Source organism: Macaca nemestrina, chromosome X (genome assembly GCF_043159975.1).
Source record: "Macaca nemestrina isolate mMacNem1 chromosome X, mMacNem.hap1, whole genome shotgun sequence".
Lineage (NCBI taxonomy): Eukaryota > Metazoa > Chordata > Mammalia > Primates > Cercopithecidae > Macaca > Macaca nemestrina.
The window spans coordinates 56182712-56733663 of NC_092145.1; the positions used below are offsets into that span (position 1 = coordinate 56182712).

Consider the following 550952-nt stretch of genomic DNA (forward strand, 5'->3'; position numbering starts at 1 on the left):
GATCAAAAAATCCCAATTCTGGGCATTTATACAAAAGTATTGAAACAGGATCTTAAAGAAATATTTGCATTCCTGTGTTCATTACAGCATTATTCTCAATAGCCAAGAGGTAGAAATAACTGATGCGTTAATCTCTGGATGAATCTATAAAGAAAAATACAATGAAATATTACTCAGCCTTTAGAAAGAAGGAAAGTCTACCATATTCAGCAACATGGATGAACTTGGGAGACATCATGGAAAGTGAAATAAGCCAGTCACAGAAGGACAAACCCTGCATGATTCCACCAATATGAGGTATCTAATGTAGCCAGACTAATAGAAACAGAAAACAGAAAAGTGGTTGCCAGGGACTGGAAGGTGGGAGGGAATGTAGAAATGGTGAGTTTCTGTTCAATGGTATATGCAAGATAAAGAAGTTCTTGTCATGTGTTATACAACAATGCATATAGTTAACAATCCTGTATTGTACACTTAAAATTTGTTCAGAAGTAGATCTCATGTATTTTTACCACAGTAAAAAAATTACCAAGCAAAAGAATTCAAACACAAAGAAATTCATACTGTGTGATTCTTTTTATATGAAGGTCATGCACAGGGAGAACTATGGTGATAGAAATTAGAAAATAATTGCCTTCAGTACAGTTGGGGATAATGACTAGAAGGAGGCATGTGAGAACTTTTTGGGGGTAATCTTGTTCTGAGTAGTAGTTATATGGGTGTATAAAACTGTAACAATCAATTTAAATAAACACTTCCATTTTTATATGTATATAAATTATTCTTTAGAAGAAACAAAAAAATTTAATAACTTCTTTACAGAAGTTAAATAGATTATTTTTCCTCCATAGAAAAAAAAATAGAAGAACTAAAAGAAGAAAATGTTAGTCAAAGGGTACAAAGTTTCAGTTTTTCAAGATGAGTAAGTCCTGGAGATCTTATGTATTGCATGCTGTCTACATGTAACAATACTGCATTGTATACTTGAAATTTGCTAAAAGAATAAATCCTAAGTGTTCTCACCATGTCTGCGCATGTGTGCACATGCACACACACACACACACACATAAAGAATTATGTGAAGTGATGGATATGTTAATTAGCTTGACTGTGCTATTTCACAGTGTTAAAAAAAGAAATATACTGTGGTCAGTTGCAGAAAAATTGGGTGTTTAAGTTTAAAAAATTGTCTCATATTATACTAAGCACATAAATAGGAATCAATTGTAGAAGTGGGAAATGGGATTCTAATACGTTTGTTTATCTAAAAAGTTGATAGTAACGATTCATATAAATAATCAGTGTTATCCCGTGGCATATTTAGAAAATGTACATGAGAACAGAATGCATTTTCACCTAATATCAGTAGTTATATAGGCAGTAGGTCTTAAAAAAATGACAGAACCTGGGATAAAAACTGATAAGGTAGAGAACTGTGGCATAAGATACAAGAAAGACAGTCTACCATGCCCAAAAATCAGTCTAAGGTCAGAAAACCAGGAAACATAAGATTAGCAAAACCAATATCCAAATTCAGACTCAGATAGATGTTGAGGTTGAGGTTCAAAATTTTAAAAAGTTTAAAAAGTTAGAAGTTAAGACTTTCTTTTAAAAGGTAAACAAGAAATTATTTTCTTTCATAATACAGCTTTCATACTTGCAGCATTAGTTTCACTCGGGTATAAATAGAAGAGTGTTACAAAGATCCAGAAACCAGACACACACTCAACAACAGTGATTTTAAAAAAATCAAGTTTTGTTATTCAAAAAATCAGTCATTCTTTTAAACCTGAAACAGAAAAAAAAAAAACAATTAAAAATATGAATTAAATTCTACTTGGGAAAAAAAGAGAAATGTATTGATATTGGTTTTGATCCCTGGGGAAGACTTAACAAAGCAGAGCAACAAGAAAGTTATACTTTGGGGGGAACTATATTATTTTATTTTTATGGTTTAGACTATGTAACAACCATGTTAGAAGCTCTATGAGATATTTATGCCTATTTGTCTCCAAAGTGACCAAAGATGGGAACTAGATGCACAACTTGGTCACTGTTTCATTCTGCATTATATGTAATTATATGTAATCTGTCAGTATTTGACTTGTCAAAATGAACACAAATTATATAGCCCCACAGAGCTTGTCATAGATTAACTCCAACTTGGACCAACAGTCAGCACTTACAAAGGAGGTTTGAGAAGGAACAAACAAATTTTATGCATACACACACATACACACACACACACATACACACACTTATTTCCCCTTATGATACAGATTTCAAGCAGAGTAGCTTTGGTTTAAAGTCTCCCTCATTAATATGAGCCAAAGTAGAAGTCAATGATAAATACTTGTTTTACTTTCAGCATTGTAAGCACATCTTATAAATTTTCTCAAGAATTGTAAGGCTAGAAATACACTTTAATCAAAGTATAGCAATGTGTAAGTTTAAGTAGTCATAAAGAAAAATATAGTTTTGAATATAGTTACTAAAGAATTTTATGTTCTGCAACATGAAAAGTTGTTAGCATTTTACTTTTCCAATATATCATAATATTTTATGTATTATTAAGGTATATTTTTGATGTGCATTCTTTCTTTTATTTTTATGTGCTTTTTTCTCCCTAAATATTTACCCAGAGTAGTATAAAATATGATTATCTAGTCCCTCTACCATTTCCTGTAAATACAAATTCTTTTTAAAATGAAAAAATAAATATATTATCAAGTATCTACTTCTGCAGAGCCCAGCAGTTTTATTGAAAAGCAAATGTTCATTAGTATGCACTGATATGAAGACGAGCTTACTGACAATTCCCAGAGTGTTTCCTCTTTCATAAACAGATTGTTGATGGCTGATGCATAATCCATCTGAGCATTGCAATAAAAGAAAATATCACAAAATGTGCATAGGGCTTCATAGAAATAAGTGCCAAAAGTTTCAATCAATAGGAAGAGAATATTCGCACGTGCACACACACACAACTATATCCATTACTTAGATCTGACTGATGCAATTTGCAAAAAATTGACTTCGTTGTGTTTTTTATTGAATAGATGTGACTTAAAATAGGTTTTATTCAGTTTTCTTAATTGAAGCTCTTTATTCAATCAAAGAAAAAAAATACTATAACCTATACCAAAGAAATAGTATGGTTTTGAGGGAGCTGAGCTATTTTACCAATGCCAAAGCTTCCAGACGAATAGTAAGGAAATTCTGTTAATCATGCATATGTTTTACTATTGGATGCCAACCATACAGATGTTCTAAATATCTGGACGTTTTGGCATCACGTAAAATAAGTGAAAAGAACCCCTGATAATTTCTGGTAATTAATTCATTTATGTATTTATTCATGCTACAAATATTTATTTTGCACCTAATACATGCAATGTGCTATGTCAGGTGTTGTAAAGAAGGCATAGGTGTCCAAGGATCAGAATCTGTGTTCAAAAATTTAGAATTAGACAGAAGGGATAGAATGTGAACTCAAGATATAATGAGGTCTATGCTTTAAGAGACTGAAAATTGCCATAAGCGTGAATAAATGAAAGATAGTCTTCTTTAGATGATCAAGGTAATGTTTAATCTGAAATTTGAAAGAGGGGATAATAGTCTTACAATAAATGACTGGGAGTAAAGTAGGAAATACGTAAGCAAAGACATTTATGCCAGATAATTCCATGTGCACGCATAAATGGTTGTAATCCAGCGGAATATTGATAGGTAAAACTGGGAAAGTGGGTTTGACTTATATTACAAAGGGCTTTTAATATATAAGGATGAGTGTTTTGTATTTTATTTTTGAGTGGTGAGACACCATTAAATTCCATGTAATGCACTGAAAAAGTTTTTAAAAAATAAATTCCTCACATAAATAGTTTCCCCTCCCTCTTTCGTTTTTCTACCTGGCAAATCAGAGGAATGCATGATACCAACTCTAAGATCTCTTCAAGGTCATAAAACTATGAAAACAAGATTTCATTTGGTCAGCAAGAATTGTCCAGCCAAGGACTGTGAGCATGAGAAACACAATCATCACAACACTCTATGAAGTTTTATCTGTTATTGATGTGGAAGATTCATTGAATTTTGGAGAGACCAGTTAGAGGGCCTTTATGACTGTCTTTACAGAGCCCGGTCTGGGATAACAACATTGGAAGTGAAAAGGGATAGATGTGAAAGACCTTTCTTTGTTGTTTGGTCAGAAAACTGGGCATGAAATCAGTGAAATTTTAAACTTATTTCCAATCAGTCACAGCCAGACCACTTAAATTTTTTATAATAGAGTTTCTAAATAAGCAGAAAAAGATTCATAATTCCTGTATGCCATATGGGAATTTCTAGGGTGTCTTATTGCTCTCTCTGTGTGTGTGTGTGTGTGTGTGTGTGTGTGTATTTAGAAATGTTCTGATGAAAGATATTTTAAAAACCAAATACTATCCATTATCACGTTCCATATTTTCCTGTCATTCACATTCTCTAATGAGCATTTCCATAAAAACTATATTTATTTCCTTATTGTTATGTAAAATACATATTGAAACTGCCTTAGAATGCTGATTCTTCAATATTTATCTAAATGTATTTTTTAACAGAGATGAACGTAATACAGCCATAGTGGCTCAATGAATAAAGAGATATTGTGTTTATTTTCTATAAAGCTTTGTTTTATACACTTCCGTTTCCAGGGGGAGCCCTTTTTGATATTTCTGAAGCCAAATACCAAAAAAATTTAAAATGGCCCATATTAACTAGAAATAAACACGATACACTATTAAATTCTCTAATTTTGGAAACTGACACATTCAAGTTTGAAACTTAAAGCACTAAACCGCTCTGTGCTGAAATTTTTTTACTTGTCTATAAAAGTTAGAATAATGATATCTTAAAAATATACTGTGCATGTCAAATGGGACCATAAACGAAAGGTCTAGTTCAATGGTTGCCACATAGTGTATATAGTAATTATTTTTGAAATATTAATAAGTTAATTATAGCTTTCAGATGGTCTTTGCAGGTGTATATGAGTGGGATGAAAGTGAAGGCGTGGCAAAGAAGATATATAGGAGCAATGAAGAGACGAAGAACCATTTATCTTCTCAGTCATTTCCAGAAACTGGAAAAATATTTGCAAATAAGAGTCAAGACAACACCAGGAACTATTCTTAAAGACTAGTAATACACTTAATGGTTGATTTACTAATGCTTATACATTAATGTGCTTTAAATTAAAGTTTTGCTGACTACTCATAATCAGGTATTTCCTCCAGATTCTGGACACATTAAATATATATGGTCTTAACATTGTTGCTCATAATGAAAATTATTAAGAATATTATAGTGTAAATTAATGAACATGTTCTTCTTATACATATTTGTGTAAGCCAAATATGACAAAGGTGAACAACTGGAAAATATTACTTCTGGCATTGAATGAAGGGATCTGAAAGAGATAAAAAATAAAGCATGGAGAAAAACCAATTCTTTCTAATAGGATCCAATTACTAGTGTTTGTAGCGAGTACTTATTTGAGTCTTTGGCCATTTGAAGTTAAAGTCACCAAAGAACTGAACATGATAGGAGATACATATTAACAAATTAGGAATATACAGTTCCTTACCTTTAACTATGATAAATAAAAATTTATATTGTTTTCTCAGTATGAAGCTCATATTTGCCTTCACTTCCTTCTTGTGATAACTATAGTTTTTTTTTGTTTGTTTTGTTTTTTTTTTCTGGTTCTAGAAGATAGAACTCTGAATTTTTTTACCTTTGGGCTAAAAAAGTTTGAGTGCCTCTCCACTATCAGCAGACATAATGCCATGGAGGACTCTGATTGTGATTGTGATTAATAGTGTGTTACTCTGCAGACTGTCTCTGGAAATTTTATGATAAATTGCCGTTACAAATTTTCATTGCATTTTAATGGTTGATATACTGATTTTTATAAAACCAAAGGTCAATTCAATAGTTGAAAACAGTGGTAATAGTATTGATAGTAAATGAACACTTACTTGTAAAACAGGGAAAGGATAGAGAAAATCTGGCTGATAAGGTCACACAGTTGAACAGCTGAATATGTCTAGTTGGCCTATTTTCTTCCAAAGGCCATAAACTTTGCCACATTTTGTAAATGCCAGAGTTACAGTATCACATATAGAAATACTCCTAATATGCAATATCAAAGATAGGAGTTCAAAGGAGGATGGAAACAGAACGGGATGAATCCCCGAAAATTATTGCTGAAAAAGGTTTAAGGAAAGTGTGAAGTCAACATGGACAAAAATAAAAAGAAATGTTTTGAAAGAGAAAATATTTTAAAATTATTCAAGCATCTAGAGTGATCTGGTTTTAAATGTCTACATTTTGATAATATTCGCATTTCATTTTGTTCATGAGTCACGAAAGAGGAGAAGAAATTATTTGCAAGATATGTGAAAATCTGTTTGTGTTTAGCATTTATTTTTCTTTCAAGATGCAGTTTTGATGGTCATGTATTTTTGTTTTAGGGTAAGAAGGAGCAGAAACTACTTACAGTGCCAGTACATAGCTCTAGTATTTATTATTTAGGATGACGTACTTGGGTTTTACTTTGTAATTTAATACTTAATTAGAACCCAAACTATATGAAGTTACCTGTCCACTTACAAATTTCTGTCTGGTAGAAAAGATAATGACAAAGGTAGTGTTTTATTGCCCTGCAGACATTTACCTGTTTGGTTTCTAACTCAGTAAATATTTCAAATTCCTTTTTCTGGTGAATTATATAAACCCTGTTCTTCAATATGCTTATTGAACCTCCCTTATTATCTCAAAGGTTTCCACATTAACTAAATAAGTAATTAATATGTTCATTTTACGTTTTCATCAGAGTTTTTTTTATTTTCTGAGGATCATACTTCCATAGGCTGATGGAATTCTATGCAGTATGTAGAAAAGTATTAATGACCAATCAAATAAAAATAAAAACCCTAGATAGATATTTCTAAAAGAAGCATAGCTTATTTTTTGTAAATGAAGGTGTTAATTTAAGTTACATAATAGCTGATATATTTATTTCTGTGAAAATAAAACTTAATTATTCCATGTATGATATATATGTGTTTCTTTGCTTTTTGGAAATACCAACTTCTATTTTTTCAAATACAGTAGTTAAAATGATGAAATATTAAAACTGTAAGAGTACAAAATTATACCAAGTTTTCACCCTTCAAAATTTCTTTCTCATTTTAATTATCAATCCAAAGAAAAATCAAACTCTATTAATATGTCTTTTTAAAAGGCAACATTACATCAGAAAAATGATGCCTCCTCAAAAACCATTGCCCTCAATTATGTTAGAAGAAGAAAACATTGATTTAAATAAAAAAACTGTATGATTATCATCATTAAATTCCCACTATATCTTAAACTGAAGGATATTAACCAGAAAGCTGATAATATGCAATTAACAATTGTTGCACTGAGTTCAGATTTTTTGTGTGCATTAAAGTACCTAATTTTATACCAGATATACAGCCGGCCTTCACTAATAGGAGTTTCTTCCAGCCTTCCCCACCTCATTCTACTGTTCTTTTACATTTTAAGTTTTCATACAGTAAAGTTAAGTTTTTGTCTACCATTGTATGAATGTTAACACATGTATGGATTCATGCAACCACTATCATCATAATCAGCATAAAGAAAAGTTCCATCACCGTCCAAAATTTCCAGTTCTATCTCTATTATCATATTCTTCGCCCATCCCTAATTACTGATTTGTTTTCAATCATAGTAGTTTTGTGTTTTCATAGTCATATGAATAGAATCCTATGCTATACAACCTTTTGAAACTACCTTTTTCTCTCAGAATAATGACTTTGTATTCATTCAAGTTGCTGTGTGTATCACTAGTTTGTTCCTTCTTTTTGCTGTGACATATTCAAGATACAAGGGCAAAAGAACAGTTCTTAATGGAAATTAAGTGTTTAGTGCTATAAATTTATCTCTTAGCATTGCTTTAGCTGTCCCACAAATCTTGACATTCTGTGTTTTCATTTTCATTCAGTTTAAAATACTTTCTAATTACCCTAGAGCATTTCTTGCTAACAAATTGATTAATTAAAATATGCTGTTTAATTTTCACATATTTTGATTTTTTTTCAGTTATCTTTTAGTTATTAGTGTGATATTTAGTTCCATTTTTGTCAGAGGACATACTTCATATTACCTCAATTGTTCAAAATTATTAAGGTTTACTTTATGAACCAGAGTGTATTTCTTGGTTATTATTTCATGTGTACTTAAAAAGAATGTGTATTTGGCTCTTTTTGGGTAAGGGTCATCATACAGATCATTGAATCCATTGGTTGACCTTGTTATTTAGCTCTTCTATGTCTCTGCTAATTTTCTGTCTGTTGGTTTCATCATTGAAAGAGGAGTGTTGAAGTCACCAACGATAAATGTGGATGTCTCTCTTTCTCTTTCAAGTTCTGACATTTTTCTCCTTTATGTATTTTGAAGCTCTGTTGTTTGGTACAGACACATTTAAGATGTGTTTTCTTGATAGGCTAACGCTTTTTGTCAATATGTAATATCCCTCTTCACTTATGTTATTTTATTGTATTTGTTCTTAAGTTTAATTTATCTAATACTAATTTGGTCACCTTGGTTTGTCATGACTATGGTTTACATATCTTTTGCCATCCTTTTACTTTTAACCTACCTATATCATTATATTCAAAGTGAATTTCTAAGGTTTTCATTTGAATAGCAGTTTACCTATAAAGGCATACCTCAGAAATATTGTGGGTTGAGATTCAGACCACCATAATAAACCAAATATCACAATAGAGTCACACAAATATATTTTACCAAGCATATAAAGGTAATATTGAATCAATAGTTTAGTATATATGTGTGTAAGAGTATCATGCCTAAAAAGCAATATGCATGCTTTAATTAAAAATACTTTATTGCTAAACATGCTAATGATCATCTGAGCCTTCAGGAGGTAGTAATCTTGTTGCTGATGGAGGGCCTTGCCTCGATATTAAAGGCTACTGACTAATCAGGGTGGTGGTCGGTGAAGGCTGAGGTAGCTATGGCAATTTTTTAAAACAAGAAAACAATGACGTTCACTGCATTGATTGTGACTTCCTTTTTCTGTAGCATGCAGTGCTGTCTGCTAATGATTTACCCACAGTAGAACTTCTTTCAAAACTGGAGTAAATCCACTCAAATCTACTGCTGCTTTACCACTAAGTTTATTTCATATTCAAAATCCTTTGTTGTTGTGTTCACAGTATCTTCACCAGGAGTGGATTCCATCTCGAGAAATCACTTTCTTTGTTTATCTATAAGAAGCAATTCCTTACCCATTCAAGTTTTAGCTTAGTATTGTAGCAATTCAGTTATATTTGAAGGTTCTGCTTCTAATTCTAGTTTTCATGCTATTTGCATCACACCTCCACTGACTTTCTCCACAGAAATCTTGAACTTCTCAAAGTCATTCATGAGAGGAAGCAAGTTCTCCCAAACTCCTGTTACTGTTGATATTTTGACCTCCTCCTATAAATTACATTCTTTATTATATCTGGAGGGGTGAATCCTTTCCAGGAGGTTTTCAAAACACTTTGCACAGACCCATCAGGAGAATCACAATCTATGGCAGCTATAGTTTTACAAAATGTATTTCTTGACTTGAAAATCTAGAAGTTACACCTTGATCCATGGACTACAGAATAGGTGTGTTATCAAGCATGAAAATATCATTAATTTCCTTGTGCATCTCCATCAGAGACTTGAGTGACCAAGTGCATTGTCAGTAAGCAATAATATTATGAAATGAATCTATTTTTCTTAGCAGTAGGTCTCAACAGTAAGTTTATTCAGTAAACCATGCTATAAACAGGTGTACTATCATCCAGGCTTTATTATTCCATTTATAGGGTACAGGCAGAGTAAACTTAGCATAATTCTTAAGTGTCCTAGGATTTTCAGAATGGTCAATGAGCATTGGCTTTAACTTGAAGTCACCAGCTGAATTAGCCTCTAAGAAGAGAGTCAGCTTGTCCTTTGAAACCTTGAAGCTAGGCATCGACTGCTTTTCTCTAGCTATGAAAGTCCTAGATGGCATCTTCTTCCAACATAAGGTCGTATTGTCCACATTGAAAAATTGTTGTTTACTGCAGCCATCTTCATAATTTGTCTTAGACAGATTTTCTCGATAACTTGTTGCAGCTTCTACATCAGCACTTGTTTCTTCTTGTGCTTTTATATTATGGAGATGACTTCTTTCTGCTCTCTTCCAACTTTTCTTCTCCTCACCTTCTCAGCTTTCATAGAAATGAACAGAGTTAGAGCCTTGCTCTAGATTAGACTTTGGCTTAAAGGAATACTGTGACTGGTTTGATCCTCTATCTTGACCACTCAAACTTCCTCCATGTCAGTACTAAGGTTTTTTGTTGTTGTTGTTGTCTGTTTTCTTATCATTCCTGTGTTCCCTGGAGTAGCACTTTTAATCTCCTTCAAGAACTTTTTGTTTGCATTCCCAACTTGGCTTATGGTTTTGCTACAAGTGTAGACTTTTGACATGCCGTCCTCACTAAGTTTAATTATTCCCAGGTTTTGATTTAAATTGAGACATATACCACTTTTCTTTTCACTTAACACTTGGAAGCCATTGGATTGGTATTGATTGGCCTCATTTCAATATTTTTGTGTCTCAGGGAATAGGGAAGCCCAAGCATAGAAAGAAACACAGGGAAATGGCCAGTAAGTCTGTGGAACAGTCAGAACACACATAATATTTATCTAAGTATCTTGTGGCACTTCAAAACAATTACAATAGTAACATCAATGATCACTGATAACAGATCACCATAATAGATGTAATAATAATGACAAAGTTTGAAATGTTGTGAGAATTATCAAAATATGATACAGAGAAATGAAGTGAACAAGTGTCGTTGGAAACATTGGTGCTGATAGACTTGCTTGATGCAAGATTACCACAAACCATCAATTTGTATAAAACTCAATATATATGAAGATTGATAAAGTGAAGCACAATAAAACAAGGTATGCCTGATTAACAAAAGAAAGGACAAGAGGAAAAGCCAACACAGTGTTTCATGAATATGGAAGCAGCACAAAAACTACAAAAATTTTACCTTCAACAATTTCCACCTGCAAATAGCTAATTTTTCCTACAATTAGAACTTTTATCTTTAAAATTAGATTTAATTAATGAACCGTAGCTATAATTATTTTTACACATTATCTTTGCATCCTCAACTAACTCTGGGTACAGAAAAAAATTTCTCCATAAGTATGCAAGTATGATAAAGATTTTATCATTGAAGAGGATTCCTTGCTTGTTCTTATGGTATAAATGTATATTATACTTATAGTCTGATACTATAGGGATTAAAATGTAATAAAAGAGGGAATTTTTAATGTATTCTCCCCAGTTAAAAAATATAATGTTTAAAAAAGTAAATTGTTTTCTCTATGGAAAAGTGTTCATATCTACTTAATCTGTCTTCTTTCTTATTTTTGTTTTTTGTACAAATATTTACCTTCAAGTACACTTTTAAAATGTTTTATATTTAAATATTCTCAGCAGCTTAATGTTCAATAATGTGTGTATATATATACATGTATTCCTTTTTTTGTCTATCTAAAGTTAAGATATTATTGCTTTTTATAGATATTCCCATTTTCCTAGCAGACATATTTTTAAAAACCATCTGTGTATTGCTTATACAACTCTTTGAATTCCTCCTTAATCATATTGGCCTGTTCTGTCCTTCTCCATCTTTAGACTTAATTAAGCTGTGTTGCATTGAATTTTTTATGTTACTTAAATATTTCAAGTTTCTGTGCATAGCGTAACAAAAATCATTATGCAGTACATTCAAAAGTCCTATGGACAGCCCAGTATCTCCTCAAAGTCACCTTCTCTAAAGTCATAGGATGCTGCCCTTCTTCTTTTATGCTCATATATCTCTTCACATTAGGTGAAGAAAATTTCAACATTTTAAACACGACTGCTTCCTTCTCCCTCCAAAAATCTTGGAAGAGTTTCTATCTCACATAATTTAAGAGAGAAAGCCTCTGTTCAGTTTGTAAAATGTGCTTTTATATCAGTGATATCGCAGACAATATCTGAGTGATTAAAAATCTTTGAGATTTAACTTCTAACCTATTTCGAGTTTCTCTTATCAGTAAAAGTATTTTCTGATCTGTTTTCCCTCATTACCTTGTAGCTCTATGATAACCTGGATATTATTGCTATCACTATCTTCTGTGCTCTTACGTTTCAGCTAAAATATTTATATTTTTTTACTCTTTGTAGATTCAGTATTCTTTTTTCCACTTTCATTACCCTACTTTATCATTATTTCCCCATTTCTCTAGTTGATTTTTTTCTTGAGTTTTAAATTTTCTCATTTTTCTTATATTATTGAAAATTGGAAATATCTAGTGAAAATCATGCAATGTTGAGTTGGGGTGTTTATATATATAGCTTAGATTAGCTATCATTTTTCTTATTTACCATTTTAGTTTTGAACTTTGCTATATCTGCAGTGGAATGTTAAAGTTTTAGAGGGTAAGAACTGTGATTTTCTATGTAGAACATGAAATTAACTGTTTTATGCACCATGCATTTGCAAGACAATAAATGAAAATAAACATTGCTTAAGGTAACTGTTATTTGGATTTAAATAATTTTCTGAAATGTTATCAGTAATAATTATTATATTGTCCCTTTTCCAACAACTTAAGCTTTCTAATATGGGAATAACAAAACTATAACAGTGGCAAGTCTTAGAAACATCAGCCAAATATTGGTGGGGTGTTTGTTTAGCCAGATTAATATTTAGAATCACTTTCATGACTACTCTGTTATACTTCGAGAGTTTAACAAATATTACCACTTTGAAATTTTATATATTCTAACTTTAATATGAGTCTTGCCTACCAGGCAATTTTCCATAATGGTAAGAAATCTATCTGCCCACTTTCTGCCAAACACTCTAAAGTTTGCATATATTTTCTCTGAAATTATCCTATTTGCTTAAAAATTACCCAAAATATTCCACTTAAGGACTGCATAATCTCTGACTCATCCCTAAAATCTAACTTGTGCATGAATCATATCGCAACTGGTTTATTTTGAAAATAAATCAAAACTAAACAACAACATCAATACATCTTTTCCACATTTATAAACAATGTTTGAAATGCTAAATTTCCATCTCTCTATTCTAGCATTGACAATGCCAAGGCACATTTTCTGCCTAATAATGTAATTTTTTAAAACCTAAAAAAAATTCTGTCAGTTGTGTTTGCTAGGTTCTTGTAGAATCTTGGGAGGTGGAAGGAGCTCATGTGGGTGAGACATAGAAGAAGCTGGGCAACCCTACATCCCTGATTTATGTCTAGGTTGCTCCTCCTGCCTCTCCCAGTTGTTAAAAAGACAAGAGTACATGTATGTATACTGAGTAATAACAGAAAAGGGCAAAAGGAGATTGTTTTGCCGTGTGAAAAGTGGAGTGCTTTATGTGCTTTATTAGTGACCTTCCAGGCCTGAAGGAGTGAAAAAAGTCTACAATATGTTTTTGTTCTGAGATTCAATTTCCTTAATGGCTTTAAGTCTGGTTAACATCATGTTTTTCTGCTCACTAACTTATCTGTTTGCTTTTGGAAATAACTTGCATTTTTTGTCTATAATAAAATATATATAGTCACCAATCTTGAAATGATCATTTTTGACAAAGAAATTCACTGCAACTGGCCACCAACATTTTCGGGAGGTATTAAAAATTGTAAGCACAGAGGAAGAATGGAAGTTATTTGGGCTGATACAAACATGTGCTGTAGAAATAGAAATTGAAGGTTGCAATTGAACATGGGAAAAATTAGTTTGAATGTCAGGAAAAGTTGTCGTCTCAGAGATTTAATTAGGTAGTGAAATAGTTTCCCAGAAGAAATGGCAGAAATTTATTACTGAAGCTATTTAAAATTGGCCTGGACAAAGCACTAGGGAATATATAGAAGGGGGCAATCCTTCACAGATTCTCCAGGATTGATGTAGATAGCAATTGGTCTTTTGCATTTCTAATGTTCATGACCATTATTCTAGCATTTCACTTCATAATGCTAACTAAATGTGTTCTCCTCACCATTATAAACCTGAAAATCAGAATGTTACATGATACCCACAGGGATAGCCACAGTTACATTTTAAAAACAGTGATCCAAGCTGAATATTCCCATTTACTTTATTAGTCACACAGCTGTTTTCTTTATTTCTTCCTTCCTTTTATGATTGGGCAGAAAGAAAAAATCTTCCAAGAAGCTTCTGATGAGCATTTCATTTTTTCCCTCTCATCTCTATGTGAGGACCAGAATTTTTTCTTTTCTTTTCTTTTCTGTTTTCTTTCTTCTCTTCTCTTTCCTTCTTCCTTCCTTCTTTCTCCTTCCTTCCTTCCTTCCTTCCTTCCTTCCTTCCTTCCTTCCTTCCTTCCTTCCTTCCTTCCTTCCTTCCTTCCTTCCTTCCTTCCTTCCTCCCTTCCTTCCTTCCCTTCTCTCTTTCTCTCTTTCTCTCTTTCTTCTTTCTTTCTTTTTCTCTTTTCCCATTTTGACCCAATATTCAGTTCTTTCAATAGCTCATCTACGGTTCATTTTTCATCTGAATAAGGATCCAAAAAGCGGGTTTTTTTGTTTGTTTGTTTTTTGTTTGTTTTGTTTTTATCTTTGGCTCTCTCGCAAAGCCCTCCGGGTATGCTCAAAATCATTACATTTAGGATTCCGGTTTAGCAACTCTTTATTCTGTTCAATCTGTGAATAAGAGACGGAGGAAGTAGAATATGAAACTAGATTAAATACTACTGATAAATATTTCTTCAATAAGACTTTACAGTCAAATTGATAATTCTGGTTTGTGTGAAGTATGTGAGTATGTTTCTCTTGAGATAATCCGTATAAGTATTAGTCCACTTTCCTGCTGCTGATAAAGACATACCCAAGACTGGGAAGAAAAAGAGATTTAGTGGACTTACAGTTCTACATAGCTGGGGTGGCCTCACAATCATGGCAGAAGGCAAGGAAGAGCAAGTGACATCTTACATGGATGGTGCAAAGAGAGAGTTTGTGCAAGGAAACTCCCATTTTTAAAACCATCAGATCTTGTGAGATTCATTCCCTATCACAAGAATAGCACAGGAAAGACCCACACCCCACTCCCACTGGGTTTCTCCCATGACACGTGGGAATTGTGAGTGTTACAATTAAAGATGAGATTTGGGTGGGGACACAGCCAAACTATATACTTTATTGTGTGTATATATAGATATACACACACACTATATATATACACACACGCATATATGTATATAAGTGTATATATACATATATGCACATACACGTATATACACACATATATACATATATGTGTGTATGCATGTATGTATTGGCATACATATATACATGCATGTATGTATGTGTACATATACATATATACATGCATGGTACGTATATGTATATATGTATATATGTGTATATACATATACGTATATATGTGTGTGTATATATATATACACGTATATATGTGTGTGTGTATATATATACACAATATTTCCTGACTATACTTGGTTGACTTGGAATGTATTTTATTCAGCTACAAAATGTCTTTCCTTTTAGTAATGATGCTAGAAATACATCCTGCAGCTGAACTAGTATGCAACAAGGTAGGTCTTACAGGCATGCGATTTTCTAGTCAGTTTTTAGCTTCTCTCCATGGACATTTTTAGCCACTTTAAAATTCAGAGGAGTACCTCCATACCTGCCCCTTCATTGTCCTCCTAATAATAATAGATAACAAAGCAAAACAAAATTCAATCTCTGTCAGACAATGTGTTAGTTCCTTTTCATGGATGATTCGCACTGAATAATCAGAACTCTTGAGGTAAATATTTTTATTAACCTCATTTTCAGGGAAGTAACTTGGCCCAGGTCACACAGGTAGTAATGGGTAAAATTAAGCCTGGAATGCAGATAGTCTGACACCAATATACATACTCTTAAAACTGCAACACTGAAATGCTTATAGCCAGTGACTGAAATGCCTCTGAATGGGGAATAAGGATGCTTATACAATGCTCTGAAATCTGTGACTTTCAAGATCTTTAAGAATAAGTACCAATGAATTATCTTCAGCATGGTAATGTATGCCACAGTGATATGCACAGAGAATCAAAAAGCAAGACAAATTATTTGAATATTTGATATTCAAATTATGTAAGTCCATTTTTTCCCACAGATTTAGTTTCCAATGTCCACAAGAGATTCAAGTGAACTACAAGTTGGGAAGTTTGCATTAACCAGATGCTAGTAACCAAGGCTAATGATTTGAAGACATTTAAGACTCTCCTACCTCTGGAAAACTAACAAAGATAACTTCCTCTCTTACTCAAAACTTTCACATCCTTTCATAATTCTGCAAAATGTAATTAGGTCACCACCAAGACATTTTTTTTTCAAATTAGAATAATCTCAGTTCCCTTAAGCTATCATTATTATATATACTTTTGAACTATTTGAGGACAATAAATAGATACTAAGTTAAGCATAAGTGTCTTTCCTAAGGAATAGTGTAAGTAGAAATGAAAAGAGCTTGGCAGAGTCTAATGAGGACTTTATACAGAGAGAGAATCATCTTTGCTATTCTGCTCCTTATTTCCATTGTTTCAATTATTTATGATATTCTAATATATACAACTTTTTATTATTTCTAAGAATGCAGTCACATTGCTTAGATCATAATCAATTCCATAATTTAAATTTAAAATACTTGTTTTGTAATGTGTATTACTAATATATGAAGGTTACAGAATATCTAAACATGGGAAACCGGATATGCTTCATACTCAAATTTGATATTATTGTGCAGCAAATATTCTAACCTCTTTTTAATCAGCAGAAAGTGCTAGAAGTAATATCGGTCTAAGGGGAACAAACTAATTAGTAATAATGATAATGGCTGAGAGCATACCTTGAAGCTGTTATTTTTTTCTTCTGTCAATACCAAAGAAAACAATAATATCAAATGATAAAGGTAACTTTGAGGACTTGAACACATTTTCACCAGAAGCAAAGAAACATTACTAATTGGGTAGTTGGAGACAAGAAGTCAGTAAAGAAAACTCTTATAAGAAATTTATGTACATAAAATAATTTTCATATAAAAAGTAAAGAATCTGTGAATATTTATTTTCATTTGCTCTTGCTGGGAGAAGTTTCAAAACATCACCCTCCCAGAAAAGAATGGGTTAGATTTAGTGAAAGCTAAACACCTCATTCTAAACGTCATACAGACAGAAGCTGTAAGTAAAATTCTGTGAGCTAAATTGTTACTCTTTCTGTCACAAATGGGACTGAGAGTCCACTAGAATTGGAAATCCAGGTGGATCTACAGAGTTTAATATAATGCTGGGAACTGTAAAAATTAGGATATAGTCAGGAGTCTTTCTGAATTAGTGTACAGGACTAAAGTGGAAAAAGTAGAGTCATAGTGGAACTATCATTTGAAAGAAGTTAATAGAAGAAAGGTAGTAATAAAATATATTTATTCATGGTTCAAGCAGAGTTATAATGCAGACAGGCAAGGCAGGAAGTAGAAAGAAATGTCTGTGGATATAAGCAACCCAGCATGTTTGATATCAATGAAGTTGGAGAAATGATGTCGGAAAGAAATCTTCAACATTGTAGAATCTTGGGTCTGGGATTAATTTTGTTAGAAAGGGTAGGGAGTTTCCTTACAAAGATAAATTACAAGGCTCTTTATAAGCTTTCTGATAAGTCAGAGTATAAGGTTCAACTATGCTGGAGATCAGTTAACTGAACTACAAGGATTAGAAGAATGCTAAAGCTAGGAATTTTAGCAGGTCATTATAATTCCATCTGTACTTCTGGTACTATTTTCCCTGTATCTTGTCTTGGCTACATCAGTCAGCCTGGTACGTAACACTACTGCACATCCTAATAATCCTGCTTGTTCATCTTCTTCAGAGATTGGGCCACTAGGCCATACTTGATGACTCTTCTTAGAAGGGTTATTGTAGCAGCTTTGCTCTTACTTGATCTTCCAGTAGTGTAAAAAGCCCCATACTGATCTTAATTAATAAAATGTTAATCTTCTTCCAGAGTTGATACCTAAATCAACTAATTCCACTCTCTGAGTATACTACTTACCATCGCAGCATAATACTGGATGTGTCAGAAAGTCTCCGGGCTAGCAGAAAGGGTTTTAGCACACTGGCTTCACAACTATGCAGCACTTTTTCTATGGCTTCTATTATACCTAGAAAAGAAAACAAACCAATAAGTACTTTTATCTTTTGAGATGAAGCATGACATAATGAAAAAAATATATGAGTACTGGAATCAAACAGCCCTTGGGAAGGTTGCCTTAATGCTCTGGATTTCTGTTTCTTCATCTGTAAAAACGGGAATAAATATTGCCTACCACACATAGTGATTAAGATTAAATGAGACTAAAGAAGATTAAATGAGATAATGCTGACGTGATAATGTCTGAATCATAATTGGCTCTCAATAAGTGTTTGTTAAATTTAAGCTAAAGAGTTGTGTTTCAAACAAAAGCCAACTCTCTTCAAGTTAGGGTAATTCTTGTTTTCCACACACAACATCACTGCATTTAATAATGATTGGTGTACAAAGACTGTAAACATTCCCTTAAAAAGTTTACAGAAAATTCTAGCTACTAGTGATGCAATTTAAGCAGTAACCTGACAGAGGGGGAGGCATTAATTTCCACAAGTGTGCCTCATACTGAATGACCTGTACAAGTCTATAAGGAGAGCAAAGGATCAATAGCTGTTTTTTCGTGGAACTACATCAAGGACAAAAATATGCTAAGTTATTTAGCTAAATTGTGCCAAAATATAAATGTATAAGTTAACTTTTTCTGCCCAGTTTATAGGGGAAAGGAAATGACACAAACCCTTTTCACTTGTCAAACTGTACCCTGTTTTGGTGGTTTGTTGTTGTATAAATCCTTTTTGAGGGTATCATTGATAACATTCAAATGAGGCCAAACTAAGAGATTCCTCTCCACATGCACATGCAAACATAGGTGCTCCTTGACTCATTAGGAGGTTATGTCCTGATAAAGCAATAGTAAATTAAAAATATCTTAAGTCAAAAATTCTTTTAATACACCTAACATAGCGAACATCATACTTCAGCCTCACCTACCTTAAACATGTTCAGGAACACTTACATTAGTCTATAGTTGGGTGCAATCATCTAAAATAAAGCCTGTATTACAATAAAGTGTTGAATACCTCATGTAATTATTGAATACTGTACTGAGAAAAATAAAATGGCTGCATGACTATTCATACTGTGGTTTCTAGTAAATACATATCACTTTTGCACTATCATAAAATCGAAAAAATCATAAGTGGAAACATCGTAAGTCATAAGTTGGGGACCATCTGTACCCACTAACATGCTCTTAGAAACTTCTTAATATGAAACTATATACAAACTGTAGTTATACGTGTAAATGGGGAGGTCTACACATAATAGGTTAACTTTTTACAGTTTATGCCCCAAGAAAGGTTCAAGACTACTGACTTCACTGTTTACACTTCTCTTCCATCTTTTCTTATCCCGGATTTTTCTCAGTGAATGAAAGAATGAGGCACAATTAGAACTTTCTATGTATTGCTGTGATCACATGGTTCTTGTGTTAGGTGGGTCTGTTCTAACTATTGATTAAGGTGAGTTTGAAGAAAATTATTGTTTATTGTAATGAATTCAGTTTAACTGGTGATAAAAAATAATCTGCCTGAGTCTTCTGAAATTCCCAATAAACACAGTGATACGGTTTGGTTTTGTCCCTACCCAAATATCATCTTGAATTGTAGCTCCCATAATTTCTACATGTTGTGGGAGGGACCCAGAGGGAGATAATTGAATCATGGGGGCAGATCTTTCCCATGCCATTCTCATGATAGTGAATAAGTCTCATGAGATCTGATGGTTCTTTAAAGGGAAGTTTCCCCAAACAAGTTCTCTTCTCCTGTCTGCCGCCATGTGAGACGTGCCTATCACCTTTTACCATGATTGTGAGGCCTCCCATGCCAAGTGGAACTGTGAGTACTCCATTAAACCTCTTTCCTTTGTAAATTGCCCAGTCTTGGGTATGTCTTTATCCGCAGCATGAAAACAGACTAATACACTTCCATTGGTCTGGCAAAATGTTTTTCAAGAGAGCACTTTTTCCATAGTGTGTGCATTACAGAACATTTAGTGTTTGTGGTCCCAGGGCATTAAATGCCAATAGCATTTCTCATTGATTGTGGACAAATACCCCACATTTTTTCAAACACCCTGAAACTTAATAACTCTCTGGATTTAAGAACCACTGGTAACCTCCCTACATGTCAATAATAGATCTTGAGAGTCATTATGCCCTTAAAATAAAATTGAATTTGATGAATAAATATTTTCTCACTGTAAACTCTGATTCTCTATCCAACTCATTACTACTCCCCTGCTGGTAAGAAAACTTATTGTTATTATAATTGACTCTCATCACTTACTAGACAGAGAGTGGGTATTTCACAAATTATTTAATTAATGTACTGCATTATTGGATCAATGGTAGTTTACCTCTCATTTTTAAAAGAAATCAGGAGATTATTTGGATAAAGTTTATTGATTCTAGCTGTTATAAGTGAAAGACAAAGGTCAACCTTTATATCTTTTCTTTGGTTGTTCAAATACAATATGGAGGCTAACAACATTACTGTAATATATTATGAGATTATAATTGCATTCAAGACAGGAGGATATATATTTCTTATTAGCCATTTTCCATTGTTGCTGTTGATAACACAGACTTAAAATTGTTTCAGCACTCCTCAGGACCCTCTACTCTTTCATTCACTTCTTTAGACCTAGCAGGCCTGGCCTTTTACATGCCTAATTAGTTAAGTATTGGGTCACTTGTCTCTGCCTGCAAAATCATTACAAATATATAACCTCACAGGGAAATTTATTCTAACTCCAATTTTTCTAGTATCACACAGGGAGGACAATTTCTTCTTTTTTCAACTATACAGGTAAAAGTCCAGCTATTTTACTGCCAGGAAAAGACAGCAGCCTATGAGGCTGTTGCCCCTGAATGGAAGTACAACAAAAATTGATATATCAGTTCCTGATTAATCTTCATGATATTGGTACTACTGCTACTGATTGGGGCATAAGTATTTGTTAAATCATAAGGATTGATATGGTTAAATATTACCTTGTTAATTTTAATTCACTTCAAAATATGGGATTAAACAAACAAATGTTTGCCAAATCAGATGATGACTAAATAGGTGAAGAAGTGAAGACTATTTCCAAGTTTTTGGTAAATGCATCTATAAAAAAGGAAGAAGTTAATTTTAGTGGTGAAAACTCTGAACTATTGAATATAATATTGACCATTATTTTGAATTATTTTTAAAAAATAAAACTATAGATACATTAAGTAGGAGACATATAAAACAGGCTCTAAATTTAAGGTAAGGATGAAGACTACTTTTTAGGCACACTGAAAAAAAATACTTTATCATTGCATTCATTACATTAAAGACTGCTTAATTATTCCAGTTTTAGGAGTTATAACTGACAAAAGAGATACCATTAGGTTAGAAAAAGATTACAGAAGATGCATTAGTTTGCTATTGCTGCCATAACAAATCACCACAAATTTAGTGGCCTAAAACAACAAAAATTGTTATCTTATAGTTCTGTAGGTCAGCACTCCAACACAGGTCTCACTGGGCTAAAATAAAGGTGTTGGCTGCTTCCCTTTCTGGAGGCTCCAGAGTACTTTTTTTTTTTTTTTTTTTCCTTTTCTGGATTCCAGAGGTTATCCACACCCCTTGGCTCATGGACGCTATCCTCCATCTTCAAAGCCATCTCTCTATGCATTTCTTCCATAGTCACATCTTCCACTGATCTCACCTTCCAATTTTAGGACTCTTGTGATTACTTTGGACCCACTCAAATAATCCAGGCTAATCTCCCTATTCTAATGTCAACTGATTTTCAACCATGAATCTGTCTACAATGTTAATTCCCCTTTGCCGTGCAACCTAAAATATTCACATTTTCTGGGCTTTAGGATGGGAGCATTATTCTGCCTACCATATCAACTATATTAACTACACACTAAAATACTGAAAAAGACTACAGAAGGCTTTTTGGAGGATGTGAGCCTTAAATGGGTCTTTGAAAGGTGGTTGAAACATGGACAATATTTATTTTAGGATGCGAGTGAACACCAAATTGCAATTAATTCTGAGATGCTCTTTCCAAGCCAATAGTTTTAGTGTAGCAGAGAGTACCGGGTTTATACTGAGCTAAAATTGGGATGCCAATAGGACTCCAGGAATCTCTAGGAGAGAATCCTTTTCCTTGCCTTTTCCAGCTTTTAGAGACCATCGACATTCCTTGGCCCATGGCCCCTCCCTCCATTTTCAAAACCAGTAGTGTAGCATCTTCAAATCTCTATGTGACTCTGACCCTCCCATCTTCCTTTTTTACTTATAAGGATCTTGTGATTGTATATAGAGCCTATCCAGATAATCCAGGATCATCTCCTCATGTCAGAATTTGTTCTGTTTTCACTTTTTTTTTCTATAGACCATCCTCAAGCTCAGTGGTTCATTTCTAGGCCATTGTCAAGTCTACAGATAAGTCCATTGAAGACATTCCTCATTTCTGTAACAGTGTTTTTTTATTTCTAGCATTTTTCTTTTGATTCTTAGTTTCCATCTACTGCTGAAATGACCTATCTGGTCTTACTTGTTTTCCAAATTTTCTACCAGAGCTTTCAATACATCAATCATAGCTATTTTAAATTTTTTGTCAGTTACAATATGTGTGTCATGTCTATGTCTGGTTGTGATGCTTTCATGTCTCTTGGGAGTGTATTGCTTTTCTTGCCATTTCTTAAGCTTAGTATTTTTCTTTAAGCTGAACATCTTATAGAGGATGGTAGAAACTGAAGTAAGTAAGATTTATGCCAGGGAATGTGCATGCCTTTCATTTTGGTGGGCTTCTAATTCAGGGGTTCCAGTTAATCTAATTAGGTATTGGGCTGGGACTGAAGTTTGTTGTTGCTATGGTTACTCTCAGTATACCACAGGCTTTAAATGCATTTAGTGATACCTTGTGTTTAGGATGGGAGCTGATTTTTCAGAGGGATTTTATCAATATGCAGTGAGCCCTCTCTATCTACAGGTTCCACATCTGTGGATTCAATCAAGCACAGATAAAATATATTTTAAAAAACAACAAAAAGTAATATAAATTTGAAAAATATGGTAGAACAACTATTTACATATAATTTACATTGTATTAGGTATTATAAGAAATCTAGACATAATTTAAATTATATAGAAGGGTATGCTTAGGTTGTATGCAAATACTGGGCCATTTTATATAAGGGACTTGAGCATCTGAATTTTCATATCCATGGGGGGATCCTATAAGCAATCCCCTTAGAACCTTTGGTCTTTCCTTTATGCTGCCCCTCAGAAAGAATCTCTTTTGCAAATTACAAGTTACTCCACCCTTCTTAGCCTCACAGAGGGGGCTGGGAGATGTTCTCTGTTCTGATTAAACTTCAGTCTTGTGCTAGTAACCCTTTCCTAGATTTGAACAGTGTGGCTTTCTCCATGTTACTGCCTCTCATAAGACTATAATTCTAAATTCAGTATGCATTTTGCAACCCACCCTAGTGGTAGAAAGTTATTTTTTTCTTGTTTCATTCCTCTAGGTGCATTGAATTTTCACTACTGCCCTAAAGGTAACTGCATTTCTTGCCCTTCCCCACCCCTACTCCATGCAGATTAGGGCTTTTGTTCCTTAGGACTGATGGAGAGAAAAGTCCCCAGGAAGTTTTTTGCCTCTCCTTCAGTGGCTGTGGCCCTTCCTCATTTCTGGATGAGGAGGGAAACTTTCTCAGGACTCTCCTAATCTTTTCAGCAAATCTCCAGTGGAAAAGTGGAGAAGAAGCCTACAAGAAGGTATGCACTTCTAGTTTTGAGCCACCAGGGGTTTTCACTTGGGAAGTCTTCACCTATATTTTGCCAATCACCTTAGATGAACTCTTAGTGATTTGGGACTGCATCTTGCTCCAGGGAATCATTGCTCTGTCTGTCTCTGCAGTTCTCATCTCTATTTTGACTTCAAGTCAGTTTGTTACCCTGCAACTTTAGCACTTGATGGATTAAAGAAAAGTTGTGAACTTGCTATTTTTCGGGCATTGCTTTGTCATAAAATTAAGAGTGAAGCTCATTGGTAAATACAGTGTCTGATATATGGTAGGTACTCAATAAGTGACTATTGAAACAAAAGTGATTGAATACTTGATTAATTTGTTGTTAAGTCATATCCAGGATAGTGAAAACTTGAATATATTTCTTTTGTGTTGGCATATAATGAATGCTTTAGGGCTAGAGATAGAAATAGAGTTTTGTTCTCAAAAACTACTGTAAGGGCTAAGTGTACTGGAAATTTTAGTGGACACTAAGAAGTCACTCTGTCCTAGTTGAGGTTGGGGACTCAGGTAGATATTTTGCTATAACAGGAAAAGGAATTCCTCAAGGAAGTAAATTGCCAAACATAAACTAAGTAAACTGTGTGTATTAGTCTGTTCTCATGCTGCTGATAAAGACATACCTGAGACTGGGCGATATACAAAAGAAAGGGGTGCAATGGACTCACAGTAATGCATGGCTGGGGAGGCCTCACAATCATGGTGGTAGGTGAAAGGCACATTTCACATGGTGATAGACAAGAGAAGAGAACTTGTGCGGAAAAACTCATTTTTATAGAATCAACAGATCTCATGCTACAATTCAAGATGACATTTGGGTGGGGATACAGTTAAATCATATCATTTAGCCCCTGGACTCTTCCAAATCTCAGTGCTCACATTTCAAAACCAATCATGCCTTCCCAACAGTTCCCCAAAGTCTTAATTCATTTCAGCATTAACTCAAAAGTCCACAGTTCAGAGTCTCATATGAGACAAGAAAAGTCCCTTCTGCTTATGAGCCTGTAAAATCAAAAGCAAGTAAGTTAATTCCTAAATACAATGGGGGTACAAGTATTGGGTAAATACAGCCATTCCAAATGGGAGAAATTGGCCAAAATGAAGGGGCTAAAGGCCTCATGCAAGCCCAAAATCCAACGGGGCAGTCAAATCTTAAACACCCAAAATGATTTCCTTTAACTCCATGTCTCATATTCAGTTCATGCCGATGCAAGAGGTGGTTTCCCATGGTCTTGGGCAGCTCCATCCCTGTGGCTTTGCAGGTTATAGCCTCCGTCCTGGCTGCTTTCACAGACTGGTGTTAAGTGTCTGAGGTTTTTCCGAGTGCATGGTGCAGGCTATCGGTGGATCCACCACTCTGGGGTCTGGAGGTCGGCAGTCCTCTTCTCACAGCTCTACTAAGTGGTGCTCAAGTAGGGACTCTGTGTGGGGGCTCTGACCCAACATTTCCTTTGTGCACTGCCCTAGCAAAGGTTCTCCGTGAAGGCCCCACGCCTGCAGCAAACTCCTGCCTGAACATCCAGTCATTTCCATACATCCTCTGAAATCTAGGTGGAGGCTCCCAAACCTCAGTTCTTGACTTCTTCGCACCTGCAGGCTCAACACCACGTGGAAGTTGCTGAGACTTGGGGCTTGTACCCTCTGAAGCCACAGCCTGAGCTGTACATTGGTGCCTTTTAGCCATGGCTGGAGCACCTGGAACACAGGGCACCATTGTCTTGAGAATTAACATTTGGCTCCTCTTTATTTATGCAAATCTTTGCAGCATTTCTCCCAGAAAATGGGTTTTTCTTTTCTATCGCATTGCCAGGCTGCAAATTTTTTGAACTTTTATGCTCTTCTTCCTTTATAAAACTGGATGCTTTTAACATGCTAAAACATAACAAGAGTCATCTCCAGTTCCCAAGAAGTTCCTTATCTCCATCTAAGACCACTTCAGCCTGGATTTCATTGTCCGTATCATTATCAACATTTTGGTCAAAGCCATTCAACGAGTCTCTAGGGAGTTCCAAAGTTCCCCACATTTTCCTGCCTTCTTTTGAGCCCATCCAAACTGTTCCAACCCCTGCCTGTTACCCAGTACCAAAGTCACTTCCACATTTTCAGGTATCTACAGTAGTGATCAACTGTACTTTTACCAATTTACTGTATTAATCTGTTTTCATGCTGCTGATAAAGACATACCAAAGACTGGGCAATTTTCAAAGGAAAGAGGTTTAATGGAGAACTCACAGTTCCATGTGGCTTGGGAAGCCCCACAATCATGGCAGAAGGCAAGGAGGAGCAAGTCATATCTTACTTGGTTGGCGGCAGGCAAAAAGAGCTTGTGCAGAGAAACTCCCGTTTTTAAAACCATCAGATCTCGTGAGACTCATTCACTATAATGAGAACAGCGCAGGTAAAACCCACCCCCATAATTCAATCACCTCCTACCAGGTTCCTCCCATGACAAGTGGGGATTGCAGGAGTTACAATTCAAGATGAGATTTGGGTGGGGACACAGCCAAACCATATCAGAAAGCATCATCTCTTTATCCACCACTCAAAACCCTTACTCAGACACATTTCCAAATATAACAGAATTTATTGTGCAAAGTTATCTTCAAGTCTATGGGTGGAAGTGGGGAATAGAATAAAAGCACAACCAAGTTTAAAGACCTAATTGAAGAATCAAGAGACAAAGGATATCCTTAAGGAGTGACTGAGAAGAAAATCCAATGAAGAGAGGCTTCTTACATAAAAAAGAATAGGAGGAAAATCATGGATGGCTCCAAAACTCTTAAGATCTGTTATACTCCATGAGGCACAATGGGTTGACATAAGTAGACTAGGGATGCTGCTATTGTTTACCCATGCAAGCTGAGTGATGCTGAAGGAAAAATGTACTTGTATACTCCTCCATCTAGTCTCTAAGCCTCAAATGATTGTTTAGCTAATTATCAGACTTTTTCAATATTATACTGCATTATCTTTCTTTATATGTGTTAAAGTCTAATAAAAAGTTTATATTTAGATAATAGGCATTATGTGTGAATTTTCTCCAAATATTAGCAACTGCCTTAAAACTTTATAAAATGTAGAGTAAAAATAGCCTGGAAATAATGCATTTCAAATACTTTCCTAAATGGAAAACTACTCACAGAAGCAGCATCTTCATTTTTCAACTCTTAAGCCAAGGCAAAGAAATTCTCAGGACATAACCTGGTCTTTGTTTTTAAAGGTATTTATTAATCTTGGCTTTGGGCAATCCAGATTTTCCTTGTCTCTGATAGACTGTAACACACTGGAAATCAAGTTCACTAAAGCTGTTCTTTCAGTAATATTAGAATTTTCCTACCTCTACTCTACAATTTTACGTAGGTAAAAAAAATTATTTAAAAACTGACATTTGTGTAATGTAATTAAAGAATAAATTCTCTTTTGTTATTGCATTTGCTAGTAGAACAAAATTTGTTTTGGAAAATGCAAATTCTTGAATTATTGTTAACAAAGAGGGTTGAAGCTGGGAAGATAATAATTTCATTGGGTGAATTTCCCTTTATTTTACATCTTTTATGTGTGCTATATTTGGTGGCTAAAATTCAAATAAAAATGTCTTACTGGCTTGAAGAAATAGAATACAGAGTTTGAGATTAGCATGGCAAATGGAAAGTAAGAAGGTGGGTCTCATATAATGGAGAGCCAGAGGAAGATCCCCAAATTTTGTGTATGAAGATAAATAATAAAGACTGACACTGAGATTATCAATATGTTGCAATTATCACAGAAGAATTTTAAAGCAGCTATGATAAATATGCCTCAGGTCACAAAGTAAAATAGGCCTATAATAATTGGAAAGATAAAAGTGTCAGCAGAGAAATTTTTTAAAATAACCAAATAGAATAGAAATTCTAGAACTAAAATATCAAATATGGCAAATATTTAAAGTCACTGATGGACTCACAAACAGATGACTGAAGAAAAGGTTAGTGAATCTGAAGAGAAACAAATGAAAATTATTCAATACAAATAAAAGGGAAACAATTTTTAAAAATAATAAGGTCTTTGGGGAATATGGGACATTAGCAAATGATATGGGACATACATGCAATTGAGGACCTAGAGTGTGGAAAAAACAGAAATTTCAGCAGAAAAAGTATTTGAAAACACAAATTTTCCAAATGCAGTGAAAGACATAAATTTATAGATAAAAGAGTCTCAATGACCACCAAGCAGAAAATAAACTAATATAATCACATCTAGGCACATCATAGTCATAGTGGTAAAAATCAAAGATAAAGACCACACATTAAAACTCTAAAAAATGGCATATTGCATATTCATAAAACTTATTTAAATTATGATTGATCTATCATCAGAAACATCATCAGCAACAATAGAGCCGAAAGGCATTAGATCAACATCTTTGAAGAAATATCTAGCAGAAAAAAGTTCAATCCAGAATTTCATATAAAACAAAGATGTACTTCAAAAATTAAGGCAAACTAAAGATATACTCAGACAAGTGAATATAAAAATAATGTATTTTTATCAGACCTGTGTTACAGGAAATGCTAAAGAATTTTTTTTTATGGATGAAGGCTAATGGTACTAGTTGGAAATTCAGAATGTTAGGCAGAAGCGACAAGCACCAGAGATTGAAAGTATGTAGGTAAATGGGAAAAAATTATATTTTACTTTTAATTTTCTTAAAATATGTATGACTATTTAAAGCAAAGATTTTAAAGGACTGTATTGTGGGTTTTATAACTTATTTAGATGTAATGCGAAAGTAAGAATTGCCAAAATGTGGCCCATGTGCCAAATCCAGCCTGCCATCTATTTTTGTATAGCCCATGAGCTAAGAATGTTTTTTAATCTACATTTTTAATTGCTGAAAAAAGACAATATTTCATGATATGTGAAATTTGTATGAAATTCAAAGTTTAGTGATCATAAATAAAGTTTTATTGGATGTGAGCCATGTTCACTTCTTTATATATCGTCTATGGCTTTTTGGTTACTACCTGACATTATATGGGAACATTAACTCAAAATGGATCATGTAGCTAAACATAAAACCTGGGTGATGAAATAATCTGTACAACAAACCCTGATGACATGAGTTTACCTATATAACAAACTTACACATATACCACGGAACTTAAAGGAACAGTTCAAAAAAACCTGCACTTAAAAATATCTGGAAGAAAACATGGAATATCTTTATAACTTTGGGGTTGACAAAGATTGGTTAGACAAGGGAAAGAAGCAATAATCAAAAAAGAAAATGGGCTTTATCACAATTTTATAACTTTCATTCCTCAAAAAGTTATATGAAGAAAATAAAGAGGCAAGCCAGACACTAGCAAAAAGCAATTCACAGACTAGAAAATTTGCATTACATATATTCAACACAAGACTTGTGTCCACAATATATAAAGAGTTTTTACAACTCAAGAATAAGATGGATTTGCTTCTTATTGTTGTTGTAAAAAATCATCATAAACTGGCTGGGCGCAGTGGTTCATGCCTGTAATCCCAGCACTTTGGGAGGCCGAGGCAGGCAGATCACAAGATCGGGAGATTGAGACCATCCTGGCTAACACGGTGAAACCCTGTCTCTACTAAAAATACAAAATACTTAGCCAGGCATGGTGGTGGGTGCCTGTAGTCCCAGCTACTCGGGAGGCTGAGGCAGGAGAATGGCAGAATGGCATGAACCCAGGAGGCGGAGCTTGCAGTGAGCCAAGATCATGTCACTGTGCTTCAGCCTGGGCAACAGAGCAAGACTCTGTCTCAACAAACAAACAAAAAAAATTACCATAAACTTCGTGGCATAAAAACATAAATTCATTTATCTTAACATTCTGGAGATGATAAGTCCTAACGTCAAGGTGCCAGCAGGACTGCATTCCTGGAGGCTCTATCAGAGAATCTGATTTTTGCCTTCTTTCAGTTTTTGTAGAGGCCACCTAAATTTCTTATCATATGGCCACTTTCTGCACCATCAAGGCCAACAGCCAAGCATTTAAAATCTCTCTCTCTCTCTCTCTCTCTCTCTCTCTCTCTCTCTCTCCTTTGCTTCTGTGGTCAAACTTGTGATGAGATTGGGTCCTCCAGAATAGTCTATCCATCTGAAGATCTTTAACTTAATTACATCTGAAAAGCCCCTTTTTCTATGTAAGGTATATAAAGGCTTTGGGGATTAGGATGTAGACATCTTGTGGGGAACATTATTTTGCCTCCCACAGAGACAAACAGCCCGGTATTTTAAAAGGCAATGATTTGAACAGATACCTTACATATTAAAATGTGGTTATGAATGAGGAATAAGCACACAAAAATATGGTAAACAACTTTACTTGTTAGAAAATATTAAATCAAAGCCACAATGAGACACTATTACACACACACTAGAAAAAGTAAAGTTTAAAAATCTGATGAAACGATTTGTTGGTGAATATTTATAACAAATGAAAGCCTTATACATTGTTGGTGGGATGCAAAATGGTCCAGCCATTTTGGAAAATATTTTATAGATTCTTACTGTGTGATTCAACAAAGTTACTCTTACACACTTAAAGAAATGTAAACCTATGTCCAAAAAAGGCTTTTATATGAATGTTCATGGCAGCTTTCTTCATAATAGTTAAAAACTGGAAGCAGTCAATTGTGGTACATTTGTACAATATGATACTACTCAGCACTAAACCAACAAACCACTAATATCTTCAATAACATGAAAGTCTTAAAAAAACCTTAAACTGAACAAAGAAGTAAGAAACAAAAAAATACATACTACAAATGAAGTTCTAGAAGGAGCGAAAATAACCTATGGTAATGGAAATCTTATTAGTTGATGCCTATACGGAGGTGGGGACAATTGATTGCAAAGGGCTACGATAGGTTTGGTGTTTACACAAGTGTATACATTTGTCAAAGTACATTGAAATATATAATTAAACGGATGATTTATTTTGTATTCTAATTATATTGCAATGAAGTTGAAAATGTATTATGGTTTTTAAAAAGTATCAAAGGGTACAAGAAATAAATACAACTAAAGATAAATGACAAAGTATTAATATGGGTTTGCCTAGAATTTATTCAAAGTGAAATGCAATACTGAGCACTTCATATCTCATTGTAGTTACACTTCTTTAATTATTCATTTATTTATTTATTTTGAGATGGAGCCTCGCTCTGTTGCTGAGGCTGGAGTGCAGTGGTGCGATCTCGGCTCACTGCAAGCTCTGCCTCCCAGGTTCACGCCATTCTCCTGCCTCAGCCTCCCAAGTAGCTGGGACTAGAGGCGGCCACCACCACGCCTGGCCAATTTATTTTTTTTTTTTTTTTGTATTTTTAGTAGAGACAGGGTTTCACTGTGTTAATCAGGATGGTCTCGATCTCCTGACCTCGTGATCCACCCGCCTCGACCTCCCAAAGTGCTGGGATTACAGGCATGAACCACTGCACCAGGCTGTAATTATGCTTCTTGTTTTAAACACATATTGTATGTCAGACATGTTCCAGTGCTAGTTACTACATGTATATCTAGTTCTAGTTCTAGATATACATATATATCTAATATATATATATGTGTATATATATATATATATACTAGATACAGCACAGCCCTAATATTCTGGTGGGAACCAATAGATAATAAACACATTAATAAGGCAATTTCAGATAGTGATAAGCACAATGAAGAAAACAAAATAGGTAATAAAATAATGACTTATGGGCTCTTGACTACTTGACCTAGAATAATAATGGAGGCAGGCCTCTACAAAGAAATGACATTTTAACTGAGCTTTATGTCTTGAGAACTAGTTTGTCCAAGTCATAGTACAAGGCAGTATTCAATGACATGACTGCTACAGACAGTGTAAAAATCTAAGTAAAATATTTAGTAACAATTTAAAAAAAATGAAGAGATAAGTATATGATAAGGTAGGTTTGTTTGGAAGGTATAACTTTACATGGTCCTGAAACTTCACCAGGATCATTAGTGATATGGTTTGGTTGTGTCCCCACCCAAGTCTCATCTTGAATTGTAGCTCCCATAATTCCCACATATCATGGGAAGGACCTGGTGGGAGATAATTGAAGCATGGGGGCAGGTTTTTCCATGTTGTTGTCAAGATAATGAATAAGTTTCATGAGATCTGATGGTTTCATAAAGGGGAGTTCCCCTGCACACACACTCCCTTGCCTGCCTCCATGTAAGGTGTGTTTTGCTTCTCCTTCACCATCTGCCATGATTGTGAAGCTTCCTCAGCCATGTGGAACTGTGAGTGAATTAAATCTCTTTCCATTATAAATTACCCAGTCTTGGGTATGTCTTTATTAGCAGCATGAGAACAGATAATTACAGTAAATTGGTACTGGATAGTAGGGCACTGCTGTAAAGACACCCCAAAAAATGTGGAAGTGACTTTGGAACTGTTAACAGGTAGAGTTTGGAACAGTTTGGAGGGTTCAGAAGATAGAAAGATATGGGAAAGTTTGGAAATTCCTAGAGACTTGTTGAACGGCTTTGACCAAAATGCTAATAGTGATATAGACAATAAGGTGCAGGCTGAGGCAATCTCCAATGGAGATTACGATGTTGTCGGGAACTGGAGAAAAGGTCATTCTTGCTATGCAAAGAGACTAGCAGCATGTTGCCCCTACCCTAGAGATCTGTAGAACTCTGAACTTGAGAGAAATGATTTGGAGTATGTAGGGTAAGAAATTTCTAATTGACAAAGCATTCAAGAAGAAGCAGAGCATAAAAGTTTGGAAAATTTGCAGCCTCCTAATGATGCAACAGAAAAGAAAAACCCATTTTCTGTGGAGAAGTTCAAACTGACTGCAGAAATTTGCATAAGTAACAGGAAGCCAACCGTTAATTAAGTAGACAATAGGGAAAATATCTCCAGGACATGTCAGAGACCTTCATGGCAGCCACTCCCATCAATGGCCGAGAGATTGATGTTTCCTGGGCCAGACCCAGGGCCCCTCTGCTGTGTGCAGCCTAGGGACTACATGTCCTATGTCCAGATGCTTTAGCCATGGCTAAAAGGGGCCAAGGTACAGCTCAGGCTGTGGCTTCAGAGGGTGCAAGTCCCAAGCCTTGGTGGCTTACATGTGGTGTTGAGCCTGCAGGTGCACAGAAGTCAAGAATTGAGGTTTGGGAACTTCTGTTTAGATTTCAGAGGATGTGTGCAAATGCCTGGATGTCCAGGCAGAAGTCTGCTGCCAGGCAGAGCCCACATGGATAACCTCTACTAAGGAAATGCAGAGGGGAAATGTGTGGTAGAAGCCCCCATACAGAGTCCCCAATGGAGCTGTGAGAAGAGGGCCATTGTACTCCAGACCCCAGAATGGTAGATCCACTGACAGCTTGCACCATGCACCTGGAAAAGTGGCAGACACTCAACACCAGCCCATAAAAGTAGCTGAGATGGGGGCTGTGCCCTGCAAAGCCACAAGGATGGAACTGCCCAAGGCAGGGGGAGTCCATGTCTTCCATCAGCATGAGCTGGATGTGAGTCATGGAGTCAAAGGAGATCATTTTGGAATTTTAAGGTTGAATGACTGCCTTGTTGGACATCAGACTTCATGGGGCCTGTAGCCCCTTTGTTTTGGCCTATTTCTGCCATTTGAAATGGGTTTATATACCCAACGTCTGTACCCCTATTGTATCTAGGAAGTAACCAATTTGCTTTTGATTTCACAGGCTCAGAGGTGGAGGGGACTTGCCTTGTCTGAGATGAGACTTTGGACTGTGGACTTTTGAGTTAATGCTGAAATAAGTTAAGAATTTGGGGGACTGTTGGGGTGGCATGATTCAATTTGAAATGTAAGCACATGAAATTTTGGAGGGGTCAGGGGCAGAATAATATGGTTTGGCATTGTCCTCCCAAAATCTTATCTTGAATTTTAGCTCCCATATTCACATGTGTAGTGGGATGTACCTGGTGGGAGGTAATTGAATCATGGGGGAATGTTTTTCCTGTGCTTTTCTCATGATAGTGAATAAATCTCACAAGATCTGATGGTTTTATAAAGGGGAGTTCCCCTGCACATGCTATCTTGCCTGCCACCATGTAAAACATGTCTTGTTTCCCCTTTGCCTTGCACCATAATTGTGAGGTCTCCCCAGTCATGTGGAACAGTGAGTCAATTAAACCTCTTTCCTTTGTAAATTACCCAGTCTTGGGTATGTCTTTATTAGCAGCATCAAAACAGACTAATAAAATTCGAAAGGGACAAATATAGGAACCATTCCATAACATCTGCCTCAATTTTCCCTTTATCTTCCCTATTATACAATACTCTAATTCACTCCCTCCGTCTTTTGTTCTTATGATACCTTTTACACTTACAGTATTTATTACATGCCACAGCAATTATTCATTGGCATATATGAATCTCCCATTAGATTAATATCCTATTTCAAAATACAAGCTTGTATTAATTAGCACCTGGCATCACAAATACTCAAAAAGTCTCAAAAAAAAGTGTTTAAGTTAATGTCTACACCAATAACCATCAGACTGACTTTCTACCTCTATCTTTATTTCATCTACATCCTTTCCAAACACAGCAATTAAATGTTTTACAACAAAAAAGTCCAGAAATTTTCAGGGTGCATACTGCACACCACCTCCAAAATGTGAGCTCCTAGAAAACAACTATCTTTTCATATACTTATTCATTGCTTGATGTAGTCACCATAAAACAATGGACATGTGGACTAAAAATGCTTAAGAGGCACAATACTTAATGGTTAAGTCTATTGTCTCTGGAGTGATTCTGCCTATGTTCAAATTCTGACTTAGGTTCAAATCCCAACTCTGCCAGTTAGGCAGCAACTTAACCTTTCGATGTCTCAGTTTCTGTATCTGTAAAATTAGGACAACAGTGTCTGTCTAATAAGATTATTATAAAGATTAAATAAGTAAATACTTTAAAATGGTTACATTATTATCTAAAGTATAGTATGCACACATTTAAAAATAGCTATTATTATTATCATTACACTGTGATTATGGAGGTGAGATTTTGCAAAATGAAGCCATATAGGTCTGACATAAACAATCAGTGAAGAAAAGACATTACATTTTTGAAAAAGAGGACAGTGGGCTGCTTTATTTGGCTATACTCTTGTTGCTATTCATTCAATTGAATGACTTCTGTTTATGTTCATTGTTGAACTTTCCTTTTCAGCATTCCTTTTATTACTGAGTTGCACTCTGAATTTGATTTGTAATATGCTATTTTTGATAGTGCTAGTATAAAAATAAATTGAATTGTTTTGTTTTCCATTTAATTCTAAAGTTAGGTTAACAGTTTTTTCTTGGTGCTTCAAAGATTTGTCAAGCTTAATACTGCATTACTTCTACACTTATAATTGAAACTTTATTTTTAAAGTAAGTTTCACATTTTAAAATGTAATTATTTTATTTGAAATCTCTTTAAAAATTATTCCTAAATTACTGGTTTAAAAATTTGTTTACATTCAAATATAAGTAGGATACAGTTTTGGAGGAACAAAAGAGCATAACCCTTATGATAACCATTTGATTTTATAGTCTACTAACAGAAGTGTGTTTCAAACTAGTCTCTTGTGAATGTGTATAAACAAAATTTTATCTTTCAGTAGATGATTTTTCATTGATTTGCCTGAAGCAAAACTAAATGCTCAGCTAAAAAGATGATGGAAAAGTCATTTGAGCTGTAAAAACGTAACAAGTTTACATCAATTTAAAAGAATGACCTTAAGAAATTATTGAAATTGTTGAAAAGCTTGTGTTTTGTTTTATGATAATACGTTAAATGTAGTTTTTGTTACTCTACTCTTTTTAAAATGCGATAACAACAGAGAAGGAATTTGCAAAATTATTTTAATCAAAAGGTAGAATACATTTTAAAAATCATGTTCTATTTCTGTGCATTCTATGGGCTTTTATAGATTTTTCAAACAATCATATACTTTATTAGTGAATATAAAACAAGAGAGCTTCATTTTCAAACTCTTTAAATCAAGGTCTCGTTAAGCATATAGACTTTACATTGTTTTCTGCAGGAAAAGTAGCATGTCAACTCCTAGTCCAACTAACACTAACAACTTAAATATTAGCACTGCCTGAAGAAGCAACCCTTGATATATAGGAAAATGACAGTCCCTAAGATAACCAGCTTCTATAGCAAAAAAGAGCTTTGGAGGTTAAAATCAATACTTGGATTTCAGCCAAAAGCAGATAAGTAGTCGATGCCAAAAATTAAGAGCACAAGGAAGAACGCTCCATAGAGTTAATACCACAAAATACCTTTGTACCAACATTGGGTTTAGTCTTTAAATTTAGCCATATATAAAGCAAATTTACATTAACCAGTGCTGAATCATAATTTCAGGTTTTTAGTGTAAATGCTAAGTACCTTTCTTCTGATTATACTCTTTATATATCATGAGAGGTACAATTATTACTCACTGATTTTATCTCAGAGCTCAGGGCAGTTCTTTGCTAACAAAATTGGTACTTAATCAATCCTTGTTGATAATTTCTCCTTCAGTAAAATGTCATTTATTGGCCTCTTTTTTGGGTAAGACATGGGTCATTCTGCTATGTTACTTAGCCAGCAGTATGCAAAAGGACATTATATAAGCAACTACTAGAATCAGAAAAGTTAGTGCTTATTTCTGTGTTTACAGAGTATGATTTTATGTCCCAATCAATTTAATTTTATGAGTATGGTAAATTAGTCCCAAGTTTAACAGAGGCTATATTTGATAACTATCATGGACAGAGCAGAAAGCAGCATTGAAATCTGTTATATAAATGTCCATTTATGTAAAGAAACAGCTTAAAAAATGTTTACCATGGTTAATATGGGGGTGTGTGTGTGTGTGTGTATATACAATCTCAGAGTAAACAGAAGAGAGATCTATGATTCATACTAGTTTTTAAAAAAGCTTTCATTAAAAAAAAAGTCAGTGTTCTATTTCCTAGGTGAGCTGGTAATTTAAGCAATTTAAACACACTTTTCAAGTAGCATGTAATTGCCCCCCAAATGGTTAACCTGTTCAATAGCACTTCGTAATATTTTGCAACAATAAACTCTTACCCACGGCTGCATTCTCCTTTCTTGACATTATCTCTTAATTCTATTATTTGAACAACCAACACATAAAACCTGTTTCCTTATTTTACTTGTTCTAAATTAAATCAACATGAACGATACAGTAGCTCTTTTTTTTTTCAGGAAAAAAGAAAAATGCTTATGTGAAGTAATAAAATGTGTAACCCAGTGTTAAGTAATTAAAGGTACTGCTTATACTATTTTGACCAATCAGCTGTAATTAGATATGTTTGGTAGAAGTCAATTAGTACATTTTTGATAGACTAATCATTTTATATTTAATTATTATATCAATAACACCAACATACCCTCAAAGCTAAATTGATAGCTATTATACCAACTAATTAAAACCAAAGTTAAAGTGTTTCATGAGTGTTCCATTAATGAAATGTAATTTCAAGAGGAAAAAGTAGACAAAAGCAGGTCTTGCTAGTTTTTTTTTTTTTTAATAAAATTCTACTTTTTTATTAAACGAAACATGCCATGTGACTATGTTTGGAGGTGAATAATCCAGAAAAGGAAGCAAATTTCATTGAATTGTGTATATGTTGGCAATATGAAATAAAATACACATGGATGAGCATGTTATTAAGTATGAATAAAAGAGTAAGCATTATCCCTTGAGCTCTTGTATTTTAATTAAAATTTATTCATTTAATAAACATTTCTTTCTCTGCAACGCTGGAGAAACAAAGCTGAGTAAGGTCTCTGCCTCAGAAATGATATAATATTTTGGAAGAGACAACTACAATCAAACAGATGCAATGTGATAACCATTAAAAAGAGAGGCGTGGAGGAAATGTTGCAGCAAAACTAAAAAAAGGAGAAAATAACTGTAAAAAAGTCTGGGAAGGCTTTATAAAGGAGTTGATAATGAGCTGGGTCTTGAGGTAGATAGAAGTTTTCTAAGACAAGAAGGAAAAGAAAACATTCAATACAAGTGCAAAGACTTAAAGATGTAAAGGGAAATGACATACACAAAGAAGTCCAGTCAGCTTGAATTTAGTCTGCACAACTGAGGAAAAGGGAGAGGCTTTTGAGGTAGAAAACAGCACTATAGAGAGATTGACTGGGTTGAAATTGTGAAGGGCCATGTATGCCAAACTGAAGAGTTTGAAGAGTCAGTGCCATTGGAAATCATTAAGCAGAAGGATGATGAGATCATAATTGTTTTAGGAAGATAACTCTGTTGCCAGCATAAAGAATTGTCTTGGTAACATTATTGAGGAGATAGAATTCCAGGAATCCTTTATGAATTTTTTAATAGAACAAGTAAAATTATAGCAGATGAAACAAAACTGTGACAGTGGAAATGAAATAGAGGTTGAGAGACATGTCATCGATAGACTAGAAATGATTCTGAGATCAGCATGGATTGAAATGGGTGGCGGAGTAAAAGACTAAGCCCAAATTCCTAGTTAGGGCAACTACTAAGAAGGTTGTAAAATCAGTCATTTTAAAAGTTAAGGAAGTGATACGGGTTTGGCTCTGCGTTCCTACACAAATCTCATCTCAAATTATAATTCACAGGTGTTGGGGGAGTGGCCTGGTGGGAGGTGATTGAGTCGTGGGGGCAGGCACCCCCTTTGCTATTCTTGTGATAGAGCTCTCACGAGATCTGGTTGTTTTGAAAAGTGTGTGGTGCTTCCCTCCTTCTTTCTCTCTCTCTCTCTCTCTCATGCCACCATGTAAGATGTGCCTTGCTTCCCTTTTGCCTTCTGCCATGATTGTGAGTTTCCTGAGGCCTCCCAGCCATAAAGAACTGTGAGTCAATTAAATCTCTTTCCTTTATAAATTACCCAGTCTCAGCTAGTTCCTTATAGTAGTGTAAAAATAAACTAATATAGGATGATATGGAGGGAAAGTATAAGTGATGATACTTTGGTGACATGTTGATTGAAAGTACCTCAGAAATATCTAAAATAGAGAGTAAAGGCAGAAACTCAGGATGAAGTTGGGCTAGTGGTGTAGATTTTGGAGTCATCACCGTAAGGTTTTTTAAAAGGCATGAATGAAAATACTCAGGGAAAGAGCAGAGAATATGGCAGGAAACAGTGGACCCTGGAGAACAATGTAAGAGAATGCATAGAAGATAAAACAGTAAAAATATAAAATACAAAAAAATTAAGCAATGACAGCACCTTCGTTATATTCACATTTTAAATTGTCTAAAAAAGATCTTTTAATGAAATCCTTATTTTCTTTGTGAATTGTATTTTTTGCAAGTAACTGCGTTAAATGATTTGCCTAAAATTGGTAACTTTAACTTATAAAATGCAATTCTAGGGCATACAGTCACCCCTGAGTATCCATGAAAATCCATGGATGCTCAAGTCCCTTATATAAAGTGGCATAGTATTTGCATATAACCTATGCAAATCCTCCTGCTTTAAATCATCACTAGATTCCTTATAATACCTAAAACAATGTAAATGCTATGTGAACAGTTGTTACACTGTATTTTTATTTGTATTATTTTTTATCTGTATTATTTTTGCTGTGTCATTTTAAAAAATATTTTTGACCTGTGGTTGGTACATTTTGAGGATGCAGAACCCATGGATACTGAGGGCTGACTATACTCAATGACACATGTACCCATGTCAGTTTCCTGATTTTAATGTTATATAACTATTATATAAAATGTCACCATTTGAGGAAGCTTAGTGAAGGGTACACAGGACTCTACGTGCAATACGTGACTATTACTTAGTCACATAACTTTGTCCCCCATTCCAAAAAAAAAAAAAACTTGTTGTATAATATCTGTACATTTATATGGAGTACATGTGATATTTTGTTACATGCATAGAATGTGTAATAATCAAGTCAGGGTATTTAGGGTGTCCATCACTTCAAGTATTTATCATTTCTATGTGTTGGGAACATTTCAAATTCTCTTTTCCAGCTATTTTGAAATATACAATACATTGTGGTTAACTACAGTCACTCTACTGTCACTGAACATTGAAAGTTACTCCTTTGATCTAACTATATGTTTGTACCTATTAACCAATCTCCCTTCATCCCCTTCACCCACCCAAACACCCTTCTCAGCCTCTGGTAACTATAATTCTACTCTCTACCTCCATGAGATCACATTTTATAGCTCCCACATATGAGCGAGAACATGTGATACTTGTCTTTCTGTGACTGACTTATTTCATTGAACATAGTTACCTCCAGTTTCATACGTATTGCTGCAAAAGACAAGATTTCATTATTTTTATGGACAACTAGTATTCCATTGTGTATATACATCACATTTTCTTTATCCATTCATCCACTGATAAACACTTAAGTTGATTCCATGACTTTGTTTGTTGTGGACAGTGCTGCAACAAACATGGAGGTAGAGGTATCCCTTTCATATACTGATTTCCTTTCCTTTGAATAAATACCCAGTAGTGGGATTGGCTGGATCAAATGGCAGTTCAATTTTTAGTTTATTTAAAAACCTGTAATACTGTTTTTTATAATGGTTGTATCAATTTACATTTCCCCCCACATTGTATAAGAGTTCTCTTTTCTCCACATCCTTGCCAACATCTGTTATTTTCTTGTCTTTTTAATAATAACCATTCTATCTGGGGTTATCAGTTAGAATGGTTATTATTAATAATGCTATCTTATTGTGGTTTTGATGTACAATTCTTGATAATTAGGGATGTTGGGCATTTTATCATATACCTCTTGGCCATTTCCATGTCTTCTCTTGAGAAATGTCTATACATGTACTTTGCCCACTTTTTAATGGGATTATTCGTGTTTTTGCTGTTGAGTTGTTTGTGTTCCTTGTATATTGAGGATATCACCCTTGTTGGCTGAATAGTCTGCAAATATTTTCTCCCATTTAACAAATTTTCTCTTGTCTCTGTTGGTTGTTTCCTTTGTCCCCCAATTTTTTTACCCCTATTTCTAAAGTCGGTTTGAGTTGCTTTTGTATTACATGTAATTGAAGTAGAACTCATGGATACAATATGAAAAATATTAGTTTAATATTTTAATTTTTTTCATACTGCATAGATGACTTAGAGGTAAGGAAACAAAATTCTTTATAAGCTAGAAACAAAAAAGAGGTCACATTCTTTAAAATAAGAGAAAACTGAAATGAGTCTTTCCTTTCAGTATGTCTCATCCTTTGCAGCATAGAGCTTAGGATGTAACAAGTTACGTGAACAGAGAATAGGCCCCAAATCCCGGGACTAAAGCAGGAAACGAGGTCTGATTGAGATACCCCGATAAGCCTGAGGTCCCCAAAGGGCATTACTTTCAATGGCTATGTCCGTGTACTTTGTCAGATTTCCTAATTATGGGCTTGCTCGGACATGTCTTTGCAGATTGAATTCACACTATTTGTATAGCCTGAAAACTCTAAGCCAAAATTTCAGACTGAAAAAAATACAAGACCCCAGGAACATGATAAAAATAAGTACACACCCCTTCTGGAAGAACACATTTTAATAAAGGCCTCGATGAGTCCCCAGATCAAATTACAAGGAATATGAAATAACAATAAAAATAAATTACTAAGCACATGAGGAAATAAGTTACAATAAGTAAGAATCAGCAGAAACAAGAAACTAGAGAATTTATAATAATTACAGATACTGAATTCAGTTCACATTCCAAATATAAGTTTATATAAAGTACTTAAATAGGGGAGTAAATAGATAAGAAAAAAACAATATGAGAAAAAACTAAGTAGAACATGTAGAAATAAAAAATACATGATCACAGAAATTAAATGCTCAACAAATGGCATAATGATAAGATTTAACAACACTGCAGAAATTTTAAGTTAAGAAATAAAGCTAGAGAGATAATTCAGAATTTATTAAAGACATATTAAAACTTTAATGATCATGAAGATTAGTATGAGAAGATCCAATATCAATCTAATCAGATTATCTAAATGAAATAAAGCTTAGATTAACAGCTGATTTCTGAACATCAGCTACGAAGCCATATGCTTATAAAATGATGTACACAAAGTACTGAGAAAAATGATTGACAACCAATAATTTTATTCTCATTAAAATCAGCATTCAAAGACAAATAAATATCAACTGAATGAAACCAGGGAAAGCAGAAGAAAGAAAATGATAAGAAAAAAAACAAGGAAGAGAAATTGATGAAATAGAAAATAAAGTTCAGTAGTGAAAAATCAGTAAACACGAAAGTTGATTCTCTGAAAACACTAATGACATTAAACATGCTCTTTAAAGAAGAAAAATGAGGAGAAGATACATATAACCAACATTAGAAATAAAATAAAGACATAGCTAAATAAAAATATAAGACGATATTCTGAAGAAACTTTTGTTAATAAAATTGAAACTTAGGTAAAAGAGAAAATCCAAGAAAAAATAATAAATTACCAAAGTTAAATACATAAGAATTGCAAATACGAATGATCAAAAGTTGTTACAGACAAATTTTGACAAGCATTCAAAAAACATATTTAACAAAAAATTTTCATAAAAGAGAAAAAATGGCATACTTCCTAAAGCTCTTTATGAAAATTGCATAACCACGACACCAAAACCAGAAAAAGACAGTATAAGAAAGAAAATTTGCAGGTCAAACATAGAGAAATAACAATAAACATAGACATAGAGAAATATAGAGAGAATAAACATAGAGAAATAACATAAACATAGAGAAATAACAATCCTGAACAATATATTAGCAAATTAAATATAATAATGTATTAATAAATAAGTCATTTGTGAACAAATTAGGCTTTGTTCAGGAATGAAGAGGCATTTGTCCAGGAAAGAAAGGACAGTTCAACATCTATTAATGTAATTTTGCATATAAAGAGAGAGAAGTAAAAACTCATAATCATCTTCAAAAATTTTGGAAAGTTATTAAATAAAGTGAATAATCATTTGTGATAAAAGGAAAAATCTTAGCAGCTTATTGGTAGAAGGGGATTTTCTTAAACTGATAAAAGGTATCTTCCAAAAACTTAGAGCTAGCATGACAGTCATGAAATCTTAAAAACATTCTTCTTAAAATTAAGAACAAGACTCACCATATTTTTCAATATTGTTTCAGAGATTCTGGCCAGTTGGCTGAAAAATAAAAGGTAATAAAATATTTAGAAATAAATGAGAGCAAACAAAAGGCTAATGATGATATTGCCTACATGGAACCTCAAAAAATCCTCAAATTATTAGAGTTCATAAAAGAGTTTTGCAAAAGTTGCTAAGTATATAATCAATATACAAAAGTTTATTTACATACATGTTAACAAATATTTAGAAAATGTATTAATTCAACATAGAAATTTAGTATTTTGCTTCTTTGTAGCTCAATGCAACTTAAGATAGATCAGTTAGAGAAACTGGATAATATGCAAACTTATTTGGAGAACTGCTAAAACAATGAGGACAATAAAGGCTGAGACTGTGAAGAAGACAGGATCTTGGAAAGGTGAGCTGAATTCAGCTCCTTCTCCCCTGCCAATTCTGGGTGCAGGCAAAAGGCTGAAAATCTGGGCTTGTTCTGGGAAAAAGCCATTGTTGGAGGATTGAAAAACGTATCTACAATGTGATCCATCTATTCCACGTCTAGATAATTATTGCAGAGAAATGAAAATGTGTTTACACAAAACCAGTACATGAATGTTCATAGCAGCTTTATTTGCAATCACAGATTGGTGAAGAGCACAAATGTCCTTCAGTAGGTGAATAGTTAAATCAACTCTGGTGCCTCTATACTATGGAATATTACTAAGCCATGATTGATGCACAAAACAACTTGGATGGATTTCCAAGGCATTATGATGAATGAAAAAAGCCAGAAATGAAAGAGTACATTTTGCATACTTACATTTATATCAAAGATCTTAGGAAATGCAGACAAATCATTCCCAATAAAAAGTATATCAGTGGTTTTCTGAGGTAGGGAAGGGTAGGGCTACCAAAGGTCACATAAAAACTTTGGGAATGATGAATATGTTCATTGTCTTGATTTGGGTGTTAGTTTGATGGGAGTTTATACACGTGAAAACTTATCAAATTGCATGCTTTAAATATGTTCAGCTTATTGTATGTCAATTATACCTCAACAAGGCTGTTAATAAATTAAAAAAAAAATGCCAGTTGTACATATATGGTTTTTGAACATGTCTTTATGTCTGTTGTACCTCAACAAAAAATTTACTTTTAAAGTAAATTAGGGTAATCTTTTTAAAACCGAGCATATTTATATAATTTTAAAGCCAAATATGACCCAAATTTTAAATATGTATGAGAGATTATCTCAATAAATTTTAATACACTATAAAGTGGTGTATATTTACCAAGTTATTGCAATTGAATTACATTCTTGCTTTTATGCCATGATCTGGAATGCTATTTTATTTGAAATACAAAATAGTGAAACCAGAGAAATTCCCTTATCTCCCTCCCAGGGCGTGCAGCAGGGGTGTGGCTCGCTTCTTTGGTGCCCCGCTGCTCAGTCCACCAGGTTGTGGGGAGCATTTTTGTGCTCCAACCCCACGGAAGTATTTAGGGTTGAGTGTTTAGAGCTCCCGAAGCCCCACTGGGCATGTCACAGTGTGGTCTTTCAGTTTTGCCATCGGCAGGCGGCTGGTGTTAATCAGCTCAACCGGACCTCCTGCCTTATCACAAAGATAGAGGGCTTTCTGTATCCCAGGTTCTTGCCCTAGCGTACCAGAAAAATCAGATCACATGTGGGGTTGGAGGATGGGCGCAAGGTTTTATTGAGTGGTGGAAGTAGCTCTCAGTGAGACGGATGGGGAGGCCAGAAGGGGGATAGAGTGGGAAGGTGGTCTTCCCCTGAAGTCAGGCCACCCAGTGGCTGGACTCTCCTCTGACTGCCCGGACCGAATTCCACGTTGTCCTGCCATTTATGGCCTTCCAGCATCTGCTGGTGCCTGTCGGTGTGCTCTTCTGCTCCTCTGCTCCTCTCAATGTCCAGCCACTTGTGTCTCTTGGGTTTCCATGGGCACAGGATGAAGGGCATGGTGGGTCAAACAGGTCTTGGAAAAAATGCAACATTTGGATGCAAAAATAGGCCCAAGGGTAGAACCTTCACCAAGGACCTTGTCCTTTTCTACCCAGCACTTCCCTGCTCCCCTCTCTTATCAATAGTTAACGTTGAAAACTCACCAAATATCCCCATAAACCAGCATTCTGTGTAATGGCCATCCTTATAAGTCAGCATGTGGCTTTTCTTCCTCTTGCATAATGTTTGCCTGAACCACTCATAATATGTGTAGATTATTTGAAATTTACAGAGAATTGTGTCACATTTCCCTTTGGAAGTGAGCTTGCTTCTCTTTCTTATAAAATTTGGTGGAAAGTTATCTTTGGTTGAACCAAAGTTCAAAACTCTATAGTCTGGCCACTCCTTGGTCAAAATTCATTTACTCTGAATTTACCAGTTTAATCTTTATTGCATTTACTTAAAAAGTTTCTGATATTCATCCTAGGAAAAGTTAGAACTGCCTTTCTAATGCATTGATTTTCAACCCTCTCATCTACTACAAAGTATACTATGAGTGATGGTTACTTGAACTTGACATTACTACATGTTGAGACCTAGGTAACTAGTCTGACTCCTCCATTCAGGACAGCTCATCACTGTGCAAGTGAATGAAATTATTGCTTTTTATAAAGATAAGCTTCGATTCTCTCTACTATAACAAAATAGAAATTCACGCAAAAATTTTGTTACTTTATTAGTAGAACAAAATTACTTTTGAAAAACCTCACAACTTACGTACACCAACAGTTATTTGAGAAACTTGCTGTGTGCCATCATGAAGTTTGGGAAGACCTGTACTATGATAATCTTATTTTTAACCATATCTTGGTTTTGTAACAAGAAAAATTTACTTCTGAAGTGTCACTTTTAAATATATTGACTCTTTTCCTTTCTTCTTCATTTTTCTTTTTTTCTTTTCTTTTTTTTTCCTTTCCTTCCCTTTATTTTCCTTTTCCTTCTTTCCTTCAATTCCCTTTCTTCCCTTAGTAGTACAGCCCTGAAGACACTAGGTGGGGCAGTGTAAGGTAGCCATTCACACTAGTGAATTGAGGGGAAGCCACAGTGGCCATGATAAGGGTAAAAGAGCAGAACCTTGGTCAGAAGGGTGTCTGCACAGAAAGGCTGTCTGGCACAGGAAGCCCAAGCACAAGTTATTTTATATTTTAGTTATCTTTACTTTAAAAAAATATTTTATTTGGACATAATCACAGATGTACAGAAAGTTACAAAGAAAGGTACAGGAAGATCCCATGCATCCTTCACCTTGAAGGCCCCAAATTTGATACCTTGCGTAACTGTAGTACAATATTGAAACCAAATAAATGTCATTGGCACTGTCTACAAAGCTTATTCAGATTTCACAAATTATACATGCACTCGTGTGTAGGTGTGTGTGTGTGTGTATGTGATTCTATGAAATTCAATCACATGGTAGCTCTGCATAACTACCCCCCCACACAGTTAAGATACATGACTGTTCCATTACCACATAGTAATCTTGCTCTACTACCTTACTGCCACATACTTCCACACCTGTATCTCAATCCCAAATCCCTGGAAGCCACTATTGTTTTTCTTCTTCTCTATATTGTTTATTCAAGAACATTATAAAATAGAATCCATGAGGTTCATGTGAGTTGTGTCATGTAGCAATCATCTGTTTTTTCATATTGCTAGTTAGTAGCCCATGCATGATATGGTTGCACCAATGTTCATTTGATTATTCACCTGTTGTAGAAATTTTAGTTGTTTCTAATTTTTTGCTATTATGAATAAAACTGCTGTGAACATTCTTGAACAGGTTTTTGTGTAGACATAAGTTTCCATTCCTCTAAGGTAAATGCTCAGGATTGCAATTGTTAGCATGTGTGACAGTGGTATGTTTAGTGTTTTAAGAAACTGTCAAACTGTCAGAGTGGCAGTACCATTTTACATTTCCACCAGAAATGTATGACTCAACTTTTCTGCGTCCTCTCCAGCATTTGGTATTGTCACTAGTGTTTTATGTTAGTCATTCTGAGAGGTGCATAATGATCTCATTGTGGTTCTAATATTAATTTCCCTAATGCCTGATAGTGTTTAATATCCTTTCATGTATCTATTTGACACCTGTATATACTCTTCAGTAAAATATCTTCTCATGTATTTTGCCCATTTTCTTTTTTTTTTTGAGACGGAGTCTCGCTCTGTCACCCAGGCTGGAGTGCAGTGGTGCGATCTCCACTCACTGCAAGCTCCGCCTCCCGGGTTCACGCCATTCTCCTGCCTCAGCCTCCCGTGTAGCTGGGACTACAGGCGCCCGCCACCGCACCCAGCTAATTTTTGTATTTTTAGTAGAGACGGGGTTTCACCGTGTTAGCCAGGATGGTCTCGATCTCCTGACCTCGTGATCCGCCTGTCTCAAAGTGCTGGGATTACAGGCGTGAGCCACTGCACCCGGCCATATTTTGCCCATTTTCTAATTGAATTATTCGAATTTTTTGTTTTCACTATTGAATGTTGAAAGAGCTTTATGTACTCTGAATATTAGTAATTTGTCATTTGTCAGATATATGGTTTATACATATATTCTCTAAGTCTGTAACTTTTCATCTTACTACTAAGATCTTTCACAAAATGTTTAATTTACATGAAATTCAGTTTATCTAGGATCTCTTTGCCTAGTTCTAGATCCCAATGACTTTTTTCCTACACTTAGTTCCAAGAGTTTTATACTATACAAATTTACAGCAACATTCATGTTCTATTTCAAGTTAAATTTTCCATAATATGTGAGTCATAGGTCTAGGTTCATTTTTGTACCTGTGGCTGTCCCATTGCTTCAGCACAATTTGCTGAAAAAAACTTTCTCTCTCCACTGAAATGTTTTTCTACTTTTGTTAAAAAAAAAATAAAAATAAAACAAAACAAAAAAAACAACTGTGAATAGGGCATATCTGCATGGGTCTATCTCTGGGATCTCTATGTTGTTCCATTGATCTATGTGTCTATTCCTCCATCAATACTACACATAACCTGGATTATTACAGCTGTATAATGAGTCTTAAAATCACATAGACTAGACTGATTCTTCTCACTTTATTCTTCTTGTTCAAAATTGTGTTAGCTATTCTAGTTCCTTTGCTTTTCTATACATGTTTTAGAATAATCTTATCTATAACTGCAAAAACTTAACTAGGATATTCAGTGATATTATATATCAATTTGGGAAGAATTGACATCTTTACAATGTTGAGTCTTCCAATCAATGAACATGGTTTGTCTCTCCGTTTATAAAACTATTTGATTTTTTAAAATCAATGTTGTATAAATTTTAGCAAACAAATCCTGTAAATGTTTTATTAAAATAACACATAAGTATAAGTATTCCCCTTTTTGGTTTGAACAATTGAAAATAGTACTCTATTTTAAATTTTAATGTTTATGTGTTTACTAGTAGTATATAAATGTATACAATTTATTTTATTTAAAAAATTGTATAGAGTATTCTGAAACCTTGCTGAACTCACATATTAGTTTTAGAAGATAATTTTGTGGACTGCTTAGGATTTTTCTGTGTAGACCACTGTGTTATCTGTAAACAGAAACAGATCTATTTATTCTTTTCCAATCTGTATGCCTATTGTTTCCTTTTCATGCCTTATCATGGTTAGCTAGAACTTCCAGCACTGTGTTGAGTAAGAATTGCAAGAGTGCATACGATTCCCTCCATATGTTTCCAGTGTTAGGTGAATGATTTCAGTCTTTCACCATTAGATATAATGTTAGCTGTAACTTTTATTAGGTGCACTTTACCAAGTTGAGAATCTGCATTCCCAGATTGCTGAGAGTTTTTATAATGAATGGGCCTTGAATTCTGTTAAATGCGTTTTCTGTATCTTTTGATAGGATTATATGACTTTTCGTCTTCAACCTGTTGATATGGTGGATTTCACTGTTTGATTTTCAAATGATGAACCAATCTTGCATATTTTAAGTAACATTGCATATTATTTATTTATACTGTGCTTAAATTGACTGCCTAATATTTTATTGAGGATTTTTATATCAAACTTCATGAGAGATATGAATCTGTACTTTTCTTTATTCGTACTGTGTTTTTCTAGTGTTGATGTTGGGCTAACACTGACAATAAAATGCATTGGAAATTGTTCCCTCATTATTTACTTTTTAGAACAAATGTGTAAATTTCATTTGGTGTGTTTCTTCTTCAAATATTTGGTAATATTTCTCAGTAAATCCATCTGGGCCTAGAGGTTTCCTTTTGGAGTACTTTTAATTATAAATGTAATTTATTTAAAGGTTATAGAACTATTCATGTTTTCTATTTCATCTTAATTACATTTTGGTTGTTCGCGATTTTTTGTAAATGGTATATTTTTTTCTAAGTTTTCACATTTTTGTGTGTGGAGTCATTTGTAGTATTTCCTTAGAATTCTTTTAATGGCTTCAGGATATGTAGTGATACCCCATGTTCATTCTTGATATTGGTGATTTGCATCCTCCCTCTTTTTGTCTTTGTCAGTCTTGACAGAAATCTATTTTATTTTTGTTTGAAAACCCTTTGTAGTTAATAATTTCTTGTTTTCGGCTTTCAATTTTATTGATTTCTGCTCTTGTCTTTACTATTTCTTCCTTCTAGTTTCTTTGCATTTAATGTTCTCTTTTGTAAATTTCTCTAGGTAACAATTTAGATTATTAATTTGAGATGTTTTCTTTTTTTAATTCTCTTTCTTTTTTATATTTATTATTATTATTTTTTGAGACAAGGTTTTACTCTGTTGCCCAGGCTGGAGTGCAGTGGTGCTATCATGGCTCACTGCAGCCTCAGCCTCCCAGGCTCAGGTGATCCTCCCATCTCAGCCTTCCGAGTAGCTGGGTCTACAAGCACATGCCATGCCCAGCTAATTTTTAAAATATTTTTTGTAGAGACAGGGTTTTGCCATGTTGCCCAGGCTGGTCTTGAACTCCTGAGCACAGTTGATCCATCGGCCTTGGCCTCCCAAAGTGCTGAGGTGACAGGTGTGAGCCACTGTGCTAGGCACTTTTTTTTTCTAATGTAAAAATTAAATGCTATAAATATACCACTCAGAATTGCTTCAACTGTGTTCCAAACATTTTGATATGCTCTATTTTAATTTTTTTAGTTCAAAGTATTTTTTTAAATTTCCAACTTATTTTTGATCCATTAATTGTTCAGAAATGTGTTAATTTTCACTTGTTTCAAGATTTCCCTGTTGTCTTTCTGTTATTGATTTCTAGTTTGATTGTATTATGATCAGAGAACACACTCTGTGTAATTTTAATTATTTTAAATGTGTTGAGGCTTGTTTATGACTCAGGATATCGTATATCTCGGTGAAAAATCCCTGGACACTTGAAAATACTATGTATCTTGCTATTATTGGGTGGAGTATTCCATAAATATCAATAAGATCATGTTGAGTGATGGTCTTATTCAGTTCTTCTATGTCTTTCCTGACTATTTTGTCTAGTTGTTCTATCAAATGTTGCAAGTGTAATTTTGAAGTCACGAACCATAATTGTGAATTTGCTTATTTCTTCTTTCAGATCTCACAGTTTTGCTTCATGTATTTTGAAGCTGTGTTGTCTGGTGCAGTGATGTTTATAATCGCTCCATCTTTTGATGGATAGATTCTTTTAGCCCTTCAAACCCTTTCTTCTTGTTTTTTAGTCTCCTGCTTTGCCCAGTCCAATAAATTGTTAAATACTTAAAATAAAAGCTGGCAATGTGTCCAGCTCAGTTCAGAGAACCTCTCTTCTCACTGGGTTCATACTGGCCCTTCAAAGCAGTCTTGAACTCCTATTTTGGTCTGTCTTGACCCTAAGTTTGCCAAAAGTTCTACTTGTTTCTCTCTCTGGGCAGCAGCCTAGAGATTACTGCCAAAGCGGCAGACTAAAAGTAAGCAAATGCTATCGAATTCTTGTTCATTGCTCTGTGACTCCCTTTTCTATGTTATCCCTCAAATAATTTTTGCTGAGTAGATGTTTGATACTTTCACATATAGTTTTTAAAATTTTTATCCAGTTTTTCTCATTGTTGTGAGTGGCGGGACTGGTCTACCTCAAGCTCATAACTTGCGTAATGTTTATATAGTTTTAAAGAGGTCCTCTGCGATTGTCCTTTCCTGAAATGGTACCTCACTCTTTGTAACAAATTTTCACACCAATCAAACCATTTTTATGCATATATGACAATAACATTTATTAACCATGTATGTCAAGTATTTTGCAAGAACAAGAATTTTATATTTTGCTAGTTTTTTTTTCAACTTTTAACTGCTTTATGCATATCAAAAGAAAATTGTCCAAGTATAGCCTTTAGCTTTATGCATATCAAAAGAAAAGTTTTCCAAGTATAGCCTTTAGACAGTTTTCTCCATTTGTTTTTATGAGCTGTATATGTATATCAAGTGTAATATATGATGACTAGTTATAACTCAAGCTCTACTTACATATGGAAGATTAGTCACACCTTGCAATAATTAATCTAACTGCAGAATTATAAAGTGATGTAGATTTTATAGAACCTCACATATCATGGATTTATGTTTGGTGAGTATTCTGAAATGAAGATGTTCAATAAGAAGAGATTCTGGTGGCACCAGTTAATCTTCCCTACTATCCCCCATTATCTTTAATTATGATAAAAAATTAGAAAGTGGGAAGGCCAACATGAAATATTTTGCATTTGAGGAGCATCCTAGTGAATAGCCAAAAGGCAAACAGTTTTAAGATGACTTCAAATTAAGTAAAAATGCTGGTAGAAATGAGTGAATGAATGAATGTATGAATGAGTGACCAAGCTATAGAAATCAGGTAACAAACACTCATTCTCTAACTTTAGCATATTTACCATATTTACTCTTTTTAAGAGATTTAACCTTCTTAAGTGTCAGTTAAGTATAATATATGACCTTTTAGTTTAGTATGTCATTCTACCTCAATTTTAGAGAAGTAGATGGGGTTAAAGCTATTGGATAATCATCCTGAAAATAATGTAAATGCTTTCATTTACATTTTATCTCCTACATTTATCTTTTCCTAATAGAAGTCTAAAACTGTATGTTTTCAGCAAGAAATCCTGATCATATTATTAAAAGCTTAATTGATTAAGTCTGCCTTTCATTCATACATATGAGTATATGAGTCATTCATGTGTTGTATGCAAAATATATATTACACTTACTGTATAAATGTATGTCATTTTTCTATACATAGAATTACATATCCTATTTCTGTTAAAATACTTCAGAAAAATTAAACCAAATTGTCCTATAGTAGTTATGTTTTATGAAAGAAGTATTAAAGCAAAATAAACAATGTCATTGGTGAAAGGAATGTCAAGCTGCTTTTGAACTGACTAAATAGCAACTGATGTCCTCAAGGATTCTAGTGTATTATGACCCTGCCCTGCCAATCTGTTTAGCTACTGACGCTTCACCATATGGGGTCAGAGCGGTGATTTCTCACATAATGCCAAATGACCTAGAAAAGCCCATAGCATTTGCATTGTGAACACTTGCTAAAGAATTAGGCACAGATGGGGAGGTTTCACCTTATATGTTTGGATCTGCTGTCATTAAATTACTGAATATCGCTTCCATGTTTATTCTGTCCATCATGGGAAAATCTTTGATGCTGAGACTCTAACTTCTTTTGGGGTATTTCTCAATGTGAAATGCTCCACTTGGAATTGAAGTTGATACTTTATAGTGGTACACATGATTCTGTAAATCTTAAGAAAAAAAATCTTGAAATAATTTATTAGCCAAAGGTGTCCTAAGAGAAACTGTCTCCTAAAAGATAAAGAGACGTTGGATATAAATGTGATCATGGAAAAAGAGGTTAAAATTTTGATACATCTTAATCACTTTTCTATGAACTTGCTTATATAGAATGGTTATTTCACAATGCCATATGAAAAAGCATCTTAGATGAAAGCAAGTGGTACAGAAGATGCCAAGGGGCATGTGTGAGACATCAGGATAAAGCAATTTCAGAGTGTTTACAGGACCGTCAGTGAGAGCAAAGTCTATAGACACAGTGAATAATATTTGACTTTATAGACGATTAAGGGCAAATGTTGAGTGCAATGTACAGAAAACACCGATACCGAGTTTCAGTGAAGTGGAACAGAAGTCATTGCTCTACCTAATGCTACATATCATGCTGAAAATGAGCATATTAGAGCTAGGTAACAAAGAAGATTGCTGCTAACATTAATGAGGTTTTTCTTAGGGTCAGAAAAGCCAAGAAAATGTGAACTGCAATTAACAGACATGAGTTTTACTTTAGTTTAATTAAAATAAATGTTGGGGGAGAAATGAGTGCCTCTGAATCTCGGGTTGGCGGTGGTGGGGGAACTAATTGAGAAAATCATGGGGCATATTATCTGGCTTTGATTGAGAGGCCAAAGACATTTTTTCACCCTTTGCTCCATGTTCTTCCCTGTTATCTTTCTTTCATTTTTGTATTGGTTTGCTGATGAATGTATCTTATTCCTTCTTTCATCATCGGTGTCTTAATGATGCACAACTACCTGACCTTGGTCTCTCCTCATAAACAGATCACCATTGCAACAAATGTTCACAATGCAATTATTACCTTGAAATATACATCCTTCAGTGAAAAGTCACTTGTGTTCTCCATTTTCAATAATCCCTAAATATGTTCAGAATATGAGAGTCCAAAAAAGAGGAATCATCTTGAGTTATTTCACCCAGTTCAGAAACACTGTTAAATCCCCAGTGATGAGTAAACTACCATTTCATTTTCAAATAGCTTGGTGATGTCTTGTTCTACATGATTTTGTATCTAGTGAGCCTGCAAAATACATGCGTTCCAGTTAAATACACACTAAATCTTCTCATTCTGATGTCTGATGGGTGATTGGGTAATTAGTTTTTGGCCTTGGGTTAAGGTCTTACAGTCTTTTGCTGATGAGAATATTATCTGTTGAACTCTGATTATGCATTAAATTCCCTTAAAGTTTTCCAACCAAGATTATAGTCAATTTTTAATTTTAACATTTTAGCATAAACAAAATAATATTATCTTAAAACTATCTGTGGTAGCCATGATAAACGTAAACGCTGCAGAACCTAAAAAAAGCAGTGTTCACCTCATTTCTGAAATGAATTATATCATACGAGTATGTGCAACTTTCAATATCAGCAAACCCCAAAAATGATTGTATGTTGCCTTCTCTAGAGTAAAATAAATTAACAATTTTTCTAAGCTTGCCTGATAGTCATGCTTCTCTTAGAATGCTATCTTTCCTTTATGCTTTCTTGGGTGAAAGAAAGTACTTTGTGTGAGCACCTAAAACTTTTTTAAGCTTAAAGAATCTGCTTTAACGAGAAAACTGCCTGCTAGAAAAACTGCCTGGAAAATGAAATGTAGAAGGCATTATGAGGATGAGAAACCTGCACAAGTGGAGATGGTTACTTGGGGAATGAATGGTTTGCAGAAGCATAGGGCAGAAGAAAAAAGCTGAAGGAACCAGCTCCTCATCCACTTTTAAATTGAATAGTATCTCTAATAAAAGAAGGTTGATGAAGGTAAGAAAAAACCTGGAGACACCAGACTGTATTTGCATATATGTATGTGGTCTCGCATATTTTTTGTAATAGCTCACCAAGGGTAAAAGTAATGTTTCCAGGGCCTACTTTTATGTAAATATTTCAGCATGTGGTATGTGTTTAAAATTATAAATTTATGTGCTAGGAGGATAACCGTATGCCTGTTGGCATGCAAAAGTACAATTTGGGTATAGAACATAACATCTGTGTGAGAACCCTTTAACTCTGGACTTCACAGTACGGGATTTTAAGAAAATACGTTTCTCTAACCTATCAGCCAAGGTTATGTTCCCCAGTCCCCACTACTTATATTCGCACAAAGTGTTTTAGCTTTTTAACTCTGTAGATAGAGTAGGCACATTGCATTTGGGCAAATGACACAGAGGCATCCTAGTTGCAGTCTTCTGGTTGATTAGGCATCCCAAGTAAAATTTTAGAAAAATAAGTCTTCTACGGTATGCACATGAGGAAGATAGAGAGACTGTGAAAAATGAGCTATGACATACAACTTCTGGGTAAATATGGGTCAGTGGAGAAATCTTTGGCCAAGTGATCAGGTCAAAAATCCTGATATCCCTATGTATGTGCATTTGCAAATACATTCATTTATGTAACTGTAACGCCTCAGACTTATTTACAGAGCTTTTCTAGATCACTGTAGTTATGTGACTGACTCAAGAAAGCCCTGTTTGAGGTGCTAAGTACCTGATTTGAGTTTTAAAAACTGATTCATAGCTGGAGTGTTTTGGGCATGGTCCTCAATTATACAGTTTGTCAATCACATACAGAAATACATTAAGAGAAACATATACTTCTAAAATGATGGCTATATATATGCATGTTTAGAATAGATCATTCAACAAAAGAATTACTTTCATAACTGACTTTTCTACACTTTGCGACCTAAAGTAGATCATTTAATCATTTGGAGCGTATTTAAGTCATATACATGCATATACATCTTCCTGGTTGCAGTGCTAAGAGAATGTTTATAAAGCACACTGGAACTCTAAGATGAAAGGTTCTAAAGAAAGCAAATTATTGACCATCCCAATAAACATGCTAATCAAAAAAAGGTTTAAGACTAATGAGCAGCATGCATTTTATTTCTAGAGGTCTTTCTTAGCTTTAGTTATTATTATAAGGAGAAACAAGTATTATTGTCAGAGACAGGTACTTCAGAAGCCCAACTCACCCAGGTGAAATTGTAATTACATACACACACATATCTTAAGGCAGATAATTCACTTATTTTCATCAAGAAATAACAGTATGCCTCCAAGTCAGGCCCCTCATTCTGTCTAATACTATCTCTAACTCATGACTTGTTACACGTGTTGTTTTGATTTAATACTACTTAGCAAGATTTAATTTAAAATTCATGAGTTACAAAAACGGCACACTGTGAGTGGCATTTTGACGAATAGGTAACTGGCAAAATTTCCCTTGATCTTCTATGACTACCGAGGAATAGAAACAAAGTGACTAAAATGGAATTTGTACTCATTTTCATATCCATAGCTTTTAAATTCTGAATTCACTGGGGCAAATCCTAGGTCTGCTGCTTTGTAGCTGTGTGACCACAGACAAGCGTTTTTTTTGTTTTTTTTGTTTTTTTTTTTTTTTTAACTCATTTTCTCATCTTTAAAAGGGGATTAAAAATAACTACCTCTCAGAGTTATTGTGATGATGAAAAGAGACAATTTATTTTAAAAACCTACCATAGCTCTTGGCACACAGTAAGTAGCAAAATGTTAGGTGTTTCTGTTTGTTATTAACTGCATCACTCCTAATTCTACTGCTACTATTACTACTACTCCTGCTGCAGCCACTACTATTACTATTACATTACTATTGTTGCTGCTGCTGCTGCTTCTAATACTCCACTACTACTACTACTGCAAGATAATATCGCAATAACAGGTCATTTACAAATATTATAATTTGTCTTAATACAAGCAATTCATAGGTTTCAGGCACAGTTGCTTTCAAATTGTAATCTCTCTGTAGTAGATGCCAATCTGACTTTTTTTTTCTCTGCAGGAGTATGACTGTGCTCTTTCTTTCTCTGGAACAACTTGAGCTTTCTGCCTCTGCAATACTGTCAGCACAGACTGTATGATGACATGGTAGACAGGTAGCAAGTCAAGCAGGAATACGAAAGGGCACATAAGTTAACTACAACAACCACAACCACCACAAATATTCAAAAATGTCTGTCTTCTTTCCATGATATCAAAGCCACAACGAACATTGTGTTCAGCTTTGTGAGAAAGCCACATGTGTAACCATAAAATTCAAGCTGTTATCAGTCAAATAAACCTCTTTCATCAGCTTTCTGTGAAACACGTTGCAAACCTGAAGACACAATTTACTTCTGTGAAGTGAATGAATGTTTTATTCTCTCATTTTGACAATGACATAGGAATTTTCCAGGTGAACAAGCCCTCCTATTAAAACTTGCTGTCTTACCAGATGTATGCTTGAAGAAGGGAACAGTGCAAGCTTTTTGTCAGGGAAGAAATGTGAATAAACTTTGGCTTGGTTAGACCAGAAGGAAGGAAACATCGTGTTTATGCTCAATTCCTTTGCCATTTGCATTAATTGTTCCTTTAGATTTGCATATGAGCAGGCAGATGGAGAGTGGATTCTAGGGAACCATTTGTAAGGAATCCTAAACGGATAGCAGTTAATATTTAGAGAAGTCCAATTTCTGTGTCTTGATTTCTCAATTTCTAAAATGAGATTCTCATAACATTTAGTATCCATGGATAATAAGGCTGTTGGGATGATTAGGTTAATAATTTAATGGGCTTTGAGATCCTTGATTAAAAGTTAAGGAAAAGTAATGATTGCAATTACATTATCACAAAGGAAGAATCCCAGTTTTCTTCCATGCAATAAACCTACAATGTGGACCAGATTTTCAAAGGAAGGTGTAATGGGTATGCTTACCAAATTTCATGTACATGCGTAATACCCTCAGAAGCATATAATTGCGTATGCAAAATGGATAATTGCATACAAAATTGCCCATTTGTGTGTGCAATTACCCATTTTATGCACACAAATGCTTGTTTGAAAATCTTGCCCGAAAACTCTAGCTATAGAGAAAAATCAGCTTGCACACATGGTTTCTGAAACAGAAATTATGGCCTGCCTTTACTGTATAACTGCTGTCAAGTATTTAAGCTGTCTTCTTTTCAGAGTTGATTCAAAACGTATTTCCAGACTGTATTCGAAGGCAGGAGAATGAAAGATTTTTTAAAAGATAAACATAGAAACTTTTTATCCAGCTGCCTCAGAAGATGCTGATATAGCTTCTAACACTAGCAGCCAGTGATGAGGGCTGTGTAATCACTGCTGGGTATAAGAGGTTATTGTATGTAGAGGAAAAGGGAATTGTGTTTGATCAAAACTGTGAAGCATTACATTTTAAAGCTCTCCACTTTTCCATAGTATAGGATGACTGAAAAGAGCCAATTAAATATTGGCTTATTTAAAAGTAGACTGCTTGTTTTTTAATTATTACTAAGACCTGGCCTTTATACAACTTGAGGTTTCTTCATTAGCAAAGACCCATCTATGATCTCAGTAGCTTTTGGAGTATATAAGGGCCTATGAGAAGAAAATCAGAGTGCCTTACAAAATTAGCTTGTCAGCTTAGAATGTGGATTTAGCCCATTATTTAGTCTAGCTGTTTCTTTCAACAGAATAATCCATTGTTACAGAAGTGAATATTCAAAATTGCTATCCCAGGCTTGGTTATTTCTTGTCCAGAGTCTCTGATATAGTGCTGTCTTCCTAATGGCTAATTTACCCTCTCCTCCATTGTATAGTGACTTCTTGTTTTTTCCACTGAGACCACACTTTCTCTCTACTAAAATGTCTTTCATTAGGATATACAAAACTTCCCAAAGTGTTTCCTTTCATGGTTTCTTTTGCCTACTATCTGAGTTCAGTCCGTGTCAACCTCGCTGCTGCTTTCATCATTTTCTCACTTCTTACTTGACATGTTTTAGCAGAAAATCTCTGTCATCCCAAGCCTGGCAAATTGTCTTCTTCCTCCTTTTTAAAAACTACTACTATGTGACTAAACATCTCCAGATAGAAAAGAAGTGAAGTGACAACTACCCCACCCAACCTGTCTGTTTAATATTGTGGAGACAAATTTCCTCTTACTAAAATCGCAAACATCCAAAATAGTGTAGCCTGTATCATTGCAGATTCCTGCCACTAAATTATTTATCCCATTGTAAGTTGCATGTATAAATGGGTTCACTTTGCATTGTATTAATGCAAAGTCATGTGGAGGAAATGAGGTGACAAGATAGGTTGACTTAGCATCATTTATTGTGGAGGGTATATTACCTGCCTCAGGAAAATACTAGATTTTACTTCAAAATCCCTTTACCATTTATAATGAACTTCTAAACATATTATTCCATTCAGTCCTCTTAAGAATTCTAGCAGAAGGTAGATGAGGTAGTAATAGCATCATTTTTAGAGTTGGTAAACTGAACCTCAGCAAAATTCTTACTTGACTAAGAAGATACAGCTTGTTAGGGGTGGAGTTACGATTTTTCCAGATTTTATAACTGCAGGATCAGATTATTTCTCCTCCATAATGATGCCAACAATTAGATAATTGAGTGCACACAGAATGAATAATGGACACTGGCATATCCTTACCCTCTATCAGAATCACCACAAATACCTACAAATACAGTTATTAAATCTGTATTAACATCTTGAAATAAATTCAGTTCAGGCACAGTGGCTCTTGCCTGTAATCGTACCAGCACTTTGGTAGGCCAAGATGGGAAAACTGCTTGAGGCCGGGAGTTCAAAATCAGCCTTGTCAACATAGAGAGACTCCAAAATAAAAGTTGAACAATTAAAAAGAAAAGACAAATTTTTAAAATTACAAATACTTGTAAAAGAGAAAAATTAAAAGAAAAGAAAATTTTAAAAATTAGCTGGGCATGGTGGCACACTCGTGTAGTCCCAGCTACTAAGGAAGCTGAAACAGGAGGATCCCTTGAGCCCAGGAGTTTGAGGCTGCAGTGAGCCATGATTGTGCCAACGCACTCCAGTCTGGGTAACAAAGCAAGACCCTGCCACAAAAAAAAAAAAAAAAAAAAAAAAGGAAGGAAGGAAGGAAAGAAAGAAAGAAAGAAAGATTGATTCAGCCTTTAAAAGAAAAAAAAAATGTAAAAAATACAACTTGTTTTTACTTGCTAAAGACGTTCTTACAAGTATAGATCTGAACCTAATTTCTATAGGTGCTCTTACTCTCAGGTATATATTTTTTCCAAAGTCAGAGAGCAGATCTCCAACTACTTTATAAGCAACATTGTATGAAGCAAGACAACACATGCTCAGCAAATGCTTTACTATTTGTGGAGAGGGAGAAATTGTGCTTCTCTCCTGGTAATTTCAACTATAGTTGAAAACTTGCTGTCTTACCAGATGTATGTTTGAAGAAGGGAACAGTGCGAGCTTCTTGTCAACTATATTTCAACTATAGTTGAAATGGTTCCTAAATATATGATTTAAAAATTGTTATTGAGGAAACAGATCATCTAATATTCCACCCCTGTAATAGAAATCATCATTAGATATATGCACCATGATTTAGGAGCCATTTTCAAGTTCAAGACACAACTTGGAGCATAGACAAAACAAGTGTTTGCAAAATAGAGCACTTAAGAGCTTCAGAGTATCTTCCAGTTGTGTTTAAACCAAAAAGTTTTAACAATCACAACACATAAATGATAGTTTCCTGATTAAAAATGTAGAGGTAAACTGAGGCTGGAGCCGAACCGGGAACGAAGACACAAGGCAAATGGCAGTGAGAATAGCTTTTATTAGGGCTTGCGGGCGAGGTTCCTCAGTCCAAAGGTGTGGGCCGAGGAAGTCGCGCTGAGGGAGGAGGGTAGGGGCTTCTTATAGCCTGAGAGGTAGGGAAGCTGGTTGTGCAAACAGGGCCTAGGGGGTCTTGAAACTACTAGGACAGGAGTTGAGTAAGGGTCATGAGGAAGGGGTCTTTGGAAATTGTCAACTGAAACTGCTGTTTACGAACTTGTGGAATGCAGGTGAGCTGCAGGTCACGGGGGAGTGTGACTGCCCAGCTGGAACCTCTGATGTATGTAAGTCTGAGGATGTGTTCAAAGAGGGAGGGAAGTCTCGAAACAAAGGGCCTGCTTGAACAAAGGGCCTGCTACGCCGAGTGGCGCCGCCATGTCGGGTCCGGGTCCCTGCCTAACAAATAAATGTAATGTTTATTATAGAGCTGAATCATTTATATCTGGTAAATAAATACATTTATAGGAAATAAATATTTAGAAAACTAACAATTTTTTAGCATTCCAACTACAATTAAGAAGAGTAAATTAAGTATTTCTATTTATGATTTTAAATTGCCAACAGAAATACTTTTACAATTTTGCATAGAATTTTTTACAGATTCTTTATATCTACATTTGTGCATTTCCCAAAGGGTATGAGGATAATTTGTGACAACATGTAATATTTTCTTACTGTCACTTTTGAAAATTCTCAGTTATCAAGAGAATATGTTTTAATAGGAACATTCATGAAAGAATTATTTTTCAAATATTGTCATATTTATCTTTGAATTATCTGACTTTAAATTCTGTTTTTGGAATGAGGTACAAAGAAATACATTTAAACAGGGAGTAAAAAGTAAATATGAAAATTTTGTTAATCTGTGATTTGGTGAAAAACTATGTAAGACCAATGTTAAAGGCAAATTTGTAAACATAAGAAATATTAATTACATATAGTGTAACTGTGCCAGTTTGTAAAATATTATTTTTGAAATAATTACAGGCTAAGTTTATCTAGTTTATATAAGTATGCCTATTAAGCAAGAGAAAAGTAGCTGAAATTAATATGAAAAAAGGCTGAAGAAAGTAATCTATATGAGCTTGCTGAAACATCCTTTCAGTAATTTCTATTTAAGGAGAAGATAAATAATACATAAGAAGCCAAGTATATCAAAAATAAGTCAAAATATAATAACTGTTGAATAAAATTTGAAGTCATATCAAGTGGTTCTATTGTAATTAAAACTAGAACCTGCTTAACTTAATTGCTGAGGACACAATATTTATATGGCCAGGAGTCACTTTTGTTTCATTTCCATGACATTGCAAAGCAGTCCTCACACCAGCAAACTTGAATGCTGAGTGAAAGGAGGGAAGGGAGCACGATTAGTACATATCCATTCCTCTACCTGAAAAACCCAGCTCAAAGCAAATATCTTATCTATGCTTCACAAACATTTCTTTATCCACAAAGCTTCATTCTATTGCTTGAATAAACAGAGAGGAAGTCCTACAGAAAAACACATTACAAAATGAAAAACAGAAAGATTTTGTGAGCTTAAAAAACTGTTAAGTGTTTTTATAAAATACAATTGGAATTGTTTTGTAAAAGTGAGATTACAAAAGGCAGACAGAAGATTGATAGTGTGAAAGTAAAGGCTGTAATTTAGCTCTTGTCATCTTTCATATGTGTTTTGCATAGTGAGTGTGAGAGATTTGGTTTCTGGCAATGTTGTTTACAATGACAACATTTGGGGTTTTATCCAGATTGGGTGGGGACAGGGACACTATTATTAACAATGATGCAGCCTAAACAAAAGAACACAAGAGAGCCTCTGAGGCCCCTGTTGTCACATTCCATCAACTCATGGTTATGAAATTATGTATGTTGGTTTCACCACATTATCATATGTTCATATAAAATGAAAAGAAGTCTTTCAAGTTTGCATATTTGGTAAACAGTAAACTTGCTCTGACCCTCTCTCTCAGCATACATTCCCTTTTCACTCTCCCTTTCTGACCTGTCATCCCATCATCCCATGATGCACACACTTTGAACACACACACACACACACACACATCAAAATGGGGGATAGTATCCCAGGCTGAGTTGTACATATACATTTCAAATTTAAACAATCATGATCCCTTAACTCCTGAGAGCTATTATTAATTAGTTATTTCTCAAAAAGAGCATCAGCTCTCTGCTGCCAAGATAATGCTACATAGCAAACCATTACAAAACTCAATATTCTAAATTAATAGCCATGTACTGTTGCTCAGAGGTCAATTGTGTTGACTGGGAAGTTCTCATATTAGTTGAGCTTGACAGGGCTCACTCACAGATCTGCAGATCAGTGGATAATATGCCTGATATTGGTCTTCTCACATAACAGAGACTTCACCTGGGGCCACTGGGCTGAATAAGCTCTGTTCCACATGGTCTCGTGACCTCCAGCAGAACAGACTAGTTCTGCTCTTAGGAGAGAGGTAGGGATTCCCCCCAAAAAGTACAGGTGTGTTGGGTCTCTTGGGACCTAGACTTAGAACGGGACTATCATCTGCTACATTGTTTTGGCCAAATGAAGTCACACAGCTAGCACAGCTTTAAGAAGTGGGAAATCAGCAGCTTTTAGCTATTGATGGGAGGAGCTGTAAAGTCACATTGCTAAGGGCATAAATCCTAACAGTAGTAGAGATTTATGCCATTTTTACAATGAATCTACCACAAAAATAGTCTAATAGTCTAATAAAAGAGGATTCCAAAGATTCAAATGTCACCCAAAATTAGAATCCCCCGATTTGCACAACATGTGAGCATTTATGAAACAGGCTTTCAAATGGAGGACCAGGACGTATCTGCTCCCAGATATCTGCATGATTTTCTCTCTCAAATTATTTTCTTCCTGCTTAAACTTCACCTCTTCAGAGAGACCTTTACTAACCACCCTCCATTCTAATTAAAATTGTAGACCCACTTTACTCTCTATTCCTTTACTCTGCCTTATTTCCCTTTCTAGCACTTATCACCACATGATATACTATTTATCACTTATCCTGTCTGCCCCCACTACAATGTGAGTTCCTTGAGCCCAGGAACTTTGTCCATCTTGTTCACTGCTGCATCCCCAGCATCTACAAAAATGACAGAATCAATGTTCAATACATGTTTGCTGAATGAGTGTCTTAACAGATCAAGACTATTGAGATCCCAGGCCCTGCTCCAAGAGCTAGGCATAAAAAGGCACCAATATCAAAGACTATTGATAGTTATATGTAGGTCTGACTTATGCACAGGAATAGATCAAGCCACATCTCTGTTTCTGATTTCCTTTCATGTGTTCAAGAATCAACAAGTCTTCACCTTGTTGTGGTCATTTTTGAGGGAGAAGCCTCATATGTCATACTCATAAGTTCTATTTAGACCCCTATCCACAGTGAAAACACTGCCATAAGCCACTACAAATCTATTTGATTCTCAATCTGTGTAACATTGCTTCTTGCTTTAGAAAGAAGTTATAAAATGATGAAAAGTCTGACTGCATTGTGAGCACAGGACCTAGGTTCAAAGCTCATTTCTGCTTTGGCTGTGACTTTGGAGAATTTAATTCTCCTATTGAGACTCATTTTTCTCACACCTGTAAGATAAATGACAATACCTATTGTACCTAAGCTCATAGTTGTCAGTCTTCCTAACAGAAAACCTGGTCCAAGGAAGTGGACCACCAATAACCAAGCTTGTACTAGATGACCCATCCCCAGTCATATTTGACTGACCTGAATCTAACCCTGGTTGAATCCATCTCCCCATTCTACTTACCCTTGAAATTGGAAATGAACTTGGGGACTATGGACTGCCATCTTCTGCCATGGAGAATGAGCAACAAATAATTAGTCTGAAGAATGACAGAGATAAAGCAGACTCTCAGAAAAAAATGAGAGTCAAGAAATGAGGGGAAAGTGCTTCCTCACTTCCTGACAAATTTTAATTTTCTTAATCCAGTTCTTTTCTGAGGATTTTTCAATCACACCTTTGGATGTCATAAAACACTCTTGTGTCCTAACAAGGAATGTCCTTTTTCTTTGTTGATCTATTTCATGTTTCTTTCAGTTATTTGCAACCAAAATATCTAAATCAATCTACCTACTCTTGCTGTTGTTGCAAAAATTAAATGATAAGACCTTGAAAATGCCCAGCAAGTTGTACATTAATTATGATTTAACTCTATTGGAACTATGCCTGACCCTAACCCTAATCTGTGTATCATTTCTGTTTGTGTCCTCAATGACCCTGCTCCATGCTGACTTGCTGCAACCTGAGAAGGTTCTTGTACTAAACTCTATCCAAATCTATTCAATACATCTTGTTCCTTTTCTACTGACCCATGCACTTTTAAAGATGTCCTTACTTTTTTATCAAGCAGAGGTAGCACAGAGATATATCACATCTGCTCTCACCTCCCTAGAGACTTTGTTCTTACCTTCATAGTAGCCAAACTGGCTGGAATGCTAGGTCTGACATTTGCTAGCTGTGTAGACATGGGCAAAATACTTAATCCATCTTGTTTCTGTTTCTTCTGAAAAATGGCTTTCACAACAGTACGCACTAAATAAATTGTTGTGAAGGTCCAATGACTTACCGTGTAAAAAGCATTTTACTGCAGTTCCTTGAAATTGAACTAGTTTACTCCTAGAATACCTGGAGCCCATCTCAGTCAATAAATACCTATTAATCATCTTAACACACCCCCTTTCAAATACATATTATCATTTGCTGATAGTATTTACTGAAATGAACAGATGCTAACACAGTCATTCTGATTTTTCTTATTATTTATATTTTGTTAATACAGATGTATTCAATTATTTTGTACTTCCTGGTAAATTCAATTTACATTTAGAATTTTTTTTAATTTTTTAATTTTTAATTATTATAGGCACATAAGAGTTGTACATATTTATGGAGAGCATGTAATATTTTGATACAAGCATACAATGTGTAACGATCAAATTAGGGTAATTGGGGTACCTATCACCTTAATAATTAATCATTTCTTTGAGTTGGGAACATTCCAATCCCATTCTTTTAGTTATTTTGAAATATGCAAAAAATTATTTTTCAGTATAGTTACCCTATTGTGCTACTGAACACTAGTTCTCATTCCTTCTACTTAACTGTATTTTTATACCCATTAACCATTCCTTCTATATCCCTTGCTGCTCATTATCCTTCTTAGCCTCTGATAACCATCATTCTACTCTACATCTCTGTGAGTTCAATTATTTTAGATCCCACATATAAGTGAGAACATGAAATATTTGTCTTTCTGTGCATGGCTTATTTCACTTAACATAATGTTCTCCAGTTCCATCCATGTTATTGCAAATGATAGCATTTCATTCTTTTTTCCCCGTTGACTATAGTGTAAATTCCTTAAGGACAAGAGCTATATCAGAGTTATTTGCTTCCTCTCACAGCAGTTGTTAGCTATGTTCTATACTTGATGCACAAATGCTTTCCCAGTTTTCACTTATTTTAATTTAAAAAATTAATATTTAAGAATATGATATAATTTAGATTTATGTCACTGTGATGTCTTGAATCTGTATCACAAATGGAAGAATCAAGCTTGTAATATATTTATTTGTTTAGTTGATTTAAGTGGGCTTATATTTTGCAAATACTACCTAAGAGATTTTCTCCAGCTTTTTATCTTCATTGAGATATTCTTTTAACTGGAAATGATTTTCTTGTATGTAGTTAAAACTGTAGTGCTAGAGACAAAATTCCCTAGAGGTTAGATCAGAGTGACAAGGAAATGTACCCCATAGGGTTCCCATTGCTTTAAACACAGATTTTTCTAGAAAATATAATAAAACTACTCCAACTAAATATTTTATTTGAGAAACACAAAATTTTTTAAGCTAAAATCTGTTTGCCACTCTCAGTCCTCATGATAGTTTATAGCTTTTTGTTCTAAAGTGATTTATAGTGAATTTAGTTATCAGATCCCTACAGATGTGGCCTAATAATATGTTGATTAAGTGTTCCTGCTTGCATAAAAGTGGTTCGTACTTTAAAGACTATTTGCTCTGTTGAACTGTTTGGTAAATTCTTTAAGCAACAGAAAAGGCCTTCTTTTTCTATGTCTGCTCTCCTGCTGAAATCATAACATTGTTTCAAAGGATTTCTCCATGTGCTAACTAATGTAAACAAAATTATCCTTCTCATGTATTAGTTCCAAAATTGGGGATTTACATATAAATTCATTCAATTTGAAGTTGGTGTTTGCGTTATCTTAGGAGTAATAATTTACATTACTACATGCTATTCTTTGTCTCTTAATCATTATACACCTCACCAGAATTTTTGATAATTTTAAAGTAATGATTTTTTACATGACATGCACAGGCAATAACCTTAATTAGTGTTTAGTTTGAGTCCAAGCTATTCACCCAGAATTGTACTTACCTATTATTTCCAGATGTTCAGGGTTATATATTTTTAACCATCTGTCATTTAAACACTATAAATATACAATAATATTACCTGATATGTTATCTTAATTATCTCTGCAATAGTTTTCTAATACCTTCAAGACCTCTACTATCACTTACGTGTGCTTTTTCCATGCATTTCAATTTAATAATTTGATATATAAGCTTTAGGCACAACAAGAAAGTGATTCCAAAGAGCTTCTTGGTATAGAGAGTATTTGAATAATATGTACTATACGGTTTTCTGGAATGTTTATTTCCATCTTGTATGGTCATATTTCTAAAGGACCAGACATATCTTCTGCTGTAAAATGTTTCATATAATATCATGGAGAAGTAGAATCATTTAACAGTTGGGGGAAGTATGTAAATTGAGGCATTTGTAAGGACAATTTAGTCATATGTATCAGGACTCCTCACAAGTCATGGACGTGTTTGCTTCAATGAGCAACCACACAATTCATCTAAGAATTTATACTTAGGAAATAATCATGGATGTTTAGTAAACTTTATAGAAGGATGCCCACTGCAAAATTGCTTACAGAAATAAAAATTTGGGAGAGAAGGTGGAAAAAGATGGCAGAGTAGAACGCTCCACTGATTGTCCCCCAGCAAGGACGTCAAGTTAACAACTATCTACACAGAAGAAAACATATTCATAAGAACCAAAAATCAGGCGAGCATTCCTAGTACCTGGTTTTAACTTCATATCACTGAAAGAGGCACTGAAGAAATAAAAAAAAATCCTACTCGCTGATGCCACCCCTGGCAGCAGCAGTGGCACCGTGTGGAGAGCTTTTCTGGGCACTGGGGGAGGGAGAACACAGCAATTATGCAGCAGTGAACTTAGTGATGTCCTGTTAGAGTAAAAAGGAAAACCAGACAAAATTCAGCAGGCACCTGCCCATGTAGGGGGCATTTAGACCAGCCCTAGACAGAAAGGAATTGCTGATCCTAGTGGTCCAACTTACTTCTCACAACCCTCGCCATTAAGGGCTACAGCACTCCGTGTCTCCAAGTAAACTTGAAAGGCAATCTAGGCCATAAGGACTGCAACTCTTAGGTGAGACCTGGAGCTGAATTTGGCCCAGAGACAGTGGACTGTGGGGGCATGCGACATACTGAGATACCAGTTGGGGCAGCCAAGGGAGTTCTGGCATCACCCTTCCTCTAATGCCAGGCTGCACAGCTCACGTCTCCAAAAGAGAGCCCTTCCTTCTGCTTGAGGAGACAGAAGGGAAGAGTGGGGAGGACTATGTCTTGCATGTAGGATACCAGCTCAACCATGGCAGGATAGGGTACCACTCAGAGTCCTCAGGCCCCCATTCCAGGCTCTAGGTCCCAGACAACATTTCTAGGTGGACCCTAGACCAGAAGGGAACCCTCTGCCTTGGAGTAAAGGACCCAGTCCTGGCAGCATTCATCACCTACTAACTGAAGATTCCTTGGGATCTGAACCAGCAGCGATACCCAGATACTACATCGTGAGCACTGGGTGAACCTCAGAGACTTGCTAGCTCCAGATGAGACTCAGCATGTACCCAGCTGTGGTGGCTATGGGACAGAACTCCTGCTTGAGAAAAGCAGAGGGAAAAGTAAAGGACACTTTGTCTTGCAACTTAGTTACCAGCAGGGCCACAAGGAGATAGAGCACCAAGTGGGCTCTTGGGGTCCCTGATTCCAGGACTTGACTCTTGCATGGCATATCTGGACCTGCCCTGGGCCAAAGGGGAGCCCATTCCCTGAAGGGTGAGCAACAGGCCAGTCAGCATACACTACCAGCTGACTTAAGAGACCTTGGGCCTTAAGGGAACATTGGTGGTAGTCTGGCAGTACTCCTCATGGCCTGCGGTGACAGTGGCTACAGAGTGAGGCTTCTCTGCCTTTGGAAAGGGGAGGGAAGAGTGGAAAGCTCAGCTGCAATAAAACAGAAAACCAGGTGGATTTCTAAGGATTTTGACTCTAGTCCCTGACTCCTGGATGGCACTTCTGTACCCATCCGAGGCTTGAAAGAGCTTGCTTCCCTGAAGGGAAAGACAGAGGCCCAGCTGGCATTGCCACATGCTGATGGTAGAGCCCCAGGGCCTTGAGTGAATATAAGCCAAAGCGAGGGAGTGCTTACAAAGGCCTTGGGTGAGACCCAGTGCTGTGCTAGCTTCACGTCTAACCCAGTGTAGTCATAGTGTTGGTGTTCACGGGTGTGCTTGTGTCACTCCACCCCCAGCTTTAGGTGGCTCAGAACAGAGAGAGAGAGAGAGAGAGATTCTGTACATTTAAGAGAAAGAAAGGAAAAAGAATAAGAGTCTCTGCCTGGAAATCTAGAGAAGAATAGCAGAAGTCACTATGCTTATGTCAGATAAAATAGATTTCAAGACAAAAACTATAAGAGACCAAGAAGGTCACTATATAATGATAAAGAGGTCAATTTAGAAAGAAGATATCACAATTTTAAATATATATGCACCCAATCATGAAGCACTCAGTTATATAAAGGCAATATTATTAGAGCTAAAGGGAGAGATGGGCCACAATACAATAATAGTTTGAGATTTCAACAGCCCTCTTTCTGCACTGGACATATCTTCCAGACAGAAACTCAACAAAGAAACATTGGACTTAATGTGCACTATAGAGCAAATGCATCTAAAAGACATTTACAGAAAATTTTATCCAAGAGCTGCAGAATACACATTCTTTTCCTCAGTACATGGCTCCTTCTCAAGAAGAGACCGTATGTTAGATCAAAAAACTAGTATGAAAACATTCAAACCAATTAAAATAATATCAAGCATATTCTCTGATCACAATGGAATAAAACTAAAAATTAATAACAAGAGGAATTTTGGAAACTATACAAATACATATTAATTAAACAATATGTTCCTGAATGAGAGGGTCAATGAAGAAATTAAGAAGGAAATCAAAAATTTTCTTGAAACAAATGATAATGGAAACACAACCTACAAAACCTATGAGATACAGCAAAAGCAGTACTAACAGGGAAGTTTATAGCTGTAAGTGCCTACATCAAAAAAGAGGAAAAACATCAAATAAACAATCTAACTATGCATCTTATGGAACTACAGAAGCAAAATTAAATCAAAACCAAAATTAATTGAAGAAAAGAAATAATAAACATCAGAGGGGAAATAAATACAATGAAAAGGAAAAAAAAATACAGAAAATGAATGAACCAAAAATTTAGTTTTTTGAAAAGCTAAACAAAGTTGAAAAACCATTAGCCAAACTAACCATGAAAAAAAGAGAAATTATGCAAAGAAATAAAATTGGAAATGAAAAAGGAGACATTACAACTGATACTGCAGAAATTCAAAGTACTACTAGTGACTACTATGAGCAACTATGTGCCAATAAATTAGAAAATCTAGAAGAAATGAACAAATTTCTAGATAAATACAACCTATCAAGATTGAATAAAGAAGAAATCCAAAACCTGAACAGACCAATAATAAGTAACGAGATCAAAGCCATATTAAAAAAATCTTTCAGTAAAGAAAAACCTGGGACCCAATGGCTTCACTGCTGAATTCTACCAAACACTAAAAGAAGTACTAATACCAAACCTACCCCACTGATTTAAAAGAAATAAAGAAGGAGGCAGTACTTCCAAACTCATTCTTCGAGGCCATTATTTCCCTGATACCAAAACCAGACAAAGATACATCATAAAAAGAAAACTACAGGCCAATATTTCTGATGAGTACTGATGCAAAAATGCTTAACAAAATACAGCAAACAGAATTCAACAATACATTGGAAACATCAATCACCATGACCAAATGGAATTTATCCCTGAAATGCAAGGATGGTTCAATATACACAAATCAATCAACATGACACATCATACCAACAAAATGAAGGGTTAAAACCATATGATCATTTCAACTGATGCTGAAAACGTATTTGATAAAATTCAACACCTATTAATGATAAATACCCTCAAAACCTGGCAGTGGAAGGAAAATAAAAGCTATTATATGAGATACCCACAACTGGTTTCACAGTGAATAAGGAAAAGCTGAAAGTCTTTTCTTTACGATCTGGAACACTACAAGAATGCCCACTGTCACCACTGTTATTCACTATAGTACTAGAAGTCCTTGCTAGAGCAATCAGACACGAGGTCAAATGACTTTATATGAAAACGTCTAATAATCTAGTGAAAATATGGACAAAAGATTTGAATAGAGAAAGATCTAAAGGGTACCCAAGTTGGAAAGGAAGAAATCAAATTATCCTTGCAGACTGATGGTGTGATCTTATCTTTGGAAAACCCTAAAGACTCCACAAGAAAACTATTAAAACTGATAAACAAATTCAGTAATGTTTCAGGATACAAAATCAACAAACAAAAATCAATAGCATTTCTATTTGTCAACAGTGAACAACCTGAAAAAGAAATAAAAAGTAATCTCATTTATAATAACCACAAATAAAACTAAATACCTAGGAATTAACATAACCAAAAAAAGTTCTCTATAATGAAAACCATAAAACACTAATGGAAGAAATTGAAAAGAATACCAAAAATTGAATGATATTCCATGTTTATGGATTGGAAGAATGAATATAGTTAAAATGTCCATGTTACACAAAGCTATCTAGAGGTTCAATGCAATCCCTATCAAAATGTCAACGAAATTCTTATCAAAAATTGTAAAAGCAATGCTAAAATTTAAATGGAACCACAAAAGACCTAGAATAGCCAAAGCTATCTTAAGCAAAAAAGAACAAAACAGGAGGCATCACATTCCCTGATTTCATATACTACAGAGCTATAGTAGGAAAAACAGCATAATACTGACATAAAAACAGGCACATAGACCAATGGAACAGAATAGAGAACCCAGTAGCAAATCCACACACCTACAGTGAACTCATTTTTGATAAAAGTGCCAAGAAAATACAATGGGAAAAAACCAGTCTCTTCAATAAATGGTGCTGGGAAGACTGGATATCTATATGCAAAAGAACAAAACTAGACCCCTATCTTTCACCCTATACAAAAGTCAAATCAAAACGAATTAAAGACTTAACTCTAAGACCTCAAACTATGAATTTACTGTAAGAAAATATTGTGGAAAATCTCCAGGACATTGGTCTGGACAAAGACTTTTTGTGCAATACCCCACAAGCACAGGCAACCAAACCAAACATGGACAAGTGGTATCACATCAAGTTAAAAAGTGTCTGCACAACAAAGGAAACAACAAAGTGAAGAGGAAAATCCATAGAATGCCAGAAAATATTTGCAAACTACCCTTCTGACAAGGGATTAATAAGCAGTATATACAAGGAGGTCAAACAACTATATAGGAAAAAATCTATCCCAATAAAAATATAGGCAAAAGGTATGAATAGACATTTCTACAAAGAAGATATACAAATGTCAAACAGGTATATGAAAATGTGCTCAACATCACTGATCATCTGAGAAATGCAATTGAAATGGCTTACATAAAAAAGACTGGCAATAGCAAATGCTGGTCTGGATGTGGAGAAAAGGGAACTCTTGTACACTATTGATGGGGATGTAAATTACTACAACCAGTTTGGAGAACAGTTTGGAAGTTCCTCAAAAAACTAAAATTAGAGCTACCATATGATCCAGCAATCCTACTGCTGGGTATTTACCCCAAAGAAAGAAAATCACTATATCAAAGAGATACCTGCACTGCTACGTTTGTGGCAGCACTGTTTATAATAGCTAAGATTTGGAAGTGACCTAAGTGTTCATCAACAGGTGAATAGATTTAAAAATATAGTGTATATCCATGATGAAGTATATTCAGTCATGATAAAGAATGAGATTCAGTCATTTGCAGCAACATGGATGGAAATGAATATCATAATATTAAATGAAATAAGCCAGACACAGAACAACAACATCACATATTCTCACTTATTTTTGGGATCTAAATATCAAATCAATTGAACTCATGGACACAGAGTGGAAGGATGGTTACTAGAGGCTGGGAAGAGTAGTGGCAGTTGGGGAAGAAGTGGTGATGGTTAATGTGTACAAAAAATAGAATGAATAAGACCTACTATTTGATAGCACAAAAGGGAAACAATATTCAATAATAACTTAATTGTATATATTAAATTAACTTAAATAATGTGACTGGATTGTTTATAACTCAAAAGACAAATGCTGGAGGGAATGGATACCCTGATCTCTATCATGTGGTTATTTCACATTTCATGTCTGTGTTAAAACATGTCATGTACCCCATAAATATACACAACTAATATGTACCCACAAGAGTTAAACATTTTTAATTTAAAAAAAGAAACTAAAACTTGAAAATAACTCAAATATTTTGAGGCCATATAATAGCATGACAATAATGATTATCTCTGATAGCTGGGATATGGGGTCAATTTATTTATTATCATTTTGTAAACAGAAATAGAACTACTTATTCAGGTTTTTACTGTTGTAGCTTTTCTCCTCTTGATTCCTGATTAAAATAATCTTGGCACCTTGGCCTTCCCCAGATAAGACTATTTAACAGGTCTAAGTACTAATTTCTAAATCCTAATCACATTGAAGTGTGTGTGTGTGTGTGTGTGTGTGTGTGTGTGTGTTACCTTGAATAAGTCCTAGAGAATCCCTGAGTTAATCGCCTTGTCACTTAAATAGGCTTAATAATGATTTACATGACTATCTGTAAGCGCCTAAACCAGCTGATATCTTGAGGTTCCTTCTACTAAGATCTTAGATTATATGAAATTATGAAGAAAAATCACCATGCAAGGACTGTGAGGAAAACTTTATTAGCATTAATGTAAGACAACTGACAGCATGAAAATAAGCCACTATCAGCATTAAAAAAATTTTTTTTTGTCAAATCAGGCTGATTTACCACGAATCTAATTTATACTGTGATGGGCCCTACTAATGTGTTCACATGGTCATATGTATTCGCAAAATTGTAACATACAAGGTATTTTAACCACAATCTATTATGATCATTATCTTTAAAACTCCAATTTTCCTTTTCTCACATGTTATTTGGGGAATACAACTAAGGAGAAATTGAACTGGGGGTATGCCATTTTAACTACAATTTGCAAAAGCAATGCAAAATGTTTCAATTCAGCAAATGAGACATAATGAAGTCTTGATTTGGACATATATAACATGTATCTTTTATTACAATCTTAACATTTATTAAAGAAAATTCAAATAAAAATTAATAGATTATGAAAACAAAATAGAATGACATAATAGAAAGTATTCTGATATCATGAAGTGAATCATAAAAACAAATTCAGGCCAGGTGCTGTGGCTCACGCCTGTAATCCCAGCACTTTGGGAGGACGAGGCGGGTGGATCACCCGAGGTCAGGAGTTCGAGAACAGCCTGGCCAACAGGGTGAGACCCCATTTCTATTAAAAATACAAAAAATTAGCCAGGCATGGTGGCGTGCACCTGTAATCCCAGCTATTCGAGGGGCTAAGGCAGGAGAATTCCCTGAACCCAGGAGGCAGAGGTTGCAGTGAGCCTAGATCGTGCTACTGCACTCTAGCCTTGGTGACAGAGCGAGACTCTGTCTCAAAAAATAAAAAATAAAATTAAAATTGAAAAAAATAAATTCAGATCAGACCAAAGCAATAATTCGTTAAGAGGAAGGGATAAGTTTTGAAAAGAAATAATGAATAGGCTCTTGGATTTTTTGATGATTTAATTAATGAGGAATTAATCAAATGACCACACTGAAAAAATCTTTAATTTTTTTGCTGATTTGATGTGACTTACTGACATTGATAAAAGTAACATAAAACTCAAAATCTGTCAGTAAAACAAGGACATTGTTGGCGAACTGGATAATAAATGCTGTCAGTTCCAGGGTTACTTAGGCATCGTTACTGCACAGGAAAACTTGAAATGCCTTTGAAATCTTACATCTAACATATGAAAAATATATGACAGAGGTTTCCCAAGTCTGATAGCAATCCTAAAATTTAAATGACATTGACAATAATGAGTTGTAATATTGAAAGAAACCGTTCTAAACTATCAAAATTATAAAAACTGGAATTAATTATATTATTTTTTTCAAAACATAACTAATATATTAGATTCACATATGTGCACGAGAATCAGACAATATATCAACTCAAAGAGAGGACAGATGATTGAGAATTAAATGCTGTCTTCCTAGAGGAGAAGAAAATGGAGAAATGAAACAACCTGAGGCTATGAAAGTAATAGCAAGTCATTGCAACCTTGGGTGCTTTAGGAGCAAAGAAACAAATCCCCCACTCCCAAATAATAAAATACTATGTATCACAAAAAAAGAAACCAAACATATTTTATTTCCCTTGAGGGATAAACTTCTTTCTTAGTGATTTTTGTTTTTGTGAATTTATCTTAGAATGAAACAAAATGAAAGTTAAAAGCCTAATTCACCAGTGTTGAGCTGAAAAAGGGATACCCCAAAGACTGGCACTTTTACATGCTGAGAGGCCTTTCAGGTTGCCTCAGAATCAAGATCCCTTTAACCTTGTCTCATTGTCCACTGTTCCCCCAATTCCTGCCCCCACTATCCCCATTCTTCAGTAAGTGCAGAGAGAGACTCTCTGGAATTTCCTTATCTGAGTAAGAAAACTTCTTTTCAAAAGAAATGCAATTTTCTGAAGACCCCCTCCCAAGGAAACTCATCAAATAACCAGGAAAGATCAACCATCTAAGATTAATCATACTATAATAAAGACTTATTTTACCTTCTTATTCTCTCTATATAAACTATTACAAAATAATTTTTCATGTTTACAAGCAATTAGTGATCATACAGAGAAAAACATGCAGAAAAAATACAGAAGTATTGTGGACGATCACTTGAAACATTTTGCTTTCTTTTTCTCGATTATGGTTGTGATATTTGACAAGTTTTTTACTGTGTAATGTATTGCAAGTTATTTAGTCATTCTGAATATGTATTAACTTTTGTGCTTAATTTACATACTTAATTGTAATTGATAGATTTAAAAAAATAAAATCTCTAAAAGATTTTAAGCCTCAGGTCTCAGAAAACTTTGATCTACCCGTTATCATATCATTTTATTTTGTATTAGGGCTTTTGGTTGAAATAGAAAAATGTGGAAAATCTATGATCACATTATTGACCAGTCCAGAGTAAAAGAAAATACCAAAAAAAAAGGAGGAGGAGAAGAAGAACAGTCACCTACTGCATGACTGATTTCCTCATTCAGTTTTGGTAATATTTTAAAGAAAGAATAGTAAAGATAAATTATTATTGTTGGTGATGCATCTCAGTACCTGAAACAGCAGAAAAAAAGTAACAAAACAAGTCCTGCATCGTGGTTGTTTTTCACTTTAGAATGACCAAAACTACTTAGAATGTAAAGTTGTTTAAAATTGGGGATTTTATTTTGCAATAAATTGCCCATAAAAACAGAAGTGTGAATGCTGAGCAATGTCACCTAACTGAGGCATAGATTATGCTACATGTTAAATAAAAACACAGTTTCTGACTATTCATTAAATTTGCTTGAATATTGTAACATTGGAATATGCGCTGGGCTTTAGTTTCAGCAGTTTCAGTTTTTGTTACATACGATTTCCCTCATCAGTGGACTTCGGTTTCTTTTATATGTGTGATTCTCAACCTACTGCTTTCAATACTACACATTACATTTTTTCTAAAAGTAATTATTGCATCTTTAAAAAAAGAAAATTTATTCTTACATGTATTCCAACATGACTTTATAGAAGAGAAGCGTAAAGTTTGATAATTTTCAAGTCTTAGATTCTGTTGGACAAGAATACTACAGCAATATAAATATGAAGAAAAGGGGCTCAGAAAAATACTCTGCATTAGTATTTAGATTTTCTGTTAATTTATTTTATCGAGGTTTGAAATCTCTATGGTATTTTTGTGCAGACATCTTTTAGTTATTTGCCACAATAGAAAAGACCACGTTAATTGAGCGATGGCTTTTAAATAAATACTTGGAATTCAAGGAAGTGAACATTTTACTTCTGTAATAAGTACATGTCTTTACTTAAAATGTGATTGTTCAGTTGTATATTTAATAACTTCATTAAATAACTACTATGTGTTGACCTACCCCTAATATGTGTGGGGTCTGGAGCAAGAGTACAAATAAAAATCCACATACCACATTATAAATATTTACAATTTATAAACCAATATAACAAGCAAAGCATCATCACAGTGACAAAATTTTTAAATATGGGTAAAACTATCATTCTTATGTGATTGAAAGTCAGCAAAATATCAAAGCTGACATTATTATTATTCTGATGTTGTGTTAGCAATATTTGCATTAGTTATATATGTAATACAAAAATTGTACTTAATTCCATAAAATGCATTTTCTTTCTTTTATTTCAGTAAAATCACTCTGTCATAATTTTTTCACATGATTTGAAATTTGTAATTTAAAGAATTAAAAATAAAATGCTATTATATTCAAAGTACATTTGAGAATATTTTATCAAAATATAAAAAGTAAATGTAAAATTTTTTAAAACTAAATTTACTTTTTATGTATGGTTATAACAAATTATTTATCATCTAAAATATTCAAAACATTTGTTATATTAAATGGTAATACTATTTAAATTTAATGAATAGTAAAATTTTAAATCAAATGTAAACAAATAAAATTTTAATTTTATCACATTTTTATAAATATAAGTGTATTTTTTAACATATCTTTTTAAGGAAAACTATTAATAATTCTATTCTTAATGTAAATTAATATCACACTTCATATGTGTTATATCTATACTTCCATAATTGCAAATTTAAGGTTTATATGAATTATTTAATATTGCAAAATATTCCTAAGCTGCCATGTGGGAAAGTCATGCTAATACATGAATATTTTCAAAGCTATAAATTTGAACATGAATTGAAGCAATAAAATGGACAGTCAGAACTACTGAGAATTCATACTTCATTTTGCAAAAATCTATTATTTTATATCTGAGATGAAGGATTTTATTATCTACTTTTTATAAAGTTTATTCAGATAAGAACTACACCAAGACCCTAACAGATACACTGGATATAGGCAAAAGACATGAAAAGTCGTTTCATTCTAAAGGAGGTGTATAAGGCAAACCACCATGTGGAAACTTGTTCATCTGACTAACAATAAACGCAATAGTCACTACAATAAGAGCAAAGTATTCTTCTTCTATTAAATTAGAAATGTATTTTAAGTGTTTTTTAAGCTTCATAATAGGGGAGCAGAATAGAGAATCTGGCATAGTCATATCTTTCTCGTGGTGAGGGAAATTGGCACAATTATTCTGGATAGCTATTCAAAATTTCATTAATGTATCAAGAGACATAAAATTACTCATATCCTTTCTTTTAATAATCTTACTCAAGGAATTGCTTTAAGAAACCTATTCAAAAAAGAAGAAAATTTCCCTTATAGAAAAATGTATAGATCTTTGTATTAGAAAATTAGAGACATTAATGGCTTCACGTGGGAGAAAAACTAAGTAGGTTATGTTACATCACATGTGCAAAGCATCTATTAAAAATTATAAATAAAAACTCTAGCAAATGAAAAAACTGTTTTTTAAGTGAAGAAACAGCATAAAATTGAAGGCACAGTATGCTTAAATGATGCAAAATATTTGTACATATGGCTTCAGACTTGCCAGAGAACAGAAAATTAAAAATAGCTATAAGACTATGTGGATTTTTTTCTTTTCTAACTTTCTTGATATTACAAGTAATTTTATTTTAACTTACTTCTATACCCAGCGTACAGGTCACGGTCTATCATTTCCATATGCCTAGGGCCAACCCAGGAAACATCCTGACCCTCCATTGTCTCTTCATAATTTCTGGCAAAATTCCAACCCTGGATAAAACAATGTCTGCTATCTCTGTGCCTGCACACAGACAGTTGATTGCTGTCAGAGGAAATACTATCACCAGGATTTGGGTAGGATTCTAAATTCGTGGTCATGGACCTCAAATAAGTCCCCGGCTACTCTGGCCATTTTATCATGTGTAATTGTTTCTGTTTACCCTCCCATGTCTTACAGTGATTATTTTAAAATTAGCTCCATTAACTTCAAATATCTGACGTGTCCTCTTCACTCACTTTCAGCACATTACTTCATAGAGAAAATAGAAGCCATTGGATAGAAATACTCTTAACTTCCATATATCATACCTGAAAACCCATCTGAATCTAAGATATAGCATAGCATAATGGTTAAGAACATAAGCTCTAAGTCTAGATCTCCTGTGTCTGAAACCTAGCATTGTCATTTATTAGCTGTGTGATTTGAGGAAAGTAATTTAATCTCTCTTTAATTCTATCTTCTCATCAGTTAGATAGAGATAATTATAGCCCTACATAAAACTGTTAGAACAATAAAATAATTTAGCTTTGTAAATATATTAGGACAGTAGTCGGCCTATAAGGATTCAATAAATTTTAGCTATTATCTAAACTCATCCTTTTTACCTTTCATTTTTATTACAATTCATAAATAATCCTCTACTTTGAATTATGATTGAATTCCATCATCTCATGACTGCTCAAGAACATTATCCAGTGGAAATTAGTTTGTATTATATTTTCAACCACGTCTCTAGTATAGACTCTTTTTCAACAGTATTTAAATATGTATAGGTATCTTGCATTCACAGCTAAATTTCTCAAAATAACTGCCTCTACAAGTTATTCTCAAATTTGAGCATACATCAGAATCAACTGAAGACCTTGTTGAAACACAAATTTTGGGGCCTACCCACAGCATTTCTGAGTCAATAATTGTGATGTGGGGCCAGAGAATTTGCATATCTCAGGAGACCTCAGGTTGTGCATATTGTACTGGTCCAGAGACTACACTTTAAAAACTTCAGGTCTATAGAGTCACCACTCACATACCCTTACCTACCACAGATTTCATATCAGCACACCTTTACAAATGGTCTTTGTACGATCAACAGTGACTTCCAGGTTGCCTTTTGGGTACTTATTTTGTGGTAATCATCACTCCTTTCAATTTTTCTCCTAGAGAAAATCTACTGTGAATTTTCACCCTGAAGTTGGTTAGATATGATTGAAAACAAACAACCTTAACCCCAAATGATGATGACGCTAAAAACAAAAATAACAACAGCGTTCCAGGGCTCCAGAAGAAAAAACCCAATTAGAATGTATAATAATCACATGAAAGATGTCAAAAACTGTGGAGTGCCCAGTGATTTGGACACCATCCCCACAGAATGGTAAAAATAATTCTTCCTTTTTCACAAGTCTATCAGGTGATGTTGACGCATGTGGGCCTTGGACTACACTTTGAAAAATTGTGGCTACTGAGATAAAACCAAAGGTCTTAAGAGCCTATACAAGACCTACCTCCAGCAGATGGGTAATTTTGTGAAACATCTGTTCAAGGCTTTTGCCCATTTTTCTAGGGTTTGTCTTTTTTCTTGTTGAGTTATAACGTATTTTTCATATATTTTGGGTGAGTCCTTTGTTGGATGTGTATGTTATAAGTTTCACTTCCTATACTATAAATGGGTTACCTTTTTACATTTTTAATGGTTTCATTTGATGATGAGAATTTCCTAATTCTAATATAGTCCAATGTTCTATATTTTTCTTCTAAGGCTAGTACCTTTTTGTATGTTAAGAAATATTTGCTTCTTCCAATGTCATGAAAATGTTCCGTATTTCCTCCCAAACATTTTAATTTTTATCATTCAATATTATATATTAAGTCCATTGAAATGGTTTTGTTGTATGGCAGTGATTCTCTTATATTTCAGTCTCAATGATTATCTACAATCTTAAAAGCTAGTGAAGACTGCAAAGAGCTTTTGTTTATGTGGGTTATATCTATTGATAGTTACCATAATAGAACATAAAAAAGAAAATTTTAGAATATTTATTCTATTAAAATAATAATAAAATTACATGTTAATGCAGCATGTTTTGTGAAAAATAATTATATTTTATAAAACAAAAGGCCTATTTATTGAGGAGAGCAACATTATTTTTACATTTTTGAAAAACTCTTCAATATATGGCTTAATAGAAAATAGCTGTATTCTCAAGCCAGGCTCCATGGTGTGTGCCCATAGTACCAGCTACTCAGGAGGCTGGGGCAGGAAGATTGCTTGAGCCCAGGAATTCATGTCCATCATGGGCAACAAAGCATGACCCTGTCTCTGAAAAAAATAAATAAAAAAAGAAATAAATGATCTGAATTCTCATATCGGCTTTTCTAATCTGTTATGCTTTGTGGTTTGGATTGAAGTTTACTAAGAAAACAAAGTCACACAGATTTTAGTTGGAAAGGGGAGGAAGAAAAGTATTTTATTAATTTTCTGATATAATTGTGGATATTCTTTAATACTACACTTGACACATAGTAGTTTCTTAAAGATTAGTTAAAATATGGAATCTGAAGAACTAGCAATGAACTTTTTGTACTTCGTTACTTTAAAAGTAATTGATGTATGTTGTACATTGAGTGAATATTTTGTCCATGAGTGATTTTGTACCATCTTATACTGATAATTTTTAAAATATTTATTCATTGATTTATGCAGATCTTTCAAATGTTGACACATTTATTTATATAGTATCAAAAATCACATTAGTTAAGAACACCACAGATGTCATCACAAAAATGTTTAAGTAGTTGAAAGATGTCAGGTTAACAGTGGTAGATAAAAGTTTTTCAAAATTCCAAATTTCACTTGAAAGATCAAATTTTATTTTCAAGTGACAGGTTGACTTCATTCACTTTCAGCAATTTACTCACCCAATAGTAGTCTTAATAACCACAGTTTGACAATTATTCTTTAAGATAAATATGTTGTACCATGTAAAAGAATGGCTAGTTCAGCTGGCAGCTCAGTCACACATGTGTTTTTCTTTGAGACAACTATTAGGCTTTAGTACAGAGCAGAAGTCCTTTATATATATTTCCCATTTAGTCACACAAAATATTAAAAAATAGGTACTAAAAATTGATATTTAGTAAAAGTAGTAAGTTTTACTGCTTCATCAAAGCCATTCTTACATAAAACCATAAAACTGGCTATTTTTACTGTGAATACAGGGTGGTAAATAATACAATGAACACTGGTATAGTTTGCTGCCACTGACTTGACTGGTGTGAAAGTATAGCCAGTTTTACCTATCCTTTCTTTTTGCACCATCATTTTAAATGTCAACATGGTATAAAAGGTAAAGAGTGTGTTAATGTTGTTATGAAAATAGTTTTTACCTCTAGGATCTCCTCAAAGGATCTAAGGAACCCCAAAGGTTCCATGGATTACATTTTGATAATCACCAGTGTTGTCCCAAATAAATGCTTTCCATATGGATATCCAATTCACCAAGCACAATTTACTGAAAAGACCCTTCTTTCTCCATTTTATTACAGTATCACCTTTGTCAGTCAGGCGACTGTATATGTATGGGTCTGTTCCTTGTTTCTTTCATCTTATCCATTAGTTCATTTCTTCATGCTTGCGACAGTATCATACTGCCTCAGTCCCCATTGTTTTATAATATGTCTCAATAACTGGTAGTTTATGTCCTCAAGCTTTGTGTTCTTATTTAATATACCCTTGTCTGCTCTTGATCTTTTGCATTTTCATTTGAGTTTCATAATCAATTGAAAAATTACCTCAAAAACTCTGCTAATATTTTTATTGTAACGGCAGTAAATTTGTAGAATAATTTGGAAAAATTGACACATTTACAGTGTAGAATTTTCTAATCCATTATCACATATCCCTCTATTTCTAGTTTCTCTCAATTATATTATTTCATTTGTCAATATAGACGTCTTGCAAATCTTTCATTTGATATAGTTTTTAAGTACAATTTAGATTTTTTTAGATTTCTTCAATTTTAATTGTGAAAAAATATACTTAAAATAAAATATGCCATCTTAACCATTTTTAAAGGGTACAGTTCAGCAGTGTTAAGTATATTTACATTGTTGTGCAATTAATCTCCAGAACTCTTTCATCCTGAAAATCTATAACTCTGTACTCATTAAACAGTAACTCTCCTTGGGACTCTCTCTCCAGTCCCTGGTAGCCACCGTTCTACTTTCTTTCTCTATGACTTTTACCATTCTAGGTACTTCATATGACTAGATTCATACAACATTTGTCCTTTTGTGTCTGGCTTATTGTCCTTAGCATAATGTCTTCAAGGTTCATCTATGTCGTAGCCTGTATCAGAGTTTCCTTCCTCTTTATGGTTGAATAATATTGCATTATAATGTATAGTCCTCATTCTGCTTATCAGTTAATCTTTTGATGGGCATTTGGGTTGTTTCTACCTTTTAGTTATTGTGTTGCTATGAATAATGGTGTAAATGTATCTGTTTGAGTCCCTGTTTTCAATTATTTTGGGTGTATATGTGAGAGTGGAATTACTGGAAAATATGGCAATTCTACATTTAACTTTTTAAGAAACTGCCATAGTACTTTCCACAGTGGCTGGATCATTTTGTATTTCCACAAACAATGTTGGATGGTATAGTTTATGAAATATATTTTGACTTGCATGATGTTGCTACATAGACTCCTTTGGATTTTCTAGATACATAATCATGCCATCTACAGGTAATGAGAGTTTTATTATTTCCTTTCCAAACCTTATATGTTTTATTTATTTTCTTCTCTTCTTTGACAGACTGTCTTTGGCCATAAAGTTCCAAATAAAAGTGGTGATAGCAAGCTTCTTTATCACATTCCAGAGTTCAGTAAAAAAGTTTCCAAAATTTTCTGATTGAGTATATGTACTGTAGGGTTTTTGTAGATGGCCTACATCATATTTTTCTTCTAATTTGGTCTTGAGGCCTCTCTCTGAAGAGTGGGTGTAAATTCTAACCCTGTCTTGATGGATGTCCAAGAGATTTGTTCATGGATATTTACAGTGTGTCTTTCACAGCATTCTGGTGAATGGCGTAGTGTCTAAATGCCTGACCCATTGCCAGGTGCTCCTCTCACAGGAAACTTGTTTATACTTACAAATGATCTTGTGGCTCCTGTCTGATTTGTTTCTAGTTTATTCCTACCAAGAGAGATGGAAAACCCTGACCAAGAAAACGTTAAATTTGAGTGTGTCACTAAAATGAGAAACAGAGGAGACAACTCAACAAAATACATGAAATAACAAAAGCACTGTATTACTTACAGATCCCAGAGGGAAGAAGGCAGCACACCTCACAGGGCCAACAGGAAGGGAAGAGCCTTCTGGAACATGTATGCTCAGCCAGCAGGTGGGGTGCAAGACGGAGAGGGAGAGAAAGAGATGGACCTGTGGGTCAACATTTATTGGAATTCAGAGCATTACCCAAGTAGATTTTGTGCAGGGAGTTATAATTCGCAAGTTTAGAGCAAGCAGGCACAAGTTCCATGGATCCATGCTGTGACTAAGAGGTCACTGGGTGTATCTGTGTCGTCCTTTTGAGGCATGGGGGTCAGTGGGGCAAGTCAAGTAGGTTGTATCTTGCTGTCCCATAGAGAGGTGGTCACAAGGTGGTGGTTGTATAAGGTAAATATCTAGATATACCACATGGAGGAACAGAGCAGATAGAGAACTGGAAACTGTGTCAAGGGTGACTAAGCCCTCCTTCTGGTATGAGAAAGTCCAATTCATATTCAAAATGGATGTTGAAGCAACACAAAATTATGAGAATTCACTACACCCTGTGGTAGACAGAATTATATTTCAAGAAGATGCTTATGTCCTAATCTCTAGAACCCATTAATGTATTAGATTATATGGAAACAGGGACATTGCAGATGTAATTAAGACTACAGGTCTTAGAAAAGGGAGATTACTTAGATTATCTGGGTGGACCCATATGAACCCGTAGTAGCAAAGCACTTTCTCTGACTAAAGAGATGAAACATAAGAAGAGGTAGGGAAAAATGCAGAAGAAAAGAAACTCAGAGAGATTGCAAGAATGAGAAGGATTCAATGTACCACTGCACTGGGACCATTTATAAGAACTGGATAGCAGCCTCTAGAAGCTAAGGACACCCCCAGGTAAAAGCCAGCAAGGAAACAGGAATCTCAGTCTTACAATCACAACGAATTGTATTTTTCTAAAACCCTGAGTGAGCTTGGAAGCTGATCCTTTTCCAAGCTCCCAGTAAGGAGCGAGGCCTTGCCAATGCCTTAATTTAAGCCAAGTCCACCCAGACACCTGAACACAGAAACTGTGAAATAATTTGTGTTGTTTTAAACTGCTAAAATTGTGGACATTTTTATGGCAGCAGTAGACAACCAACACATGTCCTTAATCTGATTTTTAAAAATTCTTTCTTATCTTAATTTGCTAAGAGATTTATCATAAAGAGATGCTGACTTTTTCTTCAAGTGCTTTGTCTTCATCAAACAGAATGATTCTAAGAATTTCCAGAGGTCTCTTATTTTCTATTGGTGTAACTGATTTTCTAATACTAAGCCATTTTTGAATAACTAAAATAAACTTCAGTTGGATGTAATGTATTTTTCTTTTACCATATGAATTATTTCAATTTGCTAATGTTTTCCTACTTTCTGCAACTATGGAAATGAGAGACATGGATTACATTTACTTTTCTGTCATACTCAGATTATGCAATTGATGTTATGCTGTTCCTTAAAAATAAAGTGAGGAACTATTCTTCTATTTTCTAGAAGAGTTTGAAAAAAAATTGGTGCTATTTCTTCCCTAAATATTTGTAAGAATTTATTAATAAATTCATCTGAGCCTACAGGTGTGTGTGTGTGTGTGTGTGTGTGTGTGTGTGTGTGCATGTACATGCATATGTGTCTATAGGAAAAAGATTAACAGCAGATTCACTTCTTTCAAAAGGATTCAGTGTATAAGGATATTCAATATCCTCTGTCAGCTTTGATGGCTCATATTTTTTGAAAGATATTCTATTGCATGCAAATTGTTAAAGCCATCTGTATAAAGTCACTCTAATAATCTATCATAATCTTGAATGTCTACAGTATCTGTTATGATATCCCTTATTCTCCCTTTTATTTTTTTATCATTCTCTCTAGAGAGTTATTGTCTATACTAATGTTTTAAAGAACAAAACATGTTAATGGTGTTATCTATTTTATCATGTTTTCTAATTCACTGATTTCTGTTCTTATCTTTCTGAACTTTCAATTAGTATTCACATGGTATATAGATTTCATTTTCCTTTAAACTTTCTCTGTCATTAAATTTAAATTTTGCATTTTTTAAGTAACATACAATTGGGTCTTATCTTTTTATCAGTTCTTATAACTTAATATTCTACTTAGAGTATTTTGTCCTTTTTCATTTAATGTAACTTCTATATGTTTGGATTTATATTATTATCTAATTATTTGCTTTCTCCTTAGAAAAACTTGTTCTTGGTTTCTTCTTTTCACCTTCTTTTTTCCTCCTTTTTATAACTAATCGAGTATGTTTATTATTTTATTTTTCTTTGTGGAAACTTTACAGTCAATGTTGTTTTACTATTCTTCTAATAATTACCCTGAAGATCAAAACCCATAGCCATTAATCATCACAGTTTAATAATTTTAATATTTGTATCACTTCTATGATACTTATACAAACTTAGAATATTTAAATCAGCTTATGTCCATCCCCTCACTATACTATTTAAATATATATTTTAAGTTTCTTATAACATGTATTTATTGATGCAAGAATAAATATTTATTTATACTTATTCACATATTTACTTTTCTCAGTGTTATGCATTTCCTCCTGAATTTTCATTTTCTGTATGAGATCATTTTTATTCTACCAAAGGTGGAATTGCTGGTGAAAGTCTCTGTGGCTTTTTAAGAAATAACTTTATTTCAGCTGGATTTTTAAAATTTTAATATTTTAAAATTATTTTCTTTATTTTCATTTTCTTATTTAAAATAAAATAAAGAAAAACATATTAAACAAATGTATACTATAAAACAATCTTTGTTTTTACCACCAATGAGCTCCAGAAATAGAAGTTGTCCAATTACCCAAGATCTCCCTTTATGTGGCCCATTGTAATCACAGTTCCCACCCCATCTATAACTGACCACTACTCTGACTTTTATATAAATTATTTACTTGTTTTTCTTGATGGTTTTATCAATCAAGTGTGCATTACAGTTTAGTTTTGCCTATTTTTAAAATATGCAATGAATGATAAAATATAAGATATATTGCATCTGTCTTACAATTAATGTATTTCCTTATACTTCCCTTCCTCTCCTTATTATTTACTTGCTGAAGAACCCGAGCTATGAGAACTGTAGACTTTCCCACGGTCTAGATTTTGTTGGTTGCATTATTATGGTGTAGTTCAAAACATTCTTCGGTCCTCTATGCTTTCTGAAAATTGGTAGCTAGATCCAGAGTTTAATCAGCAGATTCAAACCCTTTAGTGAGAATAGAAGTGGTATTGTGTTTTTTCATCGGGAAAATGATAATGCCTGTATCTGTCTCTCTCCTTTTCTGTCTCTCTTCTTATGTTAGCAAGCATTGGTATTCAAAGTGTAGATCAATTAATTCATTACTAGGTTAAACAAATTGATATATTAATTCAATTATTTTCTGTTCATTTATTCACTGGAAGAATGTTCTAAGGAGACGCTTCCCTTAATCTACTTTTTGGTTATCAATTGGTAAGTTTATATAAGAAAAGCAATATGAATATATGATTTATTCTATTTAACTGCTTAATTTCAAAATATTGAATAATTTCTCTGTCATCCCCTCAGAAGATAATCAGTATTTTCCTGTTTAATACAAATTAGAAACACAATGGATTAAACACAATTGATGGTTTTTAATTTTTTTCAGTTTTCTAGCACAGTTTTACCACTTTACACTTCTACCAGCATGTATGAGTGTTCAAGTTGCTCCACCTTTTTGCCGACACATGGTATTTTTAGTCATTTGAATTTTACCTATTTGAATGCGTGTGAGATGTGTGTATATGCACATGTGTGCTATGTCATTGCATTTTAAATTGCATTTTACTAATGAGTAATAATATTGAGAATCTTTTCATATGTTTATTGGTGATCCGGATCCTGAATTATAATTGGTGACATTATCTGTAATTATTTTCTGCCCTATTATCTTTCACTCTTCACTCCTTCCATAGTTCACCTCATCCAGACCCATGGATTTATTACTGTATGTATATCAGTGACTTCCAAGTCCAAACTTGGGCCCTTAACCCTTGTATCTAAATGCCCACTCTACATTTTCTATCACCTATTCACTTTCTTCCTTTTGCCTCTTTGCTCTTCTCTCTTCTTGACTGAAATATTGATGTGAAACCTGGAGACACAATAGTTATCTTGTGACCAAAAATACAAGGGCAAAAGGCAACCCATTGAGAATGGCAGAAGATAAAAGTGGAAAAATGCTAGGTCACTGGCAGCATTGTGTGCATTATCATCCCTAACCTGCATAATACTGAACATTTTATTATATAACACAGATAAGGCACAGTTTTTTTTTAAGGCATTGTAATAAGATTTTCTTTTCAGTACAATGCACTGCTGGCACAAAGGGAGCTCAAGAAATACTACTTACTATTTGATTCTACTATGTTTAAAAAGAAAATTTGAATGATTTGCTCTATAGAATGAGATTTGTGTATAACCAAGTTAAAATATATAGATTTCAGAAATTTGACAGTTTTGTGATGTTTTTAACATTTATTATTTCTTAAAGTACATTTTTATTGATATGTACACAAAGATACATATATGTGATATTTTGCATATTTGTAGTTATAATGTACATACACACATATTAGTCAAAACTCAATTGCACATGAGAGAAAGCCAACTCAAGCTTCAGGAGAAAGGATATTTATGGATTTATATATATAGGAAAGTCAGGCTTAGATCTGGTCTCTGGAAGAACAATATTCAGGGTCTCAAACAATATTATTAATTTGCTCTCTGTTTATTTCCTCTTCCTTTTCCTTTCTCTTCACTTAGTGTCTACTTTTTCTGTGCATTGGACTCATTCTCTTTTACCATATGGAAGCTTTCTCTATGTAGATAGAGATATGCCAAAGGCAGCTTTAAGTTTATATCATATCATTTTATGGTTCATAGATGAAAGAAAACTCTCTCTCTCTCTCTCTCTCTCTCTCTCTCTCTCCCCCCCCCTCCCTCTCAGCTGTAGAAAAAAGGTTCAAGGACAAGGATCTATTTGACACAGCTTCAGTGACTAGCTCAACTTCTAGATTCCTTTAGCGATTGGGTCAAGTTATGTTTGGTAGGCCTGGTAAATATTATGTTTTTCAGAGTGCTGGAGAAACTACTCATCAAAGAAATACAATATATAATGTTTTCTCAAGCAGTGGAGAAAAGTTAAGCAAATAATCAATATTTGTTAAGTCCACTCTTCTGTGTAGATTTAAATATAGTTCGGTTCATGTCACCTTAAGAAGTATAACAATATCATAATATAAGAAATATAAATTCTAAAGGTAACATAACTGTAGACAAACCAAGATAAGTAATCATTGTCCCAATGAAGCAGGTAAACATTTCATACCAACAAACAAGGATTATCATTATAAAATTAATAAATTTCTGTTTTTTAAAAGAGAAAGAGGTTCCTCTTATGGAATGGCAGCATGAGGAGCTCCATGGCCCCAACCCCTGGTGAAACAATCATAACTGATAAAAATAATATGCATATAGGTATAGATATATTGATACAGATAGAGAGAGATTATATGTACATAAATAGATATGTCCATCTATATCTACCTATATCTATCCATATCTATATATGTTAAAGTATCTGTAAATTGACCTAAGGGCTTACAGCAAGCAAAGAAACATTTATTCAAGAAAATCTACTAAAACTTTATAAGAACAGCAAGAGCCTGTGACATTTGAACGATGAGTCACTCTGCCCTTCATCACTCCCACCTCAGCACAGTAGGAATAACTGCAAAGACCACTAACATTTCAAAGTACTTAAGTATAAAAGCTACAATTATAAAAGTCTTAGAAAAAGGCATACATGTAAATATTCATGATCTTGAAATAGGCAATGATTTCTTAGATATGGCATCTAAAGTACAAGCAACAACAACAACAAAAATAGATACATTGGACTTCATCAAAATTTAAAACTGTGCCTCAAAAAACAACAACAAGAAAGTAAAAAGATAGAAAGATAGTTCACATAATGGAGAAAATATTTGCAATCATTTTTGATAAAAGATTTAAATTCGGAATGTTCAAATGATTCTTATAAATCTACAATATAAAAACAAACAACCCAATTACAAAGTGGGCAAGAAATTTAAAAATGAAGTCTTTTATCCAGGGAATATATGAAAATGGCCAGTAAACACATAGCAAGATGCTGAACACCATGAATCAGTAGGGAAAAGCAAATCAAATACACAATGAGATACTAACATTATCCTCACTAGTATCTCTATAATTTAAAAAGAAATAAAACAGAAAATAAAAACTGCTGTATTAGGCTGTTCTTGCATTGCTATAAATGCCTGAGACTGAGTAATTTATAAAGAAAAGAGGTTTAATTGGCTTACAATTCTTTGGGTTTTACAGGAAGTATATTGATGACATCTGCTCAACTTCTGTTAAGAAGTTTGCAATCATGGTGGAAGGTGAAGGGGGAGCAGGCACGTTACTTGGTGAATGAAGGAGCAAGAGAGAGAGAGTTGAGGAAAGGTGCCACATATTTTTAAATGACCAGGTCTTGTGTGAACTCAGAGTGAGAACTCACTTATCACCAGGGAGGTGGCCCAAGTCATTCACGAAGGATCTGCTTCCATGATCAAAACACCTCCCACTAGGCCCTACCTCTACCACTGGGGATTACAATTCAACATGAGATTTGTGTGAGGGCAAATATCCAAAGTATGTCATGGCACCTCTGGCCTTCCCAAATCTCATGTTCTTTTCACATTGCAAAATACAATCAAACCCTCTCAAAAATCTCCCAAAGTCTTAATTCATTACCACATTAACTCAAAAGTACAAAGTACAAGGTCTTATCTGAGACAAGGCAAGTCCCTTCCACCTATAAGCCTGTAAAATCAAACAAGTTATTTACTTCCAAATACAATGGGAATACCAGCATTGGGTAAATATTTCCATTCCAAAGGGAGAAAATGCTGAAAAGAAAGGGACTACAGGCCCCACACATGTCTAACAGCCACCAGGGCAGTCATTACATGTTAAAGCTCCAAAATAATCTCCTTTGACACCATGTCTCACATCCAGGTCACACTGGTGCAAGGCCCAAGGCCTTGGGCAGCTTTGCTCCTGTAGCTTTGAAGAATACAGCCTTCATGCCTACTGTCACAGATTGTCAAGTGTCTACAGCATTGGCAGGTACAGGGTTCAAGCTGCCAGTGGATCTACCATTCTGTGGTCTGGAGGATTGTGACCCCCTTTTCACAGTTCTACTAAGCAGTGCCTCACTGGTGACTCTGTGTGGGAGTTCCAACTCCACATTTCCCCCTTGTCATTGCTCTAGTAGAGCTTCGGTTTGAGTTTTCTACCTCTGCATCTGGCTTCTGCCTGGATACCCAGGCATTTCCGTGCATTCTCTGAAATCTAGGCAAAGACTGCCAAGAATCCACCACACTTGCATTTGTGCACCTGTAGGCTTAATACCACATGGAAGCCACCAAAGCCTATGACTTGTACCCTCCAGAATGACACCCAAGCTGTACTTGTGTCCCTTTGAGCTGAGGCTGGTGCTGGAGTGGCCAGGATGTGGGGAGCATTGTCCTAAGGCTACACAGGGCAACAGAGCACAGGGTCTGGCCTACAAAACCATTTATGCTTCCTGGTTCTCTGGCCTGTAATGCTTCCATAAAGGGGCTGCCATAAAAGTCTCTAAACTTCCTTCAAGGCCTTTTCCCAATTTGTTTTGGATATTAACACTTGGCTCCTTTTTAGTTATGCAAATTCCTCTAGCAAGTGGTTGTTTCACAGCCTACTTGAATTTCTCTTCTGGAAAAATCTTTTTTTTCCTCTGCCACATGGCCAGATTGCAAATTTTCCAAACGTTTATGCTCTATTTCCTATTTAACTATGTATGCCTACTTTAAGTCATTTCTTTGCTACCACATCTGAGTGTAGAAACAAACAAGTCACATCTTGAATGCTTTGCTACTTAGAAATTTCTTCCACCAACTCAAACTTCCACAGATTCCTAGGAAATTCACAGAATGCAGTCAAGCTGTTTGTTAAGGCATAGGATGCATGACCTTTGCTCCAGTTTGCCCAAAATTCCTTGTTTTCATCTAAGACCTTGTCAGCCTGGGCTTCACTGTCCATTAGTGTCTAGCATTCTGGTCTTAACCATTTAACTACTCTCTAAGAAATTCCAAACTTTCCCTCATCTTCCTGTCTTCTTCTGAACCCTCCAAACTCTTCCAACCTCTGCCTGGTATCCAATTCCAAAGCTGCTTCCACATTTTCAAGTATCTTATAGCCATATCCCACTCCTGGTACTAATTTTCTGTATTAGGTCATTCTTGATTTGCTATAAAGGAATAACTGACACTGGGTAATTTAATAAAGAAAAGAGTTTTAATTGGCTCATAGTTCTGCAGGCTTTACTAGAAGCATAATGGCAACATTTGCTTGGCTTTTGGGGTAGCCGCAGGAAGCTTACAATCATAACAGCAGGCAAAGGGGTAGCAGGCATGTCACATGATGAAAGCAGAAGCAAAGAGTGTGAAAGAGTGTGACGGAGGTGCCACACAGTTTTAAAAGACCAGATATCATGTGAACTCAGAGCAAGAGCTCACTTATCATCACGTGAATGGCACAAGCCATTCATGAGGAATCCACCCCCATTATCCAGATACCTCACACAAGGCCACACCTCCAGCATTGGGGATTGCATTTCAACATGAGATTTGGGCAGGGACAAATATCCAAACTATATCAAGCGTTCACATGGAGGTAGCGAAATTGGAATAATCGTAAACTGCTGGTGGGAATATAAACTAGGGCAGCTGCTATGGAAACAGTCTGGTGGCTTCTCAGAAGTTAAACATACATTTTCCATGTGATTCATAAATTCCACTCTTAGGTACATAGCAAATAATTCTCCCATTGTAAGAATGTCCCACATTATCAACTCATCAGTTGATGGTAATTTGGGTTGTTTTCATCTTTTGACTATTATGAATAATGCTGTTATGAACATCCATGTACAAGTATTTGTGTGAACTTCTGATTTAGGTACCTGAAGGTTAATGGTGCGCACAAAGATTTTTAAGGGATTATGAAAATCTGTTATAACTAATGTAGTGGTGGTTGCAAAACTTAGAATATTCTAAAGAATTGAATTATACACTTTAAATGGGTGAACTGTATTGTATGTGAATGATATCTCAACAACGCTGTTAACAAAAAAGAGAAAGATAGAATGATAGAGTAAGTTTTTATTATAATAGTAATGTATGCTCTTCTGTTAGGTTGGCTTTTTAAAGGATTTTATAATAATATTTATAATAATCTGAATACTAGTTTGCTCTTTATATTCTAATGAAGAAAAGTATTTTATGTGTATATAGTATTTGTGTGATTTCCCCCACACTTGAAAAAAGAATCAAATCTATTTGTGTGAAAACTATTCTTGAGACAGGCTATAATGCAATAATTTAAATATATTAAGTGTGTCTGGGTATTCTGAACTGAATTCTAACTAGTATTCAGGAATACAATGGTATACAATTACCTCAGCCAGTAGAAACTTAATTATAAAGGCTATTTGGCTGCTTAAAAAATTCTAATCTGCATTGAAAAGTTTAATGTGTTCACATTCACCCTGGAACAAAGACATTTTGTCATGTTGAAATCACTATGAGGAAAAAATTCTAAATTTACTAATTCTTGTTGAGATCACTATGAGAAAATAATTATACATTTACTACTAATATGTTCAGTTAGTAGATCTAAAATATTTACTTTTAAGATATAGCTATTTAATTTTACAACCTTAATGTTTTCACATAAGAAGAAGCATGTTTAAAACCTCAACATGAAGGGATCTGATTGCCTGGATGAAAACAAAAACTTTGAAGTTAATAATCCTGTCAAATAATGGCATGTTTACTTAAAGAATTTGCAAACTTTCAGTTATGCCAAATTTGTTTTCCAAAGTCAGTCCAGTTACACTGGAGAGAGTTTCAAAGCTATTTGCTTGAAGTAATCAGCTTTTAATCAATGTTTCAGGTTAATCAATATTTTTGGCACTTTTCAAATAACAGGACACAACTTGTTTTGACACTGAATGGAAACTTACTTTTGACTACTCCCTTCCTTCAATTAATTACTTGTCACTAAATCTACCTTACAAAAAGTCACTAAATTATTTGTCACTAAATCTACCTTATAAAAGTCTCTCTGTTTATGTATCCTGTATGTGCCTAGCTTAGGTTGCTCAGGTTTTAATGTCTTTCTTTTCTATCCTTTTGTATATATTCCAAATAGTTACAAACCCTACAGAAGAGAAAGGGGTGATAGGAGTGGTGATACCTAGGTAGTTTTGTGTATGTGTGTGTGTGTTTGTGTGTGTGTGTTTCCTTACATTGTAGAGGATTTCAGATACTTAATCACCTACTTGAAAATATTTAATAAATTTATTCTAGTATTTGATGCAACATGTTATATGTAGTGCTTGTCAATAAGAAAGTAAAAGAGAGAGAAACTTTTGAAAATATTTACATCTTACTGGAAATTTAATACTTCGTTAGAGAAACCAGCACCCATTTTTTTTTTCCACCCAACACTCAGCTTGCTCAGAATCTTCTTGAGGCCATGATGCAATCAGATATGTAGCTAAAATGTTTTATTCTGTTCTAAATGGAAAAGTATCTACAAGCTGTCACAAATAAATTGCAGATGGGTAAATTGATTTGTTTAACAATGTATCAAAAGTTTCTATAACGGCTCTTTCTCTTCATTGAATCATCAAAATTAATTGTTTTGGCATTTTGTAAACTCAGGTATGTATTTATCTCCTATATATCTCATATATATAATCTAATTTACATATATATTTATATATGTTTATATGTATTCATGCATGTATATAAAAACATTTTGTAATGCAGGGTATTATTCTTGGATCTTTTGGTAGTTTAACAAGTGTACCATATCATCCTTAGTACACATCATATACTTGAATAGAATACTTTTTCAACTTAAGCACAATCTTATGTACACAGTCTTCTGTACAACATCACACAGTATAGGTTATGAATAGACTCTGAGAAAAATTACAAACTGAGGTTCAACAAGAAGGAAGCATGCATTTGCCAGTCGTTTCATTTTTTGGTAACTGTGCTTATTGTATCACTCATATTTTACAGATGGAGAAATGTGAGCTTCAGAATTGTTTAATTGACATAATAATTGTACATATTCATGGGGTACGTTGTTATGCTGCAAGACATATAATGTATACTGATCAGATCAAGGTAATTAACATATCCGTCATCTCATTTATCATTTTTTTGTGTTGGGAAAATTCAATATACTCCCTCTAGCTATTTGAAACGATATATTACTGTTAACTATAGTCATCCTACAGTACTATAGAACACTGGAAGTTTGTCCTCCTATCTAACTGTAATTTTGTATTCTTTAACAAATCTCTCCCTATCCTCCTCCCCACCCCTTCTCAGTCTCTACTATCCTGTTTTACATTTTACTTCTATGAGCTGATTAAGGCCAGATCAGCTAGTAAGTTAATGATGGACTCAAGTTTAGAATGAGTCTCCTGATTCCATATCAATGTTCACTTTCTAATCCAGTGTTTCTGAAAATGTGCCCTTTGCATTAGAACTATCCGTTTAGTTGCTTATAAAAACACAGATGACTGAGGCCCACTTCAGTTCTTTCTCTGTTTTTCTTTTTCTGTGTGTGTCTCCCATGTTTGAGCACATGAGTGCCATGAGCTCTTGAGTTTTACAGTCTCCTGGGGAGAAAAACTGGGGGAAAATTCTGACTGAACCAACTTAAGTCAGGTATCTATCCCTCTATCAATTAATAGCAGATAGAAAAACGATATTCTCACATATAAAGGTAAGCCTCTGCCAAGGCCTAGAGGTAGACAAGTGTGAAGCATTTGTGAGAAAGGAGTAGTTTTATGGGAAAAGAGTGAAAGACTCATGTGGCTAGAAAATAATGAAAAAGTAACTTGGAGTGTATTATAGTGGGCTTTGTATGCCAGACAGACTAGTTTGAACTTTATTCAGTAGATAAAAGGAAATCATTGAAGGTTTTTGAGCAGAAAGCAACATATCAGAGTTAAGATTAATCTTTCATCAGTACGTAAATTGAATTTGAGTGGAGGTGAACCAGACCAGCAGTTCCCAAACTTGTGCATACCTCAGAAATATTTAAGATGCTATTTTTTTATAAAAGTGTATTTCAGTTTCCCAGCCTCAGAGATTGTAGTTCTGGGGTACATTCCAGAAAATGATATTTATTATTAGCACCTCAAATGTTTCTTACTTACTCTAAGAACCTGACAGCTTCTGCTCTGGTTTGTCTTTACTCTGACCTTCTCAACCCATACATTAGTGACTCACTTGGAGTAGGGGGGACTATGGGACAGAAAGCCCAGACTGTCTCCAAAGCAGGCAGCTGTGACTCAAGTCAAGCCAGTTTTTGCCATGGGACAATGTAGGTCTAATTTTGTTTGATCATCTGATTTTTCAGGAGAAATCAGATAGCCCAGTTCTTATGGGACTCCCAATTTTCAAATGTTTAATGTGAATTGTGTGTGTTTACAAACCAAATTGAAGAGAATTCTTTAATTTTTAAAAAATTTTTCCTTTATTTCTTCTTAAAAAAAGTGAGATACATGTGCAGAACGGGCAAGTTTCTTACATAGGTATATGTGTGCCATGGTGGTCTGCTGCACCTATTAACCTGTCCTTTAAGTTCCCTCCTCTCACTCCCACCCCCCCAATAGGCCCTGGTGTATGTTGTTCCCCTCTCTGTGTCAATGTGTTCTCATTGTTCAACTCCCACTTATGAGTGAGAATATATGGTGTTTGTTTTCTGTTCCTGTGTTAGTATGCTGAGGATGATGACTTTCAGCTTTATCCATGGTCTCATTGCTTTTTATGGCTCCATAGTATTCCAAGGCATATATGCACCACATTTTCTTTATCCACTCTATCATTGATGGGCATTTGAGTTGGTTCCATGTCTTTGCTATTGTAAATAGTGCTGCAATAAACATACGTGTGCATGTGTCTTTATAGTGAAATGATTTATATTCCTTTCGGTATATACCCAGTAATAGGATTGCTGGGTCAAATGGTATTTCTGGGTCTAGATCCTTGAGGAATCGCCACACTGTCTTCCACAATGGTCAAACTAATTTACATTCCCACGAACAGTGTAAAAGTGTTCCTATTTCTGCACAGCCTCACCAGCATCTATTGTTTCCTGGCATTTTAATAATTGCCATTCTGATTGGCGTGAGATGGTATCTCATTGTGGTATTGATTTGCATTTCTCTAATGATCAGTGATGTTGAGCTTTCTTTTATATGTCTGTTGGCCACGTAAATGTCATCTTTTGAGAAGTGTCTGTTCATACCCTTTGCCCACTTTTTGATGGGGTTGTTGTTTTGTTTTTGTAAATCTGTTTAAGTTCCTTGTAAATTCTGGACATTAGACCTTTGTCAGATGGGTATATTGCAATAATTTTCTCCCATTCTGTAGGTTGCCTGTTCATGATGACTACGTACTGAGTGGTATTGCCTAGGTTTCCTTCTAGGGTTTTTATGGTTTGAGGTTTTACATTTAAGTCTTTAATCCATCTTGAGCTAATTTTTGTATAAGATGTAAGGAAGGGGTCCAGTTTCAGCTTTCTGCATATGACTAGCCAGTTTTCCCAGCACCATGTACTGAATAGGTGATCCTTTTTCCATTGCTTGTTTTTGTCTGGTTTATCAAACATCAGATGGTTGTAGATGTGTGGTGTTATTTCTGAGGTCTCTGTTCTGCTCCATTGCTCTATATGTCTGTTTTGGTACCAGTGCCATTCTGTTTTGGTTACTGTAGCCTTGTAATACAGTTTGAAGTCAGGTAGCGTGATGCCTCCAACTTTGTTCTTTTTGCTTAGGGTTTTCTTGGTTATATGGCATCTTCTTTGATTCCATATGAAATTTAAAATAGTTTTTTTCAAATTCTGTGAAGAATATCAATGGTAGTTTGATGGGAATATCACTGAATCTATAAATTACATTTTGCAGGACAGCCATTTTCATGATATTGATTCTTCCTATCCATGAGGATGGAATGTTTTCCCATTCATTTGTGTCCTCTCTTATTTCCTTGAGCAGTGGTTGGTAGTTCTCCTTGAAGAGGTCCTTCACATCCCTTGTAAGTTGGATTCCTAGGTATTTTATTCTCTTTGTAGCCATTGTGAATGGGAGTTCATTCGTGATTCGGCTCTCTGCTTGTCTATCGTTGGTGTAAAGGAAAGCTTGTGATTTTTGCACATTGATTTTGTATCCTGAGACTTTGCTGAAGTTGCTTATCAGTTTAAGGAGTTTGGGACTGAGATGATGAGCTTTTCTAAATATAAAATCATGTCATATGCAAACAGAGACAATTTGACTTCCTCTCTTTCTATTTGAATACCTTTTATTTTTTCTCTTGCCCAAACAGAACTCTTGATTGGATTTGGCTCAAGGGCAGCTAATGTGAGGCCACTGGCCTTTCTTTATATTCCCTTTTTTAAAAAAAGATTTTATTTACTGATATATAACAGATATACATATTTTTGGGAAGCATGCAATACTTTAATATATTCATATAATTTGTAAAAATCAAATTATTGTGATTGGGACATCCATCACTTTAAATATCTGTCTTCTTTTTTATGCCAAAAACATTTGAATTATTCTCTTTAGCTATTTTGAAATATATAATAGATTATTATAAACTATACTCATCTTACTGATCTACAGAACATTAGGTCTTATTTTTCTATCAAATTGTATATTTGTATCAACACTCAACCTATCTTCATTTCCCCCTTCCCCCACCCTTCCTTTGACCTTTCTTGACTAGCCTCACGCGGTCAAGGCTTTGCTTATTTTTGTACTTTTTAAATTATCTTTGTATGTGATCAGCCTCATATTTACATTTATTTCCATGGGGTTGTACATGTTACTATGGTTTTTATAGATATTGACGGTGTCTCTTTAAGTTTGCTAATAGTTCCTCCAAAGCAGAGATCATATTGTCTATTTTAATTCTGCTGTACTTGGAGTGAGCTCATTACAAGTGAGGTGGGAGGTTGACTTATGCTCCGGCAGCAGGTGCTCTTCGTGGTCACTGTGTTTTAGTGATGGTGATCCTTATAGCCTAGTATTAAAATATATTTAATAATTACCTATAAAAACCAATCATTCAATGCATTATATTTTATGTAAACTTCCCTCTTGCATACTTTTATGCATATAGATGTTTTCTGCATTACTCTGCCTTCTTTTCAGTAGCATGCTATCTGCTGTGTGTTGTGCAAATGTTTCCCTACATTTACTTTTCAAGTGGTTTCTCAGACCAGATGTTCCCCCAAGTGTACTTTTCTCCTCGTTTACTAGCGTTTTTTTTTTTTTTTTTTTTTGAAACAACAGATTGCTTTTTGGCTGTCTTTTAGGTTTAAGGAGAAAAAATTCACCACTACAGATGTTTGCTTCTCTTTCCCTGCTCCAAGATTCTTAGCAACGATTTAAAAAGGAAGATGTATCCTTCTTCCTCTCTTTCATCCTTACCTCCCTGATGTCATATTATAATGCTTGGCTTGCAAATATTTTCTATAGGGTTCTTGTTTATGGATTTTCCTAACAAAATTGCCTTCTTAGAGTATTATCGTTAGGTAAAAATGTAGTGTTCAGAGATTCATGAACAAAACTCACTTGTCAGTCAAATAAAATTTTAAAATTTGTATTATCTAAAGTTAATTGGAAATAATTAGGAGTGTTATTTATCTAAAGTTAACTTTTCTGATTGGTATCAAGGGGGTCTGTGAGACTAGGAATAAAAATAAGGGTGTCAAATACTGGAATTTACATACCTACTGTATATTATAATGATAATCACACATTTACAGTTACCTTACCGTATCTTACATTTGAATAGAATTTTGAAGCTTACAAAACATTTTTACCTACACTATCTCATTTAATCTTCCCATAAGCTAGTTGAGGTTTGATTATCTCTAGTTTTGCAGCTAAAGGCTGAGAAATCATTTACCCAAACTCAGGCAGCCACTAAACTGAGGTGCCAACATCCCAGCCCAAATTCAGTTATTTGTAGTGTACAAATTTCTCTTTCTGCCATTTGTATAATTACTTTCAAGTCATCCTCAACTGAATTTTTGCAGCTTTATTTAAATATAATTCAACTGCATACAATCACCCATATAAAGTGTACAATTTAATGTTCTTTAATACTCACAGATTGGTGCAGCCATCAATAAGAGCCAATTTAGAACATTTTCATTACCCTCAAAAGAATCATATCTATTAGCATTCACTCCTCACTCTCCCTTCCTCCATACCCGGCAATGGCTACTCTTCTTTCTATGTCTTTAGATGTACCCATTCAGGACATTTCATGGAAATGCAATAATACAATATGTGGCCTTTTGTGTCTGGCTTCTTTCACTCAGCATAATGTTATCAAGGTCCATCCGTGTTGTAGCATTTATTAGTACTGCATTCCTTTTTATGGGTAAATAATATTCTACTGTATGAACATATCACTTTTTGTTTATCTATTCATTCGTTGACAGATATTTGTGCTGTTCCCAATTTGGTTATTGTGAATAATGCTGCTATGGACACTCAATTGCTTTTTCACCTGTAATATATCTTCAGTTTTTTTACTTGGTGAATGATCACCTTCACCTGGAAAAAAGAGTGGTGTGTTCAAAGGCCAGCAGTTAAGTATACTTGTCACTCATTTGGGTGTCTAAAATAGTTGAGTACGGCTGGAAGCATAGAATAAAGATTTTCAATCAGGGAGGTGAAAGTTGAGGTTAGAACTTCAGGAGGGTGTCAGACCAGGGAGGCCTTAGAGATCACTTTAAAGGTTTGATCTTTTTCCAAATGCCACAGAAATGCCAAGAAGTGTTTTAATAAGGCTAGTCATTTATTTGGAACTGTAGAAAAACCACTTTGGTTACATTGTGAAGAAATGATTGGAGGGGAGACAAGAAGACTTATCAGGAGGCTATTTCAGCATTGCCTTTAAAAATCAAATCTATGCATTATCTTTACATCAAAATAAAACATCATTCGTATCTGTTACTGAGGCTTCTCTGAAGCTATGGCAGGTACAGTATCCTATGATGTAATAAGGCAAAATGCTCTGAAATATTTATCCAGCTTACTTTGATTGTGATAGGCAACATTTTGCTTTCCAAGCAACATTTCTTTGGACCTTTTGGTCTATATTAGTGTCAGAGCTAGAAGGAATGCCAGAGATCTTCTCATCTGTTCTTGTCATGTTATAGAAAAAAAAAATGAAACTTCAAGAGATTTTCTCAAGATCATACAGCTGTGTGACTTATGTCTCTTGATTTTGAGTAGAATATTTCTTTCACTACAACATGCTTATTTATCAGCTAAACATTCATCATTCAACAAGTATTTGTGGAACACCTGTTTGGGACCTAGAACAGTGCAAAATGCTGTGGAGATTGTTAAAAGTATGTAATTCTTTTTGCTTCTGAAAAACCCTTGAAGAGATTAAGCTTATTTGTCTTTTTCTAGACACTGATAATAGTACTTAGGATCCCTAGATAACTAACACAATGTAAAGTCCACGATGATTTAGATTTACATCTTAAGGCAAGGTATCTACTCAAATCCCTACCCCATAGCTTTCTGTGAATAATAAATAAGATAGTGTGTGTTTTACGTTTCGTGCAATGTCTGGCACATAGTAAGTACACAATAATGTAAGGAAATAACGTGCACTAAGGACAAGCTCAAAAGAGTATCAGAGAAGAGAGAGATGAATATAGGCTGGCATCATTGGAGAAGTATTCATGAAGGTAATGACACTTCAAATTGGGTGTTGACTGATGGAAAAACACTATTCCCCTTTCTAGGCCAGTCAGGTAGCATAAAGTTATGGATAGCAAAGGAGTCAAGGGTCACCTTCCAGTAGTTGCCTTCTTCCTTTAGCGAAAATCTGTGGTTGTTTGTATAATGAGTCATGAAGATTAGCAATGTGCTTATTGGTTACAAAAAATGATTTATGATGTGAAAGGTACAGGTGACTTTTAAGTAGACACTTTATGAATTTTGAATGCCTGGTTCAAATTTTCTCTTTCATGGACTTCTTAAAGATGTAGTTTCTTATGAAATTGAAATAGTAACTTAACACAACTTTCAAAGGTATTACTATGTCTTTTCTCTTTACTATGTAAAGTAGTGATATAAATTTGAACTCTTAGCCTAGCTTATTTTCTTTTAATGGAAAAGAGATTTGCTCACATAAAGCACATCAGTACAAGTATTATTGGCCTTACTATTTTGTGGTAGCTTTGATCTCGGGTCCAATTACCTGAAATATTACCTTTTATAGGCTTTGTTTACCAGGCGCTTTCATCCTAGTCAATGAAAATTCTGTACGTGTCTGGAATTTTCTATGCTCTTCATATATATTGCATAGAGATCTAAAAGCACAAGGTGATTCCAAGGTTACTTTATAGGTGGTTCAACCTCTTCAATCCCCAGGCAATCATTGATCTGTTTTCTGTCATCATGGGATTGATGGATATGATCTGTGGGTTTGTGTGGTAGTGGTGGGGGGTGGGTGGGGAGGGTTTAATGAATGTATTTATAAGTCAAAATTTATCAAATTCTTTATATCAATTATTCATCAATAAGCTGTTAAAATATATATTATATGGTTCAAGGGACATAGAAAAATTAAACATAGTAAAATGAAAACAAAAAACAAAACACCCAAAAATGTACATTATCCAACCCAATAATTTATCTTCTAAGACTCTATTTATTAAACCAATGACCTATGTATACAGAAATATATGAATAAAGATATGCATGGTAAAAAAAACAGTGCAGACAATCTCATTTAATTATCAGTTTTTGAGGTAGAATTTAAAGCAAGAACGTCGTGATACTTAAAAAACAGAATATTTTTAATCGAGTAAAAAAGAAATAAATGTCCATTGCTTTTTAATTGTGTGACCTGTGAAAAAATATTTAACCTCTTTCATTCTAAAACTACTTTTTAAAAAAACTGGAAATAAGCAACCTACATAACAGATAGTATAACCAATAAAGTAAAATAGTGTATGAGAAAGAAGCTTGCCACTAACAAATCACAATAATTTCCCTTTTATGAGTCCCTAGTTTGTAAAGTATTGTACTAGATATATGTATTCTTTTACTAGGGAGGCCAAAGTCTAAAACTGAAATGTTGTCAAAGTCATGGTCCCTTCAAATGCTCCAGGGAAGAATCTTTCATTGTCTCTTCCACCTTCTGATTGTTGCTGACAATCCTCGTTTCTTGGCTTCAAGATGCATCACTCCATCTCTGCATGTCTTGTATGGCCTGTGTGTCTTGGTATTTGTGGACATATTTCTATTTTTTTTATAAAGACATTAGTCATATTGAATTTAGGGCCCATCCTAATCCAGTATGACTTCATTTTAACTTTACCACATCTGCAAAAGCCCATTTTCTAATAAGGTCATATTCACAGGTTCTGGGTGGATATAAATTTTTAATTTGGAGGGGCCACTCTTCAATCCAGTATAGTGAGCTGTAGTCATTACCTAACTAAATTCTGTTTATCATGCAAGGTAGATCTTTATATTTTTTTGTCTCATAGCTAAAAAAATTAATCATCAGTGTAATTCGACAAGATCACTCAGCTCATAACTAGTAGAGCCAGTATTCTAGGATATACTTGACTGAATGCCACAGCCTTCTTTTCACTCTACAATGATGATGTCTCTCCAGCATTATATGAATATAAAAGATTTTTAAATCTCTAATATTCTTGAAATTGTGGTAGTGCTTATTTCTGTGAAAGACTCATATTACAAGATAGAATGATGATCTACTAGAATTACATATTTTTAACTGTTAATACATTTTGACAAACTGGTCTACAGAAAGGGTTACATCGATTTACATTTTGTGTAAAAATGTATTATTATAATTTATTCTATTTGTCTTTACCAAAATGATTGGTCAAAAATAATCTCATTTTTTTCATTATTGTATGTTTATTTGAGTATTGGTAAGGTTAAGTACTTTGAAAATAAGTTTGCTAAACATGTGTGTTTCTGGTTTTATGAATTGCCTGTGTATTAGTTTATTCCTGTATTGCTATAAAGAAATACTTGAGACTGGGTGGTTTAAAAAGAAAAAAGTTTAATTGGCTCATGGTTCCTGAAGCTGTGCAAGAAGCATGATTCTGGCATCTGCTCAGCTTCTAGAAAGGCCTCAGGAAATTTACAATCATGGCAGCAGGAGAAGGGGGAGCCAGCACTTCACATGGCCAGAGGATGAGGAAGAGAAAAAGGGCAGAGATGCTACATACATTTAAACAACAGATCTCATGAGAACTTCATCATGAGAACAGGACCAAAGGCGGGAAATCTGCCCCCATGATCCAGTCACCTCCCACCAGGCCCTTCTTCCAACACTGGGGATCACAATCATCATGAGATTTGGGTGGAGATACAGATTCAAACTATGTCATTTGGCCCCTGGGTCCTTCCAAATCTCATATCCCTCCCACATTACAAAATATAATCATGCCTTTCTGACAGTCTCCAAAAGTCTGAACTCAATCCAGCATTAATTCAAAAGTCCAACGTCCAAAGTCTCACCTGATACAAGGCAAGTCCCTTCCACTTATAAGCCTATAAAATCAAAAACAAATTAGTTACTCCCAAGATACAATAAAGGTACAGGCATTGGGTAAATATTCCTTTTCCAAAAGGGAGAAATTGGCCAAAAGGAAGGGGCTGCAGGTCCCATGAAAGCCCAAAACCCAGCAGGGCAACCATTAAATCTTAAAACTCCAAAAATAGTCTCTTTTGACTTCATGTCTCACATCCAGGGCACATTAATGCAATGGGTGGGCTTTCAAAGTCTTGGGTAACCCCTTCCCTGTGGCTTTGCAGGAGTCAGCCCCTGCAACTGCTCTCATGGGCTGGCATTTTCCAGGGACAGTGTGCAAGCTTCCAGTGGATATATCATTCTGGATGGTGGCCCTCTTCCTAAAACTTTGCTAGTTAGTGCCACAGTGGGGACTCTGTGTGAGGGCTTTAACCCCACATTTTTGCTCGGCATTTCCCTAGTAGAGGTTCTCCATGAGGGTTCTGCCCCTGTAGCAGGCTTCTGCCTGGACATTCATGCTTTTTTATACACCCTCTGAAATCTAGATGGAGGCTCCCAAGCCTCAGCTCTTTCACTCTGCACAATCACAGGCTTAATGCCATGTGGAAACCATTAAGGCTTATAGCTTGTACCCTCTGAAGCAGTGGCTCAAGCTGTACCTGGGCCCCTTTTATCTATGGCTGGAGCTGGATGTCTGGGATGCAGGGGCCAGTATCCCAAGGCTGTGTAGGATAACAGGCCCCTGAGTCTGGTTCACAAAACCATTCCTCTCTTCTAGGCCTCCAAGCCTGTGATGGAAGATGCAGCTGAAGAGATCCCTGAAATACCTTCAAGGCCTTTTTTTTCTATTGTTTTGGCTACTAGCATTGCCTTCCTTTTAGTTATGCATATTTCTGCAGCCTACTTGAATTCCTTCCCAGAAAATAAGATTTTCTTTTCTACCAAATGTCCAGGCTGTAAACGTTTCAAACTTTTACCCTCTGATTCTTTTTAAAATGTGTTTCAGTTTTAGGTCATTTATTTGCTTAAGCATATGGGCATAGGTTGTTAGAAGCAGCTAGGTGACATCTTGAACACTTTACTGCTTAGAAATTTTTTCCACCAGATACCCTAAATAATCACTCTCAAGTTCAAAGTTCCACAGATCCCTAGGGCAGGGGCCTCTAACCACTTTGATAACACATAACAAAAGTGACCTTTGCTCTAGCTCCCAGTAAGTTTCTCATTTCCATCTGAGACCCTTTCAGGCTGGACTTCATTGTCCATATCACTATCGACATTTCGTTCACAACAATTTAGCGAGTCTCTAGGAAGTTCCAAACTTTCCTTCAACTTACTGTCTTCTTCTGAGCCCTCTACTGTCTTCCAACCTCTGCCCATTACCTAGTTCCAAAGTTGCTTCCACATTTTCAGTTATTTTTATAGCAATGCCCCACTCCTTGGTACCAATTTTCTGTATTATTCCATTCTCACATTACTACAAAGAGATACTTGAGATTGGGTTTAATACTGACAGTATTAGACAGATAATTGAGGCAGAAGGTTAACAAAGATATTCAGAACCAAAATTCAACATTGGACCAAGTGGATCTGATAGACCTTTACAGAACTCTCTACACCCAAAAAACAGAATATACATTCTTCTCATCACTACATGGCACTTAGTCAAGAATTGATCATATAATTAAAAGTATAACACTCTTCAGCAAATGCAAAAGAACTGGAATAATAAAAAACACACTCTTGATCCACAGCACAATAAAAATAGAAGTCAAGACAAAGAAAATTGCTCAAAATCATGCAATTACATGGAAATTAAACAATATGCTCCTGAATGACTTTTGACTAAATAATAAAATGAAGGCAGAAATCAAGAAGTTCTTTGAAAATAATAAGAACAAAGATACAACATACCAGAATCTCTGGGACACAGCTAAGGCAGTGTTAAGAGGGAAATTCATAGCACTAAATGCCCACATCAAAAAGTTACAAAGATCTTAAATTAATAACCTAACTTCACAACTGAAAGAATCAGACAAACAAGAACAAATCAACACCAAACCCACCAGAAGATGAGAAAGCATAAAAAATAGAGCTGATATGAAGAAAGTCAAGACATGGAAAATCATTCAAATACACACATATAAAACTGAATCTAGAAGTTGATTTTTTGAAAACATTAATAAAATAGACAGGCTACTAGCTACACTAATAAAGAAGAAAAGAGAGAAAATTCAAATAAACAATATTAAAAATAATGAAGGGAATGCTATTACTGACTCCACAGGAAAAAAAAAAAAAAATCAGAAACTACTATGACTGCCCCTACACACACAAATTTGAAAGCCTAGAAAAGATGGATAAATTCCTGGACACATACATCCTCCCAAGACTGAGCCAGGAAGAAATTGTTCTCTGACCTGAAAAGACCAATAACAAGTTCTGAAATTGAGACAGTAATAAATAGCCTATCAACCAAAATAAAGCCCAGGAACAGAAAGATTCACAGATGTATTCTACCAGATGTACAAAGAAGAGCTGGTGCCATCCCTTCTGAAACTATTCCAAAATTTTAAGGAGAAGAGAATCCTCCCTAACTCATTTTATCAGGACAACATCATCCTGATACCAAACCCTGGCAGAGACACACACCTACAAAAGAAAACATTAGGCCAATATCCTTGATGAACATCAATGCAAAAATCATCAATAAAATACTGGAAAATCAAATCCAGCAACACATAAAAAGCAAATCCACCATGATCAAGTAGGCTTCATCCCAGGATGCAAGGCTGGTTCAGCATACACGAATCAGTAAATGCGATTCATCACATAAACAGAATTAAAGACAAAAACCACATGATTATCTCAATAGATGCAGAAAATGCTTTTAATAAAATTCAATACCTCTTCATGTTCAAAACTCTCAATAAACTAGGTATTGATGGAACATACCTCAAAATAACAAGAGCCATATATGGCAAACCCACAGCCAACATTATACTGAATATGCAAAAGCTGAAAGCATTCCCCTTGAAAACCAGTGCAAGACAGGGATGCCCTCTCTCACCACTTCTATTCAACATAGTACTGGAAGTTCTAGCAAGAACATTCAGGCAAGAGAAAGAAATAAATAGCATATAAGTAAGAAGAGTGGAAACCAAACTTTCTGTTTTAAAACAACATGATTTTATATCTAGAAAGCCCCATAATCTTGGCCCAAAATCTCATTCAGCTGATAAAACAACTTCAGCAAAGTCTCAGGATATAAATTCCATTTACAAAAATCACAAGCATTCCTAAACACCAGAAACAGCAAAGCTGAAAGCAAAATCAGAAAGGCAATTACATTCACAATTGCCATAAAAAGAATAAAATACCTAGGAACACAGCTAACCAGGGAGGTGAAAGATCTCTACAATCAGAATTACAAAACACTGCTCAAAGAAATCAGAGAAGACACAAATCAATGGAAAATACCCTACGGGTATGAAGAGTTAATAGTATTAATATGGCTATATTGCCCAACGCAAATTACAGATTCAATACTGTTCCTATCAAACTACCAAAAGCATTCTTCACAGAAATAGAAAAAAAAAAAACCATTTTAAAATTCATATGAAACCAAAAATGAACCCAAATAGCCAAGGCAATCCGAAGCAAAAAGAACAAGGCTGGAGGCATCATGATACTTGACTTTAAACTATACTACAAGGCTACAGTAACCAAAACGAATAACAGTGTGGTACTGGTACAAAAACAGGCAATAGACTAATGGAACAGAATAGAGAGCCCGGAAATAAGGCCACACATCTACAACCACCTGATCTTTGAGATAGCTGACAAAAACAAGCAATAAGAAAAAGACTCTCTATTCAATAAATGGTGCTGTGATAACTGACTAGCCATATACAGAAGATTGAAGCTGGACCCCTTCCTTACACCACATACAAAAAAACAACTCAAGATGGATTAAATACTTAAATGTAAAACCTGAAACTATAAAAACCAAAAGAGGAAACCCAGAAGATACAAAACAAAAAGATATGATAAACCATAGATGACCGAAAATATTTATATTAAAAATGAAGTCAATAAAGAAATATTAAATTTTAATAAAAAACTATGTTTGTAATACAACTGAAAAATACCTGTACTTCAAATACTGTGTAAATCGAGAAGAAAGAAAAAAAGAGAAAAATAGGCAAATTATATGAATAACCAATTGATAGAATATCAAATCCAAATGGTCAATAAATGTACAAAAATGTAGAAATACACTTGCAGTCAGGGAAATGCAAGTTTAAGTTTCAAAGAGATTGAATTTCCTCCCATCCAAAAGATAATAAAATAAAATGCAATAAAATGCTTATTATTAGTGTGGTTGTGGGCAAAATAATACTATCAAAGGTTGAAAGAAGAGATATTATTTGTTACAAATGTTTGGACAGGCAATCCGTTGGCATCTATTAATATTAATATGCAAATAAACTTAAAATAATCCCTTTCAGAGATTCTATTCCTTAGACATAAAAGGAACAATAAGTATATATGTTGCAGAACATTTATTAGAGTATTATCGGTAGTGCAATGAACCTGAAAACAAATTAAACACCTACCAGAAAGGGCATGTTTAAATACATTTATGGTCATTGAACACCGTGGAATCTTAGGAAACCATTAAAAAATAATAAATTGCAGATATATCTGTTTGCTTAAAGAGATACTTGTTTGCAGATATACCTGTTTGCTTTTATAACATACAGTTTAATGAAAAAGTAAAGATGCAGAAAATGCATATAGTAGAATATTTTTTGTAAAACAATATCCAAACCTTTCCATATGTGCTGTATTTGTATGTGATTATATGAGTATAAAAATATAGAATTATGCAAAGTATTAGGTATTTACCATGATTTATGGAGGATATAATTGAGGTAGACAGAGGCGAGTAGAGAACTTGAAGTGGTAAGCTAAAAGCCTCCAAAAGGAAGACTACTATTCTAAAGAAGCATAAATTTTATGTTATAATCCCATCTCATTAATATAAATTTATTTTTAGGATTCTTAAAAATCAATGCTTAAAAGGAATAACTTTGTTATTCTAAAAAGTCAGGTTAGATTTGACTAAGATTATTTTAAATATTAAAATCAACCTGGAGATAATTAACAATAGGGTATTGAGTCTTCTCATCCAAGAATAGTGTGTCTCTTCATATATTCTAGCATTCTATTAATGTTCCCCTAGGGAGACTTTTTCTTCCCTTCCTGTAGGTCCATTATATTTTTTGATGCAGCTTAGAAGTGTAAAGTTTTTATGTTTTCTTCTTTCAAAAGCTATATACTTACTTTTAAAATGGAAATTACAGTACAAAAAATCTTTCAGTGAAAACCAAATTGTATTATATATAGCCCCATTAACACTATTTGTAAAAAAACTTTAGGTAATCACTTAATGTTTATCATGCACGTCTCTGAAAATTCAAGAATAAAGCATCATAGGTACCATTGCTACTGAAAGTATTCCAAACAACTGAAATGGAGGGACTGCTCCCTAACTCATTTCATGAGTACAGCATCATCCTGATACCAAAGCCTGGCAGAGACACAACAGAAAAAGAAAACTTCAGGTCAATATCCCTGATGAATATGGATGCTAAATACTCAATAAAATACGGACAAACCAAATCCAGCAGCACATCAAAAAGCTTGTCTACCACAATCAAGTTGGCTTCATCCGCAGGATGCAAGGTTAGTTCAACATACACAAATCAGTAAATGCAATTAATCACATATATAGAACTAAAGACAAAAACCACATGCTTATCTCAGTAGATGCAGAAAAAGCATTAGATAAAATTCAACATCCCTTCCTGTTAAAAACTCTCAATAAACTAGGTTTTGAAGGAATATACCTCAAAATAATAAAAGCCATATAGGACATACTCACAGCCAATACCACACTAAATGGGCAAACGCCGGAAGCATTCCTCTGAAAAACAGGCAAAATACAAGGGTGCCCTCTCTACCACTCCTATTTAACATAGTATTGGAAGTTCTGGCCAGGGCGATCAGGCAAGAGAAAGAAATAAAGGATATTCAAATGGGAAGAGAGGAAGTCAAATTATTTTTGTTTGCAGATAACATGATCCTATATCTAAAAAACCCCATCACCTCATCTCAAAAGCTTCTTAAGCTGATAAACAACTTTGGTGATATAAAATCAATGTGCAAAAATCGCTAGCATTACTATACACCAAAAATTAGCAAGCAGAAAGCCAAATTTCACATGAACTCTCATTCACTATTGCTACAAAGAGAACAAAATACCTGGGAATACAGCTAACAAGGAAAGTGAATAACTTATTTAGAAGAGAACTATAAACCATTGCTGAAGGAATTCAAAAAGGAAACAAACAAATGGAAAAACATTCCATGCTCATAGATAGAAAGAATCAATATCATGAAAATGGCCATACTGCCAAAACTAATGTATAGATTCAATGCTATTCCCATTGAGCTACCATTTACATTCTTAACAGAATTAGAAGAAACTATTTTAAAATTCATATGGAACCAAAAGAAAGTCCAAATAGCCAAGATAATCCTAAGCAAAAAGAACAAAGCTGGAGGCATCATGCTACCTGACTTCAAATTATACCACAAGGCTACGGTAACCAAAACAACATGGTACTGGTACAAAAACGGACACATGGACAAATGGAACAGAAAAGAGAATTCAGAAATAAGAATGCACACCTACAACCATGTGATCTTTGACAAACCTGACAAAAAATAAGCAATGGCAAAAGGAGTCCCTATTTAATGAATGGGGTTGGGAGAACTGGCTAGCCATATGTAGAAAACTGAAACTGGACCCCTTCCTTACATCTTATACAAAAATTAACTCAAGATGGGTTAAAGACTTAAATGTAAAATCAAAACTATAAATACCCTAGAAGCAAACCTAGGCAATACCATTTAGGACGTAAGCGTGGGCAAAGATTTCATGATGAAAATGCCAAAAGCAATAGCAACAGAAGCAAAAATTGATTAGTGGGATCTTAAACTAAAGAGCTTCTGCACAGCGAAAGAAACTATTATCAAAGTGAACAGACAACCTAAAGAATGAGAGAAAATTTTTGCAATCTATCTGTCTGACAAAGGTCTAATATTCAGAGTTTACAAGGAACTTAAACAAATTTACAAGATAAAAAAGAACCCCATTAAAACGTGGGTAAAGGACATGAACAGACACTTCTCAAAAGAAGTCATTCACGTGGCCCAGAAACAAGAAAAAAAGCTCAACATCACTGATCATTACAGAAATGCAAATCAAAATCACAATGAGATACCATCTCACACCAGTCAGAATGGCAATTATTAAAAAGTCGAGAAACACAAATGCTGGCGAGGTTGTGGAGAACAAAGAACACTTTTACATTGTTGGTGGGAGTGTAAATGAGGCCTACCATTGTGAAAGACAGTATGGCAATTCCTCAAAGATCTAGAAGCAGACATATCATTTGACCCAGAAATCTCATTACTGGGTATATACCCAAAGGAATATAAATCATTCTGTTATAAAGATACAGGCATTTGTACATTCATTGCAGCATTATTCATAATAGCAAAGACCTGAAATCAACCCCAATATCCATCAGTGATAAACTGGATAAGGAAAACGTGGTACATATACACCATGGAATAATATGCAGCCATCCAAAGGAATGAGATAATGTCCTTTGCAGGGACATGGATGGTGCTAAAAGCCGTTATCCTTAGCAAACCAATGGAGGAACAAAAAACCAAACACTGCATGTTTTCCCTTGTAAGTGAGAGCTGAACAATGAGAATACCTGGACACATGGGGGAAAACAACACATACTGTGGCATGTTGGGGGCGGTGCGGGGAGGGAGAGCCTCAGGAAGTACAGCTAATTGATGCTGGGCTTAATACCTGGGTGACAGTTTGATCTGTGGAGCAAACTACCATGGCACACATTTACTTATGTAACAAATCTGCATATCCTGCACATGTACCCCAGAACTTAAAATAAAAGTTGAAGAAAACAAAGAAGTAAAAGAAAAAATTATTTTGAATAAAATTTTATTTAAAAAGATTAAAGCATCTTAGACAAACTTTAATATAATAAACAGAACTACTCTGTAAAGAAATATTCTGTAAATTAACTACCATAATGCAGTTTACCTTTATGTTATATTTTTGTCCTATAGTTCAATATAAACCAATATTCAGAATTAGGTAAGAATTTTAATATTAAAGTAAATGTAGTTTAAAATATATATGGCATATGGATTTTCTTCTTTATTATGTGATTAATCTTTGTGCTTCAGGTTTTTCGGACCCTTTTTTGTTCTTTTCTTTATCAAATGAAGAAGCGAAAGAATAAAATTTAACTTTTTTGTTTTTCTTCTTGCCCTGATATTTTTTGAGAATACTGTTAACTAACTGGAAATCTTCTTAATCGTTTTTTAATTGTCTTTCTATTAATCTGGAAAATGGGAAGACAATTGGTGGTTGACATGAGAAACCTTTTAAAAATTTTTACCAAAAAATATTGCTCCTCTATTATTTCCCCCCCACCTTTTTTTTCTGGCTCTGCTTTCTGCCCCTTTAATCATCACATTGAAAAGTTTGCAGAGGAACTTTAAAGTGATTGGAAAATAACCAGGCTCAGAGATGATAAAAATTTACTTAAAACCAAAACAGATGTGATACACATAAAAAATTTTTAATATTTCAATCATGGTGGCTTATGTGCCTCACTTTATAAAAACTATGCCTAAAAATATGAACTAATGAAACAGAAAAACTGAGAGTTAACTATTCACCTCTCAAAGTTTTATAAACCTTTATAAAATGAATCAACATAGATTTAATTTAAACACTCAAAATGTCTGGGTCATTTAAAATATAATACAATTTAGAAAAAGGAATAGTCTTATGCAAAATTTAAGGAATAATTTGTTGCTTGTAGAAAGGTTTACTTACCTCTTTGCAGGTGTCAAGATATGAGTAGGATATAGTCAACTAGTTAAATCCTTCCATTATAAACATGCTTTCTCGGTTATTGCCATTTCTTGTGACTTCTACTTCATTCACTTTTGGTATCCTTTAGAAATGTTGCTTTACTCAGAAAAATATTGATGATGAACACTTCCAGAGACACAACAAGTCTTTAGTTGTGAGCCTTAACCATGAGAAGCACTGAATTAGATCTTCTTGTAGTATTTTTCCTGGGTCTGTGGCAAAGTCTTAGAGAAGAAACCAAAAAATTGATATGTAGACACTTGATCTTTGAGATTATTCCTTCAAAAAGGGTGTCATCTTTTGCCAACTATATTGGCATTATCTACAAGATGGACTTTCAACCATCTGGGTTTGGAATAAGACTGCTAACTTATTGTTCATAGATCACAAAGCAGCTAACAGATGGTAATCGCCCTGAGTCACCATTCATTTTGGATACACTCAAGCTGGTAGCCTATGGACAAAAAAATAGCTTTTCTAATTCTTAATCCCTCAGTCCTTTACTTCACCCATAGACTTATTAATTTAAAATAAATTATCCAAATAAACCATTCTACTCACCTTCTACATCTCTCCCTAGCATGACATAAATATTTGTATGTATTAAGATGTTTTATCTGAATGATGGCTTCTAAAACAATATAGTGATTCCAATACAGATCATCTGTTTGCTGCTTTAAGTTTTAATGGATATGTGAAATTCATACACAGATCTTCAAGTCATAACTATTACTAGTCATGTTCTCCTTAAAAGAAATACACATGTGATATAGTTTGGATATATGTCCCTACCAAAATCTCATGTTGAATTTTAATTCCTAATGCTGGAGGTGGGGCCTGGTGGGAGGTATTTGGATTATGGGCATAGATACCACATGGCTTGGTGCAGTCATCATGATATTGAGTTCTTGTGAGATCTGGTCATTTAAAAGTGTATGGCAAGTACTCCCCACTCTCTCTCTCTCTCTCTCTCTTGCTCCTACTTTCACCATGTGAAGTACCTGCTCCCACTTTGCCTTCTGCCATGATTGTAAATTTCCTGAGGCTTCCCCAGCAGCTGATGCCAGAGCTATGCTTCCTGTACAGCCTGCAGAACTGTGAGCCAATTAAACCTCTTTTCTTTATAAATTACCTAGTCTCAGGTATTTCTTTGTAACAATACAAGAATGGATTAATACAACATGAGTTCACCAAAGAGACTATGTGCCAATTGGAGGCAATATTGTAACACTTTAAAATTAAAATTAAAATATTTGAGATTTTGGGTAACTCTGGGAGCGAGCATAATAGTCATCTAGAATGAGTCTTTCATTCAGAAGGTGAGTGAGTGCCCAAGGCCACAAAGCTTTCTGGTTGCAGAAGTAGACTCAAGATCCCAGAGAATTAAACTTAGTACCTCGTTATATGGAGTAGAATGCATGTTTCCTCCTCAGAAAGCACTGCAGTTATCTCTTTTAGTTCTACAGAATTTTTACAATGTAGTTCCGGATAGTCCCAGTCTCAGTCAGCCAAAATATTTATTTCAACAAATCTTAATAACATTAAATTTTAAAATAACTTTAAATATATCCAGCTATTTCTATGATTTCTAGTCCATTCCAGTCCAATCTGTGATTTCTTATATTGGAAACTCTAGGTCAACATAAAGGTTTTTGATACTATTGCTATTTTACTGATTAAGGAATGAAAGATTAGATAATTTTAGTGAGCTGTCTAAGACACCACAGCTAGTAAGAGTGGGAGCTGGGATAGAACTAATGTCTCCTGATATTCACCTGTGGGTCTTTACACTAAAATCTTTAGCCTGAAAAGGTTTTAGCATCCCACATTTCTCCTAACTTTAGCTTTCTGCCAGTCATTGTGTCAGGGAGTTATGAAATATCAGAATTTCCTTTTTATTATCAGACATTCTGTACGCATGGGATTTCAGTGACATTAGCTATAAGCTACGCTCATACTACAGAGAAAGACATGGCAAACGTCAGAAATAGATGAAGTGATATAATAAAAGCTGGTAAAGTGCTTTCATGGCAAAGGTTATGCAAGCATGAAGGAAGACTCTTCTCACACATTCCATCAATGGGAAAGAGAAGATTTTGAAGTGCAATTTAATGGGGAAACAGAAGTCAAAAGCCTACCAAAGACATCTGGATCTTAGTATACTTCAAATGGAATATAAATTGTTGGAGTAATGATGATCTACTTTTTACCCAATAAATGATGAACAATTCTGTCTACATTTACCTGAATTATGATTCACTGGTGTTCACATAAAAAATGTAATTCAATACATTTTTAGGATCCTCAGTCAAAACTTACGGTTGGTGAGTGAATGCTTTTAACTGAATCTACAGGAAATAAATATATTTATTAAATAAATAAATATCCATTGCCTTTGTGAAAGGAAAATAACTCCTAGGACCCCCAAATCACTAAGCTAAAGAGAAAAGTCAAGCTAGGAACCGCTTAGGGCAAACCCGCATCCCAGTCTATTCAAAGTCACCCCTGTGCTCACTGAGATGAATGCATATCTGATTGCCTCCCTTGGAGAGGCTAACCAGAAACTAAAGAATGCGAGCATTTGCCATTTATCTACGTATGACCTGGAAGCCCCCCTCTGCTTCCGGTTGTCCCACCTTTCCGGACCAAACCAATGTTCATCTTACATATGTTGATTGATTGATGTCTCATGTCTCCCTAAAATGTGTAAAACCAAACTGTGCTCTGACCACCTTAGGCGCATGTCATCAGGACCTCCTGAGACTGTGTAATGGGTGTGCATCCTCAACCTTGGCAAAATAAACTTTCTAAATTAACTGAGACCTGTCTCAGACATTTGGGGCTCACACCTTCATTTGAGGACAGCTGACTGACCTGCTCAATGCTCCCTCATACAGATAGGTATGAAATACCTAGGTTTGAAATATCCCAGATCATTGGTGTGCAATCATCAAATATGTAATGACTCACTGGGCCTACAGAGGAGCTGCATGCATCCCTAATTGTAAAGCACTAACACTTTACTTTCTAAAACACAACTTTGAAAGACAGTAACGCCTGTGCTTGCTAAAAAAGACTTTTAAAAAACAAAACAGAACTTTAGTCGTTGAGGTTCTCAATGTACTTATTGTGTTTTTAATCTTCATTACCACGAATATTTTAAAAAGCATTTTCATACATTTATTTGCCATTTGTGTTTTCTCTTTGTAAATTTTCATTTCAAATATTTTTCATTTCAAATATTTTGCTGATTTCCTATTTTTCTATCTCATTCCAACTGATTTTGAGTTATTCATCTTTTCTAGGTACTAGTCTGTCAGTTTTATGTATTGCAAATATCTTCGATCATTCTATGCTTTGCCATTTAAGTGTTTTGATGGTATCATTTGATCAACAGATGTCGTTAAATTTTTATCAACTATTTAAAGTCAACTATATTGAATACATTATGTTTAGTGACTATGATGTTTTGGTGCTTTATTATTTATTCATTATTTAAGTTTGTACAAGAAAAACTTGAAGAGCCTTCACAGCACTATGAGAGTGTATCGAATAAAAAATAATTGCCTCCTTTCAACATCACTCCACTGACCTCATAAAATTAAACACCAAACAGATATTTTTCTAGACATTTGTGTGTCTGTGTGTGCATATGCATGTGTGTGTGAGTGTGCATATAAAGAGAAACAATATGCAGTGGTGATTAGGAGCACAGCTATTGGAACCAGATACTTAGGTTCAAACACAATCTCCAAACTTTAGTGGCTAGGGGACTTTAGACAAGTTGGTTCACCTTTCTCTTTCAATGTCCTCCTCTTCAAAATGAGGATAATACTAATGTCTTCTTTATGGAGTAGCTATGAAGATAAAAGCATATAAGTCACTTAAAACAATGCCCTTCCCATTAAAAAAAAAAAAAAAAAAGCTAACATTTAGTCAGTCCTTACTATTTGCCAAGCAGTTTTTATGTGTTAATCTCCTTAACCATCCCAACAATTATATTCAGTTTTCAGATGAAGAAACTGAAGTCCAAAGGATTTAAGGGACTTGCCCAAGGTGGCACTTTTAGTAAAAGTCAGGATTGGCTTATGAAGCGCAGGTAGTCTGGCTTCAGAGTTTACACTCTTAAGCATTATGTTATGTGCTAATCTTCCCATCAAAAGTACTCAGTAGCTATTACCTGATATTACATACATATTCAAACATATGATTTAGTATGTTTTTATTATGTAAATGACACCATAATAAACATTTTACTGTCATTTGCTTTTATCATTATACAATATAATAGCAATTCTTCCTTCTTAGAACTTTATTTGTTTAAACAGCTGGATCTATACCATAGTGCAGTTGCCTATAATGTATTTAAACATTTCTTTGTTGATGAACATTAAAGTGGTTCCTATAGTTTTGCTACCGCAATGTAGCAGTGATCATCTTTATACATTCATCTTTTGTGTGTATGTGCAAATATTTCTGCAGAGTGAATACCTAGTAATGGGATTTCCAAGGCAAAGGGCTTGATGTTTGCTTAAGTACTTGCTCAGGCAGGGCATCCCTGAGTAAACACAGGTTTTTATATGTCACATATAGATTTTGATAAATTTTCTTTATAGCAACAGAATTTGTTGAATGTTCTTTGCTTGATTCATTCTGCCACTGTCCAAATGCCTAGCTTCGCAAATATCCTTTTATTTCTTTCACTTATATAAAAGGTACTTTTGTAATAAATCCCATCATATATTTAGATAAGAATTTTAAGGCCATCCAACTTCCATTCTCCCTTCTTGGAACTAACCTCAAAATGTCTATCAATTCTTTATTGGTAAATTGAATAATCTCAATTTTGTTTTCTTTCTACATCTACACAAACCATCTACAGCATCGGTGCAGTGCAGCCTCTGTGTCTGTTCACCCTCCCTTTACTCTGTAAGCAAGTTATCAATCATAGGAGCAGTCATAAGTAAGTAAAAATTACCTTGTTCAAGAAAAAGTTGATTATGGAACACTGTAAAGATCCCTGTGGATTGCATTCTGCCAGGGCTTCTCCTAGGAAGTAGAAACAAACACTATATGTAGTTTCAGGGCCCAGTCTCTTGATCCTGTCTGCTGGCCAACAAGGCAAGCTCTATTCTGATTTTATCCAACTAAAGTAACCTCCACTTTCTTACCTTTTTCTTTTCATTTTAATCAAGCTCTCTTAATTCCTCTTTATAGACTTGAGTTGAGCATTTTGAGAGGCATTTATCTGTGAGATAATTTACACATTTTCAGGAGAGCTAGAGGGAAGCTGTCATCCCTGAAAACACTTTGGCAATATGGGATTATCTTGACCTCATTTGTGGAGTGCATCTCTAGCCTGAATAGGTGTGTTGTTCCCTTTTAACAAAAGATATATTTTTAGTATTTGAGTCTTTTATACGTGCCTAATAGCAGAATGTTTTGCTTCCATTGTAATGCTGGTATACTTCAAGAACAGCAGCCAAACTCATTCATAGAAAGTGATAATGAGAATAACTTATTGTATAAAGTTGAGTATGTACAAATGTTGTAAGTTTTCTAAAGCTGCCCATTTTGTATTTAATCAGAAATTTTCTCGGTCAGCTGAGATACTCAGTGTAATTGATGACCAAGGCTAGAAGGTCCAAGTTGCTGATGAACACTTTGAGCTCTCAGTGCATTCTAGAATTTCTAATTTCTTTCCAAACCAGCATGAAGGCAATCAGATTAAGCACTCCTGACATGTTGGTTTTAGGGGGATGCAGATGTAAAAATAAGTGCATCCCCATTTTTATTCCTCACTCTTGTTCCTTCTGTCCCAACCTCCTTTGCCCAACATGGGTACCCAAGGGAAGAAGAGATGTATACAATACAGAATTATTTAACTACCCAGAATTCCCCATCTAATATCAGCTCCTTGTTTTTTCGGCAAGTACAGGAAAATGTGCAGTAGTTCTAACTGAAATTTAGATCTCAAATTCCTACATGATTGTCTATCCCGATAAATTGAACTAGATTATAGGTGAGTTTTTAAAAATCCATCATTGAAAGAAAGTATTTATTTTGGAATAATTTTAGATGTACAGGAAAGTTGTGAAGATAGTACAAAGAGTCCCATATATCCCACACTCAGTTTCTTCGATTGTTAGCACCTTATGTAATCGTGGTACATTCATTCAAACTACTGACATTGATACATCGTTATTAACTAAGCTAGAGGGTCCATTTTTTTTCCACTCCAACTTTAGTTTAAACAAGCAATAGAGCATAATCTTGGCATTCCTGGTGTTAGCATTCTAATGGCTGAAAATACTTTGGAAAAGTAGGTATAAAGAAAGAGTTTTAGTGAGAAAAGCTTCAAGTACAACAGGAATAAGCATCCCATTCCCTGTTTCTTTTCTATTATACATTATCCCTAGCCCTGTTAGGTTAAGACAAGGGGGCAGGTTGGGATTTCTAGGCAGAAGACAATCCTGGGCCTATCCTACTGCACCAAATGACATAGAATAAAGAAAAGAAAACTTGGAGGGAAAAATTAAGAATATATATAACAGAAAGAAATGAGTTGTCAACATTTACACTTTCCACTACAGGTAACATTCCTTACTGAATGTGTGTCTCTAATTCATACTGGAGTAATCATATAATGGTAGAAATTTGTGATTAGGGGAACTCTTAAAATACCTTCACAGGTTAGGGTATACCACAAACTGTACTCTGTATAAACTGTCATAAAATTATGGTACAAATTATTTTCCAAATTTCGGTGATCTTTTTAGGGATAGAAAGTGAGTATTTACTTAGAATGACAGGGAAGAATCACAACAAATGACACATTTTTTTTAAAGCTGACAATGCCATACCACCTGAACACGCCCAATCTCATCTGATCTGGTATTGTTATAGTAATTTGTTTTATTGGTAACTTTTTATCTAAGGAACTGATGACATAAAGTTCAGGATTCTGTAAATATAACAGGAGATCATAATTTCCAAAGGTTGGAGGGGCTTTTAGATATACCTTCAACTGGAAGAAAAGGTTGCCTAAATTAGCTATAACATCTCTAATACTGCCTTCCTGTCTCTCCTTGAACTTTGACATCTTTGGGCAGTTTTGATTTTTGGAAGATTTTGTTTTGTTTTGCTGTATTCAGCTAATATTTACCTTACTGGAACTGTAATCCTTTGATTATAGTAGGTCTGAAAGATCCTACTAAAGCAAATACCCAAAATAATTCTTTTTCTTTTTCACATCTAAACCTAGCTATTACCTCTTGCACACAAACCTTCTCTTTTCTGGGCTAAAATAATCCTGGTTTTCATCTACAAATCAGTCTTTGTAGGATTTTACTACTTTATCTTTGATTGCTCTTTGAGCAATCAATTTCAGCAAAATTACAACCTCATTTTTCTTACTAAATAAACACATTTTCTTTTTGTTGAGAGGCTGTCTCCATGGGATTTATGAGTATATGCTGTATATGGAGAGATCCTGGATTCAAATTCAGGTTTTACGACCATGTCAAATTGCATAGTCTCTGAGGCTCATTATTCACCTTTGTACAATGGGCCATGGTAATAGTGCTCATCTCAGCATGTTTGTATAACAATAAAAGAAGGTTATTCATATAAGAAATTAGCTAGCACTCAACTAGAATTCATCTATTATTATTCTGTTTTTAAGGCTGGCATTTCATTGAAACAATTTTGTCTTTAACAAATACATAATGTTACAACAAATAATTTATTTTTTAAGTGTACCATACTTAAACTAATTTTCTTTCTTTCCCGACCCTCATCCCAAAACATTAGAACCCAAGGAAGGACATTCTTTGCAGAAGGGTATAGGAAAAACAAAATTAAGAGAGAAGCAAACTAGTCTTTATTTCCTTTATTTGCATAAAAATGTTATTTCATTCAGCCTTCACATGATCCCTCTTAGTTACAGGTTATTGTGTCTTATTGTGTCAATGTTATTATTCTATTTTGCTTTAGTCATTCATAGTGCTGGTATTTAGTCAGTTTTTGCATTTCCTTTGAGTGACTTGTCCCAGGGCAGGTACTTTATTTCAAATATAAAAATTTAATTGAATTACCAGTCTTATCACGTAGACTCTGGTTTCCAGGACAACATTTTTCAGTCTGCTGCTATGATACTATCTTAGCATGGATATCTTGTAGCACTATTAATATTACAGTAGTAATGAAACAGTCTCAAAACATGCTACAAAATGGTCACAAGTTTTGAAAGAAAAGTTCAGCATAAACAAAGCTCAGCACTTAATTGCATAAATGGGTTGCAACAGAGTCTTAAACTTGATTGTGTTGAGTCATGAAACTCCACAAAATGTTAAAGATTCAAACATGTTTGGAATATTGGAAAATAATTTGTTGGTGATATTTTAAATTATGTCTAATAAAAATGGTCACAATTTTCTGACACCACGTAGGAAAGAAAGGAAACAGGTGTGCTTTCCAAGTGTCTAGACTGCATTAACTAAATATTTTATTTGATGGAATCGCAAGTAATTTCAAATTGTGTTTGCTTCAGTGCCTCACATGTCCATGTGAAGAGACCACCAAACAGGCTTTGTGTGAGCAACAGGGCTGTTTGTTTCACCTGGGTGCAGGCGGGCTGAGTCAGAAAAGAGAGTCAGCAAAGGGTGGTGGGATTATCATTTGTTCTTATAGGTTTTGGGATAGGTGTTGGAGTTAAGAGCAATGTTTTGGGGGCAGGGGGCGGATCTCACAAAGTACATTCTCAGGGTGGGGAGAATTACAAAGAACCTTCTTAAGGGTGGGGGAGATTATAAAGAACCTTCCTAAGGGTGGGGGAGATTACAAAGTACATTGATCAGTTAGGTTGGGGCAGAAATACATCACAATGGTGGAATGTCATTAGTTAAGGCTATTTTCACTTTTTTGGTGGATCTTCAGTTGCTTCAGGCCATCTGGATGTATACGTGCAGGTCTCTGGGGATATGATGGCTTAGCTTGGGCTCAGATTCCTCACATTCAGTAATAAAAGTGCCTCTCAGACTTATTTCTATCTTTACATGTGTCTTCTTTTGTAGGTACTGTGAAGAGGCTCAGAAACAAAGCAACTGATTTGCGACAAAGAACAACATTAAGATGGTTGAAGGTGAAAATTTCAAATAATGCAGTTGTGAAAATAAGAGAGAACCTCTAACAAACTTCAATTTTGAAATTCTTTTTCCTCTTTCGATTTTGGGTCTCATCAGTATTGTCAGAATGGTGGCTGTTCTATCAAAAAAGCAAGGCAGATAAATAGATCAATGGAAAACCAGTTGCACCACTAATCAATGTCATGAATGGCAACCTGTCCTGGGAAGTGATCAGACTGCTAAATATTCAAGGAAAGCCTGTGGAGAGATTACAATAAACAAATACTTGTAGTGTATAGTCTAGTGGTAGTAATCCCAGTGGCACTGCTCATCCTGAATCCCCAGGTTCTAGTGAGTGTCTGCTAAGTGTTTTGGACATGTGAATGCCATTGAGGTCCTAACTCTTGCTGTTTATCATCCTTGGCTATAGAACTATAAAATCTGAGGAACAGGCATTCACATGAATATTACCATTCATCCCATCAAAAGAAAAGTCCTGAAGCAATTTACCTATTTTTACTAAGCAGAGTTAGACGAGCAAGTTCTACCATGAATATATTGAAAGACTAATATCTTAGCAATGTTTCCTAATCATTGTGTCATGACAATTTGAGCCATTTTCAAAACACTCTGTATGTTGAAATATCCTGAGTTTCTTTACCCCAGGCAGTTCCTTTTTCTTTTTTTTTTCCCCAAAATCATTGTTTCTAAAGTCACTGCTTTTAGCTTCTGCCTGTATCTCAGAGATAAAAGCCAACTAGTTCCTTTGAGGAACATAAACAACTGAATAGGGCAATCAAGATTAAGAAAGAGACCTCCAGTACAAATGTAGTAGTAGTCCTGGACTGAATTCTAAAAGCATGAAGTTACAGACTGCACAGGAAATGCAAATTTTAAAACAAACTGAACACTTAAACTCTATGCTATGTATAGAAAAAGAACTCAAAATGTGAACTCATAGAATTGACCCAACCCATAGAAGTATTTGTCAAAATTTGGAAAGGTACTGATTAAACATTCAAATGTGACAGCATTAATCTTCAGATATCCAGAAAATAGAGATCCACATTGCCAGAAATTTTATGCATGTAAGTTATAGCGTTTTGGTCTCGATATAGTCATGGGAGAAAAATGAGTTGGGAAAATATTTACTGCAAGTATAATGAATTCATTAATTTTGGAACTGTGTTAAAATCTAGATACTCCTACAGTTCACGTCACCTGTGTGATCTGTTCCTTAACCTCGATTTTCTAGTTTTACTTATTTTCAAAAAAGAATGATTAAATCTTGCTTCAGTAATTCTTCACTACTAACTATATTTTACATTATTCAGTTGCCCAAGATATTTTCCTGAAATAACAGAACGTTTCCATTTTTGTACAATTCCTGATTATTGGAGACCAAGCACATGCTAAGAATGTTCTTGTGGACTTGAGGTCCCTCCAGAGTAACTGAAAATAGATGGTTTCTGTTGTCCAGGTCACTTTGCTAAGTAAATTTGGTTATCATAGAATACGAATTTTTTTCCAGCTTACTTATTCATTATGAACAGAAAATTATGCTGGAGAGTATTTTTCTTCTAGCTGTCTGACAACCTTAAGAATGATTTTCTAGATGCAATTTGAGGAAATAATTTATCTTACAACAATAAAGGTTCCTTCAGAAAAAAATGAAATGAAGAACTACATATGTATTAAATGAATTAGAGGCAACCAGTCCTAATTTGGATAGTTTAAGGTTCTCAAATTACCTGAATTATTCAAACTCTCTGTCTCTGCTACCAGTTAATTGCTTAATAGTTTTTTTTTCTTTTCTTTTCAGGTTGATAGACTAGGCTCTAAAATACCTTAAATCAATCTAGCATTGTTCAGTGGTAAAACAATAAAAAGCTGATATCTTCACTCTCTCATTCATTCATTCATACATACACTAAACACATATTTGACATCACTTTTCTTAAGTCATGTTAAACAATTTTCATCAGGGAATTTTAAACAAAAATAACGCATTTAAATATAATAAAGTTCTAAGTAATTGAGAAGGCTTCTTAAGATGAGCCATATTGTTTAAACACTTCACTCAATAAAACCATGTTCTATGACTAAGAAATGGATGCTATATTATTTGATAGCAACCTCCAGTGTGAACAGAAGTCTTAAGTCTTAGTATATTACTAATATGACATGGGTAATTCATGCAAATAATAATTATATTATAAATGGCTTTATATTTTCCAAAGAATGTTCACACTATTTATATCACTTGATCTACATACAAGCACTGGCAAGGAGATAGGGCAAACGGTATTTTTTTTCTATTTTACAGATAATGAACTCCAGCTCACAGAAAGGTAGTGGCTTTCCTGAGTATATATGGCAGAACTGAGACTAAACCTTTGTTGACAGACTTCAAATCCTTTTTCATTCAGTGCACACAATGTTTATTAACTGAAGGTCACACTTACTGAGAGAAGTGAGCCAGAGACTGCACTATCTTTATATGTATTAGCTCATCTGCAATTAATAAACAAGGAAATCAAGGCTTAGTGAAATAAAATAACTTTAATCAAGGTCATACAATTACTTAGCGGCAGGACCAAAAATTGCAGCATGGCCCTGTGATTCTAAGGCTCACCTTTTTAACCACTTCTTATTTTGTAATTTCCTCCATCATCACAGGAAGGATTTTAATTAGGTATAATTACATCCATTTCCTCTTTTCATCACATTAACTTAGAGAACAGACAGGCACCTATCTCTATCAAATATCATTTAATTTCTATTGTTGCTATTTTTCAGTTTTCTCTTCTAAATATTCACCTCTAACATTTTCTACTTTTTTGATCATTTTCAATGGGTTCAACTAAATTCTCTAGATTCTTCTCCTTTCTCCTTTTTTTTTAAATAGTAACTTCTTTTTTGTGTCTTACCTAATCACATAGCTATATATTCTTAATGAAGAAAACATAAAGCACAAAGGAAAGAACAAAAGTTATACCAAATACCACCAATGTAAGATAACAACGGTAATGGTTAAATTTTCTGAATATGTAGAAGTAAAAATAATGACTATGCTAGGTGCTTTCATATATTTAAGGATCATTAACAACCCTTGGAAGTAGGTACTATACTTACATCCACTTATAGTTAAGGAAAGTTAAGCTTATATAGATTGAATTATTTATTCACATTCATATAGTTAAGAGGCAACTCTATGATAGAAGTAGAACTGTCCACCTGCCTTCCCAAGTGTGTCTGGATTGATACTGTATCATATTGCTTCTCTCTCTATTTTTGGCCTTCAAGTATATCAGAAACATCTTCTGTATTCAGTAACCTTCAACATGATTTCTAATGGAAGGGTAGTATTGTACATTAACAATGTAATGTAACTTATTTGAAGAACTTCGCGGTGGCTCAAGCCTGTAATCCCAGCACTTTGGGAGGCCGAGATGGGCGGATCACGAGGTCAGGAGATCCAGACCATCCTGGCTAACACGGTGAAACCCCGTCTCTGCTAAAAAAAAAAAAAAAAAAAAAAAGCTACAAAAAAAAAAAACTAGCCGGGCGAGGTGGTGGGCACCTGTAGTCCCAGCTACTTGGGAGGCTGAGGCAGGAGAATGGCGTAAACCTGGGAGGCGGAGCTTGCAGTGAGCTGAGATCCAGCCACTGCACTCCAGCCCGGGCGACAGAGCAAGACTCCGTCTCAAAAAAATAAATAAATAAAATAAAATAAAATAAAAATAAAAATAAAAAATAAAAAAAGAATAAAGAACTTCCATATTTAGCGGTATTGTGACTGCTTTTTCTTCTGCCATAAAACTGCAACGAAACATCTTTGTGCTGTTGCACCAAAAGCCAGCATTTTATATCTGGTTTTCTCTGTAACATGGGGTCTGTGTTTTGTCTGTTTTGTGTTGCTATAAAGGGATACCCTAGAGTGGGTAATTTATAAATAAGAGAGGTTTATTTGGCTTATGGTTCTAGAGTCTGAGCAAGCATGGCACCAACATCTGCTCAGCTTCTGATGAGGCCTCAGTAAGTTTTTACTCTTGGTGGAAAATGAAGTGGAAGCATACATGTGACACGGTGAGAGAGGGAGCAAGAGAGAAGGGAGGACATGTCACACTCTTTTAAACAAGCTCTCTTGTAGACTCATTACCATGGGGAGGGCCACAAGCCATTCATGAGGGATTCACCCCCATGACCCAAACACTTCCCACTAGGCCCCACCTGTAACGTTGGGGATCACATTTCAACATGAGATTTGGAGGGAACAAGCATCCAAAATATATCAGCGTCTACATTTGGTACCTTTTCTGCTCTTTGCCTGAGGAGCCCTGCCATCTCCAGCCTTTGTTTATTTGATTATCTTTACCCTTAGGATTCTTAGTGTAGCTGATTTCAAGTGCTGACTTTCAGTGATATTGATCCACAGCAGAGCAGCACCCAGTCTCTCTTGATCTTCATGTTTGCCTCACTTTCACTGTTAAAAATTTCTTTGTTCAGCTGGGCGTGGGGGCTCACCCCTGTAATCCCAGCACTTTGGGAGGCCGAGGTGGGCGGATCATAAGGTCAAGAGATAGAGACCATCCAGGCTAACACGGTGAAACCCTGTCTCTACTAAAAGTACAAAAAATTCGCTGGGAGTGGTGGCACGTGCCTGTAGTCCAAGCTACTCGGGAGGCTGAGGCAGGAGAATTGCTTGAACCTGGGAGGCGGAGGTTGCAGTGAGCCGAGATTGTGTCACTGCACTCCAGCCTGGGCGACAGAGAGAGACTGCCTCAAAAAAATTAAAAATTATTTGTTCAGTCGGTTCAGGTTCTTACAGTTGTATTAACAGGAACAAAGACTAGCTAACTTGAAAAAAAGAGATGTATTTAAAGGGTTTCAAGCAGCTTGCAGAATGGATGGGAAGACGGAAGAAGGAAGTTCAGGAAATAAATAGGAACCAAGGGAAGTTAAGCAGCCAAAATAATGCAGGAAGAATAGTCTAGCTAGGTCCCTATACCAACATCGCTGCCACCACCAAAAACACTGCTTTTGAAAACCTTGATGCCAGCACTTCTTGTTTAATGGTTTCCAAACTCTCTTTACTTCTTTGGAAAACTCCCTCAATCTTCAGTCTTGGGTGACTACATCTAAATGAGCCTAGCTCATGTCCCTAGATGCTGCTTGGCTGCCAGGGACTAAAGAAAGGAAGAAGCTCCCTGCTTTAGCTTCTATAGCAGGAGGCAATTACCCAACCAACAGAACACATAATGAGGAATTTCTCCAATGTAGGTAGAGGATTTGAATGCTAGGAAGCTATGGAAATAACAAATATCCCCTACAGTTTTGCTTAAGAGATTTTGCTATCTCAGGTAGGCCAGTTATGAAATGGTTGCTCAATGTCTTTGATTTAGTCTTGTTTTCATAGTTCTACACTTAGCAAAAATCTTCCAAGTTTGTGGCACAGGGATGGCACTCTTCTCTAAGTACTTGACTTGATATAGAGTTCCCTCCAACTTTCATGTTATTTTGCAAGTCATCACAGGCATGACAGTGCTTCAAATGTGTACATTAAACCAATTAATGCATTTAAAATACAATGACTATATATACAAAAATATTTGGAGACAATATAAAAAGTCTACATTTGGGGAGGCCTTTTGTCAATATGCCGCCTTGGCCAGAATGATGCTTCTATATAATTCTCTGTTACACCCCCGCTTCCTGCACTGATTCCCACAAATAGGTTCTTTTCCTTTGATTATTTAAGTCTGTTGAGCAGGAGAAGCATTTGAGAAAGAAGGATTGGATGCATTTACTCAAGTTACCTTCTTTCACAAAATCTCCTGTGCATATATTATTAATGGGATCTTAAAATGTCTGTAATAGTGGAGCAAAGTCAGGGCAATGTTATGTATGATGTAAACCAAACTCTAGATTTCCTTATAATAAGCTCTTTTCTTTTTTTCTTTCTTTCTTTCTTTCTTTTTTTTTTTTTTTTTTTTTTTGAGATGGAGTCTTACTCTGTTGGCGGGGCTGGAGTGCAGTCACGTGGTCTCGGCTCACGGCAATCTCCACCTCCCTGGTTCAAGCAGTACCCTTGCCTCAGCCTCCCCAGTAGCTGGGATTACAGGCACATGCCACCATGCCTGGCTAATTTTTTTGTATTTCTAGTAGAGATGGGGTTTCACCATGTTGGCCAGACTGGTCTTGAACTCCAGACCTCAATACATCCGTGCCCTTCGGCCTCCCAAAGTGCTGGGATCACAGGTGTGAGCCACCGCACCCAACCAATAAGCTCTTTTCTATTTGCCCCTGTATCACACTAATCCTTTTAAAAATGTGTAGTATTTCTCATTATTACTTTAACATAAGTTAAACTTTAAGTGTATCAATTAAACATTTTTGCAGCTGTTAATGGCTTGAAGAACTGATAAAGCTTTATTTCTGAGCCTTGGCATTGCTGAATAACATGGTTTCATTTTATATTAGTAATAAATTGGCAAAAATATTGGTTAATTAACATTGGTTAATTGAATCATTATGGAAACAAACACTCGTATGCCCCTCAAGAATTAAATGAGAAAACTAGTCTGGGGTGTGCATTGTAAATTCTTCCTAATAATGAGTGATAGGTACAATAATGCTCTCTCCCTGTCCACCTGATTAATTATGACGCTTTCAAATCAAGATTGATTTTTTTTCTAACATTGTCACATTAACACTAAATTTTCTATTAACACAACACAATAATTGTAGACAAGATTAAGTACATTTTCACATGGTGAGTTCCTTTTTGAAACCATCTTTCATTATCATGAAAATGTAGACACCTGGCCCCAGGCGGGCATATGTTTTTGTCAATATGCTATAGCACTTTAATTTGGTCATAAAAATAAAAAGTAATGAGCTTTTAGTGGTTTGATCACTTTAATTCTTTGGATATATTTTATATGATATAGGTCATTGAAAATGCAAAAGTAAGGCAGCATATTTATTTACTGAAATCATTGGAGAATACTGGTTCCACCACTAAATATATTACCTTATTTATATGAACTTGTCACCTGGTAAAGATATAAAAACAGAATAGAGGATATCCTACTGGTATTTGATCATCACAGACTATCGGTGAATTTTCGCTCCCTTTAACCAATGCTACACCTGTCTTCCACAACCAACCAAGTGTTTTTAGTTTACTATTTGGACTCTTTCTTCCTTGCCACTTGATATTGTTCTCATATTGGATCAAAGCTTTACCTTGTTTTGTTAGAGAAGACAATATCCTGACCACACATATAAAATATTCATATCCATTTCCACACATCAAAGCATACACATCCACATTATTTTCACCTACTGTTTACTAGTATATTTACCTACTGGCAGATATATTATTTGAAGGCAGAAATCCAGAAAGAAAATGAACACTTTTCTGAGATTTATAGAAAGTTCAAATCTCATGCAATTCATAACTTATAGAAAGGAATGGATGTGGAATATGTTTGGTAGAAGAGGCAAACCGCCTAGTGTCCAGTGCCTGAAAACTGGGAACATTTTATATATGACTTCAGGAAGGAAGATTCCATGTTAACAAAATGCCTAACAAAGTTTAAGAGTGGGACACAGGAAGGAGTAGAACTGATAATACTTCACCACATGTGTGGAATGAAGACGGAAATGGGACTAGAATTTCAGAGTATCCACAACAAGAAGGAGTAATGATGAGAGTTCTGCAGCTATGTTTCTGGGATCATTGGTGAGAATGAATTCAGTACTGTGATTTGTGGTGGGTAGATAGTCAACAATGAAATGGACTGAGCCAAACCTGAATATGAAGAAAATACAGATTGATCAGTAAGTTCATTTCACCTCAATCATTTTCCCTGCAGACTGTGTTATGCTCACCTGTTCATTGGATCTTGATATATTTTCTGCTACTTCATTATTTTCAGCACCTCTATTGTGTTTCTTTTCACTAGACACAATTGCTGGTTCTCACCTGAATATAACACTGGTCTTCGTGAGTAATCACCAACTCTTTTATGCTTGTAGGGTAAAAACTGCAGCAGTATAATATCCTGGAAGTACTTCTCCATCTTGTATAATATACAATTTTCATGTGCTGAGTATCTCAGACAATCTTAAAAGTTGAATAAGTCCACTTTTAGAAATTTAGTCATTCATACTTATTCATTGTATTATTCATTGTACTATTCAGTCACATATTTTATTTTCTTTAGAAATTCTGTTTGTTTGATCTGGACACGTAGTGACACTTTGTGTCAATTATGCTGGATACTGGTAATATATTTTTTTCTGCCAATTTCAAAATCAGTATATTCAAAGCCAAATATTTTGTATTTCTCCAAATCTACTTCTTGTTTTCCCTTACCACCATGATCTTAGATCATCCAATCTGTCTTAGACTCTCTTATCCCAGTACTCACACTCACCCAAACACATCACACTTCTGATTGTATTCAGTACATGCAACCCCAAAATATAGCACCTGACACTTGAAAACACAGCAGAACTGGTGATGTCACTTTGTCCTTCACTTTGCCCTTCTCTCCTGAAGCAAGTCATAAAATCCACATTCAAGAGGTGTCCTGTCTATTCTCAGAGGAGAAGAGCCAATGACACAGAGATGCCAAGAATAATCTCAAACAAAAGGCCTTGCTAAATTACAACCCCAGTTTGTTATCATTAGATCATCCCCCTTTGTCTTCCAGTTATATTTCATCACAACTTCTTTACCCTTACTCTTTCAAGCTTTGTTGATTCTACTGCTGAAATCACATTCACACATATATCCCACTCCCATCTGCTTGAGTTCAAGTTCTGTTATCTCCTGCCCTACTTCAAGTTCTCATTATCCTCTACTTGGATTGGTTCTTGTTTCCAATTCATTGTCTCACAGAACTGTCAGAGAGATTTTCACAGTGACCTGACCAAGAAACCCCTGCATTTAAAAGCCATCTGGTTTACTCATATTTTTTAGAGCTTCTTAACCTGTGTGTATGAGGTCCTTCATATCTTTGGTTCCGGTCTATCAAAACCACCCCAATGTATTTCACTAATCCATTTCACTAGGCCACATTCTCTTCTAACCACCAAGAAACATTTCCAGAGTCTGAAACAGGTTGACTTCTCTCGTGTTTGTAAGTTTCCTGAGGCCTCCCAAGACGTGCAAAACCGTGAGGTAATTAAACCTCTTTTCTTTTTTTAAATTTTACTTTAAGTTCTGGGAAACATGTGCAGAACATTCAGGTTGGTCACATAGGTATATGTGTGCCATGGTGGTTTGCTGTACGTATTTACTAGTCCTCTAGGTTCCCTCCCCTCACCCCCCACCCCCTGACAGGCCCTGGTATGTGATGTTCCCCTCCAGGTGTCCATGTGTTCTCATTGTTCAACTCTCCCTTGTAAGAACATGTGGTGTTCGGTTTTCTGTCCCTGTGTTAGTTTACTGAGGATGATGGCTTTCAGCTTCATCCATGTCCCTGCAAAGGACATGATCTCATTCGTTTTCATGGCTGCATAGTATTTCATGGTGTATACATACCACATTTTCTTTATCCAGTGTATCATTGATGGGCATTTGGGTAGGTTCCGTGTCTTTGCTGTTGTAATAGTGCTGCAATAAACATACGTGTGCATGTGTCTTTATGGTAGAATGACTTATATTCCTTTGGGTATATATCCAGTCATGGGATGGTTGGATTAAATGATATTTCTGGGTCTAGATCCTTGAGGAACTGCCACACTGTCTTCCACAATGGTTGAACTAATTTACATTCCCGCCAACAGTGTGAAAGCGTTCTTATTTCTCCACAGCCTCGACAGCATCTATTGTTTCTTGGCTTTTCGATAATTGCCATTCTGACTGGCATGAGGTGGTATCTCATTGTGGTTTTGATTTGCATTTCTCTAATCAGTTTTGTTGAGTTTTTTAAAAAATGTTTGTTGGCGGCATAAATGTCTTCTTTTGAGAAATGTTTGTTCATATCCTTCATCCACTTTTTGATGGGGTTGTTTGTTTTTCTTGTAAATTTGTTTAAGTTCCTTGTAAATTCTGGATGTTAGACCTTTGTCAGATGGATAGACTGCAAACATTTTCTCCCATTCTGTAGGTTGCCGATTCACTGTGATGATAGTTTCTTTTGCTGTGCAGAAACTCTTTAGTTTACTTAGATCCCATTTGTCAATTTTGGCTTTTGTTGCTATTGCTTGTGGTGTTTTTGTCATGAAGACTTTGCCCATGCCTTTGTTCTGAATGGTATTGCCTAGGTTTTCTTCTAGAGTTTTTATGGTTTGGGATTTTACATTTAAGTCTTTAATCCATCTTGTGTTAATCTTTGTATAAAGTGTAAGGAAAGGGTCCGGTTTCAGTTTTCTGCCTATGGTTAGCCAGTTTTTCCAGCACCATTTATTGAATAGGAAATTATTTCCCCATTGCTTGTTCTTGTCAGATTGTCAAAAATCAGATGGTTGCAGATGTGTGATGTTATTTCTGAGGTCTCTGTTTTGTTCCATTGGTCTGTATGTCTGTTTTTGTAGGGGTATCATGCAGTTTTGGTTACTGTAGCCTTGTAGTTTAGTTTGAAGTCAGGTAGCATGATACCTCCAGCTTTGTTCTTTTTGCTTAGGATTGTGTTGGCTATATGGGCTCTTTTTTGGTTCCATATGAAATTAAAAGTAGTTTTCTTTTTCTAATTCTGTGAAGAACCTCAATGATGGTTTGATGGGAATAGCATTGAATCTATAAATTACTTTGGGCATTATGGTCATTTTCTCAATATTGATTCTTCCTATCCATGAAAATGGAATATTTTTTCCATTTGTTGGTGTTTTCTCTTATTTCCTTGAACAGTGGTTTGTAGTTCTTCTAGAAGAGGTCCTTCACATCCCTTTCTACCTGCATTCCTAGGTATTTTATTCTCTTTGTAGCAATTGTGAATGGGAGTTCATTCATGATTTGGCTCTCTACTTGTCTATTGTTGGTGTATAGGAATGCTTGTGATTTTTAATATGTTGACTTTGTATCCTGAGACTTCGCTGAAGTTGCTTATCAGCATAAGGAGTTTTTGGGCTGAGACAATGGGGTTTTATAAATATAGAATCTTGTCACATGCAAACAGAGACAATTTGACTTCCTCTCTTCCTATTTGAATACCCTTTATTTCATTCTCTTGCCTGATTGCCCTGACCAGAACTTCCAATACTGTGTTGAATAGGAGTGGTGAGAGAGGGCATCCTTGTATTGTACCTCTTTTCAAAGGGAATGCTTTTCCAAATTCAATATGTTATTGGCTGTGGGTTTGTTATAAATAGCTCTTATTATTTTGAGATATGTTCTATCAGTACCTACTTTATTGAGAGTTTTTAACATGAAAGGATATTGAATTTTATCAAAGGACTTTTCTGAATCTATTGAGATAATCACGTGGTTTTTTTGTCATTGGTTCTGTTTATGTGATGGATGACGTTTATTGATTTGCATATGTTGAACCAGCCTTGCATCCTAGATATGAAGCCGACTTGATAATGTTTGATAAGATTTTTGGTATACTGCTGGATTCAGTTTGCCAGTATTTTATTGAGGAATTTAGCATTTATGTTTATAAGGGATATTGGCCTGAAGTTTTCTTTGTTTGTTGTGTCTCTGCCAGGTTTTGGCTTCAGGATGATGCTGGCTTCATAAAATAAGTTAGGGGGGAGTCCCTCCTTTCAATTGTTTGAAATAGTTTCAGCAGGAATGGTACTAACTCCCCTTTGTACCTCGATAGGATTTGGCTGTGAATCAGTCTGGTCCTGAGCTTTTTTGGGTTGGTAGGCTATTGATTACTGCTGAAATTCAGAACTTGCTGTTGGTCTACTCAGAGATTCAATTTTTTCCTGGTTTAGTCTTGGGAGTGTCTATGTGTCCAGAAATCTATCTATTTCTTCTACATTTTCTAGTTTATTTGCATAGAGGTGTTTATAGTATTCTCTGATGGTACTTTGTATTTCTGTGGGATCAGTGGTGATATCCCCTTTATCATTTTTTTATTGTATCTATTTGATTCTTCTCTCTTTCCTTGTTTATTAGTCTAGCTAGCAGTTTATCTGTTTTGATAACTTTTTCAAAAAGCCAGCTCCTGGATTCACTGATTTTTTTTATAAGGCTTTTTGTGTCTCTATCTCCTTCAGTTCTGCTCTGATCTTAGTTATTTAATGTTTTCTGCCAACTTTTGGATTAGTTTGTTCTTGCCTCTCTAGCACCTTTAGTTGTGATGTTAGGGGGTTAATTTGAGATCTTTCTAGCTTTCTGATGCAGGCAGTTAGTGCTATAAATTCCTCTCTTAACACTGTTTAACTGTGTCCCAGAGATTCTGGTATATTGGCTCTTTGTTTTCATTGGTTTCAAGGAACTTTCTGCCTTAATTTCATTATTTACGCAGGAGTTATTCAGGAGCAGGTTGTTCCATTTCCATCTAATTGTGTGGTTTTGAGTGAGTTTCTTAATCCTGAGATCTAATTTGTTTGCACTTGTTCTGAGAGACTGTTATGATTTCAATTCTTTTGGATTTGCTGAGGAGTGTTTTACTTCCAATTATGTGGGCAATTTTAGAATAAGTGCCATGTGGCACTAAGAAGAATGTATATTCTGTTGATTTGAGGTGGAGAGTTCTGTAGATGTCTATTAGGTCCACTTGATTCAGAGCTGAGATCAAGTTCTGAATATCATTGTTAATTTTCTGTCTTGTTGATCTATCTAATATTGACAGTGGAGCATTAAAGTTTCCCACTGTTATTGTGTGGAAGTATAAGTCTCTTTGTAGGTCTCTAAGAACTTGTTTTATGAATCTCGGTGCTCCTGTATTGGGTGCATATATATTTATGCACCCAATTGCTCTTCTTGTTGAATTGGTCTCTTTACCATTATGTAATGTCCTTCTTTGTCTTTTTTGATCTTTGTTGGTGTGAAGTCTGTTTCGTCAGAGACTAGGATTGCAACCCCTGCTTTTTTTTTTTCTTTCCATTTGCTTGGTAAACTTTCCTCCACCCCTTGATCTATGCGTGTATTTGCATGTGAAATGTGTCTCCTGAATACAGCACATGGATGGGTCTTGACCCTTTATCCAATTTGCCAGTCTGTGTCTTTCAATTGGGGGCATTTAGCCTATTTACATTTAAGATTAGTACTGTTACATGTGAATTTGATTCTGTCATCATGATGCTATCTGGTTGTTTTGCACACTAGTTGATGCAGTTTCTTCATTGTGTCCTTGGTCTATATATTTTGGTGTGTTTTTGCAGTGGCTGGTACCAGATTTTCCTTTCCATATTACTGCTTCTTGCAGGAGCTCTTGCAAGGCAGGCCTGGTGGTGACAAAGTCTCTCAGCATTTGCTTGTCTGGAAAGGATTTTATTTCTCCTTTGTTTACTAGGCTTAGTTTGACTGGATATAAAATTCTGGGTTGAAAATACTTTACTTTAAGAATGTTGAATATGGGCCCCCACTCTCTTCTGGCTTCTAGGGTTTCTGCTGAGAAGTACACTATTAGTCTGATGAGCTTCCCTTTGTAGGTGACCTGGCCTTTCTCTCTGGCTGCCCTTAACATTTTTTCCTTCATTTCAACCATGGAGAATCTGAGAATTATGTGTTTTGGGATTGATCTTCTTGTGGAGTATCTTAATGGTGTTCTCTGTATTTCCTGAATTTGAGTGTTGGCTTGTCTTACTAGGTTGGAGAAGTTCTCCTGAATAATATCCTAAAGTGTGTTTTCCAGCTTCTTTACATTGCCCTGTCTCCTTCAGGTACTCCAATAAATCATAGGTTCAATCTTTTCACATAGTCTCATATTTCTCAAACACTTTGCTCATTCATTTTCCTTATTTTTTCTCTAATCTTGTCTGCGTGTCTTATTTCAGCAAGGTGGTCTTCAAACTCTGATATCTTTTCTTCCACTTGGTCAGTTCGACTATTGATACTTGTGTATGCTTCACAAAGTTCTTGTGCTGTGCTTTTTAGCTCCATCAGGTCATTTATGTTCCTCTCTAAAAAACTGGTTATTCTAGTTAGCAGTTCCTCTAACCTTTTAACAAGGTGTTTAACTTCTTTGTATTGGGTTAGAACATGCTTCTTTAGCTCAGTGGAGTTTGTTATTACCCATCTTCTGAAGCCTACTTCCATAAATTTCTCCATCTCATCCTCCATCCATTTCTCCACTCTTGCTGGAAAGGCATTGCAAACATTTGGAGAAGAGGCACTCTGGGCTTTTGGGTTTTCAGTGTTTTTCTTTGACTCTTTCTCATTTTCATGAGTTTATCTACTTTTGATCTTTGAGGATGCTGACCCTTGGGTGGGGTTTTTGTGGAGATATTTCATTTTCTTGTTGATGCTGTTGTTGCTTTCTGTCTGTTTGGTTTTCTTTCAATGGTCAGGTCCCTCTTCTGTAGGGCTGTAGGGCTGCTGTGGTTTGCTGGGGGTTCACTTCAGGCCCTATTCATCTGGTTTGCCCCTGAACCTGGAGATGTCACTTGGGAGCCTGGAGAACAGCAAAGATGGTTACTTGCTCCTTCCTCTGAGATCTCTAACCTCAAGGGGGACCAACCTGATGCCAGTAAGATCATTCCTGTATCAGGTGTCTGACAACCCCTGTTAAAGGGTCTCACCCAGTTGGGTGGCACAGGGAACAGGAACCGTTTAATGAAGCACTTTGACTGTACTTCGGTCGATGGCGTGTGCTTCATTGAGGTGAAACCCACTCGTCTGGGCTGCCTGGATTCCTCAGAACTACTAGGAGGAAAGGCTAAGTCTGCCAGTCCACAGAAATTGCAGCCACCTCTCCCGCTAGGGACTCAGGTCCAGGGAGATCAAAGTTCTGTCCCTGAGCCCCTGGCTGGAGTTGTTGGAGTTCCTGCAGGAAGGCTCCATCTAGTGAGGAAGGATGGGTCAGGGTCGGGCCTGAAGAGGTGCTCTGGCCACAGTCTACCAAACTGGTGTGTTGGACAGTGGGGGACGCCTTTCAGGACCAAGCCATCCAGCCTCTCTGGCTCCAGCAGTGGAAAAGCTATTATAGAGATGGCTAACGCCCTTCCCTCACCCAGAGAGCTTAGCATGTTAGGTAGCTATCAGTCCCAGTGCTGGCTGCTGCCTCTTTCCCAGGGTGCTCAAATGGCTTAGACAGCAGGCAGCTACAGCTGTGGTGCTGGCCACCCCTCTCCCCAGGAATATGGCAGGCTTAAGCAGATTCTAGCCGAGAGCCTGTTGAGAATCTGCACAGCTCTAGGGTTGGAACCCTAGACCCCAGTGGCATAGGTTCACCAGTGAGATCTTCTGATCTGTAGTTTGCACAGTTCAGTGGAAAAAGTATGGTTTTCCCAGCTGGGTAGCATGCTCACTTACCACCTCCCTTGGCTGGTGGGTGGGGGGTTCTCCTGCCCTGTGTGGCTCTCAGGTAGGCCACCGCACCACACTGCTCTTTCTTCTTCTCCATGGGTCACACTAGCCACCTAATCAGTTCCGATGAGAGAACCTGGATACCTCGCTTGCCAGTGCAGTATTATGATTCTTTTCGATGGGTGCCTCCAATCACCGCTGCTTCTAGTCAGCCCTCTTGGTCCCACCCCAAACCTCTTTTCTTTATTAATTATCCAGTCTTGGGTATGTCTTTATTAGCATCATGAGAACAGACTAATAGACCAACCATATAGCAAGTGCTTAGCCTTTTCTTTGGATTTTCCAGTAGTCTAGATTGCTACATATCTGATTTTTCTTAGAGTTCTTTTCAAAGTACTGTTAGCATTATAAGACTATTTTTTTTCTTTTTCATTAAACTATTATTATGGTTCTTCAATTTAAAGTAATACATACTCATACAAGATAATTATAAAAACAAAAAGTTGGAGGAAGAGAAAAACACCCATAGTTTCATCTTCAAAAAAATGACTATTAATATTTGAAGATATTCCCTTCAAGGCTTATTTGCATGCATCCTTTATCTTTTATAGATCATTTTTCTTTTTAAAATTAAAATAATTTTTCATTGTTTTTCTTTAGGTGAAACAGTATAAGTTCATTTAGAATAAGATTATTCCATGTTCAAAATAATGATACAAGTATATGAAAGCATTTTAAAAAAATACTGTTGCTGCCTCTTATAGCAGAAAATGGTAAGTCTTCTTTGGCAGAAGTCTAAGAATTTACAACTTAAATACCTATTTAAAAAGTATTGGAAGCCTTATAAAAAACAGGAAGTTATCCACTACTACAGTTAACATTATTAACCTCTTAATACTGCCTTAAGAGAAAAAATAAGTTGGGCAAGTTAAATTGTTTCATGAAAGCTTTTATCCAGAAATTGTTCTCTCATGAAAAATACTTTTGGCAAGCTGCCTAGAATGCAACATTCAAGCATAAATTAAAGGTCGATAATATGTTAATGAGAGGCATGCAATGTTCAGAACCCCTTCATCCCCAACTGTCTCTTCTAACTCTGATTATTGACCCTACCTTTGGCTCTATAGATACATTTTCAATTTCATTCATTTATGTTCTTCTATTGCTTTCTGACTCTATTCAGCAGCAGAACCATTCTAGAAATCATCTTCACCATGACTCTCAGGAGAACTTATCTAATGATAACTTCAAAAATGTTATTTCCTAGTTTCATTCTCCTTCTCCATCATGATGCTGTTGTCTGTATGGCCTATAACTGAAAAATGCCTAATACGTAACATATTTTCTACCACTCTCCACTTCTACACCCAGGTGTGGACTCAGAATTATTCTTAACATAAAACCTGTGCAACCATTATTTCTCAATGGAATTTGATACTTGAATTGAAACTTTCTTATGATCCTTGGAAGTTAATTAACTAAACTGCAAAGGAATATTCTGTTAAGGAAACAAACTCACTTATAGTTATGGGTTATACCATGTGATTAAATACCAAATATGTCCAGGGCAGCCTTTGAGATACCCATCTCTCTTGCTGCCTCTAGTTTTCTGTTGCTCTCGATTCTGTTTCCACATTAGATCAGCTACTGCTTTTATATTCCCCTCTTTTTATTTCTAACCTCCCTTTATGTCATTCTGCAACTTTGGTCTTCATTCCAATGTGACACATACTCATATTTATTTCCTTGATCCCAGAAAAAATATAAATTATTTTCCCTCTGTGACCACATTTCTCTTAATATCAGGTCAAAACTTCTAAAATTAGGATATGGATTTTTCTTCTGCAATAAGGACCAAAGTAACAGTGGTTTAAAAAATATAAAAATGTATTTCTCACATAACAGTCTAAAGAAAGTAGCCCTGAGTCAATGTTGGCTACATAGTGTTCAGAGACCTAGGTTCCTTCTATCTTCTTAATCTGCCATTGTCAACATTAAAGTGCTATATAGTGCTCATATCTTATATGTCTGCTCCAGCTACTGCCATCATGTTCACATATTAGATAGCTAGGTGAGGAGAAAGGAAAGGAAAGGACTTGCCCCTCTTTTTAGTGGCATAACTGAGAAGCCTCACACATTACCTTTGCTCAACCTCCATTGTTAGAACTTAGTCATGCTATACCTGACTAGAGGGGGTACTAGGAAATGCAATTTTCAGTATTATGCTCAGCTAAAAGGTGAAAATTCTATTATTAAACAAACAATGGATTCTCCTTAGCATATTCGTGACAGCTAAGCAATTCTGCCAAACTACTTTTTCTCAGACTCATCATGTTTCTCAACTCTAGTTAAAGAATTTCCCTGAAATTTTGTCTGCTTTGTTTGGGACACAGGGCATTGGCCTATATCTATAATTTCCTCACTCTATAAGTCTGCTCTCTAAGCATCTTTACTCCTTTCACTTCAAATAATTAACCCCAGAACTTCATGTTTATTCATCAGAAGAGACGTAATAGTCGTGAAAAGAGTATGGGTTATGTAGTCAGAGATCCTAGATGTAGGACCTTAGGGAAGTCATTAAATCTTTCTAGCTTCTATGCCATCCTTGCAGAATTATACTAATCATTCAATGAGATAACGTATGTGAAAGTTGGAAAAGTCTGTTGAAATGCTTGTGGCTGCTCCATTTCATTGTGGTATGTTACAACTGTCTCTCCATAGCACCATTACCTTATAACTTCCTAATTTGACATTCTGCTAAGTGATTTACTTCTCTCGGGTCCCAAGCCTTAACTCTTTGCTCTCTTTATTATTGACACAGGTACAACATAATTATCTTTGAATTATTTGGCCCTAGAGACCATAGGGAGACTTACCCACATAGAATTTTATTGGGGTTTGATTTTGAGTTCCCTTCAGGTTACAGAATGGCATGATGTTATTCATTTCAGTTAGTACTTTATGCCCTCTAGGAACCCTACTTTGGGCCTACCTAACCAAGGCTAAGGTTTGTAGAGATCTTTCTAACCCTTGATGGTATTTAATCTTCACATTCCTTTCCTGGGGCATTTTGCATTTATTTCAGCTATTTAGCATAACTAATTTTAGCCATATATAATTTCTGTCAAATTATACTGGTTCTACTGGTAACTATAACATGTGTTCCCTTTTCTTAATCAGAAGGGAGAAACTGTAGCTCATAAAGAAAAGCAAGCTTTGTTTGCTTCAGAAAACAAATATTCTTATCTATGCTAGTCCCTATTATGAAATTGAGAGCCTTATGTAGGAAAGGTTATAGCATAAATTATACAGGGTGTCATATTTTCAGGAAATTGAATAATGTGTGACATTAATCAGCTCATATGGAGTTGATCATGGATTTAAAGTATACTATATTATAATTTTGCAGGCTTTGTTAGAAATAGAGGTTAGAGAAATAAGTTTTAGGCATACTTTGAAGGCTTGTTGGCATTATACAGTCAATTTTAAAGTTAATGACTTAGAATGTACTTGAAATGCTTATGTTTCTAGTAAATAAAAAAATATGTGAGAGAAAAGTAACATCTACTGAAGGGCTACTCTTCACCATGTTCTATATTGCCTCTTTTATATTAATTTAATTAAAGCAACAGCATTTCTTAAAAGTTGATATTCTTAAATATACGTTTTCATAATAAGGAAAATGATATTCAGAGAGACTAAGCATATTGTCTAAGTTACAGAGCTAGTGGGCACAGGACAAACTCTAGTCCACCTGCTCCAAAATCATTATTCATTCTTCAAGATCATGCTACTTTCTTGAAACACATGAAGGTAAACACACATGTCTTAAAATAAATGTTATTAAGACATTGGTTTGCAACTCACAATTTGTAGCTTTTGTAGCAAAAGAATGATGTTTGGATATTGTCAAGCCATGTGGTGTATAGTTATTCTCTTCACAATTTACTGCTGATCAAATTTAAAGTATAAGAAACTGTCAGATACAATTAAGGAGTAAAATGTAGTACAATAAATATTAGAAATATAATTTGTGTTAAGTATATCAGTTAGATTATAGGTAAATCTTCCAAGAAGAAGTGACTGGTAACTGTGCAGCTGAATTACTTAAACCTAGTCTTGGCACTGCAACAGAACATGTGAAACGTGACAGGTACACCGTAGCTTTTAGTTATTATGTTTTAGTAAGGAATGTAGTTGAACAAGTTGGCCTTATCTTATTCCAATTCATGTCTGAAAAGTTACTTGAAAAGCAAAAAAAAATATGTTAACTGATTCCACATTTCCACTGATGCCATTATTATTCATTCAGATATGTATTCACCCAAGCAAAATATTTTGATCAATTATGCCATAATGCAAATTCCACTTAACCTGGTCTAAGTCCTCAAGTTTGAGTTATAATTTCCAAGTATGACTAACCCAATGCTTATTTTGTGGACAAAAATAAGAACTCTCTAGCTCTTAAAATGTTCAAAAGAAGAATATGTTTAGGTTTCAAAGACAGTGTGAGCTCGGAACAATCAGAGATCAGTTCCAAGGCCAGGAGATCCCTATGGTCCCTTCCTACTTTCTTATTTTAGTCCTAGGATAAATGTCAGCTTCTCTGTCTTCTGAACATAAACAGCATGTATCTTTTACATGTTAAAGCTCTGATAACTTTAATTGTACATATGCTATAATATTTGAAGAATCAAAGAAAATTAAAAATACCTTTTTTCCAAAGTTGCAAAGCCAGAATCAAGAATGACATGGGGATCCCTCCTGTGCCACAACTACCACCAGTGAAGCAAACACATGCAGCCCTGCTCCTGCGGATATCCCACCCCAGCTGACATGTTTGCACTGCTGTGACTACTGGCATGTGTGAATGAGCATAAATCCCATAGCCACCACCCTGACAAATCACTTTGCACAGCACCATGCATCGGAGTTTTGTGGCCGGCAGACTGAGAACACCTTGGCACCTCCAGTACAGCAGGTTTCTAATGTCAAGGGATCAGAAAACAAAGCTGGAGCTCAGTACCAGTCTGCAGAGTTAGAGCACACAACCCAGGAGTGCTGAGCTGAGCTCTGGCCTCCCAAAATCTTCCAGAAATGAAGCCAGTTGACTTAATCCATGGTATACCACAATCAAACCCCCAAGTCCATCAAAGAAAAAAAGCAAACAAAACAAACCACAAAAAACAAACAAACAAAAAACACCCATCCAAAAGACAGCAACTTCAAAGACCAAAGGAACATCAGCTCACACATGTGATAAAAAATCAGTAAAGAACTCTGGCAACTCAAAGACCAGAGTGTATTCTTATCTCCAAACAACCACACTAGTTCCCCAGAAATTGTTTTTAATCAGGTTGAAATGGGTGAAATGCAGAAATAAAATGTAGAATAGATAGGAATAAACGTCATCGAGATTCAGAGAAAGTTGAAACCCAATCCAGGGATTCTAAAGAACACAAGAAAATAATACAGGAACTGAAAGACATAAGGGCCATTTTAAGAAAGAACCAACCAAACTGATCTGATAGAGATGAAAAATCTCAGTCCAAGAATTTTTAATCATAGGTACAACAGTAGAATAAACAAAGCTGAGGAAAGAATCTAAGTGTTTGAAGACAGGATCTCCTAAATTACTCAATCAGACAAAAACAAAGAAAAAAGAAAAAGCAGATTACATGAACACTCTGAGAGATATGGGATTATATAAAGAGACTAAATTTATGACTTATTGGCATCATCTTTATCATCCTGAAAGAGAGGAAGAGAAAACAAGCAACCTGGAAAACATATTTGAAGATATCATCCATGAAAATTTCCCCAACCTTGCTGGACAGGCCAACATTCAAATTCAGGAAATGTGGAGAAGCCTTGCAAAATATTATAAAAGATGACCATCCCAAAGACACATAATCTTCAGATTCTCTAAGGTCAAAATGAAAGAAAAAATGTTAAATGCTGCTACAGAGAAAGGGCAGGTCACCTACAACGGGAATCTTATCAGGCTAACAGTGGACAATTCAGCAGAAATTCTACAAGCCAGAAGAGATTGGGGGCCTATATACAGCACCCTAAAAGAAAAGAATTTCCAACCAAGAAATTCATATTCAACCAAACTAAGCTTCATAAGAAACTGAGAAATAAAATACTTTTCACACAAGCAAATGCTAAGGGAATGTGTTATCACCAGATTTATCTTACAAGAGGTCATTAAGGGGGTGCTAAACATGACAATGAAAGACCACTACAGGCCACCACAAAGAAACAGTTAAGTACATATACCATTGACGCTATAAAGCAACCACAGAATCAAGTCTAAATGACAACCAGCTAACAACACAATGACAGGATCAAATTCACACATATCAATATTAACCATAAACATAACTGGGATAATTTCTCCACTTAAAAAGTACAGAGTGGTAAGTTAAAGAAACAATGCTCAACTGTATGCTGTTTTCAGGAGATCAATATCACATGCAATGCCAGCAATAGGCTCAAAGTAAAGGGATAGAGAAAAATCTACTAAGCAAACAGAAAGCAGAAAAAAAGCAGGGGTTGTTATCCTAATTTCAGAAAAGAAAAACAGACATTAAATAAACAACAATCAAAAAAAGACAAAGAAGGACATTAAATAATGGTAAAGTGTTCAACTCCACAAGACCTAACTACCTTAAATATATATGCCCTCAACAAAGCAGCACCCATATTCATAAAACAAGTTCCCAGAGACCTAGATCCAAAGACCTAGATCCAAAGAGAGCTAGATAATCACGCAATAATGCTGTGAGACCTCAGCACCCAGCTGACAGTATTGGGCAAATCATTTAGGCAGAAATCTAACAAAAACATTCACGATCTGAACTTAACACTTGATCAAATAGACCTAATACCATCTACAGAATATTCCACCCAACAACAACATAATATACATTCGTCTCATCTACAAACGATACGTACTCTAAAATCAAATCAACATCATGGTTGGCCATAAAACAATTCTTAGCAAATAAAAAAAAAAAAAAAACAGAAATCATACCAACCATACTCTCAGACAACAGTGCGATAAAAATACAAAAAAATAAATAAAATAAATAAACTAAGAAAATCACATAAAACCATAAAACTACATTAAAAACAAACAAGCTGTCTCAGAATGACTTTTAGGCAAACAAGGAGATTAAGGCAAAAATCAAGAAATTCTTTGGAATTAATGAGAACAAAGATATAACATGAAAATCTCTAAGACACATCTAAACAAGTGTTAAGAGGGAAACGTATAGTGCTAAAGGCCCATGTCAAAAACTTAAAGAGATTTCAGATCAACAACTTAGCATCTAGAGGAACTAGAGAAACAAGAATAAATTAACCCAAAAACTAGCAAAAAAAAAAAAAAAAAAAGAGAGAGAGAGAGAAAGAAATAATCCAAATCATAGCTGAAGTGAAAGATGAGATGAAAAGAAAAATATACAAAAGATAAATAAATTAAGGACTGTATTAGTTTGTTCTCATGCTGCTATAAATAAATACCCAAGACTGGGTAATTTATAAAGAAAAGAGGTTCAATTGACTCACAGTTCCACATGGCTTGGGAGCCCTCATGAAACTTACAATCATGGTGGAAGGTACCTCTTTAAAGGGTGGCAGGAGAGAATGAATGCTAGCAGGGGAAAGGCCAGATGCTTATAAAACCATCAGATCTCATGAGAACTCACTCACTATACCAGAACAGTATGGAGGAAACTGCCCCCATAATTCAATTACCTCCCACCAGTTCCTTCTCACAAAACATGAGGATTATTACAATTCAAGGTGAGATGTGGGTGAGTATACAGAGCCAAACCATATCAAGGACTTTGTTATTTGAAAGAATAAATTAGACCCATAGACCACTAACTAGACTTATAAAGAAAAAAAAAAGAAGATGCAAATAAACACTATCAGAAATGTCAAAGAAGTCATTATCACCAACCCCACAGAAATACAAAAAACCGTCAGAGACTCACATGAACACCTCTATGCACACAAGCTAGAACCTACAAAAAAAAAGGATAAATCCCTGGAAACATACAACATCCAAAGACTGAAGCAGGAAGAAATTGAATCCCTGAACAGACCAACAATGAGTTTGAAATTTAATCAATAATAAAACCCTAACAAACAGAAAAAACCCAGGACAATGTAAATTCACAGCTGAATTCTGCCAGATGTATAAAGAAGAGCTAATGCCATTTCTACTGAAACTATTCCAAAAAATTGTTGAGGAGAGACTCCTCTCGAACTCATTCTATGAGACTAGTGTCATTCTGATACCAAAACCTACCAGAAACACAACAACAAAAAAGGAAACTTCAGACAAATATCCTTGATAAACATAGATGCAAAAATGCTCAACAAAATACTATCAAACCAAACTCAGCAGCATATCAAAAAGCTAATCCACCACCAAATAGGCCTTATCCCTGGGATGCAAAGTTGGTTCAATATACACAAACCAATAAATGTGATTCATCACATAAACAAAACTAAAAACAAGAACCATGTGATCATCTCAATAGATGCAGAAAGGGCTTTCAATAAGATTTAATATTTCTTTTTTTTTTTTTTTTTTGAGACGGAGTCTCGCTCTGTTGCCCAGGCTGGAGTGCAGTGGCCAGATCTCAGCTCACTGCAAGCTCCGCCTCCCGGGTTCACGCCATTCTCCTGCCTCAGCCTCCCGAGTAGCTGGGACTACAGGTGCCCGCCACCTTCCCGGGCTAGTTTTTGGTATTTTTTAGTAGAGACGGGGTTTCACCGTGTTAGCCAGGATGGTCTCAATCTCCTGACCTTGTGATCCACCCGTCTCGGCCTCCCAAAGTGCTAGGATTACAGGCTTGAGCCACCGCGCCCGGCAAGATTTAATATTTCTTCATGTTAAAAATCCCTCAAGAAACTAGGTGTTAAAGGAACAAACCAGAAAATAATAAGAACTATCTATGAAAAATCCACAGCCAATATCATAATAAATTGTCAAAAGCCAGAAGCATTACTTTTGAGGACCAAAACAAGACAAAGATGCCCACTCTCACCACTGCCATTCAACATAGTGCTAGAAGTGCTAGTCAGAGTCATCATGCAAGAGAAAAAAATTAAAGACATCCAAATAGGAAGAGAGAAAGACAAACTGTCTCTGTTTGCAGACAATATGATTTTTATGTAGAAAATCCCAGAGTCTATACTCAAAAGCTCCTGGATCTGGTAAACAACTTCAGCAAAGTATCAGGATACAAAATCAATGTACAAAAATTAGTAACTTTTCTATATATCAACAGTATCTAAGCAGAGAGTCAATTCAAGATAGCAATTTCATTCACAATAGGAACAAAACAGAAATACCTAGGCATACAGCTAACTAGGAAGGTAAAGATCTCTACAATGAGAATGACAAAAAATTACTCAAAGAAATCAGAGATGACACAAACAAATGGAAGAACATTCCTTGCTTGTGGATAGGAAGAATCAATGTTAAAATGGCTATACTACACATGGCAATTTACAGATTCAATGCTCTTTCTATCAAACCACCTGTGTCATTCTTCACAGAATTAGAAAAAAAATTTTAACATTTATATGGAAACCCCTCTCAAAAAAAAAAATAGTCAAAGCAATCCTAAGCAAAAAGAACAAAGCCAGGGACATCACACTATCTGACTTCAAACTATACTGCAAAGCTACAGTAACCAAAACAGCATGGTTCTGGTACAAAAACAGACACACAGACCGATGGAACAGAGTAAAGAGCCTAGGAATATACTTACACAATTACAACCATCTGATCTTCAACAAAGCTGAGAAAAACAATCAATAGAGAAAGGACTGCATACTAAATAAATGGTGCTGGCATTACTGGCTAGCCATATGCATAAGATTCAAACTAGACCCTTTCCCTACATCATATATAAATATCAACTCAAGATGGATTAAAGACGTAAATGTAAAAACTCTAACTATGAAAATCATGAAAGATAACCTAGGAAATGCCATTCTGAACATAGGACCTGGCAAAGATTTCATGTTGAAAAATGCCAAAAGTGATTGCAACAGAAACAAAAATTCAGAAATAGGACCTAATTAAACTAAAGAGCTTCTGCACAGCAACAGAAACTATCAACAGATTAAATAGACAATCTTAAGTATAAGAGATAATATTGCAGACTATGCATCTCACAAATGTCTAATACGCAGAATCTATAAGAAACTTAAATAAATTAACAAGCAAAAACCAAACAACACCATTAAAAAGTGGGCAAATAACCTGAACAGAAACTTCCCAAAAGAAGACATACACATGGCCAACAAGCATATGAAAAAATTCCAACATCATTAATCATTAAAGAAATGCAAATCAAAACCACAGTGAGATATCACCTCACAGCAGTCAGAATGGCTATTACTAAAATGCCTATAGATAACAGATGCTGGCCAAGTGTGGTAGCTCTTGCCAGTAATCCCAGCATTTTGGGAGGCCAAGGCAGGCAGATCACATGGTCAGCAGTTAAGAGACCACCCTGGCCAACATAGTGAAACCCTGTCTCTACTAAAAATACAAAAAATTAGCCGGGCATGGTGGCAGGCACCTGTAATCACAGCTACTTGGGAGGCTGAGGCAGGAGAATTGCTTGAACCTGGAAGGCAGAGGTTACAGTGAGCCAAGATAGTGCCACTGCAATCCAGCCTGGGCAACAGAGAAAGACCCCGTGTCAAAAAAAATAAAAAATAAAAATAACAGATGCTGGTAAAGGTTGCAGAGATAAACAAAGTCTTATACACTCCTGGATGGAATGTAAGTTAGTTCAGCCGTTGTGGAAAGTAGTTAAAATGAAAGTACAATTCAACCCTGCAATCCCATGATTGGGTACATACTTAAAGGAATATAAATTGTTCTACCATAAAAACATATGCACATGTATGTTCATTGCAGCAGTTTTCACAATAGCAATGACATGAAATTGAAATGCACATTAATAGTAGACTGGATAAGAAATATAGTATATGTACACCATGGAATACTATGTAGCCGTTAGAAAAAGCAAGATCATGTCTGTTGCAGTACCATGAATGGAGCTAGAAGCCATTATCCTAAATGAACTAATGCAGGAAGAAAAATCCAAATGACGCTTGTTCTCACTTATAAGTGGGAGCTAAACTTTGAGTACACATGAACACAACGAAGGGAATAGACCCTGAGCCTACTTGAGTGTAGAGAGTGGGAGGAGGGTGAGGATCAAAAAACTATTTATCTGTGGGTGCTATGCTTATTACCTTAGTGATGAAATTATTTGTATACCACACTTCCATGGTATGCAATTTACCCATATAACAAACCTACACATGTACTCCTGAACCTAAAACAAAAGTTAAAAAAATAACAACATGGCTTATTTGGCTTTGGTGATGTATATTACTGGGCAAACTGAGAGGTGACTGTTAAGTCACAGTTCCACTCTGGAGAAACCACCGCTTTGGTTGAGAGTGACTACTGGTTAGATTAAATGAGTGACTAACCTCAAAGAGTAAAGCACTAAAACTGGTCCTAGTTCCTAGAATCCAAAACAACAGTCAATGCTTACTATGGTAATTCAATGTAACTAGGGCATTAACAATTTCTAATGTGCCTTCCAGTTCAAAAACAAAAGCTAATGTATAATATAGATGAGGTTCCTCTAGAGCATGTTAAACTATCCTTAATAGTATTTTTCTTCTCACCTATGCTATAAGAATAAGTATAAAAACATTTGTAAATCAATGTAATTGCACAGGTGTCTAGTTACATCATGACCACTGCTGAAGCTAACAAACTGCGGAAAGTACAAAGCTCTTCTCCCACAAAGAGGATGTTGCACATATGGATGGGAAATATCCACACTGAAAATCTCCAAGGATAAATTCCAATAGGCAAAGTTTATCTACAGTATTATCACTTTAGAGGTGGCAACCTTAAGTGGCCTTGTATATGCAAAAAATATTTTTTCATTATAGGGTTAAGGCCCTTTCATATTATTGTCAAACACTTTACTCCATGTTACTACTCAGAGAAAAATGAACAGAGGATCTTCTAAAATTATGAAGATTGTGAAACCCTTATATATTCATATCCACATATATAAATAAATATATTATATATAATAACATTCGACAAAACGGTTTAAATCCAATTATCCAGCAGATCTCAATGTATGTGAAATTGGAGTCTGAGTTTACTTCATTTGTGCTTTTGCTTTCACCTTTCCTGCAATCTTAACCCCTTGAAATGAGTTTCTCACATTTCCCTGAGGTCAGGAGTGCAGAGTTGCGTGCAGTAGAAACATGTTAGCTATTTTCTCATGGGCCAGTCCGTTATTATTATACAGTTATTAGAACATAAGGAAATAGGCACAGAATATTTACCTAATGCCTCACCTCACCTGTGGTGAAGCCTGGTTTTCTTACCAATAACACTAATATATTTCGGCTCAGTAAATTACAGAGAATAAACGTATACTATGACTTGAGACAGAGACACGTGACACTGCCAACTACAGAAAGGGGATGGGGTAAACTACAATGAACAAGTGAACTTACCCTGAAACACTTGATGAAAAACTTTACTCCCCTTCCTTATGGGTGGCAAACTGATCTGACAAGCTTTGCTCTAGCATTCATTGTATTTTTTGACATTAAACCAGGAAGACATGATGGCATTTCTAAGTTCACTAATACTAAAATTTCACAGGTGAGCTGTAAGAATTACAAAGAAAGGAGAAAAGGTGGGAAGAATGGAACTATGCACATAGTTTCTAATAAATGTCAACCTAACATTCTCTTATGCTCTAACAAGAAAAAGGGGATGAGGGTGACTTCCAAAATGTCTCATCAAGTTTTGGTTGCAACATTTTGCAACCATAATAATAAAACTATGAATTATAAGTTCATGAGAACAAGTCTTATGGAAAATAAAATATTTTTTTAAATGATTATAAAAGAACTTAAAAATTGCTTATCTCCCATTCAGTATTATCTACTATAAAGTCAGAAGATTTCAGTCAAATTGTTCCCTCTCTTATTATTCTATTTTCATTTTTATTAGCTCTTGTTTATACTCAGAAGATGGGATTATAAAGGTGATAATGGTCAGATCTAGAAGTAAACTCTTTTACTGCAATAATTATGCTTTATTGATTTGTTAAGTGTTTATATTCTGAAAAAACATTTAATAGTATTAAAATTTCAATCATTAGTCTCATACTAATTAAGATGAATTTCACACCATGCTTAGCAATCACTTTATTTTAATACAAATAATGCACTTAAAGGAAAAATTCCCCAAATGTCTTTATTTTTGACTTGGCAAATAATGTTAACAATTATATATTTTAATATAGTCAGGGGCTCTATATTTAGCTACATGGGTAGAATTCTGTTTCCATTCTGTGTTGAATATTTACGCCAAAATTTATTTTGATTTTTCTAAGTTGCGCATCCCTTTTACACACTTTCTGAAGTAAATGACACCCTCCACATTCAAATCAAAAGAGACAGAGAAGTGGCTTAAAATTCACATTAATAGTTGGATTCAAAATTTAAATATTATTATAAACATAGAACTGCAACAGCTGTTGGTTTAAATTTGTGTGTAGATCCACACAGTCAACTGCTCTGTGACAAAGGAGCAATGATAATTCCATGAAGAAAAAACAATCCTCAACAAATGGTGCTGGAACAACTGGATATTCATATGTAAAAAAAAAAAAATTCTATACATAGATCTTAAACATTAAAAAACTGGCCGGGCGCGGTGGCTCAAGCCTGTAATCCCAGCACTTTGGGAGGCCGAGACGGGCGGATCACGAGGTCAGGAGATCGAGACCATCCTGGCTAACACAGTGAAACCCCGTCTCTACTAAAAATACAAAAAAAAAACAACTAGCCGGGCGTGGTGGCGGGTGCCTGTAGTCCCAGCTACTTGGGAGGCTGAGGCCGGAGAATGGCGTAAACCCAGGAGGCGGAGCTTGCAGTGAGCTGAGATCCGGCCACTGCACTCCAGCCTGGGCGGCAGAGAGAGACTCCGTCTCAAAAAAAAAAAAAAAAAAAAAAAAAAAAAACATTAAAAAACTAATTAATTTAAAATGAATCATAGACCTAAATTTAAAGCTAAAAACTATAAAACTAATAGAAGATACCATGGGAGAAAATCTAGGTGATCTTAGGTTTGATGCAACACCAAAAGCACAATGCATGAAAGAAAATATTGATTAGGTGCACTTTATTAAAAATAAAAACGTCTGCTCTGTGAAAGACACTGTTGAGAGAATTAAAATACAAGCCACAGATTGGAAGAAAATCTTTGCAAAATACATATCTGATAAAGGATTGAGCTCTAAAATACATGAATAACTCTTTAAACTGAACAAAGAAGCAGTGCAATTAAAATATAGGCAGAAAACCTGAACAGACATCTCACCAAAAAATGTATGTGTGTGTGTGTGTGTGTGTGTATACATATATATGACATAAAATATGCTCAACATCATATGTCATCAGGAAATTACAAATTAAAGCAATAAGGAGATACCACTATACACCTAGTAGAATGTCTAAAATTCTAAATGCTTACAACACCAAATGCTGGAGAGGATGTGGAACAACAGAAACTCTCATTCATTACTAATGAAAATACAAACAGTTACAGTCAATTTAGAAGAGAGTTTGGCAGTTTTTACAGAACTAAGCATATTCTTACTGATACGATTGGCTGTGTCCCCATCAAATCTCATCTTGAATTGTAGCTCCCAAAATTTCCACATGGACCCAGTGGGAGATAATTGAATGATGGGGGTAGTTTCCCCCATACTGTTTTCATGGTAGTGAATAAGTCTTATGAGATCTGATGGTTTTATAAGGGGAAACCCCTTTCATTGGCTCTCATTCTCTTTTGCCTGCAGCCATGTAAGATGTGTCTTTCACTTTCCACCATGATTGTGAGGCTTCCCCAGTCACATGGAACTGTGAGTCCATTGAACTCTTCTTCTTTATAAGTTAGCCAGTCTCTGGTATGTCTTTATCAGCAGCATAAAAAAACAGATTAATTTACTTACCATACAGTCTAGCAACTGCACTCTACAGCATTTACCCAAATGAAATGAAAACTTCTATTTGCACAAAAACCACACAGATTTATAGCAGTTTTATTAACAATTGCCAAAACTTGAAGCAAATAAGATCTTTCCCTATAGGTGAATGGATAAACAAATGGTATTACACCTAATCAATGGAATATTTTCCAACAATAAGAATAAATGACTTGTGGCAGGGTTTCAAAATGGCAGCATAGAAGCAAACTGGCTCCACTCCCCCTCCACAAAATATAAAAACCAATATACACTGCAGAGATTATCACCAACAATATCCCAGCACTCAAATATGACAGTGAGGCAGTTCCCAGGACTACAGAGAATTAAAAAACAAACACATAATAATTAAAAAAATGTTGAGCATATGGTAAGAGAATTGGGCTTTCATAACCAGAATGTTCCTCTCCTTAATCTTTCTAGTACCTGCTACTGGTGGTGAATCGGGACAGGTCTGCAGCAACCTCAATTCTTGCCTCCTCAGAAGAAAGAATTCAACTGAGGGGCATAGGCAGAAGGAGAGACTGAAGCAAATTTTAGATTTGTACCCCCAGAATTAGAATATTAATCCATATTTTTACATTACCCGTCCCTTTTGTTTCTTCTGAGTTGTAGCCAGAGATCACTGGTTGGTTCAGAGGAACAAGCAAGGCTAGTCTAAGTTGCAGACAAGAATTCAAAAAGTGAAAATTTATTAAAAAGTTTTAGAGCAGTAACAAAAGGAAGGAAAGAACACTTGGAAGAGGGTCAAGTGGGTGACTTGAAAGACAAGTGAATGATTTGACCTTTTGATTTAGGGTTTAATACATTGGCATACTCCTGGGGTCTTGCATCCCTACACCGTTGAGACTTTCTTTGGGGTGGGCTGTCCCCATGTGCACTGATCTGCCAGCACATGGGAGGGGAGCATGCACAGTGTATTTAGTGGAGTTGTATGCATGCTTACTTGAGGCATTCTTCCCTTACATGCTGAATGTCCGCTGGAAGTCATATACCAGTTAAACTCTGTTGTTTTGTGTCTTAGTGCACATGTGTAGGCCAGCTTGCCAAACTTCTGAGACCTGATCAGGAAGCTGCTGATCATCAGCTCCGGGTATTTATGCTTATTGAGAGACTGCCTTTCCTTTGTACTGGCTGTGACCAATTTTTATTTTAGAGACACAGTTAACAACCACCTGACCATCGCCTGATGGTTGCCCAGCATTCTTTGTGTGTGTGTGTGTGTCGGGGGGTGTGTATGTGCCCTCTTCTACTCTGCTCATGTCTGACTAGCTACCTACGATAACATTTCCTCCCTCAAGATTCCAAGACCCCAATTCTTTGGGGAAAATGGGCAAAGGTTAGTCTTTTGTAACTGCTTCCTACTGACAGATGGGTGATGGTGGTTGTTCTGTGTATCTTGGCCTCTTGCTAGCTTTCACGGCAGGAGGGTGGTTCCATGGGTTGATGAATGCAGTTTCCATTCAGGTCCAAGGGAGACAGGAGCATGATTTTTACCTCTGTCATGTCTCACTTATGGGCAGTCTAGAGGTCCCCTGTAGAAGGGTGGTTCTTGGATATTGAGTGGACAGTATACCTCACTGAGGATTATCTGGAGCTTGAAGGCCTGAAGGTGAGAGGGGACAAAATGAGTTATTAGATTTAGAAGAATGTTAAAACAAGGCTGGGCAGTGGCTTATGCCTGTAGTCTTAGCACTTTGGGAGGATGAAGCAAGCAGATCACTTAAGGGCAAGAGTTTGAGATCAGCCTGGCCAACATAGCAAAACCCTGTCCCTACCAAAAATACAAAAGTGAGCCAGGCATGGTGGTGCATGCCTATAGTTTCAGCTATTCAGGAGGCTAAAGTCAGAGACTCACTTGAACCTGGGAAGAGGAGGTGGCATTTAGCCAATATTGTGCTGCTACACTCCAGCGTGGGGGACAGAGCAAGACTCTGTCTCAAGAAAAAAAAAAAAAAAGAAGAAGAATGTTAAAACAAAATAAGGGGATGAGGATGACTCCAAAAATTCCTGAGGCTGAGGCTGCCAACATGCCTAGGTAGTTGGTGGTTATAGTCATGCCTACTAGAACTTGGGTTTATAGGGTTGCTAGCCAATTCAAATATACCTGCAGAATTAGAATATTGATCCAGAATTTTACATTACCCATCCCTTTTGTTTCTTCTGAGCTGTAGCCAGAGATCACTGTTTGGTTCAGAGGAATAAGCATGGTTAGTCTAAAGTTCAGACAAAGATTCCAGAACAACTGATGGGACCAGAATATAATAATAGGTGTACCATAGTTCTTGAAACATAATTTTTCTCTCTCCGATCCTCAATTTTATTAAAAACAAATTATGATAAGACTGATTTGTTTGCAAAATAGGCTTTAGTCTTATTACACCTGATCTGATTATTTGGATAAAGCACAACAAGAATAATTATTTACCATATAGTCTCCTTTTTAAATTGGTTTTGATGGAACTTTATTTGATAAGGAATCTCAGGTAAGAATCTTTTTAAAGCTTAAGTCCACTCATAAGTTTATGCCATCAAATACCTGTGTAAGTTGGGTAAATGTCCCCCCTCTTGAGGTCCCAAGAAAACTTAGGGCTCCTGGGCCTGTTATAAAGTGACACTCTTTACTTACCACAGGTCAGGAACCCTGTACAGGGACTGTTTAGACAAAGTGTAAGGTGAGTTTTCCCAAGGGGCTTTCATTGGCTGTGTAAATCACATTTGATTTCTTAAAAAGGAATCAAAGCACATCATTCCAGTCAAAGCCTTGGTAAAAGAACCAAGTTTCTCCAATTGTGTCCGTTGTAAAAGAAAACAGATTCTTATTGCACTTATGCAAATAACTAACTTGCCACTTGATAAGAATACTCACAAATAGCTTCCAAAGTTTGGAGAAATCTGGTAGAGAGAAATATGCTCCAAATTTTTTTATAGGAGTATACTTTACTCAATTGTTAAAAGCTATAAATAGCTCAAAAGAAAAGTCTTCTTGGCTTTGAAAAACAAAGGATTTGCAACATTTTAAGGAAAAAAATCACAAAAGGATTATTTAATTCTTCTAGAACATTTACTCCATGCAGTTCACTCCTGTTCTGATTGATATTCATGAACATTTCAGCTCTCCATGATAGTCCTGAAAGTTTTTCTTCTATTTTAATGTCACAGTCTCCAAAGTTATCAGAAACCTACATTTAAGCCTATAGCTTAAACCAGAATATACATTCTTAAACCAGAATATACATTCTTCTCATCTGCACATAGCACATAATCTAAAATCAATCTCATGCTTATCTGTAAAACAACTCTCAACAAATAATTAAAAAAAAAAAAAACCGCATTCTTGAACCACAGTGCAATAAAATAGAAATCAATACCAGGAAGATATCTCAAAACCATACAATTACATAAAAATTAAACTACCTGTTCCAGAATTACTTTTGAGTAAACCACGAAATTGAGGCAGAAACCAGTGTTAGGAGGGAAGTTTATAGCACTAAAGGCCCACATCAAAAATTTAGAAAAATCTCAAATTAACAATCTAACATCACCCCTAGAGAAACTAGAGAAATAAGAGAAACCAACCATGAGGCTAGCAGAAGAAAAGAAATAATGAAAATCAGAGATGAACTGAAGGGAATTGAGATGTAAAAAATGATACAAAAAGAAGACATTACCACCAACATCACAGAAATACAAAAAAACAGTGGGAGACTATTAAGAACAACTCTATACACACAAACTGGAAAACCTAGAAGAAATGGATAAATTCCTGAAAGCATACAACCTCCCATGATTAAACCAGAAAGAAATTAAAACCTTGAACAAACCAATTAGGAGTGCTGAAATTAAATCAGTAATAACAAGTCTAACAACCCAAAGAAGCCCAGGACAAGGCAGGTACACACCAAAATTCTACCAAATGTATAAGTAAGAACTGGTACCCCTCTAAATCCTCAACAAAATATTACCAAACCAAATCCAACAACACATCAAAAAGCTAATCTAACACAATCAAGTAGGTTTTATTCTTAGGGTGCAAGATTGGTTCAATAAAGGCAAATAAATAAATATGATTCAACACATAAACAGAACTAAAAACAAAAACTACATAACAGAACTAAAAACAAAAACTACATAATCATCTCAGTAGATGCAGAAAATGTGTTAAATAAAATCCAATATCTTTTTATGCTAAAAACCCCTCAAGAACTAAGCATTGAAGGAACATAATTCAAAATAAAAGCCATCCATGGCAAACCCACATTCAGTATCATACTAAATGGGCAAAATCTGAAAGCATTCCCCTTGAGAACCAAAACAAGACAAGGATGCCCAGTTTCACCACTCCTGTTCAACATACTGCTGGAAGTCCTAGCCAGAGACATCAGGCAACAAAAAGAAACAAAAGGCATCCAAATAAGAAAAGAGAAAGTCAAACTATCTCTTCACAGATGATATAATTTTATACCTAGAAAACCCCATAGTCTGTGCCCAAAGTCCCATTGATCTGATAAACAACTTCAACAAAGTTTCAGGATACAAAGCCAATGTACAAAAATTAGTAACATTTCCATACAACAATAACCTCCATGCTGACAACCAAATCAAGAACACAATCTTGTTCATAATAATAACAAAAAGAAATAAAATATCTAAGAATACAACTAACCAGGTAGGAAAAAGGTCTCTAAAACAAAAATTACAAAACACTGCTTAAATAAATCAGTGACAAAAACAAATGGAAAAACATTCCACGCTAATGGGTAGGAAGAATCAATATTGTTAAAATGGCCATACAGCTCAAAGACATTTAAAGATTCAATGCTATCCCTATTAAACTACCAATGATGTTTTTCACAGAATTAGAAAATACTGTTTAAAAAATCAAAAGGAACTAAAAACAACCTGAATAGACAAATTAATCTTAAGTAAAAAGAACAAAGCTGGAGGCATTACACTACCTGACTTCAAACTATACTATAAGGTTACAGTAACCAAAATAGCATGGCATTGGTACAAAAACAGACACATAGACCAGTGGAACAGATTATACAACCCAGAAATAAAGCTGCACAGCTACAACCATATGATTATTGACAAAGTAGGCAAAGTAATTGAGAAAAGACACCCTATTCAATAAATGGTGCTGAGATAACTGGCTAGCCATATGCATAAGATTAAAACTGGATCTCTTCCTTTCACCATATAAAAAAACAAGTCAAGATGGATTAAATATTTAAGTTCATCACTTAAAACTATAACAACCCAACAAGAAAATGTAGGAAATACCATTCTGGATAATAGACCTGGCAGATTTCATGACAAAGGCTCCAAGAGCACTTGCAACAAAACCAAAAATGGACAAGTGGGACCCATTTAAAACAAAGATCTCCACAGCGAAAGAAAATAACAGAGTAAATGAGTAAATAGACAACCCACAGGATTGAAGAAAATATTTGCAAACTATGCATCTAACGAAGGTCTAATATCCAGAACTATAAGGAACTTAAACAAATTAACAAACATAATCAAACAACCTTATTAAAAAATGGTCAAAGAACATAAACAGATACAGCCCAAAAGAAGGCATCCATTCATCCAATAAGCATATGAAAACATGCTTAACATCACTAATCATTAGAGAAATGCAAATTAAAACCACGATGAGATAGCATCTCACACCAGTCAGAATGGCTATTAGTACAAAGTCAAAAAAAAATAACTTCTAGAAGTGAGTCTGCAGAGAAAAAGGAACAGTTATACACTGTTGGTGGGAATGTAAATTAGTTCAGCCACTATGGAAAGCAGTTTGGAGATTTTGCGAAGCAGTTACTACAGAACTACCATTCAACCCATCAATCCCATCACTGGGGGTATACCCAAAAGGATATAAATTATTCTACCACGAAGACATATGCACCCATATGTTCACTGGAGCATTATTCATAATAGCAAAGACATGAAATCAACCTAGATGCCCATCAATGGTGGACTGGATAATGAAAATATGGTACATATACACCATGGAATACTATATATCCATAAAAAAGAAGAAAATCCTATCCTTTGCAGCAACATGGATAGAACTAAAGCCTACTATCCTGAGCAAACTAAGGCAGGAACAGAAAACAAATTACTGCATATTCTCAGTTTTATGATGGAGCTAAACATTGAGCACACATGGACACAAAGAAAGGAACAATAGACACTGGGGCCTACTAGAGGGTATGGGGATGGTAGGAGGATGAGGATCAAAAAACTACCTATTGGGCATTATGCCTATTACCTGGGTAATGAAATAATCTGTATACTATACCTCCATGACATGCAATTGATCCATGTAACAAACCTGCACCTGTACCCCCCAAATCTAAAATGAAAGTTGGAATGAAGAAAAATAAAAAGAATTAATTATATTGTTATAATAAATATTTTCACACAATATGTGTTGTAGTGACAATAATGACTTAACACAAGTTTAGCAAACTTCTCACACAAAGGACTAGAGAGTATAAATTTTCAAATTTGTGGGCCAGTTGGTCTTTGTCACAACTATTTGACTCTGCTCTACTAGTGTTAAAGCAGCCATTGTCAGTTTATAAATAAATGATCTTTACTGTGTTCCAAGCAAACTTTGCTGGCTATCAGCTGGTGGCCACCCTCAGCTCCTGGAAGCAACACGAAGTTCCTTACCATGTCTTGATCCCCAACATCCCTGTTTGCTTCCTCAAAGCCAGAAAAGAAGAGACAAGCTCAAGGAAAATGGGTGCTAAAATATTATATGATCATATAATCATGTGTATGTAATAATGTACATCCCATTATCTTTGCCCTATTCTGGTCATTAGAAGAAAGTTGCAGGTCTGGCCCACACTCAAAGAGAGGAATTACATATGCTTGTGGATATCAAAAAGTAGGGGTTGTGAAGACCACTCCATGAATCTGTTCACCACAGGGTCTCCCTTGCTTGATTTTAAGATGGCACTGAAAAAGAGGATAGACCATTTCGCATTGTACTATATTTATCTAAGTAATTTTGTCATAAATTCTTTAATCATACTGACTTTTTTCCAATTTGTTTCCACTTGCTATGGTATTTGCTCAACTTTTTCAAAACAGCCAAGAGTCCATGTATTCAACCACGAGGTTCTTTGGTCATTAAGAATAAGAAAAAGGAAGAAGGAGGGTTAAGGGGGGGGTCTGAAAGAGAGAGGGAGAGAAAGAAGCAGGAGAAGGAGGAGGAAGAGAGGGAAGCAGAGAATGAGGAGGAAAATGGGAGAAAATAAAAGAGAAGAAGAAAGGAAGGAAGGTAGGAAGGAGGGAGGGAGGGAGGGAGGGAGGGAGGGAGGGAGGGAGGGAGGGACGGAGGGAGGGAGGGAAGGAAGGAAGGAAAGGAAAGGATGCACGTTATAACCACCCCAAAATGTAGACAAGAGCACTTGGAAATAGGATGTCAATCATAAAATGTGAATGCTGTCTACTACAACAGGTCAATATAATCTTTGGTTTGAACAGATGGTGATTTGGAGCCTCTGGATGTACATTTGACAATAAAATTTCTAGAGGTTAATACTTAAATTTTCTTTCTACTTCATGGGTTATACCAATAAGGTCAGATTACTGTGATGTCTCATCATCTGCTTGAGCTGTCTGACTCTGTCCTGCTTCCTAGAAAACTTTCCTCAGTCAAGACAGACAGAATGATTGTTTACTTATTCAGCTGCCAGGGCCTTGTCTTGGAGATCTGCCCACATATACAGATTTGAAAAGTGACAGACGAAATAGTTTTGAGCAATCTATTATATAAATCTTAATGGCCATTCTTCATTAATTGTTGTCTCAAAATTGATTTTGCTTGTTTCTATTACAAATTTTGAAATATCAAATTCTGAACCTGCCATAAAACTCAGCATCAGACCTAAAGGAATACATTTAAGCTTTTTATTTCTATATCCATCTGCTGTTCAGAAACGATGACATTTCAAATCTTTATGTATTTAACAGGCTAAATTTTATATCAGGCCTATATAAAGAATCTCAAGGCACCCAAAATAAACGCTGAACCAAAAGACCATTATGTGTGTGTATATGTATAATATATATAACAACAATATATTTAATATATAACTATATATAATATAACATATAAAATAATATATAATACATAATAATATAATATATTACAACATATTATATATAACATAATATTATATATTATAATATTATAATGTATTTAATATATTTATATATTATATTATTATAATATACATAACATATATATTATATATAATATGTATTGTGAGACTATATATTATTATAACATGTATATATAACATATTATATATTACATAAATTGTATAATACAAAATATATAAAATATTATATATAATATATTATATTATGTTATAATATAACATATTATATAATATAACATATATTATATATGTTATAATATATAATATAACATGTCATATAATATAACATGTCATATAATATAACACGTTATATAACATATATAATATAACACATTATATAATATAACATATATAATATAACACGTTATATAATATAACATATATAACACGTTATATAATATAACATATATAATATAACACGTTATATAATATAACATATATAATATAACACGTTATATAATATAACATATATAATATAACACGTTATATAATATAACATATATAATATAACACGTTATATAATATAACATATATAATATATATGATATTTCACATTAGCTGTTTGATTTTAAGCTGGACTATGTGTCAGAAACCTCCCCTATAGTCCCTCTCCAAATCTGAAAAAAGCAGCGCTTCTGCTGTGCACATATTTGAATTGTCCTCATTTGTAACCTTATGGTTTCTAAATCCAGTAGCTTTAAACAGCAAATCAATCATGAAGTGCAATGAGAGGTCATGGGGAAGGTTAGAGGAGTTTAGTTTTGTGATTGTGTAAAAAACAGAAGATATTGCTTCTCTCAAGTGCAACCCACGATAAATAGACAAATTCAAGTGTCTCACCAACTTTAGGATTAGAATCTGATCAAGTATTATGTCCTGGACAAATGGGTATAGTAGAGCTGACCAGTTATACAATTTACAAAAGTGGAAAATGCTGATAAAATATAAAGATATAACTGAAACTATAAAGCTTCCATTATAGAATACTTTAAAAAGATAGCCCATAAAAGAGTCATAACGCTTACATTAAAAGCCTGATATTTTGGTCTATTATTATAAGATCTTGCAGTATGTGTGGAAGCGATTCCAAGTGTGAGTCAAACTAAAATTAGTGAAGATAGACTGGAAATAGATTTATTTTACTTACAAACAAACAAATACAACAGAAGGAAATAAGTCCTCATGAATCATTGACACAAGAACCCTGCATCAGACCCCTCCTTAAAAGTGACTGTTATTTTGCATATATACTAGTACTTCTATTTCCCCAACAATCATTGAAGTATTATTCATTGACTGAAAAAATACTCACAGAAACATTATTTTTAAGCCAGCAGAACAGAATTCCCATTATTTTATTGCTATCTATGTAAATTTTACCTTGTTGCTTAATTCAAGCAGAGAAACCAAAAATATTATTCAATACATATTAATCGGCCAAACAAGGTTTAATTTTAGATTATGGAAAGTACTACAGCAGGAGCTATGGTATTTAAAGAAGTGGATGAGATAGAATATGTTCCCTTATGGAGCTTAACAAAGGCACACTGCTATTGAGTTTATCATACACTTATTTTTAAACTAATTATTTAATTGGTTTAGACGTGAAGATAATTCAATCTTATAAAATGTATTTTTCAGCTTCTGGAATAAGGGTCTCATCTGCTGCATTAGTACAAAATAGTGACACAGCAGGCACAATGAGTAAGGCTAAGATGCATTTAAACAAGTTTAGCCCAATACGTTCATGCTCTGTTTCTCCATAGCAGTTCATTCCATTATAAATTTAATTAGAAACTTTTTCTTTTGAGAAAAAGCATTTTGGTTGTTACTAACTCTCTATGTAGGATTTTCAAATCTTATTAAATGGCTGATTTACGTTACACTAAATAGACTTTTTATTTTTAATACACCTAGTAGGATGATGCTATAAAAGCCTTTAAGGAAGACAGTGAATCTTTTGGAGTGGACTATATGCTGTTTCAATCAGTCTATATTAAGCCATGATGGTCATAAGCACCAAATGAATTAATACAGTGTAGTTTTGGGAGCTAGATTAGGTAAAAAAAAAAAAAATAGTTAGTAGCTATGATTAAACTACGTAAAGAATATCCTTTTTATTTTTTACTGAAAATGATAAGATTTTTATTGTGCAAACTGTGATTCTATTGTATTTATGTCATGATTTGTAGTTGCTGAAAGTTGTTAGACATTCTAAAAGCCAAAGTATGAATGGGATTACAATCTACCTAAAATTTACTGCATCCAGTAAAAGACTAAAGCACTCAAGCTTTAAAATTGTCTATGACAAAGACTGTTTATTCCCCATATAAAGTCTGACTGTATATTGTGTCCTCAAAGATATAAGGGCTGCAACCGAGAGACTGTTAAACACCTCCAATATTAATTTATTGGCTTCCAAAACTGTGCTTACAGAGGATACAGAGTAGCAGATTAGGAGTTGGTAAGAAAGAATAAGAGAGATTTGACAATTCTATTTGAATCTTTGGTGGTTAGAATTGAAATAGTTGAAGGTCACAGTAGCTGCAAAAGATATTTTGAGCAAAAAGCTTCATAAAGCCGGTTTGGTTTTAAAAGCTGGAGGGATTTCAAAAATTCATTTTACTCTTCAAAAAATAATTAGAAGTGGGAAGCAGTTTATTGAAAAATCAAAACACAAACACTGCAAACTTCCCACAGGCGAGTATCTTACTATTGTCTCACCCTGTTGTGAGAAACAGCCTATCTAGCACAGGTGCTTCTGCCTTCAAAAGGCACATTTATCCCCTGGTTTCAGCATTTCATAATTTATTTCTCATAGTCTGGGTGGCAACAAAATCAGGTTGTGTATATTTTACAGCAGCTTCTCAGAATGACTTATGAAACCACACTTTGGAACAATTTGCATTTGAGTAAGAGGTATTTTGTGGTGAACTGACATCTAAGAATGTCTGGCATAGGGAGTGAGATGAGGAAAATAATACAAAGGAGAAAAGGATACGCAGAAATTAGCTCTCTGCACAGCCTTGGTAACAGAAAGAGCGTATCAGTGTAATAAATGGCAATCTATTTTTAAGTACTACAATAATTTAAAAAGAAAGAAAAGAAAATGTTCTGCTATTGTATTGGCTCATACAAAACCCTAGGGTGAAGAAATGAGCAAAACAAGTGATCATGCAACAAAAGATATCCCCAAATTTTGAGACTTAATAGTTTACACATGGAAATGTCTGGTTTGATCTCACTTTTGCATTTTTGGACTAGTCTTTCCCCTTTCTTTAATTTACCTTAGCACAATATCTTCTATTATTTAAATATATTTATTGGAAGGCAATTTTTTTTTTCCTATTGAAGATTCCTTGGAATTCTGAATGAGTACCTTTCCCAACAGACTTTTCTCACCACCAGCAGATCACTACTTTATAAACACATAGATGTAGAATCCAAAAAAAAGAGAAGTAACATCCTCCAGACACAGCCAGGTCACACTGAGGGTTAAAGAATAGCATTACACCTCTCTATCAACATACGCGAACTAAGCTCATTCCTCTTTCTGATGGTGAGGGGTATTTTGTTGGTTGCTTGCACATTTGCTTCTGCCACTGGTATTTTCTCAGATTTCTACCCAGCTATCCTTTCTCTCTATGACCTTTGTGTTGGTGCAATTTGGATTTGATTTTCCAACTAGCTCAGTTACCTCATGACCAGTCCCCAGAGCCATACAGTCCCTTCACTTTTCTGCTTTGTAGTGCCAAAACCTTCATGCCTCACTGAAAACTGCATAACATTAAACACATGCTGCAGATATATGTTCAAATTAGAGATGTAACAAACTATCCATTGAGAATCCACTAAATCACTGAAGCAACAAACCTGCAGGTCCAGAGTTAGCACCAGTAAATTACAATCTACCGTATACTTCTCCTTCTGATGATAAAAGCAAAACATATTTTATTTTAAAATGCTGACAATAACTCATGAGCAATCAATACCTTTCTTGGAGAAGGAAAATTGCACAGCCCCAACTGCTACTGTACATACATTGAAAAGGAAAGATGAACTGTAGATGTGAGCCCTTCAGCAAAGCCCAGGTATGAAAGGTTTTTGGAACCTGACACTTAGATTGGATTCAGCAGTCAGCCCTTGAACTCTTTGTGTTACATGCACTGAGCTTCTCACGATTGACAGCATGTTGTCTTGCAAGCTCAAGGGATGTCTAAAAATCAAATGCCAGGACTCTACTGACAAATGTGTGACTTTTCCCCACCTCCCTTTTGGGGGATGTGGGCTTAGATTATGTAATAAAAACAGAGCAGCAGCAAAGCAAAACTACATGAAATACTATATGAAAAAAATATATATATATATATTCCTGAAGTAGCAAGTCGCATGCTGAAAAGATGTTACTTCTGCAATGAAAAATAAGACAATTTTTAAGCAAAATAACAAAAAGAATGATTCCATAAAATGAAATTATTCCATAATGTGGAATCTGATTCCATAAAAATGTTTGCTGATGTTTTATGCCTCTACTGTGCAACGGGTGGAGTTGGGGGCGGGGCGTCTGGGAGGCTGTATCTTAGAAAATAGCATAAATACTGAAAATAAAACTTATTGGTGGGAAGAGGGGTTGCATAGAATTAGAAGTGGGCAATAAGCATATGAGTACTGCTTATTTACAGAATATACAAATCCAAAATGTCTGAATTTGTAATTACTGCCTAGTTACATTTTGATAAGGAAAATTTATTAAAAATTTATCCAGATGAAGTATCAGCACCTTTACTGTAAGTATGAAATGGCTTATTTTCAAAACTCAGCTTATTTTTGTAATTGCGCCATCACTGTAGAGGCATAGAAAATGACGAGAATCTGTATGGTGCTTCAAATAAGGCAGTCTACCCAAGCAACCATCAAAAAGAGTTTTAATAATTTTTCTAGGCAAAAAGAAATGTATGAACCTGAAAACTTCCAAAAAAGAAAAGTTATGCCTTTAAATTACTGCTGTGGATGAGCTCAAACTGATACAATTCTTTCACTGATTCCATATGTAGTAAGGGTATCACCTTGTGCTAGGCACCAAACTAGCAGTACATCTTACCTTTAAAAAATGAGTTAGATATTATCTTTGATCCCTTTGTGGTTCTGTCACCTATGAATTTTTCCAAAAATGTCATGGAAGCAATTCGCGTTTTTAGGCTACATGGTGTCTGTTCATTTAGTTGTTCAATCATTCATTCGTTCAATGTTTATTAAGTCATGCTTTTTTATTCCTTTATGACTATATAACAAAAGGTATTTGCTCTGCTCTCTAAGTGTTCATGGGATTGTGAAGAAGCAGACCATTAGACAGCTAACTCTAATAAGAATGATTAATTAGAATGCTGTAATCGAAGCTGGAACATGAGGGTTCATGGAGCTATGCTGGGAATTGCAAGTATTTTGCTGTGCCAAGAGCTTCAGGAGCCTGGAGTGAAAAGCAGTGGTAAGGGAAGGGACTGAAGCAGTTAGGATTAGACTATAATTGGGATCAAAATGGCAGAGTAAGGAGTTTGGAGGTTTTCCTACGTGCAGTGGGAGGTCTTTGAAAACTACCGCATAAGGAAATCATACAATTAAACAGGGATTTTTAAAGGTAAATCTTGAAACTAGGTGCAAGATGATTTGGAAAGAGGAGAAATGAAAGATTAGAAATAGATTAGAGCAGCATAAGAAGTTAACATAATTCAGGCAAAAATGGTTCAGGGCAGAACTAAGGACGTGGCAGTGGGAATAGAAAAGTGGGTCCTGATTTTGGGCATATTTCAGAGATCAAACTGGCAGGATTTGAAAACTGATAGCTATGCCATTTTGTGATAATTCAGAGAGTTCTTTGGGAGAGGAAGGCCTGAAAAACACCATGGGATGCTATTCAGTGAGAAAGGAACACAAGAAAAGTAAAACATATATAAGGGAAAGAAGATAAAGGATTTGTTATTACAGATGTTGACTTTAATGTGTCTGTGTGAGAATCAGGAAGAGATGTCAAACAAGCAGTTAGAAATAAAAGTCTATCACTTGAGAAAGAGATGAAATAAAAAACCTCTGGCAATAAGAGTTTCCATAAATCTATTCTTCACTGTAGAATGTAGGTTTTCAGTGTCTTTTCTATTTTTGGAGATGCTTTTCTCAAGTTTCATCAGTTTCATTCATTTTAGTATTTGGGAATTCAATAAATTAAAATCAGAAAAAAAGTAAATTATGTCCTCAGCTTAGTTACTTCTCATTAGTTTTAATTTTTTGAAAAAAATCTGCTCAACCCCTTGTAATGTCCTTTTATTCCTTTGCTTTTGGTCATTGGTTCACTGATCACAATTGTTTAATGTTGCAACAATAATTTTTAATCAAAGGGAGGATGATTTTTATTTTCTACCTCCTTCACTCCTCTCTTAATGAAGTACATAGCTTTCTTTTTCTTTTTCTTTTTGCCTCAACAACACACTAGGTAGGTGTCTTTAGGGAACAATTTCTCTTGACTCTCAGAATCTCTCTTGGGTTTCCTTCTGGTATAGTTTAAGTAATATTTCCCTGAGAACACTCCTTCACACTAAGCCACATTGCCACTTTGCACAGTCACTGGGGCCTTTCTATGCCTTCCTACATCCCTCCATCCTTTAACTGCCCAGAAGAACGTAAGGACATCTTCCAGCTTGAAGACTACCTCGAGATCATTTGTAAAACATTAACTACCCAGATCCCTGGGGAAACTCACTATTTGTAATTCTCTGTTTTAGAAATGCCTACTTCTTTCCTAAATTGAAGCAAACTATCTATTGTGTGGTGAAAGTGGTTTGTTTGTTTTGTTTATTGTTTGTTTAATTTTGTTTTGTTTTTAACAGATGTTGAAGATATGGATTCTTGTCAAAGATTTTTTTGAGAATCTAAATAGATGGTATCTACTGTGTCCCCTTTGTCTGTATGCATATTTTCCCCTAGAAAAAACACAATAATCCAGTTAAATTTCCTCTCTCCTTGTGCAAAGCTTGTTGTCTTTTTCTCAAAATATTCTTTGCTTAAATGTTTGATAATGGAAGTAAAGTATGTTATTTGTCAATGACTCAATATAATTCTGGCAACAATGAAAAAAATTCCCAAATATTTAAATGGTGACTTGCTTGTCGAACAAAATTAGTAAATATCGTCACTAGAATATGCAGAGTTTGTTTTATGATGTGACTGTATGTAATAATGCCACAATACCAAAATATTTGTTATATTTTCTAATGAGTAATGTAGATGAATGTGATGTTTTCTCTGATGTGGGAAGATGAGGTAAAGAGATAAAAATAAAGCTCTAGAGCCCCAGAAAAACTACCAAAAAGCAATCCCTGAAAAATAAATAAATGGATTGATTAAAAAGTAGGTGCTTTTGAATCTGACATTTTGGGTTGAAATGACTTGATAAAATGAAGTGAAATACCAGCTTTTAAAAATGCCAGGCTGTTCCTTTCTAAATAGGTTTTTAAGAAAGTTATTTTTTTCTTTTTCACTCACTTAGGAGGGGACAAATTTCAACCTTTTTAAACATAGTACATATGGTTGCCTCGGTAACAAGCACAATAATAACATCTACAGCATCCATGTGAACATTAATTATGGCATTATATTAAGCTAGCACATGTTAATTCTTTATGAAACACAAGAATTTGTTACTATAATGAATATTAGCTAGTAATGCATGGTCTTTCAAATTATCTACTTTTTTATAAACATAGTTTCGTGACAGATAGCTAAGTATACAAGCAGCTTCTCTCATGATATTTCAGGAATCAAAGCAAAAGCTAATGAACTGGACATTTTGTATATAGTATGTTCACTTTATCAATTATCTGTTAAGTATCAGCGATGTGCCTAGCTCAGTGGGAAAGATTATAATTATTATTTTTTCAGTATAAAACATGGTCTCTGCTATAGAAGAGTTTAAAAGTGTGCTAAGGAGATAAGACTATCGTGTAGAAAAAAATCTAAGAATATCAGTGTTTAATTATTTTCACAGATGTTATCTAAATAGAGTAATATAGTCAAGTGTTGATTTAAATCATGACCATCCTATGGTGTTGCTGGATAACCAAATGTCAAAAATTTTTGGCTTAAGACAACATGAATTGATTAGCTCCTCTCAAATTGTAGAAGTTTTCAGTATTCTATTCTTACATTGTCAACTCCAACTTCAAGCCAGCAATGGCACATCAAATCCTTCTCGTACTCTGAATCTCTGACTTCTCCTTCTATAACCAGCTGGAGAAAATTTTCTGCTTTTAAAGAGTTCACCTGATTTTGCCGGGCTCTCCAAGTTACTCTCCATATCTTAAGATCAACTGGTTTGAAATTTTAATCACATCTTCAAAACCCCTTCAGAAATATAACTAGATTAATGTTTGATTGAATAACCAGGGGACAAGAGTATTAAGTGACTATACTTAGAGTTCTACCTACCATGGTATGAGATGTAAGGAAGGGATGGAACTAACTGGAAAATCTCCAGTGTTGAAATGAGACCTGGACTTCTCTTTGAAAAATAGGTACAATTTGAACATGTGGAGAAGAATCAGGGATGTTATTCCTGACAGAAGCAGCAGCATGAACCAAAGCACAGAGTTTCAGGCAACAAGTAAGCTTTGTACAGGAGAACATTGGAGAGGCTTGCGGACTGCTCTAGATGGCACATGTTATTTAACAATGGGAGACAGTGATGAATGTTTTTTGCTTATTCACTGCATTTCTTCTATACCTTTGGAGAAGTCAGTGAATCTTTTTGCCTAAATATTGAAGCCCAATCTTCTGAGCCCATGTACATGCACCTAAACCCTCTTCTTAGACTTTGTAAGATGGAGATTATGACAGTAATTAACAATATTGACTGCAGCCAATTTGTATACATTGATAAGGAAAAGCATCCATAAAACAAGTTGAACAACAATATATGATATTGTCTCCCTTATGAAAAAATACAAATTTTGTCTACTCTGCATTTCTGTACTTATATATTTCTGTCACTCTGTATCTATATATCAGTGTGTTTCATTATTAGAAGAAAAGGTACACAACAATATACAGAAACAGTAGTGGTTACCTTGGGGGATTGAGATTTGGGATGTGGACATGGTAAAGACAAAAGGAGGGTTTAAGATAGAGTTTTCAGGGTTTATTTTTCTTTACATCCATTTTTGTTGTTTTAACTTTCAAAATGATCATGTGTGCATTTGGTTAACAGTGTGTGTGTGTGCACATGTGTATGTCTGTGTGTGTCTAATTATGAATTCTGAGGCATCAAATTGTTGAAAGTGAACTTCATAGCTGTGTGACTTGAGCAAGTTATTTAACCCGGTGAGTCTGGTTTGCCCACCAATATATTGAAGGTAATAATACAGTAAAACTCACAAGATTGTTGGAAATTTTGACAGGTAGATGGGTAGGTAGTCATACATAAATATAGAAAGAACAATTATAACTTCTGTTAATGTATACTAGGATCACCTCATCTTTTATCACATGGAGTTGCATCATTAGTTCATATTGTTTATAGTCAGCTTTGGGATTATAGGATACCTGCTGATAATTTCTGCTTCTTAGATATATCTTCCATTTTGTACACATTTTAAATTTTAAAATAGTGTTGACCACATATAATTTCATTGTATCTGGATAATTGGTGAGAATATTAAACTAAATAAAATAAAATATTTCAAGGAGGTAAGTAGAGACCCTGCCCTTACTTCATGTTCTTGCCACCCACAGTTGACACAACACCACTGATTACTATCATTTGGGTATATATTTTCAAATCAGCTAATAGTCCTTAACAGTAGTGTCATACTTTCCAAGAAATAGAAAAAAACTTTCATGTGGAAAAGAATAAGAAGTGTTCATGAGGTAAAGACAGATTGATTATATCTTAGTTTTTTACTTATCTATATAACCTATGAATCATTTAGTCAACAAAAGTGAATTGAGCACCTATTGTGTGCCAGGCACCGTGCTTAAGAATTACAAAGATGCACAAAATATGCTTTCTATTCTTAAAGATCTCATATATTAGTAAGGGAGACATACACATATGCAAATATACATATGTATATGATTAATTGTAACAGTCTTAATATACACTGTTAATACTTGTTAGGCATTTTATGGTATATATTCTGTTAAATTCTGCTGTGCGACATTATGTTGAGTGTCCGTATGGTATGTAGACACGTCTCTACTTATTTATGCATTTAGTTGTTCCACCAGCATTTATTGAGTCTTTCTTGTTTGCAGGCTGTGTCATAAACTACTAATGCAAAAATGAATAAGGAAGAGTCAATACCCTTAAGGAACTCACAGTCCAGTGAATATGAGAAATATTCCCAAGAATGTCATGCGAAGGTGATAGTTCTAAATTAACGATCTACAAACCTCATGTAAGCATGAGGCTCAAAGTATGCGGCCGTGAGAAACTAAGTGAAACCAAAATTATAATTCTTTGAATTTAAAAGCACAAAACAGAAAACTACAATATATCTTTAACTGGTGGGGATACGTATTAAACTTGGCCATATTTGCCAGCCTTTCTTTGGGTTGAACATGGCCCTTTCTATGGTGGCCTTTTAAAATGCAAATGTCCCTGGAGAATTAATCCATTTAATCACCATCACACTTGTAGTGTTTATCTCTCATAGAAGGGGCCAGAGCAGCATGAAGATATAGAAGTTGATGGGGAGGGAGGGTTTCAAAAAGAAAGTGCATCTATTTTATATTTTTGCTGAGGTTCTGATCCTGCATTTCTGTCTTAACTACAACACTTATTTTCAAATGAATCATTTTAACTAATCAGCACTCTCAATTTTCTTTGCATATCTTTAATATAAATCTCAATCCACTTTTACTAAAGACATTTAATTTTGCCTCCTTAGGAGCCAAGTGGCCTATATGAATTTATATGATACTTTAGCTACAATTCTTTCTTGCAACTATGAAATGAATCATAAATAAATATATGTCACAAACACTTTCAAAACTATTGAAGCATAAAGATTTATCTTTATTTCACGTAAGTGGATGTATGACCGTAGCAATTGATGTCATTACAGGCAAGTCTTCACAATGATTTCCAATAAAAGATTGTGCAGAGACAAAAATCTTCATCTTTAAATATATGATTTGATTTTCTACTCTTCTTCTGTTTGGGAATTTAGCTAATCTTTCATTTACTTTACAACAGTAGACTTACCCTAATCTTCCTAAACTACTTATCATAGAGTCTAAATAAAATATACAATATATTGATATGGTTTGGATGTTTGTCCCCTCCCAAATCTCATGTTAAAATGTGATTCCTAGTGTTGGAGTTGGGCGTGGTAGGAGGAGTTCGAGTCATGGGGGCAGATCCCTCATGAATGGCTTGATGCCCTCCCCATAGTAATGAGTGAGTTCTTTGTCAGAGATCTGTTTGTTTAAAACAGTGTGGCACCTCTCCCCTTCTTTTTCCTGCTCCAACTCTCACCATGTGCTGTGCCTGCTCCCCCTTTGCCTTCCACAATGACTGGAAGCTTCCTAAAGCCCTCTCCAGAAGCAGATGCCAGCACCACACTTCCTGTATAGTCTGTAGAACTGTAAGCCAAAGTAAATCACTTCTCTTTATAAATTGCTCAGTCTCAGGTATTCCTTCATAGCAACACAAAACCAGACTAACACATATGTCCAGTGAATTTTGCTAAATACTTTTTAACATAACTGCATGGTGAAACAATATTATTTTTCTTCTTCTATAATTGGTTTATATCAACACTGTTTTCCTTATAACTGTATCTTATGTTTTATCCTTTTCATTTCCAAATAATTAATGAGATATGGCTAAAAATAGCATTTCCATTTTATATATCTACAGAGTAAATACTAACAATCTTCTCTGATATCAAAACAGAAAACCAGCAGACACATTTTTTTCTCATAGTTATAATGACAAGAGAGCTATTATCGTGGTCTGACTACAGCATTTGAGTTTGGAAGCTGTTTAATCCCACTTAATATTTCTAATTCTGACTATACTCTTGGATAAGCTATTTAACATATTCGCCTTTATTTTCCCATTTTAAGAGGCAGAATGATTCTTTTTACATCAAAGGAGAGCATTGAGAATCAGTGGACTTTAAAGAAAAAATGTAGGCCTAAAAACAGGACTGCAGAAGATGTATTACACATATCCTTGAGTGTGTATTTGTATACATAATATTTATATAGTTCAGTTTTATTTTATTGTGATAAATGCCTATATTAATGTCTATATTGGTACAAAGAAATCACTTTAATATTCATCTAAAGTATAGGTGCATGTAATATTTTGTTACCATGGTTTTACATAATTAGTTTTGGGCAACTATAATTTTGAAGTATTTAAACACACTTTTTATTGTTTAACATTTTGGTATTCCCAGAGCAGAAGGCAGTGGAAGGAGTAGAGGTATAGATAAACCAGGAAGACTATTGTCACTTTTGGGGGCTGGAGGATCTGGCCCTATTTCCTCTACTTTTGCATATGTTTGATTTTTTCTAAGGAAAATTTAACATAACCTTTAAAGTATTGTGTAGTAACATAATTTTGTAAATACTTAAAGTTTGAATATACTCATGAACTTAATTGTATTTACAGCTAATGATTTTTTAAAAAAACAATTATTAAATCCCGTGGGGGAGGGGAGGAAATAAGACGTTTTAACAAAGATCAATGCAAGAATCTGATTTAAAGTTAGTAAAATGTTGAAATGTGATATGATAACGTAGCATACAATAGATGAAGTGGCTTCTGGAAATGAACATATTTTAATTTCAGTATCACAGAAAGAGGAAAAAAATTCACTTTTGGTGTTCTTTGGCTTCGCTCCACAAGAATTAAATCACTATTTTATTTGGAGTGAGGAGATGGGAAACCAACATCTCTAGACATCCTAATTCTGCTGGGTGCTGCTATCATTTCATGGCACTAGCTACTTATTTCAAAGTTTGGGTTTGGCTTCATATTTTATATACACAAACAACTTCTCAGTTCCAAACTAAAAGTTATGAAGTAATATGACAGATGAAAACAATTTCACCAAAAGACCTAGAAATAGAGACAAAGAGAAGTAGATGAATACATGAGTACCATGTAAGTCTCCTTAGGGTTTTGGAAGCACAGGAGGCAGAATAAGGGAAAAGCTGTTAGTTCTTCTCTAGGAGTGACAGCGCTTGCACCTAGTCATTGGCAGACTAAAGAGCAGAGCTTGTTTCATGTTTTGGAATGTTAAGCCTACTTTTAAATATAGAATGGAACATCTATGGGAAGGTGGTGGCATATTCTTGGAGCAGGTGTTAATGTATTACAAGAACATTTTGTTTTTTATACTTCGCTGTTTTGTGCCATATAGATATTGCATTTTTGACAAATTGAAGGTTTGTAGCAGCACTGCATCACACAATCTATGGGTGCCAGTTCTCTAACAGTGTGTGCTTACTTCATGTCTCTGTCACATTTTGGTAATTCTCACTACATTTCAAACTTTTAAATTATTTTTATGTCTGTTATGGTGATCTGAGATCACTGATCTTTGATGTTATTGTTATATTGGCTTTGGGGAACCACGAACTGCGTCCATCAAACATTTAACCAATAAATGTTTTATGTGTTCCGACTGTTTCACTGACCAGCCATTTCCCCATCTCTCTCCCTCTCCTTGGGCCTCCAGCCCCTCTATTCTCTGAGACACATCAATATTGAAGTTACACCAATTAATAACCTGAAAATGACCTGCAATTTTTCAGGTGAAGAGTCACATGTCCTTCACTTTAAATCAAAAGCTCAAAATGATTAAGGGTAGTGAGGAAGGCATTTTGGAAGCAGCAATAGGCTGAAAGCCAAGCCTCTTGCACCAGTTAGCAAAGTTATGAATGCAAATAAAAAGCTCTTAAAGAAAATTAGAAGTGCTATTCCAGTGAACACACAGATGATAAGAAAGTAAAACAGTCTTATTTCTGATATGAAGAAAGTTTTAGTGGTCTAGATGGAAGATAAAACTAGCTACGATATTCCCTTAAACTAAAGTTTAACCCACAGGAAGGCTCTAACTCTCTCTGTTCAGTTCTATGAAGGCTGAGAGAGGTGAGGAAGCTGCAGAAGAAAAGTTGGAAGCTAGCAGAGGTTGGTTCATGAAGTTTAAGGTAAGAAGCCATCTCCACAACATAAAAGCATGAGGAAAATCAGTAAGTGCTGATATAGCAGCTGCAACAAATTATACAGAAAATCTACCTAAGATAATTGTTGATGGTGGCTACACTAAATGACAGATGAAGGTGTAGATGAAACAGCCTTGTACTGAAAGAAGATCCCATCTATGACTTTCATAGCTGGAAAGGAAAAGTCAATGCCTGGCTTCAAAGCTTCAAAGGACAGGCCGACTCTCTTATTAGGGCCTAATGTGCCTGGTGACTTTCAGTTGAACCCAATGCTCATCAACCATTCTGAATCCCAGGACCATTAAGAATTATGATAAATCAACTCTGCTTGTGCTCTGAAAATGGCACAACAAAGCCTGAAAACAACCCACCCGTTTATAACACCGAATACTGAATATTTTAAGCCCACTCTTGAGACTTACTTTTCAGAAAAAAAGACTTATTCCAAAATATTACTGCTTTTTGGCAATGTACCTAGTGAACCAAGAGCTCTGATGGAGATGTACAAGGAAACTAATGTTGTTTTCATGCCCGCTAACACAACTTCCATTCTGCAGCCCAAGAATCCAGGACTAATTTTGACTTCCAAGTTTTATTACTTAAGAAATACATTTTGTAAGGCTAATGCTGTCATCAATAGTGATTCCTCTGATGAATCTGGGTGAAGGAGATTGAAAAGTTTCTGGAAAGGATTTACCACTTCAGATGGCATTTAAATAAATGGTGATTCATGGAAAGATGTCAAAATATCAACATTTACAGGAGTTTGGAAGAAGTTGATTCTGATCCTTATGGATGACTTTGAGGAGTTCAAGACTTCAGTGGAGAAAGTCACTGCAGATGTGGTACAAATTGCAAGAAAACTAGAATTAGAAGTGGTCCCAGGCTGGGTGTAATAGCTTACACCTGTAATCCCATTACTTTGGTAGGCTGAGGTGGGAGAATTACCTGAGACCAGGAGTTCAAGACCAGCCTGGGAAACATAGTAAAAATCCATCTCTACAGAAAAAAAATTGACTGGGCATGGTGGTGTACTCCTTTAGTTCCAGCTCTTCAGGAGGCTGAGGGGAAAGGATTGCTTAAGCCTGGGAGGTTGAGGCTGCAGTGGACTGTGATCATGCCACTTCCTTCTAGCCAGGGTAACAGAGTAAGACCCTCTTTAAAAAAAAAAAAAAAAAAAAAAAGTGGAGCCTGAAGATGTCACTGAACTCCTGCAATCTCATGATAAAAATTGAATGGATACGGAGATGTTTGTTTCTTATGGATGAATAAAGTAAGTGATTTTCAATGTGGCATTTACTTCTGGCCAAGATACCATGAACATTTTTGAAATGGCAACAAAGAATTTAGAATATCACATAAACTTAGTAGACAAAGCAGTGGTAGGGTTTGAAAGAAGTTCTACTGTGGATAAAATGCTGTCAAACAGCATCACATGCTACAGGGAAATCTTTTGAGAAAGGAAGAGTTAATTGTTGAAGCAAAATTCATTGTAGTCTTATTTTAAATAATTGTCACAGCAGCTCTTAACTTTCAGCAACCACCATCCTGATCAGTCAGCAGCCAACAACACTGAGGCAAGGTCTTCCAACAGGAAAAGGATTGTGATTCACTGAAGGCTGAGATGATCCTTAGCACTTTTTAGCAGTAAAGTATTTTAAAACTATGATATTCACATTTTTTAATGCTATTATCCACTTAATAGACTACAGTATAGTTTAAACATAACTTTTATATGTAGTGCGAAACCAAATATTGGAGTGACTCACTTATTGTGATAATTTGCTTTATTGTGATAGTGGCTTTATTGCAGTAATCTGAAACTAGACCACAATATTTCTGAGGTATGCCTGCATTAAGGGCAAAAACTTGAAGTTTAAGGTGACAGCTGGGAAAATTCATTCAATAAAAAGTGTCAACTCTGAGTCTGTAAAAATTTGAGTTCACTGTAGGATTTTTTTCAAAGACACATTTTAGCCCTTTATGGAAGTGTAACATGCATACATAGAAGTGCACGTGATATAATATTTAAATGCTGTTTGGTCTACATTCCAATCAGGAATAGGAATTCAAGCATATGTATTGCATAAATGTAGTTAAGTATAATAAAATCAGCTCTGGTGAATTCCTTTCTCCTCTAGGTCTTTCCCTTGCTCTCTTTTTCCCTTCCTCCTACCTTCCCATCTTCTCACCTTTCTTTGTTTACTTCCTCTCTTCTTTCCATCAACAAATATATTTGATCTCTTTTTCTTTGCCAGACACTATACAAAGCATTAGAGATGAAACAGAGAACAATACAAAAAAGTTTCAGCCTCCACAGATTTTTTAGTCGATTAAGAATGACAGAAAAATTAACAGAATACCACAATAAAACATTAAGAAGTGATAGGGGAAATACATTATGCTATGGGAGCAAATTAAGAGTTGAGCTTTTTCCTTTCCTTGCCATTGTTCCAGCTGAGTGAGCCCAAAGTGAACCTTTTGGTCTTTTAAATATTACAAACTTTATCAAATTTACAAATGCCTTTGTTCCTAAGACCCAACATACTTTCTAACAATCATAGCTGAAAGTGTGCTTTTCACTTCCCCTTTCACACCATGGATCTATTATAGTTCAATTCCCTGTTACCCGGCTCAGAAATGTGTCATTTTCAGTGATTCTCCTAACAACCCAAGAATAGCACCTACTCTTTTTAATCAACTAGGCAGTTAACATATAAGCAGTGGAATCTCTAGATAGCTGTTCCTGAATTCTCAAGTGGGCATTCAAAAAGAAGGGCGGAGGATCTTGGACTTGTGCACTCTTAATTTCAAACTTTTATTTTTTACTTATTATTCTTGGTAGAACTGTTAAGTCATCCCTGGAAACTTCTGCTATGTCATAGGCTATCAAGACACACACACTCCCTCCCTCTCCCTCTTCTTCTCCCTCTCCCTCTATTTTACTTCATCTCTTCCATGGTTCCTCATTTTCAAACTCAATTTCACTCTAGTTATCCAAATCCATGTATTTGTTGTATGTTACATGGGGAAACTTACAGCAATTGTCTAAGTCTGGGCTGCTACACTGAAATACCTTAGACTAGGTAGTTTATAAACAACAGAAATATACTAATCACAGTTCTAGAAGCTGGAAAGTCCGAGATCAAGGCACCAGCAGATTTGGTGTCTGGTGAAGTCTTGTTCTCTGCTTCAAAGATTGTGTCTTCTTGCTATATCCTCACACGGCAAAAGGTTGGGGGTCAGGATGGTGGCAAACAGGTTCCCCCAAGCCTTTTTACAAGGATGCTAAGCCCATTCATGAGAGCTCCACATTCCTGATGTATTCATCTCCCAAAGGCCCCATCTCTTACTACTATCTCCTTCGGAGTTAGTAACACTGGGGGGACACCAACATTCAGATCATGGCAGCAATCATTCAAGTTTACTTTGCATTCTGAGACCCATAAAAATACATGTACAAACCTCTATGAAATACAGTATGGGGATTCCTTAAATAACTAAAAATAAATCTACCATTCAATCCAGCAGTCCCACTATTGGGTATCTACCCAAAGGAAAAGAAGACATTATATGAAAAAGACACATGCACATGCATGTTTATAGCAGCACAATTCACAATTGCAAATATATGGAAACAACATAAGTGCCCATTGGCCAATGAGTAGATAAAGAAAATGTGGTATATATACACCATGGAATAATCAGCCAAAAAGAGGAATGAACTAATGTCTTTTGCAGCAAATCAGATGGAGTTGGAGGCCATAATACTAAGTGATGTAATCCAGTAATGGAAAACCAAATATTGTATGTTCTCATTTATAAGTGGGAGCTAAGCTATGAGGATGCAAAGACATACAGAGTGATATAATGGACTTGGGGACTCGGGGAAGTTAAGAGGGGGTGAGGGATACAAAACCACATACTGGGTACAGGGCACAATGCTCTGGTGATGAGTGCACTAAAGTCTCAGAATTGAACACTATAGAATGCATCCATGTAGCCAAAACCACTTGTATCCAAAAAGCTATTGAAATATAATGGTTTGATCTGTGTCCCCACCCAAATCTCATGTTCAGTTATAATATCCAATACTATAGGTGGTGCCTGCTGGGAAGCAATTGGATCATGGAGGTGGTTTCTCATATACAGTTTAGCATCAACCTCTTGGTGCTGTTCTAGTTATAGTGAGTGAGTTATCACAAGGTCTGGTTGTTTTAAAATGTGTAGCACCTCACCCTTCTCTCTCTTCCTCCTGCTCCGGCCATGTGAAGTGCTCACTCCCTCTTCATTTTACAGCATATTTGTAAGTTTCCTGAGGCTTCTGAAGAAGCTGAGTAGATGCCAGCATCATGCTTCCTGTATAGCCTGCAGAACCATGAGCCAATTAAACCTCCTTTCTTTATAGTTGACCCAGTCTCAGGTATTTCTATATAGCAGTGCGATAATAGACTGATGCAATATCATAGCTTTATGATGAACTTTTCTGATGAAAAGTTGTGGCTTCTACTTAACAGGATGCCTACATTAAAAATTTTGAATGACAGAATTTTGTGTGCCATTCCTAATAATGTCATTATCTGTAGGAATTTGTGCAGTTGAAACACGAAAGCATCGAGAATGAGGATTTGTTCTTAATTCAAAAAATACAAATCATACTAGAAAATATACTGATTCACAGGTGAAATAACTTAGATTCTAGTCCTGCTGTAGCCACTTACCATGAAATTGCTTCAGTGACTCTGGACCTCAGTTACACTGTCTGGAAAATAAAGATACTTACACTGCCTAAGTATCTTTGTTCAACATGGTTATCATAAGGCTCCAATAAGTTGACGAATAATTTTGGAATTGCTTTTAAAAACTGTAAAGCACTATACAAATGCGAAATTTTTGTTTAGCTCTTAAATGTAGACACTTGATTTGTCTTTACTACTGCTTTTGTAACACATTTTGTTTTAGAATCTGACAAATCAAACACTCAGAAGGTGGAAACCATAGTCAACTCTAGGTTCCAAGAAAATGTTTCTTTTTATTAATTGCAGTGCTATTTTTATTCAAGTTATGGTAACTGGTATTACTCTCTGTGAACTGAAGAAAAACCAGTGCCTACTCCTTTAGCTTGTCTTAGCCCCATCTTGCTATCTCACACATTTCCCTTTGAATTTAACACATTTTGAATGAAAGAAGCTTGAAGCAATATTTTTGATTCCAGAGTTTCCAAAAAGAATGATGAAATGGTTCATTTAAATATTCTGTTTTGTTATTTGTACTACACGAGAAAACAACATGTGAGTTTAGCTTGCCAGTACCTCTAGTTCTCAATTCAACTGAAAATGGAAAGGGGATCATTCTTTAGGAAAACAAAGAGACATGGTAGTAGAGAATTTAAGCACCAGCATGCAGTGGAAAGAAAATGCCATGATACAACCCCAGGACCTTATTTCATAATCTCTGATTTTAGCATCATATAATTCTGCAATTCAAGTATGCACTCATCTGAAAAACGGTTCCTAAAAGTAAATAGGCTTAAGTAAATGCTAATTTTAGAAAATTCAACTTCACTTAAGGAGAAATATTGATTTATTACCTACACAGTTAATTTATATCACCATCTTCCTAAAAACATTTGTGTGTGTGTTTATGTGTGTGTACTGTCATGTGATACAGATATGCTTTAAGTGACAGGGTCCCCAACCTAAAAATGTATTGTAAATCATTCCTACAAAACAGTTCCACCTAATATCAGAAAAATACGTATTGTCATATTCCCACTGCAGTCACCAATTGGAGCTCCCACTATAATAATAAAACTTGAACTTTAAGAACAACAAGCACCGAGTTTGCTCAACAAATATTGTCTTGTTATTGTTATGTTCTTACTTCCCAATAATATCACTCTTTATTGAAACGAAAACAGAAGAAAGGAAGGGATGGAGAGGGAACGGGTGGGGAGAAAGAAAGAAAATGTTAGAAAGTAGAAGAAACGAAGAAATATTGGGCATGTGGCTTTATCCAGTTTGAAATAGTAATCATTTTACAGCTGATAAGTAGCTTGGTGAAAGACAGAGTGGTAGGCACACAATCACTGACCTGAGAGCCAGAAGTCCAGAGTTCAAGTCCACCTAACTGCTGCATAATGACTTTGTATAAGTCATCTCTTTTCTCTGGACGTCTATTTTTCTTTCTTGTAAGATGAAAAGGGTAGACTAAATGATCTCTAAAAGTCCTTGCATTTTGAATATTCTACACCTGATTTAAGAAAGAGGCTACTGTAGGCCAGGCATGGTGGTTCACGCCTGTAATCCCAGTGCTCTGGGAGGCCAAGGTGAGTGGATCACCAGATGTCGGGAGTTTGAGACCAGCCTGACCAACATGGAGAAACCCCATCTCTACTAAAAATAGAAAATTAGCCAGGTGTGGTGACACATGCCTGTAGTTCCAGCTACTTGGGAGGTTGAGGCAGGAGAATCACTTTAGCCTGGGAGGCAGAGGTTGTGGTGAGCCGAGATTGCACCATTGCACTCCAGTCTGGGCAATAAGAGTGAAACTCCGTCTCAAAAAAAAATTTAAAAATAAATAAATAAATGAAAAAGGATACAGTAAAGAGGCTTGTGGATCTTCACAGATGAATAATTCCTCTGAATTAATACTAAAATGGTGCTTAATATTTTGTTAATACTGGCCCTTTCTGTTTTATAATTAAATGTGTCACACAGTGAAGTGAGAATACAATAAAAGAACTGGAATCCAAAGTTGCTTTTTCTACCACTGAGTCCTCCAAGAAGTACCAGCAGATGTCTTACTTCACCTCAACATTTAAACTGTTGTGATATATATTATGTATGAAATCCTGTATATTTCAAGCTGATCTCATGGTATTGCCAAGTCAATAAAATTTCTTCCTTGATTCTTTTCTGCCTGTATCTGGATCATTCTCATTCTACATAGGACTTTAATCTCAGATATCCCAAATAACACCTTGAATTATTCCTCATTTTAGAGGATTATACCTGTAGAATTTTATACATTGTATCACTGAGGAGGTCAAGGCAAGGACCTATCTTAAATCATACTACTGTGGCCTACTTTAGGGTGTCAACATCTGTTGATTGTTTTCTACATTCTAAGCATCTCTGCCTGATAGTAATAGTGATTGTGAAAGAATCACTAATTCAGTATTACCTCAGGCAAGCCACTTCAAATCATTGAGCATGTTTCCCCATATGACAACTGAACTAGGTAATTCCACCTTAAAAATATTTGGTTTTACACTTTATTTACACAGTTTGGCATTTTAAAGCCATATGACAGCAGGAGCTGTATCATAAGTATTTAGGTAATGTTTGTGCATAGGATCCGTGAATGGATACACCCATGTAAATCCTAAAGGTACAATTTCTGTCCTGTTGTAAACTAGTTAGGCTTCAGGAGCCTGTGGATAGAGCTTATATCTTATTACTACACAGGGAGAGAAAGCAATCCACTAATCCTTCTCATTGCTTCTCAGTTCAGTTGCACCCTCCAAAGTGCAAGTTTCAGGGGCAGATTTATAATCTGGAAGTGAGACACTGGATACCGAAAGTCTTGGTGGAAAAACCCCAAAGGGCTTGCAATTATTCTTCTGCACACACGTTCATAAAGTTATTAGATATCCTTTTTGGAAAAGAATGTCTGACAAGGGACACAGCATGTGGTTCAGCTCCAGCTATGAATTTGATATAAGGTTTTCAGGAAACCACAGCAAGGGCAGTATGAGTCTACTTATCAGCTCTCTAGTTTTCTTATTTCCACTCTATGTGTCTGGCTTATCCCTTGCTTTATATGGAACTGCTTGACAGAATTAAAGATGCCTTCTAACAGAAAATCATGCTGCTATAGATAGGTTTGGGACATTCTATTTGTTTAGAGATAATGTCTGAAAAATAATACCACAATAAAGCATATGCATGAAGGATGGTAAGGAATTTACAGATAAGAATCGAATATGTTAGGTGAAATAACAGCTCTCCTCTGCTGCTCATGTATGACTAGTCATTGAAAAACAATTAGAGGCCGGGCGCGGTGGCTCACGCCTGTAATCCCAGCACTTTGGGAGGCCGAGGCGGGCGGATCACAAGGTCAGGAGATCGAGACCACGGTGAAACCCCGTCTCTACTAAAAATACAAAAAATTAGCCGGGCGCAGTGGCGGGCGCCTGTAGTCCCAGCTACTCAGGAGGCTGAGGCAGGAGAATGGCGTGAACCCAGGAGGCGGAGCTTGCAGTGAGCCGAGATCGCGCCACTGCACTCCAGCCTGGGCGACAGAGCGAGACTCCGTCTCAAAAAACAAAAAACAAAACAAAAAAAAAAAAAAAAAAAAAGAAAAACAATTAGAGAGCATGTAGATGAAGAAACCTGCAGATATGAAATGGCAATAGTTAAGTGTAATAGCAATCACCAAACTGAAAAGCAAATGACAAACTAGAAAAAGTCCATGTAGAATAAATATATCCTAGAGTAAGATTTCTATCCTTAATGTAAGAAAAGCTCTTAGACATCAAATGAGGTACAGATGACCTCTCACAAAAAATGACAAAGAACAAGAACCATCAAAACAGCAAAAAAGAAAATTAAATGGCCAATAAATTTTTAAAAAATAATGGGCTGTGCCAAGTAAATTACATTAAAAAAACTAAATCACAGGATTTTTCTTTCATCAAATTAGCAAAGCATTTTAAGAAATAACAATATTCTTTATTGCTAAAAGTGAAGGAAATAAAGATTGTCATCTGTAATTTTTGAAACCATTAGTTAGTGCAGTCTTTTTTGTTTTTTGTTTTTGTTTTTTGAAGAGAATGTGTCAATATTCATCAAAGGTATGGAATTTTGCATGACCTTTTAAATAATATATGGATTTATATGAAGGAGATTATGTATGTGCACCAAGGGGTTACTACAAAAATATTTTGCAGTGTTATTTATAACATTAAATAAATAGCAACAGATTAAGTATCCAACAAGATTCACTAAATAAACACTATACATCCGTACTAAAGAAACATTAAGCAATTATTAAATATGATGCTGATAGGAAAGATTTAATATGTAGAAAATGTTTGTGACAAGTAATTAAATGAAAAGATTATATTATTTTGATGTGTGACTTAGAGTTTTTAAAAATGAAAATGTGCATCAAACACACACATGTACAGACCCAATATAAGCAGAGGCTATACACCTGAAAAGTAGTTGCAATCAACATGGGGTGGTGAGATTACAGACCTTTCTCATTCTTTAAATTTAGTTGTATTTTAACATTTTTAAAAATACATATAAAATATTTTAAAATCTCAAATATACTTGAAGGTTACAAAATTAAAGCATTCAAATATGTGAATTTCTATGGCTACATATCTTAAAAGCAATACATAATAGATAACATGAATTAAATTAAAAGAAAATCTCTTAAGTTTCCAATAAATTGGTTATATTAATAGCATAAAACAGACTTGTAGATGTCAATTACAGAAAAATATGAAGAAGAAAATGAAAATCTTCCATCCCAGCACCCAAAGATAACCAACTGAATCATGGTTGATATTTTATTTTAATAATATTTGTTAATATTGTTACTATTTTGTCATATATACTTTTTTAGATATATAAACATATAGATATATAATATTTTTATAATTTTTTCAGTAAAAGTGTATTTATAACCTGATTTTCTACTGAACTGTATATCACAATCATTTCCCTTAAACATAATTCAAAAAATTTATTGGTGTCACATGATTTTATAATATAAAATACTGTTATTTATGTAATCAATCTTCCATTATTAGGCCTGTAAATCTTGCTATTTTAAAAAAACTATTGTGATGAACACTTATGATGAATGCCTATATAGACTAATCTTACAATTCCTTTCTGATTTTCTCTTAGGATAAATTTCTAGAAAATCACTGCTTTAAAGTATTAGACTTTGCCAAATTGTCGTTAAAGTAAGTTCTATTAATTAACACATTACTTTGATTGTATGGGACTTGCTATTGCTCCACAACTTCTCAAACATTGAAGATTACCATGCTTTACTTATTTTGCCAGGTTGAATAGTGAGGTTGCATCATTTTTTCAATATTTTTCTGTTGTAATTTGCCCATTGCTATATATATTTTTTTCTTTAACTCTTCTCTTTATGTTGGAATTCAAAGTTATTTCAAATTTTTCTATTATAAATAATTTTCAGTGAATATCTTCATCTGTAAATTTTCCTTATGTTATTTCTTCCTTTTTTTTTTTAATTATACTTCAAGTTCTAGGGTACATGTGCATAACGTGCAGGTTTGTTACATATGTATACTTGTGCCATGTTGGTGTGCTGCACCCATCAACTCGTCAGCACCCATCAACTTGTCATTTACATCAGGTATAATTCCCAATGCAATCCCTTCCCCCCTCCCCCCTCCCCGTGATAGGCCCCGGTGTGTGATGTTCCCCTTCCTGAGTCCAAGTGATCTCATTGTTCAGTTCCCACCTATGAGTGAGAACATGTGGTGTTTGGTTTTCTGTTCTTGCGATAGTTTGCTGAGAATGATGGTTTCCAGCTGCATCCATGTCCCTACAAAGGACACAAACTCATCCTTTTTTATGGCTGCATAGTATTCCATGGTGTATATGTGCCACATTTTCTTAATCCAGTCTGTCACTGATGGACATTTGGGTTGATTCCAAGTCTTTGCTATTGTGAATAGTGCCGCAATAAACATACGTGTGCATGTGTCTTTATAGCAGCATAATTTATAATCCTTTGGGTATATACCCAGTAATGGGATGGCTGGGTCATATGGTACTTCTAGTTCTAGATCATTGAGGAATCGCCATACTGTTTTCCATAATGGTTGAACTAGTTTACAATCCCACCAACAGTGTAAAAGTGTTCCTATTTCTCCACATCCTCTCCAGCACCTGTTGTTTCCTGACTTTTTAATGATTATCATTCTAACTGGTGTGAGATGGTATCTCATTGTGGTTTTGATTTGCATTTCTCTGATGGCCAGTGATGATGAGCATTTTTTCATGTGTCTGTTGGCTGTATGAATGTCTTCTTTTGAGAACTGTCTGTTTATATCCTTTGCCCACTTTTTGATGGGGTTGTTTGTTTTTTTCTTGTAAATTTGTTGGAGTTCTTTGTAGGTTCTGGATATTAGCCCTTTGTCAGATGAGTAGATTGCAAAACTTTTCTCCCATTCTGTAGGTTGCCTGTTCACTCTGATGGTAGTTTCTTCTGCTGTGCAGAAGCTCTTTAGTTTAATTAGATCCCATTTGTGAATTTTGGCTTTTGCTGCCGTTGCTTTTGGTGTTTTAGACATGAAGTCCTTGCCCATGCCTATGTCCTGTATGGTATTACCTAGGTTTTCTTCTAGGGTTTTTATGGTATTAGGTCTAACATTTAAGTCTCTAATCCATCTTGAATTAATTTTTGTATAAGGAGTAAGGAAAGGATCCAGTTTCAGCTTTCTACTTATGGCTAGCCAATTTTCCCAGCACCATTTATTAAATAGGGAATCCTTTCCCCATTTCTTGTTGTTCTCATGTTTGTCAAAGATCAGATGGCTGTAGATGTGTGGTATTATTTCTGAGGACTCCGTTCTGTTCCATTGGTCTATATCTCTGTTTTGGTACCAGTACCATGCTGTTTTGGTTACTGTAGCCTTGTAGTATAGTTTGAAGTCAGGTAGCGTGATGCCTCCAGCTTTGTTCTTTTGACTTAGGATTGTCTTGGAGATGCGGGCTCTTTTTTGGTTCCATATGAACTTTAAAGCAGTTTTTTCCAATTCTGTGAAGAAACTCATTGGTAGCTTGATGGGGATGGCATTGAATCTATAAATAACCTTGGGCAGTATGGCCATTTTCACGATATTGATTCTTTCTATCCATGAGCATGGTATGTTCTTCCATTTGTTTGTGTCCTCTTTTATTTCACTGAGCAGTGGTTTGTAGTTTTCCTTGAAGAGGTCCTTTACATCCCTAGTAAGTTGGATTCCTAGGTATTTCATTCTCTTTGAAGCAATTGTGAATGGAAGTTCATTCATGATTTGGCTGTCTGTTTGTCTGTTACTGGTGTATAAGAATGCAGGGACAATTTGACTTCTTCTTTTCCTAACTGAATACCCTTGATTTCTTTCTCTTGCCTAATTGCCCTAGCCAGAACTTCCAACACTATGTTGAATAGGAGTGGTGAGAGAGGGCATCCCTGTCTTGTGCCAGTTTTCAAAGGGAATTTTTCCAGTTTTTGCCCTTTCAGTATGATATTGGCTGTGGGTTTGTCATAAATAGCTCTTATTATTTCGAGATACGTTCCATCAATACCAAATTTATTGAGCGTTTTTAGCATGAAGGGCTGTTGAATTTTGTCAAAGGCCTTTTCTGCATCTATTGAGATAATCATGTGGTTTTTGTCTTTGGTTCTGTTTATATGCTGGATTACGTTTATTGACTTGCATATGTTGAACCAGCCCTGCATCCCGGGATGAAGCCCACTTGATCATGGTGGATAAGCTTCCATTGCTATATTTTGTTCTTTGATTTGTTGGTACTGATGTTTTTCTTATTGACTGATTAAAACTTACTTTATATTGGTAATATTTGTTGGGCAGGACTAACATTAGGGTCATTCAGAAGAAAATTGGGTTAGATGTGCTTGACACCAAACTAAGGAATAAACGAATGAAGTAGATAGATATCTTGGAGTAACTATCCACCATGTTTTGAGTTTCTGTACTTTTTTTTCTATAGTACTTCTATTTCTTTAACTAAGGTTAAAATATTGTATGGTGACATTCTACATTTTATTTTACCTTACAATGATTTATATTCTATTTTCTGATTAGGGTATCTGTGCCTTATCTATATTGGCTTTTTCAGATATTTGTGTAGTCTTGTTTCTTATCGAATATACTAATATTACAAGAACACACAGAGTTCTGCTAAGTACGCTCAGCACTGAAAGTCAGAGGGATTAAGTTGATTCATATGGAGACACTGAAATATTCAGTAAGTGGAATGTTTATTATAGCGCATGAAGCATCCAAAAGAGGAAGAGTTTATCAGATAAAACTTGTGAGAATCAACTGCTCCAAGTTATGGGTTAAGATTACTATGTAAAGTCATTTATCTTTTATAATAATGACTGTGTCTACTTATAAATGGAGAGTGATGGGTGAGCACTGCATTGAGAGGGGACCATGAGAATCATTGTTAAAGTAATATTCATATAAAATTTGTAAAAGCTTGAACCTTTGAGCTGAGCTGAGACACTGCATTTGCTAGTTCCATGCTGTTGATTTACAATTAACCTGATTATAGCTCCCAGGATTTTGCAAGGTAGAATCCCCTGAGTCTTCATGAAATTATACGAGAGTTCTCAAGAAGGCGATGACTATTAAAGGAGGCTTCAGTACTGGGTTGGTTTTCACATGGTTACAAGTTCCCATTGACTGCCACCATAGACTCTAAAAATTTCTGGTTATTTCTTTAGGTAAAGATCAGAAAGGATTATTTTTACTAGAAAGAAAGAATCACTTAAGAATGCTTTTATAGATAGAGCCCAAATAGGCTAAGCAATCTGATTTGTAATCTAAATAAGAGAGTTAGTTATCCTTTTATAAATAGCAAGGCAATTTACCTGATCTTAATGATTGATTAATAATGAAAAAGTGCTAAAAAAAAAAAAAAACTTACCTGATAAGAACCTTTATTTATTATAGAAGGAACCAAGAGAGAATTTCTGTAGAAGTTGTTATGGCTGTTAGCAGCAACTCAGAAAAGGATAACAGCTATGCAAAGCAGATCACTATAAAACTTTATCAGAAGCAGACGTAAAAATCCTCTGCTAAATGAGTATGCTTTTAAAAAAGTTAATCTGTATCTGGTATAATTGCACTATTTTGAAAGAACTCAGTCTGAAAAGCAGCCACACTGTACACTGGAATTAAAGAAAAAATGTTTATGACAGGAAAATGATGCATGCTGAAATACTAAATAAAATACTGTCAGATCCTGGAATTCCCAATTTGGCCTGTTTTAGAAATCCACCAGTAGCATGATTCTTGTTTGCTGTCCAGTTGTAAATGTGCAACTTGCTCATGATCCACCCCTGAATTGACTTCCTACAGGCGTGATGTACTGATCAGGATAAGACAATAAAGGTAGGATGGGAAAAAGAGGAAGAAGGAAAAGAAATGCATGCTAAAGAGCCAATGTAGTCCCAAATGTTTTTCACTTGAAAAATGTTTCCAGTCAACAAAATACAGCCAAGTTTTTCAATGAATATTGATCTTTTGTTTCAAATTTCTACAAAAGTAAATGCATAGTTTCCTTTCAGGTACAGTCTTACAGACAAGCAGAATTAGCAGCTACATACAGGGTATGATATAAGGGGTAGAAAAGACCCTCTTCCTCCGGGCCTTCTCATCCTGTTTTCTTGCCTGGTCTAAATTTATACTTTTAGGATATCTGTGACTCAGATTATAAGAAAAATAATCTTAAAGTCAACTTTGTATAGGAAAAGTTTAAAAACCACAGGAATGTTGAGCTGATAGTGTCCCAATTTCCTCATTTTACAAAAAAAGAAACTAAAGCCCAGACATGGAAAAGTGAATTGTCCAAAGTCCCTCCAAATGGACATATTACCTTTAGCGAAAGTTCTAGCCACTCTCAAGAACAAAGTAGAAATCAATGATACCATTAGCTCCCAAAAGTTTATCTGATTAGCTATTTTCTATATTAAAGGAAAAGCCATTCTTTGATTTTTTTTTTTTTTTTTTTTTTTTTTTTTGAGACTGAGTCTCGCTCTGTCGCCCAGGCTGGAGTGCTGTGGCGGGATCTCAGCTCACTGCAAGCTCCGCCTCCCGGGTTCACGCCATTCTCCTGCCTCAGCCTCCCGAGTAGCTGGGACCACAGGCGCCCGCCACCTCGCCCGGCTAGTTTTTTTTGTATTTTTTTTTTAGTAGAGACGAGGTTTCACCGTGTTAGCCAGGATGGTCTCGATCTCCTGACCTTGTGATCCGCCCGTCTCGGCCTCCCAAAGTGCTGGGATTACAGGCTTGAGCCACCGCGCCCGGCCGGAAAAACCATTCTTAAAGGAGAAAAATCAAGACAAAAAGAAAAAAACAAGCAGCCGAGTTTTGAGAAGGTTAGTTACAAAGTAAACCAGAAAACTTACAATGCAGTCTCAGGAGAAGGATATGGCAGCAAGAGAATAAGATAAAATCAGGGAACAGAAGATAATGGAAACAATCATTGCCAGGTTTACAATGTTGTCTAGCTTCCTGATTCACAAACAGAGGAGCAGGAGCTAAATATATAATTAATTTTCTCCAGTAAGAAAAATTATTCTTGGGACTAATTTAAAGATGCAAAGAAGAACTTTAAGGTAATATATGGAGAATATGCAGTAATTCCCCTATTTTTGATTTGTAGTTTATTCGTTCTCTTCAATTTACCTTTCCTTTTGGCCAGTTCATTAGGTAGCCAAATTTACACTTTAATTTTTCACATTTTCATTTTATCTAAAAATATGAAAGCACGCACAGAAAGAAAAAACAAACTTTTCCCAATGGTTTTGATGGGGTAAGGTAAGGTCAATGTTTTCAGCACTAGCTCTGAATGTCCTTGTTTCTATGAATTTAAGTCAGACCTCTAATATACAATTTAAATACAGCTTTGACTGACTAGGAAATGTTATTTAAAATCCCCAGAAGACATAGATCAAAGGACAGTAAAAATGCATCTGATATTTGTTTTAATGATGCTTTGAATTGAAGTAAAAGGAACATATGTCGAAACCTTGATCCATTGATTATTCAAGTTCAGTTTAAGACTAACTTGCTGTAGTTTTATAGGAATCCATAGCCTAATATATAATACATAACAGAAACTACCTGTTTGTAATAAAAATCTCGATATGACTTCAAAGCTATTTTGGGTTGCCAAGTCTGATTGTGTGTGTTGTGTTTACAGTTTTCTATAGTGTTTATAGCTTTATATAGCATTTGTAACGTTGCCTTTTACTTCTCTTCCAGAGAAGATCTTTATTTTCTTCTGTCCAGCCCTGGAGGAACATTAACAAGGGCCTTCACCATTGTTTCTCTGTCTAGTGACAACTGTAATTTCTATTTCAGGTTCTAATATTTTTTTTTCACAGTACTTTTCATTGAGCTTGGTGAGCTCATTTTTTCCACTTTCACCTCCATTCATGCAACATCTGAAAGATTGCTACCTTCCCCTCTCATTGTATGTCACACTTTGCCACTTATTTTACCCATAGCAGGGACTTCTGCTGTCACTTCTTTGCAGTCACCTCTTACATAGGTGACATTCAACTATAGTCTGAACTCCAGATCCATGTTTCCTAATGTGGGCCTCACATCTCCTATTGGATACCCCACCTGTCTTTTCTGCATACATCCTTCTTAAACTATACTTCCTGACTTTCCTTTTCTGTTAGTAGTAGAATGCTTTTTCCCAGTCACTCGTATTTGAGCGCTTCAGTCACCCTAGACTCCTTTCACCGTTTGGCCCTTCGCATGCAATTGATTTCGAAGTGCTTCTGATTCTACTTCCTTAATATCTCTTGCATCTGTCCCCTCTCCTTTTTCCACTTCTAATACTCTGGTTAATTCTCTCATTACTTTCATCCTGAGCTACTGAAATAGTCTTCTAGTTGGTCTTTCACCACTTATTCCTCTTTACTCAACTGTATGCTGCACACACAGTCTGAGTAGGCTCCCTTAAGGTAACTCTGATCAAGTCCCCACTCAAAACTTTTAACACTTCCCCATTGCCACCCAATCAGGTAGTAACTACGGACTCTGGCATATAAGGTCTTCTATAACATGATACCAAACTTCATCTGTAATTATTCTTCTACATTAAACCTGTGCTCCAATGAACTAGAATGCTGACATTTTGAAAATGACCTATGATACCCAGTAATTTGCCTTTGATAATATTGTGCTTTCTCTCTGGTTTGTTTTTCTCTTCCTCTCTCCATGTAGAAATACCAGTCATTCTTTAAGGTCCATGACTTCTTCCATGAAGCCTTCTGTACCTGCCCATGTGCTAAAATTGTAATCCTAGAAAGAAACTTTCGAAGGCAGCATGGAGAAAGGGTAGATCAGTATTATGAAGTTCGTGTAGACTGGCCTGAAGCTCAGAAGAAGTAATCCACATATAAAAATATTCTACATGAATAATCATTTAAAACCAAAAGATAAGATAAACTAGGTTGGGCTATATCATGTATGGCCAATACCCGGCAGACATTCTACCTATTCCTTTTGTTTATGTGTGTGGTAGATACAAGACAATCTTTTGTCCTTGTGACTTTAGACTGGGGCATAATTAATTCTATGGCCTTTAGCTGAGAAACTTTGAATCAAGTAGCTATCTCTGGTCTAGGTGTTTCCTAATCCCTGCCTACTCATTTATCTTTGAATTCCATTTGCTTTGGGCCTTAGTTATACTATGGAATATTTTCCTCTACTTTGCACTATGCACTAAGCAGGTATTGACTAAACAAATACATCATTTGTATATTACTATTATTTTCCCCTATTGGGTTATAAGATCTTTGCAATAAAAGACTATGTCTCAGTAGTTGCTGCTTCATTATTATAAGAAGAATGTAGGGATAACAGTCTAGTCAGATGGGTGGGGAAGAAGAAGATCTAGGCTAGGAAGTCACATTTGCTTATCATGTATACTCTTTTACTCAAACTATGTTTATTTGTCGTGGCTTGGTGGGTGCTTGTGGAAGTCATGGAAAGGCAATAAACTCTCTCAAGCCACCCTTTGTCATTTAAACTGTGTCTTGCTCCTCATACAGCTTTACATTCACTACAGCAGATATAATAGTAACTATAACTCTGCACATAGACTTCTCAAATACTATTACCTCCATTATATTTCCACATGGAGAATACTAATCTAATGCTAATTCGAATCCTGTAGAATACTAATCCCACACTAATCCTTCCTCTCCTCTTATCCCTTTCGTTCCTTTATTTCGTTTTTCTTACTCCCTTCCTCTTCCTTTCCTTTCTTTATTTTCTTTCTTCTTTTTTTCCTTCCTTCATTTCCTGTCAAGAACAAAATGGATTCTTTGAGATTCAGAGAGCAACTGTGGTACAGTGGGGTTTGAGCATCAAACAGACCTGAGTTGGCATCCCAGGTCTGTCGGTAGCTGTGTGCCTTTAAACAAATGACATGACCTCTTTGCTCTACATTGTCTTTAACTAAAGATTTTGTAATAATGGTTTTGCTTTAAAATATGCAATGGAGAAGAAGCAATGGTATACCAAGAAAAATAATGTACAAATGTGCAGATTTTGCTTATGTTTTCATTTTGTATAGTGTGGATTCCTTCAACAGTTCTTGAATTTATATACGTGAATGAAGTTGATTACACCAGGAACATATTTAGAATAGGAATAGTGTCTATATTTTGGTGTAATTTATGTATTTTTGTAATTTCTGCAGTATAATTAGAAATTACTCTTTGTTCTTAAACAAATTAAGAACCCTTGTGCAGTGAAATGGTACAAATGCTCATTTCACTTGTGTTAATATTTTCAGAAAACCTCAGCACTATCTATTTATGATTCTGGTAATGTAGATGGATATTGTTTTGCTATCATCGCATCAACTATAAAACTACCGAATTTTACCATCCTAATGGGGCTTATCTCAATAAAGGTTTGAGGAAATAATTTTGCTGTCATTTGGACATCCTATTATCATCTCCTCAAAATTTGGCACTAAAATAATATTTTCTTTTTACTCATTTGCTTTTGCAAGAAATATGAAATTCAGAACAGGTTTTCTAGTAAAATGGTGATTCTCTAACTTTTTAGCAGATTGTCTACATTTTACCTGCTGTTCAGCATAAATTAAAGTAGTTGGTTATTATGTATAAAATGCTACACAATGAAAATATTTTCCTCAATAAGTATAGGTTTCCTTTTATATGGGTGTATTTTTCTGGTTCAAGTAACTCAAAATCCAGAGGCAGAGCAGTCTTCAGGGCTGATGTAATACAGAAGTTGTGGCTCCACTACTCTGATTCTTATCTTGGCTCTCCTCTGGGTGGTGTTGGCTGCATTCTCAGGTTGATATTGAAATGGCTACATCAGTTTGGGTTCATGTCCAATGAAGACAGTGCTCAGAAGGAAAGAGGTATGTCTAGCTTTTTGTTTAGTTTGGTTTGGTTTTAAAACTTTGTTTGCTTTTAAAGAGATCCAAGGTTATCTAGGCTTCTCATGACCTGAGTCAAAGGTAGTAAGCAGGTATTGGCTAAACAAGTACACCAAGTGTTTTATAAATGGAGAACGTTGCCATCTGGCGTTACCTCCACAGATAGGGAGTCTATGACTTCTTTCATATCCTCTTTAATATATTTTAAGTTAAATACTTTCTTTCATTTTATCTAAATTCTATCTTGATACATTTTAAGACTACATTTTCCTCACCTGCCTTTTTGACAAAGTGTCAATGTCATTATAGTAAATCCCAATATGCTCAAAGAAAACATGGTTATGTGTATGTGATACTGAGTAACTGATTAAAAATAGGGAAAAGTAGTGGGAATTATATGTCTGATGCCATGTAAACAGCTTTTAACATGTTTTTTCCTTGGTGAAAAGACAAAAATTCCTTTTGGAGTTCATAACAGCTTCCCTCTATTTATCCAGGCAGAATGCAGACCAAAGAGCTAGACATACAAGTAAGTATCTTTATTCTGCCACTTACTACCAATGTGACTTTGAATAAATTACCCAAACTTTCTGAGCCTCAGTTTCCTGAATTGTAAAATGGACATAATAATTTTTATCTCATAGCTTTGTTGTCATTCGTTAAATATTCGTTTCCTTCTCTTTATCATTCATGTTTTTATTTGGCTTTTACACTTTTTCAAAATTAAGGTTTAAACTTAATATTGGTAACTGAGGTAATATCGGCTGGTGACGTAAGTATCCAAGAATGTGTGTCACCAGCCTTGCAAACGTATCCTAAATCATTCCCCAATAAACTATAGTGCTATGTTATAGAACGTGTCCCTTCATTTAGAACTAATTCAAAATAAAATATTTGAAATTAATTTTCAGCATATAAAGAAAGATATGAGGTGGCTAGAATTATAAAGGTCAAGGCAATCTGATGTTAATCCTTGTGTTTTTTTTTAAACATCTGTAAGTGATGGATTGCAGACCACTTCAGGAATACTATAATGAAGCTTCACTGTATTTACTTAAAAGAATATTATTAGCATAGCAATTTTGTAAGATTAATATTCTGCTAAATTATCTCAAAGGTTTCAGATAACTCTTCTAATTTTGTGGGAAATTGTTACCAAAATTACATCTCTTATGAAAAACACGTATTAATGTGCCAGACAAGCTAAATACAATTTAATAAATAAACATTATGTTACAAGGGAGTTATATCTTATTTGAACCTGATATAATGAGTAATGGAGCATTTCAACTTGATACAACGAGTAATGAAACCTTTCAACAACACTGATGATTCACTGTGTCATTAAAATATACTGAAATTTTAAAAGAGAGACATTAAAATCATCACAGACACCCATTCAGAGTCTACAAGAATAAAGCCTGAATTATTTTCCATGCTCTGGCAGAGCAAGAAACAGAAGCTGCTTGCAGAAGTTGTTCATAGAATCCTAAAAGGAGCAGAGTCTGAATAATTTATTTCCCCTGAAGTTGCCCAATACTGTACTACAAAATGGTATACCTGATGAAACTACCCATTGTAACTTGACATCTTAATGGTCTAGTGTTAATTTTGACTAGACTTTATAACGTCATTTATTTTTCATTATCTCTGTAGATTTGCACTGGCTTCATAAGATTGTTAACAACTGAATGTAAAATTAGAGTTATAAATCAAGAATGAAAATGGGAAAAGTAACTTTCCTATCAAGTCATGTTATATCATTTCCATTTCAATAATAGGGTCAACTAAGTGCAACTCTTTGTTATAATCACATTTCTTATTTGTTATAAAGACAACATTTTTTTTTCTCCTTTGGGAATTATTTCTAATCTCTCCTTGCACTTCCTATATAGATTTTCAGGTGTTGTTTTTCCCTTAACATATATGTGATGTCTAATTCAATGTTGCTGATGGTTGTGCTTTTGTGCTACATAATGTTAGATTGCAAAATTAGAGTGCTACTATTATCATCCATTTTTTTAAATCACCTTCTTGAATCAGAGTTGAGCAAAATATATGAACCCCTCCTGGTAAGTAGGTTCAGGGAAAGTAAAAAAAAAAAAAATATATATATATATATATATTTTTATATATATATTTAACATATATTTATATATATATTTAGACATATATATATATATATGTTTAAAGATGCCAAATGTTAATTGCCTAGGTCTTTCTTTAAAATAACTTCCTCGAAATTCAGAAAAAGGATATTTGAACTTTCAGAGTTCATAAAATTTTTGCTGGAAAACTCTTTACAAGATATCATTCCAAATATAAGTTGGTTTTCAAAAACTAGCTGCTTTAGCACTGCAGAGAACTTCAGCCCCAACTAGCAAAGTTTCATCTCCAGAATTTCACAACCAATCTAATTGTGTCCATTTTGCTGTTGCCAGTTGAACTCAATGATTTCATTTGTCACTTGGAATCTGTCAGACATGCATAGACATAATATTCAACACCGAACCTGGAGGTCACTAATTTGTGCAGATTAGAATCCAGTATGACTTCAACAGCACAAATGCAAATGCAGTATTTGTCAAAAAAAAAAAATACCTATGAGTTTCTCACGGGATTAAAAATATAAATATAAGGTTAGATAACATAGTCATCAATCAAGACTGAAAGATAGTTGTCTTGGGCGCACTTAAGGGAATAGTTGTGATCAATGTTGTTTTGACTGGTAGCTTTTTGCTTTTTCTCATGTGTCAGTTTCTTACCTATACTTTTTACATAGTTTTGGTGTTACTATATAATGATACTTCCATAGTTATTAATGATTCTCTGGTAATACCTGTCAAAAATACTTTAAATTTATTTTTACTGTTATTTTCAGACACCAAAGTGGCGTAAACAAACTGCTCAGTGTGAGACCTACAAGTAATTACTAGCTTTCAGGACTAATTTTTAGTATGGTCAGTAATTCTTCCGAAAACTAATCTCCCTTGCTAGCTTGGACCTATTACTTGTGTCAGTACTGTTCTCTCATTAAAAAGATATTTGTACAACGCTACTATAATAAGTATTGAAAATTCTTAATTTTTCTGTACATATAGCTTATTTAGTTATATGAAAATAATGTTTTACAATAGCCATTCAATTAAAGTAGCATTGTTTAAAGTATTTAAGTAAGCCAGCATTATATATCCCATTCAAAAATGAGTCAGAAGTTTAAAAAGCTATGTCTTGAAAATAATGCTCTCCTGAGTGTGTTTTAATAGCAACCCAAGCTCAAATAGTACAACTTCAGTGAATGACACGGAGGAAATTTAGTTTTCACATTAACATGTTTGGTCACAGTGCCCTCAATTATCTTACCATAACAGGTTTGGTCACAATGCCCTCAATTATTCTTACCATAACAGGTTTGGTCACAATGCCCTCAATTATTCTTACCGTCTCGCCAAATTGCTTCATGCTAAATCTGGCTGGAATTTACTCTCCAATGCCAAATTATTTGTTGACTCATCTCCTTCCATCCTTGTTCAGGCAACAGACAGGAAAAATGTCTGTGTGCTGAAAGTGTATTCATTTTGCTTTCCCCATTGTGAGTTTTATTGTTTCCTCTCCTTTTGTCTGACAAAGATTTGTCAACATCTATCTTAAGTACACCAATATCAGTACCATTATGAATATTTAGTAGGCACCACTCCACACCCAGTAGTCACTCAATTTTAGGCAAGATGAGGACTGACTAATCTTCCAATACTTCCTCAGACTTTTTGTTAACTCCCTTGTTTTCCTGTGCCAGATAACTGGAAAATAAAGGGCTAAAACTGGCGCTTTACCAAATCAAATATTGCTAGGAATGTTCCACTTTCAGTCAGCAATTGATTTAAGAAAAGTTAGGTGATAAAATACCTTGGCACAGATTGTACTATTGACGGTTTTCTAACAAGTACAGTCAAATTTTATTCATCCGAATAGAATTAATTTGAATAAACTAATGGTCAGATGACAGAGAAAATAAGAAGCATTTCAGGTAAATATTCACGTCTTGCAAAAAGACCTCATTTAGTTGACAGGTTTGAGGTAAGAAAGACTCTGGTGAAGGAAGTTCAACTGCAGATTTCAGTTCAAAAGAAGAGAGGAAATATTTCTAACTGCATTTGCATCACATGTTCTAGGCATTTTCTTCTGCAATAAGGTTGTTAGAGTCTTTAGGGAAATGTAAGGATTAATACCTTCTCATCTGCTGCTGCACTTTAAGATGGCTATCAAAAATGTTATATCACAATGAAAAGTATTCTTGTGAGTAAAACATCCAATGTCACTTTAAGACTTGCAGTTCTCTGCACATTTCATGCAAATAAATTTTAATTTTTCAATAAGGAGTCAACTATTTAAACTGATGCTGAAGCACATTGATCGACCTAATTAGACATAAAACCTGGTGACTAAAGTCACCAAGAGTATATGATCTCATGCCCTAGGTAACACATTCAGTGTTTTTATTATTATTGTATGATAATTCCCCCAGTTTTTTTTGGAAGGAACTCTCTCTGGGCTAAGTAATTGGTAGTTTCTCATGCATGTTTTAATAGTTTTCAGAAAAAAAGTTTCTGAACAAATGCCATCTACTATGGAATACTATTTGAACTGCATTTATTTCTACAGCAGATTTCCCTAGTTGGCCAATTAATTGCAAGGTATAAAGGTCTTTTTAAAGTCACTTGGAAAAAAAAGCACAACAGTTATGGCTCATTGTTCCAATCTTGAACTGGCTCTAATAATGCAAGTAGTGTACATCATAAATACCTTTCCAATATTGTTAGAACAAGGTATAAATATATAGAGAGACTATTCAAAATTCTCATTAATTATATGGTATGGACTTTGATTTTCTTTTTATCAGTTTTGTACTTGGAGAAAAAAAAGGAAATCTGTACCTAAGCATTTTTTAGCCATTGTTCAAGAGGAATTTTAAACCAATGGAACAGGCCGAGTGTGTTGGTTCATGCTTGTAATCTCAGGACTTTGGGAAGTTGAGGTAGGAAGATTGCTTGAGGCTAGGAGTTCAAGACTAGACTGAGAAGCATTATGAGACTCCATTTCTACAAAATAATAATAATAAGTAGCTTGGCATGTTGGTGTGTGCCTCTAGTCCAAGCTACTTGAGGGGGTGAGGTGGGAAGAACACTTGAGCCCAGGAGTTTGAGGGTGCAGTGAGCAGTGATCACATCACTGCACTCCAGCCTGGACAACAAAGTGAGACTCTCAAAATAAATAGATAAATATATAAAACCTATAGAACAGTTGCCATAGTCAGTACTGAAATATTTAAATTTAATTAATTAAAGAAATAAGATCACAATGCAGTAGAGATCAAATTAATTTCTCCTTTTTGTGTATTTGTTCTTGGAACCAAATTATCATTTTTTTTTTTAACATTAAGAGCTTATTTGGAGGTTCTATCAAGAGAGCACCACTATTCATAAACTCTTGACCAAAGAAGAGTCCTCATATTTTCAGAACAATTTTTGGAACCTAGGGTTTGGTAGATTATATATGTTTTAAGGTAAATCTTAAAATGACTATATATATTTACTAGCCATTTAGTCTCCATTAATTGATCATAGACAAGATAATTACTTTCTCTTACACAAAGTAAATTAACTTCAAACAGTGTATCACCATGGCAGAATCTAAAATGTCCTGGGATTTTGGATATTTCAGAATCCTGTTTATTTGGTTACCTGGATCCAGAGCTAAATTTTAATACATCTATATAAAGCTGAGAAATCTCAGAATCACAGTAGAGATAAAATGACGAGAATCATGAGCCAGGGCATTTTTTAGACTTAATGTTATTACACATTCTCAAAATCAAAGAACTCACATACAGTGCATAACTTGTAGTAGGCACTTGAGACATATTTCATGAATGAATGAATGAATGAATGAATGGGAAAACTACATATAAGTTTTAATCACGATTGTATATTTGGCAAATATCTATATAATAAGTGATTCACACAAGCTTAACCTGTTTTTTTTTTTTTAAGCAATGATTATATGTAACCGTCTAGGTGGACTCACATGTAAGTCACTGGCTATGAGAAATATTACTATATTTTAGGTTGAATTTGCTTTCCAGCTAGTCTTTTCACTTTCAAGAGTTATCAGCTAGAAAGTCTATTTATCAGAAAGGCACTTTTTGCATTTTAGAAATGACTGTAACCCCCTAAGTAGTTTTTGAAATGTGTAAAAAGCCTCCCCAGGGCTCCAGCTGATATTTTGACCTGACCAGGAGAGCTAGGCCTTTTTTCTTTGGGCTTACTGCTGGTAATACTGATATGGACCTCTCACTTCATTAGCTGTGATAAGGGCATTATTTCCCCCACTGCTTGTGAGAGACAAGACTATAGAGATTCTGTAGAGCGGTAGGAAATTCTGCCCTTATCACAAAAAAAAGGGAGTCTGTTCTCATACACCCTTATCACATTGGAAGGCATATTAATCACAAATGCACTTTATGAAGAAGCTCAGTTCTACATCTTTAAAAATAGTTTTGATTGGTTTGGTGTATTTTTGAAATAGGTTTGAAATAGCTGCAAGAAGTAGTTGCAGGGAAACAGACAGGACTGTGTAGAAGATAATGAGGCTGGAAAACAGTACTCTTGATATGACAAATAACACATGGCCCAGAGGCAGTTTAACATAGCAACTACTGTTACTACTAATAATGGCTAGCTTTTATATAGCACTTATTATGTACCAGACCCTGATTCTAAGTGCTTTATATTTCCTAACTAACTTAATCTTCACTTAATCTTATTACATTGCTACTATCATTAACCCCATATAATATATGAGGAAACTGAGGCAGACAAAGTGAATAATTCACCCACAATCGAACAGCTGGTAAGTAATGCAACCAGTATTTGGTTTTGTTTTCTTTTGTTTTGTTTTTCAGCTTTTATTTTAGATTTAGGAAGTACATGTGCAGGTTTGTTATGTGGGTATATTGTGTCAGGATGAGATTTGGATATTAAATGGTCCCATCATCCAGGTACCCAGTAGTTGGTTTTTCAATACTTGCCCCCTGCCTTGCCTCCTCCCTCTAGTAGTCCCCAGTTTCTATTTTTGCCATATTTATGCCCATGAGTACCCAATGTTCAGCTTCCACTTATAAATGAGAACATGGTGATATTTGGGCTTCTGTTCCTGCTTTAATCTGCTTAGGATGCTGGCCTCCGGCTGCATCCATATTGCTGCAAGGGATATGATTTTGTTCTTTCTTATGACTACATAGTATTACATAGTGTATATGTACCGTATTTGTTTTATCCAACCCACCATTTTTGAGCACCTAGGTTGATTCCATGTCTTTGCTATCATGAATAGTGCGGAAATAAGCACATGAATGCATGTGTCTTTTTGGTAGAAACATTTGTTTTGTTTTCTTTTCCTGTATAACCAGTAATGGGATTGCTGGGTGGAATGGTCATTCTGTTTTAAGTTGTTTGAGAAATCTCCAAGCTCCTTTCCACAGTGGCTGAGCTAATTTTTTTTTTTTTTTTTTTTTTTTTGAGACGGAGTCGCTCTATTGCCCAGGCTGGAGTGCAGTGGCACGATCTCTGCTCACTGCAAGCTCCGCCGCCTCCCGGGTTCACGCCATTCTCTTGCCTCAGCCTCCCGAGAAGCTGGGACTACAGGTGCCTGCCACCACGCCCGGCTAATTTTTGTGTATTTTTTTTTTTTTTTTTTTTTGGTAGAGATGGGGTTTCACGGTGTTTGCTAGGATGATCTCGATCTCCTGACTTCGTGATCCACCTGCCTTGGCCTCCCAAAGTGCTGGGATTACAGGCATGAGCCACCGCACCCGGCCTAGCTGAGCTAATTTACATTCTTACTGACAGTATATAAGCTTCCCTTTTCTCTGCAGCCTTGTCAGCATCTGTTGTTCTGACTTTTTAATAATAGTCATTCTGACTGCTGTGAGATGGTATATTATTATCATTTTAATTTGCTTTTCTCTGAGATTAGCGATGTGGGGCATTTTTTTCAAATGTCTGTTGACCACTTACATGTCTTCTTTTGAGAAGTGTCTGTTCGTATCTTTTGCCCATTTTTAACAGAATTATTTGGGTTTTTTTTTTTTTTTTTTTTTTTTTTGCTTCTTCAGTTGTGTAAGTTCCTTTTAGATTCTGAATATTAGACGTTTGTTAGATGCATAGTTTGTGAGTGTTTTCTCCCATTCTGTCCATTGTCTGTTTATTCTGCTGATGGTTTCTTTTGCTGTGGAAACTCTTTAATTAGGTCCCACTTTCAATTAATATCTTTGTTGCAACTGCTTTTGAGGACTTAGTCATAAATTATTTCCCAAGACTGATGTCTAGAATGGTGTTTTCTGGGTTTTTTCCTAAGATTCTTATAATTTGAGGCATTGCATTTAAATATTTAATCTATCTTGAGTTAATTTTTGTATGGTTAAAGGTTGGGGTCCAGTTTATTCTACTGCATATGGCTAGTCAGTTATTCCTAGCACCATCATTGAAGAGATTGTCCTTTCTCTAGTGTTTATTTTTGTCAGCTTTGTTGAATATCAGGTGGTTGTAGGTGTATGGCTTTATTTCTGGGTTCTCTATTCTGTTCTATTGGTCTATGTGTCTGTTTCTGAACCAGTACCATGCTGTTTCGGTTACTGTAGCCTTATGGTATGGTTTGAAGTAGTGTAATTTGATGCCTCTGGCTTTTTTAAATTTTTCCTTAGGATTGCTTTGGCTTTTCAGGCTCTTTTTCAGTTCCCTGTGAATTTTGTGATAGTTTTTTCTAGTTCTGTGAAAAATTGGATTGGTAGTTTGATAGGAATAGCATTCAAACGGTAGATTGCTCACTACAGGCTGTCAAACTCATTTCATTTGTGACAAGAGCTGGAATTAAACTTTGTTCTCCAGAGATGTGATGCCCATGTATTAATCTGATCTGTGCTTTCTTCCAAGCCACCTTGTATATTGCTATAGCAGCTTTCCTTTTTGCTGCTAAATCTACCTTATTTGTTTGCTTGTTTCATTTGGAAGTAAAGAGGAAAGCATTTTTGTGTTCTCCCTGTTGGTAGAAAGAACTTTCATTGCCCGTGATTGGCATGGGTTCAGCCTTCTACTGAGCTCTAACAGGCTCAGGCAGGCCACCTAATCATATGTCCTTTATTTTCTACCTGCTTGTCTGGCTCTGGCTCTGTCTCCTCTGATTTATCAGCCATCTCTGATGCTGCAAAATAACACAAAGCTCACATATTCAAGAAGCTTCAAACTGTCATGCCTATGTCAAAGGATTGCCATTTTTACATCTTATCTGAGATGGCAAATCATTTGCATTTATATTTTGTTTTAAGATGACCAGGGGAGACCAAATCATGTAGTCCTGGGTTGGAGGGGGTGGTGGTCTTAAATATTATCAGTAAATGATGATAGATAAATGGCTGAGTTCCATTTTTAAACTTATATGCCTTTGGATCAGCATTAACATATCCATTAAGTCTTTTTCCCTAAGAAATCGTATTTTTTAAACATTAGACTACAAGAAAAATATTCTTTTAAATGTTGCGCAGATAGCATTTCCCAGCTGAAAAGACTGAGGTCATTATAACTGTCTTAATTGATTTTGAAGTTGAGTAAACTCAGAGATTAAAATAGAATACAAATGTGTCACTTACTATCATAATTTAATAAAAAGTAATGCATGGCCTCTGGGAATGTATATTAAGTTTAAATTTTGCTCAATCAAATTAAAAGCAATGTCTACTTATTTCAATTGCACAATTTTGAGGAAGACTCTGAACATTATTATTTTAGAAAATGATTTTTCAAGCTAAGAAATATAGTTGGACTTAATGCAGTGTTAATGGTCACATTGTGGTTTCCTTGACATTTTAAAACACTTTTATGCTAATAGGAGTGTCAGGTCATGTTGCTTCTCAAATACTAAATGACTCTTGATTGGTTCTTGGGAGGGAGTTTTTTTTGTTGTTGTTTTGTTTTTTTTGTTTTTTTGTTTTTTTGGCACAATGCCTTAGCATGAAAATGTGTTGGAGGGCATACTTGTTGAAAAAAATTTCAGGTATATGCTGGGTAGCCATCAGCTTTCTTGCTAAGTTTGATTTAATTTGCAAACCCTATGTCAGAGCATCTGTGCATTTAGACTGTCTGTCTAATGGAACCTGGAGTCCAGTACCCTTAGAGGGATATAGCAATCAGATTTTATTCATAAGACTTTTTTCTTATTTTTCCCATTGTATCAGGTTAGTTCTAGGCCAATTATGGGCAATAATTTTATTGGGTCAATTGTTAAACTAAACACCTAAATTAATAGTATTGAAAATATTCTGTCAACAGAAAAAGTATTTTGATGAATTTTTACCCTTAGAATATCTGAACATACATTGAAACTGCATCCTAATGATATGCTTGACTTACGTAACACCGTTCTAAAGACCTTTGAGTACATTCATGAATTGAGAATGTGTAGCAGGATATATTTTTTCTCCATTTTCCCTTAAACATGGAAACTAAGGTATAACCAATACAATTGCCTCAAGGTCACAGTGGCAGAGGTAGAATGTAACTGTAGTTGGAAAACGGGCATGGTTTTTACTTTGTCACACAATTGTTTGTCCAGGTCAAATGATACCTATCATACTTTCTTCCATCTCAAAATGATAAGGAAGACTTGAGTGGTTTCATTTATTCACTACAGACCATGGGCAGGCCTAGAAAGCTGGTCACTTCAGTCTGGAGTATTACTAAATCTTTGTTTAGAGATAAAGAGTAAAACTAGGTATGCGTCCTATTTCTATGTATCCTAATCTCTTTCTTCCCTACAGTAACAAGCCTCACACATCTCCATCTGAGAGGGAAAATTAAAAGCTTAACAATACTCACTCTTGACAATGGCATGAGAGAATTGTTACTTTCATTCACCTTTGTTGAGAGCATAAATCGATTAAAAGTTTTTTGGAGAGCAAATGGCAATATGGAACAAAACTTAAAGGTGTATATCTTTCATTTTTTTCTTATAATTTATATTTTAAAGAATTTATCAGATACTGTAGCTTCCAGTGATAGGGCAAATTAAAATACCTGGGAGACACAATGAAGAAAATACTAGATGCTGCATAATTATAATATGTATTATATTATTTGGAACACATAGAGTAAGGAAAATCTCTGAGATTAAGAAAGTGTGAGCTGAAAACAGAGGGTTGAGCAGAAAGCACATGAAAAGACAGGATTGTCTAATAAAAAATGCTGAAATCCACATTGAAAGGAGAAAGGGAGATATTGGAACTCGATATTCCTGAGTGAAGTGTAGGCCTCTGAATAAATGATTAAAATGTTCAAGGTTACTAGCACCCCATGACTCTCAGAAAAAGCAAACTCAATTCCTCTTTGGAATATAGAAAGATGAAGAAGAAAACAACTCTAAGTTCACATTCAAAGATCACAAAATTCACCAAGAAATGAATCATCATGAGTTAGGGTCAGCAGGAATCAGCAACAACCACAAAATCCCAACAGATTTAGACTCATAGAGGTTTCTGAACCTAAAATTATCAAATCCAGAATACATGAAAATTACAATGAAATGAAAAATCACCATGAATAAATAATGGATAGAATTATAAATTGAATAATCAAGAAGAAACTACAAACTGTGCACGAGCAATAAAACTTAATATAATATTTTAGGAGGCCGAGGCGGGCGGATGACGAGGTCAGGAGATCGAGACCATCCTGGCTAACACGGTGAAATCCCGTCTCTACTAAAAATAAAAAATAAAAAATAAATAAAAAATAAAATAAAATTAGCTGGGCTTAGCGGCAGGCGCCTGTAGTCCCAGCTACTCAGCAGGCTGAGGCAGGAGAATGGTGTGAACCTGGGAGGCAGAGCTTGCAGTGAGCCAAGATTGCATCACTGCACTCCAGCCTGGGTGATAGAGCGAGACTCACAGACAAATATTCAAGTGAAACTAAAAGAGAGCTCAGAAAGAAACCAATTCCGTATATGGCAGTTTAGCATATAGTGATGGTAGCACAGGAAGGCTTTATTTTACCCTCTTTTTGACCAGAAGTCAGCTAACTATGACCTGTGGACCAATTCTGGCTCACCACGTCCATTAAATTATGTACTATCTATGGCTGGTTTTGCTCAACAAAGGCAGAGTTGAGTAGTTGTGATGGAGACTATGTGAACCTAAAAGTTTAAAATATTTACTATCTGGCCCTTTATAGAAAAGTTTTTCTGACCTCTATTCTTGAAATGTTACTTAGCTAGGTTTACAATTCTAGGAAGCCTAAAATCTTAAATATAATAATTCTTTCCAAATTGATTAATAAAGCCAATGAAAATGCAATTAAAATCCTAACATATTATTTTGAGGAAGCTCACAAACAATTCCAAAATTCATAAGAAAGAAGAAGTACCCAGGAAGAGTCAAAAGAAATGTGAAAGCGAAAGTGGAGGAGGAGGCAGTGTGAGAAATTGCTTCACTAGATATCAAAAATTATTATAATGATATGAAAATTATGAAAACAACATTGACTCCAAAATAATCATAATCATTAGTAGTAGTCGTGCCGGCATTAATACCTAACACTACGTATTAATGGTTTTAATCTTTACAACAACCTTGTGAGAATAGTGTTCATTTTGTCCATTTTAAAAATTAAAAAACTGAAACACAAAGAAGTTAAGTAATAAACAAATTGACCAATGGAACAAATAGAGATTCTAGAAGGAGACATTGTGTTCTGTTTATCTAAGGCTGTTTAAAAAATCATTGTCAAATTTAGTGGTTTGAATCAACAATACTTTACTCTCTCACACAGGATCTCTTTAAGTTGCAGTGAGATGGCAGCAAAAGTAGGGGTAATTTAAAACCTTTGGTGCCTGGGATGGGAGGACTCAAACAACTGGGGATTGGAATATTTGTGGTACCTTAGATACTTCTCTCTATTTTCACATGGTTTCTTCACTATGGTGTGTTTGGTGTAGCCAGAATCCTTCCACGGTGTCTTAAGGTTCAAAAAGCATGTGTTCTGAGAGATAGCCAGACAAGGAAGCTGCATCACCTACTATGCCCTAGCCTAAGAAGTCATGCAGTTACTCCATTGTAATCACTGGCATGCCCAGATTCAAGAGGAGGACACAGACTTCAACTCTTTATGGAAGAGTATCATGTAACATTGTAAAAAGAGCATGTTACATGGGCTCTGTTCTGGTGGCCATTTTTGGGCTATACTCTGATGCATGTGGCAACAATATGACGGAGGTGTCACTGAAGATTAGTTGGGAGATGGCTGATCAATGTCATACATTGTACTGATAAAGTTGGTGGTATGTAAAAAAGAAAGAAATTATACATTTATCTCACCAACCCCCCCCAAAAAAAATTTTGATAAATGACTTAATGTGAAAGACAAAACCTGGAAGCTTATGGAAGAATAGTTTTATGTTCTCAAAGTAAGGAAAATATTTTTTGAGACACAGAAATTGTTAACCATAAAATAGAAGACTAGCAAATTTAATCATATTAAAATAAGAATGTTCATAAAAGACAAAATAAAAAAGTAGGAAGACAAACTAAAAACTAAGAGAAGATATTTGAAATATATAAAATAGACACAGTTTTGTTATCTAGAATATATAAAGAACTCTCACAAATCAACAAGATAAAGACAAACAATAGAAAACTTGTCAGAAGCATGAATAACTTTCACATAAAGGAAAAAGACAAAAGAAGCATCAACATATTAAAAAGTGTTCAACCTCACTAGGAATACAGGAGATTCAAATTACTAGCAAAATGATATAGAACCCCAAAGTTGGCAAAAACTAGTAAATCTGATAAAATTCACGTGACGATATCAGTATGTAAAACAATCATAATACTTCTTTTCTAATACTATTCTTATGAAAGTTTAAATTTCTACAAACATTCTGGAAAACAATTTTGTAGTGTCTTGGAAATTTGAACATGCATATATTATGTGATCCAGCAATACAGGAGAATGGACTATTAAATTGTAGGACAGTTACAAATTGCAATAATTTGTAAGAGTAAAAATGAATGAACCATAACTACACACAACAATGTAGATAAACTCAATATAATATTGATGGAAAAAGAAAGTTCAGATTACATGCAACAAAATATGTTTATAAAGGTCAAAAACATGTAGATAAAATACACTATGTGTTCAGGAATAAAAGAAAACCCTTTAAAAAAGCAAAATGCAAAAATTCAACAAACTAACTGGGTTGCAGGCAGTGGAGGCAGGAGAATGAGAGAGGGATAGAGTACACGGAAATAACAAAGGAATCATAATGTCTACCTTTTTGAGTAGAATGATGGATTCGTGCTCTTCATTTTATTATTTGGCTTCATATTTTGCATATATGTTACAGTTATTTTAATCATCTCAAATAAAACCTGTTAAACATAATGATTAATACCAAATATCTAGTATACAAAAATTATTGCATAACTATATAAAGGCATCTGTCATAAGATGTTCATTGTAAGGGTGGAGCAAGATGGCCGCATAGGAACAGCTCCAGTCTCCAACTCCCAGCGCGAGCGACACAGAAGACCGGTGATTTCTGCATTTTCAACTGAGGTACTGGGTTCATCTCACTGGGGAGTGCCGGATGATCGGTGCTGGTCAGCTGCTGCAGCCCGACCAGCCAGAGCTGAAGCAGGGCGAGGCATTGCCTCACCTGGGAAGCGCAAGGGGGAAGGGAATCCCTTTTCCTAGCCAGGGGAACTGAGACACACAACACCTGGAAAATCGGGTAACTCCCACCCCAATACTGCGCTTTAAGCAAACGGGCACACCAGGAGATTATATCCCACACCTGGCCGGGAGGGTCCCACACCCACGGAGCCTCCCTCATTGCTAGCACAGCAGTCTGTGATCTACCGGCAAGGCAGCAGCAAGGCTGGGGGAGGGGCGCCCACCATTGCTGAGGCTTAAGTAGGTAAACAAAGCTGCTGGGAAGCTCGAACTGGGTGGAGCTCACAGCAGCTCAAGGAAACCTGCCTGTCTCTGTAGACTCCACCTCTGGGGACAGGGCAATAACAAACACAGCCGAAACCTCTGCAGACGCAAACAACTCTGTCTGACAGCTTTGAAGAGAGCAGTGGATCTCCCAACACGGAGGTTGAGATGTGAGAAGGGACAGACTCCCTGCTCAAGTGGGTCCCTGACCCCTGAGTAGCCTAACTGGGAGACATCCCCCACTAGGGGCAGTCTGACACCCCACACCTCACAAGGTGGAGTACACCCCTGAGAGGAAGCTTCCAAAGCAAGAATCAGACAGGTACACTCACTGTTCAGAAATATTCTATCTTCTGCTGCCTCTGCTGCTGATACCCAGGCAAACAGGGTCTGGAGTGGACCTCAAGCAATCTCCAACAGACCTACAGCTGAGGGTCCTGACTGTTAGAAGGAAAACTATCAAACAGGAAGGACACCTACACCAAAACCCCATCAGTACATCACCATCATCAAAGACCAGAGGCAGATAAAACCACAAAGATGGGGAAAAAGCAGGGCAGAAAAGCTGGAAATTCAAAAAATAAGAGCGCATCTCCCCCGGCAAAGGAGCACAGCTCATCGCCAGCAACGGATCAAAGCTGGACGGAGAATGACTTTGACGAGATGAGAGAAGAAGGCTTCAGTCCATCAAATTTCTCAGAGCTAAAGGAGGAATTACGTACCCAGCGCAAAGAAACTAAAAATCTTGAAAAAAAAGTGGAAGAATTGATGGCTAGAGTAATTAATGCAGAGAAGGTCATAAACGAAATGAAAGAGATGAAAACCATGACACGAGAAATACGTGACAAATGCACAAGCTTCAGTAACCGACTCGATCAACTGGAAGAAAGAGTATCTGCGATTGAGGATCAAATGAATGAAATGAAGCAAGAAGAGAAACCAAAAGAAAAAAGAAGAAAAAGAAATGAACAAAGCCTGCAAGAAGTATGGGATTATGTAAAAAGACCAAATCTATGTCTGATTGGGGTGCCTGAAAGTGAGGGGGAAAATGGAACCAAGTTGGAAAACACTCTTCAGGATATCATCCAGGAGAACTTCCCCAACCTAGTAGGGCAGGCCAACATTCAAATCCAGGAAATACAGAGAACGCCACAAAGATACTCCTCGAGAAGAGCAACTCCAAGACACATAATTGCCAGATTCACCAAAGTTGAAATGAAGGAAAAATTCTTAAGGGCAGCCAGAGAGAAAGGTCGGGTTACCCACAAAGGGAAGCCCATCAGACTAACAGCAGATCTCTCGACAGAAACTCTCCAAGCCAGAAGAGAGTGGGGGCCAATATTCAACATTCTTAAAGAAAAGAATTTTAAACCCAGAATTTCATATCCAGCCAAACTAAGTTTCATAAGTGAAGGAGAAATAAAATCCTTTACAAATAAGCAAATGCTTACAGATTTTGTCACCACTAGGCCTGCCTTACAAGAGACCCTGAAGGAAGCACTCAACATGGAAAGGAACAACCAGTACCAGCCATTGCAAAAACATGCCAAAATGTAAAGACCATCGAGGGAAGGAAGAAACTGCATCAACTAACGAGCAAAATAACCAGTTAATATCATAATGGCAGGATCAAGTTCACACATAACAATCTTAACCTTAAATGTAAATGGACTAAATGCTCCAATTAAAAGACACAGACTGGCAAACTGGATAAAGAGTCAAGACCCATCAGTCTGCTGTATTCAGGAGACCCATCTCACACGCAGAGACATACATAGGCTCAAAATAAAGGGATGGAGGAAGATTTACCAAGCAAATGGAGAACAAAAAAAAGCGGGGGTTGCAATACTAATCTCTGATAAAACAGACTTTAAACCATCAAAGATCAAAAGAGACAAAGAAGGCCATTACATAATGGTAAAGGGATCAATTCAACAGGAAGAGCTAACTATCCTAAATATATATGCACCCAATACAGGAGCACCCAGATTCATAAGGCAAGTCCTTAGAGACTTACAAAGAGACTTAGACTCCCATACAATAATAATGGGAGACTTCAACACTCCACTGTCAACATTAGACAGATCAACGAGACAGAAAGTTAACAAGGATATCCAGGAATTGAACTCATCTCTGCAGCAAGCAGACCTAATAGACATCTATAGAACTCTCCACCCCAAATCAACAGAATATACATTCTTCTCAGCACCACATCGTACTTACTCCAAAATCGACCACGTAATTGGAAGTAAGGCACTCCTCAGCAAATGTACAAGAACAGAAATTATAACAAACTGTCTCTCAGACCACAGTGCAATCAAACTAGAACTCAGGACTAAGAAACTCAATCAAAACCGCTCAACTACATGGAAACAGAACAACCTGCTCCTGAATGACTACTGGGTACATAACGAAATGAAGGCAGAAATAAAGATGTTCTTTGAAACCAATGAGAACAAAGATACAACATACCAGAATATCTGGGACACATTTAAAGCAGTGTGTAGAGGGAAATTTATAGCACTAAATGCCCACAAGAGAAAGCAGGAAAGATCTAAAATTGACACTCTAACATCACAATGAAAAGAACTAGAGAAGCAAGAGCAAACACATTCGAAAGCTAGCAGAAGGCTAGAAATAACTAAGATCAGAGCAGAACTGAAGGAGATAGAGACACAAAAAACTCTCCAAAAAATCAATGAATCCAGGAGTTGGTTTTTTGAAAAGATCAACAAAATTGACAGACCACTAGCAAGACTAATAAAGAAGAAAAGAGAGAAGAATCAAATCGACGCAATTAAAAATGATAAAGGGGATATCACCACCGACCCCACAGAAATACAAACTACCATCAGAGAATACTATAAACACCTCTATGCAAATAAACTGGAAAATCTAGAAGAAATGGATAATTTCCTGGACACTTACACTCTTCCAAGACTAAACCAGGAAGAAGTTGAATCCCTGAATAGACCAATAGCAGGCTCTGAAATTGAGGCAATAATTAAGAGCCTACCAACCAAAAAAAGTCCAGGACCAGATGGATTCACAGCTGAATTCTACCAGAGGTACAAGGAGGAGTTGGTACCATTCCTTCTGAAACTATTCCAATCAATAGAAAAAGAGGGAATCCTCCCTAACTCATTTTATGAGGCCAACATCATCCTGATACCAAAGCCTGGCAGAGACACAACAAAAAAAGAGAATTTTAGACCAATATCCCTGATGAACATCGATGCAAAAATCCTCAATAAAATACTGGCAAACTGGATTCAGCAACACATCAAAAAGTTTATCCACCATGATCAAGTGGGCTTCATCCCTGGGATGCAAGGCTGGTTCAACATTCGCTAATCAATAAACATAATCCAGCATATAAACAGAACCAAAGACAAGAACCACATGATTATCTCAATAGATGCAGAAAAGGCTTTTGACAAAATTCAACAGCCCTTCATGCTAAAAACGCTCAATAAATTCGGTATTGATGGAACGTACCTCAAAATAATAAGAGCTATTTATGACAAACCCACAGCCAATATCATACTGAATGGGCAAAAACTGGAAAAATTCCCTTTGAAAACTGGCACAAGACAGGGATGCCCTCTCTCACCACTCCTATTCAACATAGTGTTGGAAGTTCTGGCTAGGGCAATTAGGCAAGAGAAAGAAATCAAGGGTATTCAGTTAGGAAAAGAAGAAGTCAAACTGTCCCTGTTTGCAGATGACTTGATTGTATATTTAGAAAACCCCATTGTCTCAGCCCAAAATCTCCTTAAGCTGATAAGCAACTTCAGCAAAGTCTCAGGATACAAAATTAATGTGCAAAAATCACAAGCATTCTTATACACCAGTAACAGACAAACAGAGAGCCAAATCAGGAATGAACTTCCATTCACAATTGCTTCAAAGAGAATAAAATACCTAGGAATCCAACTGACAAGGGATGTAAAGGACCTCTTCAAGGAGAACTACAAACCACTGCTCAGTGAAATCAAAGAGGACACAAACAAATGGAAGAACATACCATGCTCATGGATAGGAAGAATCAATATCATGAAAATGGCCATACTGCCCAAGGTAATTTATAGATTCAATGCCATCCCCATCAAGCTACCAATGAGTTTCTTCACAGAATTGGAAAAAACTGCTTTAAAGTTCATATGGAACCAAAAAAGAGCCCGCATCTCCAAGACAATCCTAAGTCAAAAGAACAAAGCTGGAGGCATCACGCTACCTGACTTCAAACTATACTACAAGGCTACAGTAACCAAAACAGCATGGTACTGGTACCAAAACAGAGATATAGACCAATGGAACAGAACAGAGTCCTCAGAAATAATACCACACATCTACAGCCATCTGATCTTTGACAAACCTGAGAGAAACAAGAAATGGGGAAAGGATTCCCTATTTAATAAATGGTGCTGGGAAAATTGGCTAGCCATAAGTAGAAAGCTGAAACTGGATCCTTTCCTTACTCCTTATACGAAAATTAATTCAAGATGGATTAGAGACTTAAATCTTAGACCTAATACCATAAAAATCCTAGAGGAAAACCTAGGTAGTACCATTCAGGACATAGGCATGGGCAAAGACTTCATGTCTAAAACACCAAAAGCAATGGCAGCAAAAGCCAAAATTGACAAATGGGATCTCATTAAATTAAAGAGCTTCTGCACAGCAAAAGAAACTACCATCAGAGTGAACAGGCAACCTACAGAATGGGAGAAAATTTTTGCAATCTACTCATCTGACAAAGGGCTAATATCCAGAACCTACAAAGAACTCCAACAAATTTACAAGAAAAAAAACAAACAACCCCATCAAAAAGTGGGCAAAGGATATGAACAGACATTTCTCAAAAGAAGACATTCATACAGCCAACAGACACATGAAAAAATGCTCATCATCACTGGCCATCAGAGAAATGCAAATCAAAACCACAATGAGATACCATCTCACACCAGTTAGAATGGTGATCATTAAAAAGTCAGGAAACAACAGGTGCTGGAGAGGATGTGGAGAAATAGGAACACTTTTACACTGTTGGTGGGATTGTAAACTAGTTCAACCATTATGGAAAACAGTATGGCGATTCCTCAATGATCTAGAACTAGATGTACCATATGACCCAGCCATCCCATTACTGGGTATATACCCAAAGGATTATAAATTATGCTGCTATAAAGACACATGCACACGTATGTTTATTGCAGCACTATTCACAATAGCAAAGACTTGGAATCAACCCAAATGTCCATCAGTGACAGATTGGATTAAGAAAATGTGGCACATATACACCATGGAATACTATGCAGCCATCAAAAAGGATGAGTTTGCATCCTTTGTAGGGACATGGATGCAGCTGGAAACCATCATTCTTAGCAAACTATCACAAGAACAGAAAACCAAACACCGCATGTTCTCACTCATAGGTGGGAACTGAACAATGAGATCACTTGGACTCAGGAAGGGGAACATCGCACACAGGGGCCTATCGTGGGGAGGGGGGAGGGGGGAGGGATTGCATTGGGAGTTATACCTGATGTAAATGATGAGTTGATGGGTGCAGCACACCAACATGGCACAAGTATACATATGTAACAAACCTGCACGTTATGCACATGTATCCTACAACTTAAAGTACAATAATAATAAATAAATTAAAAAAAAAAAAAAAAGATGTTCATTGTAGCATTATCTTTAATAGCAACAGAGTGGAAACCACCAAAATGTTCATATCCAGAGAGTAAATAAATAAACTATAGTACATATAAATGGAAGTGCTTTGCATCCATTACCAAAAATATGGGACATTTGTATGTTTTAACATACAAGTTTATCTTTGATGTGTTTACTGAAAAAAGGTTGCAAAGAAGTTCTTTTCTGTAATTCCATTTTTTTTGTGAGAAGAAATGTTATAATGTATATTTTATGTATATAGATTGATGTGTGTGTTTTTACACACATGTGCTTTTAGCACTTTACAAAAGTGCTAAATGATATACATTAAGATTTTATTGGTACTTGTTTCTTAAGAATATGCATGAGGAAAAAGGAGAATCTACTTTTAACTTTATATTTCTCTATTGTTTGACTGAAAAAATCATGTGTGATTTTGTAATAAAAAAATTCAAATGAAAATTAGGCACAAATCTCCTCTTTTTGACTCACATTACCATACTAGGTCTGCCAAAGTCAATTATTTTCCATTCTACTTTTTTTCTAAGGTAATCCAGGCACTATCCAAACTGTAATAAGAGAGTTCCCTGCTATGATCCGGTTGGCAGTGGACCTGGGTTATGATTTGGTGAGGAGGAAGTGTCTCAGAATCCTTTTGTGTGTCAAGGCCATTGTCACACATGTGCTCTATCTCAGAGATTGTCTGAATATCAGTAATAAATGACTGTACATTCTTCTTGTCATGAGAAAAAGTTTCCCTCAGGATGTTTTAAAGTTATTTTCTCACTTACTGATGGCATTCCTTTTTTGTTCTCCTGTACCTTTTCCAAAAACACAAGATCCACTGAAGCCCCTGTAAATGTGGTCTTGCCAATGTTTCAAAAGCAGTTAGATGTTTCAAGCCACTGCATATGCTTCTATTTACCAGAACAGCTCTTCTCCCTTCCTCACACCTTTTCTATGAAACATTGTATCAATGGGCTCATAGAATATAAACATCTGGACCCAGCAACTGTATTAAGAAATTATATGATTTGTTTACAGCAGTTTTCCCTCATATTTTTTCAATCTAATGACATTTTCCTTCTAAAGATCCTTGTCACAAAAGCTATTAATAGCACTTTTCCCTGACGGTGCTCATGGCCATTTCATATACGAAAGGAAGGTAGCAGCAAGGCAGTGCCATGCTGACTTTTTTGACTGCTATACTTCTTGTCCATTATAACCCAAAAGCTTTCTTTCTCAAGCCTTTCTTCTCTCCCACCCCCATCAGCCCTTCAAAAGGGCCCTTTGCCTTGTAAAGTATAAAAGATTTTTAAAAATCTCTGCTGTGAATCAAAGCCTCAAACTGTCCACTTTCATTTCTTTAAACAGTGTATTATGAAGTTGGAAGAACTGCCACAATAGCAATATAGAGTGAAGAGTATAAAACATCTCAAGCTGACAGCATAGCAAAGGTTTTTTCTGTGCTTGGAAAACTGACACACACACACACACAAACACACACACACATTTATATGTGTATATACATATATCCACATTTGCCAAGTTATAAAATTTAAAACAGAAAAGTGGAGAAGGTAATAGTTGTAAATCATTCGTGATTTATGTATGTATGTATGTATGTATTTATGTATTTATTTATTTATTTATTTATTTATTTTGCGACAGAGCAAGACTGTCGCCCAGGCTGGAGTGTAGTGGCAGGATACCAGCTCACTGCAAGCTCTGCCTCCCGGGTTCACGCCATTTTCCTGCCTCAGCCTCCCGAGGAGCTGGGACGGCAGGCGCCCACCACCAAGCCCAGCTGATTTTTTGTATATTTTTAGTAGCGATGGAGTTTCACCGTGTTGGTCTCGATCTCCTGACCTCGTGATCCACCTGCCTCAGCCTCCCAAAGTGCTGGGATTACAGGTGTGAGCCACGGCGCCAGGCCTCGTTTGTGATGTAAAGAGAGAAAACTTCAAAAGCAATATAGAATTAAAATTTTTAATTTTAAATATGAAGACATGAAGAAAAGTGTGACTTAACTAAAGCATACAATGAATAACTGATTAAATAAATAAACTTCACCAATAAATTTAAGCATGAGTTGTTCAGACATTCTGTTGTAGGGAAGAACACATCTGCAGCTCAAACTTCCTCTGGTATATTTCGTAAAATGATCCTCACTGGCAAGTTACAAACCTGTTCGAGCTCCTTTCATGCCTTTTCCTCCTCCTCTTCCCCCGTCTCTCCCATTCCCTCTACTACTTCTGTTCATTCTATTGTCTACATTCTAGAAATTTACTTTCTCTATTACAACTTGCCAAAGCAATTCCACTGTTGCTTACCTGATAGGTTTCTGGTCCTGACTTTCCATACTTGGCTTCTCCCTGGCTCTCATCACCTTTCTTGGTCTATATGCTCTCCTTTCTCCTCTCCCTTTCTATTGATGATTGTTTCAGGCTACAAGGTAGTATAAAAAATGGATCATTCATATTTGAAAATTATGTCTTTAACTTAAGATAACAAGGCTGTCCTTGGAGAAAAGAAAAAAAAAATAGTGGCTACATGTTTAGTTGCTAAGCTCTAGCCAAACTAGGACCAGAGGGCAGGCTTTCTGCTTATGGAATCTAGTGCCAGTAGGAGTTTGGACAAAATGTTTTGGCTGCCATCCTTCAGTAGCACCAAGCTGTGTTATCTTTTGTGCCAGGCTCCTGTGATTAGGACCACAGGAGACTGTCACTTTGAGGTACATGCAGAACAAAGCATAATAAGATTTTAAAAATTGAAATGTGAGAGATATATTTTTTTACTATTAGTTTCCACTGGGAAGGAATATTTCTATTAGAGACTTCCGCTTTTCAAGACAAAAGCAAAAAAGAAATCTAAGAAAATAGTTTAAAGTTTAAATGGTTATTGGCCAAAATACATCCATTCCCTGAGAAATCTGTTTCTTACAGGTTAAAGTGTCTGATTCATCTATGGTTGCTTGAGAATTGCCAGTTGGAAAGCATCAAACCTCCCACAGTGCTAGCTCCTCCACTAATGGCACTCACTAACAGTTTAATAATGAACTGTTTGTGGATGCAGTAGTTGAATTTTTTCCTGTTTTGTCACTTAGTCATTTGCAAAGTAAAAATTCCATGGATTCATAAATATTAGAATCATTGTTAGGAATAGAGCACTAGCTATTATAACCCCCAGAAGTAGACCTATACCACCTGATAGAGAGCTGCAATTATTTCTTGGAGAAATAAGGCTTAGTTTCTTAAGTCAATTTGCTTGTATCAGAAAGTAACAATATTCAAAACATGCAAACCAATGAGGAACTATAAGAGAATTCTAATCTCGGCAGGTCAATGTAAATCTATACTCGGTGTAGTTTTTCAGTCTGGGAAACCAACTAGGCAAGATTGAAATTTTTACACTTGGCCTCTATGAACTTGGTTTCTTGTAACTGGATAAGGAAAAACATGATCTTCCTTATAGTGGATTTAACTAAGGCATTTCTATGTAATTCCAAAACCATAGGCTAGGTTAGTGAGCTCAATCAAACATCTAGTAAACTCAGTGGTTTAAAAAAATTCCAAGATATAAGATAGTGGTTTTTTTTTTTTAATCCAAAAACCATTTGACAGATTTTATTTTTCTTTTTGCCAGTTGAATAGGCATTGTGTAAAGGGACCCTAAGGCCATGATTCCAAATACTGGTTGTGTAACAACTGAAGTTGTCTCCAAGAATATCAGAGGCTGTCAAAAATTCTGAAAACAAAATTACCTTTAATTCATTTCAAATCATCAAAAGTATGCTACTGAGCACAGTTATTGAAAGTCATGAACTCAAATACTTAAAGTGTCACAATTTCAAATCAGACCAGAAATAAATGATCCAGCCCAACACTATTATAGAGCTATTTTTCTCTCTAAATTTTCAATAATGTGGGTTATTAAATGGGGTTTTCAGGAATGGTGGGGAAACATGTTGATTTTCAGTGTGGTGAGTTTTTTTAATCATCTGCTTGTTACATTATTATTATTTTTGATGACACTTCAGAAAGTGTCCATTGATTGCTTGTTGGAGATTTGAACATGATTCTAGCTAGCAGTTATGTTTCTAGGTGTAGTTAGGGAGGTATTCTGTGGAGGAAACAACTGTGTTAGAATATTTTTGCTTGCAAGTCACAGAGACCAGTCTGAAGTTGGCTTAAATGATTAATAATGATGACGATGATGGTAATGCTGATGATCATAATCCATTTTAAAGAATTTTGATTCATAAACTGAAATGTCAGGGTATCTAGGAACAAGAAGGAATAAATCCAGCAGCTTATACCTTTTCATCAAGACATGATTTTTCTAATCTCTTGGCTCAGCTTGTTATCTGTACTTGCTTTACATGTTTTGCATTGTCGTGTCTTTTGTCTATGCAGGCAGACTCCCCCCATGTCATGGCAACAGCCCTAGTGCTATATCAATAAGCTAGCAACCCTAACATAAAGAAGTGGCTCAATAAAAATCCTAGAGCTCATTCTTATTTGCTCTGGGTTGTGTTCATGTGGGTGAACAAATGTCTGTGAGGATGATCAGATCTGGGTCATGTCAAGGGCTCAACTTTAACCACATGGGTTAGAAGAACTGAAAGGTGATGGTCCTTCATAGGAAAATGAGAGTAATGCTAAAAGAAAGATACCTGAATAAAGATGCTGGCCTGGAAAAAAAGATATTTACTTTAGCAATACACCATGCATATTCCATGTATATATTGATAGTCCCTTATATCCATGCAAAAGTATATATAATGCAAATAGAATAATCTTAAATATTTGTCAAACAACTGCAACATGCCAGGTACTGTGTTTGTCTAATTTTAATTCCAAAAATTATGAGGAATACAAGAGGAAGCTGGGGTTTTGTTGAAGCTGGGAACTCTAGGCAGACAAGAGTGGGAGAAAGAACCTGCAAACGTTCACGAGGCAAAGATAGATGGAGCAGAGAAGGGCATGTTATGGAAACCAAGCCAGTTAAGGCAATGTTAGACATTCTTACACATGCTGTCTGTAATCTTCACAACAAACCAAGGTGGGCTGTATCAGCTCCATTAGGAATGAAGAAAGGAGATGAAGCAGGGACCTCTCTTAGGGGCCTGATACCCCCCCACCCCCACCCATGGAAATTAAAGGAAAAACTAAACAAAACAAAACAAAACATGAGTCTCTTCAAGGAAAATTCCAGGCACCTAGCTAACCTTGAGAAGCAAATGAGCAACCCAATAATGAAGAAGATAGCAATAACCTAAACAATAGTATCCTAAGCAAACTAGAGTCACAAAGTGTTTTGGTTCCCCATATAAACTAAAAAATAACATCTGAACATGTGTTCTTGATTTATTTCTCAGAAACCTGGACCCTCACCAGGTGGAAAATACCACTATCATATAGCCCTAAGATAAGAAGGAGCTGAGGACTGAACACAGACAGAAGCTCTTTTTCTAAATTTCTTCCTGCAGAGCCTGGCGAATCATGCCTACAGGCCAGGCCAAACCTTAACATTCCTTTCTTCTAACCCCAAGTTTTTACACAAAGCCTTCCTTCCTTAACAAATTGCAAATCATAGAGTCTCTGAATCCACCTATAACCTGTAAGCTCCCACTTCAAGATATCCCACCTTTTTGGGAGAAACCAATGTATACCCTCTATGTATTAATTTATAATTTTGCCTCTAACTGCTGCTTCCCTGAAATGTACCCCTGCCTTTAAACACCTTTGCTTGTAAGACATCAGGGAGTTTGGGTGTTAAGCATTAGCTTCTCAGTTTTTCTTGCTTGTTGTCTTGCAATAAACACCTCACTTTCTCTGACTGCAAATCCTTTTTCAGTGTTTAGGTTTTTTTGCACACTGGGTAAATAGACCCGAGTTTGGCTCAGCAGCAGAAACAAAGGTTCAGAGGAGCTAAATTATTTGCCTATAAATACATAGCTAGTTAGAAAGAGTCTAAGCCAGGATTTGAACTCAGGTCTGTATAGACTGGAAGCCAGTGTATACTATTTTTACTGCATTATTGAGCACTCCTTATTTATATTGTTCTTGTCCATACACAATTTTATGGCAAACACTTTGATACTAAGAAGTTAGGATGGCTTGAATGCAATCTAAGAAGAAATAATTGAAGAACTGCCTTGACACTTGAAATCTGAAAATAGTAAAAGCAATATTCTATGTGGGAAGCAGAGCAGAGTGAATTATCTCTCTCATTTGACAAGACTGTTGACAACACTAACCTCATTAACATCTCAGAACATCCTTGATCTTATCATTCCCTCTTTTGATTTCAAGATAACTTTACCCTGGGAATTAAATATTGCACTCATCATTGATGCTGCCTATAATGTAAATAGAAAGTGTTGCATTAGCTTTTAAAACCATTTTTGGCGATGCTCCTTTTCCATAGAAGTTAATGCTTAAGAATATTTCATTGAAGAACAAATCACAACCAACCACAGAAATACTGAACAAGCCAATTGAAACTAGTCAACTCTATCATGCAGAAAATCATACATTATTTATAAAAGACAATCTGGGAGTTATTCCAGAGAACATACCGAAAAGTACAGATAGGGTTTTTCAAATATTTTGAACTTGAAATGAGTATTCTAATACATTAACAATTTATTTACTAACAACATTTATAGTGCATGCAGTAATTTTTCTTTCTTTTTTAAGTATCAAGTGAATCATTACAGTCATTTATATTATGAAATCAGTTTTTCTGTACTTGGAGGTCTACATTTTAGTGGGCAGCATTGAACAGCTTTCCATGCTTAAAGTTTGTCAGTATTTTCATTATCAGCATTTCTTTTTTTCCCTCTGAGCTATTTCACAACCATTCTAAATTGTATCTGGCTAAAACTTGGCATCAAATTGCCAGCTTAGAAAGAATTCCATCTCAAAGAAAATCCCAATGTCAGTCTAATGAGCTGAATTGTATATATAGCACAGGCGTTTTTAAGTAACTCCAACTACTATTTTTAAATTCAGCTATAACTAAAATATTGAGATAATTATGATATACAAGCCATTGTAGATGAGAAGACTATTAGCAAATCAATTTTCTTATTAATTTTCTCAACTATGTCCAGGAATGTTTGAACCATTGTCTTCATTCTAAGATGAAATAGATTCATTTCAGCAAAGTTGTGGGAAAGTATTTTTCTTTTTTAGTTGTTATTTGGCATAACTCATCTACTTGAATGTTTGCTAAAATGTTACAGTTTAGCTTAAAACTTTTTGTTTGAACATTGACTCAGACTGTCTTCCCATAGTTAAAAAGGGACAGAATCAATGCATTGTAGGCGTCCTCTGCTGCTTGGTGTGATAAACACTGTCTAACAAGTCTAGAAAAATCCATTTTGATGCTACTTCCCCAATTAGACCTGTTAAATGGTCTTTGAATGACTGGATTTGGTTTTGGTTTTACACCCAGATACATTGTTAAGCTAATGTTTTAAAGTGGGGTAAACTAAAGTACCATTAACATTAATTTCTAAGAAGTATTTTTTTTATCAAGTCTGACTATAAGCAAATGAAATTCTAATTGTTTTGTTGAGATTCAGTGTAACTTGATTACCCTCTAACTACTCAGTAATTTTTGGAATTTCTGTTGATTCAGTCTGAACAGTTGCAGATGACTTGTATGTATATAAGAAAACTGTGTCATTAGCATATGTTCTGAGAACGCCTTCAAATATGTGCACATATTTGGAAGCTCCTGAGGAAAAGATGTCACATTCTTTCAAAAACTATTTACTGAGGCTCTTTGTTACCTTTTACAAAGCTCTGAGGTAGTTCTCTGAAGGACATAAAGTGATAAGATAGCACACACATTCAAGGTACTTGTTGTTTACTATGAGAAATAACATCTACAAAAAATCTTGAAAAGTAAGGCAGTATAGGATATGGGTTCAACAGAAAGAGATTGCAATCCCTGAGAAAAGCTGAGGTCTGTAATTTCTGCTTTATTTCTAAAATATACAAGGCAAATATATTTATTATTTGAGGTATACTAATCCAAACTCTAGTTTTTTGGTACTATTTGATGAACCCTGATCAATCAGGTTGCTGTATGCTGACATAATTTAGTGGGTCAAATGAAACTGCTTCATAAATTTGGCAGTTGTCAATCCTTCTGTAGGCTTGGTCAATACATTCTTATAGCATTGTTTTCTTAAATAGCCAGATTATAACTAAGGCCATGTAGAAGCTATTAAACTATTGTCACCATGATTTTATTGATGTTCAAATTTGTATTTTCCAAATGACAATTCTATTTGAATCTGAACTAGTGTCTTTTTCAACCCTGGATTCTTCAAAGCATTTATTATTCTGTATAAGTACAGATAACATATTTGTAGTAGTCCATTCTCATGCTGCTATAAGGACATACCTGAGACTGGGTAATTTATAAGGAAAGAGGTCAATTGACTCACAGTTCTACATGGCTGGGGAGGCCTCAGGAAACTTACAATCATGGAGGAAGGGGAAGCAATCATTTCTTCTTCACATGGCAGGAGGAAGGAGAAGAATCAGTGCCCAGTGAAGGGGGAAGCCCCTTATAAAACCATCAGATCTTGTGAGAACTAACTCACTATCACAAGAACAGAATAGGGGAAACTGCCCCCATGATTCAATTATCTCCATCTGGTCCCTCCCACAGTGCATGAGGATTATGGGAACTACAATTCAAGATGAGATTTGGGTGGGGACAAAGCCAAACCATATCATTCCACCCGTGGCCACTCCCAAATCTCATGTCCTCATATCTCAAAACACAATCATGCCCTTCCAGCTGTCCCCCAAAGTCGGAACTCATTCCAGCATTAACACAAATGTCCAAGTCCAAAATCTCATTTGAGACAAAGCGAGTCTTTTCCACCTATGAGGCCGTAAAATCAAAAGCAATTTAGTTGCTTCTTAGATACAATGGGAATACAGCCATTGGGTAAATACATCTGTTCTAAATGGGAGAAGTTGGTCAAAAAGAAGGGGCTACAGGCCCTGTGCAAGTCCAAAATCCAACAGGGCAGTCATTAAACATTAAAGTTACAAGATGATCTCCTTTGACTGCATGTCTTACATCCAGGTTATGCTGGTGCAAGAGGTGGGCTCCCATGGCCTTGGACAGCTCCACCCCTGTGACTTTGCAGGGTACAGCCCTCCTCCTGGCTGCTTTCATTGACTGACATTGAGTGTCTGCAGCCTTTCCAGGCACATGGTGCAAGCTGTCAGTGGATCTGCCATTCTGGGGTCTGTAGGACTGTGGCCCTCTTCTCACAAATTTACTGGGCAGTGCCCAAGTGGGGACTATGTATGGGGGTTCCAAACCCACACTTTCCTTCTGCACTGCCTTAGCAGAGGTTCTCCATGAGGGCTCCAAGCCTGCAGCAAACTTCTGCTTGGACAACCAGGCATCTCTGTACATCCTCTGAAAACTAGGTGGAGGCTCTGAAACCTCAATACTTGACTTCTGTGTACCCACAGGCTCAACACCACGTTGAAGCTACCAAGGTTTGGGGCTTGCACCTTGTGAAAGTCACAGCCTAAGCTGTACCTTGACCCCTTTTAGCTATAGCTGGAGTGGCTGGGACGCAGGGCACTAAGTCCTGAGGCTGCACACAGCAGAGGGGTCTTAGGCCCCACCCAGGAAACCATTTTTCCCTCCTAGGCCTCCAGGCTTGTGATGGGAGGAGCAAACACATCCTTCTTCACATGGTAGCAGGAAGGAGAAGAATCAGTGCCCAGTGAAGGGGCAAGCTCCTTATAAAGCCATCAGATCTCATGAGAACTCACTCACTATCATGAGAACAGGATGGGGGAAACTGCTTCCATGATTCAATTATCTCCACCTGGTCCCTTCCACAACACGTGGGGATTATGAGAACTATAATTCAAGATGGGATTTGAGTCCAGACACAGCCAAACCATATCACTACTTGTGAGAGAGAAAGAGAAGGAAAACTAGATGGTTGAAAAGCATCGAGTATTAACAAGAATAGCTTTTATGGTGTTTACATAAAACACAGTAAAATAACTTCACTTGACAGATATTTCTCTCTCTCCTAGTAAGAAAGTTAATGTTTTAAAATAAAGATTATTCCTCTGGATGTAATCTTATACCCCAGCTAATGCCATGTGTTCCCATTGAATATATACTACTGATTCATAAGCTACCACATAATTTCTGAGATAGAATCACCTTAATCAATGGCCACATATAATAAAACAAATGTAGTGACATTATTTATTAGTGTTCAAGTGATGTTATGAAATTTTAATTAACTTTTTCAAAGAATTGCATGATTCAAGAATAATAAAGAATCAGAATATGAATATGTACAGTTTTGACTATCTACAGAAACTACTTGAAGATCAAGAGAGAATTAAACATTTGCTCTACTTACATTTTCCTGTGCAGTTTAAAAGGTCCCCATGTTTTTGTTCTTACAAATTTCTTGGTATAACACACACAATTTTTTCCCAATACTTCACTATAATCACTAATATTCAGGGTATAAAATCATGATATACTGCATAATACTCACAGATTTTTTGCCAAAATTGTTTTGTAAGAGTGTACTAAGTTATTACTCATGTTTTAGGTGATAATGAACCTACTCCTATTGATGAGTAAACAATCATTGTTGATAAAGCATTTAATTTTATATGATCCTTTTCAATATCATTTTGAAAATTTCTTAGAAATACTAAATTTCCGCCTTTCAAACTGGAGTATACGATGGTATGTGAAAGTGCTTGTATGAAGAGTCAATTTTACTTAGTAATAAATATTTTTTAATTATAACAAGCATTGATATAATATAAAGTGAAATACTGAATCAAATGATTGTTTAGATAAAATATATGACTTAAAAGAAATCTTCACCCTACAACAGTTCCTGATTCACCCAATTCCATTTTTTCCCTCACTCTGTGGGATATATTATCATCTGGTTTTTATAAGTCTACTTTGATGGAAGCAAGCTGAGAAGCAGCAAAAAATTACAACTTGGGGCTCAGAAAAAATAATCCAAATGTATGGTGTAACCTTGACTCACGGATATGCTCAACCCCAGAAAGAGTCTCTTTTTCTATTTAAAAAAAATCTAAATGTGGTCACAATATAGTCCTGGATTAGTGATCGTAGCATTTCTCATTGAGGCTATCTGTGGCAGGTACAGAAACAGAAAGCCTGTTCTATTCACAGAAGGCTATGAAAGAGAAAGGTTACTGTACATCTTCCCCTGCTCACAGTGATCAAGTAGGGAGTTGAAAGACTTGGAGACAGGAACGGGGGAAAGCTTTCTGGTTGAACAGGATTCATAGAGCAGCTTGTTCCTAAGCTGTAAGCATCACAAAATAAATATAAATACTGACTGTGCTTGCTGTCTTTAACTGCCTTCAGGCTAGAAGATATTTCTAATTTAAGTCTGACTAAAAAGGCATTTATTATCTCATGTAATTGTCACAGAGACACTACACATGAAGTACTCGCACATGAGTTTTACAGATGAGAAAACATTCTTATGAATGTTAAATGACTTGCTTATGATCACACAGAGTTTTTTTCCTTCTACCCTTCTGCTTTTCTTCTTTGATTTCTCCTTATTGTTTGAGAATATTCCCTGTGTTGTCCATTACAAGACCTCACACCTCTCTATCTGATAGTTTAGAAATTTGAACTGTGAGACAATTTACAGGTTTCTTGTTTTAAATACAAAAACTTTTCACTCATTCTCTTACAAGGGACTGAATCACTTCCTTTTGTGCTAAAAAGCTGTTAGGAATTTAAACTCATGACTGTTAGGTCTTAGAAAGAAATCACCAACTCAGACTTGTGTTAATCTGAATATTTTAATTGTTTTTTATTATAACAATTGAATTTGCAAAAGTTACAACAGTGAAATTAACCATGATATAAGTAATGAAACTGTTGCTTTTCTACATGAAATTTTTTACTACTTCATTACACAACCATGTGGTAAGAAAACCAAAACATGGCTCCTAAATTCTAATGTAGATATGTTTCCAATTTTTGGAAAAGGAATGGGTTCCGTGTTTAGGAAAGGATTCAATAAATATATATAACAATTGCAGTAGAATGTCATGTGAAATATAAATTTTGCTGGATATGAGACTAGTATATCCTTTTTCCATAATAACTGGCTATTTTTCAAGTAGGTTAATTGTTTGGTAGACTGAGATATATATATATATGTGTGTGTGTGTGTATATATATGTCATTATATACATATATATGTCATTCAAATTTATTTCTGTCATCTCGTAATGTCCTAAAAATCAAATCATACAAAATATGAATTAGCATTCTAAAGTTTTGATGCATTGCTGTTGAATCTTTACATTCAGAAAAACTCTCTTTCTGTTCAAAGTAAACCTCTAGGCAGCAAATAGAAAATGTGTGTGCCAGGGATCTTACAGCATGATAAATTGCAATAATAACTTACAATAAAGAAGAATCAATGACACAGTGTTGGGATGTAAACTTTTTGTTGTTGTTGTTGTTGTTGTTGAGACTGGGTCTCACTCTGTTGCAGTGGCACAATCTCAGCTCACTGCCACTTCTGCCTGCTGGGCTCAGGCAATCCTATCACCTCAGCCTCCTGAGTAGCTGGGACTACAGGCACCTGCCACCATGACCCTCTATTATTTATTTATTTATTTATTTATTTATTTATTTTTTATTTTTGGAAGAGACAAGGTTTCACCATGTTGCTCAGGCCTGTCTGAAACTCCTGAGCTCAAGCAATCTGCCTGCCTTGGCCTCCCAAAGTGCTGGGATTACAGGCGTGAGCCACCATGCCTGACCACAAGAGAGGGATCTTTTAATGCCCAGCGGTCTGGCCTAATATTTTCTGGCTGCTCCCCAATGATAGCTTGACAGATGGCACTGCACAAGCATTTGGAAAGCTTTCTTCCTTCTAGTAGTTACATTTGTTTCTAAGTTTGCTCAGGAAAACATAAGCACCTAAACATAAAAGACAATAAAATAAGTTGATTCCAGTTCAGCTAAAGATTTTAAAAGTCTTCCTTTGGTTTACTTTTTAAAAATTGGGATAGTGAATTGACACATAATGTTAATAGGAGAAGAAGAAAACAGTTGGGAATTAATGCCCTAATAAAAACCCATGTTTTAGGCTAAGATTTTTGTTACCATTTATTGAACATTTTAAAAATATATTTATTTTTAAAATTTAATGTGCAAATTAGCAAAAATGAAAAAAGAAACCATACTCTCATCTTTTGAGATAAATTATCCATTAACATTTTAATCTGTAGACTTTCAAGGTTTTTTTTGCATTTATTACATAAATGAGAGCACATTTTTCATATTGCTTTTTTCACTTCATCATAAGTCATAAAGATCATTTAGTTCATTAAATACTTTTTCACTGAATCACTTTTAATAACTGCGTGGTATTCCACACTACCTTTTATACACTCTCAAAAATATCTGACAAAACTCTTGTTTTAGGAAACTTTGGATATTTCTCATTTTTCACTGATACAGCAATATTGCAATAAAGATTCTATTATATATATTTTTGTGCACCTATTTGTTTATTTTTAAGATAAATTTCTGTGAGTAGATGTTCAAAGAACATGAATATCCTTAAGAGGTTTGGTACATATTTCTAGACTTCTCTCTGAAAAGGCTTTATGAAATAAAGTTCCTACCAGTCATGCGTGATAGTGTCTATTTTATCTTATGCTCCCCCACACTGGAATGCTACATTTAAAATGGCATTAGTTATCTTCGGTATTTATTCACTGGGGGCCAGGCATGTGATACCCCTAAAACAAACCATTTATCAAGTAAATATGCAAAAAGAAGTAAAAAACAACATGGAACAGCATATAGGAAGTTGCAAGGCAAGCTTGTCCAAACCATGGCCCACCGGCTGCATGCCGCCCAGGACAGCTTCGAATGTGGCCCAACACAAATTTGTAAACTTTCTTAAAACATTATGTGAGTTTTTTGCAATTTTCTTTTAATTTTAGCTCATCAGCTATCGTCAGTGTCAGTGTATTTTATGTGTGGCCTAAGACAATTTTTTTTCTTCCAGTGTGGCCCAGGGCAGCCACAAAATTGGACACCCCTGTTGTAAGGAGTTGTTTAGTTCAATCAAATTCCGGTCAAAGCTTATGAGTTAAGGTAGGAATGGACACATAAATGACCTATTCTAAAATTCATGAATGCAGGGGTTATCTATTGAAGATTTCTGCTTTTGCATTGTTTGTGAGGTTTTTTGTTTCTGTTTTTTCTACAGAGTACCTGATATACTTAAATATCCTTGAGGGGACCATTGTCACTTTTATTTTTTTAAATACTTCATGTTAACAACAACATTCTAATAAGTTTGATTTTACCAAAGAAATAAAGTATCCAAAATCTTATTTTAGGATTATATCCTATACTTTATTTTTAATCATTTAGAACTTCAGCTGAATCTTAACTAATGTCTAACTATGGCTGTTAGTGTCCCCCCAAATCTCATGTCTACCCAGAACCTCACAATGTGATCTTATTTGGAAATAGGATTTTTGCAGATGTCATTACTTAAGGATCTCTAGGTGAAAGCATTTGAGATTTAAAGTGGGCTCTAAACTCAATTGCTGGTGTAAACTTATGCGTGGAGAGGGCTATGAGACACAGAAGAGAAGACCATGTGAAGATGGAGGGAGACATTGAATGATGTATCTACAAGACAAGAAATGCCAAGAATTCCCTGCAACTATTGGATGCTAGGACAGAGGCATGGGTGGTTTCTCTTTCAGAGCCTCCAAAAGGAACCATCCCTGCCAACACCTTGATTTTGGACTTCTGGTTTCCTGAACTGCAGTAGGATAAATTTCTGTTATTTTAAGCCACTCAGTTTATGGCATGTTGTTACAGCAGCCACATAAAAATAATATATTTAATAAGCTACTTAATTCAATACTTTCTAAAATTAATTTGAGTTAAACCCTCCTTGCCTTTGGCCACAAGTTTTTCATCTTCTCCATTGGTCTATCACTTGAGAACACTCTACATTGACCAGCAATATATATTACTAACAATTTACCCTTCTCTGCTGCCAATGAATATTTGGGACTGTGAAGATTTGAACTGTCTCAGATTTCACACTGAAATCTATATTTTGTGTTTCACACAAAACAATATAAAATGAAAAAAGAAAGGAAAAACAACTGCACTTTCACAGTGAAATGGCAGAAAGATATGTCTTCTGTCCATTTTGGCATATCTCCAAGTTGAACCCTTTCTCTTGTTGTCTCTCTTTTCAATTTTACCAATTGCATGAAAGAACAAAAGCATGCCAGTATCCCCAGTATTTACCTACAGTCAGGTGTAAAGCTGAGCTCTGGAGTAATTAGCTAAATATATATGGTAATACCTAAAGGTGAGAAGTATTTTTTTTTTATTGGAGGAGCTGAAGGAGAATTTCATCTTAATTTTGTCTTACAGTCAAGCAAGACTGTAATGTAATTTTCTCTCTATTTTCACACTTACCTTATTGCAAATTATCATATTTGCTGTTTGAACCTTTCCATGATAGAAGTCCCACATCGACACTCAGATCATGCTAATGATGTGAAGTGACTGTAAAATGTAGCTTCTTAAAGACAGCTAGACTATTCAAAGTCCTTGGTATCTAAAGTATCTTCTTCAGTCAACAATCAAGTTTTTAATTTAACACATTATGTTTCATTACCTTCCATCTACATTGCTAATAAATAAGAAGATCCTTCATCACAATACACAATCATAAAGAATGCTACTGTGGTATATTAGTAGTCTATTGTGGGCTAGAAAATTACCCCAATATACAGTGATTTATAACAGCAAATATTACCCCAATATACAGTGGCTTATAACAGCAAATATTTATTATCTCACATTTTCTGTCGGTTAGGAATCCAGGTCTGCCTTAGTTGTGTGTCTCTGAATCAAGGTCTCTCAAAAGGATGCAATCAAGTTATCAGCAGGGGCTGCAAGGTTCTAATGGGTGAGAATTCACTTCCAAATATACTCACAAAAAAATGTACTCACAAACCTGTTGGAAGGCTGCAGGTCTTCACTGGCTGTTAAATGGCTATGTTAGTTCCATGTCATATGGTAATCTTCATGGGGCAGCTCCAAACATGGCAACTATTTCCTCCCAGAGTGAGTGAGAGGACAGTGAGAAAGTAAGAAAGTGCTCCCAAGGATACAATCTCTTGGTAACCTATTCTCAAAAGTGACATCCCATCACTTTTTCTGTATTCTATTGTGTAGAAATGAATCACTAGTTCTGACTCACACTTGGTGGCGTGGGAGATGACACACAGGTGTGACTATCTGAAGGCAGGGCTCATTGGAGGCCATTTCAGAGGCTGTGTACTACATATGGCTAAAATGTTGTCACTGGATAAAAGAGCTGCAGGCCCTCTCCAGAGCCATTATATGGGTATATACAAATTTATGAGTATTTTAAATGCCTCCATCCAACAATTATTAAAAACATTGTGATCTGGTCAAATTTAGGACTTCAAAACTAAGCATACATATTTCTAAACTTGATTTGTTCTCTTAGTGTAGAACATTTTAAATGGTCTCTCTGAGACTTTTGAATAAATACAGCCTGAGTCTTGAAGAGTTGCTGATTGCCAGATATTTTATTGTACATTAGAAAAAAATGGAAATTCCTCTGTCCTGTAAGGACATCACTTCCTAAGGAGAGTTCTTTCAGGCTTTGCATATACCAGTGAGGTCAATCAAAGGAGTGAGTAAATCATCCTGAGCTAAGGCTTAATTAGTAGAGAAAAGCAAAGTTAAGAAATTCATTATTCCTTTTTTGGTCCAAACCTTCGTTTTCATGGCAAAAAATCATGAATAGTCTCTGGAGTTTTGAAAATTTTGTGTACCTTTCTTCGTCAGGTGTTCAGCCAACTTGACAGGGCATAAAATTTCCACATAGATTTTTAAATGCATTTCACATTATTCATCTCATGTGGTGGAACATGCATGACTTTTCAATCACTCATAATACTATAACATCAGCCCTGAGTATATGGTTCATACAAATGCACTCTGGAGTCTAAATTAGGCCTACTTTATATACTGTAGTGTCTCCTTATTGAGGCTAAAGATAACCAATCTCATCAATCTTGCATAGCTGACATATTACATTTCAGATGAGTAATTTCAAGCCCCATTGCATGAGTATCCCACCTTCTTAACCTATATCTTAATGCAGATCTTAGGTTTAATTGGTTGGGTCATAATTTGCCACATTTTGCTTTATGGAAATTTAGACTGTCCTCACATATTTGCATTTATGCCTGAAATTTTTTGTTTCTGTGATTCAGTCAAGCTCTTTTTGCTGCTGATTAAACATGCTGCTAATATTTCCACTGACATGTTTTTCTGGGTGTAAGTGTTAGTTTAGTGAATATTTATAAGCTTATCTGATTAATGTACATAATATTTTAAAATTTGTTGAGAAAAATTATGTTGGCTGACAATGTTGTGACAAATGTGCACCTCAATGGTAAAAAGGACAAAAACATTTACCTGCAAAATGACAAACCGCGATAAATATGAAAATCAGACCCTGTGATGAGGTTTATGGAGGAAAGAAAAAACACCCACAGGAGAAATAAAGGGCAGCAAATGCACCTATATCACAAAGCTTAATGCTTATGTTGCCAAATCAGTAATAAGCAAAGCACGTATAAAAATAAGCTGCTGCACGATAATTGATCAAGACTGATGAGGAAACTCACCAAGCGATTAAGGTAAAAATGCCATTGTATTAGAATTAAAACATTACCCAGAAAATAAAACGAAATGGTAGGAAATCGGTATATTAAGGCAAAAAAAGAAATTAAATTTAAATCATGATACATAAAGATGTATTGGCAAGAATTGATTGGAAACAGGATATAATGGTTGGAAATAAGATATCAGTAAAAGTTGTTTAATCTCATAGAATAGTAGTATTTAGCTAGAAGCTTAGCACAACAATATGAAAGGACAAACAAGAGTGCCAGTGAGATATGATGCTCATGTTACCCACAGTCCCTTGGTATTTTCTTTACCACAGTTTATAAGAGACAAAAGTTATATTTCAGAGATTACTGCCAAGGAATGGGAAATGTTAAAACAAAGGCAATTATATTCACGCCATGGCAGGTAGCAACACAATTAGAATGATTAAATGCTGATGAAGTCCAAGACATAGAGAAGTAAATTCTAACTTGTAGTAAAGTTGCAATAAGTCCAAAGTAGCCATCCTTTAATGAAAGCACTGCCCTTTGGAAACGGCACGCATTGGTCAAAGTTAGAGCATTAAACTTTGGTAGCAAATGAAGAATTTTATGGTATTCTATGACTAAGCAGAACCTTACTCTTGATTATCAAATCAAGTCTCGTCAACTAAAATTATTAAGTTATAAAAGTTGAAATTTGATTGGGAATCCTTCCAGGTCTGTATGATGACTGCTCACGTTTTCCCATGATGACTCAGGATATTTAGAACCTTGGAGAAGGGGAAATATATTTTGGTGGCTAACAGTGTGGTTTCTGGCATTAGACAACCTAGCTTCAAATCCTGTTTCCACCACTGAGGAATTGTGGCACTTTGGGAAACGTATTGAAGTTTACAAAACTTCTGTGTCCTGACTTGAAAATAAGAATGATAGTAGCCAAATCCTTGGATTGTTAGAAAAATAAATGAAAGAATATAATTAGTGAAACACTTTAGCAAGTACCTGGCACACAATAATGGAATTCAACTGAGGTGGTCTTTGAAAAAATTGAAAACATAATGCAAATGAGGCATTTAGCATAGTACTTGGCTTAATGTAGTAAGGCTCAATATAGATTACTTATAATAACAATAATAATTATAATAATGTTATTGAAATTTTAGCTATAATTGTAGGAAATAATTTGGAGGTATGGGAAATGCTGGACACAAAACAGCTTGCAAATTTAAAGTTAAATTTTTAGAATACACAGGTAATAAATGAATGAATGAATAAGTAAATGTGTCACATATCACAGAAAGATATCAGAAAAAAATTGTAATGTGTCCTCCTTTCACTCCAGTATCAATGCCAATAACCTGGCCTCCTGAGAATAACCACTGCTATCATTTCCCCTTTTACATACGCATGTAAACGTATGTGGCTGTATGATCCATACTTGATGTGTTATTCTACAACTAGCCTTATTCCTTGCTGATATGCCTTGGAGCATTCCTTGCTGATATGCCTATGCATTCCACGTCAGTACATAGAGATCTATCTCACTCTTACGTTAAATATTGCATAATTATCTGTAATGTAATTGCACATTACTATATTTAACTACGTCCATAATCATGGACTTTTAACTTGCTTCCATTTTGTTCCGCTATAAACAATGCTTCAGTGAAAATCTGTGTAAATGGCTCTTTGTGAATATATGCAAATAAACATTTAACTGGAACACAGTCCTAGAAAAGGAATTGCTGGATTGAAAAGTATGCGCTTTTAACATTTGGGTAGATACTGTAAAATTTTCCTTCAAAAGGTTGTTCCAATTTGTACTCCTTTCAGCTGTGCATGATAGAATTTGGTTCACCGCATTCTTACTAACGCTAGAACACTAGACATTCTCTCTTGCTCTTTCTGTCTCTTACACCTTTTCTCTTCTTGCTTCTCTAATAGGAAAAATATGTCGTTGTTTTAGTTTGTATTCTCTGAACTTTCAAAAGGTAAAATGAAAATTTATCTTATGTCTTTTCGTACTTTTATTGGCAATTTGTATGTCTTTTTGTGTGAACTATCTATTGATATCCTCTGTCTATTAATTTATATTTGGTTGTTTGGCTTCCTCCCAACCTCCCACCTCCACTTTCCATATTTATAGTACTCTCTTTATTCTTGATTTCAAACATTTGTCTTATATAAAACATAAACATTTTTCCCAGTTTATCATTTCTATAAAACTATGTGATATCTTTTGGAGTTCAGATGTTTAATTTTTTTGCAGTATTATCCGTCCATATTTTTATTTTATAACTTCAAAGTTTTCTATCTTGCTCTTCATTGCAAAAAGTACTTCCATTATTTTCTTTTAACACTTATAAAATGTTTCTTTATGTTAAATTTCTTATTACATCTTAAAATTATTTCTAATTCTAGTGTGAGAGCTGTATCTAAGTTTTTCCTTTTTATGGCCAAACAGTTATCTATAAACACCCAAATACCTTTCACTGAAGAGCTCATCTTTTCCCTGCTGATTTGAAATGCCACCTTAATCATGTATTAAATCTCTTAAATAAATTGATTTTTTCTGGACTCCTTAACCTTTTTTGTTGTATATTTGTCTATCCCTGTGGCCTCTTGCCATACTGCACCATTGTAATTATTACGGCATCAGAGCATGTTTAAAATCTGTTGGCACAAGTTCCCCTACCAATTCTTTGTTTATGTATCTGAGCCATTCCAGTGCAATTTTTTTCCCAGTAATATTAACACCAAATTATCAAATATCATAAAATCTTTGTGATATTTTGATTCAAATGCATTGTGTTTATTATATTAAGAGGTAGAGATGACCTTGATGCTAAGAAATTGCATCTAAGAAAATTTACTATACATCTGTTTAATACTGTATTGAGCACATTTTCTTTTTAATTTCAACTTTTATTTTTATGTGCAGAGGGTACATGTGGAGGTTTGTTACATGGGTATACTGCATGAACCTAAGGTTTGGGGTATGGATTCCATCACCTGGTAGTAAGCACAGTACCCTATAGGTAGTTTTTCAACCCATGTTTCCCTCATTCCTCCCCACTCCTCCCTCTAGTAGTCTAGCAGTCTGCCATATATGTTGTTCCCATATTTCTGTCCATGTGTGCTCAATGTTTAGCTCATACTTAAAAGTGAGAATACACAGTATTTGGTTTTCAGTTCCTGTGTTAGTTTGCTTAGGGTTGTGGCCCTCTGCTATATCCATGTTGCTGCAAAAGGACATGATTTTGCTTTTGTGAACAGTGCCGCAATAAACATACGTGTGCATGTGTCTTTATAGTAGAATGATTTATAATCCTTTGGGTATAGCACATAGACACCATGTGGAATACCATAGTATTCCAATACTATGCAGCCACAAAAAAAGATGAGTTCATGTCCTTTGCAGGGACATGGATGAAGCTGGAGGCCAACACAGGAAGGAACAGAAAACCAAACACAGCACGTTCTTACTCATAAGCGGGAGGGAGAATGCATGGACACAGGCAGGGGAATATCACACACCGGGGCCTGTCAGGGACATGGATGAAGCTGGAGGCCAACACAGGAAGGAACAGAAAACCAAACACGGCACGTTCTTACTCATAAGCGGGAGTGAGAATGCATGGACACAGGCAGGGGAATATCACACACCGGGGCCTGTCAGCGGGTGGGGGGTTAGGGGAGGGATAGCATTGGGAGAAATGCCTAGTGTAGATGAGGGGTTGATGGGTGCAGCAAACCACCATGGCACATGTATATCTATGTAACAACCTGCACGTTCTGCACATGTACCCCAGAACTTAAAGTATAATTAAAAAGGGCATGATTTTGTTATTTTGTATAGCTGTGTAGTATTTCATAGTGTATATGCACCACATTTTCTTTATCCAATCAGCTATTGATGAACACCTAGATTAATTCTGTGTCTTTGCTATTGCGAACAGTGCAGTGATGAGCATACAAGTGCATATGTCTTTTGGGTAGAATAATTTGTTTTCCTTTGAATATATACTCAGTAATGGGATTGGTGGGTGAAATTGCTGTTTTAAGTTCTTTGAGAAATCTCCAACTGCTTTCCACAGTGGCTGAACTAATCTATATTCCCACTAACAGTGGATAAACGTTCCTTTTTCTCTGCAGCCTCACCAGCAACTGATGTTTTTTTAACTTTTTAATAATGGCCATTCTGACTGGTGTGATATGGTATCTCACTGTGGTTTTGATTTGTTTTTCTGTGATGACTAGTAATATGGAGTATTTTTTCCTGTTTGTTTGCCACATATATATATACACACACACACACACACATATATATATACATATTTTGATAAGCGTCTCTTCATGTCCTTTGCCCATTTTGAAATCGAGTTGTTTGTTTCTTGTTGATTTGTTTAGGGTCCTTACAGATTCTGAATATTAGACCTTTGTCGAATTTATAATTTGTGAATATTTTCTCCCATTTTGTAAGTGGTCTGTTTAGTGATAGTTTTTGTGCTGAGCAGAAGCTCTTAAGTTTATTTAGGTCCCACTTGTCAATTTTTGTTTTTGTCGCAATTGTTTTTGGGGACCTAGCCAAAAATTCTCTACCAAGACCAATGTCAACAAGGGTATTTCCCAGGTTTCTTCTAGAATTTTTATAGCTTGAGGCCTTACATTTAAATCTTTAACTCCATGAATACACACCTACTATGAATCCCAAAAAATTAAGAATAAGAAAGTTAGAAGTAAATAAATATAGAAATAAATATTTAATCCATCTTGAATTAATTTTCATAGATGTTGAAAGGTAAGGGTACAATTGCATTCTTCTGCATATAGCTAGCCAGTCATCCCAGCACTATTTATTACCTAGAAAGTTCTTTCCGCATTGCTTGTTTTCATACACTTTGCCGAGGACCAGGTAGTTTTAGGTGTGTGGCTTTATTTCTGGGTTCAGACTCATCCATTGGTCTATGTGTCTGTTTTTGTACCAGTAACAAGCTATATTGGTTACTGTAACCTTATAGTATAATTTGAAGTTAGGTAGTGTGATGCCCTAGTTTTGTTCTTCTTAAAGTATATTTTTGTAACATTGTTATCTGGTCTTGCATATACTTTAAATTTTTTCCTTGATGTTATGAATTTTGTTGCAATTATAAATATCCTCTGACACTTTTATTTTCCAATTAGTTAATCTGGTACACAAGATTGTCAGTAATTGTTGTATATATTGTATCAATCTAGTTTGTGAATGGTTACAGGTATTTTACTGGATTTTTAGTTGCATCTTTTGGATTTTCTATGTTGACCAACATATGGTCTATGAAGAATGGCAGTGTTGTCCTTCCTTGATGTGGTGCATACCATGGGTTGGCTTGTTCAACATGTATTTGATCCCTCTTTCAGCTTTAGAGGATGAAATCTTAAAAACTGTGTTTCCCAGAATCTCTTTTAGCTAACAGTTTTGGATATGATTTAGTTTCAATCAGTCATATACCCTCAAACCCAACTTGTATTTGGAAATAAGTTATGTGGCAAGAGAGGCAGACGCAAATCATTCGTTTTTTTCTGGCACATTTTATAGCAAAGGCAATATGGCTCTTAAGGGACCATATAGTTCAGAGGCTTTCTCATTAGCAGGCAACTTCCTGATATGACAGCTTCCTGATGACAGAGACAATAGCTCTCTTGGTGATCCAATTGTTTGATGTGGTTTTAGGAGTCATTCTTGGTAGATTCTGTTTCTCCAGCTTTCCCATGATTAATAAATACCATTGTGTTTATTAGCTGTGGTTTTTGTCATCTGAAACCAATAAAACCTAATGTGCTTTCCAATATTCAAAATAAATCAAATTTTTGTGTCTTATTGCAATGGGTAGCAATTCAACAATGATGTTGAATTACTAGCAGTAATAGTTGGAATCTTTATCTTATTTCTATAGCAATTCAAATGTATTATATTTTATATTAAGGATAATGTTTGTTCTGGCTTTATATATTAATACTATTTTATCAAGCTATGGGATTCACTTCTTAGTGTGCTAAGAAGAGGTTATTTATCTTAATATTGAGAATGTTTGTTGACTACTGGTAGAAATATAAATTAGTTCAGCCACTGTGAAAAACAGTGTGGAGATTTCTCAAAGAGCTTAAAACGGAACTACCATTTGACCCAGCAATCCCATTATTGGGCCTGTATTCAAAAGAAAATAAATCATTCTACCAAAAAGACACATGCACCTGTCTGTTCACTGCAACATTATTCACAATAGCAAAGACGTGGAATCAACCTAGGTACCCATCAATGTTGGACTGGATAAATAAAATGTGATACATATACATAATGAAATACTACACATCCAAAACAAAAATGGAATAATGTCCTTTGCAGCAACATGGATGCAGCTGGAGGCCATCATCCTAAGGAAACTAACACAGGAACAGAAGATCAAATACTACATGTTCTCACATATAAGTGGGACCTAAACATTGAGTACACATGGACACAAAACAGGGAACAATAGACACCAGGGTCTACTTGTGTGGGGAGGGTGAGAGCAGTATGAGATTCAAAAAACTACCTATTGGGTACTTTGTTTACTACCTGGGTGATGAAATCATTTATACAACAAACCCCAGTGACATGCAATTTACCCATGTATAAACCTGAACATGTGCTAAAATAAAAGTTGAAGAAAAAATTAAAAAGTAGGTATGTTGAGATGTATTAATTACTTTTTCTATATCTGCTAAAGAATGACATAATTAGATTTTTTTACTTTTTCTGTAATTTGCTAACATGGATTGTTTTGATGTTATGCCATCTTTGAAGTTTGAGGATAAATATTGTTTATAGGTTACATACTCCTAATACACAAATTCATTTACTGTCTTGGAATTTGTAATTAGAACTGTGCAGTTTATGATATTGCAAAAATTTCTATTTTCCTGCCAAGAAATAGCTTTTTTTTCTGTAGATGGGACAAAACAAATTATCATAAAGAGAAGCCATATCTATAAGCAGCTAACTGTTTTCTGTGACAGAGAAGGAAATAGTCTTTGGTTTGCAATCCTAGAAGATACCATGCCATTCTCTGCAGGCTGGAAATTTAAAAAGGGGCTTAACTAAATGAATGAGTGAGAAACAAAATAAGAGAAAGTATCTGCTGATATAATTTGCTTGAAGATACAGACTGAAGGCTCCTTGGAGTGATAAAATTCATCATGCCAAGATTAAAGTGGATCTACAGAATATCTGAGTACACCTGGACTCTTCATTTTCTTAAGATCAGAAGCTTTCATAAAGGTTTGGTAAGATTTTCTCTTTCTGAGACTTGTATACAATAATTCAAGCGATGTTACCAATCTGTTCTTGTGCATATTTATTGATTAAATGACGCACATTCTAAGATCAAACACTTTCTTGCTTTTCCAGGTTTTCATTTTTTTCTGCACATCAGTTAAGCAAGTGGAGAGAACCAATCAAGATGGAGAATAGAGCCTCAAGCTTTTGGGACAGGTATCTAAGACTAAAGCCCTGATGTGTGAAATTATATACATATATATAATCAATTATATATACTTTGTATGCAGTATAAATTTATGTATATATAATCAACTATCCCATTACCAGTTTTAAAGGCTACCTCCTGTTTTCATGAGATGATAGCTGGATATTATAAATTGAATACAGAAACTATGAATTATCTTCATAGAGTTCCAGATGCATGTGTGCAAATGTGTGTGTCTGTGTGCATGTACTTGAAAATTCATAATTAATACATTTACAGAAAATTAGAATTTAATATTCATATATACTTTATTCTAAGGTTCTACTTAAATTTCTATATTTATAGACATAGCATTCCTTTGTTAATTAGACATATTTATATTAACATCTTGATTAAACTTTCACAAGTTAGATCAGAGACAGACAAATTTTTTTCTGTTTCAGATAAGCAATTTTTGGCCATAGGTTTCTGTTGCAACTAATTAACTCTGCCATTGCAGACTGGAAGCAACAAGCAGTAAGCCAAATTTGGCCAGCAGGTTAGTTTGTCAACTCATGGCCCAAATATTTGTTCAATATTTAACATAAAATATTAGACCAAAGATTCTACAAAAATACGTAACCATTTAGCAAATCAATATCAATACTAAAAATGTGCACCAGTTTAGTGAAACAATGCCAGTGCTATTTACTGTTTCAAGACAATAAACTTCAATAAAGTGATCCCTGGCTAAGAATACATATACAGATGTTATTAGTTTCAACAAAGATCAATAAGATAGAGAAAAGAAAACAATGGGATTTTTGAAGTTACGATTTTTGACTGCATTAACTTATTTAGCTTAAGCTTTTTAAGAGATTGTGTTTGTGGTATGTAGTCAAAATCTGGCAGGTAATAATACTAAATAATACTAAATAAAAATATTTAGTATTTCTTACTCATATGCTGCAGCTGTCCTTTTTGCTTAAATAATTGACTTCACAACAAAGTAGAGAGTGACAGAACAAACTGGCATATATATATACACACACATATATATGTGTGTGTGTGTGTGTGTGTGTATATATATATATATATATAAACCAATAATAACCCAATTTTGTTTCCTTGCAAATTACCTCAATTACTGATGTAGGAGTGTTGACATCAACTGTGATTGTGGAACTGCCCATTTCCCCATTCACTTTGATCAGCTTTTGTTTCGTGTATGTTAACATTCTGTTACTAGATACATGTACATTTACGATTTTTACGTCTCTTTGATGAATTAATCTTTTACTTCTTATAAAAATGTCCATCTCTATTCCTGGTAGTACTCCTTCTTCTGAAGTCTACTTTGTCTGATGTTAGTATAGTACTCCAGCTATCAGTGTTTGTATGATACATTTTTTCTGTCCATTTACTTTTATTCTCTGTCATTATCTCTAAAGGGAATTTATTGTAGATATCATATAGGCGAGTCTCAAGTTTTTTTATCCAATTTATAAATCTATGTCTTTTAATTAGAACGTTTAACCATTTATATTACAGAGGTTGCTGGGTTTATATTACAAATGTAGATACCCCCTGTTTTATTACCTTCCTTTGTGTAACTAGAGATTTCAAAAATTGATTTTATTTTATCTCTCCATTTGCTTATTCATTATACCTCTTTATTAACGGTGGCTGTAGCACAATATACATCTTTGCTTCATTTGAGTCTACTTTGAATAATGTGATTTTTCAATGTGTATTATATTTCAGTGCCTAGTAAGGTATTTGATACAGGGTAGGTGCTTAATAAATATTTATATTAATCCTCATTTTGTATGAGGAATTATAACTCCATTCTTTCGGTGCCTCTCTCCCCTATCTCCTAAATACACTTTCCAAATAGCCTTCTTCTACTAAATCTACAACTTTCTAAATTGATAACCTTCAGCAAGTCACTTGACTGAATCTTAGTTTTCTCATTCTCAAGTGGAGACAATTCCTACCTTGCTGGCTTGACATGATAATTAAATTAAATAACTGATGTAAAAACAGCTGGGGTATAATAGGTGATCAATTAATATGTTTCATTTTTTTCTAGGCCGAATGGCTGAAAGCCAGGAATAATTTTTGTCTTTATCTTATGTAGACTATTTTAATATTTTTGAATTTTATATTTGGGAGTTTTAAGTGAAAGGGTTTTAGAAAGAAAACATATCTTTTGTCTTTGCCTTCCATTGATCATTTTCCCTTTTCCTTGTGCCACCTAGAAACATCACTCATCCTTCAATTATTAAGCACATACTATGTGCTATTCCCTTTGCATCAACTCTCTAATGACAAAACAATTGCAAGTATTAACACCAAAACTTAATTTGTACAGAGCAACAAGAAGTGATTTTTATGAATCTGGAGTGTTTTAGTAGCAGTTCTACCAATCTTTGCTGAATTGGCTAGGTGGTCTACTGGCTTCAGGTAGACTTGTTCACATGGATGGGAGTTGACTGGTTCTTAGGTTATTTAGGGTGGGCTCATCTAGAAAAACTGAAGTGACCTTGTATCTCTCTACCTCCAGCAGATTAACATGGGCATGTTCTCATAGTAATGGAAGAATGCAAGAACAAGCTGGCCAATCACACAAGCACACTTCAAGCCCATATTTGCATCACATTTGCTAACATCTTGTTGGCCGTATCTAGTCATATGGCCAAGCTCAGAATTAGAGTGGAAGAATACTAGAGGTTGACATGTAAAATGTATGGATACTGAGAAGGATAAAAATTTATGACTGTTAATACAATCACATTATCACACTCACTGTTATGTGCTAGGGAGACATAATAGTGAGATACCATCCTTCTCCTCAATGAGCAGAGCTCAAAGTCTAGGGTTAGGAAGATAGACATGTAAACAAATAAGTGTAGTCACATTTTAAGGTGTTCAAACAGAAAGTCATACATGGGACAGTGGCTGATACAAATAAAGACAGGGTGATGGATTCTCTCTGGAAAGGGAGAGGAAAGAACAGATATGAAAAACATCTTCATTGAAGCAATGTTTGACATGAACTTCCAAAGAAAGTAGATATTATGGAATAAGGACATCTTGTTCTGACATTTTGAATGAGCTCGAAAGATTACCTGGAATTCATTCATTAAACCAATTGTTATCCACAGACCACCTATTAGAATAAAAGTGAGAGAAAAGTCAAAACAACATCTTAGTATTTTTGTGATGATCTCCGATAATATTTTGACATATATGGGCTGTTATTTTTAGTGGAAATAAATATTATTTTTGCGTTTATTTTATAGAAATATGCTGAGTCATTCTAGAAACAAATTTATGTTTCTTAGTTTATGAAACTTTTATTTTGTGCACTTATGGAGTTCTGAAATTTGGAAATAACTAAATATTATAATATGTGCTTCTGCTATTTTTATGCTGGTGTCAAATCTAAGAAGTACTAAAAATGTCAAATGGATTAGTGGGAAATAAAAATCAGAAACTATTTTTGGCTACATGATGAGGCCAGTTTTTAAATGAAGACATTCAGATGACAGTCAATTTCTTGAAATATTAATATTATGGAGTTTTAGATAATACTCAATCATATGATAGTAAATGTAGTCAATTTAGAAGAGCATCACTGTTCATTGAAAACTCATTTGGCCTTAAATTTATGAATTCATATATCCCCAATTTTCTCAAGCCCTTCCTAGTCCCTCAACTAATCTCACAGCTCTCTCAACCACCATCAAATTGTTATTATGTTTATGTAAATAACAAATGTAAGAGACTACCACCAAAAAACTTACAAGAAAAATTATTAGTCTCATCATTGCAAATCAAAATGGAATGTAATTAGCCTGCTGCTGTTTAATAGTCAAGTATGCACCTTCTAGCCATTGTAAAATAAGAGGAGTTACTACTAGAGGTGCCAAATTAGAGGAATATGTTTTAAAAGAAAACACCATAAATTCTAGAATAAAATGGTAGAAGACAAAGAACTGGACCTAAAGCTTGAGATATGTACTGACTGCCCTCCAGAAGCCTCATGCTCATTTGTTTTCCATAAAACACTTGATACTATACATGTGTATATTATATGTATATATGTATAAATGCATACCATACTATGTACATTAATGGAAACCTATTGAATGAATGACTATTGAATGTTTTGCTTTATCAAACCATCTTACGGAACTCTTTAATGTATGTGTCATGTGTGTAAATTCTCCATGGGTAGGGACCATAAGTACAACATATTTTCCTATATTTTCTCTGTCTTAAATAGAAGACACATCTTAGGGTGGTGGAGCAAGATGGTGAAATAGAAGCCTGCACTGTTCATGCCCACTGCTGGAACACTAAATTTAAAAAACTGTCTGCACACCGAAAAGCATCACCACAAGAACCAAAAGGCAGGTGAGCAATCACAGTACCATATTTTAACTTCATATCAGAGAAAGAGGTATTGAGGAAGGCAGGAGAGACAGTCTTGTATTGCCATTCCCATCCTTTCCTCATCTCCCAGCAGCAGCTGTGTGGTGCGGAGAGAGAAATTGTGTACTTGTGGGAGGGAGAGCACAGTGACTGGGGGACTTCACATTGAACTCAGTGCTGTCTTGTTATAGTGGAGAGCAAAGCCTCAATGGGCTCAGCTAGTGCCTGTGCGTGGAGGGAACATTTGAACCAGTCATAGTCAGAGAGGAATTGCCCATTCCTGGGTTTGGAACACACACACACACACACACACACACACACACACACACACACAGATACATTATGCCCAATGGTGAAAAATGCTTAAAGAGGAAAAAGAAAGCAAAGTAAGGGGTTTAGAGAGTGCCAGTGCTAGTGGAGGGAGAGTTCTATTTTATGCAGATGAGGGCATTGATAGTCTTTCTGATAAGATGGGATTTGAGCCTAGATCTGACAGAAATGAAGGTCATAAATCATGCAGATACTGGGGGCACATTACATGACAGACAAAGAACAGCAACACAAAATTCCCAAGGTGGAAGGATGCTTGGTATTTACATAGATGAGAAATGAAACAAATGTGATGGAATGAGTACAGGAGAAAGAACAGGAGATGAACTAATGAAAATGGTGATGAAGATGCTGTGGTTATATAGAGTTCTGGAGGCTATTGTAAGGGCATTTTACACTGAATGAGACTGAAGTTCATTGCAGGGTTTCGAGTAGAGAGATAACATGATCTTACTTATGTTTTGAAATAATTCTGGTTGTTGTGTAGAGAAGGGCATGGTGGAAGGAACAAGTGTGGAAGCAGCAGCTATTTAAATAATCCAGGCAAGAAAATATGAGAACTTGGGCCAAGACAATGGTGGTGGAAATGAAGATTAGTGGATGGACTCAGAATATATTTCAGAGGTAGAGCCGATTGGATAGTCACAGACTGAATTGAGCGAGAGATAAAGAAATAAGAAAATTCAAGGGTGATGGTTAAGCTTTTGGTTGAAGCAAATATGTAGATAGTGCTGCCATTTAAGGAGATAGAAAAGTGTGGAGGAAGAGCAGATAGGTGCAAAACTCAGGAGTTTAGCCTTTCACTTATTAGATTTAAGATATCTATTAGACATCCATATGGGGAAGTTGTAGACTATGCAGCTGGAAATACGAGTCTGTAGTTCAAGAATGAGGTCTAGATTGAAGATATTAAGTTAGGAGCCATCAGTGTACAGACAGTTCTGAAAGTCAAGGTATGAGATCATTAGGAAAGTGGGTGCAGATATAAAAAAGAGGTTCAAAAGAGGTCCAACAACTTGTGTACTGAGAAATCTGATGATTAGAGGAGGGCTTAAATTAAAGCAAGTGGGGCACCCACCTTGAGCCCAAAATTTAAAGGAGCACCAAAAAAACTCAGTAACCAAGAAAAACTACTTTAATGCAATATTTTCTTAAAATAAAGATTAATGACCGGGTGTGGTGGCTCACTCCTGTAATCTCGGCACTTTGGGAGGCTGAGGTGGGTGGATCACGAGGTCAGTAGTTCAAGACCAACCTGACCAACATGGTGAAACCCAGTCTCTACTAAAAATGTAAAAATTAGTGGGCAACTGTAATCCCAGCTACTCAGGAGGCTGAGGCAGGAGAATCGTTTGAACCCGGGAGGCAGAGGTTGCAGTGAGCCAAGATCGCGCCATTGCACTCAAGCCTGGGCAACAGGGCGAGACTCTGTCTCAAAAAACAAAACAAAACAATAAAAAACAAACAAACAAAAAATTAATGCAACAATCCTTGATGAACAAAATACTAAAATTTTAAGTAAAGATAAAATCAGCATTAGTGATTTTTCCCTTTGCCTCAGGCTTCAATATGGCTCAGCTGGGCACTGTTTCAGAGAGCCAGAAGATGAAGAAGAACAGGTGAAGCCAGAAGATGAAGAAGAACAGGAGTCAAGAAGAACAGGTGATGCTGTCTTCAATTGACTGAATTAAACTGTAGAGGAAAGACTTCCACTTATAGTACACCAAATCTGCTGTTTTAGACCAAGTAAAATCTCTTAGACATAAGATGTCAATAATAAACTTTAACGTTATAATTTTGAGGCTTTAACAAGGGGAACTAAAGATTGATAATAAATTTTATCTTATAACAATTTTAAAATAGTGCATGGAATAAGGTAACTGAAATAGAATCAAAAGACAAATGAAAAACCAGCAGGAAAATGCAACACTTGGCAGGAAACAAACAGATAATTTCACAATTTAAAAAGAACTCCTACATCAGGAAAATAAAAAGACAAACAACTTAATGTTTTTTAAATGGTCAAAGGGTGTGATCAGGTCACTTAATAACAAAAAAGAACTAGAAGGAACTTTGTGTTTAAAACTCCCTCTTAATTTAAAAAAATCCATATCCACATGAGACATAATTTTGAATTATCTGAAAGGCTATACAAACCCAGTATTGTTGACAGTTGAGAAAGCAAAGCACTCTCAAACATAGTTGATGAAAATCTAAATTGGTTGAATTTTTTATAAGGCAGTTTAGTTATACCTGTCAAAATAGTACATTCACATACTGTTTGATGCAAAAATTCCAATGCAATAGATCTACTTTCTGTGTTTCTTAGCCAAAATATGTAAAGATCTATGAGCATTGATTTTCTTTGCAACATTGTTTTTAATAGTAGAAAACTGTGTATACACACAGATATCTATCTATATAGAGATAGATGGATATAAATCTTAAAACTGTTTATGATAAATAACATTATCATAATGTTACAGTGTTTATAGATACTTTGGGAGTTTGTATATATTTTTATAAAAATAGTAGAGAACATGCAATAACATGTAACCATTAAAATAATAAAGTAAATCTGTATGTGCAGATGAGACAAGATAGAGACAAGATACTAATTTAAAAAAAAGCTTATTATAATCTCTAAAGTACAGTAGCATATAATACCATTCTCATAAATAAAAAGAAATTGCATTATATGCATTTAAACAGGGATGTTTGTATGTCTGTATATGTGTGTGTATTTAATCTGAAAGAATGTGCAAGAAATTTTAAGAGCATTAACCTTTGGAGATTAGGACTAGGAAGAATTAGGGAGTCTTCTACTTTCTGTTATATCTGTCTGTATTGTTTAAATTTGGGGCTAATGTGCATGTAGTATGTTTTGTAAATGTTACAGGTGAAGGAATTATGGGATTTTTTGTGTGTGTTTCCAAGATACAAAATGGAATCTTATTTAAATTTTAAAAATATGATAGATGACAAATTACTTAGGATAAAAATTTATAACATGACTGTATTGGCAGATAAAAATTTATTTTATAATGAACTTACCAAAGATTTGTTTAAGTAATCATGACAAATTACACTGAATGATTTTATTAATAATTAAATTTATGTGCAGTATCAAATTGTACATGTATACAATTTTAGTCATCTTAGGGACATGTTTATTGCCTGAAACAAGGCAACTAACAGGGAATTTTTTCTCTTAAAATTTGCTCTAAAAAGAAAACATTACAAGTAAATATCATAATTTTGTCATAGTATTTGCACTTTAAGACTTATTGGATATTTTCATCAAATTTTCTTTAAATATAATTTTTAAGTGTTTTCCACAGTTATGTCTAATTTTCCTCATGTTTTGGGATATCAGATTATTTCTTGCAACTACATGTAGTCTGAAAATAAACTGTAGAATGATTTGACTAATAGAAATGTACTTGATATCTGCCTTTGTTGAGTATGAACTCAGAAGTTACGGTGTTTGAGTTAACATACCAGGATATCGTGTGGTTACTGTGTGACCTTTGGTAAAACTCTAAGTTTTTCTGTCTCAATACTCTCATTTGTAAAATGAGAATAATAGTAGTCCATGACTTACAGACTTGTGAGGATTAAATGGTTTCATCTATGTAAAGTACTTGCGATAGTATGTAACATAAAATAAGCACTACATCTGTTATCTATCGCGGTTTTATCTATAAGAGTATTATATATCCATGGGAATTAGTGCAGAGCAACTTAGTAAAAATGAAACAAATAAAAATTCAGAGTCAAAAATGTGTAAGAACATATATATAGGACTTTTGTTCATTAGCTACATTTGTTATACATCATTGCCATATAAAGTAGCCACAGGACTAGGTTGCTTAATTATGGGTACAATGGTGTGCACATTAAATTAGGAGTCAAGAGAAAAAAGATTCTGTAATGCCAGCACTTTCGGAGGCCAAAGCAGGTGGATCGCTTGAGGCCAGAAGTTCGAGACCAGCCTGGCCAACATGTCGAAACCCTGTCTCTACTAAAAATACAAAAAAATAGCCGGGTGTGGAGGCTGAGGCATGAGAATTGCTTGAAGCTGGAAGGTGGAGGTTGCAGTCAGCCAAGTTTGCACCATTGCACTCCAACCTGGGCAACAGAGCAAGACTCTGTCTAAAAGAAGAGAGAAGAAGGTTTTAATCCACCTTGCCACTGTGCTCAAAGAAGTGCAGCTTTGGACAAATTACATATACCCATTGAGCATATTTCTCCACCGTTTAAGACATACGTTAAACAGCCTATTCTGTCCCTTTAGGCTTTAAAATTATTCTAATCCTTAAGTAGTTGTTGACCAAATAATTGAGACATGAAACTTGTTGATAAGAATGAGTCTGGTAAAATGTCTAATTAGTGCTGAATGAAAGAGTGGTGTGTGTATGTGTGTGTGTGCGTATGTGTGCGTGTGTGTGTGTGTGTATATTTGGGGGAAGGGATACAATGAATCAGTACTAGGTACATTTTTCCTTTACATTAATGCAGTAATTTAGATGTTAAGTTTATCAAATGAAGAATTCAATAATCAAAAGCTATGAAACTTCAATTCTGATCTACATTCCCATTACTTTTTATAAAATCTTTCCTTCAATTGTTCCTCTACTATTTTGTACAATTGTGGATAAGCTTAGCACCTTCCTTATCAAAGACATTCTGAAGTAAGCAAGCACAACAATTCTTCTTACACTGTGTCCAACTTGTGTAAAAAGTTGTATGAAAGCTATGTCTATCTCCCTCGCATATGAAAAGTATCAGTTTGGGGAACTAAAATAGTGGGGGGAGAAAAAGTCTGCATTTTCAGGCAAACTGATTTAACAAGGCTACTGCAGATGCATTTTACTGGAGCAAACTCTCCCTGTGTGGGCTTTCCAGGATCTTGGTAGCAAATTAAAACAGCAAAAGAGAGATGTTAATAATGCCTTTGAAAGAAGCGAGACATCAGCCGGGTCCAGTGGCTCGTGCCTGTAATCCCAGCACTTTGTGAGGCCAAAGCAGGAAGATCACTTGAGGACAGGAAATACCAGCCTGGACAACATGGTGAAATCTTGTCTCTACTAAAAATAAAAAATAAATAAATAAATACAATTAGTTAGGTGTGGTGGCCCACGGCTATAATCCCAGCTACTAGGGAGACTGAGGCACAATAGTTGTTTGAACCCGGGAGGGGGAGGCTGCAGTGAGCCAAAGTTGCACTAGCGGACTCCAGCCTGAGAGACAGAGCAAGACTTTTTCTTAAATAGATGAATAAATAAATAAATGAAACAAAGTGAAACATCAACATTAATAAAATCTCCATTGCTAGAAAATCAGCCTCGTTTTCCAAGCTTCCCATGACCTGAACCAGTGTACCATTCTAGGGCAGAGGAAGAGCAATAGCTGCAGTATCAATACACACTCATGCAATTGACATAATTTACAAATTTAAAGATCTTGCTCTCATTTCCTGCCTTCAAGATTATTGGCCATAGGTGTCAAACGCTATCAAGCAATCGCTCTAGGCCAACAAATGAGGCCGAAGTTGATTTTTATATGTCTTTAATTACGATCCCATGACGAGGGCTGCCAAATTGTACAACTTCAAAGGAAACAATTCATAAAGAATTGTGATCTATGTGAACTGCAATCCCTCAAACAAATATAAAAGCTGAACATGGCCTTCTAGAGTTGTGCAACGTGACAGTCATGCCTATGAGTGTTTGAACATCTATTTAGCAGGTGTTGTATTTAGATCACATTTTTTGGTACTAGTGATAACAACATCAATAACCTTGCCAAGTTTGTAGGTTTTTCTTATTATTTCTTCCAGATAGGTTATCTCGCCAGTCTCCGGAGAAGTCATTAGGAGGTAACACCAGGGACCTGATTCTGTCAGTGAGCAGTAATCATTTACAAAATGAGTATTAAAAGTACCCTTAAAGAGTTAGTGTATAAGTTTTTTTACTCCCTTTTCACTGTTAGAATCAGTTCTGCCGTGCTGTATAGTGGAAGAAATCTTGAGAGTTTACCTGTCATCAAAATTCTTCATAAATTGAGCTTTAGAGGGCTTACTGAGTAATCTGGACCCACGAACTGCACCCATGTATTGCCACACCCCTGCATATTTCACTATATAATCAAACTGAGTCAAAATATGACAAATTGGTGAAGACGGACAAGGCCAGGTGAAAATGGACTTAGCATGTACGTAACTGAGAAGAAAATAAATTGGGATTCTCACACCCACAATGCTATGAATCATGAAGGAAAATCCAAAAGAATTCTGTGAGTTAGTTTGTCCTTTATCTCTCTTATATTTAAAAATCAATTTTTTTCCAGTTCATTTGGATTTTCTTATACTTTGAGAAAATATGCAAGTGTTTCAAGCAGAGACATAGAAGTACAACTCTATGCTCCTTTATCCATTGTGTAGGTTTCACATTGCCAATCTTCCACTAGGTATTAACAAAAACGATCTAGGCCTAGTTATAATTGATAACAAGGCCATCACCATCAACTGTTACCACATTAGGCAGTCCCTGCAGCCTTTCCACAGATGGATAGAGGTGAAGTTGATCTCCCTGATTCCCTGATTGTCTAAATGTTCATTCTGTCTCTCTCCAATCCTGAGTTGGCTAGGTTTGCCTTGTTTCCTTGACTTATCTCCTAGATACTTTATTAAATAAAAAACTTAAATGAGAATTTTTTTCCCCTGAGGACTTATCCTAAACCAGAAAATGACATGGTTGGCGCTAGTGCTACTGAGTTGCACCTGCAGTAATATGCAAGGTGCACGGACAGATTCTAAAGTATACAACCAACGATCCCTATCTCAGGGTTCACATATTTTTGTAATCCACTTTCCTTGTATCTGGATAAGATCTGTGACTTGCTTCTAAGAAATTGAATATGGCGAAGGTGATGAAATGTTGCTTCCATTAGCAAGTTACATTATAAGACTTCAACTTGCTAGCAGATTTGCTCTCTCTCTCCCTTGCTAGCTTTGAAGGAGCAAAGTTCCATAAAGTAAGTGGTCATGTTGGAGAAGCTCATATGGCAGGAAACTGTAGGTGGTCTTTAGAAACTGAGAAGGCCTCTAGCAAGAAACAAACCCTTGGTCCTGAAGCAGCAAGAATACGAATTCTGTAACAACCTGAGTGTGCTTGGAAGCAGATCTTTCCCTAATGATACTATAGTCCCGTTTGACACCTACTTTGCCAACTGGTGAGACTCTGAAGCAGAAAACCCAGCTAAGCTGTGCCCAGGCTTCTAATCTACAGACACTGTGAGATAACAAATAAAATATGTGTTGTTTGTGAGATAATAAATGGGTTGTTTTAAACGCCATTGAGTTTGTGATGATTTGGTTTGCAGGAATATAAAACTAGTACCAGAGGATTTCTGAAAGATAATTAGAACACACCAGTCACCTATGACTCAGTTATATAATACTGTGGTCTCATCAGCAAGCCCTTCATACTGACTGACTTATTTGAACACCCTGAGATTGCATAGCACCAGGAATTAGCTAGTATCTGAGCTAGCATTTTGGCAAAACTTCCACTCAAAGATAAGAAGTTCATTAGTAAATTGATCAGTGCTTTATGGAGGATTGTGTGGAGGACTCTGAAGAGTGGGGCAGCACTGTGTTCAATGATGTTATTGTGCTTCTCCTCATTGATGCTCCTATTCCTTGCCTATACACGCTCTGGAAAAAAAAAAATGTGAACCAACCACTCCATATCAGCCCTCTGTTTTTGTCTCTGTCATCTTTTTTTTGTTTTCATCTCCACCCACTCCAACTCTTCCCTCTAATTTTGAATTTCCCTAAACTAGGTAAGTATTAAAATAGGTATAATCAGAGTTTCAAGTCACATAAAAAGGACAAAATAAATTACTTTTTTCTGCTTCTAGTCATTTGATCACCTCAGCCTCTGACATTTTGCTATTTTATAAGCAAGATATTGGATCTCTTTGAAGAGGTATTCAGTTTCCCAGATAGTACAACATATTCCTAAAAAAAGGATTATGTGACTCTTATTCAGCACAACTTAGTGGGAAAAACTGAATGTGTGCAAGTGTTTGAAGAATCTTAGCCTTATTGTTTCAACAATGCCATGACCAAAGGCAGGTATAAGAACACTGATCTTACAGGAGTCTCAGAAAAAGTGAAAGCCAAATATTAAATTGAATTTCTTTATAGGAGAGTTAACCGGCTTTTTAAAACACAGAAAAAAGCTAGTAAAATTCTTTTGGTCACATTATGTTACATATCATAAGATTTACGTAACTCTATTGTTTTGAGGCCTTATCAGTATTTTGTGGGATTAATTAACAAAGTTTTCCAGTACCTCTAAGAGAGTATCTCTAACAATTATAACATTCAAATGCAGAGAAGTAACTTAAAATATTAAATTAAATAAATTATTAAAAGTCTAAATGGGACCTCAAAATGTCAATTCTGTCTTTATTTCCAGTCACAAAAAAAATCAATCTCATTCCCTTACTAAACAAAAAAGATTAACAAACACTTTTATTTTGATATTTCATGAACATAAAATGTCCTCTACAAAGACAATCTACATTTGAGAATAAACATATTTATTTCAAATAAATGAATAGGCACTATAGACATGACTATGTAATATAGACTATGACTATATATTCCAATCCCTACCTTCATACCTTACAAAACACTGGACATACCCAGGGGATAACCAAATACACACTGAGTTGAAAACAAAATAGGGAGACTTAGCTAGATTTTCTGAACTGTTACATATTCCTCAAATACTAGAGTTCTTGAGATATTAAGGATTATACATTAAATGTAATAATTCTGATAATTATCTGACTTTTAAACTTTAATGTCTCAGTAAAATGATGCAGTCACTTTGGAAAATAGTCTGGCAGTCTCTCAAAAAGTTGCACGTAGAATAACCATGTGACCCAGAGATATTCCACTCCTAGATATAGACCCAAGATCATTACAAACATACGTTCACACAAAAACTTGAACATGAATGCTTACAGCAGTATTGCTCATAGTAGTCAAAATATGGAAACAATCCCTATGTTCATCCACTGATGAATGGATAGACAAATGGAACGTTATTGGACAATTAAAAAATGAGATACTGGGCCTGGCGCCGTGTCTCACGCCTGTAATCCCAGCACTTTGGGAGGCCAACGCGCGTGGATAACGAAGTCAGGATCTCGAGACCATCCTGGCTAACACAGTGAAACCCCGTCTCTACTAAAAAATACAAAAAATTAGCCGAATGTGGTGGTGAGCACCTGTAGTCCCAGTTAATTGGGAGGCTGAGGCAGGAGAATGGCGTGAACCTGGGAGGCGGAGCTTGCAGTGAGCCAAGATCGTCTCAAAAACAAAGAAACAAAAAAATGAGATACTGATACCTTTTACAACATAAATATACCCTGAAAACATTATGCTAAGTGAAAGAAGCGAGACACACAAAAGGTCACATAGTGTACAATTTCATTTAAACAAAATGTACAGAATGAAGAATGATAAATTAGTAGTTGCCTAAGGTTGGGCTATGGAAGAAAGAGTAAGTAAGTGGTAATGAGTAGGAGGTTTCCTTTTTGGGTGATGGAAATGTTCTGGAATTAGATAATAGTGATGGCTTCACAACTCAATGACTATACTAAAAAAAATCATTAGTTAATTTTACAGTATGTGAATAATACCTCAGTAAAATTGTTATTAAAAATTAGATTGTAATGTATAAGGTAAAAATTCTTCAATATTTGTATAACTGTTAATAGTAGTAATAAGTATGTAATAACATACCCCTAAGAAACAATATGACAAATAGCAATAGCAGGATGTCTGATGAATATATATATAAGGGAAGATTGAAATGCATGTTGATATCTAGACTTGTCATAATTTCACATATTATTTTTATTAATATGATACAATCATTTTAAAAAATATCTAATGTATTATAAAGATTTAAACAGCATCAAAATCCAATTTTGGTCTTTTCTTTCAACGTATCTGAAAGAAGTATATTTACCATCTACCTTAAGCAGAGTGAGCTTAATATGCCATGAACTACTGTTGGTGTTCCAGCATTTATAAAAAATAATCTGTGAACAAAAAACATCTTTTAAAGAAAGGTCTTCTTCATTCAGGACTTGACAGCTGGGCAGGAACGATAAATGGTTGATTTAAACAGGTTGCCTGAAACATGATACGTGATAAATCAAATAAAATGATTGGATAGTTTCAGAGCTAAAAATGGCAGTACTGTGTTGTAGTATGCACTCAGGAAATGCTTGTCAAGAAATCAGATGGAGGGCCGGGTGTAATCCCACGTCTGTAATCCCAGCACTTTGGGAGTCCGAGGAGGGCGGATCACCTGAGGCCAGGAGTTTGAGACCAGCCTGACCAATATGACGAAATCCCGTCTCTACTAAAAATACAGAAAATTAACCTGGCACGGTGGCAGGCGCATGTAATCCCAGCTACTCAGGAGGCTGAGGCAAGAGAATGGCTTGAACCCGGGAGGCGGAGGCTGCAGGGAGCCGAGATTGCGCCATTGCACTCCAGCCTGGGCTACAAGAATGAAACTCCGTCTCAGGAAAAAAAAAGAAAAAGAAAAAAAGAAAAGAAAAAAAAGAAATCAGAAGGAATAAGCCAAACAACCAATTCTAACCTATTCTCTTTGTTCCAATGAACCTTGCAGAATCCTAAGACACTTTTAGGACATGGTCGAAACAAAAAATACAATATTAAAAAATAATTAACTAATTAAAAAACACATACAATGAATCAATCTTACTTTCTTTTTGTAAAATGGTTTTACCCAGCAGGGTGTTTCAAGTGGGGAACAACTGACACTCAGTTGAAATTTATACTAAACTGTGATCTAACACAATTTGTTCCATCACTGTTTGTGCAAACAATGTGCGGAGTGGAGGGACATATTCACAACCCTTATAGAGGCTGTTTTAGGAAACATGTTTAAATATGTTAAACATTAACTTGCTCCCTTTGTAAGAGCCTGTTAACTCTCTCATGATATTTGAGATCCTTATAATGGCAACAGTATAGAAACTGAGACCTTTCTTAAATTCTGAAATACCTTTATTAGTTGCTTTTTGATCAACAAAGATTGGGAGTACCCTTTTCCTAAACTGAGATTCTTAACTCCTTTCTCCAAAGGACTAGTGTCAATGGTTTCTCCCATTCTGTCTGCTCAATCAAGACAGCAGCTTTCCTTTAGTGTGCCCCAGAGAACTGGTTGATAACCTGGATATGGCATTACTTTGCTTTTAGCCTGGTAAATACTTCCTATGAAGATCTGCGGATTGCTGTCCTGGCCCCTATTTTATCCAACTACCCCCCAAGACAGGACTGTAATTGTGACCACAGAGATACTCACTACTCACTTCTTTACTTGAAAACAGGCTTCATTGTTAATGTGTACTTCATAACCCTGGAATGTAAATAACTATACAAATAACTATAAAGTGGTTCCTGGGCACAGGACTGGGGGGAAGGTAAGGAGCGTTAACTGAGACATTCAAAATTGTAAATTAAAATTTGTTGATAATATTTATTGAAAAGGATATTTAAACAAGAAAGATATAAAATGCAGTGTGTCTATCTCTTTAATTTAATTTCTATTTCTAGTTTAATTTCACTCACAAAAGCTGTGGAAACAAAGATGTTATTAAACGATATTGTATAATGGGATGTTTGGATCCCAACTGTTTCTTTCTCTTTCTCTGTGTGTGTGTGTATGTGTGCGTGTGTGTGTGTTTGAGTGTGTGTATGTGTTTATACCTATTTTACTTCTCACCACTGGCAATAATGCAGTATCCTTATGTCTTCTTTTCAATGGTAAGCTTACACGTTCAATTTGTTTCCGTTTAACAGTCACTGTGAATTCTGATTAGTTCTTACAGACAAGAGGATAGGGAATCTTGCCAAATGCAATTACAAAGTTTTAAACAAAATGTTTTCCTTTTATTGTAGCAATTTATATTAGGTGGCAACAAAAAAGACCTCACCATATGACTATGCTTATTCTCTGTGCTCAACTTTGAATGATATATTCAGTCTTTTAGATCAGTGGGTAACTTTATTTAGTATAGCTATACAGCATTGTGAGAGAGTTTCTGCCTAAAAGTTACTACCTAACTTAGTTTCTATGAGTGTCTTACTCTTATGGACTGAATGTTTGCATGTCCCCAAGATTCATATCTTCAAATTTTAACCCCCAATGTGATGGTATTAGAAAGTAGAGTCTTTGGAAGGTGGATCCCTCATGAGTGGGTTTACTGCTTTTATAATAGAGACCATAGAGTGCTCTCTAGCCTTCTTTCTGTCACATGAAGACACAAAGAAAAGATGGACATCTATAAATGAAGAAGCAGGCCCTCACCAAACACTCTATCTGCTGGTGCTTTGACACTGGACTCCCAGCCTCCAGACATGTACAAAATAAATGTTTGTTCTTTAAGTCACCCAGCCTATGGCATTCTGTCATAGTAACCCAGACTGACTAAGATACTTATTTATCTAGAATGACCTTTGTTTGGAGAATAAGCTTTTGTGTAAATTCTGGATGTCTACTGGACACAGAGAGTCAGGGTAACATGGTTGTATTTGTGCTGAGATTATTCTTAACAATTCACTCTTACAACTTCATTAAACACTCAGGAAGATAAAAGTCATACTGCATGCAAAAAGTTATTTTGTCTTATTATTAGTACAGCTTTCATGATACTTTTTAAATATAGTGTTGACTGTTCAGCCAGTCTCTTTAATTGAAATACGTCAGTTGGAACTTGAAGAGCCATCAGGTTTTAGTGAAGTTAATTGATTGGCACCTTCTAGCCAAAATAGTATTTCATAAATAAACATTAAAACTTTTTTATATAGATCCATTGTATACCCAATGAGTATTCTCATATGAATCATGCATACCTAATGAAAGTTTTCATGTATTTTAGCAAACGGGGTAAATAAAAGAAAGACAATAAAGCATGAGTTTGGATCATAGTTTTATTTGCTGGACATTATAATATAAAAGGAACAGATAAGCTTATAGGATATTTAGAACCATTCTATCCTATTAAATAGAAAGATAACATTCTAGCTTATTAATATTTTAGAAATATTTCTGATTCAGCTAAGAGCAAATAATTTGGGGTCAGATTTTTATTAAAGAATGTTCAAAATATTTGATCAGAGAATCTTGGATTTTTATCTTTTTTAAACATATTGTTAATATTTAAAGACAAATGTTATAAATCTTTAAAACATAGACTTTGAGAAAGTATCCGTTTGCTTTTTGCTACAAATAATTAAACTCAACATAAAAAAAAAATCATAACATCAGATGCAATGAAACTGAAGAGAATAGCTTCTGATAAAATTAAATGATGAACACCAGAGATTTTCACTTGTATCAACTTAAGAAGGCAAATAGGTAGAGCAATCAAAGTCCCTTTTTTCTTCTTGGCCTCAACTAATATTTACTGGGTCCATGAAACAAGATAAATATGCCGTGTTCAAAGACCTTTCTCTCTTTTAGGAAATTTTTAATTTTTTAAATATTTATTGAGAAGTAGTTTATATATCATCAAATTTATAAGGCAAAAAATTGAAGCTTAATTTTTTAAGAAAACATATGTATACATCCCTGTATTAGTTCATTACCATGCTGCTAATAAAAACATAACCAAGGCTGGGTAATATACTAAGAAAAGAGGTTTAATGAACTCACAGTTCCACATGATGGGGATGCCTCACAATCATGGTGGAAAGCAAAGAAAGAACAAAGGGATGCCTTGCATGCTGGCAGGCAAGAGGGTGTGTGCAGGGGAACTCCCATTTATGAAGCCATCCAATCTAATAAGATTTATTCACTATCAGGAGAACATTATGGGGGGAATTCAACCCCATGATTTAATTATCTCCAACTGGCCTCACCCTCGACACATGGGAATTATTACAATTCAAAGTGAGATTTGGGTGGGGACACAGCCAAACCATATCAACCCCAATTCAGCTTAAGGAATAAGTAAAATGAACAAAGTGAAGACCTATGTATACCCTCACAAATCAGATTCTCTTCCTTTTACTCTGGAAAAATAACAATGCTGATTTTTATTTATATTATTTCTATTCATGACTTCACACTATATACTACATATGCTGATACAGTTTGGCTGTGTCCCCACCCAAATCTTATCTTGAATTTTCATGTCATGTGGGAGGGACCTGGTGGGAGGTAATTAAATCATGGGGGAAGGTCTTCCCATGCTCTTCTCATGATAGTGAAAAAGTCTCATGAAATCTGATGTTTTTAAAAAGGGGAGTTTCCCCACACAAACTCTTTTTGCCTGCCGTTATCCACATAAGACGTCACTTGTTCCTCCTTGCCTTCCACCATGATCATGAGGCCTCCCCAGCCATGTGTAACTGTAAGTCCATTAAACTTCTTTCTTTCGTAAATTGCCCAGTCTCAAGTTTATCTTTATCAGCAGTGTGAAAAAGAACTAACACAGCAAATTGGTACCAGGAGCGGGGCATTGCTGAAAAGATACTTGAAAATGTAGAAGCAACTTTGGAACTGGGTAACAGGAAGGAGTTCAAACAGTCTGGAGGGCTCAGAAGACAGGAAAATTTGAAATTTCCTAGAGACTTGTTGAATGGCTTTGATGAAAATGCTAATAATGATATGGACAATAAAGTTCAGGCTGAGGTAGTCTCAGATGGAAATAAGAAACTTGTTGGGAACTGGAGCAAAGGTGACTCTTGTTATGTTTTGTCAAAGAGATGGGCAGAATTTTGCCCCTTCCCTAGAGATTTATGGAACTTCGAACTTGAGAGAGATGATTTATAGTATCTGGCAGAAGAAATGTCTAAGCAGCAAAGCATTCAAGATATGACTTGGGTGCTGTTAAAGGCATTCAGTTTTATAAGGGAACAGAGTATAAAAGTTCAGAAAATTTGCAGCCTAGCAATGCAATAGAAAAGAAAAATCCACTGGGGTTTGGAGGAGGAGTGGTGTATGCAATTCAAGACTTCTTTTTCTATCTCTCCTATGCCTATTTCAGCAATATGAATTAAAAACCAGGAACTATGAGGCTCACCTGATTTTTGGTTCTGATGAAGGTGTTTTTTCTGTGTAGATAGTTGTTAATTTGGTGCCCTTGCTGGGGGGACGATTTATGAAGCCTTATATTTCAGCATCTTGCTATATACCTCCTCTTTGTGATAAATTTAAATAGTATATACTTCAATGAAAGTTGTACACATGTATATAAGTAGATGTGTAGAAGAATGTTCATAGAACATTGTAAGAGCAAAACAGTGGAGACAGCACTCATGTATACCAAAAAATAATAAAAAAAAGAAAGGACAATTGATTGTGCTATATTAATTCAACAGAATGCTACCTTAAAGTGAAAATACATAATATAGATTCACATGTGTCAGCATGAAAATGTTCAAAATATAGTGTTGAGCAAGGCACAAAGTTGCAAATTGTACAATTTATATGCAGTTATAAATACTCAAGACAGAAGGAGATGGAGAAAGATGGCAGAATAGAAAGTTTCACTAATTGTACACCCTGCAAGGACAGCAAGTTAACAAGTATCTACACACAAAAAAAATCTTCATAAAAACTGAAAACCAGGTGAGCAGTTTCATATCGTTAAAATAGGCACTGAAGAGATTTTTAAAGAAATTTAAAAAACAGTTCTGAATTGCTGATGTCACCCTTCTTCCAGCCCTCAAGAGCAATGGCCTAGTGCAGGGCATATCTGGGCACTGGGGGAGGGAGAACACAGCAGTTGTGAGGCATTGAATTCAGTGCTGTCCTATTAGAACAGAATGGAAAACTGGACAAAACTCAGCTGATGCCTGCCCATGGAAGGAGCATTTAAACAACTCCAGTCAGAGGGCAATCACCAATCCCAGTGGTCCAAACATGAATACCTGCACACCTTGCTACCCAGAGCTACAACACTCTGTGTCTCCAAGAAAACTTGAAAGGCAGTCTAGGCCATAAGGACTACAACTCATAGGCAAGTCCTAGTGCTGAACTAAACCCACATACGGTGGACTGGTTGCAGAGGCTTGTGATATACTGAGATACCAGTTGGGGCAGCCAAAGAAATGTTGGCATTACCTTTCCCTTAACCTCAGTCTGCACAGCTTGTGGCTCCAAAAGAAACTTCCTCCTCTTTTCTTCTACTTAAAGAGAGGAGAGAGAATAGTAAGAAGACTTTGCCTTGCTTCTTGGTAACTACTGCAGCCACAGCAGGATAGGGCACTATCATGAGGCCCTGGGTCAGATTCATGAGGCCCCTGTTCCAGGCCCTTGCTCCCAGAGGACAATTCTAGACACAGCCTGGGCCAGAAGGGAACCTGCCCTGCTTTGAAGGAAATTACCCAGTCCTGCCAGCATTCATCACCGGCTAGCCAAAGAGCCCCTTGACCCTGAATAAACAGGAGTGATACCAAGGTACTACTATATTAATGGTTTTGGGTGAGCCTTGCTGCTTTCAGGTGAGGCTCAACATGTTACCAGATGTGGTAGCTATAAGGCAGAACTTCTTTTGCTGGAGAAAAGCAAAGAAAAATGTAAAAAGGGCTCTGTTTTACACCTTAGTTACCAGCGTGGCAATAGGAGGGTAGAGCACGAAACCAGTTCTCAGTGTCTTCAATTCTAAGACTTGACACTTGGATGGAATTTCTGGACCTGCCCTGGTCCAGAGAGGAGCCCACTGCCCTGAATTGTTAGTCCCAGGCCTGGAAGCATACACAGCACTCTTACTTAAGAGATTTTTGGGTCAGGCATGGTGGCTTACACCTGTAATCCCAGTAATTTGGAAGACCAAGGCTGGTGAATCACCTGAGGTCAAGAGTTGAAGACCAGCTTAGCCAATGTGGTGAAACCCAATCTCTACTAAAATACAAAAATTAGCTAGATGTGGTGGTGGGCACCTGTAATCCCAGCTACTCAGGAGGCTGAGACAGGAGAATTGCTTGAACCCAGGAGGCAGAGGTTGCAGTGAGCTGAGATCACACCACTGCACTCCAGCCTGGGTGACACAGTGAGACTCCATCTAAAAGAAAGAAAAAGAAAGAAAGAAAGAAAGAAAGAAAGAAAGAAAGAAAGAAAGAAAGAAAGAAAGAAAGAAAGAAAGAAAGAAAGAAAGAAAGAAAGAAAGAAAGAAAGGAAGGAAGGAAGGAAGGAAGGAAGGAAGGAAGGAAGGAAGGAAGGAAGGAAGGAAGGAAGGAAGGAAGGAAAGAAAGAAAGAAAGAAAGAAAGAAAGAAAGAAAGAAAGAGAAAAGAAAGAGAAACGAAAAAGAAAAAAGAGAGAGAGAGAGATTTTGGGCTTTAAGGGAATATCAGTGATGAGTAGTAGTCTGGTAGTACTCATCATGGCCTGGAATGGTGGTGGCTGTATGATGAGGCTCCTTTGCCATTGGAAATGGGAGAGAAGTCTGGGAAAAACTGCATCTTGCAGTTTGAGGACCAGTTCAGTCATAATAAAATTGAACACCAGATAGACTTCTAAGGCATTTGACCCTAGTCTCTGACTCCTGAATGGTAGTTCTGGACCCACCCCGGGCCTCAGTGACCTCACCACCCAGAAGGGAATGACGTGGGTCTGGCTGGCTTTGTCATCTGCTGATTGTAGAGCCCTAGGTCCTTGACTGACACAGGCATTCACCAGAGAGTGGTTACAGCAGGCCTTGGGTGAGACCCAGTGCTCTGCTGGCTTCAGGTTTAACCTACAGCAATCATAGTGTTGGTATCCACAGGGGTGGTTGGGTCACTCCATCCCCAGCACTATGTGATTCAGAAGAGAGTGAGAGACTCTGTATGCTTGGGAGAAAGGAAAGAGAATGAGAGTCTCTCTCTGGTAATCCAGAGAATTGTCCCAGATCTTGCCCAAGACCATCAAGGTGGTAGCTCTATGAGTCTGCAAGAACTACAGCATTACTGGGCTTGAGGAGACCCCCTAAAGCACATACAGCTTAGATTACAACACCAACTCCTTTCAAACATCTGGAAAGCCTTTCTAAGAATGATGGCTAAAAATAAGTCCAGACAGTGAAGACTACAATAAATAAATACCTGACTATTCAGTACCCAGAAACCAAAGAACATCTACTAACATCAACCCCGTCCAGGAAAACATGGCCTCACATAATGAACTAAATAAGGTACCAGGGACCAATGCTAGAGAAACTGAAAAATATGACCTTTCAGAAAGGGAATTCAAAATAGTTGTGATGAGAAATCTCAAAGTAATTCAGGATAACACAAAGAGTAAATTGAGAATTCTATCACATAATTTTAACAAAGAGATTAAAATAATTTTTAAAAATCAAGCAGAAAGATTGGAGGTGAAAAATGCAATTGGCATACTGAGGAATGCATCAGAGTCCTTTAATAGCAGAATGGATCAAGCAGATTTTATCCTTCATTCTGTTGATATGATGTGTCATATTGTTCAATTTGTTTATCTTGAACCATCTTTGCATCCCAGTAATAATTCCCACTTGGTCAGGACAAATGATCTTTCTAATGTCTTGTTGCTTTCTGTTTGCTAGCATTTTGTTGATGATTTTTACTTCAATATTCATCAAGATATTGGCCTGTAGTTTTGTTTGTTTGATATGTCTTTGTCTGGTTTTTGGTATTAGGGTAATACTGGCATTGTAGAATGAGTTTAAAATTATTCTCTCCCTCTTTATTTTTTGAAACACTTTAAGTAGGATTTTTACTGTTTTTTTAAGTGTTTGGTAAAATTCAGAGGTGAAACCATCAGGTGCTAAGGTTTTCTTTGCTGGGAGAAAATTAAGCTTCAATCTTGTTACTTGTTATTGGTCTTTTCAGATTTTGAATTTTCTCCTGGTTCAATCTTGGTAGGTTGTATGTGTCTAGGAGTTTGTTTGTTTATTTTTTTTAGATTTTCAAATTTATTGACATGTAGTTGCTGTTAGTAGCCCCTAATGATCCTTTGAACTTCTATAGTATCTGTTATAATACCTTCTTTATCATTTTTGATTTTATTTATCTGGATCTACTCACTTTTGTTCTTAGTCTGGCTAAAGGTTTGTCAATTTTGTTTAACTTTACAAAAACACAATTTTATATTTCATTGATTTATTGTCTTATATGTATTTTAATTTTATTTTTTCTCTGATCTGAATTATTTCTTTTGATTTGTCTGATTTTTGGTTTGATTTGCTCTTACTTTTCTAGTTCTTTAAGGTATATTATTAGATTGTTCATTTGAAGTTATTTCTCTTTTTTAATGTAGGCACTTATAGCTATAAACTTCCCTCTTAGTACTGCTTTCACTGCATCCCACAGGTTTGGTATGTTGTATTTCCTTTATTATTTGTTTCAAAGAATTTTTCAATTTCCTTCTTAGCTTCTTTATTGGCCCACGGGTCATTCAAGGATATATTGTTTAATTTCCATGTATTTGTATAGTTTTCAAAAATCCTCCTTTTATTGATTTGTAATTAATTCCATTGTGGTCAGAGAAGATGCTTGATATTATTTCAATTTTTTTGAATGCTTTAAGACTTGTTTTGTAACCTAAAATATGGTCTAAACTTGAGAATGATCCATGTGCTGAGGAAAAGGATGTGTATTCGGCAGCTCTTGGATGAAATATTCTGTAAATATCTGCTAGATCCATTTTATCTATAGTGTAGATTAAATCTGATGTTTCTTTGTTGATATTCTGTCTAGAAGTTCAGTCCATTGCTCAAAGTGGAGTGTTGAAATCTCTAGCTATGATTGTATTTGTGCCTATCTATCTCCTTAACTCTAATATTTGCTTTGTAAATCTGGGTGCTCTAGTGTTGGGTGCATATATGTTTACGATTGTTATATCCTCTTACTGAATTGACCCCTTTGTTACTATATAGTGGTTTTTTTGTCTCTTCTTATACATTTTGTTTTGAAATCCATATTATACGATAAAAGTATATCTACTCCTGCTCTTTTTTGGTATCCATTGGCATGGAATATCTTTTTCCATCTTTTTATATTTTCAGTCTATGTGTGTCTTTATAGATGAAGTGTGTTTCTTGTAGGCAACAGATCATTGGAACTTATTTTTTCATCCATTCACTCAATGTCTCTTGATTACAGAGTTTAGTCTATTAACATTTAATGTTATTTTTTATAAAAAAGGACTCACTCCTGCCATTATCATTTGTTTTCAAATTTTAAAATTGTCTTTCTTCTTTCTTTCCTTTCTGTCTTCGCTAGCTGAGGTAATTTTCTCTGATGATATGATTTAGTTACTTGTTTTTTTATTTTTTATGTATCCATTGTATGATTTTTTGGTTTGAAGTTACCATGAGGCTTGCAAATGCTACCTTAAAACTTATTGTTTTAACCTGATAACAACTTAACACTGTGTGCATAAACAAACTAACATGCAAAAAGGAAACTAATGAAAACATTATACCTTCACTTTGTTCTCTGCTTTTTAACTTTTTGTTTTTTCTATTTATACATTATCATACTCACTGTGCCTTGAAAAGTTGTTGTAGTTATTATTTTTAATTGGCTCACTGTTTAATCTTTCTACTTAGGATTAGAGTAGTTTGCACACCACAGTTACAGTGTTATACTTTTCTGTATTTTTTTTATTTCTTATTATTACCAGTGAGTTTTGTACCTTCAGGTGATTACTTACTGCTACTTAATGTACTTTCTTTCTGACTGTATTTCCTTGAGCATTTATTGTAGGACAGGTCTGGTATTGATGAAAGCCTTCAGCTTTTGTTTGTCTGGGAAGGTCTTTATTTGTCCTTCATGTTTGAAGGATAGTTTTGCCAGATATACTATTCTAGGGTGAAAGTTTTTTCCTTCAGCACTTTAAATACGTCATACCACTCTTTCCCGGCCTGTAAAGTTTCCACTGGAAAGTCTGCTGCAAGACATATTCAAGCTCAATTGTATGTTCTCTTTTTCTTTTCTCTTGCTGCTTTTAGGATCCTTTATTTATACTGGAGCTTTGAAAGTTTGATTGTTGAATGCCTTGAGGCAGTCTTCTTTATTTAAATCTGCTTGGTATTCTACAGCCTTCTTGCACTTGGATATTGATATCTTTCTCTAGGTTTTGAAATTTCTCTATCATAATCCCTTTGAATGTTCATTCTACCCTATTACTTTCTCTACCTCCTCTTTAAGGCAAATAACTCTTAGATTTGGCCTTTTGTTTTCCAGATCCTGTATGTATGTGTCATTTTTTAAAATTCTTTTTTCTTTTTTCTCCACTGACTTTGTATTTTCAAATAGCCTGCCTTCAAGCTCACTAATTCTTTATTCTGTCTGTAATGAAAACACTTGTTTAACCCATAAATACATACACCTCCTATATACCCCTAAAAGTTAAAAATTAAAAACTAAGACAAATTTAAAAAAAATACATTTTAAAAATCACATGATGCCAAATTATTTTCCAGATATACTGTATCTATATTTATGTCCTCAAAGTTCTATTTCTTCATGGTCAGACTTAAATTTTTCAATCTTATTAAATGCAAAATGGTATATTCCCAGAATTTAGTTTGCATTTCTCTGAATACTAGTGAAGTTCAGTATAGTTTCATATACTCTGCACCATTTAGTTATTTTTTGTGAGTTATCTATTCATATATTTGTAATTATTTCTATATTTGGAATTTTAGATATCAGTTTGTTGTCAGGTAAATGGTTTGCAAATATTTTCTCTTAGTCTGTGTTTTTCTTTAATTTTGTTTATCATTTTAAAATTCTGCTCAGCATTTTTTATTTGCCCATTTAATTTTGTTCAAATAATCAATGTATTTTGTAAGGTTGTAAAGATGAGCTTCTTGTGTCTTCTTACGAAATATTTCTCTATGCAAAGTAATATATATGTGTATATTTCTATATTTTAAAAGTTCTAAAGTTTTGTTTTTTATATTTATGTCTAAAATCCATTAAAATTGTTTTTGTGTACAGTTTGATGTAAGGACTTATAACATTTTTTATGTAGCTATCCATATTCCAACCACAATTTATTTAAAAGTTTTTATATAAAGTTTCTATTAATGCACATATATTTCTGGATTTTCTCTTGTTCTATTAGTTTACTTGCCCATCTCTGAGCCAACATCATACTGGTGTAGTGACCATAACTTGATGGTATTTTCATATCTATTATGAAAATTCCTCCACTTTTTTCTTCTTCAAGTGTGTTTCACCTATTCTTGGCCCCTTGTATTTCTATACTGTTGGTTAATTTTAGGCGTAGACATGACTAGGCTAAGAGACACTCAGAGAACTTGTAGAATATTATTTCTGAATGTGTCTGTGAGAGTGTTTCTGGAAGATGTTAGTGGGTATCATCCAATTCGTTGAACACTGTACAAGAACAGAAAGGTGGAGGAATAGCAAATTTGCTTACATTTGAGTTGAGGCATCCATATTCTCCTTACCTTAGACATCAGTCCTCCTGGTTCCAGGCATTCAGACTCCAACTGAGACTTATACAATGAACTTCCCTGGTTCTCAGGATTTTGGATTGAATTACATGGCTGTTTTTTTCTAGTTCTCCAGCTTGAAGATGACAGTTGTGGAACTGCTTGACTTTCATAATCATGTGAGTCAATTCTTATGATAAATCTGTGGGTGTGTGTGTATGCGGATGTGTATATATATTTACACACACATATTTACACACATATGAGTGCATGTGTGTGTGTGTGTGTGTGTATTATTATTTTCTGTTGGTTCTGCTTCTCTGGAGCATCTTGGCTAATACACTATATAAATTTTAGAATAAATTTGTTATTTCTGCAAAAAAAAACACTGTTAGGATTTTTATTAGAATTTAATTGAATTAAATTTATGGAATAATGTAAGACAACTTGTCATCTTTATGACACTAATTCTTCCAAACCATGAACATGGAGTTTCTCTGCAACCATTTAGATTTTCTTCAATCTCTTTCAAATGAGTTTTCAAATTATCTTTTTGAAATGACTTGCATATCTGTTGAATTTATTTCTAGGTACCTAATATTTAATATTATTTTAAGAGGCATCCTGCTTAAATATTACACTTTATTTGTTCCTAGTAATTAGGATTGCAACTGGTTTCAGAATATTGATCTTATACTCAGACCTTTCTATAAACGTTTATTAATTCTAATAATTTATTTATAAATTATCTTGGATTTTGTATGTGTGCAATCCTCCTGACTGTGAAAATGAACATTTTGTTTCTTTCTTTCTTATAATTGATCATCTTACTGACTTAGCTGAAGATGTTAATCATAATGTTGATGGAAAGTGGTGATAGCAGGAATCCTTGTCTCATTTTTTTATTATACATTGAAAGCTTTTAACATTGTACTATTAAGCATATTTACTAGAATTTTAGATCAATACTTTTTATGAGAATAAGACAGTGGTTTCCTCTTTTCAATTTACTAATTAAACATGCCAAATTTTGTCAAATGATTTTTCTCTGCATCTAATGAGGTAATCACAAGTTTTTCTCCATTAATCCATTAATATGGTTAATTATATAAATGGATTTTGATATGTTAAATCAACCTTGCATTAATAGGATAGACTCAATTTGGTTGTGATTTTTTCTAATACATGCTCTGTATTCAGCTGCTTATATTTGGTCAATTTTTACATCTATATTTGAAATGAGATTAGCCAATAACTCCTTCCTCAAAATTTCTTTATCTGGTTCCAGTGTCAAGCACTTACTAGCCTCAAAAAATAAGTTGGGAAGAATCCTCTGCTTTTGTAATATTCAGTAAGTTTTTCAACATTTGGATTTATGTATTCTTCCAATATTTGCTGGAATTAATGTGTGAAAGTCTGGGCCCATTTACGTGTGTGGCAGTGGGTTGATTAGGAAAGAATTTTAAATACTAATATGATTTCTTTAATGTTTATAAATGTAGTCAGGATTTCTGTGTTTGTGTTGGTCCTGCTTTGAAGTTATGTTTTTATATAAAATAGTCAATCTTGTCTTATTCCTTTAGAATTTTTGACATAAAATTGTTCGTAGTTATTGTGCTTTAACTTCTACTGACTATATAATTGAGATGAAGTGTCCAATTTTATTAGACATTTTTATTGTTTAAATGTTTTAAAATTGTTATTTTTAATTTTCCCTTTAGCTTTTTCACATCAGGCATTCTAATAATTTCATGATTATCCTTATAATAGTAATATATATCATTGATTTAATGAATTCTAATTTTAATTAATACCTCTTCCCCTCACTCAATCAATAGAGGGGTCTTAAAATACATTGATAACTTTTTCCATTCTCAATATTATTGGTGACCAACAATTTAGTTTAACCTTATTTTCATATCCTTAATATTAGTTGTTATTGTCATTGTCATTTTAACCCCTTTATCATTGCCATCTTTTGCAGTCCATATTAGTTTAAATTAGAGGTTACAAAACTTATTTTCAAAAAGATCAAATAGTAAACATTTTAAGTTTTGTGAACCACACAATCTCTGTTACAATTGCTCAGCTCTATTGTAGCACAAAATTAGCCATAAACAATACAAGAGTGAATAAGTGCATTAGTTAAGTTTCTTCATAGAAACAGAACCAATAGAATGGGGTATGTGTATGTGTGTGTGCATATGCGTGTGTGTATTTATATTAAAAAATAGGCTTACACCATTATGGAAGCTGGCAAGTCTCAAGATCTGTAGTCAACAACTAAGGATTCAGAACAGACAATGGTATAGTTCTGGTCTGAAGGCTGACAGTTTTGAGACCCAAACAAAGCCAATGTTTGAGTAAGTTAGGAAGAAACCAATTTCCTGGTTCAAAGGCAGTGAAACAGGAGGAGTTTCCTTTTACTTGAAGAGAATACTCCTCTTTGTTCTACTCAGGCTTTCAAATGATTAGATGAGGCCTACCTACATTAGGGAGAGCAATCTCCTCTACTCATTCTACCATGTGATTCAAATGTTAATTTTATCCAGAAACATCCTCACAGACACACCCATAGTTATTTTTGACTAAATGACTATACACACCGTGGCCTTGTCAAATTGACACATAATATTAACCACTGGAGTTCCAGTGGCACAACTGGTTAGCATGCCGTACTTATATAGCATTAACCATCACAATGAGCATGGCTATGACCCAATAGAACTTAATTCACAAAAACAAGTGGTGGGCTGGATTTGGTCTGTGGGCCATGGTTTACTTACCTCTTGTATAGAGAAACAATGTTTATTAATATTTTTTTCTTCCAGTCTTTCTGGTATCTTACTTCTTCATTTGAATTTTATTTTTACTCTTCTTAAAGTCTGTAATTTAGACTGGTGCTTTCAGCACCTTTTCTTATTTTACTGTGTCCTGACCTTTTGTCATATCTTGATGTCCACCTTTAGAACTCTTTAAGCATTTTAAACATATTTATATGTATCTGATCTTTCCAATAGCTGATTTTCTTCAGGTGTTAAATTTGAGGATTGGTATTTATGCTGATGCTTAATTATGGAGGCATCTTTCCTTGTATATTTTATAATTTTCAATTATTTGCTCATAGTAAACTTGATTTCATCTGTGAGAATATTGCAAGCCCTGGCTTGAAGATGCCCCTTACCAGATAGTATATGCAACTGCTTCTCATAGGTGTCTTGGGGCATTATTATTTCAGGCTACTTTACATTGAAGTCTCTGTTTAGGGACTCCCAGAACTTAGATGTAGTATAAATGTGAACCTGACACCTGATTATGAATTAAAAGTATAAAACTATATTTTTTATCCCAGAGGAAGGCTGAGACTAATAGTGTTTCTTGTTATCTCTTTTTGCAGGCAAATAGAGTTCTTGTAGTGCAACTTTTCATTAAAGTTGAACATAGTAATTCATAGATCAGACTTTATGTGGAGTTTTCAATTCTGACCCCCACACCCTACCTTACATAGGAAAAAAATCTTGGCTGCTATTCCTCCACAGCTTTCATATACCAAGCACCTATCTAATAGAGTTCTCATAATGATAAAAAATTAAATAGGAAAAGCTCTTAGAAGAATAACCAACAACTAGTAAACCCTGCATATGTTTTTATAATAACAACAATTATCATTTATTGTTGTCATTAATATTTGCCTTTCCATCTGCTTATAATTATTATCACTCTTCCTTAGAAACCATGTCTTTATTTTGATAACTCAGATATATTAGTGACAGAAACTCAATGAAATATGTAAGAAATATTTAATAAAGTAGGAAGTTAGTCATAGACTGTTGCTCTCATTTTTATAATGAAACAGAGATAGATAGAGGTTAAATCTCAGAATAACTGTCATTTTTTGTCAGTATTATTGGAAGAACACTGTCTGGAAGAAAATCTCATAAATATTAGCAAAAGCCATTGCTGGGCTTGATTATGTATACTTATGGATATTTGTGTTTTGTTTCTGCTATATCTTTAAGATAAAAACTCACACACTGAAAGAACCAGGGACTACAAGTAGACAATGTGAAAAAGCAAAAAAACAAAAACAAAAACAGAAACAAAACAAAACAAAAAAAACCCCACCCACATTATGTATGATGTGTGTTAATGATAACTTATTCCAGAAGAGATTCAGACTTTAAATGAAAAAATGCCTCAAAACATCAGACTGTAAGAGAATGTCAGAAAACTCTACCAATAGTGTTAAAAATGCTAACACTGAAAAATGGAAAACTTGGAGGGTGGTCAAGATGGCTGACTAGAAGCAGCTAGTGTCTGCTGCTGTCTCAGAGAGTGTATTAGTCAACTCTCGCACTGCTATGAAGAAATACCTGAGACTGGTTAATTCATAAAGAAAGAGGTTTAAGTGATTCATCGTTCCACAGGTTGTACAAGAAGCATGGCAGCATTTGCTTCTGGGGAGACCTCAGGGAGCTTTTACTCATGGCAGAAGGCAAAGGTAGAGAAAGGTGTCTTACATGGTAGGAGCAGAAGGCAGACATGGGGGAGGTGCCACACACTTTTAAACAACAAGATCACATGAGAACTCACTATTTTGATGACAGCACCAAAGGGGGATGGTGTCAAACCATAAGAAACTGCCCTCATGATCCAATCACCTCCCACAAGGTCCCACCTCTAAAACTGGGGATTACAATTGCACATCCCAGCTATATCAGAGAGGAACAGAAGGGGCAAGTAAATATAGCACCTTCAACTAAAACATCCAGGTACATGCTTTGGGACTAATCAAGGAAAAAAATTGAACGAAGAATGGAGAAAGCAAGGCAGAATAACGGTGCACCTAGGAGTAACACAGAGCCAGAGGAACCTCCCCACCTAGGGAAGTGGCTTGGTAGAGTCTGTGGGGACCAGAGACTGGTCCAGACCACCAGTATGGAGCAACCAAGTGGTCAGCAACCAAGTGGCCAGACTGTTCTCTACACAGATCCTGGTCCTCACTTCTCACTGGGCAGGGCTACCTGAACTGTGACTCTACCACAACCACACTACCCTTGCCAGATCACCACAATCAGAAGCAGTGCAGCATTTCTCCAAGGAGGAAATCTCAGAGTCATCCCACAATCCCTCTGCCCTCTGCCACTACAGTTGTAGTGGTGCAGTCCTAAAAGTTCTCGGGCTGGGGAAGGAGCAAAGGGCCTAGTCACTACTTAAGCACCTTCAGCGTACTGCATCCACCATACAGACAGGAGCCCAGGACCTCTTCTCTGCAAACTCCCACCCCTCCCCTTCACCAGGCAGGCCCCTGGCTCATGAATGTATAACAGTCACCCTACCCACAGCTGAGCATTTCCACTGTTAGTGATCCAGAGGTCCCCTGGGAAGAGGATCAAAGAGGCACAGGACAGCCCCTCTGCCATTGCTACAGCAACAGTTCTATTCCTGCCATCTTTGGTCTATGAAAGAAACAAAGGGCCTAAAGGCTACATCCAAGCCTGCAGCATGCCATAGCCACCATACAGAGAGGAGATCAATCTCTCCTTCCTGTGACACTTTGACCACCTGCTCCCCAACAAGTGGAACCCCAAGCTCATGCCAGTAGTGCAGCCACCACACCCCACTTGCTTAACACTCCCAGTAGCAGCAGCTCCGTGTTCTTCAGAGGTGGAGCTCCAGTGACAACTAAAAGCCTCTCTGCCACTGCCTCTGCAGCGAAGCTGCCCTTGCCACCCTCAAATTAACAAAAGAGCAAAGACTGTAAGTGCCTTATCCTCACCTCCAACAAGCTGCATTTGACACAAGGAGAGGAGACCAGTGCATCTCCCACTGGTCTGACCCATCCCCCAACCCCCACAGCTAGTTACCAGGCAGAGAACTCCTGGCTTGGGCCCACAGCATAGATTGTCCATCCTGGTCTGACTGCACTGAGCAATTGTTCTCCTACACCTCTGTGGAATGCAGTCCCCAGGAGAAAAGCAAAAGACCCTTGGCCACAACCACTACTAAAGTCCCTTCCTTTTCTGCCTCCAAACTGGAAAGGGAACATAAACCCTGAGATTGCCCCAGAGTAGCCATGGGCAGCCTGGGAATGCCAAGTCACAAACTACAGCCAGCACTTAAATAACAGAGAAGTACACATTTTCAAAGCACTGAGAGGAGCACAGCTGCAACTGTGAGGAAATATAGGAAAGCCACATGACTGAGTGTATTAGTCTGTTCTCACACTGCTGATAAAGAAATACCCAAGACTGGGAAGAAAATTAGGTTTAATGGACCCATAGTTCCATGTGGCTGGGGAGGCCTCACAATCACGGCAGAAGGCAAGGAGGAGCAAGTCACATCTTACATGGATGGCAGTAGGCAAAAAGAGAGCTTGTGCAGGGATACTACCCCTTATAAAACCATAGGCTCTCACGAGACTTATTCATTATTGTGAAAACAGCATGGGAAAGACCTGCCCCCATGATTCAATTACCTCCTACCAGGTCCCTCCCACAACATGTGGGAACTCAAAGTGAGATTTTGGTGGGGACACAGCCAAGCCATATCATTCTACACCTGGCCTCTCCGAAATCTGATGTCCTCACATTTCAAAACAAATCATGCCTTCCCAACAGTCCCCAAAGTCTTAGCTTATTTCAGCATTAACTCAAAAGTCCACAGTCCAACATCTCATTTGAGACAAAGCAAGTCCCTTCCACCTATGAGCTTATAAAATCAAAAGCAAGTTAGTTATTTCCTAGATACAATGAGGATATGGGCATTGGGTAAATACTGACATTCCAAATGGGAAAAATTGGACAAAACAAAAGGGCTACAGTCCCCATGCAAATCCAAAATCTAGTGGGGCAGTCAGATCTTAAAGCTCCAAAATGATCTCCCTTGACTCCATATCTCACATCCAGGTCATGCTGATGCAAGAGGTGGGTTCCTGTGGTCTTGGACAGCTCTACCCCTATGTGATTGCAGGGTACAGCCTCCCTCCCAGCTGCTGTCACTGGCTGGCATTGAGTGTCTGTAGCTTTTCCAGGTACATGATACAAGTTGTCAGTGGATCTACCATTCTGGGGTCTAGAGGATGGTGGTCCTCTTCTCACAGCTCCTCTAGGCAGTGCCCCATTAGGGACTCTGTGTGGGAGCTTCCAACCCACATTTTCCTCCTGCACTGCCCTAGCAGAGGTTCTCCATGAGGGCCCCACCCCTGAAGCAAACATTTTTCTGGACATCCAGGAATTTCCATACATCCTCTGAAATCTGGGTGGAGGTTCCCAAACCCCAATTTTGACTTCTGTGCACTTGCAGGCTCAATACCACATGGAAGCTGCCAAAGCTTAGGGCTTGCACCCTCTGAAGCAACAGCCCTAGTTGTACCTTGGCCCCTTTTAGCCATGGCTGGAGTCTCTGGGATGCTGAGCACCAAGTCCCAAGATTGCACAGAGCAGGGGGGGCCAGTCCATAAAAACATTTTTTCCTCCTAGGCCTCCAGACCTGTGATGGGAAGGGCTGCTGCAAAGGTCTCTGACATACCCAGCAAACATTTTCCCCATTGTCTTGGTGATTAACATTTGGCTCCTCCTTACTTATGCAAATGTCTAAAGACAGCTTGAGCTTCTTTTCAGAAAAGGATTTTCTTTTCTATCACATTGTCAGGCTGCAAATTCTCTGAAATTTAATGGTGTGTTTCCCTTTTAAAACTGAATGCCTTTTACAGCACCCAAGTTACCTCTTGAATGCTTTGCTGCTTAGAAATTTCTTCCACCAGATACCTTAAATCATCTCTCTCAAGTTAAAAGCTCCACAAATTTCTAGGGCAGAGGCAAAATGCTGCTGATCTCTTTGCTAAAACATAACAAGAGTCACCTTTGCTCCTGTTCCCAACAGGTTCCTCATCTCCATCTGAAACCACCTCAGCCTGGGAATTCTCACAACACATGGGAGTTCTTGAGTTCCCAGAACACATGGGCACTCAAGATGAGATTTGGGTGGGGGCACAGCCAAACCATATCACTGAGCAAGAGCCCACCAACTGAACACTAAGCCTAAGTGCCACCTAGGGGATCCCAAAGCTTCAACACACACAAAAAAAACCTCACTAATATGATCCCTGTGAAACTAGAGGCAAGAAATCAGCTTCAAACAAAGACCCTGCACAGAGCCTCAGTCAAATGAAAACACAGATGTCAGGCCGGGCGCAGTGGCTCACGCCTGTAATCCCAGCACTTTGGGAGGCCGAGGCGGGTGGATCACAAAGTCAGGAGATCAAGACTATGGTGAAAGCCTGTCTCTACTAAAAATACAAAATATTAGCCGGGCGCAGTGGCAGGTGCCTGTAGTCCCAGCTACTCGGGAGGCTGAGGCAGGAGAATGGCGTGAACCTGGGAGGGGGAGCTTGCAGTGAGCTGAGATGGCACCACTGCACTCCAGCCTGGGTGACAGAGCGAGACTCCGTCTCAAAAAAAAAAAGAAAACATACAGATGTCTATTGACTGCACTCAATTTACACTGCAGTTAAAAGAGCACCCACAAGCAGAAATAAGAAAGAATCAGTGCAAGAACTACAGTTACTCAAATGGTCAGAATGTCTTGTGTCCTCCAAACAATCACACTAGTTTTCCAGCAAGGGATCTTAACTGGGCTGAGTTGGCTGAAATTACAGAAACAGAATTCAGTATATGGATAGGAACAAAGATAATTGGGATTCAGCAGGATGGAAAAATCCAATCCAAAAAAACTAAGAATCACAATAAAATAATATGGGAACTGAAAGATAAAATGGCTAATATAAAAAACAACCTAATGAATCTGACAAAGCTGACAAACACAATACGAGGATTTTACAATGCAATCACAAGTATTAACAGTAGAATAAACCATGCTGAGGAAAGAATTTCAAAACATGAAGACTGACTTTCTGAAATAAGAGTCAGACCAAAATAAAAGAAAAAGAATGAAAAGCAATAAACAAAACCTCCAAGAAATATGAGATTATGTAAAGAGGCTAAATCTACTAAACTTTGGCATTCCTGAAAGGGAGGGGGGGCAAACAACTTGAAAAACATATTTTAGGATACTGTACATGAAAATGTTACAACCTTAATAGAGAGGCCAACAGTCAAATTCAGGAAATACAGAGATCCCTTGCAAGATCCTACAAGAGGAGATCATCCCCAAGATATATAATCATCAGATTTTCCAAGGTAGAAATGAAAAACAGAATGTTAAAGGCAGCTAGAAAAAAAGGGAAGATCGACTACAAAGGAAACTTCATCAGGATAACAGTGGAACCCTCAGCTGAAACCCTACAAGCCAGAAGAGATTGGAGGCTTATCTTGAACACCCTTAAAGAAAAATTTCTTCAATCAAAAATTTCGTATCTTGCCAAAATAACCTTCCTTAGTAAAGGAGAAATAAGATTGTTTTCAGAGAAGCAAGTATTGAGGGAATTTGCTACCACCAGATCTGCATTATAAGAGGTCTTCAAAAGAGCACTAAATACGGGGTGGGGGTGGGGGGGGAACATCTGTTTCCAGTCAATAAAAAAATGCACTTAAATACACAGATCATTTACACTATAAAGCAACCACATAAACAAATCTGCAAAGTAACAAGCTAACAACACAATAGCACAATAAGAAGATCAACTCCACACATATCAAAACTGACTTTGAATGTAAACAGACTAAAAGACTAACAGACTAACTTTGAATGTAAACAGACTTAAAAGGTGAAGAGTGGCAAGCTGTATAAAAAAGCAAGACCCAATGGCATGCTGTCTTCAAGAGACCAATCTTACACATAATGACACCCATAGGCTCAAAATAAACAGATGGATGAAAATTAACCAAGAAAATGAAAATCCAACAAAAGCAGGAATTGCAATCCTAATTTCAGGCAAAATAGACTAAACCACCAAAGATCAAAAAAGACAAAAAAGAGCATTACATAATGGTAAAGGGTTATATTAAACAAGAAGACCTAACTGTCTTAAATGTATGTGAACCCCACATAGAAGCACCCAGATTCATATAGCACATCCTTAGAGATTTACAAAAAGACATAGACTCTCACACAATAATAATGGCAGACTTGAACACTGCAATAGCAGTACTAGACAGATCATCGAAGCAGAAAATTAACAAAGATAAGCAGGACCTAAATTCAACATTGGACAAGATATATCCAATAGACCTCTACAGGAGTCTTCACCCAAAAACCCACAGCATATACATTGTTCTCATCACCACATGGCTCATACTCTAAAATTGACCAGATAATTAACCACAAAACAATCCTTAGCAAACACAAAGATACCGAAATAATACCAAACACACTCTCAGACCATAGTGCAATAAAAATAGAAATCAAGACAAGAAAGTCACTTAAAACCATACAATTACATAAAAATTAAATAACATGCTCCAAAATGACTTTTGAGTAAATCATGAAATTAATGTACAAATCAAGAAGTTCTTTGAAATGAATGAGAACAAAGATACAACGTATGAGAATCTCTTGGACACAGCTAAGGTACTGTTAAGAGGGAAATTCATAGCACTAAACACGAACATCAAAATGTTAGAAAGATCTTAAATTAACAACCTAACATCACAACTGAAAGAATTAGAGAAGCAAGAGCAAACCAAGCCCAAAGCTAGCAGAAGATAAGAAATAACAAAAATCACAGCTGAATTGAAGGAAATTGAGACACAAAAAACTATTCAAAAGATCAACAAATCCAGGAGTTGTTTTATTGAAAAAAATAAGATAGATAGGCTGCTAGCTTCTAATAAAGAAGAAAAGAGAGAATATCCAAATAAACACAATTAGAAATGACAAAGGGGATGTTACCACTTTGAACCCCCACTCTTCAACAAGTGGAACCCCAAGCTCTTGCCAGCAGTGCAGCCACCCTATCACAGAAATAAAAATAACCATCAGAAACTCCTAGAAATACCTCTATGCCAAAAACGTGAAAACCAGGATATGGATAAATTGTTGGACACTTAAACCTCCCAAGACTGAACCAGGAAGAATTTAAATTCCTGAACAGATGAATAACAAGCTCCAAAATTGACTCAATAATAAATAGCCTACCAACAAAAAAGACCCAGGACCAGATGCATTCATAGCCAAATTCTGCCAGATGTATAATACAAAGGAGAGCTAGTATCATTCCTACTGGAATTATTCCAACAATCAGTAAGAAAGGACTCCTCTTGGTTTCATTCTATGAGGCCAGAATCATCATGATACCAAAACCTGGTGGAGACACAACAACAACAAAAAGTGTCAGGCCAATATCCTTGGTAAATATCCTCATCGAAACACTGGCAAAATGAATCCAGCAGCACATCAAAAAGCTAATTGACCACAATAAAGTAGGCTTCATCCCTGGGATACAAGGTTGGTTCAATATATGCAAATCAACAAATGTGATTTATCACATAAATAGAACTAAAGACAAAAAACACGTGATTATCTCAGTAGATGAAGAAAAGATTTGCAATAAAATTCAACATATCTTCATGTTAAAAACTCAATTAACCATGTACTGTAGGAACATTCCTCAAAATAGTAAGAGCTATATATGACAACCCATAGTCAACATCACACTGAATGAACAAAAGCTAGAAGCATTTCCCTGAATAACTGGCACAAGACAAGAATGCCCTCTCTCACTACTCCTATTTAACATAGTATTGGAAGTCTTGCCTAGAACAATCAGGCAAGGGGAAGAAATAAAGCCCATCTAAATACAAAGAGAGGAAATCACAATATCTGTTTGCAGATAAAATAATTATATATCTAGAAAACCCCATAGTCTCAGCCCAAAAGCTCTTCCAGCTGACAAACAAATTTAGCAAAATCAATGTACAAAAATCACTAGCATTCCTATACACCAACAACAGCAAAACCAGGAGCCAAATCAGGAAAGCATGTCATTCACAATTTCTGCAAAAATAATACAATACCCAGAAATACAGCAGAAGACTATTTTAGGAGCACAGCCATCATGGAACTGCATCCTGTCCTAGGGACAACAGCCTCTGTATCTCCACATCCTGGGAGCTGACACTGACATTTCCCAGTATCCACTCAGAGGATTTCAGTGGTATAGAGCTGACTGGACCCAAAGGTGCTTTGAGGTTCTCAGTACCCCAGCCCACAAGGAGTGCTATGCCCCAAGGACATGACAGTACAGCACACCAAAAAGCAGTCCCTGGTACAGCAAATTATGTGCTTTTCAGAGCCTAAGAACTCCCTGTATGGGGCTGTAGGAAGTGATTTTATTCCCAGTAGTTGTACAATCTTTGTACCTGGCTTGGCAAGTGAAGAGTGAAATTTCCTTCCATCAGTGGAGTGGTATCTGTGTGAAGACTCTCATGTAGAGCATGAGTCCCCTCCTCCTCCACCACCCAACTGCTTCTGCTGCTACCAGAGGTCAGGGTGGGTGAGCCAGAAAACTATCAGTCTGGAGCAGTGAGTTGTAATTGCAACCCTACTGGTGGCATGGGCCCTCTGTGTGGCTTCTGTGTGAAGGTAGGGTTCCTACTCCCTTTGCATGGTGCTGTGGTGCTGCTGCTCCATAGAGCAAAAGAGCCTAAGAGCAGCATGTCTGGAGCTTTTGCGGGTGAACCCACACCACAGCTAGAGCAAACAGCAGCTGGCACCACTCAAAGCCAAGAAGGTTGTAATATCATTGCTCCTACCATTGCCCATAGCACACCAGCTGTTCAGGGATCCAAGAACCCACTCAGCCCACAACTATTACTAACAGCATCTGAGTAAGCCATCTGGAGTTCCAAGAATTGGGCTTTTAGTAACTTCCAACACAGGTACCAGCATATACCACCCTGGGGCACAAAAACTGATACAATCAGTCCACTGCTGCCTCCACTGAGTCTTGAAGACTGGTCCACCTGGCTTCCCAATCCCCAGCATAGCTTCACACAACTTCACCACAACCTCCATTAACAACAGCACCCTAACCCTCCAGTAAATCACAAAAGACACTAACACAGTTTACAGCCAAAGAAGTCATACAGAGACTACACTACTACACACATCCAGGATCAAAGCCAAAAATACTCTACCCAACAAACACCACAGATATATTTTCAGAAAAATGTCCTCCACTCCAAAAGTAAATTCAAAAATAGAAAGAAGCAACTCTTACATCTGATGTGCAAATGTCAATGTAAGGGCACAGAAAACATGAAAAAGCAAGAGAATATGACACCTCTAAAGAAACACAATTATTTTCCAGTAATATATCTTAGTAAAAAAGAAATCTTTAAAATTCAAGATAAGCAATTCAAAATATTGATTTCAAAGAAGCTCAGTAAGATGCAAGAGAATTCTTAAAAAAATGAAGAAATTTTTAAAAATCAGGATAAGAATAAGAAATTTTCCAAAGAAATACATATTTTTAAAATAACAAAATAAATATGTAATTGAATAATTTATTGAAGAAAATGCAAAAGACATTAGAAGATCTCAATAACAGACTAGATCAGACAGAGGAAAGAGGCTAAAAATTTGAAGACAGGTCTTTTGAAATAACCCACTTAGTAAAAAATAAAGAAAAGAGAATGAGCAAAGCCTTTGTGATATCTGGAACAACATAAAGTGACCAAATATACAAAGTGTCATTATCTCTAAGAGTGAAGAGAAAATGAAAGTATTAGAAAATCTATTTTACAAAACAATAGATGAAAATGTCCCAGGTTTAGCAAGAGATTTAGACATTTGGATACAGAAGGCTCAACATTCCCCAGGAAGATATAATGTAGAAAGGATTTCTCCATGACACATTATAATCAGCCTGCCAAAACTCAAAAATAAAGAGCACCTCTTAAAAACAGAAAGAGAAAGGTGCCTAATCACCTATAAAGAAAATCTCACCAGACAAAGAATGGATTTCTCAGCAGAAACCTGGGATAACATATTTAAAGTGCTTAAAGAAAAACTTGCACCCAGAAATGCTATATGCACCAAAATTTTCTTTCATAAATGGAGAAATAAAGTCTTTCCCATACAAGCACATAATTAGGGAATTTGTTACCACTAAAACAACCATACAAGAAATGCTCAAGGGAGTCTTAAACCTGGGAACAAAAGAACAATATTTACCATCATGAAATGATGATAAAATACACATAATGATGAAATACACATAAAAGAATAAAACACACTGGTAAAGCCATCACACAAATGAGAGAGAGAAAGGTTTCAAATGGCACCACTAAAGAAATTCATCAGACCACAAAAACAAACAAAAAGAGAAAAAAAGGAACAAAGGATAAATTTAAAAATCAGTAAACAATTAAAAATATGACAGGAACAAAACCTTACCTATCAATAATAATGGTTAACATAAGTGGATTAAATTCTTGACTTAAAAGGTGTAGAATAGCTTGATGCATTAGAAAAAAAAAATTATCCAACCATATGCTGTTTACAAGAAATGCATCTTATGAGTAAAGGCACAAATACACTGAAAGTAAAGGAATGTAGAAAGATATTCCACACAAACAGAAAACAAAAGTAAGCAGGGGTAGTTATACTTATATCGGATAAAACAGATAGTAAGTCAAGAACAATAAACATAGAAAAAGGAGGTCATTATATAATGACAAGGGATCAATTAAGCAAAAAGATATATAACAATTATATACGCACTCAACACTAAAGTCACCCAGACTCATAAAGCACATATTACTGCATCTAATGATGAAAACAGACTGCAATATAATAATAGTGGGGGACTGCAACACCCCACTCTCAGCATTAGACAGATCAACTAGAAAATTAACAAATAAATATTGGACTTAAATTGGACTTTAGACCAAATATATCTAACAGACATTTACAGAACATTTAATCCAACAATTGTAGAATATACATTATTTTTATCACCATGTAGATCATTCTCCAGGATAGACCATATGTTATATTGCCAAACAAGTCTCAACAAATTTTAAAAGTCAGAATAACCTCAAGTATCTTCTTAGACCACAATGTGATAAAACTATAAATAAATGCCAAAGGGTATTTGGAAACTATACAAATCCATAAACAACATACTTCTGAATGGCCATTGGGTAAATGAAGTAATTACAGTGCAAAACAAGAAAATGTCTCGAAACTAATGAAAATGGAAATACAACATATAAATCCTATGGGATACAGCAAAAACAGTGTTAAGAGAGAAATTTATAGCAATAAATGCCTACATGAAAAAAGTAGCAAAATTGCAAATGAGCAATCTAACAATGCACCTCAAGGAGCTAGAAAAGCAAAAACAAACCAAACTTGAGATTAGTAGAAGAAAATAAATAATAAAGATCAGAACAGAACTACGCGAATTAAAGACTAAAAAATTCATTCAAATAATCAACAAAACAAAAGGTTAGTTCTCCAAAAAGATAAGCAAAATTGATAAAGCGCTAGTTATACTAAGAAAATAAGAAAAAGTCTCCAAATAAAGAAAATAAGAAATAAAAATGGAGAAATTACAACTGTTACCACAGAAATACAAAAGATTATCAAGAATCTATTATGAACAACTATATGCTGACAAACTGGAAAACTTAGAGGAAACTGATTAATTCATGAAAACTGACAACCTACCAAGATTGAATCATGAAGAAACAGAAAACCAGAACAGACCAATAACAAGTAGTGGATTGAATCAGTAACAAAAAATCTCCCAACAAAGAAAAGTCCAAGACTAGATGGATTTTCAGCCAAATTCTACACAAATGTATGAAGAATTGATACAAATTCTCCTGAAAATATTCCAAGACATTGAAGAGGAGAGAATTCTCCCTATCTCACTCATGCTATGAGGCTTCTAGTAACTGGTAGCAACCTGATACCAAAACAAGAGAAGAACACACCAAAAAAAAAAAAAAAAACAAAAAAAAACAAAACAAAAAAAACAAACCTGCAGGCCAACATCTCTGATGAATATCAATGCAAAAATCCTCAACAAACTGCTAGCACATACATAAATAAATAAATATAATACATCACATCAACAGAACAAGGTGTAAAGCCATAGGATCATCTCAATAGACACAGAAAAAGAATTTGATAAAAGTCACAATGCCTTCATAATAAAAACTCTCAACAAACTAAGCAGATAAGAAACATATCTGAAAATAATAAAGGCTGTAAATGGCAAACCTACAGCTAACCTCATACTAAATGGGGAAAAGCTGAAAGCCTTTCCTCTAAGAACTGGAACTAGGAAGGGTTCCAAGTTTCACCACTCACATTCAATATAGTTCTGAAAGTCCTAGTCAGAGCAATCAGGAAAAAAATGTATAAAAATAAAAAGCAAAGAAGTAATATTGTCCTTCTTTGCTGATACTATGATTGTATCTCTAAAAAAGTTTTAAGGTTCCCATGAAAATTCAGATTAAATAAATGAATTCAGCAAAGTTGCTGTACAAAAAAAATCAATGTATAAAAATTAGTAGCATTTATTTATTTTTACTTTATTTTATTCTTTGAAACAGGGTCTCACTCTGTTACCCAGGTTGGAGTTCAGTGGCACAGTCATAGCTTACTGCAGTCTTAAACTCCCGGACTCAAACAATCCTCCTTCCTCAGGCTCTCAAGTAGCTGGGACTACAGGCACATGCCACCATGCCTGGCCATTAAAAAATTATATATTGTAGAGATGGGATCTTGCTTTGCTGCCCAGTCTATGTAGCATTTATAGACACCAATAACCAACTAGCTGGAAAAGAAATCAACAAGACAATCCTATTTACAAAGCTACCAAGAAAATAGCTACCTAGGAATAAACTTAACAATGAAGGTAAATTATTTCTACAAAAAAAAACTACTAAAATAAATTGAAAAGGACACAAACAATTATAACAGCTTTCCATGCTCATGGAGAGAAAGTATTAATATTGTTAAAGTGGCCATATTATCCAAAGCAGTCTTCAGATTCAATGCAATCTCTATCAAAATACCAACATCCTTCTTGGCAGAATTAGAATAAAAGAATCTTAAAATTCATAGAGAATAAAAACAGAACCCAAATAGCCAAAGGGATTCTGAACAAAAAGAACAAAGCTGGGAACATCAGGATATCTTACTTCAAAATATATTAAAAGGCTATTGTAACTAAAACAACATGGCATTGGTATAAAAATAGACACATAGACCAACATAACAGAAGAGAGAGCCCAGAAATAATTCACATATTAATGGTCAGCTGATCTTCAACAAAGCTAACAAGAATTTATACTAGGGAAAGGACACCTCCTTCAATACACGGTGCTGGGAAAATTGGATAGCCACACATAGAAGAATAAAAACAGGCTCCTATCTCAAACCATATAAAAAAACCAACACAAACTGAATTAAATTTTTAAATGTAAGATCTGAAACGATAAGACTACTGGAAATAAACTAGGAAAAACTCTCCTGAACATTGGTCTAGGCAAATAATTTATGACTAAAACTTCAAGAACACGGATATAGACAAATGGGACTTAATTAAACCGAAAAGCTTCTGCACAGCCAAAGAAATAATCAACGGAGTAAAGAGATAATCTGTTGAATGGGAGAAATTTTTTGCAAACTCTTCATCTGACAGGGAACTATACAAGGATATCAACAGGCAATAAGCAAATCCCATTAAAAATTGGTCAAAAAACATATAAATGGCCAAGAGCTATAAGAAAAAAAAAACTCAGCATTGCTAATTATTAGAGAAATGGAAAATCAAAACCACCATGAGATACCTTCCCTCCCCAGTCAAAATGGCTATCATTAAAAAGACAAAAAAAAAAAAAAAATACAAATGTTGGCAAGGAGGCAAAGAAAAGGGAATTCATAAACTATTGACAGGAATGTAAACTAATACAGCCACTATGGATGGAGATTTCTCAAAAAACTAAAAATAGAATTACCATTCAATCCAACAATCTCACCACTGGGTATCTACCCAAAGGAGAAGAAATCAATATATCAAAATATACCTGCATCTCCATGTTTATTGCAGCACCATTCATAATAACAAAGACATGGACTTAACCTAAATGTCCATCAGTGGATGAACAAATAAAGAAAGTGTATACCCAATGCAATACTATTTAACTATAAAAATAATGAAATCATGACATATGCTGCAACATGAATGGAACTGGATGTCATTATCTTAAGTGAAATAAACCAGGTACAAAAAGACAAATATCATACGTTCTCGCTTTTATTTGGGAGCTAAAAAATTTGGACACATGGAGATAAAGTGAAAAGACCGATAACATAGACTGGGAAGCGTGGGGAGGGGAAAGGTGGGAGGATGAGGAGAAGTAAGTTAAAGTTCACAACCATACAGTAAGAAAGAAGGAATATATTTAACGTTCGATAGCAGAGTAGGGTGACCACACTTAACAAAAATGTATTGGGCTCAGGTGATGGACACCCTAAATACCCTGACTCCATAACTACACATTATATACATGCAACAACATTTCTGTGTATCCCATAAATTTGTACAAGTAAAAAAATAAAATCTTTCAGTTTAAAGAAAAAAAAAAAGGAAGAGTTTCATTGAATGGATGAGATGATTAATGTTAACAGATGGGAGAAGTCTGAACCATTTCAAACTTATTTTACTTTGTTATCTTTCAGCAAGTAGAATGGCTTTCCAACTGGAAAATCTAGAACAAACATCATAAAAAGTATCAGAGAGCTTCCATTTAAAGTCCAATGAAATTGTGGTGGCATTTAAATAAGCTTACATGTTCCCCAGAAGCTTCATCTAAAAATGTGCAGGTTTGTAACAGTGTCAGTGTAAAGAACAATTGAGGACTAATGTAAAACAAAAAACAAGTTTAAATACTGGAGATAGGGACAAATAACCTGTTTTCAAAAATGAAGGGAAAAGGAGATTTTCAGAATCTATGGGCCAAAAATGCTGTTTTTAATTTTTAACAATAATTTCAAAACAAATTGTTTTCAAGATTTCTTTGTAAAATTTAGAAAAGAATAAGAGTAATCCGTAGGTGCCAATGTGGGTTCACAGAGCATAATAAAACATGATAAGCTAAACTTTGTTCCTTACTAGATAGGGCTGTTAGGTTGCTATACCAGGAAAATGCTTACATGTTGTAAGTAAAGAATTTGATGAAGTCTCAGATAATAATCTTCTAGTCATATGATGAAATATAACTCAGATATTTCAAGTTAGGCAGATTAAGAACTGGTTGTACAGCCTTACCATAATGACATCAACGAATTAATTGATCAATGTCAACCTAAAGTGCTGTCTTTTGTACTGTGCCATAGGCTTTTGAGGACAAAGATGGTATGTTACTAGTTTGGAAGACGACTGAAAGTTATGTGTAAACTACTATAATATGTGCCAGAATAATGATACTGAATGATATAAACAGGTTGCGGCAATAGACTGAATCTAATTAGGCAAAAATCCCAAAGTGGGATTTGATAAGTATAACATTAATAAGACCTGGCTTGGTAACCATTCATGCCAAAACAACAGAAAATCTGAACATGTAATTGGTCACAGAGAAGTCATCAGGGTGGGTCAAATTGTCTGTTTTTCCTCTGGTTCCAAGTCCATGGTAGGACTGTATGTCCTCAACCCCTTTGAATTTCATTGAGGACAACTGATTGGCTTTGGAAACTTGAAGAGCCAGTGCACAATTCACCACTTTCTCTTTTCAGGTCTTGTTGACTATGAAAGTAGATATGGTAATGGAGTTTCTGTCAGCCTGGATTCCTGAATTACTGTGATGCCTATTGGATATTTATTGTAAGTGGGAAATAAATGTTTGTTGTATAAAGTCACCAAGATTTTGTAGTTCTTTGTTAGTACAACATAACAAAGCCCCTACTGACTGATAAATCACCCCTGCTCCAACTCCAAAATAAACTAAACTCAATTTTAATCTTTTTCAAAAGAAGTTTTGTATAGAGTTAATGAGATAAAATAATCCCATTCTACTTTACAGTGTTAAATTATTTCTGAAGTATTGATTTAATTCTGGGTGTTACAATTTCAGATGAACTTAAGCAAACTAGAGTGGGTCTAGAGGAAGGTAACCAGGATGATGATAATCTAAAAAGCATATAAATTATAAACTACTAAAAGAACTAAAAGGATATAGAGACTACCTTCAAGTGTTTTGAAGAATTTGAAAAGGTTAAAGAAAAAAGATAAGACAAATTTTGTGTAGGTCCAGAGAGTATAACAAGGACGCTTCTGAGTTTAAAGAACCTTTTAATGACTTCTCCTTGTTGATAAAACCTAATTTCTTTCAGTTAGCACAGAACACCCTCAGATGTCAGCCACTTGTTGATTTCTCCATCCTCATCTTCTACTAGTCCTTCATTCACAGGCTTTGCTTCAGCAGAGCAAAACTTGTTTGAGCTCCCAAATGTGTAGTACTTTTGGCGATGTTCTTCAACCTAGAATACCTTAGCTCCCTCAGCTCAAGCTGTACTGCCTCTGAAACTCACTGCTTGACTGTCCTTTCCTACTCCCTTTCTTATTTTTTGCTCAAATGGGATTATATACTTCATCTTTCTGTTCCAAAAGAAACTGTGCATAGATTAAAGCTACAGGGAGATGGATTTTGGTACGATAACTATATTTTAAAATGAGGTTCTTAATTTCTTGCAAAGTTGTAATTCATTGCTATTGGAAACATTCAAGGAGAGGCATTTCTACGTAATGACAGTTTCAATTAGATGACCTCCATGGTTTCTTCAAGCTCTAAAAACGTGGGGTTGACTTACTACGTTCAGGGTACAGATTCCATAGTGAAATGTATTCATCATAAGAAGATACTAGTATTAAAATAGTAGTGGTTAGTGAATAGTTCTTTTAAAGACCTGGTTAATATTGAGATCCAGGGGTCTCACTGATTTTTTGAGTATCTTTTTTTTCTTTTTCTGTGGAGATCCTTTATTTGAGATGTAAAACACATTTCATGTAAAATTGGCCTTCTTATCAAAGTCTAATTTTTCAATAATGGTAACATTCTTTTGCTTTTCTATGAATATTTAACTATTTATTTTTCTACTTTTTATGAATACTTTAACTCATTTAACCATAATGTAAATGGCATGAGCTCTGCAGAATAGGAATGGCATTTATCCTAAAGCACGTAACTAGTTACGAAAAGAATTGGACTAGATGCAGCTATCCCCTCTTACAGGTTTCTAAGTATAAGTAGAGAGACATGTTCCTAGATGGAGGCATTAAATGTTGTTAAGATTTCAGTTTAGAGGGTGGCTGGCAAGATGGCCAAATAGAAACAGCTCCGGTCTGCAGCTCCCAGCAAGATCAATGCAGAAGGCAGGTGATTTCTGTATTTCCAACTGAGGTATCTGGCTCATATAATTGGGAGTGGTTAGACAGTGGGTGCAGCACATAGAGGGTGAGCTGAAGCAGGGTGTGGCCTTGCCTCACCCAGGAAGTGCAAGGGGTCAGAGAAGTCCCTCCTCTAGCCAAGGGAAGCCCTGAGGAACAGTGCACTCCAGCGCAGATATTATGCTTTTCCCGTGGTCTTCACAACCCACAGATCAGGAGATTCCCTCTGTTCCCCATGCCACCAGGGCACTGGGTTTCAAGCACAAAACTGGGTGGCCATTTGGGCAGACACCGAGCTAGCTGCAGGAGATATTTTTCATACCCCAGTGGCTCCTGGAACTCCAGTGAGACAGAACCCTTCACTCCCCTGGAAAGGGGGCTGAAGCCAGGGAGCCAAGTGGTCTTGCTCAGCAGATCCCACCCCCATGGAGCCCAGCAAGCTAAGATCCAGTGGCTTGAAATTCTTGCTGCCAGCACAGAAGTCTGAAGTCGACCTGGGACACTCAAGCTTGGTGGGGTGAGGGGCACCTGCCATTACTGAGGCTTGAGTAAGTGGTTTTTCCCTCACAGTGTAAACAAAGGCACCTGGAAGTTCAAAATGGGCAGAGCCCACCGCAGCTTTGCAAAGCCCCTGTTGCCAGACTGCATCTCTAGATTCTTCCTTGCTGGGCAGGGCATATATGAAAGAAAGGTAGCAGCCCCAGTCAGGGGCTTATAGATAAAACTCCCATCTCCCTGGGACAGAGCACCTGGGGGAAGGGGCTGCTGTGGGCACAGCTTCAGCAAACTTAAACGTTTCTGCCTGCCGGTGCTGAAGAGAGCAGTGGATCTCCCAGCACAGCGCTAGAGCTCTGCTAAGGGACAGACTGCCTCCTCAAGTGAGTCTCTGATCCCCGTGCCTCCTGACTGGAAGTCAACTCCCAGCAGGAATCGACAGACACCTCATACAAGAGAGCTCCAGCTGGCATCTGGCGGGTTCCATTCTGGGAAGAAGCTTCCAGAGAAAGAAACAGGCAGCAATCTTTACCGTACTGCAGCCTCTGCTGGTGATACCCAGGCAAACACAGTCTGGAGTGGACCTCCAGCAAACTCCAGCAGACCTGCAGAAGAGGGGCCTGACTGTTAGAAGGAAAACTAACAAACAGAAAGGAATAGCATCAACATCAACAAAAAGGATGTCCACACAGAAACCCTATCCAAAGGTCACCAACATGAGAGAACAAAGGTAGATAAATCCACGAAGATAAGGGAAAGCGAGTTCAAAAAGACTGAAATTCCAAAAACCAGAATGACTCTTCTCCTCCAAAAGATCACAACTCCTCACCAGCAAGAAAACAAAACTGGACAGAGAATGAGTTTGATGAATTGACAGAAGTAGGCTTCTGAAGGTGGATAATAGCAAACTCCTCCAAGCTAAAGGAGCATGTTCTAACACAATGCAAGGAAGCTAAGAACCTTGAAAAAATGTTAGTGGATTGCTAACTAGAATCTAACATTTTAGAGAACAGAAATGACCTGATGGAGCTGAAAAACACAGCAAGAGAACTTCGTGAACCATGCACAACTATCAATAGCCAAACTGATCGAGCAGAAGACAGGATGTGAGAGATTGAAGATCAATGTAATGAAATAAAGTAAGAAGACAAGATTAGAGAAAAAAACAATGAAAAGGAGTAAACAAAGCCTGCAAGAAATATGGGACTATGCGAAAAGACCAAATCTGCATTTGATTGATGTACCTGAAAGTGACGGGGAGAATGGAACCAAGTTGGAAAACATTCTTCAGGATATTATCCAGGAGAACTACCCCAACCTAGCAAGACAGGCCAACATTCAAATTCAGGAAATACAGAGAACACCACAAAGATACTCCTCGAGAAAAACAACCCCAAGACACATAATTGTGAGATGGACCAAGGTTGAAATGAAGGAAAAAAATGTTAAGAGCAGCCAGAGAGAAAGGTCAGGTTACCCACAAAGGGAAGCCCATCAGACTAACAGTGAATGTCTCTGTAGAAACACTACAAGCCAGAAGAGTATGGGGACCAATATTCAACATTCTTAAAGAAAAGAATTTTCAACCCAGAATTTCATATTCAACCAAATTAAGCTTCATAAGTGAAGGAGAAATAAAATCCTTTTCAGACAAGCAAATGCTGAGAGATTTTATCACCACCAGGCACGCCTTACAAGAGCTCCTGAAGGAAGTACTAAATATGAAAAAGGAAAAACAGGTACTGACCACTGCAAAAACATACCAAATTCTAAAGACGATTGACACTATGAAGAAACTGCATCACTGCATCAACTAATGGGCAAAATAACCAGCCAGCATCATAATAACAGGATTAAATTCACGCATAACAATATTGGCCTTAAATGTCAACAGGCTAAATGCCCCAATTAAAAGACACAGACTGGCAAATTGGATAAACAGTCAAGATTCACTGGTGTGCTGTATTCAGGAGACCCATCTAACATGCAAAGACACACACAGGCTCAAAATAAAGGGCTTGAGGAATATTTACCAAGCAAATGAAAATTAAAAAAAGCAGGGGTTGCAATTCTAGCGGCTGATAAAATAGAATTTAAGCCAACAAAGATCACAAAAGACAAGGAAGTGTATTGCATAATGGTAAAGGGACCAATGCAACAAGAAAAGCTAGCTATCCTAAATATATATGCACCCAATACAGGAGCACCCAGATTCATAAAGCAAGTTCCTAGAGATCTACAAAGAGACTTAGACTGTTATGCAATAATAGTGGGAGATTTTAACACCCAACTGTCAGTATTAGACAAATCAACAAGACAGAAAGATAACAAGGATATTAAGGACTTGAACTCAGCTCTGGACCAAGCACAACTAGTAGACATCTACAGAACATTCCACCCTAAATCAACAGAATATACATTCTTTTCAGCACCACATCACACTTATTCTAAAATTGGCCACATAATTGGAAGTAAAACACTCCTCAACAAATGCAAAAGAATGGAAATCATAACAAACAGTCTCTCAGACCACAGTACAAACAAATTAGAACTCAGGATTAAGAAACTCACTCAAAATCACACAACTACATAGCAACTGAACAACCTGCTCCTGAATGACTACTGGGTAAATAACGAAATTAAGGCAGAAATAAATAAGTTCTTTGAAACCAATTGGAACAAAGGCATAATGTAACAGAATCTCTGGGACACAGCTAAAACAGTGTGTAGAGGGAAATTTATAGCACTAAATGGCCACAGGAGAAAGTAGGAAAGATCTAAAATCGACACCCTAACATCACAATAAAAATAACTGAGAATCAAGAGCAAACAAATTCAAAAACTAGCAGAAGACAAGAAATAACTAAGATCAGAGCAAAACTGAAGGAGAAAGAGACACGAAAAACCTTTTAAAAAAAATCAGTGAATCCAGGAACTGGTTGTTTGAAAACACTAACTAAATAGATAGACTGCTAGCCAGACTAATAAAGAAGAAAAGAAAGAAGAATCAAATAGACACAATAAAAAATGATAAAGGGGATATCACGACCGACCCCACAGAAATACAAACTACCATCGGAGAATACTATAAACCACCTCTACACAAATAAACTAAAAAATCTAGAAGAAATGGATAAATTCCTGGACACATACACCCTCCCAACACTAAACCAGGAAGAAATCAATTACTTGAATAGACCAATAACATGTTCTGAAATTGAAGCAGTAACTAATAGTCTACCAACCAAAAAAAGTCCAGGACCAGATGGATTCACAGCCAAATTCTACCAGAGGTACAAAGAGGAGTTGGTACCATTCCTTCTTAAACTATTCCAAACAATGGAAAAAGGGGGACTCCTCCCTAACTCATTTTATGAGGCCAGCATCATCCTGATGCCAAATACTGGCAGAGACACAACAAAAAAAGAAAATTTCAGGCCAATATCCCTGATGAACATTGATGCAAAAATCCTCAATAAAATACTAGCAAACTGAATCCAGCAGCACATCAAAAAGCTTATTCACCACAATCAAGTCAGCTTCATTCCTGGGATGCAAGGCTGGTTCAACGTATGCAAACCAATTAACATAAATCAGCATATAAACAGAACCAATGACAAAAACCACATGATTATCAGAATACATGCAGAAAAGGCCTTTGATAAAATTCAACACAACATTCATGCTAAAAACTCTCAATAAACTAGGTATTGATGGAATATATCTCAAAATAATAAGAGCTATTTATGAAAAACCCACAGCCAATATCATACTAAATGGGCAAAAGCAGGAAGCCTTCCCTTTGAAAACCAGCAAAAGCAAAGATGCCCTCTGTCACCACTCCTATTCAACATAGTATTGGAAGTTCTGACCAGAGCAATCAGGCAAGAGAAAGGAAAAAAGGAATAAAGGAAGAGAGGAAGTTAAATTGTCTCTGTTTGCAGATGACATGATTGTATATTTAGAAAAACCCACTGTCTCAGCCCAAAATCTCCTTAAACTGATAAGCAACTTCAGCAAAGTTGCAGGATACAAAATCAATGTGCAAAAATCACAAGGATTCCTATACACCAATAATACACAAACAGAGAGCCAAACCATGAGTGAACTCCCATTCACGATTGCTACAAGGAGAATAAAATACCTGGGAATCTAACTTACAAGAGATGTGAAGGACCTCTTGGAGGAGAACTACAAACCACTGCTCAAGGAAATAAGAGAGGACACAAACAAATGGAAAAACATTCCATGCCCATGGAGAAGGAGAATCAATATCATGAAAACAGTCATACTGCACAAAGTAATTTACAGATTCAATGCTATCCCTATCAAGCTACCATTGACTTTCTTCACAGAATTGGAAAAAACTACTTTAAATTTCATATGGAACCCAAAAAGAGCCTATATAGCCAAGACAACTCTAAACAAAAAGAACAAATCTGGAGGCATCATGCTACCTGACTTCAAATTATACAACAAGGCTGCAGTAACCAAAACAGAATGGTACTGGTATAAAACTAGGTATATAGACCAATGGAACAGAACAGAGGCCTCAGAAATAATGCCACACATCTACAGCCATCTGATCTTTGGCAAACCTGATGAAAACAAGCAATGAGGAAAGGATTCCCTATTTAATAAATGGTTTTGGAGAAACTCGCTAGCCATATGCAGAAAACTGAAACTGGACCCCTTCCTTACACCTTATACAAAAGTTAACTCAAGATGGATTAAAGGCTTAAATGTAAGACCTAAAACCATAAAAACCCTAGAAGGAAACCTACGCAATACCATTCAGGACATAGGCATGGGCAAAGACTTTATGACTAAAACAGAAAAAACAATGGCAACAAAAGCCAAAATTGACAAATGGGATCTAATTAAACTAAAGAGCTTCTGCACAGCAAAAGAAACTATCATCAGAATGAATAGGCAACCTACAGAATGGGAGAAAATTTCTGCAATCTATCCATCTGACAAAGGGCTAATATCCAGAGTCTACAAGGAACTTAAACAAATGTACAAGAAAAAAGCCCATCAAAAAATGGGTGAAGGATATGAACAGACACTTCTCAAAAGAAGACATTTATGCAGACAGCACACATATGAAAAAAAGCTCATCATCACTGGTCATTAGAGAAATGCAAATCAAAACCACAATGAGATACCATCTCATGCCAGTCAGAATGGCAATCATTAAAAATTCAAGAAACAACAGAGCTGGAGAAGATGTGGAGAAATAGGAACACTTTTACATTGTTGGTGGGAGTGTAAATTAGTTCAACCATTGTGGAAGACAATGTGGCAATTCCTCAAGGATCTAGAACCAGAAATACCATTTGACCCAGAAATCCCATTACTGGGTATATACTCAAGGGATTATAAAGCATTCTACTATAAAGACACATACACACATGTGGTTATTGTAGCACTATTCACAATAGCAAAGACTTGGAACCAACCCAAATGCCCATCAATGATAGACTGAATAAAGAAAATGTGGCACATATACACCATGGAATACTATGCAATCATAAAAAATGATGAGTTCATGTCCTTTGCAGGGACATGGATGAAGCTGGAAACCATCATCCACAGCAAACTAACACAGGAACAGAAAACCAAACACTGCATGTTCTCACTAATAAGTGAAAGTTGAACATTAAGAACACATGGACACAGGGAGGGGAACATCACACACAGGGGCCTGTCAAGGAGTGGGGGGCTAGGCGTTGGATAGCATTAGGAGAAATACCTAATGTAGATGACAGGTTGATGGGTGCAGCAAGTCACCATGGCACGTGTATACCTATGTAACAAACATGCACATTCTGCACATGTGTCCCAGAACTTAAAGTATAATAAATAAAAAAAGATTTCAGTTTATACCATATTTTTTACACTTTATTCAATTATAATAAAATTACCAATCAAGTATTTTTAACATGCCATAATTTTTCTAAAATTTATTGTGAATAGTAAAAAGGCAAGAATATCTAAGAAATTACTAAAAAAAAAAGGAAGTCATCTTTCATTAAAGGTATTTAAAACATCAATGCCTAAAATAGTGTAATACTAGTTTAAGAATAACCAGACTAATGGAGCAAAATAGATAATACAAAAATACCCTAGAACTTATAAGGAGTATATAGCAAAAGTAGAATAATAAATTATTGGATAATGGAAGGATTAATTCAAAAAATCCTACTGGGACATTTGGAAGTAAAACACTCATGTTGTTACTTTACAAAACGAGCCCCAGGAGGAAAACAGAAATAATTATAGTCAAACCAGAAAGACATAAATATAAAATATACACCTATTAATAATAATAGCTACCATTTATTTAGTGTTTGCTATATGCCAGGTAGTGTACTAAGAGTTTTATACATATTATGTCATTTAATTATTACCATACACTGTGAAATAGGCACTATTAGTGATAGTCTTACTTTATAAATAAAGAAACCAAGACCCAGAGAGACAGCACCTTGCTCCAGGTAACACAGCCCATCAGTGTCAGAAATCTGAATTCAGACAGTTCTGACTCCAAGTCTCATTATATTCTGCTACAAGTATCTGATTGGGGGACATCTGATTATAAAGTCAGATGCAACTGAAAGACTAGAAAAATCTTACTATATAAAAATAGGTATTATAAGACTTAAAAGTTCTTTTGATGGCAGGACACAATGCAATGTCACTTGGATAGATGAAAGGCAGTACGCTTTGTTACTTATATCTTCAAATGAGGGAATGCTGCCGGGCAGGACCACATGGGGAGTTACTCATGGGAACAGGGTAAAAGCAAGTAGGAGCTTTAGGGGGCAGCTTAATGTATGGCAAATGCAGTGGGGTTAATTTGGTTTCACAGGTTCCCTGTGAATTGGCCAAGTAGGCTCTGGGGTATAGGGGTTGTCTCTAGTTGTCTGATACCTGGTCCCAGGGCAATTAGGGTAGGTGTAGAGTGGCCTAGGGGAGTGTGAAAGCTCCATAAGGAAAGTAATTGGGGTGTGGCCTTAATCAGCTGCTCAAGAAGGGAACTGACTAGCCTTGACCTCAAACTGGGTCAAGACAGCATTTCAAAAAACAAAACAAAACTATATTACAACATATGCTTCAACTGTAGAGCAAAAATTGTGTAAACAAAAACAAAGGAGAAAGTTCAAAAGTCACAGTAAAATAAGGATTAATAAAATAGACTGGATCATAGGTGAAAAAAACAATACCCCCATTCCAGGAATCTTTCACTATTCCATGAAGCAAGGGTGGGGCTGGGATCCTGTAAAAATCTCCAGGGGCTGGGATTTTTGAGGCTACACATATTTCCTAACAGTCCAGATTATCTGATATGTGTTCTATGCATCCACATCCTACAGCTCCCTCCCCAGCCTTGAGAACTTCCTTAAGAATCACTACAGTGTGAAAACTGTAAGAGAATGTCTTGTGCATGTGAACGGTTCAGATGCAAAAATATTGAAAACAATTATATTGCAGCAAGCTGTCCTTACACAACTATTTTTAGCCTGATAGAGGATGGTTTGACAAGGACACAAGTTAAAATTGAAAACAAAATGAGTTGGTGGGTTTCTAGCATAACTCCCACCCATACTCCTGTACTCATTAGCAACCCCATACAAGAGCAAAGAAGAACATGGCCATGTCTATATTTCAATTGCTTTCCCTTTTCTTTACATATCTAGGAAGTGTTAGCTTATGGGACCTGCCAAAATTTATTGACACATAGGCCTGAGTCATTACACTAAAAGAAGAAAGACTTGTAAACATGTAAACCTCTATAAAACAAGCTGCTTAACAGACCAAATAAATTACAGATGACACAAACAAATGAAAAAAGCCTTCCATGCTCATGGATAGGAAGAAATAATATTGTTAAAATGGCCTTACGTCCCAAAGCAGATTCCATGCTATTACTACCAAATTACAAATGATATTCTTCATGGAACTAGAAAAAACTATTATAAAATTCATATTGAACCAAACAAAGCCCAAATAGCCAAAGCAATCCTAAGCAAAAAGAACAAAGTTAGAAGCATCACATTACCCAATTTCAAACTATACTACAATGCTATATTAAGCAAAACAGCATGGTGCTGGTACAGAAACAGACACATAGACCAATAGAACAGAATAGAGAGCCTATAAATGAAGCCACACACCTACAACAATCTCATCTTCAACAGAGTCAACAAAAACAAGCAATGGGGAAAGGCTCTTCAATAAATGATGCTGCAATAACTAGCTAGCCATATACAGAAGAGTGAATCTGGACACCTTCCTTACACCATATATAAAAATCAACTCAAAATGTATTAAAGACTTAAATGTAAACTTATATATAAAACATAAAATGATACAACATACTTATAAAACTATACCACCCTGGAAAATAACCTAGGAAAATCATTCTGGACATAGCACCTGACAAATATTTCACGTTGAAGATGCCAAAAGTAATTGCAAAAATAACAACAAAAGTTAACAAATGGGACCTTAATTAAACTAAAGAGCTGTTGCACAGCAAAAGAAGCTATCAAAAAGTGAACAAACAACCTACAGAATGGGAGAAAATATTTGCAAACTATGTATCCAGCAAAGGTCTAGTATCCAGCATCTATAAGGAACTTAAACTAACCAGCAAAAAACAAACAACCTCATAAAAATAGGCAAAGGACATGAACAGATATTTACCAAAAGAAGACATACAGGTAGCCAACAAGCATACAAAAAAAGCTAAATAGCACTAATCATTAGAGAAATGCAAATCAAAACCATGAGTTACCATCTCAAACCAGTCAGAATGGCTATTATTAAAGTAAAAATAAATCAGATGCTGGTGAGGTTGCAGAGAAAACAGAATACTTATACACTGCTGGTAAGAATGTAAATGAGTTCAGCCATTGTGGAAAGCAGTGTGGCAATTTTCCAAAGAACTAAAAATAGAACTACCGTTCAACCCAGCAATCCTTTTTTTTTTTTTTTTTTTTTTTTTTTTTTTTTTTTTTTGACACGGAGTCTTGCTCTGTAGCCCGGGCTGGAGTGCAGTGGCCGGATCTCAGCTCACTGCAAGCTCCGCCTCCCGGGTTTACGCCATTCTCCTGCCTCAGCCTCCGGAGTAGCTGGGACTACAGGCGCCCGCCACCTCGCCCGGCTAGTTTTTTGTATTTTTAGTAGAGACGGGGTTTCACGGTGTTAGCCAGGATGGTCTCGATCTCCTGACCTCGTGATCCGCCCGTCTCGGCCTCCCAAAGTGCTGGGATTACAGGCTTGAGCCACCGCGCCCGGCCCCAGCAATCTTATTATTGGGTATATAACAAAAGGAATGTGAATTGTTCTACCTTAAAGACACATACGTGCAAATGTTCATCGTTTTACTACTCACATTAGTAAAGACAGAATAAACCTAAATTCCCATCAACAGTAAACTGGATAAAGAAAATGTAGTACACATACATCATGGAATACTATGCAGTCACAAAAGAGAATGAGCTCATGTCTTCTGCAGTGACATGAATAGAGCTGGAGTCAATTATCCTAAGCAAGCTAACACAGGAACAGAAAACCAAATACCACATGTTCTTATTTATAAGTGAGAGCTAAACTTTGAGTACACACAAAGATGGGAGCAACAGACATCAGGGCCTATTTGAAAGGATAGAGTGGGAGGAGGGAAAGGATCTAAAACTACCTATTGGGTACTGTGATTATTGCCTGGGTGACAAAAGAATCTGTACATCAAACCTCAATGATGCACAATTTACCTAAAGATATGAAAAACCTGCACACTTACCCCTGAACCTAAAAAGCTAAACACTAAACACACACACACACACACACGCAGTATTTATCACTTATTTTATTTATTTTAAAGTGCAATCTTCACATCACAGACATTCTTATGTGTCACATGAGGGGTGGGGTGGACATTCATTGTAAATAGAGAAAACAACATTTTCAAAAGTTTTACTAAATAATTTAAAATACTTTGGAGCATTCATTTGCAGAAAAAGTCTAATATTTACGTAGGAGGGAGCCATTGTCTCCATTACTACAATGAACATAAGGTGATTAAGGAGTATTGAGGAATCCAAAGAAAATGCACCATTATGGTTTGAAATAGTGGCACTAAGCAAATATGATAATGAATCTTGACAAAGACTGCAGTGCTCAAAAGGAGATAGTGGTGCCAGTAGAAATGACTCCTCTCTGAACATACAAAAAAGCGGTAATGTATATCACTGGGAGATGGAGGAGGCAAAACATAGAGAGCATGGAAGGGTAATCAACCATTGACAAGGCTTATTGATCAACATATATGAAATTAAATTGGGAAATTCCAAAAAAAAAAAAAAAACAGGGAATTTAACGAGAGGTCTGGAAGTCCTGCATTAACAGGTCCATAGTAAAAGCCAACAAAATATGTTAGGAAAAAGCAGAAAAAAATCCATACCTTGATACTGAAAATTAGCTGAATACTCTGTATTACTTGTTTTAGTTTTTGTTTTTTGTTTTTAGAGACTGAGTCTTGCTCTGCCACCCAGGTTGGAGTGCAGTGGCGCGATCTCAGCTCACTGCAACCTTGGCCTCCCAGGTTCAAGCGATTCTCCTGCCTCAGCCTCCTGAGTCGCTGGGATTATAGGCACATGCCACCATGCCCAGCTAATTTTTGTATTTTTAATAGAGATGGGGTTTCACCATGTTGGCCAGGCTGTTCTCAAACTCCTGACATCGTGATCCACCCACCTCAGCCTCCCAAAATGCTGGGATTATAGGCCTGAGCCACCATGCCCGGCCCTCTGTACTACTTTTAACTTGGAACTTAAAATGTAAGGTTCCCAGTCTTAGGCTGAGTTGAGAGGTCAAACAAAATCCTGACAAACTTTTTCCATCTGTATGCACACACAAATCATTGCTTATTCTAAAAAGAATATTTTCTCTGCCACGACAAACACTAAACATCTGATGAAAAATCTCACAAAGGTTACTAATCTCATGATGATCCTACAGCAGCTATAATGCAGTCCCTGGAGGAGTGGGAAGCAGATTTCTAAGTCAATCAAGTTTGATTTTATTTGAATTATGGAATTTTTAGAGAGGTGTTTTATCCCTATTATTAACTGTGTGTTTCACATAGGAAAATAATCATGGTTCCATGAATTAATAACCTTTTCATGCCTTGAAGAAGCATATTTCTGTTTGATGGATTGGCCAATACCAAAATCTAGTGTTTTAAATGGTTAATAATCCCAGGAAATTTCAGATTGATTTTGCTCCTTTCACCGACCAATCTGCTAAGGAGTGTGACAAAATATGATTAAGAAACCCTCAATGCCATCATTCTGCTGGATTTGTTTTTAAGTTGAAGCTTTAAAGTAATTAAATAGTACTTGATGAATTGGAAATCTTTTCCAGTAATTTCAGAGATGGTTTGCTTCTTCATGTTTTGCAAGGCTTTTGACATTGTCTTCATACATACTAATGCCAGTTTAAGGGCTCTCTTTATATATACACACTTTCTCTCTCTCTCTCGATCATTCCAATATGGATATAAACATACTGTTTTGTTCTACCATGGCTACTCCTTTGCCCTCTAGGAATTTCTATTCTCTCCAAACATTATTAAAATATTAAACAAAGGAGCAAGTTTGCTGGAGATAAGTATTTATATAAAAAATAAGAAGTTTGATGCTTAAGTTTGTGGAACAGTTTGTAGAAATATTAAAAAGAAAACACCAGACAGGCCTCTCCAATCGTATTATGCCGATCCTCACACAGCACTTAATGCTGGCATCATTCTATTGCTTGCTAGTAGCTCCAAAGCCTGTGGTGGAAAAGAGGAACTTGGGGAGGGAAAGCTGGAAAAATTTAGGTTCGGGTTGTCTCAAGATTATTCATGGAAAAATATTCAGTTTAAACTTACAAAGGCAACAGTGATTTGGGTTTCTTGGGCTTTCGTGTGTGTGTTGATTTATTTATTTATTTTTTTCCGGTTTGGTAACTCATTTCAACAACAGTCAGTATTTCTATCCTATCAGGTTAGAAACTCAGTGTGAAGACAACCAAGCACGGAGATTTGACCAAGAAAATATCCAGGGCAGTGCTTTATTAGAGGAAGGAACACTGAACGTGGCTACCAGGAAACTCGGTTTTGATTCCACTTTGCTATAAGTTGCCTTGTGCTGCTGCTTCCTCATCTGCAATATGGACAAAATAATATTGGTAATATTGCTATTGTCCGTGTGAGATGAAGAATGTTGAAGTGTTTTGAAACGTCTAAAAACCAATACGAAGTGTTGCCATCTTAAAAGAAAGAGAAAGAAAAGAGGATAGGTCTTAATGTCATCCTCGCTCTCAGATCAACAAAGCATAAAGGGTCCAGATGAAAGCATATTTATAAATTATAGATTAAATCATAAAATTGGTCTAGTGGTAACAGGTACACACACACACACACACACAGCATTTATTTATTTTTCTAGGAATGTTGCCTCTCAATTATATGTTAACTAGGGGCCTTTGGATTCAATCAGATTTACAACATGAAGAAAAAAGGACACTATGCTTACAGATACTTTTATTATGTTTGACCTTATGTCCAAGACTTCCTGTATTTTCTAGTTGTGGACTATAATTATTGATTATTTTTAAAATACTCTAGTAAATTAGTTTTTTTCTAGAATCCTTTAGTTTTACCTTTTAATATTTAAAACCTTATGTTTAAAACAAAAGTTGCACACATAGATAATCAAACCAATCATCCCTAGACACAGGAAACTCCTTTTCATAATGCTCAACATTTTCTCTTTGATATTATTTTTTTATATGCCCAATGTAATCCTCATTGACATTGTTTAAACAGTATGCTTGCTGTTCGTAAAGTATATACACATGGCTCAGCTCAAAGTTTCAGACAATATCGTAAGTGACAGCAAGAGAATAGGCTCTGGAGACACACATTTAAGTTTCTTATTCTAATGCCATTGTATATTAACTGTCTGACCTTCAGCAAGTTATTTAACCTCTCAGAATCTCACTTTGAGTGGTAACAATTTCTACTTCACAGGACTTATGAGAATCTTAAAACACAAATATACTCACTTTCCACTGAAGGGTTTGGCACCTAGTTGGTAAATGATAAATGTTACTATTAGAATAATAACTATAGATTGGATTAAACAACAAGCAGTTTCAATTACTTGACGAATATCATTGGCAAATAACTATGCTTTTGGATTTAAAATCCGTAGTCTATTGCTTGTGTGCCTTCATGTATGTCTCTTTGCAAGTTCTATGAGGATTGGTTTTTCACCCTTACAGTTTGATTCAGCAGAAAATTCTTGACTACTATATTAAGTGCTAGTCACATTATTGAGTGCAGAGGACTCAAAGATGAATAAAGCAGGGTCCTTGCACTAGAGGAAACCTTGAGGATTCAGAAGTGAAGGCACTCATTTTATCTATCTTTGTACCGAGGAAAAGAGAAAAATATTGATGACTATCACTAGAATTATATGTTTATATTTTGATAAATACCATCTAATACTGTTCTTTGTTTGTTAAAGTGTAAAAAATGAAAAAAATTCACTCTTTTTCACTTTTCATTAATCTACTGTGTGTGCAGACAATGAACATCAGAGAAGGAAGGCACCCACCAACATTATATTATAAATTCTCTCAGTATTTCTTCTGTTTTTATTGCTTTTTTTTTTTTTTACATGTCTTGACATTTTCATGTGAGTGAAATACAGTCCTACCGTCGAGTTCTTTTCAGTCAGGCCTACAAAGAGAAAAGTCATTCAATAAACATAAAAAAGTAAAGGAAAATGCTAGAAGCCAATCCACTGCTGATATCGGTTTGAGTGTTCTTCTTTCACTTTGATTAAAACTGCATGCAATCATGCATTTGAGGAATATGATTTTGCTGTTGTTATTGCCAAAAAGATATGGGATTAGACCAGTTAGAGTAATTACAGGTACTGCCTTGGATGATGAGAAAGTCCTCTAGGGATAAAAATGTTTGCCTAATTATATAATTCCTGACCAGATTATAAAAATGTTCTGTTTGATCCATGTTCTTGGTGGAAGGAATACAAATTCTTAGATAGCAAATGTGGCTAGTTGTAAGAGCCCTTTGGGTATCATCTCAACCCCAGAATTCTGGGCTACAACTGTGGAACTGCTCCAGGTTCTTTCTGATACAGGCAAGGATACAGAATTTTCATTATTTCAATACCAGATACCTCCAGTCTCCAAAGAATTCCCCAGTATGGTATCAAGGTTAAGAATGCAGAATTTCAGCGGGGCGCAGTGGCTCACGTCTGTAATCCCAGCACTTTGAGAGGCCAAGGCGGGCGATCACGAGGTCAGGAGATCGAGACCATCCTGGCTAACACGGTGAAACCCCATCTCTACAAAAAAAAAACACAAAAAAATTAGCCGGGCGTGGTGGCGGGTACCTGTAGTCCAGCTACTCGGGAGGCTGAGGCAGGAGAATGGCGTGAACCCAGGAGGTGGAGCTTGCAGTGAGCCGAGATTGTGCCACTGTACTCCAGCCTGGGCGACAGAGTGAGACTCCCTCTCAAAAAAAAAAAAAAGAAAGAAAAAAGAATGCAGAATTTCTGTGACCTTGGAAACACTACTTAACCTGTCCATGCCTCAATTTTCCCATTTGTTTGATGATGATAGTATCTGATTCAGAGGAATATTGCGAGTTTTAAAAAGTTAATAATACATGCAACATGCTTTGACTTATGCTTGACACGTAGGAAGTGTTGATTGGATTTATTAGCACCCTTTTTGGCAGTTAATTGAAAATCCTGTTGGGGTTTCTGACAATTTTTTTTAAAAATCAGTTTTAATTATTCAATTACTAGGAAGAAATTGAGTACTCGCCCTGTGATCAGAACTATACTGGTTCCTGAGAAAGAGAAAGGTGTAAAAATCTGGGGAATAGAATGAGCATAACTGGCATTCATATATTCGTGATTCTGCTGTAGACTAATTTCTGAAAGTGAGGAACAAAAATATGGTTCACATTTTAGAAACTATTCTAATATAGTAGCTTTGAAAATGTTCTTTTACTACTATTATTTAACTTTAGGGATGTCACATCACAGCACAGTTTTGTTCCTTATTTTCTCTCTCTCTCCAATATAGGCAGAGTTTTGGAAGATTTCCAGTCTGTTGAGAAGTTCAGTGTCTTCACGAGTCGCTTTCACTGAATATCTGTAGCTACGTATTACTTGCAAAAGTCTTCAAAGAGCATTTTTTATAGTTATATTAATGTGGGTGACTTTCTCTAACTCTTCTGACTTTATATATGAGGGCATTTACTTAAATATGCAGTATAGACAAGTATTAAAATTTTCTGTACCACATGTATGAATTTTTGTAACATTTTCTTTTCTTTACATTTGGAAGACATAGTTGTTTTTGCTTCATTTCCCAATTTGAGGATTTTCCTCCCATGTTCTCCAAAGCAGTTACCTTACCATGATTCTCATCCAAAAATTCTAATAAGAATCTGATATGTACACATATTTTGACCATGATGAACCTCTTAAAACTGTTTCATACTTATACCTGTTGTTTTCTGAAGAAATTGATCTGTCTTTCGATTTAGGTGTTCATATTTTCCTTTGGGTCTTTCAAGGTATATGCAAGAATATTTCTTGTTTTTAATTTTTGCTTCATAAGGTTACCAAATGAATCTGTCAAATACCATGACCTGCCCTTAAATTTTTGTGTAGGAAAAGGATGATTTTAGCTGGAATGCAAATTGAAATTTGTTCAAAAGATGAAGTGGGCCAATAGGATTCAATGAGAGCATAACCTGGTGTATTCTCCTACTGCATATGAAACAAGAAGCACTTGCCTTGCTTGTGACAAGGAATGATATGACATTGTGAGGTTGTGGAGAGAAATGACTAGCTCTTTCTCTTGCTTTTTGAACAAAGTAAGTTAATGGTCTACTGAAAAAAAGATTAAAAGTCTGCTTTTAATCTACATTTAGACAGAAATATCTGACCTGAATACATCAAACTCTCATCTAAAAGTACCTAATAATAATATTTTCTTATTTTCTGTGTTATTTTGTCAGTACCATTTCCAGTGAACAACATTCACTTCTAGAATATTTGAAATCTTAGGTACTAGGAATGGGGAAGTGTGACACAATTGCTTCCCCATGGGAGCCTTGCTCAGAGCTCATTTAAGCTGTGACCTGCTTAAGCTGCCAGGAAGTGCTAGTATTTTTGTTGTATCTTTTAAATGGAGATCCAGAGTGAAGGACAATGCATCAGAATTAGACCTTTTTACACTACAGCAAATGAAAAATATAAAGAAGTATATTTTCTTTCATGGAAAAGTGTTTTACAACTTTTGCCCTTTATCAGATCTTCTTAATGGAGAAATCTTATCTGTGAAATTACTTTTTTTCCAGTAAAAATTGTTCTATGCAAATTGTGCATCTTGAATCCTAGAATTTTGGCTAGCAGCAGCCAGATTTAAAGTCTGTGAATATCTCAAACCCAGTATAAAATCCTCTGAAGATATGGGAGTTGATGTGAGTTCATGGGTGAATAAAGTAGTGACTATAGAAATATTTTGGGTACATTTGTATTTGAAATTTTTTATATGGAGCCAAGAACAGACTTTTAAATAGTGTTCTGATGTTTAAAAAGAAAAGAAAAGAAATAGGGGTGGGGTAGAGAAAGGAATACCTGTTCTTGTTTGGGATAGTCTTTCAATTGCTAGATTCCCTTTAACTTCCATAACACTGCAATGGACAAAGAATGACCTAGGCATAACATCAGAAATAAACATGGGTCACCTTTTTTGTTGTTGTTGTTTTTTGAAATGGAGTCTTACTCACTCTGTTGTCCAAGCTGGCGTGGAGTGGTGTGATCTTGGCTCACTGCAACCTCTGCCTCCCAGGTTCAAGTGATTTTCCTGCCTCAGCCTCCCGAGTAGCTGCAATTACAGGTATGCACCACCATGGCCAGGTAACCTTTCTTTTTGTATTTTTAGTAGAGACAGGGTTTCACCGTGTTGGACAGGCTAGTTTTGAACTCCTGACTTCAAGTGATCTGCCTGCCTTGACCTCCCAAAGTGCTGGGATTACAGGCATGAGTCACTGAACCCAGCCACATGGCTCACTTATAACAAAAAAAAGGTTGTGTTTTCAAGACTGAAATTTCTGAATGTGTTCTTGTTCTTTGGTCTTTTGCTGTTTCTCCTGTGAGAAGCATAGTCTCCCCCTGCATTCCCAATGCTTTCTCTCCACCTAACTAATATCTTATAAAAATTCCCAATTTAAACATCACGTTCTCCAGGAAGCATTCCATGGCACTTCACTTTAAGCTTATGTGGGATTTTTTTTTTTTTTTTTTTTTTTTTTGTGGCTTCCATGGTGACTTTGATTCTTCTAGTGTAGCACACATCACATTAATTCCTTATTTGCTTATCTTCTCCCCTAATTGTAAGCTCCCTCCACTATAAAAATAATAGCTACTATTTCTTAAGTGTATACTATGTGCAAGATACTTTTCTAAAGACTTTATATATTTTATATTTGCTCCTCATAGCAATGATAACTTATCAAGCCAATTTACAGATGAGCAAAGTAAGGCACATAGATGTATAAGTATCCTGCCCAACATTACACAGCCAATGAGTTACAGAGACAGAATTTGAATCTAACTTCAGAATGTAGACCCTTAGCCATTACTACTTACTATTTCCTTAATGACAAAGGCCATGTCTTCTGGCTTTACTCTTCTATTCTGAGACTAAAACAGTGGCTAGTAGATAGAAGGTACATAATAACATATTTGTGGAATAAATAAGTGTATCATGAATTAAAGCATATATTGTCATGCAGACAGCATAATACTGTTGCACAGTAGGAGGAATATAACTGGCTCTTGATCAGAACCCTTCTGAAATTAAAATGAATGCATCTAATTATCAGATTAGCCTTTTGTTCCTACTCAACTCACATATACAAATGAACACGGTCTGTGCATTAAACTCTTCATCTCTTGTTTTTCCCGTGTAATCAATGTATATAGGGCATGAAGAGAAACAATGCATACACTGTAGATATACATAGAGAGAAATTATGAGTTAGAATGCTCAGCTTTAGTTAGGGCTGGGTCAGACAAGAGGACCAGATTGACAGTGCCCCAGCTGATATGTGCTTTGACTAATGAGTACTTTAATTCACATAAGATTTGTACATCCAAAAGCAAATGAATATACTACTTCTACCTTAAGTTTCCCCAACAATTTGCAATTTCATCTAAAACAAACCTATTTTAGGTAGACCTGGTTAACGGATATGCATACATACACATACATTTGTCTAAAATAATATACTGTACTTGTGAACATAATTCTTGTAAAATGTCAAAAGTTAAATATTGAGTTTGTCATTTGCCATAAGTTTGGAAAAAAAAAAAAGATCGCTTTCTAAATCCTGGTTAAATTGGTTCTACATGAGGTACTGTCAGTTCCAGTATATGTAGCATTGTGTAGAATCTTAGAGCCCGATGGTGCCCTAGAGAGAAAAGATTATCTAGTGGAATACGTTACTGAGTGACATACAGCAGAGGGATCAGAGGATCCCTTGAGTTTTCTTCACTCAAAATTGCCTAGTGTACTTTAAGTAAAGCCATCAGTAATGTTGATATGTCAACATAATATAATTTATGATCTTATGAGCTATTGCCCTGAAATCATTAAGCGGTCTAACAAAAAACAGTAGAAATGATCAGACAGTATAACTTACAAAAGCCCTAAGACTTCCGTGATCTTATGAATACAAGTACTGGACAAAAAGAATTTCCTTCAGGGAGGTCCTTGAAACCGTATCCAATTATTCACAAATCTCAACTGAGATTGACATTCATATTAAGAAAACAACAGAAGTAAGTAATTTCTCATATTAGAAATTGTTTTATGGAAGCTCATGATTATGTTTTCTAGCTTCTCTGCTAGACCTTCTTACTCAATGAGCTTGCCATGCTTTAAAATTGGCTATCCTTTGAAAGCCCATACAGATGAGTCATGATGTAGTAAATAGTCACATTATTAGAACATAAAAGTGTGTTTTTACTCTAGGCATTATAAAGTATATAACTGTACAATTGTTATTAAACTAACTTTTGTAAACTGCAGATTAACATACCCACTAAAGCAAGAAACATATCTTGGGGGGAGGGAGGGTGCGTATCAAGTAGCAGTGATGTACAGGTTGTTCCAAGAATGGCTACAAAACACTTCATTGTTTTTATATTCCAGTCCATTCCTTATAGCTACAAACCTATGTCCACCCTCCAAAAAGAGTTGCCCAACTGACTAAGGTAACAGTTTGGATCATTTCCTTTCCTGCTGCTTTGGTCTCATAATTTTAGTGGGTTTTAGAAATGAAATAAACAGGTGGTTTTCTTCTTTATAAACAAGGAGTGTGCCAGACACCCCCACTATGCATTTAAGTATTACATTAAAAATGTTTAAAACAGAGAGAAAAAATAATGACTCTGAGATAATATGCATATGAAAAGCTTACTGCCCCTTGGCTGTGTCCATGATATGCCATTTGGGAGAAAGTTTATTCTTCTTGATTTTGCAGGATAATAAAAAAGTAGTTTTGTGTGTGATGTTATGATTATAAACCCTATTAAATTGAGAGTTATAGGTTTGTGCCCTTTGTCCTCTATCGGGGGAACCCGCTCCTCCGTTCAGAGTCCATGACTTCCCGCAACAGTCCTCTAAAGAGCATTGAAATGATTCAAAAATACAGTTTTATTAAATTCTATCCTTCATTGTATGTATTTAAAATCTACATATTCTAATTTTTGTGCATTACACAAGTTACATACATGTACTAGCTACATATTTTGAATTTAATATCATCTATTGCTAAATAGTAATATCAACACCAAAAATGATAGAGACCAAAGAGTAAATGTTTCTTTTCCATTCAATAACAAATGGAAAGCTAAAAAGATCACCCCATTTTAGTAGCTTGGCACTATCTGTGGTTTGAACATGTCTCCCACAATTCACGTGTTGGAAACTTAATTCCCAATGCAACACTTTTGAAAGGTGGGATCTTTAAGAGGCTATTTAGGAGGCAGAGCCCTCATGAATGGATTAATGTTGCTATTACAGGAATGGGTTCATTACAGCAAGAGACAGTTTGTAGAGGCAGAGCAAGATGGCAGACTAGGAAACTCCACTGCTTATCCACACTGCAAGGACAGCAAGTTAGCAACTATTTACACAGAAAAATCACCTTCATAGGAACCAAAAATTAGGTGAGCACTTAGAGTTTAATACCTGGTTTTAACTTCACATTGCTGAAAGAGCCACTGAAGAGATTAAAAAAAAATATATATATGTCCGGAATCACTGAGGTCACGCTGCTGCCGCACCACCTGCAATTGTGGTATGGTGGAGTGTGTCTCTGGGCATTGGGGGAAGGAGAACATAGCATTTAGTAGGCATTTAATTCAGTGCTGTTCCGTTAGAGCAGAAAGAAAAACCAGACCAAACTCAGCTGACACCCACCCACAGAGGGAACATTTAAACCAGCCTTGGACAAAGGGGAATCACTGATTTCAGTCATGTGAAGTTTAGTGCCCACAAACCTTGCTATAGAGGGCCAAAGTGCTCTTGGTTTCTAAATAAACTTGAAAGGCAGTCAATGCCATAAGGACTGTAACTCTTAGGCAAGTCCTAGGGCTGAACTGGATCCAGAGACAGTGGACTGGGGAGTGGCATGTGATATACTGAAACACCCATTGTGCAAGCCAAGAGAATGCTGGCATCACCCCTTCCCTAACCCCAGGCTGCACAGCTTGTGGCTTCAGAAGAGACCCCTTCCTTCCACTTGAGGAGAAGAGAGTGAAGAATGAGAAATGAATCTTAAACACCAGCTCAACCACAGCAGGTTAGGGCGTGGGTCAGGGTAACACTGCCCTCATTCCAGACCCTAGTTTCCAAACATTTCCAGACACACCCTGGGCCAGAAAGGAACCCACTGCCTTGAAAGAAAGGACTCAGTCCTTCCAGCATTCACCATCTGCTAACTACAGAGCCCTTGGGCCCTGAATAGCCAGCAGTGATACCCAGGTACTACATCAAGGGCTTTGGTGATCCTCTTAGATTTGCTGGCTTCAGGTACCAACACCGTCACAATGGGGTAGAGCACCAAGCAGGGACTTAGGGTCTCTGATTCCAGGACTTGACTATTGGTGGTGCTATGGTTTGGCTCTGTGTCCCCACCCAAGTCTCACGTTGAATTGTAATCTCCAATGTTGGGGGAGAGACCTGGTGGGAGGTGATTGGATTATGAGGGTGGATTTCCCCCTTGTTGTTCTCATGGTAATGAGTGAGTTATCAGGAGATATGATGGTTTAAAAGTGTGTATCACTTCCCCCTTTGCTCTCTCTATCCTGCTCTGCCATGGTAAGATGTGCTTGTTTCCGCCTCACATTCCACCACGATTGTAAGTTTTTTGAGGCCTCCCAGACACGCTTCCTGTACAGCCTAAGGAACTGTGCATCAATTAAACCTGTTTTCTTCATAAATTACTCAGTCTCAGGTAGTTCTTTATAGCACTGTGAGAACGGACTAATACAGATGGCATTTCTGTACCTTCTCTGGTCCAAAGGGAAACCCGCTGCCCTGAAGGGTACGTATCAGATCAGGTAATATTTACCACAAGTTTACTTAAGATTTAGAAGCTTAAGGAAAAATTTGTGGTAGTCTGGCAGTACTCCTCATGGCCAGGGGTGGCAGTGGCTATGAGGTGAGGCTTCTCTGCCTTTGGTAGGAAGCCGGAAGAGAGAGAAAGACTGCATCTTGTAGTTTGAGTACCAGACTATCTGTGATACAATGGAATACCAGACAGACTTCTGAGGTTTTTAACTCTAGGCCCTGACTCCCAAAAGCCACTACTGACATTTTTAAAGTGATGATGGAAAAAAACTTTTACCACAGAATAGTATATCCAGCAAAAACATCATTCAAACATCAAGAAAATAATAAAGACTGTCCTAGATAAACAAAAGCTGAGGAATTTTATCAATATCAGATCATCCTGTAAGAAATGCAAAGGGAGTACTTCTATTAGGAAAAAAAAGACATTAATGAGCAATAAATAATCACATAAAGGTACAAAATCTAATGGTAATAGTAAGTACACAGAAAAATGCAGAATATTATAATGCTGTAACTGTGGTGTGTAAACTAGTCTTATCCTAAAGACTAAAGGATGAACTAAACAATAATAATAACTACAACAACTTTTCAAGATATCATCAGTAAAAGATATAAATAGAAACAACAAAAAATTTAAAAGGTGGGAAACAAAGTTAAGGCAAGTACTTATTAGTTTTCTTTTTGCTTGTTTGTTTGTTTTTGCAAATAGTGCTGTTATTGGGTTAAAATAATGAGTTGTAAGATAGAATTTTCAAGCCTCATGGTATTGTTAAATTTAAAAACATACGATAGATACATAAAAGAATAAGGAAGAAATAAAATCATATTACCATAGAAAATCATCATACATAGTGGAAGACAGAAAGGAAAGAAAGAAGAGAAAACAAAAACACAACCACAAAACAAATAACAAAATAACAGGAGTAAATCCTTACTTATCAATAATAACATTGAATGTAAATGGACTATACTCACCAATCGAAAGACAAAGATTGACTAAATTAATGAAAAAACAAGGCCATTAATCTATGGCCTACAAGAAACACACTGCACCTATAAAGACCCACATAGACTAAGTATAAAGGGATGGAAAAAGATATTTCATGCCAATGGAAACCAAAAAAAGCAGGAGTTGTTATACTATCAGAAAAAATGAATTTCAGGAAAAAAAAAAAACCTATTGAAAGAGACAATAAAGGTCACTATATAATTATAAGGGGGTCAATTCAGCAAAAGAATATAGCAATTTTAAATGTATATGCATCCAACACTGGGGTTCCCAGAAATACAAACCAAATATTATTACAGATAAAAAAGCGATACAATAATGGCTGGAGACTTCAACACCCCACTTTCAGCACTGGACTGAACTTTCAGTTCAGGAAATCAAAAAAGCAACATTAGATTTTATCTACACTATAGACCACATGAATCTAATATATATTTATAGAATATTTCATGCAAGGGCTGCTGAATACACATTTTTTGTCCTCAGCACATGGATCATTCTCAAAGACAGACCATATTTTAGGTCACAAAATAAGTTTTAAAACATTCAAAAAATTGAAATAATATCGAACATCTTCTCAGATCACAATGGAATAAAACTAGAAACTGGAAACAAAAAGAATTGTGGACACTCTACAAAAACATGAAAATTAAACAAGATGCCCCTGAATAACCAGTAGGTTAATGAAAAAAATAAGAAGGATATTGAAAAATATCTTGACACTAATGATAAAACACAAAATACCAAAATCTGTGGGATACAACAAAAGCAGTACTGAGAGGGAAGTTTATAGCTGTAAGTGTTTATATCAAAAAAAGGAAAGACTTCAAATGAACAATCTAATGATACATTTTAAAGAACTAGAAAAGCAATTGCAAACTACATGTAAAATTAGTAGAAGAAAAGAAATAGTAAAGATCAGAGCAGAAACAAATGCAATTGAAATTTTTAAAAAAAAACTATATAAATGAAACAAAAAGTTGGATTTATTTTGAAAAGTTTGAGAAAATTGACAAACCTTTAGCCCAACTAACTAAGAAAAAAAAAGATGAGATCCAAATAAATAAGATCAGAAATGAAAAAGGAGACATCATAAGCGACACTGCAGAAATTCAAAGGCTCGTGAGGGGCTACCATTAGCAAATATATGCCAATAAATTGGAAAGTCTAGAAGAAATGAACAAATTCCTAGATATATACAACCTACCAATATTGAATAAGGAAAAAATCCAAAATCTGAACAGACCAATAAAAAGTAACAAGATCAAAGCTGTAATAATAAATCTCCTAGTAAAGTCCAGAACCTAATGGCTCCACTGCTGAATTCTACCAAACATTTGAAAATAAACTAATACCAATCTAAGCCAAACTATTCTGAAATACAGAGGAGGAGGGAAGACTTTCAAACTCATTATATGAGGTCAGTATTAATCTGTTATTGAAGCCAGAAAAAGACACATCAAAAAAACAAAACTACCAAACAATATCTTTTATGAAGATAGATGCAAAAGTCTTCCACAAAATACTAGTGAACTGAATTCAATATTATATTAGAAAAATCATTCATCATGACCAAGTGGTATTTACCCCTGAGAGGAAAGGATGGTTCAACATTCAAAAATCAATTAATGTTATACATCATATCAACCAAATGAAGGATAAAAACCATATGACCATTTCAACTGATGCTGAAAAAGCATTTGATAAAATTCCACATCCCTTCACAATAAAAAAATCCTAAAAAAACTGGGGATAGAAGGAACGTACATCAACATAATAAAAGCCATATATGCCACACCCACAGGTGGTATCATACTGAATGGGGAAAAACTGAAAGCCTTTTTTCTAAGATCTGGAACATGATCCTTAGAAAGGATGCCCACTGGCACCACTGTAATTTACTATAGTACTAGAAATCCTAGCTAGAGGAATCAAATAAGAAAAAGATATAACAGGTAACCAAATTGGAAAGGAAGAAGTTAAATTATCCTTGATGGCAGATGATATAATCTTATATTTGAAAAAACCTAAAGATTCCAGAAGAAAACTATTAGAACTGATAAATTCAGTAAAGTTGCAGGATATAAAATTAACACACACAAATCAATAGCATTTCTACACGTGAACAGTAACCAATGGTGACAAAGAAATTTAAAAAGTAATTGCATTTACAATAGCCACACATAAAATTCAATACCTAGGAATTAACTTAACCAAAGAAGTGTAAGATCTCTATAATGAAATCTTTAGAACACTGATGAAAGAAATTGAAAATGACACCAGAAATTGAAAAAAATATTTTATATTCATGGATTGAATGAATACTGTTAAAATGTTTGTATACCCAAGGCAATCTACATACTCAATGCAATTCCTGTTAAAATACCAATGAAATTCTTCACTGAAGTAGAAAAAAAATCATAAAATTTATATGCAACCACAAAAGACCCAAAAGAGAAAAAGTTATCCTAAACAAAAAGAACAAAACTGAAGGAATCGCATTACCTGACTTCAAATTATACTACTGAGCTATTGTAACCAAAACAGCACGGTATTGGCATAAAAACAGACACACGGACCAATAAAGCGGAATAGAGAACCCCCTCAAAAAAATCCACACACCTGCAGTGAACTCATTTTCAATAAAGGTGTCAAGAACATACCCTGGGGATGTGTTCAGAGGCTGACTTTTCCCCCTCTCACTCTTTGGTAACTCACAGTTTTTCAGCTGTCTCACAGCATTTGCAGTGGCATGCCACTTCTTTCAAACAGTCTGTGAATTCTTTTGGTTTTTCTGGTATGTTCCTGCAGTTGGTTCTTGGAGCAAAAGTTCACAATGTAAGTCTCCAGATACTGTTCTGTTCATCTAAGCGGGAGCTTAATCGGGTCTCCTATTCATCATTTTCCCCTAATTATCTGTATTCAAATAAGGTTTTATAATATCCCCAGAAGATCACACTAGCTCTCCAGCAGTGCATCCAAACCAAGAAAAAATCTCTGAAGTGCCAGAAAAAGAATTCAGAGGGTGGATTATTAAGCTATGCAAGGAGGCAAACGAGAAAGGTGTAAAACAACTTAAAGACATTTTTAAAAACTCAAGATATGAATGAAAAAGTCTCCAGAGAAATAGATATTATAAAGAAAAGACAACCACAACTTCTGGAAATGGAAGCCATACTTAGAGAAATGCAAAATGCACAACAGAAAGTTTCAACAATAGAACTGAACAAGTAGAAGAAAGAACTTCGGAGCTCGAAGGAGCTCGAAGACAAGGCTTTTGAATTAACCTAATCTGATAAAGACAAAGAAAAAAATAATTTTAAAACATGAACAAAGCTTCCAGGAAATTTGGGATTATGTTAAATGGCCAAACATAAGAATAATTAGTATTCCTGAGAAAGGAAGTAAATCCAAAAGTTTGGAAAACTTACTTGAGAAAATAAGGAAAACTTCCCTGGTCTTACTAGAGATCTAAACATCCAGATGGAAGAAGCTTAAAGAACACTCAGGAAATTCAACACAGAAAGATCATCATATGCTGTAATAAGCATTATATATAATGCCAATTTTGTCCTAGATCATAAGAATTTTAATACTTAAGCTACTTTTAGTAGATACAATCCAACTCTAATGTGTTAATTGCTTAGAGTAAATGGTAAGTGGACACACAAAAAATAGGTTTAATGAACTCTGAAAGAGGTAATTGAAAGAAAGGAAGACAGAAGCAATGCAGAAACACATTCTAAGCAATAAGATATAACTATACCTGGTTGAGACTTCACTTTAACTAACAGAAAAGCTGTTCTGTATCTCTGAGATGGTTCTTTTTGAGCAATGCTCGATTATGCATTCAAGAAAAAGAGTTAATATTGCCGTGGTCTTTGTAAGAGTTGATAGAGTAGTTAGTTAAGCATACTCAGTGTGAATTCTGCCAAGCACAGAATGTAGAATTAAATTGAGTTGTGAAAATTAAGTTTTTTTTATCATCTTTCTAGGCATAATGAGTGTACATTGGTGACAGGAATCCTGTCAATAGTTCCTTCTTCAAAGTAAAACAAAAACCAAGGAAAAAGTTATTGTCTTTTAAAATAACTCTTGTGATCTATAGTATCAGTGGAAACAAAATAAAATTCTTGATTTATAGCGGAAATAAAAAAATTTGTGGGGAGCAGGTGGGGGAGGGGAGTTGTCATCTCTGTAGTCATTCAACTCATGATTTATCTGGTACCTGGCTGTTTCTGATGGGCTTCCTTGTCACTTCAACCCAGAGGAAGGTCATAACAACCTAGTGGTATCTCCAATCATTACACCACCAATAAAACCAGTTTAATTATTTCTCCAAAGTCCTAGAGAATCTGAAATCACCAGATTCACTCCAGGCTTAATGTAAACTGAACTCCTTTAAAGGGAAACTCAGACTAGTTTATGGTTTTTCAGGCTTCAGCATCATTCCAAGTGTCAAGGCTAAAAGACACTCAATTAAAACTTAATTTATACAAAACTCTGGCTGGCAATTTTACCTCCATGCAGACAACAGACTTTCTAACTGTAGGAAAGGACTAGAAAAGAAAAAACAAAAAATACTTGGCTGTAGATTATACCATTAGAAATGTTGAGCCAAAAGAGAATAGGTAATAAGCCAGAAATTGAGTTGAATGGTATCAGATGGTGTTCATAATGCATTGATCATAAAATCATGTCTAAAGAGCTATGTATTAAGATGAACTAACTCAATTTTGCATTTACATAGTTTACATTACACATAAAATTATGGTTTTGTCATTCCTAAGAATTTAACAAATTTTACTCAAGATTATATGTAACTTAAAATTATACTTCTATAAATTAGATTTAATAATTTATTTCTAATTTTGAAAAGAGTGTACAGAAGTGGTAAACTATGTATTTAAAGAATAGATCTCATAATTTTATCACCTCATTGTAATTTTGGTATATTCCCTTCCAGTGTCCCTTTCCACTTTAAACATGTTTTCATTTTTATACAGCTATGATGATAACAGTTGTACACATTTGTATCATTTTTCCATTTAATATTACAGATTGTCCCTGCCTCACATTGATTCCATTTATGATTTTTCAACTTTATGATGGTACGAAAGCCATATGCATTCAGTAGAAAGCAGTACAATACCTCTTGCGATTCTGGGCAGCAGCAGTGAGCAGCAGCTTCTAGAAACAACTGACACTCTAGAGTTTAATGTGTTGCCAGATGATTTTGTCCAACCGTAGGCTAATGTAAGTAAGTGTTCTAAGCATGTTTAAAGTAGGCTAGGCTAAGCTATGATGTTCAGTAGGTTAGGTGTGTTAAACACATTTTCAACATACGGTAATTTAAATTTTCAATGGGTTTATCAGGTTTTAACTCATCATAAGTTGAGGAGCACCTGTACATGCACAAGCTTTTTTAAAAAAATTGTTATTATGCATTTTGTTACCTTTATTCTCTTCTCTAACATTCACAATCCTGTCACTATAACTTAGCAATTCATTTTGGAAATGTTTATATTAGGTCTTTATTCTTACACATATGTAATTTACACTACTAAAATTACTCCTATTCATTGACATACCAAGTATAGCTTCATAAAGATCAACTTCAGTGGTTACCTAAAAATCACTCACCTGTGGCTGAATCATTGCGTTGCCTCCACTACTATGGATAATGCTTGTCATTTGTTTTCAGGTTTGAAGATTGGTATTTGTTTAATAAAGGTGCTATTGCTTTAATTTAATAGTATACTTTACTGGAAATAGCAATATACTCCATTTTGTGTGTACTGCTTGCTCTACTGAGTTTAACCAAAAATGAGCCTAAATTTAGAGTTTAAGCTACTCTAAAGGAGTACTACCATTTGTCTTTTTAGGTATTTCTTGAGCCCCCTACTCTGTGCCAATTTCTGTGCTATGTTCTGGGGCTAAAAATATAAAAATAATCTGGTGCCTTTTAAAAAGCTCAGAGACAAGTCAACCATTAACATGCAGAATTATGGGACAGACTGATATTGAACTTTAATTTTTTATGGAGAAATCCCATGTAAATGCTACAAGCATTTGTTCACCCATCTCCAGTCTTACTCCTCTCCAGTTCTTTTTCCACACTAAAACCAGAGTGAGCTTTCTAAAAAGCATATCTGATCAAGTCTTTTTTTTTTATACTTTAAGTTCTAGGATACATGTGCTGATCAAGTCTTAAAATAATTCAGTAGCCTTACTAGACAATCAAAATTTCCTCAAAAGTTCCTCTTTCATGCTTTCAAACCTTTACAAAAATGTTTTTTCTACTTGAAATCCTCTTCTGTCCTTTTCTTCCCCAATTCGCCTAGTCAATTCTTACACATCCTTTGAGTATCAGCTGAAATTTTACTTTCTCTGAATCATCTGAACCAGCTGGAAGTCTATGCTCTGGACTCTGCCCCTTCATGCCTTAAATGTTCCCTTTTAGAATGTATCACAATTTAAATGCATGTTTAACAACACATGTTATTTTTATATAGCTATTATTATACAGTAAGTACACATTTGTATTATTTTTTATTTAATACTATATTATACACAAGCTTCTAAGTTTTTAAAAACATTATTTCCAATGGCTATATGATATTTCATTGAGTCAATGACACTATGTAACTTACCAACCAATTTCTCTATCGGTGATTTTCAATTTTTCACCGTTACAAACAAAACTGTGATGATCATTGTGCATAATATATATTGGGTTGAGGATAATTTCTGTATCAGTCAGGGTCTCTAGAGGGACAGAACTATTGGAATAAATACATATATAAAGAGGAGTTTATTAAGTATTAACTCACATGATCACAAGGTCCCATAATAGGCCATCTGCAGACTGAGGAGCAGGGAGAGTCAGTCCAAGTTCCAAAACTGAAGAACTTGGAGTCTGATGTTCAAGGGCAGGAGGCACCCAGCACGGGAGAAATATGTAGGCTGAAAGGCTAGGCCAGTCTCTCTTTTCACATATTTCTGCCTGCTCTATATTTAGCCATGCTGGCAGCTGATTAGATTGTGCCCACACAGATTAAGGGTGGATCTGCCTTTCCCAGCCCACTGACTCAAATGTTAGTCTCCTTTGGCAACACCCTCACAGACACACCCAGTATCAATACTTGGTATCCTGCAATTCAATCAAGTTGACACTCAGGATTAACCATCACAAGTCCACCCCCTGTCAACCTGAACCCATACACATCTCCTGAGATCATACATGATCTTCAAATAAAGACAATAATAAAGTCATAATTTTGCCCAACATAATACAACCATTTTTCATACAACCAGAAACACATCAAACTCCAACCCAAATACTATTACATAAAGTTAAGAATACTTAAACTCTAATGTGAAGTCAATCAATCTTACGTCACATGATATAAGAGAAAGGAAATAAAATGAAGATACATTTTTAGTACAAGTGTATACATGCACAAACATGTTTTTAACAAAAGAAGGATGAAATACTCATGACAATTACCATCCTCATTTCTGCAGATGGTCACGTAGTCATAGCTGGTATTGATGACTACCTTCTTCTGTTACCCATTCTGTATTCCCTTTGCCCTCAGCAAGCACTTCAGCAGGTCATGGGGTTTTTTTACTGGTAGAGTGACCCAAACCTTCATTCCTGAAGGGTCTGGGTCATTTGTAGTCCTGCCTGGATTGGCCTGTTGTAGTTTCCCATTGACCTTAATCACAGGGCATGATAATATTAACAGATGCCCTAATTGATCTCCTGTATTCCATGCATACTCTTCCTTAGTTCCATTGTGGAGTAGTAGACTGATTTCATTTTGATAGTGCAGGTCAGTCACCCCAACCAACACTGTAAGTCTCTTCTCAGCCTGTTGACTTAAAAGTAGGAGGAGCCCGAAGAGTCCACGTGGCAATCTCAACTTTCAGTTTAATGGAATCATTGTTGTGTCTCCTGGTGGCAGCATTCCTCCCTCTGGAACTAAGATCTCTAGGCAAGCAGAACATAATGTCATGGGAACAGGAAGCAAAAATTTTGCTAGTGGATCACTACGGGGGATAGCGAGTGGTGCCATTTCCACTTCCACCCCTTGATTCCTGAACTTGTGAATCCTGGCTATGGGAGAAAGAGTGCCATATATTGGACACTGATTCAGAACATACACAGCCTTCTGGAGAACTGTGTTTCAACCCTGAAAAGTATTGTCACCTAGTGGGCATTGTAATTGTGACTTCAAAAGGCCATTTCACCGTTCAATCAATCCAACTGCTTCAGAATGATAGGAAACATTGTAAGATCAGTGAATTCCATGAACAGGAACCCACTGCCACACTTCTTTAGCTGTAAAGTGAGTGCCGTGGTCAGAGGCAATGCTATATGGAATACCATGACGGTGAATAAGGCATTCCATGAGTCCATGGATGGTAGTCTTGGCAGAAGCATTGTGTGCAGGATAGGCAAACCCATATCCCAAGTAAGTGTTTATTCCAGTGAGGACAAACCTCCGCCCTTTCCTTGATGGAAGAATTTCAATATAATCAACCTGTCACCAGGTAGCTGGCTGATCACCCGAGGAATGGCGCCATATCGAAGGCTCAGTGTTGGTCTCTGCTGCTGGCAAATTGGCACTCAGCAGTGGCCATAAGCAGGTCGGCCTAGGTGAGTGGATGTCCATGTTGCTGAGCCCATGCGTAACTTCCATCCCTGACGCCATGGCCACTTTGTTCCTGGGCCTATTGGTGATGACAGAAGTGACTGGGGAAAGAGGCTGAGTGGTGTCCATAGAAGAGGTCGTCCTATCCACTTGAGTATTAAAATTCTCCTCTGATGAAGTCACCTGTTGGTGAGCACTCACATGGGATACAAATATCTTCACAGTTTTTGAACACTCAGAGAGGTCCTTCCACATACCTCTTCCCAAAATTACTTACTCACTAATTTTCCAACCATGCTTCTTCCAAGTCCCCGACCATCCAGCCAAACCATTGACTACAGCCCATGAATCGGTATATAATTGCACATATGTCCATCTCTCCTTCCATGAAAAGTGCACAACCAGGCACACTACTTGAAGTTCTGTCCACTGGGAAGATTTCCCTTCACCACTGTCTTTCACGGATGTCCTAGACAGGAGCTGAGTGTTGCAGCTGTCCACTTTCGGGTGGTGCCTGCATATCGTGCAGAACCACCTATGAAAAAGGCTCTTGTCTTCTCCTCCTCTGTCAACTGATCTTAAGGAACTCCCCATAAGGCCATCGGTGCAGGCTGGGGGAGAGAAGGCAGGGCAGCAGGAGTAGAGACCATGGGCATTTGAGCCACTTCCCCATGTAACTTACTTGTGCCTTCAGGATTTGCTCAGGCCTAATCACATATATACCAATACCATTTGATTATGCTATGCTGCTCTGCATGACTCACTTTATAGCTAGATGGGTCAGAAAGCACCCAGTTCATGGTAGGCAATGCGGGTCACCTGGTGACTTGATGACCCATAGTCAAACATTCAGTTTCTGCCAAATCCCAGTAACAGGCCGAGAGCTCGCTCTCAAAAGGAGAGTAGTCATCTGTGGAAGATCCCAGGACCTTGCTCCAAAATCCTAGAGGTCTCCACCGTGATTCACCTATGGGGGCCTGCCAAAGGCTCCAAACAGCATCCCTATCTGCCACTGATACCTCAAGGACCATTGGATCTGCTGGATTATATGGCCCAAGTGGCAGAGTAGCGTGAACAGCAGCCTGGATCTGTTACAGAACCTTCTCCTGTTCTGGACCCCACTCAAAACTGGCAGGCATTCTTTTGGGTCACTTGATAAATGGGCTGGAGTAACACACCCAAATGAGGAATGTGTTGCCTCCAAAAACCATATAGGCCCACTAGGCATTGTTCCTCTTTCTTGGTTGTAGGAGGGGCCAAATGTAGCAACTTATCCTTTACCTTAGAAGGAATATCTCAACAGGTCCCACACCACTGGACCCCTAGAAATTTTACTGAAGTAGAAGGTCCCTGACTTTTGGTTGGATTTATTTCCCATCCTCCGGCACACAAATGTCTCAGCAATAAGTCTAGTGTGTTTGCTACTTCTTGCTCACCGGATCCAATAAGCATTATGTCATCAATGTAACGGACCAGTGTGATATCTTGCAAAAGTGAAAAGCGATCAAGGTCTCTCTGAATAAGATTATAAAACAAAGCTGGAGAGTTTATATACCCCTGAGGGAGGACAGTAAAGGTATTTTTCTGGTCTTGCCAGCTGAAGACAAATTGTTTCTGGTGGGCCTTATGGACAGGAATGAAGAAAAAGGCATTTGCCAAGTCAATAGCTGCATACCAGGTACCAGAAGATGTGTTAATTTGTTCAAGCAATAAAACCATACCTGGTATAGCAGCTGCAATTGCAGTCACCACTTGGTTAAGCTTACGATAATCCACAGTCATTCTCCAAGATACATCTGTCTTCTGCACAGTCCAAATGGGAGAACTGAATGGGGATGTGGTGGGAATCACCACCCCTGCGTCTTTCAAGCCCTTGATGGTGGCACTAATCTCTGCAATCCCTCCAGGGATGTGATACTGTTTTTGATTTACTATTTTTATAGGTAGAGCCACCTCTAATGGCTTCCATTCGGCCTTTTGCACCATAATAGCCCTCACTCTACCAATCAGGGAGCCAATGTGGGGTTTCTGCCAGCTACTAAGCATGTCTATGCCAATTATGCATTGTGGCACTGGGGAAATGAACACAGGATGAGCCCTGGGAACCACTGGACCCACTGTAAGTCGGATCTGAGCTAAAAACTCCATTAATTACCCGACCTCCATAAGCCCCTACTTTAACTGGAGGATCACAACGACATTTTGGGTCCCCTGGAATCAACATCAGCTCAGAGCCAGTGTCCAGTAGTCCCAAAAATATCTGATCATTTCCCTTTCCCCAATTCACAGTTACCCTGGTAAAAGGCCTGAGGTCTCCCTGGGGAAGGATGGGGGAAAGATTCACTGCATAAATTGTCAGTAATGTAGTGGGGTCCTTTTTCAAGGGGACCCAGCCTCCCCTTCATTCAAGGGGCTTTGGGTCTGTAAACTGGCTCACGTCTGGAAACTGACTGACAGGCCATGATTCTCAGTTTTTATACTTCAAGTTAGCCTTTTGTCCATTCGACCTAAAAGTTTTCTGCTTATATCAATTAAGTAAGAATGCAGTAGGCTTCCTGTCAATTTCACTTCTAGGAACACCGTGATTAAATAAGCAATGCTAGAGATCTACATGAGTCAGACTATTCTGATTGCTGTTTTGCCTCTACTGTCCATTACAGTAGCTATGCCCACCCTGCCTTTGACGGTTGAGTGCTGCCACTTGGCCCCTGCCACCTTGGGATCCAATTATTCCCGTTGTATTTAAATTTTGTAGTTGAGTGAATGTCATTCTCACTGTTAGATGTGACATACAGAGAAGAGCAATTACAGGGCTCTTCCAAGATGCAGGTGGTGCCCTCGCAAGTGTATTTTGCAAGGCAATGGTCAAGGATATATCTTCTGGACCCTTTCAGCTGTGATGAGTAGGTCTAAAGTGACTAATCCCTTCCACCATCCCAATCTCCCTAAGCCTTTGGATCCCTTCCTCTACATTAAACCAAGGGAGATCAGGCATTTCCAGCTGGCTCACAGTGGGCCATCTTTTAATCCATATTTCAGCTAACCAGGCACATGAACTATTAGAACCTTTTTTAACTCCCCGATCTGCAACATTAAATGCAGAGACCCTACTAAGTGGGCCAAATCAATAAAATCAATCTGATTCATCTCTATCTTCCTTCCACCATTCTCTCACACCCTTAATATCCATTCCCATTCCTGTTCTCCAGATTTCTGTTTATATAACTTAGAAACTCAAGCAGATTTTTTTAATGTAGCGCAGCTCCTCACAGGTCACACTCTCAGTCTCACCTCTAGGAACTCCCCAGGACTTTAGTCTAGCTATAGGTCTAGAAGCAAAAACGGGTGTTGGGGGCTGCTCCTGAGGAGAATCAACATTATTTTGCCTGGCAACTGCCTCAGGGGAGGCCATCAGGGTTGCCTCAGGCAGCGCAGGGTTTATCTCCTCAGACTAAAGTAGAAAGGCTGATGGCAGCATGGCTCAGGGAGGAGATGTTGCCACTACTGGGGATGGGAAAACTGTTTCTTCTGGCAAAAAAGGTTCATCAGAGTTTACAAACTCAGTGTCCCCAGCTTCATCAGGGTTCTCCCACACATCTCCATTCCAAGTTGTGAGGTCCCATTCTTTTCCAATTAATGCCTTCACTTTAACAGTACACACCTGTTGAAACTGTGCATGAACCTTTCGTTGCAGGTCAGCCACTCACATGGTAAGAGCTTATCTCTTTTTTTCCACAACTTCAGCTCTCTCTCTACAGACAATAAGACTCTCACTCAGGGCAATCTTAGCCGATTTGAGGTTCAGTATCTGCTTCTGAAGCCGGGAGACAGAATCTCTGAGTTCATCATTTTCTTTCATTGCTTTGTCCACTGAACTTATGAGCAACCAACAAGCTTCATTAAGTTCCTTGGTTCTCCACATGTGGTCAAAGGTATTATGTATAGGTTCACTAACCTCTTTACCTTCCATGAGCAATGAATCAGGAGTGTCAAATGCGTGTATTTTGCATAACTTTCTAAACAGTTCATGCCAAGGAATGTCAGTGTTCTTCATACCATTATAAGTAGGGTCCTTATCATGTTTGGGTCTAATCATATTAAACAGTCAACTCCAGAAACCCCCAAAACCAATGAAAGAACCCCATCCCTAATATTCTGATCCTCTAGAACCACTGCTATTACCAAAATTAGTCAGGGTTCCCTAGAGAGAACAATGGAATAAATAAATAATAATAAATAAATAAATAAAACATAATAAATAAATGCATATATATGTGTGTGTGTGTGTGTATGTATATATATATATATATATATACGTTTTTTAAGTATTAGCTCACATGATCACAAGGCCCCACAATAGGCCATCTGCACGCTGAGGAGCAAGGAGAGCCAGTCTGAGTTCCAAAACTGAAGAACTTGGAGTCTGATGTTCAAGGGCAGGAAGTATCCAGCATGGGAGAAAGATGTAGGCTGGGAGGCTAGGCCAGTCTCTCTTTTTACGTTTTTCTGCCTGCTCTGTATTCTAGCCATGATGGCAGCTGATTAGATTGTGCCCACCCAGATTAAGGGTGGGTCTGCCTTTCCCAGCCCACTGACTCAAATGTTAATCTCCTTTGCCAACGCCCTCACAGGCACACCCAGGATCCGTACCTTGTATCCTTCAATCCAATCAAGTTGACGCTCAGTATTAACCATCACAATTTCCAAAGCATTGCATCCTAAAGGTGAGCTTATTGAATCAGAGTAAGATCATTTTTAAGAATGCTAATACTTATTTTCAAATTGCTTTCCTAATGTGTTTACCAAATTCAGTTCCACTGACTATATTAAAAATCCTGTTTCCATGTGCCTTTGCTATATCCATTATTTTAAATAATTGCGAATTTGCTCAGAGAAGTTTTTTTGTTTTAATGTGCACACTTTATATTACTGGTGAACTGAAGCATTTTCCATAGATTTGTTTACAGATCCCTCATAAATTGCTGACATGTTTAAATTTTTCTGAAAGTCCCCAGGGGTATCTCACATATGCTCATGTTTAGTATTTACATTCCCTTTTTTGTGACTAAGTGAACTTAACAAGTATAGATAGATCTCTTTGTCTCTCTCTCTCTCTCTCTATATATATATATGTGTGTGTGTGTGTGTGTGTGTATGTGTGTATATATATATATAAATGCATTTAATAATGCTTATTTGAACTTAAGTGGTTAGACTTTAAAAAGCAGAATAGTTTACTTTTTCTGTCCAAAAGCACTGATACTAAACATTTGCTTGGAAACCACTTGGGAAATTTGAGTTGGAAATTTCAGTAGGGGAAGACTAAGTAAGAAAGAGGTCCCTTGGAATAGTTTAGTCTTTATGATTGCATCCTTAAAAGGAACCTGGGGAATGAATGTGTGTGAGTGACTTGAAAGGGAAACAGGAAAAATAAAAACAAGAGTGAATAATTTAATTACAATTGTAACTGCTACCAATATTAAATCAGTGGTTTAGATAAAGCCTGTGCTGCTTATTTTACCCAAATTATTTTACAGAACTCAGGGTTCTTTTCACATGTGTGATTTCCTTGTGTTATTAAAACTTGTCACCTGGTATTTATTCAAGTACCACAATCACAGTTATTTGCTGTTTGGTTTAGGCTCTCTTCCTGTCTGAGTTATCTGGGTGTCAGTGATAAGTACTATAAAAATAAAGAGATAGAAAAGAGCAGGGTAAAGGACTTTGAAGACACTTAATGGACTGTTTGACATGTATTCTAGGCATGTGATAAGTAATAATTAAGACTGCTTAATTAGTTTTTGAATGTTGGGATGAGGAGTAGCAGCAAAACTGAATAGTACTAATGAAAGACTGAATTACTATAATCAAAACATTATTTTCTTTTCAACAGGTAAAAGACTTTCACATACAGTAAGTGTACTGGCTTTCTTTTTGTATAAGAGAAATAAGAGTTGAATTTCCACAGTGATTAAAACCAAAGTTCTGGCCTAATTCTTATAATTAAAAGTATTCTGTAATGTTAGAAAAGAACTTAAGAAATTAGGCTAGACTTTCTCACATAAATGAAAGCTTGCATGGTGAGCAAACACAGTATTTCAGTTATGTTTCTATGTATATTTAAAAATTAGATGGAAGGGATTAACATCCTGTAAATGAGATAAAACAAGGAACATACTAAAAATAAACAACGAATTCTGAAAACCACACTATTATTTCTTTTTTTCTAAAACTCTGATCATTTAGGACAAAGATACACACCCCCAATTTACTCATTGTTTCTTAAATCTAACATTATAATTTAAGCACACTGAGATCCTATAAAATTAGACAACATACACCTTATGCGGCTGGGTCTATGATTTATTTTTCTATCTTCAGATTCTATTACTTATATAATATGTTTAGTAAATATCTGCTCTATGGAATTTAAGTGGCTGTCAGAATAAATCAGAAACTCCAAGAACATTTTCAGTATATTTTCTCTCTTTATTCTGTTGCCCAATTATGACTTTGTGTGTGTGTGTGTGTGTGTGTGTGTGTGTGTGTGTGTGTGTGCAGTTTCCCTCTTTAAAGCCAAACAGCTGGGGCTTCCCTCACTATTGAGAGTCAGTAACTGCTAAACTCAAGTTTTAAGATTGCAAAATAGATGGAATTCTCAGGGGTGCTTTGTCCCAGAGGATGTGGAATTTGAAAGCAAAGCAGATGGAGTCCTGGAGAAAGACAGCTTGGTGATGATGATTTTAATGATTAAATGGAAATCGAATGAGGGACCACTGAAGGGTGGAAAGAGCAGAGAAGCTGTCAGAGGGTCACGGAAGAAGAGGAAAGGAGAGTTTCAGAAATTCTCTGTGAACCAGACTAGCTTTCCTTAAGCAATAAGCCATAGGCAGGAACCATAATGCTCTAAGAGCCCCGAAGCCCAAGGACAATAGATGTGTGTACCATCCTGATTAGTGATGGCAGGAGACACAGATGGCTGTTCAACCCGTTAGGTAGTCAAGAAGGACAGCCACCAGGGAATATGTGGCAGCTTCATGCAGCCAGACCCAGACAGGTGGCAGACAGCTTGAGCTGGGCTCTTTGTGTTTGGTTTCTGACCTTATTTTAAATAACAGTAATAAATGCCTATTAAGCTTTAGCTTCTTTTTTTTTTTTTTTTTTTTTTTTTTTTTTTTTTGCCAAGTGTTGGTGTATGGGAGAGCTGTGTCAGGAAGCTAAGTCTCAATTTTGCTTTGATATTTTTATCTTCCCCATTTCTAGTGATTCTCGCAGATGTGATCTTTCTCTGAAAAATGTAAAAAAAAAAAAAAAAATGTTTGATGGTGACCCAGTTAGTTCTTCCTTTAAGTGAACTGACTGCTCATCCTCAAAACTTATCCAAGTCACCCCCATACTAAGCAGCACAGTAGCCTGGCTCTATAAATGTATGAAACTCAAGGGCAGTCATGTCAAATGCAGATGTAACAGCAGGTAAATTCAGTAGGTGAACATACCTCTTGTAACTTGTTTTACTTACTGTTTGAAACACATAAAAATGCTTTAGGGAATATTATCCATTAAGGCAGACACTCGAGAAGCTGATGCACAGTATATAACCTATGCATTGCTCCAGGCATTCTTTGATTTGTGGTTAATCCAATTTTTGTGGCTTCTCAGTTTTGCATTTCAGCAAAAACAATTTTAAATGCTGTAAAATAAAACAAAAGTTGTTTTTGTTGTACAACTGCAAAGAACCAGAATTCTAAGCATGCCTTTCATACCATGTGCTTTTGACACAACATTTATTTGGTTCAGAAGAATGTGCTATGATCTTCACCGTTCTTATAATAGAGGGAAAAACAAAGAAAGTTAGAAAGAGATGCCTTAAGTAATAGCCAAATAGGGTCAATTTCAGACCAGAAATTCTGTGGGGCTATTCTTTCTAAAATAATTGTTCTTTCTAGACCAGAAAAATATTAAGAAGAAAGAAGGAAGAAATGGAGGGAAAAAATGGACTTGTAATTCCCAGGCTTCCATTCTGCTGCAGCGTGTGGGTAAGGTAAGCATTATTGATAGGAGTTAGTTCCTCTCAAAAAATAAGTTTGAAAAATATTGAGTTAAGCGAAGCTGAAGAATTGTCTTTGTTACAAGTCTTCTCAGAGTCTTTTATATGATTAAATACATTGTGAAATTTTAAAAGTTTATATACAACGTTTGCTAAACTTATTTGATTATATGAAATCCCTTTGTCTTTTTTGTTACAGGGCATTTCATGAGTTAGTGAGCCAAGAGACAAAAGATTCTTTCAGAATTGTGAGGCTGAGCCATCCGCTGTGTCATATAGAGAAATAAATTATGTGAGCATCAGTTGAAAGCAAGGTTAGGCACAAATCTGTGAAGATGAGGAAATAATAGCTTTAATTCAACAGTTTTCTACCTCAACATTTCCTAATGTGTGTTGTGAAGATTATTTGCTCTGAATAATATTATTACATATGGGTAAAAATGGGATCTTGTGGTCAAATGAGTTTAGGTAAAGTCTGGGTCAACAAAATTAAGCAGATTTCTTTTAAAAGGCACTTCTTAGAATGTTTCTAAAGGCAGAAACTTCTTGGGGTGGCTACGCAGTTCACAAAGATTTTCTCTTCTCTGGGAACTGCCCTGTATTCGTTTGTTCAGGCTGCTATAACAAATTCATTTAGGCTGGTTAATTTTTAAATGACAGATATTTATTGCTCACAGTTCTGGTGACTGATAAGTCCAAGGTCAAGACGCCAGAAGATTCAGTGTCTGGCAAGGGCTCATTCTTCATAGACTAGGTGTCCTCACATGGGAAAAGGGGTTAACAAGCTCCTTCTGCCTTCTTTTATAAGGGCACTAATCCCACTCACCAGGTCTCTACCCTCATGACTTAATCATTTCCAAAAAGCCCCCACCTGGTAATACTATCAAACTGGGGATTTGGTTTCAACATGTGGATTTTGTGGAAACACAAACATTCAGATCGTAGCATACCCTTATTACTCAGAAATATGTCTTCTGAAGTCAAGCACATTCTAATTCCCTAGCCATAGCTGTTTGGCCATGAAATAAAATGTTTGAACCTCAAAGGCCCAATTAGAATAATTGTCCTTATACAGTTTTGAGCTGAGAGACACAGAAGCTAGACATTGCTGATGTCTGTGGCATTTGATACTGGTGCATGAGAAGTGGCTCTCAAAGACTCCACTTCATACTCATGTGGGAAGTTATGCAAAAATGCTGATTCTTGAACCCCATCCCAGATCTCTACATCAGAATATCTTGTGTCTCATTTGCACATAAAATGTGTAATAATGATAGCTAAGAATTATTGAAGACTCACATGCAGTGTGTACCAGGCACTGTAGCCCTTAAGATTTTTAGGATAATTTTAAACACTCTGGCCAGCACTGGTCTAAGGATGTACATTCAGGAAGCTCTGTGAACTCTTGCTGCTGAGATATTCTAATTCCTTCTCTTATTGAGGGTCAGTTGTTCAACTCTTCTTTCGATTTCTGTGAATTACCATAATTTTTTTTCCAATTAATTACCTTTTAGCTGAAGCTAGCTCAAGTTGCTCTCTGTTACTTACAACCAAAATAACTAATACAGCATTGTAAATTTCCTGGAAGGTGATTATAGCAGTAGTGCTTAACAAATTTCATTGACCACTAAATGTTTTTTTTAAGGAGCTTCTTATTAAACCAGTGTTCTGCCACACATGCTTTGGGAAAGCACTAGTTTAAGGTAATCGATTTAACATTGCTGTGACTTTTCTACAGGACATTTATTGAATGTTGAATTTTAAACCCAGTTTCTTGGGGTTACATTAATTGTTATAATATGTGCTTTTAGAATTAGGGACACTCAGTGGTGATATACACTTAAATGCAAATAAATAAAGCCTTGATACCCAGTTGTAGGATTGCTCTGGAAAACAAGAAGTCAGGGCTCTTCCTCATTGATGCCGTTTTATTTGCACATGATAAGCCATCTCTCACCTACAGGTATTACATAGAAGACACCTAAATTTGCAATACACCTAGAGGCAAGAGTGGTAGAATCAGATGGTTTAGTACAGGGCTGATAATTATATGGCCATAGGTACAAAAGAAATAAGTATTACTAACTGAATTGACATAAAGTAATAATCTTCTCTTTTAAATATCTAAAAGGTTGTGGAAACTCAGAAAAATAGCAGGATAAAATGAATGCAGTGGAATAGCAGCAGCCATTTATTAGCTCTATCACTTTGAATAAGGTCCTTTATTCTAAACCTATTTCTTGTTCTATAAGATAAAGATAATAATTTTTCTCCTATGTTTTGGGATTAGTACTAAATAAATAACAGTTAATATTACTAAGATATTCCTACCTGCCAGATACTATGCTAAATGCTTTAAATTCATTATTTTATTTAATTTTCTAAACATTTCTATGAAGTGGTGTATTAGTCCATCCTCACATTGTTATAAAGAAATACATGAAACCTGGGTAATAAAGAAAAGATGTTTCATTGGCACATGATTTTGCAGGCTGTACAGGAAGTATGGTGGCATCTGCTTCTGGGGAAGCCTCAAGGAGCTTTTACTCATGGCAGAAGGCAACGTGGGAGCAAGCATCTTACATGGCAGGAGCAGGACTGAGAGAGAGGGTCCTGATCTCTTAAACAACCGGATCTCACGAGAACTCACTATGATGATGACAGCACCAAGTAGGGATGGTGTTAAACCATGAGACATAGTCCGCATTACCTAATCACCTCCCATCAGGCCTCACCTCTAGTATTGGGAATTACATTTCAACATGAGATTTGGCTGAGGACACAGATGCAAACAATATCAGATGACTTACCATTTATTTTTTATATTTTGTAGATGAGAAAACCTAGGCACAGATTCATTAAGAACACTTGCCTAAGGTTGCCTAGTAGACAATACAGTCAGGATACAAACCCAAACAGTCTGATTCCCATGCCTACATATTGCAAGCATTCAGAACTTAACCCTTTTCTCCAGGGAGCTACCTGCTTCCCTTTTGACTAATTGGCAGTAGAGAAACATGTTATCATGAAAATATATATAAACTATGATGAAAAAATAAATTGATTTGTGTGGATAACACTGGTGAATTCTGGCTCCTATTCTTGGTCAAGTTAGCCACCTTTGAGAGGACGATTTCAGTGGAGAAGGGAGGGGATTGAATCACCAAGACAACCACAGAAAAACTGACAGGAGCACATGCATCACATATAAAATGCTGCAGGGTTTCGGGAATCTGGGTGGGATTAGTGAAGGAATGTTATCTGAAGTAAGAGTTTTAACTAGAGTAGGAATGTTGTTTGGTGGAAAAGAACAGGCTACTATAAGCAGGAATAATATGTTCAAAGTCTGTCTGAGCGACAAGGATGAGCAAACTGGTTTGTTTAGAGTACAAGACTTAGATTAAAGCACATAAGAACAATAAGAATGGATAGATTGAGAAATGGCTAAAGGATAATATTTCCCTCACACCACTAATGTAGGAACCTAACATTTATTAATTGGATACTCTATGTGAGGTACCCCCTGATCATTTTACTTGCACGAAATCATCTAATCATCACACCAACCCTATGAAGTTAGCACAATCACTAGTTCTAATTTACTGTTGAGGAATATGAAGCACAAAGAAGTTCAGTAACTTACACAAGGTTGATAGGAATTGAAGGAAGCAGAATTCATATCTACTAATTGAGATTCAGACTCTATGATCTATACCCAGTATACTATATTCACTGTAGCCTGGATTTGCTTTATTATGTTACTCCCTTTCCTAAAAAACTAAAATGATTTCTTATTATGATTATTAACAAATATACATTGATCTTCCTGATCTTTAGAGACCTCTATCAGCTTGCAATTGTTAATCATTAACACCATTTTTCATCAGTCTTCCTAAATGAACCCTCCTCTATTACACATAAACTAATGAGTTCCTATTTAGAATGCCTTCTCTCTGCCGATCCATCTCTCTGAGCTTTAGAATTCTGCTCAATAAATTTAGCCATTGCCTCCAAGAAGCCCCCTCTGACTCTTTACATTGAATATCAATTCTAAATTACTCTTTTTCTCACAAAATGTATTATCTCAGTAGACATTAAGTGGATATTGGCGATTTTTTTGCCCTTAGTCACCTTACTTGATAAGCAATATTGACTCTATGTATCTTGAACATGTATTTTTTCACTAAGTGAAATATCAGCTACTTGTAATTAGTACAATGTGTCTGCATGCAATATACACGCATTTCATGTTAACCGTGTAGAATAGGTAGAAATAGGAAAATAGCACTAGTAATACAAGGACAATTGTTTTCTTTTCTCCTCATGTGCTCAAAAATAGATTTATTTAAAAATTCAGTTTTTCTCTAATAAAAGCTTAAGTTCAGACTGTTAATATTTTTCCCAATCAGAAAGTAACACCAATGTTGTAAAGGTTGCAGCTCATCTTCTTGTTTGTGAAAATGAAATCACTGGTTCAAAAGACAACAGAATTTAGCTTATAAATAAGTATAAATTAATTGTGCCTTTTTAAAAAAAAGCAAAGGTTTTAATTATACAGACCCTGCAGAGAATGTTTATTTCATCATTATTGAAAAATGGCAAGTATCCCACATAACAACCTTTCCTTTTGAATATGAAAATGCACTTACACAAATGCAAATATTTGTTTGGCAACTAGACAATGGAGAAGATTTCCATTTGTGCTTAGTGGAATGGAATGAGTTGGTCCTCACTAGTTCAGCCAAGATTCTCTCTGCTAATGGCAAAACATGCCTGTCTCTGTAGCTAAACAAACACTGGATTATTCATTTTCCTTTTGGCAAATGCCATCGTGGTAATGCCCACGATACTTGCTGTTTATCATGAATGACTGTTGGGGACATCCCTTGTTAAAGAAAAACTGTACAAACCAAGTTAATAAGGATGAATTGAAATGTTGCAGAATTCTGTGTATATGTGTATGTGTTGATGTGTATCCAAGGCTTTATGTGATTTTTGTTTTGTCTGAATATGTCATGTTTCATGTTTCAATGGAATCTTTCTTTTGTGGTGCTCCAAACTTAGATTAAAGGAGCTAACATAAGTGACCTAGGATATACTCAGCATCCAGATAGTACCTGGATCTTTTTTGAATTGTTAAAGGTATATAATAAAGGCTACTCATGGTGTCTGCCCACAAAAAATTTTGTCCTTAAATAGATACACAGTCATATATCTGAGTAAATGGTTGTGAACAAAAAGAATATGTAAAGCTAGGTCAGTGATCCTCAACCTTTCTGGCACCAGGGACTGGTTTTGTGGAAGACAATTTTTTCATGGAAGCAGGGGGTTGGTTTTGGGATGAAACTGTTTCACCTCAGATCATCAGGTATTAGATTATCGTAAGGAGTTTGCAACATAGATCCCTTGTACATGCAGTTCACAAAAGGATTTGAGCTCCTATGAGAATCTGAAGCCACCATAGATCTGACAGGAGGTGGAGCTCAGGGAGTAATGCCCAATCCCCGTTGCTCACCTCCTGCTGTGAGGCCAGGTCCTTCAGGGTCAGTGGCCTGGGGGTTGGGGACTCCTGAACTAGATGGACAACGGTAAGAGCGATGATTGAGATTCATCGAAAATTACAGAAAAGTGTTTAAACAGATTAAAACACATGATTATTATATTCCAATGATCTTAGTTGGTTAAAGCAAGTTGTTAATGAGGACAAAGTATAATGGAGTTAGAAATTCAGCCAGAGTCACAAGACCTGAGTTCTAGTTTTATTGCACCAATTACATCACTATTTGACATGAGCAAGGGGATCGCTCTTGTTACCCTCAAAAATAAAAGTGTAGGCTTGTAAAAATACAGTTCAACCTTGATTAGGAATATGCATAACAGTAGCCAAAAAGAAAAGCAAAAATATGGTTTTGGAAATAAGAGACCACTTGGCCAGAATGTTGAGACAACTCATTTTGCCCTTATTTTTTCTTTCAGAATACAAAAAATTCAGAAAGAGCATTCTTTAAATGAGGTGACAATTTCATCATCTTTTTAAAGATATTTCATAAAAGATAGCACATGATTGTGTGTGTAACTGAGGCAAATTGCATAAGCTACCTAAGATTTAAGTTTCTCTCTGTAAAGATAGGGATATCAACTGAATGAAATTACACACATAAAACATTTAACATAGAGCTTGCTACATAGTAAGTGCTCAATAAATAAACTCTAGAGGCACTAGAGTATTATGAATAAGTCCACTAGAATCAGAATCTCTGTGTTCAAATCCTGGGTTTTCCAATTAACTGCTGTATGACCATTGAACAACTTATTTAACCTTGCTAAACTTAAATTTTCTCTTTTGCAAAATAGGGATGATGGTATCTACCACATAGTGTTATTGTCAACATTAAGTGCAATGACACTTATAAAATAAGGCCTGGCATATAAAGTTCAATAAATGTAATTCTTTTATTGAATAAATGCTTATGGAGCATTTACCATAAGTGTGTCACTGTTTTATGTGCTGGGATACAATGGTGAACCAAGACAGAGAACAGATCTTTCTTTCAACCATCTCATATTCTAATTGGAAAGATATATAATACATAAACAAATAATGTCAGATATGAGTACCATGAAGAAACTAGATCAGAATAAGGGACTAGAGACAGACTGTGGGGGTAGGACACGTGCTATTTTACTTACGGTTGTTTGGAAAAGCTTCTTCCCTAAAGATGTGGCACTTGATCAGAGACCTGAAAGACACAAAAAGAGATAGCCATGAAATAACTGTGTTTGGGTGGGAGAGTGGGCAGGGAAGAACATTTCAGGCAGAGAGAACAGGAAGTGTAAGGTCCTTAAAAAGGGAAAAATGCTATTAATGTTCTCTAGGAAAGGCAAAGACATCATTGTGGCTGAAAAATACAGAGTGAAGGGAAAAAGAGAAGTAGGGCATGAGATCAGATAGGTAGGCAGAGCCATATCATGTTGGGTTATATCTAATGCTAGCTATTATCATTGTTATTGTTAAGCTCCAGGGATTTTGATTATTGAAATAATGCTTTATCTAATTTGGTAAATTCTTTTAAGATGCCACAAAGCAGAAATTTATGATAATAATAACAGCAATAATGGCTGACTTTGTCATTTGGTCTTTTACAAAGTGATTTACACATCTGTTATCTCATTTACTCTTTTCAGAATCCCTTTAAGTTAGATAATTATTAGTATCTTTCTTCTGAGGAGACAGGGTCACAGATGGTAAAGTCCTTGGGCACAGTCACACAACAAACAATGTAGGAAGCATAGGGCTCAAGGTATGTCTCTCGATTGTTGCTTTATTTACAGGATGCATCTCTGTCTTGTTGACCAGGTAACAAAAGTGATTGACAAAAGAGGATCTGATTTAGCAGGGAAATAGAGATCAGTTCCATAGAAACAAATAGAACTCAGTATCCTGATTTAATTCTTTTAATATTATCAAGCCCTGTATTCAGGGTGCCCACTTACTACTGAAGAAATAACTATTTGTTCTTAATATTCATGAATTTCATGAATAAAATTTACGAGTGCAAGGCAGTGACTTTGAAGAGTCAGTAAAAATGTACAATATTTGGACACTGCTTTTAGCGTGATAAAATTCTGTAAAAAATGACTATTGCTTACTCTCACCCTCTAGCATTTTCCGTTAGTTCAAGGATAAGACTTATGAGGAACAACATCTGAATTTGATTGAACAAATGATAATCTCATTTAGGAAGAATGAGACATTTCAAACACAAAGATGCTGGAAGTTTGGTGCCAATCCATTCTATATATAACATTTATTAAGATAAATCAAATGATGGCCAAGTTTATTGTGAAACAGAAGATACAGAATCAGGCTGTTACCTTGTATTCTGCTTTAGATATTCCTGAGGTTGTTCTGGAAGTAAAAAAATGTATAATGATACACACCGAACTGTAAAATAGAGTAAAAATTTTTTTAAGCCATATGTATTGCTCAAGACTTTTTTGCTTCCTGACATTCCAGCAGCTAGTTTTGTTCTGGTTGCCTATCTCTGCTCTATGCTATGAGGTAAGACAATCTGATCAGCAATCCTAATCAGATGATTGGCCCTACTGATATTTTCCAAAGAGACTTAGTTTACTATTGTGAACTATATCACACTAAGCCAATTAGCCTGTTAACATACCAGTTGATTAGTCTAGTCAATAGCATTATTAGGTGTGATGGTAGACACAGTGATATGCATACATAGTTTCTCTCCTCCAGAAGTACGCAATTCAGTCAGGGAGTCCAAGCATGCACAAATAAAAGTTGACTAATATACGAGAATTTTTCAATACACAACCAGTACATTTGATGCATAATCTTACAATTTAGTCAATTTTCTGCTTTATAGAAATCCCTATTACAAAAAGTCCCCATTTTAAAACATTTTAGAAATGACCTATATCTTAAGAAAATAATGCTGGAACAGAAAATACAATACTGCACTTTCTCATTTATAAGTGGGAGCTAAACATTGAGTACACATGAACATAAATATGGGAACAACAGACACCAACTACTAGAGGAGAGAAGGAGGGAAGGAAGTGCAGTTTGAAAAACTACCTATGGGGTGCTCGCCTCACTCCCTGGATGCAATATATGCACACAACAAATCTGCACATATACCTGCTGTATCTAAAATAAAAGTTAAATTTAAAAATAACCTATAATAATACAAGTGAATTCTGAAAGTCCTTTATAACATCCTAAACTGGATATGTTATCTTTCTGTTGAATACAAATTAGAGTGCTTGACTTGAAACTTACTTTAAAAGGTGACTATTATATATGAAAATGTATAGAGCTAGAAAATTATTGTCTATTCAACACTATAGAAAGGATATTAGGACACATTTTGTTGAATAAAATTAGAAATGATGGTTAGGCATTACTGAAATATTACTATATCCATGTACATTTGGAGATAAATACACTTCTATAGTCCCAACTGAGGACCTAACCATCATTTATAGCATTGTTTCTGAAAGCATTGGTTGTGTATCACTTTCATCAAAATTGTCTGCAGTGTTTATTAAACTGCAAAATCCTGAGCTCCAGCTCATATCTACTGAACCTAAATATCTTGAAGCAAATTTTTTGGACTCTATATTTGTAACAAGTTCTCTACCTCCAGGTATACACCAAAAGATTGGAACCACGTTTAAAGTGTAACCACCGTCTTTATAGAGCAATACATCCCTTTCTAAAATTATTCACCAATTTTGTATATAGAGCATTAATAATTGAGAGAGGCATGTTCCCTTCCTATGACAACCAGTAATGTTTTCCCACTGCCCTCTTTTTTTTTCTGTTTGTTTTTGTTTTACAGTGGCAAAACATATATAACATTAACTTTACCATTTTAATCATTTTTTAGTGTACAATTCAGTGACATTAATTATATTCACAATGTTGTGCAACTATCACCATGATCTATTTCTGGAAATTTTTATCACTCCACGCAGAAACTCTATACTCATTAACGAATAACTCACATACACTTTTCCATCAATCCCTTATAACCTCTAATCTACTTTCTGTTTCAATGAAATTGCCTATCTTGGATATTTTCTATATGGGAAGTCATACAATATTTGTCATTTTGTGTTTGGTTTATTTCACACAGCATAATGTTCTCAATGTTTGTCCGTGTTGTAGCATGTATCAGAATTTTATTCCTTTTTATGGTGGAATAATAGTCAATTATATGGTGTCTTAATCAGTTCAGGCTGACATAAAAATGCCATAGACTGATTTGAATTTTTTCAGTTGGGTTTTTATTTGCATTTTCCTAAAGACTAATGATATTGAGCATTTTTTCATGTGCCTATTGACCATTTATGTATCTTCTTTGGAGAAATGTCTATTCAAGCCCTTTGCCCATTTCTTAATTGGGTTTTTTGTCTTTTTGTTGTTGAGATGTAGGAGTTCCTTATATATTGTGTATATTAAGTCTCTCTCAGATATATAATCTGTGAGTATTTTCTCCCATCCTCTAAGTTGCTGTTCACTCTTTTTTTATTTTGAGTTAAGCCCACTAGTGTGCCTTTCTTTTATTATTATTATTATTATACTTTAAGTTCTGGGGTACATGTGCAGAACGTGCAGGTTTGTTACACGGGTATACACTTGCCATGGTGGTTTCCTGCACCCATCAACACGTCATCTACATTAGGTATTTCTCCTAATGCTATCCCTCCGCTGGCCCCACGCCCCCTCAACAGGCCCCGGTGTGTGATGTTCCCCTCCCTGTGTCCATGTTTTCTCATTGTTCAAATCCCGCTTATGAGCGAGAACATGTGGTGTTTGGTTTTCTGTTCTTGTGTTAGTTTGCTGAGAATGATGGTTTCCAGCTTCATCCATGTCCCTGCAAAGGACATGAACTCATCCTTTTTCACGGCTGCATACTATTCCATGGTGTATATGTGCCACATTTTCTTTATCCAGTCCATCACTGATGGGCATTTGGGTTGGTTCCAAGTCTTTGCTATTGTGAACAGTGCTGTTCACTCTCTTGATAGTGTCCTTTCAGGTACAAAAGTTTTTAGTTTTGATGAAGTCAAATGTATCCATTTTTAATTTGTTTGTCTGCATTTCTGGTGTTATATTTAAGAAGCCATTATCAAATCCAAGGGCATACATATTTTCCCCTGTGTTTTCTTCTAAGAGTTTTACAATTTTAGCTCTTCAATTGACATTTTAGTTAATTTTTGTATATGATGTAAGGTAAGGGTCCAACTTCATTCTTCTACATGTGTATATCCAGTTTTCCTAGCACCATTTGTTAAATAGACTGTTCTTTCCCTCATTCAATAGTCTTGGCTTCCTTGTAAAACTTCAATTGACCATACATATATGGGTTTATTTCTGGACTCTCAATTCTATTCTTTTGGTATATATGTGCACTTTTAAGCCAGTATGACACTACTTTGATTACTGTAGCTTTGTAATAAGTTTTGAAATCAGGAAGTGTGGGCCCTCCAATTTTGTTCTTTACCAATATTTTTTGACTATTGTGAGTCTCTTGAAATTCCATATGAATTTTAGAATGGGTTTTCTCATTTCTGTAAAAAAATGCAATTGAGATTTTTATTGGGATTGCACTGAATTTGTGAATTGCTTTGGTAGTATAGTCATCTGAGTTGTATTAAATCTTTGAATCCATGAATATAGAATGTCTGTCCATTTATTTAGGTCTTCTTTAATTTCTGTCAGTAATGGTTCATAGGTTTCAGTGTACAAATTTCAAACTTCTTTGAAATTTTATTTACATGTATTTTGTATAATCTCGTAAATGAAATTATTGCTTTAATTCCCTTTGTACATTATTCATTATTAGTGTGTAGAAATACAATTGATATTTGCATGTTTGCTTTCCATCCTACAATTTTGCTGAATGTTTTAGCTCCAACAGGTTCTTTTGTGAATTCTTATGGGTTTTCCAGATACAAGATTTTGCCATCTGCAAATGCAGATAATTATAGCTCTTCCCTTTCATTGGATGCCTTTTCTTTCTTTTTCTTGACGAATTACTTTGGCTAGAACTTCCAGTACTATGTTCCAGTACTATGTATCCTGTTCTAGACATGCTAATTCCTTAAGCTGCATAGTTAGGTTACTTATTGATTTTAGATATTTCTTTTTTACTGTACATGTTTACAGCTATAACTTCACATCTAAGCACTCCTTTAGATGCATCTCATAAGTTTTTCTATATTTTTTTTTCATTCATTTCAAGGAATTTTCTAACTTTCCTTCTTCTGTGACTTCCATATGCATATATTGTTTTTGCTTGATGCTACAGGTATGTTAGGCTCTGTTCACTTTTCTCATTCTTTTTTCTTTCTACTCCTCAGACTAGATCATTTTAGTTGGCCTAACTTGAAGTTGGCTGATTCTTCCTTCTGCCTGCCCAAATCTACTGTTGAACTTCTCTAGCAATTTTTTTCATTTCAGTTATTGTGCTTTTCAGCTCCCAAATTTGTTTGGTTTCCTACTGTAATTTCTATCTCTTTATTGATATTTTCAGTTTGTTCATACATCACCTTGCTATTATTCTTTAGTTCGTTTTTATGGTTTCATTTAGCATTGAGCATGTTTGAAACTTTTGATTTAATGTCTTTGTCTAGTAAGTCCAATGTGTGTGGTTCCTCAGGGATGGTTTCTGTCTATTTACATTTTTCTTTGAATTGGCCAAAATCAAGCACTAGTCTTTCCTGAGACTTCAGGACAATTGAGGAGTTTAAGATTTATTGTATGGAGTTGGAAAAACCAATTCATTTTTCATGTTACTGTTAATTCTGGAAAAGAATAATCACTGCTCCTTCCAATGTTGAGGGAGTCTGATATAATGAATTTATCACAAATGTCTGGTTCATTTCCTTGAGAGATTTTACTGACTCAAAAGCTCAGCATTAACTGCTGACATTCAGACAGGTCAGACATTTAGCAAAGAGAGTAGCTAGATCATAATTTGTGTGAAGGAGTCATGCAGTTGAACTTATGCAAAGCCTCCATCGCTGCCATTGTGGTTGTTCTGTTCATGTGCCCAATGTGCCACCACTCGGGGATGGTCAAGTACAAATGATGACTATTTGCCACTGAATGAGTTAAGTCTATCTATCTGGTTGTTCAGTGCCTCTCCGTGGTAGATGTTTTCTTAGGCATTAACACAAAACATGCAGTTTCACACCAGTTTATGCCATTTCCATCGGTCCATTAAAATGTCTGCTGCCCAGGACTCCGTGTCTCTGACCTTCCAATCTTGCTTCTTCCAAATCTCTAACCAATTACATATGTCACTGACCATTGACTATGAGCCCCTTCATTCTTAACTCTAGGCAGTTTTCTCTCCATTGACAATAGGCATGGGAGATTTGAGGAGATCTTATCATTGGGGAGATTTCCCTCACTACTGTTCTACAAAGCCACCCCTGAGTGGTGTGACAGCATACCAGCAGTCAATTGCTTGCTTCCACCAACATACTGAGTTGTCTCATCTATGAACCAGATTCAGGAAGTATTGGGTTTATGTAGCAGCAATAACACTAGAGCAATATGAAATCAATAGTAAATATAAGGATTGTGGAGTTGTCTGGCTTTTGTTTATTTTCTTGAATACCTTAATAAAAAGAGAATGACAGGCTCAAGTCACCCATTAACAACTCAGAACAAACATGGAATGCATGAGGCCAATGTATTAGTTTTCTAAGGATTCCATAAAATATTACCACAGTCTGAGAATAGAAATCTATTTCCTGACAGTTCTGGAAGTCAGAATTCTGAAGTCAATGTGTCAGCAGGATTGGGTTCTTCTGGAGGCTCTAAGAAAGAAACTATCTCAGAACTCTCTCCTAGTTCCTAGTGGCTGCCAGCAAGTCTTGGCATTCTTAGACTTGTAAGCGCATGACTCCAGTCTCTGCCTCCATCTTCATATGACCTTCCCCCATGTATCTCTGTATTTTCTCCTATATGTCTAAGTATACTCATAATTAGATTTAGTGGCCACCCTAAATCCTGGATGATCTCATCTTGAGAGCCTTAACTTAATTACATCTGCAGACAACCCATTACCAAAAAAGATCACATTTATAGGTACCAAGAGTTAGAACTTTGGCAGGCTTTTAGGGTCACTATTCAACCCACCACAGCTACTATGGGAGTATTTAACAAGATCCTCATCTTCTGTAGTCCTAAGGCAGGCTGCTGAAAAACAAATATAGGATTTAATTGTAAGGATAGCAGAGATACAAAGAGATAAAATATGCAGCTTGACAGGTCTCATATGCTAAAATCAGGGCCCTATCTGACAAGGATGGCATAAGATTCTGAGACCTATGATGTAGAATTTTCAGTAAATTCATTAGGTAAAAGAATGGAGTTAAATCAATAATTTGTGACAATTAATTCATTATTTCATTTTAAAATATTTTTTCTAATTTTAAGATAATTGTAGATACTTAAAAAAATAACATACACAGTATATCAATTATCATTTAACAAACAATATTTTGAGGTATTTGCTTGCGCTATATTTTTTAAATAATGTTACCTTTCCATTCTACTCTCTACCTTACTCAAAAGGAGCCGTTATAGTAGTTAACAACAGCCTCTCTGATAAGAAGACAAGTAAATGGAAACTTGAAGGAAGAGAGCGAGAATAATGGAGTCATATATATATATATCATTCATAAGAATATAAAGTATTATTTATGTTCTTAAACTTTACATAATGCTTTCAATTTGTTTTTGCAAATTCTTTTTTCCTCAATGCTGTGTTCCAGATTTATTCATATTATTAGTTGACGTGGTCTTTCTGTATAAGTAGGATGAGCTCCTTCATCCAAAACTTGGCTCACATATTGAAACTGTGGTGATGCTAGCACACATGCACCAAGAGAGTACTAAAAGTTTTATTATACTTTTATAATGAGACTTTCTGAGCAGAGCAGTGAAAGCTCCCAGCCTGAACTGAAAACTATTTCAGAGAGCTGAGAAAGAAGACTGTCTTGGTTTTTATTGTGATTAGGGGCTGTGGCTACAATGGGGTTTCTGTTCATGGGCCAAGGTTTGCAGGTTTTAAACTTCCTGCCAGCACTGAAGGTGGAGCCCCAGGGCTTCCTTATCATCTTGGCCAGCAGTGGGCATGAGGGAAAGAGGAAGTGGTGGGTCTTGAAAACTATCAGCAGTCAAACAAATAAAATGAAGTCAGGTAGTATATTATAATAATTGAATATCTAGTATATTATTTTAATCACCTTGTAATATTTGTTTATCCATTTATTTATTGATAGGCATACATGGTGTTTCCAAATTGAAGATATTACAAAATTATCTCCTTGTGAATATTTTCAAGATTGTTATCTAGGTCTATGCTACTCAAAATGTGGTCTTTAGATCAGTGCTAATCCATTAAGTGATAGTTACATGTCTGTAATGAGATAAGGAGCTGGTCCCAGAATACAAATCAACACGCTAACTAAATTTACTATATAATTCAGTTGATAATTATTTTCATAATAAGAATTTCTCAATAAAGAAAGCACTGAATTAATTTACACTGTGACACAAGCTCCTTATCTCATGGAAGACGGATAACAAGTAGTCCTCAGACCAGTGACCCTGAATAGCTTTTGTTCTGATTAAAAGAGGAATTTCTGAGTCCTAGGATGAGTACATCTTCAACTTCACTAGCTATTGCTTAATTGGTCTGTAAAATATTTGTTCGTTTTGTTGTTGTTGCTGAGGAATGATTATAATTTCTGTGGATAGATAGTAGATGTATACAATTATGAGGTATGAAATGTTTTGATATAGGCATGGAATGATTAACAATCACATCATGAAGAATGGGGTACCCATCCCCTCAAGTATTTATGCCTTTTGTTAAAAACAATCCAATTATATTCTTTTAACTATTTTTAAATGTATAATTAATTTTTTTAACTCTAGTCACCCTGTTATACTGTTAAATATTAAGTTTAATTCATTGTTTCTATTGTTTGTACCCATTAACCATCCCCAACTCATGCCCAACTCCCACTACCCTTCCCAGGCTCTAGTAACCATCCTTCTACTCTCTGTGTTCATGAATGCAATTGTTTTGATTTTTGGCATCTAAAGATGCCACAAATAAGAAAGAACATGTGATGGTTGTCTTTCTGTGCTTAGCTCATTTCACTTAACATAATGACCTTCAACAACCCGTGTTGTTGCAACAACCCATGTTGTTGCAAGTGACTGAATTTTATTCTATTTTATAGCTGAGTAGTACTCCATTATGTATAAGTACCACATTTTCTTTATCCATTAATCTGTTGATGAACACTTAGGTTGATTCCAAATCTTGGTGATTGTGAACAAAGCTGCAACAAACATGAGAGTGCAAATATATCTTTGATATATTGACTTCCCTACTTTTAGGTATATACCCAGCAGTGGAATTGCTGGATCTTATGGTAGCTCAATTGTTAGTTTTTTTTTAGAAATCTCCAAACTATTCTCCATAGTGATTATACTAATTTACATTCCCACCAACAGTGAACAGTGTTGCCTTTTCTCCATATCCTTGTCAACATTTCCTATTGCCTGTCTTTTGGATATAAACCATTTTAACTGGGGTGAGATGATAGCTCATTCTAGTTTTGATTTGCATTTCTCTGATTATCAATCATGTTGAGAACCTTTTCATATGTCTGTTTGCCACTTGTATGTCTTCTTTTGACAAATGTCTATTCAAATCTTTTGCCCTTTTTAAAAATAGAGTTAATTTTTTTTCCTGTTGAACTGTTTGAACTTCTTATATATTCTGGTTATGAATCCCTGGTCAGATGGGTAGTTTGCAAATATTTCCTCCCAAGCTATGGGGTTTTCTCTTTACTTTGTTAATTGTATCCTTTGCTGTGCAGAAGCTTTTTAACTTAATGTGATGCCATTGTCCATTTTTGCTTTGGTTGACTGTGCTTGTGAGGTATTACTCAAGAAATCTTTGCACAGACAAATGTCTGGACAGTTTCCTCAATGTTTTCTTGTGGTAGTTTTACAGTTTGAGGTCTTGGACCATCATTTTTCCTTGTAAGTTAATTCTTTGGTATTTGTTCTTTAATCCATTTTGATTTAATTTTTAGATGGCAAAAGATAGTGGTCTAGTTTCACTCTGCCTATGGATATCAAGTTTTTCTATCACCACTTATAGAAGAGACTGTCTTTTCCCCAGTGTATATTCTTAGCAACTTTATTGAAAATGAGTTTGTTGTGAGTGTGTGAATTTATTTCTGGGTTCTCTACTCTGTTTCATTGGTCTGTGTGTCTGTTTTTATGCTGGTACCATGCTGTTTTGATTACTATAGCTCAGTAGCATAATTTGAAGTCAGGTAATGTGATTCCCCTGAGTTTTGTACTTTTTGCTCGGGATAGCTTTGGCTATACTGGGTCTTTTGTGGTTTTTATAAATTTTAGGATAATTTTTTTCCATTTCTGTGAAGAATGTCATTGGTATTTTGATACAGATTGCATTGAATCTGTAGATTGCTTTGGGTAGTATGGACATTTGAACAACATTCTTCCAATCCATGAACATGGAAAAACTTTCCATTTGTGGTGTCCTCCTCAATTTCGTTCATCAGTGTTTTATAGTTTCCATTATAGAGATTTTACTCATCTTTGGCTAAGTCAGTTCCTAAGTATTTAATTTTATTTGTGTCTACTGTAAACGAAATTACTTTTTAAATTTCTTTCTCACATTGTTCATTGTTGGCCTATAGATATGCTACTGATTTTAGTGTGTTAATTTTGTATACTGCAACTTTACTGAATTTATCAGTTTTAATATTATTCTTGTGGAATCTTTAGATTTTTCCACATTTTAGATAGGATGATTTGACTTATTCCTTTCCAATTTGGATGCCCTTTGCTACTTTCTCTTGTTTGATCCCTCTAGGTGGGACTTCCAGTACTGTGTTGAATAACAATGGTGCAAGTGGGCATTCTTGTCATGTTCCAGATCTTGGAAAAAAGGCTTTCAGTTTTTCCCCATTCAGTATGAAACTTGCTGTAGGTCTGTCATACATGATTTTTATTATGTGGAGGTATATTCCCTTCATGGGCACTTTTTTGAGGGTTTTTAAAATCAGGAACAGATGTTGAATTTCATCAAATTCTTTTTCAGCATCAATTGAAGTGATCATATTGATTTTGTAATTTATTCTGTTGATTTGATGTATCACATTGATTGATATCCATATTCTGAACCATCCTTGCCTCTCTGGGATAAATCCCACTTGATCATGATGAATAAGCTTTATAATGTATTAACAAATTTGGTTTGCTAATATTTTATTGAGAATTTTTGCATAAATATCCATCAGGGATATTGGCATATAGTTTGTTCATTTGTCTGTTTTTGATGTGCCTTTTTCTGGTTTTGTTATCAGGATAATATTGGCCTCATGGAGTGAGTTTGGAAGCCTTTCTTCCTACCCTATTTTTCAAGATGGTTTGAGTAGGATTGGTATTAGTTCTTAACATGTTTGCTAGAATTCAGCACTGAAGCCATTGGTTCCCAGCCTTTCCTTTACTGGAAGAACTTTTATTATGACTTTGATCACATTATTTATCTTTGGTCTGTTCAGGTTTTGGATTTATCCCTGGTTCAAAATTGGTAGGTTGTATATTTCTAAACAATTTGCCCATTTCTTCTAAAGTTTTCAATGTATTTCCATATAATTGCTCATAGTAGTCCTGAATGATCCTTTGAATTTCTGCAGTATCAGTTGTAATGTCTCCTTTTTCATCTCTGATTTTATTTTTATTTGTATGGATCTTCTCTCTTGTCTTCTTAGATAATCTGGCTACAGTTTTGTCAATTATATTTAACATTTCAAATACCAACTTTTTGTTTCATTGATCTTTTGTATTTTTTATTTCAGTTTTATACATTTCCGTTCTGATACTTATTATATATCTTCTACTAATTTGGGGATTGGTTAGCTCTTCTTTTCTCATTTTTTAAAGATATATTGTTAGGGACAGTCAAAAACCATAGAAATCCATCCAGTGTTCTATGGTATTGTGACTGAGTTGGCACTCAAACCACAAGATGCAGTTTTTATCATTCTTCTCTCCTCTTTCCAAAGACAGAGGAGTTTCACTCCATGGCCACCATCACCTCAGGCCCACTAGGAGTAATACCAGACTACTGCCAATGTTCCCTTAAGGACCAAGGGCTCTTTGGTAAGCTTATGGTGAGTGTCTCCTAGCCTGGGACCCACCTTTCAGGGCAGTGGGCTCCCCTATAGTGCCCAGGGCAGGTCCAGAAATGCTGTCCAAGAGCCAGTCCTGGAAATGGTGACCCCAAGATCCCACTTGGTGCTCTACCTTACTATAGCCAAGTGGGTACATAAGATTTAAAACAAATTTCCCTTTGCTTTTTCCTCTGCTTTTCTCACATAGAAGGCCTCTCACGCTGTAGCCACCACAGCTGGGAATGTGTTGAGTCTTGCCTGTGGCCAGCAAGTCTTAGCATCTAACCCCAGGTTCCTATCATAGTACCTGTATTGCTGCTGGTTATTCAGGGTCCAAGGACTCTTTAGTTAGCAGGTGATGAATGCTGCCAGGACTAGTTCCTTCCTTTCTAGGCAATGGGTTCTCTTCTGGCCCAAAATGTGTCTAGAAATGTTCCATAGCTAGAGTCTGGAAAGGGGCTTCATGACTCTGACTAGTTCCCTATTCTTCTGTGGCTGAGCTGGCTTCCAAGATGCAAGACTAAGTGCACAACTCTTCGATCTCTTACTCTCAAGAAGGAAAAAGTTTCTTTTGAAGCCATGAGCTGTGCAGACTGGGGTTAGGAAATGGGTGATGCCAGCACTCCCTTAGCTGCCCTGGCTGGTATCTATGTTGGTTGCATGCCCAACTCAGTTCATTCTCTCTGGACCCAGTTCAGCCCTAGGACTCACCTAGATTTTACAGTCCTTTTGGCCTAGACTGCCTTTCAAGTTTATTTGGGGCCCTAGAACGCTTTAGCCCACTGTGACAAGGCTTGCAGGAACTCAAGTTCCAATCACTGGAATTGATGACTCCCCTCTGACTATGCCTGATTTAAATGCTTCCTCCATGGGTAGGTATCAGCTGAGTTTGGTCCATTTTTTGCTTTCTGGTATAACAAAGACAATACTGAGTTCAATGCCTCAAAATTGTAGGCTCTCCATCTCTCCAGGGCACAGAAATGCTTTCTGAACCATGTCATCACTGCCGGTGAATAGGAAAGGTGTGGCATTGGCAATTTAAGATTGTTTTTCCTACCCTTTCAGTGCCTCTTTCAGTGATGTGAGAGTTACTTACCGACTACCTAAACAACAAAAGCACCCTCATAAGAACCAAAAATCAGGCGCTTTTGTTGTGTAGGTGATTGTTAAGTTGGTGTGCTTATCTGGGGGGACATTTGGTGGAGCCTTCTATTCTGCCATTTTGCTCTACTTCTCAAGGCTGTGAGTGTGTTAATATGCACTCACACCAATGATGTGTGTGTTTCCTTACATCTTCACCACCACTTGATATTATTGAGTTAAATCTTTTCCAAGTATTATGAGTAGTAAGTAATATCTATCTTGTTTTAATTGTTTATCATATCTTTTCACATATACAAATTTATGATTTTACCATAATCACCTGTATCCATCTTTTTCTTTAGAATTTGTAACTTTGTGTATTTTTAAGAGATGATTTCTTACCGAGATTACAAAGGTATCCACTTACACTTTCTTCTAAATATTTTAAGCTTTCTTTTTCACATTTAGTCCATTAATGACAAAATGAAAACTATTTTTCATGTGTAATATGAAACAAGGATGAAGGTTATCTCTTTTCATATAGATCACAAACTTTCCCAATAAATACCATTTGTTGAATAGCTGAATCTCTTACCACTGTATAGTAGTTTCACATCTATCATATAATAACATAACTCTGTGGGTCTGTTTTGAGGCCATTTAATATGTATCATCTCCATTTGTCTATGCCTAAATCAAGATCACACTATTTTAATTATTAATAGCTTTATATTAATTATTGACATTTGGTAAGAAAAGTTCTACCTAATTATTTTTCTGTTTTATATTTTACTTGGCTGAGTTTTTGGCCATTTATTCGTTGCTGAAAATTGAATGTGTTTTGCCAAGTTTGTGTGTTGGCAACTTAATCCCCAATGCAACTGTGTTGAGAGGTGAGACCTTTAAGAGGCGATTAGGTCATAAGGGCTCTGCTCTCATAAATGGATTAAGACCATTATCATGAGAGTGGGTTATTGTCTCTGGATTAGGTTTCTGATAAAAAAAAAAAAATGAGTTCAGACTCATTTTTCTCTCTTGCTCCTCTTGTTCTTTCTCACTCTCTTGTCTTCCATCATGGAATGAGAGTGCAAGAAGGCCCTCACCAGATGCAGGCCCCTCAACTTTGAACTTTCCAGCCTCCATAACTCTAAGAACTGTTTTTTGTTTTTTTGTTTGTTTGTTTGTTTCATTATCAATTGCCTAGCCTAGGGTATTCTGTTAAAGAAGCACAAAATGGACTAAGATACTTACATATAAGAATTTTCAAATAAGCTCAACAAGTTGTACAAGAAACCCCACAACCCAACAACACTATGGGTTTTCTAATTATGTAGAGTGTTATATCGAGCTTATCAGTTTTAGAAAAGCAAGCTTCTTCTCATTCATGAATCTGATCTATCTATTTTAAGTATTATTTTATGTACTTAGGTTGTATAATTTCTCCTTAAATACATTATATTTCTATTTGAAGAAGGTCTAGGTATACCTCACAAGGAATGCTCTCCCCTCCTACTACCAGAGCCAAGAGGTATTCTTTCTCATTTATTTATCATGAGAACCTAGTGGGGTTCCAGGAAGTCAAACCCCAAAATGTGCAAGGAATTTCTCACTCTTATGCTAATCCAAACGCAGCTTCCAGCAATTCATCAAAATTACTATGTAGGTGATTCTACTAGTTTATGACTCCAGTGACTTCTGTTCTACGCAAAGAGATCTTGACTCTGATTCTCCAAATTTACTTGTCTCTCCAAATTTAGGGGTTGCAGTTTGCCCTGTGACCTCAGTTCTGTGACATCTCCAAGAAAAGTACTTGCCTAGTTTTCCCTTAGTGTAAAGATATGAGTGATAGCTTACAAGTTCTTTACATGTTGAAGCTGAAACCGAAAGACATCCTTGGGATGGATTTTATGCATTCTTTAATATTTTGTAACTAAGCTACAAAATATGTTTCTAAACATTGAAAAGTAGCTTCACACCCAACAGCAAGTCTCTTCCTGGAAGAAGAAATACTATCCCTATTTCAAGCACCAAATAAAATACAAAATATTTTTCCATTCACAACTCTGAAAATCATAACAATTCTACTATTTTACCACTATAGGAAATGTAGGCAAAATTATGTTTCCTAGGTTTCCACTGTAGTTGATCACAATGTCAAAATTTATTTTACACATTGTTGAATTTGCTTCCAAATATTTTATTGTGTATAATTCTTTTATCTGTATGAGATTATCCTAAGTTTTTCTTTATTGCATGAATAATATTTTAGGTTAACACAATACCACATAAAATTATTTAAGGACCTTTAATTTTTTTGTACTCTTAAGATTTTGTATTAATCTATGTTTGAAACATTTGGTAGAATTTACCTGTAAAACTATCTGACCTAGTTGTTATCTAGTCAGGTATCTTTGGTTTGGGGTTTTTCTTTTTTTGGTAAATATTATTTTGTTTTTGTTTTGTAAAAACAAATAAAAACTGAAAAATAAATTTGATTTACTTAATGACTATAAGTCTATTCAGATTTTCTGCTTTGTAAATTGGATTTGATAGAAATTATTTTCATATTTATTTGATAAATTTACTTATAACTCATCCTTATAATTTTGTCAATGTGTAATGAACATTATGTCGTCCTTCATTCTTAATATTTTCTACTTGTAACTTTACTCTTTTCTCCAATTCAATCTAGCCAGAGATATGACTATTAATCTTTACATAGAGCCAACTTTTGGTTATGCTGATCCTCTATTTTTTTCTATTACTTTAATTTTTGCCTCAATTGGTATCATTTTTCTTTTCATATTTGATATTTTGATTTTCTTTTTCCAGTCATTTTCATTGTAAACTGAACTATTTAATTCTCAATCTTTCTTCTTTTCCAATAAGTACATTTTGAGCTATATAGTTTGATATATATATATTTTGCCTGTATCACACATAGGTTTTCCTTGTATAATGTTTTGTATTGTCATTATAATTTATTTCTTCATCAATGAATTATTTAGAATTATTAGATATTTAAAACACATGTCTTTTCTAAAGTTTCCAGATCCATGGGGGTTGCCATATCTTTGTTATTGACTTGCAATTTTATTATGTATTGGTTGGAGAAGATAGTTTATATGTTAATTCTTTGGTATTTGTCCAAAATTCCATTGTAGTCTGGTAGGTGCTCTATTTTTATAAATGTTTTATACTTGCTTGAAAAAAGTATAACGTTTTTATTGCTGAGTGAGAATTCTGTAAGTATAATTTCTATCAAGCCTATTGCTCAAAATTGTATATATTTAGTAGCAGTTTCCACAAGTCTATCAATTATTAAGAAAATGTTTTAAAATCTCCCCTAGATTATACCATTTCATGTTGATGCTATGTTTTTAGGTAGAAAATGATTCAGAACTGATTATACATTGCTGATATTTTTCTTTTATCACCATGTAATTATATAATTTATCACCAAGAAGGCATATTTTCTTGAACTCTATTATGTTGCATATTCATATTGCTACATCAGTTTTCTTTGGCTATTGATTAATATCTGGAAATGAAATAATATCCAGAAAAAAGCTGATGTAGCAATTTAATACCAATGCATTTTTTTAACTTTTTAAATTCGTCTTTTCTGTGCCATACATTTTAGCCATATCTCTTATAAATAGATAAAACTAAATTTTGAATTCAATCCAAGCATTTCTTTGCCAAATGATTTTAATCTTTTAAATTTTACTACTAATTATTAACTGTATGTAGATTATGCTTTTGTTTTATTTATATTTTGTAATCCCTCCTGCATTCTATTATGCTCATTGGATTTTGTCACTTGCCGTATTCCTTCTGTACTTATGTGAAGTCATTAATTTTTCTCATAGGTACACTACATGTTTCACATGTGTAGTTGACTTAACAAATTATAAAATTAATCAATATCTCCACTGTACTCATAAAACAAGGACTTTCAAGTGCTTTTACACTATTCGTCCTTTACCAGTTCTATTTTATTATTGCCTTGCATGTTATTTCCAACTTGGTTTAAGCTCCAGATTATTACTTATGTTGTTTTCTTTGTTCAGCAAATGCTTATTAAGATTTGTTATAGTTCTACCAATTTTAATAATCATTATTGCCTCTTGCATTCCATTTCCTCCTTCCTAGTTCAGGTTAACTACACAAGATATTTTTTCTTTAGTTATTCTTTCAATTAGGACTTGGATATAGTGTAGTAGATAATTCTTTTTCTAACTATAGCTTAAATTTGTTAGTCCTGAAAATTCTATTATCTGAAGTTTAAGGGTTGCTAATCTTTTGTTTATTGTATCTTCTGCTTCCTCCTTACGGAGGATCATATCCCTTTGCAGTATTTCGTTACTTATTGTGACCTCATCTTTATCAGTGATTTTTTTTATTGAAATCACATTTACCCTTGCTTTTGTGTTACTATAAAATGGTTTTAGCCAGGCATAGTGGCATGCATCTATGATCCCAAGTACTCATAAGGCTGAAGAGAAAAGATCACTTGATCCCAGGAGTTTGAGATCAGCCTAGGCAACATAATGAGACCATATCTCAAAAAAGAAAGAAAAGAAAAGAAAAGGGAAAAAAAAAAAGTAGTTTTGTATTTGATTCTACAGAGATCTCAGGATTTTGGTAGCCTGGTATGATACTACATTATTTTCTCAGAGAATTCCTGTGACATAGGTAGTATGAGTTTACTATCCACACCTAAGGGTAGCATGGGTCTATATCTTTCATATTAGTATCAGAGTATATTAGTTTGCTAGGGTTGCTGTGGCAAAGTACCACAAACTGGTACCACAAACTGGTTTATCCCTATCTCCTCATTCACTGAAAAAAAAAAGCCTTGTGCTCTTTTCTAACTTCCAATAACCTCTCTCTGTACTCTAAAGATGCTAACAGTGGAAAATTCTTAATCACAAAACATGACAATGTTATTAGGCCACAGAGTCTGAGATTGCAGCCCTTGCCATATCAGCTAGTATGACCAGCTTCTGTCATTTAGTTATTTGTCTTGATTGCCTCCTCTTTTCTATCTGAGAGGATAATTTCACTTTTTTCCCCTCTGATTTAAACCAGTCTTTTAATGTCACCCAGTGATTTGGATTCATGACTATCTAACTACCTTTACCCTGGCAATGCTTTAGGCCCAGCCATCTGCACAATGGGTCTAAGAAACATTTCAGTGAAGCATCATGATAGGCCAAATTTGGAACTAAAAAAGTCTATTTGGATGTAAATTAGGAATTTGAGTCTACAGACATACTCTAGATTTTCTGGCTTAGTGTCTCGGTATCTATTTTAGTTGAAACAATTCTGATTAAATCAGATGGTCTTTCCCTTTGTAATTTTCATTATAGAGTCAAGTGCCTTATAGTGAAGCAGAATGTTTCAAAGTATTTTAGAGAGTACAGATTTCTATTCTAGTGAGGCTCTTCTTAAAAATTATTCTAATTTCTTAAGCAAAATTTGTCTCTATAGATACAGCAGAAAATAATTTCAATTCATATTGAAATATTATTATTTGCATCCTAAAATTTGCCATAGGAGTTTGTTCTAATTCTCGAATTCTTACAAAAAGTTAAGAAAAGTCAGTTTAGAAGAATAACAGTTTTACCTCCAGCTAGAATTTCTTGAAATAAACAAAAATGAAAGAAAGAAAAAGGAAAGAATGAAAAAGAAAGAAAAGAAAAAGAAAGAAGAAGAAAGAAAGAAAGAAAGAAAGAAAGAAAGAAAGAAAGAAAGAAAGAAAGAAAGAAAGAAAGAAAGAAAGAAAGAAAAGAAAGAAAGAAAGATGTGTGTCTGTGGTCCCACTTACTTGGGAGGCTGAGGTGGGAGGATCGCATGAGCCTGGAGGACAGAGGTTGCAGTGAGCCTGGAGGACAGAGGTTGCAGTGAGCCTGGAGGACAGAGGTTGCAGTGAGCGAAGATCACACCACTGCACTCCAACCTGGGTGACAGAGCAAGATCTTGTCTCAAAAAAAAAAAAGAAAAAGAAAAAAGGAGGGAAGGAAGGAAGGAAGGAAGGAAGGAAGGAAGGAAGGAAGGAAGGAAAAAGAAAGGAAAGGGAAGAAGGAGGGAAAGAGGGAAGGAAGGAAGGAAGGAAGGAAGGAAGGAAGGAAGGAAGGAAGGAAAAGAAAGAATAAGAAAAGAAAGAAAGGAAAAGGAAAGAAAGAGAAAGAAAGAAGAAAGAAAGGAAGAAATTAAGAAGGAAAGAAACAAAGAAAGAAAGAAAGAAAGAAAGAAAGAAAGAAAGAAAGAAAGAAAGAAAGAAAGAAAGAAGCCGTGTTTCATAAGGAAGTTATTAATGCTCATCATTAGGTTATATCCAATTGTAGCGAAATACTACACTTAGTTTGTATATTATTTTTACAAAAACACAAATATTTTTTCCAAGTTAAAAATATATGTGAGGCTTCTAACTACCTACTAATTTCAATTGCTAGGGCATTCTTCTAGGAGTTTTGAAATATTAGAGTACAATCCTGATATTTGAATATTCCATTCAACTAGTAAGATGCTGCCTGGTTAACAGTGCCAGAAGCATCTATATCATAGCTCTTAACGTCACTTTAATTTTTGTGTTTAATCCCTATGCTGTATGTATTGTCTTTTTCTGTTTCGGGCATATGGTAAAACAAACAAACCTTGGGTTACTAATGCCCTTATTTACTGGGGAGGTTTTCCGGTAACTCATTTTATCTGGATATAACTTTTAATAGTGCTCCTCTGACTCTCAAAAGTGTTTTTGTTTACAGGATGAATTATATGCTCACTCTAAAAATAGAAGAATCTTGGATAGACCTGTAAAACATAAAATTATCTTTGGTGCCTAATTTATCTTCTTCTGTCTCTAGGCACTTTAAGGTCCCAGTAATTGAAATATCTAGTTGTCAATTATTACAGCTTTTTTTTCTGTCTCACTTAGTATTAATTAAAGGGAAATCAGATTAAAATACTTAAATATTTCTTCCAAGCTTTCATCTTGACTTATATAATGTTAAATGGAAAAAGAGCGTTATGACCAATAAGAGGGTAGTTTCTAAATGGTTGCTCCATTTATTGAATGTCTCAAGGAGAAATAAGCTACTTGGAAAGATTTCAATACAGTGTTTTCCTCAGAAGAACTTTTCCTATCAAGCGGATATAAATGTTATTCATATGACTTGTGTAAGTCATGTTCTTTTGATGAGGAAAAAAATGACAGTCATGAAATTGAAAAAAGAAAAAAATAGTTAATGACATGCACATATTAACTAATCTAAAGGAAGACTCTTTTTCATATCGCTCATAACACATTGCTTGGCATCTCCTAGGGCTTGGGGCCAGGTAGAAACCAAGACTGTGTTGAGTTACTATCAACCATCCGTAATTGGGAAGCTATCAGAGAGAAATTTGCAGAATTTAAGGGTAATTTAGTAGGTGAACAAGACACTGAGTAGCTCTTGAGGCAGTCCCTCAAGCTATAATACAGAAAGAGAATGGAGGATCTGAAACTGCAATTGCTGTAGGGTTTGAGAAATACAATATGGGGTCCAGGTAGCTTGGCCAATTCTGCAGAACTATATCTTTGCATAAGTTACTTTTCCTGGGCCTCTTTTGCAGACGTGGTGGCTTTACCCTAACACCTCTTAAATAAATGTGCCACCTGGAATCATACCAGATACCATCTAAGACTATCCTTTCTACTCTGAATAAAATATTAAAAGTTACTGGAATCACTTCATACGAGGTATATTTTTCTCCTTAAAATTTTAGAGACTGCCTTTTTTATGCAAGCCAACTGTTATTGGGACAATTTGGATCTCCGTTTTGATTTGAGTGAATTTTCAAACTTGTTCTCCATAACACAAAGCCAATTTACATGGAAGGTAGCCCCAAAAGCAGTTTATGTGTTAGAAATGATTTTAAAAGTCAATGTTTCTACTCATTTTTAAATAAAATAATTTGTATTGCTTTAGCTTCCCTTTTAACATGAGTATTCATGTCCATTTCCAAAAAGTGCGTAATTTCTAAAATCTGCTTGCTTAATCCTGATATTTAATTATTTTGTATTCTTTTTGTTTTAATTTGAGGAAAGGTGTGAATTTGGGCTGTAAAATACAGTGTCAATGTTTATAAGAAAAAACAGTGACCTACCTGAGGCTACACACAGTAATCCTAGGTCTGTCAAATGTCACTGACAGGAGGCAGGCTCATCTAGAACTTTTGCCTCTCATTATTATGGAAATAAGGAGGCAAAAAATCAGAAATATAAGGGTAGATACAGTCAACAATTTTGGTTTTGTTTAGCATGTTTATTTTTTAAAGGATCAATCAAAACAAATATGCATAACCTTTGAGAAATGAAATTATTGTTAACACAGTATGAAGCCCAGAGAGGAAAAATCTTGTCCAAAGTATATAGATATTCACAGACACAAGTAAGATCACAGGCTCTAAGAAACAACTTCCCTTACTCTCTTTATATCTTATGCCTTTTAAAAAATACTTTTTAATGCTAGAGAAGTTGAATCAGTTGCTGTTAACAAATCCACCCTAATACATTCCACGCTCCAGTTGATTGATGAGAAAAAGAGCAACAAAGCATGAGCAATTACTGTGTAAGGATTCAGAGATGATAAAAGTTTAGCAGTATCTTGGGAATAAGATCCAAACAAAGCATTACAAGGGTTATGGACCTACACAGGAGTAGGAGTGTGTGCCCAGTCTTGGTTCCTCTCACTTACACCCAAGAACAACCTTTCTTTCTGGAAATGTTTTCTTGTATGTTTGTTGGGCAAACACCTGAAATTCTGGCTTGGATTTTAAAGACACTATCAAGTAATAAGAGATCAGATCTCAAAGGGCCTTTAGGAATGGTTTCATCTGGGGTCTATATGGTAGATTGTGATGGTTAATTTGTGTGTCAACTTGGCTAGACGACGTGGTCAGTTGTTAGGTCAAACATTAGTCTAGATGTTGCTATAAAAGTATTTTCTAAATGTGGTAAATTTCTATAATCAGTTGATAATAGTAAAGGAGATTATCTTCAATAATGTGAGTGGGCCTCATCCAGTCAGTTGAAAGCCTTACGGTTCTGAGAGAAGAAGAAATTTTGCCTGAAAATGTAAAAATTCTGCCTGAACTTCCACAATGTGAACTGCCCTTTGGATTTCAGACCCAAGACTACAACATCAAGTCTTGTCTTAGGTTCTAGCTTGCTGGCCTGCCCTATAGACTCTGGACTTGCCAGCATCTATAATCACATGAGCTAGTCTCTCTAAAGAAAAAAAGAAACATCCTATTTGTTCTGTTTCTCTGGAGAAACCTGAGTGACACAGAGAATGTATGTTTCTTTTGTAGGCTATCATAGAGTTCTAAAGTAATTTTTTAATTAGAATGCATTTGGGAAGAGTATACATTCTCATTTTCCTAGGTAACTACTATTCCCTGTTGTCCTTACATCTAGTAGTTTTGCTTCTGAAAATACCTGAGTATGAGACCAGCATCCCAAGCTACCCCCTCAGTTTACATATAAGGAAACTGAAACACACAGTTGTGAATGGGTCTTGTATGAATTCCTAGGAATTTTGCAAAATTAAGACTGAAGCTTAGGTGACCTGGCATCTAGGGCAATGTTCTTTCCATGACTCTTACTGTCTTCTCCTTTCCCTTTGTAATTCTATCAACAGCTTAGACTTGGGAGTGGCCAAGATGGCTGAATAGAAGCAGCTAGGGTGTGTGGCTCTCACAGAGATAAATGAAAGGGATAAGTAAACACAGCACCTTCAACTGAAAAATCCAGGTACTCACACTGGAACTAATTAAGGAAACAACTTGACCCATGGAGAAGGGAGAAAAGCAAGGCAAAATGATGGCCAACCCAGAAGTGGCACAGAGTCAACAGAACCTCCCCTCCCACACCTTCCTGGGAAAGCCATGAGTGAATGTGCAACCCTGGGAACCCAAACTTCTCCCACGGATCTTTGCAACCATTGGGTCAGGAGATCCTTTCATGAATCCACTCCAGCAGGGCCTTCAGCCTGACACACAAATATATGTGGAGTCTTGGAAGAGCAGCTCCTTAGGTGTGCAGAGACCCAGGAGCTTTACATACTCTAACTCCAGGCTTGCCAACAAAAGTAACTGCAACTCTGGCAAAGTGGGAGTTTAGACTTCTGATATGGTTTGGTTGTGTCCCCACCTAAATATCTTGAATTGTAGCTCCCATAATCCCCACATGTCATTGGAAGGACCTAGTGGGAGGTAATTGAATCATGGGGATGGGAATTTCCAATGCTGTTCTCATGATAGTGAATAAGTCTCATGAGATCTGATGGTTTTATAAAGGGCAGTTCCCCTGCACACACTCTCTTGCCTGCTGCCATGTAAGATGTGCCCTTGCTCCTCCTTCACCTTCTGCTGTGATTGTGAGGTCTCCCTAGTCATGTGTACCTGCGAGTCAATTAAACATCTTTCCTTTATAACTTACCCAGTCTCAGGTATGTCCCTATAACAGTGTGAGAACAAACTGATACAGTAAATTGGTATCAGAAGTGGGGAGGTGTTGTAAAGATACCTGAATATGTGGAAACAACTTTGGAACTGGGTAACAGGCAAAGGTTGGAACAGTTTGGAGGGCTCAGAAGAAGACAGGAAAATATGAGAAAGTTTGGAACTTCCTAAAGACTTGGAGGGCTCAAAAGACAGGAAGATGTGAGAAAGTTTACAACTTCCTAGAGACTTATTGAATGGCTTTGACCAAAATGCTGATAATTATATAGACAATAAATTTCAGGCTGAGGTGGTCTCAGATAGAGATGAAGAATTTGTCAGGGACTGGAATAAAACTCACTATTGCTATGCAAAAGACCGGCAGCATTTTGCCCCTGCCCTAGAGATCTGTGGAACTTTGAATTTGAGAGAGATGATTTAGGGTATCTGGTAGAAGACATTTCTAAGCAGAAAAGCATTAAAGATGAAGCAGAGCATAAAAACTTGAAAAATTTGCAGTCTGACAATGTAATAGAAAAGAAAACCCACTTTCTGGGGAGAAATTCAAGCCTGCTGCAGAAATTTGCATAAATAACAAGAAGCCAAATGCTAATTGCCAAGACAATGGGGAAAATGTCTCCAGGGCATGTCAAAGGTCTTCATGGCAGACCCTCCCATTATAGGCCCAGAGGCCTATGAGGGAAAAATTGTTTCATGGGCTGGCCCAGGGACCCACTGTTCTATGCAGCCTCAGGACATGGTGCCCTGTGTTCCAGCTGCTTGGGCTTCGGTTGTGGCTAAAAGGGGCCAATGTACAGCTGAGGCCATTGCTTCAGAGAATGCAATCCCCAAACCTTGGCAGCTTTCATGTGGTGTTAAGCCTGCAGGTACAGAGAAGTCAAGAATTGTGGTTTGGAACCTCCACCCAGATTTCAGAGGATACATGGAAATACTTGGATTTCCAGGCAGAAGTTTGCTGCAGGAGTGGAGCCCCCATGGAGAACCTCTGCTAGGGTAGTGCAAAAGGGAAATGTGGGGTTGAAGCCCCCACACAAGGTCCCCACTGCCTAGTGGAGCTGTGAGAAGAGGGCTACCATCCTCCAGACCCCCTGACAGCTTGCACCATGCACCTGGAAAAGCCACAGACACTCAACTCCAGCCTATGAAAGCAGCAAGGATCAGGGGGTTGTACTCTGCAAAGTCACAGGGGTAGAGTTGCCCAAGGCATTGGGAGCCCACTTCTTGCACCAGCGTGACCTGGATGTGAGACATGCAGTCAAAGGAGATCACTTTGGAACTTTAAAATTTAAATGAGTGCCCTGTTGGATTTCAGACTTGCACAGGGTTTGTAGCCTCTTTATTTTGGCCAATTTCTCACATTTGGAACAGGTGTAGTTACCCAATGTCTGTACCCCTATTGTATCTAGGAAGTAATTAACTTGCTTTTGATTTTACAGGCTTATAGACTGAAGGGACTTGCCTTGTCTCAGATGAGATTTTGGACTTGGACTTCTGTGTTAATGGTGGAATGAGTTAAGACTTTGGGGTACTGTAGGAAGGGCATGACTGTGTTTCAAAATGTGAGGACATGAGATTTTGGAGGGGCCAGGGGCATAATATTATTTGATGGTGTCCCCACCCAAACCTCATCTTGAATTGTAGTTCTCATAATCCCCACATGTCGTGGGAGGGACCCTCTGGGAGGTAATTGAATAATGAGGACAGGTTTTTCCTGTGCTGTTCTCATGACAGTGAATAAGTCTCATGAGATCTGATGGTTTGTAAAGGGCATTTCCCCTGCACATGCTCTCTTGCCTGCTGCCACGTAGGATGCCCCTTTGTTCCTCCTTCACCTTCTGCCATGATTGTGAAGCCTCCCAGCCATGTGGAATTGTGAGTCAATTAAATCTCTTTCCTTTATAAACTACCCAGTCTTGAATATGTTCTTATTGCAGCATGAGAGCAGACTAATACAACCTCCGTACATATCCCTAGGAAAGAGGCTAAATCTAGGAGGTCAAGCAGCAATTGCCTGCAAGCCCCACTTCCATGGTATCTCACAGGATAAGACCCACTAACTTGGAATTCCAGCAGCTACTAACAACAATGTTGTGCCTGTCTTCTGGGACAGAGCTCCTGGGTGTAGGGACAGGCTGACATATTTGCAGTTTGGACAACTCAGCCATTCCAGCCTGCAGGCTTTAGAGAGTCCAAACCAACCTGGGGCAGAAGTGATCCCCCAGTACAGCACAGCTGCTTTACCAAAACATGGACAGACTTCCTCTTTAAGCAGTTCCTGATCCCATTCCTCCTGACTTGGTGAAAGGTTCCAAGCAGTGTCTCCAGCCACTTCCTACAGGTGCATTTTGGCTGGCAACTGGTCCATACTTTCCTGGGAGGGATTTCTCAGAAAAAGCTGAAGGCCACCATCTTTGCTGTTTCACAGCTTTCACTGGTGATACCTCCAGGTACTGGAAAATCCAAGGTGACTAGGGATGGGAGCAGACCCCCAACAAACTGCAGCATCCCTATGGAAAAGTGTCAAGACTGCTAAAAGAAAAAAAATCCAAAGGTCAGCAACCTCGAAGACTGAAGGTAGGTAAGCCCACAAAGATGAGAAAGGATCAGTGCAAGAATGCTGAAAACTCAAAAAGCCAGAGTGCCTACTTTTCTCCAAATGACATCACCTGTCCAGCAAGGGTTTGGAACTGGACTGAGGCTAAGATGGCTGAACTGGATTAAGAATTAAAAGTAGAATTCAGAATATGGATAAAAATGCACACAATTCAAAGAAGCTAAATATCATGATAAAACATTGCAAGAGCTGACGGACAAAGTAACCAGTAGAGACAAGAACATAACTGACCTGATAGAGCTGAAAAACACAGTAAAAGAATTTAATAATGCAATCATAATTATTAATAGCAGGATAGACCAAACAAAGGGAAGAATCTCAGAGCTTGAATACCATATTCTGAAAAATAAGACAAATAGACAAGAATGAGAAAAAATATTGACAAAAAATGAACAAAACATCCAAGAAATACAGGATTATGTAAAGAGACTGAATCTGTGACTGATTGGTGTACCTGAAAGAGATGGGGAGAATGGAACAAATTTGAAAAATACATTTTAGGATATTGTCCATAAGAAGTATCCCAACCTAGACAGACAGGCCAACATTCAAATTCAGGAAATCCAGTGAATTCCAGTAAGATACTCCACAAGAATGTCATCCTCAAAACACATAATCATCAGATTCTCCAAGGATGAAATGAAGGAAAAAATGATAAGGGCAGCTAAAAAGAAAGGCCAGGTCCGCTACAAAGGGAAGTCCATCAGACTAACAGCAGACCTCTCAGCAGAAATCCTACAAGCCAGAAACCTTACAAGCCAACATTGTTAAAGAAAAGAAATTCCAAACCAGAACTTCATATCTGGCCAAACCAAGCTTTGTAAGTGAAGGAGAAATAAGATCCTTTTCAGACAAGCAAATGCTGAGGCAATTTGTTTCCACCAGACTTGGCTTAAAAGAACTCCTGAAGGAAGCAATACACATGGAAAGGAAAGATCATTAACACCCACTACAAAAACACACTGAAATACAGAGACCAGTGATATTATAAAGCAACCACATAAACAAATGTGCAAACTAACCAGCTAACACAATGATGACAGGATCAAATACACATATATTAATAATAACCTTAAATGTAAATGAGCTAAACACCCCAATTAAAAGACACAGAGTGGCAAATTGGATAAAGAACTAAGATCCATTGGTATGCTATCTTCAAGAGATCCATCCCACATGCAATGATACACATAGGATCACAGTAAACAGATGGAGGTAAATCTACCAAGCAAATGGAAAACAGAAAAAAGCAATCCTAGTTTCTGACAAAATAGACTTTAAACCAACAAAGATTTTAAAAAGACAAAGGAGGGCATTACATAAGGGTAAAGGATTTAATTCAAAAAGAAGATCTAACTATCCTAAATACATTATGCATGCAACACAAGAGCATCCAGGTTTGGAAAGCAAGTTCTTAGAGACCTGCAAAGAGATTTAGACTCCCACACAATAATAGTGAGAGAAGTTAACACCCTACTGACAATATTAGACAAATCATTGAGCAGAAAATAACAAAGATATTCAGGACCTGAACCTCAGCCCTGGATCAAATGGACTAGATAGGTATCTACAGAACCTTCCCCAAAATACAACAGAATATACATTCTGCTCATCCCACATGGCACTTACTCTAAAATCAATCACATAACTGAAAGTAAAACACTCCTCAGCAAATGTAAAAGAACTGAAATGATAACAAACCATCTCTCAGATCACAGTGCAATCAAATTAGAATTCAAGACTGAGAAATTCACTCAAAACCATACAATTACATGGAAGATGAGTAACCTGTTCTTGAATGGTTTTTAGGTAAATAATGATATTAAGGCGGAAATCAAGAAGTTCTTTGAAACTAATGAGAACAAAGATACAATGTACCAGAATCTCTGGGACATAGCTACAGGGTTGAGAGGGAAATTTATAGCACTAAATGCCCACAGCAAAAAGTTAGAAAGAGCTCTAGTTAACAACCTAATATTACAACTAAAGGAACTAGAGATCCAAGAGCAAACAAATCCCAAAGCTAGCAGAAGATAAGAAATAACCAAAATCAGAGCTGAAATGAAAGAGATAGACACACAAAAAAAATTCAAAAGATCAACAAATAAGGGCAGATAAGGTCTTTTTGATCAACAAATAAGGTCTTTTTGAAAAAAATAAATAAATAGATAGACCACCAGCTAGACTAATGAAGAAGAAAGGAGAGAAAAATCAAATAAAAACAACCAGAAACAACAAGGGGAAAATTAGCACTGATCCCAAAGAAATACAAACTATCAGAGAATATTATAAACACCTTTATGCACATAATCTAGAAAATCTAAAAGAAATGGATAAATTCCTGAACACATGCAACCTCCTAAAACTGAACCAGGAAGAAGTTGATTTCCTGAACAGACCAATAATGAGCTCTGAAATTGAATCAGTAATAAATAGCCTACCAACCAAAAAAAGCCCAGGATCTGATGAATTCACAGCTGAAGTCTACCAGATGTACAAAGAAAAGATGGCACTATTTCTACAGAAACTTTTCCAAAAATTTAGGAGGAGGGACTCCTTGCCAAGTGATTCTATGAGGGCAGCAGTATCCTGATACCAAAACCTGACAGAGATATATGAATAGTAGAAAAAGAAAACTTCAGGCAAACATCTTTTATGAACATCGATGGAAAAACTCTCAACAAAATACTGACAAGCCAATCCAGCAACACATCAAAAAGTTTGTCCACCACTATCAAGTAGGCTTCATCCCTGCGATTCAAGGTTAGCTCAACATATGCAAATCAATAAATATGATTCATCACATAAACAGAACTAAAGGCAAAAACCACATGACTATCTCAATAGATACAGAAAAAGCCTTCAATACAATTCAACATCCCTTCATGTTAAAAACTCTAAATAAACTAAGAATTGAAGGAACATATTTCAAAATAATAAGGGCCATCTATGACTAACCCACAACTAATATTATATTGAATGGCCAAAAGCTGGAAGCATCCACCTTGAAAACTGGCACAAGACAAGGATGTCTTCTCTCATCAATCCTATACAACACTGGAAATTCTGGGCAAGTCACTCATGCAAGAGAAAGAAATAAAGGGCACTCGAACAGAAAGAAAAAGTCAAACTATGCCTTTTTGCAGAAGACATGATCCTATATCTAGAAAACTTCATCATCTCAGCCAAAAGCATCTTAAGCTTATAAAAAAATTTCAGCAGAGTCTCAGGATACAAAATCAAAGTGTAAATATCACTAACATTTCTATATACCAGCAACAGTCAAGCTGAGAGCCAAATCATAAAGGCAATCCCATTCACAATTGACACAGAAAGAATAAATACCTAAGAATACAGCCAACTAGGGAGGTGAAAGATCTCTACATGGAAAACTATAAACCACTATTCAAAGAAATCAGAGATAACACAAACAAATGGAAAAACATTCCATACTCATGGATAGGAAGAATCAATATCGTTAAAATGGCCATACTGCCCAAAGCAATTTATAGATTCAGTGCTATTTCCATTAAACTACCATTGACATTTTCTTCACAGAACTAGGAAAAACTATTTCAAAATTCATATGGAACCAAAAAAGAGCCCAAATAGCGAAGGCAATCCTAAGCAAGAAGAACAAAGCTGGAGACATCATGTCACCCAACTTTAAAACCATACTGCAGTGCTACAGTAACCAAAAAACCATGGCACTGGTCCAAAAACTGACACATAAACCAATGGAACAGAATAAAAAACCCGGAAATAAAACTCCACACCTACAACTATCTGATTTTTCACAAACTTGACAAGAACAAGCAATGGGGAAAGTATTCTCTAATCAATAAATGTTGCTGGGATAACTGGCTAGCCATATACAGAAAATTGAAACTGGACCCCTTCCTTACAACATATACAAAAATTAATTCAAGATGGATTAAAGACTTAAATGTAAAACTCAAATCTATAAAAACCCTGGAAGACAACCTAGGGAAAACCATTTAGGACATAGGCATGGGCAAATATTTCATGATGAAAATATCAAAAGCAATTGCAACAAAAGAAAAAATTGACAAATGGGATCTAATTAAACTAAAGAGCTTCTGCAAAGCAAAGGAGACTACCAACAGAGTAAACAGACAACCTACAGAATGCAAGAAAGTTTTTGCAAACTATGCATGTGACAAAGGTCTAATAGTCTCTATAAGGAACTTAAACACATTTACAAGAGAAAAACAACTTCATAAAAAAAGTGGGCAAAGGATATTAATAGACACTTTTCAAAAGAAGACATACATATGGCCAACAATCATATGGAAAAAAGCTTAACATCACTGATCATTAGAGGAATGCAAATCAAAACCACAATGTGATACCATTTAACACTAGTCAGAATGGCTATTATTAAAAAGTCAAATAATAACAGATGTTGGTGAGGTGGCGGAGAAAAAAGGAACCCTTATACACTGTTGGTGGGAGTGTAAATTAGTTCAGCCATTGTGGAAGAAAGTGTGGCAATTCCTCAAAGACCTAAAGACAGAAATACCATTAGACCCAGCAATTCCATTACTGGGTAGATACCCAGAGGAATATAAGTCAATCTATTATAAAGACATATGCATGCACATGTTTATTGCAGTGCTACTCACAATAGCAAAGACATGGAATCAACTTAAATGTCCATCAATGATAAACTGGATTAAAAGTATGGTTTATATACACCAGAAAATACTATGCAGTCATAAAACATAATGAGATCATGTCCTTTGTGGGAGCATAGATGGAGCTGGAGGCCATTATCCCTAGGAAACTAACACAGGAACAAAAAACCAAATACTGCATGTTCTCACTTATAAGTGGGAGCTAAATGATGAAAACATAGGGACACATAGAAGGGAGCAACACACACTGGGGCCTTTCACAGGGTGGAGTGTCGGAGGAGAGAGAAGATTAGGAAACATAGATAATGGGTACTAGGTTTAATACCTGGGTGATGAGATAATCTGTACAACAAACCCCCATGACACAAGTTTACCTATGTAACAAACTTGCACTTGTACCCATGAACTTAAAATAAAAGCTAAAAACAAAACTTTTTTTTTTTTTTTTAAAAAGAGCTTAGCCTCAGCCTTTCTTCCAGTGGCCATCCAAAAGTGAACAACTCAAAAGTCAGCCTAGTTTGAACCTTCTCTGATAAGGCCTTTCATTCAGGCTTAACAGTTCTTGCCCCTGTACTTCCTCCTCAGTCAATATAAGAAAGGATTTTGATGATGGCCTGCATAGAAAAGAGATTGTGCTTATTTATCCACTATAGATGAGGGAACTGTTGCAGGATAGGGTAGAGTCAGCAAGGTTTCTCCATGGTCTCAAGAGACAGACCTGAAGTATCAGAAAGCCAGAGTAAGTACCAGAGCCTCAGTATATTTGAAATTCAGTGGCAGGCAAGTCTTGAACTCCACTCAAAAAGGTTTAGTTATAGGGCTTTTATAAAAAGTCCTCGTTGAAGAATGGGTTCACATTTATGTCATCCCCTTGCAAGAACACAGAGGAGAACTTTATTATAAGCTTTGTTGACATTTTACTTGCTATGAAAGGAATAACATCAAAGCTAAAAAGTACCTTTCAAACAATGTCTAACCCCTTTATTTGTCAGAAGGGAGACTACTTAGAGAAGATAAGTGAGTTACAAAAAACTCGCAGAAATGAGGTTTGATATACAGAAAGCTCATAAAGGAGTCATGATATACAGGACACTAGTAGAAGAACCAGGATTGGAATCCAAGCATCCTGCTCAAATGCAGTGCTCTTTCCATCACACCACAAATTTTAAATGTTCTGAGACTCATTAAAGCTGCACTAAATATGCAGTTGTCATTTGTAGATTATCTGGGATTTTCTTTGCTGAGAGCACCTCAGGACTGTGTTTTCAAAGGCAATCCCACTTTTATTTTTGAATTTACCTTGATTTGTTCGCTTTTGTTTGTAAAGAAGACAGCATTCAATCAAAATGCTTAAATCCACTCAGAGAGATGCTTGCTTACTTATTCCAGTGAATGGAAAAGGAAAACACACAGAAGAAAATGATTCCGTGTTGTAAAGTTGCACTGTCCTCTTTTCTTCTCAGATTAATGCTCTCTGACATGAACATTGCAATTCACTGCATTATGAAGAAAATATAAACAGACAGCATTTCTGAAAAGCAAACCACAGTTTTTAGGAATATACCTAAAATAAAAAGGAGCATGTAGATGGCTCTTCTGGTCAGGCACATGGAAAATGCTTTTTATTTGGCAGCGTTTATCCAGAGGCCAAAAGATTTTATGACCGAGAGTTTTGCTATTTGTGTAACTGTGGTTTTCTTCATTTGTTTTTCCCCACTTTATTTTCTCCTTGCTACATTCTACTCATCTTTTCCAAACTATCCATTCTGCTACTTCCCCCCATGCAAGCTCTTAATTGAAAACAAAAAATTCATGACTTGAATCCTTTTTACCATTCTTTCCATCTCCATTCCTCTCAATATCTACTGAATCAAAAGAATGATGCAAATAGTGTATGTGGATTTTTCCAAGGAATATCACAAGCCCTTATGTTATTTTTGTGAAGAAAATGGATTGATGTTAGGAAACAGGTCAATTCATAGCTGACTGAATAATAATACTCAAAGAGTTTCAATTAAACAAGCAAACTTAGAAAGAGTTCTCTAGTGTAACACCAGAGGAACCTGCCCTTAGTCAATCTCTCTTTTTTTTTATATTTGGGAATGGCTTCACCAGACTAGGATCACTATGAAGCTAGACTTTCACTCAGTGTTTGGCATAAATTAGGAAGTCAATAAATATTTTTAAAGAATCAATAACGAGGATGAGCATACTGATAATATGCTGAAGAAATCCATAGGATCAGGAATTGAAAAAGCAATCTCAACATATTATTGATGACCTTAGCAATGAACCAGATCTATTAAGAACTTGGCTACAGACATATCACAATTTCTCAGATATAACAAAGAGGAAGTACGGTTTAAGAGCAGACTGTGTTTAATGTAAAAACAACTCTGAGATAAAGCCAGCTCAAAATATTATAAAAGCATGATCGAACTGCCAATTAAGCCAATATTATCTTAAACTGCACTAAAAAAAATGGGGTCCCGAGTTAGGAAATTGAACTCCTAGTCCAGTTTTTAGCAGAACACCCATATTGGCTAAAATCAGTTTTACTAATGATCCAATATCCAATATCCAATTTCAGTTGACTAAAATGGAACTTGCTTTCAAGTGATTTGGCATCCACTCAGAGATCCTAAAAATAAAATTATATTCAAATCATATTATAATTAATTATAATATATTATATTAAATATAATTATATGTTATAACAATTAATATATTAGTTATATTATATTAAATATAAAACATATATTTAAATTTTATGATATGATATTAAAATTAAGGGATAGGGGCTTTAGACAAAACAGCCAAACATTTCCTAAGTAAACAAAAAAGGAAAAGGCTCCCATTAGAAAAACAAATCATCTCATCATTCATAATATGCAGCACACTTAAGAACTACCATTAAAAATATAAAATTGTGTCTGAAATACCCCTTTACATATTAAATTTAGAATACCTAAAATTCCAGAAAGATGATAAAAGCAAATGCAACATGATATGAGTGCAAAAGTACTGAGAGGAAAGCATTGCACTTCAGATGAAAGTCGCAAATAACTTTCAACTTAGTTTACATTGACGCAATTACAGCTGGACCACTGTACAATAATTCACCCTTATCCATGGGTGATACGTTCCAACACCCATATTAGATGCCTGAAATTGTGGATAATTTTGAGTCATATCTATCTATCTGTATATATACAGATAGATATCTATCTATATGTATCTATATATAGATCTATCTATCTATATCTATCTATAGATAGATACATATGGTTATCTATATCTATATTATGGTTATATATCTATCTATATATTCCTATACATACATACCAATTATGAAATTTGATTTACAAATTAGGCACAGTAAGAGATTAACAATAACTAAAAATAAATTAGAACAGTTAAAACAATATACTGTAATGAAAGTTACGTGAATGTGGTCTCTCTATCTCTTTCTCAAAAAAGTCTTATTGTCCTGTACCATAAGTAAAACAAAAACACAGAAAGTGAAATTGTGATAAAAGAAGACTATTGTACATATGGTTCCAGACTCACCACGTTCAATTTACGATTTTTCAACGTTACAATGGTGGGAAAGCAATACACATTCAGTATGCTCCTTGACTTATAATGGGGTTTGCCTTAACAGTATTTTCAATTTATGATGAGTTTATTAGGTTGTAATGCTGTGTGGTAAATCAAGGAGCACCTGTTTTCAGTTCTGAATGCTCACTGAGAAAATGCAACATGTTGACAGAGGAGAAACAAGGATGATTGAAAAACTTGAAACCATGTCATTTTAGGAAGACATGAGGCAACTCCAGATTATTTGCACGGAGGAAAAAGAAGACTCATGTTGGACACAATATTTGACTTTAAATATTTGAAAGTATTTATTATACTTATTCTGTTGGCTACAGGAATCCTACCTAAAATTAATAAAGATGCAAATCTGGGCTAAAGATATGATGGAAGGCTTTACCAGTTATAGCTTTAAAAATTTGTAATGGCTACCTTAAATTACATTCTTAAGACTGTTTTGCAGGTAATTGGTTACATTTTTAATATATCACCAAGGTTATTTATAAATAAACTGTAGGACTACAATTTAGGAATATTCTACTGAGAGCTGAGACTTTGAATTTCTATCCTAGGCTTAGTGTTAACATCTTTCTCTCTGCAAATTCTCTCCACACATAATGGCTGCTATGACTGTGTTATTTTCCTGATGCTCTTTTAAAATGAAGTCTTATGAACTTTAACTTGGTTTTTTATTGGGAGATTAAGATTCTGCAATTTTAAGCTAGGCAGAACACAAGAAGCTGATAGCAAGAAACAATTATTTGCCATCAAACCCATGACACGATGTCCTTCATCTACTTGTGTCAAATGATCACAGTCTTATTTACTTAGCGTCTTATCCAAAATACAACAGAAATAGTATATTAGAAATGTAAAACTGTGGGTGCGTTATAGGTACATTGATCTCGGTGAAACCTGATATAATAGCTCACAATCCTGAGGAACAAGATAACCATAAATAGTGAGCTGGAGCATAAAGAATATGGCTTTACTTACCTTTTGGGCAAACAACCCTAACAGTCTCAGTAGCATCTTGGGGTATCTCTCTTTTTCAACCAAAAAAATGATCATTATGTGTAGTAATCAGGAATTATCAAAGATAATAGTCCTATTAAATTATCTAATGGATATTGTCCTTAAGAAGTTAGAGAAACGTTTTAATTGTTCTTGAAGATTTTTTAAAGCATAGTTTATATTTTAAAAGTCAAACCAATAGAGAGATTGACATCAGTTATATAAAGTCATTTTTGTAAAGTGCACCCATGCCTACAGATGTCAGATAAGCTTCCCCATACTTGATCCTGTATTTCACTTTTCAATCTTGTTTCCTTTGGGTTTATATAATTAACAATATTAGTTGTGTCTAGGAAATTGGCATTATTCCACTTCCTACCCTAGGGATTCACAATTGTTACTCATTAATCATATGGGGTAGGGGTTGGTAAGATAGAAATAACCTCATACGTCAATATTAACATCAAAATATTCCTGGACATGGGACATTAGAACTACATACCAAGTAAACAAAATGTTTGTTATCTAAGCTAAACTATTCAGGGAATGTTTATTTCTCCCCTGAACTACATTATTTAATGTTCGCAGGTTATATTGTTGTCTTTTCAATATTTAACCATTTAATTATTAGTCAATTACATCATATTTGGACATTACTTGATTTAACTCATAATTACCACCCAGAAAAATGGCTTGCATAGCAAATTTGTGTAAAACAAGTTAGCTTTTTCTATCAACCTTTGTAATAATTTAAGGAATAAAGAAATGTGTCCCTGAACTTTTGCAGGTTTTTCTTTTCTGTTCCTGCCTAAAGGTGATTATAACGCAAGAGGGGTACAGTTACTATACTAACTCAAAACATCTGCCACCTGCCTGAAGCCATGGCTCAATTCAGGCATGGAATGCAGGAAGTCCTGCTCTTTCCACCTTGCTTTAGTTTCAAATGCTTGCCACATGCAGACAACTTCTCATCCCCCATTGCCACAGCCAAGATTTGATGTCACATCCAGGATCAAGCTGTGGGAGATACGAGTAGCAGCTGGTCACATCCTGCTGTTTCTGTGGCACAGTACAAACAACTGGAGAAATCATTTTGTATATGCTCTCAGAAACTGTTTGTCTGTTGGCAAATTTCAGTTTATATGACATTTCTGGAAGCATATACTGAATTTATTCCCTACTTTTCTGTTATGGTATATGTCTAGTTGGTGAAACCCCATATAATGGAGTACACCTGCACTGTTGAATCAGGACGCTGTGAAGCTGTGCAGTAAAATTAACAGTTGGCATTTGGTGTCAGGGCACATTACTGCATTTACAAATTGACCCAATAAATCTACAGACTTTTAATATTTCTTTTTGCTTGTTTGTATGTGTACATTACATACCCAGCTAAGAAATTATCACATCTCCTGGGTGCTTCACACCATGACTCATTTCTAGGCAGCACTGAATCAGCATTTGAGAGGACAATGTTACTGAAAGCTTTGTCCTTGAGCTAAAATATACAATTAAAGTCCTGACTACTTTGTACTCACTAATTATCTAGTGCGACTTTTTCAATGATATGGACATCAATTAGCTCCAGTGTCTTAAACTAATTTTAAATTAGGTAATTACATTGTATACCCTGCAATTTCTTCTGGGAAACACGTTCTTTACTTCCTGTCTCTAACTGATGGCCAGCTGTTAAATAGCTTCCAAGTTTTCTCTAGAGATGGTTATACATCAGAAATGCATCTTTTATAGGATTTTTTTCAGAACATTCAAGATGAAAGGAACTGTGCAAGGGGTACTGTTATTGTTTATTATTATCAGTGGCAACGCTTTTCACAGCAGCATTGCGTTGGCAATTTGGAGGCAAAAGACAATGTTGTAAGATGAATCTCAGGAAATTCTGCTAGATGAATTTTTGCCTTAAAAAGTATTTGCATTACTTTAATACTTCCCAAGTTCTTACTAAATGCATACATGTTGGCAGAAAAGAATTGTAAACTCAGCCCGATTTGAGATTTTGCCCAAGTGTGAGGAGGGCCAAAGGGAAGAGAAAAAAGTAACCTGAAGCCTGTTTTGAAAAACATTATAAATAATATTCAAAGTCTTGAGTACTGTAAAGGATGAAATATTCACTAGTGATGAAAGCAAAAGGCAATGTGGGAATTTGTTTTGTGAGCTACCCATGTCTCCTCAATCATGAAAATGAATCCTATCAGCAGATGTCAGGTATTAGATATTCTGAGTAGATTTCTTCTCCCCAAAAATCCAAGTACAAAAAGCCACATTTAATTAGAGACCAAAATTTTAAACCATACGTAAGCACTGATCTATTTATTATAACTCAGTTTTTAATGGTCACATATACATTCCAAAACTTAAGGACTATATACAGTATTATGTGTTTGCATATAGACAATCTGAGTCTATAAATATGAGACATGTGAATTACTTTGTGTATAGAAATTGTGCTGGTCATATCAGCTATTTTGATAGTCGTTGACATTGAGACAACTCATAGTAAGCAAGTTGCAGATTAATAGAATCCATGTTATCTCTTTTTCAGTTGCATTATCACAGTTAAGTACATAAGATCCTCAGAGAGGGGAGGCATTCAAAATTTAGTAAGTCTAATCATCTATCCTCTGAATCTACTAGTCTGAGACAGCACTGTGGATAGACAGTTCCCCTCTGTGACTCATTCTTTTAAGATTAACACTATAATCACAAAAATCCCTAGTTCTCTTAATAATCCTTTGTAGATTTAAAACCCATTTTAAAAAGTGTGTCTTCCATGAGATTAGCATGTTTATGCTCCTTTAGAAAAGAGACCATGCCTTATTCATCTTTGTAGCCCCTGCTCTTTGTAGGGTAGTGCACTACAGGAGCTCGATTAAAAACTGCTGAATGAAAAACTTAATGTTTTTTCTTTTTTCAGCCCTTATCATTTCTTGAAATATAACAATTTATATGATCAACTTTGTAGTAGTATTTCCTTTAATTCATCCTAAAACTGTGTCTTTATTGTTTCAGAGGCTACCTTTTGTCACTCTGGAATTTCGTGAATGCATCTGTGATCATCCAAGTTATTTATTTGCTCGACAGCAATTTATCTAGCCCCCCCCTACATACAAGGTCTGTGAAGATACAAATATGAAAAAGCCAGGCCCCTAAAAGAGCTTCCTTCCTACTGAAGAACGATAAAACAGTAAAAAGTCACAAGTTACCTAATACAGAAAAGGAGAGAAACATGATGTTGTGTGGGAGATGAATTAAGTAGAAAACTATCCAGCTTATAATTGCAAAGTGAAACTGTCTTTTGTTTAGGAGAGTTTCTTTAAAATCTTGTCCTACTGGCGGGGATTGGTTGTCATCTTTTAATCCTTCTGGGAAACTACTTCTTATTCACAAAGTTATTTATTTTTTTATGTAAACGTGACCTGCTCAGAGAGACTGCTTTATTCAATGGTTACTGTGTGATGTGATGCCAAGTACTGATGTGTTAAGTGTTCTTAGGAAAAACTTGTCTCCCCTAAGGTATTCCATAATAACTTTGTACCATTCACATCACTTACAAAATGACTTTGTAATTCCAAAGTTATGCAATAAAAACCTTATGTATATACACAGTTACCAGTCAAGCCAATAGATGAATTCCTAATCAAACTTGCTTCTTCAGAAAAGAACTATCTTTCAGATCACCTTCATTTTGTTTTAAAATAAGTCGTAGAGGGACAGGTCAAGTATGTACAAGTCATTGGTCAACCTGCTGTTTCTCAACTAATAAGAAATGTCTCCCATGTTTCCATTTATTACAAATTATTATGATAAGAAAAGGGCAAGCATCAGCAATCGTTAGTCAATCCAACAAAAGAAATCAAACCTCACTAGAACTGAATGGCAAAACACTGTAGTCCATTTCTTTCCTACAATCCATTAACCTCTATTTCATATGAAGCCTCTCATAGAATTTATTTTGATCTGAATACACATGTTTTCATTATCATTTACTGCACCACATACTGTATTAAATTTACTCTGCACACATTAAGAAGTTAGGTGGGCCAGAAATTAAATAGTTATCCTGTCGTGTGATAGTATAATATATCTTCGAAAAACAAAGAGATCATTGATGATGTAATCTGAGATTCAAGAAGATAGTTTTCTAGAATAATGAATAAAGACTTAGAGTCTCATTCATGAAAGAGAAAAGCATCTCACTTTAAAGATGATTGAAAGGAAATTACCAGGCCTCAAGTGATATAAACATTTAACTCACTATTCTTTCCCTCCTATTCTCATTTCATGAATATTAAACAAATGAGTCTTTTGTTACTGTAAGAACAAAAACTTGATTGCTTGATGAGGAAATCTGATCTTTACAGGAGTCCATTAGTTCTTTCCATAATAACACAATCAAAAATATATTTCTCGGTTTAAATTTTAGGGAAGAACTCTCAATACACCAGAGTTAATACCTGCTGCATAACTACTCAGAAACTATTCTTACTTATGCTTAACCATGCTAAATTGGACATCTTATGGAAAAATATATCTTTGAAATACCACAGCAGTCATTCAGTATGTGCTAGTAATCTATACTAGCATTTTGAGAACAGCACACTTGGAAGTAGTGCTATAGGGACTCCACAGGGATCTATTTTCTTCTGTCTGAAATAGAAAGAGAATTAATGACAACAGCATCCACAACAACAACATTAAAAAAGAATCTCTCACACATTAACTCAATTTTGCATGATTCTAAAACAATGGTTTGAAAAATAAGAACTTCAGCTAATAGCTCATTCTACATGATTACAAATAATTAAGTCAGAAATTTTCCAAGTATTTATTTGACTTACCCCTTTGATGAAGTGACTATATTGCATTGGCACAATTTGGACAGAGTCTGACCCATAATATGAAACATCAGGGATGAGATAAACTCCTTAGGAGTAATGTGAAGCTGTATTTGATAACTGAGCATTAACCAAGTATTTTATCAACAATATATGGCATTTATGAAACCAAATAATTTATATTTGCAATTCATATGGAGATGACTGTAGTGGAGTTTACTGCCTTGTACTAACGTCTGGAAAGTATTTGTTTTACAAGTATGATAGTGTATGCACTTCTCTGGCATGAAGGAATGTACTTGCCCTGAGAAAGAAAACTTTATAGGATTCCAGAACAGATATAGTTTATTGCAAATGAGTGTATACAGAAGGGTAAAAAATTATATTTTCAGATGATTTAGGGGAAAGTTAGATCAATATCATTTTTCCAACCATATAAAACTTAGTGATGTATGCTTTGTATATATTCATGTTGTAATTTAATAGTTTTGGCACCTCTCCCACATCCATTTACTCCAGAAGTATGACTCTCAAGGCGGATGATAAAAGTTCCCTGAAATGAACTGGTCAAAATGGTTCCTAAAATATGTTAGAAACAAATTTGTGAAAGACAGAAAAATAGAAATATTTTTACTGCTTTTGATAAGCACTGTTGTTTCATGGGGTGGCTAACTAAAAGTTCTTCAGTTCTTTTCCTCTGGAAACTCTCTCACCCATCCAAATACACACACACATATAGACTTGTACAATCTCAGCCATAAAACCACATCAGAAGTACCATTGCTAGTCTAGAGAAATTATTATAATAATTCCAGTTAGCATATAGCCAATAACCTCTGCCCTACCCCCTTGGGGGCAGTGTAATTATTCTCATACTAAAAAAAAATGTGGGCTTATGTGGGCTTGGTCATGTGAGAAGAGTGCCACAGAGAACAATAGATTTTAAAATTATGAGTCTCAAAGGAAAAACACCACAAGTCAGTTCACTAGAAGGCTAGCTTTATTTGTATATGACAGAAGTGACTTATCAGGACCCTTTTCATTGCGAGTGACAAGAATCAAATTCAAACGAGGTTGAATCAAATTCAAACTAGGTTAAATCAAAAGTGAGAATATGCTTAGGTCATATAGTTTAGAAGGATATGAGAAAAACTAAAAATGGATAGAAGAACAACAGAAACCAGGATTTCAGGGACTAGAAACAGAGAAGAGAGAGAGAAAAAGAGACACAGAGAGATCACATATGTGTGGTGTCTTTTGATTAGCTATGAAATTTTCATTTTGAAACACCTAACACTGTTCAGTTCAAAAGCAGTGACATTGCTTTGCAGACCTACCTGAAATCCGTAAATTGCTGATTGGCAATTCTTAGGGTATATTCAAGCTACATGAGTGGGGGAAAGCAAACAAGAACTGCCGACCGAATAGACATTTCTCAGTGAGCCAGAGAAACAATGATGTGATTCAGAAAATAATAAGTTGATTGAAGAACTTAATGTCTAACACTTAGTAAGCATTCTTGTGCTGCACTTTTCATAATTTACCTTATTTAACCTTCATGACATCCAAATAAACAGAAAGTCCCATTTTACGACGAGAAAACAAGGGTGTCAAGCAAATTTTGCAAAGTCACACAGTTTATGATTTTCAGCCCAGCAATCTCACGATTGGGTATATACCCAAAGGGAAATAAATCATTATATAAAAAAGATACCAGTAGTTTTATGTTTATCACAGTGCTATTCACAACAGCAAAGATATAGAACCAACCTAAATGTCCATCAATAGAGGATTAGATAAAGAAAATGTGGCATATATATATATACACACACACACACACACATACACACACACACACACTAAGAAATATTACTCAGCCATAAAAAAGAATGAAATCATGTATTTTGCAGCAACATGGGTGGAACTGGAGGCCATTATCCTCAGTGAATTAACTCAGAAACAGAAAGCCTAAGACTGCACGTTCTCATTTATAAGTGGGAGCTAAACAATGGGTACACATGGCTAAACAGGGTGGAATAGACATTGGAAAGTACAAAAGATGGGAGGGTGGGAGGAGGGTGAAGGGGCGAAGGTTGAAAAATTACCCATTGGGTACAATGTTTACTATTCAAGGGGTGGGTACACTTAAGACCCAGACTTCACCACTGTGCGATATATGCATGTAAGAAATCTGCGCTTGAACCACCTAAATATATGTATATAAAACCCATAAGTTTAAAAAATAAATTAATTAATAGCTATTAAATACATTGCTCACTCTAAAAATAAAAATAAAAAAATACATAGAGTTGTCTTAGTCCATTATCCGTTATTATAACAGAATATCCCAGATTGGGTAAATTATAAACAATAGAAGTTTTCTTGGCTTATGGTTTTCTGGAGGCTGGAACTTCTATGGGAATGGCAGCAACTTTTCATGAGGGCTTTTAAATTGCATAACATAACGGAAAAACAGAGGGGCAAGTGAGGGCATGTGAAAGAGACCGCAAGAGGGAGCTGAGCTTGCTTTCATAACAACCCACTCTTGTGAGAATTAATTCACTGCCTTTGTGATGGTATTAATGTATTCATGAGGGCTTCACTCTCATGACTCAATCACCTCCTAAATACTCACGCTCTTAATAGTGTGACATTGGCAATCCGGTTTCCAACACATGAACTTTTGGGGAATCCATTCACACCGTAGCAAGAGTAATAATGCTATATTGACTTTTAGCATATAGTAATATTTAATAAATGGCCGCCATGCACTATAAAAGTAATACACTTAGATCCTGGAAATACAAATAAGAGAACATCAAAGGCTCTCTGGAAGACAATGATTTTATTATACTGAAAGCTGTACAATTTTACAACCTGTGAAAGATTACTTTTAATTCTATGAAACAAGTATTATCAGTATTAGCCCTTCCCCAGAAGTTTTCTTTTTAAAAAGAAAAGGCAGGCAAGTTGAAGCTTAACCGTAAGAATTTCCTCAAATCATTATTTGGCCTTAAACTTTTATCTCTTATACCACGTCCTCTTTCTGTAGCAAAGAATGCACATAAGGGAAAAAGGGATTCCTATCCTCTCAGCCACACAAACCTGACAAAGGTCCCTCAAAGAATCCTACATAAAACAAAAAAAAGTTTATATAAATGATTTTATATAAATAAATGTCTACTCTTGTTTCCTGTTCCACAAAGCCTTGCACTGCTGACTGAGGTTCCAGATAAAGAAAAGCAGACTAAAAATCACTTTACGCATGATAATACCTATTGCTCCTAATATAAACAAAATAAGAAAATTGCCAACACATTTAAAGAAGATGATCTAGTTTTATTTGTTAGAGAATAAGAACTTATTATTTTTACTCATGGGATATAGCACCTTCTGGTGTTGGCAACTGCCAGATTACATTGGCACCTGCCAATAGTGGTTAGTGAATTGGGGAAATATCAACAACTTTATGAACATCTGTGATTGCTATTACTTGTCCTAAGACATTACTGCAGACTTCTTCAAATCTATGGCAAACCAATGTAAAATGCATTTAGTGACATGATTGTTGTCATTCTGAGTTTCTAAAGCTGTCTGTTCTTATATCCATAGAGATTCTTTTCTTAGTTCCTGGGGACAGACTTTTTAAAAAAAAAAAAAAACTTTATTTTATAATAGTTGTAGATTTAGAGAATTATGGCAAAGTTAGTTCAGAGAGTTACTGTATCTTCCACACACAAATTTTCCTATTACTATCATCTTACATTAGAATGGTACATTTGTTACAATTAATCAATTGAACATGTTTATTAACTAAAACCCAACCTTTATTCAGATTCCCTTAGTTTTCATCTAATGCCCTTTTTCTGTTCAAGGATCCCATCCAATATATCACATTACATTTAGTTATCATGTCATCTTAAGATCCTCTTGGCTGCAATAGCCTCTCAGATTTTCCTTGTTTTCGAGGACCCTGACAGTTTTGAGGAATAGTCGGATATTTTGGACAGTATTCATCAATTGGGATTTGTCTACTTTTTTATTAGAATGGGGTTATGTGTTTTTGGTAGGAAAACTACAGAGGTAAATTACCATGACCATTATATCATAACAGAGGTGCATACTATCAATGTGAATTATCATTGTTTTTATAGTTTTACTTTTTATTCATGCATAATATACACACTTTGGGGGTACATGTAATTATTTAATACATTCATATAATCTGTAAGATCAGTATAACTGGGATATGGAACACCTTAAATATTTGTATTTTCTTCATGCTACAAACGTTCAAATGATTTTTTCTCTAATTATTTTGAAACATACAATAGATAATTGTAAACTAGTAATCCTACTCATATATCGAACACTAGGTCTTATATCTTCTATCAAACTGTATTTTTGTACCTATTAATCAACCTCTGTTCATCACCCCTGAGACCTTCCCAGACTCTTGTAACCAGCAATCTGCCCTCTATTTTCATGAGATCTACTTTTGTGGCTCCCATGTATGAGTGAGAACATGCAATATTTGTCTTTGTGTGCTTGAGTTATTTCACTTAACATAATGACTTCCAGTTTCATTCCAGTTGCTGTAAATGGCAGGATTTCATTCTTTCAGTAACTGAATACCCCATTGTGCATATATACCAAGTTTTTTGTATCCATTCATCCATCGATTGACATTTATGTTGATTCCATATTTTAGATACAGTGAACAGCACCTCAATAAACACGGAAATGTAGATGTATAGCTCTTCAATACATTAATTTCCTTTTTTTGGATATATGCTCAGTAATGGAATTGCTGGATCATACATGGTGGTTCTACTTTTAGTTTTTGAGGAATCTGCATACAGTTTTCCATAGCGTCTGAATTAATTTACCTTCCCACCAACTGTGTGTGAGGGCTCCCCTTTCTCCACATCCTTGCCAGCATTCATTATCTCAAATTTTTGAATAAAAGTTATTATATGATTTGCATCTCTCTGATTATTAGTGATGTTGACCATTTTTTAATATACCTGTTGGCCATTTGAATGTCTTTTTTTTTTTTTAAAATTTCTACTTACATATTTTGCCCAATTTTCAATCAGATTGTGTTTATTGTTTTGTTTTGTTTTGCTACTGAGTTGGTTGAGCTTCTTATATATTCTGGTTATTAATCACTTGTCAGATAGTGATATGCTTTGGATGTTTGTTCCCTCCCATACTAATAAGTGCATCAAAAATATTATTTATTTCTATGGCATTTAATTTTTCAGAATTTCCTTTTTATTTATTTTTTGTTAGAACTTATATGTCTCTGCTTACATTACCTATCTGTTCTTATACATTGTCTGTTTTTTTCATTAGAGGTCTTAACTTATTGATCATGGCCATTTTAAATTTTATCTGATATTTCCAACATCTGTGTCATAACTGGATCTTATTCTAATGCTTGCTTTGTCCCTTCAGACTGTGTTTTTTTCTCATCTTTTGATGTGCCTAATAATTTTTTTCAAAGCCAGACATATTTTGTTAGACAATAGAAACTAAAATAAATAGGTATCTAGTGTGAAAATATATGTTAATATGGCTAGAAATCGCCTTTCTTAAATATTTGTTGTAGCTCTAGGTTGCAGAGGCTTCAAATTCCTCTAGCATCCTCACTTTTGTCTTCCCTCTTGAAACAGTTTGGCTGTGTCCCCACCCAAATCTCAAATTAAATTGCATCTCACAGAATTCCCATGTGTTGTGGGAGAAACCCAGGAGGAGGTAATTGAATCATGGGGGCCAGTCTTTCCCACGCTAGTCTCATGATAGTGAATAGGTCTCACAAGATCTGATGGGTTTATCAGGGATTTCCACTTTCCTTCTTCCTCATTTTCTCTTGCCACCACCATGTAAGAAGTGCCTTTCGCCTCCTACCATGATACTGAGGCCTCCCCAGCCATGTGGAACTGTAAGTCCAATTAAACCTGTTTTTCTCCCAGTCTCAGGCATGTCTTTATCAGCAGCATGAAAAAGGACTAATACAGTAAATTGGTACCAGTAGAGTGGGGTGTTGCTGAAAAGATACCTGAAAATGTGGAAGTGACTTTGGTGCTGGGTAACAGGCAGAGATTAGAACAGTTTGAAGGGCTCAGAAGAAGACAGAAAAATGTGGGAAAGTGTAGAACTTCCTAGAGACTTGATGAATGGCTTTGCCCAAAATGCTGATAGCGATATGGACAATCAAATACAGGCTGAGGGGGTCTCAGATGAAGATGAGGAACTTGTTGGGAACTGGAGCAAAGGTGACTCTTGTAATGTTGTAGCAAAGAGACTGGCAGCATTTTGCCCCACCCTAGAGATTTGTGGAATGTTGAACTTGAGAGAGATGATTTAGGGTATGTGGCAGAAAAAATTTCTAAGTGACCAAGCATTCAAGAGGTGACTTGGGTGTTGCTAGAAGCATTCAGTCTAAGGGAAGCAGAGGATAAAAGTTTGGAAAATTTGCAGCCTGACTATGTGATAGAAAATAAAAACTCATTTTCTGGAGAGAAATTCAAGCCAGTTGTAGAAATTAGTATAAGGAGCAAGGAGCCTAATGTTCATTCCCAAGATCACGGGGAAAATGTCTCAAGGCTATGTCAGAGACCTTTATGGCAGCCCCTCCCATCAGAGGCCCAGAGGACCAGGAGGAAAAAGTGGTTTCATGGGCCAGACCCAGGGTCCCTCCGCCCTTTTTTCCAGATGCTCCAGCCATGGCTTAAAGGGGCCAATATACAGCTTGGGCTGTGGCTTCAGAGGGTGAAAGTCCAAGCCTTGGCTGATTCCATGGGGAGTTGACCCTGCAGGTGCACAGAAGTCAAGAATTGAGGTTTGGAACCTTCGCCTAGATTTCAGAAGACATATGGAAATGGCTGGATGCTCAGGCAAAAGTTCGCTACAGGGGCAGGGCCCTCATGGAGAACCTCTGCTAGGGCAGTGCAGAAGGGAAATGTGTTGGGAGGCCCCACACAGAGTCCCTACTGGGGCACTGCCTAGTGGAGCTGTGAGAAGAGGGCCACTGTCCTCCAGACCCCAGAATGGTAGATCCACCCACAGCTTGCACTGAGCACCTGGAAAAGATGCAGAAACTCAGCACTAGCCCACGAAAGCAGCTGTGAGGGAGGCTGTACCCTGCAAAGGCACAGGGGCGGAGCTGCCCAAGACCATGGAACCCACCTTTTGCATCAGTGTGACCTGAATGTGAGATCAGGAGTCAAAGGAGATCATTTTGAAGCTTTAAAATTTGAATGCCATACTGAATTTTGGACTTGCATGGGCCCCGTAACCCTTTCATTTTGACCAGTTTCTCCCATTTGGAACAGCTGTATTTACCCAACATCTGTACCCCCATTGTATCTAGGAAGTAACTAGCTTGCTTTTGATTTTACAGGCTCACAGGTGGAAGGGACTTGCCTTGTCTCAGATGAGTCTTTGAACTGTGTACTTCTGGGTTAATGCTGAAATGATAAGACTTTGGGGGACTGTTGGGAAGGCATAATTGGTTTTGAAATGTGAGCACATGAGATTTGGGGGGGGCAGGGTGGAATAATATGTCCCCACCCAAATATCAACTTGAACTGTATCTCCCAGAATTACCACTTGTTGTGGAAGGGACCCAGGGGAGGTAATTGAATCATAGGGCACGGTCTTTCTTGTGCTATTCTCATGGTAGTGAATAAGTCTCATGAGATCTAATGGGTTTTTCAGGGGTTTCTGCTTTTGCTTCTTTTCCATTTCTTCTTGTTGCTGCCATGTAAGAAGTTCCTTTTGCCTGAGGCCTCCCTGGCATGAGGTTTAAGTCCATTTAAACCTCCCTGTCTTCCCAGTCTTGAGCATGTCTTTATCAGCAGCATGAAAATGGACTAATACATCTCTCGATATTGAATTTTTTAAAAATTATTCCTCCTCAGAAAGAATCTGTGTCTTCCAGCTCGTTCAGACATAATCCGCTAATATATCAGAGACCTGTTGCAGAGATGAGTAGGGGTGGGAGATGGAAAGCATTCTATTTTCTTTTAATTAAATTTTAAGTCTTTTAGTAGTGCTGTGTCTCTGACTGTGACCTTCACAATTGTTTCTTCTATAGCTTTTTTTTTTTTCCTTCTGAGTAGGTAAGACAGGAAGAACGGAGGAGACTGTGATAAGAAGTATACCTTTTCTTTATGGCTCTTAGATAACATTCTGATCAAACCATTTCCCCTGGAGGGCAATCCTCTGTTATGGAGAAGGTCAGGGTATATCTCAAAAGAAAAACTTTTTCCCTCCCACTGCCGGACCCAAAAGGTATAATTTCTCACTTATTTACCATGAGAACCTGGTGGGGTTCCTGGAAGTCAAACCCAAAAATGGTCAAGAAATTTATCACTTTCATACTAGTGCATAATCAGCTTCTAGCTATTCATAAGAATAATCATTTAAGTGATTCTAGCAGTTTATAGATCCAATGGCTTTTGTTCTAGGTAAACAGATGTTGACTCTGACTTTCTAAATTCACCTGTGTCTCCGTATTTGGGGGTTGTGATTTGCCCTGTGACCTCAATTCTGTGATATGAGCAAGAAAATCTTTGTCTTGTTTTCCCTTAGTGTAAAGGTATGTTAAATCAACTTTAACTTAAAGCTGCCTCCTTACCTATTTTAACTTCAGCCTAAAGGTTTCACTCTGCATCGTGAACTATAACAAGTGAAAGTATAAACAGACTCTACCCTACGCTGTGCCCTTCACTGAGTTTTAGCCAATCAAATGTAGCCAACTGTTTAAACTGTGTTCAAATAAGGCAAACACCAACCTGTAACCAATCCAGCTGTTTCTGTATCTCACTTCCATTTTCTTTATGTCACTTTCCTTTTTCTGTCCATAAATCTTCCAACATGTGACTGTGCTGGAGTCACAGAGCTCCAGGAGGCTGCCTGACTGATGAATCACTCATTGCTCAACTAAACTATTTTAAATTTAATTTGGCTGAAGTGTTTCTTTCATCAGATGGTGTCAGAAGTGGGATCCAAAGTAGAGCTTCTAGTGACCCCCAAGAGCTCTGAATGACTGACTGAGAAACCCACCAGACCCATTGTGTCCATTGACCTCTTGAAACAGCTGGGGATCATGGTAACTTCTCTCTCAGATTCTGAAACTCCATAGATTTGAGTTTTGAGCTCTCCAAGTTTCTTTGAGCAAATTACTGATCCAAACTGGGTTTGGAAGTGACAATAGAAACTGATCTGGATTCAGGATTGGATTTTATCTGGTAATTAACTGTCTTGGATCAAGTAAGAGGTCTGTTACATCTGACTGCATCCAAAACAAATGGATAGTAAATGGTCATATTGCAGGGGGTATAAAATTTTGCTATTGAAAATTTGCAGGGACTTTTGTGTTCTACCACTTTGTTTCATTTTTCTTGTGTGCTTAGGTAGGAAAAAATCTTGGCTGAGGTGATCAAGAGGACCTAAGAGCAAATTCAATGTTTGAAATAAAATGGTATTTTTAATTTCTGAAGAAATAAATTTCTTCCAGCTTATACACACAAAAGTGTTGGACCCTGGAAGCAGCAAAGTCTTAAAGAAATGGTGAAATCTTACTCAAGATAACTTACAGTGGAATATTCAAAATGAACAACATTTAAAAATGAACAGCATTTAAAAATGAGGGCTCCCAAATTAGTCTCATCTAGGGATGCCTATTGATATGCAAAGCTTCTAAAAAATTCAACATTTTTATTTAAAGACTTTATGAAAGGCAAATAAAAACTTTAAGTGACTAATTGATTAAAACAAATCTGCTGAGCTTTGGCTTAGTTGTGATCCTGATCCAAAGGCAATAGATGGTAGTACCAATTGGCCAACTTTGAGTAAGTTGTAGGGTACATTTTACCTGTGTAAAGGATGGAATTGAGTTAGAGGCCCTCCCCTCAGTAAAGTCCCTCTTGCTTAAAAATGGATATGGAACTATAGGATGTTAACTGCTATTCTCTTTGGAATAATCTACCTTGCACTATTTGCTGATGGGTATGGGTAATAGGGTTAGGCAGGTACTAGATCAGTAGACCTGGGAAACCTTTTTCTCCCTATGAGGGAACCTTGAGAGCTGATGGGACTGCTGGAAAAGATGAATTGTTGTGACTGACAAGAGGCTGCCTGAACTATTGATTCAGTGTTGTTGCAATGGATGGGTCTTTCTTTGGCCTTCCTGAGCTCCTTGCCTTCCCCACATTTCTCCCTTCCCTTTCCTCTTTCTCTGTGCAAACCAGTTGTAAGAACTGCAAAAATTACTATCTCTTCCGAAGTTTAATTAATGAGAAAAAGGATTCATGAGGCTAATATTAAACTGTAGTAAATCTGGTATAATTTGTCCTATGAATTTGTCTTTCTGCATTGTTCTATCATAAAAAAATGTACCCTAAGATAAAATGTAGGCCTAGGCCCCCTTACGCTCGCTGTTCAAGATGACCCAGCAAGCTGATCAGTAACAAACAAAAAAAATGGAATGAGGTTTTCATCTTGTCTTTCTTTATGTCCTTGGGAGCTTGACCTTGTAACCATGTAGCAGTACTTTCTCTTGGTCTCTGCCATCAAGGGAACAAGAATTCTGAGGTTCATGTCATGGTTAGCTTTAAAAATTATCTTCAGCAGTTAAAAGGCTTTGCAAGCTCAAAATTGACTGCTCTAGATTCCTTCTGGGAAGAGCAATGGGAACTGCTCAGTACTGTAGCTTAGCTGCCAAAGCTTAGCTACTGCTAAGGCTTTGTCATTTCACAATGGCAACCCAGGTTCAATCCTGGCTTAGGTGATGAGTACTCTCTAGTTGATATCTGTGTGACCTTTACCATTTGTTGATTCTCTTCTCCTCCATGTACAATTTCTGGCTTCCCTTCTTGAATTTTCCTTTAGCTAAGAACTGGGGAGGTTACCTATGGTAAAGTTCAAAAGCCAGAAATGTTGGCTGTTTGGCTTGGCTAAGCTCGGATAATAAGAGATTTTAAAGGATTTTTATTTAAAAATGCTGTGGCTAAAAGTCAGCTTAATTAAAAGTGGATATTCAAGTTCTAACATCTTGGGACTCCGTGGGAAAATCATATTCAAGTTCTAACATCCTGGGACTCCTTTGGCAAAAGTAGTCACACATGCTATTTTGGGGAAAGAAAAACTCTCATGGAACCCCAGGAATTAAAAGTGGATAGATCCCTCTCAAAATCTAAGGCTCTGTTCTGCTTCGAATCGGGTATCTGACATTTTTTACTTTTGGGGGTATATCAGAAATTACTTCACATTATGAGAGAACTTTGGTGTGTAATAACTAGGTAAGAAATATACTTTTAGGGACAGCTAATGGCATTATGGGGCAATAATGTCAGTATGGGGAATATTCAGTTCTTTGCATGTTTGGATCATAGAAGCATGTTCTTAGCCACCTAGAAAGTATGGAAATTCTCCCACCCCCATTGAGAGATAAGTCTCCCATGAGGGATGGGCTTATCATAGAAGGAACTGAGACACTGGGGTGCTTTGCAATGAAATACATGGTGAAAGCATTGCACTGTCTTCTTCCATAGAATTTCCCTATTTTGGGGGATCCAGGATGTGATATAAAAATGGGACCCTTAATTTTGGGGATCTGTTTTTGCCATCCAGCTGTGGCTGCTTATTGGGTCCTAGAAACTGCATGCTTTCCTGCCCCTGTTCCTTGAAGGGCTCCACACTAAAGCCAGTAATGCAATTAAGAAACATTTAAAAACTGGCAAATAAAAAATTTTACAACTACTGGATCTTCTGTTTGTCTGTCTATGTATTTATATGTGTTGTCTTGGTGATGTTTACATAAAAGAGCTCTGATTAATGGGTTTAAAGATATCAAATATTTTGTCTGAAAAAATAAAAATTGTAATGCCTTTTAGTTCATGTGACTGTAGTAAGCTTTGGAAACAAAAAGTTTTTAAAATTATTAGTAAAATAAAGACATTTGGTCTAATTTAGGCAGGTCAAATATTAGGTTTGCCTAAAGCTGTAATGTTATAATCTGCTTCTTTGACTGAAAAATTTTCAGCATACCTGCTTTGGAGTCATTAGATTCTACGTAAGGCTGTGGGACATGTGGAATTAGCCAAGCCCTCTAGCTATGCTGGAAAGAGTCAAACTATATCTGCACTACTGTCTGGTGTCCTAGGCTCCACACCTAGTACATAATTAAAATCACTTACTTACCAGGTTTTTCACCAAAAATAAAAATTGCTAAGAGTTAACATTGTAACATGTAACTGAAACTACTGAAAAAAGAGTTTTACATGCAAGGTGTGTGAGGAAAGTGAAATGTGCATTCAGTAAAAGATTATAAGAAGGCATGGGAATAAAAATTTTTGCCTAGTTTAGAGGATTAAAGTATTGTTTAAAGTTAGCATGAAGCTGAAGGTTTGAGCAAGTTGTGGAAGATACGTAAAAAAAAAAACTTGTAAAAAATTGTGTTTGTGAACATATTAGTTAAATTTAAAGGGGTATTATTTATTTGTTTTTTTTTTCTGTAAATGGAACATTGAAATAAAAGCACAACAGGGTTTTCTTCGAGCACTGATTTGCTCTTTAACAAAAATTTGCAAAGGGTTATGAAAGGTTTATGAGAATCTCACCTTATGGTCAAACTGATTAAGTTGGATAGATTTGTCTATCAGGTTTTATTAAAAATTGAGGTTGACATTAATAGTACACTAATGCAAGAGTGAAATTTGGCTTTCTGTCTTGAATGAGATTTTCATGTAATATTAAAGGATAATGAAAGATTTTTGTTTGCCTTTTGAATAAACTACATGAAAAAGAAAGAGAAGACAAGAGACAGAGTGTTTGGAAAGCTAAGTCATCCCTTTATCAATGAATAAAGGTATTTGCCCTTTTAAAATTTTTGAGTCATCATTTTGGCTAAATGAATGACTTATGGTGACCTGGAATTCTATTTTATAATATCGAGTGTTTTTAAACTTTAACATATTTGACAGCCTTCCCCAAATTAAATTTCAGCTTCAAGATTGTCTTTTCTGACCTCTAACTTTGGGATGCTGCAGAGGGCCACTGAAGCATCCAAAACAGAGGCAAACAGGATAATCTGACATGTTGAGTTGCATGGGATCATTGTCAAAATAAGAAATAATGTTTAATGTTTAACTTTCTTCAGGTTATATTTTAGTGAATGATATTAATATATGTTCCAAAAATTGTATGAGATTTCTAAAATTCTAATGTCTGAGTATATGCTATCAATCATAATTATGATTATTATTATATTAAGTTATTGTAGACCACAGAAATAATGAAATTTCCTTGTCAATTGTGTCTTTATGACTATTTAAAGCCATCTCCAAAGTTAATTGCTTAATGCTGATGCAGTTCCTGAAAACTTCACAAGCACGCAAAATTCTAGAAGATAATGTCTTTTAAGTGTTCCTGAAAAGATGAAAGAGACCCTGAAAAGCACTCTTTAATACAGGTTTCTAGTAATGTTAGAATCATATCATTTGGACTGGGTAAGAATTCCTGGAACTTTAATGAAAAGACTGACTGGTTTATAAAACTGCTAACCCAAGCAGAACAAAAATTATTTGAATACCAAGAAAATACTTTGCCAGATTTTCATGCTAAATCAGCCAATACTGAAATTGTTTACATATACAGTTTGAATGAACTCCATGGTCTAAGTCAAATGGTCTATTCTAACCCATCAGTTATCACCTAAATTGGAGAAACAACTGGTATTCAAGAGGATATAAGTCTGATGCTATGCATGGACTCATGGAGAACCAGGACAGCTGCCTTGTCCTTCCTGAGGCATTAATGCTTTTGTTACTAAAAGTTCTGTATTTCATGACTCATCATGGAGAAGATAAATGATGCAAATTAAATATTATATACATTGGTGTAGTGATTTCTAAATTGCTAAAATAGTTTATGACCAATGCTTGGTTTGTCAAACTCCTATTTCTGAGAAGACAAAGCTTTGAGGATATTTGGCTACCTCATGGCCATTTAAACATTTATAGAGGGTTTTCATTCAATTATCATTTTCAATTCATTTCTTCTGGTTGTGTAACAGTTTTCCCATGCAAGAGAGATGTATATGGTAAGCCCTAGACCAACCACAAAAATGTAGTAAAAAATTTATTACAGTAACTAAAATAAGACATTAGAAAATATTCCCTTAGTGCAAAAGAAAGAAGCAAAAAAGGAATAAAGGAACAAAAATGACATGAGACATATAGAAAACAAAAGTAAAATGGCAAACATAAATATAACTATATCAATGTTAACAATTAATGTTAATGTATTCAATAATTCAATCAAATGCAAAGATTATTAGACTGGATGTTTTCAAACATAATTCAGCTATATGTTGTCCATAGGAGACAAACTTTAGAGTCAAAGATACAACTAAATTGAAAGTAAAAAAGATAGAAAAAGATAAAACATTTAAGCCAGTCTGTCAGGAATATATGATATTTATAAACATATATGTACCTAATAGAATACCAAAATACATGAAGCAAAATGTTATAGAAATTAAGGGATAGACAGTTCAAAAATAACAGTGTAGACTTCAATACTCTACTTTCAGTAATAGATTGGACAACTAGACAGAAGATCAAAAATAGGAAAATAGAAGAATTAAATGACACTATAAAACCAACTGGATATAACCATACATCTAGATTACTCCACTCAAAAACAACAGAATATACAGTCTTATCAAGTTCACACAGACCTTTCTCCAGGATGGACCATATGTTAGGCTATGAAACAAACTTCAATAAAATTAAAAGGAATAATACAAAGTATGTTCTTTGACTATAATGGAATAAAATTAGAAATTTATAATTAAAAAAACATAAAATTCACAAATGCAAAATTAAACAACACACTCCTAAATAATCAACGGGTCAAAGAAGAAATCAGAGGGAGAATCAGAACATATTTTAAGATGAATTAAAATGAAGACAAAACATAAAAACTTATAGGATGCACCTAAAGTCGTGCTTAGTGAGTAACCTGTACTTAATTTCTGTATTATGAAAGGAGAAAGATTTCAAATTAACAGCCTAATTTTCTACCGCGGGGCACTGGACAAACAAAAGCAAACTAAACCTAAAAAAAACAGAAGGAAGGAAATTATAAAGATAAGAGCAGAAAGTAATGAAATAGAAAATGGAGGGGGAAGGAAAAAGAAAAACCAATGAAACAAAAAAATTGATTGTTGGAAACGATTTTAAAAAATTGACAAAGCTTTAGCCAGATTGACCAAAAAAAGAGAGAAGATTCAAATTACTAGAATGAGAAACAAAAGCGAGAACATTACTATTGACCCTACAGAGATGAGAAGGATTTTAAAGGAATACATGAACAATTGTATGCCAACTAATTAGAGACCTAGATGAAATGAACAAATTCCTCGAAAGACATAAACTACTAAAACTGACTTAAGAAGATATAAACATTATTAATAGATCTGTAACAAGGAAAGAAATTGAAATAGTAACAAACAAAAAGAACTACCCACAAAGAAAAGTCCATGTGCACATGGCTTTACTGATAAATTCTATTTTAAAAAAATTAAAACTAATTTTCACAAATTTTCCAAAAAAAAAAAATCCAGTGGAGGAAGGAACACTTCCCGATTCATTCTGTGAAGACAATATTGAAGACAACCCAAAGATACTGCAATAGAAGAAAAATAGAGACTAATATCTCTTGTGAATATGGATGCAAAAGTGCTCAACTTGGCAAGTTGAATCCAGCAATACATAAAAAGAATTCAACACCATTACCAATTGGGATTCTAGTGACCAGAATGGCCAAAGAATGCTTGATATTTTATTTTAAGTATACTTTGCTACCCTGTATTTTGTCATGCTCCTAATGCCCAAAAATTTTCAATAAAAGGCTTTTATAACCAAGTTTTGGGTTACTGCTCTATTGAAAGAGTGTTAGAGTAGGTCCAGTGTAGCATACTTACACAGGGACTGCATGTGTGAAAGATGTGGAAGCATAATGTGGAACAAGAAACTGGCAGTATTAGGAAATCAAATATAGAACCGACTAGGAAAAATGTAGTTTCCCCAAAATGTAATGATTCTGTCAAAGAATCATTACAGATATTGGGAAAAACCCTGGGTTCCCCACCACACATGGTTGGGAATATGAGCCAATTTATGTAAATCTTAAAGGATAGGTTAACCTTAATGCATTAAAGGACTTTGGCATAATTTAGGTGACTATACTAATTTACTTGCATAACAGCATATATTTAATAATTGTCAGAACTAAAATTAGAACCTCAAACTCCTAATTTTAATCTAGTCTTCTATACTTTGTCATTTACTTGGAGGAAAAGGGAAATTTCATTTGTGCATTTTTAAATGAGAAAGTCTAAAACGTAGAAATGTATAAAATTATACATGTACAAACTTCTGAATTTTAAAGTTTTTTATTGTTGTTGGTTTTTCTTTTCTTTTTCTTTTTTTTTTTTTTTTTTTTTTTTTTTTTTTTTTTTTTGAGATGGAGTCTCTCTCTGTCATCCAGGCTGGAGTGCAATGACGCGATATCAGCTCACTGCAACCTCCGCCTCCCGGGTTCAAGCAATTCTCCTGCCTCAGCCTCCCGAGTAGCTGGGATTACAGGCATTCACCACCGTGCCTGGCTAATTTTTGTGTTTTTAGTAGAGATGGGGTTTCGCCTTGTTGGCCAGGCTAGTTTCAAACTCCTGACCTCAGGTGATCTGCCCCGCTTGGCCTCCAAAAGTGCTGGGATGACAGGCGTGAGCCACCACGCCCGGCCTTAAAGTATTTTTAATAATAAGTTTATCTTTGTGACGAAAGGAAATTTTCTGAAAAATCTAGCCACTGTCCCTATTTCTTACTAGTCAGCTGTTTGAAAAGCAGAAACTGCTCTGTCAAATAGCAGCCAAAAAGGGAGTGGTCTCTTCCCCCTTCATTTCTATTCCCTGACTGTTGCAGGACCAGGCCATGTGGCTTTGATGACAGGGCAAGTTTTACTAGTAATGGCATTGTTGACCTCAGATGAGGGAATGGTTTAAAAAAATCTGTAGAGATGGTTCACTTTCTGACCAAAGGAGTTAGGTTAAAAGAAAGCAAACTAATAGACTTAGCTGCTCCTTCTTCTAATCCCCTTTACTAATAAGGTTGGGAGGAAGGATTGCCATTCATCTTGATTGGTATAGCTGCTTTTAATATGGGACTTGCAAAACTGATGTTCAGAGAGGTACATAGTTAGTATGCCTTAATAAAGAGGATCATTTTACAAATAAGCTTGGGAGATGTTGGCTTTAAAAAATAAATACTGCAGAGCATCTCAAAACTTTGAATGATATGTCATATATGAATATCCAATGGGAAAGAGAGGATGCTATATTTCTCACACTATCTAAAAGTGTTTCTAAACATCTGTCAGGTTAGTTTTGCCATCTAACCATTTTTTTTTCTCTCACCAGCTCTCAAGGATCTCTCTTTATTAAAAGTCAAAAATATCAATTGGTTTAGCACCTCCTTCCATGATATTTCTTGTCTAATATTTTATAGTTTAGAAAGTACTTTCACTTCCTGCCTCATCCCAAATCGATTTTCTGTCACTTAATTTAATCCGGGTTTACAGATTAATAATTTTGGTGTTATCCTATGTGATGGCAAATTTTAGATTCAAGTTGACTGGATTATACCTTGAGAAATGGTAAAACATTATTTTCGGGTGTGTTTATAAGAGTGTTTCCACTCCAGGATATTTACCTGTGAGTCTAAGTGGACTAAGTGGGGAAGATCTGCCCTCAATGCGGGTAGGCACCATCCAATTGGCATGGAGTCCAGATGAAACAAAAACAGAAGGAAGGCAAATTGGCCTCTCTGTCTCACAGAGCCGGGACACACTCTTCTTCTGCCCTTGCATATCAGAACTCTAAGCTCTCCGGCCTTTAGACTCCAGGAAAGTGCAACACCAAGCCCCCAAACCCCACCTCACCTGCCCCAGGGTCTCAAGCTTTGAACTTCAGCAAAGCCACAGTAGCAGCATCTGAAAGTCTCCAGCTTGTGGACACCCTGTTATGGGACTACTCATCCTTCATGATCTCATGAGTCAATCCTTCTACTAAATTACTTCTCATATATCTGTATATATCTTATTGGTTCTGTCTCTCTGAAGAATCTTGACTAATACGTCATACCATTAATGTTTTTAAACATAAAACTTCAAGACTGCTTTGTCTTTTTGTGGCTATCAATGACTATTTCTCCTTAACTCCATATATTTCATTTCAAAATGCATTTCCAGTACTTGTTTACCACAATGTTTATATTCTTGAGATTTTTATTTTTATTTCCCTCTCACTTGTCTATAACATCTAACACATCTTAAAGTAACTTTTTGGAATGGGCACAAGAGTAAGATCTTTTCTAAACTCTTGCACATGTGGAAATACTTTTATTGTATTAATAGTATTCATGTATGTATTAGTTTTCTGTGGCTGTTGTAACAAATTACCATAAACTCGGTGGCTTAAAATAAATGTATTTCTCATCATTCTGGAGCCTGGGAAACCCAAGATCAAGGCACTGACAGGTTCAGTGTCTAGTGAGGAACCATTTTCTGGTTCATATTTGGCTCCTTATTGACGTGTCTCCACATGGTGGAAGGGGAGAGCTGGCTCTCTGGGTTCTCTTTTATAAGGTCACTAATATCTTGGTATTACATTCCATATGATTTCAACATACAAATTTGGGAAAAACACAAACATTCAATCCATAGCAAGCCTGTTGTACACATTGCTTCTCTTTGGAATACTGAACCCCCTTTTGCTTCTCCTAGACTAGTACTATCCATTATTCACATCTAAGTTTCAATAATATTTCCCTTAAGAAGTTTTTCTTGGTCTCATAATATTGAATAATATACTTTGCCCATATGCACCTAGAACACCTTGCACTTAGGTGATCACAGCATGTATTGTACTACTTTATAATGATCTGCCTTTCCCACCAGATGATGAGCGACTTGAAGGAACAAATTATGACTTGTTCACATTATATTATCAAAACGTAGCATAGTACCTAACATCAGTAGGCAATCAATAAAAATTTGTTAAACTGTAACATTAGAATATGCCAGTTATATAAGTTCTTTGAACCACCAAGGATTTGTTTGTTACCTCTATCTGGGTTCACATAATATCTTGTACTTACTTTTATCATAAAACATATCACAATGTATAGTGATTTTACAGGAACAGTAATAAGGATTCGTTAGGCATTTACTATGTGTTAGACATGGGCTAAGCAATTTATTTGTATTATAACCTTTAATTTAGTCCTCACAATTGTCAGAGTAGACAGATAGTTAGACATGAGTGGCAAAGGAAGGAAGCACTGGAAAATCTCACACCCCAGAGACCACCCAAAATATGTATGCTAAATATGAGCAGAGAGGATGGGAAACACCTATGCAGAGAGGAATGCCCTGAAACATCGTTTAAGATGCCCAGTAATTGCTCACTCTGCAGTTAACCTGTTGGAATGTAGCTAGCTTCATACCGCTAACAAGGGAAAAAGGGGGGCCAGGCACAGTGGCTTATGCTTGTAATCCCAGCACTTTGGGAAGCCTAGGCAGGTGGATCACCAGGTCAAGAGATTGAGACCTTCCTGGCTAACATGGTGAAACACCGTCTCTACTAAAAATACAAAAATTAGCTGGATGTGGTGGTGTGCACCTGTAGTCCCAGCTACTCGGGAGGCTGAGGCAGGAGAATCACTTGAACCCAGGAGGCAGAGCTTGCAGTGAGCTGAGATTGTACCACTGCACTCCAGCCTGGACAACAGAGAGAGACTCCGCCTAAAAAATAAAAAAGATGGGAAAAAGGACAAAGGGGAAATTCTTAAGAGATACACAGGCACAAAAAGTACAGATTTAACCACTAAATGACCTTGCAGGGACGGTGGTCATGAATAACTCTGTCATTAGGTAGGATCTGTATTGATCACCAGACCCTCACATGTGTATCGACTGAGAGTAAGGGAGAATTCCACAAGGCAAGGACAAGGCTAAGACTTAAGAAAGAAGCAGGAAACCATACAAAGACAAAGGTGGAGATTTAAGACAGAGGCGATAACTTAAAGAAAAAGTCCAACATAATAAAAACTATAATGCAGAACTCTCAGGGCCGCTCCCAGCCAAGTCAGCCTGTTCCTCATTTTTAGTGTACTCTTATTTCCTTAATAAAACTTTTACTTACTTTACTAATTGGTCTCTTGGCAGAATTATTTCTCCCAAGTAAGATAAGAACTGAGGATCAACATACTTCCCAGTGACATATTGTAGTGCTGTGACTCAGAGAGCCTAACCTGCAAATGGATCTTCAAGATGAGTGCCATGGTTGTCTCAGACTACCTGGTCAACTACCTCTGCTTCTTCCTGAGCTGTTTTACTAAAGTTTTGAGAAAAACCTCCCACTCCTAGTGCTGTTCTTGCCAATTTAAAATGAGGCCTTCCTTTGCTCACTCTCTCCCATTCTTACAAATCTCCAATACAATTCCCTTCAACCACTGTGACTATGCTACCTCTGGCTGATTTCTCAGTTGACTCTGATGGGGTGGCAAGTGGAGGTGGGAGGACTTCAAGGTCCACACTGCATAGATCTAAGCCACTGTAAGGCTCCCTGAGAGGAGGCTGGTGAAGGTGGTGGGGATTAAGAATTGGTCATGCAATGACTGAGGATCTTTGTATCTCTTAACTAAAATGGCAATCCGCTGCCAACTTTCACCACTGCTACTCAACATTGCACTGGAAGTCATAGCCAGAGCAATTAGACAAGAGAAAGAAATAAAGGGCATCCAAATCAGCAAACAGGAAGTCCAACTGTCACTGTTTGGAATGTAGCTAGCTTCATACCGATAACAAAGGAAAAAGGGGGAAAAAATCGTAATATGATTGTATGCCTAGAAAACCATAAAGACTCATCCAGAAAGCTCCTAGATCTGCTGAATGCATTGAAAGAGTTTCAGGATACAAAATCAATGTACACAATTCAGTAGCACTGCTACACACCAACAACGACTAGGCTGAGGATCAAATCAAGAACTCAATTCCTCTTACAACAGCTCATAAAAAAGAAAATACTTAAGAATACACCTAACCAAAGAGGTGAAAGATCCCTACAGGAAAATCTACAAAGCATCACTGTGGAATGAAGTTATCCACAACACAAACAAATGGAAACATATCCCATGCTCATGGATATTTTGAAAATGACTATACTTCCAAAAGCAATCTACAAATTCAATGCAATTCCCATCAAAATGCCATCATCATTCTTCATAGAACTAGAAAAGAAAATCATAAAATTCATATGGAACCAAAAGAGAGCCCACATCGCCAAAGTAAGGCTAAGCAAAAAGAATAAATCTGGAGACATCATGCTACCTGACTTCAAACTACACTACAAGGTTATAGTTACCAAAACAGCATGGTACTGGTATAAAAACAGGCATCTGGACAATGGAAGAGAATGGAGAACCCAGAAATAAAGCCAAATACTTACAGCCAACTGATCTTCAACAAAGGAATCAAACACATAAAATGGGGAAAGGACACCCTATTCAACAAATGATGCTGGGATCATTGGAAAGCCCCATGTAGAAGAATGAAGCTGGATCCTCATCTCTCACCTTATACAAAAATTAACACAAGATGGATCAACGACTTAAATCTAAGACCTGAAACCATTAAAATTCTAGAAGATAACTTTGGCAAACCTCTTCTAGACATTGGCTTAGGCAAAGAGTTCATGACCAAGAACACAAAAGCAAATGCAACAAAAACAAAGATACATAGATGGGACCTAATTAAACTAAAAGGTTTCTGCACATCAGAAGAAATAATCAGCAGAGTAAACAGACAACCCACACAGTGAGAAATAATATTTGCAAACTACATACCTGACAAAGAACTAATATCCAAAATTTACAAGGAATACAAACAAATCAGCAAGAAAAATAATACTCTCATCAAAAGTGGGCAAAAGACATGAATAAACAATTCACAAAAAATATATATACAAATGGTCAAAAAACATGCAAAAATTCTCAACATCAGTAATCATTAGGAAAATGCAAATCAAAACCACAATGAGAAACCACTTTACTCCTGCAAGAATGGCCATAATTAAAATATCAAAAAATAACAGATGTTAGCATGGAGGTGGTGTAAAGGGAACACTTTTACACTGCTGGTTGGAATGTAAACTAGTATAACCACTATGGGAAAGAGCATGGAGATTCCTTAAGGAACTAAAAGTAGAACTACCATTTGATCCAGCAATTCCACTACTTGGTGTCTACCCAGAGGAAAAAAGTCATTATATGAAAAAGACACTTGCACATGCACGTTTTTAGCAACAAAATTCGCAACTGAAAAAATATGGAACCAGCCTCACTAATGGCATTTGCAGCAACCAGGATGGAGTTGGAGACCATTATTCTAAGTGAAGTAACTCAGGACTGGGAAACCAAACATCATATATTCTCACTTATAAGTGGGAGCTAAGCTATGAGGACGCAAAGGCTTAAGAATTACATAATGGACTTCAGGAATTTTGGGGGGAAGGATGGGAAGTGAGTGAGGAATAAAATAGTACACATTGTACAGTGTACACTGCTTGGCTGATGGACACACCAAAATTCCAGAAATTATCACTAACAAATTTTTCCATGCAACCAAACACCACCTGTTCCCCAAAAACTATTGAAATAAAAATAAATAAATAAATAAATAATATAAAATGGTTATCCTCCAATAATTTCACTGTTAAACTTTCCTTTCATTGCATTTTACCCCCCTCTCTCCCCTGAGTGGGTGTTAGCAACCATAGAAAGGAGGCATGCCCCCATGGATAGTTAATCTCACAAATTAGCTTACTCTCTGCTGTGTCTTTGTTCTCCACAAGGTTTCTTTGAATTCCTTCTTCATGCTTAGCCTCCTAACAGGATCTGCTCCTCTGATTCCTCCTGCAACCACTTAAAGCATCCCTCATTTGTTACCAGGCCTTTCTAGCCTGGCCACCCTTAATAAACACATTATGCTTTAGCGTCTCAAGTGAGCATCTGGCTCCTCCAGGTAGCCATCTGTGGCCCCACCTTCTCTTCCCTCTGTCTCTCTTTACAACTGGAGTTCCTTATGAGCCAATGGGATGTTCTTCTTCTGTCTCTTAAGACCATTATTATCAAACTCTGAAACCCTAAAGCATTTTTTGCTTTTTATTAAACAAACCAACAGAAAATGTCCCTGGGCTCCCCTTGCCAATTATATAATTATATAAAAGACTGGAGTCAAGACCCTAGTCCACTTAGCCTGGGACCTAGGAATTACCTTGCCTTCTCAAGCATCTTTTCGGCATAAGCCCTAAGGAGCCTCCTCAAAACAGGGGAAGGTTTCAAATTTTTCCTGACTCCTCAAACCATCTACACCATTTATCTAAATGTCATTATAGACTAAAACAACTCTATGTGGAGGTCTCTTCTATTCAAGCTTTGGCGGAGGTACAACTATTTGGCTTCTTAAAGGGCCAGGATCACTGAGAATATAAAAGGCAACAAAATTACTCCTGTACCAGACACTACTCCACCCCCTTGCCTGGAATAGAGACAAGAAAGATGTCACCAGTAAAATATTAACCAAAAGGAGACTGGGGAAATCTTTCTGATTAAAAGAGAGTATGCAGAGACAAAAAGAACACACAGTAAGAATCAACCAAATCCAGAGCTCCCTAAGTGCAAGGTGAGGGGCCTTTTGCCTTCCTTGGTCTGGTGAGGGATGCCTCACCTTCATAAGTCATTGTAGGAATGGACAGGGAGACACCTCTTTCATCCTACAGTTCTCCTTTGTCTTCTCTTTAAAATGGATAAACAGACTTCCGTACCCCAAGATTCACCCCTTCGGAGATGCATCTTTAAAAATTGAGATAAATTCAACCTTCAAACCTGAAAGTGAAAAAAAAACAAACAAACTATTTTTCCTTTATAAAACCAGAGGAAATCTGGAGAACAAAAGTACAAATTTTAATACCATCCTCCAGCTGGACTTTTTCTGCTGCCATCAGGGCAAATAGTCAGAGCTCCCCTATTTACAAACCTTCATGGTTTTAAGGAAAGACACTAATCTTTGTAAAGCTTGTAAGGCAGATCCCTCTGTCCTAGCTATGCTTAGCCACCATAAACTAGGGGCCAAAAGAAAATCCTATAGCCTTTCTCAAAAGGCTACAGGAAACCCTTATTAAGCACACCAACTTAAACCCAGAATTCCCAGAGGGACAACTAGTCCTAAAGGACCATTTCTTCACCCAAGTCACCCCAGACATTAGGAGAAAACTGCAAAAGTCAGCTTTAACACCCAGTGCCTCTATGCCAGAAATCCTCAAATTAGCTTCATTGGTCTTTTATAACTGAGATCAGGGTCAAGAAGAGAGAAAAACAAAGAGACAGGAGGAGGCAGACTCAACTATTGGCTACTTTACAAGTCTTCCAGACCCCACCAGGCTGCCATAAAAATACCCTCCCAGGTAACTGCCATCAGTGCTAAAGACTGGGTCACTGAAGAAGGAACTGCCCAACTGGGAGAAAGCCCTACATGAACTGCCCCCTTTGCCATAAGCTCAGCCACTGGAGGAAGGATTGCCCCAGGAGCCAAAAGACTCCTTCATTGGATCCCCCATCTAATGATGGCCTTGAGCAGAAGGGGCCCTCCGCTACAGCCAGTTCCCAGATCAGACATAATCATTAAAGGAATAGAGCCAAGGGCAACTCTGGAAGTGGCAGGTAGGACTATAATTTTTTTTTTTAAATACAAGAGCCACCAAGTTTGTGCTAACCTTCTTTGGGCAACTTTCCTCCAAATCAGGTTAGGTGATGGGGGAAAATAGCACCCCTCAATAAAGATTCACACCCACTTTATATTGCATATGGTACCAATTACTATTCTCCCACCAGACTCCGGAAATGTCTGAATGCCCCACACCCCTTTTGGGAAAGAACGTACTTTCCAGCGTGGGTGCCTGCTTAATATTTACCCAACCTCTGGATTCATCTTTCCCCCTAATGGCCTTATTTCTCCCGGGGAACGCTGCCTAAACCTTTAACCAATGACTTCAATCCAGACTGTCCTACCTCAGGTTTTAGAGACAGCCCACACATCCATAAAGCCCTAGCAAGAAATCTAACCAAGCTATTCTTGAGGAGAGACAACTTCTACAGTATATATATATAACCTACCCCTTTGCCCCACCGACCACAGAACTTGTACAACAACATGAAATACAAACTTTAAACTTTCTAGCAAAAGAGGATACAAAGTATCCAAAGCTAAGACTGAGAATTTCATACCTAGAACTAACTGAATATATACACAAAGAGTACTGCTGGCTAGTGACCCCTTCAACAACCAAGAACTCGTATACCTGCCAGGGTCATAAGTCCTCATTAAAACCTGGAGAGACTGGTCACCTGGGTCTCAGCTAACCCCCTTATGGAAGGGTCCTTTTACTGTCTTACTTGCCACCCCAACAGCTGTCAAAGTTCCTTACATTTCTAGTTGCTTATATCACTCCCAAATAAAACCCCAGGAAGGCTCCAAAGAACAGGAAAAGAACCAACGCCCAGTTATTCTTCTGAGCCATTGGAAGACCTGAAGTTTCTCTTCAAACACAAAGATAAGTAAATGGCTTCTCCCTCCTCATCTCAGAGTTTTCAGGCCCAAAAACATCAAACAGATAATGTTACCTAGGTCATAAACTGTTTCTATGACTTTTGATAATTATTCAAGTTGCCTGCTTTAGAGTAATTATATTCTTGGCAAGGCCTGGGGACATGTGGAGTTAGCTATGCCCTTGGCTATGCTATAAAAAGTCAGACTTACCTATTCCTCTCTAACAATTGGAGGGGAACTTGCTCATTATTTTATCTTTTCCCTGATGTGTCCCTCCTAGACCAACATCAATCAGTACCTATCCCCCTTTGCTCCAAGTCCTCATCTCAAAGTGTGGTCATAGTCTTCCTTCCCTTACTTACAGCTCTGGGATTAAGAACTGGAGTAACTAAAATAAGAAACGAGTGTAGAAATTTTAATATTTCAGCAAATGCATGCCACCTTATCCCATGAGCCAGGACAGGCTCTTGAAGAGACAACCAAAGCCATTGGTTGTCCAATGGCTTGACCAGCAACTTAATTCCCTATCAGGGATGGGCCTCCAAAACCAACATGCCTTAGACATCAGCACCTCAGCCCAGGGAGGAACCTGTGCTATGCTCAAAGAAGAATGTTAACCAGTTAGAAATCATACAGGACAGCATTCAACAGCTACGAGAAAAAGTAAAACATCTATAGGCAGCTTCAGGCCCATTCTCAGGGAAATGGAACATCCTCAGTTGATTCTGACCTCCTCTGGGCCCACTCTCCACAGTGCGCCTTCTTCTCCTCTTAGGCCTTTGCTTAGTCAATTTGTTAACTAAATTTACTTCTTCCTGCATTCAGGCTACCAGTCATAAAATGAGATTACAGCAAGGATATAACATATTATACTTGGAGGCCCCAAAACCTATGTAAACACCTCACCCTTGAATGCAGGAAAAGGTTTGAGGAAAACATGGAGGGGCTCCTGACAGAGGGCAAGAGAAGGAGATCCTGGTAAGTTCTTAATTCCGTATCAGCAGGAAGTAGTCACAGCAGACCCAAGATACTCCTAGACTCAAAAGTTTTTAGGGTCTCAAACTTTTGAGGGGGAATTTTGGAGAAGGCAGATAGTTAAATATGAACAGGAAAGGGAGTCCCTGAAGGAGAAAGCTCTGGAAAATCTCATGCTCTAGAGACCACCTAAAACATACATGCAAAATATAAGCAGATAGGAAGGGAAATACCTGTGCAGATAGGAACACCCAGAAATGCCCCTTAGAATGCTCAGTAGTTGCTCACTCTGCAGTTAACCTGTCAGAATGTAGCTAGCCACGTGCTGATAAGAGGGGAAAAGAACAAAGGGAAAACTCCTAAGAGATTCGCAAGCAAAATAAATACAGATTTAACAGCTTTATGACCCTCCAGGGGTGGTGGTCATGAGGAACATCACCATTAGGTAGAGTTTGTATTGATCACTGGGCCCACATACGCACATCAACTGACAGTAAGGGAGAATCTCACAGACCTGAGCAGGAATGACTACATGGAGACAAAGGCAGAGACTTAAGAAAGAGGAGGGAACTTAAAGAAACAGTCCAACATAACGAAAACCACAATGAAGAATTCTTGGGTCTGCTCCCAGCCAGGTCAGCCCAGTCCTCTCTTGGAGCATACTCTTATTTCCTTATTAGATCTTTTGCTTATTTTATTAATTGGTCTCTTGACTGAATTATTTCTCCTAAGCAGAACAAGAACCAAGGACCCCTGTACTTCCTAGTAAGATAATGACCCTGTAAGTTAGCATATTATTTTTCCCATTTTAAGATTTTGAAATGGGCACAAAGAGGTTAAGAATATTGTTCAAAGTAACAGAGTTAGCAAACAGAGAAGCTTTTAACACAGACAATTTGACTCCAGACATCATTCTATTAACTAGTATACTATACTTCTCTCATGTTTGCTTCTCTAACACCAAACTAAAAGAAAATTCTGGGAGGAAGGTATTGTACCTTCTTCCCATTGCCAAGCATGTTATTGTGGGTACCATAGGCTCTTGATCTCTTAAAGGTTTGCTAAAAATCACTGATATGAGGCAGATTGATGAATAGGAGAAAAGGCATACAGGTGTATGTAATGCATACACGCAGTAGTTTCAGACTAAAGACTCAACTTCCCAATGACATACAGAAACTTACCTAGTATCCCAAGGACACAGTAAAAAATGCAGATTCAGAGCATGGCCAGAAACAGGTTATGTTGGTAAATCAGGTTTAGTGGCAAGATAGGTTAAGAGAGAAAGAAAGGAAGAAGCTTGACTAGCAAAGATGGCCTTAATATGTAGATGAAGCCTCTCTCAGAGATAATGTAGATGGTAAATATTTATTTTCAGACTTTTAAAGGTGTCGAACTCAATCTCTTCTGGATCTTGAAAAAGTCATATAAAGGGGAGAGGGAAATGGCTGCATTAATGGGAATTCTCTACAAATGCAAATTTTTCCCCACTCAAGACAGCTTTGCAAGGCCACTTCTGTCAGGATGGCCAAGCAGAAGCCATTTCGAGATATGTCAAAGAAATATATTTTGGAGTAAAATATTTTAATTTCCTTCATTATATAATTGTATAATAGCTGCTTAATAAATATTTTCTGTATGAATAAATGAATAACATGAAGTAAAGTTCAAATTAATGCTCCATGTGAGTTCAAATATATTATTATTTCAAAAAATGACAATATACCAATAACTTTTATATTGTCTTCACAGAATTTTGAAAAATATCTATGTATTGCTACTCACCATTAAAAATGTGGCACTCCAAACCAACTCACATATGCTCGGATATGCAGTATAGGTGCCTGAAGAGATATGAAAATGTTTATTTCCATATATTACATAAAGAATATTTAAAAATTCTGCATATATTTTGATAGAATTCATTAGCAATGAGCCAAAACTTTTCAAAATAATTTGAATTCCCAAAAATTGATGCAGTTAGACTATGTATTCTTTAGAATTGGATTTTCCTAATCTTGGATATCTTTTTATGCTTTTCATAAATTTTCAAACATGCCCCTACCGGCTCATCATGTTAAGCGTCTAACACTCAGATGAATAATACCTTCACCTTCAAAAATAAAATGTTCTTCTAATGTAGGTGCTATTTGATTGCTTAACCTATTTCAAAGAACCTTATTAACTCAACAGTAGCCCTACTTCATGTCTCCCTCCAGTTGCTTTCCCCCATCAAAGATAACCATTATCCAGACTTTCAACACCATACACTGTTAGGTGTTTGTTAAATTTTATAGAACTGTAGTCTTGCAGTACTTATTCCTTGTGTTCAGCATCTTTTGGTAAATATGGTTTCTGCAATTCATCCTTACTGTTTCAGGTAGCAATGATTTTTTCTGTTTTTTATTACTGTGTAATAATACCTTATATGAACACACTATCCATGTTACTGTTGATAAATATTTGGATTATTTTTAGTTTGGGGCTATTCTGTGCAAAGCAGCTAAACACATACTTCTACGTGTATCTGGTGAATATATGCACTCATTTTTCTTGGGAATGTACCTAGAAGTAGAAATTGTTGGATTATATGATCAACATATGCTCAGCTTTAACCAATATTACAATTTTTTTCCAAAATGTTTATGCCTGTTTACACTTTCATCAATAGTGTATGAAAGTTGCAATTGCTCCTTGTCCTTTCCAGCACATAGTATTTTTAGTTATTTAAAAGTATTCATTGTAGTGAATGTGTAGTAGTAACTCACTGTGGTTTTCATTTGCATTGTCCTGATGATCTTTTATATGTATATTGTCCACTTGAATATTCTTTTTTCGGTGGGAGAGGAAGAACCTATTTAAGTCTTTTGTCTTTTCTATTTCTCTTGAGTCTCCCTTTACTTTACTTATTGCTCTGGATGCATGTCCTTTGTTGTACAAAAACTTTAAAATTTCTTTTCTCACTTTATTGCTTTCCTTTCACTCTTTTATGTCTTCTGATGAAAAGATATTTTTAATTTTAATGTGGTCCAATTTATGACTTATTTTCTTCATGGACATTACTTTTTGTATACTGGTTTAGGAAATCTTTGCTGACTCCAAGCTTTAAAAGGTTTCCTTCTTAACCTTTAGTCTTACCTTTTATGTTTATGTCACAATACGTTTTGAATTGATATATTTATGTAGTGAGAGGGAGAGATCAAGGTTTCATTTGGATATCTAATTAGTCCTGCACTCTTTATTAAAAGATGTATTCTTTCCCCACTGAATTTTAGTGGAGATTTGATCACGTGACTCTATTTCTGAACTCTCTGTCATGCTCATTGTTCTATTAGTCTATTTATGCACAATGTATAGTGTCATAATTACTGTAGCTTTAAAATAAATATCTGAATATTTGTTGGTATAAGTCTGGTAATATAAATCCTCTAGCTTTCATCTTGTTCTTTAAGATTGTCTTGGTTATTCTATTACAATTCCTTATAAAATTCAAAATGAGCTTTGTCAAATTACATGCAAACATACATACACAGAAACTGGCTGATTTTTTGGGAGGCTTGCATAATCCTACAGATAAATTTGAGGAGAATTGACATATTTATAATATTGAGATTTCCAGTTCTTCAGCCTGGTTTGTCCTTTTATTTTACCTTATTTAGGTTTTCTTTAACTACTCAGTAGTGCTTTTCAGTTTTCTCTTTAATTGATGTGGTTTTGGATGTGGTGAGTCTTATTTTCTAGATTGTTTTTAAAGACTTTCTCTTTCACATTAGTTTTAAGCAGTTTTACTGTAATATGTCTATGCGTGGCTTCTTTTTATATTATTTGCATGAGGTGCATCACAATTTTTGAATTAGCGTTTAATGTATTTTGTTCATTTGGGAAAATTTGAAGCTACTCTTTTGCTATCTATTTTCTTGAAGATATTGATGATAACAATTTTAAAGTCAAAATCTGACAACTAAACAGATAGATTCCAAGTGGGTCTTTCTCTGTTGTCCAGATTCTTCTTTTGAAGTTTATTTTTGTTATGCTGGTTAATTTTTTATTGAGTGCCAGGCATTGTCTATGAAAAATTATGGAAGCTCTCAATTCGATTATCTTTCTCCAGAGAAGATTAACTCTATCTCTTATCCAGGCTGCAAAGAGGCAAGTCACCTGTATCTAATCCTGGAGTGAAATGATCCAAGACTAGTTTGCAGTCTCTATAAATTCCTTCTCCCATTTTGCCTCCAATCCTAGACTTTAAAACTTCATGGTTTAAATGAGAGCCTGTAGAGCCTCCCAGCTATGCTACTTCCTAAGGGATCCTGAACTCCAAATTTTTGCTCCCAGGTCATGAAACTGCAAAAAACTCCACTTTGCTCTTCAGCTGTTTTCGACTTGATTTCTGACCATCTTGCCCTGTGCAACTTAGTGAGAAAAGGGCTCAAGGAGAAAAATGGCATCAAGTATTTAACTGAAGTATTTGTGCTTTCCTTCTCTTTGGGATCTTATCCCCTCATGTTATGATTCATTTGAATATCAGAAGTTCAATATCTGTCCTGCCATTCTTTGTTATTAACTAAAGCCATCCTCGCTTCTCTGCCTCTTTCTTGGGACTATGAATCAGCAAATGGACCAAGGGGAAAAACAATAGGTAAAATCTTGGGTTTAGTTCAATTACCTTTCCTTCTCTTTAGGATCTGGACCTTGAAATTCTAGTTGTCTTTGAAACTATCTTGAGACCTTCAAAACAGATCTTGAATTTTATCCAGATTTTCTCTTTGTTATCATCAGGAGCATTGGTTTGCTGCAAGCTACTGTATCGAAGCTCAAAACATGCATTTCTCTTTGAATTAATTCTAGTATGGAAGAATATCATAGGTTAAAAATTCCACATAGCACTCATAAAATATGATATTTATCATGCACTTACTCACAAAGAATAACTCAATAAAATACAAAAGCAAAAAACACACAGATTATTTTACTTTTTTCAACTTCAGGGAATCAACTAGAAAAAAATCAAAATAACACAGAAGATGACTTAAAATGTTTAAAAAGCTGTTCTAGTTAACTTACTTTAAGAATAAATCAAAATTGATATACAGAAAACTTAGACATAAAGACAGCAAGAAATCATTGCCTCTCAAAGTCTTAGTCTCAAAACAAAGCGGTTGCAAGAAGAATATGTATAACCTTAATTGCTTTTATTGAAAACAAGACACGTAAAAATATATTAATTGCAAATTTATCTCGAGACAAGAAAACAAGAAAATATTCTGAAATACATTAATATAAAAATACAAAAATTATGACAGAAAAATTAGAATACTTAATAAATACACAAAACAGTTTTTTAGAAATAAGAATAAAATTTGGAAATTCTCACCAAAAAGCAAGCACAAAAAATTTAAGAACGATAAAATGTCATAGCTATACATATAAAAGAGAAACTGTTTTCAAGATGTAAAAGAGTTTTACAAATAAATTTGTAAATTTTGATGAAATGAGCCTCTTTCTGGAAAATTAGAATTGAAAAAAATTGTCTTAGTAGAGGAGACAATATTAAGAGCTCAATGACCAAATAAAAAGTTTAAAAGTGAGGAAAATCTATATTCCCCCAAAGGCCACAGGTGAAATTTTGAAAACTGAAAACTGAAATTTACTATACTTCATGGAAAAATATAAGAAGATAAACTGGAAGCAGAAGAGATTAAGCAACATAACCAATGTCACACAGCTGGAACCTGATGGAGCCTTTAAAAAAACAAACAAACAAACAAACTTCTCTAGTGCATAAAGGCTGGAATAACATTGATATTAAATCAACAATGTTTTAAAAATTAAAGAGTGTATATACTGATTTCACATATGACCATAGATGTCAAAATAACTAAAATATTAGCAAAATAATTTCAGAAACGTCTTCAAGAATACATTATGAACAAGTAGGGAAAAAATTCTAATATTGCAATGGTGGTTTAATTGTAGAAAAAAATATAATTGATAGGTCAAAGAAAAAATTATATGACCATCTAAACTAATGCTGATATAACAATAAAATGGAAAACAAAAACTATTTCTAACAGAAAAAAGAAAATAATTAAAAATTATATGTAGCCTAGAAATAGAAAGATATGTTTTCAATGTAATACATAGGCATCAAAAATAAGAAATCAACATTTTATTTTCTAGTGAAACACTGAAGACAATCCAAGTAAAGTCAGGAACAGCACAAGGATGCCTGATAACATAAGTATTATTCAACATGGATGTAGAATTTCTAACAAATGTAATTATACAGTACAAATAAGAAAAAGATATAAGTATAGGAAGAAAAGAATTATTATCATTTGTGGCTTATTTGATTTTCTACTTACAAGATGTAATAGAATAAAATGTAAATCTTTAGAACTAATAAGAAAATCTAATAAAGTGTCTGTATGAAAAGATTAATGTGTAAGAACCATTAATGTTTTTATATAACAACTTTAGTCAATTAAAAAAGGGAAAAAGATGTCACCCCCTTAACAACTTTTTAAAAAGTAAAAATAAACATATGATCTAAGACCTACAAGAATAAGATAATAAAGCTTTACTGAGAGACATAAGAAGTTTGAATAAATGGATAAAAGTACCATCCTCTAGAAAATCAGTATTTTTGAGTCAGTTCTCCCCAGGTTAATCTATGGATTTAATGCAAAAATTGAATCAACATCTTAATGAGATTTAGGTGATTCTAAAGTGCATCTAGATGATCAAATGCATACTAACTGTGAAATTTGTAAAAAAATAAAAAAAAATTACAGAGGCACTCTTCTGCCAGTTTTGAAATCCATTCTAAAATTTTAGTGATTAAAATAATGTAATATCAGTTCACGTCAAGACATGTATTTCTAAAGAAAAGAATATAGACTCCAGACAGGCCTATGTGTATATATGCATGTCTCTGTGTTTGTATTCTTACACAAAATAAGGCAGCATTTAAAATCACTGTTGAAAACATAAACAATTCAATAGTGTATTGACAAAATTGTAAATTTATTTATCAACCAGTAAATGTGGATCACATCCCCACATCACATCATATATAAAAGTAAAATCTAGATGAATTGGTGATTAAAAAATTAAAAATAAAATAATACTCAGGAGGAAAAACTTCAAGAGCTCTATTGTACATTATGATGACTATAGTTAATAACAATATAAAGTTTACTTGAAAACTGCTGAGAGTAGATTTTAAGTGTTCTCACCACAATAAAAAGTGATAAGGCTGAGTGTCGTGGCTCATGCCTGCAATCCCAGCACTTTGGGAGGCTGAGGTGGAAGGATCATTGGAGGCCAGGAGTTTGAGACCAGCCCTGACAACATAGAGAGAACCTGTCTCTAGAAAAAAAAAATATAATAACTATTTTCTGGGCATGGTGGCATACGTTTACAGTCCCAGCTCCTCAGGAGACTAAGCTGTGAGGATCACTTGAGCTAGGGAGGTCAAGTCTCCAGTGAGCTGTGACTGCACCACTGCACTCCAGCCTGGGTGACACCAAGACACTGCCTCAACAAAATAAAATGATAAGAATGAGATGTAATGCGTATGTTAAATACCGTGATGTAACCATTCCACAATGCATACATTTTTCAAAACATCATGTTGCACAACAAAAATTTATACAATATTTACTTGGCAATTAAAAATAAAAATAATATAGGGATGGGAAAGACCTTACTAAGAAAGAAACAAAATCCAGAAGCCATATAGGAAAAGATTAATAGATATAATTACATAAGAAGATAAAATATCTGTATTACAAAAGACACCATGAAAGAAATGCAAAATAATAGACACAAAAGAGACCAACCTAGGGGTCTGAGAGATATCATTTACAGGAGTAAAGTATTGGAATTCAAAATATATAAAGAACTCCACATTCATATTTTAAAAATCAAATACCCAATTAGAAATGTGACCAAAGTATATTTACTGACAATGCACAGAGTAGAAATGGCAAAATTCAATAACTACTTGAAAACATTTATTCAACCTCACCAGTTGTCAAAATGCAAAATAAGAAAACAATAAAATACCATTTCCCTTTCAACAAATTGGCAAAAACAACAACAAAAGAGTGATATCAATAATATCCAATTAGTAAGGGCCTTGAAGAATCAACATTCTCCTAACTCTGGACAGTACAAAATAGTACTGCCATTATTTATAGGGCAATTTGACAATGTGTATCAAAATTGTAAATATGTGCACTTGAAGGAATAAAAATCCCCTTTTTCTCCCTAGACAAATAGTATGAAAGAGGACAGGTGTTATTAATAAACCTAAACATGCGAGACTTTTTGAAAGTTTACTTTTAAGGTAATAGCAAAGATCTTTAAAATGTGAAAAACAAAACAGAGTTTGGGAAGTAAGGCTGAAGAAATTAAAATATCTCTGCACACAAAAACAGGAAGAATTAAATTTGCCTCACTTCTGAGAAACAGGATTGAGGGAAGAGAAATCAATTACAGAAGGGATGGGGGTAGGGGAAGAAAACCCTTGGTTCTTGGCACAGTGATCAAAGACTTTTAAAAATGGGAATTATCATAGTAGGTTTTGGGTATTTCATGTTTCTTAAATGCAAAACCTATTTTAACTCCTCAAATCTTGAATAAAGTTATCACACACACACACACACACACACACACACACATATACAAGCGTGCACACACTGTTCTTGAAAGAACAAACTTCTCTTGTTTGTTAATTACATCTGGCAGGGAAAGACTAAGCATTGGCTACAGCCAACATTAGATATAAAGGTCTGCCAGCCCTCAACAATTCTATAAATAACAAACCAAAAATCCAATAATCAGAATTTAAAAGAGGAAGTGTCTTATTTGAGGGTTTTCTTTTTATATAAAATCCACAAAGAAAAGTACAGTTCTACATTTGGTACATACAATGTGGTCCAGGATAGGGACCCCATTTGTTGCATGGCAAGATTATTCATAAACTAATTCACGGGAAACAGGAGCTGAGAAGCAGGGATGTCCACAAGAGAGTGAGATTCTTATGAATTTCCAATGATTAGAGATGAAATACATCTTATCTACTTATCTAGATATAAAAAGCAAGATTAACCCAGTTGATATTTGGTTCATACTCTTCAAAAACTGAATTCCAATTCCTGGGATCTATCCTAAGGAAATAGTAGCATAAACATCCAAAGCTTCATGTACAAAGATGTTTGTTGCAACATTGTTTGTGTTCAAAAATTTGGACATTAACTGTATGCCCATCAATAAGCATGGTTAAAGGATAAGAAAACTATGCACCAAGTATATGAAAGGTATTCATGATTCGTGAATAAATGTTAAAGTTCATTGTAGAAAAGTATGTTGTATATATAACCAAATTTTTGTAGAAAAGTGTGTCCTAATTCATTTTCGAGGGTATTTATGTAGATCCATTTTAAGTAAATGTGAGTACATATATGTGTATTCACGTGTGTGCACACTGTGTGTATGCGTCCTTACACATAAATCTGAAAAAAAAATAGCATACCTAATCACAGTAGAATGGTGATGGAGAGGAGCAATGTTTATTTTTCTTCCTTTACTTTTCACATTATTTGAAGTTTTGCAATTATGTATTACTTTTTTATTGTCTTTCTTCTCCACTAGAATGCACTCTCCTAAGGGCAGCGAGTTTGAATCTCTTACTTTTAGTATCTTGAAGAATGACACAAATTAAATGACTTAGTAAATATTTATTGAGTGCGTGAATTGTCAGAGAGGTAGAGATTGGTCAAGGGACTAGTTCCTCAGATACCAGGGAAAAATAAGTTCTTTCAAGAAGGAGGGAGTGGTTGAATGCTGCTGAGAACTTAAGAAAGATGTGTTGCATGTGCCCATTAGAAAGAAGTTAGAAAGCATCATTAGAAGTAGTTCATGAATAGAAATCAGGGGCATAATTGAAAGTTGTGAAAAATTTGCACAACATATTATTATCTTGAAGCATGCTTTTTTTGATCATGTTTTTCCATTGAGAGAAACATTTAATTCCTCCTAGAGAGGCTACATAGCATGGTGGTTAAAAGCATGGACTATAGAGCCAAACTGACTGGGTTCAAATTCATCTCTGTTATGGGTAGACAACCTTGAGCAAATTACTTCAACTATATGTGCCTCAGTTTCAACTATATAAAATAAGGATAATAATAGTACTTAAAGATTTGTTTTGAGTATAAAATGATTTAGTATATGTTTATCACATAAAGCAGTGTTTGTTATATTGTAAAGGTTCAATAAATGCTAGCTATTATCAAAAAAGAAGGAAGGGAGGAAACAAGGAAGGAAATGAGGACAAGAAAAGAGCATCGATGAGCTATGAAACAATTTTAAATGGCTGAATATATGTGTAATCGGAGTCCTAGAAGGAAAGATGGGAGTAGAAAGAGAGAACACACAAATTACTTATTTAGGAATAAAAGAGGTGACCTTCCCACTGACTCTAAAGATACTAAAAGAACAACTTGGCCTGGTGCAGTGACTCACACCTGTAATCTCAGCACTTTGGGAGGCTAAGGCAGGAGGATTGCTTGAGCCCAGGAGTTCAAGCCCAGCCTGGGCAACATAGGGAGACACCATCTCTTCAAACAATTTAAAAATTAACTGAGTGTGTTATTACCTGCCTTTAGTTCCATTTATTCAGGAGGATAGGCAAGAGGGTCACTTGAGCCAAAGAGTTTAAGGCTGCAGTGAGCCATGATTACACCCCTGCACTCTAGCCTAAGTGACATAACAAGGCCCTGTCTCAAAAATAATTAATAAAATGAATATAAAAACTTTATGTCAATAAATTCTACACCTTCGATGAAATGAAAACATCATTGAAAGGCATGAATTCACAAAGCTCACTCAAAAATAGATACCCTTAATAGCACTATATCTATTAAATAAATAGAGTTTGTACTTAAAAGCTTTCAGAGTTAGCGACTAGAGAGAAACTAATTCTATAATCCCTCTAGCCACTAATTATGAAAGCTAGGAGTCATTCTGGACCCGTTCTCATTTCACATTACTAATATTTAATCTCCAAGTTATTTATCTTGATTTCAAATCTGAAATAAATCTTGCAACAGTCTTCTATTTTTCATCATCCATTACCACTGCTTTATTCCAGGCACTAAAAATCTTTTGCCTGAAATATTGCAACAGCCTGATATTTGCTTTCCAGAATAAAATCTACAGCCCACACTTTCCAAGATGAGATATTGTACAAATTCCAGTTCTTCCATATTAATCACATGACAAAATCTAACTTCTTATCATTTTATGCATGACCCTTGGTGATCTGCCTCACCTTCTGTCCCTCCTCAGTTCTCATTCTATGTTATAGCAACATGAAACCAGATAGAATTCCTCAAACACTATGCTCTATCATATCTCTGTGATTTTCTCTTTTCTCTTGCTTTTTTTCATTTCAATAGCTTTTGGAATACGAGTGAATTTTTGTTGCATGAATGGATTTTATAATGATGAATTCTGGGATTTTAGTGCACCCGTCACCTGAGTAGTGTACATTGTACCTAATGTGCAGTTTTGTTTTGTTTTTTTTAATCCCGAGCTCTCCCTTCCCAACCTCCCCCTTCTGTGCCTCTAAAGTCCATTATATCACTCTGCATACCTTTGCATACTCATAGCTTAGCTCCCAGTTATAAGTGAGAACATACAGTTTTTGGTTTTCCATTCCTGTGTTGCTTCACTTAAAATAATGGCCTCCAGCTCCATCTGAGTTGCTCTCTTTCTTTTTTTTTTTTTTTTTTTTGGCTTCCTGGTGAAAACTAGCCATTCTCAAGAACTCTGTTTCACCAATTTTTTTTTTTTTAATACTTTAAGTTCTAGGGTACATGTGCATAACGTGCAGGTTTGTTATATATGTATACTTGTGCCATGTTGGTGTGCTGCACCCATCAACTTGTCAGCACCCATCAACTCGTCATTTACATCAGGTATAACTCCCAATGCAATCCCTCCCCCCTCCGCCCTCCCCAAATCTTGACAGGTAGTAGTTTCTTAAAATTTAGTTGAAATATGAAATCTGTAATTGTATCAATGAATTGTTTGTACTCTGTTACATTAACACTATTGATATATCTTGCACTTCCAATGAAACTTTTACTCTTGCATGATTTTGTATCATCAGGTATTAATTATTTGGAAAATATTCATTTACTAAGTTGTACATACCATACAAATATTGATACATTTCATTATATCATACTAAAATTCACCTTTATTATTATCACCACTGACCTCATCAGAAAACTCTTCAAGTATTAGGAAGCTATCAATCTCATGGAGGTATACACAAGTTTTCCAAAATTTTAATATTAGCTTGAAATATTAAACAGTATTATTGGCAACAAGTGTCAGTTATTTTCCTTGAGGTAACAGGTTCACTTCAGTCATTTTTGAGAAAACATCTGTCAAATATCCAAGTCTGAATAGCAATAGTTTATCTAACAGTCATCCTTTCAAGTAAAAATGATGCTCCATTAAAAAGTGGCCCATTGAACTCATATCTCAACTGATCGCACAAGTGCTTTTCCTTGAGACAGCCTTAATACTTCCTTATGTACAAGTGCTTTATGTGCACTTCCATTTCATCAAAGAGACTATTGAGAAAACATGTACACAAGTGTCAAGCTTCAGTACAATTTAAAAATTACTGTTTTATAGAGAGCATTGTTAAATGAAACTGGCTTTTTTTAACTCCAAGGGCATTGTGGTGAAGAATACAATGACCAGTCACACCACTTTGTTTCATGTCAAATTTTCTGCAGTTGTTCCCATGATTGCTTTTGCAACATCAATGTGAAGTCCAACACAGTGAAAAAGGTCAATATTTTAGGGTTACTACAAAAAGAGTGTTAACTTCATGAAGTCCCTGAAGGAACCTTGCATACCACATGATATGGTTTGGCTGTGTCCCCATCCAAATCTGATCTTGATTTGTAGTTCCCGTAATCCTCACATATTGTGGGAGGGATCAGATGGAGATAATTGAATCTTGGGGGAAGTTTCCTCCATCCTGTTCTTGTGATAGTGAGTCAGTTCTCACAAGATCTGATGGTTTTATAAAGGGCTTTTCTCCATCTTCACTCTGTACTTCTCCTTGCTGCTGCCATGTGAAGAAGGACGTGACTGCTTCCCCTTCTGCCATGATTGTAAGTTTCATAAGGCTTCCCCAGCCATGCTGAACTATAAGTCCAACAAACCTCTTTCCTTTACAAATTACCCAGTCTCAGGTATGTCTTTATTAGCAGCATGAGGATGGACTAGTACACCACACTTTGCCAATCTCTGAGGCAGAAAACAGTAATTGAAAAACATGGGACATGCCAGTTCTACAACAATTAGGATTTGGGGAACTTTCTAAAAATAGCTAAGATTTATTGAGTGCTTACATTCTAGGCATTGTACTAACCACTAAGGATGCATCAGTCTACAAAACAGAAATCTTCAAAAATTATGTTAACATTTATCCTTGTCCTGATAAAGCTTACATACTAATTAGAATGAGTTAGTTGAGAAAAAAAAAAAAAAAGAGGGTTGTGTGAATTTGAACTGTAGAGTAACTTAGGCCAAATGGTTGGAAAATTCTCCCCATCATGACTCTTTTTTGGGGTTCAAAAAAACAATAAATTCACTAAATCTTTTAATTCATTGGAAGTCAGTGATACTTGTTTTTGCATAATTAGCCACAAATGAACAGCTGTGAATATTTTCAAACTGTTTTGTGTTCATGCCTATATCCACTGTAGCCTTTCAGATCTAGATTTCAGGATGCAATATTGCTTCCATTTTAATTTCTTCCTTTTTACTTTTCATTATTTCCTTGAGACTGGGAGAATGACTTCTAACTGAAGATTAACTAGAGACATGGGGATTACAAATACAAGCAAGCCATCATCCTCACCAGAGTCTAAAATGGTAAAGGTTCTATAGAACTTGCTGATAACCTGAGGCCATGAATATCTCTCATTGTCACCTGGGGCTGTTTGTCAGTGTCACTCTCTTCTCTCCACAGCTAAGATTCAGTTACAGTCATGAACACAGTGCTCTACTAACTTCTCTCTCCTCTGCTGTCAAAATATAAGAAAATGACATCCACAAATAAAAACTTGTATGTGATTTTAGCTGAGGGTCTGGAAAGACTCATTAGCAAGAAATAGCTTCAAATAGAACACAGTACCACTGAATTGAAACACATCTCCAAATTGATTTCATCTAAATTGATTTGCCCTGTCCAGATGGTCTAAGCCATTGAGACTAGTTCCAAAAAAAACGTTAATGATTTTAAAGGTGATTCAAAGGGGTGTGGTTGACAATGGCAAATGAGCTGAGGTTTGGTTCTGAGGGATAAAAATCTCTCTTTCGAGTTACATTAAACCCTTTGAAGTAATTCAATTAAACTCTATGGGCCTCTGCTTTCTCATCTAATAAAGTGAGACCATAAATACTTCCAACAAATATCACAGAGTTTTAAATTGGAAAAAATTGCTGGAAAGTGTATGATACATATGAAATTTACAAATGGTTCAAAATAATAATCACTAGAATAAAGACACATTGTAAAGTTGAGTGTTTCTAGAAACAGTCACCACTCTTAGAAATATATGTTGATCTTTAAATAGCTATAAAGTTGTCTTTCCATTTAAAGTCCTCTTTTACTATCTATTCTTCCAATGAGAGAAATAATAAATTTTACTCATGGTTGGAGTATAAAAAAAGAGTATTTTTCAATCTTTCCGTAAGTGAAAGAAGCACTTCTATTTTCACCTTTATCCTTTCTTCCCTAATCATTCATAATCAGAAAGTAACAAATGCTCTAGACATACAGAACTCTCTTCCAGAACATAGAAAAAACATGTTCTTTTATGGTTCTATATTTTTGTACACTTTGTATTCCCTGGCTGTAATTCCATTTTTCCTCTTTTTTTTTTCTGAATGCTTTCTACTGATCTCTAAAAACCAGCCAAAACACTATTTTTTCTATGAAGCCTTTTCTAACAACCCGAACATAGAACTAGTAGAACCTTTCTTTTTTCATTATATTGTATGCTAATTCTTTTTTTTTTTTTTTTTTTTTACAAATAACTACTGAATAGATATACCATCACTTATTCCATTTTTGGAATCTCACTCTAGAATGTGAGATCATTAAAGGTATTGATCATGTTTTCCTTCCTCTCTCTGTACCCAGGGCAGTTCCAGCCACATAACTTAAATAAAAGTGAATGAGGCCAGGCACAGTAGCTCACACATGTAATTACAGAACTTGGGAGGCTGAGGAGAGTGGATCATTTGAGGTCAGGAGTTCAACACCAGTTTGGCCTACATGGTGAGACCTCTGTCTCTACTAAAAATACAAAAATTATCTGGGCACAGAGGCGCTTGCCTGTAATCCCAGCTACTCGGGAGGCTGAGGCAGGTGAATCGCTTGAACCCGGGAGGTGGACGTTTCAGTAAGCCAAGATCACGCCACTGCACTCCAGCCTGGGCAACAGAGCAAGAATCTGTCTCAAAAAAAAAAAAAAAAAAAGAATGAAACCATGAATCTATCATTCTAGACAAGCTTGCTTTAGTTTATAGATATGTGACAAATGGGGACAGCCCTATGTTATTTTCATTCTGACAGTGGTCTATGTGATCTCTATGTGACTTTCATGTAGATCCATTTCATCCCTAACTCTCTGCTTGTTCTAGCACTCCAGGTAGTATCTTAAATGTGCCTCAGACATTCCTATCTATAGCATTATTTAAATAAAATATAATTTTGTATTTAAAACAGAATGTAAGTATCAAGTCACTCACGTAAAATGAAAGCTGACCTCCTTTTTACTGACAAAATCCACATAAAAATCTGAGCATGGAGGGAAAAGTTTTTTTGTTTTGTTTTCTTGTTGTTGTTATTCTTTAAAATATTCTCCAAGAAGGCTTCAATTACAGGCATTTCCTCCCAACTTTTAATGATATATATTTGAATTCCTAACATCCTTTTGCTATTGCTTGACAACAGAAAAAATAATTTGAGTTATTTAAAATTTACAGCACATTATTCCTACTATTTTAGTGAAAGAAAAAGGAAAAACACAAAACAAATACAAAATCTTTATTAATGACTTGCTGACTACAGAATTATTTCCAATATTTCTGGAATCTTTTCTTCAGAAAGTTCCCCAGAACTCTAGGGCAGAAGTCAGCAAACATTTTTCTATAAAGGGGCAGATAGTAAACATTTTAGGTTTTGTAGGCCAAAAGGTGATATTGAGGATATTATGAATGTACTTATATAAAAAAGGAAAAATATATTTCCCTATAATTTCTATTGAAAAAATTAAAAATAAAATAATAATTAAGAACTTTTTTGTCATACAAAACTACTAATAAAAAGAATGGAATTCTTTTTTGAGAAGAGAGGCAACACCTCACTTAATTGGGATTCAATGTTCCCTATTATGAAAATTAATTGCAAATTTTATTTGTTAATGTTAATCTGTAATGAGATTTTACATATTTCATCTTTGAAAATGTCTTTTCACACAGATAGATGATACATGTGGTATTCAAAATGCTGATAACTGCATTACTGAGATTTATAGTAGCAGTGAGAAATGATAAGCGTGTCATATACAATCTGTCACAACTACTGAACTCTGCTGTTGTAGCACAAAATCATCCATTGAGAATGAGTGAGTATGGCTATGTTCCAATAAAACTTTATTTATGGTACTAAAATTTAAATTTCACAGAAGTTTCACATGTCACAAAATATACTTCTTTTGATTTTTTTCAACTGTTTAAAACAATGTGAGAGCTATTCTTAGTCCATGGATTAAACACAAACCGGTGGCAGGCTGGATTTGTTCCACTGACTGTGGTTTGCTGTTCCCAGATCTATAGTATGCCCCTGTATTACAGCCATGATTACAGCTGATTTGGTGGGGTTGGTGGTAGAGTGTTCAAGGGTAAAAAAAAAGGAAGAAAGGAAAAAAAAAAGGGATCTAGTCTGGTCCTTTCTACTGGATCCTCTCTTAACTGCCCTATTTCCATACTTCTGTTCCCAAATTCCCATTCTCCTTCTCTTATTCTATTATTACCAGACTGGGTATATTTACCACTCTGCAGTATAATGAAAATGCTATTGCTATTTAATAGGCAAATCACCACTCTGTGACCCTGTATTTCTGTGGGAAATTTGATGAGAAGATCGGAATTGTTTTGAGGAAGGGGAGATAACAGTCACTTAATTGTGGTTCAAAGTTAGTATTCCCTAACATTAAAGTTGATCACAAATTTATTTTGTTAATGCTGACTTGTGATGAGATTTTATGTATTTCTAAGTTAAAGAAGAAAAAGTTAAAAAGTGGTTAACCCGTGTGACAATTAAATAAATTTTAGACGTGTACCTAAATTGCTAAATATTTTAGGTCTAATTACCATGAAGCACAATGTAAGAAGTCATAATAAAGCAGAAAGATAATATATTTTGTAGTCACATAAACATGGTTGTAAATATCATTTCTGTCTCTTACTAATTAAATAACCTCAGGTAAGTTATTTAATCTCTTTCTAAGCATTATGTTTTTATATTTGAATCCTCAAAAGGTAGGCATAATTATCTTGAGTTTATAGATGAGCAAAGTGTGTAAAACACAGTCCCATAACTGACACTCAAAAAGAACCATTTTAATATTTATAAATAATGTGCATCATTAAATGTGTTATATTAACTTTTTACTGATTATTGTTTGATAATAACAGCAGATTAATTATACATAACATTATTCTCCTAGAATTCCCTTTCATCCAACTCCTACATATCCTGTACTGACTTTCATTAATTTATTCAGAATGCTTTCTTCTCTGTAAAGACTTTCAGATATCCTCAGACAAAACCAATGTCTCTCTCATCAGAAATATCAACAGTTTGTGCCTGTTTTAGTATATATTTTCTATTTTCAATTATACCTACATTTATTCACATTATTCACATACTTGTAATCATAGAACTTTGGAACTGGAAGGAACATAGTATACCATCTCACCCATTCTCCTTATGTTACATGGATGTTACAACTTTTGGACTCTTGGATTCACCCCAGTGGTTGGCCAGGGGTTCTCAGGCCTTTGACCACAGATGGAAGGCTGCAATGTCAGCTTCCGTACTTTTGAGGTTTTGGGACTCAGACTGGCTTTCTTGCTCCTCAGTTTGCAGATCACCTATTGTGACACTTTACCTTTTGATCATGTGAGTCAATTCTCCTAATATACTTCCTTTCATATATACATATATCATGTTAGTTCTGTCCCTTTAGAGAACCCTGACTAACCCTGACCCACAGCCAACATCATACTGAATGGAAAAAAGCTTGAAGCTTTCCCCTTGAAAACCAGAATAAGAAAAAGTTGCCCTCTCTCAACATTCCTACTCAATACAGCACTGGAAGTCCTGGCCAGGGGAATAAGACAGGAAAAAGAAATAAACGTATCCAAATGCGAAGAGAGGAAGTCAAACTATCCCTGTTTACAGACAACATGATCCTATATCTAGAAAACCCCATAGTCTTAGCCTAAAAGCTTTGTAAGCTGATAAGCAACTTCAGCAAAGTCTCAGGATACAAAATCAATGTGTAAAAATCACTATCATTCCTATACACCAGCAACAGTTAAGCTGAGAGCCAAATCCCAAATCAGGAATACAATCCCATCCACAGTTGCCACAAAAAAATAAAATACCTAGGAATACAGCTAACCAGGGAGGTAAAAGATCTCTACAAGGAGAACTACAAACCACTGCTCAAAGAAATCAGAGATGACACAAACAAATGGAAAAACATTCCATGCTCATGGATAGGAAGAATCAATATCATAAAAATGGCCATACTACCCAAAGCAATTTATAGATTCAATGCTACTCTTACTAAACTACCATTGAGATTCTTCACAGAACTAGAGAAAAGTATTTTAAAATTCATATGGAGCCAAAAAAGAGCCCAAATAGTCAAGGCAATCCTGAGGAAAAAGAACAAAGCTGAAGACATCTCTATACAAAACTTCAAAACAATATTACAGAGCTACAGTAACCAAAAGAGCATGGTACAGGTACAGAAACAGAAACATAAACCAATGGAACAGAATAGAGAACCCCAAAACAATACTGCACACTTACAGCTATCTGACCTTTGACAAACTAGACAAAAGCAAGCAATGGGGAAAGGGTTCTCTATTCAATACATGGTGTTGGGACAACTGACTAGCCATATGCAGAAGATTGAAACTGAACCCCTTCCTTACATCATATACAAAAATTGTCTTAATATGGATTAAAGACTTAAATGTAAAACTCAAAAATATAAAAACACTGGAAGACAACCTAGGCAATTATCATTCAGAACACATGAATGGGCAAAGATTTCATGATGAAGACGTGAAAAGCAATCGCAACAAATGTAAAAATTGACAAATGGGATCTAATTAAACTAAAGAACTTCTGCACCACAAAAGAAACTTTTATCAGAATGAACAGACAACCTACAAAATGGGAGAAAATATTTGCAAACTAAGCATATGACAAAAGTCTAATATCCAGCGTCTATAAGGAACTTAAACAAATCTACAAAAAAAAAAAAAAGACTCCATTAAAAAGTGGTCAAAGGACATCAATAGATTTTTTTAAAAGAAGACATACATGTAGACAACAATCCATATGAGAAAAAGCTCAACATCACTGATCATAAAAGAAATGCAAATCAAAACCACAATGAGATGCCATCTAACACCAGTCATAATGGCTATTATTAAAAAGTCAAAAAGTAGCAACTCCTGGTGAAGTATTGGAGAAAAGGGAGTACTTACTCACAGTTGATGGCAGTGTAAATTAGTTCAACCATTGTGGAAGACAGTGCGCAATTCCTCAAAGACCTAAAGACAGAAATACCATTTTATCCAGCAATCTCACTACTGGGTATGTGTCCAAAGGAATATACATCATTTTCTTATAAAGACACATACACATGTATGTTCACTGAAGTACTATTCACAGTAGCAAAGACATGGAATCAACCTAAATGCTCATCAATGATAGACGAAATAAAGCAAACGTGGTACATATACACCATGGTATACTATGCAATCATAAAAAAGAATGAGATCATGTCTCTTGCAGGAGCATAGCTGGACCTGGAGGCCATTGTCCTTAGCAAACTAATACAGGAACAGAAAATAAAATACTGCATGTTCTTACTTATAAGTGTGAACCAAATGATGAGAACACATGGACACATAGAAGGGAACAGCATACAGTGGGGCCTTTCAGAGGGTGGACGTTTGAAGGAGGGAGAGGATCAGGAAAAATAACTAATGGGTACTATTCCTAATACCTGGGTGATGAAATAATCTGTACAACAAACTGCCATGACACAAGTTTACCTATATAACAAACCTGAACAAGTACCCCTGAACTTAAAATAAAAGTGAAAAAAATGAAAACAAGCAAGTCAAGTACCTTAATCATTTGTTGTTCAAATACATTACATTCTTCACACAGATAGCCTAAGATTGTATTGCTGCTTAAATTCGTGTGTGTGTCTGTCTGTCTGTCTCTCTTTTCCTCACTGTGTGTATGTGTACAGAGAGAGAACAGAATCAAACAAAATTCTAATACATATACTTGAAGAAAACACGTGTTTAAGTCTGTGATAGTAGAGAGCGACACAAGTCAAGAAAAAATGAATTAATATAACACCTACAATTTATTATGGCACATTTACAAAAGGTAGAATCTGGGGAAAGGTCCTGAGAACAGATTACATTGAACAGTAAAGAAATAAACTGATGCAAATATTACTAGTTCTGTGTATAAACAAGAGGAAAAAATTTAGCTTTCAGATTCAAGAAACAGAGTTTGGTGTAAGATTTTGTTCTTTCCCCAGCATGAATACAAAGTTATCTATAATTAGAACTAGAAGTGTTTGGATTTCTTATTAAATCTACATGTATATGATTTAATAAATGGTAGCTCAAATAAAAATCTAAGACTCAATATGTGAATTTCATTTTCTTTTTTTATGTCAGTGTTTAGTCTTACACTTCTATCTATAAGGGCATAAGAGGGGACAGATTTACTCTATACCCTTAAACATCTAAAAAACAAGAAAAATATTTAAACAGTGGTTTTCAGACATTGTACAAGAAACAATGCAGAATATTTATTGGTGTAAAAAATTTTTTAAATGTGATAGATTTTATGACTGTCCCAACAAAATATCTGGAGAAAGTCTCTAAGCTGTAGTGCGGGGTGAGGGAACTCAAACAGAACTTAAAGTTTTCTATGAAGTAAGCTGAAGTTTAACATTCACAGAAATCAAGGCAGGTAGAAACCATAAATCAGAGTGTAATAGAGGAGAGAAGTGTCCAGAAAGATCGTTTTCTAAATATCTACAGATGTTTTCTCTTAAGTTTTTGGCCATATATTGATCTACAGCATGTGGCAAAGAAACAGTTACCCAAAAGGATTAGTCCATTTTCATACTGCTATAGAGATACTACCCAAGAATGGGTAATTTATAAAAGAAAGAGGTTTAATCGACTCACACTTCCACATGGCTTGGGAAGCCTCAAGAAACTTACAATCACTGTGGAAGGCAAAGTTGAAGCAAGGACTTTCTTCACATGGTGGCAGGAGAGAGAAGTGCAAGCAGGGGAAAATGCCAGGTGCTTATAATACCATCAGATCTTGTGAGGACTCACTCACTATCACGAGAATAGCATGGAGAAAACTGCCCCCATGATCCAATCACCTCCCTTCCTCCTCACATGGGGACTACAGGTTTCTCCCTTAACACGTGGGGATTGTAATTTGAGATGAGATTTGGTTGGGGACACAGAGCCACACCATATTGAGGATCAACCAGAAAAAAACCTGGAGCTTATATAGGGCAGGGAATAATTCACGTTCCATTAAATCCAAGTGGAAAGACTAGATAAAACCTAGAGAATTTGCTGGGCATGGTGGCTTATGCCTGTAATTCCACCACTTTTGGAGGCTGAAGTTAGGGGCTCACTTGAAGTCAAGACTTTGAAACCAGCCTAAGTAACATAGAAAGTCCCCTTCCCTATTTTGAAAAAAAGAAAGAAGTAAAACCTGGAGAATATAATGGAGTCCTCAGAAGAGGTCTTATCTCAGCAGTGGGGCCAAAGTAGCTCTAAGCTGAAGGCTATTCTGGACCTGCTTAACAAAACTTGAAACGAAGACACAAAAAGATCAAAGTGTTTCCAAACCACTTACCTGCATCCTAGAATAAAGTTATAAAATGTAAAGCAATATTAAAAACTTCAGCACCAATGATGTAAAAATAACACACAATATCAAGGAGCCAATCAAAAATTAGTAGGCATGCAAAGAAACAGGAATATATTACCCTTAAAAATAAAAAAGAAATCAATAAAAGGAAAAAAACACGAAAATGACACAGATACTTAGTAGAAAAGGACGTTAATAACTATTATAAATATATGTTGTATGTTCAAGAGGGTAGAGGAAAACATAAGCATAATAAAGACATAAAAAAGACCCAAATGGAACTTCTAGAAATGAAGAGTACTAGGTCTGAATTAAAAAACATACTTGATGGTATAAACAAGCAGGTTAGACACTTCCTAGAAAATATTAGTAAAATGTAAAGGGCAGTAGAATCTATCAAAATTGAAAAACAAAGAGAAAAAGTGGCAAGAAAAATGAATACAAAGTACAGCAGTGACAAAACCAAGATTTTTGACTCTCATCCATTTCTATTTAACAATTTATTGGAGGTCCTCATCAGTGCAATAATGAGAGAAAAAGAAATAAAATGCATCCACATTGGAAAGGGGAAATTAAACTGTCTTTATCCATGTATGACATTAGTATCTATGTAGAAAACAAGAAATTTGCAAAAATAATACTAAAACTAACAAATGAATTTGGCAACATGGCAGAATACAAGATCAGTACACAAGAATTAATTACATTTCTATATTCTATCCAAGAATAATTAGAAATTAAAATTTATTTATTTATTTATTTTTGCTTTTCAAATAATTATAGCTTGCAGCATACTGTTTTTGCTAGTACTTAGATTGCTTTTTTCTTTTAGATTTGGGAATTCAAGTACAGGTTTGTTACATGAATATATTGCATAATACTGAGGTTTGGGCTTCCAGTGGACCCATCTCCCAAATAATAAACAAACATAGCACCTAATAGGTAGTTTTTCGTCCCTTAATCCCCTATCTCCTTTCTCACTTTTGGATCCCCAGTGTCTTTTGGCTCCATCTTTATGTTCATGTGTATCCTTTGTTTAGCGCCCACTTATAAGTGAAAACATCTGGTATTTTATTTTTGTTTCCGCATTAACTCACTTAGGATATTGGCCTACAGCTGCATCCATGTTGCTGCAAAGGACATGGTTTCACTTTTCTTTATAGCTGAATAGTATTCCATCATGTATATGTAACACATTTTCTATATCCAATCCACCATTAATGGGCATTTTATTTGATTCCATGACTTTGCTATTGTGAATAGTGCTGCAATAAATATACAAGTGCAGGTGCCTTTTTGGTAGAATTATTTCTGTTCCTTTGGGTAGATACCCAGTAGTGGCATTGCTGGGATGAATGGTACTTCTGTTTTGAATTATTTGAGAATCCTCCATACTGTTTTCCAGAGGGCTTAAAATAACTTACATTCCCACCAACAGTGTATAAGCATTCCCTTTTCTCCACATTCTTGCCAACATCTGTTATCTGTTGTTTTTTTTAATAATAGCAATTCTAACACATGTGAAATGGTATCTCACTGTAATTTAAATTTGCATTTCTCTGATGATTAGTAATGTTGAGTATTTTTTCCATATATTTATTGGCTACCTGTATGCCTTATTTTGAAAAGTGTCTGTTTATGTCCTTTGTCCATTTTTTAATGGGGTTGTTTTTATCTTGTTCATTTAAGTTCCTTATAGATGCTGGATATTAATCCTTTATCAGATGTACAGTTTTAAAGTATTTTCTACCATTCCATAGATTGCCTGTTTACTCTGTTGATTGTTTCTTTTGCTGTGCAGAAGCCCTTTAGTTTAATTCTCAATTATCAAATTTTGGTTTTGTTTCATTTTGACATCTTAGTCATAGATTCTTCATCTAGTGCAATGTACAGAAAAAGTTTCTGATGTTTTCTGCTAGGATTTTTATAGTTTGAGGTCTTACATTTAAGTTTTTGACCCATTTTCAGTTGATTTTTGTATATTGTGAAAGGGAGGGATCCAGTTTTATTGTTACGCGTATAACTAGCCAATTTTCCCAGCACCATTTATTGAATAGCATGTCGTTGCTCCATTGTTTATTTCTGTCTTTGTCAAAGGTTAGTTGGTTGTAAATGTGTGGCTTTATTTCTGGGTTCTGTATTCTGTTTCATTGATCTATGTGTCTATTTTTGTACCAGTACCATGCTTTCTGGGTTACTATAGGCTTCTAGTGTAGTTTCAAGTTAGGTAATGTGATGTTTCTAGTTTTGTTCTTTTTGCTTAGAATTGATTTGGATATTTGGGCTCTTTTCGGATACATATGAATTTTAGAATACTTTTTTTCTAATTTTGTGAAAAATGACATTAGTAATTCAATAGATATTGCATTGAATCTGTAGATTGCTTTGGGCAGTATGGCCATTTAACAATACTGATTCTTCAAATTCATGAAAGTGTTTTTTTTTTTCCATTTGTGTCATCTTTGATTTCTTTCATCAGTGTTTTGTAGTTCTCTTTGTAGAGATCTTTCACCTATTTGAATACATGTGTTTTGTGTGTGTGGCTATTGTAAATGAGATCGAGTTCTCAATTTTGTTCTCAGCTTGTACGTTATTGGTGTATAGAATGCTACTGATTTTTGTATAATAATTTTGTACTGTGAAACATTACTGAAGTTATTTGTCAAGTTTGGGAGTCTTTGGGGATCATCTGTAGGGATTTCTAGGTATAGAATTATATTATTGGCAAACAGATACTTCCTCTTTTCTATTTGGATGCCCTTTCTTTCTTTCTCTTGCTTGGTTGCTCTGGCTAGGACTTCCAGTACTATGTCGAATAGCTGTGGAGAGAGTGGGTATACTTGTCTTGTTCCAGTTCTTAGGGGAAGTGCTTTCAACTTTTTCTACTCAGTGTGATTTTGGCCATAGGTTTGTCATAGATGGCTTTAATTATTTTGAGGTATGTTTCTTCATTGTCTAGTGTGTTGAGAGTTTTTCTCATAATGGATGTTGGATTTTATGGAACAGTTTTTCTGTGTCTATTAAGACGATCATGTGGTTTTTGTTTTAAATTCTGTTTATGTGATGAATCACATTTATTAGTGTGCATATGTTGAACCAGTCTTGCATCGAGGGAATAAAGCCTACCTGATCATAATGAATTATCTTTTTGAAGTGTTGCTTGACTTGGTGTGCTAGTATTTAGTTGAGGATTTTTGTAGCTGTGCTCATCAGGAATATTGGCCTATAGATTTTTGTTTGTTTGTTTGTTTTGTTTGTTTCCTCTTATGATTTTGGTATCAGAATGATACTGGTTTTTTAGAATGAGTTAGGGAGGAGTTCCTTGTCCTTGATTTTTTTGAACACTAGCAGTATGATTGATATCAGCTCTTCTTTGTATATTTAGTAGAATTTGACTGTTAATCCATCTGATCCAGGGTCTTTATGTATGTCTTTCATGACTGATTCAATTTTGTAATTCATTATTTTTCTGCTCAGGGTTTCAATTTCTTCCTGCTTCAATTATGAAAGATTTTGTGTTTCCAGGAATTTAACCATCTCCTTTAGACCTTCTAGTTTTTGTGCATAGATACGTTTATAGAAATCTCTCAGGATATTTTGTGTTTCTGTGGTATCAGTTGTAATGTTACCTTTGCCATTTCTAATCGTGTTTGGATCTTCTCTCTTTTTTCTTTGTTAATCTATGTAGTCATTTGTCAATCTTGTTTATCCTTTTAAAAAACCAAGTTTTCATTTAATTAGTTCTTTACAGAATTTTATTGGTCTCAAATTCATTTACCTTTGCTCTGATCTTAGTTATTTCTTTGCTTTCGCTAGCTTTGGATTTGGTTTGGTCTTACTTTGCTAGTTCCTTTAGGTGCAACATTTGGTTGTTAATTTGAGTTCTATGTTCTTGATGCAGGCATTTAGTGTTATAAACTTTTCTCTAACATTGTTTTGCTGTATCCCACAGATTTTGGTATGTTGTGTCTCTGTTTTCAATTGTTTTAATATTTTTTTATTTCTGCCTTAATTTTGTTGTTTACCCAAAAACCATTCAGGAGCAAGTTTTTTAGTTTACATATATTTGTGTGGTTTTGAGAGTTCCCCTTGATATGATTTCTAATTTTATTCTACTGTGGTTCAAGAATATATTTGGTATGATTTCAATTTTTTTTAGTTTATTGAGGCTTGCTCTATATACTAGCATGTGGTCAATCCTAGAAAATGTTCCATGTACAGATGAGAAGAATGCCTATTCTGTGGTTTTTCAATGGAGTATTCTGTAATATCTATTAGGTGCATTCAGTCAAGTGTCTAATTTAAGTCCAGAATTTCCTTATTAGTTTTCTGCCTCAATGATCTGTCTAAAGCTGTCAGTGGGGTGTTGAAGTCTCCCACTATTATCGTATGGCTATCTCTTTACTTTGGTCTAGTATTAATTGTTTAGTAAATCTGCATGTTCCAAAATTGGATGCGTATATATATAGGATAATTAAACATTGTTTAATCGAACCCCTTATCAATGTAATGGCCTTCTCTATCCTTTTTACTGTTGTTGGTTTAAAGTCTGTTTAAATTTGTGTGTCTGTCTGTCTGTGAGCCCTGCTTTTCTATGTTTGTTTGTTTTCCATTTGGTTTATAGATCTTTCTCCATCCCTTTACTTTGAGCCTATGGTTGTTATTATATGTGAGATGGCTCTCTTGAAGGCAGGAGAAAGTTGGGTCCTTTTTAAATTCAATTTGCCACTGTATGCCTTTTAAGTGGAGCATTTAGGCCATTTACATTCAAGGTTAAAATTGATACATGAGGTTTTGTTCCTGTAACTGAACAAAATGCGAAAAATGACATAGTTGTATTAAGCTATCTTATTTTAGCGATGTCATTGTTACCTAGTTGCTTCATAGTCTCGATTGTGCCATTGCTTTTTAGGGCTTGTGGACCTTGTACTTACATGTCCGTTTATGGTTGCAAGTATTGTTTTTTGTGTGTCCATATTTAGAATTTATTTAAGCACTGCTTGTAGTACTGGTTTGGTGGTGACAAATTCTCTTAGTGTTTGCTTGTCTAGAAAAGACTTTATTTATCCTACATTGATTAAATTTAGTTTGGTGAGATATTAAATTATTGACTGCCACTTTTTAAAGAAGGATAAAAATAGGCCTCCAATCTCTTCTGGCTTGTAAGATTTCTGCTAGATGTCCATCATCAGTCTGAAAGGATTCCCTTTATAGGTAATTTGGCCCTCTTCTCTTACTTTCTTTAAGATTTTTTTCTTTTGCATTGACCTTGGATAGCCTATTGACTATGTGCCTTGGGGATGGTCATTTTGAACAGAATCTCACAGGAGTTATCTTAATTTCTTCCATCTGGATGTCAACTTCTCTATCAAGATTGGGAAACTTTTCCTGAATTATACCCTCAAATGTGTTTTCCAAGTTGTTTACTTTTTCTTCTTCTCTCTCAGGAATGCCAATAAATCATTGGTTTTGTTGTATTACATAATATCATATTTCTCTAAGGCTTTTCTTAAATAATTTTTTTATTTTGTCTGTGTTAATAAGAAAGACTGGTCTTTAGGCTGTGAAATTCTTTCTTCTGCTTGGTCTTGTCTATTTTTAAGGCTTCAGACTGTATTTTGAAGTTCCTGTAGTTAATTTTTCAATTCAATAATTTTTGTTTATTTCTTTCTTAATACAGCTATGTCATTTTTGATATTCTGGATCATTTTTCTGATTTCTTCGTACAGAATTTCAACTTTCACTTAGATCTCATTGAGATTCCTTGAAATCTGTGTTTTGAATTCATTATCTGTCATTTCAGACATATCAATCAGATTAGGATCCATTGCTAGAGAGCTAGTATGATTCTTTGGCTTTGGAAGTGTCAAAACACTATGACTTTTTGTATTGCCAGAGTTCTTGCACTGATTCATTCTTATCTGAGGGAACTGCCACTTATTATTTTTGAATTTGCTATCATTTAGATGAGTCTTTTTTATTTGTTCTTCCATTTAGTGTATGACTATAGTGTATGTTGTGTATGACTATTTGAATTCGTTTCTAGGTGATTTCAGGGAGCCAAGCCTCTTACAAGTTTCTTGATTGTGGGGTAGGTTCTGTGCAGTGGCATTCTCAGATGCTGCTTGTTGTCATGATGTATTTTTGTTTAGAGGTTGTAGTTCAGCATCCAGTACAGTAGATAGTGCTTGAGTAAGAGCTGCCATCTAGGCCGGTGCCCAGTGTATGCACCCACACTGACAGGGTGGCCAAAAGATATCGTGAATAGGTGCATTGAAATCTCATGCAAAGGTCAGCGGGAAGTACAACAGCACCTTGACCTGAGCCAGATGGAATTCGATCCACTTCTCTATCATGCCCCTGTAATGAGGCTCATGTCCTTCTGCTTATAAACGGTTCATCCTTTGTTTCCTGGCTACAGTACAGCTGTGAACCATGAATCTGCCTCTCCAATGGCTACCACTAGAATTGGGGTCAGGGAAGAGCCTCTTTCCGTACATTAAAAATTTTTAAATAGCAGTTATAGTAGCATTTACAAATATTAAATACTTAGGGATAAATTTAACAAAAGAACATAATCTCTAAAGTGAAAACTATAAACCATATCTGAGATAATTTGAAGAAGGTATATATTATATTCATAGCCTGGCAGACTCAGTATTATTAAATTGTCTTTTCTCTTAAAATTGATTTATAGGTTGAATGCAACAATAGTTAAAATTTCAATAGGCTTTATTTTAGATTTTGATAAGCCAATTCTAAAATTTAATTGAAAACACAAAGGAGCTATTACAGAGTAAAAAACAATTTGGAAAAAGAATAATAATGTTGAAAGACTTACATATCTTTTCTCAATTTAATATAAAAGTATAGTAATTAAGACAGCATGGTATTGGCATAAAGATAAACATGTAGGTCAATAGACAAAATTTAACACATTCAGAAATAAACTCATACCTATATGATCAATTGATTTTTGTGTACAGTGCCAAAGAAATTCAATGGGTAAGGCATCATCATTTTACCAATGGTTGCAAGAACAATAGGACATTCATACGTAAAAAAAGTCCCTCAAAAATTACTGCATATTATATATAAACAGTAGCTCAGATTAGATCTTAGACCTAAACATAAAACTCTTATAAGAAAACATAAGAGAGGCCCTTAGTGACCTTGTGCGTAGGCAAATATATTTTATTTATTTTTATTTATTTATATATTTATTTTTTATTTATAAGTTAATTTAATTAATTTATTTATTTGAGATAATCTCTGCTTACTGTGACCACCACCTCCTGGATTCAAGCGATTCTCATGCTTCAGCCATCCAAGGAGCTGGGACTACAGATGTGTGCCAGCATACCCGGCTAATTCTTGTATTTTTAGTAGAGATGGGGTTTCACTATATTGCCCAGGCTGATCTCGAACTCCTGGACTCAAGTAATCTGACCACATCAGCCTCCCAAAGTGCTGGGATTACAGGCATGAGGCACTCTGCCCAGCCCTAGGCAAATATTTTTTCAAATAGGACACAAAAGGCATGGACTATACAAGAAAAATATTTATATATTCTACTTCATCAAAATTAAAATCTTTGTTTCTCAAAAAACACTGCTAAATAAATGAAAATATGTACCACAGACTGGCAGAAAATATTCATATACCAATATTTAACCAAGAACTTCTATATATAATACAGTGTATGCCAACAAGAGGATAAAGAAAATATGGTATATATACACTATGGAATACTACTCAGCCATTAAAAGGAATGAAATAATGGCATTCACAGCAACCTGGATGGAATTGGGGACTATCATTCTAAATGAAGTAACTCAGGAATGGATAACTAAACATCATATGTTCTCACTCATATGTGGGAGCTAAGCTATGAGGATGCAAAGGCATAGGAATGATACATTGGACTTTGGGGACTCGGGAGAAAGGGTGGCAGGTGGTGAGGGATAAAAGACTACATATTGGGTACCAGTGTACACTGCTCAGGAGATGGGTGCACCAAAAGCTCAGAAATCACCGCTAAAGAATATATTCATGTAAACAAACACCACCTGTTCCCCAAAAACCTATTGAAATTTAAAAAAAATAAAAATTAAATAATATATAAATAGGAATAGATAAAAATAAAAAAAGTTTAAAAGTTGATATATCACAGAAGTAGAAAGTAGAATTGTGGCCATTAGAGGATGGAAAGAGAGAGGAGGGGAGATGGGGAGAGTTTAGTTAACAGATACAAAATTATAACTAGAAAGGAGGAATGAGTTCTGGTGTTCCACAGCACCGTATGGTGAATGTGGTTGTCTATTATTTACTTATATTTTCAAAAAGTTATAGAGTATTTTGAATGTTCACAGCACAAAGAAATAATAAATGTTTGAAGTGATAGATATGCTAACTACAGAAACAAAGCAAAACAGAAAACCCTTGCAATCCAACAATAAGGAGACAAGCAATCCAATTAAAAAGATATGAATAGACACTTCACCATAGAAGATATTCATATGGCAAATACATATATTAATAAATGTTCAACATCTTTTGTCATTAGGGAAATTCAGATTAAAACCACAAGGTGATACTACTACACAACCACTAGAATGTAAAAAAATTAGATATCTAGCCATATCAAGTGTTGGTGGGCATATGTATCAACTGGGCCTCCCATACATTGATGATGATAATGTACAATACTACAACCACTTTATAAAACAAAATATGTTGGTTTTTTAGGCATGCCATAACAAATGGTTGCAAATTTGATAGTTTAAAAAGGAAATACAAATACAGAAATTTATTATTTCACAATTCTGGAGACCAGAAGTCTGAAATCAAGAAACCAGCAACCACAGCTCTCCATCTAATGCTGTAGGGGAAAACCTTTCCTTATATCTTCTAGATTCTGGCATTCTAGATTCAAGCATTCTTGGCTTGTGGTAGCATAATCCAAACCTCTCCCTTTTTGTTCACATGGTCTTCTCCTCTGTGTCTGTCCTCTCTTCTATCTCTTACAAAAATACTTGTCATGGGATTTAGGGCTTATCTGTATAATCTAAGATGATCTTGAAGGGGAGAAAATATGTTTTTTTGCAACTCTCATAATCTCAGAGTTGGACAGATTTCCTATTAACGAATGATAGATTATCAAGAGAAAAACAAGCAATTTTATATACACACACAGTGCGCATCATGCGGGAGAAATCGCAATTCAAAAGTATTTCTGGAAAGTAAACTATTTCATAGCAGTGAGTTAGGGACTTTGCTTAAACAGTGTTTTAACAAAGGACAATACATCTTAGCATAGTGACAAGACAAACCTTCAGGCTTGCAAAGGTGGGAGAACTATAGGAAGCTAGTGAAGTTTGCTCCCAGATTCCTCTGGCCCAGCTGGCACTATTTCTGAGCTGATACAAGCCCAGTGACTTCTCTAGTAAAGATAGAATTTACATCCTGCCTTGAGGCAGGAAGGAGGGGCAGAAGCCCCTGTTCATCTTTTTCAAAGGAGTTTTTAAAGCCTGCCATATGTAAAAAACAGCAACGCAGACTGCCCTTTCTATAACTGCTTCTTCCCAATTGCCTCTAATTTAAAAATATTTATTTCAAAAGGATATATATATATTTTTTTTTATTTTATTTTTATTTTTTTTTTTCTTTCCAGAGGTTAGGATGTGAACATCTTTTTTTGGGAACCATCAAGCAACCCACTACACATGGATTGGCAGTTTTTCTAAAAAGTTAAACATATACTTATCAAATAACCCAGCCATTCTACTCTTAGGTATTCTAAAGAGAAAGCACATATCTGCATAAAGACTTGTATATGAATATTCATAGCAGCTTCACTCATAATAGCAAAACAAACAAGAAAAAAGAAACAACCCAGGTGTCCATCAATATGTGAATGGATAAACAACTTGTGGTACATTCATATAGTTGAATATTACTCAGCAGCTAAAGCAAAAACATGGCAAAAAAAGTCAGACAAGAAAGAGTACATAATGCATAACGCCATTCATTTGAAATTTCAGAAAATTTCCACTAATCTTTAATGATAAAAGACAGATCAGCGGCAGGTTGCAGTTAAGGGAGCAAGGAGGGAAAGATTACAAATAGGCATGAGGATACTCGGGTGTGATATATTTGTACATCATCTTGATTGTTACGATGGTTTCATGGGTGGTATACATAAGTCAAAACATCAAATGTACAATTTTAATGCTTGAAGTTTATTTCACATACCTCAATAAAGCTGTAAAAATGAAATAAAACTTTTTTATTAAAAGTTTTAACTATAACTTTTGACTATTGTAGTCAAGCTATTCTCTCAGGCTATGAATGAAGGGGATGGTGTGTGTTGATTTGGTATTGCGATAAAGGAATATCTCTTACTTCTTTCAGAGTCAGTCAGATGTATCTTTCTCAGTGATTAGAGCCTTGGCCTCACTCAGTTCTCTGAAATTCTCCTATTCTTCTCAAGCTGGCTTTCCTTTCAATACTGGATATAGGGACTATTTCATTCATGTCTGTCAACCCTCTAAGTAAGTTAAATGGGAAGCTACCAGGTTGGTGAGATTTGAGGGCAACGTCTTTAGCTCCTGCTCACAAATACCTTTGTTTTTAAACTTTGTCTTTTCTTCCTTCTTGCTTTGAAATTCTCAGTATTCTAAATACTTAGAGTTAGGCAACACAAGCTAGAGCATTTACTTCCAAAGATGACTGTTAAAATGCATCTGATGTGCCTAATTCTCTTGGGGAACCATTAGTATACAATAGTTAATTAAATTAGCCAACTTTCCTCTTGGAAAGCTCACAGAATTTCCTTTTGAGGGAATGAAGTATAGTATCAAAAAGTTTCAGGGAGAAGCAGCACAGAAATGACAAGTAAAAGGTTGAAGTAGTGGTGGATAGGGGAAGACAGCCTTCAGAGTACAAATGGGTCACTGAGATGCTGGGCCTCAGGGTAGCTCATTTGGAAAGTGAGAAGTTAGTGCTGAAGGGAAATTGTACTGTATTCATAAATTTGGTTAGAGCCAATCTTGATTATGTTTCTTCATTTCATTTAAGAGAGAGTTGAAGCAAGAAATAGCAGAAAGTAGACCTAGCTCAGAGTGTCATCAGCAATGAGGGTTGCTTGACATCATCTGATGCCAAATCTTTTTTTGTGTGTATCTCCAGAACCTAACCACTAATCACCAGCTCTTCTGCTACCATTCTTTTCTAAGATACCATCATTTCTCTCTTGGGTTGTTGCAATACCTTCCCAACTATTCTTACTAATTCCATCATTGTCTACATTAGTAAATTATCAGTGTGGATAGAAAAAAGCTGAACAATAATTTTAAAACAATCACTCCCAGGTTTTTTCTTCCTATGTTTCAAAGTTATTGTTTTAAAATATAGTTCTAACCATGTCACTCCTCTCTCAATCCATACAATGACCTCTCATTTCAATCATAATTAAGGTCATTACTACAGTCTATAACAAGAGATGGCAAACTATGACACATGGGACAAATCTGAACCATAGCTTGTTGTTTTAGCATAGCCCACAAGCTCAGGTTTTTTGTTTTGTTTTGTTTTGTTTTATATTTTGAAAAAGAAAACAAAAATAGAAGAAGAATATTTTGTGACATGTAAAAATTATATAAAAATCAAGTTTCAGGGCTGGGCATGATGGCTCATGCCTATAATCTCAGCACTTTGGGAGGCCAAGGCAGTTAGATCGTTTGAACTCAGGAGTTCAAGACCAGACTGGGCAACATGGCAAAACTCCATCTGTACAAAAAATACAAAAATTAGCTGGGTCTGGTGGCATGCAGCTGTAGTCCCAGCTACTCAGGAGGCTGAGACTGGAGGATCACCTGAGCTTGGAGGCTGAGTTGCAGTGAGCTGGGATTGCACCACTGTGCTCCAGCCTAGGTGACAGAGTGTGACCCTGACTCAAAAAATAAAAAAAAATTAAATCAAATTCCAATGTCCATAAATAATGTTTTATTGGCACTGTAATTTATTTATGTATGTCTTATGACTGCTTTTATGGCAATTTTCAGTAATCGCAACAGAAATCACAGGTAGTGCTTCTGTTGTTTTATACTCCTACTCATTGCATTACAAATCACAATGATTTAGCAGCAACTTGGGTGTATTTCTAATGTCACATGTTCTACCATGCATACAATTTGTATTTATTGTCATTACCACTGAATATCCATTATGTTGAAGTAAGGAAAATATTTTTTAAAAACTTTGAATATCTTCCTTTTAAGGCACAATGAAGTATGAATTATTTTGTTATTGAGTTAGATGGCAAAGTGTCATGTTTATTTTTCAATGATAATATAGCTGTGCTAAAAGAACACAATACATACTGTGTTCTCACACAAGTTCTCATACAAGTTCTCATTCCATTATTCCCAACTCAGAGCAAATCAACAATGATAAAAACAATTTTAAGGGAAATATTTTTTCACAGCTTTCATCACAAAAATAAAAAATGAAAATGAGACTGCTACCAAAGTAAGTTTCTGAGTGTCTCATATGGTACTCAAAGCAAGGAAAGCCATTTACTGATAGTAAATAAACTATGTTTGATTGCAACTCTTCAGTGAAAAGGGTTTCTTTAAAAGTTTTGGACATTGGTTACTATCAATAATCAATGAAAAAAGAAAGTAAAAAATTGAAAGTGGTTTTTCCTTGGGCTTTGATGCACCAACAAATGTTACTAATGCTTCTCAGTTGTTTTTTATTTTAGATAGAAATACTGAGTTTAAAGTGGCTGAAAGATCAACCCGTATAAATAGTCTGCATGGAAGAGGCAAGAAGTTGAGAAAGTACTCATTTAGTATGACCTGAAGTGGAATCCACTAAGAAGTGATACAATCAAGGGTGGTAAAAATATGTGTTGAGCAGAAAAAGAATTAGTTGAACAAATTTTTAAAGCTCATGAAATTACAAAGTGTTTAAAGCCTCATTGTATTATTCAACAGCAGGTCCACTGTGAAAAATATTTGAATCTGTCATGTGTTATTGAATCAGTGTCAATGGTAAATTCTAATCACTCTTATGTACTGAACCATTGTCAGAATTAAAAGCTGAATATCCTGACTTGTTCTACTAGACAGCAAATGGTTAAAAGACTTGGCAGTCATATAGTTATGAGTTTTTTGAGTTCTAGGTTAACAGTGAAATTTGTCCAAATAAGAAAACCACTATCTCAACCACTATGTTATAACACTGAAGAGTTTTGGGAATTAGCTTTTGCTGCACACTTGATAATGTGTCTTAATGAATTCAAACTATAATTACAAGTCAAAGAAGCATTTACCTTTTTTTTTTTTTTTAAAAGACAGAGTTTCACTCTTATTGCCCAGGCTGGAGTGCAATGGTGCAATCTCAGCTCACCACAACCATCACTTCCTGGGTTCAAAAGATTCTCTTGCCTCAGCCTCCTGAGTAGCTAGGATTACTAGAAAGTTATACTATGTAGGCTGGGAAAGGTGGCTCATGCCTGTAATCCCAGACCTTTGGGAGGCTGAGGCAGGAGGATCACCTGAGATCAGGAGTTTCAAACCAGCCTGGCCAACATGGTGAAATCCTGTCTCTACTAATAATATAAAAATTAGCCAGGCATGGTGGCAGGTGCCTGTAATCCCAGCTATACGGGAGGCTGAGGCAGGAGAATTACTTGAACCTGGGAGGCAGAGGTTGCAGTGAGCTGAGATGATGCCACTGTACTCTAGCCTGGGTGACAGAGTAAAACTCTGTCTCAACAACAGGAAAAAATAGATGTTATACTGTGGTAACTTTTTCGATGATAACTAACAACTGAGTTTTATCAATAAAAAATGCTGAAATTTATTTGTTTTCTCTTTTGTATGTAATTACCTATAGAATATCATAAATTTTGCCTTTTGGAGCCCAAAGCCTAAATTATTTGCTGCCTATCCTCTTTACAGGAAAAGTTTTCCAATGTTTTGTCTATAAGGCTTTACATAGTCTGATATCTCTCTACCTCCATGATCTCGTGTCCAATTACTGTCTCTCTCATTTACTTTTATCTAATGGACCTGGCTTCCTTGTTTTTATTATTATTATTTTTTTTTGGCTTAGAACACTCATTCTCCAACTATGAATATAGGTGCTCTCTTAACTTCTCTCAGGTTTTGCTCAAAAGTCACCTCAATGACACCCTTCCAGGTGAATCCATGTAAAATTACAACAATATCACCACCTCCTACCTAGCACCTCCTTGTTCTCCTTTGTTCTTTACAGCACTTATCACTGCATGACATACTATATTGTCTATTTTTTTTGTTAGTTTATTGCCTATCTATGTTCACTGGAAAGTAAACTCCACAGAATAGGGACTTTTTTATTCCTGTTCTATTCAAGAATATACCCATAGCACATTAAACAATGTGTGGCATATAGTAAATTGTCAATAAATATTTGTTTAACATATGCAATTTTCTAAATTTTTATGTTTTTAAAAATAAATACAAATATTCATAAATATACATGCCTTGCATTCATCATTTACAGTCTTTTCAACTCCACTCTTTGCTGAAAATCACTATTTTTTTCCTAGTAGCCATACAGTTACTGTTCACATATGGAAGGCACATGACACACACTAGCATTTTAGATAATAAGCCTGTATTTTTCTATTTTGTAATAACATGTTAATAATAATAATTAATACTTCAGGTTTTAGGATAGACCACACACTGCACTGAACACTTATAGTGAACAACTGTTTTTTATTGCTTACCACTACACTTTTTTCTTCTGGAAAAAGAAAAAAAGAGAGAAAAAGACTTTTTTTTTTTTTTTTTTTCCTTTTGGGAGCTACTTCTCTCATATTCATACTATTTTTGTGATCTTCAACTTTTGTTGCACCTTCTTTTCATTTGATTTCATGGCTACAACCAGGAATCTCTGTTTTTTTAATAGAAAGTTTCCCAGGTATTTCTAAGATTTAGCCGGTTTGGAATCATTGTGTCATGCAATTATCACAGATGTGAAAAGTATGAGGCCCTCTCTATTCTTCCAAAATCATGTATGCATGATCCAGCCTAGCCAATTACAGTATTCAACACTCTGGGAAACAATATTGGTCTATAGTATAAGTGATCAGATTATTTTATAGGGATAGATATGGATTCACAGAGGGATAGGCTGTGTTTTTTCTTCTGAAAATATGGTCATCCTCCTAAAGCTGTCAAGGGCCATATATTTCACAATATGGCATGAATCTGACTAGGGATGATATTTATATATATATATATATATATATATATATATATAGAGAGAGAGAGAGAGAGAGAGAGAGAGAGAGAGAGGAAAGGCTTAATAACATCATTTAAAATATTAGATCCAGTTGATCCTGTAGTAACTTTGCCCTTTTCCTCCCACTCAAGTTATTTGAATCAATATACTCCCTTGTTTTTCGTTACTTTGGTTTAAGAGTCTTTCATTTGCAAACAAGAATTCTTGACATCACAGCAAAACCATTTAGATACATTATCTTATTTGAACTCCACATGAGCTCTGTGAAATATATGAAATCATGTTCTTTACTTTTTAGATGAGGAAACTGAACTTCAGATTAATTAGATAACATGTGTAAGGTCATATAATTAGTACATATCATAGGTGGCATTCCAACCCGTGTTCTTTGCACTATACTTAATACCTTTTCATTGTTTAATCACATCAACTTTCAGCTGACTTCAGGTCATCCTTCTGCCCAGCTTTTGATAAGACAATTGATGTTTGGTTTTTACAACTAGATTGTTCTTTCAGTGTGAGAAAGCAATCCTGGAGCCTCAGTAATGTCCACACGTGTCACATAAGGATATTCCTGACTGTCAAACACTGTTTTGTTTTGTTTTTGTCTTTTGTTTTTTTGGTATTTTTTTTTTTTTTTTTGCCTCAAACAGACCTTGTTTAAAAAACATTGCATTCCATGGAAGGAAGGTTCATTTTCATGCATACAGGTCCACATAAAAACCTACAATGTGGAACACTACATTGTCAGTACAATTCTAATCAATGTGTACATGAAATGTGTTCCCTCCACTGATATTGGAGAAAATACTGTTCCTGTGGAGGTAATAATAGAGAAGTTTCTTTAAGAAGTTTTCCACAATAAAAATAATTCTGGAAAACATTATCTTTAGACACAAGCCCTTTTTAATTGTTGTTTATCAAATATTACATAGCAGTGAGTGCTCAATCAACTATTACCCTTTTAAACATTAAAGGATAGTTCTACCAATACAGCTAACCCTAGAGCAACTACTGTTAACAGGCTGTTCTGAAAATGCACCAGAAGACCAAAGGATAAATTTAGAATTCAATATTTGAATTTTTTTGTCATAGAATTTTTTGCTATATATTGTAAGGTATTTTTTCAAGATGAATATAAGTAAACTATTTTAGGGGGAACAATACCTAGGAGTGGTGCTGGGAGTGGCTTTGGGAAAAGGAGGGAAGCGTGTTTGGGAGACAGTGGTGTCTGGGGAATTGATGCTCTAGTATCCTCACATTCCTGCAGATACACTCTTTTCTGGTCCCCTGAGGCAAGCACCACATCTCTCACTTTCCCCGTTTAGTGTCTCCTGCTTCCTTCCTTCTCCCGGCCAGGCCAGGACAAACCGGGGAAGGGAGACTTCCATAAGCCCCAACAGTCAGGGTCAGGATTGCTACCTCTTGGCTGATGTCACAGCAGGCTTTCAGCCGACTTTTCATTGCCTCAGTCTGTCTTCATTCCTGCTCCCTGAGACAGAATTAATTAATGAGACACAGAGGACAGAGAGAGAAAAGTAGAAAGAGGGAGTCATTATTTGCCTGTCAGCCCTATGCCCTGACCCTGTGATATTGTGCTACAATAAAAAACATGTATTTTGGTCTTAGTCCTATTTCCAGGTTTGCAGTTCCTAAAACCCTTGGAATCTCTGAAGTGATAAGTGTCTTTTAATATGCTAGTGAAATACTAATGGCTGGGGCTCCTGGATAAACTCAGGGTGGTGGTCTGGTTGGCAGGGGAAGCAAATAGGTGATTAGAGGGTTAAAACTTTCAGCCCCAACCCCTGAATTCAGGGAGGGGAGAGAGGCTGAAGGTTAAGCTGATCACCAGTTGCCAATGACTTAATCAATCATGTCTACCTAATAAAGCTCTACAAAAACTCAAATGGACAGAGCTCAGAGACCTTCCCAACTGACGAGCACATGGGGGTTCTGGAATAGTAGCCACCCCAGAGAGGGCATGGGAGCTCTGTGGCCCCTCCCCCATAGCTTGTATAAACCAAAGATAAAATTCTAAGCCCAGAAACCATCTGAATAGACACCTCCTCTTGGTGAAGGGCATTCCAAAGTTAACCTGAAAAACTAGTTCAGGTTGTGATGGAAAGGGGGAGTCTGAAATGTCTCATTATCCCCTCCTCCCTTTTAAAATTCAGGCCAAGCTGGTCAGCATTAATATCAACATAGACGTTAAGACTGATAAAAGAGACTACGTCTTATAAGAAACATTTACAATCTATTATCTCTGAAGCCAACCACCTAGAGGCTTCATCTGTATGATAAAACATTGGTTTTCACAATCATTATGTTACTGTATCCCAGACATTCCTTTCATTTTTGTTGATTCTAGATCTTTAGATAATAACTCTTTCAACCAGTCACCAATTAGAAAACCTTTGAATTCACCTATGATCTGGAAGACCCTGCAACCAGTTGCCCCACCTTTCCAGAATAAACCAATGTATACCTTACATTTATTGATGTTTTATGTCTCCCTAAAATGTATAAAACCAAGTTGTAGTCTAGCCACCTTGGACACATGTTCTCAGGATCTCCTGAGGGCTGTGTCATGGGCCATTGGTCTCTCATATTTGGCTCAGAATAAATCTTTTCAAATATTTTACAGAGGTTGACTTTTTGTTGACACTTGTCTCACGCATCTCTTCCAAGTGGCTGTTCCTGAGTTGTATTATTTTATAATAAATGAGTAATAATAAAGTGCTTTCATGAGTTCTGTGAGCCTCTGTAGCAAATAATCAAACCTGAGGAGTACCAGGTGTAAATTTTAATTTATAACCAGTTGGTCAAAACCACAGGTGACAATGTGGGTTTGTGATTGTATTTTTGTTGTTGTTTGTTTGTTTGTTTGTTTTTTGAGACAGAGTTTCACTCTTGTTGCCCAGGCTGGACTGTAATGGCGCAATCTCGGCTCACTGCAACCTCCACCTCCCAGGTTCAAGCAATTCTCCTGCCTCAGCCTGCTGGGTAGTTGGAATTACAGGCGCATGCTACCATGCCCAGCTAATTTTGGTATTTTTAGTAGAGATGAAGTTTTACCATGGTGGTAAGGCTGGTCTCAAACTCCTGACCTCAGGTGATCCACCCACCTCGGCCTCCCAAAGTGCTGGGATTACGGGCATGAGCCACCACACCCAGCTGTAATTGACTTTTGAAGTAGGAGCGGTTTTAATTTGTTTTAATTTCTGTGGGTACACAGTAGGTATATACACTTATGGGGTACATGAGATGTATTGATACAAGCATGGAAAGTGAAATAAGCACATCATAAAGAATGGGGTATCCATCCCTCAAGCATTTTTCCATTGAGTTGCAAACAACCCAATTATACTCTTTAAGTTATTTTAAAATGTACAGATATTATTGAATATAGTCACCCTGTTGTACTATCAAATAGTAGGTCTTATTCATTCTTTCTACTTTTTTGTACCCGTTAAATATACCCACCTCTCCCAGCCGCCCCCCGCAACCGCCACTACACTTCCCAGCATCCAGTAACCATCCTTCTACTCTCTATGTCCATTAATTCAATTGTTTTGATATTTAGATCCCACAAATAAGTGAAAACATGTGATGTTTATTTTTCTGCTCCTGGCTTATTTCACTTAAAATAATGATCTCCAGTTCCATCCATGTTGTTTCAAATGACTGGATTGCATTCTTTCTTATAACTGAACAGAACTCCATTGTGTATATGTACCATATTTTCTTTATTCATTCATCTGTTGATTCCAAATCTTGGCTATTGTGGGTAGTACTACATTAAACACGGGAGTGCAAGTATCTTACGATAGATTGATTTCCTTTCTTTTGGGTATATACCCAGCACTGGGATTCTTGGATCATATGGTAGCTCAATTTTTAGCTTTTTTGAGGAACATCCAAAATGTTCTTTATAAAGGCTGTACTAATTTACATTCCCACCAACAGTGTACGAGAGTACCCTTTTCTCCACATCCTTGCCTACATTTGTTATTGTCTGTCTTTTAGATATAAGCTATTTTAACTGGGGTGAAATGATATCTCATAGTAATTGTGATTTGAATTTCAGTGATGATCAATGATGTTGAGCACCTTACCATGTACATGGTTGCCATTTTTACGTCTTCTTTTGAGAAATGTCTATTCAAACATTATGCCCATCTTTTGATCAGATTATGAGATTTTTTGCTATATAGTAGTTTAAGTTCCTTATATATTATGGTTACTAATCACTTGACACAGGGGTAGTTTGCAAATATTTTCTCCCATTCTGTGGGTTGTCTCTTCACTTTGTTGATTGTATCCTTTGCTGTGCAGAAGCTTTGTAACTTGATGTGATCTCATTTGTCCATTTTTGCTTTGGTTTCCTGTGTTTGTGGAGGTATTGCTCAAGAAATTTTTGCCCAGACCAATGTCTTGAGAGTTTTCCCAATGTAGTTTCATGATTTGAGGTCTTAGATTTAAGTATCTAATCCATTTTGATTTGACTTTGCCCAAGGCAAGAGATAATGGTCTAGTTTCATTCTTCTGCATGTGGATATATAGTTTTCCCAAAACCATTTTTTGAAGATACTGTCTTTTCCCAAGTGTATGTTCTTGGCAAATTTGTGGACCATGAGTTTGCTGCAGGTGCATGGATTCATTTCTGAGTTCTCTATTCTGTTCCATTGGTGAATGTATCTGTTTTTATGTCAGTACCTTGTTTTTTGTTTTGTTTTTTGTTTTTTACTACATCTCTGTAGTATAATTTGAAGTCAGGTCATGTGATTCCTCTAGTTTTTTTTCTTTTTGCTTGGGATAGTTTTGGCTATTCTGGGTCTTTAGTGTTCCATACAAACTCTAGGATTGTTTTTTTTCTAATTCTGTGAAGAATATTGTTGGTATTCTGATAGGGACTGCATTGAATCTGTAAATTACTCTGGGTAGAATGGACATTTTAACAACATTGATTTTGCAAATCTATGAACATGGAATGTATTTCCATTTTTTTGATGTACTCTTCAATTTCTTTCACCAGTGTTTTATAGTTTTCATTACAGAGATTTTTTCACTTCTCTGGTTAGGTTAATTCCTAGGTATTTAATTTTATGTGTGGCTATTGTAAGTGGGATTACTTTTTATTTCTTTTTCACATTGTTCACTGTTGATATATAAAAATGCTACTGTATTTTTTATGTTGGTTTTGTAGCTGGCAATGTTACTGATTTTTTTTTCATCGTTTTCAATAGTTTTCTTGTGGAGCCTTTAGGCTTTAAAAACATAAGATCATGTCTTCTGCAAACAAAGATACTTTGACTTCTTCTTTTCTAATTTGGATGTTGTATTAGTCAGAGTTCTCTAGAGAGACAGAACTGATAGGATAGATGTATATATAAAGAGGAGTTTATTAAAGAGTATTGACTCACAGGAACACAAGGAGAGGTCCCACAATCGGCTGTCTACAAGCTGAGGAGCAAAGAAGCCAGTCCAAGTCCCAAAGCTGAAGAACTTGGAGTTTGATGTTCTAGGGCAGGAAACATCCAGCATGGGAGAAAGATGTAGGCTGGGAGACTAAGAAAGTACAGTCTTTTCATGTTCTGTCTGCTTTTCTTCTGGTTGCCTGGCAGTTGACTAGACTGTGCCAACCCAAATTGAGGGTGGGTCTGCCTTTCCCAGTCCACTGACTCAAATGTTAATCTCCTCTGGCAACACCCTCACAGACACACTCAGGAGCAACACTTTATATCCTTTAATCCAATCAAGTTGACATTCAATAGTAACCATCATAGATGCCCTTTATATCTTTCTCTTACATGATTGCTGTAGCTAAGACTTCCAGTGCTATGTTGAATTACAGTGGTGAAAGTAGTGGTGGTGAAAGTAGTGGTGTTGAAAATGTTGTCTTTGTTGTATTTTAGATCCTAGAGGAAATGCTTTCGGTTTTCCCCTATTCAATTTGATAATAGCTGTGGGTCTGTAATGCATGGCTCTTATTATGTTGAGGTATCTTCCTTTTACAACCAGTTTTCTCAGGGTTTTTATCATGAAGGGATGTTGAATTTTATCAAATGCTTTTTCAGCAACAATTGAAATGATCATATGGTTATAATATTTCATTCTGTTAATACAATGTATCACATTGATTGATTTGTATATGTTGAACCATTCTGGCATCCAAGCAATAAATCCCAGTTGGTTATGATGAGTGTTCTTTCTAATGTATTGTTGAATTCAGTTTGCTAGTATTTTGTTGAGAATTTTTGCATCAATATTCACTAGAGATATTGGCCTCTAGTTTTCTTTTGTTAATGTATCTGTCTGGTTTTTGGTGTGAGGGTGATACTGGCCTCACAGAAGTAGTTTGGAAGTATTTCTTTTTCCTTTATTTTTCAGAATATCTTGAGGAGGATTGGTATTAGTTCTGCTGTAACTGTTTGGTAGAATTCAGCAATGAAGCCATCATGTCACAGGTTTTTATTTACTAAGATACTCTTCATTACAACCTTGATCTTGTTATTTGTTATTGGTCTGCTCATGTTTTGGAGGTTTTTTTCTGTTCAATTTTGGTAGGTTGTTTATATCTAGGAACTTGTTCATTTCTTCAATATTTTCCAGTTTATTGGCATATAGTTTCTCATAATAGCCCATAATGATCCTTTGGATTTCTGCAGTAGCAGTTCTAATATCTCCCTTTTCATCTCTGATTTTCTTTATATGGATCTGCTTTTTCCTTAGTCTGGCTAAAAGTTTGTCAAATTTGTTTAACTAAAAAAAATTATTTGTTTCATTGATCTTTTGTATTTATTTTCTCATTTCTATTTTATTTATTTCTGTTTTGATCTTTACTATGTCATTTCTCCTACCAAATTTAGGTTTGGTTTGCTCTTGCTTTTCTAGTTCTTTAAGATGCATTTTTATATTTTTTATTTGAAGTTTGTATTCTTTTTTGATGTAGGCACTTATAGCTATAAACATGCCTCTTAGTACTGTTCTTGCTATATCCTGTAGGTTTCGGTATGTTGTGTTTCCATTGTCATTTGTTCCAAGTATTTTTCAATTTTTTCTTAATTTCCTCACTGATTCAGTGGTCATATTGTTTAATTTCCAAGTATTTGTATACTTTCTAAAATTCCTCTTATTATTAGGTTATAGTTTTATTCTATTGCAGTCAAAGAAGGTGCTTGATACTATTTCAATGTTTTTGAATATTTAAAAATTTTCTTTGTGACATAACATATGGTCTATCTTTGAGAATGATTCATGTGCAGCAAAAGAAAAACAAAACAAAACATGTATTCTGTAGCTCTTGGCTGACATCTTCTGAGAATATCTATTAGATTCATTTGGTCTATAGTGCGGATTAAGTCTGATGATTCTTTGTTGAATTTCTGTGTGAAAGATTTGTCAATTCTGAAACTGGAGTGTTGAAGTCTCCAGCTATTATTTTATTAGAGTTAATCTCTCTCTTTAACTCTAATAATATTTGCTTTATTGATCTAGATGGTCCAGTGTTGGGTTCATACATATTTCAAAATGTTATATTCTTTTACTGAATTGACTATCATTATATAGTGATCTTTTTTGTTTTTCCTTATAGTTTTTTTCTTTAAATCTATTTTGTTTGCTATAAGTACAGTGACTCCTGCTTTTTTAGTTTGCTTTGGCATAGAATATCTTTTTTCATTCCTTTATTTTTAGTGTATGTGTGTCTTTATAGGAGAAGTGTGTTTCTTGTAAGCAACAGATCAATGGGTCTTGTTATTTCATCCATTCAGCCACTCTGTGTCTTTTGATTAGAGAGTTTGGTCAATTTACATTTATATTATTATTGATAAGTAAGGACTTATCCCCTGTATTTATTTTTAATTTTTAAAATTTGTTTTCTGGTTGTTTTGTTGTCTTCTCTTCTTTCTTTCCTTCCTGTCTTCCTCTAGTTAAGATGATTTTCTCTGGTGGTATGATTCAGTTTCTTGCTTTTTATTTTTTGTGTATCCATTGTATGTTTTTGGTTTGAGATTACCATGAGGCTTGAAAATCCTGTTACATAACCAATTATTTTACTCTGATAGCAATGTAAAACTGTTTGCATAAACATACAAACAAGCACAAAGAATACTAATAAAAATTCTACATTTTAACTTAGTCCACCAACTTTTTAACTTTGTGTTGTTTCTATTTATATATGATTATACTATGTCTGGAAAAATTGTTTGAGTTATTATTTTTGATTGACTTATCGTTTAGTCTTTCTACTTAGGATAAGAGTTGTTTACACACCACAGTTACAGTGTTATAACATTATGTTTCTCTCTGTGTTTACTATTACCAGTAAGTTTTATAACTTCAAGTGATAACTCATTACTCATTAATATCCTTTTATTTGTGATTGAAATGCTCCCTTTAGCATTTATTGTAGGACAGAGCTGGGATGGATGAAGTCTCTCAGTTTTTGTTTGTCTGGGAAAGTATTTATTTCTCCTTCATGTTTGATGGATACTTTTTGCTGGATATACTATTCTAGGATAAAAGATTTTTTTCCTTCAGTTCTCTCTCTCTCTTGCACTCTCTCTCTCTCTCTCTCTCTCTCTCTCTCTCTCTCTCTCTATATATATATATATATATATATATATATATATGGTATCACTCTCTCCTGGCTTGTGGGGCTTCCACTGAAAAGTCTGCTGCCAAACTTATTGGAGCTCTCTTGTATGTTATTATTTTTTGTTTCTTTATTTTGCTGCTTTTAGAATCCATCTTTTATCCTTGATCTTTGGGCATTTGAGCATTAAATGTTTTGAGGTAATCATTTTTGGTCAAAATATGCTTGGTGTTTGAGAACCTTCCCATACTTGGATATTGATATCTTTCTCTAGGTTTGTAAGTTGTCTGTTATTATCCCTTTGAATAAACTTTCTACCCCTATCTCTTTCTCTATCTCTTAATTAAGGTCAATAACTCTCAGATTTTCATTTGGAGCTGTTTTCTAGATCTTGTATGTGTGCTCCATTGTGTTTTATTTATTTTCTTTTGTCTCCTCTGACTGTGTATTTTCAAAAAACCTGTCTTCAAGTTCACTAATCCTTTCTTCCGCTTAATAAATGCTGCCATTAAAAGACTCTAATGCATTCTTCAGTATGCCAATTACATTTTTCAGCTCCAGAATGTCTACTTGGTTATTTTCAATTATTTCAATCTCTTGGATAATTTCATCTGATAGAATTCTGCATTCCTTCTCTGCATTATTATGAATTTCTTGGCCAGGTGCAGTGGCTCACGCCTATAATCCCAACCCTCCGGAAGGCTGAGGTGGACAGATCACGAGGTCAGGAGTTCCAGACCAGCCTGATCAACAGGGTGAAACCCCATCTCTACTAAAGATACAAAAAAATTAGCCGGGCGTGGTGGCAGGCACCTGTAATCCCAACTACTCAGGAAGCTGAGGCAGGAGAATCGCTTGTACCCGGGAGGCAGAGGTTGCAGTGAGCCGAGACCACACCACTGCACTTCAGCCTGGGCAACAGAGTGAGACTCTGTCTCAAAAAAAAAAAAAAAAAGGAAAGAATTTTTTTGAGTTTTCTCAGCATGGCTATTTTGAATTAATTGTCTGAAAGGTCACATATCTCCATTTGTCCAGGATTGGTACCCGGTTTCTTATTTAGTTCATTTGGTGATGTCATGTTTCCCTTGATGGTACTGATGCTCGTTGATGTTCTTCAGTGTCTGAATGTTGAAGACTTAGGTATTTATTTTAGTCTTCACTGTCTGGGTTTATTTGTCCCATCCTTCCTGGGAAAGTTTCCAGATATTTTAAAGGACTTCAATGTTTTGCTCTGAGCTGTTTCTGCTTTAGGGGAAACCCCAATCCCAATAATGCTGTGATTCTTGCAAACTCATAGAGGTACTGCCTTGCTATCTTGGGCAAGATCTGGCAGAATTCTTTGGATTACCTGGTAAAGAGTTGTGCTCTCTTCTCCTACTTTTTCCTAAATATATAGAGCCTCTCTCTCTGTTCTAAGCCACCCAAAGCTCTAGGTGAAGTAGCAGAAGCTCTCCTGTAAACACCACAACTATGACTGCACTGAGTCAGACCTGAAGCTAGCACAACACTGGGTCACATCCAAGGTCTGCTATAACCACTCCCTGGCTACAGCCTAGGTGCACTCAAGGCCCTGGAGCTCTACAATCATTTGGCAGCAAAGCCAGCCAGGCCTGCCTCCTTCTCTTCAGGGCATCTAGGTCCCTTAGGTCCTGGGTGATTCCAGAAGTGCTGAGAGTCAAAGACTAGGATTAAAAACCTTAGGCGTCTGTCTGATGTTCTATCCTATTGTGGCTGAGCTGGCATTCAAATCACAACACACAATTCTTTCCACTCTTCCCTCCCCTTTCTGAAGGCAGAGGAGCCTCACACTGTAGCTACCACCACAGCTGGCCATGAAGAATACTGCCAGAATATCACTGATAAGCCCTTAAGATCCAACGTCTCTTAAGTCAACTTATGGTTAATGTTGCCTTGTCTGGGACTTTCCCTTCATGGCAGTGGGCTCCCCTCTAGCCCAGTGTATGTCAAGAAATGCCATCCAAGAGTCACATCCTGGGATTGGGGACCCCAAGAGCCTGTTTGGTGCTCTACTGCCCTGTGGCGGTGTTGGTACCTGAAGCCAGCAATTCTCAAAGGCTCACCAAAGCCTTTCATGTAGTTCCTGGGTATCACTGCTAATTATTCGGGGCTCAAGGGCTCTTCAGTAAGCTGGTAATGAATGCTGGAAGGACTGGGCCCTCTCCTTCAAGGCAGTAGTTTCCCTTCTGGTCCAGGGTGTGTCTAGGAATGCCACCTGGGAGCTAGGTCCTGGAACAGGAGTCTCAAGACTCTGATTGATACTCTATCCTGCTGTGGCTGAGCTGGTATCCAAGATGCAGGACAAAAAGTCCTCCCCACTCTTCTCTCTCCTCTCTTCAAGTGGAAGGAAGGGGTGTCTTTTGGAGCTGTGACCTGTGCAGCCTGAGTTTAGGGGAGGAGTGATGCCAGCACTCCTTTGACTGTCCCAGCTGGTGTCTCAGTATGATGCATGCCCTCCCAGCTCACTGCTTCTTGGCCTAATGCAGCCCTAGAACTCACCTAAGAGTTGCAGTCCTTATGGCCTAGACTGCCTTTCAAATTTACTTAGACATGGAGACTACTTCATCCCTCAGTGGCAAGGTTTGTGGGTCCTCAAGTTTAAACCACTGGGATCAGTCACTCCCCTCTGGTTAGGGTTGGTTTAAATCCTTCCTATGTGGCTGGGCACCAGCTGAGTTTGGTCTGGTTTTTCTTTCTGCTCTAATACAACAGCAATGAGTTCAATGCCTCATAATTGCTGTGTTCTTTCTCCCCCAGCACCCAGAAATAATCTCCACACCAGGCCGCCAGTGCCAGGAGTAGGGGAGGGGTGGTTCAGTGATTCAGGACTATTTTTATTTCTATCTGTTCAGTGCCTCTTTTGGTAATATGAAGTTAAAACCAGGTACTGTGAGTGCTTACCTGATTTTTGGTTCTTAAAAAGGTGTTTTTTCTTTGTAAATAGTTGTCAACTCAGTGTCCTTGAGGGAGTGATCATCAGTGGAGCTTTATTTTCTGCCATCTTCATCCACCTTCAACCAAAGTGGTTCTGGGACTGAGCCCTTAACCTGTAGGATCTGATATTCTCTCTAGCTACATAGTGTCAGAATTGAGTTTAATTGTAGGACACTTAGCTAGTGCTGGATAATTGGTCAGTGTGGGAAAAAAAAACCCCACACATTTTGTTGTCCAGAAGTACTGATTGGTGAGAGGGTAGTAGAAGAGAAAAATCCAAGTTTTTCCCTGTCCACAACCCCAAGCCATAACCATATTCCATTCCTAAACTGTTGTCCTGATAATTGTCTTCAGTATCTGAGGGCCTTGTTCCCCTCTTCCCTTTTTATTCTGTTCTTAAAAAAAAAAAAAAAAAAAAAAAAAAAAAAATCAACCATTCTGATTACAATTTCCTTTTTTTTTTTTGTAAGCATAGACCAATTACATATTCAAACGCACCTAAGTCACATTATGAAAACACAAGTGCTGCTATTGAAATGATTTCATCTGGGTTAACAAATGGCATTTTTATAGAAATTTGTGCTATATAGGGTCAAAACAAAAAAATAAGCTCTGCAACAACTTACTTTTAACAGTAGTAGACAAAACATCTGGAAAATTAAACTATAATAATTGTCAGGCCTCCGAATCAAAGCTAAGCCATCATATCCCCTGTGACCTGCACTACACATCCAGATGGCCGGTTCCTGCCTTAACTCATGACATTCCACCACAAAAGAAGTGAAAATGGCCTGTTCTTGCCTTAACTGATGACATTACCTTGTGAAATTCCTTTTCCTGGCTCAAAAGCTTCCCCACTGAGCACCTTGTGACCCACCACTCCTGTCCGCCAGAGAACAACCCCCTTTGACTGTAATTTTCCTTTATCTACCCAAATCCTATAAAACGGCCCCACACCTATCTCCCTTTGCTGACTCTCTTTTTGGACTCAGCCCACCTGCACCCAGATGATTAAAAAGCTTTGTTGCTCACACAAAGCCTGTTTGGTGGTCTCTTCACACGGACACGCGTGACAATAATGAAACTTCTTTTTAGGCTAACATATTGTATTTAAAATCATCATCATTATTTATAGCAGGGGACAGTACATATAGCAGGAATCCAGGGGACAGTACATATACTGAGTGCTACAAAGCAGGCAATCTGCCTTGACTTATCTTAGTAGAACCTATTTGGGGCATGGAAATGTGCTAATTGTTTTGTTTCCCCATTTGACTCTTCCTCAGTAGCCTATACAAAAGTATGCCTGAGCTTGGCAAACTACCAATAAAGAAAACAGAATGTATGCATTATTGATGAGCTTGCTTCTGAATTAAAAATCAAGGTACATATATGTATATAAATACCCAACTTTACCTATAAAGATGGCACTGTTTTAATGAAAAAGGAAAAGCTGGTATGATTATCTGTAGAGTTATATTACCCGAAATTTAATTACAACATAAATTGGAAGAATAAATGTAAACTTCAGGGGACACAATGAAGAAGGGATCTGTTTTCATATCCTTGGTTTCTGTTTGAGTTGTAATTCTAGTGGAGAAGAGACAATCCAAAGTGAACAAAGACCTGAACATAGTTCATTAACTTTTAGGTATTCCACAATATCATTAACTTTTGAGTAATCAGCTAATTTTCTGTCTTGTGGTCTGCCATAAGTCTGAAGAAGAATTGCTGTATAGAGCATAGCAACTACCCCCTCCTTGTTTCTTTCAGGAATGCTCATCAGAATTTGCCAGATAATAAAGTATTAATGGAAAAAACTAAACCCTATAAAATATTTTAAAGAGAAGTATTTTGAGCCAGTATGAGTAACCATGACCTGGGGAAGAGTCTCAGGAGGTCCAGAGAATGTGTGCCTGAGGTGGTCAGCTTGCAGTTTGTTTTTATACATTTTAGGAAGGCAGGAATTACAGGTAAAGACATAAATCAATACATGGAAGGTATATGTTGGTACAGCCCCCAAAAAGGTAGGCTATCTTGAAGAGGGGACTTACAGGTTATAGGTGAATTTAAAGATTTTTCTGATTAGCAATTGATTGAAAGAGTTAAACTTTGTCTAAAGGTTTGAAGTCAGTAGAAAGAAATACTTAAGATAAGTGAAGTCTTGAAGGCCAAGGTTCTTGTGATGTAGATGAAGCTTCTTAGGTAGCAACCTTCAGAGAGAATAGATGGTAAATGTCTCTTTTTAGACTTTAAAAGGTCTCAAACTCTGAATCTCTATAGATCCAGGAAAGGCTTAGAAAGGGAAGACCTAGCTACATTATTGAAGGTTTCTCTACAGATGCAAATTTCCCCCACAAAAGACAGCTTTGAGGGTCATTTCAAATATGTCAAAGAAACTTGTTTTGAGATAAAATATTTTATTTCCTTCCAGGTGTACTATCTGTCATGCGATGCTCTACCAGAGTCCGGTTGGAAAGCCACATTATACCAGGATAATTAAAAAGCAGGCTTAACAAAATCGTGTGGTTGGTAGGATGTGACTGAACCCTTACCTTGCGTGGCCTCAGGTCTTGGTTATAATTTGGTATCTTATTGCCACAAAGAGTCTGTTTTATCAGTTTTGTGTTCTCTATTTTAACCTTAATACCGGTCAGTTGTGCTTAAGCTCCAAAAGGAAGGGAGGGTAATGAGGTGTGTCTGACCTCCCTTCCTGTCATAGCTGGGAATTCAGTTTTTCAGGTTTCTCTGTGGTCTCCTTGGCCAAGAGATGTCTATTTGTGGCAAGCGAGGTCTCCCTAACGGCTGAACAGGCAAGCCTCCATAACAACTGTCTCAGCACTGACTGAGTGGTTAAGTTAGATACTAAAAGCTGAAAGAGCCAGTGCCCTTGTACAAAGGCTGCATGTAACAAAAGCCCACCAAGAGTTTTGCCTAAGCCTTTCCTGGGCCTTAAAGCATGACAAGATAATGAAGGAGTTCTTTACAGGAACCATTTAGGATTAAACAAGTTTTATTGGGTGTCTGAAGAAACTCCCCAGGCCTCTACAAACAAGTTTGCTGGGATCTGAAGCAACTCCCCAAACATCCATGATTTAGTAGGAGACAAGATAAGGGTAATCACCCCAGCACCGGGACCCATTTAGATTAAGTAAATGTACTGAGACTCCAGAGGAAGTTCTTCAGGACTCAGACCTTAGTTACAGATTAGAATAAGTTAATCATTTATGTCTTTTGATGGATGCACACTTACATGTAGACATATAGCTAAGAAGGTATACAAGCTCTGGAAAAGTTTGTAATTTTGAGTTGGTCTGGTGATAATTTCCAAGCCTTCTCCCTGTACCCCGTTACAGAAATAAAAACACTCTTCTTTCCCATTTCGTCTGCATCTTGTTATAGGCTTGAGAGAATAAGGAGTTCGACCTTCGGTTTCATCTGGGAACACATTCAGTTGGTTTGGAGGTTTAAGATTTTATTTTTGGTTTACAGAAACTACAAGCTGAACATCTGCTAGTAATTCACTTTGTGCATTGTTCACAAACCAAGGGTCAAATGAAGATACTAAGGGGACATCAGAGGAAAAGGGTAATCGTTCTTTTTTTGTTTTGGAGGTGTGCCGTATTTGCCTATTTGTTTTGCTTTCTCTTGGGTCCACAAAGTATGTCAACACTAGAAAGAGAATTTTGTTCAATAGTTGAATAGTTGAAAGAGTTGGTGTGAGGTGGACACACATCACCGATTATGTGGAAAATATTAATAACACTGTGACTCTTATAAAATCCTTTGAGAATCTTACTAGTATAAGGCAATTGTTTGGTCACAAGTGTTAGCAAAATCTCTCAAAAGATAGTAGAAAGGTTTGACAAAAATGATCTTTTATCTTTTGGTAGTATGAAATGGATACTGGTACCATCTATAACATGCTCAGAAGATCTCAAAGGAGGATGCCAGGTCCTCCGAGCATAAGTTCCTCTGCAGCTCTGGCTAACTTGGATGAATTGTTTTAAGCCTCAAGCAGAGAAAATGACTATGACTAAAAGAAAAGAACTTAACACAGAAACATCAAGATTACCTGAGATTTAGTGGAATGATTCTTAAACTTTTTGATCATTACTGTTGTAAAAATCCAAAAATGCCTAATTTGAGAGCCTTATAGATGACAGACAGCCTAACAGTAAGAAGCTTCTTGCCATGTTACTCCTGATGAACATTAACAATTCACCACAGAAATAACTTGGCTCATCATTATCAGTTTCCTCTGATAGGCAACCTCTTCTTTGATTCAAAATGTTTTAAAAGACAAAAATCACTGCAGTTGTGCATCAAGGATGCATTGGTCTTTTAAATCTGATTGAACTCAAAATATACCATGGGGAACTATAGCATAGGAACAACTTCAATCTATGCACACATTACTTCAAATAGTTAATTTATACATTGTCCCATACTAGAGTCAAACAAATACCATAGGGAACAATTAACATTTTTGGCACATATTGAAACATTTTGAAGTATTTGTCTCATATAACTTGAAATGAGATATATAGACCCCTTAGGGCTTTAACCATGTCTTCATTTTCTATTAAGTAGTATTGCATTGCTAAATTATAATGTTTAATACGGGGAAAATTTATAACAATATTTAGCATTGTTTATAATTAATAGTTGATACTTTTTGTACTTTAAATACTTTTTCTTCAAGAATTTACAGAATATGGACCACTCTGACAATACCTTATGAATTAAGGAAAGTTATATGCTTTGCAAATTTTCTTACTTCCATATTAATCAGACACAACACAATTCAAATTCGATTTAACATACTTTGCTATATGCTTACTTACAAATAAACATTTGACTAAGTGCTGTAGTGGGATGTCACAATGAATGAAATATATTCTCAGTCCTCAAAGACATACACTTTAGTCAGGAAAATAAGGTGTGCTCATAGATTACTTCTTTGCTACAAATACATTCATGTACAGACATATTCTCTAGCATCCAATTGACTTCAAACACAAGTCTTACTTGACACTCTTCAATTGCTCTCATTTTACTTTCACGGCAAAAATGAATACTTTTTTGTAAGACCCTTTACCTGTCTTCTGCCTGCCCCTCCAACCTCATTGTTTCATTAAATACTCTCCATCATCTCTATAATCCAATCATAATAACAAATTAATTGATCAACATTGTTATTTTGTTCTGATTGTTACTTTTTACATTAGTTTTTAAACAAGCAATAAATAAACATGTTCTCTTGGTAAAATAATTAGAAGCATTTTATAATTACAAATATTACAAGTATGGCTAAAACACAGTCTGAACAGTATCTCAAATGGTCTACCCTGTCCCCCAGTGGTAATCACTGTATCAGTGGGGTATATATCCTTCCAGATGTTTAACGCATTTACATGTGTAATGTTGCTTTGTTTCATGTTTTAATCTGTAGAGGATCATATTTCGCACAGTCCCTGTGGTTTATTTATTTTATTCAAAAAATACCTTGGAGATTTTACTGTGTCAATGTAATAATATATCATTTCCCTAGCATGAATTAATAAACAGTTTTAATCTCTTTATTTGTTATGTCTCTTTTTTTTTTCTCCATAATACTGTTTATTTGGTAATATTTTCATATAAAATTTATCTAGAAATATATATATTTAAACTCAAAGTTTAGCTTGAGATTCAACATATATTTAGATGAAAATTTTATATATTACAGACTTAACTAAATCACTCAATCATAGAAGAGTAGACTTTCATAACTGGAATGAATTGCCTAGAAAACTGCCACCATTTTATTTAATCTCTTTGGAAGTGGAGTCCAGAGAGACAGTGTTATTTCATTGAGATTATACTCAAGCACATTAGAATCCAAAGGAAAAGTCTTGTGGCTTAGTGAGTTTAGGGTTGGGGGATGATGATCTAAAAGGAAGATATAATCCAAAAAAATTCTTGATTTTTGAATTAAACATTTTTAATTTATCTTTTACTAGGATCAACCCTATCTCTTAAACATAACCTCATACCCTCACACAACATATATATAAACACACACACACACACACACACACACACACACAGATACCAAGTGAGAATTAACTAAACAAATTAGTGTTTTTGTGATAACTCAGATCATGGGCATATATCTGAAAGGACATATCATCTCAATTTTCCACAGAGCTTAAGTTCAAAAAATGTTATCAGTGCAATTCTAAGGCATAAGAAGGAACGGTCTGTGCCTTATAAATCATTAATTTTTTTCAGTGAGAATGTTGAGTTTTTCATAAGTAAAGATGCTGCATATCTGGTTTGATCATCTTACTCATGTGACAAATAGACATCAGGTTTCTTCATCATAGATGCTTTTTAAATATTTGTTTTAAAAACTGTAGTTGGTCAGTTTGGGTTTAAATAAGTTGATATTGGGGGTAGGGGTAGGCAAAGGTTAGGGGGATAATGAGGAGAAAACACTTCCCATGTTCCCCAAACTAAATGTATTACATAACTTGGCATCAAATCATGAGTTTATTGTCTTTTTCCAGGTTGCCAAATTTCTGACTTAATTGGACTAGTCCTGCAAAATTTTGTCTTTGGAATCTATGACTTTATATCGAAGTTAAGTTGCAGCATAAAGAAAAAAAGAACACAAGGTTTGCTAATTCAAGGATGTCTTAATGTTTTAAATCTACCAATATACTATTCAAGTAATTTGATTTCAATTGCGTAAGAAATTATATTTATACAAACTATTTAAATTAATTATTCATGCTCAACATATTGAACATTTTCATAAATACAAAATATAAACGTCCTGTGATTGCTCATGACAAAGTGACCCTTGGTGCCTTCACAGAAATAATTTCCTTTGTGTTTGATATTATCATATTTCTTTTTTTTTTAATTATTTTTTATTATTATACTTTAAGTTCTAGGGTACATGTGCATAACGTGCAGGTTTGTTACATATGTATACTTGTGCCATGTTGCTGTGCTGCACCCATCAACTCGTCAGCACCCATCAACTCGTCATTTACATCAGGTATAACTCCCAATGCAATCCCTCCCCCCTCCCCCCTCCCCATGATATGTCTCTTTTTAATGCTTTAGATATTTATTTTAATTTCTCTTCCTTTTTTTAAATTATATGTAACAACAGTTAGTTTAATTTTTTGGTCCTTACAATTTAGCTAGTTTATGTTTTATTGATCAAATTTATATTTTGTTTATTATTAATTTCTGCACTTCTCTTTTATTAATTTCTTTTTTTTTTTTTTTTGCTTTTTTTAATTATACTTTAAGTTCTAGGGTACATGTGCACAACATGCAGGTTTGTCACATATGTATACATATGCCATGTTGGTGTGCTGCATCCATTAACTCGTCATTTACATTAGGTATATCTCCTAATGCTATCCCTCCCCCTTCCACCAACCCCACGACAAGCGCCAGTGTGTGATGTTCTCCACCCTGTGTCCAAGTGTTCTCATTGTTCAATTCCCACCTACGAGTGAGAACACGCAGTGTTTCGTTTTCTGTCCTTGTGATAGTTTGCTCAGAATGATGGTTTCCAGCTTCATCCATGTCCCTACAAAGGACATGAACTCATCCTTTTTTTATGGCTGCATAGTATTCCATGGTGTATATGTGCCACATGTTCTTAATCCAGGCTATCATTGATGGACATTTGGATTCATTCCAAGTCTTTGCTATTGTGAATAGTGTCACCATAAACATATGTGTGCATGTGTCTTTATAGCAGCATGATTTATAATCCTTTGGGTGTATACCCAGTAATGGGATGGCTGGGTCAAATGGTATTTCTAGTTCTAGATCCTTGAAGAATCACCACACTGTCTTCCACAATGGTTGAACTAGCTTACAGTCAAACCACCAGTGTAAAAGCATGCCTATTTCTCCACATCCTCTCCAGCACCTGTTGTTTCCTGACTTTTTAATGATCACCATTCTAACTGGTGTGAGATGGTATCTCATTGTGGTTTTGATTTGCATTTCTCTGATGGCAAGTGATGATGAGCATTTTTTCATGTGTCTGTTGGCTGCATAAATGTCTTCTTTTGAGAAGTGTCTGTTCATATCCTTTGCCCACTTTTTGATGGAGTTGTTTGATTTTTTTTTGTAAACTTGTTTAAGTTCTTTGTGGATTCTGGATATTAGCCCTTTGTCAGATGAGTAGATTGCAAAAATTTTCTCCCATTCTGTAGGTTGCCTGTTCACTCTAATGGTAGTTTCTTTTGCTGTGCAGAAGCTTTTTAGTTTAATTAGATCCCATTTGTCAATTTTGCCTTTTGTTGCCATTGCTTTTGGCGTTTTAATCAAGAAGTCTTTGCCCATGCCTATGGCCTGAATAGTATTGCCTAGGATTTCTTCTAGAGTTTTTATGGTTTTAGGTTTAACATTTAAGTCTTTAATCCAACTTGAATTAATTTTTGTATAAGGTGTAAGGAAGGGATCCAGTTTCAGTTTTCTACATATGGCTAGCCAGTTTTCCCAGCACCATTTATTAAATAGGGAATCATTTTCCCATGTCTTGTTTATGTCAGGTTTGTCAAAGATCAGATGGCTGTAGATGTGTGGTATTATTTCCGAGGGCTCTATTCTGCTCCATTGGTCTATATCTCTGTTTTGGTACCAGTATCATGCTGTTTTGGTTACTGTAGCCTTGTAGTATAGTTTGAAGTCAGGTAGCGTGATGCCTGCAGCTTTGTTCTTTTGGCTTAGGATTGTTTTGGCAATGTGGGCTCTCTTTTGGTTCCATACGAACTTTAAAGTAGTTTTTTCCAATTCTGTGAAGAAAGTCATTGGTAGCTTGATGGGGATGGCATTGAATCTATAAATTACCTTGGGCAGTATGGCCATTTTCATGATATTGATTCTTCCTATCCATGAGCACGGAATGTTCTTCCATTTGTTTCTGTCTTCTTTTACTTTGTTGAGCAGTGGTTTGTAGTTCTCTTTGAAGAGGTCCTTCATATCCCTTGTAAGTTGGATTCCTAGGTATTTTATTCTCTTTGAAGCAATTGTGAATGGGAGTTCACTCATGATTTGGCTCTCTGTCTGTTATTGGTGTACAGGAGTGTTTGTTATTTTTACACATTGATTTTGTATCCTGCGACTTTGCTGAAGTTGCTTATCAGCTTAAGATTTTGGGCTGAGATGATGGAGTTTTCTAAATATACAATCAGGTCATCTGCAGACAGGGACAATTTGACTTCCCCTTTTCCTAATTGAATGCCCTTTATTTCTTTCTCTTGCCTGATTGCCCTGGCCAGAACTTCTAACACTATGTTGAATAGGAGTGGCGAGAGAGGGCATCCCTGTCTTGTGCCAGTTTTCAAAGGGTATGGTTCCAATGTTTGCCCATTCAGTATGATATTGGCTGTGGGTTTGTCATAAATTGCTCTTATTATTTTGAGATACGTCCCATCAGTACCGAATTTATTGAGAGTTTTTAGCATGAAGGGCTGTTGAATTTTGTCAAAGACCTTTTCTGCATCTATTGAGATTATCATGTGGTTTTTGTCTTTGGTTCTGTTTACATGATGGATTACATTTATTGCTTTGCATATGTTGAACCAGCCTTGCATCCCAGGGATGAAGCCAACTTGATCATGGTGGATAAGCTTTTTGATGTGCTGCTGGATTTGGTTTGCCAGTATTTTATTGATGATTTTCACATTGATGTTCATCAGGGATATTGGTCTAAAATTCTCTTTTTTTGTTGTGTCTCTGCCAGACTTTGGTATCAGGATGATGTTGGCCTCATAAAATGAATTAGGGAGGATTCCCTCTTTTTCTATTGATTGGAATAGTTTCAGAAGGAATGGTACCAGCTCCTCTTCGTACCTCTGGTAGAATTCGACTGTGAATCTGTCTGGTCCTGGAGTTTTTTTCGTTGGTAGGCTATTAATTATTGCCTCAATTTCAGAACCTGTTATTGGTCTATTCAGGGATTCAACTTCTTCCTGGTTTAATCTTGGGAGGGTGTATGTGTCCAGGAATTTATCCATTTCTTCTAGATTTTCTAGTATATTTGCTTAGAGGTGTTTATAGTATTCTCTGATGGTGTTTTGTATTCCTGTGGGATCAGTGGTGATATCCCCTTTATCATTTTTTATTGTGTCTATTTGATTCTTCTCCCTTTTCTTTATTGGTCTTGCTAGCAGTCTATCAGTTTTGTTGATCTTTTCAAAAAACCAGCTCCTGGATTCATTGATTTTTTGAAGGATTTTTTTGTGTCTCTATGTCCTTCAGTTCTGCTCTGATCTTAGTTATTTCTTGCTTTCTGCTAGCTTTTGAATGTGTTTGCTCTTGCTTCTCTAGTTCTTTTAATTGTGATGTTAAGGTGTCAATTATAGATCTTTCCTGCTTTCTCTTGTGGGCATTTAGTGCTATAAATTTCCCTCTACACACTGCTTTAAATGTGTCCCAGAGATTCTGATATGTTGTATCTTTGTTCTCATTGGGTTCAAAGAACATCTTTATTTGTGCCTTCATTTCGTTATGTACCCAGTAGTCATTCAGGAGCAGGTTATTCAGTTTCCATGTAGTTGAGCAGTTTTGAGTGTGTTTCTTAATCCTGAGTTCTAGTTTGATTGCACTGTGGTCTGAGAGACAGTTTGTTATAATTTCTGTTCTTTCACATTTGCTGAGAAGTGCTTTACTTCCAACTATGTGGTCAATTTTGGAATAAGTTTGATGTGGTGCTGAGAAGAATGTATATTCTGTTGATTTGGGGTGGACAGTTCTATAGATGTCTATTAGGTCTGCTTGGTGCAGAGCTGAGTTCAATTCTTGGATATTCTTGTTAACTTTCTGACTAATTGATCTGTCTAATGTTGACAGTGGGGTGTTAAAGTCTCCCATTATTATTGTGTGGGAGTCTAAGTCTCTTTGTAGGTCTCTAAGGACTTGTTTTATGAATCTGTGTGCTCCTGTATGGGGTGCATATATATTTAGGATAGTTAGCTCTTCTTGTTGAATTGATCCCTTTACTATTATGTAATGGCCTTCTTTATCTCTTTTGATCTTTGTTGGTTTAAAGTCTGTTTTAACAGAGACTAGGATTGCAACCCCTGCCTTTTTTTTTGTTTTCCATTTGCCTGGTAGATCTTCCTCAATCCCTTTATTTTGAGCCTATGTGTGTCTCTGCATGCGAGATGGGTCTCCTGAATAGAGCACACTGATGGGTCTTGACTCTTTATCCAATTTGCCAGTCTGTGTCTTTTAATTGGACCATTTAGTCTATTTACATTTAGGGTTAAGATTGTTATGTGTGAATTTGATCCTGTCATTATAATGTTAGCTGGTTATTTTGCTAATTAGTTGATGTAGTTTCTTCCTGGCATCTATGGTCTTTACAATTTGGCATGTTTATGCAGTGGCTGGTACTGGTTGTTCCTTTCCATGTTTAGTGCTTCCTTCAGGAGCTCTTTTACTGCAGGCCTGGTGGTGACAAAATCTCTCAGTATTTGCTTGTCTGTAAAGGATTTTATTTCTCCTTCACTTATGAAGCTTAGTTTGGCTGGATATGAAATTCTGGGTTGAAAATTATTTTCTTTGAGAATGTTGAATACTGGCCCCCACTCTCTTCTGGCTTGTAGAGTTTCTGCTGAGAGATCTGCTGTTAGTCTGATTGGCTTCCCTTTGTTAACTCGACCTTTCTCTCTGGCTGCCCTTAACATTTTTTCCTTCTTTTCGACTTTGGTGAGTCTGACAATTATGTGTCTTGGAGTTGCTCTTCTCAAGGAGTATCTCTGTGGCGTTCTCTGTATTTCCTGAATTTTAATGTTGGCCTGCCTCACTAGGTTAGGGAAGTTCTCCTGGATAATATCCTTAAGAGTGTTTTCCAGCTTGGTTCCATTCTCCCCATCACTTTCAGGCACACCAATCAGATGTAGATTTGGTCTTTTCACATAGTCCCATATTTCTTGGAGGCTTTGTTCATTTCTTTTTACTCTTTTTTCTCTAAACTTCTCTTCTCACTTCATTTCATTCATTTGATCCTCAGTCACTGATATCCTTTCTTCCACTTGATCGAATCGGCTACTGAAGCTTGTGCATGCATCACGTAGGTCTTGTGCCATGGTTTTCAGCTCCATCAGGATATTTAAGGACTTCTCTAGACTGTTTATTCTAGTTAGCCATTCATCTAATCTTTTTTCAAGGTTTTTAGCTTCTTTGCAATGGATGTGAACATCCTCCTTTAGCTCGGAGAAGTTTGTTATTACCAGTCGTCTGAAGCCTTCTTCTCTCAACTCGTCAAAGTTATTCTCTATCTAGCTTTGTTGCATTGCTGGCAAGGAGCTGCACTCCTTTGGAGGAGAAGAGGCTCTCTGGTTTTTAGAATTTTCAGCTTTTCTGCTCTGGTTTCTCCCCATCTTTGTGGTTTTATCTACCTTTGGTCTTTGATAATGGTGATGTACAGATGGGAATTTGGTGTGGATGTCCTTTCTGTTTGTTAGTTTTCCTTCTGACAGTCAGAACCCTCAGCTGCAGGTCTGTTGGAGTTTGCTGGAGGTCCACTCCAGACCCTTTTTGCCTGGGTGTCACCAGTGGAGGCTGCAGACAAGTAAATATTGCAGAACAGCAGATGTTGCTGCCTGATCCTCCCTCTGAGAAGCTTCATCTCAGAGGTGCACCCAGCTGTATGAGGTGTCACTCAGCCCCTACTGAGAGGTGTCTCCCAGTTAGGCTACTTAGGGGTCAGGGACCCACTTGAGGAGGCAGTGTGTCCGTTCTCAGATCTCAAATTCCATGCTGGGTGAAGCACTACTCTCTTCAAAGCTCAGCTGGAAATGCAGAAGTCACCTGTCTTCTGTGTCACTCATGCTGGGAGCTGCAGACTGGAGCTATTCCTATTCGGCCATCTTGGAACCTGTTATTAATTTATTTTTTTAACAGAATTTACTTTGTGATCCTTTTAGCTTCCTGAATCAAAAGGGGCTTTTAAAATTTATTCTGTGCTTTTCTTATCTAATAAATTCATTGAAGGTATACATACACACACACACACACACACACATATATATATATACACACACACACACACATATATATTTCTCTAAGTCTCCTTTTGGTCACATCGTAGCAGTTTGATATGAGGTGTCATTCCATTCTAAATAAATTATAATATTAATTTCTATTTCCTTTTTTAACCCAAGATGTATTCCAATGTGTATTTTTAAATTTTTAGGTGTTTAGGGTTTTTGTTTGTTTTGTCTTACTGCATTTTGGTTATTAGTTTCTAATTTTATTTTTAATAGTCAGTAAGTATAATGGGTCCTATGAGATTTTGATTTTTTAATTTGTTTAGATTTTTTTCTTGAGGCTTAGTATATATGGTCAGTTTTTGAAAAATATTTGAAAATAATTTGCATTCTTCTTTTGCAGGTACAAATACATGTGTTTGTAATATATGTATATTAAACTTAGTTTGTTAATTATAAAATTCAAATTCTCTATATTCTTTCTCACTTTTCTAATACACTTGGTCTATAAACTTAGTGAAATATGTTAAATTATCACTGCGATTGCAGATTTATCCATTTCTCCTTGAAAACTGTCAGTTTTTGTTTACATTTTTTGAAACTACATAATTAGGTAATAAACTTTCATGACTTTTGTATTTGTGATGGACTATTCTTTTTCAGTATGAAATATTTTCTCTGGCCTTTTGATACCTTTTGCTTCAAATTCTGGTTTTCTGATAATGTCATATCTGTATTTCTTTCCTTCTTTTTTTTTTTTTTTTTTTTTTTTTGAGATGGAGTCTCGCTCTGTTGCCCAGGCTGGAGTGTAGTGGCCTGATCTTGGCTCACTGCAACTTCCACCTCCCAGGTTCAAGCGATTCTCCTGCCTAAGCCTCCCAAGTAGCTGGGAGTATAGGCGTCTGCCGCCATGTCCTGCTAATTTTTGTATTTTTAGTAGAGACGAAGTTTCACTATGTTGGTCAGGCTGGTCTCAGACTCCTGACCTCATGATCTGCCCGCCTTGGCCTCCCAAAGTGCTGTGATTACAGGCGTGAGCCACTGAACCCAGCCCATACCTATATTTCTTATGGTCTCTGTTGCAACTAAAAATGCTTACCAGCTTACAATGGTTCAACTTGCAATATTTTGACTTTATAATGGTGCAACACTGATACACATTCAGTAGAAATGACACTTCTAGTAGCCATGCAACCATTCTGTTTTTCACTTCCAGTACAGTGTTCAATAAATTACATGAGATATTCAATACCTTATTGCAAAATATGCTTTATATTAGATGAATTGGCCCAACTGTATGCTAATGTAAGTACTCTGAACATGTTAAGTTAGGCTAGACTAAGTCATAATGTTTGCAATGTTAGGTACATTAAATGCATTTTTGCCTTATGATATTTTCAATTTGCTATAGGTTTATTTGGGATGTAACCTCATTGTAAGGTTAGGAACATCTATACTCAACTGTATTGTTATAATATGAAAGCAGCCATAGACAATATATAAGCAAATAAGCATGACTGTGTTCTAATAAACCTTCATTCACAAGAACTGGTGGCTGGGTGGATTTGGCCTGTGGGCTGTAGCTTGCTGACCCCTGCTTCAGGTGATACTGCCACAATCTAAGAAGAACTTAGTGACTACAATTTTGACTAAGTATTTGTTTACTTAAGGCAGAAAGATGCTGATTATTATGCGTTCTAACTAGATAGTCGCTTTCACAACTTTCCAAGCATTTCACAAGCATCACACTTGTTAAAATATCTGAGAGGAGGGTACTAGATTTTATAAAGGTATAAACTCACAGGTAGAGAAAGAAAATGGCCATAAAGCTGCACAAGGAGTTAGTAGAAAAGGCAAAATAATAAACACTATCCACTCAAGGTGAGATTGAACTTTCTAAATAGCAACTCTGTCAGCAGTTACATGTACTTGCCTTACAGGCCCTGAAAGAGCCACTTTTCAAGAGACCTGACTTGCATTATTATCTGGTATGCAATAGTGACGCCATATAGAAAAACTGAAAAACAATTGAGAAGTGTTTATTTTTCACATTTATTTTCCTCTAACATGTTTTGACTATATTTAATTTAATACTTATCATTTTTTTCTTTGGTTTACATTCTTATGTTGGCAAAAATAAACACCAAAGGGATTGTGAAAGCATTAACAGATCTGTCATCTGTATTTTTTTCTCTATTTCCTTAGAAAGTCATTAAGTTGCTCTTAATTTCCTCTTGAAACACACATGTGTAAAAATTAATTTCCCAGGCAGATTCACCAGAAAAAGATGAACAAACAGCAAAACAAAAGCAGAATACTTGCGACCACTATTTTGGAAACATTTGAGCAAGAAAATTTAAAGTAAACCCCGTACTAGAGTTGTGAAATTGAACGGATATCAAGAATGTCATGCCCTTTGTCGTTATGAACAAAAGGTCAGGCCTATTTGATCAGAATATGTTATTTTTAGAAAAACAATTTTATAAAAGTGTTTTTTCTTTTCTCTAATTCTGCTCACAAGAACCAAAAAATTATTCTGCTCTTAGTCTTGACTATGAATTTTCAAAGGAGTTGTTTTTTGTAACGCCACTCTGTACAGTATTTGAAGGAAAGTTGCAAAGTATATTAATTATAGAGTTCTATGGTTGACTCTAAATTTCCAAGTAAGTAAGTGTTGCGTCACTGATTTGGGGTGGCATCTTTTGCTTCTAGACTGCTTTTAAAAATTCAAATGTATGAACAGAAAATTCTCACTTCAAAGAGAAATAAAACTGTTTTGAAAGACAGCCTTTGAATGCAATCTTTCTCAGAAAGAGCCTATTTAGAGAAAATGGAATCCAAAAATGTCAACATCCATATTCTTCCTGAGAATATGTTTTCTTTTTGACAACAGCACTGATAAACTAAGAGTATTTTTTAAAACAAACACACTTTATTTGGTTATAGAAAAAGTAGTGGAAAATTTATGGTGCCAACACTCATAATATAATTTCATTAAAAAGCAATACATTTTATATATTTGATATGAGCAACTGCCTAAACCCACATAGTGTATATGAGAAGATTCAAATTCACTTTAAAAAAAAGGTCATAAGATGTGTGTATGTGTGTGTGTGCATGTTTCCAATGAATCTATTCAAACCCGAAAGAATGATTTCTTGCTACAATTTTGATCAATTTTAAAAGTTGAAATAGAATAGAAAAATACGTTCTAACATTATATAATTGATTTTGCTTTTCCATTTTCATAGAAGATTACTATAAGTACTCTTTGATCTAAAAGAAAATAGTCTTCCTCATTGGTAGCGCAAAAGATATTGACTATGACAAAGATTTTTTTTTTTTTTTTTTTTTTTTTTTTTTTTTTTTTTGAGACGGAGTCTCGCTCTGTTGCCCAGGCTGGAGTGCAGTGGCGCGATCTCGGCTCACTGCAAGCTCCGCCTCCCGGGTTCATGCCATTCTCCTGCCTCAGCCTCCTGAGTAGCTGGGACTACAGGCGCCCGCCACCGCGCCCGGCTAATTTTTTGTATTTTTAGTAGAGACGGGGTTTCACCGTGGTCTCGATCTCCTGACCTTGTGATCCGCCCGCCTCGGCCTCCCGAAGTGCTGGGATTACAGGCGTGAGCCACCGCGCCCGGCCGACAAAGATTTTTAAAATAACAGTTTAAATAAAAACATTGTGGATAACCATGCTTGCGTTCCTACAGACTAGGAAAAGATAAATGCTACTGTCACTGCTAGTTAAATAAGGGTGAGGCAGAAACTGCAAGAAGGATGTTGATCTGTCAGGGATTTCGGGTAGCCATTTTCAATAATACATGCAGTTTTGCTTCAGGGGTTCACACCAACAAGGAATAATGAGACAAAATGATTGTGTAAAACCCTAAAGAAAAAAATGCATGTATTATTTAAAATACTTTTTGTTTTTTAATTTTGCGCACAATTCTCATAAGGGTTTTAACATTTATTTTCCAGAAAAAAATGTAGTCATAGGTAAAGATAATGTTCTTAGATATACTTAATGCTGTTACCTTTACTAACTTATTTTTATGTCTCTATAATTCATTTTCTTCCAAAATACATTTTTACTGTAACTTCTCAATTAAAATTTTCAATCACATTGAATAAGCACTACAGACGGTCATATAAATTAAATGGTCACATTACGTATTTTACAATATAGGTGCCATGTACTTCTCTAAGTTGCCTGACAAATTTTTATTTTCAAAATGTAAATATTTAACATTAAACTTATAAGAGTAAAATGATCTGTTAGAAATAAGCTTATCCATTTATACTATTCCACTTTTAACCAAATCAAAAAATTCAAACCTAATAACTGTGTTTTAGCCTTGAAAATGTCTTAAAAATATACTCAAAGAAAGGAAAATAGTTGATTTTCTGCTTGTGTTTTTTAAGAAAAATAAGAGCATAGTACATTTTCTTTTTTGCTTTACTTGATCTTTTGTGTTTCTAATGTGAAGATCTACCAAGCATGAATGAAATGACTCATAGATTTCTACAGTTCCAACTCAAACATAATAATTCCTAATGACCAGATCTCTTAGGATATGTAATAAAGAAGATAAAGTAGGGCAAACATTGAGGAAGATTTTATTTTTCTTTTAACAACATACTTATACATGCATCAATCAATATTAAGATCAGAAAAATGTACACTTTGACCACAAATTCTGTGAAAGTTGGGAGTCAGACTCTGGTTAAGCAAGATCAAACTAGGAAAAGTTGAGGTAAAAGTATAGGATATGGAAAATAGATCCAAACAACAAAATAATATTAGGGTTTGGTTACTTTCACATGAGTACTTGGGATCATGAATCCAAAGGAAGATCTGAAATCTGAAAATTGGGCCAGCATGGAAAGCACACAACAAATAAATAAGTAGTGGGAATTCAAGCCGACAATAGCATTTTTTTTTTCTTTAGGTATTCTGGAAGCACCTGTGGACAACAAATTCATTGGCAGGAGACCTAGGCACTGGGGAACTCATATTCCAGGCAGTAAAGCTAGTGTTTGGGATTACTGAAGTCCTGTTTATGAACTAAAGCATCAAAGTTAGAAGAGGACAAGGAGTATGATTCATGAGTCTCATTATACCCTTCCCCTTCTCAATTTAAACACCCAACCTACACATCTATACACACACACACACACACACACACGCATGCATGCATGCATGCACATACACAACAACCTCTGTATAGTCTGAAGTCTGAGGTGTGGCAGATCCTGAAAAAAGGTAAAGTAGGAATAAGTAAGAATTATAGACAGCCATGATTATTAGTTGTTTTAAAGGTATCTAACCTTTTTTTCCAAATGGAGAATATGAGGCTCAGAAAAATTACTCAACTGTTCAACCTCACCGAGGCTGTTTCTTCCCACAAAACAAAACCATTGGGAAGATTAAATATGAGATAACAAATGAAGGTTCATAAGTATTAGGCGCTCCCAATTTGCAACCTCCCGTTCCATAAAACCATCCCTAGTCTTCCTATAAAGAAGTACTGTAGGCTCTTAATATATATACAGGAATATATATACATTAAAATCTTGTATATTGCCAATTTTCATCTCTTTTTTTTTTCAATTATATCACATTTGGGGAGGAAGAACTTTCTAGGAGAAATAAGGTTTGTCTCACCTCTGGAGTGTTACAGCAGGCAGAAAAACGTCTAAAGAAACATAAGGCTGCAAGCTAAGTTAACTCCCTCTGCTAATGCAGTGATAGGGAATGTGATTATAAAATATAAATCATCACATAGCATGGATTTTCAAGGTCATTTGTGATTAGTAGAATCACAATCATTAAATCTGTGTATCATAACAGACTTTTCTGTGAAGTACAAAACTAATCTGTGCTATATATACCGTATGTCCAGATGATCTCAAATTAATTGTAATTTCAGTTATTGTCATATTTGAAGACAGGATTGCATTACCCCATTCTCGCTCTCACTATCCGGTGTTAGAAATCACTCTAAGATCAAGCTGTAATGTAACTGACATTGGATTCTTCTCAAACAAAATACAACCAATAATGACAAATTTATGTAGAGCCATTTTTCTCCAGAGAGCCAAAGAGCTTTTCAATGGAAAAAAAAGGGAGGGATGGTGTTCATGACAATATGATAAGGTATTTTGGCATCCCTAGAGTGTAACTTTGGCTGATATACAGGTGTCAGAACAACACATCTTTATGGTGTGTGCTAATGGAAGAAACATGATGAATGCCCTTGAGCAGTGTAAGGAGGAGAAAAAACAGCAAAGCCTGGGGACAGATGGTGCTGATTTATTACTTTGAAATGTCAGAGGGTAAGTATTTTCTGCATATTGAGTTAGAGGTAATGCAGAGGTAATGTTTGAGATTATTGTTTTGGGCTTGATATTTTGATACTGAATTTGAATCAAAATCTCATTTCTTAAGCAGCCTTATTGACAAAAGAGATGGCTAGATTTGAAAAGACCTGACATCTTTTGGAATATGCTCAGAAAAATAATGTACTGGCTCCATGGCTCATGAATGTATCTGAAATGAATACAGGCATTTTTTTTCATTGTTTTCATTTTCTGTGACAATTAGAGTGTGATTCAAAGTGGCGTAATCAAAATTCATTGTAACCCAAGCAGCTACTGTATTGTGGTTTGACAATGAGATTAACCTAAAAGAGAATATCGTGGATAGAACATCCACGAACCGCAATCATTTTCTTGGCTTTTACTTTGCCAGTTAGCTTTGTCTTATGTGGATCTGGTCTCAGAGAGATAACTGCCAGAGGATGATTTTGACCTCTTCATTACATAGGTATCACTTTTAATAATAGATGTCTTAAATTGTTTGATAGATTATTCAGCTGCATTAGGTTTTTGAGACTTCCAAGTTGAAATGAGTTCATCTAAATTGTTTACTGATTGAATTTAAGAGAGAAAAGAACCCTTTATTTTTTATCATCTGTACCCTAGTATCTGAGAAGGGTGCAAGACTCTATACTGAACTATATTTAATCACAGTTTTAATTAAGCTTTTTCACTGCTGAACTCCTAACTAATAGGTACACCGTTAGAGATGTGTTTAGTTTTGTAAACTACACATTCTATAACTTGTAATTTTTATTCCACTATTCATTAAGGCATTTTCATTGATATTTACAGTTTTCAAAAACAAGTAGAAAGAACGACACTGTCTACTGCAAAAAATTATCAGATTGAGAAGACTAAAATTCTATTCTCAGTTTCTCCACCTGCCTCATATAGCTGACTAAAGTTCTTCACCTATAAAAAAATATGCATTTACACTTATAGTACATATATAAATATTTTGTGGAATGCTTACAAAGAACATTGATCTCAGAATGAAATATAAGTGGGTAGCTAACATTTAGATATATAACATATTTGTATAACACTTGAAAGTTTTTACACATATTTTTAAATGTTTTATAGATTGATAGATTGTTATGTGTAACAGTCCTGTAAGATAATCAATGTCTGTATCATTGACTCCATGTTTTTGTACATGAGCTAACTGAGCTTCTAACGGAATAAGTAATTGGTTTATGGCAATTTAGCTAGAAAGTGGAGAAGCCTGGATAATACATGGGTCTTCCAAGACAAGTGCTCATTATCGTATGCCACACTGTTTCATTTTATGCGCAATAGATACATGTGTGAGAGCATCAGACATCTTTATGGTGGGTAATGATACATGTCTAGTCTGCTATTTTAGAGAGAAAAAGTAATGAACAGAATATAAGCTGTACATACAATATAGGTGCTCAATGAATATTTGTTGAATTAGAAAACGATTAACATAGAAGATATTTTAGCTCTCCAGAAATTTAAACAGGAGACAATTTGGGGCATTTGTTGAGCATCTACTAAATGCCAGTCCCTGTAAGGTATTTCACATATATTCTCAGATTATATTGCCCTGTCTAGCTACTTTGAAGGAATTCTAATTAATTTTCAAGGTTGAAAAATTTGGTAAAAGATATGATGGTGTGAGGAAAAGAAAGAAAGAAAAGGAATGGCACCATCCATCTTCCAACAGAGTCAAGGCAAATAAATACATCAGAAACACTTAGGGTTTAATACCATGCTATAGAAAGATGAGGAAAAAGCAAGAGAGCCAACAACTCAACATGCCAGTCTAAGCGCTGACTAGGAGAGGGGCAGAAAAGCAAAGATCAAAAAAGCTGCCTTAGGTTCACATGCTGTTGACTGACCAACTAAGGCAGAGGCATTTGAGGTTATGACTAATGTGTAATCCATATTTACTCTACAGGAATTTGGTAAAAAACTAATTAGGGTGTTAGACTACAAAATATAATATTGAAGGATATAGAAGAATCTCACTCCCTGGGGATTTCTAAAGAAACGACACTTTTCTGCCTGGCTATATAATGCCACCACAGTGTTTCTAACATTTCCTACCAGTAATTACCCTAAGGATTCTCATTACCTTCTCATCAGTACCCTGTGTTGTTCCTCCCCCAAACCTCTCCTGCATTTCTGTTTATAATCCTCTTCATCTTCTGACACAGGACTAACCAGCCAGATCCAGTCTCCTTTTCCAAATACAGTGTAAATTAAGCACTTCTTTGTTGTTTTTGTTGTTGTTGTTGTTTTTGTTGTTGTTGCTTTTTGAGATGGGGTCTCACTTGTTGCCCAAGCTGGAGTGCAGTGGCACAATCTCGGCTCACTGCAACCTCTGCCTCCTGGGTTCAAGCAATTCTCCTACCTCAGCCTCCCGAGTAGCTGGGATTACAGGCACCCGTCACCACGCCCAGCTAATTTTTGCATTTTTAGCATAGATGGGGTTTCACCATGTTGGCCGGGCTAGCACTTCTTTTATTAATATTAGCTTTCCTCATTTGGCTACAATTATGGGAGCAAAAAATATTTACATGCTTGTTCATTATAGGCATCTTCACCAAGGAAAGCACATGGTAATGATCACAACAAGTTAAAAATTAGAAAATTAATTAATCATACTTTCATAGACAGATTTATTATCAAAGTTAATGATTTATTTAATTAAAATGATTGTTAATTTATTGAGTAGATATCTGGTATATTCAATAAGCTTAGTTTTCTAGTGAGAAATGTAAGCTTTGAAAAGAGAAGAAAAAACTTTATGATTTTATAGGACTATACAAATATTCCATGCGTATTGTAAGAAATTTGGAAACAATAAAATGTATAGAAAGGTAGAATAAAACTATCTGTAACTTCATCACTCAGAAATGAGTGTTGTTAACATTTTTCTCTAAATGAGGAAAGAGCTCTTATTTTCTGAATACACACACAGGCATATGTGCACACACTTGGAAGCAATGATGAGTGACAGGCCGGCAATAACCAACAACAATGGTTTTATAACTTCAAAAATGTTTAGATGTCAGAGTTATAAGACAGAGATAACAAATAGGTTTAATATTTTTAAACCAATAAAATAAAGAACCGAAAGTAAAATGATCACAATTAAAGTGTTCTATGTACTTGCAGGGTTTGGGACCAGGATAATATATCGATTAACTTTAGATTTTGATAATATAAGTAAAATGTTCTAGGTTTGCCAGCAAAATGGAGTAGCCATATGCCTCGCAGGTCTTCTCTTTTCCAACTAAAATAACTCCGGGTATAAATAACAAACAAGCATAGGAAATTTCTGAAAGATGTAAAGAAAGTGGGCTGCCTACGGACATCAAAATATAAGGAAGGACGTTGTGGTGAGTTCCCTGGGTATCCGTAGTACTTCTCATATATCCCAGATGGAGTTCTGCAGAAGCCCCCATCTGCATCTACCAACAAACACAAAGAAAAGCTCCAAGAAAATATTTTGCCCCCCAAACCGAAGAAACAGGAAATGATGGCCTCATAGAAAAACATTTTGGCTATACCCACCCTACTCAAGTCAAACACCAATAGAAACCACCACTTCCATCTCCCAGTACCACTGTAGTCTCAACAGGCCTGAGAAGCAGTAAGCATGTTGAAGCAGTAAGTATGCTCCCATTCCCCAGCTGTGTGGTGTGGGTGGAGCCCAGCAAGGAGCTAATCTTCCCTACTGTGCCTAATGGAAACAGGTGGTTCTTCAATTCCCTTGGCAAGTGGTATTGGTGGGTTAAACAGGGAAATGATCTTTTATATCCTTCTCAGGGGAACCAGGCAGTGCTCCCAAGCCTCCTCAGTGTCTATGTGGTCTAATGGTGAGCTGTGGCTCCAGTGCTACCCAGCAGAGAGACTGATCAAAGTAGTACAACTCAATGCAAGTAATACTTCACTTTCTCCCGCCCCAGAGGTCAGTGAAATCCACTGGAGAGCGGAACCTTCACACCCACCCAGCTGCAACACGATGGAACAAGGAAGTGTAAAGCAGAGCTACTTCACACTCCACCTGTTCCACAGTCTTCAGTGGGGTCCAGTGCAAAAATGAACTTCTACCTCTACCCTGCATCAACGAGATGGAACAGTCATAGTAGATGGGCTTGATGACTCTGTGCTTTTCCCTTTCCCTGGTGTTGGGGAGGGGATCAATGGGGATCTAAGCCCCCATCCCAACTAGCATCAAGTCATCAGAGGTTGTGAGAGGTACAGCTATTTGACATTCTGTTTTCCTCGACTCTCCTCCAGCAGTGTCATCAGGGTCCGGCAGGGAGCTGAAATTTTGCTAGCCATTCTGCAGCAACAAAATAGTCGGAACTAGCTCTCTGCTTCACCACTCCCTAATGTCAGTGTGGCCCAGTGGAGAACTGATTTGTTGTATCCACTTGGAGGCAATAAGGTGGTGTGAGTCAATGCCCCACCTTTCTGGGAAGCTGTTGTCCAAGTCTAGGTGAGAGTTGAATTTTCACCCCACCTATCTCCAAAGAGGAGTTTGAGTTAGTGCTCACTTTTGCCCAGTGGTCCAAAAATAAAGGTGAAATACACATCCAATTATCTTTCACACTGGACCTCAACAGGAGAACTGCCTGCAGAATAAATAAATAAATAAATAAATAAATAAATAAATAAATAAAGGAGACTTTTAACACAATATATAAAATGTCTAGGATTATAGCTAAAATTATTTGCCATACCAAGAACCCGAAACTTACAACATAACCTATAAAAGGCAATCAACAACAACATGAATCAGATGTTGGAATTATCTGAGGAATATTTTAAAGTAGCCATTGTGGAACTGCTTCAACAAGCAATTATAAATTTTCTTAAAATAAATGAGGCCAGGCGTGGTGGCTCACGCCTGTTATCCCAGCACTTTGGGAGGCCCAGGTGGGTGGATCATGAAGTCAAGAGATCGAGAGCATCCTGGCCAACATGGTGAAACCCTGTCTCTACTAAAAATACAAAAGTTGGTGTGCGCCTGTAGTCCCAGCTACTCAGGAGGCTGAGGCAGGAGAATCGCTTGAACCCAGGAGGCAGAGGTTGCAGTGAGCCAAGATCATGCCACTGCACTCCAGCCTAGCGACAGAGCAAGATTCCATCTCAAAAAAACAAAAACAAACAAACAAACAAAAAAATGAAAAAGTACTCTCAGTGAAGAAACCTAAGTTAGAAAATAACAAATTTAAACTATACAACTGAAAAAGAGAAAATTGAAATAAAATGTCCATCAATGAGTTCAGTAATAGAGTGAAAATGACAGTGGATAGATTTAATTTTCTTAAAGAAAAAAATCATTAGAATTTACCCAATCTGAATGACAGAATGAACAAAGAATAAAAATAAATGAACAGTGTTTCAGTTGTGACATAAACAAAAGAAGTAACATTCATGTCATCAGAGTCTAAGGAGAGAAGAGAAAGAGCAGAACTGAAAAAATAAAAATAATGGCTGAAAACTTTCAAAATTTGGCAAAAGACATAAACCTAGAGTTTCAAGAAGTTAAGCAAACCACTAAAGGATAAATCCAAAAAAATCACTGTCAAGACATATCATAATCATATTTCTGAAAACTAAAGGCAAAGAAAAACATTGAAAGCAGCCAGAGAGAAACAACGCATACCTACAGGGGAACATGAATTTGCGTGAGAGGAGATATTTTGTCTGAAACCACGAAAGCTATCATGAAATAACATTATTTTTCAAGTATTGAATGAAAAGACCTTACAATTTCAGATCCTATATTCAGTAAAACTATGATTCAGGAATGAATGGACAGTTAAAACATTGCCAGATTAAGGAAAACTAAGAGAATTTGTTGCTAGCAAATTTACTCATAAAGAATGGCAAAAGGAAGTTCTCTAAATGGAAAATAAATGAAAACAAAAAAATAGCCAGAGTTTCAGAAGAGATATAAAAGCATCGGCTAGGCTAAAAACAGGGATAAATACAACAGATTAACCTTTTACATGCGTTTCTTATATTTGATGGTTATAGCAAAAATTTTAACACCATCTGACATGCTGCTCAATACATGTAGAGAAAGAAAATTGCAGTCATGTGTTGCTTAACAACAGGGACACATTCTGAGACATGCTTCATTTCTCAATTGCATCATTGTAGAAACCTCATAGAATGTATTTACACAAACCTAGATGGTATAGCTTACCGCACACGTAGGCTACATGGTATAGCCTATTGCTCCTAGGCGGCAAACCTGTAGCATGTTGCTGTACTGAATACCATAGGCAATTATAACGGTGTTTGTGTATCTAGACATATCTGAATATAGAAAAGGTACAGTATAATTATGACATAAAAGATTTAAAAATGGTCCTCCTATATAGGGTACTTACTATGAATGGAGCTAGCAGGACTGGAAGTGGCTCTGGATGAGTCAGTGAGTGAGTGGTGAGTGAATATAAAGGCCTAGAACATTACTGTACATTCCTGTAGACGTTATAATCACTGTGCACTTAGGCTACACTAAATATATTTTTTAAATATTTTTCTTCAATAATGCAGTAACCTTAGCTCACTATACATTTTTACTTCATAAATTTTTTTAATTTTTTAACTCTTTTATAATAACACTGAGCTTAAAACACCAGCACATTGTACAGCGATACAAAAATGTTTTCTTCTTTATATCCTTGTTCTATAAGCTTTTTTCCATTTTTAAAATGTTTATTTTTATATTTTACTTTTTAATCTTTTTTGTTAAAAAGTAAGACACAAACACACACATTAGCCTAGGGCTACATGGGGTCAGGTCATCAATATCACTGTCTTTTACCTTCATATCTTGGACTGCTGGAAGATCTTCAGGGGTAGTAACAGGCATGGAGATGTCACCTTTTATGATAACAATGCCTTCTTCTGGAAAACCCCCTAAAGACCCTGCCTGAGGCTGTTTTATGTTAAATTCTTTTTATAAGTAGAAGGAGTATACTCCAAAAACAAAAAATATAGCATAGTAAATACTAGGTGATAGGAGTTTTTCTGGTTCTTTATAATCTTATGAAATCACCATGGCATATGTGGTCTCTCATTAACCATGACATCATTAAATTTGATAAAGTAGACTTTAGAACAAAGAAAATCACTAAAGAGGGACTGAATGATAAAAGGGTCAATTAATCAGGAAACATAATATCTTAAATGTGTGTGCATCAAGCAACAGAGCCTGAAAACACAAGAAGCAAAACCTGATAGAGCTAAAAGGAGAAAAAAACAAATCCAGTTATAGTTGGGGACTTTAACACCTTCATTGATAGAACTACCAGATTAAGTTGTTTGCGTTTTTTTTTTTTTTTTTTTTAAATCCTTGATGTATGTTTTTCTGCTATGTTTCTAGGTGTTATTTATTTCCATTTAACATGTTCAGTATGCTGTATACTTTTTTTTTTTTATTGAGATGGAGTGGCTCTGTCACCCAGGCTGGAGTGCAGTGGTGCAATCTTGGCTCACAGCAACCTCCGCCTCCTGGGTTCAAGCAATTCTCCTGCCTCAGTCTCCCAAGTAGCTGAGACTACAGGTGCGTATCACCGTGCCCAGCCGATTTTTGTATTTTTAGTAGAGATGGGGTTTCACCATGTTGGCCAGGCTGGTCTCGAACTCCTGACCTCAAGTGATCCTCCCACCCCAGCCTCCCAAAGTTCTGTGATTACAGGCACGAGCCTATAATCACTTATTGTGTTATTTTATTTACAAAGAAAGCAATCAATGTTAAACCACTATAAGAAGTTAAAATAGGGCTAATAATAAACATTAAAAGAAGTCGGCTGAGCACAGTGGTTCACACCTGTAATCGCAGCACTTTGGGAGATTGAGGTGGGCAGATCACTTGAGGTCAGGAGATTGAGACCAGCCTGGCCAACATGGGGAAACCCCATCTCTACTAAAATTACAAAAATTAGCCAGGTGTGGTGGTGTGCATCTGTAATCCCAGCTACTTGGGAGGCTGAGGCAGGAGGACTGCTTGAACTCAGGAGGTGGAGGTTGCAGTGAGCCTAGATCATGCCACTGCACTCCAGCCTGGGCGACAGAGCAAGACTCCATCTCAAAAAAAAAAAAAATATATATATATATAGATAGATAGATAGATAGATAGATAGATGTAAGTCTAAATGAATATTACAAACTTTGATGCAATATAAATTTTAGCAAATCATCTTAAAACAAATATTACATTTAAAACATTTTTGGAAGACATCAGGAGAAAAAAAAATGTCTAAGGAAATAGATTTGTACAGCACCCAAAAGCCAGATAGAATATTACCTTCAAATGAGTCTTCCTTGAAGTTCCAGCATCAATTTACATATTACTTTCTGCTTTATTTCTCACTATTTTAGAGGATTTTCTAAGTAAGTTTCATAGAACCAGATTCCTAGCTCAAAAATATGAACTTCAGTGGCAGTCATTCACTGTTATAATTTATTTTCTTTTTTTTTTCTTTTTCTTTCTCTTTTTTTTTTTTTTTTTGAGATGGAGTCTTGCTCTGTTGCCCAGATTGGAGTGCAGTGGTGTGATCTCTCAGCTCACTGCCACCTCTGTCTCCTGAGTTCAAGTTATTCTTCTGCCTCAGCCTCCCAAGTAGCTGGAATTACAGGTGTGCGCCACCATGCCCAACTAACTTGTTTTTTTAATATTTTTAGTAGAGATGAGGTTTCACCATGTTGGCCAGGCTGGTCTCAAACTCCTGACCTCAAGCAATTGGTCTGGCTTGGCCTTCCAAAGTGCTGGAATTACAGGGGTGAGCCACTGCGGCTGGCCTACAATTTCATTTCTTCCTATTTGAAGTCTTTCCATCAATCAAAAGTTCTACTTTTCAAGTAGAAATTATATTGGAGGAAGTCACTCCTTAAAAATCATTTAGCATTAATACATATACAGCACTATAGCACATGAATGTTACAATGATGAAAATTGGATATGGGAGTGGCAAAAGAGAATAGGTCTCTGACATGAGAGAAGAAAGGATCAGCAAAAACAGATTCTCCATCTGTGTCCAAGGTCTCAAGCATACCACTTAAAAATGCATTAAAAGTATGTCTCTGCAATAATATGTGGATCCTACATGGAGTTTTCAGTAGAAATAAGAAAAAATTGACATGATAACACTAATTATTATCAATATATTCTAAATATTATCTGAGTGACTTAAGGACAAAAAAGCATATACTCTTGATGGGTGACCATAAAAATAAAACTATCTTTCATGTCTTTTTTGGCTCTTTTGCATGCATATCCTGTATCTTAAGATGAAGAGAAAATAAAGTAGTTGCATCCTAATTTAAGTACTATATTTGTCATTTGTACAAATCACATGAAGACACAATCTTGAAAATTATCTAGAAAATAGATGTACCTTGAGTCTTTCAAATGGATACACTTAAGTCATATGGTTTTAGTCAGCTGTACTTGGCTGACTATTGAGACACTTTAATTAAAGAAAAAAATGTGAAATTTGTCAAAATACAACATCTGAGGTAAATTAAGTGCTGTCACCTCACTGTAAAGAACTCGACATTCATTCAATACAAATATATATTAAGCAATACATATTAAACAATTATACATGGTATTTCATAGGTACTTGAGAATTTGAGTCATCGAAGAGAGAAGTGGCACTGGCCTTTCTGGAACTTATATTCTCTTGAGAAAAACTATTAAAATTACATCCAAAATTAATTAATTACAATTTAACCAACACTCTAGAGGAGTGCAAGATGTTTACAGATTTTATAGCAGGAAAATCTACTTTAGATTGGGATCTGAAAGACTGAAAGAGAGACAAAAAATTTCCAGCGGAGGGAACAGCATGTGGGAAGCTCCAGAGGTGGGGAGGAATAGAATTCATTGTAGGAGCTCAAAGAATGTTTATATGGTTGTAATTCGAAGAGTGAAAGGAGAGTAGTGTAAAACAGGTATAAGAGTCATACTAAGGGTTTTAGCCTTCATTCTAAGAGGAAAGGGGAGCAAATATAGTTTTCTAAGAAAGATAATAGCAGGATCAAAATGCACTTTTAAAAGATCATTCTGATTAGAAAGAAATGACTATTTAGAGTATTTCAGCAGTTTAAGTAAGTAATCATGGCAGCTAGGTCTAAGGGACGGGATAGAAAAAAGCAGACATTTGGGAGATTTAAGAGATATTTTAGACGTAAAATTGTCAGGACTTTTATGATTAATTAGCTGTGGGGTGTGAGTGAAAAGACAAAAGTCAAGGATGACTCTCAGGTTTCTTGCTTATATTATTGAATATACTTAAATAAAGACCTCTGAGTGAGAGCAAAGTTTGAGAAAGGTATTGATTTGTTCAGTTTTGTCCATATCAAATTTGAGTGGTTTGTAAAATATACAAGTGAAAATGCTAAAGAGAGTATATATAAGCCTGAAATTTTACTGTGAATTTTCACAGTGGCCTACTTTTTTTGTTGTTGTTTGCTTGTTTGTGTTTGTTTGTTTGTTTTGAGACAAAGCCTCACTCTTGTCCCCGAGACTGGAGTGCAATGGCGTGATCTCGGCTCACCACAACCTCCGCCTCCGGGGTTCAAGAGATTCTCCTGCCTCAGCCTCCCGAATAGCTGGGATCGCAGGTGCCTGCCACCACGCCTGGCTATTTTTTGTATTTTTTTAGTAGAAACGGGGTATTTTTACCATGTTGGCCAGGCTGGTCTCGAACTCCTGATCTGCGCACCTCGGCCTCCCAAAGTGCTGGGATTACAGGCGTGACCTACCGTGCCCAACCAACTGTGGCCTATGTTTAAATGTATTGAATTTCCAGTTAAATTATGCAAGCAAGATATTTTGTCACCATTAAACAAATATTATGTTACTGTATCTCCAGTCAATTGTTTTTAAAGATCTTTTTAACCAGTAACTTGCGAAGATCGTGGCAAGAATATGCTTACAACGTTCCTGTTAATTCAAAATTCTCAAGTTAACAAGTTATACATAGGAAACAGTCACCTAAGAATTAACAGGCTAAAAATTAAAAAGCAGTAGAGTAAATGTTCATATATCACCTTATCAACTGCTAACTTGCCAATAATTTTTTTTTTTTTTTCATTTCTGGTTTGTCCCTTTACCAGCTGCTTAAATGAAAATTGAGATGACCACAAGATCTAAAAATATATTTTCCCATAGTCAAAGCACTTTAACATTCATCTCATTTGAAGAAAACGAATTAAAAGAGTAGCATCCCACTCATGGACACATATTTTTGAAGCTAATCAATCTCTGGACTCATAATGGTTGAGTAGAAATAAAAGCCTTTTGAACAAAACAAATTTTACAGATGTTGATGAGAGAATACATAGCTTTTCCATACATTTTCAAAGGCAAATGTGTCACTTCTTTCATATGTCTAAAATAGGTAGCACAGCCTGTCTTAGAATGCCAGCAGTACTGCTGCAAACACACACAGAATGTGGGAAAGTCACATGAATCACATTTGTGCATAACAAGCTGGCAAACTGTGACACACAAAGGCAAGAACGTGCTTGCTGAGTGTTCACTTTACTTGGTACTGTACTTCACAAAATGTTTTTCTAACACTCTTGATTCTTTGATTGCTGATGCAGCATCCTCCAGGCCTTCAAAAAACGATTTGCAGTTAAAATGAGGAAGATATATTTTCAGAAAAAAATGAACACTTGGTGTTATGTTTTTCCATTTCCAAGAAGTAGCATTAAGAGGAGTTGAAGCGAGTAGAGGCAGAGGGTTGCAGAGAATCTTGAGGGCTGGGAATATCACTTAGTATGAGGTAGAATCAAGTTTGGTTTCCAAAATGGTTCTTGTTTCTAAGATCATTTTTTATAATGAAAAGAGAACATTTGAATAGAAAATCTTAACCTTAAAATACTTGAATGGAATATAAATTTTGTCAATATAACTTCAAATAGCTGATATTTTGAGTTGCTGCTGTTCACTTTCATGATCATTCTTTTGTATACTCTGTTAGAAGGCCCATTTGATATATATTTTTCTAATTAAAAAAGCATAGGTAGGTAATATTGTTATGAAGATTAGCCATATTATTTTTATTTACTGATAAAAATCCAAAGAAGAAAGAGGGGAAGAAACTAATAAACTAACACTGACTTTGGATTCCCACAATCATCAGTACATTTGAGGAAGGGAAGATATGAATGCTTCCAGTCCTTGAATCACCATAGGAAATCATCCTCCTTCCATAATTACTCTGCCTTTGCCCCTTCACCTCCCACTCCCCCATCTCCTACTCATAGGGTCTGTGCCAGAGGTCTCTGGGGAAACAAAATACAGCTACTTCCCATGTGAAAGGTTGGTATCCTGCACATTTCTTTCAATGAAAGGCCTACTGCACCATGCAGCCTGGTGCTTCTGTCAGTTCCCATAGTCCTCAGATTGATTCTTTCAAATCTCTTCAACGGAAACAGGGAGAAAGAGACGAGAAAGAAACTGGGATGGTTTTACATTTGCTAATGTGACTTCACTAAACAAGAAATTTGCTCACACATTGTCTCACCAATAGTGAACTTGACTTGCATCTACATATAGAAACTCTCATCTTCAGAGTTCATCCCTAATAGCATCCTAAAACATACTTGCCGTTGCCAACAAGCATCTGGAAGAGGATAGTTTTGAATATTATTGTAGGGAGTATTGCATTTTAAACATTATTCTCAGCTAGGAAGATCTCAAAGTAGAGAATGAAAGTGTTTTTGTGATAGTTAGAATGGAATCATTTTTTATTTTCCCTCTCTCACTCTTACTCAGTCACACTGGCCTCTGCCCTTGCTGTAACCTGGAGACACTCTCATGCCTCAGGGCCTTTGCATTACGGTTCCCTCACGTCAGAAGTTCTCCCCAACTTCTTTCTCTCTTTCTTATCTTGCCTCTTCTCTAGTCAAGTGCCAATTTATTCAAGGAGCCTTCTCTGGTCTCCCTGTTGAAACTGCGGAGACCTCACTTAGTTGTAACTCCTGTTTCCTACTTTATCTTTCTTTATAACACTTATTATTATATATCTTATTTGTTTGTTTTTATTTCTCTTGGGCTACTAGATTTTAAGCTTCATGAAGGGAGGGATTTTTGTCTGTTTTATTCATTGGCATATCCTTCTAGAAGAGTAAAAACTCAAATATTTGTCAAATAAATGAAGCAGTGAATGAGTGAATCAATGAGTGAATGAGTAAATGAATATTGGGCAAAAAGGGCACTAGGTATAAACTGCTACTCTAAGTTTCCTGTACAAATAAAAAGGATCAAAGTTTTCCACAAATGACCCACCATCATCTTCCACTTAATCCTACTTTGACTTACAGACAGCATCATATATTTTGTATAAGGCAATAATTTAATTCTTTCTTTGACTTCTTATTTGTCAATGACATCATGAACACTAAAGTCTTTCCAAATGTGTGCTACTAAGTTAGCTAGACATTGAAATGCTGATGGATTCAGCTAGCCCTGATCGGAGCTATTGTGTTGTTTCATACCACCACTACACATTAATGGGTCTCTTGTCATTCTTTTTTGGTGCCATTAGATTTGCTGTCTGCCATCGCAGTAACAGACAGCTCTGGAGCAGATGTTTCTGAAGTATCATTGATAACAGTGTCACAAAGATTGTGCAGAGTCAAAGGCCAACAAGCTTGACTGATGAGGAAGAGATTTGGGCAGCTGATATATTGCCTCAGTGGGGAGATTTCATACTTCCTATGCCTCAACAGCTACTGAAAGCAGCCAGCCATTTTTAAACAAAAGCCACAGCTGTGTAGCAATACCTGGTCTCTTCGTTTTTACCACTTTGACATCATTCATCTTTCTCCAATTTAGCTATCTTTGCATTATTTAGCCCCACGGCTGCTAAATTTGTGTCCTCCTACATTCTCTTTTTAAAAGTTGCTTCTCAGCACCTGTGGTTTATGGTGCAGAAATCTAACTTACAGTATCACCTGACTAGGCTGCTTTTGCCATTCTATCTGCTGTCAAGTTAGACTACTAGGTGAAATTTTAAATAGATCACTCTTAGCTTCTCAAAATAATCACACCACTGCCACCACTCCTACCACCACAAAAATCTGTTACACCGTTATGAAATACTCAGTGTTGTCGTTTTGTAGTTATAACTGTTTCTGAGGAGTATCAATATACTTGTGATTTCATATAATCATACTTCATGTGGAACATTACAGATTAAACATTTCAACCTTTTTTCCTCCAAAAGATAGGTTTTTGTGCAAGATCACAAAGCATTTAACTACCTACATGAATATAGCTCTATATTAGAGCCTGTGCAAACCTGTTCCCTGACCCTTGTTATCTAAAAACTGGATGTGTTGATATCAAAAGATAAAAATACATGTAAAATTTATCTTCATAATTCTAATTTACTTTGCTATTCTAAAATATACTTATAAAAAATCTTAAATTGGGAAAACTTCATTCACTCAGTCACTATGTATTATGCATCTACGTTGTGGTTGGGACTGTACTGGGGTGATGGGGATACGAAAGTTATCAAAAGACACATCTTCCATCACCAGAGCTTATAATATACTGGGAGAGACACATGAGTAAACAAATATAATTATAGTAAGGTATAATAAGTGGTAATATAGGAGAAATATAGCAAGCTATGGAAACATAGAAGAGCAGTGCGTAACCTAGAGTGGGATGACAGTGAGGGTCAGGAAAAGCTCTCTAGAAGAAGTAATTTTAAATAGAGATATGAACAATGAGTAGGAGTTAGCTAGGTAAAAAGTGGGTAGAGGATACTGCAAGCAGAAGAAGAGAAGCTCATGAGTGAAGGCTTTGAGGTGAGACAGGGCATGACATGTTAACAGATGGAAAGGAAGCTCAGCATGGCTGAAAAATAGAGTACCAGTAGAATAAGGCAAGAGCTGTAGCTCAAGAAATAGAACAGATCTGATCAATTTCACAAAGGAGCTATGGTTTCATCCTAAGACCAATGAAGATATTTCTCAAACAGGGGACTAGCATGATAAATGTCTGGCTAAATAAGATGACTCTAACTATAAAAAATGAGAATAGATTCAAGAGGGTAAAACTGGAGTCGGGAAGAATAATTAAGACACTTGTGCAGTAATCTGGGCAAAAATGCTGGTGGCCTCAACAAAGGTAGTGGTAGTGGAGATAGTGAGAAATGGAGGAGGTCAACAGGGGTTTGAACTGATAAATATAACAGGGCTTGGATACTGTTTTGATGTATTGGAAGAAGAAATGGAGAAATTATGTATGACTATCAGCTTTCTAACTTAATAAACTGGTTGGATAATGGTGTCATTCATTGAGATAGGGAATGCTGAAGAGCACATTTGTGTGTGGAAAGCAAAGAAATGAATGTTACATATGATATGTTAAAGATGCTTTGAAGATACCCATGTAAAGTTGTACAATAGGCCATCAGATATACATGTCCAAAGGTCAGGAGAGAGATTTGGGCTGGAGATGTATATTTGAGAATCATCAGAACTTGCATATTGCAGCAATGAAAGATGATTTTACTACTAATTTATATTCTCTCACAAGACAGAGAATCAAGAAAATAATAGATCATTAACATTCAAGTAATGAACAAAGAAAGAGGAGACAGGTAAAGGCTCTGAGGATGAATAAACACAGAAGTTCAAGACATTCATTGTCTTGGAAAGCAAAGAAAGAACATTTTTCAGGAAGCAATGGCAAAAAAATCTCATATGCAATTTTAAAATATCTGTCAGATTTAGCAACAGGTTATTAGCATCTTTAAGAAGAGTCATTTTAGTGATACATGAAGTATAAGACCAATTTGTGTTCATTCATTCCTTTATGCAACAGATGTATTTGAGATTATGTTTGTAGCCTGGCATTGTGTTAGATGTTACAGATGCAATGGTAAGTAAAAACATTGTCCTGATTTTCATGAAGCTTGAAATTTCATGATTGAGATAGATATTAATAAAACAGTCATGCTAATAATTATTAACTTGTAGCTCTGATAAGGGAAATTTTTATGTATGAGTACATACGTAGTAAGGGCATGTGACCTGGAAGGTGTTTTTTTTTTTTTTTTTTTTTTTTTTGGTGGCAATGACATATGAAATAAATGTAACATATGTAGAAAGTTACATTAGAGAGTGAGGATACTGGGGTAAATAGGGTTCTGGATGGAAGAGATAGCATCTACAAAGACGTGGGACAGAAAAAAAAATTGCTTGTCCATGGAATTAAAAGAATGGCGGTGTGTCTGGGTTATAGGGAATAAGGGGGAGCTTGGTAAGAAGCAGATCTAAGAGAAGTGGGACAGGGTCAGCTCAGTCAGGGTCTTGTTTATTAAGCTAAAGATTTGGTTTTTATCTGAAAAGCAGTGGGAAGCCATTGAAGGGGTTTAAGTGTGTGCATCTGTCTTGGGAGAGGGGAAGAAGGAAGGCCTAATATAATCAGGCTTGCAATTGAAAAGGTTATTCTGTTGGTAGAAACAATTTAAAGAGAGGTGGAGTAGGTAAAAGTATACTTGTTAGGATCCAGGCCTGCAGTGGTCCAGGCAAGAACTATCAACAGTTTGAACTAAAACAGTAGAAAAGGAAAGAAATAAAGTGATTAAAGATTTATTTAGATGATAAAACTGATAATTTATTCTGATTGATTAAATGTGGGCATGCGGCAGAAGGAGTTTTCAAAAACAAAAAACAAAAAATTTCCAAAGTTTCTGTTTAGAGCAGTTAAGACAACTGTTACATATCTTCTAAAATTTTTGTCCAAGAAATCGGGTAATGTCTTAGTCTGTTTTCTGTTGCTATAGCAGAATACCACTGGCTGAGCAGTTCAAAAAGAATAGAAGTTTATTTGGCTCACTTTATTTGGAGGCTGGGACATACAAGAGCACGGCACCAGAATCTGGTGAGGGCCATCCCATGGCAGAAGGCACTATGTGGCAAGACAGTGTGTGAGCAAGAGAGAAAAAGGATACCAAACTGCCATAATAACTATTCCACTGTCACGGATAATGGCATTAATCCATTCATGATGGCAGAGCTCTCCCAATCACCTCTTAAAAGTCTCACCTCTTAATGCCATCACAATAGCAAATTTCTACCTGAGTTTCAGAGGGGACATTCAAACCACAGTAAGGAGAGAAGAGGGGGTAGATGTGAGTTAACGAGGTTTTTTTCTACTTTTTTTTTTTTTTCAGACTGTGAAGATTTAAGTATGATGCAATGCTGATGGGAGTGACCTAGAGAGAGGGAAGAAAAGTTTACAGCAAAGAGGACTAATCAAAGAACATGTTCTCTGAAAATGCAGAAGGAGGTAGACTCTAGAGCTCTTAGAAAAGAAGGAAATAACAAGTTGGGATACAGGTAAGTTATAGAGCTGGTGACAGGATGATGAGGATATTACCTTCTGATGGCTGACGTTTTTTCGGTGTACTGATCTGCTGAATAAAATGGCACATGACAGTGTTGAAGTTTGTCACGGCAGTATGTATATTAATGAAATGTTAATAAAAGTGCTTACTACAGGGGATTGGTAAAATAAATTATGATACATGTCTATACTGTTCTAGTATGTAGGATTCAAAAATTATCCTATAATAAAGATAGTTATAGAAGAGTATTTTTTTAGATCAAAGGAAACTATTTATTATACATATACATACACACATATATACATACATACACACATACACACACACACACACATATCTATATAGAGAGAGATTTGTTTGTTTGTTGGAGACAGGATTTCACTCTATCATTTGGGGTAGAGTGCAGTGGCAAGATCACAGCTCACTGTGTCCTCAGCCTCCTGGGATCAAGTGGTCCTCCCGCCTCTGCCTCCCAGGTAACTGAGACTACAGGCATGTGCCTGTATAGATGGAGTCTTGCTTTGTTGGCCAGGCAGGTCTTGAACTCCTGGGCTCAAGCAATCCTCTCACCTCAGCCTCCCAAAGTGCTAGGATTATAGGCATGAGCCACTGCACACTGCCCTCCCTCATCATATATTTTAAATAAAAGTAATAGTTTACCAAACAGTATGCATGATATGCTCACAATTAACAAAAATAAACATTGAATAAATGTAAAGTGGAAAGACTAGAAAGGTGTACAACAAGATATTAATTGCACATATTATATACACATATATTGTATGTATGTATGTGTATATACATACATGTATGAGTAGAAAGATTAGAGGTGATTTACATTTTTGTTTTTGCAATTTTACAGATTTTACTAATTTTCCAAGTAAATATGAATAGATGTGTGCATTTCTATGTCATTAGAAATAAATATTTTATAAATAAAATAAGCTATATAATTCAATAATAATTTGTTATATTATCAAGTTTTATATGATTTTTAATAGTTCATTTAGAGCTTCCTTGCTGTAGCCCCAGTACCTAGCTCATTGTAGATGTTCCATAGTTGTTGTTAAAATAATACAAACTAATGCATTCACTTTATTTTAAAATATTAGCATAACATTCCACAGTTCAGTATAGATAGTGTAAAGAAATTGTTGTAGAATTATACTTTCATTGAAAAAGCAGGAGGCTGAATCATATGTTAATAAAAATAGGTATGACTTATAAGCTCTTAGTACATTCCTGACAATATTAGTGTTTAACACTACGATTAGTGATATTAGTACTTTCTGAAATAATTACTAATGTCATTAGCATTTATGAATGAGAAAAATGAAACCTTGAGAGGTCATTGGGTCAAAACTATTCACTGGGCAGTGGCAGAGTTAGGTTTGGAACCCAGGTCTGTTGGACTCTAGAGGCACTGTGCTGCACTAACAGTGGTGGAAAGAACTAACCAGCTTCTGTCGGGCTGCCACAGAAAACTAACCTCTGCTGACAAACAGCACCATTTTAATTGAAATAAAACATCAAAAGAACTAATAAAAGAAAAAATCTACTTTTTATTAACAAGTAAGCACCATTTATTAAACAAAAGATATTTGAACAGTTTTTCTGGCAGGAAAATTAATATTGCTAATGCTACAGAAACAATCTCAAGCCCTGTCTCATTCACTAAATAATTAGCAATAGTTAAAAAGACTTTTAAAGGGCAAAAATAAAATCAGGTGAAAATTGAAAATGACTTTTTTTTTTTTTTGTAGAAAAAGCTTTCAACAACTGTGGATTTGGTCTAAGGGTATTTGCTAATTGTGCTGCTAATTCAACCATTACTATCACTAGCTTTTATTCTTATGTAGGATCAGGAACACTAAGCAAGCTGGAAATGATATTCTTTTCTGCATGTAAGCAAAGTCCTAAAGCCATTTCCTTAATCCATCTCCTCCTCATACTTCCAAAAGACATTTACCCTGTACTTGTTTTTAGGACTGCCAAATGGGATGTTATACTGATGCAATTGGATTGAAGTGATGGCAACTACAAGTTGATAGAGTGAAACAGTAATCTTTATCATCAAGATATTTGTAAGAGTGTTGTTTTAACTAATACTGCAGGTATTTTTTCAATATCTTCTACATCCACTCTCCCACATCAACTAAGGAATCAAATAAGTAATAAAGAAGAAAGAAGTAAATGCATATTTCAGTAGCAAGAGGCAACAGATATCTTCTTGCTGTTAGATATTCTTAGCTGGTAGTATTTGGGAGGGTATATTTGTTTTAACTTATTTGTTTTATTTTTTTCCTGAATCCATTAAAATAGTAATAAAAATATCTTCCATCTTTCTCTGTTCAACTGAGAAGCTCAAAGGATTTAAAAATTGAATTCATCCATACAACCTCTATAAAAGAAGAAAAATGAAAGATAAGAATCTATCATGTTAAAACAGAATTCATGCAATAATTAAGATGTACTTTCATGAATGACAGTTTCTATTTTAATATGACACAGCAAACTACACTATTTTAACTCTGACAGTGAATTGATTAATTAGAATTGTTTATTTAATACATAGGGCAGTTAAAATGTAACCATCTTGGTTGATTGCTGGATATCTGAGGGAGGAAATAACACTGATGTATCTGAATTCTTTAAACATAGAGTAGAAATGGATTACTGTCACTCCTTGCCTTAGCATGAATTTTTCCTATAAGCAGAGGCTGGCATTGAGACAAAGGCTTGTGGAGGTAGTTTATTCTCAGAGGGCAGGAACTAAGGGACAAAGAAAGAAAAACAGGGAAGGAGGGAGAGCCCATATAAAGTGATGCAGAGAAATAGAAATTTCTCTGCTCTGAATATAAGCTAACCCCTGTGCTCTGCTCCAGAGAGACTAACTCACTCTCTCTCAGTCCCTTCATTCAGTCAACACTTCTGAGACTAGGACTAAATGGCCTGAAATGGGCAACATCGCAAAGAAAAACAACTTAGGTGTGCTCTGCTACTTTTGTCTGTTTTCCCTTAACACCCTCACCATGCCCCATGTTCAGGGAAGCATTTCCTTTGTTTCCCCTTTTCAACTGCCTGAATAGAGTACCCATTACCTTGCAGTTTGAGTGCTGGAAAATTTTTTGAAAATTTGACAGTGTGAAGTTTCCTAACATTACATGGCAAGTGCTTGATCTTGAAGAGACCCTCCAAGGAGCCTTATGAAATGCATCTCAGAATCATCTAACAAAAAAGAGAAAGGGATAAACACTCATCCTTCATGAGTCAGGAGTTGGTGTACCAAGCATCAATTCTTTCATACAATTGGGTTGTGCAAGCTTAAGTGTGAACGAGTTTCAATGGGTACTTCATGCTTCAGCATCAGAGAAGCTCTGGAGTAGGAAGCACAAGATTCAAGGTGCTGACCCAAGGCAAGGCACTGTCAGGCTACACCTGTAAGAAACTGAGAGCACCTATTCATGTGTGAACTGGTCACTCCGGTAGGTGCTGGCATGACAGGTGGAGCTGAGAGGATTTGAAGTGATGCACAAGAGGTGTCTGTCTTTGTATGACTTGTTGTGTTGGGTTTTCACCTTCCGATCTTTGTGGGAAGGGGCACCTGACCTTCATAAATTTTTTCCCTCCACTATGTGGATCACTTTTTCTGACTTCACTTGAAGGACTTTTGTGAGCTTATTCAACCTGCCTCTCCTTCCAAATGGAAGATGGCTGTAGTAGTTGCTGTTAGCGGCCCACTCAGATCCCCTTTGCCATCCTCTCGTTGCTGTGATTACTGTCTACTAACTGCTCAGAGCAGCTCCCTTTACTGAAGAATTATCTTAGGAAAGGAGTTTCCTCACCCAAGAAGATGTGCACCCCCTGCCACCAACTCAGATGGCATCCTGCAGCCAATGACGAACTGACCAACTGATTCCTAGCTCCCCTCAAGGCCAGACTTATTCTATGGTGAAATTCCTGCAGTAGTGTTGTGGTAAACTGACACTTAAAACAAAAAGTCCTGATTTGTAATTGTTTGCTTTCCTACTCTCACTCTCTGTTCACTCAACACAGCACTTCTAACACCAGATGTGCAGGGAGTTTTCCCACACATCAGGCAGTTCTGCAGCAGATATTACCTAGGTGTCCTATAATCCAATTCAATTATGACACTATCGACCTGAAGGTAATGTCAGATACCACCAGTTAAGGACTCAGTGCCATAAGACTACTCCTCACCTAAGGTGCCAATCACAAGTCCTAAGTTGTTACCTGTACCTCTCACCAACTGGCTTTAAATTGGGGTTCCCATGACCCCCTTTGGAGGTTTGATTAATTTTTTAGAGTGGCTCACAGGGCTTAGATAAACACTTTATGTTTAATCATTTATTATAAGGATTGATACAACAAATACAGATGAACAGTCAAATAGAAGAGATGCATAGGTGAGGTATAGGAAAAGGGACTTAGTACTTCTATGCCCTCTCCAGGCATGCCACTCTCCAGGAACCTCCACATGTTCAGCTGTCTGGAATTTCCCAAACCCTGTCATTTTGGGCTTTATAGAGTCTTCATTACATAGGCATAATTGATTACATCATTGGCCACTGGGGATCAACTCAATTTTCAGCCCTCTTCCCTCCCTGAAAGTCAGGGAGTGAGGCTGAAGTTCTGACCCTCTAATCACATGGATGGTTCCCCTGGCAACGAGCTCCCACCTGAGGCTATCCAGGAGCCCACAAAAAGTTGCCTCATTAGAACAAAAGATGCTCTTATCACCCCAAAAGTTCCAAGGGATTTAGGAGCTCTGTGTCAGATGCTGCTATGACTCAGCACATTATAAAAGTCTTAGGAGCTCTGTGCCAGGACAGGATTGGGTGTGGAACAGACACCAAAAATATATATCTTATCATATCACAATATCACAGTAGTTTTTCTTGATTCCTGTGGTGTAAATTCTCCCATTAAGGCTCATGTCATTCTACGAGTCTGACACTACTAAACACAGAGTTGGGAAGAAATGTGCACAATCTACTCTTACAAGCCTGTACCAGAAGACTGCTCAATTCATACTCCAGAGCTTCCTGTGGGAGCAAGATAAAGCTAGGTTCCAACCGAAACCACATTATTTTTTCCCAGTAACTTTCCCTGCCCTAGCCTGATTCACTCATTTCCCTATAGACTTTTCCTGAGACGAAGAAGTCTGTAGTGCGTATATGTCAAACTGCTGAGATATAGCCACTGCTGTTCTCCATTGAAAGCCTCAATGAAGCACTTAATTCTTGCTACAGATTCTTCTTCTAGGAAACTCAATCTAAGACAATGACAAAGAGAATCAACTGCTGTTCTTATTTTTGTCTGTCCATCTATCGCACCTCTAGGAACATAGTGCTCCGTTAACCATCTCTGTAGAACTCTCTGGATCAGGTCCCCTGGCTACCACTCTAACCCTTCTTCTTGTTATAATTGTGCCCACCTTGCTTCTAATGACTAAGCACAACAACCTAGCTTCTATTATTTCATGATCCCATAATCCCTTATTGTTTTTAGGGGACTGAGTTCTGTAGTCACATTTCTTGCCATCAGCCCTTACCTCCAGAGGATGGCCACCACTGTACTTCTCAATGATGATAGCACCTGTCTCACCAACACATTGCTTATCACTTTTGTAAATGGACTGTCTTCCAGACCTTACTGGAGGAACATAGACACTGGTGCATTTTCTGGTCACACATAATAAATCCATTCTATCATGCCCATTTCACTAAGCATTTTCATCCCTTCTTCCACTGTCTTCCATGGCAGCTCTGAAGTTTCTCCTCCATTTACTCTGGGCCAACACTTCATTCAAACTCCCAAGTGTCATCTTAGCAGCATATTAGCACTATCATCTAGGGACATTGCCAGGGTGTTTAAAATATGTATTGCAAAAGAGTGCATCCATATTGATAAATTCTCACTTATTTAACTATATGTTTTCTTACCCCAATCCCATTTGATCCATCACCTTCAGAATCCAGTCTCACACATACTATCTCAGATGCTGCTGGTACGTATTGGCTTGGTTCTTAATCTCTCTGGCCTAGTCCTTTTCCTACCTTACCATATCAAACACTTTCCCATCCAGGTTAAGTGTGACACGGCTCTAAGTATTGGTTTAGTGGCCAGGAGTGGAGCTGAGAATAAAATATGAGGAGGCACAGGTTTTCTTGCAAGAGAGGCATCTACATTATTTTCAAGCAAGGTGATAGTAGTAACCTTTAACAGGGAGAAGTAGATTGTAGATTATGTCTGCCAGCCCAGAGTATTCAGAAAAATCAGAGAATTCAAAATTTTTAAAAACATCTTTATTAAGATAGAATTCACATACCACACAATTTACCCATTTAAAGTGCAAAGCTCAGTTTTTTAGTATGCATAATCGCAGATTTGTGCAACCATCACCAAAGTCTAATTTTGAATATCTTTATCAATTATTAAAAAACTCACACCTTTTAGCTATCACCTCCCTATTTCCATGAATAAAGACTGGACAATATCATATGTGGTTTTGTGTGTGTCTGGCTTCTTCCACTTAGTATAATGTTTTCAAGGTTCATTTATGGGTTGTAGAATTCAAGGGTATCAACTAAATATCCCTATTCCACATTTCAGATCTTCTCTCCTTCTCAACTGGGGCCTTTTCCTTGGTGTAATAAAATTGACAGAAGTGGGAACATAATCCTTCTCTAGACCTGCACTGCCCTTATAATTAAGTCCTGGGCCTGATTCTCTGGTTGCAGAAAGTGAAAGTATTTTTAAATGTGTCCAAGGTCCTCTTACTTTCACACTTCACCTTAAATTGGTGATTAATCACCCTCAGCTTTTCATTGTTTCTCCAATGTATCTATATACTCAGCAATAGCCAGCCATTGTCCATTTCCCTTATCATTACTTATCATTACTATTTGTCCTGAACCTCTCAAACCCCTGAGATATAGCCACTGCCAGTGCGCTCCCTTCCACCCTAAGAATTTTAACAATTGCATTGCTATAACATACTGAAGGTTATTCATATTCCACCTACCATCAGTGACAGTGTTCTCATTTCTACACAGCTGATGAGTGATCCAACTCCAATATTCCATTTTAAAGATCCCTTCCTCAGAGCACACCTAGCACCAACCAATTTAGGTCAGGTTCTCTGTGAAACACACCATAAAATGGATATTTGTATACAAAAATTTATTGAGGGCTCTCTAAAACAATACCTATGAAGGAGTGAAAGAAGCACGATTGGGCAAAGAAATAATTTCAACTACAAAGAAGTAGCAACACAGGTCTCCTCTAATCCCACAGGGATCTCTGGAACTGAGATGATCCCTCAGACTTCTAAACTGACCAATCATTGGATGTGGGCTGCCTCGATGTAGAGGCATGAAGTTGGCCAAAGTAGCTGACTTCAGTGGAGGGCAATGCCCAGAAAGAGACTCAGTTATTTGTGCTTTCAGCAGAAAATACTCTCAGTAGCTAGGAAAATGAAGGCCCTCATCCCAAATGAAAGTTTGGGACGATACATTTTAGCATCCACTGCCAGGTGATAACCCAAAACTTGTCACTGCCAAAGACTGCCATGCCTCCAAAATCTCAGTTTCACCTTCCTATTTTTTCAACCATCATATTCTATTTTTGAAATCTCATGCCCTAAAATACTAGGGCTTCAATAATCTTTGAACTGAGTCTTTCCAATCCATTGATCCATCTATATTTGTTTTATTCTCCACTCCCTTGAATTCCTCTCCCCTTATCTATCTTGAATCCGTGATTAATCAATATAATCACTGACTTGCATATAATACAGGGTAATATTCCCTGTCCCCTCTTATACCCTTATCCACTTTTGGCAAAGTATAACTCTGCCTATACTCAACTGCTATGGACTGAATTGTGTTTCTTCCCAATTTCATATGTTAAAGCCCTAACCCCAATGTGACTGTATTTGGAGTTAAGTTCTTTGGAGTTAATTAAGGTTAAAATGAAGTCATAAAGGTAGGGCCACAATTCAGTAAAACTGGTGGCCTTATAAGGAGAGAGAGAGAGAGAGAGAGAGAGAGAGAGAGAGAGAGAGAGAGAGATCTCACTCAGAGGAAAGGCCATGTGAGGTCAGAGTGGCTATCTACAAGCCAGGAAGGGAGCCCTCACCAAAACCAAATCCTGCCAAACCTTGATCTGGGTCTTCCAGCCTCCAGGACTGTGAAAAAAATAAATTTCTGCTGTTTAAGATGACTGGTCTGTGGTATTTCATTATGGCAGTCTGAGCAGACTAATACCTCAATTCTCTGTTTATTCTGTGTCTGCACTTTTGCAGTTGAATTTGGCTAAAGAAACATACCCAATCACACTAAATAGCTCACTTTAAATTCATGGTCATAAATATAAAGTATACATTTAATAATACCTGGAAATCACACTAATATTTGCAAATGATTTAATTGTCCCATTCTCTTAGATGAGTGTTTCATGTTTGTCTTACCCCTCAACTCCCAAACTTCATTCTTCATTATCATGAAAGCTAATAGTTTTGCTTCTTCATCTTTGAGAAAGTTGAAGCAATCAGAAAAAAATTTCCACGGATCCCAACAAAACCATACCTACCCACCTAGCAATATCTACAACTACATTCTTTATCTTCCTACTTGCTACCTCAGATAAAATATTCATGTTGCTATCTAAAGCTCATCCTTCCTTTTGTGTAGCAGATCCTATCCCATCTCCATTACTCAAGGGCATCTTTCCAACAGTTCTCTTTTACATCATTAATTGTTTCCTCTCTCCTAGATTATCCCATCAGTAAACACACGTGTCATTATTTCTCCCATCATTAAAACAACAACAGCAAAAAATTTTAGTCCTCATTTCCCCCGCTAATTAATGGTTCATTTATTTGCTCTCCTTTTCAGTAAAACTATTTGAAGAGTTCTTTATACACTGCTGTTTCCAATTTCTCTCCTCCAATTCTCTTAAACCCTGCTACTCCACTGAAACTGCTATTTCAAGGTCACCAATGACTTCCATGTCATTAATTTCAGTACTGAATTCCCAGTCTTCAGTTTACTTAATACAACACAGCAGTTCTCAAGCTGTGGTGATTTTACTCACCAGGTATCATTTAACAATGTCTGGAGACACCTCTGGTTGACAAAAATTGGCAGGGAGGCAAATCCTACTTGGAGATGCAAACCCTACTGGCATCTAGAAAGCAGAGTCCAGAGATGCTGCTAAAACTCCTTCAATGCATACATAGAACAGCACCTCCTCCATCCAACCACCAAACAAAGAATTATCTAGCCCAAAGTGTTAATAATGCTAAGGCTGAGATGCCCTAACCCACATCATCTGGTCCACTTAATAGATTTTCTTTGGTTGGTTTTCAGGATACCACACTTTCCTGATTTCCCTCCTACCTGACTGGGTACTCTTCAGTAACTGTTGTTAATTCATCCTCTTCTCCTTAACCTCCTAATGTTGGAGTCTCCGAAACTTGGTTTTTACTTTTTCCTTCTCTATCTATACTCACTCCTTAGGTGGACTCCTCTGTTCTCATGGATTTAAATGCCATCTCTATGTTGTTAACTTCCAAAGCTGAACTTTTGTCAGTCTTTTCTTCAGATTACTGTACTGGTTTCTGTACAGACTTCTATGCTGATTTCCATACAACTGCCTACTCAAACCTCCACTTGGAACCTAATAGGCATTTCAAAACATAATAATGTCTAAAATGAAACTTCCTACCTTCCTCAGCAAATCTGCTCCTTGCAGTCTTCTCTCTCTTAGAAAATGAAAACTCCATTCTTCTAGTGGCTTGGGCCCTGTAACATGGAGTTATCCCCGACTTCTCTTTTTCTCTCATACCTCACACCCAATCTCTCATCTGATCTATCTTTACAACATATTCAAGATCTGACAACTTCTTGCTATCTCTCCTTTTGCTTACCTGTTCGAAGCCATCATCACCTCTCACTTGAGTAACTGAAATATCATCCTAACCTGTTTCTCTGATTCTACTCTTTTGTCTACTGCAGGCTATTCTTATACAGAAGCAAAAATGATCTTTTAAAAGACCTCTGCCCAAAACCCTCTAATGGCTCTCCATTTGGCTTAGTATAAAAATCAAAGTCCTTATGATGACTTACAAGGTCTTATATAAACTTGCCACTCTTTACCTCTCTAACCTTACCACCTGCCACTCTCTCCCTCAGTCACCCTTCTCCAGCTGCACTGATCTCCTGCTATTCATAAACTCTATCCAGCATACTTCTACATTATGGCCTTCATAATGCAGTGTTCTCATTAGATGACCATCTTCTTGCTACCCAATTCCCTTCAAGTCTTTGATCAAATATCACTTTTTCAATGAAGTCTATTCAAATCACTCTATTTGCAATTAACATCCACGGTATATGTAGCTCTTATTGCACCCTATTTTTCTTTTTCCCAGTGTTATTATCATCTTCAAACATACTATATAATTTACATATTACTTATTGTCTATTATCTTCTCCCTTCTTCCTACCACAGAACAGGGATTATTGTCTGTTTTGCTTTCTGACATATTTCAAGTGCCTAAAAGAATGTCTAGTATGTATCATATAGCCCCAAAATATCTGTTGAATGAGTGAATTTTGACTAGAAGATTTGGTGCCAGCTTCTATCACTATCTTTACAATACATTAATATTTAGGGGCAGTGGGAAAATTACTTTGAGGTTTTTTTTTTTCTATGTCTTTCACAAGAATTGTGATGAAAAGTTCAAAAAGTCTGTATTTTAAGCCATAATGCAGCTTTCTCTTATACATGATAATTCCAGGCACTTCGCTGTTCTTCAATTTGTATATATCTTCATTCTTCTTTGTTCACTGTTGCTGCTTTGACATTTTATAGAAGCATGAAAATTTTATATTTATTTTGCAGCTTATCATACAGAGAACCCTAATTGAGTTCTGTGTTAGACCATTTTCATACTAATATAAAGAACTATTGAATACTGGGTAATTTATGAAGAAAAGAGGCTTCATTAACTCACAGTTCTGTAGGCTGTACAGGAAGCATGGCTGGGAGGCCTCAGGAAACTTACAATCATGGCGAAAGGAAAAGGGGAAGCAAGCACATCTTTACCATGGCAGAACAGGAGAAAGAGAGAGAGAGAGTGAGAGAGAGAGAGAGAGAGAGAGAGAAGGGGGGCGTGCCACACACTTTTAAACCATCAGATCTCATAAGAACTCAGTCACTATCTTGAGAACAGCAAGGGGAAATCCGCCTCCATGATCCAATCACCTCCCACAGGCCCCTCCTCCAATTTGACATGAGATTCGGGCAGTGACACAAATCCAAACCATATCAAGTTCATTTGCATATCTAATTAGTTTTGAAGCAGCACGTTGGCACTCTTCCTACTACACCTCTCCCACCCTCATCCTTTACCACATTTTTTTTAGAGAAGAAAATGGCTTTCTATACCAAATGTTTCTTTTCAATATGCTTCCCTTTTCCTTTCTTAATCAGAATATAGAAAATCCTTTGGTTGTTCTCTTACAGTGAGAACAAAAGAAAATCTTGGAAAGCACATTCCTTGACTCTAGGTACTGAGCAATTCCCATGGATAGTCTCATTCGCATCTTGGGAGAAGCAGTTGAATCCACTCACTTTTCTGTATCCTCTCTTCTGAATGCTTATTTTGCGTCAAACACTAGCGATAATTCATTCAGTTACCTAGCAAACTCAGCATTTTATTTTCAAACTGACTCATTTCCAGATACTTTTGTAGGTGCCAACTCTCTTGTGTACTTTTAGGCTTTTTTCTTTCAAAGATTTAAATAAAAACTCAGTGCCACATAGTAAATTTTAAACAAAGATACACAATCATTTCTTCAAAATGAGTAAGCCAACTAGGTCTGTAAACCTAAGAATTGAAAAACTAAATGACTTATTGAGCCCTTATGATAAAGCCAAGCATAGAGTAAGTATCCTACTCTTGGAATAGTAGCGCAGGTCTCATAGACCTATGTGCGAAGAACATTTGTACTTTCTGCCACCCTATCCTTTGAAGCTGCAAATCTCTTTCCTGACCAGTTGATTATGTTCATTTTTATGTTTACCTTTTTTTGTGCTGGGAAATTATTAAAATCAAATGCATTCTGGAGATGTAGGTTTTGTATTATGTTGAGCTCTGAATTTGAGTAATTTATGATGTGATGTAAGTTTTCTATGTATTGTCAGAAAGCAGTGTAGAGTTTGTGTTCTAAATTTCTTCTTAACTGTCTTGATACACATGGAAGCCATATGCAAACATTATGTATTTGCAATGTTGTGACTAAGATCTGCAATTCACCAGGCCTGGGCCAGTGTTAGTTTATTGTAGTAGTACTACTCTTGTTTAGTACATTAGTTGGTACTGAGTGATTCTGTTGGTGCCTGACAACTGATACTTTCTCTCCCTCTCATTCCTCCAACCTGAATCCAGATGACTTGGGTTTAGAATTGGCAGTTGAAAACAAGTGTATTCATATACATATGTATTTTGCTGATAATAATTAAAAATTTAGCTCGATATCCAGTCGCTTATATATGTGGGTGGGAAAGAAAACAGAAAAATAGTCAAGGAAACTGGAGGATCACTGAGACTTGATGACACATTAAATGTAGGTGGTAGTCACTTGTAGAAAACTAGACAGGCAGTGCCTCCTGAGTCACTGGGCTAACTATTAAGATGCATCATGTTTACAAACAAATAGTGGGATAAGGACACACTCACAACTCATTTCTCCCACTGCAATATAAACAGGATAGAACAAATTTTAATTGTTCCATTTCTGGCCTCCATCTGTATATTTAATGGTCAATTTTCTGGCATTTTGTTAACACCTAACTTGCAGCCTCATTATAAGGTGGCTTTGATTAAGAGAATTCCTGAATACTTAGAACTGAAAGGGAGTTTAGAAATTATTTTGTCCATTGCTCTGATTTATACCAACAGAAAACTGAGGTCCAGGGACTTGAGGAAGTTTTCCAATCCATCCATAAATTTGGAGACAGACTAAAATCTAGAGTTCCTGAACCACCACTACTGTTTTCTTCTATAACACGTTGCCTAACCCAGAAATTGTTGACAATTATGTCTTCTTTTTCAGACACTCTAAATACTTTATCAGCTACCCTCGTGTATAATTGAGCTATGATATTCAATCACTTGCAAGATCACTTTAAAATATCACCACAATGTTATAGAATTGGCTATAATTATGAGTGGGGTTTGCTGATATTTTCCAAACATGGGGCAACTTCTTGTATGAAACAGTAACCGTAGAACCATTTTCTCCATTGCTAAGATTTATTACACATTAATCTGAGAATTCAAAAGGCTATTAAAATAACAGTGCTTGATGGTAAGGAATTTGTATGTGTTTTTCATAAGCGGTCTGCATAAATATCTGCTATACACTGCTAAAGAAACATTCACAAGACTTCTCATAGGTGAAATCAACTGACCTTACTAGCTTGAAGGCTCCATCAGGGAGCACACCAAAGTGCAAAGAGTACCACACTGTTGTACTACATTACCCAGATAGCTGACTTGCTTGTTACCAATTAGAGCGACAGCCCTGACTTTCTGTAATGCACTCTCCATATTCTTCTTCTACATTACAATTAATACTTGCAAGGAAGTGAGATGAAGATGAGAAAAATACCAGTACATCACATTTTATCAGCTTTCAATTTTTGTTTGTCATTGACGGCTTTGTCTCTCCCATGCCTCACAGCTTGCCAGGACTGCATTTGCAATAATGCTTGTAGTCGCTTCTTTCTATAGTTTTTTGATTGATTGACAAGCTGTAGAGCAGCATATTTTTCTGCTCTACCATTTTCCCAGTGGGCGGTACTGCACAATAGTGATGAAGAACTGTAATGGCACTGCATCAAAAGTCACTAAAATATAAATATGACATGAACTTCTTCATTGCATGAAGCTGAATCCCTTTATCCATTTACTTACATCACTTTTATATGTAGCAGTGATAGAAAATGTTAACCCTCTGCTTTCCAAACCTACTCAAATAGAATTTGACTCTAAATGCTCTTTGGAGACACACACTTTAACATAAGTGTATTCTAGGACTTAGAGCGCAGCCACTTTTTATATTTGTGCAGTCTCCTTTCTAAGCACTTCCTATCAGAGAAGATTTAAAGCAGATGGAAATTATTCAATGTAGTTATGAATTGAAAGCTCATAAGCTAGCTGCTCTTCAAAGTGCTGGGAACACCTGGGCCATCAAAATTGCTGAAGTAGACAATGGCATTTATACTGAGATTACAGCATCATCTTATTCTAAATGGTATTTTTGTCTTTAGAGTGCAACAAAGATGCCAGCTCTTCTCAGTGTTTAATTGGCTTTCTCCCTTAACTTTAATTAAACTCACCCTAAGCCTGCAAAACCCCAAGGCTGGCTGCTTAAGGGTGTGAAGCCCAGTGTTTCCAGCTTTGAATATAGTGTGATAAAGAAGATAAAGAATCAATTGTACTGTTTGATTAACTGAGTATGCGACAATTTTACATTTTTAGACAGTTACACAATCAACAGCCTTCTAAAAATTGCTCTACTGTGGATGAAAAGAAATCATTTTTGTAAGTCTCCAACAGAATTTTAGAAAATATTTAACCTGCAACGCTGTCACGCATATGTTCACTGCTCGGCAATGTACCATTTATATTATATTCAATTATAAAGCCTTATTATTTACTCTTATGAAATTATCTTGGTATCATTTACATCATTTAAAGAAAATCTCAGCTTTGGCATTTGTTTCATTCAGTGGTGTGACAAAGATCAAGGTCTTAAGCATTCTGGACATAATCCAAATCCCATCTGCTTACTCAGTCCTTTATTGGAAGGTCATTTGAATTGAATTGACTGAGTCAGTTGCACCTGAACAGGGAGCGAGTCTTCTGTCTTTTCTGGGATGAGTCAGCACTCAGTTTTAATATTGTACCTATACCTAGGGATTGGACAATAGAAACACGAATAGAAGCACATATCCTTATAGCAGGTATCAAAGTTATATGGCGCTGGAGGCCGTCTCCACCAGGAAACACAAATTAAATATTAAGTCAGAAAAAGAGAACAGAATAGGAACCTATCTAAAGTGATTCCACATTACCTACATACAAGTGATTGAAACTCTAAAATGGCATTTCAGAAACACAGATTTCCTATCTCCATGTTTTGCTTTTTTTTTTTTTTTTAAATAAAAGGGGCTACCATTTCTTTAGGACTTAATATGTGCCAGGCACTCTCCTGAACACTTTACACATATTAGCTACTTTAATCTTTATATTAACCCCATAAAGTAAAAAATACTATTATCTCTACCATTTTGGCACAGAAACTGAGACACAAAGAAGTAAAGTAATATGCCTTAGGTAACATAGGTAGGAAATACAGGTCCTGAAAGAAAACCCTTGCAGTCTGATGCCACAGCCCCTGTTTTTAACCACTGTGTTAGTGAGACGAATTAGCAGCTAAACAAATCTTAGTATACTGACTTACAGTGAAGGGCAAAAGATTGCCGTTAGGCTTAATGACCCTGAAGATTCAAAAGCTATTCTAGGAACATGATTAGTAATGTTTTAATAGCCCAATTAGAATTCAAGTAAATGTCCCCAGAAGCCTTATAGGCTGATGACTGTTAGTACTCTCATTATGAACGGTTCTCCCAAGAACATGACTGGGAAGAGACACCACTGAATCTAAACTGAAGACTAGGTTCATCTTGCCAAAAATAAATTTCAATAATTTATTCATTTAGCAACTATTTATTTCGCGGCTCACTATGTGTCAGGTAGTGAGCTGAGCAATATGATTTGCATTCCTCTCATCTGAAAGGAAAACGTCAACCACTAGATGTTACGGAAAGTTGAAACACTGAATCAGAACACAAGAACAAAGGAGTACAATTGTGAGTATTAGAGGCTGGAAAGGGTAGGAGAGAGGGAAGGATAGGGAGTAATTGGCTAATTGACACAGATTACAGCTAGATAGGAGGAATGAGTTCTGATGTTCTGCAGCACTGTAGGGTGAATATGGTTAACTATTATTTATTGCGTATGTTCCAAAAGCTAAAAGAGAGGGTTTTGAATTTTCCCAACACAAAGAAATAATAAACGCTTGAGGTGATGTGTATGCTAATTACCCTGATTTGGTCATTACACATTGTATACAATTATTTAAATAATCATTACACATTGTATACATAAATATGTATAATTATTACATGTCAACTAAAAATAAAAGAAAATGAAACACGACATGGGATACAAAGTGTTAGGTTCCATCTGGGTTATAAAAGGATAGAACCTGATGGCTGCCTTCAAGAAGCTTTTATTCTATGTAAGGAGATAAGACAGCCATGAAAAACTAACTAGATAAATATTCTTTCTTTCTTCCTTTTTTTTTTATTTGAGATGGAGTCTCACTCTATCACCAGGCTGGAGTGCAGTGGCATGATCTCAGCTCACTGCAACCTCAAACTCCCAGGTTCAAGCTATTCTCCTACCTCAGTCTCCTCAGAAGCTGTGATTACAGGTGCATGCCACCACGCCCAGCTAATTTTGTATTTTTAATAAGAGACAGGGTCTCACCATGTTGGCCAAGCTGGTCTCGAACTCCTGTCCTCAAATGATCCACCTGCTTTGGCCTCCCAAAGTGCTGTGATTACAGGTGTGAGCCACTGCTCCTGGCCTAACATTCTAATAATGTCAAAAAAACCTATGTAGCCAATAACTACTGTGGAAATCTGAAATAAATGAGAGTTCACTATGGGATGCAGAAAAATTCTTAAATGCTAATTTACATGCAAAAACCTTGGAATTTTATGAAAATGCAGGTTCTGATCTGTAGATATGGGGTGGGGCCCAGGATTCTGCATTTCTAACAAACTCCCTCATGATGCTGCTATGCTAATCCACCAATCACATCTGCAATAACAAAGGATTAAAAAGATTGGGAAAATGTTTATAGAAAAAGATAGGCTTGAGCTGGACCTGGAAGGGTGTCACATATGCATGACTGAAGAAACTGGAGAGAGCAACGGCACTGGCACAGGAGGAAGAATGCCAGATTGGATCAAAGAAATTCTGTTGCCAATCACTGGGAGATAGATAGTGCTGGAAAAATTGGTTACAACTAGACCTTGGGAGGAGAAAGGGATGCATTTCAGACTCAGAAATTTGAGCATAGAGAAATGAGGGTTAATATCTATATAATTAATCACAAAATTTCTGCTTAATTTGAATATTTGAGCCTCAACTTATTTCCTTGAGAATTGGGTTTGAACTTATTTGCCACCTTAAAGTGTTACATTCCTACTTCGTGGAAATGTGCAAAGTGCAAGACAGCCAGACACTAATTTTACAAGAATTTTAGTAAAATTGATCCATCATTATATTGTTTAAACAACAATGTTAGTTGTCAATGAAGAGATACTCACCCATTTAAGATGATTTGAGGAACTAATCTATTTATAATGCTTCATTGATACATTCCCTAAAATTTCTAAAAGCAATATTTTGTTTGTTTTTAGTTGTAGCCTTCTGCTTCAAATGAGACTTCAGCTGCTATGGATAAGATTATTTATTAAGAAGGAATTACACAGAGAAAGCCTTAAAAATAATGAAAACTTAAGCCAGATAATGTGAATGATTGACTGTTACCATATCTGAGAAGCCAGCCTGCATCTTGTTCACAGTGTTAGTGGTGATTAGAATTCAAGAAAACTCATTGAACATTTTGGTATTGTTACTCCTAAAAATAAAATTGATGAGCTAGTGCCTATATGATGACAAAATATATCATCAATTCATTGAAAATGAGTCAAATTAATATTTTTAAAAGAAATTCACTTTTCACTTTTCAACTGTGGTTTTGGCCTTGAAGACACAACCTTACAATATTTTTGAAATCAGAATATTTTGCCATCGTCTATCATTAAAATGGTAAAAATTCCACAGATGGTGGTTCCTCCTTGACTCTAGAGACAAGTAGCACCATAGTGTTGGATTTTTTTTCCTTGTATGCAATGAATAACCATTCCTATCATGTAGAGAAGCTAGAGGGTCTCAATATATTCTCTTCATCACAAAAATTGTAGATTTTGTGAAAAGTCAGTATAAAACACAAACTCCTGTGGATGTCCTTGGATTCAGAAGTCAGATCACGTCAGCCCTTAAATGTACAAGAACTATCCCCTTCAGACACTGGACACACTAGACAAAAGCAGAAATAAAACTTTCCAACCTTGCAAACATGGGCAAGCCCTAGCTTTATAACAACTATAATAACCTTAGCAAAGAAATGTTCATTTTATAATTGTATGTGTGTTTGTGATATAAACATTTCTCACAAAATTACTCCAAATTATCAGATTTATAGTACTAAGTAGGTTCTAACCAAAGAGGTAAACCTACATGAGGTCAAACCTCATTAAAAATGCAAATTACAATTAAAACTTCAAAACAGTAGAATTCTTGTGGTCCATTTACAGCATTGTAGATTGCTATTTAAACATAATGCCAACCTTTGCTGTTTTGTTCACAAGTCTCAAATGAAAAAGACACTGTGAGAAACATTAAGTTAGTCACTAATATAGTTTGAAATGAAATTATTATTCTCCAGATCTTAATAGAACTGGTTGGTCTGTCTTGATTTCTGTGGTCCTTGCAAAAATTTGGTCTGTATTTAAGAATATTAGGGCCTTTAAAAATGTTCACCTGAATATATTTTCTACACATATCCAACTTCTGAGTTGTCACGAAAATTACAATAATTTTCCAGTGTATCTGGAACAAATTTAAAATTTTCCAGGTTCATGTTGTTAGGAAGAGCTTTTCTTCACATTAATAGTATTTTAATAAGTATTATTAGAATAGAGTGTGTGACATAAGGTGAGAGGTATGAAATTCTAGATTTAGAGACTGGAAAAACATTGGCCATCTTTTTGACCATCTGAACCAGGAATGTGTTTGTACTGTGTTTGAAGTGTACACCAGAATTTTAACCATTAGCCAAGTTGGAGTAACAAGAACCGGATTTACCTTCCTGTTTAAAACAACCAGATATCCAGACAAAATATATATGAGATATATATTAAGTTTTTAAGATGCTTGACATCAGACAACAAATGAAAGTGATCCCTAAAACACAGGAAATGGGCAAAGTGAGCCCAAGGACTGCACTAGCTTAATAGCTTGAAGGAGTTTCCAGGCCATGATATAGAGAGGGGAAAATCTCTCTGTCTGAGCCTGGCAGACAACCCGAATTCAGAACGTGGAACTAGCAAGACCAGGGCAGATTGAGTTTGTAGGAGACAGTACTGAACAGCAGAGAACTGCACAGAGAGAAAACACCAGAGATCCACAGTAGATTCCACTGGAATATTCAGCAGACTACTGATCAGTACATATACGTGAAAAAAACTATTCAAGGAGAGAAAAAATATATATATATATTTCATATATATTTACATATATTATATATATTTTGTGTGAGTATATATATATTTCATGTATATATACATATTTCGTATGTGTGTGTATATACATATATATACACATGCATGAAAAGATCAGAGGGAAAAATATCCAGCATTCTCACAGAGTCACAGATAATACCCGATTGCACCAGCTAGCATTCCTCATATTTCATAGGTAGAATACTCAGAAGGGCATTGCCCCAGTAGTGGGGAATAATTAGCCTTAGAATAATCATGGCTTTGGTCCTCCCCAACAAATTTTGGAAGCAACACCAAGAAGGATTAAACTATTTCCAGTTAACTGTATCAAAGAATATAGTTAAAAATGTTTATAGGAATATGAAACTATCCTGCACCAACAAGTTAAAACTCATCAAGTCTGACACCAAATCAAAAATTATCAGACATGGAAAGAAGCAGCAAAATATAATCCATAATAAGAACGTGCAACCAGTCAAAACTGGCTGAAAACTGACACAGATGCTACAATTAGAAGACAAGAATATTGAAACAGTTGTCATAAATGTATTATATATGTTCAAAAAGTGATTTAGAGACAAGAAAGATATAACAACTAGTAAATCAAACTTCTACAGATAACTGCAGCATCTGGTACAAAAATACACTGGATGAAATGTACAGCAGATTAGACATTATGAAAAAAAAGGTCAGTGAACTTGAAGATATAGCAATAAAAACTATCCAAAATCAAATACAAAGATTAAAATAGCCAAAAAAATAAAAAATAAATCACTAAAAATCACTGACCTCTGCAACGAGTTCCAGATAACTCAAATACATATAATTGGAGTCACCAAGGTGGAAGGCAAAAAGCATTTTGAAGAAATAGTTGCCAAATATTTTCCAAATTTGATGAAAATTATAAACCCAAACACCCAAAAAAGTTCAACAAGTTTCAAACACAAAAAATAAAGAAAATTATACCAAGTCATATCGTAAATTTCTCAGAAACTAAAATAAAGAGAAAATCTTTAAAGAAGACAAAAAAAAGACATTATATACAGAAGATCAAAGATAAGGGTGAGGTTAGATTTATCATCAGAAACTGTGTGATTGAGGAGGCAGTGAAGCATAATGTACTGGAAAATATGTTTTAAAAATATTTAATGTATTTATTTATTTACTTTTAGACATGAGGTCTCACTGTGTTGCCCAGGATAGCCTCAAACCCCTGGGTTCAAGCAATCTTGCCTTGGCCTCCCGAGTAGGTCGTACTAAAGGTACTCGCCACCATGCCTGGCTTTGTTTTTTAAATGTTTAAAAAAAGTTTAATAAAGGTAAAATTAAAAAGTTTTCAGACACACAAAAGCTTAAAGAATTCATCATCAAGACTCACACTGCAAGAAATATTAATAGAAATTCTCTATACAGAAGTAAAACACTACCAAATGAAGATATGGATCTACACAATGCAATGAAGAGCACTAGAAATTGTAATGATTTGGGCAACTACATATGATTCTCTTCTTATGAGTTAAATTCATTTAAAGTATAATTGATATTTATCAAAAATATTTATAATATAATTTGATATTGACAACATTTATAAGAGTAAAATACATGATGACAATCTCATAAAGCCTAGGCAGGGAGATATGGGAATATTTAAGTTTCTTAAACTATTCATGAAATGGCATAATATAACTTGAAGGTAGACTGTGTTAAGTCAAATATATATATATAATAAACCCTAATGCAACTACTAAAAAAAACAAAAACAAAGCATTATAGCTAACAGGCCACATAGGAGATAAAATGAATAATCAAAAACAGTAAATTAATCTAAAAGAAAACAGAGAAAGAGGAAAAGTGGAAAAAATAACAGGTAGGACAAATAGAAAAAAATGGCAAGATGAAAGCTTTATATTGAATGATATCAATAATAACATGAAATGTAAATGGTCTAAACCAGTGATCCCCAACCTTTTTGGCACCAGGGACTGGTTTCGTGAAGGACAATATTTCCATGGGGGGGGAGGGAGGGAATGGTTTCAGGATGAACCTGTTCTACCTCAGATCATCAGGCATTAGATTATCATAAGGAGTGTATAACCTGGATCCCTCGCACGCACAGTTCACAATAGGGTTCATACTCCTGTGAGAACCTAATGCTGCCACTGATCTCACAGGAGGTGGAGCTCAGGCAGTAATGCTTACTCACTGGCTGCTCACCTCCTGCTGTGAGGCCCGGATCTTAACAGGCCATGGGCTGGGTGTTGGGGACCCTGGTCTAAACACACCAATTTATAGGCAGATATTATCAGATTGGTGAAAAAAGCATGATCCAATGATATGCTACTTAAAAGAAACACTTGAATATAAAAGGCACAAATATATTAAAAGTAAAAGGATGGGATAATATATACCATGGTAACACAAACAAAAAATGCCGAATGCCTCTACTAATATCAGACGAAGTGGATTTCAGAGTAAATAATACTACCAAGTATAAACAAGATCATGTCCTAATGATCTAGGAGTCAATTTAGCAGGAGGATTTAACAACAGTAAATGCTTGTACACCTAATAACAGAGCTTCAAAATACAAGGAACAAAAACTCATAGAGCTTTTTACCAAAAATTTAAATATTCTCTTTGATGTCTGCACTTATAATACTAAATATAAACAAATCTGTTTTATAATTACCAGATAATTTAAAAAAATTGATAGAATTGCAAGGAGAAATAGATAAACCAAAATTATAGTCAGAGACTTCAGTATTACACTGTTATAGACTGAATGCATGTGCCCTCCCAAAATTTATATGTTGAAATCCTAACCCCCAATATGATAGTATTCCAATGTGATGGACTACTGCTACCAATACTACTACTACTGATAAAAATATTTATTAATATTTATTTATTAATATTTATATTTATATTTATTAATATTTATTATACACTCATTTTGCTCCATGTACTATTCTTGGTGCTTTTTGTAGATATAACTTTTAACTTTGTATTATAATTTTATAAGGTAGACACCATCAATTTTCCCCTTTTATAGGGCCTTTGGGAGGTAAATAGGTCTTGAGGCTGGAGCTTTAATGAATGGAATTCAGTGCATTTATAAAAGGGTCCCCAGAGAGCTCTCTCGCTCACTTTCTGTCATGTGAGGTTAAAAGGAGAAACCATCTGGCCAAAACCTGGAAGATGGCCTTCGCCAGAACCCAGTTATGCTGGTACCCTTATTTCAGACTTCTAGCCTCCAGAACTCTGAGAAACAAATTTGTCTTGTTTATAAGCCACCTATGGTACTTTGTTATAGCACCTGGAACTAAGACATATGCTCTCAAAAATTGATAAGAACAAACAGACAGAAAACTAGTAAGGATACAAAAGACTTGAACAACAGCACCATCAAGTAACATGACGTTTGACATTCATAAACAACATGTCCAACAAACAATAGCACAATACACATTCTTCTTAAGCTCATGTGGAACATTCACCGAGGCAGATTATATTCTGGGACTTAAAACAGGTTTCAACACATTTGAAAGTATTCAAGGCATGCAAAGTATATTTTCTGACCTCAGTGGAATTAAATTAGAATAACAAATATCTTCAGAAAAAATACCCAAATACTTGCAAACTAAGTAAGAACCTTAGACCCTTAGGTCAAAATAGAAATAACAAGGGAAACTATAAAGTATCTAGAATTAAATGAAAATGAAACTATAATACATCAGAATTTGTGGATTACAACTAAAGCAGCATTTAAAAAAGAAATTAGGGAAAAAATAAAAAGTCTCGAATCAATGATTCAACTTTTATCCAAAAAAAAAAAAAGAGAGAGAGAAAATGAAACCAGAAGTAAATAAGAAAATAGAAATAATAAATATCAGAATAGAAAGCCATAAACTATTCTAGTTCTAGATAAACTGTATTGTAAGTCAATGAAGTCAAATGCTGGTTTGTTAGGAAGATAAAAAATGTCGATAAACTTCTAGGAATATCATTGGGAATACTTTGCTTTATAAAAACGAAGAGAAATTGTAGCATTAACATCAAAGATTAGTAATTGTACACCTAAATTAATAAGAGATCCCCTAATCTATGTAGTGGACTCATCTGTAAAGAAATGACCATTTGTAACAGAAAAAAAATCACTAACTTTAAAAATATCTAATGTACGAGTTTAAATCTATTTTGTTTTTAATGTATATGGCAGCCATTGAGATACACTACCTAGAAGTCTTTCAAGAGAAACTGCTGTGAAGTGCCCAGTTAACTGACTGCTTTCAGATGTGTCCCCTTTTGAATGGTAAGGCCACACGTACTCCTTGGTTCTCCTAGTCAGTGATGGAATATGGTAGGGGTACTAATGAAGATACTTTCCTATCCAACAGGCGATCCTTGTAGCACACAATCATGGCTCAGGGACCTCTCATTTCCCATTTATCTGGCCAAGGTCTTCTCAAAAGTGGGCTGCAGTCTGTACCTCTTGCTGCCCAATGTTCCTTTATGTCCTCTTTCTTTTTTCATAAGTGTCAGATCTGCATTGCTGTCTAAAGACTCTTGCTGCCTACTCTAGCTTCCTCTACCTTTACCCTTCATAGGTATTTTCTCCAATTAATTGTTGGCTTTTCTAATCCTGACTTGGCATTTGTTTCTTGTTGGACTCAAGCTGGCACAATCTAGACCTTCCTTAAGTGGGAATATTCTTTAAGGAAACACAATATGGTATGCCATGTAAAATAAAAGTGCCACCAACGTTATTATAAATATATTTTATAAAGTTATACAAGTATGCTTATCATTATGGTTACCAATAATAATAATAACAGTGATGAAAGTTAAGGTTTATTATGTACTTGCTATGTTCCATGTACTATTCTTGGTGTTTTTTCATATATTCTCTCTTTAACTCTCCATTATAATCCTATGAGATAGACACCAGTAATCTCTCCTTTTTAAAAATGATGAAATGAGTTTGGAAAAATTAAGCAATTTGCCCATGTTGGTACAAGTAGTAAACTATTAAACTAGGCTACAAACCCAGGCAGCCTTCTACTAGAGCCCACACTTTCATTATTATACCACTAAAGCCTCAGTTGGCTTCTTCAACTCCATGGCACCAATAAGATTCAGATATTGGCCAGGCAGCATAGGTTATCAATTCCCACGCTGACTCTTGATCCGAGGTATGGTCTAGTCCAGATCCAGGGGTCTGCAGAGTAAATTGTGTCACTGTACTCACCAACTGCCCTCAAAGCTGAGAGAACCTCCAGGTCCTACAAGACCAAAATCATTACCCTCTAATATCAAGGGAAGACAGCACATTCAAAACATGGTTCTCAAGAACAGATGATCACACCCTCTGGAATCTTGTCTAAGGGAAAGAATAAGAATTCAGAATACCTTTGTGTACAAAAAGAAAGATGATTAAAATAACTTCTGCCTTATTACTCAAACTACTAATGTTCACAAAGATCAATTACTTTTAAAAGTATCGATGAAATTTGATGAGTTTAAATTAACTTTTTGATAATTCTCTGAAAGTAATTAGTAAAATTTTGTAGAATTCTGACCCTCATGTTGATCCAAAAGGTTAGATGGTTCTTAGGAGCTGTACATTGGTCAACGTCAGTCTAACAGGGTAATATTCCTGTTGATATGTTTAGTAAGATGTGGTCATATGATACTTACTTTTATGTACGCAAATGCCAGTGTGTTTAGTAGAAGCTAAATGAAAAGTACCAGAACAAAATTCTTCTGGTATTGGCATATTCTCCAATAATACCTAAGGTTCCCTTCTGAATTATGCAAAGTTTAAAGTAATCTCATTCTTAAGAGATAACTGAAAAAACCCTAAACATTTTAAATAATCGACTTTTAAGTTATTTGCAAATTGATGTGTAATCACAAATGGGTTAGGAAGGTGAAGGTGCTGTAAGACATTAGTGTAAATCCATAAGAAGGACGGGCAAACCTGTTTAGATAAAGTGGGAATGAGTAGTCTGAAACCTACAAATCCTTAACCAAATCAGAACCTCATTAAATGTGGAAATGTTTCATTGAATATTTTAGAAGTATGCCTCTCCACATTTCAAGTCTATTTCAAAGCAGGAATAAGAAATAAATAAACTAATTGTGAGAGGGCTAGGGTTACTTTTACAAATGCTTAAGAAGCTCAATAAATATTAAGTAACAGTAATGGTCTAGGAAATTAGATCTCTAAGCAGTTTTTGATGAATAAAAATCAGGAAAGATGAACCAATTAAGATAAAATCAGGGCCTGTAATCCCAGCACTTTGGTAGGCCAAGATGGGCGGCTCACCTGAGGTCAGGAGTTCGAGACCAGCCTGGTCAACATAGTGAAACCCTGTCTCTACTAAAAATACAAAATGAACCAGGCATGGTGGTGCATGCCTGTAATCCCAGCTACTCAGGAGGCTGAGGCGGGAGACTCATGAACCCAGGTGGCAGAGGTTGCAGTGAGCCCCGATCCTGCCATTGCACTCCAGCCTGGGCAATGAGAGCAAAACCCTGTCTCCAAAAAAAAAAAAAAAAAAGGATAAAATCAGAAGTCATCTGAGCTTTTGTTCACTTACAAAATAGATGTGCTGAATGCTATTCACTGCTATCATAGCTTATAATAAACTGCACAACTCTGACACTAATAAACAGGTTGTCTTAAGTTTGATTTTTAATTGCTCTGTTCCTTCATTGAAAATAATTTCAGGATTGTTAACTTGGAAGAACTGGTTACAGAAATGAAAGGGTATAGTAGTATTAACCTATTTATTGGATTTGCTGATTGTAAACATAATTACATTAATTAGTTTACATAAAAATCATTCATTACATGACTTTACATGGAGTCAATAATGAAACAAATGTGTATGGATATAATATCCTCTGTATATTAATTCTGTACCATTCATAAAATCATCTTTAAATGCATGTACATTTCTTCAGGCAGCTACACTTGTTTGTTTTCTCCCACTGCTACTGATACTGAGACTCATTTGCTATGGTCTGATTTTTGTCCCTCCAAAATGCATATGTTGAAACCTAGTCACCGAAGTGATGATATTAGCAGGTGGGGCCTCTGGAAAGTGATTCGTTCTCTTATAAAAGGGGCCCCAGGGAGCTGCCTTGTGTCCTTCTGCCATGTGAGGATGAAGCGAGAAGATATCTTTTATTACCAAGAAAGTGGGGCCTCACCAGGCACTGGACCTGCCAGTGCTTTTATCTTGGACTTCCCAGTTCCAGAACTGTGAGAAATAAATTTCTGTTGTTTATAAGCTATCCAGTTTATGGTGGTTTGTTAGAGCAGTATAAACGAATACACCATTACTGTGTTAAAATGCACAAAACAAATTTTACATAGAAGAGTTTCATATGTTTGCCAACAATTTTCCTTGCAATACAAGTTTGTCTATTATTAAATTCTTTTGATAACCAAATGTCAATGGTACCATAAATTTATAAGATGATACACAAAGCACTTTAATGGACACTAAATAGATTTTCTCATCAACAAGTACGCAGAATTAGTAGCTTATTTTACTAATGAAGGAACTGAGACTTTTAAATCACTAGTTGATATAATATTGTCAATTCAGATATTGTCCAAATAAATGTCCTAAAAAGCTCAGACTCAGAAAATATAAAGTAAATAAAAGATCATGAAAGCACAACTACAAATAGAACGGTAAATCTGAGAAAACACAGAAAAAACAAGGTACAATAATGAATCCTTTATAAACACAAGTATCTTGTGGCTTGTAAAGCATCTGAGTACCTACTACAATACCATTGATATAGCAAAGGCTCAGTAGACAAAAAGATTAAGGAAGTGTTATAAAATAAATAGACCATCGACCTTACAGACAATATGGCTTTGCATAAATCCAGCCTGTGTCATCTACTATTTGACACCTAGACACAACACCTGTCAAATCCTGTTTCTTCATTAGCAAAATTGGGATAACGATAATGCTTATCTTTTAATGATTTTGGTTTTTTTGTTTGTTTGTTTGTTTACTTTTAAGTTCAGGCAACAAGTGCAGGTTTGTTATACAGGTAAATGTGTGTCGGGGGGTTTGTTTTACAGATTATTTCATCACCCAGGCATTAAGCATACTACCCATTAGTTATTTTTTCTGATCCTCTCCCTCTTCCCACCCTCCACCCTCTGGTAGTCCCCATTGTGTGTTGTTCCCTTCTATGAGTCCATGTGTTCTCATCATTTAGCTCCCACCTGTAAGTGAGAACATGTGGTATTTGACTTTCTGTTCCGCATTCATTTCCTAAGAATAATTGCCTCCAGCTCCATCCACGTTGCTGCAAAAGACATGATCTCATTCATTTTTACGACTGCATAGTATTCTATGGTGTGTGTCTACCATATTTTCTTTATCCAGTCTATCATTGATGGACATTTAGGTTGATTCCATGTCTTTGCTTTTGTGAATAGTGCTGCAATGAACATACACATGCATGTGTCTTTATAATAGAATGATTTATATTCCTTTGTGTATATATCCAGTAATGGGATTGCTGGGTTGAATGGTATTCTGTCTTTAGGTCTTTGAGAAATCACCACACTGTCTTCTACAATGGGTGAACTAACTTACACTCCCACCAGCAGTGTATGATGGTTCCTTTTTCTCCACAACCTTGCCAGCATCTGTTGTTTTTTGACTTTTTAGTAATAGCCATTCTGACTGGTGTGAGATGATATCTCATTGTGGTTTTGATTTGCATTTCTTTAATGATCAGTGATGTTGAGCTTTTTTTCATATGCTTGTTGGCTGCATATATGTCTTCTTTGAAAAGTGTCTGTTCATGTCCTTTGTCTAGTTTTTAACGGTTTTTTTGTGCATTTAAGTTCTTTATAGATGCTGGATATTAGACCTTTGTTGGATGCATGGTTTACAAAAATTTTCTCCCATTCTGTAGGTTGTTTTAAGGGTTTAAAATTAAATTAATTAAATTAAGTGGCTGTGATTTAGTAAGTGATCAAAAAACGTTAGCTCTTCTTCTTACTTCTTGAAGCTAAAGCAAGTAATATGCACAAACAGAAGAATCATGTGCAAATAGTGGATAGTTATCAACCACACAAAAAAGACCTTCATGCATCCAGAATGGATGAAAAAGTTTTCCATACCCTTTGGAATTTTCAGGCAAATACACAAACATTATAATATGGTCAAGAGCATTTCCTTTAATACCAAGAAAAGTAATGTTAATATTTCAAGAAAAAAACATTTCAGTTCAAAAATCCTCACATTTTTTCCAAGTAAGCTATTCAGTTGACTTTGTTTTAAATGGTCCATAGGTAATTTTGTGTAGCTTCATTTTACCATTCATATCATTCCTTAAAATGAAATTATTCAAGTTGCATTTTGATATGCAAACACAGCTACTTTTCTCTTTTGAGCCATCATGATCTATTATCAAGAATTATTAGAGCTTGCTTTATTTTGAAAAGTAACAGATCTCCCCATGATATTTAAATACTTATGTGTAAGTGTAGAATATAGTTTCTGGATTACTCTTTCTCCATGGTTCTCTCATTCATACAGCAAATATTTGTACATGCTATGAATAGTAAACCAAGGTCAAAATGAGTAAGTATCAAAGATGATAACATAAAAATATCCCCATTGGTCCATCAATTTTTAAAATCTATTTCAATCAATATCCCAATTTCATTAACTATGTTTATTTTAAATTGAAGAGTCATTTGGCCAATCTTAGAGGTCAAAACTAAAATGGTAACCATAGTCAATAAATCTTCAAATTGTGATGATTTGCACTCTATAAAACTTGTGATTTGTGCCAAACCTGTAGGGACTATAGGTATATTTCATACCAACATATAATTTATTAATTATACAGGGAGTGCATTTTTGAAAAATAATGATCAGTTTGGCAAACAGCATTATCTGATAAACAGCCTTAAGTTGACTTTAAAACTTTAGGTAAGTTGATGTGACAATGCGCTTTTGTTCATTAACTGGTTTTCAAAGAACCACATGATATCAATACTCACATATGAGCTATGCAGAAAAAATAGGCTTTAACAATTTAATGTCTAGATTAAAATTTTTTCAAAAACAATTCACATATATTTTCTCCAGGCTTTGAGATCTAACATGGCTGTCAGGCTGGATAAAGAGGATCCCTCCTGAACAGTTGCTTTTGCTCTTCCTAGCAAGAAGAGGGTCCTTAACATAGTCAATCTTGACTTTCACAAGTGATCATATCTGCCTGCTAGAACTCATGGTGAGATGGTCTAGCATGGCTACACTGGTCTTGTCATGCTAATCCTAGGCTGAAGACTGATTCATTTGATGGGAAAACTTTATCTCTTTATCTCTATTTTCTAAATCATCCAATCACTTTACCCAATTACCTCAGGTGAGCAGTACTTTACAGTGAGTAAAATACAATCATCTTGTTATTCACTTCTAATTCCAGATACATAACAATCAGAAACTAGGTAAAGAAAGGAGAATTAAAATGGAACTTTGAGCCGATAAGTAATAACTACTCAGTAATGAGTTGTTATTTACATTTTTTAGGATACCAATTCTCCTCCTTATTTCCTAGACAACTGTTAACTTTGAAAGGCAAATGCTTTTATTCTATTTCCTTCTGACTTTTTGGCTGCCTTCTGACTGCCTAACTTTGAGGCATACTCTCTCTATAATGAAAGGATGAAATTATGTTTTCTCAACTATTAAATTTTCATTGGTCTGAAAACTGAAAGAGAATCATATCTGGGAATAGAAACTCTTGAGATTTATTTCCAGTATCATTGCTGGTTGTGACACTTAAGACAACTCATTTACATTCTTTTATACTCTCATTTACAATGTGCTCATGCACTTGCAGTTTCTGTCACCAAAATACAGGCAGTAAGAGATTTCCAAGTAAAGAAGATAAAAATGGAAAATGCATTATCTCAAGAGACAAACATGGGCATGTAAACACAGAGACTAGCCCAGGTATTTGGGTCTTCACACAACAAATCATCCATTCTATAAAAATTCTAAAAGTCTCTCAACTACCAAATTGGTCCTCCAGTCCTTGAGCTCATAGTGGAAACCAAGAACAATATAACAACAGTTAACAATAAACATGTTTATTCTTAAAACCACCAATAAACATACTGACTCAAACATTAAAAAATACTATAATCTTTCTATCTGTCATGTACTCATTTGAGTGTGGTTCAAGGGCATTGAATATTTGGCACTTTGCTTTGTGTCCTTGCTCATTGTCAGAGTGCACAGACGTCTTATTCATGTATGGAAAGTGATCTACCAGCCAGATAAATGCACTGAAGGTAATAGGCAAATCAACAAATGAAAAGTAACAAAAGTTATCCCTTGCTGTTCACCAAAATATTCTACTTTTCGTGGCTTAATTGTGCCTCATAACAGCATGCTCATGGACTATATTATGTTTAAGTGAAGGAATAAAATAACTCACAGTTCAAAGGGGAGGTAAGAAGGGACCCAAATTCTTCCTACCAGATGTACAATGCCATATCCGCCTAATAGTTAACATTTGTAGCATTTGCCATATGCTAAATGCTTTGTTGATATTATTTCAATTGATCCTCACAAAACCCTTATTGAGCAGGTATATTATCATCCTCATTTTACAGCAAAGGTAACTGAATCTAAAATACATTAAGTAACTTGCTCAGGATAAACCAACAGAATTAGGGAAATCTGACTCCACACTCTGTCTTCTCAACCACACTATCACCTCCTTAGCCTTCTTGGCTTTCTGTCCCCATTGCTCCACCTCAGGGGTTTGCAAACTTACGCTTTTAACCACATGGGTTCTGTTGAAACCACTCAGTTCTGTGTTTGTAGAGCAAATCAGCTATAAAAATACTGAAACAAATGCCCATGGCTCTGTTTCAATTAAACTTTATTTATGGGCACTGGAATTGGGATTTTGTATAATTTTCTGTGTAACATAGCATTATTACTCTCTTGATTTTTCCAATGGTTTAAAATATAAAAACCATTTTTAGCTCATGGGCCCTATAAAAATAGACAATAGGTCAATGGTGCCCGAAGGCAGTAGTTTGTTGACTCCTAACTTAGCTGCTACAGAAGTGGGTTTCATAATGTACACCTATAATTATGTGTGTGCCCTACCTGCCCTGAAACCTCCTTCCTTATACCTTATGGCCAAAGATGCCATTTAGGTTGGCTTTCAAAGACATTTATTTTCTAAAGCTCCTTTTGTGACCAGTCTCATCTTCTCTTTGACACACAGCCTTCGGTTTCTTAAATTAACACACTTCCCCCTTTAACTATAACATCAGAAAATAGCTCAAACTTTTGATAATGACTTTTTCAAAAGATTTTTGTGTGCCTTTATGTGGTAGGATGGATAAGAATTCTATTAATGGATTGATCAAGAGGAAAAAAAATAGACCCATTATTCTAACTTTGTGCTTCAATGTTTGACATCACCATAGTGCTCCTTGAGGCTCTTCAGTGTCATTAGAATCACCACATACTGAGCTTAAAATACATGTGATTTTAAGAATGCCTCCTAAACGTTCTATAGGTAATAATTGTAGTTTTATAAATAATGATTTAAACCTCAACTATTTCCATGGTAAAGGCTATGAGTAAGGGACATAAACATTACTTGAGAAGAACTGGCTTGTACTACTGTCTCTATCCCTCACTATCATGAGTATCCATTTATTTTGCCTTTTTTGTTTTATTCTTTTGAACTGTTTTCTCTTGAGTCCTTTCTTTTTCTCTTCTTCCATGTCTCTGCTTTGTAACTTTTCCTCTATTATTCCCAGCTAACTTCAGCATGGGGTCGTGGAAGGAGTCCTGAACTTGTACAGTATTGTAAAGAATACATGTGTCGGTCAGAATATTTTCAATTCTAAGAAATAGAAACCAAACCCAAACTAGCTGAATAAACGAGGGAGGTGGGGAAGGAGGAGAAGCCAGGGGGCATGTTTTTATGCACAGTGAAATCCAGTTGAAATGATAGCATTAAAACTGCTTCTTTTTCAAACTCTTGGCTACAGCTCTGCTTATTTCTACTTGCCTTCTTTCCCAGAGGGTTTTCCCTATGTGGCAACAAGATAGTTGCCTCAAACCCATGTTATTTTTAGAGGTCCCAATCCTAGATAAAATGATAGTGTATTTCTTAATAGCTCTTATAAAGTTCCAGGGTAAGTTCTGATGAGGCTTCATTGCATCACATGGCTATTGCTGAGCTAATCATTCTGGCCAGAGTCATGAGAAACAATTTTTGGCCAGGTCTGGGCTGTCCTCACCCCACATCCCTGTGGAAGACCAACGTAAATGAAAGCACATAAACTTAGCAGAATTATAATGCATTGAGGCAAGAGTGGTTCTTCAAAGGAAGGTTATGTTGAGAAGATTAATACCTGTGCACGAACTATGGTTTGTGAGTTACTTCTACTAAAGCAACTGTATGACACCAAATTATTCAAGGTTCACTATAAATTTGGGAAACTGCATATGCAATGGCTCCAAAATATTTATATCTACAACATATACAAGAGATTACTGTGATTTAGACCTGTCAGTGGACTGTAGGGTTATCCTGAGAATTATTTTGCCCTTGGTGAGTAAAGGGATCTAACTTTTATTGGTTGCTTTCTTAGACTTGGAGATATGTAAAAGGTGGGCTATTACCAACCACAAATCTCTATTTAGAGATTAAGTCTATTTCATGTTATCCTTTAAGACTATTATATTAGTATCTCAATTTCATAAATAAAGAAATGAGACTCATAAAGCTAACTAGGTAGTAGAGCCAGGATTCAAACTCATTGTTATTGTTGTTTTTCCTGCATCTGTTTGAATCCAAATTTATGTTCTTCCCTGCTGCTATGTTATCCTGTAATCCTTAGTGTTAAGTGGGGAATTGGCTCCTATAGATGAGTTTTTATAGCATTTACAGACACATATGATGTGTATGCTATAGAGTAACTCTGACAAATATGTTTCTATCATTTATTTGGAGAGTAAAGTAGATGCTTCTATCATTTATTTGGAGATAAAATAAATGATAGAAATATGTTTCTATCATTTACTTGGAGAGTAATGTAGATGCTTCATCCGAACAGTTGTTTGTGATTTAAAAGCTACAGAGGTTTCGGGGTGTGGGTTCCTGTAATCTACCCACAATGTTTCCTTTCTCCTATTATAGGAAATGTTTGCTGAGAAAGGATGAATAATCAAAATCTTATACAACAACATCTTTCCAGATCTTTATTCTAATCAGATAAGAAGTATATGGTAATAGTCTATTTACACTATACAACAATTCTATCTTCATATCTAATTAACTCCAACTCAGCAATTAGAATTTTCTCTCATGGATCGCCAAAGAAAGTATTGTACATAAATAAGATTATTGAGAAAGCAGAATCTTTCCTGCTTTCTTCCTTGGCCTTAAAACTGGCAGCATTTTAAAAGCATGCTTTTTTAGCTTAGACTTACACAAATGGTATTCTTAAACCAGCAGAAAACTCCCTTTAAAAGTCTTCTTGCAGTCTGCTATATTCTTATAATTATATTCTGAAAAAGATAATTATACTCTATTTGCAGATAATATAATCCTCTATGTAAAAAATTATTTTAAAACACTTAAAAACTATTAGAACTAATAAACAAGTTCAGGAAGGTTGCAAGATACAAGATCATTATACAGAAAAAATTGTATTCCTACAAACTAGCAATAAACAATTCAAAAATGAAATAAAGAAAACAATTCTAACATAATCAAAAATAAAATAATTAGGAATAAATCACACAATAAAGATACAAAACTTTGACACCCCAAATGACAAAACATCATTGAAAGACATAAAAGAAGAACTAAATTAATAAAAAGACATCCCCCGCTTATGGATTAGAAAAGTTAAGATTGTTAAGAAACTAATACTCCCCAAATTAATCTGCAGATTCAATACAATCTCTATCAAAATTTCAGCTGCTTTCTTTGCAGAAATTGATAAAAGTTATTTTAAAATTTATATGGAATGGAAAAGGACACAGAAGACCAAAAATAATCTTGGAGAACTCACATGTCCTGATTTCAAAGCATACTACAAGGTTATAGTAATCAAGACTGTGTGGTATTGGCATAAGGATAGACATATAAATCAATGGAATAAAATTAGAAGTCCAGATATAAACCCCAATATTTAAGACTAATTGATTTTCCACAAAAGCGCCAACACAACTTAATGGAAAAAGAATAGTATTTTCAACAAATGATGCTGAACAACTGGATATCCACATGCCAAAGTATTAAGCTGGACCCCTATTTCATACTTTATAAGGAATTAACTCAAAGTGGATCAAAGACATTAGTGTGAGAGCTAAATCCATGAAATTCTTAGAAGAAAACATACCTATGAATATTTATGACCTTGGATAAGGCAATAATTTCTTATGACACCAAAAGCACAAGCATCAAAGAAGAAAAATAGACAAATTGAACTTCATCAAACATTTCTTAAAAACTTTTCTGCATCAAATAAGTGAGAGGACAGCTCCTCAAAAATGGGAGAAAATATTCACAAATCAAATACCTGATAAGGTAATTGTATCCAGAATATAAAAACTTGCAACTCAATAACATAAAGCCAACTATGGCAGTTTTAAAACGGGAAAGGAGCTGAATAGACATTTCTCTAAATAAGATACACAAATGATCAGTAAACACATGAAACATCATTAGTCATCAGAGAAGTGTAAATCAAAATTACAGTAAGAGACTACATCACATCAACTAGAATGGCTGTAATAAAAAAATGACAGACAATAACAAATGTTGGTGAGAATGTAGAGAAATTAGAATCATCCTACAATGCTGATTGGAATGTAAACTGGCACAGAGGCTTTGGAAAATAGTTTAGCAATTCCTCTAAGCTAAAACATATAGTTACCACATGACTCAGAAATTCCCCTTCTAGGTATATACTCAAAAGAAATAAAAATATACATCCTGGCCAGGCATGGTGGCTCATGCCTGTAATTCCAGCACTTTGGGAGGCCAAGGCAGGAGTGTCACTTGAGACCAGGAGTTAGAGATTAGCCTGGGCAATATAGTAAGACTCCATCTCTACCAAAAAAATAAAATAAAATAAAACTTTTTAAATAATTAAAATAATTCATCCACATGAAAACATGTACGCAAATGTTTATAACAGTATTATTTATAATAGTCAAAAGGTAGAAAGAACCCAAACGTTCATCAATGTGTAAATGGATCAACAAAAAGTGGCATATTCATACAAAAGAATATTATTTTGTAATAAAAAGGAATGAAGTACTGATACGTGCTAGAACATGGATGAGCCTTCAAAACACTGTGTTAATTGAAAGAAGTCAGTCACAAAAGGTCATATATTGTATGATTAAATTTATATGAAATGAATAGAATAGGAAAATCCATAAAACATAAAGTAGAATAGTAGTTGTCTAAGATAAAAGGAGAGCAAGGTTACAGGAAAATGCAGAGTAACTGCTAATATGTAAGGGATTTCTTTAGGGAGTATTGAAAGTGTTCTGAAATTGATTTGGTGATGGTTGTACATTCTGTGTGCATACACTAAAAACTATATACTTTAAATGTGTGAAATATATGGTAAGTGAAACATATTTCCATAAAGTTGTTATTTTTAAAAATGTAATCATAATTAACTTGCACAAGTCATATTTGAGTTATTTTGAACTAAATATTTTTAGCACTCTGAAATCTCACTTAATTCAACGTATGCTTATTGAGTACCTCTGTCACAGGAGATATAAAGATGAATAAGGCCTAATATTTACCCTTAGGGTAATTTCAATCTAAGAGTGAGACAAGACAATCAAATAAATAATATAAGACAAGCTAATATAAGACAATATCTGGTATACTAGTTAGGGTCATACTAGCTGTTTTAGCAAACTCCAAAATTTCAATAACTTCACACATTTATTTCTGCTCATAAAATAATCCAGTGCAAGCATCAACCTTCAGTACAATTATTTCGGCACTCCAGTACCTTTCTCTTTGTAGCTCCAGCATTCTCTAGATCCCCAGAGTCATCTGTATTCAGCTGATAAAAGGTAAAAGAGAACAAGCAGAGAAGGTCTACCTGTTGTATTCCTTCCATTTGCAATAACTGGTCCCAAGGCCCTACTTAGATATGAAAGTAGTTAGAAAATACAGTTTCCAGCTAGACAGCCACTCCCAAGTGATAATTGTCTGCAAACGACAAGTTTAATCCTACTGAAACTAAAAAGGGAAATTACTGGTTTATATAACTCAAATTTATGAGTTTGAAGTCATCCCATTAGTCTATTTTTGCTTTCACTGATTCCACTTTCAGGGTCATAGCCAAAAAATCATTATCCAAACCAATGGTGCATAGGTTTTTCCCAATGGTTTCTTCTAGTAGTTTTATAGTTTTAGGTCTTATATTTAAGCTTTAACCCATTTTGAGTTGATTGTGGTATACAGTGCAAGACTAGGTTCCAACTTTATTCTTCTGTATCTGGATATCCAGTTTTCCCAACACTACTTATTAATGAAACTATTGTTTCCCTATTGTGTATTCTTTACACACAAAATATTTGCAAACTATACATCTGATAAGGGATTAACATCCAAATTATATAAGGAACTCAAATAACTCAATAGCAAGAAAATAAATAATTATATTTAAAAAAAAATGGGCAGAGGACCTGAACAGACATTTCCTGAAAGAATACACATAAATGGCAATAGATTAGTGATAAATGCTCAGCATCAATAATCAAAATGCAAATTAAAACCACAGTGAAATGTCCCTTCACACCTGTTAGAATGGCTTTTAACAAAGAGATGAAAGATAACCTTTGGTAAGGAAGTGGAGAAAAGTGAACTCTTTGTACACTGTTGATGGGAATGTAAATTAGTACAGCCATTATGGAAAACATTATATGGGTTCCTCAAAAAAACTCAAAATAGAATTACCATATGATCCAGTAATCCCACTTTTGGGTGTATATCCAAAGGAGTAAAATTAGTATGTTAAAGGAATATCTTTACACTCATGTTCATTGCAGCATTATTCACAATAGCCAAGATATAGAATCAACCTAAGTGTCCATTAACAGATAAACAGATTTTTAAAAATAGTATATATACACAATGGAATACTCTTCAGCCTTAAAAGGAGATAAAATCTTGTCATTTGCTACAACATAGGTGAATCTGGAAGACATTATGCTAAGTGAAATAAGCCATACACAGAAAGACAAATACCACCTGATCTCACTTATACTTGTTGATAAAAGGGTACAAAGTTTCAGATAGACAGGAGGAATAAGTTCTGAGATTTATTGTACAGCAGGGCAACTATAGTCAATAATAGCATATTATATATTTCAAAATAAGAATACATTTCAAATGTCTCACCATAAAAAATGATAAGTATGCAAGATGGATATAGTCACCTGATTTAATTATTCCACATTGTATACATATATCAAAACATCACACTGTACCTGATAAATGTATATAATTATGATTTGTCAATTAAAAATAATAATAAGTAAAATAAATAGAATTTATAAGGATAGTCTTCCTTCAGGTGTGGCTGGATCCCAGATGCTCCAGCAACAAAATCAAGATTCAATTTCTCTCTTTTTAATCTCTAATTAGCTGTCCATTAGATTCATTTTGAGATAAGCTGTCTTCACAATATGGTAAAGATGTCCCCTTGCAGTTCATGATTCACATACTGTTTAGTACTCACTATCTTAGAAGACTAGAGACCTACTTTCTATCAAAATCCATACCTACAAATAACTTTCATTGGTCTGATTTGTGTCACATAGCCAATCTTGACTTGATCGCTTTTTCTATGGTGACGAAGTGCTCTCATTGGCCAAGTCCAGCTCCTGTGCCTACTTGATTGCAAGTAAAGGAGGATCCCTTGATTGACAGTTTCACCAGGTAGTGGGAGGGATCATTCGTAAAAACCAAAATGGGATTCTTAACCAGGAAAAACAGAGAAGGAATGTAGATTAAAAAATAAAAATTTGTATTCACTTTAGGTTGATGGCTTAAAACAGTGTATGAGACCTCTGGCAAGATTAACTGGAAATTATATTTTAGACCTGATTAAAATCTAAAGTTGTAACTCTCAAGATCTAGAGACTTACTAAGTAGAACATGAAAAAGTTTTGAGGTTTAGAAGAGACAAAACCATCTAGTCTAGTGTCAGGGACATTACTGTGGTTCTTTGCCTTAGACAGAATAGGCACTGGCTATTCTACTTAATAGTGATCTCCAAAGTGGAGCACATAACATGATCCTTGGGTATGCAAGAAGAAAAAGATTTTACTTATAATTTACAGGATGTCATTTATGCACTTAAAAAAAAAAAAACAGACCAATACATGGTGACATATCTTCAATACACATACGGTGAGTGACACAGAAACTATTTTGTATTATGCAGAGGTTCTTTGATTACCTTGAGACGAAGTACTTAAAGAAGTTTTAGAACTTAAAGATGCATTAGGCATTTTTCTTTTACTAAAAGGTAAGTGTTTCAAGTGTGCTGACCTTTACTCTGATGACAAAAGGCTCTCAGTAATGTGTTACTTAGAACGTTGTTTAAAAATGAATAAACAACCCATCTACCTTCAAAGGAAAAGTGATATTGTAACAATAATAAAGAAGACATCTCATTTTCAAAAGAAACTCACATTATGGAAAGATAATCTTTAAAAGGAGTGTTTGAAAATATTTCTAACATTATGTGATTTTATTGCAGAAACTATGTGTGCCACCTATAAAAACAAGTAAAAGATTTCTATCTGCACCTTTAAAAAATTGAAAACGCAATAGAAAAAATACAAAAGACATAAACAATTCACAGAAAAAAAAAACAAAGAGTTTTTGTATGTGAGAAAACACTCACTCTCACACCTAAGATATTAAAATTAAAACCATACTGAGGTAGCATTTTTCATATACACTGACGATAAAGTTTGTTAGCTTAGTGTAAAGAAATAGTCAGTCTCTTAAATTGTTGGTAAGTGTGCAAATGTTTAAACTCCCATGGAGAGGCATTTGGCAATATCTACAAAAATTCTGTGGTTTTCGTTTTTGATCCAACTATTCAACTTCTAGGAATCTACCTCATAGATACAACTCCAGAGGAATGAAACATATGCCCTAGGTTATTCATTGCAGCATTATTTGTAATAACAAAAATTTGAAACAGCTTAGATATTCACTCATAAGGCACTGGTCCAATAAACTACGATACAGTGACAAAGTGAGGTACATGAAACATTTTTAAAGACTGAGGATGGGCCGGGCGCGGTGGCTCAAGCCTGTAATCCCAGCACTTTGGGAGGCCGAGACGGGTGGATCACAAGGTCAGGAGATCGAGACCAGCCTGGCTAATACGGTGAAACCCCGTCTCTACTAAAAAATACAAAAAACTAGCCGGGTGAGGTGGCGGGCGCCTGTAGTCCCAGCTACTCGGGAGGCTGAGGCAGGAGAATGGCGTAGACCCGGGAGGCGGAGCTTGCAGTGAGCTGAGATGCGGCCACTGCACTCCAGCCTGGGCGACAGAGCGAGACTCCGTCTCAAAAAAAAAAAAAAAAAAAAGACTGAGGATGATTTGATTTGTTTTGCCAAAAATGTATGGAAGGATGGAAGAACTAACTAGAAACATCATAAACTAGTGAAAATGGAGGATAGGTGGAGGGAGCACGCCTTCTCTGAGTATTCTGAGTGTATCTTTTTATATCGTACTAACTTGATTAATTTATTTTTTGAGACAAGGTCTCACTCTGTCGCCCAGGCTGGAGTGCAGTAGCATGATCTCGGCTCACTGCAACCTCCACCTCCCAGGTTCAAGTGATTCTCAGCCCTCAGCCTCCCGAGTAGCTGGGACTACAGGTGCATGCCACCGTGATGCCCAGTTCATTTTTTGTATTTTTCATAGAGAGGTGGTTTCACCATATTGGCCAGGCTGGTCTTGAACTCCTGGCCTCAAGTTATCTGCCAGCCTTGGCCTCCAAAAGTGCTGGGATTACAGGCATGAGCCAACATGCCTGACCTCTTGTTAACTTTTGAAGTATGCAAATGCTGTAATTTTATTTCAAAAATAAAATTAAGTTGGTCCAGGCATGGTGGATCATGCCTGTAATCCCAGCACTTTGGGAGACCAAGGCAGATGGATCAAGAGATGGAGACCATTCTGGCCAAGATGGTGAAACCCCATCTCTACTAAAACTACAAAAATTAGCTGGGAGTGGTGGTGGGCACCTATAGTCCCAGCTACTTGGGAGGCTGAGGCAGGAGAATCACTTGAACCCGAGAGGCGGAGGTTGCAGTGAGCCAAGATTGCGCCACTGCACTCCAGCTTGGGTGACAGAATGAGACTTCATCTCAAAAACAAATAAATTAATTAAATTAAATTAAATTAAAAATTATAAAACATAAATTTGTCAACACAAATGGAAACATATGAGCATAAATATATATGAAAAATAATCATACAGAGAAAATAATTATTTAAAATAATTTTTAACACAATACTCTGCCTGTGCATCCTTAATTAAATATAGTAAAAAGACAAAAATAGCTGCAAAGACTCAGTAGGTTTGTTTTTATTTTTAATATTGATTGTAATTTTGAAACTAATTTAGATATATTTCAGGATAATGTAAATAAGTGTGTGTGTATGTATACATGTGGTTAGGCACCGATATTTTCAGAGTAATGAGAAGAAATATAATTTTTTAAAGGAGGAAATTCTGTTATTTGTGGCACCATGGATGAATTTGGAGGACGTTATGTGAAGTGAAATAAGCCAAACACAGAAAGACAAATACCACATGTTCTCACTCATACGTGGAAGTTAGAAAAATTGATCTCATAGACGAAGAGAGTAGAATAGTGGTTACTAGAAGTGGAGAAGGGTAGGGGAAAGGTGGAGATAGCTAAAGGCCAGTTAACAGATACTAAAGTACAGCTAAAGAGGAGGGATCAGTTCTACTGTTCTATAGCACTATAGGGCAACTGACTAGAATGAACAACAATTTTTGATATATTTTCAAATAATTATAAGAAAGGATTTTTAATGTTCCCAACACAAATGATAAATGTTCGAGGGGATAGATATACTAATGACTCTGATTTGATTATTATACATTGTATATATGTATTGAGATATCACACTGTACCCCATAAATATGTAAAATTGTTATGTGTCAATTAAAAATAATAATAAAAGCAAAAAAACCCATAATAGAACCCAATTATAACAAGTACATGCAAGTAGACCAACTTTATATTCAGCAAATAAATGATATGTTGTTTACTTGAAATAAAATATTGAGAAGGACGAATGATAGAAAGCACTCCACGAATCATAATATCATGTTAAATGTATATATTTGGTGATTGGATAATATGCCACTGGCTCCCATGTCACTGTGTTGGAGGGTAACAATGATCTGAAATTTATATCTGTTGTATATTTTCTAAAGTTTCAAGTACTATTTCAACATGAAAACAAACATTTTGATTTAAAAATGGTAAAAAAATTTTAAAAGATTTTAAAAATGAGATAGAAGTAATGAATAAATTTCAAAAAAGCTCTGCAACTTAAAAAAAAATGAACTGAAAGCCACTATGAAAAACAGTACAAATCTTCCTTAAAAAATTAAAAATAGAATTACCATATGATCCAGCAATCCTCCTTCCCGGTGTGTCCAAAGGAATTGAAAGCAGGATTTTGAAGAGATATTTGCACAGCGAAGTTCATTGCAGCATTATTCACAAATAGCCAAGAGGCAGAAGCAATCCAAAAGTCTGTTAATGAATAAATAAACAAAACTTGGTATACACATACAATGGAATATTATTCATCCTTAAAAAAGAAAAAAATATTTTCATATGCTGCAACATGGATAAACCTTGAGGACATTATGCTGAGTGAAATAAGCCAGTCACAAAAGGGCAAACACTGTAAAATTCTACTTATTTGAGATATCTAACATAGTCAAAATCTTGGAAACTGAGGGTAAAATGGTGGTTTCCAGGGACTGGGGGGAAGAGGAAGGCAGAGTTTTATGTGTATAGACGTTCAGTTTTGCAAGATGAAAGTACTAGAGATCTGTTTCTGTTTCACAACATTATGAAAATGTATGTTTAAAAATGATTGGGATGGTACATTTTATTATGTGTATTTTTACCACAATTGAAAATAAAAAGATGACAGTATCAAGATGAACTCATAATTTTAAAAAGCATTTTTCCTAGTTCTGGCTGTTGATAGTCCTAGAAGTAAGTAATGACACTCAAGAAGCCTGAGGTCCCACTGGCCACATTTGAAACAATTTGAGTGGGAGCTTCTTCAAGCTGGATCCTGTACCCTTGTGAGGATCCTGTACCCTTGTGAGGATCCTGTACCCTTGTGAGGTGACGTGTCTCTATTTGTCTTCAAGCACCACCTTGTGATCTCTGAAACAAGATGTTTTAGTCTCATCTTGCACTTTCCCTGCCCCAGACATGGAGAAAGGTAGATAAAAGGAGATCACTTATTTCCAGAATACCAGTTAATAAATTAAACTTAAAATAAATGAGAAATTTAGAAAACCACTATTTTGTAACCTCTAAAGTAATCATTGATCAAGGCAATGATTATTAATGAATGCTAAAGCAGTTTAGTGAAAAGTTGTTGTGGAAAGAATATTGGTCCTGTGGAACTATGCCTGGGGGAAGTGCATTTATAGTGGAGAAGTCTGGAGGTCACCACCTTAAGCAAACGATCAAGTGTACTGTCACTAGTATAGGGGCAGCCAGATCTGGTGTGCCTATCAATATAGTGCAAATTGAAATAAATGATATTGCCTTTAAAATATTCCTGCTGAAACGTTTAACCTTAATTTAATCAAGCTTCTAGAGGCCTTACTCTTAGTTCATAAGAAATACATGTGACTTGTAAAAAGTTAATACCTGGAGGAAACAATAAGACAAACCCAGAATCCAGGATATTCTACAGGAAAGCAATCTTAGACTAAAAAGTAGTCAATGTCATGAAAAATAAAAGGAATGAATGACAGATATTCTTTCCTGAGAGGCTAATAAAACAAAAACAAAAATGTAATATGTGAATCTACATTGCCCATTGGTTCAAAAAAAGCTATAAAAGATATTCTTGAGACAATTGTCATATTTTTCATATGGACTATATTTTAGGTAACATTAGAGAATTACTGTCTTTTTTCTTAGGTGCCATATTAATATAGTAGTTATATAAAAGAATGTCTTTATTATTAGTAGATACAAGCTGAATGTGAAAAGAGAAAGTACTATAATGTTTGCAATTTACTTCTAAATTATTTAAAATAAAAAGAAATGTATCAACGTAATTTAACCAAAACCTTTACAAAATTGGTGGTTGGAACAAAGAATTGAACATCAGCATTTAATAAATGCAGCCAACAGTGCAGTAGGTTTTTTGACTATAATAACCATTCAAACCAGGTATCAAGATATACTAAATTTAGAACCAGACCGTTAAATCATTGCATCATAAACTATTAAACCAAGAATTTAAAAGTAATTAACTACATCCAGTAGCATAGCTCTCACTAAAATATAATCTATATGTAACATTTATAATAACATATTAGTGAGAACAAAAAAGTTTTTTACTATTAAAAATAAAATATCGAATATTTTCAGGCATTTTTATTCCCACTTTATCTCTTTTCTCATTTCTGTTGGGATAGTGTGCCCTAAGATGTGTGTTGACTGTTATTCCACTAGTACATGTACATTCCTGAGAATCATCCTAATAAAAACTCATCTCATTTATTCATAATTTTTAGTTTCACTAAAGGTTTTGACTGACTTAAGTGGTGAAATATGAGTTAACGTAGAAGGAAAGCTTAGCCCTTTACATGAACAAATCTTAAAACATATGAAGTTTTGAGAAAGAAACTGCATCAGTTTCCTAGGGCTGCTGTAACATAGCACCACAAACTGGGTGGCTTAACACAACAAAAACATACTCTCTCACAGTTCCGTAGGCTAGAAGTCTGAACGGTTCGCTCTGAGGGAAGATCTGTTCCGTGCCTCTCTCCTAGCTTCTGGTGATGGCTGGCAATCCTTGGCATTCCTTGGCTTGTAGGTGCACCACTCAAATTTCCGCCTCTGTTGTTATGTTGTTACATAGCACTCTTTTTTTTTTTTTTTTTTTTTTTTTTTTTTGAGACGGAGTCTCGCTCTGTCGCCCAGGCTGGAGTGCAGTGGCCGCATCTCAGCTCACTGCAAGCTCCGCCTCCCGGGTTCCCGCCATTCTCCTGCCTCAGCCTCCTGAGTAGCTGGGACTACAGGCGCCCGCCACCTTGCCCGGCTAGTTTTTTCGTATTTTTTAGTAGAAACGGGGTTTCACCGCGTTAGCCGGATGGTCTCAATCTCCTGACCTCGTGATCCGCCCGTCTCGGCCTCCCAAAGTGCTAGGATTACAGGCTTGAGCCACCGCGCCGGGCCATAGCACTCTTCTTAGGCGTCTGTGTCTCTTCTCCTCTTCTTATAAGCACACCAGTCATACTTCTTCTAAGGGCCACCTATCCCAGCATGACCTCATCTTAACTAGTTACTTCTGCAACAAACCTATTTTCAAATAAGGTCACAATCTGAGGTATGAGGGATTAGGAGTTCAACAATCTTTTTGTGGGACACAGTTCAACCCATAATAGAGCCATAATTGATGCTTTCTTCAAATTGTTCTGTGTGGTAATTCTCTTAGTCTTTTCTTCCATTATTTATGCATTCACACATTTGGCGGAGAGGAATCAGAGGAGAAAGAGAAAGAAAAAAACCCAGCCTCGATATGTCTGAAGGCATATTTATTTTGTGTTGTGATTCATTATATAGTTTTGAACTAGAAATAATTATTTTGAGACTGCTAGAATTGTGATGTCTTATCACAAAATAGATTTTTTTCTTTTTTCCAAATAACAGAAATTAGGACTGTGAATTCTATCCTTGCAGTTTCCTAATCCATGTCATAAAGCATGACTTTTTTATTAAATTTTCCCTGGTCTTTAAATTCTCAGCTTCACCCTTTAGCACTATTATAATTCTCATTCTCCTCAAGCGATCAAATCCAACATGTACAGTGTCTCTTTAAAATGACTTTTCTGAAGATTATTACCTTCAAAGTCTGATTTATCTTCCCTTAAACTATGGATCCTATTCCCTTTGACATGATATGTTCCTACATTTCACTTCTAAACAATAAATCTGAAGGCTCATCAGTGTGTGACCTGTTTAATTGATTGGATGTATTTGCAACTGCATTCCTAATAGATACATTAGGATCAAGCTAAAAGAAGGAAATGTTTAGTTTGTTGTTGTTGGCTTTAATAAATTCAGAAAAGTGGGCATTGATTCCTGTACCCCAGTCTGCTTCAAGTTATTCTGTGTTGTTTAATATGGTTTCAATTTGACAGGCAGCAGGAAAATCCTATTTAGCACAGAAATGTAAAGAAGAAAAACCTCTTCTGTAAGAATAAAGCCACTATGGTGGCTATTTAATAAATATTAAGTAATAACAGCAGTATTCATGGGGAAAATAGCACAAAATAGTCTCTTATTGTTGGACAAAAAAAGCAATCACACATTTTAAAGGCCAAATGACTTGGAAAAAGCATGCTATATTTATGAACTCTTAAATAAGCATTTATCGCATTTATTGAAATACCCCTTTTAAGGTGTAAAGAATATTGTATTTAGAAAGTCGTATTTTCTATTCCCAAGGTGAGTGCACTGTGCCAATTCCACAACTACACATTACACTTCAAAGATTTCTACTATTTCAGGCCGTCAAAAAATTTGTAAAGTGTAACTTGTCTTGGAGCTATTTTTATTCTCCATTTTTCCTTCTTTCTTCCTCCTTTCGTACTCTCCCGCACTGTCTATAGCCATCAAAATCTACCCTCTGGTAAGGATCTGACAGTTCCTTTACAGTAAGCCAGCAGTTCTTAAAATGTGTTCCCCGGGGCCATCACCATCAATGTCACCTGAGAATGTGTTAGAAATGCGCATTCTTAGGCCCTATCCTAGACCTACTAAATCAGAAACTCTGGGGGTGAAGCCCAGCAATCTGTGTTTTAACAATACCTCCAGGTGATTCTGATGCACCCTGATGTTTGAGAACCACTGAACTTATCCAAAAATCACCTATAGGTTTTTATATGTTAGCCACGCCAGGAGTACTTGGATTTTTTTAGAAAATAAAAAGAACTGAATTTCTAATTAAGTGATTTTAGTCGCCAGCTAATCAGTGGGGGGAAGTAAAGGTTAAGTAAGTGTTCTTCTTGATTTTCTGACACCATTTCTATTATTAAGACATCTCTGCCTAACATATGCAATTTAAGTCAGTCATCAAATATTTATTTAAAGATTCATTCTAGTTGCTTGAGACGTAAGGACTCAGTCCTTGCCCTCAAGATACATCACATTTAGTGACAGAGATTGGCAATCTGATAATTAGAATACAATATTGTAAGTACACTTAAAGACATAAACACGAAGTGCTAGGCACACACAAAGGAGGGATCAGAGGTGAGATGCATTGAAGGCCAATGACAGCAGGACTTTGGAGACAGTCCTGCCACCTCCCTGGCTACATGAGAGTTGAACGATCCTAGGATTCCTGACTAGGTTTATCAAGGTCCCCGAGTTCGAGGAGACAGGAGACATTGTTGTCTAGTGATCCTAAAATTAGCAAACTTCACATAAAATATGATGCTTTTTATAGTCAATTTTGACAGGGGAGTGAGGATTATCCCACATAACCAAGAACAATTCTCAAAGTGATCACAATTGCTTGGGCTTAAAGGCAGGAGTTTTCCTAAAAATACTATTCTCCTGCGTTAGCTGCTTATGTGTTATTGTTGACTTTATAATTTGCACATATCAAACTAGAGTTCCACTAATTTCTCTGAGAGAAATTGATTTGCCTTTCACACCATTAGAATTAATGTTTTAATGGCAAGAATAAACTATCTGGGCCCATAGACCATTTTACTGTAATAGTAAAATGAATTAGGAGCATTTTCTATGCTGAGTATGGCTGATTTAATCTTGAGACCCTGATTCCATACCATGTAAATTCTGCCCAGAATGCATAATTATTCCCCCATTCACGGGCTTTTAAATAATAGGCTTAAAAATTAAAACAATATTTAAAATGTTTTAAGGTGTCTATTATTATCAACTTACATTGAATTTACGGTGTCTCTTATAAACTTTCTTGTGGATTTTAAATATTAAAGGAATCCTATAGACCTTTGTATACACCTTGAGGTACTCTTAAATATAAACCTATTATTTCTTTATACTTAAAGGCTTATTTATTACAATAAAGAACAGTCCTGTGGTCTGAAAGTTGGTGTTTCTCCAAAATTCATATGTTGAAGCTTACTCCCCATTGTGGTGGTATTAACGATAATGTTCCCCTTTCTACAGCCTAAGGAGAAACTACTACAGGCCTTTTGGAGCTGATTAGGTCATGAGAGCAGAGTGTAATCCCTAACCTATTAGGGATTAGTGCCATTATAAAAGGATATTGAGGGAGGCTGCTTTTCCCCTCTGTCTCTTCAACTATGTGAGGGCACAGAGGTGACATCTGTGAGAAACAGACCCTCACGAGATACCACATTTGCTGGCATCTTCATCTTAGACTTCTCAGTCTCCAAAACTATGAGCAATAAATTTCTATTGTTTATAAATTACTGTCTAAGGTATCTTGTTATAGCAGCCTGCATAGTCTAATACAACCAGTAAATACCTCAACTATGATCAACACTCATTCAACAGATATTTGAAGGCTTGCTGTGTGTACTTACCCTATTCCATATTGGCTTCATGATGTAAGCAATGCCTATCTTTTGTTTGTTACTGTTAAATAAATAAATGACTGGATAAATGAGCAAAGGCTATGAGCTGTGGGAATATAAATGCCTAGTGGTGTCTGCCCTTAAGAAGTGTATAGTCTGGCCAGGCATGGTGGCTCATGCCTGTAATCCCAGCACTTTGAGAGGCCAAGGCAGGTGGATCACCTGAGGTCAGGAGTTTGAGACCAGCCTGGCCAACATGGTGAAACTCCATTTCTACTAAAAACACAAAAATTAGCCAGGAGTGGTGGTGCACGCCTGTAATCCCAGCTATTCGGGAGGCTGAGGCAGGGGAATCGCTGGAACCCAGAAGGCAGAGGCTGCAGTGAGCCGAGATCGCACCACTGCACTCCAGCCTAGGCGACAGAACAAGACTCTGTTTCAAAAATAAATAAATAAATAAATAAAAAGAAGTGTATAGTCTTATGGTGTAGATAAAACACAACTCATTTACTGCAAAGTAATAATTCATATCTACCATAAGAGAAAAACAGATCATTTCTCTCGGCTTTCTGAAGAGTGAGAGACTACAACAGACTAAGGAATCAGAAAAATCTTGGAGAAGACAAGTTTGCATTTGGACTTGAAAAATTTGAATATGTGGAAGTGCGACTGAGAGGCATTTTAGGCATAGGAAACAGTTTCGGGCAAAGAAACTGAAGCCGGAAATGCAGGACCTGGGTGGGATACAGGGCGTTCAAAAGGGAAAAATGAGAAACAAAAGAGAAAGGGGCCAGGGGTGCAACCAAGAGAAATACTTTTGAATGCTTTTAATCATCAGTAGGAAGCAGGTGAAATTATCTGACCAAAAAATGGGAACTACTACAATAACCTGATGATAGAGATGGCCCAGACTAGCACAAATATGGGAAAAGAAAAAAAAAAGACAGACTATATTAATCTTTCTCTGATGAAGATTCCGTGGGGTCCTCATGCCCCTAAATCCTCACTAGCTTTTACTTGTCCCGGTTTCCTGAGGTTAAAACTTACAGAGAACACTCCAGCCAAATGCACGTACTTCTCTTAGTTCGGGTTTTGAAACCAAAATTATTTCCCTGGTGTCAACAACAGGCCATATGTGAATCTTAAGAGGCTTGGTTTTGCCTGCATACCCTGACCCTAGCCTTCTAGATGTTACCACCTTGACTACAAGCAGCACAAAATAGCAAAGCCGAAGAAAAGTTCCCCCTTTCTACAGCCTAATGAGAACCACATACTTTCTTCCTCCCTGTCCCTGAGCCTCACATAAACAGGAATCAGTCAATTTTACCTTGAAATATAAGGGGGCAAGTTTAGCGAGGAGATCAGATCCCAGGAAAGATAGAGCTTTTAACCCCTTCATTTCTCCTAAGAAAAGCACCATTTCCTACTAATCCCAATAAAAGGAGTTTGGAGTAATGGTGAAAAGTAAGGAACATTGATGCCAGACTGACTGGATTCAAATTGTGTTTTTGACACTTACCATATGTGTGTCTTTGGACAAAATACTTAAATTTCCTCTGTCTAAGTTTCTCTATCTTTAAATGGTGACTAAAACAGTACACAAAGTTTGACGTCATTGTTATCATTAAACAATACAATGTCAATAAACTTAGAATGGTACTTAGCCCTTTCCATGTTTACTTGAAGTGAATTGCTGCTTTTTAAATTGTGAGTCCTCTTATTGATATTTGTCTTTTTTAAAAAAATCTATTTCAATAGTTTTGGGAAAACAGGAGGATTGTGGTCACATGGATAAGTTCTTCAGTAGTAATTTCTGAGATTTCTGGGCACTCATCATCCGAGCAGTGTACATTGTACCCAATGTGTAGTCTTTTATCCCTCACCCCCCTCCCAACCTTCCCCCTAGGTCACCAGAGTCCATTATATTATTCTTATGCCTTTGCATCCTTATAGCTTAGTTCCCACTTATAAGTGAGAACATATGGTATTTCGTTTTCCATTCCTGAGTTATCTCACTTAGAATAATGATCTCCAACTCCATTGAGGTTGCCACAAATGCTGTTATTTTGTTCCTTTTAATGGCTGAGTAGTATTCATATATATATATATATATATATATATATATATACCACATTTCCTTTATCCACTCATTAGTTGATGGGCACTTGGGCTGGTTCCATATTTTTGCAATTGCAAATTGTGCTCCTATAAACATGCATGTTTTTCATATGATGACTTTTTCTCTGGATAGATACCCAGTAGTGGGATTGCTGGTAGTTCTACTTTTAGTTCTTTAAGGAATCTCCATATTGTTTTCCATAGTGATTGTACTAGCTTACATTCCTACCAGAAGTGTAAAAGTGTTACCTTTTCACGACATCCATGCCAACATCTGTTTTTTTTTTTTTTTTGATTTTTAAATTATGGTCATTCTTAAGGTGGTATTTAATTGTGGTTTTGATTTGCAATTCCATGATAATTAGTGATATTGAGAATTGTTTCATGTTTGTTGGCCATTTGTACATATTCTTTTGAGAACTGTCTATTCATGTCCTTTACCCACTTTTTGATGGAATTATTTGTTTTTATTCTTCTTGATTTGTTTGAGTTCCCTGTAGATTCTAGATATTAGTCCTTTGTCAGATGCATTGTTTGTGAATATTTTCTCCCACTCTGTGGGTTGTCTGATTACTCCTCTGATTATTTATTTTGCCATGTAGAAGCTTTTTAGTCTAATTAGGTGCCATCTATTTATCTTTGTTTTTGTTGCATTTGCTCTTGGGTTCTTGGTCATGAACTCTGTCTAAGTCAATGTCTAGAAGAGCTTTTGCCAATGTTATCTTCTAGAATTTTTATGGTTTCAGGTCTCATGTTTAAGTCTTTGATCCATCTTGAGTTGATTTTTGTATAAGGTGAGAGATGAGGACCTAGTTTTATTCTTCTACATGTGGGTTGCCAATTATTCTAGCACCATTTGTTAAATAGGGTGTCCTTTTCCTACTTTATATTTTTTATTGTTTTGTCAAAAATCAGTTTGCTGTAAGTATTTGACTTCATTTCTGGGTTCTCTATTCGGTTCCATTTGTCTACATGCCTATTTATATACCAGTACCATGCTGTTTTGGTGACTATGGCCTTATAGTATAGTTTGAAGTAAGGAATGTGACGTCTCCAGATTTGCTCTTTTTGCTTAGTCTTGCTTTGGCTATGTGTGCTCTTTTTGATTCTGTATGAATTTTAGGATTTTTTTTTCTAGTTCTGTGAAGAATGATGGTGGTATTTTGATGGAAATTGCATTGAATTTGTAGATTGCTTTTGGCAGTATGGTCATTTTCACAATATTGATTTTACCCATCCATGAGCATGGGATGCATTTCCATTTATGTCTTCCATTTGTGTCTTCAGTGATTTCTTTAAGCAGTGGTTTGCAATTTTCCTTGTAGAGATCTTTCACCTCCTTGGTTAGGTATATTCTCAAGATTGTTTTTTTTTTTTTTTTGGCAGCGGCAGCAGTTGTAAATGATTTGATTCTCAGCTTGGTTGTTGTTGGTATATAGCAGTGCTACTGATTTGTGTACATTGATTTTGTAGCCTGAGACTTTACTGGATTCATTTATCAGATCTAAGAGCTTTTTAGATAAATCTTTAGTTTTCTCTAGGTATATGATCATATCATTGGCAAACAGTGAGAGTCTGACTTCCTCCTTACTGATTCAGATGCCCTTGATTTCTTTCTCTTGTCTGATTGCTCTGGCTAGGACTTCCAGTACTACGTTGATTAAAAGTGGTAAAACTGGGCATCCTCGTCTTGTTCCAGTTATTAGGGACAGTGCTTTCAAATTTTCTCTGTTTAGTATAATGTTGGCTGCGTGTTTTTCATAGACGGCTTTTATTACCTTGAGGAAGGTCCCCTGTATGGAAATTTTGCTGAAGGTTTTAATCGTAAAGAGATTCTGAATTTTGTCAAATGCTTTGTCTGCATCTATTGAGATGATCATATAATTTTTGTTTTTAATTCTGTTTATGTGATGTATTATACCTATCGACTTGCATGTGTTAAACTATCCCTGCATCCCCAGAGTGAAACCTACTTGATCATGGCATAGTATCTTTTTAGATATGCTGTTGCATTCAGTTAGCTAGTATTTTGTTGAGGATTTTTGCATCTATGTTCATAAGGGATATTGGTCTGTAGTTTTCATATTTTGTTATCTGCATTCCTGGATTTAGTATTAGCATGATACTGGCTTCATAGAATGATTTAGAAATAGCAAAAAGTAAAAAAGAAAGGGGGATGAAGTTAAGGTGAAGGGTTTTGTATTAAATCTAAGACCTCGAAATATGAAACTGCTACCAAAACCAAAAACAGCAACAACAACAACAAAAAACACTGGAGAAACTCTCCAGGATGTTGGTATGGGCAAAAATTTCACATATATATATATATATATATATATATACACACACACACACACACATATACATTCTTATATTTGGAAACACCTAAATAATTCCACAAAAATAATAATAGCCTACAAACACAAGTAACCAAAGCAAAAACAGACAAATGGGATCACTTCAAGTTAAAAGGCTTCTGCACAGCAAAGGAAACAATCAACAAAGATGCAGTGCACAAAATAGGAGACAATATTTGCAAACTACCCATCTGATGAGGATTTCATCACCAAAATATATAAGGAACTCAAACAACTCCTTGGGAAAATGTCTAATCATCTAATTAAAAAATGGACAAAAGACTTCAATAGACATTTCACAAAAGAAGACATACAAATGGCAAACAGGTGTAGGAAAATGTGCTTAACATCATTGATTATCATAGAAAGGCACATCAAAACTACAATGAGAAAGGAAAACTACAAAACTACAAAGGAAACCAGTATATCAAAGCGATATCTGCACCCCTATGTTTGTTGCAGCACTATTTACAATAGCTAAGATTTGGAAGCAACCTAATTGTCCGTCAACAGATGAATGGATAAAGAAAATGTGGCACATATACACAATGGAGTACTATTCACCCATAAAAATAATGAGATCCAGTCATTTGCAACAACGTAGATGGAACTTGAGATCATTATGCTAAGTGAAATAGGTCAAGCACAGAGGGACAAACATCGCATGTTCTCACTTATTTGTGGAACGTAAAAATCAAAACTCATGGACAAAGAGAGTAGAACGATGGTTACCAGAGGCTGGGAAGAGTAGTAGGGAGTTGTGGGGGAGGTGAGGATGTTTAATGGATACAAAAAAATTAATTAGTTAGAAAGAATGAATAAGACCTACTATTTTATACCACAACGGGGTGACTATAGACAATAATAACTTGATTGTACATTTAAAAATTACTTTAAAAAAGTGTAATTGGATTGCTTGTAATGCAAAGGATAAGTGCTTGAGGGGTTGGATACCCCATTCTTCATGATGTAATTATTTAGCATTGCGTGCCTGTATCAAAACATCTCATGTACTTTATAAATACATGCATCTACTATGTGCCTACAAAATTAATTTTTTAATTTAAGAGATAAATCAAACGCACTTATCGAAATAAAAATACAAACAAACAAAAAAGAATTAAGAAGGTATGACAGTCAAATGAGATGCCCAAAAAGTCAGCACATTGCTCTGTAGGGGGAGAGAAAGAAAAACACGGGTTGCGTGTGTGTCAGAGAGAGAAAGAGAGAATAGAGCATTTGGCAGTTCAATTAGGAAGGGAAACAAAAAAACAACAGTCAAATATCATAGGGAATGTCTAAGATTGGAGATATAATAAATCATTATTATAGCCAATACCTTTGGAAATCTTGAATACCTTTGTTATATGGAGGAGATGGAAAGGTTTCCCAGTTAAGATTTCTTGAGATGCAACTTCATAACAGACCTGTGGAACAGAGCTGAGGTTGTAATCCCAGCACTTTGGGAGGCCGAGGCAGGCGGATCACAAGGTCAGGAATTCGAGACCAGCCTGGCCAGCATGGTGAAGCCCTGTCTCCACTAAAAATACAAAAAGTTAGCTGGGCGTGGTGGCACACGCCTGTAATCCCAGCTACTCAGGAGGCTGAGGCAGGAGAATTGCTTGAACCCAACAGGCAGAGGTTGCAGTGAGCCGAGATGGTGCCACTGGACTCCAGCCCAGGTGACAGAGTGAGGCTCCATCTCAAAAAAAATAAATAAATAAAATAAAAAAAAATTCTCATTGACTTAGTGCCTGCCCCTCCCATTTACATTTAATCATCTTCTCCCTCAAAACGTTAATGTATTATTATTTATAAATGAAGTTAATTTAAATTTACTCTATGCTTCTAGAAATGGCAATTTTACACAGGTATAGAAACATATTTACTTATGACACCCTAAGAAACTTTAAGATAATCATTATCAAAGCTTTATGAAGTAAGACTGTGTTCTGCTTTCTTGCACTATTCATGATTATCATAGTGCTTCACTTATAGTAAGGAAGCCAACTGATGATTCTTGAGTGAATGGAAGAGTCATGGTTGTATTGCTGTTGCTCACTATTGTATAGTCATTTGAACACCCAGTAAATCCAGCAGTTGTATCTCTTTGGGCCTTAATCTTCTCATGTGATAAATGTCAGGTGGATTATTCAGGATCCTCTGCAAGACTGCTGAGAAACAGAAACACAGGTGTCAGATAGTTCATAGTCATAACATTTGATGGCTTATGTAGAAGTAAAGTGGTGCAGTGGTATTTTAAGTTAAACTTCTATTAATATGTTTTTCAAATCTTAGTACTTATTATTTAAACAAACATCTGCAATTGAATTTTTGTATTATAGAATCATCCTAGATTTATATGATACTAAACACTCCAATGTAAACTGAAAATACTGGGAAACTATCTAGATATTGTCATGTACTCAGGAAATTGCTACCATATATATAAATTAGCTGTACATTTTAACTGTGGAAAATCTGACCTCTAATTATGTGTCCTAAAACTGACAGGTGGAATATAAAAGAAGTTCTGGAACTTGGCAAAGCTTTTCAGTTTTCATGTATGGCTTTGGCATAATAAAAGTTTAACTACAGAAAGCAAAAATCCCTGCTATAGATTCTTTAGTTTATTTCTTCATGACTTAGCAAATATCATCTCCTGCATCCAAATAATGTATTTATTTCTTCATACTAGGCAAAATCAAAAAGATCAGAACAATTCCATATTTTTAAGCTACAATTTCACACATGTATAGTAAAGCATAACTATTTCTGACAGTTTTAGAAGTTTTCAAAGTATCATTCTCAAACAAAGCTTTAAGAAACGAGAAAATGTTTTTAGCTTGTCCTTTGTTTCTGTATTTGTTGTCGTTTATCCAAATCACTGCAGTTAACTGAGGACAACATTTAACAAGGTCCCTAGCACATTTAAATACATTTAAATATATGCTGTTGGAATATCAAACAACTTATCTATACTCACAGAAAGTAGCAACCAAAGGACAACAGGGGTGGTGGTGAAGGGTTGCAGTTAAAATTAGACTCTCCACTTACATTAAGATTGTTAATTTTACCACAACATAATTTCCTGGCTATCAAAAGATTAATTGACTTTCTTTTTACAAGATTACTTAAATTATGTATGCATCTACTAAAAATAGGAGTATTATATTTGGGAAATAATCATCTACTATGAATAAATCTGATAAAATGTTTAATGTATATGAAGACGCCATTGCCTACTGAACTGTCAAATCAGAGACAGTCAAATGGAATTCTTTCTTGGACCTTTGAAATCATTTAAATTCAACCTTTTTTGTCATTTGTTTCAATAGCTAGAATTTAATATGCACAGCTTATGATAGGTACTAATATACTTTAAATGTTTCAGGTATTGAGTATACTGTATCACAAAGCCATTTTCTTCAAATTAATAATACAAAGCTTTCTGGCCGGGCGCGGTGGCTCAAGCCTGTAATCCCAGCACTTTGGGAGGCCGAGATGGGTGGATCACGAGGTCAGGAGATCGAGACCATCCTGGCTAACACGGTGAAACCCCGTCTCTACTAAGAAATACAAAAAATAGCCGGGCGAGGTGGCGGGCGCCTGTAGTCCCAGCTACTCGGGAGGCTTGAGGCCGGAGAATGGCGTGAACCCGGGAGGCGGAGCTTGCAGTGAGCTGAGATCTAGCCACTGCACTCCAGCCTGGGCTACAGAGCGAGACTCCGTCTCAAAAAAAAAAAAAAAAAAAAAAAAAAAAAACAAAGCTTTCAACTTTGTTTAATTTGGCATGTAGACAAAAATACTGAGGGAGAGCATAAGGCACTCTAACTATAATCCTTTTTCCACCCTTCAGACCAGGCAAACGTACAAACCATTTTGAGGCTCTTAGAGCTAATTGCTAAGCAGCATAGATGCCACTTAATTAGAGAAAACTAGGAGGAAACAGTAATCTAGAAACCACAATTTGATTGGAAGTAGGAACCTCATTAATGGACACAATTCCCTTTCTGCACATTAAGTCACGGTAAAGCAAAGGGAAGGAAAGTGCTTCCGGAAAACTAATCTCTGTGATTCCTAAGAGAAAGAAAGCCAATGCAACATGAGTTTTATAAAGTTTAGCAGCATTTTACTGCCCTCCATTTAGAATAGTACGTTAGTTGCAGAATCATGATTTTCTCCTGACTATCCTTTATGTTGCATATGAAGAAGTCTCTGGTGTGTCTGCTTGGGCTGTTTTCTTAGTGTGTGTGTGTGTGTGTGTGTGTGTGTGTGTGTGTGTGTGTGTGTGTGTGTTTAAATGCTGTTTAGTGGTAAAGAACAAGCAATTTTGTTTGCCCAGAGGACTGACTTCGTACCCCCATATCAGCTCTGGTTCTTCACTTTTTCCCTGCAGTATCTTCTGATAATGTACTTGAAAGAAACATCCAAATACCCTAAGTACAACATTGCCTGTCTTTTCTATCCAGAAGTATGTGGTTTTTCAAGACAAACTATAACATAATAGCGTTGTCACATTTAAATTTTAGGTTGTGGGGCCTCGTGGTAAAAGCATATCAAATCTGGGCATTATACACGATGCTGTTAGTATGTAAGATACTGTCTTGCATCTATCAGGGAAGCAGTGCACAGGCTGATGAGACTTGGAGTGAATAAACAAATAATAGTTGGTCATGGAGGGTGAAGGTGTGTGCAGAATCAGCACAATCCATGAATAGAGCTTGGCTCTAGTCAACTGATGTCTGTACCAGTGTTTCAATGTGTGTTGGTTAAAAACACTGTCAAGACGGAGCCTCTAGGGACACATCCTTTCAAACTGGTGTTTGCCAATAAATGTGCAGCTGTCAAGTTCTACAATTTATTATGAGTTTTGATAGCACACAAAAAAAGTTTACAGATTAAAAGAAAAAACTCGTGTGAGCAGGGGTACAGGCAGGGAAACATGGGTAAAGTGAACACCTTTATCCCTGTTGCTACCTTATTTAATTATAAATACATCCTCAGAAAAATAGAAAAGCTCATTTCCACATCTTCAAAATGGCATCCACTCATAAAGTAACCATATTAGAGATCAGACAGCAGGACAGGAACCGGAGCAAAGGCTAAAGATGAGGGACAGAAAATTGATACCATCAAAAGAGGAAAGAAGTAAAATAGGAAAGGCTAAATAGAAACCTTGTTTTTGTTTGCCTTGCAAAACCATGTGAGGCGGTAATGAGGATGCAATTCCCTATGGGCAGGTACAAGGCTGGGACCAACTAGGAAGTATATCTGGAAGGAGCTCTGGTATTCTCTAGCTGAGTAAAGTAAGGCAAGATGAGAGTTGCTATTGTTCAGCTATTTCTTCAGAGAAGCCCAACCAGGTATGTCTCAGACGGATCCACACAATAGCTACCTGCAAGCTAGCTAGGAGTTGCAAACCTACACTGGTCTTTTTGATCCTTACTCTTAAAAAGGAAAAGGAGGCCGGGCGCGGTGGCTCAAGCCTGTAATCCCAGCACTTTGGGAGGCCGAGGCGGGTGGATCACGAGGTCAGGAGATCGAGACTATCCTGGCTAACATGGTGAAACCCCGTCTCTACTAAAAATACAAAAAAAACTAGCCGGGCGTGGTGGCGGGCGCCTGTAGTCTCAGCTACTTGGGAGGCTGAGGCGGGAGAATGGCGTGAACCCGGGAGGCGGAGCTTGCAGTGAGCCGAGATCACGCCACTGCACTCCAGCCTGGGAGACACAGCGAGACTCCGTCTCAAAAAAAAAAAAAAAAAAAAAAAAGGAAAAGGAATATTCCTGGTGGTAAGTTTAACCTCTGATTCCCCAGCTTGGGGGATTCTAATGGGGGGCTGAGTTACAGTGATAGTAATTTCTAACTCTGATCTCAATTTAAAAAAACCCAGAATCCAATCCCCTCAAGTCCTTCCCTTACCACCCTAGCAAGGTAGCTGGGTAGCTTGGTGTCTTATGCCTTTTCCAGGATTGGCACTATAATTGTCCTGAGCAGCTGCTAGCATTCATTTATCTCCTCCATCCCAGTGCAGTCTCTGCTCCAATGATGTCAGCTGACCTTGATATAATCTGGTCATTTGTCACTGCTTCATTGTCATGACTCCGCCTATCATCAGATGGCCCTTGTTATTACTAATTAGGGTCACCATACATTCTGGTTAGCCCAAGACAAGCTCACATTAATTCTGTTGGCCCAGCATAATTATTTATAGTGCTCCTTTTCACTCTCAAAAGCGCTACCTCTTACTGGAAAAGGACTCTCTTCCATCAGTTTATAATTCTTGTTTAATGAAACTCCCAAATAGAATATTCTAACTCAGTTTCCCACAATCCTCATACTTTTAGAATTCCTTTGTTTTTCTCATTCTCAGATTCTTCCAACCCATGATGTAGCACAAAAAGCATGCATTTGGGAACCCAATACATTTGTGTTCAAATCTCAGCTCTGATACTCTCTAGCTGAGTAAAGTAAGGCAAAATCTCAGTTTTCTCATCCTAAAACTAGAATAATAATATGACCTAGCTTATATGATTGTTTTGAGGATGAGTCAAACATAACATAAAAATAAAATCTAGGACGGTATCTAATGTATTCTAGGAAATGAATTAATATTAGTTCCCCTTTTCATGCCCTACCTCTACAGCAGGTGATATAAGATAGATTCTCCAAGGCTTCACATAGAAAACATTTCACCTGATGACATTTAACGACTTACTCAGATTCTCTGTTCTTACTGACAATTTCTCCTACCTGATAGTGAATAAATTCTTTACCTACTGAATTATTCCCTGAGTGGTTAGAAGTGACCCCTACCTCTCTTCCTCTGATCGTACTGCAACTCTTTAGTATTAGATAGAATCATACATTTCAGTGTGCCCCATTGCTATCTACCTAGGAGATCAACAGAAACCTTAAACAACAACAACAACAACAAAACTCTTGGGAGTCAGCTGCTTCAGTTAGACCAGGGGGCAGCAAGCTTTTTCTGTAAAGGGCCAAATTATAAATATTTTAGGCATTGTTGTCCATAAAGTCTCTGTCACAGCTACTCAACACTGCTACTGTAGCACAAAAGCAGACACACATGATGCATAAATGAATGAGTAGCTGTGTTTTTATAAAACGGTAGTTATGGACACTGAAATTTAAATTTCACATAATTTTCCTGTGTCATAAAATAGTATTTGTCTTTTGTTTTTCTTGTTTATTTCAATCATTTAAAAATGAATACAACTATTCTTAGCTCATCGGCCATACAAACATAGTCAGTGAGCTGGATTTTGCCCATGGGTTGCAATTTGGTTATAAATGCTCAATGTAGTTTGGTTATAAAAAGCTTAAATAAACTTAATTAAAAAGGAATGTATTTATCCTCCTAATCAATATATTTCAGGTACAGCTTGATCCAGGGGTTCCAAACAATGTCACCACACCCTGTCTCACAGTTTCTCAATCCTTTATGTTGACTTCATTCTCATGTTTCGATTGTATGGTGTGTGGGTGTCCATATTTCCAGGACTTTTGCTTCCATGTTCGAACTCAGCAGGAAGGAGAGTGAATATTCCTCTTTCTAAAAGGGCTAACATAAAGAACTGGGTCTGATTATCAGACCTTTGTAGTAAGTCATATGCCCATCCCTAATGCAATCACTGTGGCCAGAGGCATGGGATGTTTGCATTGCCTTAGGCCAATAAGATAACCCTATCCTGGAGGACTAGGTAAGATCAGTTCCAACTAAACTATGTAGATCAATGATTCCCCAACGGTATTTGAAGGTACTGCTACCATAAAATAAATGGGTGGGAGGTGTGCCAAAATGTAACAAATGTGTACTGTATCATGTGCCATGGAACATGCCTGACTTTTAAGGGTATTCAAATTTGGCCCTCTCTGATTCCCTAAATAAAATTAATATAAATATTTGGAAAATAATATTAGTTCAGTGGCATTAGGTTGAATGCTCAGAGGTCATTTTAT

At 35.8% G+C, this 550952-nt stretch overlaps 1 long non-coding RNA gene across 1 annotated transcript; it reads right to left on the minus strand.

Annotated features, from left to right (window-relative positions):
- Positions 1-152065: 152065 nt before the first annotated feature.
- On the minus strand, positions 152066-405282 carry LOC139360581 (uncharacterized). Its single transcript, XR_011618065.1, has 5 exons — positions 405223-405282; positions 400283-400371; positions 336903-336952; positions 152920-155540; positions 152066-152588 (listed from the first exon to the last, which is right to left on the minus strand). It is a non-coding gene; the product is annotated as an uncharacterized lncRNA (long non-coding RNA).
- Between the last annotated feature and the right edge of the window lie 145670 nt (positions 405283-550952).